At 41.1% G+C, this 528,667-nt stretch overlaps 3 protein-coding genes across 5 annotated transcripts; 2 read left to right on the top strand and 1 right to left on the bottom strand.

Moving 5' to 3' along the window:
- Nucleotides 1-51,777: 51,777 nt before the first annotated feature.
- On the bottom strand, nucleotides 51,778-137,524 carry LOC126355136 (caspase-2). The gene is made up of 9 exons (XM_050005318.1): nucleotides 137,395-137,524; nucleotides 125,379-125,532; nucleotides 113,296-113,507; nucleotides 99,155-99,335; nucleotides 73,166-73,339; nucleotides 64,277-64,509; nucleotides 63,967-64,097; nucleotides 63,764-63,873; nucleotides 51,778-52,526 (listed from the first exon to the last, which is right to left on the bottom strand). Exons 2-9 carry the CDS (start codon nucleotides 125,508-125,510, stop codon nucleotides 52,377-52,379), a joined length of 1,323 nt encoding a protein of 440 aa, XP_049861275.1. The 5' UTR covers nucleotides 125,511-125,532; nucleotides 137,395-137,524; the 3' UTR covers nucleotides 51,778-52,376.
- A 227-nt stretch (nucleotides 137,525-137,751) lies between these two features.
- On the top strand, nucleotides 137,752-226,942 carry LOC126354833 (ATP-dependent RNA helicase DDX42). Of its 2 annotated transcripts, none has more exons than XM_050004781.1 (12): nucleotides 137,752-138,266; nucleotides 138,364-138,585; nucleotides 139,570-139,821; nucleotides 165,321-165,564; nucleotides 180,042-180,698; nucleotides 184,057-184,197; nucleotides 196,234-196,384; nucleotides 208,476-208,568; nucleotides 215,689-215,822; nucleotides 220,082-220,195; nucleotides 225,073-225,180; nucleotides 226,286-226,942. In XM_050004781.1, exons 2-12 carry the CDS (start codon nucleotides 138,380-138,382, stop codon nucleotides 226,451-226,453), a joined length of 2,268 nt encoding a protein of 755 aa, XP_049860738.1. In that variant the 5' UTR covers nucleotides 137,752-138,266; nucleotides 138,364-138,379; the 3' UTR covers nucleotides 226,454-226,942. The 2 variants fall into 2 exon arrangements, with proteins under 2 accessions (XP_049860738.1, XP_049860739.1); XM_050004782.1 differs by having other exon boundaries at nucleotides 137,777-138,102.
- A 1,461-nt stretch (nucleotides 226,943-228,403) lies between these two features.
- On the top strand, nucleotides 228,404-370,385 carry LOC126354832 (neprilysin-4-like). Of its 2 annotated transcripts, none has more exons than XM_050004779.1 (19): nucleotides 228,404-228,602; nucleotides 249,076-249,176; nucleotides 249,270-249,341; nucleotides 256,820-256,981; nucleotides 257,135-257,218; nucleotides 259,661-259,866; nucleotides 277,606-277,803; nucleotides 282,490-282,603; nucleotides 290,053-290,194; nucleotides 293,555-293,672; nucleotides 301,722-301,818; nucleotides 319,576-319,752; nucleotides 333,068-333,168; nucleotides 333,291-333,349; nucleotides 333,681-333,732; nucleotides 352,071-352,138; nucleotides 352,565-352,713; nucleotides 366,811-366,975; nucleotides 369,797-370,279. In XM_050004779.1, exons 1-19 carry the CDS (start codon nucleotides 228,580-228,582, stop codon nucleotides 369,971-369,973), a joined length of 2,265 nt encoding a protein of 754 aa, XP_049860736.1. In that variant the 5' UTR covers nucleotides 228,404-228,579; the 3' UTR covers nucleotides 369,974-370,279. The 2 variants fall into 2 exon arrangements, with proteins under 2 accessions (XP_049860736.1, XP_049860737.1); XM_050004780.1 differs by lacking the exon at nucleotides 228,404-228,602 and adding an exon at nucleotides 248,847-248,979 and having other exon boundaries at nucleotides 369,797-370,385.
- The last annotated feature ends 158,282 nt before the right edge of the window (nucleotides 370,386-528,667 follow it).

Raw genomic sequence — 528,667 nt, 5'->3', positions numbered from 1 at the left:
AGTAGTCATTAGAAATCATGAGAGAGCAGAATGTGGCACTCCGCTGAACTGACAAGCTTCGAACGTGGTCAGTTGATTGGGTGTCAGTTGTGTCATACGTCTGTCTGCGAGATTTCCACACTCCTAAACATTCCTAGGTCCACTATTTATGATGTGACAGTGAAGTGGAAACGTGAAGGGACACATACAGCACAAAAGCATGCTAGTTGACCTTGTCTGTTGACTGACAGACTGCAGACAGTTGAAGAGGGTTGTATTTTGTAATAGGCAGACATCTATCCAGATCATCACACAGGAGTTTCAAAATGCATCAGGATCAACTGCAAGTACTATGACAATTAAGCAGGAGGGGAGAAAACTTGGATTTCATGGTCAAGCAGCTGCTCATAAGCCACTCACCACGCTGGTAAATGCCAAACGACACCTCACTTGTTGTAAGGGGTGTAAACATTGGATGACTGAACAGTGGAAAACCTTTGTGTGGAGTGATGAATCACTGTACCTAATGTGGTGATCCGATGACAGGGTATGGGTGTGGCGTATGCCCGGTGATCATCATCTGCCAGCGTGTGTAGTGCCAACAGTAAAATTCGGAGGCGGTGGTGTTATGGTGTGGTTGTGTTTTTCATGGAAGAGGCTTGCACCCCTTGTTGTTTTGCATGGCACTATCACAGCACAGGCCTTCATTGATGTGTTAAGCACCTTCTTGCTTCCCACTGGTGAAGAGCAATTTGGGAATGGCGATTGCTTCTTTCAACACAATCGAGCACCTGCTCATAATGCACGGCCTGTAGCAGAGTGGTTACATGACAATAATATTACTGCAGTGGACTGCCTGCACATAGTCCTGACCTGAATCCTATAGAACACCTTTGGGATGTTTTGGAACACAACTTCTTGCCAGGCCTCATCGACTGACATCAATACCTCTCCTCAGTGCAGCACTCGGTGAAGAATGGGCTGACATTCCCCAAGAAACCTACCAGCAAGTGATTGAATGTATGCCTGCGAGAGTGGAAACTGTCCTCAAGGCTAAGGGTGGAGCAACACCATACTGAATTCCAGCATTACCAGTGAGGGTGCCACAAACTGGTAAGTCATTTTCAGCCAAGTTTCCTGATACTTTTGATCGCATAGTGTAAAAGGGTAGGTTGTGAGTAATAGGCTGAAGGTACGGGTCTACAAGAGCAGAGATTTTCTTACTGGGGCACAGTAACCAGCCACAATGGGGCATTATCGGTGGTTGGGTTTATGGACTGTAGGAAGTATATGAAAGACAGGAGTGCGGGGAGTGGTAGGGGTGAGGAGACAGCTGGACCCCAGGGAGAGGTTCTGGGATAGGCCAAAGGATTAGAGGAGAGATTAGAGATCTGCTGGATTTCTGGAATGGGGTCACTGTGGCAGCCTTTGTCAGCAGGTAGGATTATAAGATCAGGACCAGTTTTTAGGCAATTGATTGTTATTCTTTCTGTGGGTGTAAGGTTAGGTTGCATGTTGAGGGATTTGGAGAATGATATTGAGGCAAGGTTCGAGGTTAAGAAAATTGGGTAAGTTAGCAGGGGTTGTTTTGAGGGTAATGGGAGTAGATCATGGTTGGATGGACAAGTGAACAGAGTTGGGCAGAGTTCAGCATTGGTCTTTGGTTGAGTCTGATTGGTAGGGTTGGTGGTGAAAATGTGTTTCCACAGTAGGACAAGGAGAAGGAGAGAATGTCTTTAACAAGTCCCGCACAATTAAATTTGGGAGTGGGGCATAAGGTGAGGCCTTTGGAAAGGACTGATACTTCTGAGACTTTTGGAGGAAAGTTTCATGACTGTGTTTTGGGTCCATATAGATTTTGTATGGTGGTAGGAGGGAGTTTTAGAGGGAGGTTAAATGTAGTAGGTATGTGAGGGAGGGTTTGTCAGCTATGAGGGGACATGGGGGAAGTTTGGAGGTTGTTGTAGAGGTGGTGGGTAGCGGTAGTTGAAGGCAGGAGTAGAAAGTGAACAGGGTGGACAGTTTTTTGAAATGGCATTGTGCATGTTGGTTTGTGGAGAGCAAGAGCATCAATGTGTGATACAGAATCCACAAATTTGCAGCTGCATAGCAGGAAATTTTACGGATGGAGAGGAGGTATTGCAAGGATGTTTGTTCCTGATTGATATGGTTTTGCAGGGCTGTGTTGGTGAGGGTTAAGGATTGGCAGAATCTGAATAGATGGAAGTGACTGTTGAAGGAGGGGTGGCAGCCAGAGATGGATAATTTGATGGTAATACCATTTGAGGGGATTCCACTACCCAAATAACAATGTAGAAACAGTACATGGGACAGGGTTCTGCTTAGGGATAGGGAAACTTTTCTGTTTTGATGCTGATGAAGGGACCAAGGATCCGTGGTGGAGGATAAAAACACACATAAATATGTAAAGAACGTAGAAATACATCCGAAAAGTTGGGCAAAAATACACCCACACATGGAAAAAATCACAAAAAGGATAAAACAGTTGAAGCATGGGCAAAGATGATGAAATCAGAGGGAGTAGGCCTATAGTGAAAGACGAAAACCAACTGAAATAGGTGTGAAGACAAAATGAGATCAAAGATAAAATAAATAAAAAGGTAATAGTGGATTGCAGGACTGTGGATGGAAGAAGGGGTATGGTGAATGTGACTAGATTAGGTGAAGTTAGTAGGTATCTACCAGAATAGAGAGGAAAAGGAGTGGGGCATGGGGAGGTTCTGGTAGGATGAGATACATGTTCGTGTTGCACAGTAAGGTATGGCAAATAATACACAGAGGTGCGAGACTGACATGGAAAGGGTGAACAATTGAAGGTCTAGGATTAATGATATCATCGGTGGGAGTAATGTGAGAAGTGGGATGCTGCACCAGCAACCAGCGCAGTATTATAGCCGTCTGTTGAGCGCAGCCAAGGCAGTTCATACAATGTGGCTTGTAAGTAGAAAATCCAGTGCAGTTCCTAAGGCAACAAGTGAAACACAGGAAAACCAAGTCTGTGTGTAGTTACACTAACTAAATAAACCCATGACAAAAGTTCACACTTTCTTAATGAAAATATGACAACATGTCGACCGTTTGCTTGACTAGTTTTTATATTAATCTTTGGATATCTTTCTTTAATCCCACCCGTAAACAACAGATGTGCATTTGATCAGTCAGTTGTAAGCAGACAGTATTAGTGGACTTACATTCATAGTGTGTCAGTGTTGCCATGTCACAAATTGCAGAGGAGCAGCATCTCTAAATAAAGTGTTCAAGACATGCTTCAGAATGTTCTGAAGTACAGAAAAATATGCACAAGGTTTGCCTCGCACACCTTGGCTGCAGAATGAAAACAATTACACGTGGACACCTGCCACAACTTGAATTGAAATGCAAAACATGTACAATTCTCTTCTGGAAAAAATTATCATGGGTGCTGAGACTTGGTGCTGTCAATACAAACCTCCCACAAAGTGATAAAGTGCAGAAGTTTGCATGAAGGTTCAATGCTTTGACGACACAACTGATGTCAAAGCCATTGTGACATGCAAGTTGAATAATGTCTGCAAGAAGGACTTTTCTGACAGTTTTGCATGCCTATATGAACATTCTGTGCATTGTACTCAAGTGGAGGGAGATGTGTAAAAGATCCAAAGCATTAAAACCACTATCTGAACTTTTTACTAATTTTTTATTAATTTTTGTATTGACAGTGTATAATTTCAATTTGTGTTTGAAACTGATTTTATTATCTGTTAAATTCTTTGCAAAGTTAATCAGTAACTGTCCTTTAAAAAATAAATCAACATTATGTTTGCTATCAGCTATATGTTTGTTACAGTTTCCATGATTGCAACTTTGAGCATAGGTCATTTTCAACAAAGCAGTTTCAACATTAATAAAATGGATGAAAAGGATGTGAGCCTTTTGACTTACGTTAGCATTTGTTACATACACCACCTTTCCATCCATTTTATTAATGTTGATAACTGCTGTATTTTCAGAACCTCTAAATGACACAAGATTGAAAATGGAATCATGGAAATTGTGCAATATATGGTTGGTGGTGAATATGAAGTCATTTAAAAACTACAGTCACACTGTAAACCTAAAACATACAATTTTGTTTCATAAGAAGTCCCTATTCCAATCACATACATACATAGCTTGTTATTCTGTAACCATGTACATTGTTTTGTACGCCATATTGTGTCCAGGGCTTTGCCAAAGAATGAATTGACCAAGTTCTTGAGGTGCAATTAAGCCTGTTGACCAGTGTGAGAGGGAGATATTGATCTGCCTGAAGTCCCAGAGATAAACTCAACAGGATAGGAAAATTTATAAGAAAATTTCCTTCTTGAAAGCATATATGAGAGGTCCTCAATAAGAAAGCAACACATTTTTTTTTCCTCAGCCAATTTTGGTTGAAAAAATGCTGAATTTCAGGCAGGTGGCAGCACTATATGTATCCTTCAAAATGGCACCTCTAATGGAGATACATTCCAAGGGGAGAGCTGTCATTGAGTTTCTTTTGGCAGAAAATCAGAGCTTTGCATATATTCATAGGCGCTTGGCTGAATGTCTGCGGATACCTGGCAGTGAAAAAAAGCATGATGAGTTGTTGGGTGAGGCATCTGTCATTGTCGCAGTAAGATCACCCATACATGTTTGATCTCCTGAATGCCGGCTGTTTGCAAACCACTGTGGCTTTTGCAGTGTTGGAACGTCCGGACACACTCTTTCGAGATGATCAGGCAAACAGCTCACCACCTAATAGAACACCATAAAGAGCAATGAAGGACCATCTGTGCAGAATCGCTTGTGCGTCACGAGGCTGATCTTGACAATTTTTTGTTGAACGTCAGGGCGATGAAACATGAGTTCTTGTAAGGAAGGTTGCTACTCACCATATAGCAGAGATGCTGAGTCGCAGATAGGCGCAACCAAAAGACTTCCACAATTAAAGCTTTCAGCCATTAAGGCCTTCATTAACAAAACACACTGCGAGCAGCAGCACCAGTGCATAATGGGATTTTCCATTGTTTGATTCTTGTAAGTAATGTTAGGAATTAAACAATCAGTTGCAATCCTATGGATTTTTTTATTTTTATTTTTTTTATTCTTGCATATCTAGATTTCAACTATAAATAGACATCTTCAATGTATTTGAGTGAGTTACAATCCTACAAATCCTGGATTATAGATCACTCAAATCCACTGAAGATGGCTATTTATAGCTGAAGTGTAGATATGTGAGAATAATAAAAAAAAACCAATGACATCTGATTTTTGAATTCCTATCCTTCCTTATAATAGTATACAGTCATTATGCACAATGATTTGCATGGAATCAAGACTGGTGAAACATAACTTCACACCAGAAACAAAATGGCAATCCATGGAGCCATACCTTCAGCTGGTAAAGTCATGGCAACAGTTTAGTGGGACTCTGAAGACAGATATTCTGTTTGATGTCATCCCTCATGGTGCAACAATCAACTGAAGCACACTGTGCTGCCCTCAGGAAATTGAAGAATCAGCTTCAGCCTGTTTGGTCACCACAAAATGCAAACAAACTTTTCCATTTCCATGACAATGCAGGGCCACCCATAAGTCTGTGCACCCAAGAGGAGCTCAAATCTTCATTGGACTGTTGTTCCTCATCCACTCTACAATCCATATCTCACACCTTCCAACTTTTGTCTGTTTGGCCCAATGAAGGATGCCCTCTATGAAAAGCAGTATGTGGGTGATGGAGAGATTACTGATGCACCAAGATGGTGGCTCTGACATCAACCACTAGACTGGTATCGAGTAATCATACAGGCTCTTCCAGTAAGGTGCCGTAAGGCCATCACATTGAACACAGAATTCGTTGAAAAATGGATTTTTTATAGCCAAAAGTATAGGGAATAATATTATGTACTGGAATCCTGAATAAAACCAATGTGCTTTCAGAAAAAAAGTATTGCATTACTTATTGAACGCCCCTCATAAATTACTAAGATGTTATTTGAGATAGAATACACACTGTCCTATACTGAGTTGCCTTGAATGTGAAAAGCAGAGTCTAAAAGTAATAGTCTATCACTGTTTCATGGACTTGGAGTAAAATCGTAAGTATACCTACTAAACAGAAAGAGCAACAGAAATGGCAAAGCCCCGTGGGGATGCTGTGATCAAAACAGTCTCTGCCTGCCAAAATTCTATCTAAAGACTAAATTACAGGCCCTATCATTAATGTTGATATGCAGCAGGATTTTGGAACATATATAGTGTTTCAAAATTATGAATTACCTCAAAGAAAATGGGCTATTGACACACAGTCATCATGAATTTAGAAAACATCATTCTTGTGAAACACAATTGGCTCGACAAGGGATTTCAAATTGATTCCATATTTTTGTATTCTGGAAGGATTTTGACAATGTACCACACAAGTCCCCCCATGTACTATGGACCTTGCCATTGGTGGGGAGGCTTGCGTGGCTCAGCGATACAGATGGCCGTACCGTAGGTGCAACGACAACGGAGGGGTATCTGTTGAGAGGCCAGATAAACATGTGGTTCCTGAAGAGGGGGAGCAGCCTTTTCAGTAGTTGCAGGGGCAACAGTCTGGATGATTGACTGATCTGACCTTGCAACATTAACCAAAACGGCCTTGCTGTGCTGGTACTGCGAACGGCTGAAAGCAAAGGGAAACTAGAGCCGTAATTTTTCCTGCGGACATGCAACTTTACTGTATGATTAAATGATGATGGCGTCCTCTTGCGTAAAATATTCCGGAGGTAAAATAGTCCCCCATTCGGATCTCCGGGCGGGGACTACTCAAGAGGATGTCGTTATCAGGAGAAAGAAAACTGGCGTTCTACGGATCGGAGCGTGGAATGTCAGATCCCTTAATTGGGCAGGTAGGTTAGAAAATTTGAAAAGGGAAATGGATAGGTTAAAGTTAGATATAGTGGGAATTAGTGAAGTTCGGTGGCAGGAGGAACAAGACTTCTGGTCAGGTGAATACAGGGTTATAAACACAAAATCAAATAGGGGTAATGCAGGAGTAGGTTTAATAATGAATAAAAAAAATAGGAGTGCAGGTAAGCTACTACAAACAGCATAATGAACGCATTATTGTGGCCAAGGTAGACACAAAGCCCATGCCTACTACAGTAGTACAAGTTTATATGCCAACTATCTCTGCAGATGATGAAGAAATTGATTAAATGTATGATGAGATAAAAGAAATTATTCAGATAGTGAAGGGAGACGAAAATTTAATAGTCATGGGTGACTGGAATTCATCAGTAGGAAAAGGGAGAGAACGAAACATAGTAGGTGAATATGGATTGGGGCTAAGAAATGAAAGAGGAAGCCATCTGGTAGAATTTTGCACAGAGCATAACTTAATCATATCTAACACTTGGTTCAATAATCATAAAAGAAGGTTGTATACATGGAAGAATCTTGGAGATACTAAAAGGTATCAGATAGATTATATAATGGTAAGACAGAGATTTAGGAATCAGGTTTTAAATTGTACGACATTTCCAGGGGCAGATGTGGACTCTGACCACAATCTATTGGTTATGACCTGTAGGTTAAAACTGAAGAAACTGCAAAAAAGGTGGGAATTTAAGGACATGGGATCTGGATAAGCTGAAAGAACCAGAGGTTGTACAGAGTTTCAAGGAGAGCATAAGGGAACAATTGACAGGAATGGGGGAAAGAAACACAGTAGAAGAAGAATGGGTAGCTCTGAGGGATGAAGTAGTGAAGGCAGCAGAGGATAAAGTAGGTAAAAAGAGGAGGGCTGCTAGAAATCCTTGGGTAACAGAGGAAATATTGAATTTAATTGATGAAAGGAGAAAATATAAAAATTCAGTAAATGAAGCAGGCAAAAAGGAATACAAACATCTCAAAAATGAGATCGACAGGAAGTGCAAAATGGCTAAGCAGGGATTTCTAGAGGACAAATGTAAGGATGTAGAAGATTATCTCACTAGGGGTAAGATAGATACTGCCTACAGGAAAATTAAAGAGACCTTTGGAGAGAAGAGAACCACGTGTATGAATATCAAGAGCTCAGATGGCAACCCAGTTATAAGCTAAGAAGGGAAGGCAGAAAGTTGGAAGGAGTATATAGAAGGTTTATACAAGGGCGATGTACTTGAGGACAATATTATGGAAATGGAAGAGGATGTAGATGAAGACAAAAGGGGAGATAAGATACTGCATGAAGAGTTTGACAGAGCACTGAAAGACCTGAGTCGAAACAAGGCCCCCGCAGTAGACAACATTCCATTAGAACTACTGAAGGCCTTGGGAGAGCCAGTCAAGACAAAACTCTACCAGCTGGTGAGCAAGATGTATGAGACAGGCGAAATACCCTCAGACTTCAAGAAGAATATAATAATTCCAATCCCAAAGAAAGCAGTTGCTGACAGGTGTGAAAATTACCCAACTATCAGTTTAATAAGTCACAGTTGCAAAATACTAACGCGAATTCTTTACAGACGAATGGAAGAACTGGTAGATGCGGACCTCAGGGAGGATCAGTTTGGATTCCGTAGAAATGTTGGAACATGTGAGGCAATACTGACCTTACGTCTTATCTTAGAAGAAAGATTAAGAAAAGGCAAACCTACGTTTCTAGCATTTCTAGACTTAGAGAAAGCTTTTGACAATGTTGACTGGAATACGGTCTTTCAAATTCTGAAGGTGGCAGGGGTAAAATACAGAGAGCAAAACGCTATTTACAATTTGTACAGAAAGCAGATGGCAGTTATAAGAGTCGAGGGGCATGAAAGAGAAGCAGTGGTTGGGAAAGGAGTGAGACAGGGTTGTAGCCTCTCCCCGATGTTATTCAATCTGTATATTGAGCAAGCAGTAAAGGAAACAAAAGAAAAAATTGGAGTAGGTATTAAAATTCATGGAGAAGAAGTAAAAACTTTGAGGTTCACCGATGACATTGTAATTCTGTCAGAGATGGCAAAATACTTGGAACAGCAGTTGAACGGAATGGACAGTGTCTTGAAAGGAGGATATAAGATGAACATCAACAAAATCCAAACGAGGATAATGGAATGTAGTCAAATTAAATCGGGTGATGCTGTGGGAATTAGATTAGGAAATGAGACACTTAAAGTAGTAAAGGAGTTTTGCTATTTAGGAAGTAAAATAACTGATGATGGTCAAAGTAGAGAGGATATAAAATGTAGACTGGCAATGGCAAGGAAAGCGTTTCTGAAGAAAAGAAATTTGTTAACATTGAATATAGATTTATGTATCAGGAAGTCGTTTCTGAAAGTATTTGTTTGGAGTGTAGCCATGTATGGAAGTGAAACATGGACAATAACTAGTTTGGACAAGAAGAGAATAGAAGCTTTCAAAATGTGGTGCTACAGAAGAATGCTGCAGATAAGGTGGACAGAAGAATGCTGAAGATAAGGTGGATAGATCACGTAACTAATGAGGAGGTATTGAATAGGATTGGGGAGAAGAGAAGTTTGTGGCACCAACTTGACTAGATGAACGGATCGGTTGGTAGGACATGTTTTGAGGCATCAAGGGATCACAAATTTAGCATTGGAGGGCAGCGTCAAGGGTAAAAATCGTAGAGGGAGATCAAGAGATGAATACACTTAGCAGATTCGGAAGGATGTAGGTTGCAGTAGGTACTGGGAGATGAAAAAGCTTGCACAGGATAGAGTAGCATGCAGAGCTGCATCAAACCAGTCTCAGGACTGAAGACGACAACAACAACAACAACAACAACCACACAAGTGGCTTGTAGTGAAACTGCTTGCCTATGGAATATTGTCTCAGTTATGTGACTGGATTCGTGATTTCTGTCACAGAGATTACAGTTCGTAGTAATTGATGGAAAGTCATAGAGTGAAACAGAAGTGATTTTTGGCGTCCCCCAAGGTAGTGTGATAGGCCCTTTGCTTTTCCTTGTGTATATGAACGATTTGGAAGACAATCTGAGCAGCTGTCAGGTTAGTTGCAGATGACACTGTCATTTATTGGCAAGTAAAGTCATCAGAAGATCAAAACAAATTGCAAAATGATTTAGAAAAGATATATGTATGGTGGAAAAATTGACAATTGACCCTAAATAATGAAAAGTTTGAGGTCATCCACATGAGTGCTAAAAGGAATCCATTAAACTTTGCTTACTCGATATATCAGTCAAATCTAAAAGCCACAAATTCAAATAATTACCTAGGAAATACAATTATGAACAACTTAAATTGGAAGGAACACACAGAAAATGTTGTGGTGAAGGCCAACCAAAGACTGCGTTTTATTGGCAGGACACTTAGGAGTTGTAACAGATGTACTAAGGAGACTACCTACACTATGCTTGTCTGTCCTCTTTTAGAGTACTGCTGCACAGTGTGGGATCCTTACCAGATAGGATTGACAGAGTACATTGAAAAAGTTCAACAAAGGGCAGCACGTTTTGTATTATGGCGAAATAGGGGAGAGAGTGTCAGGGACATGATACAGGATTTGGGATGGACGTCATTGAGGCAAAGGCATTTTTCGCTGTGGAGGAATCTTCTCATGAAATTCCAATCAACAGCTTTCTCCTCCAAGTGTGAAAATATTTTGTTGACACCGACCTACATAGAAAGAAATGATCACCATGATGAAATAAGAGAAATCAGAGCTCGTACGGAAAGATATAGGTGTTCGTTCTTTCCGTGCCGGAATAATAGAGAGTTATGAAGGTGGTTCAATGAACCCTCTGCTTCTAGGCGCTACAGTCTGGAACTGCGCGACCACTACAGTCGCAGGTTCGAATCCTGCCTCGGGCATGGATGTGTGTGATGTCCTTAGGTTACGTAGGTTTAAGTAGTTCTAAGTTGTAGGGGACTGATGACCTCAGAAGTTAAGTCCCATAGTGCTCAGAGCCATTTGAACCATTTTGAACCCTCTGCCAGGCACTTAAATGTGATTTGCAGAGTATCCATGTAGATGTAGATGAGTACCCCTCTCTCCAATTTTGTTGCCATACCTTTCCTTGTGAAGGGAGAAAGATTCCTTTTTTTGTTGGTCAATGTCATTTTGGTGTATCTCTACCTAGTGCTTCCATTATTTGCTTAAAATAGTACAAATGAACATACAAGAAATCATAGAAATGTTATTGTGCCATGCTAAAAAGTACTCTCCAATATTCTTTAAGTCCACTGCTGTATTCGGTGAGTAGAAATATAAATTCTATGGGTTTCCCATCCCTAGAGCAAGGTTCTCTCACATTATTACCACAACATATTAACATTTGTTTTGTGCATTGTCTATAGTGATACTAAATGCTGGTCTTACTGGAAATTCAATCTTCTGAACTGAAATAGCAGTTGGGTAGATATGAATGGAATCCATAGAATAAATGCTGTTTTTTCCTGTATCTTTTCCTAGTATTACTTTTGCTTGAATTATATTGTTTGGTATCTGTTCATGATCATTTCTTGTTTTGAATTTTTAAATGAATACCATCACCTACTTAATTTCTTACTGCTTAAGTGGCTCTTTCAAAGAACAAACATGAAGCAACTTCAAACAATGTTTTGAAACTCTTTTTATCTATTAATTCATTTGGGCCATTGACAATGTTACGTAAACTATTTGTAAGTGCAATTTAACAGTTACACAATCAACTGCGTGAGTGACTTCACTAATTTGTAAGAGATTTGAAACAAAATATTTTGCTTTTTGGAAATTTGGACTATCCGTGTTTCTTTTTAATTGTACTTCCCTCACTTGAGACCAGAGGAATGATTTCTTCAAACATGCATTTGCTGGAGTTGATTTTGGAATAACGAAGTGTGTCGAAGTGTCCAGAATGTGTAAGTAATACACCTCCCGTTAGTTCCAGACTACCTTAGAAATTTACAAAGTGCTTGAATCTTCTGAAAGATTCTACAACATTCTAGAAAGAACATTCTGGCCAGTCTCAGCCACATTGGCATTTAATTCCAAGCTGCTTCACCATCACCTTATAAGAAGTTCACTGATGTGGTGCCCTCTTTTGACACACATTCTTAACCCCTCACAGATCCAAACCAAACCTTCCTTACGGATGGGTGATGGAGGGCTCCCATTCCATATAACCCCCATGGGACTGCAGGATTGTGTGGATGAGCTATAGCGGTTTGCACAGATAAACAATGCTTACATTTATAAGGTTGTCATGAGTAAAGGCTTCTTTAGATACCCATACCTTCATAACTGACCTCTGCAGTTCGAAAACCAATCCTTCTTCAGGGCTGAGGAATGAAGGACACTTTTATTATGTACTAGCCATCCCATCTGGCTTCGCACAGATAGTGTTAACCATCTATGGCCAGATGACTTTTGTTGCTTAGAGTACTTTGTTTGTGGGTCACTGTGTAGTGTTATGAATAAATTTCAGAGGACAAAATTAAGTAACTGAACATCATTATTTTCATATAACTTTACATGATGTAAGCAGCCCATGGTAGGATAGTTGTCTGGAGGTACATATGTTTGCATGCCATCTCATAGCAGTGAAGAGAGCACATCGTGATTTAAGTTATATGTTTACAACCAATTTTGTGTGTGTGTGTCTGTGAGTGATTCAATATTTATTGAAGACTGGCTAATGTGGCACAAATAAAAGAAAAAATAAGAAGAAACACCCATGATGTACATGTTTAACTCATATTACATTACTTTTCTTGTGAAGAATAATAGACACTGAGATGCATTTTTGAGACTCATTGCCATGATTCTTTGTCTCAAAGCCTTTATAGTAGACTTCTTCCCTCTGCCATGAAATGAATAGTATACATATCTAGGCTCAATTTGAGGAGATCATCTGCTGTGCTGCTAAAAGAATTTACTGTTTGTAAATGAAGCAAAATTGCTGAAGCAGTTTATCAGAAAACATTTTACTTGTATCTTAAAAAATAAAATGCCACATATTTTGGATTCACATGATTTTTCACTAGGCAATTGTTCTCAAAGGAGTGGAGGAAAACTATTGATTAAAACATTTGATTCTTTCTAGTTCTAAGTGAGGTGGTTATCTTTACATCACAGGTCATATTTAGTACAATACTTCTGCCCACTGTTTGAAGAATTTGCAGTGAATTAAGAGTGTGATTGTGATTGTGGATTTGAGGAAACAGACATTAGTGCCTGAAATTGTCATGGTATTTTGAAATGCATATCTTCTCATCTTTGAGAGGTGAATTCTAGGGTGAGAGGTGAAGTGAAAAGATGTGACCCAGCCAGGATTTGATGCCATAAGCAATTATCAGCGACACATTCTACCACTAGATCACAACACCAAATGCGAATTAGCATATGTTTCCTGTGTTCTCAAGATACTGCTGCTCTCTTGAGCTATGGCAGCTATTCACTAGGTGGCAATGGCATAGTTTTCACAACTTAAATACACTCTCTCTCCCTCTCTCCCTCCCTCCCTCCCTCCCTCCCCCTCTCCCCCCTGTTCCTCTCTTCTCCCTCTCTCTGAAGAGCCGAAGAAATGGGTACACCTGCCTAATATCGTGTAGGGACCTGCGAGCATGCAGAACTGGCACAACACAATGTGGCATGGACTCGACTACTGACTAAAGTAGTGCTGGATGGAATTGACACCACAAATCCTGTAGGGCTGTCCATAAATCTGTAAGAGTTTGAGGGGCTGGAGATCTCTTCTGAACAGAATGTTGTAAGGCATCCCAGATATGCTAAATAATGTTAATGTCTGGGGAGTTTGGTGGCCAGTGGAAGTGTTTAAACTCACAAGAGTGTTCCTGGAGCCCCTCAGTAGCAATTCTAGACATTTGGGGTGTCGCATTGTCCTGCTGGAATTGCCCAAGTCTGTCTGAGTGCACAATGGACATGAATGGATGCAGGTGATCAGACAGGATGCCTACGTGCATGTCACCTGCCAGACTCATATCTAGAGATATCAGGTATCCCATATCACTACAACTGCACATGCCCCATGCCATTACACAGCCTCCAACAGCTTCACCAATCCCCTGGTGACATGCTGGGTGCATGGATTCATGAGGTTGTCTTCATACTCCTACACGTCCATCTGCTCGATAAAATTTGAAGCGAGACTCATCTGACCTCACAACATGTTTCCAGTTATCAACAGTCTAGTGTTGGTGTGTTGATGGGTCCAGGCAAGGCATAAAGCTTTGTATTGTGCAGTCATCAAGGGTACACAAGTGGGCCTACAGCTCCAAAAGCCCATATCAATGATGTTTCGTTGAAGGGTTTGCACACTGACACTTGCTGATGACCCAGCACTAAAAGCTGCAGCAATTTGCGGAAGTGTTGCGGTTCTGTCCCATTAAATAATTCTCTTGAGTCATTGTTGGTCCCGTTCTTGTAGGATATTTTTCCAGCCACAGCGATGTTGGAGATTTGATGTTTTACCGGATTCCTGATGTTCACGGTACTCCAAGTCATCATAGTTGAACACATCAAATGTACCAAATATTTTCAACAAATTGTCACGTATGATATTGGCTTTTACCCTCTTCATCTGTTCTCTAGCCCTTCCTAAAATGTTACTATAACCTGAGCCAGTAAAGCCACACTTTACTGATCCACAGATGAAATCAAATACAGTGTTTCAAGAAGTATCAGCTGTTTTTTCAACACTAAGTCTTCTACAGGAGAAAAGATAGAAACCTGAGATGAATTTTAATTTATTGAAGCTAAAAGCTTACATAAGTGTCAGTCATGTCAACAGTTTTAACAGTTAGCTCACCCATTCACTCATTACCTAGCGTCTGTCAAATCAAGGTGGTGGTAACACCTCTGCATCTACACACTGAGTGGTTATAATTAAACTGATGGTGTTCTGACTGCTGCAGTGTGGGCCGTATACATCGTAGGTATATTCATTAATCAGTGTGCTCGAGGAGTATGCTGATAAAAATAATAGTTCTTTTCTGACCTGAAGTGAAAATATGGGCAGTAAGCAGACATAATGAGAAATGTTTCCTGTTTTGATGTCAGTATGCTGTTTGTCACTTGGTGACACATGTTGATTTCTTTTGTGAAGTGACTGATGGTGCAAAGATTTAAGAAGGTTGAACTTCTCCATATTGTAGGCAATGGCTATTGAGAAGAAAGACTGTGCACTGCTGGTGAAATTGTTTTATCTCAATGGGAGCAATAACAGTGCTACATTGCAGAAATATTGGAACAGAAACAGCCATGGATAGGCTTCATGGCCTAAGAGATATGATCAAGAAATTTGAAGAAACAGGTGAATTAGGTGGTATAGCATGGAGAGGGAGGTGGCCCATTCCCGTGGCAGTTGTTGGTGAAATTGCTGTATCTGTAACCGAACACTCAGTACATACCTCAAATTCTGCAGCCAGTGCTCGAGCTGTGTCATGGGAATTGCGTCTCTCTTGGCCAACAGTCCAAATATTTTGCAGCACATTTTGTAGTGGTATACAGAATGTGCACCAAATGAAGTTCCAAGATAGGCAACAACATCGTGACTTTGCTCTTCATTTGTTAGCAGGCATACATGGAAATAGATGACATATGGGAATATTGTTTGGATGGGTGAGGCACATTTTATTCTGCACAGAGCCAGGAATGCACAAAACTGTCCCATATGGGATTCTACTCCTCCAAGTGTCTTGCAGGAACATCCACTGCACTCAGCTTATGTGACTGGTGTGGTGTGGTTTCACAAGCTCCTTCATTCTCGACCCATTTTTCTTTGATGGCCTGTTAAGTGTACAGTGGCACCTGCACGTTATAAGGATCTCCTTGTGCAACATGTGATTCCAGCTTTGCAAGGACACAACTGTGTCTACATCACTGTTTTTATACAAGATAGGGCAACACCACATGTCACTTGCCAGGTGAAAAATTTGCTTTGAGAAACTGAATCATCTCTAGGCAATTTCAAGATGTATAGGTTTCCAAATCCCTCAATCTAAATCATGCAACTCCTTGCTGTGGGGAAATCTGAAAGATCATGTCTATCAGGGATGTATTCACACTCTTCCTGATCTGAAGGATGCAATACGATGACATATCACACTGATTACACCAGATATGCTGTGAGCAACTGTTGACAATGCCATGTTACCACATTGAACACATGTTGTTACTTGTGCCTGTATCCTAATAAACTTGCCAGAATCACTGTTATCATGCATTGGATCGTTCCTCCCCTTCCTGCCTGGGCAGAGTAAATGTGGGCTGGGAAAAACCATTTCTTGCCCCTGACATGTATGCTGCCCCACAAAGCAGGTTGAAATCGCAAGCTGATACGGCTCCCACACAACAAGCTTGTCTTGCAAGGTAGCCTATATGCAGGGCCTGGGAAAGACACATTTTTGCCCATATCTTTGCTCCTATTGGAGCTATGAGATTATAAACCCCACAGTGCTGATACAAGGCCTGCTGTTTCGGTGTCAAATTTGGTTGAAATTGATTAGGGGTGTTGGGAGGAGACACACACACATACCCTATGCTTATACTGGGTGTCCCAGAAAAACTCCGACAAACTTTAATCACAGGTTCCTTACATCAAAACAAGAAAAACATGTCTAGTAAACGTAGGCTCTGAAATGCGCATCTGGAGTGCTATGAGCACTTGTTCATCTTTGACATTATGAAACAGAGCTCTTCTATTCCATGTTTTGGAAGGAGGGAGTATGGACCAAACCAAGAAAAAAAGTCCACTAAACGTGTGGTCTGACATACATACCATAAGAGCTATGAATACCTGTTCAGTGACTGATGACCTCAGCAGTTTGATCCCACAAGACCTTACCATTCCTTATCTGTTCAGCTTTGATAGGGTGAAAGACATCCATTCTACAGAACAAGTGCTCATAGCTCTAAAGGTATACATTTAAAGAGTCCATGTTGACTTTTTTCCTTGTTATGGTGGGAGGAACCTTCCCTAAGCTTGTCAGTTTTTGACACCCTATATATATAACATGTAGTAGTGATGAGTGTGTAATATATATATTTTTATCTGTTTCTTATTTAATTGGCATTTGGAATGACATCTTGGGGCAAGGATGGAAACTATGAGCTAGTCAGCTAGAGAAGAGGTGGTATCTGGTGGGAATAACATTAAAGTAACAGCTGCCACAAATCTGAAGAGCAACAATGCTTTACCAGAATCTATACTTACTGTAAATTAAAATACCCTGCTACATTTTTGTGTCTGTACATGAAGGCTAATCTCAAGAACAACTGTAGTAATTTTGATATGGTTTTCAATACTAGATGGACAGATTCACTACATATTATTAACAACCCATCTGGTCATAGAAATTTAGTGCAACTCATGCAAAGTCAGGGCAGAATGCTAGTTTAAGAAATACAATAAAGTGGATATATGAGTGAGCAGTAAAACATCATAGTTAATCTTTAAAGCTTAGCAGCATTCAACTCATGTTAAATCAATGTTCACATAACGTAGCAATGTGTTTTGTGAGTAAAGGCTCTCAGCATGTCAGTGTTCAAATAACCTCACAAAAAGTGTGTGTAGCAGTCATCATGATATACAATACATTGAAGAAAATGTCATCATTTTACTTTATAATCTCCCATTTCTGTCATCTTTGTCACTCTCCATCACTATCCCAAGACACACATAAATTCCCATCTTCCTAAACATAATTGTTTACTTGATACCACAGCACCTGATAAGCAATAACTGTAAGCTGCTGCACTTGCAGAAATGCGAGAAGCTACTGAGTTATAACAATAGCTTCTTATCTGTCTTTGTAGCCAAATGGTCAGCATGGCTGAATGTCATGTGAGGGTCTGGGTTCGATTCCCAGCCGGGTCAGAGATTTTCTATTTATTTATTTATTTATTGTATTTTTTTGCATGGAGACACCAACTGGTGTCTTTTGAAAATGTCATAGCATTTTCTTACAAGTTTGGTACAGTCATATATACATATGTGATTACATGTGCATGATACAAATGTACCATTGTACCTAATAAGGCACAATATTGGGTGTTACATCATACCTATTACAAATATTCAGACTTTACACAACTATATATACAATAATTTATTTTAGTTTAATATTAATATTCACTTAAAGAATATAAACACTTATCAATCAAGAAATATTTCAGTTTCACTTTGAATAAGTTCCATTTGTGGCACCTTATAGAGCTCGCTGATCTGTTGTACCATATTTGACCACTAATGCATGAACTATGGTCTGTTGTTTTTAATTTTGTTCTTTGTATGTAGTAGCAGTCTTTATTTCTTGTGTTATAGGCATGCATATCAGAGCACTTTATTGCTTTGTTTTGATGTGTCACAAAAAATATAATTAATTTGTAAAGATACAGTGAGTAGACTGTGAGGTTTTATTTATTATGAACAAAGGTTTCCCTGCATGAACCTCTATACCCTAATCCGTGGCTAATTCTGATTGCTCTTTTCTGTAGGGTTAATATTCTGTTCATATGTATGTCGGCAGCACAACCCCATATCTCTATCCCATAATTAATCTGTACAAAAATGGTTCCATGATAAATTGTTTTTAATGTCTGATGTGGGACTACTTTTGATAACTGGCTGATTAGATGTAATGAACTGCTGATTTTATTGCATAAAAATTTGATATGGTTTACCCATCTTAGATTTTCATGTAGGTGAATACCTAGAAATCTGCAGCCTTCTGTGTCCACTACTTCAATTCCACCTATGTTACTGATAGAGGTTTGGTGTGAGTTTGTAAGTTTAAATGGAAATAACTGAGATTTACTGATATTAACTTTCAAACCTTGATCTTGGAAATAAGTAGTTATTTGACATAGTCCCTTAGTTGCTACCAACTTTAACTCATCATTTTGTTTACCAAGAAATAACAGTGAGGTATTGTCTACATAGGTTACCAATTGGGAGTTGAAAGGTTGCTCTATATCATTTATGTACACTAGGAAAAGGAAAGGGCCCAAAATTGAGCCCTGGGGTACACCTTGTGTGACTGTCTCATATTTGGACTGGAAATTAATGATCTGATTACTGATTTTGTAAGTCAGCTTTGTACACTGCTCGTGGTTAAATAAATATGTAGCAGCAGTTGCATGGATGCAACATTTACATTGTATGACTCAAGTTTACTTAAAAGTAACTCATGGTTTACCGAGTCAAAGGTTTTAGTAAGGTCTAGCAATATGCCAGCTGTTTGCATTCCTTGATCAAGGGCACCATACATTTTGTGAAGAAATTCCGTAATTGCTGTGATAGTACTATGATCTTTTCGAAATCCATGTTGTGTCTCTGTTAGGAACTTATTTTTCAAGAAATAGTCACTAAATTGTGTCAGCAGCACAACTTCAAATACTTTGCTGAAGACAGGTATTAATGATATGGGCCTGAAATTTGAAACCTCTTCCTTGGATCCTTTTTTATGCACTGGTTTAACTGTGCTCCATTTCAATACATTTGAAAATGTATGTTCACTGATACTGCAGTTTGCCAGGTGGGTGATTATTTTAACTAATTCCTTATTACATTTTTTAATCACGATACTACTCAAACCATCCCATCCAGATGAGAACTTATTCTTTAGGTTATTTATTATCTTGCCCATTTCTTTTTCACTTACTTCTCTGCTTGAGGTTTGGGTAGTCCTATAGATGTGTGGTAGGCCTCCTCACACAGTAGGGTAAAAGTAGAAGTGCAGTGTCTAGTGATTAAAGCTTTAAGGTTTCTCAGCAAAGGTCATGAATTATTATCTATATAAATAAAAATGTAAATGTTTGTTTGTTCAAAATTGTGTATCTTTGAAACTTCTGGTTTGTTTCCTTTCAAATTTTGACTCAACATTGCATTCTGATATGGGCATGTTTTTAGGTGTGCGTCTATATAAATTACATACATATTCAACTGTGTCAAAATTTCAAAGTGTTCGTTCAAAAACTTTCAAAGATTTGCGATTAGGAATGTTTACAGTTTATACATAACTACAGCTGTAGATGTTCATTTCTTCAAAAACTCAAATCTCCAAAAGATCTTCACAGATTGCTTTGAAATCTTGACATAACATTGCATTTCAATTGTCGCATGTTTTTATATATCCACTATGTATGTAATAAAGCAGAAAAGTTATAAAAATGTAAATGTTCATATGTTCAAAATTGTTAATCTCTGAAAGTTCTTTACTGACTGTTTCAAATTTTGACACAACATTGAATTCTAGTACAGGCAAGCTTTTAGATACCTAATTCTTTAATTCGTGGTGTGTAATACATGTATATGTAACTTTTTGAGATTTTTGTAACAATGTTTCCCTACTATTTAATTTATATAAATTTCAAAGCAACTGGTCAAAAACTTTTGGAACTTTCCAATTAGCAATATCTGCATTTTCCATATAAGTACAAACATAGGTGTTCATTTCTTCAAAATCTCTAATCTCTGAAATCTCTTCAGGTATGACTTTGAAATTTTGACACAACATTGCATTCAAATACTCCAGTGTTTTCATATACCTACTGGAATGCCATTTGATATATATGTAGTAAAAGGGAAAACTTTTTAAAAATGTGAGTGTTGTTTTTTTCAAAAATGTTAATCTCTACAAATCCTTGAATGATTGCTTTGAAATTTTGACATAATGTTGAATTCTGATATGGGAATGTTTTCAGATACCAAATTCTTTACTATATGTAGGTTGAAGGTCAGTGATAGCAGGGGGGGGGGGGGGGGGGAGAGGTGGATGGACAGATGGGCGGGAGGAAATATACAGAGAGAGGGGGCAGGAGGAGATGGAGAGAGAGGGGAGGGTCGAAGATGAACAGAGATGGGGCGGAGGAGGAGATGGACAGGGAGAGGGGGAGGAGGGGGAGATGGACAGAGGCAGGGGAGAGCAGGAGATTACACTGTATACCCAATTCTCACCCACTCATTATGAAAAGGAAAGTTGCTACCCACCATATAGTGGAGATGCTGGATCGCAGATAGGCACAACACACACACACACACACACATATCTGACCCTTTTCCCTCCCCCTCCGTGCTTGTCTTTTGCGAAGGCACATGGCTACATCTACACTCTTCTAGTGTTTGCAACACTCTTCTAGTGTTTGCATTAGTTGTGGAAGTATGAATGTTTCTTCCTAATTACATCAAAAGTAAGATCAATAAATATTAGTTTTTGTGTGATTGTTGTGAAACATACCTGCAAATTTGACCAAATAGGTTTCCACTTTGAGGTTTCTGTCATTTTGCCTTACCTCAAAGAGAGGATGAGGTTACAAAGATTAAGAAGAAAGTGAATTTATCTCAGTACTGCTACGCAAAAATAATGTTGTTTCTTGAGAGTTAACAATATATACAGATTTTCCACACTGGAGATGCACTGTGCCCAGTCCTTGAATAAATGTGGCCTGATGAAGCCTATTAGTAATTTGCAGTAAAGTGATTAGGTACTGATCTCTCTTTATGATGAATGGCTATATTAACTAGTGTGCTGCTGACAGCTTTCTCTTGCAGTTAAATGTCAGAATTATGAAGGAGAAGCTGATACTTTGATGCAATGGCATAACTAAATTTTTGGGTCCACCCTACAAATAAATTTTGCGAGCCTTGTTTAAAACTGGCGCTAAATCTTCTAAGAAAAAACATGAAAATGTTAGACATTCCCACACCATAATTCAGGTTAAAAGTGAAATTAATTTACATGTGGTGTGCTCATTGGATGAACAAACAACACCTTCAGTTTTGTGAAGTGAGGCTACATCCTAAAGTAAAAACTTCTTTACAGTTCTTCTATGCTTAGCACCTAAAAGCTTTCCAGCAATGTCATCCAAGTTAAGAGGACAACACGTTTCATTTTCAGTGCTTACAATTACAGTGCTAAACACTTACTGTGGACTTTGACATTGAGTTCCTAAGAAACGTTTTGATTAATTTCTGTTTACAAAATTGGCAGAGTCAAGTACAGCTTAAGAGTTGTCCATACATCAGGGAGACTACTTGCAAGAAAAGTATTTTCAGCAATGAAAAAATTTTCAAGATCTGTAATTGACAACGTTTCCTTTTTTTCTAACTGTTTTGGTGTAATCAGTTTGAGGCTAATAAGGTCACATGAAATATTTGTGGTAAAAACCTGATATGTATTTTCTAACCAGCTTTCCTGCTCTTTTCTGAAAATCTTCATTTTCTGACTTAAATAGGTGAACAGGATGCAAGAAAGAGAAATACTCATTAAAATTCTGTAGGCTGAAATGTGTTTTATTCATCTCATAATGTACAGAATTTCAGAACATTTATCTGATGTACAGGTGACATGTCAAGGTTACAATTCGCTTATTTGAAATTTTGTCACACTTACAATAATACTTTGTGAAGAATTTATTATTATTTGTCAAACTTACAATATTTACATCCACTACAACTATCATAAATTTTTATTCCATTTTAGTGATCCAGCTCAAAATATTACTTCGTCCTTCGTGAAATCTTCCACAGAATAGTAGCATCTTTCAACTAGAAAATCATGTAACTTGCTTTTTAAAATATTTTTCTTCATGTTCATTATGTCACACCCTTTTCCTATGTTGTGAATTTTCATGGCTACGTTCTGAGGAGTCTGAGTGCACAATTTTGAGCAATGTTAGGTAAGCATAAAGTTTTCATTGTCTTGTGTTGTATGAGCATTCCAAATTTATTATTATTTTTTTAAATAGATCAGCTCTGCTGGGTAGGAAAAGAACCACCTCAAAGATATATAAAGAGGAAGCGGTAAATATTTTTTGGTCTTTAAATAATGGTCGACATGATGCCCTCAGCTGAGTAGTACACATGTTATAAGCTGGTAAAATGTTATATTAATTCAGTAATTAATCCATCAGCAGAAGAATTGGAACTTGAAAAAATTTTAGTGAATCCATAATTCCATCTCCAGAAAGCTCATCAAAATTTTTCTTCAGTTTATGAGAACATTTTGAGGTCAATTTAGATCAATACTCCAAACTTTTGCTAGTACTTTTGCTTCTGCTACAACATCAAAATTGTTTCTTAAGGTGACTAGATTATTTCTTGCAGTTTGAAGAAGATGAGAGGTATTCTCTATATCAGCATAAGGGTACTGCAGTAGTTTGGAAAATAGATTGTTTTCCAAAATCTTACTTTGAAATATGAGAGGGAGGACAAAATCAAAAGTTTCCGTTTTTATATATATAAAATTAGAAGCTTGTTACATCTTTGCTTTCTTTTTATTCTTGAAAATGATACTGGGCAGACACTGAAAAATTTCTTTGAATTCCAGTTTGATTGATAACAATGAATCAAATCTGGAAGGCCCTCTAGCTGGGTGCAGTTTCTTTGGAGTTGTGGTAATGCACCTCTCAGTTTGCAACAGTTTCATTTACTTGTTACCATAGAACCACAGAAGCACTAAAGCAAAAATAAATGCTTTGTATTTTCTCAAAACTGTTGCTGTTCCAGTGTATTCGTGGAAAAATCATTTAGTAACAAATTAAAACTGTGTGTTCAACAATGCGTGGCAAAATTTCCAAAGACTGTAGATTGGGAAGTGCTCTATCTTTGGAGGTAGTAAGCTTTGGATATTGTTCTGGACTGTGTTTTCTCTCAATGTACTTTTATTTTCTGATTACTTTGCATGAATAAAGAATGTCTTATCATAACCATTGATTATTTCTATCCAGAGACTCATCAACATTGTTAAAAAAAAACCACAAATGTATAAACTTCAGCATTTGGAAACTGCACTTTAATTTGTGACAGTAAGCCTGAATATCTGACACTCATGGGAGGAACAGGGTAACATGTCACGAGTATTGTGAAGCCGAGTGCTTGCCTAGCCAGGTAACTGAGGACATAGGGAATTTGTGCAAAAGTTTTGGCAAAAAGGATCAGGTTATTATAGTTGGTGGAGCAGGGAACAGCCTAGCTAACAACATTAACTACAGCATTAGGGGTGACCTGGATGAAATAGGAGTAGTAACTACACACACAAATATTAGTTTCATGGAGGAGCTGCAGCACCATGACCAGCCATGCATAAACACTGCTGTGAGCCATGTGAACTCTGAGTTGAGTCGGTTGCTGCTGACTGAAATGAAATCTCATACAGGGTGTTTCAAAAATGACCGGTATATTTGAAACGGCAATAAAAACTAAACGAGCAGCGATAGAAATACACCGTTTGTTGCAATATGTTTGGGACAACAGTACATTTTCAGGTGGACAAACTTTCGAAATTACAGTAGTTACAATTTTCAACAACAGATGGCGCTGCAAGTGATGTGAAAGATATTGAAGACAACACAGTCTGTGGGTGCGCCATTCTGTACGTCGTCTTTCTGCTGTAAGCGTGTGCTGTTCACAACGTGCAAGTGTGCTGTGCACAACATGGTTTATTCCTTAGAACAGAGGATTTTTCTGGTGTTGAATTCCACTGCCTAGAACACAGTGTTGTTGCAACAAGACAAAGTTTTCAACGGAGGTTTAATGTAACCAAAGGACCGAAAAGCAATACAATAAAAGATCTGTTTGAAAATTTTCAACGGACTGGGAACGTGACGGATGAACGTGCTGGAAAGGTAGGGCGACCACGTATGGCAACCACAGAGGGCAACGCGCATCTAGTGCAGCAGGTGATCCAACAGCGGCCTTGGGTTTCCGTTCACCGTGTTGCAGCTGCGGTCCAAATGACGCCAACGTCCACGTATCGTCTCATGCGCCAGAGTTTACACCTCTATCCATACAAAATTCAAACGCGGCAACCCCTCAACGCCGCTACCATTGCTGCACGAGAGACATTCGCTAATGATATAGTGCACAGGATTGATGACGGCGATATGCATGTGGGCAGCATTTGGTTTACTGACGAAGCTTATTTTTACCTGGATGGCTTCATCAATAAACAGAACTGGCGCATATGGGGAACCGAAAAGCCCCATGTTGCAGTCCCATCATCCCTGCATCCTCAAAAAGTACTAGTCTGGGCCGCCATTTCTTCCAAAGGAATCATTGGCCCATTTTTCAGATCCGAAACGATTACTGCATCACGCTATCTGGACATGCTTTGTGAATTTGTGGTGGTACTACTGCCTTAGACAACACTGCGAACACCTCATGGTTTATGCAAGATGGTGCCCAGCCACATCGCACGGCCGACGTCTTTAATTTCCTGAATGAATATTTCGATGATCGTGTGATTGCTTTGGGCTATCCGAAACATACAGGAGGCGGCGTGGATTGGCCTCCCTATTCGCCAGACATGAACCCCTGTGACTTCTTTCTGTGGGGACACTTGAAAGATCAGGTGTACTGCCAGAATCCAGAAACAATTGAACAGCTGAAGCAGTACATCTCATCTGCATGTGAAGCCTTTCCGCCAGACACGTTGTCAAAGGTTTCGAGTAATTTCATTCTGAGTTTACGCAATATTATTGCTACGCATGGTGGATATGTGGAAAATATCGTACTATAGAGTTTCCCAGACCGCAGCGCCATCTGTTGTTGACAATTGTAACTACTGTGTTATCGAAAGTTTGTCTGCCTGAAAATGTACTGTTGTCCCAAGAATATTGCAACATACGGTGTATTTCTATCGCTGCTCATTTAGTTTGTATTGCTGTTTCAAATATGCCGGTCATTTTTGATACACCCTGTATGAGTGGAGTGCCAGTTGCTACAACTGGGAAATAGGAATGTGCTAGACATGGCCTACACCTGAAAAAGAGAGGGAAATTCAGGTTGACTGAACCTCTTGTTGCAGACAATATACAGGAAAGGGGGGGGGGGGCGAGGGGGGGGGGTCACTCCCACACATACCAAGATTCCTGCGGTTACTGGTGTGTCAGAGGGGCGCCTTTGTTTTAGTTAGAATCAGGATTCAGGCACCTTGTTTTGAAAGAAGTGTAAATGACAGAAGAGCCTTACAAAATGCTTAATAATGCACAGAAAAGTATGGTCAGCTTATTTCATCAAAATATTAGAGGATTGAGTAGTAAGGTAGAAGAGCTTCTTGTCTGTTTGGAATATTTACAGAGCTCCGAAAAGATAGACATCCTCTTGCCTGTATGAGCACCACATTACAACACAGCTAAATGAGTTTCATATAAAAAAGTACACTATTGCAGCTTACTCAGTCAAAAATAACATGGGACAAGGAGGAGTTTTTACATACATTAAGACAGAATGTAAGTTCAAAAACACTAAGGAGAGATTTTGTAATGATCAGCACACAGAAGAGTGTACTTGTTTATTAACATTGAAAAATATTTTGGTTTTTATTGTAACTGTGTATAGATTCTCACTGGCAAATTTTGAACTATTTTCGAGGAATCTGGATTCCTTACTATGTAGTGCCTCAAGAATTTCGATGCAAGTTCTAGAGACCTTGGCTTTCCACCGTCTCGAACACCCGACATTCTACGTACAAGAGTGAGAGATGGGAGAGTGTCTACCTCGTTCCAGTTTCTGTGTGCGCACGGAGGGCGTGTATCAAGAGAATGCTGCAATGTGGACAGTTGATCAATGCAGTCACATGGTTGCTGCACTCGCCACAGAAGCTACATGCCCAGCACAAGGAGCAAGCTGCAAGAACTGTGCTACCTGTTAGACAGCAGTGAGCAGTTAATAGTCTGTGATGACTGCAGTGTAGATTTTAGAACGGATTCTGATGGGAAAAACGATCTGGAAACCTTATTTGGATCATACAACTTGATCTCAGTAATTAACGTTCCAACTTGGCTGGATAAAGACAGTAGGACCCTAACTGATAATGTTTACTTTGATGAAGCTTAAAGCAAGAAAATAACTGTTTACCCAGACAAATGCTCTCTCTGATTACAATATGCAGTTAGTTAGGATAAATAAGATAATGCCTTACAGTATGGATAATCCTAAGAGGAAATCAGAATAATTAATGACTCCAGGACTAATGTTTTTAAGAATAGTTTACAGGAGATGACATGGGATGTAACTTATAATGAACCAAATGCTAACATAAAATTTAGTCTGTCCCATGATAAATTCATACCATTACTTGAAAGTAACTTTCCGCATAATATTATCAGGAAGGACGCTAAACTGCCATGTAAAAAATGATGGATCACTAGAGGGGATTGAGGTATCTTGTGAAAGGAAAGGGAAATGCATGTTTTCGCAAGAACAAGTAGGGATCCTGCACACTACAAAAACTACACAAAATTACTAAGAAAGGTTATTAAAAAATCAAGGAACCTGCACATAATGTCAGAAATCAGTACTTTTCCAACACCAGACTGAAGGCTATATGGAATGTAGTGAAATGAGAGAGAACAGCCAGCCAGCCACAGAATGAGGCAACAGTGTTACTGAACTGAATCGAAGGGCTATAGACGATTAGTTACAGGTAGCAAAGGCATTTAATAATCATTTCTTAAATATAGTAGTAAGCATAGGGACAAACAGTTCAAGAGCAAAATCACAGCAGTCATGTGAATATGTCACCAACTTCTCCTTCTGAAATTGAGGAAATTAGCCATTCTCTCAAAAATAAAAGCTCATCTGGTTTTGATGGTGTTTCCAATAGAGTACTAAAAATTTGTTCCCATGTAATAAGCCCAGTCTTGTCTGAAACATGTAATGCATCACTAACTCAAGGCATTTTCTAGAGATACTGAAATATGCCTTAGTTAAAACCCTCTTTAAGGAAGGTGATAAGAGAGATGTGAATAACTACTGGCCTGTTTCACTGCTGACATCATTTTCCAAAATTTTTGAGAAGGTGATGTGCTCTAGTACAGTATCTCACATTAGCAATAATACTACCCTTAGCAAATCACAATTTCGTTTCAGAAGGGTTTCTATACTGAGAATGCCATTTACACATTTACTCAGCAGATTGTACAAGTGTTAAATAATAAAATTGCGCCAGTTGGTATTTTCTGTGACCACTCTAAGGAATTTGATTGCGTGAATCATAGTATTCTCCTAGGTAGATTGACATTTTATGGGATTGATTGTGTATTCAACCAATGGATAATGTCATATCTAACCAAAAGGAAAAGTGACATTCATTACACCACATTAAGGTTGTCTTTAGCACAGAAAGGAGTGCACAATGCTGCAACAAAAATGTTTATCACTTATCCAATGATAAAAAACATCTGACAGACAGCAAAATAAAATTTGATAAAAAACTGAAAAAGTTTCTCCTTGATAACTCCTCCTATTCCACAGAAGAATATCTATTACTTAATGTGTATAAGGTGGTGTGTAGGAGTTACTAACTCACATCTGTATATCTATTTTTTTTCTTTTTGGGAAAGAACCTTAGAGTTGTTCAGAATATAACTGTATGTGCAAACTAATTTGAGATTCGAATGTAAAATGACTTGTTCCACATCATTATGATCAACTGTGCAAAATGATCAATGGAACATGTAACTAACTGCACCTGTCCTGTTGTATGTTCATATTCTCTAAATATGTTATTATTCTTTTTCAAAACCAACAGCATCATACACTCTTATCTTGTGAAATCGTAAAAATGATTCCTTTATTTCATAGTTCTTCCAACCTGGTTTGCTTAAACCCAGTGAAAATATCTTACAACACCAAGTTGGTCCTTTCTGATAAACTGGAGGTTGAGTGTACATTATGTGAAAATAATGGCTGTTGTTTAATTGCACCAATGATCTGCTCTAAGACATAATAATTTAGTAGTTGTATCATTACATTTTGAAGCCTCAAACATTTAGTTTTTAATCTGAAACATGTGTCTTCAGAAGGGGATTGTATGTAGAGAGGAAGCCTTTGATATTTAAGTAACTGGAACTCTGTTTCCCTATTTCAGATTCATAATGGCTGCAGAAAGCAATTTGAGAGAGTTAATGTCCATGTCACATCCAGCAGTCTAAAAATTATATCTTTCACTTGATAATGCTCTCCATCAAAAAGTGTATTAATGGTTTTACCATGTTTCCACATGCTGTAAGTGATATGTGTATTCAAATGTATTGCATACATTATTTTCTTGCTTGGACCCTGCAAATCATTAAATTTGTCCATCATGCCATGTATTTTCTCCAGATGTGAACAACCAGCACGCTGCACAATATACTGCATTTAAAGCATGGACATAGCATAGTAAAAACTGTTCAATTTTCTGACCTGTTCTAGTGTAATTATTCTAAAAATTGCAGCTAAATTATCTTTTGGTCTTAGTATCTCTATGGAAAGGACTCTGGACATGGCCTGCTGTTTTTTCTGGGTCTTCATTCAGTTTACCTTGGAACAATCCTCACATCATTTTCAATGCGATGAATTTTTTGAATGATTTCTTGAAGCCTTCAGCTGCCAGTTTCTTCATTTCCTGTACAATTCCAGCCTTAGCAACAACTGTCCAAAAGTAATGTGCTCCTAAATTAGCGTGAACACCTCGAACTAATTTATGAGCATAACATGATATCATAGGAGTAACGACGTATGTGCCATAATCTGTTACCAGGAAATAAAGAAAATGGCAACTGAAGGCTTCAAGAAATCATTCAAAAAATCCTCTATCAGTTCTAAAAGGTGCATTTTGCTGATTATCCTGAAGTTGAGGAGTGCAATCTGTTGGTGGTGAATTGACATCTATTGCTGGTGGTCTGTTTTCAAATTGTGCAGCACAGAATTGACATTCCCTTTCACAGCTCGTACCTTTCCCTCTATGAACTTGTAGTACGTATCTACGAGGGTAATCCAAAAAGTAAGGTCTCCTATTTCTTTATAAGTACATAGACCTGTTTATTTCTACAATGTTTTACATCAGTTTACAGTTTGAACATTTAACTATTTTTTGTCATAATCACCATTTTTGTTGATGCATTTTTGAAATTGCTGTGGCAGTTTTTGTATGTCCATGTCATACCTGCTCGCCACCATGCTGTTCAGAAAGTTATGAACCTCTTCTTTCACCTCGTCATCGGAGCTGAATCCCTTTCCGGCCAAATGTGCTTTTAACCTAGGGAACTGGGTGCCAAGTCAGGACTATAGGGTGGGTGGGTGATTATGTTCCACTGAAACTGTTGCAGGAGAGCAACGGCTCGCCAAACGTTGTCATGGAGAATGTATACACCCTTGCTCAACAGTCTTCTTCTCCGGTTCTGAATTGCCCGTTTGAGTTTTTCCAGAGTCTCACTGTACCTGTCAGCGTAAATTGTGGTCCCAGCAATTCAGCTCCAATGACAAGGTGAAAGAAGAGGTTCATAACTTTCTGAACAGTATGGTGGTGAGCTGGTATTACATGGGCATACAAAAACTGCCACAGTGCCTACAAAAATGCATCAACAGAACTGGTGATTATGTTGGAAAATAGGTAAATTTTCAAGCTGTAAACTGATGTAAACCACTGTAGTAATACATGTCTATGTACTTATAAAAAAATAGGAGACATTACTTTTGGGATTACCGCCATATTTTCAGCAAGTAACTATTCATTGGAAGATTGTATTTGTCTTGAAACTTCCTGGCATATTAAAACTGTGTGCTGGAGCGGAACTCGAACTTGGGACCTTTAACTTTCGTGGGAAAGTGCTCTACCAACTGAGCTACCCAGGCATGACTCATGCCCCATCCTCACAGCTGTACTTCCACCAGTACCTTGTCTCCTACTTTCCATACTTCACAGAAGCTCTCCTGTGAACCTTGCAGACATAGCACTCCTGGAAGAAAGGATATTGCGGGGACATGGCTTAGCCACAGCCTGGGGGATGTTTTCAGAATGAGAATTTCACTCTGCAGTGGGGTGTGCGCTGATATGTATTTATCTTCATTATCTTTTTAACTTCTTCGACTCAGCATGCTTTTGATTTTTTCTTTTGGCCTATTTCTAGACATGTGGTTTTATCTTAATGTAAACATTTACGGGCTGTCATTACAAGTAAAATCAGCAATATGTTTTACATTACTGCACACACAGCTTAGGTGGAGAGGAAATAAACTGCATTACACATATAACTGATGTACACAATAATATAATGTGTGAGTTACTTTCTATCAGCAGTTTACTTTCAATTTAATACTATGTCCATCCAAAAAAAAAAATTAAAACAAAATAATATAATTGGATACATAAAAAATATACTCACCAAGCAGCAGCAGAATACACACATAAAAGACAGTTATAACTGAAGCTTTCAGAGTCAGTGACTCCTTTAGGCAGAAGGGTTGAAGCGGAAGGAAGAGGGTGAAGAAAAAGGACTGCAGAGGTCTAGGAAAAGGGGTAGATTTTGGAAAGTCACCCAGAACAGTGGGGCAGGGAGATATACTGCAAATGATGGGAAGAAAACCAAGGGGCACCAAAAGCTTCAATTACAACTCTCTTTTATGTGTGTGTTCTGCCACTGTTTGGTGAGTAGATTTTTTATCTATCCAATCAAAAAAAAAAATTAAGCGATTGTTAGTAGGAGAGCCTATTGTTCCAACACTAGTTGAAAGGAAAACACACTGGAGGAAGTAGTGTATTCCTGAGTGCTAGCAAGTGTACTGGCCAATGCTTGTGTAGAAAAGCAGTACTGGTTCATTCCGTGCACCACGTGTATTGAGGCTATGGCATTTTTGCTAACATTGAACAAGAAAAAAGTACAAAATGCTCATTGGCACACTTCTGTTTACTTCCCCTTAAAGAGTTTATATGGCTGAACAGAACATAAAAAAACATTTTAAAATAAATCATTAAATTCAGTTTGGGCTCCAAAATACAGGACTGCCTTAGTACAGTCATCCCCCCAACCATGACTGTGGGGCTGTTATTTACACCATTGCATTCATTGTATTTTGTCAATGGAACACAGAATATCTCAACATACTGTTTTCTCCAAAAGTTCTGTTAACAGTAACAATGGCAAAATCTAAGGTGTGAATCCATGCAAATAGAGTTTTATGGTTCAAATAATCTGAGGCCTTGGCAAGGTCGCAGTATAAAGAGGACTTTTTTATGTTTACAGCAGGAGACTCAACCAATCTTTGAAGAAGAAACTGTTAACATAGGGTTGACAACTACATGAATTTAAAAGCAAGATTAAATCTTTAGGTAGGAATTTTTAACAGTTATTCCTCCAAGATAAAATGAAAGACAAGAACTGGAAAAAGTAAGTATAAATTGTATGTTGCTAAAACATACAGAGAGCCACTCCAAATATTTGATGCAGAGAGAGATTAGGTGTAGGAATTGAGGTTAAATACACTCATTAATGCAAATAGAATAAATGCAGATGCAGAGACTCTATATCCATAAATGTACTCTGATTTCATTACTCGTTGTCTCACATAAATGCTCAACCAGAGGCACAAAAGGGGTTTTTGAAAGCTGTGGTTTTTACTGACAATATGATCATTTTGGACAAGGACCCAAAGTCAAGTACATCATATACAGCAAAGAAGATAATGGGACAAGTTTATAACTGGTTCAAAGCAAACAGCTTAACTCTTAGTCACATGACAATTGATATTAACACATCACTGGAGAGCCCTGGAGGGAATACAGATAATGGAAGGAGTAAAGGTGACCACAATCAATAAATTGAGGCACTGCGCAGTCAATGAGCATGCAAACAAGACTGAAATCTTAGCTAAGCTTTTGGACAGCATTCTTCTTCAGAGTCATCTTGCCCCTGCACTCCATTATGACTGCTAGTGTCATAATGGAGTTTCTGATAGTTAGCTTTAAGGAGGATATTGTCCAAAGCTCAGCAATGATTTCAATATTCTAGAATGAATTTTCACTCTGCAGTGGAGTGGATGTTTACTTGGAACTTCCTAACAGATTAAAACAGTGTGCCAGATGAGGGCGCAACCCTGGAACCTTGGCTTTTTACAGGCTAGTGCTCTAGCACATTATTAGCTGTGAGGGTGGGTGTGAGTTGTGCTTGGATAGCTCAGTTGGTGGAGCACATGCTTATGAAGAGTAAAGGTCACAGGTTTGAGTCCTAGACTGGTACACAGTTTTAACCTGCAAGGAAGTTTTGACATCTGTCTTGTTTATGAGTCTTTTGACTGCTCAGTGCCTCAAATATACAGTTAGTTGCTACCTTTACACCTTCCATTAATAGTAAAAACCAATATCTCAATTTTAACCCACAAGAGAGAGTCACATTTTAGGGAGGAGAAAATACAGTCAGTCTGGCACAACACACACAAAATCATATAGGCATTGGGGCAGATTGTTGTGCATTGCTCAAAAGAAGAGTTAGTCTGTATTATTATTATTATTTAATGGATGAACAGGATGTGCAGTTAATGTGTTTAAAAACGGGTAATGCACATTGAGTTAAACAACTTGCAACATAATAGCAGAAGTATGGTATTGTACAGCCTTTTTTTTCTTTCTCTTTTTTCAGAAGTATAATTCAGTGTTCCTTTGGACATGCATGCTATGCTCATAGATACATGGTTGACAACATAAGGATGTTTGGGTCTGGCTGTGAAGTGTGCTCAGATAGTCTAATTGTAAAGCAACTGCTCAACCCAGACAAGAGTCCCAGTCCAGCATGTATTTTCCCTGCTGTCATTTTATTATACAGCTGATGGTTGTTAATATTCATAGCTGTGAATACATTTCATGTAACAGCAGAAGGTGCTGGCAACTCTGGACATGAGCACTACTGGAAGGTTTTTGAGAGGAGTCTGGGGCTTGATTTGCTATTGACCATAAAGTTTATCCTTCAAATGTATTGGTGGATAGCCAAAGAGGGAAGATTGAGTTTTGCTGTTAGGACAAAACAGTTAGACTGGATATGGTGCTGAACTGAAAGACACGTTCAGACTAAGAATCGATGTGAAATTGGCCAAGCAAAGTACAGTAGATGCATTTCTTTGTGCAATAGCTGAGTTCCAATTTTTTCTAATAGCGGATGGACGTTTTTATTTCAAAGTAAGAAAGATAATATTTTGTTACTTCCAGCAATACAAATGAAGTTACTTAAGTTACAGGGACACTGAAATACCAAAATACGAAGTAGCTGAAGAAGACTTGGATTTGAGTAAACAGTTCTAAGAATTTTCCCATGTGTCACTACTAACCAGTAATATACATAAATACTTTTATTCCATATATACTCGAATAATCCGCACCCTCAAATAATCTGCGCACCCCAATTATGAGGAAGAGTAAAAAAAACTAGTGGGAGAATCATTGTCATCTTCACCATCTTCCCATAGAGCATCGTCTGCTGTTCCACCCAGTGAATTTGTGATTCCACATTTTTGAAGGATTTTTCCACCAGTGGTTGCGGAATGGAGTCCCATGCACTTTTCACCCGTTCACAAATCTGGGACAAACCCGGCCATTTGATTTTTCCACTAGGTGTGAACTTATGGTTTTCATCAGCCATCCATTGCGTGTATCGCTGTTTAAGTGCAGCTTTGAATGGCCGATTCATACACACATCTAGTGGTTGTAGGATGGATGTTAGGCCTCCGGGGATAATGACCAAGTTAGTTTTCCCTTTTTGTAATTTGTCTCGCACTTCCTTAGTTGTATGTCCGCGGAAGCTGTCCAGGACTAACATGTTGCGTATATTCAGTAACGCACCAGGACGACATTGCCAAACATGTGTCACCCAGTCAATTATAAGTTCATTGTCCATCCACCCTTTCGGATTCACTCTCACTAATACCGGTATGTTTTACTGATATTTTCGAAATAGTTTTTGTTTTAAATATCACGTAAGGTGGTAGCTTCCGTCCATCGCCTGTTACACACAACATCGCTGTACACCTTGTTTCTCACTGCCGCCAATTCGTATGATAAAGCTGGATTCTCCTTTCCTGTTTACTGTGTTGTTGTGCGGCATCTCAAAATAGACTTTAGATTAGATTAGTACTTGTTCCATAGATCGTGAATACGACACTTTGTAATAATGTGGAACATGTCAGGTTAATAAAAGGTATCTATACAAGATATTACATTAGACAAAGTATTACATAACACTCAATTTTTTTTTTTTTTTTGATGGTTGCGATATTACCCACTTACTATATCCAAAAATTTATCTAATGAGTAGAAGGAATTGCCATTAAGAAGTTCTTTTAATTTCCTTTTAAATGCTATGGCTATCTGTCAGACTTTTGACTGGCGCTTGATCCGCATTACCAATTTATAATATATAGGACTGTTTATGGCGCAGATTTATCACATAACGATGAAAATTCCCTATTTTTTCCTCGTAATCGCCTAAAAGCCGCTGAGCACTAGTAGTTTTCCTCCAGAATCCGAAACCATTTTGGTTGAAAAATCTTGATAGCCAGCCCCGACTAGCTTTGAAACTGGTAATGCCTAGTTGTTTGGCTAAAGACAATGCTTTAAGTTGGCACATTTCACTTGTCACCGCACATCCGTATTGTTGCTTCTCATCTACATAATCGCAGAGCCTTTTCTCGAGGTCCGGATGCTTCGCTTTTTGGCCGCGAAATGCCCGGCTATTGCTATTAGTTTCTTGAAGCTGCGTTTTATTTTTTTGCCAGTCGCGAATACAACTGTCTCTCACATCGTACTTTCTACCTGCTCCACGGTTTCCAATATTCTCAGCTTCTTCAATAATTTTCACATTTTCTTTAGGAGTGTAAAAGCGATAACGAGAACTTGGAGCCATAATTAACAATTTTGAAGACGTTAATACTTCACTCCTAACGTGCTACTGATGCGTCACAGACTGAGGCTGCAACAATGCAATAGTATAATGGGATGTACTGTTGGAGGCAGAGCAGTACCAATAATGTTTCGAATAATCCACGCACCCCAGTTTTTCGTCCTAAATTCGGGAAAAAACATGCACAGATTAGTCGAGTATATATGGTATACTGTGTATGTACATCCTAATGTTATACTAATCCCATTTGAGAGAAAGCAACAGAAGAGTTAGTAAATAATGTTTTCCAAAGAATTATTAAATGGTTCTCTGAAAATGAATTGTTCCTAAATTTTGAAAAAAAAAAAAAAAAAAAAAAACACTACATTCAGTTCTGTACAACAAACAGAGCCATACCAACAACTGACTCAGCACAAAAGCAGGAATCTGTAAGTAGGATAGAATATTCCAAATTTTTGGGTGTACATATCATTGAAAACTTAAACTGGAAGAAGCATATTACTGAGCTTCTCAAGCAATTAAGTTCAGCTATTTTTTCTCTTTGTATAACTGCTAATCTTGGAAACACATGTATCAACCTCCTGGCATATTTCCACTCAATAATGTATGGAATAATTTTCTGTGGTAACTCATCACTTAGAAAGAAAGTAGAATAATATGTGGTGTTCACCTACAGGTGCCATTTAGGCACCTCTTCAAGATGCTAGGCATTTTAACTGCACCATCACAGTATGTATTTTCACTACTGAAATTCATCATAAATAATCAATCAAATTTCAGAATAGTGATTTACATACCTACAACACTACAGGGAAAAATGGCCTATATTGCCCATTGTTAAATCTGCCAGTAGTAGTTCAGAATGAAGCAATAAAATTTTTTGATCATTTGCCCAATAACATGAAATTGAATCTAATTTAAAATCATTTCTCCTGGACAACTCTTTGTATTCCACTGAAAAATTTCTACACAAAACTGGTGTCAATTAAAAAAAAAAAAAACTTTTTTTAAGTGTAGTTGCACAAATAGGACTAAATGATAATTTGTACGTTAATGTTAACACAAATCAAGTGTACATATTCTATACATTTACTCATTCCACATCGTTTTGAGAAAAGAATCGTTCAAATGGTCTTACGAACATGTAACTAACTAACTAAAGTTAACTGGTGTCTGTCTAAATAATTACAAACAAAAATGGAATGAGCAAAATGATAAGGTAATTAATAATTTTTTTTTTATATTTGGGTTTTAGATGTTGAAAAGTATCTGTAACTATGTTGCCTTGCCAATGAAAATACGGACGTATTTTGTTTATTTTCATTCTATATTACCTCATGGGATGAATTTCTGCTGAACATTTTATGCACCTTGGGATGTTATTGCACTCACAAGCCAGGACTATTAGTCACTATTGCCACTCAGATGTAACATAGATGGTTTCATTGCTATTTTTGTTTATTGCTGAGGAGGCCCTACTGGTCAGTTCCATTTAATCTTGCTGCAGCAGTCTTCACAGAGCTTTGTCTCCTTGAGTATGGAGGATGGGTGCTCAAACTTTCTGGCAGATTAAAACTGTGTGCCAGACCAAGACTCGAACTTGGTACCTTTGCCTTTCGTGGTCAATTGCTCTATTGACTGAGCCATGTAAGCAAGTCCTCACAGATTCACTTCTGCCAGTAGCACATCTCCTATCTTCCAAACTTCATAGAAGTTCACCTGCGAAACTTGCAAGCCGTGGCTAAGCCGCATCTCTGCAGTACTTTCTTCCAGGAGTGCTAGTTGGATCTCTATAGCCTCTTTTAGAATACAGTCCCAGAATGTGTTGGACTGTTGCAACAACTTGGTGCTGTTGTAATTCGTGACATGTCCACAGAAAATGCAATGTTCTGCCACAGCAGACTGAGTCAGCTGTTTGCTGTCTGTGCTCAGTGCATCTCTTCCTGCACCATCTGGATAGTTGGGCCTACTTACATATTCCCTTTACTGGCATGGAATGCAATAGACTCCTGATCTCTGGAGTCCTAGGTCATCCTTGACTGATACCAGCCAGCCCATCGTCCTGACTGGTAGGTGGAACATGCACTTGACATTACTTTTCTGGAGCATTCTTCTGATTTTTGCTGATGTGTTTCCAACATATGGAATGACCACGATTACTACAGGATCCTCTTCAACCTCAGTAGGCTGTGATGTCAGTTTTCATGATCTGAAGGCATTTTGTATATACCGGTTGCTGTAACCCTTCAAACACACCGTGCAGGTGCTGAAATTTGGCAATTAGACTGTCTTGGTCCAAGATTTTTCATTCTCTGTGCACTCATTGTGAAGGGGCATGATGGCTGGAGAGAGGCAAGTACAATTCTGTATGCATAAGGTTTACAGTAATGCTGAGTGCTAGTGTGTCATCTGGTCTTTGCTGGACAGGCACATCCAGGAATGGAAGATAATTGTCTTCATCATGAATCTGATGTTTTGGTGCAGCAAATTCCAGTGTTGCTGGAAGTCTTGAAGGCCATATTACGAACATATCATTTACGTATTGAAATAAGCATGAGGACTTGTAAACTGACAACTCCAGATCTCCTTCTTCAGATGCCCCTTGAACATACTAGCTACGACTGGTGATAGGCAGCCCATCATCACTCCATATGGATTACAGGTGAGATATACTGAGAATAAATGCCACACAGACAAAAAACAGCTGACAAAATTCACTGTGCGTCTCCCCCAGATCTGCCGTAATTTAAAATAGCACCAAGTTGTTGCAACAGTCCAAACCCTTCTGGGACTGTATTCTAAAAGAGACTGTAGAAATCTGATTATATGGTGAGCTAATGAATAAAGACAGTGGCTTTCCATTGAGCAATGCCTGGGACTCAGCCTCAAGCATGACCAAAATACAGTGAAAATCTAAGCGGTAATCCACCTCCGTCATAGCATGTGAAGAGGATGAAAACATATTGTCACAGTACCAATAGAGACTGGCATCAAATGTTGGCAGAAGTGCAACTGAGGACGTTGGAATGGGCTCCAGTGACACACTTCCTTCACCATCACAACAGGTCCACACCCAGAGATTGCTAGGTAGAGGCTGGCTATACTGTATCAGTACTAAATCAACAGACAAACCTCTGTTCTGCTAAGCTCTAAAACAATGCACAATTAAAGTAACAAGAAAAAAATAGAGAAACATAATGAAGACAGGGACAGTATTCTAACAATTTCTCCTTTCCCCTCCTTACTTACCACACCAATCCTGCATTCTGGAGACAAATGTGCGCAACCTAGTGAGAGATTTCCATGGAATTTTGTTTACACATACAGTTATACAGATATGAGAATTCCAATTCAAAAACGATACTGTTTGAAAATATAGTTTAATAGTATGTCCAAAACAATTAACTCACCAAGCCGCAGCAGGAAAAAACATGTGAAGATGAGCAAGCTTGCGAAGCCAGTGGTGTAATAATTCAAGGGGAATGAATGGGGATGAAGGAAAATGACTGGTGAGGTTTAGGAAATAGGAAGCATTACAAAAAAATCACCTAGAACCCTGGATAAGGGGAAATTTACAGGCTGCAATGGGAAGGAATGACTGCACTGGATGATATATGAAAACCTGATGAGGGGGACAGGAAAAATGCACAAGTTGTAAAATAAAAAAAGTAAAAGGGAATGAAGAAATTGAATAATTATTGAAATGGAATGCTGAGACCACTGAAATTAACATAAATTTAAGCCGGGCAGGTGGTGACAACCAAGCACATTTTAAAACCAATTCCCACCTGCGGAGTTCTGAGGAGGGAGAATCCAAATGGCATGTGCGGTGAAGCAGCTACTGAGATCACGATTGTCATGTTGTAGTGTGTGCACTGTAACAAGATTTTGTATGTTGTCAGTATACATCCTTGTCTATGCCCATTTATTCCAACTAATAACATGATGGTAGTCATATCAACGTATGACAATGGAGATGTGTGAATTGTGTAAAGGCTGCATCCAACGAAAATGATCAGTGATCAGGAACTTCTAAAGATGGGAAGGAGTCTGAATGCTTAAATATCATGCTTTCTGGATTATGCCACTAAGATGAATATCCAAGAAATATTTAGAATCTTCCTATGCTGGGAAAGTCTAAAATCACTGATCATATTAGAGCACATATAATGGATGTTCAGTCTAGATTGCATATTTATTTAAAACCTTATATCATTTTATGAGCTCTGCCTGCTGCCATCGCTGCCAGGATCAAGATGTATTCAACAATGTAAAGTGTCATGTCACCTGTAGTACCTCTCTGTACAAGCAATACATGCCATTGTGTTCATTTTGATTATGATGATGGCATAGCTGAAATGTGTGAAGTTGTTTAAGGTGGACTGAAGAAATTTGTGATCAAGACTGAGCAGCAACTATAAATAAGATAAAAGCGTCACTTCCTCCACCACACAAACATAAGTGACATGCAACCGTCCTGACAATGGTGTGTGATCATTGACAGTATCCTAATGGCTGGTTATACTGTCTCAGTACTAAATCATCAGACAAACCTCTGTTCTGCTAAGCTCTAAGAACAATGCACAATTAAAGCAACAAGAAAAAAATAGAGAAATATAATGAAGACAGGGACAGTATTCTAACAATTTCTCCTTTCCCCTCCCTACCTGCCACACCAATTCTGCATTCTGGTGACAAATGTGCACAACCTAGTGAGAGATTTCCCTGCAATTTTGTTTACACATACAATTATACAGAAATGAGAATTCCAATTCTAAAACAATACTGTTTGAAAATATAATTTAATAGTATGGACAAGAAAATTAACTCACCAAGCCGCAGCAGGAAAAAATGTGGAGATGAGCAAGCTTGCGAAGCCAGTGGTGTAAATAATTCAATGGGGATGAAGGGGGATGAAGGAAAATGACTGGTGAGGTTTAGGAAATAGAACCCTAGATAAGGGGAAATTTACAGGCTGCGATGAGAAGGAATGATTGTTGGTGTCTGCACTGGATGATATATGAAAACCTGAAAACTCAAAGGGGGAAGATAGGATAGTAAACACAATAGATTACTGAAAGAACCAATAAGAGCAGAAAGTTCAGTGCATTCAATAGTTGACAGACGAGGGGAACAGGAAAAATTCACAAGTTGTAAAATAATAAAGTAAAAGGGAATGAAGAAATGGAATAGTTATTGAAACAGGATGCTGGGACCATTGAAATTAACATAAATTTAAGCCGGGCAGGTGGTGACAACCAAGCACATTTTAAAACCAGTTCCCACCAGCGAAAGTTCTGAGAAACTGTTGTGAGGAGGGAGAATCCAGATGGCAAGTGCGGTGAAGCAGCTACTGAGATCATGATTGTCACGTTGTAGTGTGTGCACTGTAACAAGATTTTGTGTGTTGTCAGTATACACCCTTGCCTATGCCCATTTATTCCAACTAATAACATGATGGTAGTCATATCAACGTATAACAATGGTGAATCTTGATATAAGAGCTGATAAACAACATACGTCTTTTTACAGGTGGCTCTCCCTTAGACAGTATATGTTGTGCTAGTTACAAGGCTTGTGTAGGTGATGGTAGGGGGTGAACAAAGGGCAAGTCTTACAACGGGGTCGGTCACATGTGTAGGGACCATACTGTGACAAAATGGGTGCAGAAGGAGCATAGGTTCTGACCAGAATATTGCAAAGATGGTGCAGGGGGGAATAATGAAAAGCTATTCTAGGTTGCATGGACAAAATATAACACAGAATGGGCCTCATTTCAGGGCATGGTTTTAAGAAATCATAGTCCTGTCAAAGTAGATGATTAATATTTATTAATCATCTACTTTGACAGGACTATGATTTGCTGGTGTGCTGTGTGCAGATGCAGGAGCTGGCTATAGTCTGCAAAAAACTGAAGATGGTGTTGACCACAATCAGCTAGCTGTCTGTGGTCATTATCTCAGGGTGTAACTGCGGCAAACAACCTGGTACATCACACAGGACGCCTCAGGTGTTACTCGTATCGTCCATGGGCTCTGCTAGCAGGGCACCTCACAGTATACCCAATGCGAGAGATCCACCCAACTGTATGGTGAGGGGCAGGTTGTAATGCATTTGGGTCACTTGAGGCAGATAGTCAGTGTGGGGACTGGCTGTATGGCCTTGCCCATTCACCACAGGGAATGGACAAGTGACTGCTCCTACAGCAGGGTACAAGCAGGCACAGGGGAGGAGGGGTTTACTACTTATCGGGAGCTCCAATTTTACAAGCATTATGAATCCCCTTAGTGAAGAAGCATCCAGATCTGAAAAGCATTCCAATGTGCAGCACTCAGTACGTCTGCCATGGGGCCTCACCTGAGATGTGGAGGAGGGCCTGCCAGTGGCTGTCAAGGGTGCAGGGTGCAGTCATCTGTGGCTCACATCAGCACCAATGGCTGGCGGAAGTGATGACAGCTGCTAGCCTCAGTTGTGGTGTGCAAGCAAAACTCACCATATGCAGTGTTTTATCCAGAACTGATGAAGTGGAGGGTCTCAATTTGAGGCTCTGTCGATAGTGTGATGGTTTTGGTAGCAGATTTATGGACCTATGTTTAGGAGTGGAAAATTGTAGGATTCCCCTTGATAGGTCAGGCACCACACAAAGGAAGCTGCTATTTGGGTAGCAGAATACTTGTGGAGTACATAAGTGGAATTTTTAGGCTAGGTGACACTCTGAGGTCCTCAAATGAATGCTTGCCAGTCAGTATGAAGAGAGTAAAATTGGATCAAATATAAAGTAAAGGCACTTCGGCTGTCAAAATTTTATGGTAAATTGCTGAACATCTGTAACAAAATTCCTGAATTACTGACCTCCAGGAAAGTTGTTGCATTTCCTGACCTGAGAGCTCCAAATGGCTCTGAGCACTATGGGACTCAACATCTGAGGTCATCAGTCCCCTAGACCTTAGAACTACTTAAACCTAACTAACCTAAGACATCACACACATCCATGCCCGAGGCAGGATTCGAACCTGTGACCGTAGCTTTCGTGCGGTTCCATACTGAAGCGCCTAGAACAGCTTAGGCATGGAACACATAGCAGAAATACAGGTTGGCACCATATTTTGAAATTGAGCCTAACTGCAAATTTATCTGATTAAAAGTAACCGGCCTAAATGAACTCAAGTTAATCATTGTATGTTTTTGGCAGATACCAGATTCCACACTAACAACTGTAGAATCATTCAAAGAAAGTCTACATTCAATAACTTGGAAATATTCCAGTCACGCAACATTAGTTGGGTCAACTTTATTACAGTTAGTATGGACTGGGACTTCTATGGATTCATTGCATGCAGAATGGTCAGTCAGTCTTGCAAAATAGTTCTGAACACATTTTCTGAAAACTACCATGAGCATCTTGTTCGATAACTAATATGAAATGGAAATGTTTTAGACCTTGTAACTACAGACAGACTAAACCTTATTGGCAGTGTCTGTATAGAGACAGGGATTAGTGATCATGATGTCATCATATGATTGAGGGTTACTGAAAGTCAACAAATTCCATCAAGAAGGCTAGGGGAGTATTTTTGCAGGAAAGAGCAGATGAGCAGTTGTTAGTGTCTTACTTAGATATTGAATGGACATTGTTTAGTTCCAATAGAGGAACTACAGGCAAAGTTTAAGTGGGAAGTAAATCACTCTCTGGAGAAGTATGTACCAAGTAAAAGGATTGAGGACAGAAAAGACCTATCACAGTTATATAAGAAAATTTGGAAAATTCTGAGAAAGCAGAGATTGTCACACTCTCAGGTCAAAAGAGAATGTGGAAATGCCAACAGGCAAAAGTTAGTAGAAATTTGTGCATCAATAAAAAGATCAATGGATGAGGCATACAACAACCACCACCACAACCATTCCTTAATGAAGGTTCTTGCTGAGAGTCTGAGAAAATTCTGTTCCTACATAAAATCACTAGGCAAGCTGAAGGCTCCTATCCACTCATCGACCAGTCTGGTGTGTCAATAGAAGACAGCAAAACGAAAACTAAAGTGTTAATGTTGCATTTAAAAAATCATTCTCACACCAGGATTGTACAAATGTATCATCATTTGACTATCACATACTCCTGTACGGAGGTCATAGTAATATGCATCCTTGTTGCCCTGGCAAAGAGAAACAACAGAGAGAACTGAAAACAAATAAGTTGTCAGGTCCAAACAGAGTCCCAGTTCGGTTTTACGGAGAGCATTCTACAGCATTAGCCTCTTAGCTTACATTTTTCATGAATCCCTCACCCAATGTGAAGTCTGAAGCAACTGGAAAAAAGTGCAGGTGGCTTCAGTGTATAAGAAGGGTAAATGAATTCACCTGCAAAATTACAGACCCACATCCTTAACATCGGTATGCTGCAGAATTCTGGAACATTTTCTGAGTTTGAATATAATAAGTTTCCATGACACAGAAAAACTTATGTCCACAAATCAGCACAGATTTAGAAAAACATCACCCATGTGAAATTCAATTTGCCTTTTCCTTGCATGATATCCTGTGTGAAACCTGGATGAAGGGCAACAGGCAGGTTCCATATTCCTAGATTTCTGGGAAGCATTTGACATAGTGCACCACTGCAGACTGTTAATGAAGGTCTGAGCATACAGATTATGTTCCCCAATATGCGAGTGGCTCGAAGACTTAAGTAAATGAACACAATATGCCATTTTCAACGGCGAGTGTTCATCAGAGACAAGGGTATTCTCAGGAGTGTCCAGGGAATTATTATAGACCCATCTTGTTTTCTATACACGTAAATGACCTGACAGATAGGGTGAGCAGCAATCTGTAACTGATGATGATGATGTAGTATATGGGGAAGTATCATTATTGAGAGACTGTGGATGGAAACAGGATGATTTAGATACAATTTCCATTTGGTGTGCTGAATGGCAGCTTTCTCTAAATTTAGAAAAAACTTAAGTGAGGACAGAAGGATAAACTAGCCTGTAGTGTTCTAATACAGTATTAGTGGTGTGCTGCTTGACACAATCATGTCAACTAATATAGCTACACATTATGCTGCAAATGGTCAACTTTGGTTTGAGTGGCTTTTGAGTGTTCAGAATCCACACTAGGTCAAATTAGAGTAAGATGTTGTGGCAATTCAGAGGTGTGCTGCTATTTTTCTTACTGGTAAGTTTGATCAACAGACGATTATTATGGAGATGCTTTGTGAACTCAAATGGGAATCCCTGAAGGGAAGACAGTGTTCTTTCCGTGAAACACTTGTAACTTTAGAGAACAGGCATTTGTTTGTAATCACAGAACGATTCTACTGCCACCAACATGCCTTTCATGTAACGACTGCGAAGGCAAGATAATGCAAATTAGGACTTGTATGGAGGCATGTAGACAGCTGTTTTTCCCTTGCTCCATCTGTGAGTGGAATAGGAAAGGAAATTACTAGTACATAGCACTGCCCATGATACACCAAACAGTAGCTTGCATGTTGATGTAGATATGCAGCTGTTTGCAGTTCTCTGATAATCCTTGGATACCTTTAAGGCTGAAAAGATGTAATAATAATTCTACCAGGTGTCAATGCCACTCTTAACTTACTCCTCTTGACTTGTCAGGTAGTGGTGAAAGTATTGGCAGATGTGTTTCCTAATAATAGAAGATAGCACACAGAAATGGCACAGAGAGAGGAGAAATTTTGTATAAGTTGATGCACTATGTAAACATTCATTTATTTAAGATGACTATCCCTCCATGAAGCTAAAGTTCTTGCACTTTCCTGATTTGGTGTTTTAGCTATGGTATGGCATCAGAAGCTGTCACTGTCATCTGTGCACAGTCAATTAGCAGTACAAAGGTAACTGATTGGGTTGCCTCCACCACCATGGTCCTAAGATAGAGAGACTACTTCCAGCTTGATCAGTGTATTCTCAGTCTGAGTTGCTGCTATGTGGATATAGATGAAAGTTCATCCACTTACATATGCTAGGCCCGTGATCCTGCACACATACCTGTCGAGCTACTATGGAAAGCACAGCACGATCTGTACAGAACATAAATGAAAAAGTAGTTTCTCACTCATTATCAGTGGAAGGGCTCCAGTCAGCCTTGTCCAGTTTGCCGCGGCCCCCTCCCCCTCCCCCAACCTTCTTCACAGGTGGAGGATGCCTGTGGCAGTGACAGCAGAACAAAGCGAGGTGTAGAGGCACAGCCTGTGGCACATTCCCACAGTGCAACCTCAGCTGCACTGTTCCTTCCAAGTGCATGGACCGTGACTTGTATAGCTTCTTGGGCATTTTGTTGTGCCGTTGTGTTGACATTCATTGCTACACTGTATTTTCCTACAATGAATAACATTATGATTACCTGATGTCTCAGAATGCATCCAACCAACTGCTCCCTTCTTTTAGTCAAGTTTTTCCAGAAATTTCTTTTCTTCTTAATTCTATTCAGTATCTCTTCATCAGTTACATGATCTACCCATCTAATCTTCACATTCTTCTGTAGCATCACTAACAAAAATCTTCTGTTTGCTTTCATGTCTGAACTGCTTATCATCCAAGTACCACTTCCATAAATGGCTACACTCCAGATAACTACCTTCAGAAGAGACCCCCTAGTACTTAAATTCATATTAGATGTTAACAAATTCCTCTTTTTCAGAAATGCTCTCCTTTCTATAACCAGTCCACATTTTATATTCTCTCTCTCTAGTTATGCTATCATCAGTTATTTTATTGATCAAATAGCAAAACTCATCTACCACTTTCAGTGTCTCATTTCCTACTCCTAATTTTCTCAGTATCATCTGATTTAATTCGACTATATTCCATTACTCTTGGTTTGTTTGTGTTGATTTTATCTCATGCTTTCCTTTCAAGACAATGCCCTTCCCAATAAATGGTTTTTCAAGTCTTTTTGTGCCTCTGACAAAATTACGAGGTATTAGGCAAATCTAGATGTTTGTCTTTCTTCTCTCTGAATTTTCATTATTTTTCCATTTTTTTTGTCTTCTTTACTGCTTGCTCAATGTACAAATTTAATAACAAAGAGTTCTTTTAATAGGGCAACCACAACTGTAAATGTCTATTTTCACAAACTGAATGACACTGAGGATACAAAGTAAATAAAATAAAAATATATACTCCTAGTGGAAGCAATTTTTACAGCACATACCAAGATTATCAAGTGGCTATAAAAATAAATAGTAGAAATACTTTTGCACTCAGGGTGGCTTTGTCCTCCTTATAGCTTGTTCTAGCAGACAATCTATACAGTATCTTTCTCTCCAGCTTGTATCCTCCCACTTATGGGCTCTAACAAAGCTCCCAATACACCAAACTTGTCTTTAAGTTTTCATCTTGCCCTTTGTTTACTTGGCCAGCTCTGTCTTATGGGACAGTGAAAGTTGGCAAATTAATACATACATCAAAATTCTTCACTCTGCCCACTAATCAGGTTCTCTGTTAAAGAACTACATGTAAAATTTATAATAGGTCTAATATTTTAATAATCTATTTTGAAGTTACAAATACTGAAAACATGGATGTTTGTAATGAGACAAATACAAGTAGATTTGGCACAATACGAATGAGACCCCACACCCCCAAGTATTAAGATTAAGTTTCCAGTTAGCTTCACATACGAAATAAAGTTGTGAGATCATAATGTGAAAGCACCAAAAGAGTGCCTCTGAGATATTTTGCTGCTGGAGTTATATCATATCTTACTCAGCAAATTGTTGTTGTTGTTGTTGTTGTTGTTGTGGTCTTCAGTCCAGAGACTGGTTTGATGCAGCTCTCCATGCTACTCTATCCTGTGCAAGCTTCATCATCTCCCAGTACCTACTGGAACCTACATACTTCTGAATCTGTTTGGTGTATTCATCTCTTGGTCTCCCTCTACGATTTTTACCCTCCACACTGCACTCCAATACCAAATTGGTGATCCCTTGATGCCTCAGAATATGCCCTACCAACCGATCCCTTCTTCTAGCCAAGTTGTGCCACAAATTTCACTTCTCTCCAATTCTATTGAATACCTCCTCTTTAGTTATGTGATCTACCCATCTAATCTTCTGCATTCTTTTGTAGCACCACATTTCGAAAGCTTCTATTCTCTTCTTGTCTAAACTATTTATCGTTCACATTTCACTTCCATACACGGCTACACTCCATACCAATACTTTCAGAAACGACGTCCTGACACTTAAATCTATACTTGATGTTAACAAAGTTTTCTTCTTCAGAAATGTTTTCCTTGCTGTTGCCATTCGACATTTTATATCATCTCTACTTCGACAATCATCAGTTATTTTGCTCCCCAAATAGCAAAACTCATTTACTACCTTAAGCGTCTCATTTCCTAATCTAATTCCCCCAACATCAACCGATTTAATTTGTTTACATTCCATTTTCCTCGTTTTGCTTTTGTTGATGTTCATCTTATGTCCGCCTTTCAATACACTGTCCATTCCATTCAACTGCTCTTCCAGGTCCTTTGCTGTCTCTGACAGAATTACAATGCAATTACTCAGTAAATTAAACACTCATCATTATATAGTCTCTCTCTCTCTAATGTGAGTACACTCTTTGTGGCACTATTAGAAATTGAGAATATTTGTGGGTATTTTGGAATGAATGAAAAATCAGACTTGAAACTCCCTGGCAGATTACAAATGTGTGTCAGGCCAAGACTCGAACTCAGGACCTTTGCCTTTTCCTGACAAGTTCTCTACAGACTGAGCTACCCAAGCAGGACTCACGACCCATCATCACAGCTTTACTTTCACCATTACTTCATCTCCTAGCTTCCAGTCTTCACAGAAGTTCTCCTGCAGTGCTTGCAGGACTAGCTCTTCTGGAAAATAGGATAATGTGGAGACATGGTTTAGCACAGCCTGGGAAATGTTTTCAGAATGAAATTTTCATTCTACAGGTTATTATGGAGACATGGCTTAGCCACAGCCTGGGGGATGTTTCCAGAATGAAATTTTCAATGTGCCATGTCTCTGCAATACCTTTTTCTTTTAAGACTGCTAGGTATGCAAGTTTTGCAGAACTTCTATGAAGACTGCAAGGTAAGAAATTAGATGGAAGTAAAGCTGTGAGGATGAGTCAAGAGTCATACTTGGGTAGTTTAGTTGGTAGAGCATTTGCCAATGAACGGCAAAGGTCCCCGAGTTCGAGTCTTAGTGTGACACACAGTTTTAATCTGCCAGGAAGTTTCATATTAATGCAGTCTCTGCTGCAGAGTGAAAATTTCATTCTGGAATTATTAACTTGTCAGCATAAGTTATGAAGGTATGCCTGACTTCATGTAAAATGCATGGGGACTTTTTGATGATACTAATTTGTGAGTGTCCTGCTGCTCCTCTACTTATAATAAAATTTCAATAATTATTGCTAAACCACATGACAGATTATATTTGGTATATCATCAGTTTAAGAATATAAGTAAAAAAAGTGAAGCAGACATCAACATGAAGGGAAGTTTTACTAGGCCTAGTCCTATTGCAGGCGGTATACTGTTCTTTCTCAGCCCTTTGACCTGACTTATCCAGGCACTTGAGGGTGCTGCAGTTTAATGGGGACTCCAAATTGTGGCACAGCTCAGTATCATTGGATAACCATATTTTGATGAATTCCTTAACTACACAATCCCAGAAATGGGAAGATGGAGCAGTAATTTTCATCTATTTAAATGAAATATTATGTCCTTCATTAAAAAAGTGTCCAGTGATAATAGATTTTTCAGGCTGTAGAAATGAAATGGAATGAAATGAGCGTATGGCGTCGTTGGCTGGGAGGCCTTGTTCGGGGGAGTTCGGCCACCAGATGCAAGTCTTATTTGAGTTGATGCCACACTGGGTGACTTGCGCACTGGTGATGAAGATGAAATGATGATGAGGAGATCACAACACCCAGTCTATGAGTGAAGAAAATCTCCAACCCGGCTGGGAATCGAACCTGGGCCCACTGCACAGGAGGCAAGTACATTACCACCCAGCTTAGCAGATGGACGAGGCTGGAGAAAATGAGTGTGACAATTTTCTACACATCAATCATGATCTGCATGAATAGTCTGCCCAATATAAGCCTTTGTGCAATGACAGGAAATTTTATATACCCCAGGTTCCTCGGTCCAAAATCATCTTTAACAGATCCAAGAAGGGCTCTAGTTTTGGCCAAAGGCAAAGGACACTTTTAGTTTCATAGTTTCTGAGGATTCTTGAAATTTTCAAAGAAATACTCCCTGCAAAGGATAAAACAGCAGCCAAATTACAGTGCCCATTATTAGTTCACATAGTGGTCCAAATTGGAAAGCACAAACAATTTGATGATCAGTATATCAATTTTTCCTGAAAACAACATGAAGATAATACTGTTCCAATGTCAAATTATCAGAATTTGAAGAAGCGGAAGTTCTCTTGACCAGTGCACATAAAACTCCCATGCACTGATGCGTTGAATGACAGCTAATAGCACGGAGTTGGCGGTCCATATGTGTGGGTTTAAGGTATATTCTGTGTCCCAAAGTCCAGTTTTCTTTTTTGTGTAGTAAAACACTGAGAAACGGTAATTTGCCATCTTTTCAATTTCCTTCAAAGTTTTGATGCATGGATGAAAGCAGTTAAAATGATCTAAAAACTGACGAATAAATTCCATTCCATGTAGCCAACTGATAAAAATATCCTACAAGTATCTCAAAAAATGTGGGTTTAAGTCAAGAAGTCCTGAGTGTGGTATCTTCAAAATCTTCCATGAAAAGACTGGTGGTAATAGGGGAAACATAACACCACAGGCACATTGTCAGTTTGTTAAAAAAATGTATCATTAAACAAAAAGTATGTCAGTGTCAATATCTGGTGACTCAGATGCTTGTTTTAAGTGTGTGAAAGCATACAGTACATGCAAATGTGACAAAGCATGAGGTACAATTTGCATGACAAAAGTAAAGTTGAAACATGTAAGGTTGCTGGAGAAACAAAAGTGTGGTCAAAGCGTAAGAAACACTGTCAAAAGCACACGGTATGGCTGCCACATGCATCAACTGTGGCAGTGCTCATAAGGCCAATACACGTGAAAAGACGACATCATGCGACATGGAACAAAAGGGGAAAGTAGGCCATACCACCATGGAGAAAAACCAGGCATGCGAGCCAAACTGCATGCGGCTTCCGATGACACAATGGCTGCCGTCAATGCTGCCAGGGAGGTGGCAACGGCGGCTCTGAGGTTGCAGGTCGAGTACATCTGTTGACAGTTGCAGCCACTGAAAGGAGACCTGGCGAGCACAGAGAGAAGACAGCGTTGAAGAAGATTGCCAAGTCGCTTCGTAATAAACCTATTTTCACCTCTATAATCCCTATGCCTCCACCTCTCCTAATGATCCTGAGCCTCCCCTCCCCCACAAGCCACTTGATTTCACAAGGTAAAAAGTAATCACACATGATATCGTCTTAAAGAAGGAACTTGGGCACATCATGCCCAAACTGTATTCACCCCCAAGGACTTGATATGTGTCATCAAAACTTTGGTCCATTGTTAAAGGAGGATTATCATTTGGGGAGAAGAAAGCCCACCCCAGAAGAACCGTATGTCCTACAACAGACAAACGAGAAGAAGTAGTCTTCTAATAACTGCTAGCAGTCCATATTTTATTTGTTTCATTTAACCATCAGCACAGTCTGTCAAAGAGAGGTCACCATCGACATCAACCAGTCAGGAACAGGAGAACTGACAACTATCTGCCCAGACTCCTTACATCTTGGATCAAAGGCAAGGTTCATCAGTCAGCGTCAGAGGTTACATCGGTTCCAGTGTGTATTTGCACCTGGAACCTCAACTGAAGATGGCAGCCAGTTGCATCATCAAAATATTGTGTTGTCAAGACAATGAAATCTGGTTGCATACTTGCGAAGAATATCAAAATTTATTATGCTGGTAAAATCTGCATAATCACAATGACCTCCTTTGTGCACTAAGCTCCTTGTTATACACAATTCAAATCATGGAAAAAGGTCAAACACAACAACAATTTTATGACTATGCTCTGATACACTCATTTCAGGAAACACTTCAAAGTTGGGCACAACTGCGACACCTAACTCTGCCTGTAACAACACATCTGTCCCTGCAATGCAGGGAATGGGTGAAGAAAGAGGTGCTTCCATTGATGTATCACTAAAAATTACTTTTAATATGAATTTAATTAAACAAAGTACATAAAAATACTACACAATGTTCTAATAACACATTCTTGTATTCATTGAAAACAAAATATACGTAAGAAATTGCACAAAAACATAATATTATTTTGTCACAGTAATGGAAAAAAAATTATATAAGCACAGCATACATAAAATCTTTTGATGATCAGAACAGGTTTGTTTCTATCTAGCACTCAACACTGCCTGTGTGTTGTGATTGATGGATGTCCTCATACCGTTATTCAAATCACTGTCTCTATCACTGGCGAGTGAAAACAGTGGAACAATAATCCATTCTACACTCCTTCCTCTTTTTCCTCATTCTTGGATGTTACTTTGACATCCAACAAATAAAATAAAATAAAATAATACAATGAAATGCATGAATAATGGAACGTGAATTTTTCCTTTGTGCTTAGATATTTGCCTCTGTATTTCATTTTCTTAAGGAAGAACCTCATGCTAATATAAAACCAGTAACCTAGTGCCAATTCCAAGTAGCAATTTTGTGTCAGATTTTCTCCTTATATGGAAAGCACACTAACCCAGCACTCAACAATGAACAGCACTGAATCAGAGGTTAATTCTGTAGATCAATTCCACCATGGCTGTTGTCATCATCATATAAACCGGGGTTGAAGTACAGTTTCTTGCAGAACCCTCTGTTCTCGTAGGAAGTTGTTTGTACTGAACTTTGGTCAGACATTAAAGCTGATATTCTCTGATCAACCTGCGGGAAGAGAAAGCATTATAAGATTTTCTAAAACAGCTAAGTAAAATTTCCATGGTCTAGATTTAAGAGAGTATATTGAGGAAAACTTCACGATTATTACAGACTTACATAATTGTTATGGACCCAGCCAGAGCTGCCGGAGTTGGCAGTCATGTATGTGAGGTATGGTTCTTTGCGTGTATAAATGTGTGTGCATTCTGTATTCTGAAGGAGGCTTTGGATAAAAGAGGTGTAATAGTCTTTTCATTGTGCTGGTCTGCAACTCAATGTAATATCTTTACGGTGAGTAGCAATCTATCCTTTTCCTTTTATAGTTTATGTAATTTGCTTATCTGTATCACCCACATCCAGTTTTGAACAACCTTATTTGGTGGGGTCCTGTTCCAAGTGCAAGGGCTGCTACTGCCAGTTTAATTGTGCCGCTTAAGTGATAATTGCCCAGTTGTTTGTTGAGCCGTGTATTAACATTTTTTAGTGATTTAAATGTCGACATGACTGCTCATGCAGGGGCATCTGTATATGCTTTTGTTGTGGCTGGCAGAGAACAAAAGTATTTTAGAATACTTTCCAAGCATTCATAAGCCTGGATAAAATCCACTAAGTTTTCAAGTTGCATCAGTAGAGTAAAAATCCTTTAGCTTTCAACTACTGTCTTCCATAGTTAACAATTGCAGTCTGCAGTAAAGATAAAAACTAGTTGTCAAAATGAAGATACTTTGACATCCAGCTGACAGTGCTACCAAAATGACTTTCTTTAAACGATCATAATTCAGTCAACTGCCGTAGCATAAAGATCAGTAGCCCATACAAAAGTGTAAGAGAACTGGATGGACATGTGAAATGGAAATCTTTGATGGAAAGGCAACACTGCTCTCAAAAAAACCCAGATGTGTACATTCAGGAAACCTACACACGCGTGTGTGCGCACACATACACAAACGCATACACACGTGCGCGTGCGCAAACACACACACACACACACACAACACACACACACACACACACACACACACACACACACACACACACCTGTGCCCCTACATAGTGCCAATGCTGCATTTTCTCTCATGAACTAAGCTGAAGTGGAGGTCATGTCATCTTTTTGTGCAGTGGGTAGAGGAAGTGGGATGTGGGAGGCATGAGAAAGGTCGGGAGCAGATGGCTAGCAGCTTGCTTGGACTTGACAGCCAGTTTGACAGCTAGAGATACAGGGGGAGGAGGGAGGAGAGGGGAGAGGGGTAGCAGATGCGTGGTCTAGGCATGTGATGTAGCCATGTCATATACCAATTCTGTTGCAAACACTGCACAGCTTTTTATGTCGGAGTGACTACCAACTAGTTGTCCCCCAGGATGAATGATGACCACCAAACTGTTGCCAAGACTGAAGTTGACCAGCTGTGGTGCAACATGCAGCTGAACATAACATGCTCAATTTCAATGGCTGGTTCACAACCTGGGCCATCTGGATCATTCCCTCCACCATTAGCTCCTCTGAACTATGCAGCAACACATCTGAAGTGTTCCTCATTCAGAATTCAGAATACTCCCACAAGATCACAACTTTGTTTATTTGAACAAGTAAGCTTCAAACACAAACAGTCTGCTGTTTCTGATGCAGTACAACAAAAACATTCTTCAGAAATTCTTCTGAATAATGGGAAAGAAAAGTTCATCACAAACAATTGTTCTCCAACAAAATTAAAACAGATTCTTGAGAGCATAGATTATGTTCTCTTGAGCAATGAAAAGTCTTTCTTCAAAACAAAGTATGTATTCAAAGTTCTATCTCACAAGCAGCATGGCATATCCACAGTGTAGAACACTAAGGCTTGGAGCACAGGTTGTGGGAGCACTACCATCCAGCTAGTGAAGACGACGTCCAATCTGAGGTGAAGTCCAAACAGCAATTGTACATCAGCCTCTGGCTGGCAGAGGCAGAACTGGCTCTAGACAGCTCTGCATGGCCAGAAATACTAGTGTGGCAGAAGGTTACAATTTGCCTAATGTCTATTGAACTTGTGACTGGCTGGTTACCGGGAGACCATCTGGCTGGTTGCCAGGAGGCCCTCTGGGGGCTGAGCTAGATACTGCAGAAACCAGTCTGAATGCAGGGGTCGAGCTGATGATATACCACTAAGAACAGATGTATTGCAGGTGTGCGGTGTCGAAGGCAAAGCCAAGAGACTCGCCAACATCCTTCACTCTCATTATTGCACTGGCCTCGATCTCTGGTAACACATTGTCCCTGCACCTTCTACCTATGAGTTTCCCCTTCCTGCATCCTGTCACTCCCTCCAGATTCATGTCTCCACATCATCCCCATGTGCTGCTGCCCACCAGCTCCAACAGCAATGCATCACATGGTTAGTCGGTGAAACTGTCAGCCCTTCCTCCTGCATTCCTAGTTGGCAAACTGGCTGTCTCCCGCTGAGTCGTTAGCCACCCACCCCTCAACCCCTCTCCCTGCCTTCTACCTCTATCTCGCTCTACCCACACAACCCCCACCACAACCTAGTACACCTGCAAAAATAAAAGCTAGCAAGTTTCCTTTCTTTTTGTGTGTGGCTATCAGTGACTGAACACTTCTGCTTTTCATTGAGTGGTCTCCTTTAATCCAAAGGTACACAATTTAAAACGACTGCATGAAAATTCTCCAGTTCTATCACAAATATGAATCCTTATGCATTAACCACTTTGAAAAAAATTACTTCGTAAGGAAAACTTCAATGAAAACTGCTATTCAGGTGTCCAAGAAGAAACCCACTGGCTGGTTAGTTTTATGGTCTTGCGGAGAAAAGGAGGTCTTTGTATTTAAAGATTCTCTGAAAGGTACTAATTCTACAACACACCTTAAAATGGCAAATAGGACCAGATTTCTTTTTTGGTTGCATAGATACTCAGAAGAAATATGTGACTATAGGACATTGAATCCGCAGAAATCCTCCACAGAAGCTCCAATCATTGTCCCAAGCAAAAGAGAGGACTAATCAAGTAACTGTCAGACTGGGCTAAAAAAAAACCTTGAACCACAGTATTAGGGAACTGGAAAGTAATGTCACTTCTGTGCATATCAATGTTTGTTTGTCATTTATCAGCCATCGTGTGCTTCGAAGTTGTGCCAAAGACTTTTAAGGTTAGAGAGACTAGTTAAATTGTAAATAATTAATTTTTGTTTTAAATTTATGGTGAAATTTCCAGCCAAATACCAGAAGAGGTTTGTATCCGGCATCAAATGTGTTTTGAGTTTCACAAGGGTAGTAACACAACAGTTGCTGCCAAAAACATTTGTGATGTTTATCCAAATGCATTAGACATTCGTAGATGCCAAAGGTGGTTATCTAAGTTCAAATTCGGTGATATGGTCTTTCTGACGCATATCAGTTAGCAAGACCTAAAAATTTAGATAGGAACATGTTAACAGTAAAAACAGAAGTAAACTGGTGTCAGACAATAAAGTAATGTCAAACACTCTTAACCAACCTTGGCCAACCATCCAAGAACATTTGCAGCAGATTTGCAACAAAGAAGCATTTTTTGATTGCTTGATCACTGGAGGTGACAAATGGGTCATCTATGTTAATTTAAAATGCAAAAAGCAGTGTGGTACTCTCTTAATTACTCACCGGTAAGTATTGTGCGCTACTTGCAAGCCATCTTGTTGAGCTGCGAGCTTATCTAACCTGCCTGTTACTTTCTGTTGTTCTGAAAGTAGCTGCGAAAATTAATTAGAAAATTTGGTGTCTATCTGGTTGTTGAGTTTCGTGTCAATGCATCCAAAGTTTTTGTCTATTTTATTATTTATTTAATATTCATTTGGATAAAAATGGATGGTTATTCATTTGTGTGAGCATTGTCTGCATGCACTGTGGTAGTAAGCTCACGCTCTCTTGGTATAATTTAGTACCATATTGTTTATTAAAAAATCGAGCCCTACAGCCATTTCACTTTACAAGTGATTCTGCAAAATTGAGATACCATCTTGTGGCTGGATCACTACATCATCCGCTAACCTGACAGGACATTCCTTTACTGGATGTTCTGTCATAATTTCCTGTGCTCAATTCAGCTCCACATTTAGGTGTGAGATATTGCTCTCTCCCATCACAAGATTTTCTGAGCTTGATTGCACATTTTCATCTACATTGGTGTTCACATCTCTATCAACTTCTGTCATTTAGGTTTATGATTCTTATTTTATTAATTGGACAAGGAAATGAAATAAATTCCAGTTAATACATTCACTCACAATTATTATTACTAATCTACTTTTGTTTGGAATAACTAAAAAAGTTCTACCTACCACAATGCTACAAGCAAAGTCTTCTTATTGGCAGTAATAAAGCTGGTATTATTGAACAATCTGCCAATGAACATCCGGTTACTACTCAAAAACTAATTGCATCCAACAGAAAAAGTGATTTTAAAACCTGGAAGGTAAGTTGTTTGATTTGACAAAGTGTAGTAATGATTTATATCACACATTTCTCATGGTCTTCATATGTTCTATTATTCATGGTTGTATTAGATTAGTTTGGTGTCCCATTAATTTATGTATTCAACACATGGAAAAGAAAATATTGTATTGCTAAGTCACAATATTTACTGGTAATATTTTTGATTACTATTCTTTAAGTCGGGTAGCTGTCATGGTCACCAATTGCAGTGTGGTTCATGGGATAATTTAGAGTTGAAAGTTATTCTTTGATTTATTGATACTTTTTCTGGAAAGAATTGTGTGGACTGTAATTGTTACTGAGTCCACAAATGGTACCACACCACAAAACACAGCTGCGAACATATCTAATTTGCATGATGTAATTAGAGTAGGCACACAGAAAATTCTATATTTTTTCAATACATACAGTCTAATTCAGCAAACCACCTAATTTTGAGACTTTGTTTTTGTAATCATAGTATTTCGCGCGCATTCACTATGTTTACTATATGCACAGACTAAGTACACACTCGGCGCAACAGCTGATCGTTAAGGGATTTCCAATTTACAGTCCTCGCACCAAGTGTCAACCTTGATTGTATGTAAAATAGATATGACATATATTATAAAAGATGAAAACTGCATTTCAGAAACTGTTTCTCTTCATTTAAATATTAGAAGTAGGCAGCTTCATGCTTGGTCTAATATTTTCACTCCTCCTTCATTGTGCAAGAAATGACTCCAATGACTCCATTCATATTAGCACAAAATTTTAAAAACAGAACATAGCTTGACACCCCAAACATGTTTGAAAAACCGTTGTACATTTACGTGGTAGCATAAATCGACTGCGGAAGTGGAAAACTTGCAGCTATAACCAGATTTCTGGAATTGAACTTTGAGTGTTAACATAACCAACCAGAAACGATACTGGGAAATCAACTTACGATATTCAGTTTTGCGAGCTCCAAATGAACATCTCAAAGTAAGTATACGGTATTGAAGTTAAAAAATGAAGACGTCTCTAAAACGTACTCTGAGAAGGTTGCTGAGAATCTTGCATTATACACCCCTAGTTTAAGTGATAACCTGGATCAGAAATGGAACACTTGCAGGGATGCAGTCATTAAAGCAGCAGAAGAAGTGCCAGGGAAAGAAGGAAAACAACAAAGGAATTCCTAGTTTGATGAAGAATGTAAGAGGATAAGCCAGGTGAAAAATCTGGCATACAGGATAATGCTTGAGAAACCATATACTTGTTTAGCAGTAAGAAATTATCAAGATAAAAGGAAAGATGGGAAGAAACTGCATGGGAGAAAGAAAAGGGAATGGGAAAGAAAGCAGATTGAAGAACTGGAGACAATTGGAAAAACAAATGATGTTAGAAAATTTTATCAGAAAATTAATAGTGAAAGAAGAGTATTTAAGACACGCATCAACCTGTGTAAAAGTAAAAGTAAAAACGGGATACCACTAACTGATGACCAAGAGGTACGGGAGTGTTGGGTAGATTTCAGTGAACTGTTGGATGCTTCAGAGTCCCCTACTGAAGATATCCCAGTCCCTTCAGAAGATGATGCCATAGTACCTCCCCCTTCACAAAGAGAAGTGAACAAAGCAATTGCCCGACTGAAGAACAATAAAGCACCAGGGACTGACAGTATAACATATGAGTCATTGAAAGCTGGGGGAGTTGAGCTAAATCGTACGATCTACAAGATTTTTTGCTTCATCTCAGAAAACGAAGCATTACCAGAAGAATGGAATGTAGGGATAGGGTGTCTGGTGCATAAGAAAGGAGATCTATTTGAATGCAACAACTACAAAGGCATAACACTTTTAAACATTATATATAAAGAACTATCAAATATCCTGTTTAGTAGACTTTCACCTATAGCAGACGATATTATTAGAAGCTATCAATGCAGGTTCAGACCAGGAAAGTCAACTGTAAACCAGGTATTTACTCTCCGACAAATAATAAAAATTCCAATGAATTCAATGTTGGTGTGCACCATCTTTTCATTGACTTTAAATCTGCATATGACACAATAAACTGGGCCAAACTTTATAAGGCAATGCAGTAATTTCGAGTGCCTGGAAAATTGGTGTGTTTAATAGAGGTCACCCTAAAGTATCCCCAGTGTGCTGTGAGTGTGCAGTCAAGCTATCACCTCAGTTTCTCACTCGAACCAGACTAAGGCATAGAGATGGGCTTTCCTGCCCACTTTTCAACCTGGTGCTTGAAAAAGTGGTACACGAATCGGGTATCCAGACAAGAGGAGTTATCTACTATAAGTCTGTACAATTGCTGAGATATGCAGATGACTTGGAATTAATGAGCAGAACACTTACAGATCTACAAAGTGCATTTTCGGCTCTAAAACTGAGTGCAGAGAAGATGGACCTGAGAATTAATGAAGGAAAGACAAAGTATATGTGTAATGGCACTAGCCAACCCTTGCAGCGCACAATAACCCTTGATGGAATGACATTTGAGTGAAGGGAATGTTTCACCTATCAGGGCTCAAAGATAGAAGCAAATGGCACCACCTTCACTGAAATCATGGCTCACGTAAGTGTTCTAACCAATGCTACTTTGGAATGTTGAGACATTTTAAATCCAAGTTTGTATCAAGAGGGACTTAGTGCTGGCTTTACAAAACACTGATATGTCCATTACTTACTTGTGGCTTATAAACATGGACAATTACGAAACAGGGTAAAAACAAACTGAGATCACATGAAAGAAGTATATTGAGGAGGATTTTTGGACCTGTATATGAAAATTGGATCTTGAGAAGGTGAAGAAATGACGAACTTTATGACTGCTACAAGGCGGATGATGCGGTAAAGTTCATAAAGCTGTGCAGACTAAGATGGGCTGGACATGTAATGCAACTCAATGAGACAGATCCCGCAAGGAAAACCTGCTGCAGTGAACCTGGAGGAAGAAGAGCAAGAGGAGCAGCAGCAGCATACTACAATGAGGACTTCTGTTTCTTCTCAGTTGAGCTATATACCACACATTAGCAGTAGTTTAACTGCAGTATTTAAACATCGATAATTTAAAGGGAATAATAGTCACACAATTAACACACTTTGAAACATTAAGTATTATAAAATTTGGCATTCATAAAACTCAATAAAATTAAGTTTAAAAAATGCAAAAAATGTAAAAAATGCAGAATTCCTTGAGATTTTATTAAATTCCCTGAGATTGCCCTGATTTTTGCAGGTAAAAGGTAATTCCTGAGAATTCCAGCTTTTGCAGAAGAATCTCCACCCTGATGGTGGATGTACGAGTGCAGGTTCTAGACGTATGGTTGACGGCATATGGAAGTTGGGGTCGGGCTGTGAGTCATGCTAAGTTAGCCTAACGGTTCGGCGGCTGCTCGCGATAAGTGGGAAATCTGAGTTAGAGTCCCGTGTGATGAAGCAAGCTGGGATATTTTTACTTCCCCTCCTGTTTTGCCATATGCCTCCTTGAAATTAATTTTTTTCATGTTCAACAATTTACCATTAACATACATTAATATAATCTGCATTTTCATAAAAGAGAAAGACTGGCCCTCAGTTTTAAAGAATATAACACCAGATCTATTTCTGTGCTTAGTTTTATGTATGTAATTGATTTTCTAATTTATTTCAAGTGTTACTAGTTGGTATCTTTTATTATAGGGTGAAATCAGTAACTTAAACTCTATTGTTGACTAATAAACAAATATAAATTCTATAATAATTATGAATGAATGAAAGATGAACTAATAGTATTCTTAAAGTATTTATTTGGCTCTAATCAAAAACATACTAGCAAAGCCAGACCATAATTAATTCCAAGATAATTAACAGTTTTGTCAAAAGTATTGTTTACATAACTATATTTGTTAATTTCATCATTCACATAAATAATTCTGCTTAACCCTCGTAGTAGAAGAAACTGTTACAAAGAACCAGTGAGTTAAGTTTTAATTGTAATTTCTGTAAATTTAACTTCAAACAATTTGTAGTTTAAGTATCTATTATTGTGATGATATATAAGGTCCGACAGTCAGACCACGGCTGAGTTTCAGACAAGGAACCAATGTTGATTAGAATGACAACAATGCATAACTTAACAGTGAAATAAGTGTAACACAACTAGGCCCTGTGTTAAAGCAATGGCAGTGTCTGCTCCAGTCATAGCTGATAATTCTGAAAGAGCTGTGAATTATGTGGTTATGTTTTTACTGCTCATTGCTGTCCAACAGGAAACTCTTGTAGCAATATGTGGATGTTCACCTGCTAACTATTAATGAGGCTTATGAGAAGTTAGAACAATAGTGCACTGGTCATATGTAATTGTGTATTGTTGGGGGGGTGTGACGTTGTGAAAAGTGAAAGTAAAAGACTGTGAAGCACAACTGTGCATCTGTTGGCTACATCATTTACAGTAGACAGTACTGCACGTCCACCCCCTATTTTTCCATCCAGTACATCGACACCGAGGACATCAAACGAAGAATAAAAGTAGGTGACCTGCTACACCCAGTCCAGCACGTCATTCCATTATACAGCTGATGGTTATCCACATTCGAAACTGTGAACACATTTCATTGCAAAAAGTTGTTCATAATGAGGGTGATTACGTCACTGATTAAAAATAAAACCTTGTTAATAATTTATCTGTTTAAATTCACTGTAAAAAATGCTCCTTTCCATCCACCTAATATCTGCTGAAGAAACAGCTACTTTAACAAAGAGATAGTGGGTTTCCCATCTGAGGACCTGGTTTTTTAACAGGATGGAATATAACGTAGACTTAGAGAAAGTTTTTGACAATGTTGACTGCAATACTCTTCGAAACTTAGAAGATAGCAGGAGCAAACTAGAGGATAAAAAAGGCTATTTACAACTTTTATGGAAACTAGACAGCAGTTATAAGAGTTGAGGAAGCAGTGTTTAGGAAGGGAGACAGGGTAAGAGCCTATATTTGATGTTATTCAATTCGTACATTGAGTAAGCAGTAAGTAAAACCAAAGAAATTTGGAGTGGGAATTAAAGTTTAGAGAGAAGAAATAAAAACTTTGAGGTTTGCTGATGACATTGTAGTTCTGTCAGATACAGCAAAGGACTTGGAAGAGCAGTTGAACAGAATGGACAGTGTCTTGAAAGAAGGATATAAGATGAACATCAACAAAAGCATAGCAAGGATAATGGAATGTAGTCATTAGTAAATTAGTAGATAGGTTTTATTTTATGGGCAGCACAATAACTGATGATGGCCAAAGTAGAGAGGATATAAAATGTAGACTGGCAATGGCAATAAAAGTGTTTCTGAAGAAGAGAAATTTGTTAACATCGAATAGAGGCTTAAGTGTTAGGAAGTCTTTTCTGAAGGCATTTGTCTGAAGTGTAGCCATGTATGGAAGGGGAACATGGATGATAAACAGTTTAGACAAGAAGAGAAAACAAGCATTTGAGATGTGGTGCTGCAAAAGAATGCTGAATATTGGATGGATAAATCCTGTAACTAATGAGGAGGTACTGAATAGAATTGCAGAGACAAGAAATTTGTGGCACAACTTGATAAAAGAAGGGATCAGCTGATAGGACACATTCTGAGATATCAAGGGATCACCAGTTTTGTTTTGGAGGGAAGTGTTGAGGGTAGAAACTGTACAGGGAGACCAGGAGATGAATACAGTAAGCAGATGCATATAGATGTAGGTTGCAGTAGTTATTGGGACATGAAGAGGCTTGCACAGCTTAGAGTAGCATGGAGAGCTGCATCAAACCAATGTGTGGACCAAAGAGAACAACAACAACAACAACAACAACAACAACAACAAAGAGATAAGCAGATCCCTGAATCCTACATGATTGGGAGCTACTGACAAAAGCAACTGCAGATTTACAATATTTAAGAAAAGACTGACTGTTGCTCACCATAAAGATCACAAACTTAGTATAAGAGAGGCATGATGAAAAGACTGCTGCTTACAAGCTTTTTGCCAAAGCCTTCTTCAGGAAAGAAAAACATGCATGACTGCCATCTTCGCCCATTCCAGTCATAATTCTGGCTGGAGTGGTCGGACATGGCAGTCGTGTGTGTGACATTTGCTTGCTTGTGATGTGTGTGTGTGTGTGTGTGTGTGTGTGTGTGTGTGTGGGCTTGTGCATGCACGGTTTGCACACCAACAATAAATTCTCGAGCCTTCGATGGCTGTGACACTATCACCATCATCAGGAGTTATGACCAATGGTTGTTTAATTGATAAATGTTCATTGATAGCGATGAAACAACAATTATGATACGTATTACTGACTGGTTAGACAACTTTTATATGTGCTATTGATATATCTATATGTCAAACATCTGTATGGTATCAGATGTCTGTTCCATATTTTTTGACATTTTGTCATTATAATACAGATGTTACAAGCTGAATCTTGTAATCAAATGGTGTCATACTGTTTTTGCTGGCCAGAAGATAGTTGTATGGAACACATTAGTTTAATAATAATTATAATAATATGATGACTAAATTTTTACATATCAGCATAATGTGTTTCCAAATGACATTCTTTAATGCATGTAGCCACACAAGTGGAATGCTTGAAACATAATACAGGTAGACAATTCCTTGTGCTGCAAAAAAACTGAATATGACATTCGTTAAATTTCTGAAAGCTATGAAGCACTGTTTACACAGTTTATATGAGTGTTTTCAAGACTTATATCTCACATCAGATTTAGCATTCCGTACTGAAACACATTTAGGAAATTCAGCAAATTCACTGGTGTTCATGTACTTACGATCTTCAGCATATCTTCGATGTCTGTATTCCAGGCATGCTCCATGAACACCTGACATATCGTCTGTATATACCATGTTCCAAGATACTTATCTCGATGGGATACGTAACCTGTAAATTGAATTTCAGAAATTTTGATAATGATCAGCAATATTTACCACACAGAGGATATACATACAAAAATGTTATATAATTAGTACACACCAGGGATAGTACAGAAAGCAATGAGCATATCGGAGACTTTCCGTATTGTATTCTGCACTCTTCCATCTGTGTATGTGCGGATTTCCTTAGGTAGAGGTGGAGATGGCACTCCTATATCAGTGCAATTTCCTCTGCAAAAAATAATTTGCACTATAGTCTGCCAATTAATGAAGATTAATACATGAACTATTATATTAAAAAACAATGATGAGATTAAATTAGAGTCACAAAACAAATTATTAACTCTTTTGGGGAAAAAGGCTGAATGTTCTGTCATACAAGGGGTAAAAATATAAGCGACAAAACTTACCGACAAGTCTGGAAAAAGAATATTTTTGGTTTTCCTTGCAAGTTAGGGCAGCTAGCATTGTCAAATTTGCTAATCACCCATTCGACATCTCGCAGGCCCCCATCATAGCAGATGATACTGGTAGAGTTTGCGAGAGGACCAGCACGACCGTGACTCATTACTGCAACAACACAGGAATCCACCGATTTATGGCCTTCCAGCTTCGTAAATTCTTCTATTTTTCTTTCCATTTCCTAAAAATGAAAAGAAGGAATTTTGTGACTTATCAAGAGATGAGGGATTAGTTAACAGGCAAATTATACAGGTTTCAATTAGAACACTATACACTGATGAACTTTGAATTAAAGATAGCTTTTCTGTTAGAGAGATGGTGTGCCTGTGGTACTGGTGAGTATAATGGGTTAAAATGGTACACAGTAGTCATAATAAAAATAATGTAATAATATGTTGAATTACAGACCCATATCATTGACATAGATCAGTTGTAGGATTTTGGTGCATACACTGTGCTCAAATATTATGGAATACTCAAAGAAAACAATCTGTTGACACAGTCAGCACACATTCAGAAAACATCGTTATTGTAAAACACAACTGGCCCTTTATTCACATGAAGTAATGAATGCTACCAACAGTGGATTTCAAGTTGATTCTATATTTCTAATTTCCAGAAGGTTTTTGACACTGTACCTCACAAACAGCTTCCAATCAATTTGCTTATCTATGGAGCATCATAACAGCTGTATGACTGATTTTCTGTCAGAATGGTCACAGTTAACAGTAACTGGTGAAAGCCATCGAGTGGAAAAGAAGTGATATCAGGCTTTCCCCAAAGAAGTGCTATATCTCTCTGCTGTTACTGATCTATACAAATGACTTGGGAGACAATTTTGAGTCTGCAGGTGACACCATCATTTACTGTCTATTAAGGTCATTAGAAGATTAACACAAACCACAAAGTGACAGTATCATGAAAATGATAAAATAGCTATGTACTACATAGAGGAGGTGCTGAGCTGCAAACAGGCACAATGGGAAGACAGCTAACCATTTAAGCTTTCAGACAAAATAGTCATCGTTCGCAAGGGAACACACGCACATGCACACAAACACAAATAATATGCAGAAGAATGGAAAAAACTTTGCAGTAGCTGATCTCAGGGAAGATTAGTTTGGATTCCAGAAAAATAAACAAACAAGCAAAGAAATTCTGACATTATGGCATATAAAACAGGTTGAAAACAGTAAAACAACATTTACTAGTGGAAAAATGCCCCTGTTGGAACGTAAAAAGGTAAATATATTTCTCTTTAACAAAGAGACAGAAAAATGAGGAACAAGCTGCTTCGACGCTCATTCCGCCTTCCTCACCTAAAGTTTTGGCACGCGACCATATTCACACTCTTTTAACACAGAACATTCTGAGTCATTTTATTCAGTAGTTTTTTTGTAGTTAGGCTTTCACACTCTGCATCTCCCTCTCACTGCCACTGTCTGTATATGTCTCTCTCCCACCGTTTCCTTTTTCTTCCAATGATTTATAGTGTGTCCCACTGCCACTGTCTCTCTATATATAAGCATTAAAGTTTGCTATCTGGAAGGGTGTGGCCTCCCAAGTCTATTTATCATCTTCACTCATCCATATTTTTCATTACGACTATCGCCTATCTCTTTTGCTCCCACTGCTTCTATATAAATTTCTCTCTCTCTGTTTCTTCCACTGCCACTGATTGACTGTCAATATCACCTCTCTCTGTAGGTTCCATCACTGTCTCTCCCCCCCCCCCCCCCCTCATTCTCTCTCTCTCTCTCTCTGATACACTCTTTCAATACAAAAAAAGCATGTGAAAAGAATGTGTATGTTCGGGATTGAGGTGCCTGGTACTCCACTTTTCAGCCAGAGTCCTTTAATAAAGAGGAACATATTTGCCTTTCTTGTGCTCTGACAGGAGCATTTTCCACTGGTTCTCATCTTTTCCCTGTTATAATAGGGTGTGCTGCTTGTAAGAAATGAAGTCTATTGGTCAGTAAAGTTTTGAAACTTTATTTATATACTTTGACACATTTACATACTTCAACTCATATAAAAAACAAATAAGTACACAGAACGTAAGGGTAACACAAAAATGTTTACTTTACATTTATTCTGGATACTTTGCTCATCGATCACAGTTCATCGAAAATGCCCGACTTATGATTTGTATCTTACAAGAGTAAGATGTTATTATAAATATTTTACTGAATCTCCAGTTTTACATAACTTTCAGCAATCTCTTTAAGTTCTTTTCAGACATGATAAGACCATTTTTAACCCAATTTTCATCACTACAGTACCATTTTGGTGTATTTACATAAATTTGAGTGCCCATCACGGAGACAGTATGACAAAGTCTTATTGTTGAAAAAATGCTGACTAAAAATATAGTTTGTTGACTGGAATACACTCTTTCAAATTCTGAAGCAAGCAGGGGTAAAATGCGGGGTGCAAATGATTATACACAGCTTGTAAAGAAGTCAGTAATGAGAACCAAAGGGTATGAAAGGGAAGCAGTAACTGAGAAGCGAGTGAGTCAGAATGTAGCCTATCCCCAGTGTTATTCAATCTGTACATTGAACAAGTAGTAAGGAAGTCAAAGAGGAATTTGGAGAAGAAACTAAAATTCAGGGAGTAGAAATAAAAACTTTTAAGGTTTTCTGATGGCATTGTGTTTCTGTCAGAGGCAGTAAAGTACTTGGAAGAGCAGTTGAACAAAAGTGGTGAACTGAATGGGGAATATAAGATGATCATAAGCAAATTGCACAAGATAGACTAGTGTGCAGAGTTGCATCTGATGATGGGTTGAACCTGGAATGTGTCAATAAATCACTTGTGGACAGGAAAGTGAATATACTTGTTGACTTTGCTGGCAGTCTGTTGACATCTTCAGGTGTCGAGTATTCTGGTGGATATCTGGCAGAATACCTGACACCTTATGTCAAGCAAAGTGAAGACATATTTAGCGACATATTCAGCACTGGATAAAGATTTGAGTTGCATGAAACCAGTCTTAGGACTGAAGACCGCAACAGCAACAGTACAGTAGCAGCAGCAGCAGCAGCAGCAGCATGATGACTAATCACATATCATTGTGAGATAGTGCCTGGATGAATAAATGAAATCAGATTAAAGATTGTGTATGAGTTTCAGTTCTGTTCAGCACATTATTCAAACTGTTCTTTTCTGAACAGTGAATATTTTTTCAATACTGGCATGTCACTGCAGAATAATATGCCATAGTACATTATTGAATGGAAGTAGCACAAGTATGCTAGAAGTATGGTAGAAGTAGGTAATGGAAGATGAGAATGACAGAAAATAAGCAGCAGCAGCAACAACAACAGTATTATTATTATTATTATTATTATTATTTCTTTCCTTTCTCCGACATTATGGAAAGTAACACGGACCTTGATCAAGCATAACTTCCTTTTAATTTTACGGTATATGTTATATTGCATTTAGGAACTTTCGGGTAATTGAGCATGTATCAATAATTACAGATTTCTGTAGTTGTATATATACATTTGGATATAGCTGTATTGCGATGATGTACTGGTGGATATTGTGTGGTATGACTCCTGTAGTTGATAGTATAATTGGTACAATGTCAACTTTATCCTGATGCCACATGTCCTTGACTTCCTCAGCCAGTTGGATGTATTTTTCAATTTTTTCTCCTGTTTTCTTCTGTATATTTGTTGTATTGGGTATGGATATTTTGATTAGTTGTGTTAATTTCTTCTTTTTATTGGTGAGTATGATGTCAGGTTTGCTATGTGGTGTTGTTTTATCTGTTATAATGGTTCTGTTCCAGTATAATTTGTATTCATCATTCTCCAGTATATTTTGTGGTGCATACTTGTATGTGGGAACATGTTGCTTTATTAGTTTATGTTGTATGGCAAGTTGATGATGTATTATTTTTGCTACATTGTCAAGTCTTCTGGTGTATTCTGTATTTGCTAGTATTGTACATCCGCTTGTGATGTGATTTCCTGTTTCTATTTGTTGTTTGCAAAGTCTGCATTTATCTGTTGTGGTATTGGGATCTTTAATAACATGCTTGCTGTAAAATCTGGTGTTTATTGTTTGATCCTGTATTGCAATCATGAATCCTTCCGTCTCACTGTATATATTGCCTTTTCTTAGCCATGTGTTGGATGCGTCTTGATCAATGTGTGGCTGTGTTAGATTATACAGGTGCATGCCATGTAGTGTTTTCTTTTTCCAATTTACTTTCTTCGTATCTGTTGATGTTATGTGATCTAAAGGGTTGTAGAAGTGGTTATGAAATTGTAATGGTGTAGCTGATGTATTTATATGAGTGACTGCTTTGTGTATTTTGCCAGTTTCTGCTCGTTCTATAAATAATTTTCTTAAATTGTCTACCTGTCCATAATGTAGGTTTTTTGTTGATAAATCCCCTTCCTCCTTCCTTTCTGCTTAATGTGAATCTTTCTGTTGTTGAATGTATGTGATGTATTCTATATTTGTGTCATTATGATTGTGTAAGTGTATTGAGTGCTTCTAGGTCTGTGTTACTCCATTTCACTACTCCAAATGAGTAGGTCAGTATTGGTATAGCATAAGTATTTATAACTTTTGTCTTGTTTCTTGCTGTCAATTCTGTTTTCAATATTTTTGTTAGTCTTTGTCTATATTTTTCTTTTAGTTCTTCTTTAATATTTGTATTATCTATTCCTATTTTTTGTCTGTATCCTAGATATTTATAGGCATCTGTTTTTTCCATCGCTTCTATGCAGTCGCTGTGGTTATCCAATATGTAATCTGCTTGTTTAGTGTTTTTTCCCTTGACTATGCTATTTTTCTTACATTTGTCTGTTCCAAAAGCCATATTTATATCATTGCTGAATACTTCTGTTATCTTTAGTAATCGGTTGAGTTGTTGATTTGTTACTGCCAGTAGTTTTAGATCATCCATGTATAGCAAATGTGTGATTTTGTGTTGGTATGTTCCAACAATATTATATCCACAATTTGTATTATTTAGCATGCTGGATAGTGGGTTCAGAGCAAGGCAGAACCAGAAAGGACTTAATGAGTCTCCTTGGTATATTCCACGCTTAATCTGTATTGGCTGTGATGTGATATTATTTGAATTTGTTTGGATATTAAGTGTGGTTTTCCAATTTTTCATTACTATGTTTAGGAACTGTATCAATTTAGGATCTACTTTTTATGTTTCCAATATTTGTAGTAACCATGAGTGGGCTACACTATCAAAAGTTTTTTGGTAATCAATGTATGCGTAGTGTAGCGAGCTTTGTTTAGTTTTAGCTTGATATGTCACCTCTGCATCTATTATCAGTTACTCTTTACATCCTCTTGCTCCTTTGCAGCAGCCTTTTTGTTTTCATTTATAATTTTGTTCTGTGTTGTAATTTCTGTGTAACGACTGAAGTTAATATTTTGTATATTGTTAGTAGGCATGTTATGAGGTGATATTTAGCTGGGTTTGGTGTGTCTGCTTGATCTTTAGGTTTCAGATAAGTTATTCCTTGTGTAAGTGCATCAGGGACTGTGTATGGGTCTGCAATGTAACTGTTAAATAATTTAGTTAGATGTGAATGTGTTGAGGTGAACTTCTTTAGCCAGAAATATGCTATTTTATCTTTTCCAGAGGCTTTCCAATTACACGTAGAATTAATTGCTCGGGTGACTTCATGTTGCAAAATTATCACTTCAGGCATCTACATCTACATCTACATGACTACTCTGCAATTCACATTTAAGTGCTTGGCAGACGGTTCATCAAACCACAATCATACTATCTCTCTACCATTCCACTCCTGAACAGCACGCGTGAAAAATGAACACCTAAACCTTTCTGTTCGAGCTCTGATTTCTCCTGCATTTGTGGTATCATCTTGTATGTGTCTGTTTCTGCTTGTATCCACCGTGCATGTCTGTTATGTTGTACTGGGTTTGACCATATGTTGCTCCAGAAGTGTTCCACGTCTGTTATGTTTGGTGGATTGCATATTTTAATGTGTGTGTTATCTATTCTCTGGTAAAATTTCTTTTGGTTTGTGTTGAATGTTTGGTTTTGTTTCCTTCTATTTTCACTTTTTTTGTATCTTCTAAGTCGTTTGGCCAATGCTTGTAATTTCTGCTTCATTTCATCTAATTGCTCTATCGCTTCTTTACATAACCTTTTTCATTCTTTGTCTGATATTTCATTTCTTATAAATTGTGTTAGCTGTCTGATGTCTTTTCTCAGTGATTCTATTCTGATCTGTAGCCTGTGTTGCCATGCTGGTTTTGTGGGTTTCTTCTGTGTGTTGGTTGGTTCTGATCTCTGCCTAGTGAGTATATTTAGTGTAGTGAGTGCTCCTATATAAACCAGTAGTTGTAAGTCTTACATAGTTGTCTTTTCATTTATTTTTTTGTGTATGATTGTGTTGATAATTGTTATTGTTGCTTCGACTTGTGGATTATTTGGTGGTCTATGCAAGAATGGTCTAATGTCTGTATTTGTATTCTATATATGTCAGCTGAAATTTTTCTTTTATATCTAACATGTATGCCACCTAGTGTTCTATTTGTGCTTGTTTTGGTGACTGTCTTAAGATTTCGTTTTCCTCTGATTGATTAATTGATGCGTGTTGTTCTTTGTTTGTTTGCTCTGGGATGTCTGAGTCCATTACTGTATTATCTTCTTCTGCTTCTGATTGCACATTATTTTGTTCCATTATTTGTTGCACTTGTTGTTTGATGTTTTCTAGTTCTGACTCGGGTATTCTGTTATTTTTTGTTATTACACGGATCTAATCAGCTAGTCGTTGTTCTGTTAAAAATTTTAATTCTGGGTATCTGGTAATAAATGGTGTGTATACTTGCGATCGGTATCCAGTTGTGTTGGTTCCTAAGTTTGTTGCTTGGTAATAACAGAACACTAAGTGTCGGTTAACTTCATCTGACCATCTCATCCTCTGTCTTTGTTTTCCTTCTAGAGTTGTTGCAGGAAGCATACCCTGCAAAACACGTCTATTTGGATTTAAATAATTTTCCTTGTGGCTACAGTGTCGTTACCATTGTGGACAGGCATAAGGTTCAAGCGTCGTCCCCAACCACGACAGCGCTTGTTCGAGGCTTCATTAGTTCTGTCCTGAACCAACTAATCACACTAAAAGGGGGGTTAGCCCTATTAGTGGTTTGTTTTTTTCGTCACCTTTTATGACTGGCAGAACATAGCACAGGCCTATCATTATTATTATAGCACTGAAAGACCTGAGTCGAAACAAGGCCCCCGGAGTAGACAACATTCCATTAGAACTACTGATGGCCTTGGGAGAGCCAGTCATGACAAAACTCTAGCAGCTGGTGAGCAAGATGTATGAGACAGGCAAAATACCCTAAGACTTCAAGAAGAATATAATAATTCCAATCCCAAAGAAAGCAGGTGCTGACAGATGTGAAAATTACCGAACTATCAGTTTAATAAGTAACAGCTGCAAAATACTAATGCGAATTCTTTACAGACGAATGGAAAAACTGGTAGATGCAGACCTCGGGGAGGATCAGTTTGGATTCCGTAGAAATGTTGGAACACGTGAGGCAATACTGACCTTACGACTTATCTTAGAAGAAAGATTAAGAAAAGGCAAACCTACGTTTCTAGCATTTGTAGACTTAGAGAAAGCTTTTGATAATGTTGACTGGAATACTCTCTTTCAAATTCTGAAGGTGGCAGGGGTAAAATACAGGGAGCGAAAGGCTATTTACAATTTGTACAGAAACCAGATGGCAGTTATTAGAGTCGAGGGGCATGAAAGGGAAGCAGTGGTTGGGAAAGGAGTGAGACAGGGTTGTAGCCTCTCCCCGATGTTATTCAATCTGTATATTGAGCAAGCAGTAAAGGAAACAAAAGAAAAATTTGGAGTAGGTATTACAATTCATGGAGAAGAAGTAAAAACTTTGAGGTTCGCCGATGACATTGTAATTCTGTCAGAGACGGCAAAGGACTTGGAAGAGCAGTTGAACGGAATGGACAGTGTCTTGAAAGGAGGATATAAGATGAACATCAACGAAAGCAAAACGAGGATAATGGAATGCAGTCAAATTAAATCGGGTGATGCTGTGGGAATTAGATTAGGAAATGAGACACTTAAAGTAGTAAAGGAGTTTTGCTATTTAGGAAGTAAAATAACTGATGATGGTCGAAGTAGAGAGGATATAAAATGTAGACTGGCAATGGCAAGGAAAGCGTTTCTGAAGAAGAGAAATTTGTTAACATCGAATATAGATTTATGTATCAGGAAGTCGTTTCTGAAAGTATTTGTTTGGAGTGTAGCCATGTATAGAAGTGAAACATGGACAATAACTAGTTTGGACAAGAAGAGAATAGAAGCTTTCGAAATGTGGTGCTACAGAAGAATACTGAAGATAAGGTGGATAGATCACGTAACTAATGAGGAGGTATTGAATAGGATTGGGGAGAAGAGAAGTTTGTGACACAACTTGACTAGAAGAAGAGATCAGTTGGTAGGACATGTTTTGAGGCATTAAGAGATCACAAATTTAGCATTGGAGGGCAGCGTGGAGGGTAAAAATCGTAGAGGGAGACCAAGAGATGAATACACTAAGCAGATTCAGAAGGATGTAGGTTGCAGTAGGTACTGGGAGATGAAGCAGCTTGCACAGGATAGAGTAGCATGGAGAGCTGCATCAAACCAGTCTCAGGACTGAAGACAACAACAACAATTATTATTATTATTTGTAGTAGTAGTAGTAGTAGTAGTAGACAGAGGAGGAGGAGGTGGAGGAGCCACAGTAGCAGTAATAGTAATACGATGATGTTGACAGAGTCTTTCAACAATAGAACTAACCTTGTAACACAGGTCATTGTAGATTGTTACATCATACCCTAAACCTTCCAGAAGGTCTTTCAAGTTCCTCTCATCAATTTCAGCTCCACGTCTTTCTGGTTCAATATTTTCTAGGAACTGTATATTATTTATAATGAGAGCATAACCCTTCGGACGCGAGAGCATTGTATAAACCTGTAATTAAGAATAATACAACATAAAATTACATGTGAAAAGCAGGCAGATTGAAAACTACAGTAAATACTGTAGTGCATGAATTGTGTAAACAACAAAATAATTAGAGTAAACTATTCAAATTAAAAACAATCTTGGTTGTAACTCAATCTTTATTAATGATATGTTTCATTTTCAGGGGGCATGTTCAGATTATAACAACTTCTTTTTTTTTTAATTTTGCTTTTACAACATTGTAAAAATGATAAAATGGCTTTGTGCTAGATTGAAGCATGTGTCAAATTAGATGAACCCACAGACACCCAATTTGATGAGTGCTTCAGTCTAGCACAGAGTCGTTTTATGGTTTTTAAAATGTTTTCAAAGAAACATTATAAGATAAGTTGAAGGCAAAACACACCATTAATAAAAGATTAAGTTACAAACAAGACTGTCTTCAAATGTTCTGTATATGGTTGCTGAACCAGACAGCCTGAAAGAAAGGAAGAAATTTTAAAAATATAGTAGTTCAGCAGACAGAACAGCAAAACTGTAATGACATTTCTACATTACACAACATTTTGGATTGATGGAAGCTGGTTTTCACGTTTGTGTATTACACAGTTCAATGGAATACTTTTATCACCAAGTGCCATGTATTCTGTTACATTTTGTTATATAAAAAGTAATGGCACATTGCAAGATGCATTTAAAAAGAAACATTGAATCATGCAAATTTTGTATTCGTATTATCACCATCATCCCTAAACATAAGTCACAATTAAAAGATACTACTGCAAACCAACCCAAAGGAAGATAAATCTGAGTTCTGGAGAAATGCAGGAACATGAGAGGCAATGCTGACCTTGACGCTATGACTAATCTTAGAAGACAGAGTGAAGAAAGTCGAATATACATTTATATTATTTGTAGTTTAGAAAGATCTTTCAACATTGTTGACAGGAATACAGTCTCTGCAAGCTAAAGGTTCTCTGCTCCTAGTGCAGAAACAAAACAGAAGTTGTGTGAGTCAAAGGACATGGAATGGAGGCAGTAACAGAGCGGGAGTGAGCAAGGGCTGTAGCCTATCTGCCATGACATTCAGTCCATGTAATGAACAAACAATTATGGAAGCTAAAGAAAAACCTGAAAAGGAATTATAGTTCAGGAGGGAAAATTAAAATGTTAAGGTTTACTGATGACAAGGACTAGGAAGGTCAGTTGAAGAGAATGGTTAGTCTCTTAAAAATACAGAGGTTGTGCAAAAATATGGAAAGACAACAAATGCAACACATTACCATGCCTAATTGGCATAGGAAAGCTGTTGGCAATCAAAACAGTTTCCTTTCATCTGACACGTAGAGGTCCCCACATTCAGATCGAGTTTCTGAAACCATCGATATGGTGATGTAGATTATAATCCCAGGTATCACACCCTACAGTCATTCACACTGGTAAGCTCTTGTTTGTGAGTAATGAAAAAAAAAATTATGTGACACTCAATAACTTAAAAAGAAAAGAATTTTGTACACTGACTGGTGTAATAGGTAGGGTACAGTGTTCATGAGCTGAAGTTGTGAATTCAAATCTTGTCAGGTGCTTTAAATTTTTAAATTTTTTTACCAAAATGACTTTGAACACTGTTTTTATTTAATGAACTGGTTTAAATGTAATTTTTGATGTCTATTTCTTTGTCACACAATTTTAATAATCATTTGAAATTTTTCATTTGTACTCATTCTTTTATATCATTCTTTCTCCACTTGGAATGTTCGTGAATCTGAATTTATTTATACTTGTTTATCATAATATTAAAATATCTGAAAATGTTGAGCTGTCAGTTAAAAAACAAAAGAGGAAAATATATATTTATACTGACTGAGCAATGGCATCAAAAATGTATTTTTGTTGGGAGATGTGCATTTCTTTGGATGGTAATTGTTGTATAAACATTTAATATATAGCCTAATTTCCTGCTCCACAGTGGACAAATGAACACAGACGAAGATTTGAATGAAATAAGGGACTATAAGTAAAACAAAATTCAATCAAAACGAAGAACAGAAATAATTAATGCAATAACATAGATGAAAAATAAGGCAAAAAACAAAACAACTTGAATTGAAATTAATATGTAAAATAAATTAAAATCACATGAACAAAGATTTGTAGCAGAAAAATAATGATAGGAAGTAAAACAGAGAGCAAATCAAGAAGCTGATACGAAGATTAAAATGGTGTGGCAAAGGAATAGTAATAAAAAATTACATTTAAACCAATTACTTGAATAAAAATAATGATCAAAGTAATTTCAATTGAATCTGAAAAATAAAAGAAATTTAAAGTACCTGACGATGTTCAATCCCATGAACTTCTGCAAATGAAAGCCTCACCCTATCGATTATACCACACAAACAGTCAATGTGACACAGCTTTTTCAATGCTACTGAGCATCACGCAAAATTCCATTTTTTTTGGTCAATAACTCACAAAGGAGGACCCACCAGAGTAAATGGTTAAAAGATGTTATAACTGGGATCATGATCTACATTGCCGTATAGACGGTCTCAAAAAGTTGATCCCATCACTGGGCCCCCCTCCTTATGAGGTGCTATTTCATATGTTATGTGATGTTGGTACACTCATGGATAAATTTCCAGTCACCATTAATAATTATGAGCTCACATATTTGAACTGCAAAGTCCGAATAACAATATAAGAGATTAACAATGTAGGAAAAGACAGTTACTATGTGCCATAAAGAAGACACATCAATTTGCATGCAGACACAATTAAAAGACAATCACATATAGCTTTTGGCCACAGCCTTTGTCAGTAGAATGCACAGAGTCTCTCTCTCTCTCTCTCTCTCTCTCTCTCTCTCTCTCTCTCTCTCTCTCTCTCTCTCTCACACACACACACACACACACACACACACACACACACACACACACACACAAATGTAGCATCCTCAATATGATTACAATGGTAGATTATAATTTTGATAAGCTATCAATTACCTCTAAGTGTTCTCTGTGAGATGCAATTATATGTTATTTGAATTTGGTATTCATTGTTTGTATTTCAGAAATAGGAGCTCAATTTTAATATGCTGGCCGTCTATTCTAGTAGTTAGTTCATCCACCTGGGTTTTTATAATAACATTAGTAGTGTCTAACCAAACACTTGGTACATTTTTGAAATCTGCAAATCTGCATTTGCTTTCTTTATATCAGTACTCAATTGTGCATTAAACGTTTTAAACCGCCCTGGTACATCCATATCTCTCGTAACCGTTGTCATACAATAACAGCAAAATACATTCATAATTAAACCTGACCTATTACTTTAACAGTGTTGAATACAGCACTGTAAAACACATACAAACTTCACTTATCAAATCACTCGCAGTTTAACCCGCACTACTACAGTCAATGACGACATTTCAATGGTGACTGAATACTGAATACAGTTTGTCAGGCTGAGATACCACTGGAAAGCTGCAGGACTGATGCTGTGTGGCTGGAAGCTGGGGTACAGCTGAAGCCAATACTGTCAGTTGACAAGCTGCAGATGTGATCTGCAACGGTTGCTGTTAAGTCACCACTGGACTGACACAACTAAAGCCTTCTGGTGTCACAGACAACAATCTTCTGACTCATGGACTACCACAATTCTGTCGTAATTGCAACTGAAGGGTTTAATTACTGCTCACTGACTACTCTAATCATCTCAAAATTCTGATGTGGTAGTGATATCAACTGCTTTTGCACTTCATCATAATTTTAGATGTTGACTTTTGTTGATATGGCAGAAATGCTATGGTTCTGTACTCAGTCTCACTTCATGTGAGACAGGACATGATACACTCATGGACAAATTTCCAGTTGCCAGTAATTAATAATTCTGACCTTATTTGTTTGAGCTGCAAAATCAGAATAACTGTGCATGTCGTCATGAAAGTAATCTTCGCCACATCTTCCTGCAACTTCCTCTGAGCTGAAAGTTGAAAAGGACTATTATAAATCTCAACTTTCCAATAAATGACATAGAGGCCTTCTTCATTAATATGAATACACTGAACTATTTGATACAATAGTTGAACTCCTCATACAATACTTTATGACAACAGAGCTGTATCATTACATGTGCTAAACAAAATTTTGTCCAGTAGTAATTGACATTCATTCTCTCTCGAATGACAGCTAACGAATGACATCGAAGACTCTCCAGAAGTCAGTGACATCATTGTGATTGTCACTGATATCTTTCTCCTGTGGAGCACGCTGTACCTCTGACGCAGGAGTCAACAACATGGAATAAACTGTCCAAACTGTAGGTACCACAAAGCGAAGTAACATTTCTATCACCCACTCAGCTTGCAGATGGGCTGTGTCCATTTAACTGCAGATTACAAGCTCAGGGGAAAAAAATCCATACAGCATTCTGTACTAACTTGTTACTTAAATATAACTTTTATGGTGACAATCATCATTCGTGAGCTTGATAAATGGTGTACAACGCAACACTTCACCAAAGTGGTATGTTACATACCACATATCAGAATGGATAAATACAGGTCCTGTATGGTTTCCACGAGGATCTTATAGCACTCTTCCAGCAAAGTAATGGCAAATTCAGATAATGATGATTGAGGTGGATAGCTATCTCACACACTTCTCTCAATAGTAGATCACAAAGGCTCAACAATATTGAGATCTGATGACAGTGGTGGTCAGGAGAGATGCAACAATTCATCCTCATGCTCACAAAACCGGTACTGGATGATGTGAGTTGTGTGGACATCATCCTGTTGTCTTGGAACACAGCATCATCACTGGGGACAAACACTGTACCATGGGATGAACCTCATCAACAACAGTGGTAATGTAATTCTCGGCAGTAATGTGACACTGCACAGTAACCAAGTGGGCCCAAGGAGCACCACAAAACGGCTGCTCAAATCATCAATAAACCTTCACCAGTTTAGCCTTCGGACATAAACTTGGCCAGAAATTAGAAACAGTGTGAAACAAGACCAATCCAAGCAAATGACATTCTTCCACTGCTCCACACTGCTCTTATGGCTTCAGCATCACCTTCCCTGTTACGGGCATTCACATTACTTGCGAGTTATTTTGGATTCCAGTCTGCCCTTCAATTCCCTGCAGCTCCTTTCGTGTTGTTTTGGTGCTGATGGGGTTCATGTGTGTGGCAGTCAGATATGCAGTGACTTTTGCAACTGTAGTCCTTTTATTTTTCAACACAATACTCTTCAATAACCGACTGTAACGATTGGTCAACACACACACTTTCATCCACATTATGACTTAGTGGGTGACGTTTTACTGCTTTCCCTGTACGCGGTGCCTCTTGAAACACTAGACACTTTGGCTACCTCAGTTATGGATGCACCCATCGTACAAGCAACAAGTTTTCCCACATTTGAATTCATGTAGCTTAATCTACAGAGGACATTGTTCTGCCCATGACTCACACTTGTAACATTTTGAGGACATTCCCACAGATGCTGTTCATTGTCAAATATAACAGCACAACCTGCAATCTTGGCCAGCATGTGCACTTATGTACAAGCATGCATTTCTCATGGTGTTTCCATATTTTTGTTCAAGCCCTACAGGTTGTAAGACAAAGATCAAGATAAATAAACCCAGTCAGATAATGCTAGGAGAATTAGATTATAAAATGACACACTATTATTAGTAGACAAGTTGTGCTATTTGGGCAGGAAAGTAACAGATGATGTCAGAAGTAAAGAGGATATAACACACAGGCTGGTGACAGCAAGACAAGCTTTTTGAAAAAGGGAAATACATTTAACATGCAATATAAATTTAATTGTCAAGCACCCCCTCCCCCTCCCCCTAAATAGTCAAAATACTGCGCAATATTTCCTGATACACAATAATGATCAATGTGTAGGAGTGATATCGAGAGATTCTGCAACAATATTGAGAACATCAAAAACATCTGAAATATATTGCATTGTTGGGAAATACTGTACCGTCTGCAGGTCTTATTGACAATATCCTTGACAGTCTCTTGCATGCTCCAGACTGTGAATATCAGTGTCTTCACTGTTTGTTGCTGTCATGGTTTTGTAAATGAGTTCCAAGCAAGACCAAGCAGCACTTTGACTAGAGTGCATCAAAATGTACGAATCATTGCTGGTATTGTGGTATGTAAGGGAAGATGAGTACAAAAACACACAGTTGGAGACTGAATGATAAGAATTGTTGTTCAGAAAATATGAGGAAAGGCCACAAATGCTGAAGTTTTAAAAAATTAATAAGTGCCAAATTATTAATAAAATTATAGACAGACCTTTATGTGTGTGTATACATTACCTCGCTGAATATAATCATTTAGGGCATGCATTATTGCATGACAGATTTCCTTAACTATTTCTCAGATACTGTAAACTGAAACTGCCTCCCGTAAACTGTCCACCCCCTTAATCGAGTGGTGAGCACATCTGACTGCTGTGTCGGAGGCTCAGATATGATTCCCGGTTGTGTCAGAGATTTTCTCCACTCAGGGACTGGTTGTTGTGTTGTTGCCATCATCATCGACGCACAAGTTGCCCAATGTGGTGTCAACTTAAAGGATTTACAACTTGGTGGTCGAACTTCCCTAGATGGGGACTCCCAGCCACCAATATCATACGATCACTTCATTTTTCCCAGTTTGAAGTCTTTGAAAGACCTTTCAGTGGGAAGATGTCATAGCATAATAGATAGATAAACACTGAACTGGTAGAATTATATCTCTCATCATAGCATTTTGTTTTTTAATCATGGGGAGGATGCCTTTGTGCCTTGAGAATGGCAGGGTGTGCTCCTGTCGCAATATCGGTGGTGTTCGACAATGTCACCCGGCAGCAAACCCGTAAGTTATTTGAACATTCAATTCGCCGGGAAAAGTTAAGGTCTCACATTGCAGAAATGTATCTTGGGTGCGTTGGGGAGCCAGACTCTAAAATTGCCACTTTTGATCTAGATGAGTTCTGAGATGCATCATTCCACAAGAACTACATTTTTAGATGACACAAAACAAATATTACATCCCAGGGGACTCATGGTTATCCACTCAATATTTGTAACAGGTACATTACTTTGTTACTTAAAAAAACAAAAATATGATTACACAGCAATAGCTGAAGCCACAGCATTGTCTCATTGCGATCAGCCACGTACTGCTACATTTGGCTAAATGACAAATTTAGTAGAGTCATGGGAAATCATTTCGAGAAGTATGTAAGAATTTTGTACTTAATAATACACGATAATCCAGATTCCAAGGGAGGGTGGGAGGGAGGGTTGCAAGTGCCATTGTATGGGGATGCCTACGTATGTTGACAATCTTTTCTAGTAATTTATTAAATGTTGGAACATCAATACATAAGAAGTTACGATAAATCTGTTTTTTCATTCAACCTCAATTCTCCCAGTTTTTGTGAATGGTATTTGATGCTCCTGGACTCATCTTTTCATCCACTTTTTTGTTTCCAACAGAGTAGAGCAATCATCACAGCATCGGCACCTTTATTGTCAACATTATGAACCACAATATCATTGAGCTGTGTGTGACAAAGCAAGTTTGGGTCTCTTTACTTCCTCTCATTTTGCCATCTGCCTCCTTAAATTCATTTTATTTTCATTTTTGCCTAATTACCTTTAATGTACATGAGTATAATCTGCATTTCCATAAAAGATATAGGTTGGCCATCATTATTAAGAAATATAGCACCACATCTAATTTTGTGCTTAGTTTTGTGTATGTAATCAATTTCCTAATTTATTTTGACTATTCCTCGCTAATATATTTTGTTATGGGGTGAAATAAGTAATTGTTTTGTGACTTAGATTCTATTGTTGACTTATAAACAAATATAAATTCTGTAGTAATTATAAACATTTGGAAGAAGAACTACTAGGTTCTTAAAGTATTTATTTGGCTCTATTCGAAAACATATTAGCAAAGCCAGCCCTTATTTAATTCCAAAATAATTACCAGGTTTGTCAAAAATTTTGTTTGTATAACTAACTGTTAATTTCATTATTTAAACAAATAATCTGGCTTAGCCTTTGTGGTAGAAGAAACTATTAAAAAGAAATAATTTTTGTGTGTTCCATTAATTGAATTAGTTATGCTTTAATTATAATTTCTGTAAATTAAACATCGAACAATGTATAGTTTCGGTATCTATTGTTGAGAGGATATATAAAGGGCTGATTTTTGGTCCCAAGACAATCAGTCCACAGCTGATATTCAGACGGGAAGTCTGTACCAGTTAGTCTAACAATAATGCATTAACTTAACAGTGGGATTAGTGCAACACAAATAATCTGTGTGTTAAAATAATGACAGTGTCTGCTTAATAGTGTCACATGTACCATATAATTCTGGAAGAATTTTGTAGTTAGGTTTTTACTGTTCATAGATGTTCAATGGTAAACTACTGTAACAGTATGCTGATATTTGCCTGCAAGCTATTAATGACACTTATAAAAATTTATCAATAGTGACCTCGCCATATATCTGTGTAATATTGGGGAGTTGCTAACAGTGAGAGTAAAGAACTATGAAACGCAATTGTGTAACTATCGGCTACATCATTTACAGTAGTCAGTGTTGATCTTCCACCCCCCATTTTTTCAGCCAGTATAACAATGCAGTACGTCGACACTGAGGATTATCAATGACAAAATAAAGCAGGCAAACATTATAGGTGTAGGTAGAACATCAATAATATTGCACAATATTACTGATGTCTAGGGATCACTTTAGAAAGTCTTTTCAGGAAGCATTAATGGGGAGTGCAGTCTTACACAGAAGTGAAATGTGGATGATGAGCCGAAGAGACAACAACAGAATAAAAGCTTTTGAAAAGGGGCGCTACAGAAGAATGCTGAAGATTAGACAGGTAGATTAAGTAACTAATGAGGAGATACTGAATAGAACTGGGGAGACAAGAAAAGTTATGACAAAAGCTGACTAATCCAAATTTGTTTGTTAGTACAAATCCTGAGGCACAAGGAATAGTTAATTTGGTAACGGAAAAAAGCGTGTGCGTGTGTGGGGGGGGTGGGGATGCTACCATAACAGAGATTGTGGCGGTTCATCTTCTTGTTTTCTTTGTTTGTTGTCCTCGGTGTCAACCAACTGCATTACTACGCTGGCTGTAAAATGGGTTGTGGAAGTACAACAGTAGCCAACAGGTGGACATTTGGATTTCACAGTACTTTACTTTCACTGTTTACAACCCCCTAATAATACAGTTTTATGGCCAGTGCACCATTGTTTAACTTTTGATAAACGTCATTAATAGGTTGCAGGTGAGCATCCACATACTGCTACAATAGTTTACTGTTGAACATATACTAGCAATAATAGCCTAATCACATAGTTCACATTTCTTGAAGAATAAAAAGGTATGTATGGATCAGACATTGTCATTCTTTTAACAAACGGCCTAATTGTATTACACTTATTTCACAGTTCAGTTGATGCATTGTTGTTGATCTAACCAACACAGGTTTCTTGTATGAAACTTGGCTGTGGACCAACTGTCTCTGGACCAAAAATTGGGCCCTTATATATTCTCACAATAATAGATACTGAAACTACACATTGTTTGAATTACACTCCTGGAAATTGAAATAAGAACACCGTGAATTCATTGTCCCAGGAAGGGGAACTTTATTGACACATTCCTGGGGTCAGATACATCACATGATCACACTGACAGAACCACAGGCACATAGACACAGGCAACAGAGCATGCACAATGTCGGCACTAGTACAGTGTATATACACCTTTCGCAGCAATGCAGGCTGCTATTCTCCCATGGAGACAATCGTAGAGATGCTGGATGTAGTCCTGTGGAACGGCTTGCCATGCCATTTCCACCTGGTGCCTCAGTTGGACCAGCGTTTGTGCTGGACGTGCAGACCGCGTGAGACGACGCTTCATCCAGTCCCAAACATGCTCAATGGGGGACAGATCCGGAGATCTTGCTGGCCAGGGTAGTTGACTTACACCTTCTAGAGCATGTTGGGTGGCACGGGATACATGCGGACGTGCATTGTCCTGTTGGAACAGCAAGTTCCCTTGCCGGTCTAGGAATGGTAGAACGAAGGGTTCGATGATGGTTTGGATGTACCGTGCACTATTCAATGTCCCCTCGATGATCACCAGAGGTGTACGGCCAGTGTAGGAGATCGCTCCCCACACCATGATGCCGGGTGTTGGCCCTGTGTGCCTCGGTTGTATGCAGTCGTGATTGTGGCGCTCACCTGCACGGCGCCAAACACGCGTACGACCATCATTGGCACCAAGGCAGAAGCGACTCTCATCGCTGAAGATGACACGTCTCCATTCGTCCCTCCATTCACGCCTGTCGCGACACCACTGGAGGCGGGCTGCACGATGTTGGGGCGTGAGCGGAAGACGTCCTAACGGTGTGCGGGACCGTAGCCCAGCTTCATGGAGACGGTTGCGAATGGTCCTCGCCGATAACCCAGGAGCAACAGTGTCCCTAATTTGCTGGGAAGTGGCGGTGCGGTCCCCTACGGCACTGTGTAGGATCCTACGGTCTTGGCGTGCATCCGTGCGTCGCTGAGAGCCGGTCCCAGGTCGACGGGCACGTGCACCTTCCGCCGACCACTGGCGACAACATCGATCTACTGTGGAGACCTCCGCCCCACGTGTTGAGCAATTCGGCGGTACGTCCACCCGGCCTCCCGCATGCCCACTATACGCCCTCGCTCAAAGTCCGTCAACTGCACATACGGTTACGTCCACGCTGTCGCGGCATGCTACCAGTGTTAAAGACTGCGATGGAGCTCCGTATGCCACGGCAAACTGGCTGACACTGACGGCGGCGGTGCACAAATGCTGCGCAGCTAGCGCCATTCGACGGCCAACACCGCGGTTCCTGGTGTGTCCGCTGTGCCGTGTGTGTGATCATTGCTTGTACAGCCCTCTCGCAGTGCCCGGAGCAAGTATGGTGGGTCTGACACACCGGTGTCAATGTGTTCTTTTTTCCATTTCCAGGAGTGTATAATTTACAGAAATTATGATTAAAACTTAACTCATTAAATTAACTGAATACATCGAAAAAATTGGTTCTTTTTAAGCTTTTCTTCTACTGCAAGAGTTAGACTGAATTATTTGTTTAAATCATTATGTTAAAATATATAGTTATGCAAACAATACTTTTTACAAAACTATTAATTACTATCGAATTAATTATGGGCTGGTTTTGCTAACATTTTTTTCGTATAGAGCCAAATAGATCTTTTAAGAATACAATTAGTTGCTCCTCTAAATGTTTACAATTAGTACAGAATTTATATTTGTTTATACATCAACAATAGAATTTAAGTTATGAAACAATCACTGATTTCACATTATAATGAAACTATTAACTAGGAACAGTCAAAATAAATTAGAAATTCAATTACATACATAAAACTAAGCACAAAATTAGATCTTGTGTTATATTCTTTAAAACTGAGGGCCAACCTTTCTCTTTCATGAAAATGCAGATTACACTCACATATGTTAAAAGTGAAAAAACGAAATTAAGGAGGCAGATTGCAAAACAAGAGGATGTGACGTAGCGATCTGGGATATTTTTACGTCCCGTCTTGTTTTGCCATCTGCCTCCTTAAAATTCACTGTTTCATTTTTTAATTAATTACTATTAACATATATGAGTATAATCTGCATTTTAATAAAAGAGAAAAGTTGGCCCTCAGTTTTAAAGAATACAACACCAAATCTAATTTTGTGCTTAGTTTTCTGTATCTAATTCATTTTCTAATTTATTTTGATCATTCCTAGTTAGTATCTTTCATTATAGTGTGAAATCAGTCATTGTTTCGTAACTTAAATTCTATTGCTGACATATAAACAAATATAAATTCTGTAATAGTTGTAAACATTTTGAAAAGAAAATGCTAGAATTCTTAAAGTATCTATTTGACACTAATTGGACACATGTTACCAAAACCAGCTCTTAATTAATTCCAAAGTAATTAACCGTTTTGTCAAAAGTATTGTTTGCATACTTACATTTGTTAATTTCATGATTTAAACAAATAATTTGGCATAACTCTTGCAGTAGAAGAAACTGTTAAAAACAACCAATGTTTTGATGTATTCAGTTAATTTAATGAGTTAACTTATAATTGTAATTTCTGTAAATTTAACTTTGATCAACGTGTAAGTTCAGTGCCAATTATTGTAAAGTTATATAAGGACCTGGTTTTTGGCCCCAAGACAGTCAGTTCACAGCCGAGTTTCAGACTATAAACCTGTGTTGGTTAGAACAACAACAATGCTCCTACTTAACTGTGAAATAAGTGTTACACAATTACGCCGTGTGTTAAAACAATGACAGTGTCTGCTCTGTACGTACCTTTCTATTCTTCAAGAACTGCGAACTTTGTGTTTAGGTTTTTACTGCATGTAGATGATCAACAGGAAAGTATTGTTGCAGTATGTGGATGTTCACCTGCAACCTGTTAATGAGGCTTACCAAAAGTTGAACAACAATGCACTGGCCATATATAACTGTGTATTATTGGGGGGGTTGTGAACAGTGAAAGTAAACTACTGTGAAATGAAACTATGCACCTGTTGGCTACATTATTTAAAGTAATCAGTGTTGTACTTCCACACTCCAATTTTCAGCCAGTCTCACAATGCAGTACGTCAACACTGAGGACAACAAACAAAGAAATAAAAAGTAGGGAATGGCATCACAAGGGGAAGTAAAAATATCCCAGCTTGCTTCATCGCAAGGTCAAAAGCAGCCATGCCATAACCTTAGAACACTGATAAATAAAAGAAGTTAAAAGTGACTTCATGTTAAGCCCATTTGATGGAAGAAAAGAAAGCTAGGAACAAGGACCTCCCCTTGGAAAAAAATCCACAAAATACACTATAGAGACGGTGAATTTTCTGAACCAGAGATTAATGTCATTTTCCATTTGGATAAAATGGATAAAAAGTAAAACACAGTCAACTGCCTGTGTGTTTCACTAAAATGAGCAAGAACTCAGACGGCAAACGTACACTGGAACATAGCAGTTAAAAGGGCATTCGTTCAGGAAATGGCAAACTGTCAAAGGTTGATGACAATGAGCAGAAAGTGGGGAAGGAACACCACATAACAAATGGTGATGGCTGAAAATCATGACAAAGGGGCCACGAGGAGGTCGGCCAAGCCACTGGGATATGTTTAATGCTCCGGAGCTTGTTCCAGCGAAGAGAAGACCAATGATGACACCAAAGTGACACCACCTGCTAACAGATGGCAAAATGCAGATCATCCAAAGGGATAGAAGAGCCTAGCATGTCAAGGTAGGAGGACAGTGTACAGCACACAGTTTCTGGATGGCACTGAGAGAGTTGGAGCAGATGACACAGTTAAAAAAGTCTGTGTTGCTGGATGCACTAGCTGGCCTGACAGAGGGCGAAGAGCTATGCTGTAAAAATATAGCAGTGTTCTGGAAGTCAGTACTAAAAATGGTCGGTGCCAATGACAAAGGCACACCCGTCACCATGATTAGTCTCAGATCCATCAGTACACATGAGGGCACTGTCGCTACATTGTGTGCGAAGGTCGAGAAGCTTCAGTGATAGATCGAATCTGGGATAGTGTCCTTAGGAAGTGAATGAAGTCCAAGATAAACACAGGCCACCACACAAAGCCAAGGCAGTGACTATCGGGAATATGGCAGGTAACATGAAATTAAGCTTCCAGAGCATTAGCCGAAAGCAAACTCCGGGAGGTAACAGAAAAGATGGGCATGCCTCATTCTGGTGGTCACAGGAGTAATTGCAAAAGAGGACATAGGATAGGTGATCAAGCACAGCAGACAAATGGCATGCATATTCACTGTGGAGGGCATCACGCTGGTATGACAGTGGTAGTTCAGCAGCTTCTTCACAGAGACTCTCGACTGGGTTAGTGGAGAAGGTACCAGTGGCCAAACATATTCCATGACGAGCGACTGAGTTAAGATAGCATAAGATGAACAGATGTGCAGAGGAATAAACGAAACACCCATAGTCCAATTTTGAACAAACTAGGGATTGGTACAAATGGATGAGGGTGATCAAATCCGCTCCCCAGGAAGTACTGCTTAGGACATTGAGGAACTGAGTACAGCGTGTGGCCAGGTAAGATATGTGGGAGGACCAAGAAAGTTTCCTATCAAGCATGAGCACCACGAATTTCATAGTTTCAGTGAACAGAAGAGTGATAGGATCAAGGTGTAAAGATGATTAAAGTAACCCATTGTGCCACCAGAAATTCATAAACAGTTTTGTCAATGGAAAAGTGAAAGCCATTGTCAATTCTCCACGAGACACGACAATCAATACATCACTGAAGATAATGTTCAAGAAGACAAGTCCAAGAAAGACTGCAATATATTGTGAAGTCAAAAGAACCAGAGATTACTGATGGGAGACAGTCCATAATAGGATTAATGGTGATAACAGAGAGGGCGACACTCAGGATGGAGCCTTGAGGCAGCCCATTCTCCTGGATAAGGGTGTCTGACAAGACCAAACCAATACATACATTGAAAACTCAGTTTTTTAAAAATTCCTGAAGGAAATGGGGCAGTGAACTTGGAAGCCCCAGATGTAGAGAGTACGGAAGATACTAGTCCTCTATCAGATGATGTAGGCTTTTTCCAAATAAAAAAACATGGCCACACACTGGTATTTCCACAGAAAACTGTTCATGACATGAGTTGACAATGTGACGAGATGGTCAACTACACATCAGCCCATTCGAAATCCTCATTGTGTAGTCATTAGTAGATTGTGAGACTGAAGCCACCATAGGAGCTGGCTATGAATCATATGTTCCTTCAAGTTGCATACACAGCTTGTGAGAGAAATGGGGCAGTAGCTAGAAGAAAGGGATTTATCCTTACTGGGCATAGGTATGGGTATGACAGTGGCTTCGTGCCAGTAACTAGGAAATGTGACATCTGTCTAAATGTGATTGTACGTACAAAGGAGGAAGTTGTTGCCTGCATGAGAAAGGTGCTGCATAATCTGAATGTGAACACCGTCCAGCCCTGGGGTGGTGGTTTAGGTCTCTCCTAGTAAAAGCGGCTAAGTAACATTCATGATTCTGAGAGGAAAAAGGTGTCACATGAGCCTTCTCCAGTCATTTCCAAGGAAGGAAGGCTGGGTAACAGTAGGTGGAGCTCGAAATCTCCACAAAATGGCAACCTTGGGTGCTGGAGATAACAGTGGTGTCCAAAATGACATCATTGTCATGGTCAGGCTGGAAATTGGGGAGTGGACCTTGGTCCCAGAGATCTGATGGAGGTTGCCCTACAAGACGGAAGAGGAATTAGAACTGTTAAAGGAACTGTTAAATGAAATCTGGTTAGATTTTTTGCTATCTCCAAGAATGTGACGATAATGAACACACACTGTAGGATGCCAGTTAAAAACACTGAGAGCAAATCTCCATGCAGGAATTGAATCGTGACACACCTCAGTCCAGCAGGAGACTATGACAATGCTAGGTAAAGATGAAGTGTGGGTTATGGAATGTTCTGCAGTGGTAAGGATAATGTTCATAAGGCACTATATCCAGCCATCACGAATGGGGAAAAGTTGTTTGTTGAAGGTCGCCAGGGAGGAGTAAAGACTTCAGTCAGCCTTAGAAAGCTTCCAGTTGGGTTTAGGATAGCACACGGGAAATGGTCGCTCAAGAGTGTGTCAGAAAGGATGGACCACTCGAGACAACAAGCAAGCTGGGCAGTGCAGAAAGAGAGGTCCAAATGTGAATAGGTGTGTGTGGAGTCTGAAAGGAATGTGGGTGCTCCAGTGGTAAGACACATGGAGTTGAGTTGATTGAGAAGGTCAGCCAAGTGGGAACCCATCGGACAAGATTATGAAGAGCGTCGAAGAGGATTGCCAAGCAGCTAAAAGGGGTGAGGCAGCTGACTAATAATCTGGAGTAAGTCCACCATGGTTACAGCAAATGATGGAGGGATATAAACGTTACAAAGAGAAAAGGTGAAATGAGGAGGAAAATACGACTGCAACAGCTTGCAGTCAGATGTTCAGTGATATGTTTGTCTGTGCTGTGAACATCATCTTGAATGAGCAGCATGACTCCCCCATTGCCATTGAATGCCATCCTCAGCGGAGGTGGTAGGGGGGGAGGTGAGGTAGGGGGAAGGGTGATGGGAGGGGGGAGGCAGGGAAAGGTCAAAGCGGATCAGAAGGAAACGGAGAGGTCAAAGCAGTTGCGAGGATGCAATTTTATTTCTTAGAGGCAGAAAACAACAGGACATTGCAATGTCAAAAGCAGCTGTAATTCCTCCATGTTGAATCTAACGCCACAAATGTTCCATTGGAGAAAAATAATAATGAAGAATGGGGAGGAGGGAACAAACAATGGGTAGTCATCTCAGCAGCTGCTGAATGCCAGCCTTCGAAGACTTACTTCTACAGGGTGCAAAGGCTGCAGGATCCCGTTCCACGAAATCTACAGACGCGTCAGCATTCTCCCTGGATCAGCCTGTGGATTTCAGGGCAGAAGAATGGTAGGCGCTGTGCATCATCAAAATGGAGGTCGGCCAGTGAGGTTATCATGATGTGACAATGTTGAAGAGAATCTCTTTATCTGGGGAGGAGAAGACCATTTGTCTTTGTCAGATTTCTTAGGACGCTTAAGGTTGGTAGATGAAGACTTACACATTTGTAGGCAGGACGGACATAAAAAGTCTTCACGGGAATATTCCTTTTGTCCTTTCTGGCCAGCAGCCTGTGTAACAGTTGATTTCTACACCGAGGGTGATGATTTGGTGGCTTGTTGTGTGGCTGTAGGAGAAGAAGACAGGGGTGATACCTTGATACTGTGTGATTTCACAACTGCAGTACTGTACTGGAGATTACAAGTCGACGTGGCATTGCAAGAACAGTACTATAATGCTGGATGGTAAAATATAGGGCTTTTGACTAGCCAGCAAATTGTGAGTGACAAGATAGGGTACTTGTTCCTTCTCCAGATCTGCTGGACAGCCCGCTCCTCGAGATACATGGGAAAATTCACAGGATGAGGTGGCATGGTCACCATTACAGGTGATACATCGGGGAGAAGATGATGGGTAATCTCCCTCGTGAGCAAGCAGCTGATGTGTTGTTGTGGTCTCCAGTCCTGAGACTGGTTTGATGCAGCTCTCCATGCTACCCTATCTTGTGCAGGCTTCATCATCTCCCAATACCTACTGCAACCTATATCCTTCTGAATCTGCTTAGTGTAGTCATCTCTTGGTCTCCCTCTACGATTTTTACCCTCCATGCTGCCCTCCAATACTAAATTGGTGATCCCTTGATGCCTCAGAACAAGTCCTACCAACCGATCCCTTCTTCTGGTCAAGTTGTGCCACAAACTTCTCTTCTCCCCAATCCTATTCAATACTTCCTCATTAATTATGTGATCTACCCATCTAATCTTCAGCATTCTTCCGTAACACCACATTTCGAAAGCTTCTATTCTCTTCTTGTCCAAACTATTTATCGTCCGTATTTCACTTCCATACATGGCTACACTCCACACAAATACTTTCAGAAATGACTTCCTGGCACTTAAATGTATACTCGATGTTAAAAAATTTCTCTTCTTCAGAAACGCTTTCCTTGCCATTGCCAGTCTACATTTTATATCCTCTCTACTTCGACCATCATCAGTTATTTTGCTTCCCAAATAGCAAAACTCCTTTACTACTTCAAGTGTCTCATTTCCTAATCTAATTCCCTCAGCATCACCCGACTTATTGCGACTACATTCCATTATCCTCGTTTTGCTTTCGTTGATGTTCATCTTATATCCTCCTTTCAAGACACTATCCATTCCGTTCAACTGCTCTTCCAAGTCCTTTGCTGTCTCTGACAGAATTACGATGTCATTGGCGAACCTCAACATTTTTATTTCTTCTCCATGAATTTTAATACCTACTCCAAATTTTTCTTTTGTTTCCTTCACTGCTTGCTCAATATACAGATTGAATAACATCGGGGAGAGACTACACCCTGTCTCACTCCCTTCCTGACCACTGCTTCCCTTTCATGTCCCTCGACTCTTGTAACTGCCATCTGGTTTCTGTATAAATTGTAAATAGCCCTTCGCTCCCTGTATTTTACCCCTGCTACCTTCAGAATTTGAAAGAGAGTATTCCAGTCAACATTGTCAAAAGCTTTGTCTAAGTCTACAAATGCTAGAAACATAGGTTTGTCCTTCCTTATTCTAGCTTCTAAGGTAAGTCGTAGGGACAGTATTGCCTCACGTGTTCCAACATTTCTACGGAATCCAAACTGATCTTCCCCAAGGTCGGCTTCTCCTAGTTTTTCCATTCGTCTGTAAAGAATTTGCGTTAGTATTTTGCAGCTGTGACTTATTAAACTGATAGTTCGGTAATTTTCACATCTGTCAACACCTGCTTTCTTTAGGATTGGAATTATTATATTCTTCTTGAAGTCTTAGGGTATTTCGCCTGTCTCATACATCTCGCTCACCAGAAGGTAGAGTTTTGTCAGGACTGGCTCTCCCAAGGCCATCAGTAGTTCCAATGGAATGTTGTCTACTCCGGGGGCCTTGTTTTGACTCAGGTCTTTCAGTGCTCTGTCAAACTCTCCATGCAATATCGTATCTCCCATTTCATCTTCATCTACATCCTCTTCCATTTCCATAATATTGTCCTCAAGAACATCACCCTTGTACAGACCTTCTATATACTCCTTCCACCTTTCTGCTTTCCCTTCTTTGCTTAGAACTGGGTTTCCATCTGAGCTCTTGATGTTCATACAAGTGGTTCTCTTATCTCCAAAGGTCTCTTTAATTTTCCTGTAGGCAGTATCTACCTTACCCCTAGTGAGATAAACCTCTGCATCCTTAGATTTCTCCTCTAGCCATGCCTGCTTAGCCATTTTGCACTTCCTGACGATCTCATTTTTGAGACGTCTGTATTCCTTTTTTCCTGCTTCATTTACTGCATTTTTATATTTTCTCCTTTCATCAATTAAATTCAATATTTCTTCTGTTACCCAAGGATTTCTAATAGCCCTTGTCTTTTTACCTACTTTATCCTCTGCTGCCTCCACTACTTCATTCCTCAAAGCTACCCATTCTTCTTCCACCGTATTTCTTTCCCCCATTCCTGTCAATTGCTCCCTTATGCTCTCCCTGAAACTCTGCACAACCTCTGGTTCTTTTAGGTTATCCAGGTCCCATCTCCTTAAATTCCCACCGTTTTGTAGTTTCTTTAGTTTTAATCTACAGGTCATAACCAATAGATTGTAGTCAGAGTCCACATCTGCCCCTGGAAATGTCTTACAATTTAAAACCTGGTTCCTAAATCTCTGTCTTACCATTATATAATCTATCTGATACCTTATAGTATCTCCACAGTTCTACCATGTATACAACCTCCTTTCATGATTCTGAAACCAAGTGTTAGCTATGATTAAGTTGTGCTCTGTGCAAAATTCTACCAGGCGGCTTCCTCTTTCATTTCTTTGCCCCAGTCCATTTCCACCTACTACGTTTCCTTCTCTCCCTTTTCCTATTACCGAATTCCAGTCACCCATGACTATTAAATTTTCGTCTCCCTTCACTATCTGAATAATTTCTTTTATTTCATCATACACTTCTTCAATTCCTTCGTCATTTGCAGAGCTAGTTGGCATATAAACTTGTACTACTGTAGTAGGTGTGGTCTTCGTATCTATCTTGGCCACAATAATGCGTTCACTATGCTGTTTGTAGTAGCTTACCCGCATTCCTATTTTCCTATTCATTATTAAACCTACTCCTGCATTACCCCTATTTGATTTTGTGTTTATAACCCTGTAGTCACCTGACCAGAAGTCTTGTTCCTCCTGCCACCGAACTTCACTAATTCCCACTATTAGTAACTTCAACCTATCCATTTCCCTTTTTAAATTTTCTACCCTACCTGCCCGATTAAGGGATCTGACATTCCACGCTCCGATTCGCAGAACGCCAGTTTTCTTTCTCCTGATAACGACATCCTCTTGAGTAGTCTCCGCCCGGAGATCCGAATAGGGGCTATTTTACCTCCGGAATATTTTACCCAAGAGGACTCCATCATCATTTAACCATACAGTAAAGCTGCATGCCCTCGGGAAAAATTATGGCCGTAGTTTCCCCTTGCTTTCAGCCGTTCGCAGTACCAGCACAGCAAGGCCGTTTTGGTTATTGTTACAAGGACAGATCAGTCAATCATCCAGACTGTTGCCCCTGCAACTACTGAAAAGGCGGCTGCCCCTCTTCAGGAACCACATGTTTGTCTGGTCTCTCAACAGATACCCCTCCAATTCATATGGCCATGTTTTGACAGGATATGCGAGTGTGGTTATAATGTTGACACTGGTATCAATGCATCGGGTTTGGATTGTACAGTCGGACCATGGATGACTTAAGAGTCTGCCTTAAACTTCGATATAAGCACTACTCAATCAAATGTAAGAAAAAGAATGCATGTAGGTACTAAGTTTGCATCAACCTCTTACCCGATGGATTGCAGTGACACCCTGATCAGAGAGATAAGTGGATTTCTCCTTTGGTCAGACCATCAAGCAGCCGAATTTGTAACACCATGCGAAGAACTCCGCATATGATGGGCCTCGACATGAACAGGGTAGCAGTGAGAGCATGATTTCACAGGGCCTGCAATAGCATTAATAAATGGACTAAACGTAGCAAAGGACTGACCTCCTTCAGTTTGTGATACCATGAGAAACCGAGGTGCAGATTGGATAGTGTTTGAATCTTTAGCCTCATTCTGTGTATGTTTAGTAGATGTAGACTGAGATGGTGATTGGCTCATTGCAAAAAAGTCCCCCAGGATTGCCAACATCTCTGACGGCATGCTCCTTCCAACTTGGGACTCACCTGCCTTAGGTGATTGTGATATCGCATCTCCTAAACTCTTGACAGAGAGATCAATTGGCAATTGGAAATGCAACAGCTCAGACAATCAGCCCTCCTTGAGCAGTGCGAATCCTATCTGTCAACTTGGGTCTGGGAATTAGGTGTTACCCAGACACCTGCATGGACCGACCTTCAGGAGCACACAGGGAGGAAAAAAAAAGAAAGAGAAACTTCAAAACACCAAAGCAGAGGAAGGTGAGGAGATAGAGAATGAAGAAAGAAATAAAACACAGATGAGGGACTGTTTTGATGCTGGACTATCAAAACTTTGGAATGCATTCCCAAAACTATCCAAGACATGTTTTCTAAGGCAGGGAAAAAAGAATGGCAGGAGGATAGACATGCAGCATGGAAAGGAAAGACGTGCTACAAAGGCTGGGGCCCCGTGGCAGACAAGCATAAACACATCAAAGGGTCGTGAGCCCACTGGGGGGAAGCTATCTGTTGACGCCCCTCGACAGGTTGTGCTGGCAGGAGTGCTTCCAGTAGAAAGTGTAACTAGCATGCTGAACTTTCAAACATCTCCACAAAATTCACCCATATTTCAAAATTTTCACAGGGGACTGCCAATAAAAGTATAGTAGTTAAATTCAGGTGTTACTCTGGAACACAGATTTTGTCACTCTGCAGTGGAGTGTGAGCCGTTTTCAAACTTCTAACTTCTTGCCAAATTAAAACTGGTGTTACACCAGGACTTGAATGCGGAACTTGCCTGTCAAAAATATTTTTACATCAACCATCTTTGTAGACTTGGAACTCAGTGCTGTGGTTAACATCCGAGTCATTATATCGAATTGAAAACAAAAAGCAGGTTACACATCACAGTGCTCGTAGCCTAATTCTTCTTGCCCTGGTTATATATTTTAATTCAGGGAGGCACTGAATATGGGGGTAAGCAAGTGCCCACTGCATGTAGCATCCTTTTCACAGACAGCTACACACTTACTTTCTCGTCAGAAACCTCAATATGCTGGTACACGAAGATGATCATGGAAGTTTCACAATGCTGCAGCTCAAATGTCTTGATCATCCTGTTCATTAATGTGAACGTTATTTTCCTTCATTATTGTTGGGATGATGAGAGCTCACTGTACGTGTAACGAATCAGTTATAACTTAGGCCTCGTTCAGCTGAAATCACCTGGTGATCTGGAGAACTCACACAGAGACCTCTGCAGTTAACACTGATGTCTTCTTAGAAAGTGAACATGACCACTCTGATTGGTGATCAGAACAACAGAAGGCACCATGCACATGTTGTTTAACTGTTATTTTCGGCCCATTAGTGAATACCGACATTCATTGTATCTGGCCACAGCATTAGCAAAGTTGTCTTCAATCCATACCTAATGTTTGACTTTTCATTTCCAAGAAGGAGTTGGATTTTACTAAAACTGATTAGCTGAGAAAGACAAATTCTTAAGTGCTACTTATTCTACTGAAATTGGTGCTAAGGAAGGATTTCTACTATGTATAGATTACTATTTTTGTCCCAAGGGAGAAAGAATAATTTGTCCAAAGCAGTTCCTGCAGCTCATTTAATTTACGATCAATGGGAGACCCTTGTACAATTTTCAGGTCACGTACTTTGCTCCAATACTAAATTTGTGAACCCTTGATGTCTCACAATGTGTCCTATCAACTGATCAGTCCTTTTCGTCAAGTTACGTCACAAATTTCTTAGGTCACAAATTTCTTTTCTCCTCAATTTCTACTCAGTTCCTCCTTATTGGTTTCATGATATAGGCATCGAATCTTCAGCATTCTTCTATAGCACCACATTTCAAAAGTTTATATTCTCTTTTTGTCTGAACTGCTTATCATACACATTTCACTCCCATACATAACTACACTTCAGACAACTACCTTAACAAAAAGACTTCCTAACACTTAAATCTATATTTGATGTTAACAAATTTCTCACCTTCACAAATGCTTTTCTTACCATTGCCGGTCTGTATTTTATATCCTCTCTACTCTGTCCATCAACAGTTATTTTGCTGCCCAAATAGCAAAATTCATCTACAACTTTTAGTGTCTGATTTCCTAATCTAATTCCCTGGGCATCACTTGCTTTAATCTGACTACATTCCATCATCCTTGTTTTGCTTTTGTCGATTCTCCTGTCAAGACGATGTCCATTCCATTCAACTAAACTTCCAAGTCCTTTGCTGGCTGTGAAAGAATTACAATGTCATCATCAAACCTCAAAGTTTTTCTTTCCTCTTTTGTCGATTCTCCTGTCAAGACGATGTCCATTCCATTCAACTAAACTTCCAAGTCCTTTGCTGGCTGTGAAAGAATTACAATGTCATCATCAAACCTCAAAGTTTTTCTTTCCTCTTCCTGAGCTATGATTTCTTTCCCAAATTTTTCTTTGGTTTCCTTTACTGCTTGCTTAATGTAAAAGTTGAATAACACCGGGAACAGGTGACAACTATATCTCATTCTCTTCTCAACCGTACCTTCTCTTTCACACCCCTCAACTCTTATAACTGCTGTCCCATTTCTGTACAAGTCGTAAATGGCAGATTGTTCCCCATATTTTGTCATTGCTACCTTCAGAATTTCAAAGTGTATATTTCAGCCAGTATGGTCAAAAGCTTTCTCTAAGTATACCTATGAATGAAGGTTTGCTTGTCCTTACCCTATCTTCTAAGAGTGGTTGTAGGGTCAGTGTTGCCACATGCTTTGCTACATAATGTTATCTGCCAGGAATTGGTAATGAATACGAAGTGGTATCTACACTGACACTGAACAAACGTTGGAAGCTTAGCCTAGCACAGCTGTACTGTAAATTAAAGAGGAAATTGTGGCAGCCAGTAGACTGACGACAACAAAATGCATTTCTACGCTGTTGGCCATCCATATGCAACACCCTGAAGGAAGCATCGAAATCAGGTGAAATTTGTAGCTGCATCTGTGGTGACGAGAAATGCACGTGATTAGCATTTCAGTGCAGGAACCTATCAAGGGTGCCAGTAGCGACACACGCAAGTGCTATATAAAGGGGGAACAGACCACAATGTGGCTGTACTGGAATTGTTCTTTCATGTGGTTGTTTTGCGTAAGGAGCTTCAGTATGCCTCATAGAAGATAGTGAGCATCTTTTGAGGATGTTTTGGAGTTCGACCAAGGAAGAATAGTTCCCTATAGGGATTGCGGATTATCCTTCAGATAAATTACATCAGATGAAATCAAGCAACTGTGACGTGGGCATGTAATTTCTGGATTAAGGACTGATTGCACCAACCTTGTTGCACCACTACATGTGGCGACAGGCCTAATGTGTGCATGACAGTGATGGATTGCTCTGCTATATCATGAACAATATTGCAACAAATTCGATCTGTTGCCAACAAGCACTGTATGTGTATACCACTCGATGTCTTTTGCACCAGAATGGGCCGTCACAATGCGTCCATTGCTGCATTTACCACCAAGTCAATACCACAGATGTTTGCAGTGGCAATGATGCGATGAACAACAGGTGTGGGCAACTGCATGGGACGACACTGTTTCTACTGACAAATCCTGATTCTGCCAACACCTTCAGCATGGTCAGGTTTGAGTCTGGAGACACCGTGAGGCTGTTGAACTGTTGCCTTATGCATCATCATACTGGTCCTCCACCTGGTATTACTATTTGGGATGGTATTGGATTTCACTCTCACACCCCCGTAGTAGGCATTGTCTGTAAAATAACCAGCCAGTATTATATCTCTGAAATGCTGGGGCCTGTTGTCCTCTCATACCTTCAGAGCTTGCCAACGGCCACACGGCAACAGGATAATGCATGACCACACATGGAATGCAATGTTCAAGACTTCATCGTCCATTGGATTGCACTGCTGTCTTAGCCGCCCTGTTCTCCTGATCTCCTGCCTACTGAAAACGTCTAGTCGATTACTACAGAACGATTGGCCCTGATTACACCACCCACTGCTACACCAGATCAACTTTGGCAACATGTGGAAGCAGCATGGCCTGCTACACATCAACAACACATCCAGAACCTTTTTGATTCAATGCTAAGGCATGTAGCAACATTAAATACTAAGCAATGGCGGCAGCACAATCATCTTCCTCACTTCACATGAGGCTGTATTTTCAATCATAAGCTTTGTACATGTTATCTCCCAAATCAATTTGGGTGTGGTATCTCAGATCTTTCCTAGTGCTGCATTTTGGATGGCCGTCAGTTTAGTTTCTCGATGTTTGGAGACTGCTCTTGTTCCACAATTGTATATTCAGTTAATGAAAAGCCACTCCAGTTGGCCGTGTGTACTTCATTGAAGTCCAGGAGCAGTCTTGGCCTTCACTTCCAGGCCATTTTAAAGTGGATCTGAAACCACCACTGTTAAAAAACTAAGTTTGTACACGTACGCTACATGTGCAGAAAATATATGTATCTTGCATTATGTTCTTGTGAAGCAATGTTAAATGATTGATAAAGTAAAAGCTGAGTGGATTGGTGAAGCACACAACTAGTAAAAGCCGAGTGGATTGGTGAAGGACACAACTGGAATTTCAAACACGTTATGTCTGAATTCCCATTCTTTCCCATTAAATTTGAATTCTGGTATAATTCAGTGGACTGAATTACTCTCTGGTATCATCTTAAATTCTTAATGTTTGTCCTGTTCAACTCCAGAGGCTCAAATTGGCCATTTCTTTGTCATATTATTCCAATTATTAAATTAAAAGAAAATTGCTGTTGCAAATTATCACATTTTATACATAATATTTGAGTAGTTCCAAGTTTGGTGTAAATGCTATTGATGATTGAACAGAAGAAAGTCACTTACCGGTATGTGATTATGATTGGTTCGGTTTATTACTGTTGTAGCTTGCTTTACATTTACTTTTAGTGGTGTTGTGCTCATGTTTAGGAAAGACTGTGGATGCTCCAGTGCTAACTCTCTTATTTTATTTTTGATTTCTTTCTCTGTTTCCACCAAATAATTTGGAATAATATGTGGAATGGTTCTGAAACATAATTGAGAATTTTCAAAGATTACCACCAGGATATTAAAATGCAGAAACATAACTACTTTCGCGTTCTCTACCAGAAAAGGGACTCACTTTTGAACAAGATGTGCAGAAAATGTTACTTTAGCTTGAGCTATGTGACAATTAAGGGAGCATGTCAGAGAACAGTAATGTCTGTGAATACCAAACTGCTTGCACACCTTGCCTTAATGTGTCATTGATTACTCGAGTCATTGCTTCACTTTCTGTGTAGCACATGACTTGTATCCAAATGCATTGTAGACTATAATATTAAACCTGAATATTATAATACAAACTCTATCACATCTCTCTGCCTTACACGGTATCCTGAAAGAATGTAATTCAGATAATAATGCACATTTCACTTGTACTGTGGAGGTTTGCCACCCAGGCATCCCATGAAGTGTACAAGTGGTGGATAAGATGAACATGTGTAGCATATTCAGAGAGAATTGACTACTTAGAGGAAGAAGAAGGGGGGTAAATTAGATGCCTATGACAGTATGCTTAAACTCTTAATGAACACTCTTTCTCACAAAAAGATATGAATTATTTCTATATCGGTAGATACAATTATGTAGCTTCACTGTTGTATTCAGTGTAAGTTAAACTTCATAGTCTTAATTCACTTTCCCTAGAAAGTGATCATCTCATTTCATCATTTTCCAAACCCACTCAAAGTACTGCAATCTTAGAGTGACCTCTGCTTATTGTATAAATATCTCTTACAATGAACACTTCAAAGCCAAATTCTTCATTCACCTAACTTAAGTATTCCAATTTCCCAATGGAATGTTCCACGCCAAAGCTCAATGAAGAGGACTGGTTTGAAGGATCTCAGATCTAATTTTGTTTGCATTTCATGTACACCTATGAGCTCCACACTTATTACAAATGCACGAAATTGCTGGTCACTTTGGTAGCACTGAACCACATGTATCCACCCTTACTGACCTTTAACAATGTTATCAACACTTTCCAGTATCACTATAAAGTTGTATTGCAGTTGAATTTTGCTTACTTTCAGTTCACAAATTGTGTTACAGAAATATTCTTACAACAGAGAGCCTTCAGGCATGTAGAATGAGTCAAGTTATACATTATCAGGAAGAAGCCCCTATTGCTACTTCTGTAAAGTATAGCAACAACAAATTATGGTGCTGATCTGTTCACAGATTTGCATAACGTAAGAAATAAAACTCAGTAGGCCTAGAAAGACAAATGAAGACAAAGACATCAGGACACAGTACTAGTTTGGATAGGACAAAGACAGGAGAAAGAAATTGGCTGTATCTTTTTGAACACAAACCAAAAACATAATTCAGGATGTTGAAGCTAAAATTTGAACCCTTCTCCTCCTGAATGTGAATGCAATATCTTAACCAACGTGCATCTCTGCTCAGTGGAACACAGCATGATGGTAACTGAAGAAATAATGACCTACTGCGCACTCTCTCTGCAAAGATTGATATCGGGCTTCTTTAAGAGGTGGAATGGTTTCCTTGACAACTTGTATCAGTCTCTGTGAATGCCTGCCGAAACAAGTTGTTACTGTTCATCCTGTGGTAGCTTGAAAAGAACTGTGTGGTACAAAGTTCTAGAAAGGGTGAGATGAGAGGTGTTGGTTAACTTTTGTACACTTGGAAGTTCAAATTGGAATAAATTTACAGGCAAATAAAGGAAGTTTATGCTGACAAATTAGTGAATGAAAGAGATTTGAGAACAACATATGAAATATTCAACAATGAATTTACATTTGTGGCACAAATCGACTTGAATGTTATGTTACATATTATGTGATGAATCAAGTGAGGAAATAAATTTTACAAAACAGGTACCTAACCCTAGATGAGTTGCTCATTTCTTTCTGAAATATTTCTTATTTTTTGTTTGAATTAATTAAGTTCAAACATCTGGGCTAAAGCAAAATTCATGACCATGGGTACTCAGTAACTGACTGAGTGACAAAGAAACCAAGAAAATGTCTAAAATAGTGTGAGATGATACAGAATGTTGCAGGGAGTCGATTACATGCTCTCAGCTGGCAGGCACAGATGTCAAAGTGTTACAATGTGCTTGGTGCACAGTATGGCAATCCTCCCTTGTGTAATCAGATGTGGTCTATTGGATCCTTGACAACAAATATGCTCGAGCACGTATTCCCATGATCTCAAACTTAGGACCACTGTCACATCTCAATGCTCCACAAATCTGGATATATTGCACAATTCAATTAGCTGGCCAAATAGACCCAAAATGAGACTCCTTCAAATTCTGTTAGGTGCCAATAAAGCTGTCTCACATGAGTATGAGGCCACAGCTGAATCACAGAAACTGTTCCTTCACACTCACTTTTCATCTGTTATGTTTTACGCCATCCCCCTCCACCCAATTTTGTAATTTACTTTCCACCGAAACTGCTCTCCCACCCTTCACTCCCTTTGTGAAAGCCACCTTTTCATTTCTCATTGTCCTATTGCCACCTGAAACGTGGCATTGTAGAATTTAGGAATTTAATTTCAGAATTAAATTACCAGGTACATGCTAAAATCAAATGCCAGACTTAATTTTCCAAATTCTTTTATTCTGTGAGTATTTTATGTTTTGCTGATTCCAATGGAACTGTTAACTTTTATGTAAAAAAAGAGCTTGATATTTAAAATTTCATAGTATCCCAAGCTGTAAAAATTGCTGATCCAAAAATCTAAGACCAGTTTAATTAATATTTGAAAATTCTCATGAGCTGCTGAGATGTATTAGGAAATGTGTGTCAACTATACTATGTTATTAACTAACATTGTGTTAACATAATCAAACAATGGAAACTCTAGGCTGGAATACCAACAATATATGTAGAAGATCCCCCTCAAGAACCATGGACCTTGCCGTTGGTGGGGAGGCTTGCGTGGCTCAGCGATACAGATGGCCGTACCGTAGGTGCGACAACGGAGGGGTATCTGTTGAGAGGCCAGACAAACATGTGGTTCCTGAAGAGGGGCAGCAGCTTTTTAGTAGTTGCAGGGGCAACAGTCTGGATGATTGACTGATCTGGCCTTGCAACATTAACCAAAACGGCCTTGCTGTCCTGGTACTGCGAACGGCTGAAAGCAAGGGGAAACTACAGCCGTAATTTTTCCCGAGGACATGCAGCTTTACTGTATGATTAAATGATGATGGCATCCTCTTGGGTAAAATATTCCGGAGGTAAAATAGTCCCCCCTTCGGATCTCCGGGCGGGGACTACTCAGGAGGATGTCGTTATGAGGAGAAAGAAAACTGGCGTTCTACGGATCGGAGCGTGGAATGTCAGACCCCTTAATCAGGCAGGTAGGTTAGAAAATTTAAAAAGGGAAATGGATAGGTTGAAGTTAGATATAGTGGGAATTAGTGAAGTTCGGTGGCAGGAGGAACAAGACATCTGGTCAGGTGACTACAGGGTTATAAACACAAAATCAAATAGGGGTAATGCAGGAGTAGGTTTAATAATGAATAGGAAAATAGGAATGCGGGTAAGCTACTACAAACAGCATAGTGAACACATTATTGTGGACAAGATAGATACGAAGCCCACGCCTACTACAGTAGTACAAGTTTATATGCCAACTAGCTCTGCAGATGACAAAGAAATTGAAGAAATGTATGATGAAATAAGAGAAATTATTCAGATAGTGAAGGGAGACGAAAATTTAATAGTCATGGGTGACTGGAATTCGAGTGTAGGAAAAGGGAGAGAAGGAAACATAGTAGGTGAATATGGACTGGGGCTAAGAAATGAAAGAGGAAGCCGCCTAGTAGAATTTTGCACAGAGCACAACTTAATCATAGCTAACACTTGGTTTAAGAATCATGAAAGAAGGTTGTATGCATGGAAGAACCCTGGAGATATTAAAAGGTCATCAGATAGATTATATAATGGTAAGACAGAGATTTAGGAACCAGGTTTTAAGTTGTAAGACATTTCCAGGGGCAGATGTGGAGTCTGACCACAATCTATTGGTTATGACCTGTAGATTAAAACTGAAGAAACTGCAAAAAGGTGGGAATTTAAGGAGATGGGACCTGGATAAACTGAAAGAACCAGAGGTTGTACAGAGATTCAGGGAGAGCATAAGGGAACAATTGACAGGAATAGGGGAAAGAAATACAGTAGAAGAAGAGTGGGTAGCTCTGAGGGATGAAGTAGTGAAGGCAGCAGAGGATAAAGTAGGTAAAAAGACGAGGGCTGCTAGAAATCCTTGGGTAACAGAAGAAATATTGAATTTAATTGATGAAAGGAGAAAATATATAAATGCAGTAAATGAAGCAGGCAAAAAGGAATACAGACGTCTCAAAAATGAGATCGACAGGAAGTGCAAAATGGCTAAGCAGGCATGGCTAGAGGACAAATGTAAGGATGTAGAAGCTTATCTCACTAGGGGTAAGATAGATACTGCCTACAGGAATATTAAAGAGACCTTTGGAGAGAAGAGAACCACATGTATGAATATCAAGAGCTCAGATGGCAACCCAGTTCTAAGCAAAGAAGGGAAAGCAGAAAGGTGGAAGGAGTATATAGAGGGTCTATACAAGGGCGATGTACATATGGAAATGGAAGAGGATGTAGATGAAGACGAAATGGGAGATACGATACTGCGTGAAGAGTTTGACAGAGCACTGAAAGACCTGAGTCAAAACTAGGCCCTCGGAGTAGACAACATTCCATTGGAACTACTGATGGCCTTGGGAGAGCCAGTCATGACAAAACTCTACCAGCTGGTGAGCAAGATGTATGAGACAGGCGAAATACCCTAAGACTTCAAGAAGAATATAATAATTCCAATCCCAAAGAAAGCAGGTGCTGACAGATGTGAAAATTACCGAACTATCAGTTTAATAAGTCACAGCTGCAAGATACTAACGCAAATTCTTTACAGACGAATGGAAAAACTAGTAGATGCGGACCTCGGGAAGGATCAGTTTGGATTCCGTAGAAATGTTGGAACATGTGAGGCAATACTGACCTTACGACTTATCTTAGAAGAAAGATTAAGAAAAGGCAAACATACGTTTCTAGCATTTATAGACTTAATGAAAGCTTTTGACAATGTTGACTGGAATACTCTCTTTCAAATTCTAAATGTGGCAGGGGTAAAATACAGGGACCGTAAGGCTACTTACAATTTGTAAAGAAACCGGATGGCAGTCATAAGAGTCAGGGGCATGAAAGGGAAGCAGTGGTTGGGAAAGGAGTGAGACAGGGTTGTAGCCTCTCCCCGATGTTATTCAATCTGTATATTGAGCAAGCAGTAAAGGAAACAAAAGAAAAATTTGGAGTAGGTATTACAATTCATGGAGAAGAAGTAAAAACTTTGAGGTTCGCCGATGACATTGTAATTCTGTCAGAGACGGCAAAGGACTTGGAAGAGCAGTTGAACGGAATGGACAGTGTCTTGAAAGGAGGATATAAGATGAACATCAACGAAAGCAAAACGAGGATAATGGAATGCAGTCAAATTAAATCGGGTGATGCTGTGGGAATTAGATTAGGAAATGAGACACTTAAAGTAGTAAAGGAGTTTTGCTATTTAGGAAGTAAAATAACTGATGATGGTCGAAGTAGAGAGGATATAAAATGTAGACTGGCAATGGCAAGGAAAGCGTTTCTGAAGAAGAGAAATTTGTTAACATCGAATATAGATTTATGTATCAGGAAGTCATTTCTGAAAGTATTTGTTTGGAGTGTAGCCATGTATAGAAGTGAAACATGGACGATTACTAGTTTGGACAAGAAGAGAATAGAAGCTTTCGAAATGTGGTGCTACAGAAGAATACTGAAGATAAGGTGGATAGATCACGTAACTAATGAGGAGGTATTGAATAGGATTGGGGAGAAGAGAAGTTTGTGACACAACTTGACTAGAAGAAGAGATCAGTTGGTAGGACATGTTTTGAGGCATCAAGGGATCGCAAATTTAGCATTGGAGGGCAGCGTGGAAGGTAAAAATCGTAGAGGGAGACCAAGAGATGAATACACTAAGCAGATTCAGAAGGATGTAGGTTGCAGTAGGTACTGGGAGATGAAGCAGCTTGCACAGGATAGAGTAGCATGGAGAGCTGCATCAAACAAGTCTCAGGACTGAAGACAACAACAACAAACAACATGTAGAAGATTGGCTGCTACTTACGATAAAGATGACAAGTTAAGTTGCAGACAGGCACAATGAAAAGACACTAACACAGTAACTTTCGGCTGAAGCCTTCAGCACAAAAGGAAATACACACTCATTCATTTAAACAAGCATGCACACCTCATGCACACATCACTGTCACCTCAGAGTAACAATGTGGAGGGAGTAGGGAACGGATAGCAGGGTAATTGTAGAGGGACAGTAGAGTGCTGTCCGTTAAAGCACAGCACCAAGAAGCTGGCGAGCAGGGGAGATGAGGAAGCAGAAGGGGAATGGGGAACAACAAAGGAGAGGAGTGGGGAAGGGGACAGATGGGTGGGACTATTGGCAGAGGGTGGTACACAAAGTGGGTGGGAGATGAAAATAGGAGGGAGGTGACAGGACAGAGGTGGTGGAAACTGTTGGGTGGAGGATGTGGGCACAGTAGGTCACTGCAGGTTGAGGCTTGGATAATTTCGGGAGCAGTTGAGAAAGGCTGGTGGTGGAAGGGAGGATCCAGATGCCTTGGGTAGTGAAGCAGCCATTGAAATGAAGCATGTTATTACTCAGCTGCATGTTGTGCCACAGGGTGGTCTACTTTTCCTCTTGGCCACAGTCTGGCGTTGGCCACACATCCTGGTGAACAGCTGGATGATAGTCATACCAACATAAAATGCTGTGGAATGATTGCAGCAGAGCTGTTATATGTGACATGGCTGCTTTCACAGTTGGTTCAGTCTATGATGGGGTAGGATAACCCTGTGACATGACTGGAATAGGATGTGCTGGGTGGTCAGACTGGGCAAGTGTTACACCTGGGTATTCCACAGTGATATGATTCTTGTGGCAAGGGGTTGGGTTTGAGAGTGGCACAGGGATGCACTGGATGTTATGGAGGTTGGATGAGCGACAGAATGCCACTTTAGGAGGGTGGGAAGGACTTTGGGTAGGATGTCCCTCATTTCAGGGCATGATGAAAGGTTATCAAAGCTCTGGTGAAGGATGTGGTTCAGCTGTTCCAGTCTGAAATGGTACTGGGTGACGAAGGGTGCAAACCTTTGTAGCTGATTCTTGTGGGTGGTGGAAGGATTGGTTGTATGAGGTGAAATGGCACAGGAGATTTATTTGTGATCTAGGTCTTGGAGATAGTGTCTGTCTGTGAAGGCATTGGTGACACCTTCAGCGTACTGGGCATGGGAGTTCTTGTCACTGCAGATATGCCGTCCCCAGATGGCCAGGCTGTATGGGAAGGACTTTTTGGTGTGGAAGGGATGACAGCTGTCGAAATGCAGGTACTGTTGGTGGCTTATGAGTTTAATGTGGACAGAAGTCTGGCATCAAAGAGGAAGAGGTCAATGTCCAGGAACATGGCACATCAGGTTGAGAAGGACAAGGTGAAATGCATTGGACACAAGGTGTTGAGGTTGTGAAGGAATGAAGATAGGGTGTCTTAGCTGTCTCCAATACATGAACATATTATCAATGAACATGAACCAGACTAAGTGTTTTGTGTTTTGGGAAGCTAGAAAGTACCCTCTAGACGCCCCAGGAACAGGTTGGCATTGGAGGGTGCCAAGGAGGTGCACATGGCTGTGCCACAAATTTGTTTGTATATCTTCCTCTCAAAGGAGAAGTAGTTGTGAGTTAGGATAAAGTTAGTAAGGTGTATGAGGAATGAGGCAATGAGATTGGAGTCTGAAGGACATTGGGAAAGATAGTGCTCAATAACAGTAAGACCACAAGTGTGGGGGATGTTGGTGCGTAGGGTGGTGTTGTCAACAGTGACAAGCACAGGATCCAGCAAGTAGAGGGGTTGGGATGGCAGAGATTTAGTGAAGGAAGTGGTTGGTATCTCTGATGTAGGAGGCTAGATTACAGGCAATAGGTTGGAGGTGTTGGTCAAAGAGGGCTGAAAGTCTTTCTTTAGGTCCAACTACAACGGCACATCCAGGATTGCTAGGTTTGTGGATTTTGGGGAGCATGTGGAAGGTGGGTCTGTGGGGTGTCATAGCACTGAGGAGCGAAATCGATTCAGGGGAGAGGTCCTGTTAAGGGCCTAAGGCTTTAAGCGGGGATTGGGGGTTATGTTGGAATTCTCCACCCAACAGTTTCCAACCTCTCTATCGCCTCCTCCCAATTGTTGGGTCCCATCCTCTTGTGTGCCGCCCTCTGTCAACAAACCGGCCCATCTTTCTCTTTCCACATCCCTATCCTTTGCTGAACACCGTTCCTCCCCCCTCCCCACCCCCTGCTCCACAGCCACCTGGCGTTGCACCTGTTGGCAGTCTAGCCCTTAGACAGTGCTCTTCTCTCTATGCTATTCCTTCCCCTTCCCTGCCCCCTCCAGACTGTTGCTTCCATTCTACACAGTCATGTGTGCACGAGTCATGCTTGCTTGCTTGCTTGCGTGTGTGTGTGTGTGTGTGTGTGTGTGTGTGTGTGTGTGTGTGTGTGTGTGTGTGTGCGTGCATGCGTGTGTTTCTGATGAAGGTTTGGCAAAAAACTGGTGTGTAAGTGTCTTTTCGTAGTACCTGTCTGCAACTTAAAGTGTCTTCTTTAAGGTAAGTAGCAATCTATCTTTTCTTAATGTTCTTATTAAACTGTTTGAAATATGCCTATTTAAATATTATGTGAAGTACTGATATGAATGTGTTCCAAATTAGAGTAAATGTACAGGGTGTCCCTGGAGGAATGGTCAGCATTCACGGATATGACAGGATCTACCATTAGAAGCAAAAAAGTCTAATAAACATGGGCTCTAAAATACGCATTATGAACATGTGAAACAAATTTATTCTACTATAAGTTCTTTGCTTACCATAATTTTCGAGGTGGTAGTACGCACAAAAGAAGAAGAAAAATGTTCAGTAAACATGAGCTGTAAAATGCTTACCTCATGAGCTACTGTGGAAAAATATCTCCTGAACAAGTGTTCACAGCTCTTATGGTATGCATTTTAGAGCCCACTTTTACTAGACCTTGTTTTGTTACGAATTACCATACTTGTTATACACCTGAATACTGACCACTCCTTCTGCAATGCTCTGTATAATGAATAAGAAATAGCTTACCTCTCACAAAAAGTATAACCACAAAATAAGGCAGGAATGATGCATAAAGAGGAAGTTGTTAAAACGTAAGTTGAGGTTGATTGTTGAGTCAAGGTAGGAAAAATACAGTATATAACATGAATGTGACAGCCTGTTTCATTAACAGTGCTTGCAGCTCAGTGACATGCAATGTGTTAAAGACATTATAACATTCCTGGCCTGAACTCTGTTTAAAATACGCGTGGCAGCAAGTTAATATTTTTGTACGAGCTGCAAGTGCTTCGTGGTATTAAAAAGAAAATCCACTTCACATAAAATTACAGTGAGGCAGAATGGCTGGCCAGTTCTTAACTTCAGGCCATGAAATTCCAGTACTGCTGATAGACAGACTGAAATGTGAAAAAACTAATCCTACATTTTTGAACTGTTAGTTCCTTTCTCAGGGAGGAAAGAGGTATAGACTTACAGAGGTTAGAAGGGAGTAGCAGGTCACCTGAAGTGCCAGAACAAGAGTCACCCCACAACTAGGTGACAAGTGTGAGATGGCAAGTTGCAGGGAGGCCTTCTCCTCCTTTCTAACCTACCCGAATCTGTCACTATGTTCGGCTCAGACAATCATTCAATGATGTGCTTATTATTGAATAAATCACAATAAAAGACCACAACTTTATTATTTATCACAATCTGTGTGGTGAACAGTTCAGATAATTAATCATTATAAAAGAAAGGTAAGAAGAATAGGATTTAACATCCTGTCAGTGGCGAGATCACTATAAGGGGAACAAGGTTCAGATTCTGGAGGAAAACTGGGCATTTAAGTTTTGAAGGAACTATCCTGGCAGTTGGCTTAGTGCAATTAAGGTAAACCACAGTGAATCTAAATTTGAAAGGCTGGATAAGGGTTTGAGAATGCTGTTCTTCCATATGCAAACGGGAGACTGATGTCTTACCACTGCCTCCTTTTCTCCTCCCCCCCCCCCCCCCCCCCCCCCTTCATCCTACAAGTGGAGCATCTATATTTAAACAGAAAAAGATAAGTACTTCAAAAGCTAGTACTGTCTTTATGCAGTTGTATTTTTCTATGCATGATGAATTTATCATTTTTATCAGAATGATTGCCTTCCCTCACTTTACTTATGGTTTCCATCCTGGTGTTGAAATTACTATGAAGCCACATTTACATACAAATGCATGTGTGTAAACACAAGTGAACAAGCATTAACAGGTCTATTCACCTATTTCCCCTACCATTCACTCACCCTGCTGAAGAAACAATTACTTACACATGAGGGAATGGAGAGAATATGAGAAAATGAGCATTAAAACATCATAACCTTACGAATACTGCACTTTTTCCTCTCTAAAATCATTGATGTATAGCTCAGATGCCAAGCTCTGATATCCACACAGGATTGCATTTTATACGGGAGTCACACTGCTTATGATGAAAAAAGTAAAGCAGAGCAGACTTTACACTATGTCAATATGTGATTTTTACTGTGTGGTCACTGTTATTGAAGGAGAAATTGCAAAACAGGACACTGGTAACCAAAAAGCGATGTCAGCTGAAGAAAGGCTAGCACTTGTGTTCTAGTTCTAGACAATTGGTGACTGTTTCACTAACATTAAATATTTGTTTCAGATTTCACCTATTTCTGAGCTTGTACCCTCTTTAATTTATTCTCATGTGAAGGAAACAAGTAACGAAATTTTTTTCCTCGCTTCCCCAGTTAAAAAAAGTTTAGCAATTTCTTGTCAGGCTGCTGCTTCTCTTCTTCATTTTCCTCTTCTTCTATGTACTTCATACTGTGGATCTCTTGGTTCTCACAAACACCTATCACATCTGTGCTCTACTAGCAACATTTCATTCTCTTCTGACCCCTCCATAGGACATACAACTCAGGTCCAATAAGAAAAGTAGTTTGCAGACAAAAACAACAGACTTTGAAAGAAAATGTCCTCCACATTGTTCACACCAAGGTGAGTGCTGAAACAGGAATATGAGAGAACTTCCTTTCACAATTCAATGAAAGACAACCAGAGGAACATGAGTGAGCATCAGCAAATGCGAACTGGACAGGACGGTATGCTGTTTGCTCATGCTCACCATCCATTTACATCTGAAAGAATGAAGGAAGAAAATGTTGTTGCTCTACAACCTTCCCTCAGGTCCCTACAACATGACTCTAATCTGTCTTATGCAGAACTTCACGCTCTACATTCCCTAAAAGTTGATGACTCCATCATTATCCTTCCAGCAGACAAAGGATCTACCTCTATGGTACTTGACCGAAAGGAGTATGTGAGTGAAGGTCAACATAAGCTGTCTGACACCTCTACATACAGCATCCCTGTGACTCAAACTAACTTGCAGTCCCTCCTAAAAACGTCAGGCCCCCTCACAAGGACTTATACTTCAATCCATATAACTTCTTACACCACCCAAACCATGCACCCCCACCTTTTACCTTCTTCTTTGATCCACAAATCCAATCATCCTGGCCATACTATAGTTGCAGGCTTCAAAGCAGGTATATCTGTTTTAGTTGATCAACACCCGAAACATGTAGTACAAAGACTTTCCTCCTATATCAAGGATACCAATCAGTTCTTAGTTTGTCTGAAATCCATGCCTGTCCTACTCCCAACACACACCTTGTTTGTCACCACTGATGCCATCTCCCTCTATACTAACATCCCCTGTGTACATGGTCTGTCTGCTGCTGAAAATTTCCTTCAGTCAACACCCACCTGATTCCAGACCTATGACATCCTTCTTGCTCATCTTAATCACCTTACCAACAATTACTTCACCTTTGAGAGGCAGACATACATACAGATCAGGGGTACAGCCATGGGAACCAGGATGACTCCTTCTTACGCCACCCTTTTCATGGGTCACTTGGAGGGGGCTTTCCTGTGATCCATAAGCCTTGAGCCCCATGTTTGGTTTACATACATTGATGACATCTTTGCTGTATTCGCTCGTGGTGAGGCTGACCTCTTAAAATTCCTGGAATCTCTAAATACCTTCTTCCAATTAAATTTCACATGGTCCTTTTCCAAAGCCCATGCCACTTTCCTTGATGTTGATATCATCCTCACCGAAGTCTGGCTACACACTTCCGTCCATATCAAACCTGCTAACGAACAACAGTACTTACATTTTGACAGTTGCCATCCTTCCCATGTGAAACGTTCCCTTCCCATACAGCCTGGACACTCGAGGCAAACATATTTGTTTGGATGCAGACTCTTTAGAGCAATATACCACCACTGTCACTTCAGCCTTCAGTGGATGTAATTATCTCAACAGCCTAGTTCAAAAGCAGATTTCTTGGGCTATCACATCCAATTCTGGTACTGCTGATCCCTCGAAAAAACAACTTTGGAGCACATCACTTGTCACCCATTATTATCCTGGTCTTGTATGTATTAATCAGCTACGTCAACAAAGCCATGATTTCCTAAAATCATGCCCTGAAATGAGATCCATTCTGTCTGAGATTCTGCCTACCATACCTAGAGTAGCTTTTCATCACCGTCCCAATCTCTGCAATATCCTTGCCACACACTATGCTCCTTGTGCACTCATCTCCCTACCCTATGGCTCCTACCCCTGTGACCATCCCTACTGCAAGACTTGAGCGATGCATCCTCCTACCACCACCTATTCCATCCCTGTAACTGGCAAAACGTATACTATCGAAGGGAGAGCCATCTGTGAAACGACATGTGATATACCAGCTGTCATGTAAACAGTGTTCACCCCATACAATATCCTGTCAGAGACCATGCTGTAAAACACGACTATCATGAACTCGGTGCCTGTTTCACCAGACTCTTGCTCCAGACACCAGTTTCTCAGAACTCTGCAGGTGGGAACTACACTACAACATGTCCTCAGTTCTCATCACCCACCTGATCTTAATTTACATTAGTTCCTTCTGTTTCAGCATTTCTTCACAGTAACTATTCCTTTCTTCACTCCATTTTAATTTTCTACATGTCTATTTTTTGCCATCCCCCCTCCCACCACCTCTGCTACATACAATGCATGTAGCTTTTCCCTTTTATTAACTTGTGCACAATATTTTAGTAATAATCTCTGTCTTGCATATTACCCTGTCTTCCACCCTTAAGCTTTCAGGTTTTCAAATCTAGTCCAGTGTTGTCCGCAACAATCAGCTTTTCCTTCTCATCCTGTCCGGTAAGTCTCCCATGACCCTGGGTTCTCGGTGACTTTTCTAAACAGTATCCCTTTCCCTAAACCTCTCCAGTCATTTCCTTCACCCCTCTCCCTTCCCCTTCAATTCTTCTGCCAGAAGAAAGAGCCACTGGCTCTGAAAGCTCATAAACATTAAACCCTTTTGTGTATGCATTCCCCTGCCACCACTTTGTGAGCAGATTTATTATCTATACATTTACATTATATTATCAATAACTGATTATTTTCATTATTATTTTTGTTATGAAAAAACATTTGTTCACTTATGTTTATTCCAGTGTAAACCAAGGTTAATATTTGAATCATTTACTTTGTTTGCCAATACTTTGTAATGATTCAAACCAGTTTATTTTGATAATTATTTTGTGACTTAAGTCTACCATAGTAAAATGGATTTAATCCATTACTGACTTTCAAAATGCCACTGTAGCACAACACTATAAAGAACAATTTTATCTACAATGAAGTTTAGACATGGTGCTGAATGTGAATTTTTTCATATGGTAACTCACCCATGCTTAGGTGGAATAACTTGTTCCACAGGATTTTTACTATTTTGAGCAAGTAAGTGTTGCCAGTCATCTATGTCTGGTTTGAGCACTCTGGCAAGGTCTTGATGGCCTGTTTCTACTAGCACATTGCATAATTTATTAAATGCTGTTGGTCCTCTTCGTGTTACATCTAGATACATGTCTCTCTTCAGAACACTGGGTTCTTTGTTCAACTGGAAAAAAGAGAAAATATCACTGTGCTGATTGTTATTTCAAGAACATATAGCACCCAGTCTGAAATAAATCTGAAAGATGTGGTGCATAATCAGGAGGAGTCACATCAGGTGACAATAATGTCCACAGTCATAGAAGATTAAACAGCAACTCTGTAGTTTATTTAAGAACAGGGCTGGTAAACTGGTTAATTCCATCTTACCAGGCATTACCACTTTACCAGCTAATATCAAAGATAAAATAATAATGGATACCTTCACAGATATGCTATTTCTTGATGACTTTCTGACTAATAAAATCCAGTGCATTGTACTGGACAGGAGGTGTTCACCAGAAACAATTCTGATACGAACAAACAGGATTATAATAGGTTGATAACGCTCACAGAAAAGTGTAATGAGGCACTCAGAGGACATACATGGGAATCTTTGGAAGGAAGGTGGTGGTGATCTTGTGATAGCTTGTTGTGTAAATTTTGGTTAATGCTATTAGAGGAAAACCATGCAAAAATACTGCTGACACTACTGAATTTCTCATGAAGAGATTATGAGCAGACAGACATAAAGACAGCAAATTTCCTTAATTCAATATGTAAATGGAAATAGACATAAAAGTCATTAGTATTCGTATGGAGTACCCTCTGCCACAAACTGTACAGTGGCTTGTGAAGTAAATACGTATGTTTCAAATTACTTCATCACACTTTAGTTTTATGATTGGCTTATTTGCTACTGAATTATCTCATATGCTTGGATGGCGCCCCCAATGGCTCCTCCTTCCACAATGGTCTGTCCTTGGTCAATCACTCTTCTTTGTGCCACCCACATGTCCATAATATGATAATTACAGAAATCTTCTTATTCTGGAATTCAATTTGTTATTCTGGATATGTTTGGATAAGGTGACAAAAAAATATGCAAAATATGACCATATGGTCTCTATTGTCAATCTATAACAAAATCAAGTCAACCACTTGCAATTTGGTAAAATGGCTGAAAAAGGTGATGGGGCTGATTACATTATACTGCTAGGAACACTCTTCACTTCAGAAGTGGTTATGTGCTAAACTATCTAATGTTATATTCTTATTGTGCAAATTGATTTCTTCAATACACTACACAAACCGTGAAAGAGTTACCAGATATCTTAAAGTAGCTGAAAATCTTTTTTTTTGCCTTAATTTTATGAAAAAGTGCACAGAATGTTTAGGAATGATACTATTTCTTAGAACTGCCTGTCTTTCTGGTTGATGACAATGGGAGAGGACAAAATACGCTGTCGGTCCCTTGCCAATGGTGATGAGCTGTAAAGGCAAATTAGGTTTCTTCCACATTCAGGTAAACAATAAAAATCAAATTTGGGCATGAGGCAATATTGTTCAAATCATGCTGTGTGTCTGTAACACAATTTCCATGTATTCCTCCCCTATCTTCTCAATCTCATTTTGTATATTCTTCTTGGATTTCATACTATTCCCACTGTTTTCACATTTTATCTCCAACATTTTTCTGTAACAATGTTTGTAACTCACCATAAAAATTATTTACAAACAAAATTTGTTATATATGGAATCACAGAATAAGATAAAAAATCTATTTACATAGAGAAATTGCATCCTTGTCTACAATTAAATCATTATTCTTTAAAATAATAGGACTTTTGCTGTCCGTTTCTATCTCTTGTATGACTGATCAACTGACCTACCTCCTCCGGGTACATAATTTAGCATTTCTCATAGGGGACTAAAATGTTCCATAATTTAACATGTTGAAATGAATTTTGTATACATTATTTTAGAAGGAATATGTTATTGACATTATCTTAAGCTCTTTGGCTAAGGTGTAATTGCATTTAAGGCCTCAAACAATATATCTACCAGTTTCACTCAAAAATTTGTTCTTAGTGGCTCTTCAGCATTTTTTCTGTGATTTTTATAATAACGTTTTTAGCCTATGACAAAAATCAATAGCATAGTAGTAGTAGTTGTTGTTGTTGTCTTCAGTCCTGAGACTGGTTTGATGCAGCTCTCCATGCTACTCTATCCTGTGCAAGCTTCTTCATCTCCCAGTACCAACTGCAACCTACATCCTTCTGAATCTGCTTAGTGTATTTATCTCTTGGTCTCCCTCTACGATTTTTACCCTCCACGCTGCCCTCCAATGCTAAATTTGTGATCCCTTGATGCCTCAAAACATGTCCTACTAACCGATCCCTTCTTCTAGTCAAGTTGTGCCACAAATTTCTCTTCTCCCCAATCCTATTCAATAACTCCTCATTAGTTACATGATCTATCCACCTTATCTTCAGCATTCTTCTGTAGCACCACATTTCGAAAGCTTCTATTCTCTTCTTGTCCAAACTAGTAATCGTCCATGTTTCACTTCCATACATGGCTACACTCCAAACAAATACTTTCAGAAACGACTTCCTGATACATAAATCTATATTTGATGTTAACAAATTACTCTTCTTCAGAAACGCTTTCCTTGCCATTGCCAGTCTACATTTTATATCCTCTCTACTTCGACCATCATCAGTTATTTTACTTCCTAAATAGCAAAACTCCTTTACTACTTTAAGTGTCTCATTTCCTAATCTAATTCCCTCAGCATCACCCGATTTAATTTGACTACATTCCATTATCCTCGTTTTGGTTTTGTTGATGTTCATCTTATATCCTCCTTTCAAGACACTGTCCATTCCATTCAACTGCTCTTCCAAGTCCTTTGCCGTCTCTGACAGAATTACAATGTCATCGGCGATCCTCAAAGTTTTTACTTCTTCTCCATGAATTTTAATACCTATTCCAAATTTTTCTTTTGTTTCCTTTACTGCTTGCTCAATATACAGATTGAATAACATCGGGTAGAGGCTACAACCCTGTCTCACTCCTTTCCCAACCACTGCTTCCCTTTCATGCTCCTCGACTCTAATAACTGTCATCTGGTTTCTGTACCAATTGTAAATAGCCTTTCGCTCTCTGTACTTTACCCCTGCCACTTTCAGAATTTGAAAGACCGTATTCCAGTCAACATTGTCAAAAGCTTTCTCTAAGTCTACAAATGCTAGAAACGTATGTTTGCCTTTTCTTAATCTTTCTTCTAAGATAAGTTGTAAGGTCAGTATTGCCTCATGTGGTCCAACATTTCTATGGAATCCAAACTGATCTTCCCCGAGGTCCGCATCTACCAGTTTTTCCATTCGTCTGTAAAGAATTCGTGTTAGTATTTTGCAACTGTGACTTATTAAACTGATAGTTCGGTAACTTTCACATTTGTCAGCACCTGCTTTCTTTGGGATTGGAATTATTATATTCTTCTTGAAGTCTTTCACATGTCTCATACATCTTGCTCACCAGCTGGTAGAGTTTTGTCATGACTGGCTCTCCCAAGGCCGTCAGTAGTTCCAATGGAATGTTGTCTACTCCGGGCGCCTTGTTTTGACTCAGGTCTTTCAGTGCTCTGTCAAACTCTTCACGCAGTATCTTATCTCCCATTTCGTCTTCATCTACATCCTCTTCCATTTCCATAATATTGTCCTCAAGTACATCGCCCTTGTATAAACCTTCTATATACTCCTTCCACCTTTCTGCCTTCCCTTCTTTGCTTAGAACTGGGCTGCCACCTGAGCTCTTGATATTCATACACATGGTTCTCTTCTCTCCAAAGGTCTCTTTAATTTTCCTGTAGGCAGTATCTATCTTACCCCTAGTGAGATAAGCTTCTACATCCTTACATTTGTCTTCTAGCCATCCCTGCTTAGCCATTTTGCACTTCCTGTCGATCTCATTTTTGAGACGTTTGTATTCCTTTTTGCCTGCTTCATTTACTGCATTTTTATATTTTCTCCTTTCATCAATTAAATTCAATATTTCTTCTGTTACCCAAGGATTTCTAGCAGCCCTCGTCTTTTTACCTACTTGATCCTCTGCTGCCTTCACTACTTCATCCCTCAGTTTCAGAACATAATTTCACAATCTTGTGAATCAGTCTTTAATCTTGTCTGCCAGCAAGCCAAGAAAGAAAACTGGAAACCCATGTAGACTAACATATGGGAACACTTTCCCAAGAAGTGCAATATAGTCACTATGCACTGGTAATCATAGCAGCCACCATTTGAAGCACACACAGCAACCATATAAGCTGCAAGTGACTTAGAGTCAGTTGTTCATAGGCAGGGTCACTACACAAACTTCGAAAAATAAATAAATAAAAATCTCAGAATTGAGGAGGAAGACGATGTCTTAAGAAGCTCCTGACAACTTAATGGGGAGGTAGTTTAACTGTGGTTCTTGAATGTAATAATTTATATATAATATTCATGTAATTAAAACAGTTTGATATGTTAAGTATTATATAATTCATGATTTATAATGCTCGTTGTTGTTGTTGTGGTCTCCAGACCAGAGACTGGCTTGATGCAGCTCTCCATGCTACTCTATCCTGCGCAAGCTTCTTCATCTCCCCGTACCTACTGCAACCTACATCCTTCTGAATCTGTTTAGTGTTCTCATCTCTTGGTCTCTCTCTACGATTTTTACCCTAATTTACTAAATTGGTGATCCCTAGAATATGCCCTACCAACCGATCCCTTCTTCTAGTCAAGTTGTGCTACAAATTTCTCTTCTCTCCAATTTTATTCAATACCTCCTCATTAGTTATGTGATCTACACATCTAATCTTCTGCACTCTTTCGTAGCCCCACATTTTAAAAGCTTCTATTCTCTTCTTGTCTAAACTATTTATTGTCCATGTTTGACTTCCATACATGGCTACACTCCATACAAATACTTTCAGAAACTACTTCCTGACACTTAAATCTATACTCGATGTTAACAAATTTCTCTTCTTCAGAAACACTTTCCTTGCCATTGCCAGTCTACAGTTTACATCCTCCCTTCTTTGACCATCATCAGTTATTTTGCTCCCCAAATACTACTTTAAGCGTCTCATTTCCTAATCTAATCCAATTCCCGCAGCATCACCCGACTTAATTCGACTACATTCCATTATCCTCGCTTTACTTTTGTTGATGTTCATCTTATATCTCCCTTTCAAGACACTGTACATTTCGTCCAGCTGCTCTTCCAGGTTCATTGCTGTCTCTGACAGAATTACAATGTCATTAGCGAACCTCAAAGTTTTTATTTCTTCTCCGTGGATTTTAATACCTACTTCAAATTTTTCTTTTGTTTCCTTCACTGCTTGCTCAATATACAGATTGAATAACATTGGGGATAGGCTACAACCCTGCCTCACTCCCTTCCCTACCACTGTTTCTTCATGCCCCTCGACTCTTATTACTGCCATCTGGTTTCTGTACCAATTGTAAATAGCCTTTCGCTCCCTGTATTTTATCCTGCCACCTTCAGAATTTGATGGTTAAATTACAATGCTAGGTTAAAAACACAGAATTCCCTGAGATTTTATGAAATTCCCTGAGATTCCCCTGATTTTTCCCAATAAAATGTAATTTCCTGAGAACTCCAGATTTTCCAGAGAATCGCCTCTCTGATATGTCTCCACAGGTATCTGGAGTCATGATTCCTACAGTATTGCAATTGAAGGACGTGCACTACAGTATCACAAATTGGACATGGCAGTCAGGTCTTCACCTGAATTAATATAATCAAAACACATATAATTCTATAAAGTTTAGTGGGCTGAACTATAGGGTTATTACACTCATTCTCTCCTAATCTCAATAATGACATCCACTCACATAGTGGCACAATCACATAAAATTGTGAAATACTGTAGGTTTCAACTAGTGTTCTAACACTTCTTTCCTTCTCATCCCATTTGGTAAGCCTCCCTTGGACTGGTGCTCTGGATGACTTTTCTGAACTCTCCCCATTTCCTAAACCTCATCAGTCTTTTTTCTTCATCCCTCTTCCATCCCCTTCAACCTTTCTGCCAGAAGAAGGAGCCACTGGCACGGAAGGCTTGCACATTTCTTTAACCTTTATATGTGTTTTCTCCTGCCACAATTTGGTGAGAACATTTTTTTTTATCTATTCAGTTACATTGCATTTTCAAGAATTGATTATTTTTGTTGGAATAATTTATTTTTTGTTTGTTTGTAGCAGCATATATGCAGTCCTGGTATACAATGAAAATCCCACACCACAATATCATAGCAGATCACTAAAGGAACTGAAACAAAATGTTGTATCCCACTGACAAAGTGGAATGCCATGTAGCAATTTGATTTTGGCTGCAGCAGAAATGTTGCATGTGCCAGGCTAATCCATGCAGATAAGGAAGTCACCTGGACTGACCTGTTACAGCACCATTCTTTTTGAAATGGCAATTAAAACTTTATGACTATCACTCAAAGGGAGTACTTTTCTCTGAGCGCTCACAGAGAGTGGACGTAAAGTGGAGAATGGTCACTGTATCGTGCATATGATGTTTTAACTTCGATAAATAAAAAATAATTGATTGTGAAAAATTCATTTGAAAAAAGTTATTTTTTGCAATAGTAATGATTAGTGGGGAGGGATAGCAGAGTAGGGTTGGGGGGATAGACTGTGTTGCCTGTGGGAGCATGCAGGGCAGTGGTGGGACAGCATGGGGCTAGCAGGTGCAGTGTTGCGAGGCTGCACTTGAGCGGTAGTCCATGCATGCTCCCACAGAGAGCACAGTGTCTTCCCTCAAGACCACCCTGCTATCCCTCCCCTTCCCATCCCATGTCACCTCCCTCCCACCAACCACCCCAGCAGACTGCTGCTCAACGCGGACGCAGTCAGACTCCGTGCCTAGAGACTGTGACCATGCACGGGGGCGCGTGCATGCGGGCGTTCGTCCGTCTGTCCGTCCATCCATGTGTGTGTGTGTGTGTGTGTGTGTGTGTGTGTGTGTGTGTGTGTGTGTTTTAGAGAGAGAGAGAGAGAGAGAGGGAGGGAGAGAGGGAGAGAGAGAGAGAGAGAGAGAGAGAGAGAGAGAGAGAGACCTGAGTTGTGCTTGTGTGAAAGTGTGTTTTCTGTTTGGGAAGGAGGACTTTGTCTGAAAGCATCATATTTTAATATTTTAACAGTCTCTTCCACTGTGCCTGCCTGTGTCTTAACATCCTCCTCTATGAGGTGATAGGTGATATTTCATATTGTTACTCCATGCAGGACTTTCCATTGTTTAATGATCAGTTGATTACATTTCATAGGGTGAGATGGAATAAAAAAGGACAATCATTCTGGATTACCATAAAAATACAGTAACGTTTGCCATTATTCAGTAATTAACCGTACCTCATTTTACCCAGTCAATTTCTTTTACATGGTACACTACATATCTGTTATATTTTTTGATTATAGATTAATTTTGGTTACTGAGTCATTATCTACAAAACTGGGAAGTCACAATCTGCAGGCAAATTAGCCTCTGTCCTTTTGCCTGAATATAAAACACAGTTGACTAAAAAGTGGTCCATTATGATCGGTATCTCACGAGCAAAAAGAAAGGAAGGAGGAAGATTGAGTTTAATATCCCTTTGCCATCGAGGTCACCAGAGATGGAGCCCAAGCTTGGACTGTGTCCAGGACAGAGAAGGAAATCATCTGCACCCCTGCAATGGAATCTTCATGGCATTTGCCTGGAACAACTTAGCAAAATCATGGAAAACCTGTATCTGGATAGCTGGACTCGAGTTTAAACTGCCATCCTCCTAATTGCAAGTCCAGTGTGCTAACCACTGTACCACCTCACTCGGTAGAGGGTCTTCTCAGGGGAGCAACAAGCCATACATTATAAGACTGTGTCCTGTACAAAAATTAATGAAAAGAACTTCAACTTGTATGTGTGGGCACGACAAGGTATGCCACTCGGCTGAGTGGATGATTTTACTAGCCGCAGTCACCTCCAGCCATTTTTCTTCCCTCTATGTATGACTCTACATCCCAAAGATAAGGTGTTATCAGGTAGAGGGACAACACTATGTGCCTCCTCGGTTGTAAAGTCTGGTAATTCATTTCCCAGAAAGACCATGTTCCCTGGTTCCTCAGGCTGTGTTAGTGGAGGAGGAGTCCTCGGTATTCTGGGCCTATTTACCCACTGGGTATATGCATCATAGAGACTGATGGGCACTCTAGGAGACAGAGCAGATGACAAATTATGTCGATCGAATGTCTCCAGTATCCTCAGGATTGTGTGTAGTTCTACATCATACACAATGAATTCTCCAAGTAAACTGCATGTTCTGGGAGTACCACAGAGCAGCCAACAGAGTCATCCTCTTCAGAGCCTGTGAATACTGCTATCTAACTGCAGCATGAAGTAAGAAATATGACTCAGTGTATAAAACTGTCTGTTACCAATAGGCAGGAATCTAGTTTCAATTATATAGGGTAAATTTGAATCTCTTATGTTGATGTTCATTATTTAACCTGGTGTAGATATGACCCATTTGAACTGTTATGGTAGGCACCCATATGGCAGCTGCACTTTATTTGGAATGGTGAGATGTTCAGGTAGTAGTTCAACAGATAGTGCTATACACGCTTTCACTGATCAAATTTTAAATGCTCTGGATAGTAGAACATCACCAATTGGGATTTTCTGTGATCTCTCTAAGGCTTTTGATTGTGTGGATCATGAAATCCTCTTAGATAAGCTGAAGTACTATGGAATGAATGGTTCAGTACACAGATGGTTCACTTCATATTTAACTGGTAGAATGCAGAAGGTTGAAACAGTAAACCCACATAGTACACAAAGGGCATCAGATTATTCAGACTGGGGATGTATTAAAAAAAAAAAAAAAAAAAAAAAAAAAAAAAAAAAAAAAAAAAAAAAAAAAAAAATAAAAAAAAAAAAAAAAATTATTAAATAATATTAATAATAATAATAATAATAATAATAATAATAATAATAATAATAATGGGGTACCACAGGGTTCTGTCTTGGGGCCTTTATTGTTTTTAATATATGTTAATGACTTGCCTAATTATATTCATGAAGATGCAAACTTGGTTCTCTTTGCAGATGACACAAGTATTGTAATCAAGCCTAAAAAGCAAGAATCAGCTGAGGAAAATGCAAATAATGTTTTTCAAAGAGTTATTAGGTGGTTTTCCGCAAATGGACTTTCATTGAACTTTGAAAAAACACTGTACATACAGTTCAGTACAGGGAAAGGCATAACACCGGAAATAAATATAGTGTGTGGGGGAAAATCTTTAGCTACAGCAGATTGTTCAAAATTTCTGGGTGTCTGTATTGATCAGAATTTAAACTGAAAGACACACATTGACAATCTACTGAAACGATTGAGCAAAGCTACCTATGCTATTAGTGTCATTGCAAATTTTGGAGACAAGCACATCAGTAAGTTAGCTTACCATGCATATTTTCATTCGTTGCTTTCTTACGGAATCATCTTTTGGGGCAATTCATCACTAAGAAAGTAGGTATTTATTGCACAAAAACGTGTTATCAGAATAATGTCTGGGGCTCATCCAAGATCATCTTGTAGACAATTATTTAAAGAATTAGGGATATTGACAGTAGCTTCACAATATATATACAGCCTAATGAAATTTGTTGTTAGTAACCCAGATCACTTCAGAATTAATAGCACAGTCCACAGCTACAATACTAGGAACAGGGTGACCTTCACTACCGTTCATTGAATTTGACATTGGCTCAAAAAGGGGTGAATTATACTGCCACAAAGATTTTTGGTCAATTGCCAAACAATATCAAAAGTCTGACAGACAACCAATCGGCATTCAAAAGTAAGTTAAGGGAATTCCTGAATGACAACTCCTTCTACTCCATAGATGATTTTTTAGACATAGGCCAAAGAAATACAGTAAGCATTAACAATTGTACCGTATATAAGACTAACAATAATTATTTGGGATAAATGAATCTTGTGTACTTTGACACGTTCCACATCATTACGAAAGAATCGTGTTCATGATCCATGGAACAAGTAATATAACTAACTAACTAACTAACTCGGTCTCTGCATGCTGCTGTATTTCAGATTCCCTTGTGTCAACAATGGCACTTGAAACCAAAATTTTCTGTGATAGTCATTCCGAATGGTGCCATAATCTGACTTGTGATATACACTGAGGTGACAAAAGTCATGGCATACTTCCTAATATTGTGTCGGACCTCCTTTCACCAGCGTAGAGCAGCAACTTGGGAGGAGTAGATTCGTTTAAAATCCTGTCGACTACAAGGCCATTAGAGATGGAACAGAAGCTCAGCTTATAGAAATGGCCAGACACAGGTTTCAACTGTCATCCTCCCTAATGCTACTCCAGTATGCTAACCACTGTACTACGCTGCTCACTGCACCAACTCGATGCGGCATCAGCTCAACAAGTCATTGCAATTCTCCTGCATAAATATTGAGCCATGATGCCTATATAGCTTTCCATAACACGAAAGTATTGCCAGCGCAGGATGTTGTGAATGGACTGACTTCGCAATTATGTCCCATACATGTTCAGTGTGAATCACATAGGGTGATCTGAGTGGCCAAATCATTCACTCAAACTTCCAGCATGTTCTTCCAACCATTGTCGAACAATTATGGCCCAGTGACATGACATCACTGTTTGGGAACATGAAGTTCATGAATGGCTGCAAATGGCCTCCAAGTAGCTGACCATAGCCATTTCCAATCAATGGTCGTTTAAGTTGGACCGGACAATCCAGTCCATTCCATGCAAATCCACACCATTAAAGAGTCACTACCTGCTAGCACAGAACCTAACTGACAACCTGGGTCCATGGCTTCGTGCAGTGTGCGTCACACTCATAACCTGCCATCAGCTCTTACCAACTACAATCGGGACTCATCTGACCAGACCATGGTTTCCCAGCTGTCTAGGGTCCACCTGATACGGTCACAAGCCCACGAAAGGCACTGCAGGCGATGTTGTGCTGTTAGCAACGTGTTATATCAGAATAACACAATAACATCCAAAATACTTAAATGGATTTATTCACAATGATACTGGTTCACAATAGCACTTCGCAATCCATAGCAATTACACAAGTCCAGGTCACTTCAATTCACATCTGATATAGTTGAGACAGTATCCTAAGTTCCATGGGTTCCTGGAATGTGAGATCACTAGTCACAAGTACGAGTGAAGGCAGGCATATGATTGGCTGTACGGTGCTGCTGCAATGGCCTATATATCATTCCAGTAGTCTGGGAATATGGTATGTGGTGGCACTAGGGGGCCGAGTGGAGACTTGCTTCCATCTCATGACACTGGCCCTCTAGTGCTCATTTCGTAAAGGACTATGTGGCTGGTCGGCAAATCTACACGCCCAATCCATGCGTGTTATCTTTGTAGCTGCGTTGGCTGGCTGCACTTTGCATGTGTTGATGACCGCCGCTGTCGGCGGGTGGCTGACTGACGGTGGATACCACACAAAGGCACTCACATTGGTCATCTACTGCAGTAGCCCCTTGACACCAAATTTCATCCCACTGTCCTATCGGGTACATTCATTGTATGACCCACATTGATTTCTGCAGTTATTTTACTCAGTGTTGCTTGTCTGTCAGTACTGACAACTCTATGCAAACACTGCTGCTCTCGGTCATTAAGTGAAGGTCACCAGCCATGGTGTAATGCACGGTGGAACATAATGTCTAAAATGTGGTATTTGCAGCATATTCCAGACACCGTGGATATTGAAATACTGAATTCCTTAACAAAATTTTTTTTAGTGCTTCAATCTAACCAGTAAAGTCACAGAGCTGCAGTTCAAACTTTCCTGTTAAGCTGAGTTAAAAAGCAGTGCACTAATGGCAAATTTAGATACTATTATCACATTTTTCGTAGGAATAATACGAATACTGTGTATTTAAAAGCTGAATAAATACAATAAGATAAAATATACCCGATATCTTTCTGCCATCCTTGGACTAAACACTCCATTTTCAACTAATTTTGAAAGAACATTATTTAGTTCTGTACTTTCCACTAGCTGCACAAGGTTCTTGATAATTGTCTGTCTGTCTCTTTCCTCCATATGGAATTAAACACCAATAAACCTGCAACAAAAACAGATATTAAAAATGTGTTATGGTCCTTACAAGTAGGAACAATACCTACCAGTATGTTTTAATGATCAGCAACTTAATTCCCCCCCCCCCCCCCCCCCCCTTTTACATGTGAAATTTGCCAGTGTGATGCATTTCTTCCATTAGTAATTAGCACATAAAACAAAACGTAGATGTTAATAGTAAGCAGTTCAAACATTCTGCAAATAATGACACAACTTCCAGAAATGTTGGATGCTCTTTTCTCCTCCCAGACAACACCAATCACCTAGGCTCTTTTGTCATGCTTGGCTCTTTCGCCATTTGACGAACATCTGCCATGCTTATACTGTTGCAACGAAACTCACTCTTCCATTTCTGTCATTCAACTGCAAATCTCTAACTGGCATTGATGTGGTTACTAAAGAAGATAATTCTGTGCAGAATACCCACAAGGAATAGTACTCTTTTAGATGATTCTCCAAACAGAAGAGATGAATGAAGCTGTGTGACCCTTGCTGTACATGTTGTATATTAACGACTGGGCAGGTAATCTAAATAATAACCTCCAATGTTTTGCAGATGATGCAGTTATCTATAATGAGGTACTGTCAGGAAAAATGTGCACAAATATTCAGTAAGATCTTCATAGATTTTGAAATGGTGCAAAGATGGTAATCTGCTTGAAATGTTCAGAAATGTAAAATTGAACAGTGGGAAATCCAGGATGGAATAATGACAATATTATGAAAAGGATAGATTACTACACATCATGTAGTGGAGATGGTGAGTCAGAGACAGGCACAACAAGATGACTGCTAAACATGTAAACTTTGAGCAAAATGCCTTCTTCCAAAGTAGAAAAAACACACCTTCACACAAGCACAACTAACACATGCATGCACAACTCTCTCTCTCTCTCTCTCTCTCTCTCTCTCTCACACACACACACACACACACACACACACACACACACATATATATATATATATATATTTGCACACACAAGACCACTGTAGTCCTTTTGTTATGCCTGTCGGTGGCACATCGTCTCCACAGTGTAGTGAGTTGCAGTCTATCATTTTCATATTGAAGTGTAAAACATTGCAATTAAAAAAACATATTATCCCATAACTACAAATCAATGAAATACAACTGGAATCAGTCAATTCACATAATACCAACATGTATCAGTTTGTAGAAACTTGAAATGGAATGGTCACACACACTCAGTCATAGGTAAATTAGATGATAGACTTTGATCTGTTGGCAGGATACTGGAAAAATACACTGAGCATCTACATCTACTCTCTGTGAATCACTTGAAGTGCATGGCAGAGAGTATGTCCCACTGTACCAGTTATTAGGGCTTATCCTTGTTCCATTCATGTATGGAGTGTGGGAAAAATGATTGTTTTATACCCCAGTGCATGCTATAATTAATGTAATCTTATTCTCAAAATACCTATGGAAATTATATGTAGTGGGTTGTAGTATATTCCTAGGGTCATCAATTATAGCTGGTTTTTGAAAATTCGTCAGCAGACTTTCTCAAGATAGTTTTCATCTATCTTCAGCAGTCTGTCAGTTCAGTACCTTCAACATCTCAGTGACACTCGCCTGTGGGACAAACAAACCTGTGACTATTCATGCTGCCCTTTTCTGTATGTGTTCAGTATCCACTGATTTCCTATTTTGTATGGGTCCTGTACACTGGAACAATATTCTAGCATGGGTCACATGAGTGATTTCTAAGTAATCTCCTTTGTAAACTGGTTGCATTTCCCCAGTATTCTAGCAATAAACTGAAGTCTGTTACTTGCTTTATCCATTATTGGGCCTATCTGATTATTCCACTTCAAGTTCCTACTAAGTGTTACACCAAGTATTTTTATGAGGATTCCAACTGTGACTCACTAATGTTATATTCACAGGACACTATGTTTTTTTTGTTTATTTTTTTGTAAAGTGCACAGTTCTACATTCTGGAACATTTTAAGCAAGCTGCCAGTCTGTGTGCCAGACTGAGACTCGAACTCGGGACATTTGCCTTTCATGGGCTTATCTGAAGCTGCCAATCACTGCACCACTTTGAGATCTTATCAAGGTACGACTGAATACAGAGTGTACTTTACTGTAGAAAGTCTGACGTTATTATGAACATTGTCTACAAGATCATTAAGATACAACACTAGCAGCAAGGGCCCAACACACTTCCCTGGGGTACACCTGAAGTTACTTCTACATCTGTCGGTGACTTTCCATCCAAGATAACATGCTGTGTACTCCCTACCAAGAAATCTTCAATCCAGTGACATATTTCATCTGATATACCATATGATCATACTTTTGATAGTAAGCATAAGTGTGGTACTGAGTCAAATGCTATTTGGAAATTGAGAGATACTGCATCTACCTGACTGCCTCAAACCAGTGTTGTTCTGCTTGACGTAGTGTACCTCATTATGTTTGAACTCAGAATAATGTTTTAAGATTCTACAGCAAATGGATGTCACAGATACTGGACAGTAGTTTTGTGGATCAGGTCTGCTACCCTTTTTGTAGACAAGTGTGGCCTTTGCTTTCTTCCAACTATTGGGCAATTTCTGTTTGAGGGATCTACAATAGATTAAAGTTAACAGGAGGCTAACTCAGTCACAAATTGTGTATATAATCTGATAGGGATGTCACTGGGTCCCGTGGCTTTATTCAGTTTCAATGATTTCAGCTGTTTCTCAACACTACTGACACTAATAGCTATTTCACTTATATTTTCAATGGTATTAGAATTAAGTTGGGGCAATACACTTGGATTTTTCTTTGTAAAGGAACATTTGAAAATGGAGTTAAGCACTTTTGCTTTTGCTTTGCTATTTTCAGTTTCTGTTCCAGTCTTGTCCATGAGTGACTGAACACTAACTTTGGTGTCACTAACAAGCTTTCACATATGATCAGAATTTCTGTGGGTTTTGTGGAAGATCATTTGACAATATTCTGCCACGGTAATCACTAGAGGCTTCACACATTGCTCTTTTGACTGCCAAACACGTTTCATGCAGCGTCTGTATGTATTTAATAGTGCTGCCGTATTCAAATTATACATGAGCTTTATGCTTATTTGTTTGCATAACATAACATTACTTTTGAATTAACAAGTAAGGATATCAGAACAACAAAGATTTCATATTCTCAATTAACTGGTGTCACCAATTTACAACCAGATTACATTTGATTAGATTAAATTCAGTTTTCGTTCCACAGACCCAAAAATGAGATGATTTCATGGGTGTGCTTTCTGGCGTTACATAAAAATCATATAACATTTGAATATAATACTCACTTCCCTGATAATTTTTCAGGAGATTGTCAAGATATGTGAACACATTACGGTAAACTGGAACTGCTAATATTTACAGAATTAATACACTGTCAGAATGATACTTTCAATAAATTTATCATACGCAAAATACCTAATTTTGACTGTTGTGACCAAGTGCTGCCAAAACTGAAATCTAACAGACACTTTTACTTAAGTTGGTCTAACAGTCCCTGTTAACATATTCATTTTCAGAGTAAAGGAGTTGCCTACCAAAGAGACTTTCAAGCACTGTTTAAACTGTGCTTTACCTGAAATCAAGTTTTTAATGGTGGCTGGCAATTTATTGAAAAAATGTGTTCCTAAGTATTGAACCCCTTTCCGGACCAAGGTAACAGATTTTATGTCTTTACATAGATCATTCGTATTCGTAGTATTGATACTATGTATTGAGCAATTTGTTGGGAATAGAGACATATTATTTGCAAGCAATTTCATTGAGGAATAAATATACTGAGAAGCAGTGGTTAGAATACTCAGTTCCTTGAACAGGTTGCTACATTATTGCGCACTTTTGCACACTAAAAACTTTTGTTTGATTTGATGAGTTATCCAAAAATATGATCTCATAACACATAACAGAATGAAAGTAAGCAATATATGCAAGTTTTTTTGTATTTATATCTCCTACATCTGAAAATGTAAGTATTTAGAAACATATTTCATGAGGGGAAAGACAGATACTGCCTACAGGAAAATTAGGGAGGCTTTTGGGGAAAATAGAAGCAGATGTATGTGCATCAAGAGCTCAGATCGTAGACCAGTTCTAAGAAACGAAGGGAAAGCTGAAAGATGGAAGGAGTATATAGAGGGTCTATACCTGAGAAATGAACTTGAAAGCAATATTGTAGAAAGAGAAGTGGACACAGATAAAGGCGAGACAGGAGATACTTTACTGCGAGAAGAATTTAACAAAGCTCTGAATGATCTAAGTCGAAACAAGTCCCCAGGCATAGACAATATTCCGTCAGAACTACTGATAGCCTTGGAAGAGCCAGCCATGACAAAACTCTTCCATCTGGTGTGCAAAATGTTCGAGACAGGCGAAACACTCTCAGACTTCAAGAAGAATGTAGTAATTCGAATTAAAAAGAAAGCAGTTGCTGACAGGCGTGGACATTACCGAACAATCAGTTTAATAAGTCATGTTTACAGAATACCAACACAAATTCTTTCCATAAGATCAGAAAAACTGGTAGTAGCATGCCTCAAGGATGAGCAATTTGGATTCCAAATGAGTGTGGAAAGACACAACACAATACTGACCCTATGACTTATCTTAGAAGATAGGTTAAGGAAAGGCAAACCTATGTTTATAGCATTGTGGACTTAGAGAAAGCTTTTGACAATGCTGACTGACTTACTCTTTTTGAAATTCTGATGGCAGCAGGGGTAAAATACAGGGACTGAAGCACTATTTACAACTCATGCAGAAACCAGGCAGCAGCTGCATGATTAGATGTGTTGATTATGTTACTAGTGAGAGTGTACTGAATTGAATTGGGGAGACAATGAACTTGTGGCACTGCTTGAACAAAAGATGGGACACACACTGAGACATCAAGGTATCACCAATTTAGTATTGGAGGGAAGTGTGGGTAGTAAAAATCATAGAGAGAGACCAAGAAATGAGTGCTGTAAGTAAATTCAGAAAGATGTAGGTTGTAGCAGTTATTCGAAGATGAAGAGACTCGCACAAGATAACAGTTGCATGGAGAGCTGCATCAAACCAGTCTTTGGAGTGAAGTCCGCCCCCATTAGCCGAGTGGTTAGTGCGGTGGAATGCAACGCCAAGAGGCCTGGGTTCGATTCCCCGTTGGGGCAGAAGATTTTCTCTGCTCAGGGACTGGGTGTTGTGTTGTCCTCATCTTCACTTTATCCCCATCTCTGACGCGCAAGTAGCCCAATGTGGCATCGAATGCAATAAGTACTTGCCCTCAGAAACTGAACTTCCCCGAGTGGGGGACTCTGGCCCACAATGCCGTACGCTCATTTCAATCATATGACATCATACACACAGCAAATACAGATTTGTTTAGGGGCTTCAGCAATTGTTGTATGCCCTTCCCAACTGAATTTATCATCAAGTTATAATTCCAGAAATTTAACATTGTCAAACTCTTCCATCTGCCTGTCTTCATATGTTATATGCATGCTGGAAGGAAATCTCTTACACAATCTATACTGCATATAGTGGGTCTTTTCAAAGTTTAATGACCGTGAATTAGCATTAAAACAGTTATTAATGTCATTGAAAATATGATTAGTGGCCATTTCTAAATCTGTATTCAACTTGCTATTTATTGCAAAGTTTACATTATCTGCAAAAAAAGCACTTAGCATTAGGTAATGTAACAGATGAGAGGTCTTTAATGTACACAAGATAAAGCAACGGACTGAAAATGGAACATTGAGGACCCCCCCCCCCCCCCCAAAAATTAATTCACAATCAGATGACAAAAGATTCCTCAGTCCACTAGTCCACTGGTAATTCACAATGACACCATTTGGCTTCTGTTAGTTACATTCAACTAGAACCATTTTGTATCACTGCCAGTAACAACATACTATTCTAATTTGTTTACAAGAATGCTGTGATTCACACAGTGAAAGGCCTTTGATATGTTGCAAAAAATGCCTGTAGTCTTCAATTTGTTGTCTAATTAATTAAATATATGTAAATAAAATAGAAAGAAACTTCCACATGGGAAAAATATATTAAAAACAAAGATTCCAAGACTTACCAAGCGGGAAAGCGCCGGCAGACAGGCACAATGAACAAAACACACAAACACACACAGAATTACTAGCTTTCGCAACCGATGGTTGCTTCTTCAGGAAAGAGGGAAGGAGAGGGAAAGACGAAAGGATGTGGGTTTTAAGGGAGAGGGTAAGGAGTCATTCCAATCCCGGGAGGGGAAAGACTTCCCTTAGGGGGAAAAAAAGGACAGGTGTACACTCGCACACACATGGCGGATGGATATGTGTGTGTGTGTGTGCGAGTGTACACCTGTCCTTTTTTCCCCCTAAGGGAAGTCTTTCCCCTCCCGGGATTGGAATGACTCCTTACCCTCTCCCTTAAAACCCACATCCTTTCGTCTTTCCCTCTCCTTCCCTCTTTCCTGAAGAAGCAACCATCGGTTGCGAAAGCTAGTAATTCTGTGTGTGTTTTGTTCATTGTGCCTGTCTGCCGGCGCTTTCCCGCTTGGTAAGTCTTGAAATCTTTGTTTTTAATATAATTAAATATATGTATGTGTAAACACTTTCTCTATATCTGAACCCTTACTGTTGACTTAAACAGTATATTATTTGCAGTCAGATGCTTAAGAAGACACTTGAAAACAATATTTTTGAAAGAGCTGGCAAGAATGAAACTGGTCGACAGTTTGATGGTATCTGTTTATCTACCTTCTTGTAAAGAGACTAACTTCAGCACATTTTCGCCAGTCTGGAAATGTTCTGCTGACAAGAAATTGATTACACAAATAACTTAAGATACAACGCAACTCACATGAATACTCTTTGATTTACTTCACTGATGTGTCATCATAAACACCAGAATACTTTGCTTTTAAGATTTCATGATTGATGGTACTTCTTTGGGAGAAGTGAGTCATTTCCACTTTGGCGACGTTATTTGTAGAGAGAGGTCTTATATTCCATTTCACTAGTTTACTGAACCTGATAACCCCAAGCTGTCAGTAACAAAAACAAAGTACTGGTTAAGAGGTTTACAATTCTACATCTACTCCTTACCAATTTCTCATTTATTTTTAGAGCTATCTGTTCCTCTTCCTTTCTGGCCCCACCTGTCTTTGTCTTCACTATATTGCATAGAGTTTTTATTTCATTGCTTGTAATTGGCTTTTTCTCGTAATCAAGCTGCTTAGATTTCTGGATTACATGCTTCAATATTTTGCAGTATTCTTTGTAATGCATTACAGTGCCAACACCAGAGCAGCTTCTAGATAGTAGATAGTGTTTCCTTTTTGTCCCACGTGACACCTTTGTTCCTTGTTTAATCCACAGTTTATTTTTAGACTTCTGTTTGATTTTAGTTACCTTTACGGGAAAACAGTGTTCAGGTGAGGAAGTAAATTTATTAATGAATGGTTTATATTTTCCGTTTGAGTCACATGTATTGTAAGTATCTATACAGTTCATGTTTCGGAAAAATCTCCTACATTTATTACTGTCCTGTACTCAGATGTAATAGTTTTTGTGCTCTAACAAGTTTCAACATATAACATAAGATGCTGCATGACATGATCAGATAGCCCATTTACTATTAGTCTTGTGATATGACTTTTCCCTAGATTTGTCTACAAAGATATCAGTAGCATTTCAGATTTTTTACAAAGAGGTTAAAGTTTCCTGTAGATGCTCTTTATAACTTACTTTTATAATGGACTTCTTACAAAATACTACTACTGTTGCTCAAGCTTCTAAGTGGTGCTATGAGCAAAATTTATAAATATCAATATTCTTGAAATTAAAACAGTTTCTGACACATGCGGCAACTCCTCCTTTCTCCATACTTCTCTACAGAAGTAAGAGGCGAACTGACATATACTCCTTGGATTACGATACTGGACAGTATCATGAATATGCACAAGAGGTTGCTGCTTACAAAGCACTCGGATGACTTATCCTGCAACATCGCGCAAGTGGGTGTGACCCATACCTAACGAGACTATAGGGGATACTGAACATATAACAACAAGGACAGGATGTATGGCTACAGGTTTGTTTGGCTCATAGATTAGCACCATGGAGATATTGGAAAATCAGTTTCGGAGAGGGGTGTGTGGAAGGGGGGGGGGGGGGGGGGGGCAAGCAACAGCATCAAACGAGTAATCTGTAAATATACTACAATTTCCTATGTACTGCTTTCATAGGGGCCATAAAGAGAAGATTAATATAATTAAAGCATGCACATAAGCATTCAAGCAATCATTCTTTCCACCCTCGACAAGCAATTGGAATGGGATGAGGCACTAAGTGGCACAAATGGGAAGTGCCATCTGCTTCACAGTGACATGAAGAATACAGGTGCAGAGGGTAACTGAACCTATGGATACTGGAAGTCACCTTCATCGCATAAAGTAATGATGTTGTGGCAAGACAATGTCATCTCATACACAAGCAGGAAGGAGACAGAACACTGCTAACATTTTGTTTTGCATCTATAAATTTTTTGTGAATGTGGTGACCCTAAGATTTGTAGTGTAGCATGAGGTACACATAGTCTGATAGGTGACAATCTGGTTGTAACATGACGAGACCAAATTAATGTGAATACAAAATCTTTGTTTTGGTGACATCACTTGTCAATTCAAATGTAATGTTATGCAAACAAGTAAACATAAAGCTCATGTCTAAATAAAATAAGGCAGAACTAATAAATACTAAGGCAAAACTCACAATTTAAGAAGTAGTGATTTTATGGAGCTCATTTTGGAACAAGCAAATACCAGAGTGCATGAGCATACTGAGGTGGTACTGGCAAAGCATATGTAAGGGTACTGATACATAAGTTAATATTTCAAGAGTTTCGTGAAACACATGTTCCCTTAACAGTTAGTATAACTAAATAATCAGTGTAAATAAAATAGAAAGAAACTTCCACATGGGAAAAATATATTAAAAACAAAGAGTCCAAGACTTACCAAGAGGGAAAGTGCCGGTAGACAGGCACAATAAAATAACACACACACACAAAATTTCGAACTTTCGCAACCGGCGGCTGCTTCTTCAGGAAGGAGGGAAGGAAAAGGAAAGATTAAAGGATGTGGGTTTTAAGGGAGAGGGTAAGGAGTCATTCCAATCCCGGGAGCGGAAAGACTTACCTTAGGAGGAAACAAGGATATGTATATGTCTGCTTTTTTTTGTGTATATGTATCAATCCTTTTTTCCTCCTAAGGTAAGTCTTTCCACTCCCGGGATTGGAATGACTCCTTACCCTCTCCCTTAAAACCCACATCCTTCCATCTTTCCTTTTCCTTCCCTCTTTTGTGACGAAGCAGCCGCTGGTTGCGAAAGCTCGAAATTTTGTGTGTGTGTTATTTTATTGCACTTGTCTACCGGCGCTTTCCCACTAGGTAAGTCTTGGAATCTTTGTTTTTAATATAAATAATCAGTGTGCTTCTCTTTTGCTGACGAAGGCTGTGGCTGAAAGTTATGTGTCTTTTAACTGTGCCTGTTTGTAACTTAAAATGTCTTCTTTACAGTAAGCAGTGATCTATCTTTTCCTACAGTGTTGATATGCCTACCTGGAGCTTCTATTGTTTAATCGTTCAAAACTGGCATTCAGCTATGTTTAAGCAGAGCTATTATTGTTAGTTAAGTTATTAAGATGATAATATGTTTGTTGGGGTTGGATTATTACGTTTGAGCTGCTCCTGGGGCATTGTGTGGTGGCAAAAGATGTCCCTTTTATGCGTTTCAGCCATCACAAGTAGTCTTTCAGAGTCTGCAGCACTTTGCGTTACACCATGGAGCTCCTTCCTGGTGAAGTTCCATGGTTTTTGTTAACATAGATCTAAGAATGCAGTATGAAGAAAAAAAAGTCTGATGGCAGAAATTTGTCAGACACTATGTTCTTCTGAAATAGATAAGCTGTCATCTGAGCTTGAGTTGTAGTCTGGCCAATAAACCAGATTTTGTTTAGAATACATAGCCTATTCTTCATAGTAAAAGTAGTCTTATAGGAAGAAAATCTGGAAGTGGAGGTTCTGTTTGGGATAAGGTAAAAGAAATCATACTTCCAAGATGGTGGAAAACCTCACACATGATTATTTATTTGATTATTTATCTGACTTTTGGCCATTCAGCACAACAGCACACGACTTGGAAGATGCATTACTGAAATAATACATACATACACAACATATACAAACTGGGATAGGATTAGGTAGGTGAGTGAGAGTTTCATTTTCAATGGAACACATTGCACGATAAATCATGATGTGGAAAGAGTCATTTTACAATCACATCAAAAATCAATTTGTAAATATGGCTATATGCTGTACATTTATGTTTCTTAAGTTAGTTTATCTTTTGAATATACAGATGTAAGTTAGTAATTCCTATCCACCACCTTTTACATGTAACAATAACAGAAATTTTTCTATGGAATAGAAGGAATTGTCAAGGAGAATTGGACCACTGACCAAGTAGTTTACGATACACACAGCCTACCCAATATATACCTTAGTATTGCTTCTTTGCCTGACACACTGAATCAACATAAAGAGAGCCAAGTGATTTGAAATGGGTTTGCAGGCAAGTTACGAAAATGTACAATGAAATCAAATGGCAGAATTAAAAGATGGTGATTGATATTACTGGCAGAGTTACTTTTACAATTCCAACATATCATTTTTGTTGCAAAGAATTCTAAGAATACTGAAGTTACTGCTTCCAGTCTCTATGTAAACTAATGTAAATACATCAGAAGATAAAGACGAATATTTGATATGAGTCCAAAAAAGATGGCTCCAGGCACTATGAGACTTAACATTTGAGATCATCAGTCCCCTAGACTTAGAACTACTTAAACCTACCTAACCTAAGGACATCAGATACATCCATGCCTGAGGCAGCATTCGAACCTGTGACCTTAGCAGCAGTATGGTTCCAGACTGAAGCACCTAGAACCACTCAGCCACAGAAGCCAGCTGATACAAGTCATCAGCTTTCACTAGTGATGTGGAAAACATGTCAAACACCATAAACAACATGGTGACTGTAACACGAAAATATCAGTGGCGATATTCTGAAAGGACCAAGGCTACAGATTAGTCTGTCACCAAAACCACTTTTTTTTACTTTCACATTCATTGGCTTCGCAAGCTAACGATGAATATATGCACTTAAAAGTGGCATCACAGCAACCATTGATATTACATTTGTGATCATGTCAACGCCTCATATCGAATACTCCTCTTGACAGTTATCTGCTATACAATGGTTAATCAGTTGGAGTGGACAAAGACGAGTACAGTCACTTGGCTTTCAACTGTGAATGGAGAATTGGCCTGGACCCAAACATCATCTGCTACACACCATTTTGTAGCCTTATGTGTGCAAATGTTTTAGGTGACATTAGTGTACATAAAAATGGTAGACTTCCCGCTGTACATTAACGGCACACATTTTTTTATCAATCGACATCATAAAATTTAGTAATATCTCTTCTCTACAAAGTCCAGTAGGAAATACCTGATGTTGAAACTCATCACCCTATCAAATTGAGAGAATAAAAATACCTACGATATACTGGAGTTAACAGTAGTCAGTTGCCCTATAACAAATAAAATTACCGCGGAATACTTCTTGCAACAAGGCCATTTATTACATTTTCGAAGAAGACCGGAAGGACTTACAATGCGAGAATGAAATTTTAGCTACAAAAATGAAAACCGTGAAAGACGACAACTTAGTTATTAACAGAAAATTGCAGTCTATAATCTGCAGAAAATGGTCATGAGACGTACCAAAATAAATTAAAAAGTAAAAAAAAAAGAAAAACAGCTGTTCTTAGTTGTTAACACATAACAGTTAGTTCCTTTAGCGCGGTTCGTTGACATCAGACGTGCTGCAACAAGTTCACGTCAATGAGTAAAAGTAAGAAAGATATCTCATAAACCGAACTGTCAATTGCAACTGATAGAAAGACCAACATCCTATTAAATTTTTGTCCTATAACTTAGCTTGTATGAAATATAATTGGATTGTAGTTTATGTAGCTGAATATTATATTAAATAACTGGCGTATAATTTTGTGGGGAAAACAATTGCTTTGTAGCTTATGTGGAGGAATAGACCAAAGCTATTTTAGTCAACTTTTATTCATTTATCACACTCTCTAGAGTCTCTACATAAGCTGATCTCCCAAAGTTAAACACTAATGATCAAGCATAGTAAGCAAAAGTCTACAGAAATAGTGTTTGTAATTTGTGCTTTTGTAGATACTTTTGAAAAAAGTGAACCTGTTAATTTTGAAGTTATGTTATGAAAACCATTCAACATTCGTTGTTTTGATCATGTGAATTTATTTTGAACTGATTTGTCAAATTGAGGTTCTCGCCGTTGAGTCAGAGCAGAAAGATCCTTGTGGTGATCGTCAAGAGTATCTTTGGGCATGTTACTTCTTTGAACCTGTGTGTAGAATTGTGTACACAGAATGAAAGTTGTTATTTAATGTGAGTAAGTGTGTTGTGTTATTGTTTATTATGTGCTGTGTAGACGGATAACTCATTGTGATTTCAATGAGCACTGCTTATTTAAGCGTCATAAAGCAAGTGTTCCAGTGATGATAACTTGGTGTTTTTTCTTGTTTGGATAATTTCTTATAATATATTGCTGGGTAATTGTGCAATTTTAAATCTGCTGTAACAAGTAATGAAGTAAATCAAACGCGTAACCTACCTTTTACGTTTAACGGATACGTTTTATTTTTGTAGCCTACAGTCTGTTAGTATGAGCTTCAACAAAGGTGGTGATGGAAGGCCGAGAGGGTTTGGATTTTCGGGCTTCCAGCTGAAGCGGGATAAGAGCAATCAGTTACCACCCCCACCGTCTAGCGCCATAAGTAAACATGGGTATTCTACAATGTCAGCAATCAGCCAAAACGCTCTTGCAGCAAGTTATGGTTTACCAAGAAAAAGATCAAAAACTGAAGAAGAGTGAGTATTCTGATTCCATAACAGTAACGCAATCATCGGAACGTGATAAACAGGAATGGATGGAGTAAATTCAACAACGAATACGTAAATTTACATGTTTCCAAACACTATAATGCAGTGGATATTTTGCAGAGTTTAATTTGGCGACAATTGCTTCACATGTTACTGTTGTCATTAGACATTATACCACACTCATATGTAGACTGGTGTAGAAATAACAGAATAAGACAAACATTTCAAAATGCTGGTGTTGTTGTTGTTGTAAATAAGCAATAAAAAAGTGTCTAAAAAGTTAAACTGCAGCCACTAACACACTATCTAGTTGACTGACCATTGCTTAACATTTGTTAGGTCTGTATATGGTTATTGGGTATGTTTTCCCTCATTATCATTTGAAATACTTTAGTTATATTGTGATTTTAATTTTGGAGTGTCAGTAAACTGTCTAGAGAACAACACAAGCCTTCAGTAAAATCTTTACTGTGTAATGCCATAGGCCTATGTTACATAGACAGCATCTACATGTTTTTGTTTATTTGTTTACAATGGCTGTTGTTTGTGTGTTTTCTTCGCAATATGTTTAATTTCTGTGAGTACTGGCTGAGATTGTGTTGAATATGTATGATTAGATAGGTCTAGTGGAGGTGGAGAGTATTTTGAAGGTCATTATACAGTTTGATCAATATCATCACTGTAGTCCTAAGATAGGTTGGATGATTTCAGTTTAGTTGTATCTGTACACTCTCTTGTAAAGTATGTAAATGAAGGAAGTATACACACTACTTATTGTATATTTTTCTTATATGCTGACTGATTCTATCTTCTCTCCACTTGCAAAATTAATTACAACATTGTGTGCTAAGTTTAATTATTGATTTTTTTTATTAAACCTTAACTCCCATTGTCTTTAGATTATATGTTTGAATTCTCTTTTTTTGGTAATAGAGGCAGTGACTTTCTTCATTTGTTTATTATTGATTGAAGGTATTTTGATGAAGATGATGAACATACTACACCAACATCAACACTGGAGTACATTCCTGCCCCGGGCAGCCCATCATATCAAGAACCAAAGAATGACAGCTCGGATTCAGATGAAGATCCATTGGATGCATACATGGCAGGCATTGAACAACAAGTACACAGGGAAACAACAAAAATTATGGAGAAAGATGATAAGAAGAAAGGTATTAGAGATGATATTGAGGAAGAAGATGTAGAGGAGTCTTATTACAGGTAAGAACAACCCACTTTTCATTAAAATTTGGAATTTTAGGTAACTGTTATCTCCTCTGATATGGATATTAGGATGAAATATGCTTGTCAGTCATTAGTTGCTGCTACGGATAAGGGTATGAGTGCTACAATTAATTTCTCCAGATATCTGGCCTAATGGTGGAATGAGTGTAGTGTAGCAGTGGGGTTATGTGTGAAATTTTCTTTGTGGTGCGGATATCGAAATTTATGTAGAAGTAGTTTTTTTTTCCCGGTGGTGATTGAAGTTCATGTTTAGTAGGTTAGTTTATAGTGATGGGGATTGTGGAGCGTGTTGTAGTTATTTTGTCTGTTTAGTTTTTAATAGTAGTTGGTTCTGTGGCTTTGTTTTAGTTATATATGTAGCTGAAATTTCTGGTATCAATGCTAGTAGTTGTGTGGGTTAATGGTATCATGGAAATTTCCGATCCCTGTTTTTTTTTTTTTTAATTTTTTGTTATTGTTGGTATGTTGAATGCTGAGGTTTTCGTTTGGTCGATTTTTGCATTAGTATTTGTTTTGGCATGTCTTCATTTTGGGTTTGTCACATATTTAGTTTCTTCCCTTCAGAAACCCCCATAATTTCCACACTTGTCCCATTAATTTCATGTTATTTCTCCAATGAAATAAATATTTTTCATGTTATTTGTGTGTGTTGGTGTATGCAATGAAGACATGGTCCCCATATTGTATTAGCTTTAAGTAGGAATTTTGGTAAATGCGACAATGTCCGATTCCACTCGTCTGCTTTGATGCATGACGTTGTCAGTATGGCGGAAACGACCATTCTTGACGTCTCCAGTATGGAGTCTATGGCGTCACTACATGAACAGGACAACAATCATGAAAATACATGTAAATACGATAGAAACATCTCCCTCCAAAAATATAATCCAACTAACGGGACAAGTGCGGGAAATTGTTTTGTTTTTTCTTTTTTTTTCTTTTTTTTTCTTTTTCTTTGTGGGAACAAACTAAATATAAACATAAAACCACACACCGCGATCCCAAACCATACAAAATGACGACATAAAAAACAGCGAAAATCAACACAAAATTCCCACATTCCGAAACACCCACAAAATCCACAGGAATCGGACACTCACACTCACCCACGTAGCTCAGCCACAATTGTTGATACCACAAAATAAAAACTATCAACTGCAAAAATTAGAATCAGACCGCCACTATTGATACCACAAAACCAACACCTGAAACAACAAAGATTGGAATCGGACACTTCCCTTGACTTATAAAAGTCAACTACAACAGACGATACCAAAACACATACAACTACAATGACACATGTTGGAATCGGACACTTCCCTCAACCTACATAGGTCAACTACAACTGATGATACCAAACAATACAGCTATGACAATAAACATAGGAATGGAACATTTTGCTTGACCCATGTAGGTCAACAAAATGCATCTGCGATGACAAAAACTGGAATTGGATACTTCCATAAATCTGTATACATCACAGAGTCCCACCTCTAACTGACAAACCGGGGACTCCTAAGATACAACTCGGCAAACGAATGGTAATGAGATGGGGAGCTATTAATATCAATGGGGGATACTCTGGGAAGAAGGTAGAGCTGGCAGAGGCTGCGAGTAAGATGGGGTTGGACGTTTTAGCTGTTAGTGACATTCAGGTAAGGGGTGAGAAAGAAGAGGAAGTGGGAGAATACAAGGTCTACCTGTCAGGAGTCAAAGCAGGAATAGCACAATGGGGTGTAGGGCTTTACATCAGGAAATAAATGGAACCCAGTGTAGTTGCAATAAGGTATGTAAACGAACGACTGCTGTGGATAGATTTGACAGTGTCTAGCAAGAAAATTAGGATTTTGTCAGTATATTCACATTGTGAAGGGACAGATCTAGATAAGATGGATAGTTTTTATGACACACTCAGTGATGTACTTGTTAGAGTAAAGGACAAGGTCAGCTCATGGGTGATTTTAATACCAGGACTGGAAATAGAGCAGAAGGGTATGAAAAGGTTATGGGTTAATTTGAAGAGGATATGGAGGCCAACAGGAAAGGGAAACAACTCTTTGCATTTCTGTGCCAGAATGGGCTTAGTGATCACAAACTCCTTTTTTAAACATAAGAACATTCACCAGTATACTTGGGAAGGCAGGGGAACCAGATCTGTCATTGACTATATGATAACAGATCAGGAATTCAGGAAAGCTGTGAGGGACACTGATCACTATTTAATCTGCAGTGAAATTGGTATTGTGACGTCGAAAGTGCAGGAGCTCAGGTCCATATGTAGGAGCATAAGAGTGGAGAAACTTCAGGATAAGGAAATCAGGCACAAGTACATAACAGTGATCTCAAAAAGCTACCAGTTAGTTGAATGTAGTCAATTACAGTCATTGGAAAATGAATGGACAAGGTACAGCGACACAGTACTAGAAATGACTAAAGAATGTCTTGCAACAGTAGTGTGTAAAAGTAGGATGAAGCAAACAGCTTGGTGGAATGACACAGTCAAGGCAGCCTGTAAAAGGAAAAAGAAGTCGTATCAAAAATGTCTTCATACTAGAACTCAGGTAGACACAGAAAGTTATGTTGAAGAAAGAAACAAAGCTAAACAAATAATTGCAGCATCCAAGAAGAAATCTTGGGAAGACTTTGGAAACAGGTTGGAGACTTTGGGTCAAGCTGCTGGAAAACCATTCTGGAGTGTAATTAGCAGTCTTTGAAAGGGAGGTAAGAATTTGACAAGTATTTTGGATAGGTCAGGAAAACTGCTAGTGAATCCTGTTGATGCATTGGGCAGATGGAGGGAATATTTTGAAGAGTTGCTCAATGTAGGTGAAAATACAATCAGTAATGTTTCGGGTTTCGATGTACAATGGGATGGGAATGATGATAGAAATAGGATCACAGTTGAGGAAGTGGAGAAAACGGTCAATAGATTGCAGTGCAATAAAGCGGCGAGGGTGGATGAAAGTAAGTCAGAACTCATCAAATACAGTGGAATGTCAGGTCTTAAATGGCTACACAGGATAATTGAAATGGTGTCGGAGTCGGGACAGGCTCCATCAGACTGGACAAAAGCAGTAATCACACCAATCTTTAAACATGGAAACAGGAAAGAGTGTAACAACTACAGAGGTATCTCTTTAATCAGCATTGTGGGTAAAATCTTCTCGGGTATTGTTGAAAGGAAAGTGCGAGTATTAGTTGAGGACCAATTGGATGAAAATCAGTGTGGGTTTAGGCCTCTTAGAGATTGTCAGGGCCAGATCTTTAGCTGGCGGCAAATAATGGAGAAGTGTTATGAGTGGAACAGGGAATTGTATCTATGCTTTATAGATCTAGAAAAGGCATATGACCAGGTTCCTTGGAGGAAGCTATTGTCGGTTCTATGAGATTATTTAATAGGAGGCAAACTTTTGCAAGCAATTAAAGGTCTTTACATAGATAGTCAGGCAGCAGTTAGAGTTGATGGTAAATTGAGTTCATGGTTCAGAATAGTTTCAGGGGTAAGACAAGGCTGCAACCTGTCTCCACTGTTGTTCATATTATTTATGGATCATATGTTGAAAACAGTAGACTGGCTGGGTGAGATTAAGATATGTGAACACAAAATAAGCAGTCTCGCATATGCGGATGACTTAGTTGTGATGGCAGATTAGACTGAAAGTTTGCAAAGTAATATTTCAGAGCTAGATCAGAAATGTAAGGAGTATGGTATGAAGATTAGCATCTCCAAAATGAAAGTAATGTCAGTGGGAAAGAGAGAAAAACGGACTGAGTGCCAAATAGGAGGAATAAAGTTAGAACAGGTGGACAGTTTCAAGTACTTAGGATGCATATTCTCACAGTATGGCAACATAGTGAAAGAACTGGAAGCGAGGTGTAGCAAAGCTAATCCAGTGAGCGCTCAGCTACGATCTACTCTCTTGTGCATGAAGGAAGTCAGTACCAAGACTAAGTTGTCTGTGCACCGTTCAATCTTTCGACCAACTTTGTTGTATGGGAGCGAAAGTTGGGTGGATTCAGGTTACCTTATCAGGAAGGTTGAGGTTACGGATATGAAAGTAGCTAGGATGATTGCAAGTACTAGTAGATGGGCAGGAGGGTGTCCACAATGAGGAAATCAAAGAAAAACTGGGAATGAACTCAATAGATGTAGCAGTCAGGGCGAACAGGTTTAGATGGCGGGGTCAGCATGGGAGAAGCAAGGTTACCCAAGGGACTCGTGGGTTCAGCAGTAGAAGTGGTGGTGGTTTTTGGGGAAGGAGACCAGACAGTGAGGTCATCGGTCTCATCGGATTAGGGAAGGATAGGGAAGGAAGTTGGCTGTGCCCTTTCAGAGGAAACATCCCGGCATTTGCCTGGAATGATTTAGGGAAATCACGGAAAACCTAAATCAGGATGGCTGGACGCGGGATTGAACCGTCGTCCTCCCGAATGTGAGTCCAGTGTCTAACCACTGCGCCACCTCGCTCGGTCCAGCAGTAGGGGGTAGGAGGAGTTGGGGTAGACCAAGGAGAAGGTACCTGGATTCAGTTGAGAATGATTTTGAAGGAATAGGCTTAACATCAGAAGAGGCACCAATGTTAGCACTGAATAGGGGATCATGGAGGAATTTATAAGGGGGGAGATTGCTCCAGACTGAACGCTGAAAGGCATAATGAGTCTTAAATGGTGATGATGATGATCAACCACTGCTGACAATACCAAAGAAACAAACACCTACACCTGTGATAAATAAAAGCAAACCCAGAACACATGAAAAACCCCACAAAACATCACAACTCGTGAACAGTAGACCCAAAAGAAAGACTACTTACCATCAAAATTTGGTACACTAGGTTAGCTTACACACACACACACACACACACACACACACACACACACACACACAAACACAAACACAAACACACTCCCTAACCACCCTCAACCTATCAACCCCAACCCCCAGGAACACAAATCTGCCAACAAAGGAAAACCACACAGTAAACAAAACTCGATCACACATTACAACACAAAAACAACTGCAACAAAACAGAGCCTCTGCAACATAATCATAAAACAACCCCCCCCCTCCCCCCCCAAACGCACCTAAATCCACAAACATACCACCCCACCCCCTTGCAATGTACAAAACCCCCTCAGCTAACCACCCTTGGCCTGTACATCTTATTAACTTCCCTAAAAAAAATGCGCAAAATGCAATACTCCCCAGGGACGCTCTTCTGCTAGCAGTATTCATCTAAATGAAATTGCAGGTTAGAAAAGCGCCTCTTCCCCCTCCCTATGACTGATCTAACTGCCCACCAAAACCCCTCTATTGAATTGGTTCATGCCCCAGTTTCATAACTTTTTAACTCTAAACTATGATTTACAACTAAATGATAATAGTCCCTCTTCCCCCACTCCCTATACAACAGAAAAACATCTGACACTACAGTACTCCCTTCCTCTATATACTCTTCAATTAACCCCATCAATAACCTCTTCAGATGTCCCTCCAAAACCCTGAAAACACAATCCACCCCCCCCCCCCCTCCCCCTGCAAAATGATGACCCCCCACACCCATAAACCAACCTCCTCCTTGTGGGTCCAGAGGTCAGAATAGGCCTGAGGTATTCCTGCCTGTGGTAAGAGTCAACTAAAAGGAGTCTCACATGTTTCAGCCTTTGTGATGGTCCCCTGTAGGGTTTGACCACAATTTTTCAAAATTTTCCCGAAGAGCAAGCCAATTGGGGAAGAGCGCCTTGGTGCATTGTGTCCATCGTGCATTGAGATCTTCAGGCCACTTCCTCATCGTCGCATTGCAATTCCACTCATTCTCCATCTCTTGGGCGAGGACACCTTCCTGGGTGCGTCTTCCACCATGCACTATGCAGTGTCACTTTCTGTGCCGACGATGACCATGGACTTCTTTGCACCTCATATCCAGCACGGTAACCAGTCTGTCGTGATGGGGCCGCCATGTACCCTGTTGGTTGTAGCCCCCTGACAACACAGGGATCATCACTCTGCTGATGCCGGCACCATTAACTCCCCACGTATGCCAAGGAGTAGATGCCCCTCACCCTGGGGCATTGGGACTCCCAGCAATGGCCATCCTGCCAGGTAGCATTTGCTGCGGCTGGGTGGCACTTGTGGGGACGGCCTCTGGTCTGAGTGGGTGGAATCAGGGCGGATGACTTGCCATGAAGCGTAGTATGTCATCTCTTGCTGGTGGTCCTTTGCCAGCAGTCTCTAAGCGGGCAAAATCTAACTTCAATACTAAGAAATATGACCCCAAATTGTTCCCCACCCTGTCCACACCATGGGAGGAATGCCAGGCTAAGAATGGCAATGAAACTTATTCGCCCTGGTACCTTGTATGTACGAGAGTTGATGGGGAATCTTTCATGTCCATGTAGTCTCAGTTTATTGTTGAGCATTTGGAGGACAAAGTTCAGGGAGGTGGAGGGCTTGACCAAAATGTGCTCTGGGTCAGTTTTGATAAAAACAGCATCCTTTGCCCAGTCACAGACATTTCTTGCTTGTGGCAAATTGGGGGATGTTTCTGTTACCATCACGCCTGATAACATCTTGAATATGATCCAGAATATTATATTCCACAGGGACCTTCTTTTGTGGTCTGACAACAAGCTGCGCGTCAATTTAGAGCGGTGAGGTGTTCATTTCGTCCAGCGCGTCTATCGGAGTCCAAGGGATAACCAGGTTGCCTTCATCTTGGCCTTTGAGGGTGACACATTGCACAAGAAGGTCAAGGAGATGGTCTATTGCTGTGACGTAAAGCCATATATCTCTCCCCCAATGTGGTGCTTTAAGTGCTGGAAGTTCGGTCATGTCTTCCTGCTGTACTTCCAGCCCCACATGTTGAGATTGTAGATGTCCATCGCATCCCAATACTTCATGTGCGCCCCCTGTGGGTTCGGGGGTAAGAATAGGCCCACGGTATTCCTGCCTGTCGTAAGAGGCGACTAAAAGGAGTCTCAAACGTTTTGGCCTTGTGAGATGGTCCCCTAACGGGTTTGACCTCCATCCTTCTAAATTTTCCGAAGAGCGAGCCGATTGGGGAAGGGCGCCTTACAAGGAGCGATGTGTCCATCAAGCATTACCATCTCTAGCCAGGTTTGTCGTCATCGCTTAGCAGTCCTGCTCACCTACCATCTCTTGGGCGTGGATTTGTTCTTGGGTGCGGTTTCTTGCAGTCTGCTATGCTGTGCCGCTTTATGCGCCAATGACGATATTGGACTACATCACCTGAAATCCAGCACGGTAGCCAGTCCGTTGTGGTGGGGCCGCCATGTACCCTGTTGGTTGTAGCCCCCTGACTACACAGGGATCGCTCTGCTGATGCCAGCGCCGTTAACTCCCCACGTATGCCAAGGAGTAGATGCCTATCTCCTTGGGGCATTGGGACTCCCGGCAATGGCCATCCTGCCAGGTGGTCGTTGCTGAGGCTGGGTGGCGCCCGTGGGGAGGGCCCTTGGTCGGAGTAGGTGGCATCAGGGCGGATGACCCGCAATGAAGCGTGGTACATCATCTCTTGCTGGTGGCCAGCCGCCAGCAGTCTCTAAGCGTTCCAGGGCTCAATACAACGCAACTACATATGACCCCAAATCGTTCCCCTCCCTGGCTACACCATGGGAGGAACGAAAGACTAAGGATGCCAGCGAACCATACTCGCCCCGCTACCTGGTGTGTACGAGAGCTGATGGTGAATCCTTTACATCCATGAAGCCTCAGTTCTTCGTCGAGCACTTAGAGGACAAGTTCGGGGAGGTGGAGGGCTTGTCCAAAATGCGCTCGGGCTCGGTTTTGATCAAATCGGCGTCCTCCGCCCAGTCCCGCCGGTTACTCGATTGTAACAAGCTGGGGGATGTTCCGGTTACAATCACGCCCCATAAGAGTCTTAATATGGTCCAGGGCATAATATTCCATCGGGACCTTCTATTGCAGTCCGATGACGAGCTTCGCGCCAATTTAGAGCGGCGAGGTGTTCACTTCGTCCGGCGCGTACATCGTGGTCCAAGGGATAAGCAGGTTGCCACCGGTGCCTTCATCTTGGCCTTCGAGGGTGATAGTTTACCTGAGAAGGTCAAGGTGATGGTCTATCGTTGTGACGTCAAGCCATATATCCCTCCCCCGATGCGGTGCTTTAAGTGCTAGAAGTTCGGGCATATGTCTTCCCGCTGTACTTCCGGCCTCACATGTCGAGATTGTGGACGCCCATCACATCCCGATACTCCATGTGCTCCGCCTCCCATCTGTGTAAACTGCGGAGAGCACCACTCACCTTGCTCGCCGGACTGCAGGATCTACCAGAAAGAGCGCAAAATCATGGAGTATAAGACCCTGGACCGCCTGACATACACTGAGGCCAGGCAGAAGTTCGAACGCCTCCATCCTGTTCGAATGCCTGCCTCTTACGCCGCGGCTACTACTGTTATGGCCCCATTAGCTCTCCCTCAGACTGCCACTTCTCAGAGCCGGAATGCTACGCCTGCCCCCTTGATGGTGGTGGGCACTTCACTCCCTGCTGCTCCTGCACTACCTGCCTCAGGAGCAGCAACCCCCCAACCATCGGGGACATCAGTCCCCACTTCTAAGCTGGGGAAGCCTCAAACTTCCCCTGCTCGAATAGCACGGAAAGGGTCCCTTGGGTCCCTTCCTTCCCAGGTTTCCGCCTCTGGGAAGGGTGACGTCAGCCAATGGAAGAAAAGCAGACCAGCGGCTGATCGCAGGGCTTCCCGCTCCTCCTCCGTCCCGGAGACTGACTCGCTGGAGCCCTCCCAGCCAACGGAACCCAAGGACCAGAGAGACAAGACGAAGAAGAAGACCTCTAAGGCCAAGGACCACGCGGTGGCATCCACCCCACTGCTCCCTACAGGCTCTGCGTCCGGGGATAAGGTGGAGATCCGGGCGTCCGCTGAGGACCTGGATCTCGCCGGACCCTCAGACGCCATGGAAGCAGATTGTACTGGTCCTCCATCGGTGGCAGCAGGTGACCCAGTGGCGTGATCTGCCTCCTCGGCCCCTTCACGCCTTTTTCGGACATGGACAAAGCAATACTCCAGTGGAACTGCAGCGCTTTTTTCCACCACCTTGCTGAGCTTCGCCAACTCATCAGCAGTCACCCTTTCCTCTGCATTGCCCTACAGGAAACTTGGTTTCCGGCAATGCGGACGCCTGCCCTACGTGGGTATCGGGGTTATTACAAGAACCGGGCAGCTTATGAGAGGGTATCTGGTGGAGTCTACGTCTACATCCTTAACTCTGTCTACAGCGAATGTGTACCTCTTCACACACCTTTAGAGGCTGTCGCTGTAAGGATGTGGACGCCTCAGCCTATTACTGTCTGCAGTTTGTATCTTCTGCCAGATGGTGATGTCTCGCGTCATGTGTTGGCTGCATTGATAGCACAACTGCCTCCTCCTTTTGTGTTACTGGGTGACTTTAACGCCCATAACCCCCTGTGGGGTAGCGCCGCGATTACTGGCCGGGGTAGAGATGTCGAGACTCTTCTCTCGCAGCTTGACCTCTGCCTCTTAAACACGGGAGAGCCGACACATTTCAGCGTCGTCCATGGCACATTTTCGGCCATCGACCTTTCTATCTGCAGCCCCGGACTTTCACCATCCATCCACTGGAGTGTCCATGACGACTTACGTGGTAGTGACCATTTCCCCATCTTTCTGTCACTACCACAGCGTCACTCTTCTGAACGCCCCTCCAGATGGGCTCTGAATAAGGCTGATTGGGGCTTGTTCTCCTCTCTCGCCACTATCGCACCTCCTTCCCCTGACACCATTGATGCGGTGGTTCAGTCGGTCACCACCGGCATCGTTTCTGCGGCGGCATCTGCGATTCCCTGTTCATCCGGGTCCCCTCGGCGGAGGACTGTGCCTTGGTGGGCGCCCGAGATCGCAGAGGTGATTAGAGATCGCCGGCGGGCTCTTCAACGCCATAAGCGGCACCCGTCCTTGGAGAACCTCATCGTTTTTAAACAGCTCCGTGCCCGTGCCCGACGCCTTATTCGCCAACGGAAGCAGGAGTGCTGGGAACGGTATGTTTCCACCATTGGCGTCCGTACCTCTGCATCGCAGGTTTGGGCTAAGATTAGGCGACTCCATGGCTATCGGCCGCCTGTCTCTGTCCCTGGGCTTTCGCTGAATGGAGTGGTGTGTACTGACTCCGACACGATTGCGGACCGGTTAGCAGCGCATTTTGCTCAGTGTTCCGCATCTACGAATTACCCACTGGCCTTCCGCTCCCGGAAAGAGCGGTTGGAAAGTTGGAGGCTTTCCTTTCACACGCGCCACGCGGAGTCGTACAATGCTCCTTTCAGCGACTGGGAATTCCAGAGTGCCCTATCTGCTTGCCCTGATACGGCTCCTGGGCCAGACCGCATCCACAGCCAGATGTTGAAACACCTCTCTGTGAATTGCAAGCGACGCCTCCTAGATGTTTTCAACCGCATCTGGGTTGAGGGTGTGTTCCCGTCTCAATGGCGAGAAAGCATCGTCCTCCCCGTGTTGAAACCTGGCAAGAACCCGCTGGAGGTGGACAGCTACCGCCCCATAAGCCTCACCAACGTTCTTTGCAAGTTGCTAGAACGTATGGTGAGCCGGAGGTTGAGTTGGCTCCTCGAGTCTCGAGGCCTTCTGGCTCCGTCTCAGGGTGGGTTCCGCAAAGGCCGCTCTGCCGTCGATAATCTGGTCTCCCTAGAGTCTGCCGTCCGTACAGCCTTTGCATGCCGCCAACATCTGGTTGCCGTCTTCTTCGACATGCGGAAGGCGTACGATACGACTTGGCGATATCACATCCTGGCCACACTTCATGGGTGGGGTCTTAGGGGCCCGCTCCCGATTTTTGTTCAGAATTTTCTGTCGTCTCGTTCCTTCCGCGTGCAAGTTGCTGCGTCCCATAGTTCCTCCCGGGTCCAGGAGAACGGGGTCCCACAGGGGTCTGTCCTCAGTGTCTCCCTGTTTTTAATTGCGATCAATGGGCTCGCTGAGGCGGTGGGATCGTCCGTCGCAGCTTCGTTGTATGCAGACGATTTCTGCCTCTACTACAGCTCCGCTAGCATTGCAGTTGCTGAGCGCCAGCTGCAGGGCGCTATCCGCAAGGCACAGTCGTGGGCTGTAGCGCACGGCTTCCAGTTTTCGGCCGCTAAGACCTGCGTTGTGCATTTCTGCCGGCGTCGCACGGTTCACCCTGAGCCACGCCTTTACCTTGACGGTGAACCTCTTGCTGTGGTAGAGACGCATCGGTTCTTGGGACTGGTATTTGATGCCCGGTTGACTTGGCTGCCTCATATTAGGCAGCTTAAACAAACATGCTGGCGGCATTTAAACGCTCTCCGTTGCCTTAGCCACACCGGATGGGGTGCCGATCGGTCCACCCTTCTCCGGCTGTATCAAGCGCTGATCCAGTCCCGCCTTGATTATGGGTGTGTGGCTTATGGTTCGGCGTCGCCATCAGCGTTGCAATTGCTGGATCCCATCCATCACTGCGGGATCCGACTCGCCACAGGAGCATTTCGGACAAGCCCTGTTGACAGCTTACTTGTGGAGGCTGGTGTTCCTCCATTGCGGATCCGGCGCGACCGACTTCTGGCCGCTTATGCTGCCCACGTTTGTAGCTTGCCAGGGCATCCCAACTACCGTCTCCTGTTCCCGCACTCGATCGTCCATCTTCCAGACAGGCGGCCCCGGTCGGGGTGTACGATCGCGGTTCGCATCCGGGCTCTACTGTGTGGGATTGAGTTTTTTCCTCTCCCGCCTGTTTTCCGGGCCAATCTCCGTCTGCCCCCTTGGTGTGTGCGCCGACCATGCATTCGTCTGGATTTGGCACAGGGTCGGAAAGCCTCGGTCCCTCCTCTGGCCCTCCGCCGCCGCTTTGTTTCTCTCCTTGCCGAGTTTCCCAGATCTGCCGTGGCCTATACCGACGGTTCGATGGTCGCTGGTCGCACTGGTTACGCTCTTACTCTAGAGGATCATTGTGAGCAACGGTCGCTGGCACCCGGGAACAGTGTATACACTGCCGAGTTGGTTGCCATCTATTGCGCCCTAGAGTATATCCGCTCCCGCTCAGGTGAGTCCTTTGTCATCTGTAGTGACTCCCTGAGTGGTTTACGAGCTCTTGACCAGTGCTTTCCTCGTTCCCGTCTGGTGATGGCCATCCACGAGTCGCTCCATGCTCTTGCCCGTTGCGGCCGCTCCGTGGTCTTTGTTTGGACCCCAGGTCATGTCGGCATCCCGGGCAATGAGCGGGTTGACACGCTGGCTAAACAGGCAGTGAGTTCACCGGCTCTGGAACTCGGCCTTATGGAGTGTGATCTCCTGTCGCTTTTGCGCCAGAAAGTGCTTGGTGCCTGGGGTGACGAGTGGCGCACCCTGCCCACGCCCAACAAACTTCGGGCAGTGAAGGAGACGACCCGTGTGTGGCGCTCCTCCATGCGGGCCTCTCGGAAGGACTCTGTCGTCCTCTGCCGGCTGCGCGTTGGCCACACGTGGCTGACGCACGGCTATTTGTTGCGCCGGGAGGACCCACCGCTATGTCGCTGCGGGGCAGCTCTGACGGTGGTCCACATTTTGGTGGACTGCCCGCTTTTAACAGGACTCAGGCAGACGTTTGCGCTGCCTGATACCCTCCCTGCCCTTTTATGTGATGACGATGCTATGGCGGACCTCGTGTTGAGTTTTATTCGGGCAGGGGGTTTTTATCGTATGATTTGAGTGTTTGTCCTTTTATTTCCTGTATTGACTTGGGCCTTTGGCCTGTGGTTTTAAACTGTGGGTTTTAATGTCATTTGGTGGTTGGCTTTTCCTTATTTTCATGGTTGGCCAACCACCTTCACACTCGGTGCGATTTTAGTTCCGTTTGTCTGGTCTTTGTCTGCCTTTCTTGTATTGTGTCGTCCCTTCTCTCAGTTCTCCGTTTTTAACGACTGACAGTTTTTATTTCGTGTGATTTTATCGTGGAACAAGGGACCGATGACCTTAGCAGTCTGGTCCCTTCAATCCCACACCCAACCAACCAACTTCATGTGCCCGCCTCCCATCTGTGCCAACTGTGGAGCGCATCATTCACCATGCTCGACAGACTGCAGGATTTTACAGGAAGAAAGAAAAATCGTGGAATATAAGACCTTGGACCGACTGACCTACACTGAAGCTAAGAGGAAATTCGAGCACCTACATCCTGTGGCTATGACCACCTCACACGCCGCCGCTATGAGAACAGTTGTCGCCCCATCAGCCCCTCGAATTCCCGTCATCTTTGAGAACCGGGAGACTACACCTGCCCCCTTGATGGTGGGGGGGAGGTGGAGGGGGGGCACTTGCCTCCCTGTTACTCCCGCACCACCTACTTTGGGAGCAACATCCCCCTCCCCCCTCTGCCATCGGGGATTTCAGTCCCCACTTCTGAGCCAGAGAAGCGTAAGTCTTCTTTGGCTCCTCTTGCTAGGAAGGGGGTCCCTTGGGTCACTCGCTTCTCAGGTTTTGGCTAGTGGGAAAGTCGACACCCACCAGTGGCTGAAGAGCCCAAAAGCAGCTGGTCATAGGGCTTCACCCTCATCCTCAGTCCCGGAGACTGATTCAGTGAAGTCCTCCCAGCCAGGGAAACTCAAGAAACAGTGTGAGAAATCGAAAAAGATGACACCCAAGAGCAAGGAACTTGCGGTGGCTCCCACACCACCGCTACCTACAAGCTCTGTGTGTGAGGATGGGGTGCAGATTCTGGCATCCGATGAGGACCTGGATCTTGCTGGATCCTTAGACATAATGGATATAGGCTGCTCAGGCAAAAAGTTGGTGGCAGCAGGTAACCCTGAGGCGTAAACTGCCTCAGTGAATATTCCAGACCTTCCCAGCCTCACGATGATGTCATCCTCCAGTGGAATTGCAGCGGTTTTTTCCACCGCCTGGCTGAGCTACCTCAACTGCTACACCTGCTTTCTGCATTGCCCTCAAGGTAACTTGGTTCCCAGCAATGCGGACCCCCTGCCTTCCACGGCTATAAGGAATCTTGCAGGAACCGTAGTGACATTATTGAGTGTTAGGCGAAGTTTGCGTTTTATGTCCTAAACTGTCTTTAGTGAAACTGTGCCCCTTCAAACCTGTCTCGAAGCTGTGGTTGTCAGAATACAGATGACGCAGGAAATAATTGTCTGCAATGTATATCTTCCTCGAGATGATGCAGTACCCCTGAATGTATTAGCTGCCCTGATTGATCAACTACCTAAACCTTTCCTACTTTTGGGAGATTTTAATGCCCATAACCCCTTGTGGGGTGACACCGAGGCACATATGTCTCTGTTCGACCTCTGCCTCTTAAATACTGAGGCTGCCACACATTTCAGTGCGGCTCGAGGTATTACTCGGCGTTTGATTTAACAGTTTGCAGCTGAGGACTTCTCCCATCTATCCTCTGGAGAGCACATGATGACCTGTGTGGTAGTGACCACTTCCCCATCTTCTGGTCACTGCCCCAGTGTCAGGCCCACGCATGCCTTCCCAGATGGGCTTTAAACAAGGCGGACTGGGAAACTTTCACTTCTGATGTCATCATTGACTCTCCCCCACATGGTAAAATCGATGTGATGGTTGAACGGGTGACTACCACAGTCGTTTCTGTGGCAGAAAACGCGATCCCTCGCTCTTTAGGGTGCCCCTGGCAAAAGACAGTCCCTTGGTGGTCGAGTGAAGTCACCAAGGCAATTACAGACCGCCTGCAAACTCCACAGCGACATTAGCGGCACCCTTCCCTAGAATATCTGATAGCCTTTAAGGGGCTCCATGTCCATCTATGCCAGCTTATAAAATGATGGAAACAGGAATGTTGGGAGAGGTATGTGTTGACCATTGGGTGCCATATGCCACCTTCCCAAATCTGGATGAAGATCAGACGTCTTTTGGGTGCCGACCCCAACAGGTGTCCCTCACATTACCATCAATGGTGTGCTATATACCGATGCAAACACAATTGCCGAGCACTTTGCTGAGTACTATGCTTGATCCTCTGTGTTGGAGAACTACCTCCCAGCCTCAAACGGTGGATGCAAATGAAACTCCTCTTGTTCACTACACACCTCAGTGAACCCTATAATGCCCCATTTATGGAGTGGGAGCTCCTCAGAGCACTTGCAAATTGACCCGGCACATCTCCTGGGCTGGATTGGATCCACAGTCAGATGATTATACTTCTCTCGTCTGACTACAAGTGCCATCTCCTCGTCATCTTCAACCGGATCAGGTGCGTGCCGTCTTTCCATCCCAATGGGAGGAGAGCACCGTTGTTCCGGTGACCAAACCCAGTAAAAACCCACTTGATGTGAATAGCTATCGGCTTATCAGCCTCACCAATATTCTTCATAAGCTGCTGGAACGTATGGTGTGTCGGCAGTTGGTTTGGGTCCTGGAGTCACGTGGCCTACTGGCTACATGTCAGGGCAGCTTCTGCCAGGGGCACCGTAACACTGATAATCTTGTGTCCCTCGAGTCTGCCATCCCAACAGCCTTTCCCAGATACCAACACCTTGTTGCCGCCTTTTTAGATCTATGCAAAGCGTATGACACCACCTGGCAACATCATATTCTTGCCAGATTATACAGGTGGGGTCTCAGAGGCCCATTTCCGATTTTTATCCAGAATTTCCTGTTGCTCTGTACTTTCCGTGTCCAAGTTGGTGCCCCCTGTAGCCCCCCTCCCCCCAACAATATCCAGGAGAATGGGGTCCCACATTGCTCTGTATTTCTGTATTGAGTGTATCACTATTTTTAGTGGCCATTAACTGTCTAGCAGCAGCTGTAGGGCCGTCCGTTCACCCTCTCTGTATGCAGACGACTTCTGCATTTCGTACTGCTACACCAGTACAGGTGTTGCTAAGCGGCACCTACATTGAGCCATCCACAAGGCACAGTCATGGTCTCTCGCCCACAGCTTCCAGTTTTCGGCCCCTAAGTTGTGTGTCATGCACTTCTATCGGTATCGTATTGTTCATCCGGAACCAAAACTTTACCTTCATGGCGATCAACTCACTGTAGTGGAGACATATAGATTCTTAGGACTGGGTTTCAATGCTCGATTGACTTGGCTACCTCACCTTTGTCAGCTTAAGTGGAAGTTCTGGCAGCACCTCAATGCCCTCCGTTGTGTGAGCAGAACCAACTGGGGTGCAGTTCGCTCTATGCTGCTGCAGCTCTACAAAGCCCTTGTTCAATCCCGCCTTGACTACAGGAGTCTGCTTTATGTTTAGGCAGCATCCTCAGCGTTGCGTGTACTCAACCCAGTGCACCACTGTGGCGTTCGCCTGGCGACGGGAACTTTCAGAAGTCCAGTGACAAGTGACCTGGTGCAGGCCGGAGTGCCTCCATTGCAGATCCGACATGCACAACTGCTTGCCAGTTATGTTGCACACATTTGTAGTCCTCCTGAGCATCTGAATTACCGTCTCCTTTTTTCAGCCTTGGCAGTTCATCTCCCTCATCAGCAACCCAGGTCAGGGCTAATGATTGAGGTTCATGTGCGATCCCTTCTGTCTGAACTGGAGTCGTTCCCTTTACCACCTCACATTCAGGTCTATCCGCATACACCTCCCTGGTGTACACCTAGGCCGCAGATTCATCTGGACGTTTTGCATGATGCTAAGGACTCGGTTACTCCTGCCGCTCTCTGCTGTCACTTCCTCTCGATTCTTGATGTGTTCCGGGGCCCTGAAGTGGTTTACGCGTATGGCTGATGGCCATGTTGGCTTCTCCTACGTCCACAGAGGCCATTTTGAACAGGCTGCAGTGTATTCATTGCAGATCTAGTGGCCATCTCTCATGCACTTCAGTACATCTGTTCATGCCCCGGGGAATCATTTCTTCTGTGTACTGACTCTTTCAGCAGCCTACAAGCTATCGACCAGTGCTACATTTGCCATCCTTTGTAGTGTCCATCCAGGAGTCCATCTATGCCCTGGACTGGTCCCATCATTCAGTGGTGTTTGTATGGACCCCAGGACACGTCAAAATCCCAGGCAACGAACTAGCCGACGGACTGGCCAAACAGGCTATGCGGAAACCGCTTCTGGAGATGGGCATCTCGGAAACTGACCTGCGTTCTGACTTACGCCTTAGGGTTCTTCGTCCTTGGGAGACGGAATGACATAACACTACACACAACAAACTGTGTGTCATTGAGGAGACTACAAATGTGTGGAGGTCTTCCATGCAGGCCTCTAGCAGGGAATCAGTTGTCCTCTGCCGGCTCTGCTTTGGCCATGCTTGGGCGACCTACGGTTACCTCCTGTGCCGTGAAAATCTGGCTGAGTTTCAGTGAAGCGCATGGTTGACAGTGGCCCATATTCTGGTGCACTGTCTTGCTTTGACTGCCCAGCGGCGAAATCTTGGGTTCCCGGGCTTGTTGCCACTATTTTTATCTGATGCCTCATCAGCTAATTTAATTTTACTTTTTATTCGTGAGGGTGGGTTTTATCATTTGATCTAAGTTTTAGTGCATGTTCTATGTCCCTGTGTGTCCTCCATCCTAGTGCTTCTAGGGTGGAGGTTTTTATGTGTTGCAGGGTGGCTGGTTTCTCCTTTTTATTCTCATGGTCAGCCACCCATGGTAATCTGCTTTGTTGTTTTAATGTCTTCATCCCATTTCTTGCGTTTCTATGGTTTTCTTGTGCCCTTTGTCCATGTATGTGTATGTTGCCCTTCATCGTTCTTGTGATTTTTCCTTTCATTCCGTTTTGAGTTGTCTGTCTCGTTTGTTTTATTCTCACCCTTTGGCATTGTTTTAATCAGAAAAATGGACTGAATACCTCATAGTTTGCTCCCTTTTCCCCTCTTTTAATCCAACTGATCAACCAACCATAAACCAACCGAAGACTTAACCCTCCCATACATTCTCTTCCCAAACTGCAATTGATCTATCTAGACCACCATCCCCAGCCCACCCAACTTACCCCTGTGCTTCACATATTCTGAACACACTTCCCTACAAAATGACAACAATCTAAAACCATCGTTTCACTCACTCCAGTCTCATAGGCACAAAAACTGGTAGAGGATCTATAACAAAAATAATAAGCCATCAAAACAATCTTTTTCATGGCCAACCTAGACTTCTCTAATCAGGTACCGCGTCTGATGAAGTGCCAGAGGTTATCCCTCGGGACCACCACATATAACCGTCCCTGGTCTGAGACACTGGTACTCTCACCAACCTCATGTTCTCCCTACACACATCGCACTGGACAGAAATACAATGAGGGACATCATGTCATCCCCCATCTTGGCACACAATGTCGAACTGCTATATTTTACAAGTCATATCCATACCTAGCAAAATAAATAAATAAATAAATAAATAAATAAAAATTAAACACCGTACTGCATGACAAACAGCAAACCAATAACACCAATTGACACCACAATCACATAAATAAAAAGAAGTTTAATTGACACTGCCAACCGCAAAAAGATAACATCTACAAACACAACCAACTTGTGAACTAAACTCCACGTCGTACTGATGTGAAGCATCACAGCACCCTTACGTCAAGGGTCAAAGCAGACAGGTGAGATTGAACGCCTCTGTTGACTCTTAGTGGAAGAGAATGTGTGGTACTGCAGTCTTCAGTATTCCTGAATGAAGGTGTAAGAGTTAGCTCATTCCTGATCATGCACAGTAAGTATATTACATTAGCAGCTGGCCTAATAATTCAGAACCTACATGTTATGAAAATAAGTGCTTTATGGAACATTGGTTATAGAAAGAAATTTAATGCTGTACCCACAGTTAGGTTAAAAAGCAAAAATACGTTTAATTTGCCTCACAAATTGTGCGAAGTGCATGACAGTGTATTCTGATTCAAAATAAATTTGGTTAGTAGTTTGACAGGTAAGTCTTGGACTAAAAGTCCAACGATCTGGGGTTCAGTCCAATTCCACCTGGGGTGACCCACGACATCATCAATATGGGGAAAACATCTTGTTCCAGCGAATACAACAGTGACAATGATGTCACTATATGCACATGCCAACAAAAGTGAGCAAAAATAAAAATGACAATAATATCTCACTCCAAAAATAAAATGAAATTAACAGGACAACTGCAGGAAATTGGGAGTTTAGGGCAGGGAAAAGCTAAGTATAAAACAGTAAAAAAAATACTGCACCATCGTAAAACAAATAATATCCACAAAAAAAATTAAATTACAGCACTCTGCTACACCAACAAAACCACAGGAATTGGACGTTGTTCTGGACCTACATAGCTTGGCCACAGCTATCGATACCAAAAAACAAGCACCTACAACTCTGAAAAGTGGGACCAAAACCCCAACACTCAAAAACCCAAATACCCCATGTTTACTATGTGAATTAAAACACAGCCGACCTACCAAAAATAAAAAGCCATATAAAATTAGACAACTTGCTGAAAACACATACACAGTCCATGTTACTGCATCAACTACCTAAACTCAAAACAACATTAGCATGATGAGAATCCAAACCCAAATTAACCCAATACCACATGTTAAACTCATCACCAGAATGCACCATCAAATACAACAACATGACACCTGCAAACAAAGTGCACCATAGTGATGTCACACACAACACCACCATTATGTCACGGGTCAAAGAAGACGGATGGAATCGGGCACTTCTGTTGACCCGTCCAAGGATTTTTGCCTTACAGTTATCACTATATTCTCCTCTGGCAACAATTTGTTAATATGAAACCAGAAGTAAATAGCAGTGACATATTAAACTCATAATGGAATATATATTCCAAAAGAATTGGGTGGGCACTGATGTCGGCAACACATTTATTGCCTTACAAAACTCTTAATGTGTCATGTGATTTGTTGTGAGTTGGAATGCAAGTTAATATGGGTAAATATATGTGCCAGGGTGTGCCTAAAAGAGGAATCAGGTGTTACTATCCTCCACACACATAAAGTATCAAAGGGGTGGATTGTTTCATAGAGCCAGAAGGGTAATGCACGTAAATTCACAACTGTGTCACAGTAATAGGGGTAGATGTCAGTTTGCCATCTGTAGATTGGAATATACACCTGTTCAGAATGGTAGGCAAGGACGAATAACTTGTTGATGTTGTGCTAAACTTATTTTCCAAAATAAGTATCATACATCATTTGCTTGGCTTGCACGTTCTCCTGACGAACCCACTTGGGTAATACCTGTGGGATCACATGAATTACTTGCTTTACGAGACCCCTGTGGCATCCAAGGAAGACACTTGGGCAGGGGTTGCAGCTGCAGCAGGTGCTAGAGGACCAGGTTCTGGTGATCGTATGTACCAGAACATGATGTAGAGGTAGTGTATCTGTACAAATATCTGCTTATGTCTGTGTATGTGCGGATGGATATGTGTGTGTGTGTGTGTGTGTGTGTGTGTGCGCGCGCGCGCGCGCACACCTGTCCTTTTTTCCCCCTAAGGTAATTCTTTCCGCTCCCGGGGTTGGAATAACTCCTTACCCTCTCCCTTAAAACCCACATCCTTTCGTCTTTCCCTCTCCTTCCCTCTTTCCTGAAGAAGCAACCGTCGGTTGCGAAAGCTAGAAATTCTGGGTGTGTGTTTGTGTGTTTTATTTATTGTAGACAGGCACAATAAAATAACACACAAACACGCACACAAAATTTCTAGCTTTCGCAGACATATATATGTCTGTATATGTATAGATTGTGTGTGTGTGTGTGTGTGTGTGTGTGTGTGTGTGTGTGTGTGTGTGTGTGTGTGTGTGTGCGCGCGCCTTTTTTCCCCCCTAAGGTAAGTCTTTCCGCTCCCGGGATTGGAATGACTCCTTACCCTCTCCCTTAAAATCCTCATCCTTTCGTCTTTCCCTCTCCTTTCCTCTTTCCTGAAGAAGCAATCGTTGGTTGCGAAAGTTAGAAATTTTGTGTGTGTGTTTGTGTGTCATTTTATTGTGCCTGTCTACCGGCGCGGGCAAGTTCCTAAAACATTCCACATGGGAAAAATATATCTAAAAACAAAGATGATGTGACTTACCAAACAAAAGCCCTGGCAGGTCGATAGATACACAAACATACACACAAAATTAGAGCTTTCGCAACCGGTGGTTGCTTCGTCAGGAAAGAGGGAAGGAGAAGGAAAGATGAAAGGATGTGAATTTTAAGGGAGAGGGTAAGGAGTCATTCCAATCCCGGGAGCAGAAAGACTTAACTTAGGGGGAAAAAAGGATAGGTATATACTCGCGCATACACACGTACATATCCATCCATATATATACAGACACAAGCAGACATTTGTAAAGGCAAAGAGTTTGGGCAGAGATGTCAGTCGAGGCGGATGTGCAGAGGCAAAGATGATGTTGAATGACAGGTGAGGTATGTGTGGCGGCAACTTGAAATTACCGGAGATTGAGGCCTGGTGGATAACGAGAAGAGAGGATATATTGAAGGGCAAGTTCCTATCTGCAGAATTCGCATAGGTTGGTGTTAGTGAGAAGTATCCAGATAACCCGGATTGTGTAACACTGTGCCAAGATGTGCTGGCCGTGCACCAAGGCATGTTTAGCCACAGGGTGATCCTCATTACCAACAAACCCTGTCCCACATGTGAAAGCACCCATGTGATTTACCAACTGACCTGCCTACACTGTGACGCTTTCTATGTGGGAATGACCAGCAACAAACTCTCCATTCGCATGAATGGACACAGGCAGGCAGTGTTTGTTGGTAATGAGGATCACCCTGTGGCTAAACATGCCTTGGTGCACGGCCAGCACATCTTGGCACAGTGTTACACCGTCCAGGTTATCTGGATACTTCCCACCAACACCAACCTATCCGAACTCTGGAGATGGGAACTTGCCCTTCAGTATATCCTCTCTTCTCGATATCCACCAGGCCTCAACCTCCGCTAATTTCAAGTTGCCGCCGCACATATCTCACCTGTCTTTCAACAAAACAACTTCTTTGCCTCTGTACTTCCGCCTCGACTACATCTCTGCCCGAACTCTTTGCCTTTACAAATGTGTGTGTGTGTGTGTGTGTGTGTGTGTGTGTGTGTGTGTGTGTGTACACCTGTCATTTTTTCCCCCTAAGGTAAGTCTTTCCGCTCCCGGGATTGGAATGACTCCTTACCCTCTCCCTTAAAACCCACATCCTTTCGTCTTTCCCTCTCCTTCCCTCTTTCCTGAAGAAGCAACCGTTGGTTGCGAAAGCTAGATATTTTGTGTGATTGTTTGTGTGTTTTATTTATTGTGCCTGTCTACCTGCACTTTCCCGCTTGGTAAGTCTTGGAATCTTTGTTTTTAATATATTTTTCCCATGTGGAAGTTTCTTTTTCTATCATCTTACTTTCTCTTTTTGTTTGTACAAGTAGTTCCACTTTGTATTCATCTTCCCTTTTTCCGTAATCTACCATACATTTTATCCTGCCTAATTATACTCAATAATACGCAATTTACTTCCAAACCGTAACCTAAAAACTTTCAATGCTTTCAACATTTCTGCTGCTATAAAATCCACTGTTCCAAGTTTACAAACATTTCGTGTAAACTCGTGAATACTATTTCACAGCTTCAGTTCCTTTCACCCATTAAACAACCTTCTCACCTATTTCCAACAACTTTCGTTTTATTTCCATTCCCGTTTTTCCCACATAACCGATCATTTTTTAGCAGCTTCCCACAGGTTTGAACGTTATTATTTCTTCTCCAAACAATTGTTAGCCTCATTTTCATAATCTGCCAGTACATAACCAGTCCTTTGAATACATTTACATGCAGTTTTTTCGAAATTTTCCTGAATTTCCCCACCCTTTAACGTGTTTTGGAGACAACACAACTACCTAACCTTTGCTCCCATTGTTGTTTGCCAACTTAAGTTCAGCACATGTTCTCCTTATACCAGTTCCAAACTGCACAATCCAAAGCCCTCACCCGCCTAATCCTTCACTTATACATCAACTCTGCCAATGAACACACCCGTCAACTCCTATCCCAAATCAAAGTCCTCAATCTTTCCTCTCCCACATCCACACTGGCTGCTCATAGCATCCTCCTACAGGCCAACCGCAAATTAGAACAGCATGCCACCCTTCACCTCAAAAAACTATCCAATCTCCTGGTTTCCCACCTTCGGAAAGGCAACTCACTCACCCTCCACAACCTTTCCAACAAACCTCAACCTCCTCTCATTGCACACAGACCCAGTCTCTCCCATCTACTCAATCTCCCACTTCCAGCTGCACTCCCCCTAACACCTCAAAATTCTAGTCAACACAATCTGGAACCACAACACCCCAATTCAGTAGTTAACCTTTCCTACAAACCTCTCTCCCAATCCGAAACCTCTGTCCTATCCAAAGGCCTCACCTTCAGCCCCACTCCTAGATTCAACCAAACTTCCCTTGTCAAAGATTTACTGTCCTACAGTCACAGTCTCTGCTGGAAATATCACTTTGCCACGAAGAAAATAATCCTGATCCCACTCCTAATGATCCAACTCCCCAAGACACTATCCAAATTGAACCCTGCCTGGAATAGTTCCGTCCTCCATCACAGCGGGACCCATCTCCTCTTCCTCAAAATCACCCTCTCCAAACCGTCCAGGAATTTCTCACTTCCAGCCTTGCCTCTCAGTCTTTCTTAAAAAACCTTAATCCTACTCCCAACATCACCACAGCCGAAGCCCAGGCTATCTGTGATCTGAAAGCTGACCGGTCCATCATCATTCTTCCGGCTGACAAGGGTTCCACAACCGTGGTACTTGATCGTTGGGAGTATGTGGCTGAGGGACTGCGTCAGCTTTCAGACAACTCTACATACTAAGTTTGCCAAGGTAATCCCATTCCTGATGTCCAGGCGGAGCTTCAAGGAATCCTCAGAACCTTAGGCCCCCTATAAAATCTTTCACCTGACTCCATCAAACTCCTGACCCCACCGACACCTCGCACTCCTACCTTCTAACTACTTCCTAAAATTCACAAACCCAAACATCCTGGCCGCCTCATTGTAGCTGGTTACCAAGCCCCCACAGAACGTCTCTCTGCCTACGTAGACCAACACCTTCAACCCATTACATGCAGTCTCCCATCCTTCATCAAAGACACCAACCACTTTCTCGAACGCCTGGAATCCTTACCCAGTCTGTTACCCCCGGAAACCATCCTTGTAACCATTGATGCCACTTCCCTATACACAAATATCCCGCACGTCCAGGCCCTCGCTGCAATGGAGCACTTCCTTTCACGTTGATCATCTGCCACCCTACCTAAAACCTCTTTCCTCATCACCTTAGCCAGCTTCATCCTGACCCACAACTTCTTCACTTTTGAAGGCCAGACATACCAACCATTATCCCCAAACCACCTTCTCTACCCTCTGGCTCCTACCCTTGTAAGCGCCCCCGGTGTAAAACCTGTCCTATGCACCCTCCCACCACCACCTACTCCAGTCCTGTAACCCGGAAGGTGTACACGATCAAAGACAGAGCCACGTGTGAAAGCACCCATGTGATTTACCAACTGACCTGCCTACACTGTGACGCTTTCTATGTGGGAATGACCAGCAACAAACTGTCCGTTCGCATGAATGGACACAGGCAGACAGTGTTTGTTGGTAATGAGGATCACCCTGTGGCTAAACATGCCTTGGTGCACGGCCAGCACATCTTGGCACAGTGTTACATCGTCCGGGTTATCTGGATACTTCCCACCAACACCAACCTATCCGAACTCTGGAGATGGGAACTTGCCCTTCAGTATATCCTCTTTTCTCGATATCCGCCAGGCCTCAACTTCCGCTAATTTCAAGTTGCCGCCGCACATACCTCACCTGTCTTTCAACAACTTCTTTGCCTCTGTACTTCCGCCTCGACTGACATCTCTGCCCGAACTCTTTGCCTTTACAAATGTCTGCATGTGTCTTGTGTATGTGCGGATGGATGTGTGTGTGTGTGTGTGTGTGTGTGTGTGTGTGTGTGTGTACACCTGTCCTTTTTTTCCCCCCTAAGGTAAGTCTTTCCACTCCCGGGATTGGAATGACTCCTTACCCTCTCCCTTAAAACCCACATCCTTTCATCTTTCCCTCTCCTTCCCTCTTTCCTGAAGAAGCAACCGTTGGTTGCGAAAGCTAGATATTTTGTGTGATTGTTTGTGTGTTTTATTTATTGTGCCTGTCTACCGGCACTTTCCCGCTTGGTAAGTCTTGGAATCTTTGTTTTTAATAAGTTTTTCCCATGTGGAAGTTTCTTTCTATTTTATTTATATATGTATATATATATATATATATATATAATGTGTGTGTGTGTACGCGCACAAGCACATGTCTGTCTATTGTTGACAAAGGCCTTAGCGGTCGAAAGCTATAATTGTGAGAGTCTTTCTGTTGTGCCTACCTGTGACACAGCGTCTCCGCTATACAATGAGTTGCAACTTTCATTCTCGTAATATAATTTTAAGGTGTTACTATTATTTGTGTCTGTTGCAGATACATGGAAGAGAATCCTTTAGCTGGTGTGCAAAATGAAGAGTCTGACCTAGAAATAGAGTATGATGAAGATGGAAATCCAATTGCACCAAAGAAAAACAAAGAAATTGACCCCTTACCTCCAATAGACCATTCAACAATCAAGTACGATGACTTCGAGAAAAATTTCTATAACGTACATGAAGAAATAGAAAGGCTCACAACAGACCAAGTGGAGGATCTGAGACAAAAACTTGGAATCAAGGTAGTGTTTGTGTCACAGGCATTTAGTACTTTATATTGTTGAATAACAACTGTCCAAACATATTTGCTAAGGCTTTCAAGCCAGGCCTGGACAATATATGAACTACTTATTGGACTCAAATGCCAAGGCCTGACATGTATGCATCTCATCACTGATGTTTCACCCAGAACTGTAATGGGTGCATCATCAGAAGTCTTTGTCTTCTCTGTCGCTCATGCCTTCCTTTTGTATCCCACTCACAGAGACCGATTATTCATTAGTTTCTTGAAGTTCCTCTCCAGACCTCTAATTCTACCTTGATTAACTTGCTTTATAATGTATGTAAAGTTGTAATTCATGTGTTTTTTTATGTTTCAGTACTCCTGGTTGTTTTCAAGTCTGTGATTTATACCACATGATTCTTAATATACCACTATCAACATTGGCTTCTATGTTTTCTTAACAGTGTGTTGGCAAGTGTCTCATTCCAAATATGTGTTCTGTAGGTGCATGCTGCATCGGTTGAGGAGAGCTTCAACTCCCTACAGAATTTATTTTCTCAGGGCATTCTGACATTATTGCAACACTGTCCAATGAGAGGGTACTCATGCTCAGGTAGCTTTTGCTGTAGATATACTGATAACAAAGCTGTGGGATGCATAAGTTTTACTGTTGCAAACTACTTTGGACAAAAATTTGGAACAGCAGCCCTACAGTTGGCAACATTGAAGCTGTAAATATAGTGAAAGTATGTCAGAGGTACATTCACTACATGAAACATGGCAAAGAAAGTTTAGAACTATTTTTTTAACATGTGACAGTATTATGAAAAGGATAAATTGCTATTCGTCATATGGGAAGGTGTTTAGTTGCAGACAGGCACATAAAAACACCTTCTAAAGTTGGCAACATACACAGATTCAAGCAAGCATAGTTCACATATAACCACTGTGGTCTGCGAGCAACTGTACATGACGGGAGAGGCAATCTGGATGGTGAGGGTAAGGAGGAGGCTGGGGTGGAGAAGAGGAAGGATAGCAGGGTTGGGTTAGGGGATGGTAAAGTACTGCGTGAGGGAGCATACAGAGACATGGTGGGGACAGGATAGGACAGCTTGGTGCATTTGGGAGTGGGGATGAGGGAGGGAGTACAGGAGAAGTAAAAAGACTGTGGATGTGCAGGTGGAATAGAAGGCTCTGTAGTGTTGGAGTGGGAGTGGGGCAGGCGATGGGAGGGTGAAGAACAGGGACTGAGAAAGATAGAGGCCAGGGAGGTTACAGGAACATAGACTATATTGCAAGGATAGTTCCCGCCAGCACAGTTCAGAAAACCTGGTGCCGGTAGGAAGGATCCATAGATGGTATTGGTTGTGAAGAGTTCGTTGAAGTGAGGAACTTTGTGTTGAGCAGCATGCTTAGCTAGTGGGTCATCCAGCTGCCACTCTTTGTTGGTGACCATTCGGGCAGACAGACAGCTTGCTGGTTGTTGTGCCCATGTAGACACAGCACAGTGGTTGCAGCTTAGCTTGTAGATCATATGACTGCTTTCACAAATAGCCTCGCCTTAGGTGATGGCAAAGATTATGCTTGTGACCGGACTGTAGCAGGTGGTGGTGGTGGTGTCGGCGGTGGTGGTGGAGGCGGCGGCGGCGGCGGCGGTGGTGGCGAGGGTGGGGATGGGGTGTAGAGTTATGGGAAAGGTCTTGTATCTAGGTCTGTTGCAGGGATGTGGACCGTGAGGCAAGCAGTTGGCAGCAGAGGTGGAGTAGGGATCGATGGGGATATTGTGGAGTTTCTATGGGTGGCGGAATACCACTGTGGAAGATGTGGGAAGTATAGTCGATAGACCATTCCTCATTTCAGGCCACAACAAGAGGTAGTCAAAACCCTGGCAGAAAATGTGATTCTCCAGTCCTGGGTAGCACTGAGTGTTGAAGGGAATGCTGCTTTGTGTCAGGACAATGGGACTGTGAGACATTGTGGCTGACTGGGCAGGTAAGGCACAGGACATCTGTTTTTGTACGAGGTTGGTAGGACAATTCAGTCTTTGAAGGCCTCAACGAGGCACTTTGTGTAGTTGGAGGGGGACTGTTCATCACTATAGATGTGACAGCCACAGGTGGTTAGATTGTATGGAAATTGATTTCTTTGCATGGGATGGGTGGCAGCTGTCAATTTCGGGGTATTTCTGGTGGTTGGTTGCTTTGATATGGTTGGAGGTACTGATGTACCCATCTTTCAGGTAGAAGTCAAAATCAAGGAAGTAAGTTGGCTTGATGGGCTGGATAAGACTAGGTGAAGCAATTGGAGGGAAAAGTTTTGAGATTATGGTAGAATGTGGATAGGGTGTCCTCACCCTCAATCTAGACCATGAAGATGTCATCAGTGTATCCAAACATGGTGAGAGGTTTGGGATTCTGGTTGGTTAGGAAGAATTCCTCTAGACTGCCCATGAATAGATTGGCATTGGACGGTGCCATGAGGGTGCCCATTGCTGTACCATAGATTTATTCCTAAATAATGCCTTCAAAGGAGAAATAATTGTGTGTGACGATATAATTGGTCATGGCGACTAGAACCTAGGCTGTTGGTTTGGAATCTTCTGGCATTGGGAAAGATATGTTCAATAATGGTAAGGCCTTAGGCATTAGGGATGTTATGTGAAGGGAGGTGGTGCCAATAGTGATGAACAGGACACTGTGTGGTAAAGGAACAGGGACTATGGAGAGTCAGTGGAGAAAATGATTGGTGTTTTTTATGTAGGGGTGTTGTTGTTTTTGTTGTTGTTGTTGTTGTGGTGGTGGTGGTGGTGGTGGTGGTGGTCTTCTATCCAAATACTGATTTGATGCAGCTCTCAATGCTACTCTATCCTGTGCAGACCTCTTCATCTCAGAGTAACTACTGCAACCTATATCCCTCTGAATCCGCTTACTGTATTCATCCCTTAGTCTCCCTCTATGATTTTTACCCCTCACACGCTTCTATCCAGTACTAAATTGGCGATCCCTTGATTCCTCAGAAAGTGTCCTACCAACCATTCCATTCTTTTAGTCAGGTTGTACCACAAATTTCTATTCTCCCCAATTCTATTCAGTATCTCGTCATTAGTTATGTGATTTACGCATCTAACCTTCCACATTCTTCTGTAGCACCACATTTCAAAAGCTTCCATTTGCTTCTTTTCTAAACCATTTATTGTCCATGTTTCACCTCGATACATGGCTATGCTACACACAAATACTTTAAGGAAGGACTTCTTGACACTTAAATCTATACTCCATGTTAATGATTTTCTCTTCATCAGAAACACTTTTCTTGCCATAGCCGGTCTATAGTTTGTATCCTCCCTACTTTGTCCATCATCCATTATTTTGCTTCCCAAATAGCAAAACTCCTTTACTACTTTAAGTGTCTCATTTCCTAATCTAATTTCCTCAGCATCACCTGATTTAATTTGACTACATTCCATTATCCTTATTTCGCTTTTGTTGATGTTCATCTTATATCCTCCTTTCAAGACACTGTCCATTGCGTTCAACTGCTCTTCGGTGTCCTTTGTTGTCTGACAGAATTACAATGTAATCGAAAAACCTCAAAGTTTTCGTTCCTCCTCCATGGAGTTTAATTCCTACCCCAATTTTTTCTTCCCCCCCCCCCCCCCCCCCTTTACTGCTTGCTCATTATACAGATTGAATAACATCGGGGATAGGCTACAATCCTGTCTCACTCCCTTCCCAACCACTTCTTCTCTTTCATGCCCCTCAACTCTTATAACTGCCGCCTGGTTTCGGTACAAATTGTAAATAGCCTTTTTCTCCCTGTGTCTTATCCCTGCCACCTTTCGAATTTGATACAGTGTTACAATCGACATTGTCAAAAGCTTTCTCTAAGTCTACAAATGCTACAGGTATAGTTTTGCCTTTCCTTAATGTATCTTCTAAGGTAAGTTGTAGGGTAAGTATTGTCTTGCATGTTCCTTTATTTCTCCAGAATCAAAACTAATTTTCCCAGATGTTGGCTTCTACCAGTTTATCTAATCTTCTGTAAAATATTCATGTTAGTATTTTGCATCCATGACTTATTAAGCTGATAATTCAGTAATTTTCACACCTGTCAGGACCTGGTGAAGATAGCATCAGCAACGAAGCATACGAGTGTGGGATTTGTGTCTGTGTTGAGACGCCATGATCAGCCTCATTTGAACTCTTCTGTAGGGAGGGTGAACTAGTCCTATAGTGGTTTGATTCCTGTGGATGCTATTGATAGGAGGGACTACACTAGACATGGCCTTCACCTCAATAGGAAAGGGAAGGGAAAACTGTCTAGCTTGATTGCAGAAAACTTAAGGGGGGATACTGTCACAAGTGGTAAAATACCAGTGGTCACAGGTGTCAGAGGGGTGCCTTTTTTAGGATAGGGAAGGGGGATAGAAAACGAGTTTTAAGAGAGATTGGCAGACAGACTCAGTTTGAGTAAATAGATGAACAGGGGTCAGATTTTAGCATACAGCCTCCATTTAAACAATGTTTAACAGAAAGTAATCAGAAACTGCCAGTTCATCTTCACCAAAGCAGTTATAATCGCATTAGTATGCAGTATCAGTTATCTTTATTACACCAGAACATTCCGGGACTCAGAAATAAAGTTGATGAACTACTCATTTGTATCGATGAAATGAATTCATCTAACGAAATTGACATAATCTGTCTCTCTGAACATCAAGTGACCACTGGTATAGATATGTTAGACATTTCAGGATTTAAGCTAGCTTCCTACTTCTGCAGAGTAGATATGGAGGGAGGAGGAGTTGCCACATTTATTAAAAACTGCCATAAATTCAAGAACATTGACATTAATAAATTCTGTTTAGAGCAGCATCTAGCAGCATGTGCAACAGAAGTAGAGTTCCATAACAGATCCTATATATTAGTAACTATTTACCGACCACCTGCAGGAAATTATAATCTATTCATAAATCATCTAGAAACTCTTTTGGGCTATTTAACAGTAAGAAACAAAGAAATTTTGATTGCTGGTGACTTTAATACAGATTTTCTAATTCAATCTTCCAGTAAACATTTACTGCAGTTAGTAATGTTGTCTTTCAATCTAAGTCACACTGTAAACTTTCCAACTAGGATCACTAAATCCTCAAGGACAGCCATTGATAACATTTTTATAGACAAATCAAAGGAACAAAATCATATCATAAAACCTTTAATAAATGGACTATCAGATCATGACATGCAGCTCCTTGTAAATTCTAAGCAGATTATCAAGACTGCTAAATCTGAGTACAGGAGAGTATTCAATCAACCAAAAATTGAGTGTTTTAGAAAACTGCTCAAAGATATGAACTGGTAAGATGTTTATAGTGCTCATGACATGAATGAAAAATATAACACATTCATGAACAATGTCAGTACCATGTTTGAAAACTGTTTTCCTCTAAAAGTTACTCAAATTAAACAGAAGTCTATAATAAAACCATGGATCACACAAGGAATAAAGATTTCCTCTAAGACAAAAAGGAAAATGTATCTATTGACCAAGAATAGCTCCAATGCTGATGATTTAGCTAAATACAAGGAATACTGTAAAATATTAAAAAAAGTAATTCAGACATCTAAACAAATACACTACAAGAAGGAGATAGCAATGTCAGGGAACAAAATAAAAACTATGTGGGATATAGTGAAAGAGGAGACTGGTAGAACCAGAAAGGAACAGGAGCAAATAGCACTAAGGGCAGATGACACATTAGTAACCGATGGGCATAATGTGGCAAATCTATTTAACAAGTACTTTATAGCCATTATTGATAGAATGGTATTGTCAGGATCAGTAAATAACGCCCTTCAATATCTGAAACTAGCCTTTACAAATAGCTTCAGGTACATGAATATGCCACTCACATCACCAAAAGAAATAACTTCCATAATAAAATCTTTAAAAACGAATCATTCTAGTGGTTACGATGAAATATCAACAAAGTTAATTAAGGCATGTTCTTGTGAGTTTAGTACAATTCTAAGTTACTTGTGTAGCCAGTCAATTATAACTAGGACATTTCCTGACTGGCTGAAATATGCAGATATTAAGCCTCTATTCAAGAAAGGGGATAAAGAGATGCCATCAAACTACAGACCGATTTCACTTTTGCCAGCATTCTCAAAAATTTTAGAAAAAGTAATCTACAGGCGCTTCTCAACCATCTGACCACAAATAACATATTATCAAGAACACAGTTTGGATTTCTGAAGGGTTCTGGTATCGAAAAGGCTATTTACACCTACAGTGAAAATGTACTTAATTCATTAAATAATAAGTTACAAGCAGCAGGTATTTTCTGTGATTTGTCAAAGGCATTCGATTGTGTAAACCACAACATCCTTTTAAATAAATTACAATTCTATGGTTTCACGGGAAGTGCTGCAAAATGGTTCAAGTCATACCTTGCTAACAGGAAACAAAGGGTGTCAGTGCAAGGGACTAGTGAATTAAGTCATCAGTCATCATCAGAATGGGAAGAAATTACATGTGGTGTCCCACAAGGATCCATCTTAGGGCCATTGCTTTTTCTTGTGTACATTAATGATCTGTCATCAGTTACACTGCCAGAAGCAGAGTTCGTTTCGTTTGCAGATGACACAAGTATTGCAATAAATAGTATGTTGAGTGTAGTTCTAGAAAGATCTGCTAATGATATTTTCATGGATATTAATAAATGGTTTAAAGCCAACTCACTGACATTAAACTTCCAAAAGACTCACTATATGCAATTCAGAACCTGTAAGAGGTTTCCACCCAGCATATGCATAAAGTACGAAGAAGAGCAGATAGAAGAGGTTGACAGTCTTAAATTCCTGGGATTACAACTTGATAATAAATTCAGTTAGGAGGAGCACACCACAGAACTGCAGAAACTCCTTAATTTTGTATTCGAGTATTTGCAATTCGAGTGTTAGCAGACATAGGCGACATAAAAGTGAAAAAGCTTGCATACTTTGCCTACTTTCATTCCATTATGTCATATGGTATAATATTTTGGGTAACTCTTCAAGTCAAACAAAAGTTTTCAGAGTCCAAAAGCGTGTAATACGTATTATTTGTGGAGTAAACTCACGGACGTCTTGTAGAAACCTCTTCAAAGAACTGGGTATACTAACTACTGCCTCTCAGTATATTTACTCCTTAATGAAATCTGTCCTAAATAATGTATCTTTTTTTCCAACAAACAGCTCAGTTCATACATACAATACCAGGAACAAAAATGATCTGCACAAGGACTTAAAAGCACTTATTTTAGTTCAAAAAGGGGTCCGCTACTCAGGAACACTCATCTTCAATAATTTGCTAGCAAACATAAAAAAATTAGTTACAAATAGAGATCAGTTTAAAAGGAGCCTGAAAGACTTACTAGTGGCCAACTCCTTCTACTCCATTGATGAATTTTTTAATAGAAACAAATGATGTGTTGTATGTATTTATACTATTAGTATTGTTATTTCAGCTTAAAAAAATAATAAAATAAAATAAAAAAAGGTGACATGTTCCACATCCACGAGGATCTCCTCAACACGGATCTATGGAACGAAAAACTAATCTAATCTAATCTGCTTTCTTTGGAACAGGGATTATTATATTATTCTCGAAGTCTGAGGGTATTTTGCCTGTCTCATACATCTTGTGCACCGGATGTAAGAGTTTTGCCATGGTTGGCACTCCCAAGGCTGTCAGTAGCTCTAATGGAATGTTGTCTATTCCCGGGGTCTTTTTACAACTTAAGTCTTTCAGTGCTTTGTCAGATTCTTCACGCAGCATCATATCTCCCTTCTCATCTTCCTCTATGTCCTCGTCCATTTCCACAATATTGCCCTCAAGTACATCCTCCTTGTGTAGACCCTCTATATACTCCTTCCACCTTTCTCTTTCCCTTCTTTGCTTAGGACTGGTTTTCCATCTGAGCTCTTGATATTCATACAAGTGGTTCTCTTTCCTTCAAAGGTATCTTTAATTTTTCTGTAGACAGTATGTATGTTATCCCTAGTAATACATGCTTCTACATCCTTAAATTTCTGCTCTAGCCATTTGCACTTAGTCATTTTGCACTTCCTGTCAATCTCAATTTTTAGATGTTCTATACCCTTTCGTCTGCTTCATTTATTGTGCCTTTATATTTTCTCCTTTCAGTGATTAAATTCAGTATCTCTTGTATTACCCAAGGGTTTCTACTTGCCCTCACCTTTTTACCTACTTTGTCCTCTGCTGTCTTCACTATTTCATCTCTCAAAGTTAGTCATTCATCTTCTACTGTATTTCTTTCCTCTGTTCTTGTCAATCATTCCCTAATGCTCCCTCTGAAACCCTCTACAACCTCTGGTTCTCTCAGTCCTATCTCCATAATTCTTCCCTTTTTGCAGTTTCTTCAATTTTAATTTGCAGTTCATAATCAATAGATTGCAGTCAGAGTCCATATCTGCCGCTGCAAATGTCTTGTTTTTAAATCTTGGTTCCTAAATCCCTGTCTGACCATTATGTAATCAATCTGAAACTTTCCGGTGTCTCCAGGTCTCTTCCACGTATACAGTTTTCTCTCATGATTCTTAAACCAAGTGTTAGCTATGATTAAGTTACGCTCTGTGCAGAATTCCACTAGGTGGCTTCCTCTTTCATTCCTATCCCCCAGTCCATATTCACTACTTCTTTTCCTTCTCTTCCTTTTCCTACGATCCAATTCCAATCTCCTATGACTTTTAAATTTTCAGCGCTCTTAACTATCCAAATAATTTCTTTTATTGCATTATACATTTCCTCATCATCTCCAGAGCTAGTCAGTATATAGACTTGTGCTACGTGGTGTGTGTGGGCTTCGTGTCTATCTTGGTAACAATAATGCGTTCACTGTGCTGTTCGTAGTAACGTATCCACACGCCTATTTTTTTTTACTCATTATGAAACCTACTCTTGCATTACCCCTATTTGATTTGGTTTTTATAACCCTTTATTCATCTGACCAGAAGTCCTATTCCTCTTGTTACCGAACTTCACTGTTTCACACTATATCTGATTGTAACATATCCATTTCCCTTTTTAAATTTTCTAACCTACCTGTGCGATTCGGGGATCTGACACTCCACACTCTGATGCGTGAATACCCGTTGTGTTTCTCCTGATAACGTCCTCCTGAGTATTCCCCCACCTGGAGATCTGACTAAGGGACTATTTTACCTCCAGAATATTTTACAGAAGAGGATGCCATCATCATTTAACCATAGAGTAGAGCTGCATGCCCTGGGGCAAAATTATGGCTGTAGTTTTCCCTTGCTTTTGGCAATTCACAGTACCAGCAACAAGCACAGCAGGGCCATTTTGGTTGATGTTACAAGGCCAGATCAGTCAATCATCCAGACTGTTGCCCATGCAACTACTGAAAAGGCTGCTGCCCCTCTTCAGGAACCACATGTTTGTCTGGTCTCTCACCAGATACCCGTTTGTTGTGGTTGCATCTAGGGTACAGCTATCTGTGTTGCTGAGGCATGCAAGCCTTTCCACCGATGACAAGGTCATGGCTCATAGGGGTAGGTTGCGGGTAATAGAGTGAAGGTGTTGGTCTACAAAAGCAGAGACTCTCTCAATGGGCATAGTAACTGGCCACAATGGGGTGTCCAGGTGGTTGGGTTTATGAACTTTAGGAAGTATGTAGTAGGAGTGTTGGGAGTGGTAGGTGTAAGGAGAGATATAAACTGAGGGGAGAGGTTCTGGGATGGGAATAAAAATTTGAGGAGCAATTTGAAATTCTATTGGATTTCTGTAAAGGGGTTCTGTGGCAAGGTTTCTAGGTGGAAGAATCTCACAGCTGGCAGAGTTCTTCTGCCAGGTAATTCCTGCAGTTTTAGACCACAGTGGTGGAGTCTTTGCTGGCAGGTAGAATTATAAAGTTGGGATCAGTTTTTAGGTGGTGTGTTGCTGTTTTTTCTCGGTGGGTATAAGGTTATCTTCCATGTTGAAGGGTTTGAGGAATGATGGTAAGCAAAGTTTTGAGGTTAAGAAATTGTGGAATGTTAACAGGGGTGGTGGTGTGGGTACAGTGAGGGTGGATGGAGGAGTGAACTGAGCCAGGCAGGTTTCAAAGTTGGTTTTGAGTTGAGTCTGGTCAGTAGAGTTAGTGATGGAAAAAATGTTTCCACTGTAGGAACCAGCAGAAGGACAGAAAGTCTTTGACAAATCCAGATGATTGAGCTTGGAAGTGGGGTGAAAGGAAAGGTCTTTGAAGAGGACAGATACGTCTATGGGACTAAGGCTTTTGGAGGAAATGTTCATGACTATGTTTGAGGTCTTTAGGTTCTGGATTCTGTATTGCATGGGAGGGAGTTTCTGAGAATGTGGTAAATGTAATAGGTCTGTGTGGCAGGGTTTGTCAGCTATGAGGGGATGTGATTGAAGTTTGGAGGCTGTTGTACAAGTGATGGATACTGGTAGTCCAAAATGAGAGTAAGTGGTGAATAGGATGTAGGGTCTTTTGAGGTGGCATTGTGCAATTGTGCATGTTGCTCTTCTTTCAGGTAGGCAAGAGTTTCATTGTGAGAGTGAGATACAGGAATTTGTGACTGCAGAGCAGGAGAACTTTACAAATGGAGACGAGATAATTGCAAGGTGGTTCGGGCCTAATTTAAAAGGGTTTGCAGGACTAGGCTGATGAGGGCTAAGGACCAGCAGAAACTGGACAGATGGAGGTCATTGTGGAAGAATGGGCTGCAGCCGGAGATGTGTAATTTGATGTTAAGGCCATTTCGGGGATTTCATGAACCAGCCAACATGGGACTGGGTTTTGGCTAGGGATAAGGAAGCTTTTCTGTATTGGTGCAGATGGGAGCAGTAAATATCCTTGATGGAGGTTAAAAATAGATATATTACATAAAAATACTTGCAAGGGGGGGGGGGGGGGCAGTGACGCAAAATACAGGTGAGGTGTGGGGAAACAATGTGAAACTTGAGGGAGTAGGGTCAATAGTGAAAGGCGAAAATGAACTGAAATTGATGTGAAAAGACGATGAGGTCAAAGAGAAAAGTGACTAAAAATATTATAATGTGGGATGCAGCTGAATATGCAAGTGAAAATGATTAAGAGCAACATTTAGCCCATCAAAAAGAAAGTAGCTATCAGCTTACATTCATCTATATGTCAGTTAGGAGAAGTGCCAAATACTGCAGATTACAGTTTTTAGATAACCAATTATTTACGTAAGAATTAAAATTATCACCCACGGCAGGAAATTGGTAGAATTAAAAATGACCGGACGTACATCCGTAATGTTCTGTAAATTGATGGATATGTCTTCAATAAAATATATCGCATCTTCTGTATCACTGGAAGAAAAATATTGATAAAGAGCCACTAAGAGCAATGGCTTTTCATGTCATAAAAATAACTACTCTGCTTTGCAGACGATAAATGAAAATGTTCAGAATTCCCCGCAGTTGTCATCTGCTGCATAAGGTAACTACAAAGAGAATTATCAACACACAGTTCTGTGAATAGTTCAGTGACAGGAAAGCTAAGGTAGACTGAGGTGTACTGAAAGTAGATGAAACACACACTGTTGAAAATATCCACATTGTCTAATTTAAAGGAATTTCTATTCTCTACACTATCATGTCTGCATTGCAAAGCAATGAGATTTACAATCACAGAGAGGCTGAGGATGTGGGAGGAAAGCCCCCAACTCCCTCCTCCCAATGTTCCATGGTTTACAGAAGCACCCCTCACTGCAGCTGAGGCTACTAATTACCTGTTCTGACCACAGTAGGCTGTGACTAGGCCATTTATCTGCAACATATATTCTTTCTTCCTGGATTAGACTAGTCTAAAACTTTATGTACGAGAAGTCCTTTCAGTTTTGAAAAGTTGTTGAATGGTACTGATAGATTTGAAGCTGTGAAGATGGGCCATTAGGCGTGCACAAACAGCTTACGCCACAAGAGCATTCGCAGCTAATGACTAGATTGCAATTTCCTTTACTAGTCTCACATACAGTTTTAATCTGTCAGGATGTTCCACACCTTTTGCACAGTTACCATTATGTAAAAATGAGGCAAATTTGGGCATTTACTTATGGTTTTCACCAATATTTCTTCCGTGTTGTGCACCACCTACAAATACACTCCTGGAAATTGAAATAAGAACACCGTGAATTCATTGTCCCAGGAAGGGGAAACTTTATTGACACATTCCTGAGCTCAGATACATCACATGATCACACTGACAGAACCACAGGCACATAGACGCAGGCAACAGAGCATGCACAATGTCGGCACTAGTACAGTGTATATCCACCTTTCGCAGCATTGCAGGCTGCTATTCTCCCATGGAGACGATCGTAGAGATGTAGTCCTGTGGAATGGCTTGCCATGCCATTTCCACCTGGAGCCTCAGTTGGACCAGCGTTCGTGCTGGACGTGCAGACCGCGTGAGACGACGCTTCATCCAGTCCCAAACATGCTCAATGGGGGACAGATCCGGAGATCTTGCTGGCCAGGGTAGTTGACTTACACCTTCTAGAGCATGTTGGGTGGCACGGGATACATGCGGACGTGCATTGTCCTGTTGGAACAGCAAGTTCCCTTGCCGGTCTAGGAATGGTAGAACGATGGGTTTGATGACGGTTTGGATGTACCGTGCACTATTCAATGTCCCCTCGATGATCACCAGAGGTGTACGGCCAGTGTAGGAGATCGCTCCCCACACCATGATGCCGGGTGTTGGCCCTGTGTGCCTCGGTTGTATGCAGTCCTGATTGTGGCGCTCACCTGCATGGCGCCAAACACGCATACGACCATCATTGGCACCAAGGCAGAAGCGACTCTCATCGCTGAAGACGACACGTCTCCATTCGTCCCTCCATTCACGCCTGTCGCGACACCACTGGAGGCGGGCTGCACGATGTTGGGGTGTGAGCGGAAGACGGTCTAACAGTGTGCGGGACCATAGCCCAGCTTCATGGAGACGGTTGCGAATAGTCCTCGCCGATACCCCAGGAGCAACAGTGTCCCTAATTTGCTGGGAAGTGGCGGTGCGGTCCACTACGGCACTGCGTAGGATCCTACGGTCTTGGCGTGCATCCGTGCGTCGCTGCGGTCCGGTCCCAGGTCGACGGGCACGTGCACCTTCCGCCGACCACTGGCGACAACATCGATGTACTGTGGAGACCTCATGCCCCACGTGTTGAGCAATTCGGCGGTACGTCCACCCGGCCTCCCGCAAGCCCACTATACGCCCTCTCTCAAAGTCCGTCAACTGCACATACGGTTCACGTCCACGCTGCCGCGGCATGCTACCAGTGTTAAAGACTGCGATGGAGCTCCGTATGCCACGGCAAACTGGCTGACACTGACGGCGGCGGTGCACAAATGCTGCGCAGCTAGCGCCATTCGACGGCCAACACCGCGGTTCCTGGTGTGTCCGCTGTGCCGTGCGTGTGATCATTGCTTGTACGGCCCTCTTGCAGTGTCTGGAGCAAGTATGATGGGTCTGACACACCGGTGTCAATGTGTTCTTTTTTCCATTTCCAGGAGTGTAGAATATGCAAAAGAGGGTGGGGATTGATTAGAGTTCACTATGTACTCTCTGTTACAATCCATTTGAGGACATGCACACACATAAAAAAATTCAAAGATGACTTTTGTTTTTGTTCATATACAGTCTTACACTTGCTGTGCTGGGTGGCATAGCATGCACTTGTTTATGTTACCTGTGAGGTGATTTTATGTGGAGCTGCATATCTAGCTACAAACAAATAAATTTATAAAGTCAGTCTGTATCATGGCACTTCCCTACACTGATTTTCACTGTCTTGTCCTTTTTTTGTTGAGGTTTTCTGTTGCTAGAAGTTTGACCATGCTTGAAAGATGATTCTTTATTCATGTGAATGAGACTTCCCAAAACATACAATGGCTTTGTGTTATCCTTACAATTTGTCATTTTTTGATCTGTTTTTTACTACATGCTTGCACTTAATGTTTTTGGTTCCACAGCTTGTAACACATGGGTGCAAACTTTGACTCTTACAACTTTCAGGTTGCAACCCATATTTGTAGTACTCTACTTCCAGTTTTGCATAAATGTGCATGTATTCCCAATAATCACTTACCACTGGGCAGGAGTTTATTAGCTGTACAGATAAATATTCTCTTTTTGTAGCACAGCTGTGAAAACTCCAGTTAAACATGTTCCCATAAATGTCCAGAATATGAAATTGATATTATTTTAGCATTATGCAAAACTTTTAACATTGCTGGGATTCAGAATCACAATTAAATCAAAATGTTATCGAGTTTCTGATGTGCTAATCTAGATTTATTTTCACACAGCTGTTTAAAGCATTATTTTAAACAATGTGTCACACTCAATAATTGTTCTTTGTTGCTGTATCCATATTTATTATAAATAGTTTCTTTTCCAATCCCTGCATGTTTCACAATGTATTTTTTTGTTTTAAGGTAACGGGTCCAGATCCACCTCATCCAGTGACTAGCTTCGCACACTTCGGATTTGATGAAGCTCTGATGAAATCAGTTCGAAAGTCTGAATATACTCAGCCGACACCCATTCAGGCCCAGGCAGTTCCTGCTGCATTGGCAGGGAGGGACATAATAGGGATTGCCAAAACAGGGTCTGGAAAAACTGCTGCCTTTGTCTGGCCCATGCTGGTACATGTTGCCGACCAGCGTGAACTGTCACCGGGTGAAGGCCCCGTGGGACTTATTTTGGCACCCACAAGAGAACTTTCACAACAAATATATGCCGAAGCCAAACGTTTTGGGAAGGTGTATGGCTTGCGTGTCGTTTGCTGTTATGGTGGAGGTTCTAAGTGGGAACAGTCAAAAGCCCTAGAGGAAGGAGCTGAAATTGTGGTTGCAACACCAGGTCGTATGATTGACATGGTCAAGATGAAAGCCACAAATCTCCAAAGAGTCACGTTTCTTGTGCTCGACGAGGCTGATCGCATGTTTGATATGGGATTTGAGCCACAGGTGCGGTCAATCTGTAACCATGTGCGACCCGATAGACAGACACTGCTTTTCAGTGCTACTTTCAAGAAGAAAGTTGAGAGATTGGCAAGGGATGTTCTCACTGATCCAATACGGATTGTTCAGGTGCGTATATATAGTTCATAATATACTTTCTAATAGTGTGAGCTATGTTTGCAGGTCTTTGTACAAGGGCGAGTCACTAAATAACCTGTGCTGTCACTTTTTAGAAACACACTGGCATAAAATTTAAAATGGTATGCAGTGTTCTGACATTTCAGACTTATCTGTTGTCTTATCCCCTTATAATTATTCTCTGTTGGTGAACAGTTTTTACTGCCAGATGTAAAATTCTGAAGTAGTCTGTATGCATTTAAGCTACCTTTGAAATTAATGTAACTACCAAAACATTTAGTAGAGTTGAGCTGCTACATCCTACAATACAAAACACCATTTTTGTAGAGGAATGTTTACTTAAAAGTTATCTTAGCTAATATATTCTAATTTGTTAAAACACACACACACACACACACACACACACACACACACACACACACACACTTGAATAAATGTTTGACTGTAATAGCAGAGAACACAAGCCATGTTGTGTATGTTCACATATTATTTATCATTACAAGAGCAAACATGTATCAGAAGCATGGCATTGCTGAATGGAATTCTCTTATTTTGATAAACAAAAGTGGTTCTGGAAAGGTTTCAGTATTTTTCTTTGCCTAGTTTGATTCAAAACTGATTAAGGCCTCATTTTAATGTTTGTGTTTTTGATAATCTTATTTCACCTTAAATCTTCTGAGAAATCAGTTAGGCTTAAGTTAATGTATTTCAGTGCAGTAATCCTGTCTGTAATGGCACTTCAAATACCAGTGTTTTCAATTAATTGCATACTTAAATGGGTGAAGTTATGCTAATTATGACACATCTGATTTCAAATCTTGAAACTAGTTATCCATTACCCTCCTTAAACATTCTTTTCGAACAAAAAGCAATAAAAGTATTTTAAGATAATAAAGGCTTAGATTTTTTGAGTCCAATCTGCTCAACCTGTGCCTGTAAGTGCAAGTGTTGGTTTCACATCGTAACTTCGAAGCATGGGCTCCTCCATTCTGCTTGCTCTTAAAATTAATTTTCGGGTTAGACTTGAAACAAACCAAATACTTGTAGAAAATGCGGGGTAATATATACCCATTAACATCACTCATAATTATTTACCTTTGTTCATGTAATCTGCCACCAGTAAACTATTATTTATTGGCATACAAGGACTATTCTAACTTTCTCAGCTCAACACAGAAATGTCGTAAATGTGCTAAAAGTACTTTTAGCTTTGTGGGGTGGTTCTCTTGAGATAGTGCATTATGAAGCTTCAGGGATTTACTCATAGGCTCTTGTTTAAGTTACATGACCTCACTGATATTGCAAAGATATTCATGAGAGGTATCTACCAGATTATACACAATGCTTTTTGGTTTGACAAAGCTATCAGCTTGATCGATGCTACATCTGTTAACCATTCACCAAAAGAAACACATGCACTTAGACACTGCTTAGTAGTTTTTGGACTTGTCTAATCAGAATGCCCGTGAGCTTTCCTACTGTTCCATAATAGTAGATGGCCTCCTCATCACAAACCAGAGAAAAAGGAGCAGTGAAAACACTGATTGACAATAGACAAAAGTGCATTAAAGAAGGTGAACGAGATTCATTTTGCAGTAAAAGTGATGCCTATTTTCATGATTCGGTGTTGACAAACTACCTCTTCAAGGGCAGAGCACCATCAAGAAGTGTTGCACTTTACTACTGAACAAACTCAAGCTGAAAAAATATCCTAATTTCTATATCCTGTAAAGAAGGAAATTCTCTTCCATCTTAGTAAAATGGCCTCTGACCGTTGATGCAAAACTACATTACCTTCACTTCACTCTTCCACATATTTTTTATTAACTTGGTGTATTTGCTTCTGTTGTGGCACACAACACAAATGAACACCAGTTTTTATAATCTGTTTAATAGTAGACTACAACACATGATGGACACAATTTACAATAACATGAAACTCTCTGGTGGTGATACAAGGTCATTAGTGTAACAACATCCAAATCGTGAGTGCTGCACTATAAGTAATGGTTGACAGCAGGGCACAGACTGAAACTGAGAGGCTCACGTTGTCCTAGATATAGGCAAGTGTAGGCATTACTGATGCTGGTGGCACCAGTTTTAGTCTGTGCATGCAGACTAGTTATAGACTCACACTGGAGCCTGATGAAGGAGCCTCCAGTGTCTGTCTATCCCCGCATCTGCAGTGGGTGAGCCTTAGTTCAGTGCATTTAGTAATATCTGTGGTGTGCTGGCACAGCCATTTGCGCATGCGGTCGGCTCAGCGTATGAATCTTGAGCGCGGCTGCCAGCAAAAGGTACTGGTAACAGTGAGTTTATCACACCCCTCCCCTGCTGGGGTGGCGGGGGTGAGGGTGACAATCTTTCTACACCTGGCCCCACACCATGCAGAGAGAGAGGTGTGTGACTACCATCTCTTCTATAGCCTCCCGCCCTCCCCCTCTGGTGACTCGCACCTCCAGGAGCCCTTGGTCTGCGGGCACTCAGATGTAAGGCTGAAACTGGCCGTGTCGTCATTGATTGCGGTGGGTGGAAACATTGGTGAGGCAGTGGACACTGGAAGTGACACAATGACGACATCTGGGCTCAGTGTGGTGGGCACTCCACAGCAAATGAAGAAGTATGTTCAAGACATATGACATTTTGTGTTCATACTGGGCAACACTGTTTGGCGATAAGAGCCCTCTGAAGCTCTTACATGGACTTCAACCTTGTTCTCTCCTGCATTTACTGCTGCCCATATCCAGACCCACAGTTCCTCCCTCCTCTCCGAAGTTCTGGCCTGGCAGGCATATGTGTGGGCCCGAGGGTCTTCATTCAGATAAGTTAGACACAGCTTCAAAATGACCCGTTATCTATGTGACGATCATGAGTTTGGTGAACTCTGTTACCCATGTGTCTTGCAGACTTACATTGACTTCACAGCCCTTCAATTTTGTTCTTTGGCCTTCAGACACAACTTTTGTCAGGTAAATCATTGAAGTTCCTGGGAGGACTGTCCCCTTAAATCATCAAAAAATATACATTACTTCAAATTGAAAGGAACAATAATTACAAATCCTCATGGAATGTGAGCTATGAAGGGCATGAAATTTGAGAATCCTGTGTACAATCTAGTATTTTCCTGTCGGCCAATCATAATTTCAGCAGTTTTTTTTGTCGATATTTCTGTTGTCCATTTCATAACAATGTTATATGAAGCTTTTGTGTGCAATAATAATAGCTAAGTTTAATCAGAAATGAAACATGGAGGAAGTAGCAATATGTAATTTTTTGGGGGTTAATGAAAAAATCTTCAAATGAACTGTATTGGCAATGATTGCATTTTATTTTCTTTTGTCGCATGCAGGGAGATGTCGGTGAAGCAAACGCAGATGTTACCCAGGTAGTGAAAGTATTGCCCCCTGGAGCTGCGAAGTGGAACTGGCTTTTGAGGTCACTTGTTGAATTTCTGTCATCAGGAAGTGTCCTTATATTTGTCACAAAGAAGGTAAGAGCGTGTTCTTATCATCATCCTATGTTTGTCATAATACAGGGTATCCATAAAAGACTGTCACAGTTGTAAATTTTAACAGCATAGTTGAGTGTTGGTTCAGGGTCACAACTAAAGAGTAACTCAGTTTTAGCTAAGCACATGTGTGAGTACTGCTTTGTTGTTGTTTTCCCACTTGTGGCATCATACACACAAAGTGATGATTCCTAAGTGTAAAGCATTTTGTGTTCTGCAGATTTCTGAGAGTAATCTGTAATGTCAGTTCATCATGCATTTTGTTTAAAGTTTTTGTGATCCTCTATGGGCCAAAGACATCTGCCAATGGTATAATCAGTTTGAAATGACTGGATGTGTGTATAAACAGAAAAGCACATTATTTTGATTGAAGATGATGTTGACAGTGTCAGAGGACCTCGCCTTCGTAGTCCTATGAAGTCTGTTGGTAGAGCAGTTCTTGAACTTCAGATGCCAAAGATTACTGTATGGACAGTTTTAAGGAAACATTTACATTTGTGTCCGTACCGGTTACAGTTTGTGTGTGCTTTAAAGCCAGTTGACTATGGTGCATGTTATAAATTTCTAGGTGAAGTGTCACAGTGGGAAGATGACACACTTGATCATGTGGCGTTCAGTGACGAGGCAACTTTTCATCTAAATGGGAAGGCTCTCCCCATTTGCATCTCTTTGTATAAGAGTGGTTGAACGACAAAGTTGCTGACCTTTGGATTGATTGTAAACTTCAGTACAACAGAACTCATTTCTGCTAGCCTTCACATTCATCTGACCTCACTTCATACAATTTTTTACTTTGCGGCTTCCTAAAAGATTATGTCTACATTCTGCCACTACCTAGGAATTTCCCAAAGTTGAGACACAGAATTGCAGAGGCTATTGCTTTCATTATTCTGGGCTTCTTAACCAGTGTGTGGGAAGGACTGGATTTTAGGCTGGGTGTGTGTTGTTTAACTTAAGGTGCACATATTGAACATTTGTAAGAAAAATGACATTAATTTGCCTTCAATTTAACATTAATTTTCATCAATAGTGAAATTAAGCTGATATAATATGCCATTGAATCTAGGACATTCTTTTATGGACACCCCTTATTTTACATTTGTGAAAGTGTGAAAATACTTTGTGCAGTCTACCGACAATAATCTACAATACATTATACCTGGGAACAAACTGAAGAAGAATGAGGATGTGTATCTCTGAAACCAGTGTGCATGGCTAGAAAGGGGAGCTTATAAAATTTTGTTTAAAGCAGAACCTATAAAGTTTTGTTTGTAGGTAACTCTAGTGTAACACATGTGCATTGGTATGATTATGAGGTATGTAGCTGTTCACTTCATTCTAGTTGAGGTAAGCAGAGTGAAAATACTTTTTACCCAAGAGAGGTTGCAGTGCATATCGCTGCTGGCTGCAGTGAAATCAGTCGTGTGCATTCAGCATTGTTTTCAGACTACTCGTGGTAGAGCACTCCTTCATTGTTTAACACGTAGTGTTCCGTAAGTCCTGCCATAAAGGGGAGCTTTCGGTGACATTGAAAAAGTCAAATTACTGATTAACTGCCAGAAGTGGTTGCTACAGGCTATTTCAGTAAAATGCAGTTACAACTAATGCTAATACACTCACACTATTTATTTCTAGATTATTTTATTATTGTATTATATTAAGAACAATCTGGGAAGGATAGATTGCTACTCACCACATAGAGGAGGCGTGGAGTCACAGACAGGCACAATGAAAATGCCTGCTATGCATTTAAGCATATGTAGCAGCCGTTTTCATTGTGCCTGTCTGTAACTCAATGCCTCCACTATATGGTCAATGGCAGTCTACTTTATTGTTGTTATTCTGTCATTATATTAGGCTAGAATAACAATAATATGAAAAGGATAGGTTTCTACTCACCACATCGAGGAGGCATTGAGTTGCAGGTAGAACAATGCAAAGACTTCTAAAATTTTAGCTTTTGGATGAAAGAGTCCCTCAGAAGTAGGAAAACACACGCACTCATACAAGCATGACTCACAGATGCTTAACTGCTATCTGTGAATGCTCAGGCCTGGGCTGCAGGAGATGTGTGGAATAGCCACATGGTTTGAGGCACATTGTCATCCTCATTGGAGGTGTGAGTTCTCCTTTGGGCATGGATGTGTGTGTTGTCCATAGCGCAAGTTAGTTTAAGTTAGATTAAGTAGTGTGTAGGCTTAGGGACCGATGACCTTAGCAGTTTGGTTCCATAAAACCTTACCACAAATTTCCAATTTTCCGGACTGCAGGCTGCACCTGAATCTGTCATGAGCAGCAATCCAGGGTAGTTGTTGGGAATAACGGTGTGGGCTGCCTGCCAAGTTAATTTAGGAAAACCTTGCTGTTTGAAAATTTCTTGTTGCTGTGAAATCAAACTGTCATGAAGCTACACGTTTGACATTATTATGACATCTAATATTGCTGAAGCAATGTGAAAAGACAGTATTCCACTTTTTGTCACTGCTTGCTATCAAAAGTAACCTACATTGTTACCAGCAATTTTGACAAACAAGAGGGCTTAAATCATTATTGAGAAATATTCGCATCTTAATCACCGAGAAAGACACCAATACTACACATAGTTTTTAATGAGCCCAAAGAAGTCAACAGAATGATAACATAACCAAGGCTGTTGTTTATGAAGTTTTATAGCTGTTACTCTCCCTGATGATCACCCATGTTGTGGAAGCATTTTGCTGAGCTTTGGTTGCAATGTTCTGAGACTATTTTCCATATGATAGTCTCTTTGCACAAGGACACTTTTCAGGCTGTCGTTGTGGTCTTCAGTTTGAACACTGATTTGATGCAGTTTTTTATGCTGCCCTATCCTGTGCAAGTCTCTTCATATTCAAATAACTACTGCATCCTACATCCATTTGAATGTGCTTGCTGTATTTACCTTTTTCTCTCCCTCTACGGTTCTCACTGCCCCACTCCCCCTACGATGAGCCCTTGAGGCCTCAGAATGTATCTGAGTCAAATTTTCATATGACAGTCTCTTCACAGAAGGCCACATTCCTTGATGTTGTGGTCGTCAGTCTGGACACAGATTTGTTGCACTTCTTTATGAACACTAATTTGTTGCAGCTCTTAATGCTCCTTTATCATGTGCAAACCTCTTTTTCTATGAATAACTACTGTGCTGTACTTTCTGTGTTCTTCCTTTTGTTCAAAAAAGAGCTCCATGTTTTGTATTATCACGAAATAGGGGAAAGAGTGTAACTGACATGATACAGGATTTGGAGTGGACATCATTAAAACAAATATGTTTTTCATTGCAGTGGAATCTTTCCATGAAATTTCAATCAACAAATTTCTCCTCTGAATGCAAAAATGTTTTCTCATGCTGACCTACATAAGGGGAGAAATGATCATCATAATAAAATATGGGAAATCAGAGCTCGCACAGAAAGATACAGGTGTTCATTTTTTCTGCACGCTTTTTGAGATTGTAATAATAGAGAATTATTGTGAATGTGGTTTGATGAACCCTTTGCCAGGCATTTATGTGTTATTTGCAGAGTATCAATGTAGATGTCTCCTACAATTTTCACCCCCCCCCCCCCTCCCACACTGATGACTCCTTGATGTCTCTGAATGTGTCTTACCAACCGATCCCTTCTTTTAGTCAAGCTGTGCCACAATTTCTTTTCTTCATAGTTCTGTTCAGTTCATCCTTATTAGTTACATGATGTACCCACTGATATTCAGCATTCTTCTGTAGCTCTATATTTCAAAACCTTGTATTCTCTTCTTGTCTGAATGATTTCTTGCCTACATTTCACTTCCATATAAGGCTACTCTCCAGCAACTGCTGCGCAAAGTGGCCACTTGTTTTTAGGTGTCATGTGACGGATTGCGCAGCAGGAGTGCCATAGGTTTAAGTCCTGGGTGTGTATGTATAGTTTAAGTAGTGTGCAAGTCTAGGGACCGATGGCCTAAGCAATTTGGTCCCTTAGGAATTCACACACACATCCATCAAACACCTTCAGAAAAACTTTCTGACACTTAAATCTACTTTTGATGTTAACAAATTTCCTTACTTCAGAACTGATTTTCATACCATTGTCAGTCTACATTTTATATCATTTCTACTTTGGCTATCATCAGTTATTTTGCTGCCTATTCATTTCTTATTCTAATTCCCTTAGCAGCACCTGATTTAATTCAACTACATTCCATTACCCTTGTTTTGCTTTTGTTAATTTTCATCTTATATCCTCCTTTTAAGACAATGTGGATTCCATTCAAATGCTTTTCCAAGTTCTTTACTGTTTCTGGCAGAATTACATCATCATCGGCAAACCTCATAGTTTTTATTTCTTCTCTCTGGACTTTGATTCCTATTCAAAATTTTTCGTAACTGCTTGTGCACTATACAGATTGAATAACACCAGGGATAGACTACAACTCTCTCTCATTCCCTTCTCAACGACAGCTTCCCTTTCAAACCCTCAATTCTTATAACTGCCATCCAATTTCCATGCAAGTTGTAAATTATCCTTCACTTCCTGTATTTTCACCCCTGCTACCTTCAGAATTTCAGAGTTTGTTCCAGTCAACATTGTCCAAAGATTTTGTTAAGACTGCAAATAGTATAAATGTAAGTTTGTCTTTCTTAACCTTTTAACTGCTGTGGACTCATCATGTCCTGCCAGTCCGCAGGTGCTGAGAACATGGTTAACCATGGCCCTTGTGTTTTTCTGAAGTACTGTTGACATGTTTATGCATCCCATCGCACTGATCTCTCACTGGTGTGGACGAGTTCCTTCCATATCTTGGTAAATAAAAAACGTTTTTGCATATTAATCATACATCGTACATGTGTCTTCTCAGGCTATCATTTGGAAAACTTCATTTTGATATCTTGAACCATTTACGAAATCTGACAATTGTTACAACTGCATGATTCCTGATGCACAGGTACAGAAGTGGGTATGTCTCACCCATCTATCCACCGGATATAAAGACCAATAAGTCAGGAACTAAAAGAGGTGTCGTTCTGCTCTCAATTTTAAATCAAATTTTGATATCTTATGTACATTTCATGCATGGTGATGTATGCGAGGTTTATGCAATGCATTTTTACCTCTACAAAATTTTTGTGCAATATTTTGCTTTATTTTATGCAGCACAGTAACTGTGATGTATAAAGAAAAGAAATTCAGTCCTTTATTGGCCAGTGACATCTGTCCGTAACGTGTGCAAAAATCAAATTTTTCCACAGAATAGTTTTCTTAAAATTGGATGATAAGTATTTCATAGCATACAGCACAGAATGTGAAAGTCAGCTGGATATAAAAATTAATAACTCAAGACCAAAGTGAGATATTGTTTTTTTCTCAATTTTAAATAAAATTTCGATGTCTTATTTACATGTCTTAAGCAGCTAAGTATGGGATAAAATGAACCATATGCAAAGTTTATGTAATGCATTTTTACCTCTACAACTCCTTAAAATTTCATGCAATGTTTTAGTTAGTTTGATACAGCACAGTAACTATGACAAGTAATGAAAATAAATTCAATCCTTTATCAAGTGAAGATATCAGACGTTAAGATGTCCAAAAATCAAATTTTTTCACTGGGTAGTTTTCTTAAGATTGAATTGTAAGCATTTCCTAATGGCCAGAATGCTGTCTCTGAGCACAGGTAACAGCATTTGGCGAGCAGTACAGCGACAACAAAGCCACTCCTAGCATGGAATGCAGAGAGCATGTCTGTAGGAGCAAAAATGTTGACGTGCCTTTGAAGAGAAGTCATAGTGCCAGTATTTTTCACAAGTTCCTACATTTCTGCTGAATCCAAACTAGTCCTCCCCAAGGTCAGCTATTACCAGCTTTTCCATTCTTCTGTAAATAATTTATGCTATTATTTTGCAACCGTGATTGATTTAACTGATAGTCTGGTAATATACATACCTATCAGCACCTGCTTTCTTTGGAATTGTAATTATTACATTCTTCTTCAAGTATGAGGGTATTTTGTTTGTCTCATACATGTTGCACATCAGGTGAAGTAGTTTTGTTACAGCTTGCTCACCCAAAGATATCAGAAGTTCTGGCGAAGTATCGCCTACTCCAGGGAACTTTTTTCGATTTAGGTCTTTCAGTGCTCTGTCAAATTTTTCTCACAGTATCATATCTCCCATCTCATCTTCATCTCATTCTATAATATTGTCTTTAAGTTCGTTTCCCTTGTACAGCCCCTCTAGACACTCCTCCTACTTTTGAGTTTTCTCTTCATTGTTTAGCACTGGTTTTCCACCTGAGCTCTTGATATTCATTCAGCTACTTCTCTTTTCTACAAAGACCTCTTTAATTTTCTTGTAGATGGTATCTGTCTTTCCCTTAGTTATAATAGGGCCTTACACTTGTCCTCTAGCCATTCCTGCTTAGCCATTTTGCACTTTCAGTCAATCTAATTTTTGAGGTGGCTGTATTCCCTTTTGCCTGCTTCATTTGCTGCAAATTTATATTTTCTGCTTTCATCAATTAAATTCAATGTCTCCTTTGATCTCCAATGGTTTCTATAAGGCCTTGTCTTTTTACTGATTTGATCCTCTGCTGTCTTCACTATATCATCTCTCAAAGTTTTGTGTTGGTCTTGTACTGTATTTCTTTCTCTGTGTCAGTCAGTTGTTGCCTGAAACCTTATCTGAAACTCTCAACCACCTCTGTTCCTTTCGCTTTAACCATGTTGCATCTCCTTGATTTCATGGCTTTTTGCAACTTTTTCAGTTTAGTCTACAGCCATAATCAACAAATTATGGCCGGAGTCCACATCTACCCCTGGAAATTTAAATTCTAGTTTCAAAATCTCTTTTCTACCATTATGTAACCAATGTGAAACATTCTGGTGTCTCTGGGTCTCTCCCATGTGTACAACATTGTTTTATGATTTTTAATCTGAGGGTTAACAATGATTAAATTATACTGATATTCATACTTGGGCTCCGGATGGAACATAACGTCATACACAATATTTTGGTGGTCCACCTGGATGCCATCTTTGTGTGCGTAAGCTGTTGCACTAACTCGCTGGAACTGAAATCAATGTACTGAGGGAGCTTCTTTATACACTGCCTGTAGATTCCACCCCATGTGCGCCAACATGATTGCCTTCTAGCACAAACTACGACAGTGAACTGGTGGTGAAAACACACAGAAATGATAAATTGATATCAATCCTTGTTGACACCTATTGTTGATCAATACAAAGATCATTGTCTTTTAATGTCAAACAAAACAGAGTTCCAACTCTTACTTAAAGGATACCCCTTTATCTCTCTTCATGCATCCAGTTGTCACCCATTGCACCAATGCAAAGGGGTTCTATGTACATTGGTAAAAAGAGCTTATGCCTTCTTAGATGCAAATAATTTGACACAGGAAATGGATCGTCTAAATGCAGCATTGACGCAGAATGGCTTCACCTACAATCATATCCGTCATGCTGTTCAGATTGATCTTCGAGGGAACCAACAGAAGATACAAGGAAATCGGTGGCATTCCTACCTTTTGTGGGAAGCATATCTTCAAAAATAGGAAGAATTTCATATTAAAAATGTATTCTGTCCACCAGCTAAGACTAGAGTGCTGCTGGGCTCAGTGAAGGATGATATGGGTCTGAGGAACCTGATGTCCACAAAATTTCCTGCCATTATGGGAAAGCCTATATTGGACAAATGGTTCATACGGTCCATGATCGGTGTGTAAAGTGCCATCACCACACTTTTTATTTCAGCCAGAAAAATCTACAGTTGCAAAACATTGTGTTACTGAAGGACATAAAATGTTGTACGATGAGACACAAGTGGTTGCCCCTGTGCCGTGTTTTCGGGGCTGTGTAGATAAAGAAGCTATTGAAATCCAGCTATCTGAGAACAGTATAAACAGAGGTAAGGGCTATCCCTTAAGTGATAGTTGAAACCCTGTTTTGTTTGACATTAAGAAACAATGGTCTTTGCTTTGGTCTTCGAAAGGTGTCAACAATGTCTCGATTTATCATCTCCATGAGTTTTCAGTACCGGTGCACTGTCGTGCTTTATGCTACAGGGCAGTTATGTTCGCACATGCACAATGGACACAGGCGGTGTATAAAAGAGCCATCACTGCGGTTTGATTTCAGTTCCAATGAGTTAGTGCGACGGCTTACTCACTTGAAGATGGCGGCCAGGCGGACGGCCGAAGTATTCTGTCTAGATGATGTTATGTTCCGGCTGGAGACCCGATATGAATATCATCAGTTACTGTGCCAGGAAAGTTTATAGAGCAATTAAATTATTGTGTGCAAAATTCTAGTAGGCGGCCTCTTTAATTCCTTTCACCCTTGTTGATATCCTCTTATTATTTTTATTTCTCTTCCTTTACCAACCCTTGATTTCCAGTCTGTCATCACAATTAAATTTTCCTCTGGCATAACTATCAGGATAATTTCTTTTATCTCATCATACATTGATTTAATCTCTTTATCGTCTGTGGAGTGAGTTGGCATATAAACTTATACTGCTGCAGTGTGTGTTGGTTTCAGGTCTTTCTTGGCTACAATAATGTGTTCACTATGCTGTTCATAGCAATTTACCCAAATTCCTCTTTTCTTAGTCATCGTGCTATCTGCTCCTGGATTGTCACATTTCGATTTTGTATTTATAGCCCTGAACACATCTGACCAGAGGTACTTCCCTAATGACACGAAATTTCACTAACGCCCACTATATCTGTCTTCAACCTATCCATTTTCTTTTTTATATTTTCTAACTTCTTTGATTAATTAAGGGACCTAACATCTCACACTCCGACACACAGATTGCCAGTTTTGTTCTTTCTGATGATGGCATCCTCCTGAATATTCCCTTGTTCAGAGATCTGAATGGGGGTCGATTTTACCTCTGGAATATGTTACACAAGAGTATGCCATCATCATTGAACTTCACAGTACAGCTGTATTCTTTCAAGAAAAATTGTGGTTGTAGTTTCCCTTTGCTTTCAGCTGTTCAAAGGATCAGGAGAGCAAGTCAGTGTTGGCTGGCACTACAAGGCCAGTTTGGTCAATCGTACAGACTTGCTCCTGCAGCTGCTAAAAAGGTTGATGAACCACAAACTTATCTGACCTCTCAACAGAAACCACCATGTTGTGATTGCACCTACAGTACAGGTATATGTACCATTGAGCCACCAAAGCCACATCACCACGGCAAGATCATTGGTTCACAGGGGAGGCCAAATTTTGTATCAGTGATAAAGTGGGAAAACACACTTGCTAAGCTTGGTGAGATGACGACGTACATACCATGACAGTTTGAAGGTGGCCACCTGTGAATATCTGTTGTCACATTGTTATGAATGGCATGTTTGACCATTCTTCTTTACTTATTACTTATTTGACAGTCTGAAATAGACTAGGTAATATTGTGTTTGTACGTTTCCATCAGGGAATCAGTTTTTAATTGGGCAGTCACCCTCCATACTAGATCATCATTATGCGCTCTTATTTTGGAGTGTGCCATATGCCAGAAGATTTGAGAACTTAGATGAAGTATGTGGTGAAAGTGGTGCCCATATACAGGCCTGCTAAATTATATAAGCCCCTCTCCATCTGTTTACAGCCCAATATAATGAAGACAATGGCTTCAAGATTAAGATTTTCTGAAAGTCAGCTTTCCGCCAACAAGGCCTTCATTGAAAATGGAAATCACACACACGACCACACAGTCTCTGGCAGCTGAAGCCAGAGTGTGAGCAACAGCACATGATGGGAGAGGCAACTAGGTGGTGGGGTAGGGACAATTCTGGGACAGGGAGGGGAAGGACAGCAGGTTAGGGATAGAGGATGGTAAAGTGCCGCATATGGGAGCATGCAGGGATGAGGTGGAGAGAGGGTAGAGAAGCTAGGTGCAGTAGCGAGGTTAGACGGAGGGTGGTGGGGAAGGGGGTTTAGTGGAAAAGGAGAAAAGTAAAAAGAATGAGTGTGCACTGGTGGGATAGAGGGCTGGGATGGGAACAGGGAAGGGACTAGATGGGTGAGGATGTACTTTTTTGCATTTTTATCCACCGCGATGGATCCTTGCTCCTTCCATCTGGGTCCATACAGGAAAGTTTCCTTATCTCTAGCCAGAACCCAGTCCCACATACTTGTCCTGCATTGTTGCTTGGCTCATGGACATCTCCGTGATCTGAATTGAGTGTGATGGACACCCTATCCATATTCCTCCAGAACCTCAACACCTTCTCCCCCATTCACTTCACCTGGTCCTACCCAACCCTTCAAGCCATCTTCCACGATATTAACTTACAACTCCAAGATGGCCACACCAGTACCTCTATCCATACCAATCCTACCAATCACCAGCAATACCTCCACTTTGACAGCTGCCACCCGTTCCATAGAAGAAGTCCCTTCCTTACAGTCTAGCCACTCTTGCCTGTTGTGTTTGTAGTGGCGAGCAGTTCCTCTGGAAATGTACTGAGGTTCTCACCGAGGCCTTCACAAACAGTAATTACCCTCCCAACCTTGTACAAAAACAAGTCTCCTGTGTCTTATCTTTCCAGTCACCCACCACCTCTCAAATCACATCATCCAGCCACAGAGGAGCATTTCCTTTATGAGTCAGTGCCGCACAGAACTGGAGCAACTGAATTACATTCTCCGCCAGGGTTTTCAGTAGCTATCATTGTGCCCTTAAATGAGAAATATCCTACCCTCTATCCTTCTCATCCCTACTTGACCCCTACACCCAACCCCTTGCATGTACCCCTGCTCCCAACCCTTTGCATCTAGGTCTATTGCAGAGATATGAGCCATGAGGCAAGACCTGTGTCATACATACCACCTACACAAGTCTGGTCACAAACATCACTTATCCCATCAAAGGCAGAGCTACATGTGAAACCAATCACATTATCGGCAAGCTAAGCTGCAACTGCTGTGCTGCAGTCTATGTGGGCATGACAATCAACAAGCTGTCTGTTCACTTGAATGCTCTGGGTTGCAGTGCCTGTGCTATATGGAGCTGTGCCACCAGCACCAGCTTTTCTGAATCATGCAGGTTGGAACTCTCCCAGTAATATATCCTACACTCCTGGAATCCTCCTGGCCTCAGCCATCATTGCTCATTGTCCTTACACATCTACTCCCATCCTTGCTCGCATTCTAGCACTACGCTGCCTTCTATTCCATCAATGCAGCCTTAGGGCCCCCCCCCCCCCACTCCGCCACTCCCGCCCCCCGTCCTGCTGCCTCCCGACCCCATGCTCCATCTAACCTCTCGACTGCAATTAGCTGCTCCAACCTATTTCCACCTCGTACCTGTATGCTCCCTCAAGCATCACTTTACCGTCCTCCACCCCTACCCTGCTGTCCCTCCCCAACCCAGCCCCCTCCTTACCCTACTGCCTGGTCGCCCCTCTCATTATGTGTTGCTGCTTGCAGTCTGGCTTCAGCTTTCAGAGAATGTACTCTTGGGCATGAGTTGCAATTGTGTGAGTGTGAGTGTGTGTGTGTGTGTGTGTGTGTGTGTGTGTGTGTGTGTGTGTGTGTCCTTTTCATAATATTGTCACAATCCATCTTGGATTTTACATTGTTTTACATCGGTTCTTTCTCAGAGGCATTATATGTTTATCAAGAGTTTCTTTAAATGAAATTTATAACCTTAAATTTCAAAAATTAGCTATAACCATTAAATAATATGTTATACACCTGCTCCTGGGAGACATATTCTTTATCAAACAAAAATTGCTGTCATATTTAGCCTGAATAAAACAGAGACAGATTGACAGTTGGTAGAGGGTAGGGTAGGCACTAGTGTCCCATCTATTAATTACGCATGTTTTATCTCTATTTGTTTGATATTTAATTTTAGTCTTTTATTTCCTTTGCAGATATTTAAATTGTAATGTCAGTTTTGATTGTAATTGATAGTTGTGTTTGTGTCTTTAGATTTTAGCCCTCTATAAAGTTATTGTGTGGCAACATAAAGTAACCCCATTAATATTACAGGCAAATGCTGAAGAATTATCTAATAATTTAAAACTGAAGGAGTACGATGTTTTGTTGCTGCATGGTGACATGGATCAAGCAGAGAGGAATAAAGTTATAACTCAGTTTAAGAAAAAGGAAGTCAACGTTTTGGTGGCAACTGATGTTGCAGGTACTGTAGATTGAATACATTTAACAGTGTAATTTGAATAAAGTGTCTTACAGGCTCTAGCTCGGTGACATGCAATGTATATCAAGGGACATATAAACAGCTGCATAAATTGTTGCTTATTCTTCTCATTTAGCTTTAGCATTATTGTTCTCACTGACAAAATTATCTTAATAACTGGTCTAAAGCTGTTGACCAGCTTCATACAAGTACAAGTTGTACGGCTACAAAAAATTACAGCTAAAAGGATAATTCACTCGAGAAAACGATAATTTTACAGGGAGACGTAATGAGCACTCACTTTCCAGGTGTATTGCATGTGAATACAGATAAAAGTAAATTTTTTCTACACTGTAGTATCTTCGACCTGCTCTCTCTGACACCTCTCCATTCATCTTTCTTGACCCTCATAGCTACAACAGGTGAGTCTGTTGCATGCTGAGGTTTAGGTGACTTTCCTGTTCTTTCTGAGCTTTCACAACCTATCCCCATTTCCTACCCAAACAAGTAAATAACATTTCTGAGAGATAGGATTTTGTTATATGTCTATTAGATCTCCTGAATGTGAGCACTTCAGGACTATTAAGGTGTGCAGTGCTCTCGACTGCAGTTTACTACATGCCCATGGTTTCTTGTTGTTCTTGATGTTCCTGACTTGCAGAGGATTCTTTAAACCACGTTTGGACTATTTCTCTGCTGTTCCACTCCCCACCAGTGTACGGGAAAATGAACAATTTAGTCTTTCTGTATCAGCTCTCATTTATCTTATTTCATTGTGATTATTATTTTTGCTTGTGAAGGTTAGTAATGATAAAATACTTTCACATTCAGAGGAGAAAGTTGGTGATTGAAACTTCGTGAAAAGATCTGACTGATGTGCAAAAAATCTTTTGTTTAATGATTACCACACCAACTTGCTTATTGTATCTGTGACTCTTTCTCCCCTATTTTGCAATAATACAAAATGGGTTGCTTTTATGTGGATTTTTTAAATTTTCTCCCTCAGTCATATTGGTAAGGATCTCACACCGCACAGCAGTGCTCTACAATTGGATGGGCAAATGTAGGGCAGACAGTCTCTTTAGTAGACCTGTTGCATTTCCTAAGAGTTCTGTCAATAAAACACAGTATCTGATTTGTATTCTCCATAACTTTATTGGTGTTACTTAAGTTGTTCATAATTGTAATCCTAGGTATTTAGTTGAATCGACAGCCTTTAAATTCAATAGATTTCTCTTTTTACTCATGTGTATGACCCCACACTTCTCCTTATTGAGAGATAATTGCCACTTTTCACACGATACAGGTGTGTTGTCTAAGTGATTTTGCAAATAGTTTTGATCTTCTGATAATGGCTTTACTGTTACAACCTCATTTCCTCCGACCCCCCCCCCCCCCCCCCCCACACACACACACACACAAGCAAACACACCTCACACACACATGACCGCCATCACCAGCAGCTCATACTGAAATGTAACTGTCACGTAGAATGGAAGCAGCAATCTGGAAAGGGCAGGAAAGGGAAAAGAATAGCAGGATATGGGTGCGGTGAGAGATGAGTGCTGTCTGGTGAAGCACGCAAGGGCTAGACTGCCAACAGGTACAGTGTTGTGAGGCTGTGCCTGCAGGGAGGGGGTGGAGGGGAGCAGGGGTACAGGAGAGGCACAGGAAAGGGGAAAGATGGGCATGTGCATTGGCAGAGGGCTGCACACAAAGAGGTTGAGGGAGCAAGAATAGGGAGTATATGATAGGACAATGGGGGCAGAAACTGTTGAGTGCAGGGTGTGGGGATGGTAGGTTACTTTAGGCCGAGGCCAGGAGAATTTCGGGAGTGGAAATTTGTTGTAAGGATAATTCCTGTGTGCACACATCAGAAAAGCTAGTGGTGAAAGGGAGGATCAAGATGGCCTGGGTTGTGAAGAGGCCGTTGAAATCAAGCATGTGCAATTCAGCTGCACGTTATGCAACAGGGTGGTATACTTTGCTCTCAGCCACAATTTGGCTGTGGCCATTCATTGTCTCAGTTTGGCTGTGGCCACTCATCCTCATGGGCAGTTGGTTGGCAGTTATACCAGCATAAAAAGCAGTTCAGTGATTGCAGCGGAGCTGCTGTATGACATGGCTGCTCTCAAGGTAGCCCAGTTTCTGATGGGGAATGATAAGCCTATAACAGGAGTAGAATAGGCAGTGCTGGGTGGATGGATTGGCAGGTCTTGCACCCGAGTCTTCCACAGGAATATGATCCGTCTTGTGAGGGATTGGCATTGGCAGTTGCATAGGGATGTATTAGGATGTCATGGAGATAGAGTGAGTGAGAGAAAATCCACTATAGGAGGGATGGGAAGGATCTTGGGTAGAATGTCCCTCATTTCAGGCCATGATGTTAGGTAATCAAAGCTCTGACGAAGGATGTGGTTCAGTTGTTCCAGTCCACAATAGTATTGGGTGACAAAGGGTATACTCCTCTGTAGCTTTTTCTTGGAACGGTGGGATGTTAGGGTGTATGTGGGGGAAATGGTAAGGCAGATCTAATTGGGGATGAGGTCTGAAGGACAGTGCGTGTCTGCGAAGGCCTTGGTGAGATCCTCAGCTTACTGGACAAGGGTGTTCTTGTCACTGCAGATATGCCATTCCCTTGTGGCTAGACTGTATGGGAGGAATTTTTTATGTGGAAGGGATGACAGCTGTCAAAATACAGGTACTGTCTGTTGTTGGTGGGTTTAATGTGGACAAAGGTGCGGATAGAGCTATCCGATAGGTGGAGGTCAAGGTCCAGGAAGGTGGCATGCCGGGATGAGGAGGACTGGGTGAAATTGATGGGAGAGATGTTGAGGTTGTGAAGGAATGAGATTAGGGTGTAAAAAACAGGAATCTTGTAGCCTGTTGAAATGGGTAATCTTTTATATGGGGTGGTAAGTTAGTGGTTATAGGCAGGTGGTGTTGGTCGTCTAAGGTAGAGGTGGTGTGGTAACAATGGGGTGTTCTGGATGGTTGGGTGTATGAACATTAGGAAGCATGTAGATGGTAGAAGAGCAGAGAGTTACGAGGGTGAGAACAAAGATAGACTCATAGGAGAGGTTCTGGAATGGATAAAGAGATTTGAGGAGAAGCTGGCATTCCTGCTAGATTTCTGGAATGAGATCCATGTGGCAGGGCATAGATGGACATATCTGACAACTGGTGGAGTCTGTCTGCAAGGTAATTCATGTGGCTCGTGACCACAGTGCCTTTGTTGGCAGGTACAGTATAAGGACGAGATCAGTTTTTAGGTGGCAGGTTACAATTCTTTCTGCAGATGTGAGGCTGGTTTCATGTTGAGGAATTTGGGGGATGATGATAAGGCAAGGTTTGGGGTAGGATGATGATGAGGCAAGGTTTTGCGTAGGAAATTCTGGAAACTTAACATGGGATGATTTGGGGCAGTAGCGTGGATCACAGTTTGATGGAGGAGTAACCTGAGTAAGGTGGGGTTCAGCACTGGTGTAGCACTACACACACCTTGTATCTGCCAGCATGCCTGCATAGTCCTTTCCCCTTGTCTACTTTCCTTCCCTTCCTTCCTTCCTCTCCTCTCTCTCTCTCTCTCTCTCTCTCTCTCTCTCTCTCTCTCTCTCTCACCTGGCTTTCAAACTGCACTTAGCAGCCCACTATTCTGCCCCCACTTTGTCCCTGTATGTTCCCACAGGCGGCAGTAATATCCTCCCCTCCCCTACTCACACACCCCTACCCCATGTGGTGTGACATGTCGAATCTGCAGAATAACGTGTTCTACTTCTAACAACTAAAGCCAACCAAAAGATGTTTGTGGTAACATGAAACATTGTTCAGGTAGTCGTTAAGTGTGGAACATCCCACTGTGTGTGCTCTGGTTTGCCATATGAGGTTTGTTCAAAAACTTCCGGAACTTTGCCCGTAAAATTTTACTACACTTACCTTTTACTTATTGTGCATTGTCTCCTTTGAAATGGTGTCCTCCACAATTGATACACCACTCCCAGCACTTTCCACTTCTGGAAGCAGTCTAGGTACACCTCTTGCTGGATCGCGTGAAGTTCCGTCTGCAAATTTTATTTTATCTTGTCCATCATTGCAAATCTTCATTCTTTCAATGGGGTTTTCAACTTTGGAAATGGGCCAGGTCTTGAGAGTACAGAGGATGAGGCAGCACAGTGATTTCAGTTTTTGTGCAATAATCATGCACCAAGAAAGATGTATGTGCATGTGCATTATCATGATTCGAGAACAATGAAATATTTCACCACATTTCAGGCCATTTTCTTCTCACATTTTCTCACAGGCGTCACAACACATCCCAATAGTACCATTGATTAACAGTTTGTCCCAGTTGCACAAATTCATGATGAACTAATCCTTCAAAGTCAGAAAAAACTATCGGCATGGCTTTGACATTTGAACTGACCTTACGAGCTTTTTTTGATTTTGGAGAACCTTTCCTGTCTCATTGTGAAGACTGAACCTTGGTCTGAACGTCATAACCATAGATCCATGTCTCATGATCAGTCATGATTCTCTTAAGAAACATCTCCTTCACATGTGCGCAATCCGAAAGTTCTTCACAGGCTGCAAGGCGAAGGTTTTTCTGGTCTTGACTCGTGACCCATGGAATGAGCTTGACTGCAATACAATGCATTCCAGGATCCTGTGACATAATTTCATGACGTGATCCAACTGAAATGTTACAGTCTTCTATAATCTCTCTGACATTCAGTCTTCAGTTAGCACACACAATTTTGTTGACATTCCTGTTCAGCCACTTTTAAACCCTGTGAACCATTTGTAACACTGAGTACTGCTTAAGCACTAATCACTGTAGGCTTCCAGCATTATTTGGTGTGTCTCTGTAAAGGTTTTCTTGAGTTTCATGCAAAATTTAATGCAGATGCGTTGCTCCTCTAACTCTGACATCTCAAAATTCACAGATTGTGTGACAACGTTGTACTCCATACAGCACTGAACAATAAGTAACAGACAGTTACACATGACAGGCATGTGGAGGGATGCAAACCGCATTTCACTCCAGCACACCATTGGCGCGAAATTATGAATATTCCAGAATTTTTTGAACAAACCTCTTGTTGTTGTTGTGGTCTTCAATTTTGAGACTGGTTTGATGCAGCTCTCCATACTACTCTATCCTGTGCAAGCTTCTTCATCTCCCAGTACCTACTGCAGCCTACATCCTTCTGAATCTGCTTAGTGTATTCATCTCTTGGTCTCCCTCTACGATTTTTACCCTCCACACTGCCCTCCAGTACTAAATTGGTGATCCCTTGATGCCTCAGAACATGTCCCACCAACCGATACCTTCTTCTTGTCAAGTTGTGCCGCAAACTCGTCTTCTCCCCAATTCTATTCAGTACCTCCTCATTAGTTATGTGATCTACCCATCTAGTCTTCAGCATTCTTCTGTAGCAAGCTTCTGTTCACTTCTTGTCCGAACTATTTATCGTCCATGTTTCACATGGTTACACTCCATACAAATACTTTCAGAAACGACTTCCTGACACTTAAATCTATACTCAGTGTTAAAATTTCTCTTCTCCAGAAACGCTTTCCTTGCCATTACCAGTCTACATTTTATATCCTCTCTACTTCGACCATCATCAGTTATTTTGCTCCCCAAATTGCAAAACTGCTTTACTACTTTAAGTGTCTCATTTCCTAGTCCAATTCCCTCAGCATCACCCGACTTAATTCCACTACATTCCATTATCCTCGTTTTGCTTTTGTTGATGTTAAATCTTATACCCTCCTTTCAAGACACTGTCCATTCCGTTCAACTGCTCTTCCAAGTCCTTTGCTGTCTCTGACAGAATTAAAATAATTTTATTTCTTCTCCATGGATTTTAATACCTACTCCAAATTTTTCTTTTGTTTCCTTTACTGCTTGCTCAATATACAGATTGAATAGCATTGGGGAGAGCCTACAACCCTTTCTCACTCCCTTCCCAACCACTGCTTCCCTTGCAGGTCCCTTGACTCTTATAACTGCCATCTGCTTTCTGTACAAATTGTAAGTAGCCTTTCGCTCCCTGTATTTTACCCCTGCCACCTAGAATTTGAAAGAGAGTATTCCAGTTAACAGACCTTTTATGTGGTGTAAAAGACTTCAGCTCAGAAAGTCGACAAGGTGTGATGGCGAGTGAGCACTCCACCTGCTTATGCTGTGGCATCACAGCTTGGCAGTGTCTTGGAAGTCATGGAGTAAAGGACGCAGGCGATGAAGTCAGCACCAGAACATTTAAGGAGATATGAGAATTGTTGTTTTGTACAGTAATACATATTGTGATCTATTTTGGGTTATGGGTTAAGAGAGATCTGTCCACACACAGTTCTAAATGAGCTGTACACTGAAAAGATTGCATTTGTAATATCAGAAGGGTTTTCACATAGGAGACTGAGTCATTTTTGTAGCTTGGATAGATGGAAGCTCTCTTTCAGCATCCACTCGTGCAAAAGGTGAAGAAGCCAGTTGTCAAGAGGACATGTTTCGGTCAAGTATCTCCGCAAAGCAAGTCCACTTTAGTGAATAATATCAAGAATGACAACCACAGGATATTTATAAGGTAAAAGTTGGGATACATATAAGCAGGCTGACAGACTGTGTGTGGAGTGGAACACTTTATAATAAAACCCCCATTTGTTTCACTCCACCCATACACCTCTTCTGTACCCCCATTCCCCATCTGTACCTCCACTATCCACCCCAAAAAAGATTAAAGCTCACCCCAGATGCATCACCAGTCAGCCTTTAGTACTTATGAAAGATCGTGGCCCTCAACACTTCCTCTGAGTGATGTCTAGCAATGTTCCTTTTTATGTTGCTGGTACTACATAAAGTTGATACATAAATCTGATAGATGTGAAGTCTCTCACCAGTCAGTCTTGCATTGAAACAGATGACAAACAGAAAGACAAAATATTAAATTATTGTACATCAGTGCATGTTCACACTATTGACTTGTGCATAAGGCATAGCGTTTTGCCATCAGTTTAATAAACACAACAGATACAAATAACTTAGATTTTAATCATCAAAAATATATTTTCCTTTACTGTTCACAACAGTCTGCCAACACTGGGGTAATTTTTCAATACCGCAGCTGTAGAAATCACCTGGTTTTGAGACGAACTTGTCAAGTCACATTTGGAGTGCATTTTCATCTGGAAAGGAAATTCCTTGAAAGTTATTCAGTATGGAGCAGGAAAGGTGAAATTCTGAGGGTACAAGTTAGGCAAAGAACAACTTCCCGTTCTAACTTCGGTAAAGTGTGTGTGTGTGTGTGTGTGTGTGTGTGTGTGTGTGTGTGTGTTGTGTCCCCCCACCCCCCACTCCTCTCCCCACTCTAGCATAATACGAATTGGTGTTATCGTGGAGTAGCATCACTTCAGGCAGTCTTCCTGATCGTTGTTCTCGGATAGCATCTGCAAGATGTCTCAGTTGTGGACAGTAAATGTTGGCCATGGTGGTTACACATCAGGGAACCAGTTAGTAGTACACAACACTGTTGCTATTCCACCAGATGCATAAAATTATCTTTTGTGGATGTGTGCAGGTCTTAATACGGGGAGTTACTGCTTTGTATGTGCTCACAATTCCTTTCTTTTCCTTATTTTAGCATAAAGATATTATTTATTGTCACCAGTAATTATACAGGATAGGAATGGTCAGTGTTGTTCATGAGGCAAATGACGACAAGCAAGCAGAGATGCATGCTCTGATTTTTGTGACTTTGTTTTAGAGCATTCGGTATCTGTATACCCAGTTTTGAACCTTCCTCACTGCATGCAAATGTCGCACGATAGTGAAATGATCACAGTTCATCTCATTTGTCATTTCTTGTGTACACTGATGCGGATCAATGCATAACAGTCTTCATCAAACCTCAGAGGTCTTCCTGAATGTGGAGAGTCACTAATGCCAAAACAATTCTCTTCAAAATGAGAAAACCATTTTCCTGCTTTTTTCTATCCAGTGGCGTTATCCTCAGATATGGTGCATTTGTTTTGGCTGCGTCCATTGCTGTCACCCCTCTATTGGACTGAAGAATATGTTGGGAATGTTCCAATTTCTCCACTGGGCACTCTATTTTCTAGCATCCACCTCCACTTGCTGTCTCCAAATGACAATATATAAACTCAAAGAGCAACAGTGAGCTACAAATAAAAAATGACACTTGATAAATAAACCCATAGCAACCAGAATACCAACATGCAAAACAAAAGCACCAGGAACTTAAGCACCCACCTGATGTGATATCATTGTTACAGTTGATACAAATATGTTGTTGTATCCTGCCTACTCATCAGAAAAACGGGTTGCCTAGGAAACCTGCGTTCTCGAATTACTAGACAACAATTCAAGCAAATCGTGTTAATGAAGTTTATTACAAAAGGAAATGATTACAATATTTAACTTTGCGTTAAACAGAAGTGTCACAAGCAATAGGCGACAGACAAAATAAGAAATCTCATCATTATAGACAATGATATATAGTAGAAACGAAATGATTAGTCTTGTTGCTATTCTTGAACTCGCTGCTGTAGAACTGACAGTCTTCAACTGGGCTGCGGCCAATGGGGGCCAGCGCTTATGTTTTCTTCGTGTATCTACATCTACATCTACATCCATACTCCGCAAGCCACCTGACGGTGTGTGGCGGAGGGTACCCTAAGTACCTCTATTTCCCTTCTATTCCAGTCTCTTATTGTTCGTGGAAAGGAGGATTGTCGGTATGCTTCTGTGTGGGCTCTAATCACTCTGATTTTATCCTCATGGTCTCTTCGCGAGATATACGTAGGAGGGAGCAATATACTGCTTGACTCTTCAGTGAAGGTATATTCTTGAAACTTTAACAAAAGCCCATACCGAGCTACTGAGCGTCTCCTGCAGAGTCTTCCACTGGAGTTTATCTATCATCTCCGTAACGCTTTCGCGATTACTAAATGATCCTGTAACGAAGCGCACTGCTCTCCGTTGGATCTTTTCTATCTCTTCTATCAACCCTATCTGGTATGGATGCCACACTGTTGAGCAGTATTCAAGCATTGGGCGAACAAGCGTACTGTAACCTACTTCCTTTGTTTTCGGATTGCATTTCCTTAGGATTCTTTCAATGAATCTCAGTCTGGCATCTGCTTTACCGACGATCAACTTTATATGATATTCCATTTTGAATCACTCCTAATGCGTACTCCCAGATAATTTATGGAATTAACTGCTTCCAGTTGCTGACCTGCTATTTTGTAGCTAAATGATAAGGGATCTATCTTTCTATGTATTCACAGCACATTACACTTGTGTAGAGTGCGCTGCCATCGCAGTGTCATCCTAGAGAAGGGTTGGTCCTCATGCAATTAGCTGACATCCTCTTCACAGCCCTCTCTGCTCTAATGTTCCTGACCGGTGTGCCAGTGCTTGACTTCACACCGGAACACATGTGATACTTAAGTAAGTTCCCTTGGCTTTGAAATTACTCAGAACTACCACAGAGGCATAATTCAACAGAATGTCTGTTATACTTTTATGTTGGATATGACAGAATTATACCCCTTTGTAGCTCTCACTGACATCATCTCTTGTGGTGAACAGTATCATCCAGGTGGTTAGCACACTGGACTCACATTCGGGAGGACGACGGTTCAATCCCGTCTCCGGCCATCCTGATTTAGGTTTTCCATGATTTCCCTAAATCGTTTCAGGCAAATGCCGGGATGGTTCCTTTGAAAGGGCACGGCCGATTTCCTTCCCAATCCTTCCCTAACCCGAGCTTGCACTCCGTCTCTAATGACCTCGTTGTCGACGGGACGTTAAACTCTAACCACCACCACCAGTATCATCCAGCTGCAGTGAAGTGCAGGTCATTGTCTTTTATAAGAAGAGTAAAAATGAGAATTACGGTCATTGTCCTTAAAATGCATTTCTTTGCAGATTCCTAGACCATGTTCTGAGCTTGAGCACAACATTAGTTTTCAAGTGGAGTGGGGACTTTTCCCAAAGAATTGGCACAAGTTCAGGCAACCCCACTTCTGTGTGCAGTATCCTAAAAATGGTGGACTGAATTAAACTGCTAGATTCAATCTTCGTCGAGTATCATCTTAAAGATTTGATTCATATGAGGAATTTTTTGCTAATAGTGCTCAGTATGTTATTTTGGATGGGAAATTCTTGAGGAATACTAACATTGGATGTGGCCTGGGAAAGTGTAATGGAACAAATGACATTCCTAATATATATAACCAATTTCCAGATAGCATCAGTAGTGCATACTTCTCTGAATGGCAGCTTTTCTCAGCTTTTTCTGGATAATTACAACAGAGAGTACACAAACAAGAGAAAGAAATCAGTAGTGTCGTATTAAAGTGTTAGGTGCAAACTAGAACCTTTCATACCATTTAAGTACCTAGGGTTAACTCTACAAAGTGATATAAAATAAAATGGGCTTGTGAAATAAAGAATAGGGAGAACAAATTCAAGACTCAAATTGGTTGGGAGGATTTTGGGAAAGGAATCTTGTACAGGAGTCTAGTGTGACCTATTCTAGAATACTGTTCCAGTGTGTGGGGTATATGTCAAGTGAACCAAGCAGAAGATATTGACGGAATTCAGAGACATGCTGAAGTTCAGAAAAGGACACTATAGCCCGTACAGAGTAAAATAAGGGTGATCAGGAAACAGAAAAACAGCATCAGAGTATTGTAAATATCTAAAAGTAATGCCTAACATTTTTCGTCTTTAAAAATTTATCATAATTTGTTATTGTATTACTATCAGCCAAAAACTTTTTATGTGAAACTTCATAACACCTTTCTAATTTTATCTTCATTTTGTCTATACCATCACCATCTTTTATTGTTTATAAACTTAAACTGAAAGAATGAAATTACAATGAAATCACTATGCTTAGTTGCATACAGGCGTTGATATACGTCAACGGGGACAGTAAAATATGTGTGCCCAACCGAGACTCAAACCCAGGATCTCCTGCTTAAACTGAAAGCATAAAGATAACAATGAATCATGTTTCCAGAAAGAAATTTTCACTCTGCAACAGAGTGTACACAGATATGAAACTTCTTGGTAGATTAAAACTGTGCCAGGCTGGTACATGAACTCGCGAGCAGGTGCTCTACCGACCTGCCCTCACAGCTTTACTTCCACCAGTACCTCATCTCCTACCTTCCAGACTTCATAGAAGTTTTCCTGCGAACCTAGCAAGAATAGTACTCCTGGAAGAATGCAGAGACATCGCTTAGCCACAGTCTAGGTAATGTTTCCAGAATTAAATTTTCCTCGGCATTGGAGTGTACACTGATACAAAATTTCCAGGCAGATTAAAACTGTGTGCTGTAATGAGACTCACACTTGGGACCTTTGCCTTTAGCAGGCAAATGAAATACCAACTGAGCTACCCAAGCATGAGCATGACCCATCCTCACAGCTTTACCTCCACCAGCACTTCATCCCCTACCTTCCAAACTTCACAGAAGCTCTTCTGCGAAACTTGCAAGACTAGCACTCCTCGCACACTCTGCTGCAGAATGAAAATTGCATTGTGGAAACATCCCCCAGGTTATGGCTAAGCCATGTCTCTGCAGTATCCTTTCTTTTAGATGTGCTAATCTTGTAATATTTGCAGGAGGACCTCTGTGAAATTTTGAAGGTAGCAGGTGACTTACCAGTGGAAGTAAAGCTGTGAGGATGGGTTGTGACTTGTGCTTGGGTAACTCAGTCCATAGAGTACTTGCCTTGCCTTGCCCCAGTCCAGCACACAGATTTAATCTGCCATGAAGTTACGAATCTTGTTGTTCTATGGAGTAATTTTGCCGCATGTATGAAGTAGTATTACTTTATGTTATAGCTCGTATGTATTAATTTTCTGGAATTCCTTCACACAATGAGGTATTGTCTAAAGAAACCAATCGTGTCGGATTCCGTCACCACATTGGAAAGCACAATAAAAAGTGTTTCCACTTTATGAGCACTCATTGTTTAGATACTTTTTACTTCTTGCTAATTGTTAAAATTGTGTTGGTTTTCTGTTGTTACTATGTTACTCGTTTTTTCCAGCTCGTGGTTTGGACATTCCACACATACGGACTGTTGTTAATTATGATGTTGCCCGTGACATTGATACTCACACACATCGTATTGGAAGAACAGGTAACCCAACTCTATAATCTGCTGTCCAGATATACAAAGTGTGTTCAAAAGTAACAGGAATTTTGTAATTTTGCTTGTTGTATCTGTCCAATTTGTGAGATTGTTTTGTTGATAGCTATATCAGATACCTAGTCTGTTGTCTGCTGTTAAAAAGGTATTCTTTGTTGTTAGTACAAGTATTTATTTATTTTTTATAAAAATTGATCACAACCTTGTATTAAATTTTGCTACAAGAAAGGAATAGAATGCTGCAAAGTTTTATGAATGTTAGTGAAACTGTTATAAGTAAAACCAGGGTTGACCAGTGGTTTAAGCATTTTGAAGAAAGCCATGTAAGTGTTGAAAAACAAAAACATCCCAGTTGACCCATTACATCACCAGTGAATGAAATTGTCGAAAAAATGAAAGAAATAATTATGAATGATCACCGAATAACAATCGGAGAAGTTGGCTTATCAGTTGGTTCATAGAATGAACTTTTTTCAGGTGTTTTGGGTATGAAATGTGTGAGAGAAAAATTTATTTCAAAATTTTCGAATTTTGTACAAAACAGCAACAGGTTCATGTTGCTCAGGAGTTGCTAATTGAAGTCAACAGCTGTGCAGCACTACTGAAATGTATCATAACAGGTAATGAAAGATGGGTTTACAGGTGCATCAAAACTAAGGCTCAGTCGCATCAGTAGAAGCATTCTGAATCATTAAGACTGAAAAAGCTTAATAAGTGCAGTCAAATGTGAAGACAATGCTGAATGTGTTCTCCAGTTTTAATGGCATAGTGCACAGTGAGTTCTTAGTACAAGACCGAATGATCAGTAAGAAGTAGTACTCACAAATTCAATGCTGTTTATGAAGCAATACAAAAACAAACACCTGGGTTTGCAGCAAAATAATTAATGGTATTTGCACACACACACATTTCGTTACATATTCATGAATGGCCCAAAACAATACTGTAATGATGCCCCAGCCTCCATATTCACCAAACATGGCCCAATGTGACTTTTTTCTCTTCCCAAAAACAAAAAAGAACCTCAGAGGATTATAATTTTACAAGGATAGACAAGATGAAAAATGCATCGCTAAGAGAGCCAGAAGTTATTTCAAGGACTGAGTTCCAGAAGTGTTTCAGGGAGAGGCAAGTGTGCTGGCATAAGTGAATAACACTAAATGGGGACTGTTTTGAAGGGAATTACATTGATATAGATGAACAAATAAAATTCTTTCAAAAAATTAAAAATTCTCATTAAATTTTGAAGACAGTTTGTATCTCACATACAAAATTTTTTAATATCTTTGCATGCCGAAATCTCTTATGTTGAGTAAAGTTTGGATCACTTGCACTAACTGCATTATACCTATCTCCTTGGTTCTTTCATCCTCAGAATCACTTGTCACTTTTCATAGATTTTCAGATATAGAGGGCGTAAATGTATTGCACATTATGCAAAAGATTTTATTCTCTTTGTTGGAAAGATTTAATCTGAATAACAAGCCAACAAATATTTCAGTATGTTTATTCTCTCTTTTTTTTAAAATAAAATCATTGTTTTAACCTTAAAATAGAAATTGCTTGTGGCAGAGTTCGAAGAATGAAAACCTGTTTTTATCTTACTGGCATTTTGGGACAAATACTTTCCGTAGAGGTAATTTGTTGTCAATGAGCTGAACTTGATGACTATTGTATTGCAAATTGAAGTAGTGTAATTGCCCAATAGGTACTCTAATATGAGCGGTGTAAGGTTATTATGGACCAATTTTCCCATACTTCCCCCCCCACACACACACACCTCTCCCTCCCCTCCTTTCCACAGTCAGGAAACATTGACAGGATCAACAGGTGACATTTTTTAAGCTTCATTTCAGGTGGTTTTGTTTTTGCTTCAACTCTGGGAAATACAGGGCAGGTTACATTTGTTACAGGTTACTCTTTGGTATCCCATCATGGTGGAAATATGTTGCTCTTCTGCTTCTATTTCTGTTCGCTATATTGATTCATTATTAACTGAACATGTACACAGTACAAGACTACATCTAAAACCTTCATACTAGGTTACACTTGCCCTATTGTGACAACAGTAGAGAACTGACCAGGTCATCAATAGCAAGTGGAATACAATCCAAAATGCTGTCCAACAGCAAAGTCTGCACTTAAACAAAACACAGGTGAGTGATAACAGTAGATGGCAGACAGCAAAACACTGAGCAACACTGACAGAAATGACAGCACTGTTTTCAGTTTGCTGGTGTTGGCCAGATAGCGGTTGACTTTTTGATAATTGGAAACAATGGGTAGTGTGGTGTGGCAGGTGGTGTTGCACTTAAGAATGAAGTATTGATACTTACACTGCTTCTGATCTCACTAGGTTCAACAATTACGATATTACGAAAAGGAAAGATTTCTACTCACCATGTAACGGAGATTTTGAGTTGCAGATAGACACAACAAAAAGACTACTAAACATGTAAGCTGCCAGAAAGGCTTCTTCGGAAATGGACAACACGCACGCAGACATTGATGCAAATGTAACTCCCTCACACATGACCATTGTCTCCAGTTGCTGAGGCGAGACTGCTATCATGCACAGTTGCTTGCAGATTGGTCTCTGTAGACAGAGGCAGTGGTTTTGTGTATGTGAGCTACATTTGCATGACTGTGTGTGCGTATGTTGTCTTTCCCATTAGAAGGCCTTCTGGCCGAAAGTTTGTATGTTTAGTAGTGTTTTTGTTGTGCCTGTCTGCAGCTCAGCATCTCTGCTACGTGGTGAGTAACAATGTACCCTTTTCATAATAATATCATTATTCTATCTTGGATTTTCCATTTTTAGATTTAACAATTTGAAGACTTCCCTCGTCACTTGATAATTGGCTGTGAGCTGACAAAATTCTGGGTTGCTTTCAACTGGCATTGCAAAATATATAATATGAGACGGGTGTTGTTTCTTACTACAGTTACAGGGAAATGTGAGTGTATTACAGAAATATGATATGCTTGTAATATATACAACTCAAGTTGGTTACCTGATAAACACAAAAATGGACAACTGATAATTGCAGAGGAAAAATATTCTGTGCACTCTTATTCTTCATTGGTACAATTATTGTTTTGTTTGCACTCACAAAAAGCAGTAAGTGAATGTTTAAAACGAGGGACCTGAAAGTGACGATATTTTTCTGTGGTTCAAGTAAAAGTACTTTTGGTGTAGCAATTATAGAAGCACTGTAGGGCACACAGACCAATGTTGCAGTTTGTGCACCACTGCCTACTCTCCTTCATGAAGCCCTTACCTCTCTTTTTCTCTCCTGTCTGAACAAATGTAACAATAGTGAATTATTATTATTATTTTTTTTTTTTTTTTTTTTTTTTTTTTTTTTTTTTTTTTTTTTTTTTTTTTTTTGCAGCGAGGGGAGCTTTCTATTTTCTATGGAAAATGACATTCAAATGGCTTGTCAGTCTGCTCGGCTACAATAGTTTGGCGCAGAAAAGTAGCTCCTCGCTTTCCAAGCAAATTTATTTTCTTTTGTTCTCTAATTGCATTACCAATGTACCAATTCCTTTTTATTTAACTATCTTGGAAATGCAGTTATCAAATGAATGAGTAAAATAACTAAGTTTCTCTCTGGTGTGTGTGATGTGAGACTACAATCACTACTTCTGGGAACATTGGCAATTGTGAACTTCTTGTGAAGGGATGTTAATGTTATGAAAATCATACATTGCTTCTCACCATATAGTAGAGATGTTGAGCCACAAATAGGCACAACAAAAAAGACTGATAACAAGTGAGCTTTCAGCCAAAAGATCTTCTTCTGTATTAGACAACATACATACACACATTCATACAAATGCAACCCACACACATGACTAATGTCTGTGCCTGTGCCTATAGCATATTTCAACTTTTCTGGAAACATACCCAGTGATAGTGATGTATTGCATATACTACAGAATACTTTTTCTTTATGTGAATTTTTTTTAATGATTTTCTTCAGATTATTATGAATGCTGTGAGAACTAAGACCATAGACACATGCATGATTGCCTCTTGATCTGCCCGGATGGTGACCAGTTTCACTGCACAGTGTTGGTTGTCTTTGGGTATGAAAACCAATATTTTAGCAATTTAGACATAAGACTACCCATATCCTATTACATACAGACTTCTCACGTGACTTATATCTTGAGCATTGCACAGCAGTCATGTGTAAAATGTGATCATAATGATTTAAGTTGAGAGAGAGCTTCCACGTTGCTAGGACTTACCCAGATACCTTAATCTGGGAAAGACACAGTGTCACCTGAAGCTGCTGTTGTGCAAGATTTCACAACAAGGTTTATCCCTTCTCTTGGCCAGTGATGTTTGGTCTTTATTCAAAGTTACTCATTAACTATTGTCAATATGCCACTCGTGGAGACACCTTCATCTCTTCCTTCTCTCACTCTGAAAACCTGCAGCAACTGATATTTACTGTAATATCTTGAAATTGTTTATTTGGCTATTGTTGGGATTTGTTGCCCCATACACAAGGCATATAGATTTTTTTCCACATCTATGAATTCTTTCGAGGTAAAGTAATGAAAACAGTGTATGATTAGCATCTCAAGCATGCTCGGAATTATGTGAAGAGCCAAGACTGGCAGATTTTGTGTATATTTTAGGATGACATGTTAAAAGAGAAAAAATATCACATTATTCATGTCCAGTTTAATAATGCAGTATTATGAACTGAGGCCTCTGTGTAAAAACATATGCTGCAGTTGTTACTTTTTATTGGGTGTGATGAACACAAAGATTAATTTTACTGTTACTCCCTTTGGCAGAACTGTCATTAGGCTCTGAGGTAGCAGTCAAGATAAGCTGACTTAAAATTCTTGCATAATTGTATCTGCATAATTTTCTCAAAGTTCTTCTAAATTACACCAAACATTGGTTTTCTCCTCTGCTATTTGTGAATAAGTTAAAGTTGTTGTTTTATTTGTGAATTGTATTGGTATATTTGAGTCTGCAGCTGAGTTAAAGTTTATGAAGCAGTATAAAAAGGTAAACACTGTGTTGTTTGTTAGTGTGAGATGTCTGCAAGCAAAAATAAAGTAAAAACTCATAGCTCATGTTATTAACTCACATTAATGTCAGACAAAGTCTGGTCAAGAAGTATTCTATAAGACACATTTTTAAAAAAATAACATTTTTACCATCTTTATTAGTAGATTGCAAAGCCATACAAAAAATTCTTAATAAAACTAATCTGACCTGTAATATCCCTAAAAATGGTCGTCTGAACTTTCTTCTTCTTCTTCTTCTTCTTCTTCTTCCTCTTCCTCTTCATTGTTGTCCTCCTCAAATATAAATGGTCTTCACTGCCACTGAGAGCATTATTTATGCCACACTTCTTGAAAGATTTAACTATAATGGCTTCTCTCACTCTAGACCATGACTATTTTATTCATTGACACACTTGCTTGATTTTATGTAAGAAAATGAAACACCTACAGCTTTCCTTATGATATCATTTATAGAATGGCTACCAATTTTGGTACTCCAGGCTGATGTTGAAGGGGTTAAAATCATCCATATACACGATGCATCAGTGGCCAACGTAACTGGTTTATGCCGACTACCTGTAACTGTGATGTTATTTCACCAACTAGCAACTATTAACACTGTAGACGGCTGTAAGTGTTTCATTTTCTTACATAAGTCAATGACCGAAATGCCCCAGACCTCTGATAACAAGGATGTACACACACACACACACACACACACACACACACACACACACACACACACACACAAAATTTGACTGTAGGTCATTTTAAAGCTCCCTTGATGTTGGGTTTCATCCATCATCCATTTGTTCCTTTCCTCTCTCATATAAACTTTAAGTGGTTTATTTATTGAGGCGTCAAGAGGTTGCAGTTGTGAAGTAATTCCTCCTGAGATAACAGCGAGCTCTGTTTTTCCCTGTCTCAATTGCTCTTTCACAGATTTTTTCAAATGACTGTTAAACTGATCTAGCACAATAAGAGAATTATTCTTCAATAAAACACCTTTCCTTCTCTCCCATACTCTGTTACTCTATAATTGAATACCACTCTTGTCCATCCAACCCATACCATGTACATGAACAACAACACTTGGTGCTATTTCAAAAGGTTTCGGGACTGTTTTGCACTTGAAAATAATCATTGGATTAAGTTTAGTACCATCAGGACAACATGAAAGAACAACTGTTGTAAGACAATTAAACACCTACAGCTGTTGTTATGATGTCATTTATTGTACGGCTACCAGTTTTGGCGTTTCAATGCACAGTGCACTGAAACTGGTAGTTGTACAATAAATGACATTATACGGATGGCAGTAGGTGTTTAATTTTCTTTCAATAGTGAACGGCCGTTGTCCCCCAGATATCCAGTCACAAGGAGATACATACAAAAACTTGAAAGGATAACAGTGTATTGCATTTTTTCATTAGTTTCAATTTACAGCCCGCATCATATCGATATCTTCTTTTCCATTACAAAAATAGCTACTGACAAAAATATTGAACTGTTATTGATAACACAAATCACTTTCAATGTGGGTTCACTGTCACTGTAGACTGCAAGGACGCATTGTAGGCTAGACAGGGTTCTGTATTTGTGATGGCAGGGTGGGGGGAGACAGTGTTAGCAAGCATATCAATCCCTACAACTCAGGTCCGTCGCATTGCTGTGCTGCTGGTACCAGTTGAATTCGATGTTACTAGCTAGAGTGAGATTTCCTGTAGCATCAGATATAAGGCCATTTTTAAGACTGACGGGAATTTTAAATCAAGCACTGGACATTTTACATTAATTTTGAGTATAAGACGTACCTGAATTTTGGTGGCACTTTTTCAAAGAAAAAAAAGTGCATCTTATAGTCTGTAAAATATGATAATGTGTAGTTCATTGACCATGGAACCATTCGTCATGTAAAGTCAGTAATTTAGGATTTTTGTAATGAGGTGAGAGCAACATAAGTCACAAGTAAACTATTAACCTTCCTTGAAATACATACTTTCTCATATGTTTAGCTGTACTTTTTACAGTCCATTTATGCTTTGTGCTTAATGCAAAGAATAATTGTGGCCTACAGGTCGTGCTGGAGAGAAAGGTACAGCGTACACACTTGTGACAGAAAAGGACAAGGAGTTTGCAGGTCATCTGGTACGCAATCTCGAAGGTGCCAATCAAGACGTCCCTCAGTCGCTCCTAGATCTTGCTTTGCAGGTATGTTAGTTTTATCTTTGATTGTGGTGGTTCTGAAATCACTATTTGAAAAGCTACAGGTTTAATTAATTATTCACATTTAACAGTGGTTATTCTAATCACTGTCGTTCTACACAAGGCTGTTCTGGTCACAACTGGGCAGTAGTGTACAAACTGTACGCTTGTGGGCAGCAGTGAATCTTCTGCACATGGCCAAAGGTGGGCAAATGGATCGCATATAAATAGTCAACACTGTGCAAACAACAAAACTGGGTAGCGATGGGACAGTGACCAAGTGAATGCATTGTAGCAGTATGCTTTTAACACAAAACACAGTCCATGTGAAAAATACTAATATTTTATTACATTTTTGAAACAAGATATTTCTTTCTGATTACAAGTGACAACCAGTTTGTAACCTAGCACTGTAATTTAATTTTATTGTGCTTTATAAACCACAAATTAAATTTTTAAATACTTAATATTTCAAACTTTGTTGATTATATGGTTTTTATTCCACATGAATTATCAATGTTCAAAAACCATGGTTAAACTACTGCATATCAGCTGGTATGTCTCAGCGACGAGGAAAGGAAAGTTCTTAACTGTGATATGAGATGACCACCTCAACCTACCCACTAATTTCTCAGTAGCTTCCTTTGACATCATCATCCTGGAATTTTCTGGGAATACTTCTTTTATCTTTTTTTCATGTTTATACAGCCACACTGTCTCATTGCGCCCACTCGGTGTAGCACAGTTGGATTAATGAGTCAGCATTTGTTGACCACTCTTGCTAAATGTGGTCATATGAGACTTTTCTGTTTGAACAATACATTCAGATTAATTATTCATGCTGTGTTCTTATGTTACACAGCACAGTTCAGTGCAGAAAGATAGAGTTGATCACTGTTGCTGGTCAGCCACGCTTGGTAATATATTCAATCTAGATATTTCTACTTTCTTTCCTTGATTTCAAAATTTCAGTGTGAGGCGGTTAAGGTTGTATTGTGCTGTACGGCATGTTGCTAAAACTGAGTGTAGTTAAACAAGTTTGAAACAATAAATAACTTTGGCAGTAAATCATGCTGTCTGTGATCCACCAGTAACTGTTATCACATCAACTGGACCTTTCAGTGTCTATTTATAATAATTAGTAGCAAAGAAGACATTAATGAGATATTTGGAGTGAAAAGGAATAATGCAGCAATTATTAACATGATGGACCAGCCAATCACATCATACTATGCTATTTATCCTACCACTAAAAGGGGACCTATAGTTTAACTTGGAATCTGATCTACATGTCTTACCAACTTTTCCTGTTGCTACAAGACTTCTGGTCAGGTGATTACAGGGTTATAAACACACAATCAAATAGGGGTAATGCAGGAGTAGGTTTAATAATGAATAGGAAAATAGGAATGCGGGTAAGCTACTACAAACAGCATAGTGAACGCATTATTGTGGCCAAGATAGATACGAAGCCCACACCTACTACAGTAGTACAAGTTTATATGCCAACTAGCTCTGCAGATGACGAAGAAATTGAAGAAATGTACGATGAAATAAAAGAAATTATTCAGATAGTGAAGGGAGACGAAAATTTAATAGTAATGGGTGACTGGAATTCGAGTGTAGGAAAAGGGAGAGAAGGAAACATAGTAGGTGGATATGGATTGGGGCTAAGAAATGAAAGAGGAAGCCGCCTAGTAGAATTTTGTACAGAGCACAACTTAGTCATAGGTAACACTTGGTTTAAGAATCATGAGAGAAGGTTGTATACGTGGAAGAACCCTGGAGATACTAAAAGGTATCAGATAGATTATATAATGGTAAGACAGAGATTTAGGAACCAGGTTTTAAGTTGTAAGACATTTCCAGGGGCAGATGTGGACTCTGACCACAATCTATTGGTTATGACCTGTAGATTAAAACTGAAGAAACTGCAAAAATGTGGGAAATTAAGGAGATGGGACCTGGATAAACTGAAAGAACCAGAGGTTGTACAGAGTTTCAGGGAGACCATAAGGGAACAATTGACAGGAATAGGGGAAAGAAATACAGTAGAAGAAGAATGGGTAGCTCTGAGGGATGAAGTAGTGAAGGCAGCAGAGGATAAAGTAGGTAAAAAGACGAGGGCTGCTAGAAATCCTTGGGTAACAGAAGAAATATTGAATTTAATTGACGAAAGGAGAAAATATAAAAATGCAGTAAATGAAGCAGGCAAAAAGGAATACAAACGTCTCAAAAATGAGATCGACAGGAAGTGCAAAATGGCTAAACAGGGATGGCTAGAGGACAAATGTAAGGATGTAGAGGCTTATCTCACTAGGGGTAAGATAGATACTGCCTACAGGAAAATTAAAGAGACCTTTGGAGAGAAGAGAACCACGTGTATGAATATCAAGAGCTCAGATGGCAACCCAGTTCTAAGCAAAGAAGGGAAGGCAGAAAGGTGGAAGGAGTATATAGAAGGTTTATACAAGGGTGATGTACTTGAGGACAATATTATGGAAATGGAAGAGGATGTAGATGAAGACGAAATGGGTGATACGATACTGCGTGAAGAGTTTGACAGAGCACTGAAAGACCTGAGTCGAAACAAGGCCCCCGGAGTAGACAACATTCCATTAGAACTACTGACGGCCTTGGGAGAGCCAGTCATGACAAAACTCTACGAGCTGGTGAGCAAGATGTATGAGACAGGCGAAATACCCTCAGACTTCACGAAGAATATAATAATTCCAATCCCAAAGAAAGCAGGTGCTGACAGATGTGAAAATTACCGAACAATAAGTTTAATAAGTCACAGCTGCAAAATACTAACGCGAATTCTTTACAGACGAATGGAAAAACTGGTAGATGCGGACCTCGGGGAGGATCAGTTTGGATTCCGTCGAAATGTTGGAACACGTGAGGCAATACTGACCTTACGACTTATCTTAGAAGAAAGATTAAGAAAAGGGAAACCTACGTTTCTAGCATTTGTAGACTTAGAGAAAGCTTTTGACAATGTTGACTGGAATACTCTTTTTCAAATTCTAAAGGTGGCAGGGGTAAAATACAGGGAGCGAAAGGCTATTTACAATTTGTACAGAAACCAGATGGCAGTCATAAGAGTCGAGGGGCATGAAAGGGAAGCAGTGGTTGGGAAAGGAGTGAGACAGGGTTGTAGCCTCTCCCCGATGTTATTCAATCTGTATATTGAGCAAGCAGTAAAGGAAACAAAAGAAAAATTTGGAGTAGGTATTAAAATTCATGGAGACGAAGTAAAAACTTTGAGGTTCGCCGATGACATTGTAATTCTGTCAGAGACGGCAAAGGACTTGGAAGAGCAGTTGAACGGAATGGACAGTGTCTTGAAAGGAGGATATAAGATGAACATCAACAAAAGCAAAAAGAGGATAATGGAATGTAGTCCAATTAAATCGGGTGATGCTGAGGGAATTAGATTAGGAAATGAGACACTTAAAGTAGTAAAGGAGTTTTGCTATTTAGGAAGTAAAATAACTGATGATGGTCGAAGTAGAGAGGATATAAAATGTAGACTGGCAATGGCAAGGAAAACGTTTCTGAAGAAGAGAAATTTGTTAACATCGAATATAGATTTAAGTGTCAGGAAGTCATTTCTGAAAATATTTGTTTGGAGTGTAGCCATGTATGGAAGTGAAACATGGACGATAACTAGTTTGGACAAGAAGAGAATAGAAGCTTTCGAAATGTGGTGCTACAGAAGAATACTGAAGATAAGGTGGATAGATCACGTAACTAATGAGGAGGTATTGAATAGGATTGGGGAGAAGAGAAGTTTGTGGCACAACTTGACTAGAAGAAGGGATCGGTTGGTAGGACATGTTTTGAGGCATCAAGGGATCACAAATTTAGCATTGGAGGGCAGTGTGGAGGGTAAAAATCATAGAGGGAGACCGAGAGGTGAGTACACTAAGCAGATTCAGAAGGATGTAGGTTGCAGTAGGTACTGGGAGATGAAGAAGCTTGCACAGGATAGAGTAGCATGGAGAGCTGCATCAAACCAGTCTCAGGACTGAAGACCACAACAACAACAACAACAACTACTATTATTAGTATTATTAAAAATGACTATGCTTCATGATGTGTTAATATCCTTTACTTTTGGCAGTAACTGTCTGAGCCTACAATTAAATATCATTCCAAATTTATGTGTGTTTATGTTTCTTAGATATTTTAACTCATTGTTACTTATTTTTAAGGCAAAATTGTTTTTATTTTCCTCACATTATACTGTCATGTTTCAGAGTGCCTGGTTTCGCAAGTCACGCTTCAAAAGTGGTAAGGGTAAGCCAGCAAATGTTGGTGGGCGAGGGCTTGGCTACCGAGAAAAACCAGGAATTGGTTCACATGAAACACAGGTATTGTGGCAGTTCTTCAATGTTAATGTTTACACATCTCTGCATTTCCTTTAACCCTCTAGTGGCTTGAATTGACTCTTCTACTGCTAAGATTGTAAGGGATGGGTGACAACTCGTAAATAAAAAAGTACACTCAGGCTTAGTATAAAGAAATGCATAACTTGGTTTCAAAAATTGCAAAGCATATCCTCACCCTCACATTGTAAGGCCCTCATATTAATTCTTGTTCTCATTCCTGCCGAAATTTGTAAACCATAGTAGTGGAAAATACAGCATGGAATGTAGCAACACTATGAAAAGGACAGTTACTACTCACCATATAGTGAAAATGCTGAGTCGCCGATCACACATGACCACAGTCTCTGGCTGCTGAAGCCAGACTCCGAGCAGCAGTGGAAGATGGGAGGGGCAACTGGTTAATGGGATTAAGGAGGAAGCTGAAGTGGGGAGAAGGAGGGACAGCAAGGTAGAGGGAGGGACAGCAAGGTAGGGGTGGTGGACGATAAAGCGCTGCTTGTGGGAGCGAATAGGGACGAGGTGGATAGAGGGTAGAGCAGCTAAGTGCAGTCAGGAGGTTAGATGCAGGATAGGAGGGGTGAGGTTAGATGCAGGATAGGAGGGGTGGGGGAGTGGGAAAGGAAAGAAGTAGAAAGACTGGATGCGTTGGCGAAATAGTGGGTTGTGCAGTGCTGGGATGGGAATAGGGAAGGGGCTAGATGGTTAAGGACAATGATTAATGGAGGTTGAAACCAGAAGGTAAAAGGAATGTTAGTTACATTGCAGGGAGAGTTCCCCTCTGCGCAATTCAGAAAAACTGGTGTTGGTGGGAAGGATACAGATTTTACGGTCTCTGCAGCAGTCATTGAAATGAAGAACATTGTGTGGGGTAACATGCTTAGCAGTGGGGTGATGTAGCTGTTTCTTGGCCACAGTTTGTCAGTGGCCATTTGTGTGCTCAGACAGCTTGGTTGTTGTCATGTGCAAGTAGAAAGCAGCAATGCAGCACACTGGTTGCAGCTTAACGCTTAACTCGCAGATCACATGATTGGTTTCTCAGGGCGCACGAATACCCCCCCCTCCCTCCCTCCGCCTTTTGATGAGATAGGTGATATTTGTGACTGGACTGGAGTAGGTGGTGGTGGGAGGATACGTGGGACAGGTCTGGCAGCTAGGTCTATTACAGGGATATGAGCCATGAGGCAAAGAGTTGGGATCAGGGGTGATTGTGTAAGAATGGAGGAGGACATTGGGCACAGCGAGAGGTAGTCGAAACTCTGGCAGAGAATGTGATTCAGTTGCCCCATTCCTGGGTGGTACTGAGTCTCGAGGGGTCATAGGGGGATCTGTAATCGGACGGTGGGACTTTGAGAGGTGGTTGGTGACTGGAAAGATAAGGCATGAGGTATCTGTTTCTGTACAAGATTGGGTGGGTAATTACAGTCTGTGAAGCCCTCAGTGAAACTGTCGCAACTGTAGTGATGAGCAGTCCCTCTTGAGATGTACCAAGGGTATCACTGAGGCCTTCACAGACCGTAATTATCCTCCCAACCTTGTACAGAAACAGATGTCCCGTGCCTTATCTTCCCAGTCACCCACCACCTCCCCGAGTCTCACTGTCTGGCCACAGAGGAGCATTCCCTTCCTGACTCTGTACCAACTAGGACTGCAGCAACTGAATTCTCCGCCGAGGTTCCGACTACCTCTCGTTGTGCCCTGAAATTAGAAATGTGCTACCCACTAACACTCCCATCCTTTCTAGAGTGGTATTCTGTTGCCCACCAAACCTGCTCCGCCCATCCCTACACAACCCCTGCTCCCAACCCCATGCCGTAGATGCAAGACCTGTCCCATAAATCCTCCCACCACCACCTTCTCCAGTACAGTCACAAATGTCACCTACCCCATCAGAGGTAGGGCTACCCACGAAAGAAGTCATTTGATCTACAAATTAAGCTGCAACTTCTGTGCTGCATTCTACATGCGGATAACAACCAATAAGCTGTCAGTCCACATGAATGGCCACTGACAAATTGTGGCCAAGTAAAAGTTGGACCACCCTGTTGCTGTGCATGCTGCCAAACACAATGTTCATTTCAATGACTGTTTCACAAATTGTGCCATCTGGATACCTCCCACAAACACCAGCTTTTTTAGTCATTGTCCTTACACACCTACCCGCTTCCCTGTTCCCATTCCAGCACTACACAGCCCTCTATTTCACCAACGCACCCAGTCTGTTTACTTTTCTCATTTCCCACTACCTCCCCTCCCTCTTCCCCACCTTCAGTCTGCACTTAGCTGCCCTACCCTCTCTCCACCTTGTCCCTGCTCACTCTCCCAAGCAGCACTTCACTGTCCCCCACCCCTACCCTGCTGTCCCTCTCCTTCCCTGTCCTAGTCCCCTCCTTACCCTCTCCACGTGGTTGCCTAAAGCTCACTTTCCGACAGTCTTTTTGTTGTGCCTACCTGCGACACAGTATCTGTGCTATATGGTGAGTAACAACTATACTTTTTATAATATTTTTATAAACCGAAGTAGTAGTAGAAAAGTCATTCAACTACATTTAATCTCAAATTGTACACACAACATCTAAATAACAGAGGGAGTAGAGCTAACCACTCAGTGTACAGTTGAGGCATTGCATAGTCAGCAGCCATATGCATTGTATCCTTGTGGAAGACCCAGTGTACAATACCTATCCTGTGCATCCACTCACAACATTTTACTCTAGTCCAGTGACAGGTATATCCTCCCATGTTATTAGAGGCAGGACCAGCTCTGGATAAAGTCATGTCACACTTCAACTATGCTGTAACTTCTGCACTGTCTTTCACGTGGGCATAACAGCCAACAAATGTGGCCAAGAGCACAGTTTATCATACAGTGGCAGAAACTGAAGCTGGCAAATAGCTGCATTAAAAACGTGTGCCATGTGGATACCCCCCACACCCAATGACACGATTCTGTGAAATTCTGTAGATGGGAATTGTTCTTAAGACACATCGTTTGATCCTGCAACCGCTGGGCCCTGTCTTCACTAACTCCTGTTCCATATCGCTGTCACCCTTGCCCTCATAACCCCTTCCCCACCCCTCCCCTCTCCCCAAACACATACTTTCCTCTCAGTGGTTTCTTCCTTCCTCTTCCTATTGCCCCTTTCTGACTAGGAACTAGGTCCTCTACACTGTAGGCCACATACAACTCCCCACACCTACACCATGGTGAGCTCACCAGTGCCTCATTCCACTTTCTCCTCTCAACCATTTCCTGAACACACCTGAGTATACTACAGTAGAACCTCACTAATCAGACCTCGGATGATCCGACTCTCCACCTACTCCGACTGTCCCATTTCTGGTGTTTGTGTACATACAGGGCCCACTGTTACAGTCAGATCTGGACTTGTCCACGGCTCTTTGTCTGTGATATGGATTTGTAGGCTGTTGACTGTTGCTAGGTGCAATAGTTCGATCAGTTTTAGAATGAAATTACTTGTTTCTAACACAATCAGTAAGTGTTATTGCACACATATCTGTTTTATAAACTATTGACAATGTTGCTCTTACATATTAAAGTGTGTAAAACTAAATTACAGCACCAACTGAATGTAAACATGTGATGCTATCTATGCAACCTGACATTGGCCCATTGATGTGAGTGAGTGGATCAGTACAGCTGACATTGACTGCACAACAGAAACAAAATTAACTGACGACCAACTCATTGATACTGTAACTCGAACAACCGACGAGAATGAGGAAGATGACGCTGACGACAATGAATCCACAGTCAAGTATCTCATACAGGTGCTAAAAATGCATTTGATATAGCTCTTCAATACATCGAACAAAGCTCTACATATACCCCAATAGGCATTTTGTGGCTGAGAAAATGCAGTAACATCATGGCAAAATCAAGGTTGTCACCTGCTAACAAAAAGAATGTTGCAGACTTTTTTTATCCTGCGTAAGATTAGAACATTTATTAACATGTGATTTCTCATGCTTCTAACAGTTAAGTGCAATTCAGCTGTGTAACAATGCAGTACTGTTTGATGGTATGTTCAGATGCTAAATTTTTAACAGTATCTTACCATATAATAATTGACATATTTTATACTACAGGCAATATTGTACATCACAATTCCGTGCAATATTTTTAGTGTGTGGGCATTATTGTTTTGTGGAAGTCCAATTAATGCAGTTTCTACTTAAGATTTTATTTTCCATACCTAGCCTTTGATTCATTTGAGGAAGTAGGATGGCAGTACTGCACCAGCCAATGACCATATGCCCTTTAAACACTGCCTGGATTGGCCATGGGCTGCAGCAGTTCTGCCACTGTTTTCTGTAAATGAAGCAGTGGCTGGATTTTACAGATATGGCCTTGTGTTCAAACTTCAGAAATTGGACTTACACCGGTTAACTCCCTCAGATATGGAGTTTAATGTTGAAGAACTCCAATATGTCACAACAAATAGTTTATTACTAATACAAGCAGTCTCAATTGTTTATAGTGAGGCAGTGCATAACACATGCAACATTATGTATATTTTAATGGCTGTGAGGGCAACTTCCTTCCCATCCATTCCACCTTCCTTCCTGGTCATCAGCCTTAGCCCATTATAGCCTTCACCACCCTCTCGCCCTCCCTTCCCCTCTCTCTCCACTGTGTGTGTGTGTGTGTGTGGACATGGAATTTGTATCTTGTGTAACTCAAAATGAAGGGTAAATAATTGAATAATAACTTCATATATAATTCTAACATAACGTAAAAAATGTACCTAAATTGTATGGGAAGTATTGTTTTATCTAATATAATGATTTTTATTCTTGTAAACTATAATTTTCTTTTTTCTTTTTATCATTCCTTTCAGAGCCCTAATACTGGACTTGGTGATTTGATTCCAAAACCAAAGTCTGGACCTGGTACAGACAGATTGTCTGCAATGAAGGCAGCATTCAGAAGCCAGTATCAAAGCCAGGTGAGTTTTGTTTTTGAGACATGAGTCGCATTTATACTGCTCAAATCATCATGAGCCACTGAAGAAAGGCACAAAGTAGTTGTGACAGCTTGTAGATATAATTTTGTGCATCATTTGGTTAATCCAGAAATTGGATGGGTAGGTATTCATTTTATTAATGGGTTGCATTCACATTCTCTTTGTGACCAAATTCCATCAAACACCCATTGCTGCTTGTTCCAAAGACACTAGTTGTGTAACTAAGTGTCTAGGACCATCTCTTCTTACAGTTACACCAAATTCTGATATAGTGAAGACACAATTGCTAAATTTATGGGGAATTTGGTGTAGTGTACCTATATGTTCTAAAGTTTTCTGTTTAGTTGTCACTGGAATTTCATCCTTTCACTAATTTTCATAGTTTATGAGAAATGTTTTCATAAATAGTAAACTCACTGTACAACAACATTTATCTTGTACTTGCATTTATTTATTTAATAGTGAACACATCAGTGGATGACTGTCCAAAATCTAAAACACTGAAGCACTTACATACAAAAACATTAATTTCCTGGTATATAGTTCTAGGGGAGCATTCTTCCCAGAGACATCACAGAGTCTTTTACAAGCCTTAACAAGTTACAGTTCATTAGTTGGCAAACACTATTCATAGTAAAAAATGCTATTTATTGATTACATACAGAGTATTACTTGTTGCTGCTAATGATAGTGTGTAACAACTTCAACTTTTGATAGTATCATGATCCTGTTATGTAAGTCTAAGTTGCAGCATATTTATTCAAGTACTTTAAAAATTGTTTAAATAGACCACTTTAAACAGTGTAGGCTAACGTAATTTTAGTTAAAGTGAAGCAACACTGTCTTGAGCTTCAAAGCTTCTTTGAAAACTTGGTCTTCTTTTTCTAAATTTCAAAAGTAGAAAATTTTTGCTGTGTATTTTTCAGATAATTTTGTCTATTTTGGTTAGGATTATCCACCGCCACCTGTAACCTGACACTGAGAAACTGCAAATTTCTATTGAGTGTTTTTATAATGATTTACAAGTGCCAAAGTTAAAGATGTGTAAAGCACTAAAGAAATTCATTGTGTTACTGTGTATTTTTAGTTCCTGGCATCTTCGGATCACACCTGGGAGCAGACAATTGAGCAGAAACCTTCATTTTTGAGTCCACAAATGGAGGCGCAAATTGAGAACTGCCCTCCTCCTCCACCACCACAGCAATCCACAGGCAGCAGCCGGAGAGTGAAGAAAAGCCGCTGGGACAACTCGTAGTCAAAGGGGATACCTCAGGGTGCTTCATAGTTATCATCTTTTTTTATATACTCTTTTCAGTACTGATTGTTAGTGTTATTGAGGACTAAAAACAATTTCATTTGAGAACATACCTGTGGTACGGTGCAACGTATCGCACACATCTTGTTCAAAGGCACCATTGTACAGAACTTCACTGTGTGTCCCGTGAATGACTCGCTTTAGTATTTTTGTAAATGTTTGTGTGTAACTGTAATTATACGATAGAAATAATTATTTTTAGTACATTGTGTGTTTGACTCAAATACATAGGTATACCATTGAAAAAGAATAATTAGAAATGATATTGACATTATAGTGTTTTATTTGCATTTGGAACTGCGACTGTGAAGTTGCAGGACTCTGTCTTTTTTTTTCCATAAGATTAAAAGTTGAAATGTATGAAATGGAGCAGTTCAGTACTTTTTCTTCTTTTATCAGTGAAGAACAAATAAACGCCACTTCTGCTTATGTCTGAGGTTTATATTATTGAGGAAGAGTTCCCTGACAACATTATGTCCTTCAGAATTCTTAATATCATTAATATTTTTCTTCGTATATGTAGGGAGAAGTTCATATGATTTTTTTATGTCATATTTCAGCAATGGGGCACATGGAGAATTTAATGATATTCTGTGCTGTTTTTACAGAATTTTTCCTATATTATAAATGTGAGATTAACATTAACCAATGCAAAATACAGGCTGGAATAATGACTTTTACTCCCAACCTCAGTGGCCAGAGATAGGGTTCATGAGTCATGAGTGTGTGAGTTGTGAATGTGTGTTTGTTTTCTACTTTAGAGGAATGCTGTCGTTTTGTTGTGCCTGCCTGTAACTCAGTGTGAGATTAGTACCATGTGTTCTGGTTGCTACATTTTCGTATTCCAACTAAAATGAAACTTGTGTTAACCACAACTATTTCAGAATGTGGAAAGCTACTTTCAAGTATAAGGAAGCATAATACTTTTGACTTGATTTGTGAAATTACATTTTTTGTTACAGCCATTATACTTTTAAGTGTAAAATCACAGGTAGGTTTGTAATGCTTGGGGTTTAGTATGGACGGTGCTGACATGTGGTGATAAATAATATATCGTGCTGGAAAAAAAAGAAAAAAAAAGGGTCTTCCGTGACTCAAATCTGCTGCTATCTGAGTACAAGTGATAGTAAATTACTATCAGTAGTTGGCTTTGCAGTCCAGATAGAGCATTTCCTGTACATCGTTAGCCTAAACTGACAGGCAAGATAAGAGGCTGTTATGAAATAGTTAACAGGCAGTCCCTTGTGCAAAATAGCTTAATGAAAAATACCAAATGTTCGTAATTAATCCATGTTTAATAGCTCCTTACTGCATACTTTTCTTTATTTGCCATAACTCTGTAATTAATTTAATTTTGTGTACTGTCAACAGACAGAAAAAATTAAAAAACATTACGACACAAAATTTTTGTTTCAGAGTCAGTGTTTAACATCACTTAAAGGTACACATGTTTATTATGAACGTTACTTGCTGAAGAAAAGGGAGCCGTAGTTTTCATATCAGCAGCACAAAACTGCTGCAGTCTTGAAATGGAAGAAGCTTCTATTCATAACAATGCATACAGCCATTTATTACCTTTCTGTTTTGGAAACAGTTCGTAAAATTACTTGTAGGATGCAAAACCTTACAATCTTGTTTCAGAAACGAACATAGTTTGCACAAGAATATTGACACTTGACCAACTGGTTTCCTAGCTACCGATTATCAATAGCTCTGTGTAGATACTATAGAATATTGTTGTCAGTTAATTCCATAAAATATATTTGTGTGGAGATTGGTGATATTTTGTGGTGCAGTGACTGAATGTTTTGGAAATTTGCTTTTGCTGTTTGTGTCTGATAGATATCATATTTGTAAATTCCACTCTAGCACCTTCTTTCAAACAGGGCAGTGTTTCATTTTCGGCTGTGGTTGTAACCTGAAAGCCTTGGGACCTCATCTAAATGGCACACGTTGCTGATGTGGAATTATCAGCTCGGGCTGCTGTATCCCTCCCACATCCCCCCACATTGTGATATAAAAGCTGTGACAGCAAGAGATAGTGCTTTAAACCAAGTCCCACTACAATGGACATCACTGAGGCTCTCTGGTGAGTGGTTGCCCATACTAAGTGTAATTCAGTAACTGCTGGAGTAAATCTGAATTGTCGTTGTTACGAATGAGTTACAGCTCATAATTCTGGAATGAGGAAGTGTTCACTCTAGCTTAGTGTTAACATGCATTGATTTGAAACTAAATTTACAGAACCACGAGTGTTATACTAATGTGTATGACATTCATCCTTTAGAGCTTTCAGTGTGAAATATGAATTTAGTACTACTGTTTTGGCACATTAAGGAAACCTGCTATTATATCAGTGAAGCTTTTTCACTTCACTATTGTCTTGTAAATTATTATTGTTGTTGTCAAGTTTCTGTCACCACTTCATATGTGATCACTATAGGTCCTTAGCTATTTTCTCATTTCTTGCCTATTTATCTGTATTATCAATAGGGAAGTAACTTGAGAAAACTATAAAATTATAAGATAAAATGGGTAGCTTGTACTTATCTTTAGGAGCTGTCATTCTTAACCAACAGACACATATGAAAATGAAAGTAAAAGTACTGTTACATAGTTTATTGATAGTACTAAGAACTTCACCTGCTGAAGGTAAGTACTGGCAAGCCTTTCTGTCCAAATATTTTATGGTATTACCATTCAGTTACAGTGAGAATGACTTTTTTTGCACATACAGCTACTTATTTTTAAAAGACATTTTTATCAGCCAGGGAAAGGAATACTTTTTGACATGGTGGTATGGAAACAATATAAGTACAGACTAAAGTGTTTATTTAAAGGAAGTGGAAGCTTCGTCCTTTTCAGTAGAAGGGGCTAGCTGTTTGTTTATCTTGTTTATTAATAAAATTATTGAGTCAAAATAAGGATTGTTGGACGATTTATACTGTGGGCCCAGTAATTATCAAACTTCTGGATTCATCACCCGGTAAGGTAAAATAATTTTTTAACAGCCTTAAGTGGAATGGTTTCATTTAAAAATTCCATGAAAGCCATGGACCCAATCATCATTAAACTTACTGGTTCATATGTATATTAATCCATAGTACTCAATCACATAAATTGTCATTCACATACAATAACAACACATTTTCAGAGTGCAAGTTCTTATCTTCTTGTTTACTCCAAATTTTACACCATTAAAAACTTTCTCCTGTTGTCACAGAACAAAATCTAAAACATAGCCAGCAGTTTGTCTTTCTCTTATTGTATAAAATTACTGTCCACTGTTCACATTGCAGGCACAAAGTCCACATCTTATACACCGAACACACCTACATCCACCCACTACATGCCAAGACTGAGTTGCCGTCTGTTGAGCCCCAGTGTACTGTTATTCATTGTGGCCAAGCCCACACATCTGTTTACAGTATCTTAACTTAACAGAAATTTCGTTGTCTGATCTTGAACTCACTGTCCAGAGTTATCTGTCACCGATAATCCAAGAGCATGAAGTGTCTATAGACTAAAGTGTACTTGTAAATCAATTCAGGAGTCTGTTACCTTTGTTCATTTGGAACAATCCGTAACTTCCTCAATTCCTTTGAAAGTGCTTTGTTTTGTACACTTGTGCTTGTCCACAGTCAAGTTGTCATAATTAATGACCAAAGTATCACTTTATCCTCATTATATCTCTTTAAGAGTTTCCCAGTCTGTCCAATATTTGGTGTCCCATGACATGCATTGTATCTTATACCTCAGATGTGTTAAATTTTTCTTATTAATTGGCTATGTTGTAGATTTTATGTTGTGATGGCAAGAGAAAGATTTTAGTGATGTAATTTAGTGCACGAAATGTGAAGATGAGAGCCTGCCCATTGAAAGCATGTTTTCCTTGGAAACTAAGTGGTAGAATTTTGCAGCTAATGTCCATACAAATTTTTAACAACAGTCACAAAATGGGTAAGTCTCAAGGTTCAATCGTTTGTCAGTTTCAGGATTTTTTATGTTGTTTATCAGTTATTTCATTTCTAGTGGTGATTTGTTAAAGCGGGGGGTGGGGGGACGACGACGACAACAACAACAACAACAACAACAACACCAATAACAACCTGCACTGTGGCTCGGAATCCATGTTAACTGTAAGTTCCTGTGCAGATGGCTTGGAAATTCAGTTAATGTGTCAGACAAAGGTAAAGATGTACCACCTCCAATAGAACTGAGCCTAGTAAAGCACTGTGGTGTTCATACCAGTCTTTGAGTTGTGGACAGCTTTACTTCTTTTTTCACTTTGAGTCAGCAACATTAAAATCTATTTTGATAGTCCAGGCACTGTCTTATGTATGTGTATTGTTGTAATATAAATAGAATTGCAAATTTACTCTGAGAATGTGCTAAATTGATAACAAAAATAGAGCACAAAATAGGCTTATTTGTTGTCAGATGCAGTTTTTCTATTCTAATATGACAGAAAATCAGCCTGTTTTGTGTAAATAAGGATCGTGTATAACTCCCTGTGACAAGTATGCTTTAAATAATTATTCTAGGTATCTATTAAAAACTCTTATGTATTGCTCACACAGTGATCGTGAGGATAAGATTAGAATAAGTACTGCTTGCACAGAGGAATTCAAACAATCATTTTTCTTGCGCTCCATGTATGAATGGAAAAGGAAGAAACCCTAATAACTGGCAGAATAGGATGTACCCTCTGCCATGCACCTCACAGTGGTTTGCAGAGTATAGACGTAGCTGTAAACATCACATCATTGACCTCGCCCCTCTCCTCCCTGCCCCCAAACTCTCGTATCTCTTTCTTACCTGCCAGACGCATGCAACACAAATTGAAAACATAATCTTCTGAAACACTTTCATGAAAGGGAATTTCTCTAACTAAGGAATAATGGTACATGGAAATGACTGCAGCAATCTTAAGACACTGAAGAGCCTCTGCAACATTTGAGGTTATCTAATTTACACAATATTCAAATTTGTCACTTGTTGTGATTGCTTTGATGCAGCTTTCTGTGCTAATCTATCATGTGAAAGTCTCTTCATCTATGCATAACTACCACAACCTACATTCACCTGAACCTATTTACTTCTCACACTTCCTTTCGTTAGTAATTTAACTTCACCTTGATGCATCAAGCTGTGTTCTATCAACATGTCTCCTCTGTAGGCACTGTATGTCATAAATTCTCTTTCTCCCTGATTAAATTCAGTATTTCTTCATTAGATACCAGATTTTCTCCAGAATCCTATACAAGAGGATCAAAGACCAACTAGAGGAAGAATTAGGTGAATACCAAGGAGGCGTCAGACCTTCGAGAAGCTGTGCAGAACAGATCATCACTTTAAAATTATCCATAGCATATTACAAGAAATGAAATAAACTTCTTATAACAACCTTCGTGGCCTTTAAAAAAGCATATGATTGTATCCACAGACCTTCAATGTTAAAAATCTTAAGAAATTTTGGGCTCCATACAAAATTAATCAAACTGATAGAACTCACCTTAACCAACAATGTACCAGAAATCAAGTTCAGGGGGGAACTATCTGAGCCATTCATCATAAAAACAGGTTTAAGACAAGGAAATTGCTAGACACCCCTACTGTTCAACTGTGCTTTAGAATACATAATGAGGGAACGGTGCAAGTTTAACTCAAAGAACATCCAAATTGGAAGACCCAAAGACAACATAGTTTAAATTGTCTGGGATTTGCTGATGACCTTACTCTCTCATCCAACAGTATTCAGGAAACAAAACAACAAGTTATCTCACTACAGGAAACAGCACAGAAAATTGGTCTTGAAAAAACAATCATCATGTTAACTGACCCACCACTCATAAACAAAATTTCCATAGGAAACCAAGAAATCAAAATTGTAGATAAATTTAAATACAGTACTGGCCATTAAAATTGCTACACCATGAAGGTGGCGTGCTACAGACGCGAAATTTAACCGACAGGAAGAAGATGCTGTGATATGCAAATGTTTAGCGTTTCAGAGCATTCACACAAGGTTGGCACCGGTAGCAACACCTACAACATGCTGACATGAGGAAAGTTTCCAACCGATTTTCCATACACAAACAGCAGTTGACCGGCGTTGCCTGGTGAAACGTTGCTGTGATACCTTGTGTAAGGAGGAGAAATGCGTACCATCACGTTTCCGACTTTGATAAAGGTCAGATTGTAGCCTATTGTGATTGCGGTTTATCGTATCGGGACATTCCTGCTTGCATTGGTCGAGATCTAATGACTGTTAGCAGAATATAGAATCGGTGGGTTCAGGAGGGTAATACGGAATGCCGTGCTGGATCCCAACGGCCTCATATCACTAGCATTCGAGATGACAGGCATCTTATCCGCATGGCTGTAATGTATCGTGCAGCCACGTCTCAATCCATGAGTCAACAGATGAGGACATTTGCAAAACAACAACCATTTGCATGAACAGTTTGATGACGTTTGCAGCAGCATGGACTATTAGCTTGGAGACCATGGCTGCGGTTACCCTTGACGGTGCATCACAGGCAGGAGCGCCTGTGATGGTGTACTCGATGACTAACTTGGGTGTACGAATGGCAAAACATCATTTTTTTGGATGAATCCAGGTTTACAGCATCATTATGGTCGCATCTGTGTTTGGTGACATCGCAGTGAATGCACATTGGAAGCGTGTATTCATCATTGCTATACTGGCACATCACCCGGCGTGATGGTATGGGGTGCCATTGGTTACACGTCTCGGGCACCTCTTATTTGCAGTGACGTCACTTTGAACAGTGGACATTACATTTCAGATGTATTATGACCCGTGGCTCTACCCTTCATTCGATCCCTGCGAAAACCTACATTTCAGCAAGATAATGCATGACCGCATGTTGCAGGTCCTGTACAGGCCTTTCTGGATACAGAAAATATTCAACTGCTGCCCTGCCCAGCACATTCTCCAGATCTATCACGAATTGAAAACATCTGGTCAATGGTGGCCGAGCAACTGGCTCGTCACAATACGCCAGTCACTACTCTTGATGCACTGTGGTATTGTGTTGAAGCTGCATGGGCAGCTGTACCTGTACACACCATCCAAGCTCTGTTGGACTCAATGCCCAGGCATATCAAGGCCGTTATTACGGCCAGAGGTGGTTGTTCTGGGTACTGATTCCTCATGATCTATTCACCCAAATTGCTTGAAAATGTAATGATATGTCAGTTCTAGTATAATATATTTGTCCAATGAATACCTGTTTATCATCTGCATTTCTTCTTGGTGTAGCAATTTTAATGGCCAGTAGTGTATCTGGGAGAAATCATAACATATAACCTCAATGAAAACCCAACCTGGCATAACAGAATAAACAAATTGACTAGAGCACAATATATCACCAAGAACACCTACAACAAAAAGAGCCTGCCAATAGCAACAAAATTAAAACTCTACAATATAGCCACTCAACCAGAAATAACATTCGCAAGTGAAACCATCTTCAAAACAACTAACACAGCACAAATAGACAAAATACTCAGAATAGACAGAAGAATCATCCGAACGTGCATCAACAAATAGTACCAGAAAGATGGAAACTGGACAGTAGCTACAAATGAAAAAGTCTATGAAGAAATAGAACCGGTACAATCAGGAAGAAATGCATTTCATTTTTTGGACATCTAATCAGATCATCAGAGATTAAGATCATCAGGAGAATAATAGAAAATTTGTGGAATAGTAAGTGCAACATTAAGTGGGTTACAGAGATGAAGAAAGATATGGATGAGCTACAGATTACATTGGAAGACCTTAGAAACAAAAATGACAGAAACAGGAAACTCGCAGACAAACAAACCACACTGCAAAAGAGAATCAACAAACAGACAATAGGAAGGGTTATTTCTGTAGAAGAAAGAAGTATGTGATCCGAGAGAATGAAGTAGAACGTAATAAATAAATAAGATACCAGATCTATCCACATAATAGAAACTCCAGGGAAGAATATCAATAATGCAGGAAAACATAAATAGCTAATTAGCCATTCTGACCTCAGCTACCGGTTGTGCTTGTGAGGTGGTTTTGCTTGTGTATATGAATAGTGTGTGTTTCTCTTTTGCTGATGATGGTTGTGGGCAAAAGCTTGTGCAAGTGTCTTTTAATTGTGCTTGTCTGCAACTTAACGTGTTTTCTTTACAGTAAGTAGCAGTCTTATCTTTTTCTATATAGTTGATATTTCTATTCACATATTTAGGATTCTTCTGTATATCACATTTCAAAAGCTTGTATTCCCTTTTTGTCTGCTCTGTATATCATCAAATCCAATGAGTTTGCCGCACTGGTAACACCAGTTCCCATCAATCTCCGAAGTTAAGCATTGTCGGGCTGGGCTAGCACGTGGATGGGTGACCATCCGGTCTGCTGAACACTGTTGGCAAGCGGGGTGCACTCAGCCATTGTGAGGCAAACTAAGGAGCTACTTGATTGAAAAGTAGCAGCTCTGGTCTCGCAAACTGACATACAGCTGGGAGAATGGTGTGCTGACCACATGCCCCTTCATATCTGCATCCGGTGATGCCTGTGGGCTGAGGTTGACATGGCAGCCGGTTGGTACTGCTGGGGTCTTCATGACCTGTTCAGGTGGAGTTTAGTCTTTTTTTAGAATATCATCCAAATTTCACTTCTGTACAAGTCTACACTCCAGACAAATATTAAAAAAAAAAAAAGACTTAAATTTATATTCAATTTTAGTAAATGTCTCTTTTTCAGAAACACCTTCGTTGCTGTTGGCAGTCTGCATTTTATATCCTCTCTACCTCAGCCATCATACATTATGTTTCTGCCCAAATCATCTGCCACATTTAACGTCTTGTTTCACAATATAATTTCCACGGCATCTCCTGATTAAACTCAACTTCACTCCATTGCCCCTGTTTTACATTTATTGATGTTCATTTTATGAACTGTTTCCATGACACTGCCCACTGCATTTAACTAATCTTCTAAATTCTTTTTTGTCTCTTGACAGAATTATAATGTTATTGGCAAACCATAAACTTTTATTTCTTCTCTGTGAACTTTAATACCTTTTCAAAATGCTCTGGATAAATACTAAAGTTTCTTCAGCTTAAGTTCTGTAGGCATAGCCTCTTGTATCAGACTTTAGAGCCTTGATTAATATACTTGTGTCACCTGCAAACATGATCAATTTTGTAGAATAGTTCTTTAAAGGATTCAAATAAATCTTTTGGGACTCCATATATTGTGTTATTCCAATCTGTGTTTGGTTTTACTTGCATGATAATGTTTGTCAATGTGGCTGCTTCTGTTAAGAAGGTAAGTCTTTATCTGTGCAATATGGCGCTATTGATACAGTAAGATTTTGGTTTCCCCAGTTTAATTTTATGCTCTTTCCAATCAAAAGCTTTGGCCTACAGCTTAAAATAACAACAGAATACTTGTTCTTGCCAGTATTTCCTTTATGAGGTGATATGTGGTTTCCAGTGTAGTGAATCCTTTCCACAAACTAACTGACAGGCAGTTAATTTCTGCTTGGAAAAATGTCATTATTATCTTGTAGATTTCACTCTGATATAGAAGATCCTTGCTAATTTTTACTTCTTCTGATGAGTGTGATTACTTCGTATTACCAAATTAGGTCACCAATTTCGCCTTGATTCATTGAACATTTACAAAGATAGGTCAGGAATAGTCCTATCAAGTCAGCCCAAACTGTTAATATGTTTAAATAAATAAAAAATGGCCAAACACTGAAGTCTCATTTATTTAAAAGAAATTCAGTTATTAACAGTTAATAGTAATTTATACACACAACCTATAGAAAACTGGTGCGGGGTGCACAGAAACACTTAACAGAAAACAGTTACAGGGTTGCCACAAGTTCTGGAAATTGGGGAAATCACGGAATTTCAAACATGTCAGGGAGATATCTGGGAAACGTGAAAAAAAAGACCACTGCAAAAATCTAGTTTTTGTTTCAGTAGATGAAATGGTTTGTTTACTTAGATGTAATGCATCATCGCTGGCTGGGTGCAGATGAGTAGGTGAACCACTTCCCTACTCCCTCATTCTTTTTGCTTCTTCCCTTTCTGCCACTCACCTCAGCTTTCAGTCAGTGCTGCCACCACTTCTTGCTGCTAGCCTAGCAGCTGCCGACAAGAGGCAGGGTGGCTTGAGGATAGGTTTATTTGGATCTGATTCTCAGAGACTGTTCAAGCAGTGGCCAGAGGCAGTGGTCATGTGTGCATGTGTTGTGTCTGAATGATTGTGTGAATGTGTGTGTGCTCTCATGTTCTGACAAAGGCTATGGCAAAAAACTTAGTATTGACAGTGTGATTGTCTTTTCTATGTGTCTGTTTGAAGCGCAGTGATCATCTGTATAGTGAGTTGGTACCTATCCACATTAGTTTTGATTTTCAGAGTATTCACGACAAGTTATATGTTGCATGGATTGATCACTGCAGTCTCGTTTCGTCAACATTGCGTCTGTGACATGTAAATAGCTGGTGACACCAGTGGACTTCCATGAAGAGCCAAAACCACAGGCCCTTTCTGTGGGTATCTCTAACAGATCAGGCCTGCCAATCTGAAGCCCAACATTTCCCACTAATGTGCAGGCCCTGCTCGTCAGATCTAGTCTCACTGATCTGTCAGCGGGCCATGTCTGTTTCTGTGTTGTGTAATGTGGCAGATTCTCATGGTTTATCCATGGACTCAGGGCTGCTATGCTTCTTGGCAGGTCAGAGGCCGCAGACAATGGATTTCAGGAATTGCAACTGTCTCAGCACAAGAACATTGTTCAGTGTGGCATTTTATAGACATTTTATTTGTTCAAGTACATTTTGGCACTTTGAAAGTAGTTTATGTATTGGAAAGTACGGTTGATAGGAGGAAGAAAATAGTGGCCATCACAGACAGTTTGTACACTATATACTCACATATTTTGTGAAAGAAAAACCACACAATACTTGTAATATAATAGACATAACACAGTGGGCAATAACTGACAATATCAAACATAGTAGAACCAACATTTTACTGGCAGTCACCTATAGTGTTGGTTTACCCAACTCTTCCCTGCCTTATACACTTCTTTCAAGAGGCTTGTTTTTTCTGACAATATTTCTGAAATCAGTGAAGATATTTAAAATCTGTCTTGCGATTCCAATGACATACTTATTTTTGTCACCAAATGTGGTTCATTTTATTGAAATAAAATAACATCTGCGATCTTAATGAAATATGTATAACATCTGACTTGCTTTCTCCACCTAAAAACAGCTCATTGCAAAAGATGCTGATGTTATTACTTAAGAATTTTGCTCACATGTTTAGAAATACAGAAGACCTTGCATTTACTTACCCTCGAGATCTCAAAATTTGTCACCCAGGGGGCCAACAGCTCTTTGGTGGGTATGAGTGTGGCACACGTGGGGGGGGGGGGGGGGGGGGCTATTGCAGCCTTCTGGGCTGCTTTCCCCTCCCCTTTCTTCTCCTTCCCTGTCTTCCCTGTCCTCCTTCCTTTTCCTTCTTCTTTTTCTTCTTTTTGTCGGCCTGGGTATCCTCATGACTTTGCTTCATCTTGCAGTTTTGGTTGGTTGCTTTTCCTCCTCCTTTTTGGCCTTTCCTTTTTGGTCCCGGCAGCCTTTTGACCTCCATCACTAAATTTGAAATCTGTAGTGTAAACCGGGTGGGGAAGAACTTCCTCTCTAGAATCTTTTGTGTCAATTCCTCTCGCCCTCCTCCTCCTCCTCCTCCTCCTCCTCCTCTTCCTCCTCTTCCTCTCCCTTTTCCCCCTTTCCGTCTCTCCATGCCAAAGCCTCTTCACCTCCTTGTGAGGTCACCAGCTCGGAAGCCAGTCTGTGAGATGGGGCTGTTATGTACCCATCTGGCTGAGCCCCCTGATACCTCAGGAATCACACTGCTGGTACCTGTGCTGTGATTGACTTGTGCAAGCCTTGGAGTGGTTGTCCATCTTTCCGGAGCATTGGAACTCCCGCCAACGACTGTCCTGCCCACAAGGCGAGCCTCTGTTTGGAGTGGGTGGTTCCAGGCCAGACATTTGGCACATGTAACACATAAAACTCTCTGGCCGCTTTACTGGAGCTCTTCCTTAATGTAGTTCTGTCTCAGTTCCTGTTTCTGCCTTTCTAGCCTTACCCTCTTTGGATACACCCTTGGAGGAGAGCCAGATGTGCCGGTTTGGTGCAAGACCCTTTCCACGGTTCCTAGTCTGTGCCAGAACCGACAGGAAGACTTTTCTTTGTGGAACATACTGAGGGCAAGTTTGTTGAAGTTGAGTCATTAAGAAAGATGAGGAATTGATAGCAGTTAGAGTGCAGATGACTGTGGCTATCACCATTTAATAGGCTATCTCCCTCTAGGTAGGCTGCTTCCTTATATTGAACTGTCTACCTTAATACAGCAACTCCTGATCCCGTGTCTCCTCCTTGGGGACTTCAGTGTGCACCATCCCTGTGGGGGGAGTGCCACTTTGCTGGGTAGGGCCTTCTACTTGACCAGCTTACTATAGACTTTGATTTGTGTCTCCTCAGTGACAGTTCCCCTATGCACTTCAGTGCCGCTCATGGAATCTTTGCTGCTCTTGAGCTCACAACCTCTTCCACTGCTCTCATGGCTTTTCTACAATAGTCATTCCATGATGATCTTTGTGACAGTGACTACTTTCCGGTGATTCTGTCATTCTCCTGCCTCTGCCAGGCAGACAGGCCCTCATGTTGGGCATTCAGCAGGGCCAATTGGTCTTTATACATGTATGCTGTGCACTTTGACACTTCTCTCTTGAACTGCATTGATGCGATCGTACAGGGTATTTCTGCCACTATTCTTTGTGCTGCTGGCACTGCTGTCCCCTTATCCACAGATCCCTCTCGTCGAACCAGTACCTTGTTGGACCAAGGACTTAGCAGTCACTATACAGTACCGCCAATGGACACTGCAACTATTTAAATAACATCCTTTACAGACCAACCTCCTTGCTTTTAAGTGTCTCCATGCTAAGGCTTGTTACCTTATTAAGCAGAGTAAAAAGACATGCTGGGAGCACTATTTTTCCTCCCTGGCGATGTATGGCTCTTCATCACAGGTTTGGTCCAAGCTCTGTAGCCTTCTGGGCCACCAGTGACAGTCAACTGTTAAGGGACTTATCCTCCAAGGTGTTCTGTTTACTGATCCATTGATCCTTGCAGAGCACCTCATGAAACACTTCGTAACAGCATTGGTATTCTCTTCGTATCCTGCCACCTTTCTCTAGCAGAAACATAAAGCTGAACAGGTATTTTTCTGTTCCCTTCCTCGCCAAGCTGAACCCTATAGTGATCCGTTCACTGAATGGGAATTCTTGCAGGCTCTTACCTCTTCACATGAGACAGCCCCAGGCCCAGATTCCATCCACAACCAGATCATCCAACACTTGGACATTACACAGAGGCAATATCTACTTGGGGTCCTCAACCACATTTGGCTCGCAGATGCCTTCCCCTCACAGTAGTGAGACAGTATAGTTACCTCCATCCTTAAGCGTGGGAGGATCCCAATGTCTATTGACACCTACTGCCCAATTAGCATGATGAATGTACTTTGTAAACTGCTTGAGATGATGATTAGCTTCCAATTATGTTAGGCACTAGAATCTCAAGGACTTTTGTCCCTGTATCAGTGTGACTTCCGGGAAGGATGAGCTCCAACTGACCACTTACTCAGATTTGAAACTGCAATCTGACTGACTATTACTAACTGTTGACGCCTTGTCACAGTCTTCTTTGACCTACATAAGGCATACAACATGGCTTGGTGCCATCGCATTTAGTTACCCTCCATGACTGAGGCTTTCGCGGCCCCCTTCTGAGTTTTATTCACAATTTTTTATCCCACCGGCTTTTCTGGATTTCAGTTGGCACTTCACTCAGCACCCCTCGGATTCAGGAGAATGGTATCTCACAGGGTTCTCTATTAAGTGTCACGCTCTTCCTCATAGCGACCAATGGGCTTGTAACCTCTGTTACCCCGGCGTTGCTGTTGACAATTTTTGCATCTGATGCAGCTCCCACTCGGTAGCGTTTGCTGAGTGCCGGCTCAAGGTGCCATCCGACAGACCTCTGAGTGGGCTATCTTCCGTGGCTTCCAGTTTTGTCCCTGCAAAAGTGGGTTATGCATTTTTACCATCAATTCACGCTATACCCTGATCCAAAACTTGGTTTAGGTGAGCAGCTCCTAGATGTTACAGCACAGCATTTCTTGGGTCTTTTTTTCTTATGAAAGGCTGATGTGGCCCATATTCACCACCTGAAGACTACATGCATGCAGAAGCTTAATGCTCTCTGCCTTCTGGCCCACACATCTTGGAGTGCAGACCCTGCTACTCTTCTCCGTCTGTACAGTGCTATGGTCTTGTCCAGACTATATTATGGAAGTCAAGTTTATGGCTCAGTGGCTCCTTCCAGTCAGAAAATACTTGATCCTCCTCACCATTGTGGGGTGCGTCTGACTATTGGTGGTGCCTTTTTCACTAGTTCCATTGACAGTAATCTCACAGAAACGGGGATCCCCCCCAACTTACAAATATGACATCTGGTGCGCTGTTGCTCTCAGTAATAAACTCCGCACAATCAAGGAGACTGCTGCGCTTTGGTGTTCTTCCTTCCACTCCTCTTGGAAGGGGTCCACTGTTGCGCTTTGGTGCTCTTCCTTCCGCTCGTCTTGGAAGGAGTCCATTGCTTTATGCCGTCTATGCATTGGTCATACCAGGCTCACCAATTGCGTCCTGTGGAATGAACCACCACCACAGTATGGTTGTGGAGCCAGACTGACAATATCCCACATAATGGTAGAATGTCCCCTTTGTGCTAAATGTAGTCTTCCTTAATGTTAATATTAGCAGACAGTTCATGGGGTTGAACTGGTCCTCAGTTTCCTCTATGAAAGTGGTTATTTCCATATACAGTGTTTTGCACTACTCCTGGAGCAGAGGCAGGGTGGTTGTGGTTGGGGCCTCCATTCATGTTATCTCAGTCTGGGGCCCCGTGACCACTCCCCTGTGGAAAGATCACTCTTTTTTCCCGTTTTTAGATTTGGCCTAACCTTTTATGCCTTTTACTATGTGTGTTTTAACTTCCTTGTTTTATAGTTTGACTCCCCTGACTGGATCCATCCACTTTTAGCTGGCCCTATTTCTTCTGTGAGTAACTCTGGAATTGCGGGACTTACGATCTCACCATTTGGCCCCATAAAGCCTCTCAATTAATCAATCAATCTCAAAATTTGACAGGGGAAATGCTAAAGTGTATCTGGAAATTGGGAAAATATCAGGGGATTTCACCTGGGGAAACTTGTGGCAACCCTGAGTGAACACTTGCTTTCAAGCTCTTGCTCTATTTCTAGTAAGAGTGGGCACAATCACATATGCAGCCACACAGACATCCAAATGCACACACTCGTCATAGCTACGAGACCAACTATGAGTGTTTGAAAGTGTGTACTCTTACTAGGAAAAGGGCAAGAGCCTGAAAGCTAGTGTTTACTGTTTTCCATTATGTGTTTCTGCATGCACACACCAGTCCTCTATAGGTAAGTCATTGTCTTTCCCTCATTTTATGTATTTTTCTATCCAGAAATTTACATTTTTGTTACATATCAAACACACAAATTGTGGTTGAATCAAATGACCTCTCTGCATCGTAGCAGAAAACAGATTGGATTCTGAAAACATTTTGCATATCAGGTGAAGCCAATATTACAGTCTTTAAACATGGTATCTAAAGACCCATGGATACAGATAACCATTTGGAGCTAGTATTTCTAGAGTTCCTTAAATCTTTTGATTTGGCATTACACTGATATTTACTGAGGACCTTATTTTCATTTAGAAAATCAAACTTGGTTGTGACTGTGATTGGATGGATTAAAAAAAAAAAAAATTACTCATCTAGTGGCGGCAGGAGAACACACATATAAAGGTACTGAAATCCTCAAGCTTTCAGAGCCAGTGGCTTCTTTTTCTGGCAAAAGGGTTGAAGGGAAAGGAAGAGGGGTGAAGGAGGCTAACTGGTGACATTTAGGAAACTGGGAGAGTCCGAAAAAGTTTCCCACAAGCCCTGGTCAGAGTAGACACCCCAGATGGTATGCTTCTCATTCCATCTGGTATGTTTCCTCTGGCCTGGGGTTCTGGGCAATTTCTCCAAACTCTCTTCATTTCCTACACCTCACTTGTCCTTTTCCTTCACCCCCTTCTTTCCGCTTCAAACCTTCTGTCAGAAGAAAGAGCACCTGGCTCTTAAGGCTTGCAGATTTCAGTAACTTTATATTTGTGTTCTCTTGCCACTGCTTGATGACCAGATTTTTTTAATCTATCCAATTACATTATATTTTCAAAAATTGATTATTGTTGTTGATGTGTTTGTCACTGGATTGAATATTTCTTGAGAGACAGAATGCATTATTTAATTCTGGATGGTTTAACATTTCCTTCTGATCAAATTTATCCATAAATAATGATGAGAACTTTGTTAAAAAATCTGGTGCAACTCTGCTATCTTTTACTAATGTCACAGCACCACATGCTAATGATGGAAAAAGAGATATTAAATCGCGAAAGTGCAATCATTATCTGTTTTTAAACTTACCTCCACAGCAAGATACAATAGCCAGGGCATTACAGCCTTGGACTTCAACTGTTAATTTATTCAATAATGTGGAAGGTATAATTGTACATTCTTCTCATCCAGTCAGCCAACGTTACACGACTGCCTAAACAGACAAACTCGAATGTTCTCCACCCAGTATAATGCACATGAATCTCTCTCAGATTTAGATATTTTTTTTTTTAGTCTTGCCAGTTTTTCATAAATTTCTCCATAATTATTATCTTCCATTGTTGGAGAAGATTGCATTGGCTGGGGGAATGGATTATATAAAAGTAAGTATAAAAAATGCATCAATTGCTAATATACTGAGTGGGATGGCGCAGTGGTTAGCACATTGGACTCACAGTCAGGAGGATGACGACTCAAACCTGTGTCCGGCCATTCTGATTTAGGTTTACATGATTTCCCTAAATCACTTATGGCAAATGTTAGGATAGTTCCTTTGAAAGGGCATGGTTGCTTTCCTGCCCTATCCATCTTTAATCCTAGCTTGTGCTCTATCTCTAATGACCTCATTCTTGACGGGGCATTAAACACTTATCTTCTGCTCCTCCAACAATCTACTATAGTAAATTCCTAATAGTGATGATCTGAAAGTTGTGCTCTATACTGTCAGTTTTAAAATTTTATCAGTTATTTCACATACAGTTATTTTTTTGTTTGTTTTCATTTTATTAGTTATTCTGACACTGAAATGCTGTTGCTCAGTGGATGAAAGCAGGCAGGATGAAGTAATAATTACAACTGGATACATCTTATTGCATTACTGAGCAGGGATTGCAATAGGCAGAGGGAGAACAGGGACTAATGAAGATCGAGACCAGAGGGTTACAGGAATGAAGGATATGTGCAATTCAGAAAAATTAGTGTTGGTGGGGATAAGCCAGATGACATAGGCTTGTTGAAGTCAAGTACAGCATGTTTGACTCAGTAACTGGGTGGTCCAGCTGTCTTGTGGGCATAATTTAGAGGTGGTCATTCATGTGACCAGACAGTTTGTTAGTGGTCACGCCCATCTAGAATGTAGTACAGTGCTGCAGGTAAATTTGTAGATCACATTGCTGCTTTCACAGGCAGCCCTGCCTTTGATGGAGTAGGAGATAACTGTGACAGGACTTGAGTAGGTGGTAGCAGGAGGATGTATGGGATAAGTCTCGCATCTAGGTCATTTCAGGGATATGGGTCACAGGGCAAGAGATTGGGAACAGGGATAGAATAGGAATGGACAAGGGTATTTCACAGGTTGGGGAGATGGTGGAATACAACTGTGGAAAGTGTGGGGAGGATATTTCTCATTTCAGGGCATGGCAAGAGGTAGCTGCTACCCTGGTAGAGAATATGATTCAATTGCTCTAGCAGCTATTTTTTAGTGCGCCTATCTGCCACTCACTGCCTTCTTTACATTGTAGGTAGAAATGTATGCTTTTTGTACTGAAATTATGAAGTAGAATATTTCACATGATAATTAACTATTACATTAATTTAACACACAATGTGATTCTAAACAACTAATTAACTGTATTAAAAACAAAGATTCCAAGACTTACCAAGCGGGAAAGCGCCGGCAGACAGGCACATGAACAAAACACACAAACACACACACAGAATTGCTAGCTTTCGCAACCGATGGTTGCTTTTTCAGGAAGGAGAGGGAAAGACGAAAGGATGTGGGTTTTAAGGGAGAGGGTAAGGAGTCATTCCAATCCCGGGAGCGGAAAGACTTCCCTTAGGGGAAAAAAAGGACAGATGTACACTCGCGCGCGCACACACACACACACACACACACACACACACACACACACACATCCATCCGCACATACACAGACACAGGGCTGTGTCTGTGTATGTGCGGATGGATATGTGTGTGTGTGTGTGTGTGTGTGTGTGTGTACATCTGTCCTTTTTTCCCCCTAAGGGAAGTCTTTCCGCTCCCGGGATTGGAATGACTCCTTACCCTCTCCCTTAAAACCCACATCCTTTCGTCTTTCCCTCTCCTTCCTGAAGAAGCAACCATCGGTTGCGAAAGCTAGAAATTCTGTGTGTGTGTTTGTGTGTTTTGTTCATGTGCCTGTCTGCCGGCACTTTCCCGCTTGGTAAGTCTTGGAATCTTTGTTTTTAATATATTTTTCCCATGTGGAAGTTTCTTTCTATTTTATTTACAACTAATTAACTGTGTCAACTGATGACAACTCTGTGCCATTTTCTTATTCATGATACTTTGCTTCATAAATGCATGTTTATGTATGCATGTGTATATTTAAGGTTATGGGAAGAGGAATAATTTCTCACAACATAAAGAATAGGGAAAATAATTTGTTGTATATTTAATTCCCTTTAGAAGGTTTTGCAGAAATATATTTTAATCTGCTTAACAAAATGTGGACTTGGATGTCACCAGGATTGTTGCCAACCATGACCCTGGAAACTGTCTGTTTGCTTCTAACATCAATTTTTTTCATCACTATCTTTCCATCCATACCTCAACTCATGTGTGTTTTATTCCACAATACTTTTCAGCTCCAAGTTTACAAGGGATGCCTTACTTCATTGAATTTTTCTTCACGCAGTAATAAAAAAAGGAATGAAAATTGGGGTATAATGCCCTATCGAGAATGAGATCAATAGAGATGGAGCACAAGCTCAGACTTTGACAGTGATGGAGAAGGAAATCACCTATGCCCTTTCACAGGAACCATCCTGGTATTTGCCTGTAGCAATTTAGGGAAATCACAGGAAACCTACATCTGGATGGCCTGATGCAGATTTGAAATGTCATCCCCCCCCCAATATGAATCCAGTGTGCTGACCATGCTGCCACTTCACTCAGTCACACAGTGAGGAATATGTCCACTTAGTATGTTGTAATCACTCTAAAAACTCCAGAGTTACATCTACATGTACATCTATACTCTGCAAACTACCATGACGTGCATGGCCGAGGGTATGCCCCATTGTACCTGTTATTAGGGTTTCTTCCTGTTCCATTCACTTATGGAGAGCGAGAAGGATGATTGTTTGAATACCTCTGTGCATACAGTAATTATTTTAATCTTATTCTCATGATCCTTATGTGAGTGGTACACAAGCAAATGTAGTATATTCCTACAGCCACCATTTAAAGCCAGTTCTTAAAACTTTTTTAACAGACTTTCTGTGAATATTTACGACTATCTTCAAGAATCTTTCATTTCAGTTACTTCATTATCTCTGTGACACTATCCCACAGATTAAACAAATTTGTGACTATTCACGCTGCCCTTCTCTGTGTATGTTCAATATCCCCTGTTAGTCCTATTTGCTGTGGGTCCCATACACTTGAGCAGTATTCTAGGATAGGTTGCATGAGTTATTTGTAAACAATCTCCTTTTTAGATTGATTGCACTTCCCCAGTATTCTACCAATAAAGTGAAATCTACCACCTGCTTTAGCCACAACAGAACCTGTGTGATCATTCCATTTCATATCCCCACAGAGTGTTACAGCCAGGTATTTGTATGAGTTGACCAATTCCAACAGTGACTCGCTGATATTATAGTCATAGGATACTATGTTTTTTCATTTTGTGAAGTGGACCATTTTACATTTCTAAACATTTAAAGACTGTTGCCAACCTTTGCACCACTTTGAAATCTTATCTAGATCTGGCTGAATATTTATGCAGCATCTTTCACATAGTAATTCATTATAGATAACTGCATCATCTAAAAAAAGGCTGATGTTACTGTTAATATTGTCTGCAAAGGCATTAATATACATTATGAATGGCACACTTTCCTGGATGCACCCAAAGTTACATCTACGTCTGATGATGACTCTCCGTCCAAGATAACATGCTGCATCCTCCCTGCCAAAAATTCTTCGGTACAGTCACAAATTTCATATGATACCCAATATGATTGTAGTTTTGACAATAAGTATAGAGGTGGTTCTGAGTCAAATGGATTTTGGAAATCAAAAAATACTGCTTCTACCTGATTGCCTTGATCCAAAGCTTTCAGTATGTCATGTGAGAAAACTACTAATTGGGTTTCACAAGGTGGATGTTTTCTGAATCCATGATGGCTGGCATTGAGGAGGTCATTCTGTTCAAGATACCTCATTATGTCTGAGCTTGGAATATGTTCTAAGATCCTACAACAAATTACTATTGCATATATTGGACGGTAGTTTTGTGGATCACTTCTACTTCCCGTATTGGGACCTGTGCTTTTTTCCAAGAACTGGGCACAGTTTTTTGTTCAATGGATCTGTGATTCATTATAACTTTCCTTTTCATAATATTGTTACATTCCATCCTGGATTTTCCATTGTATAATAGATTATAGTTAGAGGAGGGGTTAGCTCAGTCACAAATTCAGTATAGGATTATGACTGTAAATATGCAATCATTTATTTTTATATTCTTATATTAGTAACCATGAAAATAATTTAACAGCCCTCTTTATCATTTGACATAAATATATTTTTTGTGCAATTATTATATTATTTTCTAGGACATTGGATTTAAGAAAATACCAAATATGCTGGAAACCTCATCTTTTGGTACAGTCTGTGTCTTTGAGAAGGAAGAATCAACTACTACTTCCATGTTCCCAAATATTAAGTTGAACAATATTGTGTTTTCCTGGACTTACTCCCTTTAACCTTTCATACTGGTTAACCATTGAGAAATGGGGACACCAGTAGTTTAACTTGTTTTCTGAACTATGATAAAACTTGGCCTTTCTCCGATGTTTCAATGTTGAAAATAAATTCAATTTCCAGAAAAAAATCCGAAAATAACCAATGGGTTAAATTAAAAATATTCACATTTCTAGTCCCGTGCTTACATATTGAGCAGCTGAACTATCACTGTAATTGTGTGTATTAAGAAACTGCACAATGAAGGGCAGATGTGAGTATGGTAGGTCGATTTTCTTCAGTAGTTTGAGGTGAGGAGAGAAAAGAATAAACTTTCCTTGTTTTTATTTTTTGTTGTGAATATCAGTACTGTACCAAACTAATTGCTTTGCAACTATAATAGTCTAAATTCTGCATTTTATTTGCCAAACGATGCTATTCTGATGGAGTCTGGTACACTTCTTTTTCCAAAATGGTTAAATATGTGTTAACAAAGAAAGACTATATTCTTCTTGGTGATTTGATTTTTTCTTTAGCAACTAAAGTGCTATCTAGAGTATGGCATGTTATCAGTCTGACTTTAAAGTGTAACTTCACCCCTAATCAGTTAATTTAATTCTTAAATATGGATTCCATTTCTTAATTTAAGCATATTATTTATAGCATCACAGTTTTTGTAATAATACAGAGTATTAAATATAAGTTTTAACTTCCACAGTTAATTTTTGAAGAGCAAGAAAAGTTTAAAAAAACCTGAATAACTGGAATTTGTGGGTATGTAATACATGTTGACATTAAATGCACATAAAACAGCAACACTGGATTTTCTCCTAGTGTTAACTTTTTCGTACAAAGTTGTATTAGCAAAATTATTATTGTTGTTATTATTATTACTGGTGTCTTTCCAGCGAATATATGATATATACATTAATTTGTAGATATCTGTGAACACATGTGACCACTGGTTGCATCAATAAATCAGAGACAAATAATTCTTGCTATAATAAATCATCTTTGAGTGAATTTAATAATAGAAGTTCTTTGATCCTTTAAATAAACATTCTGATAACAAAATAGTAAATACAAGATGCTATTCAGTATGTCATTGTGTTAGAAATGTACCAGTGTGACATTGTGCCTTATGGGGCTAAATGTGTACATCACTGTGAGTGGTCTTTGTTTGTGTAGTGCATACTTAAGTGAAACAAAGTGTTTAAAAATGAGTGACTTCAACTACTGATTTTTAAATTTTATATTCCAGTAAGAAAAGTATCCTGCAAATAACGGTATTCATTACATGTATACCCTTGCCATCACTCGCTATCTCTGCTGATCTGCAGTACTTTTTGTTACATCCAAAAGGTAATTATATGTTGTTTTAATTAGAAATGAGTTAAGTGTGCTTTATATATCATACATGCAACACCTAACATTACAAAATACTTTGTTTTTTAGTGTCAGCAACAGAACTAAATGGACCGACAAAAGGAAATAAGGTCTGTTTAACAGAAGAATGTAAACAAGCAGGTAAGTATCGCTGACACATATTGACCTCTCCAACATACACATAATTTATTTGAAATAGTGTTAACTATTTTGATGCAAACCAGCATTAAAATCTGCAATCACATATCTTTGTGCAGATCAAGGGAAATAGTGCAAAAGATATACAACTGTCCTCTTTATGTTTTGTTTTAAACAGAAAAAATGTACAGGTTACAGCTGCACATGTTATTTATTTATTTATTTATTTATTTATCCATCTTTAGACAATAAGGATCGTATGGATGTTGTCAACATAAGTATATACAGTAGGTACACAAATTTATAATTATCGCAATTGGAATTCATGAATATTGTTACATAAAGATACATTGTTAAAGCAGTTAATAACACAGTTGATAATTTCCACATATAACTATATATTTACATCATTCCAAGTAATCCTTGACAATATGAAAACACTTTTCCAAGAGATATTTTTTTAGTGAATTCCTGAAGTTATCTACTTTGCTTATGTCTTTGATCCCTTGTGGAAGATTGTTGTACAATTTAATTCCATTATATAACATGCTATTTTGAGTTTTTGACTTGTTTTTCCTATAGGGGTGTAAGTGTTGTCTGTGTCTGACTTCATGTGCATGTATGGAACTGTTTATCGGGAACTGGTCAGTGTGTTTTTTATGTGTGTCTGAAAAATATATTCACACAGAACTGTCAATATACCCAAAGATTTGAATAACTCCATGCAGTGGGATCTATTGCTACTTTTCTTTATGATTCGTGCGGTACTTTTTTGCAACTTAAATATTGTTTGTCTGTTCTGCTCTGTTGATCCCCAGAAGGATATGCCATAACTGACTATAGAGTGCACATCTGCAAAATATGCAGTTCTAGTACACGAGCTACTACACACTGAATTTATTGTCCTAAGTGCATAGCATGCTGAAACTATTCGCTTTCCAAGTACTGGAGTGTGCCTGGTCCAATTCAGTTGAGGATCGACATGCATGCCTAATATTTTTGTTGATGGTTACATTCTATGTGCTCATCATTAACTTTTAGCTTGGTACTCTTTGGTTTTCTGTTTAAGTAGAAATTAATACTGTTGATTCTTTTTTTTTCCATTCATGTTTGCTCGTTATGGAAAATCATTGATGTATATTAAAAAGAGGACTGGGCCCAGCACACTTCCCTGGGGACTCCTATATTGTTGTATTCTGGGTTTGAAAGATATGAAAAGGTATGATTGGAGTCAGTTTGAGTGATCTCCACCTGTTGGACCCTGTTATGCAGGTATGAATGAAACCCCATGTTAGTGCATTTAGTTTTTTTAACAAAATTGTGTGGTCTACTGTGTGAAATGCTTTGGTCAAATCAAGGAAGATCACTGTTATGTGGTCTTCTTTGTCTAGTGCTTTGAGGGTAACATTTGAGAAATGAGCTTCAGATGAATTTATGCTTTTGCCAGCCCGGAAAGAGCGAGGTGGCACAGTGGCTAGCACACTGGACTCGCATTCGGGAGGACGACGGCTCAATCCCGCGTCCGGCCATCCTGATTTAGGTTTTCCGTGATTTCCCTAAATCGTTCCAGGTAAATGTCGGGATGGTTCCTTTGAAAGGGCACGGCCAACTTCCTTCCCTAATCCGATGAGACCGATGACCTCGCTGTCTGGTCTTCCCCAAACAACCCAACCCCCTAATCCAGCCGGGAAACCAAATTGCTCTTGACTCAGAAGATTGAACTTCGTTAAGTACCCCACGAGCCTGTTTTTTATTCTGGTCTCTATGACTTCTGAAAAGGATAACAGTAATGAGATTCATCTGTAATTTTCTATGATTTCTGGGTCACCTTTCTTATGTATAGGTAGGATTTTTGCATGCTTTAGTATGTCTGGGAAGCAGCCTGTGGAGAAGAATTCATTGATTATGTGCACTAAAGGGTCTTTGATGTCGTCTATATAGTCCATCAGTAAGCACACAGGTACTTCATCTACGCATGCTTAATTTTTACATTTTAGGTTACTCACAACATTGTGTACTACTTCTGCTGTGGTTGGTCATAGCATCATTGTGTGTGGCAATTTGTTCAACATTTGTAAATGCTTTGTTTTGCTGAACTTCTGTTGTAGTTTTGTTGCTATGTTGCTGAAATACTGATTGGCAAAGTTTGCTAATTTTTTGGGGTCATTTATTTTGTTATCATTGTGTTGAAACTGCATGTTTATTGGCTTTAATTTTTTCCTTTTAGTTTCTTGTTTGGTGATTTTCCATGCTGCTTTGATGGTAGTATTAGCTTTTTCTATAAATTTGTCATTTTGGTACCTTTTAGCCACTAACAATACTTTTCTATAGATCTTTCTCTTTGCATAATAATAGTTATGAAATACTGAATTATTGCGGTATTTTTTTATTGAGCTAAGGTGCTTGAGGGTTTCAGAAGATTTCCTTATCCCATTTGCTGCCCAACTGTTATTGTTGCATGATTTAATGATTCTTAGAACACACTTCTTCGAATCTGAATTTAAATATTGACATAAACTTTGAAAACTTCCCATTTATAGTAGTTTCTCTGTACACTTCCTCCCATGTTTCACTGTTAATTATTGAGACAAACAGAGCTCTTTTTGACTTAGGGAAACCCCACTGTAGTTGTGTATTTTAGTGTTATTATCTAATTCAGGGCTTCCCAACCTTTTCAGCTGGCAGACCCCTTCTTCAGTCAAAAATCCATGGCGGACACCTAGTCAGTGAAGATCACAGTAACTTTAAATTTCAAGTGAAATCCATGAGAACTGAAAGCTTCTTAATGCAAGTGCCATGTTCCCAATGCCCCTCCCCGAAGTATCAATAGTCTTTGGTTTAGAGATGAATGAAAACAACTTGAAATTAACGATCCAATTTGAATTCCCACTGTATCCAGACACATACTAGTGGTTTTACTCCCTTTGTTCAACACACTATAACCTGATTAAAATTATTTGGTAATTGACAATTCACATGTTGGAGCTGCCTTCCTCCAAGAGCAATCAATGTCACATCCAAACTGTTCACTGTTGACAAGCTGCTGCTTGTGGTCTGTTCACTTCCACTGTTTGGCTACTGTTGTGTAAGGAGCATGCATAGTTTGTAACAGTCGTGTGTGTGTGTGTGTGTGTGTGTGTGTGTGTGTGTGTGTGTGTGTGTGGTTTTTCGTGAAATCCGAAGAAAAATGTTCAAATGTATGTTAAGTATATGGGACTTAGATGCTGAGGTCATCAGTTCCTAGTCCTACAAACTATTAACATAAGTTTAAGTTCCACTAAGGATAAAAAAACCACACACACACACACACACACACACACACACACACACACACAAGGGAGGACTCGAAAATCCGGCGGGAGCGGAGGCGCAATACATGACAACATGGCGCCTTAGACTGCGCGGCCATTCTGCGAAGCTGTGAAGAAAAGAGGCAGACCCATGATTCGGGATACAAACACATCACTAAAGAAAAGAGGCCAAGGAATTGCCTTTGAAGGACTATTGTGACATCTTTTGTGCAATGTGTGAGAATACATTCACCCAGTTTACATGCGTTTCCAAAACCAGATTTTGTAAGCCGCTGTCCCAGTTCCGCTTTTGGTTGGTCAGGTAAACACTTCAAAATCGATTATGGAAATCTGCTTTTATAAAGCCGTTTTCCAGTTTCACAACAGATTTTCATGCCCAAGTAAACAGCTTGGAAAGTCTAGTTATTTTTAAGTATTTGCATATCTACTGAACAGCAGCTGTCAGTCGATAGCCAGCACCTAGCAGGCGGCGTTGCAACAGTGTACTATCAATTGGTAGCTGGCAAGTGGCAGGCAGCGTGGCAACAGTTTAGCCGCAGCTGACAACTTCAACTACTACTTGGACACTATATCGAGGCAGTCAGCCTTGACGGTAAACAAATTAGGAAAACATACAAACAGACTCTCTTATTTCTATGTAAAAAGACAAAGCATTTCACAGAACATGAGACTTTTTTTCCTCAACGGAAACAATTCTGGCAGAGGAGGTTTACCTTTTACAAAGTGGCACATGAAAAGTCCTAATTTGTTTACGCTCGCAGCCAGCTGCCACAATATAGTGTCAGAGTAATAGCAAGTAATTGTAATTCAAGTATAGGCAGGCCATATTTTAAACTGAGAGGACGGAATATATTATAAAGAAAAGAAATTAGCTTTAGAGATCATTTTAATTTTTGTAACAAAAATATCAATGTCAATAGCATTCAATTAATAATAATTTTGTAAATGATAGAAGACAGAAACAAAATTCCTACAGAATTATAGTTCAGGTACGTTCACTGAGCATCTATGAAGAAAAATGCTTTCTTCTTTACTATAGATGAGTCTGTAAGAATAAGAATTGAATCCTAATGTGATGGTTGAGGGTGCTTCTGATGACACAGTTTTTGAAAATTTGGGTTCAAATCTTGACAACTGGAGACGGATGTCTGGTTCTGCATCTAGACAGCTTTGGTATTTAGTTTTGTGGGCAGCATAGATCGAGAATCCAGATTCACACATGTATGTTGTGGCAAACAGAAGTAGTACACGTTTTGCCTTTTCAACAAGGGGGTAGTATTTCTTGTGTGAGTAACCGTCAATGTCAAAACTTGATTTCAAGGTAGGGTCTGTGGCAATTTCTATCAAGAACTTATATTCATTTGATGATAGAATGTTCGGCTTTCTGGATACAGTGAATGGGTTGACCACCCATTCGTATTTCTGCAGCTTCTCATCTTCAGATGTTGGGAAATAATGCTCCAACAATGACATCAAGCTTCGGAGATGTTCCAGAATTTAATGAAACAAATTCTTCTCAAGCGCCAATGTTTTGTTTTTCAAAAACTCCTTGAGAAGAGGAAAACACTCGACCTCCCCCTCCTTGACACTCTCTGCCCGAAAACTGATTTCCCTCGTGAATTCTCGAACTTTGTCAATAGCAACAACCTTTCTTTCACTTTGCCCTTGGAGTGAAATATTCATTTTGTTCATTTTGGAGAAAATATCTGACAAATAGGCAAGTATGCACTGCCAATTTTCGTCATTAATAAGGTCTGCTAATTTGGTGTTATGCTCCAAAAGCAAAGCTAAGACTTCCAATCTTAATCCCTACAACCGAGAGAGTGCATTCCCACGTGAGAGCCACCTCACTTCTGCGTGGAAAAGCAGGGAACGATGAAGGCTTCCCATATCTTCACACAGTATTGTGAAAAGTCTTGACTTCAACAGCCTTGATTTTATGTAGTTAATGATTTGAATGGATTCGTCTAAAACTTCCTTGAACGAAGCTAAAGCATATCTGTGGAGAGTACTGCTGCAATTCTTGGCATTTTCTTTTACTTTTGTTATTGCTCCAACTGTATGACCCGTCATAGCTTTTACACCATCTGTGCACACATCTATGCAATTAGACCAGAAACTTCGTTACTCCTTAAAAAATCATCCAATAGATGGAATATTTCAGCACCTGTTGTGTTGGCAGGTAGTGGTCTGCATAACCAGAGGTCCTCCTCAAAACATCCAGAATATTCATAACGGACAAAAGCCAATAAAATCGCTAAACCTCCAACATCAGTGGATTCATCTATCTGCAGAGAAAATGAAATGTGTTGGATGTGAGAAACAAGAGTGTCTTTCACATCATTTGACATGTCAACAATGCATCTCTTGACAGTATTGTTTGATAATGGCACCAAAGATACAAGCTTTACTGCCTTGCGCCAGCCGGTGTAGCCGTGCGGTTCTAGGTGCTCCAGTCTGGAACCGCATGACTGCTACGGTCGCAGGTTCGAATCCTGCCTCAGGCATGGATGCGTGTGATGTCCTTAGGTTAGTTGGTTTAATTAGTACTTGGTGAAAGATGACCGCAGAAGTTAAGACGTATAGTGCTCAGAGCGATTTAAGCCATTTACTGCCTTTTTGTCTAGCATGCAAGAAACAATATCATTAACACAGGGCTTTATGAGATTTTCTACAAAGGTATGAGCTTTGCCTGTTTTTGCCACTCAATAACTAACCATGAATGAAGCCTTTAATGAATTTTAATTGATTGTTTTTGCATGCATTTTCACACAACGCTGAGAAGCAGCTAATTCAGCACTAAGAAAAAATCGATGTCTTTAGCCTGGAAATCTGGGTGAGTACCTTCAAAATGACGGTGCAATTTAACTGCAACCATTGCACTGTTTGGAAGGACTCGCGCACAAATTACACACTGAGCTTTACCCTCCTTTGTCTCCATAAAGCCCATTTCTAAATAGCTTTTGTTGTACTTACGCTTCTTGGTTATTTCACGTCCACAGGATATTGCAACCAATGGAGTACTTGCAGTGTTTTCACATAATAAATCCGGCTGTGGAGCTTCTTGCAATTGTTCTTCCTTTGGTTGTCCTCTCTCCTCATTCATTTCAACTGGAAACTTCCCTTGTTGTGAAGGCGATGGAGAAACTGCACCCTTCTTCAATGATCATGACTTCAGTCACCGATCCATGCTAGAAGTAATAAACTGGTCAAAAATCAACTTATGAAATAGGTAGTGCACTGACAAAGCAAGTTTAACATTTATTGTTGCCTGGGGCTGCATACGTGCCAGCGAGTGCTGTGATTGGTCGACAAAGATCGCTCCGCACATGCGTAAAAGGTTTCAGCACATCTAGTGCTGTGAGCTGGCACACAAACAACCCCCGTATTATTGCGTAACAGTTGATCAGAGAAGCTGCATTCTCCGACCTGAAGTAAAAGTACACGTTTTTCACACAGGGGGGGGGACCATGGTGATGAATTTGATTTTCACATTTTTATTCAATAATTTTACTCATTATTTTACACGATTTGGTGAAAGGTGGCCGCGGACCCCCTAGAAAGAGCCGGTGGACCCCTAAGAGGTCTGTGGACCACATGTTGGGAAGCCCTGATGTAATTCTATGCCTAATTTTAATAACTGACTGGAATGGTCTGAGATGCCAAGGTCATCTATGACAATGCCACACTCATCTTTCTCTATGACAATGTCACACCTATGTTTCTCTATGTCCATTAGCATATGGTCAATACTTGATGCTGAATGTCTGGTTATCCTAGTGGCAGTGTTAATTAATGGTGTTATACCATAGGTGTACATAATGTTTAGAAAACTATTGCACTACATATCTGGGTTCATCATGTTAATGTTCAGATCTCCACAAATGATGATTTTGCCTTTGGAGACCATATGTAATGCTTGGGTTAACTTTGTAGTGACTGTGTCCATGTCACCACTGGGAGAATGATAAATACATAGTACAGTTAGTCTTTGGAGTACATCTAGGTTTTTTATCTCTATTTCTACATGTTTATCCTCACTTGATGCCATAACGTCATTTCTAATTTTATACATAATTCCCTCCTTCATGTATATGCATGATCCACCACATTGACCTCTATATCATATTGGCATAGCGTTTAGTTAAAATTACTATGTTTTACTTACAGCATCTGTGTTATTGGATACAATTGATATTAATGTCAACCCTTGTGAAGATTTCTACAAATTTGCTTGTGGTGGCTGGGTCAAAAAGCATCCTGTACCTCCAACTGAGTCCCACATGAATCAGTTTGATGTAGTGACAGAGAAGTTGGATCTACAACTCAAAGGTATGGTAAAAAACTCATTTGCTGTCATGAAGGAAAAAAAAAACAAACAAACAAACAACTTGAATATGTTTAATGATCTGATTCATATTTTTGTGTCCTGTTTCTAATAATTACGTTAATCAGTGTACTAACTTCCTACCTTTTTTTTAATAGGAATTTTAGAGTCTCCTGAGAACCAAAATGATCCACCTCCAGTGAATTCTGCCAAAAAGTTTTATAAATCTTGCATGGATTTGGGTAATATTCTTATGTTTAATACATGGAGTACCTCTATGTAATTTCTATGATGAGTATATAGAAATACTTGAAGTTAACTGTAGAAATACAAGGCAACAGAATGGCTGTCTAATACATGTATTAAGGAAGTGGTCTTCCAATAGCATTATCCCCACTCCCCAAGTCTTTACGCATACAACTGTTCTCATCATAAAACCTGTCCCACACAGCACTTATCATCATTTAGGCATACTCTAGCACCACCAGTGGTAGATCCTAAAATCACAGTAAGACATTTTGTTTACCATATAACCTGTCCATTACGTGGAATTTTATACAGGAATGAGCACCATTAAAGTGGCTGAGTGCATAAGTGGACACAGAAGAACTGTCTGCCTTGTGGCACCCAACACCCAGTTGCTGAACAAGCCCTGCAACATGACTCAATAGACCTCAGCGCCTGCTACTCTGTATGAGCCGTTTGGATCCTCCCAACCAATAATAGTTTCCCTGCTGATCTTCAGCACATCCTTGCATCCCTCCACACTCTTAGCCGTAACCTCTGCAACAAACAGCCCCACCCTCCCCACTCCCTCCTCCCCCAGACCCACCCACCCACCCACACACACACACACACACACACACACACACACACACACACACACACACCCACACACACCCACCCACCCACCCACCCACCCACCCACCCACCCATCGCGCACACACACACACACCCATCGCGCGCACACACACACACACACACACACACACACACACACACACACACACACACACACATGCGCACGCTTTCTAACTATTTGTTTATTATTGTACTCAATTATTCCTCTATTAGTTGTTACCTCTCACTTTCTCCTGGTTCTTGAGTGTACCAATCATCCAGCTTCTCATTAATTCACTTTACTTTGCTCTCTGTGTTTCTAACATCTCTTAATTGGGACAAACACAATGTCTCTCCTCATCTTCACATCAGATGAGTCTCCTCAACCTGTAATCTGAGTGACTTGACTCTCTGTTCTGACACATCGTTCATTCACAGCTGCAGAAAAGAATGGATGACTTAGGTATTTTTTTTTAAGCAGTTCTGTGGGCAAGTACTTGAAATTTTTCCTCCTGAAGGTAAGTAATCACCAGCCATTCTGTCTTCTTATAATTTTACATTTTGAATATTTCTTTTGATACAAAATCTGAAGTTATAAATATGATGAAAGTCCTAGTGAAATATAAATAATTGAAGGAGTTAAGATAACAACTCACCAAATAGTTGAAGTTTGCTCTAGAGCTATGTAAGTTAATGCAGATAACTGGGAACTACAATCCTGTGGTGTACAAATATAGTAGTGGTGTGCTGCTTGTCACAGTCAGATCATGTAAGGACAGCAGTAGGGAAGATGAGTCATTGACTTCATTTTACTGGGAGAACTTTCGGTAATTATGGCTCACTTATAAAGGAGACTGCAAATAGGACACTAATGTGACACATTCTTCAGTACTGCTCAGGTGTTTGGGATCGTGAACAGGGGGGGGGGGGGGGGGACATCAAAGCAATTGAGAGGCATCCTGCTATTTTTCTTCTATGTTCCATCAATACATGATGCTACCAATGTACATTTCGTGCATAGATCATGAAGACAAGTTAAGCAAAATTAGGGCATGTGCAGAGACACATAGACAGTCGTTTGTCCATTGTTATATTTGCGATTGAGTCAGGAATGGAAGTGACTAGTAGTGGTACAAGACATCCTTCGCCATGCAATATACAGTGGCTTGCGGAGTATGTATGTAGATGTATATGTGTTGAGTTGGCCAAAGCATTACTGAAAACTATAATGGAAATTCATGGATAAAATAAGAGAAAGGCAACCAGTTACCTATGGAGGATTTGTGCATGGCACACACAAACATGTAATAGAAAACAGTTAACACTGGCTTTTGAGCTCTTGTTCTTTTTCTAGAAAGGGTACACACATTCACACATACAAACATATACGCCTGCTGCTACACGAGTGCATATGTTTGAGTGTCTGAGGTTGTGTGTGTGATTGTGTGTACTCTTATCTGAAAAAGAGCAGAAGCTAGAAAGCTAGTGTCAACTGTTTTATGAATTTCTGCGCACCGCACATTGATCCTATCTAGATGAGTGGTCGCCTTTCCCTTATTTCATGTCACTGAAATCTTTGCCACCTTTTGGGTGAATCCTGGTTCCTGGTTTGAGCTGTAGAGTATACGTACACACACATACATACCATAGCTCATGCAGCCCCTGCTCAATGCTCCCGCCCCCCCTCACACACACCCTGAATTTGTCTGTCCTTCCTTTCTCTACTATTTGGTGTGTTTTTAGCCTTATATGTTAAAAAGTGCTTTAAAATGGGAGATAATGAGTCAAGAATTAATATTACTGTTAATTGATTTTTAAAATTATGAACTGAAGATATTTCACAGGCACTGTGGAAGCTGATGGTCTCGAACTGCTAAGCAAGATGTTAGAGGAACTAGGAGGGTGGCCCATGGCACATGATGACTGGGATGAACTCACATTTGACTGGCAGAAAGCGGTGGCATTTTTGACAAAGAAGCTTGCTGTTTCCCCTCTCATCCTGGTCTATGTTTACTTGGACCGTAAAAATTCTAGCCGGAGTGTCATAACTGTAAGTTTTAAACTTTTGTGAGGTGACTGTTTCTTTAGAAGTTAATAATTACATAAAATTATTTCAGCATTTGCATCAGTAAATCGTTATACAGACATAAAATCTTTCAGCTTCATATTTTCTTTAATACAACGAAAGTGATGTGATGCGTGTATATCATTAAGTTTTCACAGTATTTAAAAAATACAAAAAAAATGACTCAACAAGTGCTTGAAAGTTTGCTACACAATACTGACATAAGTCACATCAATAACTATGTGTGATGCATTTAACTGAGAATTCTGAATGTGCAAAAATTCCAGAACAGGTTTATCTTTCTTGCAAAGTAACCTGTTCATATGTCACAAACTCTCATTTTAAGATCATAACAGCAGACTTTCTGGACATAAAACAAGTTGTATCAGAAAATCCTTAGAATTGATCTCAGAAATGTTCAATGTTTGTTTACTCATTTCTTTAGTCACATTCTCATGTCCTTGTATTTATTGTAAAACATTTTAAACTCTATCCATCATTGTATAAAATTCCTGATGGAAACTGAAAAAGACGGCCAGTTATCTTTCCTGGACATGTTAGTTAAAAGAAGACCAGAGGGACCTGTTGGTCAAGGGCACATAGAAAACCCATGCCCACTGACCTTTACCTCCATGCCTGAAGCCATCAAAATCCATCAAAAAGTAATTCCAGATTAAACATTGTGGTCTGTAGAGCTTGAATGCTGCCAGGCCAAATGAGCCTTGTTGAAGAATTACAACAGCTATGAACAGTGTTCCGAAGGAATGGGTACTCAGGCCACCAAACTGAGATGGTGTTGCACTCAAAATCAACAATGCTTGAGAAAGAGTTTGAGCCTGAGACAGGGAAAGAGATGCCAAGAATTGTTTATCTTCCTTATTCTGGCCAAATCTCTGGGAAGTTTAATAGACTCCTAAGGAAATATGACATCCATTGTATTTTGCTGCTGTCAGCAAAGATAAATAGCCTTCTTTGTTATGTTAAAGACAATCTTGATCACTGAAAGGGGTGCATGTAGTGCATGCCAAGCAAATGTAGCATGTCTTATGTGGGAAAGACTATTCAGACAGCCAAGGAGAACTCCAAGAAACATCAGTAGCATGATGATTAAGACAACCAGACAAATCAGCTGTCATCCAGCACTACCTTAAGTATAATTATGAAACTGAATCCAGTGAGACCGTTATTTTAGAGCAAATGACAAGTTAGTTGAGCTGTATAGTTATGGAGTCTATAGAAATAAAAATGTCAGAAAACCCAAGAAACAAGGATGGAGCTTTCAACTTCAATGAAGGTTTGTGTCCAGCATTCAGTTTATGAAACCTTGCAAGCCATATCATCCACTAGAACTGGGAAACACTGAGAGAGAGTGCATGTTGATGCATGTCCATGAACGTATGGGAAAACAAATGAGCATCAAATGGTAGAGGGGGCACCAGGAATTGATCAAGGCTATAAACAGTTAATACTATGGCTGGAATCCAGGCCATGAATATGCAATACAATAAAAATCACATCACATGAAGGAGAGGACTTGGTCAATTGTCAACATATTGTGCATTAAATGGAAGCAACAACTTGGTTTCAACATCTGAAAGCACACTAATAAGAGAAACACATTATATTAATTGACTGTTCCTTTGGTTCTTGGTAGAATATTTTATACATTATGAATGATAAACACACAATACTGGTATAATATTCTACAAAATGTATTATTTTACAAACTAGGTCTTGCATATTACGCCATCATCAGATACAAAGTGTACACCCATTTGTGGGTGTAGTCAGGACTAGAAAATTGGTCTGAGCTTGTAATTAATATATGGTATTCATGTTAAAAAAAGAAACCCTATCAGTTTAATTGCACATAGGGATTACATAATCAAAATTGTCAGGGGAATGAAAGAAGATAGGTCCAGTAGCACCAGACCCATTGGAAAATTCAAATAATAAAAATTTCTCACACTTGTGGCCTGGGGGCATCTCGTACATGATGTGTCCTTACCCTGAAGGAATTCATTCACAGGTGATTTTGGCAACCTTTATAGAGCTAGCTATGGGTAGCTCATGAATTAGTCATTCAATATTAATGTTTCACTCCCATGGAATGTGAACTTACCACTCAATTTCAATGAACTTGTATTTCAAACATTTCACAGCTTCGACACTTCATGACATCCACAACTACATGACTTGGCTTTGATTCACTCACTTGCGCTCTTTCCCTCCCCCTCTATATCAGCGTTGCATCACTCATTCCCCCTTCACTTCACAATCAGCATCCTATCTATCAGCTGTGGTCTTATACCATTAAAGATATAAACAAACACTCTGAGAATCAGATGCTTACATGAATAAAAATAAACGGACTTAGTATCATTTCTGAAGTGAATGTTTAGACACTTCAACTTAAAAATATCATTTGTTCTTCTCTTTTCTGTCAGACAATTTCTTCTGTGTCTTGTAAGGTGTCTTGCTTTTGAGAATACTCTTTCACATGATGTGGAGGTCGCAACAATATACATCGCATTTTTGCATGTTCAGACAGTGAGTGGTATACTGACAGCCATTCAGACCACCATGAATGTGGGTTGCCTTGCCTCTGTAGCAGGGATTCTCACAAATATTTATCCACTGCCACTACTGCAGCTGCTCTTGAGTGTGGATTACTCTGCAGCCTGGGAAACATCTTATTAAATTCAACCCAGAGACCAGAAGTAGCTTCAGTGACTGGAACTGGTATTTTTGAAGTAGCAGTGGATACATTCATCTCATATTTTTCACAATGCCTGACCAGGTTTAATTCTACTTTCTCACTAGAATTTTTATCAGAAATAATTTGATACAGGGAGACAATAATGTCACTTCTGCAAAAATTGAATCTTCTTCTAGACCAGGGATCCCCAAACTATTTTGGACAAGTGACCCCTTTTCCAAAATGAACTGTTACCTCAGACCCCCATGGCCAAATTACCTACTTTTAAGATCAACCCCCTTATTCATAATGGTCTGCTAACTTAAAACAGCTGCTACAGAGTGTTATTTTTCATTCTGACTTAGGTCAATAGAAGAAGACAGAGTGAGAATTAGCGATGCTTTAAGTTAACAGACTGTTATGAATAAGGGGGCCTATCTTTAGTTTTTTCGTATTGATACAAAATACCTAGGTGCTAAGGTACCAATTGGAAAACTTTGCACTTGGTTAATTGAGTAAAGTTGACTTCATTTTCTCATCAAAATTTAACAAAATAAAAAGACATACAATACAGTAAATGTCAAGTTTAATTTTTAATGATTATTAAAAATTAAGTACTTAAAAAATCTTAGGTAGGTAGGAAATTATATTTAAAAAAGTATTAATTCACAAAGAGAAAATAAAACATTCAGTGTGATGGATGAACGTGGTGACTATCTACCTACATCCTGTTCAATATGCTATTTCCTACAAAAATATTAATTATTCTTAGTACACGTAACACAACATAAACAATACTGTACCTATCTATCTTGAAAGTTTTAAATAAGGACTTGTGTTAGTTTAATAGGGGTCGATTTTTAGACCTAGTTGACCCCCAAAATCAGTTTTTGTTTATGTCGACCTCTAGGAAACCGATATCGACCCCAAGGGATCAATATCGACCACTTTGGTAATCCCTGCTCTATACTGTTCTTAGTTATTCAGTTAATTTCTCATCCATCTGCTGCACATCACCATAAATTTAGTGATATTGACAAATCTGTAATACCACATTTTCAGTGACCAACTAAGAAGTATAACTTTTGATGCAGTGACCACCCTTACACTCTCACTTCCTCAGTACAGTCTTTGAAAACTTTCAATTCTTCACAGGCTTATGTTATACTTACAGTGTCATCTGCAATAAAATTTGGAATATCCGGATAATTGAAAATTATAAGTGACATCATGGAATTCTTGACATCAGCTATTCTTTGCAGCATATAAAAAGTTGAATTCCACAACTGACAATTCCCAAATTTCATTATATTCTTGTCTGAAAAAGGTATATTTTGAGAAATTTTGGACAGTTGCAAAGATTTTTGCAAATTATGAGTGTTTTGTATAACATATTTCATAATAAATCGGTATTTGTGATATATAGTTATTGTGAATAAGTAACGAATTGTGTCACATTAGTTGTCTCTTTTAACAGGAGTGTGTATTGCCCACAATTGTCATAGGATAATGCTACTGTCAATGTGAAAAACCTGAAAAACACTTCAGAGAAGTAGTAAAACTTGTAGATAGTTTTTCGTTGCTGCAACAGATACCTTGTTTTTTGTTATAAATTACATAAATTTCAAAAGACTACTTGTAATATTTGTAGCATATCAAACTCACAAATTAAAAGAGAATGAGCAAATATAGCATAATGTGATTTATTTGCTATTCTGTAAAATACTGCACCAGCCGTAAGTTCTGTTAAATATTGAACCAAGCATAATGCAGCCCCACTGTGTTTACTGCTCTTCGGGAGAGGATGAGTTGTTATAATTAGAAGTACATGGAAATAACCACGACTAATGTCAAGAAATTGGAACCTGGTGTGAATGGGTGTTTTGGGAGGGCTGCCAAGAGTTGTGTACCAGAGGTACCACAGATACCTCAAGTACTATTGTTTCCTGTGGATACTGTCTCCCCTGTAAGAAATACAAGCCACATCATCACCCATCCACTTGACTGTGACTGGTGTGGCAATGGTGCATCTAGGCATCCTGTACAAGGTAGACACAGACCACAGAGGACTTAGGATGTTGTACAGATCCCTCTAACAAACAAGTTCTTGGTGCTGCCTTTCACTGAAACTGAAATGAGACAGTGGGACTCGCTTCACCTGTTCTAGGGAAATGTCCTTTTTCCCACGTCAGGAGGATGAAAACACAAAAGGGTAGGGGGTCTATTCATTATTGGTAGTTCAAACATATGGTGAATAATAGTACCCATTAGGGAAATGGCAATAAGGAGTGGGAAGGAACACCAGATTCACTCAGGCCTGGAGAACCCATTCCGCATGTTGAAGAGGCTATGCTAGCAGACATTGAGGGAACAGGGTGCAATGAACTACAGATTGCACCGCATATTGGAACAAATGATGCCTGTGGTCTGGGCACCAATGTCATACTTGGATCATTCCAGTGACTGTCAGAGGGGGTTGAGAATTACAGTGTTGCTCACAGAATTTCACTGAAGTTCACAGTCTGCAGTATTGTCCTTACAACAGATCATGGCCCCCTTGTTCTGAGTCAAGTGGAAGGCTTGAACCAGAGACTCTGAGAATTCTGTAACAAGCTAGGCTATGACTTCCTACACTTGTTCCATTGGATTGAGAGTTGTAGGATCACCCTATATAGGTCAGGTGTGCACTAAACATCAGACACACCAACCCAAGTAGCTGACTGTGTGTGAAGTGTACACAAGAGTTGTTTTAGATTAGGTGACTTTCCATCCAATCCAGATAATGATAGCCATGAGAAACCCAGAAGCACCAGTGCAAGACCCAAAGAAATGTCTCCGGCAGATGAAAGTATCAAAATCCTAGTGGTTAACTGCCAAAGCACTGGGAATAAAGTGCCAGTTTTTGAAGCACTCCTAAAAAGCACTGAAGCTCACATAACATTGGGCACAGAAAGCTGTTTAAAACCTGAAGCTGACAGTAGTGAGACCTTTGGAGAAAATTTAAATGTATACCAAGAGGATAGGGACATGAGAAAAGAAGGTGGTGTATTTCTCACAATAGACAAGAAACTGAAATCCAACAAGTTAGAAATTGAAGCTGCATGTGAAAATGTTTGGGCAAGACTCAGAATCAAGTGTGGGTAAAAAATTAGAATAGGCCCCTTGTGTCAACCACCAGGTTTTCCTCTCGATGTAACTGAAAACTTTATAGAAAACCTCAGTTCACATGTATGTAAGGAGACATTAATCAGCCAATAATAAACTGGGATAATTATAGTTTTATTTATGGTGGGCATGACAAGACATCATGTGAAATGTTACTAAATGCATTCTCCAAAAACTACCTACAATAGATAGTTCAGAACCCAATTCATGATGTAAATAAATTAGATCTAAGGCAACACAGAGACCTGACCTCTTTGAGGAAGTCCATATCGAAACTGATACCAGTGACCATCAGGCAGTTACAGCAACAATGAATAGCAAAACACAAGCAGAGAAATTTATATGTTTGACAAACTAGACAGAGAAACAATAGTGTCATACCTCAATGAGAAACTTGAATCTTTTTGCTCAGGACAGGAACATGTAGAGCAACTATGGCTCAAGTTTATACAAATACTTGATCATGCATTGGATAGACGTATACCCAGAGGACAGTTCATAATGAGAAAGATCCTCCATGGTATACTGTCACTGTAAAGAAACTTCTGATGGAACAGGGACTACTTTGTAGAGGTATAAAATAAAGTGTACAGCTATAGACAGAGAGATTTGGCAGCAAAGAGAACAATGCACGAAGCCTTCAATGACTACCATCAATTATATTTCACAAAACCCAAAGAAATTCTTTTCATAGGTAAAGGCTGTTAGTGGCACCAAAATTAGTGTCCATCACTGAGAGAAAATGAAATTGAGAGTAGCAAAGCAAAAGTAGAAATGCTAAACTCTGTTTTCAAATGTTCCTTTACAAAGGAAAACCCAGATAATGCCAAAAGTAATGAGTGCCAAAAACAAGTGACAGAGTTCCTTTTCTGTGGTGTTGTAGCACTGTTCAGTTTGATTCAGCTGATATGATAAGTAACCAATTGGTTTTTTCTGCACCATCTTGTATTTGTCTCAAAAAGTCAGCCTGTAGTGACATTGATAGCGTCACACAACAAAATAAAAGATCCCACAAAATCTGGATAAACCAAAACAGGTGAACTATTAAACACTTTCTCTCTGTTTTAAAATGGGCCTCTTGAAGTCTGCTGTCCAGACAAAAGAGTTCACTTCTTCACTAATTTTGTGAGATGCTTTGTGGTGTCTAAACAGTTTTTCACAAAACATCGATAGTAATTCATTAACCCAAGAAATGATTACAATCATTTAATGCTCCTTAAAACAATACTAAACTCTACCTGAACAGGCTATGAAGGCCCAATGGTACTGACTGGCTGCCATGTCATCCTCAGCCAATAGGCATTAGTGGATGTGGATATGGAGGGACATGTGGTCAGCACAGCACTGTCCCAGCCATATGCCACTTTATAAGACCGAAGCCGCTACTTCTCAATCAAGTAGCTCCTCATTTTTCCTCACAAGGGCTGAATGCACCCCATTTATCAGCAAAGCTTGGCAGACTGGATGGTCATCCATCCAAGCACTAATCCAATCTGAACTTCGGTGATCTGACGGGAACCTGAGTTACCACTGCAGCAAGGCCATTGGCATTTATGTTCCTTGGTGCTAGAAAATCAGTCACCGTGTCCATGATCCCAAGGTGTGGTCTTAAATCATCTACTGAAATTACACGGCCTAGATAGAGCACTTGTGATGGTGCGTACCTGCACTTTCCTAATTTCAGATTCATATTAATGTCACGAACATGAGGTAGCACAATTCTCAGTTGCTCTGCATTCTCTCTCAACCCACTTGAAAAGACAGTTACATCGTGTGTGCATACTAGATTAGATATTAGATTAGATTCAGTCTTCACACGTGGTTGGCTTTAACCCATTTAAAAATAAATCTGGAAAACTTGAATTGTGGCATGAGTGTTTTGGAGGCGACTAGGCATCCTTAGGTATTCATAATGTCCAGAGTGTACAACAAAAGTTGTCTTCATCTGGTCTTTCATTGCTATATGAATTTGATGGTAGCCAGATTCATATCTAAGACGGTGAAGAATTTGCCAAGGAATCCAAAGTCTCATTGATCCTTGGAAGAGTGTAGGTATCAGGTTTCATGACTTTACTGCCACTCACATCTACACATATCCAATAATCCTCTTCTCCATTACTGGTATTTTTGGTGATTATCACTATAGGTGATGCCCAAGGACAGAAGAAGGTTTAATTACTCATGCATCTGGTAATTCTGAAATATTTTCCTATACTATAGGCTGCAAGTGATAGGGTATGTGATATGGTTCTTGGCCTATAGGCCTAGCATCAACTGAAGGAATTTCATCGTACATTATGGAGGTTGCCAGAAGTTGTTTGTCTTCTTCAAAAAAAAGTTTAGCTAGAGTGGGGTATACATCCCGATCTGTCATACAAAGGTATTCAAGTTTCTTTTCAGTTTCTGGTTTTATAGGTGACATAACTGAGGTAGAATTTACATAAACTGTATTTTCATGTTTTTTTGTTTTTTTGGAAAACTGTTACCTTATCAGCACTTCACATGTTTGTTCTTATCATATGAAACTTAATTTCTTTTATTAATGGATCCACTTGGAAGATATTTCATCTTAAAAAAAAGCCTTTCTCCCCCTCTATCCAAACGACTTTTCCTGTACTACTCACTATTTTCTCAGCTTTCTTTAAATTCATTATTATGGTACATGGTATAGCGTGTTGTGAGAATGTGACCAGTCTTTTTGGACCCTCTTGTGTCCATATAGTGGGAACATTGCCAAAATGGTGGCCGTCTTCCACAATTTGGACTTCCTGTGTTCGGAAGTTAACTATGCATGAAAATGGCACAGGTATCTGTTGCCTATACAGCCACTTAAATGATCCCACCCTCTGTAACTGTTTAACTGGATTTACTTTGCAGAGGGGAAACAAGGGGCAGGGGCAGAATTGCTCCCATTCATGTCGCCCCTCCCTGATTAGCCAAGCAATGGTGTAAAGACAGATAATTTGCTATCTTGTGTCTGATCCCTCTACAGTAGGCACATCGTCGTCGTCGTCATCATCATCATCATCATAGGCATTTACTCGTTGATGAGTATGAAATGTCTTTTGGTAGCATTATCTGTGGAGCCTTTGGTAGCTAAATAGTTCTATTCTGAAGCTACAGATTCTCCTGCAGTAATGGCGTACCCAGTTGGTGTATCGATTGGTGTAACTGGTTTGTTCCTCTCAAGAGCTCTTGTTCTCTTCTGTGATCTCTCTTCCTATTCTCCTGCAATTGTAGCTGCTTTTCAAAATTAAGTGTTCCTTGGTGAACAATTTGTCACGATTTGGATCTATCTAGAGCTGCAGGTTCCCAATCATTTATGTTTATTTGACATTTAGTGTATTTGACTTGAGGATGCATTTATATCATTTTGTTGTTTGTCCTCCCTTATTGTGTTGGCCATTTTTTAATTGGGAGAACATGATTTGCTTAGGGAGAGAAGAGTCTATCATGTGGATGATATGGCTAGCCCAGAGAAGTTGGTGTATGACAATATTTGTTTCGATGCTAGTTGGTTTCTTGCAAAATGCTGTTGTTTGTTAACTAATCTCTCCACTTTACTTTCAGTATGCTCCTTAGGCAGTGCTGGTTGTATTTTTCTAAGGACTTTAAGTGATGCCTGTAGGTGGTCCAGGTTTAACACCCATAAAGAAGTGTAGGCATGATAGTGACATTGTGGACTGTAAGCTTAGTTTTAGCACCCAAATCATGATTGTCTAATGCTATTTTCAAAAACCAACCATATGCAGTTCTTGCACACTTTAGTTGGTGTTGAATTTCTGCGTCTTAGAGATGTACCATCAACTGTGATAAATGGAGCTGCTGCAGTGGAATTTGGGGCTGGCTGATAGAGGACTTCCATTTTGTCTGTGTTGGATGACCACTATTGTGGTTATTTTGCTTTTAGCTCAGAGTCTGCTAAGGTTGAATAGCTTACCATCCGTCCTATAAGCTATTTCAACACCCAATGGTAGGTTTTCCTTAACAAGGTGAAGTATGGTTCCCACAAATATCGAGAATAGGTGCAATAACACATCCCTGCTTGACTCCTGTGATAATCTCGAATGTTTCTCCTGGTCCATTGCCGGTGAGGACAGCAGATTCATGTTGCCATGTAGATGCCAAAGTATTTGAATATATTTTCCAGGACATCCATTTGATGCCAGAATTTTTGAGAGTGAATCTCGATTAACAGAGTCAAAGGCTTTAACAAGGTCTATGAATAATTTGTATAGGGGTTGGTTCTGTTCTTTGGTTTTTCTTACATTTGCTTTTCACTGAAAATCATATTCACCATGCCTCGATTAGGCCTAAAGCCACACTGGGTTTCAGGTAGGGTTTCTTCTGCCAGGGAAGTAGTCAGTTGGAGAGAATCCTAGCAAGGATCTTTCCAGTTTCTGAGAGTAGTGATATTCCTTGGTAGTTTCCACAATGGGTCTTATCATCTTTTCTGAATATAATAATAATAGCAATGTCATGTAGGTCTGCAGGTACTGCCTCAGTGTTCCATATCTTGGTAATAAGGATGTGAAATTTTTTGGTTAATTTGGTGGTGCCATTTTTAAATAGTTCAGCTGGGATTACATCCAGTCCAGGGACTTTGTCATTCCTCAGTTGGTGGATAGCTTCTTCAACCTCTTGAAGGGAAGGGGCATCACTCGTATGGTCTCAAATGGGGTTTTGTGGTATTTTTGAAAAAAGTTCTCTTGCACGTCTGAATCTCTGTTCAGAAGTTCTTCAAACTGCTCCTTCCACTGAGAGCCGATAGATGCTGAGTCTTTAAAAAGCTGTGTACTGTCTTCAGATTGAAGAGGGTTTAGGCCACTTTTGGAGGGGTCATAGTTTGCTTTTGTGGCAGTGAAGAGGGCTCTGGAGTTGTTGGCTGATGCTAAATTTTCCATTTTGGTTGATTTTATAGTCCACCATGGGTTTCTGGGAGCTCTGGTTTTCCTTTTAACATGAGCTTTGGCATGGAGATAAACTTTTTTGTTTTGGACTGCTTTTAGATCATTTAGCCAGGTGCTGTAGGCTTTTCTTTTTTATGTAACATGCTTTGAATTTAATCATTATTTTCGTCAAATCAGTTTCGATGTTTTCTTTCGATGAATACTACAGTTGATTCTTGGCACGCCAAAAGCATGATGGTTTTCAGTACTGATCAGTCAGTGTTCTTCAACATTGTCAGGATACTCGGCAGGCAACTTTTGCCTCACAATGTTCTGGAAATTATTTTGGAACTCTTTATCTTTTAGTCATTCAATATTTAGCAGATGTTTTGCTTATTTCTTTTGCTTCCACCATTTTGGTGGCACTTGTGGAGCCATTACTGAAAGGGTTGTTCAGTGATCTGTCTAGCAGTCATCATTCTGAACTACAGTTCTTTTGATACATCACGTCGATCTCTAGACCGCACAATTACTATGTGCCAGTGTTTTGATCTGTGGTTTTGATCTGTGGTTTTAAACTTACTCGCTGCACAGGATTAGCCCTTCTTATGTATTGGACAAATCAGAGCTGTTTTCCATTCTCCTGGTAGTTATTCTTTGGTCCATATTGCCTGTATCAGTCGGTGTATTTTTTCTGCAAGTTTCTCTCCTCCTGCTAGGATCATTTCAGCATGTATTCCATCTTCACCTGGACTCTTATTCTGTTTAAGGTGTCTGATTCTGGTTTTTATCTCATCCAGGGTAGGTGGGGGATAGTCTGCATCGGCTGTAATTGGGTACTGGAAATCAAACTGCAGTTCAGGTTCATCACAATTTAGCCGCTGTCGAAAGTACTCTTTCCATCTCTCAGCTATGTCCCTATCGTTCGTCAGGATCTTATCACAGGAATCTTTGACAAATTTCTGCTTGGCCTGGTGACCTTTGCAGAGGTACTTCACCCTCAGAAACATTTCCCTCGTCTTTTGTACTCTGAAGTCTGTTTCTGCTTCAGTGATGACATTCCTTATGTATTTCCTCTTTGCTCTTCTCAGAATTGCTTGTGTAGTCTTTTGTACATCCTCAAATTGTGCTTTGCCCTGTGCCAGATTTGTCCCCTTCAGCCATTTGTTCCTGGCTTCCTTTCTCCTTTCCAGGGCATCTGCACATTCCCTTCCAAACCAGATCTTCTTGCCCACTGGGTTTCCTATGAGTGTTTCCTTTGCTGTACCCCTAACTGAGCTGTGGATGTTTCCCCACATTAGTTCGAGGTCCTGATTCGCATCCACTTCACTGAGTGCTTCAAAGTGGTTACTAAGTTGCATCTGGTATCTGGTCTTCGTTGCCTCATCTTTCAGTTTCTCCACATGGTACCTTTCCACCCTTTTTAACTTAGGCCCCGTTCTTCCTTTACACTGTATGTTTAAATGGCCTCTGACCAGGAAATGATCACTCCCACCTTCGGCACCCCGTGCTGTCTTAATGTCTAACACCCATCTCTTGGCTCTGAGATCAACAGCAACATGGTCTATTTGATTTACAGTTCTCCCATCTGGTGTTACCCAGGTTTCTTTATGTATGTTTTTCCGCTGGAAGTTTGTGCTGGAGATGAACAACCCTAATGATGTTGCGAAGCTGATGAACCTAACTCCATTGTCATTGCTTAGGTTGTGTAGACTGTGCCTACCTGTTGTGTCTTGGAATATTTGTTCTTTCCCAACCTATCTCTATCTATGATTCTATTTTCTTTAGAATTTTCTTTACAGTGACTTTATATAATTGAAGATGCCTTTCACCGTGTACTATTGTAGTAGGTACATATCAATCCAGTGCATGGTCAGCTATTCTTTTAAGCTTCAACAACAGTTTTTCTGCATGTTCCCGCCTAGATGCAAATGTTTTTAGTTCCTCTTTGAAATATGACAACACTATCTCTTTATCTGGCTTACTAAACATGTAAATCTTACTACCTATTTTAGTCACCGTTGTAATCCTTGTTGGTGCAACTGCCTCATGGCCACTAATACCAGTTTCAACATGGACATCCTCCAAGAGGTCAGGTCTATTTGTTACCATTAGGTCTAATACATTTTCATCAAAAGTACGCAATATTTCACAGAATCTCTTTTCACACTGACCATTTGCAAAACTGTAATTTTCCCAAATGATTGTTCAATAGTTTAAGTCTCCTTCAGTGACAACATGATTGGTGAAAACTGTACTAACATAATGAGGTTTTCCATACAGTTTTCAGTTACATCTAGGAATGAGTCTGAAGGTCGACACAAAGGTCCAGTTATTCATTCATGCTCAATTTTGATACTGAGTCTTGCCCAAAACCATCTTGGAAGCAGCTTTAGTTTCCATCTCAATGGATTTGAGTTATTTATCTGCTGTGTCATATATGCCACCTTCACTTTTCACTTGCCTATCTTTTCGATATGCACTTAGATTTATCCTAAAAATCTTTGCTATCAATTTCAGGTTTTATCCAGCTTTCAGTACTTAGTACTATATGAACTCTCTGCTTTAGTTAGATTTAGTGTCAACAGCTGCTTCATACCTCTGGGATTGCTTTCATACTTGTAACACCAAAGATAAAGGCATTTTCACTGTGGCAGGACTTTCTTGTGAAATTTCGATTACCAGTTTTCTCCTCAGTGGGTGAACATATTTTGTTAGTACCAGTTTACGTAGGGAGATATGATCATCATAATCCAAACACAAACAAACATTGTCTAAACAGGCCTTCAAGGCCCAATGGTACCAATCAGCTGCCATATCATCCTCAGTCTTTAGGCATCACCGGAAGCGGATATGGAGGGCCACGTGGTTGACACACCACTCTCCCTGTCGTTGTCAGTTTTTGTGATGAGTGCCATGACTTCTCAGTCAAATAGCTCCTCAGTTGGCCTCACAAGGGCTGTGTACACCCTGCTTGTCAATAATGCTTGTCAGGCCCGGATGGTCACCCATCCAAGTGGTAACCAAGTACTTAACTTCGGTGATCTGTCAGGAAGCAGTGTTACCACTGTGGCAATGCTGTTGACATGATAATCATAATATAAAAGAGAAATCAGAACTCGCACAGAAATATTATTATTATTGTTTTTTTTCTCTCTGTGTGTGTGCTGTTTGAGAGTGGATCGGTAGAGAAGTAGCTTAATTGGAGAGTAATCATGTAGATGTAGAGACAACATGATAATTAATACCCATTTGCTATGTAGTAAAGTTTTTGTATTTACTAAGTTTTTCCATTGTGCTCGCAATGATTCTTATTCATGAATAAAATAATTATATTAATGATTTCAACATGGGCCTCAGTTATTGCTGTGTAGTATTTTTGTAACCCTTACAATGAGCCAGAAGTCAAATTTCAAAAATTAATTAGAGAAAGCCGATTGATTCAGAATTTTTCATAAACTACTTGCATGTATACTTCACAACTCCTCCTGTACAGGATAAGAATGTTTGAACACACACACACACACACACACACACACACACACACACACACACACACACACACACACACACACACACAATGGCCAAAAACTGTGTAGGGAGTGATAAAAAGGCCTAGGGGGAAGTCCGGCAGTATCGGCCACTATTAGTTCTAGTGTTTCTACAGTAGATTGTGCGTATTTAACAATTGCAGCTGATACACGGCTCATCCATGAGCATACAAACATAACAGCAATTTCATGTGGAAACGTGTTCACCAGCATTATGAATAAGGCCAAGTGCACAAACATTGATTTTTATCGTACGTAAAAATATTGTACAATTAAATTCTTTTAGAGGAACAAAGGAGAGCATACGAACTTCTTTGTTCCACTAAAAGAATTTAATCATACAATATATTTCCGTACAATAAAAATTGATGCGTGTGCACTAGGCCTGAATGTCATTTGGCGAATGACGCGTGCTACCTAGTTAAACTTCTTGGTCTAGTTACGTTGGTTCAAGGAGGGATATGAGAGTCGTTGCTTTTGGTACATTTTCTTCAATTACCTATCTTTCGAATAGCGAAAGACTATCACTGTTAGACACCTCGCGGGGATAACTGATCAAGTGATAATTGATCAGTTATTGACAGAGGTTGAAAATTATTAAATTACTAAAATCGCCAGTAAAAAATAGGAGTCGCTGATAGAAGGATGAAAATTTATGGTTGTGTATATTTTGTAATGCCACATCATAAAAAAATAAAAATAAAAAGTTCTGTCCAAAAAAAATAAGAAATTTTTTTTTGGGGTGGACCACTTTTATCACTTAGGGGTATGAAAAATAGATCACCTAACTCTGCCACCACAAATACCTCTGTAACAACAATAGATATTCAAAAACGGTTTTCACCAGCTTGAATGTATGGCAGGGGCTTAGGAAACCAAATACTATCTGAAATTTTAAAACGCAAACAAATACTATTTTCAACACAAACTTGTGTATTTTTAGATGGACACCCCTATTATTTTGTATGCAATCAATAGCATGAAAAATCAGAAAAATAATGGCGTTGGTTGCATCCCAATTTGTCAGTTACATCTCAAGAAGCTGTGACGCGAAGTTGACACTTGAAATAAATGAAGTGCAGAGCTAGCGCACATCCTGAGACTCGAGCGTGCACCTCACGCTGCCTGTGTCAGGGGCTCACACAATGGGAAGGTATGCACAATCCACAGAAATAAACAAGTAACATGTCCAATGCAAATTTACATTTCTCAAATTGTAAATGTATGTTTATTCTAGTGAAATGACAACTAGAGCTACAATTACAGATAATGCACTTGAATTCACTTTGATAAACATATTTACTAGTACCCTGTCATCTACACAAACTGTATCGTTGTGCATTACATCTGGCATAGAAAATACACCCACATCTTGACCAATGAAATTGTGTCATGTCAACACATATTCAAAGTGCCTTCCGTTTGCATCAATACATGTTTGGAGATGGGTAATGAGAAAGTGTTGCACAGATTGTAGAGTTTTTATAGATATTGCCACACACACTGCAGTAATACGATGTTGCATATCCTCTACCGTCGTTGGGGGTTCTTGATACACTCTGTATCTCAGTGCGCCCCAGAGAAAGTCTAATGGCGTCAAATCGGGGGACCATGCTGGCCATCGCTCAGTGCCTTCTCACCCCATCCACCTATTTGGAAATGTCACATCTAGAATGTCTCTGGCAACATTTTCATTGTGCGCAGGACATCCATCATGTTGGAACCACATTGACAGACAAGTTTCCAACCCTAGATCCTCCATGAGGAGCGCTAGTGTGTGTTGAAGAAATGATGCATATTGCTGGCCATTCAATGTTCCATGGTAAAAATAAGGACCTACAATATAGTTAGCAATGATATCGCACCAAACATTGAAACTCCACTGTCACTGATGAGCAGCTTTGCGAATCCAGTGGGGATTTTGCACGGACCAGTAGTGCATGTTCCACAGATTCACATTACCATGGTTTGTAAATGAAGCCTCGTCCGTAAACAACATATTGTTTAGGAATACTGGATTACCTTGCAACTGCTGAAGTGCAAAATGACAGAATACAATGTGGGATTCAAAGTCATTCCCATACAGTTCTTGGTGCAGTGAGATATGGAACGGATGAAACCATTGCCAATGCAAGATTCTGCACACACTACTGTGGCTTATTCCTACACCATGTGCAATTTCTCGTACACTCAACTGCGGATTGTGCACTACAGCAGCCAGAACAGCAATTTTGTTTCCATTGCCAGTCGCTGGCGTTGTACGTGACATTTTGTGGGAGCCTACCTTCCTGCTTTCGTGAATGTCTTGCAGATGTTGCCAATGGTTCGATGTGATAGACACTGCTGATCTGGGTAGAGTTCAGCATGAAATGTCACAGCTGCAGTTCCATTTCTGTGACATTCACCATAAATTAAAATACTATCTAGTTTTTCATCATTACTTAAGTCGGCATATTGAATAGATGATGGCAAATTTAATGAGCCACAAGAAAACAGGTTTTAATGTGGCAATGTATGTGAATTACATTACAATATGAGAGCAGCTCAGCAGTCAAGATTAGGAGACACTTGTACACTGAAGGTACAGCATGCCATGGTGATATTGGTATGTTTACTGCAGGATACAGGTGCCAGTGCAGGCAAGCCCTGCTCTGAGCACAGGACTACACGCGATTACTTCAGAAACTGTGACACCATTGCTATTCTTTACAAGCCACATATTTCAGAACTTATGAGGTTTAGAAATGTGAAACCAAGTCCGTTACCACTAATTGTACCTCTAGCTTTCATTTCGCAACAATAAACATTATGCGCAGGGCACACATCATTCTGATATCACATTATTTGACACATTATAAGGGGTGGGCCGGTTCAAGTGAGGTACAGCTCTAGAAGTGGCTAAACTATCCCCCTTTAAGAGTGCCATCAATGAAATATGGGCCAATGATGTGTTGTCATACAGTACCACACCATACATTAACACTCCACTGACGTAGTACATCAATCACATCATGATTACCGGCAGCATGAGGTGCACACTTGAGTCTCAGGACATGTGCCAGCTGTGCGCTTTATTTATTTCAAGCATCTGCTTCACGTCACAATTTCTTGAGATGCAATTGACGTGTTGTGATGCAACCAACACCATTATTTTTGTGATTTTTTTCGTGCTTTTGATTTCATATGAAATAATAGGAGTGTTCATTTCTGTGTGTGTGTGTGTGTGTGTGTGTGTGTGTGTGTGTGTGTGTGTGTGTGCTGAATTCAGTTCCACTCCAGGGAACTTATCTACTCAAACAGATAATCACTATATATATTGTTATTGATTGAATGTTGATTTGGTCTTTTAAAAATTTTGGTTTCTCTTCAAATAAAATTACTAAAAGAGATTCATATTTTATGTTGATACTGTGTGTTTCAGATAGATCAGCCATCTCTTGGAATGCACCGTTCAATGTTAATAGCCCCAGATATGTACGGACAGCAACTCGAAGCTTATCGCCGCTGGATTATGGCTTCTGCAATAGAACTGGCCACGTACAATAATGCTTCAATTTTTCGTTCAAGTATAAGTGTTGATTCATACAATGTTGTTGAGTTTGAGATTCAACTAGCACGTGTAAGTTAGTCTTTGTTTACCAAGAAATAATTTCACATTGGATTAGATTTCTGTACATGGTAGTCCATTATATCACTGCCAATTATTGGAAATGTGTTGCATTTTTATCACATTGGCTTCTGATATATATTCAGTTAGATTCGTGTAACTTGACAATATCAATGACACAATTAAACATCCTTGAAGTGCAGTGGTTAAATTTCCATAATTTTTTTGACAATGCCTTTGTCAAGAGGTACTGACTGTCAAGTGAATGGTGGTTTTATCGTGACACTGCTGTGCTACCATTTCGCACATGCCCACTCTGTAGTCCTTTTTCTGGAAGATTTTTGGTTGATAGCTCAGTTCTTGTGGCAAATGCTTGGCATCTGAGACAGTTTTCACTTGATGCACTCAGTTCCTCAGACTGCAGATGAAAATAATTGAGAGACATTCTGAATTCTGCACAGAGAAAACTATGTGATCAACAGTGATTCTCTCAGCTTGGTTCTACAATCTAACAAAGACAAAAGAGCTGTCATTTGGAATGCTCTAACTACGATGCAAGGAGACATATTTCTTTTGAGGAGCAAACCTAACAAAAATTGCCATCTTCAAGAGTAATGAAGGAGATGAAAGGGTCACTGGAAGAAGGTATTACAAGAATTTACTACTTAAGATGCCCTGACGACCTACACATTATGGGCTGCCCGAAAGTACCAGAAGGGGACAGGTCATTGTGAATGCCATTGCATTCCTGAGTTATACACCATCAAAATATTGGTCCATTCTTCATTATTTGCATATGACTCATCCTGTATACAGGTGTTTTTGTCAACCATATTAAATGTCTGCATCTTGGTGAATGTAATCTCAAGGTCAGCCTTCTGTGAATCTATTTACACATATCCCCTTCAAAACCTCTACAGAACTGCTCTTCCAGTTCTTTATGAGTAATCTGATCAGACAGATGATAATTCAGTGGGAGATTCATTTGCTCCATCTACAGATGAACTGTTTCGGGCAGTTTTGAAAACAATGGATTGGGCACACCTCTCACAAAATGTAATTTTGTTTATTGTTATGTTGGCTGTGCATTAATTTACCTGGCCCCATATACATGAAAAACTTGGAAAGTTTGTGCAGTCAGTCAGTTAGTTACTTGTTTATTCATCTGCAGATCATTTTACAAATGTATTAGACATATTAGGTTAAAATAACAATAAAAATAAATAAAAGTTTGCAAAATACTGATTTACAGTTACTTACAGATCTTGTTCATTCCAGAATGATTTCACAATATTGTTAGACTACTTAGTTACATCTTATCACAGTAATTACATATATGTATGACCCATCCAGGTATCTGTGTATGTTAATGCAACCGCTTCTAGTATGAGGAGATGTACTGGTCCTGAATCAAATCTGTTTAGTGGATTAATGATGAGGGGTCAGTGTGCTGGCCAGCCTGGATATGGTATTTAGCCAATTTCCCACATCCCACTTGGTGAATACTGAGCTGGTTCACATGTTCTGCCTTAGATATGTGCTACACAAAAATTTAGAACAGTTTCTCTCCAGTGCAGACAGAATTTACTCTATGTGCTGACAGATTGGGAACACTGCTTCTGTCCTGGGGGGGGGGGTTGTATAGGAGACTGATGACCTTCATTGTCTGGTCTCCTTAAACACTTAACCAGCACAGCAAGTATACATAGTCTTAGTTGGCATCAGGACCTTGATTACGTCCATGTCTCTTCATTCTATTCTTTGTGTGTTCTCATTTATTTATCTGAAATCCTGAAATAGTATTCCTTGATAATGAAGGAAATACAGACATTGTATAAATACAGATATTGTAAACCATGACTGAAGGAGATGTTGAATTCATGAATATAAAAGGAACTTAGCAATTTCAATCACAGATTTCTTGCCTACAATTTTCTAGTAACATTCAATACACTCTGAAAGTATACTGTGAAATGAGGCAAATGTTTTATTTATTAATTTTTACAAACCCTAATATTTTTTACCACCCTCTGCTTTGTAACATGTAAGTAATCCTTGACTGTATGATATATGTTATTTAAGATGCATGTTTTAACTGCCGTTTTTTACATGTTAGTTTTACATATATCCACCATTTGCTTTGACAGTTAATTACACAATGTAATTCCAAAGTAGCAAATATTTTTCATGTTTTAATTTTTATTGGTACATGTAAGATATGTCTATCTCTTGTTCCGTGATCATGAAAAAGCCAGGAATATACAGAATACCACGTGGGTGCCGAGAGCTTTATGTTGGACAGACTGTGTGCATATTGAACACTGCCATATAGAACAGATGATGTGTTTCCACCAATATTATCCTGAGAAATCAGCAGTAGCACAGCACGTTTTAGAAAAATTGGCACTGAATTGCATTAATGAAACATCTACTATTAAAAAGAAATGTGATTTCTGGGATAGTATCATAAATGAGGTGACAGAGATCAAAATTTCTGAAAATAATATCAGTAAGGACAGTGGTCTGCAGTTAAGCACAGCTTGGGACGTGGGCACGGGAAAGTTGAAGTGACTGCAGTGGTTGTTTGACCAAAATATTCCCTTGCATGGTGTTACTGGGTGTCAGTGACACCACAGGTGGTTGTGTCACAGCAATAACACAATTATCACCACTTTACAATGGCCAAAGAGTAATCAGTGAAAGCTCTTGGATTTTAAACCACTTGACACAGCTGGATTCACAAAAGAATTTTATCAGTTTATATTTCTGCAAAATCATGCATTCATAAATTCCTAATGTTTTTATTCATGTCAATAATGGATTAATAAGTATACTTATATGGTAAAATTAGATTCCTTAATTCTCCAAAGATGAGTGATGTTATTCAACCATCGAAGAATTTCTTGTCATGTAATTTATGCTTCCTCCTTGGTGCTGTTTTGTCCATTCTAGGTTTAATTTCAGACCTTCCCCAAGTGGGGACAGTGAATCTTTGCAATAATGTCAGTGGAGAGAAAAACAAAAGTGTTTCTATGCAAAAAAAATATTACTGTATAAACTTGTCTTATGTTATTACTGACCAATGACTGTGAAGTAATTGATTACAGGTACACATAAATACATAAAATTGTTACTTTCATCATAAAAAGTTCAATGCACTAATAAGTAGGCTGGCAAAGCTCACTAATGCAGAGTATTTACTGTAGAACACACAAAACACTGTGGCTCAACAATGTCATTCCCTGCAGCCCCACCTGCAGCTCCTGCAAATGCAACTGCATTGTTGTGGAGGAAGTTCAGTTAATGTACCATGAAGCAAATTGTTATTCCTAATTGGGATTCAGCTGTTCCCAATGCCAGTGGGACTGGCATGGCTCAAAAGAACTAAGTTTTACAAGGACCTACCCTCTCCTTTCTGGTAGCGAATGAGTGTTGGGGAAGGGGAAATTACAAGAACAAATGTTGAGGGTTGAGCTGCCAGCAGATCAATGGCAGGGCAGGCTCTATACAGCCTGCTGTAGGCTGATGGCTTCAAGACTTTTCTTTCCCTTCTACCCTTTTAAGTAACTTTTTGGCATATATCTCCTTCTGAGTCTTGGAAAGGGGTGTCTCCAGTTAGAGGGCATCCCTACCATGTGTGGAATACTGGGGATTAATCGTCCTCCTTGATCTTATCTGCTTAATTTAAAGTAACTGTAGATAAGGGGAGTTTCAAATGGTATGGGTCTATTGTGTTTCCCTCAGCAGCTGTTGTCTTTGGTCAATAAATACTTCCCCATATGTAAAATTTGTCTTTGTTTGACTGATACACTGATCTGATAAAAGTCAGGTGATACTGATATGCGCATATATACATGGCAGTAGTATCGAACAATGGAAACTCCAGCTTGGAATACCGACAATGTAGAAAAAGACAGTTTGCTACTTACCATTAAAATGATATGTTAATTTGCAGGTAGGCCCAAATAAAAGACACTTACACATAAGCTTTTGGCCACAGCCTTCATCAGAAAAAAGAGAAACACACACAATTCATTCACACAAGCAAATACACCCCACGTACACATGACTGGCCTGGGCTGCTGGTCATGTGTGTCTAAGGTGTGCTTGATTATGTGAATGAATTGTGTGTGTTTCTCTTTCTCTTCCTGACAAGCACTGTGGCTGAAAGCTTATGTATAAATGTCTTTTGTGCCTATCTGCAACGTAATGTGTCATCTTTATGGTGAGTAGTAATCTATCTTTTCCTACATTGTTGTTGGTGGTACTATAATGTACACAAGATATAACAGGGCAGTGCATTGGTGGAACTGTCATTTGTACTCAGATGATTCATGTGAAATGGTTTCCAACATGATTATGGCCACACAACAAGAACTAATAGACTTTGAATGGAAAAAAGGGGGGGGGGGGGGGGGGGGAGAGAGAGAGAGAGAGAGAGAGAGAGAGAGAGAGAGAGAGAGAGAGAGAGAGGGAGGGAAGAGAGAAGGATAGTTAAAGCTAGATGCATGGGACATTCCATTTCAGAAATCATTGGGGATTTCAAAATTCTGAGATCCACAATGTCAAGAGTGTACTGAGAATACCAAATTTTAGGCGTTACCTGTCACCTAATGATTTCTGAAATTGAATGTCCCATGCATTTGGCAAACTTTTTCGTTGTGTTTGGTAAGATAAAATTTATTTTTTTCTTTCTAGTTGATGTCACCTAATGAAATGCGTCGTAATGCCTATAGGATGTATAATGCAATGACGCTAAGGGAGTTACAAAAATGGACTGACAACAGTGAAGCAATAAATACTCATTCACGGGTTGGTATTTTTTTTATTTTGTTTACCTAGGAATATATAAGTTATTCCATCACAAACGGATGCAGTGAAATTCACATTTATATCTTGTTTCAGTTAACCAAACATCACATTAGCACAGAAAAGAATTGAAAGAACATATTGCTGAAGGTAAAAACCACTATCTCACCATAAACCATACAATTTATAGCACCAAGCTAACCTTTACTTGAACATTTACTGTGTACAACTGGTCAGTTTTGATCTGCAGCCATTTTCAAATGCAGATGTACATCAATGATGTGCCACCAATCTACATCTACATCTGAAAATGGCTGCGGACTCAAACTGGCTCATAACCCACAATAAAAACCTTGAAGTAAAAGTTCCACTTGTTCCAGTAAATTAAACAGTTGGGAGAAAATGGTTTTGACCTTCAGGAGTCCCGTAGAAGGTGTGGAAATGAAGAAAGTAATTGCGAAATAGTCATGTATTTTATGACTGTAGAAACACCATTGTTTCTCTGGTCCATTGAGGTAAGCAGGAGAACTTCTGAGAAGTTTGGATAGTCAGAAAGAGGTATGGGCAGAACTGAAGTGATGAGGGTGGATTGTGAGTCATACTTGGGTACTTCAGTCAGTAAGAGCAATGCTCACAAAAGACAAAGTTCATGATGTGGGTCCTGTTCCGACAGAATGTGCGCTATTATAACTCTCAAATTTATCATAGTGTTCCACTATGAGTTTTGCAGAAAATATACTATTTTCTGATCAACTTTGCATAATGTCACAAAAAGCAGAGTTGTAGGCTAATCACAGATCTAGCTAGATAAAGGAATCTGTGTCACAAAATTTGGCCAGTTACCTATCAACTTCAAAATTTGGAACTAATGGAGTAGACTTGCAGACGAAAACTAAACATCAGCTTTCTAACTTCTCCAACTCTGTTGTAGTTTCTTCACCAAGAGAAATGATGAAACAGCAACAGGCCAGATTAAAGAGAATAGCATCAGGTACAGGAGGCTGAGAAATATGACTCTAAATGTAAGATCAAGACTCTGTCCATAAAAGGCCTTAAACAGCCGAACAATACCAACTGACTACTGTGTCATCCTGAGCCAATAGGTGTCACTGGATGCACATTTGAAGGGGTATGTGGTCAGCACACTGCTCTCCCAGCCATTTTCAGCTTTCATGACCAGAGCAGCTACTTGCTTGCCAATAGTGTTCAGGAGATCAGAACTGTCACCCATCCAAGGGCTAGCCAAATCTGACAGCACTTAACTTTGGTGGTAAGATTAAGAGGAACATACATTTTTAAAGAGGAGTTAGATATAAAAGTATGTTTTTTAAGATGCTGAATGTCAAATTGGAAGGGACTAACAGTGAAGTGCAGGCAACTGATATATTAAAGATGAAAAGTAAAAATTGAAATATACCTCAGAGGGCAGATGGAAACAAAAGTTAAATAAAGCAGACACAGGAAAGGACAGATAAAACATAGAGGAAATGGATTAAATACATATAAATCTTGAATAACAATAACAGTGTATTTATAAAAGGGGGAGGGGCAGGAAATGCTTGTTAAATGCAGAGAGAAGCTCCAGCGTGCAAGCAAAAAATGGGGAACAGTAGAAAAAAATGAAAGATACCTAAGAAGAGCAATAGGAGAAGAAATCATTAAGTTAAGAATAAGTAGACTGTAAGATGGAAGGGCTGAAACATTGCTTTAGGTTGCAGGACATGTTTAGCAAAAGAAATGCTGACTGTTGTCATTAAAGATATTTGCCAATGAAAGTTCATTCTTTACGCATAACTGGAGAAAGTTTAACAATGTAGGAAGAGATAGATGGCTAGTTACAATGAAGGTGACACACAAGGTTGCAACCAGGCACAGTTAAAAAGACACTTACATGAAACTTTTGGCCACAGCCTTCATCAGAAAAAGAGAAACACACACCATTTATTAACAAAAGCAAGAACGCCTCACGCACACATAATTGCCAACTCTGGCAGTTGGGCTAGAAAGTTTGTTCTTTGAATGATCAATGACTGTGCACTGTGGCAGATCACCCTTGCACTGGTTCTTCTATGATGGGTATGTTCACTGGCAGGTTTACAACAAGGCCATTCACATTATTAGAATGAATGAGGCAGGGAAGTGTATCAACAACTGTTGTGATTACTGATGATCAGAAGTTGGCGGAATAAACTTACTTTAAGACCAACATCACAGATTTAAATGAAGCCAAATGCTGAATGAAGCCACAGTGAGCTTAAAGGAAATAGTATGACAAGTCCACAATAAATTCAAATGTAAAATTCTACCTACTGATATAACAAAACATCCTAATAGGTTTTAGTCTTGTATAATGTGCACAAACTACTCCAGTTTGTTTATTCAGTCACTCAATAATCTCTTTAGGATAAAAATATAGGATGACACAGAGAGAGCTGTCTTTAAAAATTGTTTCACTGAGGAAGTTTGGGTCATCATAAAAATGCTAAAAACAACAGATATTAAGATAAGCGATTGTAGAATAGCAAATTAATGACAACTGGTCAACAAAAGAGAGAGAGACATAGACTTAATGGAATACCTGCACTTTTTGATACATCAAAATCAGCATCTGTACTTTGCAAGCCACCTTACGGTGTGTGGTGGAGAGTTCTTATGGTGTTCTTATCACTTCTTTGCTTTCCAGTTCTATTCCTGGCTAGAAGAACTGTTGGTAAGCCTCTATATGAATTCTAATTCCTCTGATTTTCTTGAAGTTTGCATTTCATGAAATTGATGTGGGAGGAAGTATCATGTTTCCTGTCTCTTATTGGACTATATGACCTCAGAATTTTAATAGTAATCTTCTCTGTGAGGTAGCCTCTCTTCTAGTACCTGGTATTTGATGAGCATCTCTGTAACACTCCCATGTTCACTAAATGAGGATCAGTACTCAAGAATCAGTCAAATGTGTGTGTTTTTAGCAACTTCTTTGATGGATGAGTTACATTTCCTAAGCAGGCTTCCAATAAATTTCAGTCTTGCATCTTCAGTACTTTTGTACGTAGGGGGTCAACTTCCCGTACTGATATGGCTTCTGATCCTCTGCAGATATTGCTGCATTTTGCATCAAGAGATATTCCCGCATTTTGCTACAATATTCTGGTATTGCAGCTTGATATATACAAAAGCATCATCTGTAAACAACCTCATTTAGCTTTTGATGACATCTATTAGATCACTGACATATAATGCAAACAGATTGTCCAAAATAAATTGCATCCTTTCTACTGGTAGTTTATCATAACTTCCTGGAGCAGCAAAACATTACAAAGAATTGGAAAAAGTTACAGGCCATTATCGATTCCAAGAAGTGTGGTTGGACAGATGCTTATGACTTCAGGCTTATATCAATTATGACAAACTGCCTTAGACTTATGTAACGCAAATATGTATTATGACCATTCTGGAGCAAAAAAAATTTCTGTAGGAATCAACATTGATCCTGCAAACAATGAACTTGAGAAACTCAGTTCCCTCTGAGATCCAGAAAACATAAGATAGCAGAGGTCAACTTATGTCGTGTTCTTTGAATCCCAGAAGGCATTCAGTACAGTTGTGCAATTATGTGGTCTTATTTTTTTCCAGCGTGTTTCTAATTTGTAGAATTCTTGGATCTCTGTTTGGGTCTCATTGTAATTACTCCATGATATTTTGACAAACAGACTCGTTGTCATCTTCAGGTGATCCCTGATGACTAACATTAGGGACTTCTGAAGTCTGCAATGAGACTTTGCTGAAATACCATAGAGAAATTAGGATGAGACATAGATGGATACCTGAGAATTCTACAAGATAGTTGTGCAGTGTTGTCAGTTGAACTAAATATGAGCTCACAATCTATTGTGCTAACATTGCTACGGGATTCAGGAGTTAATATCAGATATGATTGAACACTAATGATTTACTTTCAAATATAAAGATGAGTTGATGATTCCATTTTATGCACGGTATTTTGACAACTGACCCAATTATCTTCTTCAAGTGCTGCTGGCAGTGTTAATATGTGTACTCGCTGTCTGGACTCCATCAAAGATAATCTAGGCCTCTGAAATCCAGGTGTATATTGTATTTCAAGTGACAATAATGTCTTGTGGGGCACATTATTATAACAGTCATGGAGGGCAAAAGGAACTTCAGGAACGCACTGGACTAAACCAACCATGCTAATTAGCTGCCGCTGACCACTGCCTCAAGTATAGTAATGAAACGAAGTACAGTGAGACCAGAACCATGGTGCACATGTCAAGTTTCTAGGACAATATAATTAAGTAGTTGATTGAAATAAAAATTTAAGAAACCTATGAGAGGACGAATGAAATATAAACCAGATTCATTTTTGTCTTATTTTATTTTTTAATTTAACCTTTGGAAAAATTCATCCACACAAACTTATTTTTTCTATTCAGTCTCCTGAATGGGAAACTTATTTTTCTTAGCAGACAGGCAGTTTCTTGATATCATTTTCATATAATGAACATGTCTGTGACACCAGCCAGATGCACACGAACCGTTCGACAGCACCATCTTCATCAAATCTGTGGCCTCTGATGGCCTCCTTTAAGAGATCCAGACAAATGAAAATCACAGGGCTATAAGTCTGGACTGTAGAAAGGCTGTTACAATTCTTCCTTTTTTTAGGTCAGGCAACTTTGTGGGGTCAAGCATTGTCATAAAGCACAATCACAGACTGGAAATGTGTGCCTTTTCTGATATGTGGAAGTTTTGTTTGGTCCAAAAGTTGGCAGTAGTGTGCAGTATTCAGAGTATGACATTTGTGAAGAGATTCAATGAGAAGAACTCTGACAAAATCAAAACAGGCTATTGCAAGAACCTTCCCTGCAGAGAGATGGTTTTTGGCATTAAAAGGTGCAGATTCGTCCTTTTGTGCCATTCTGTGCTCCCTTTTTTTCAGTTCTGCGATGTAATGGTGCACCTATGTTTCATTGCAGGTAATAATCCAGGGCAAGAATTGTTCTGCTTCAGTTTGGTAGTGTGTTAGTAGCCATTTGCACTCCCTAAGACAATGAAATTTCTGCTCTGTAGTGAGAAGACAAGGCACCTACTTGCGGATGCTTTCCGAAATCCAAGGTTTTCAATAAAGATCACATGAAGAGTACCATAGCTTATGCCAACCTTAGTAACAATTTTGTCAGTCACCTTCAATAGGCAGACTAACAAGCAAATATTCTCCTCAGTCATGCTGGTCTTCGAGTGACAACAGTGAGCTTTCTCAACTGTTTCTTGTCCTCATAAAAACTGTTTGAGTGATTTCTAGGATGTTGTCCCTGAACTGTGCTGCAAGTATTTTCAAAATTTCAGATGATTTCACACACTCTTTTGTGGGAGATTCCATTACAATGTGTTCTACAACAGATAGTGGTATATCTTGCTCTGACATTGTGATTCTGACTAAAAAAAAAAAAAAATATGGTACGACATCACTCTACCTATGGAGAACAATCACTGGAAAAAAGCAACAATTAGCTTAGATCGTGCTGCTCTCCATTTACAAATAGGCATGTAAAACAATAATTCCAGTTTATATTTGATTCACCATTGTACTAAACCAGAACAGGAGTTTCAGGTTCGGGAAGGCTTGGGATATGGCACTCAATTTATTAAGTTCTCATCTGCCCATCTCGTCTATTGGAGGAGAAAAACACCAAGAGAATTTGTGTTTCAATGGGTAACAGTGAGGATTCTGAGAAATAAATCAAGTTCAAAGGGTGTGGTGCGTGCTAGGAGTCAAACTCAGCTATAAACAGCATGCAGCACTAACAACAGTTTATAGTCTGGCTGGAGTGTAGGAAGTGAATATGCGTAGTAACACTGCCCACAGCACCTAAAGAAAACAACAGGGTTGGTCTTCAAAATATTGTGTGGCAAATTGGAATTGACAGCTTTGCTGTACGCTGATAGGTGCATCAATAACGAACTATGCCGAGAACACTTGAGAATGGCTCATTGCTGTCAGGGAAAAACTTTCAGATGTGAAAGTAGCTTTAGGTATACCTGAGGGAGTGTTATAAGTCTGTTGTGCTTTACAATATGTATAAACACTCCATTATTGTTTGATTATACAATTTGTAGTGATGCACTGGAAACAGTCACAACGATTAACTGTCTCAGAGTATGTGTCCAGGGCAACCTACAGTGGAACAGCTATGTAAGCTATGTAAAGCTAGCTCTAGGGTAGGCAGATGCCAGGCTGCGATTCATTGGAAGACTCCGAAGAGAATGTAATTCATCCTTAAAGCAAGCAACTTAACAAAACCTTTGTTTGGTTGTTTTTGAGTATTGTTCACAAGTCTGGGACCCTTATCATTTGGAACTAGTGAAAGAGATTGAGAAGACTTAAAAAAGCACTGTTTTACTGTTAAAATTCCAAGAAATTACGTTTCTAAAGACACAAGCAATATTTCTTTCCAACATGTACTTGTATATATCAAATGATCATATGTCAAAATTGGATAAATTCAAGCTGATACAGAGGCTCACTGTTAGCCATTCTTCCTGCATGCCACTCATAAATGAAATATTAAAGGAAGAGGAATGATGTTTGAAGTACCCTTTGCAGCACATGATAATGAGACTTGTGGAGTACAGATGTAAATGTGCCTGTTGGTATGGGAATGATTCTACATCTGGCTATTTTCAGTCACTTTTCAGCATATGACTTATATGATTGGCAAAATGCCTGAGTCACAGATCTCAGTGAAAGACTGTACTATGTATGTATTTCTCTTGTTTTCTTCTGCCTTCCTTTTACTCATTTCACTTCCATAGTTTCATTTTGCTCATTTAAAATTATGCACTGTCTGTCTTCTGCTTTCTATCAGTGTCTGCATTTATTTCTGTTGATTTACTTAATTATTTCATATACCTGTACTTTTCTTTCTCCAGTCTCCATCACCCAAACATTCAGATCTTTATTCTTTCTTTTGTCAGGTTTCAGTGGCTTTTACATTTGAGATTTTTTTTCAAGCCCTGTATTTCATATTTATACTAAACATAGGTGCAACTTAGTGTTAATAATCAGTAATTATGGAATTTTTGATTCCTTTCTGCACCATATCTAATTCACAGTTTGGAGTGTCCTGATCTATTCCAGAATAAATGCACATTATTGCTTTCTTTTTTTCTGTTTTCACTGTTCTTGAGATTTAATGTGTGTTTTCCTTATATGTATTCTTTCAATCCTGCTCTTGTTATTTGAATTTCAGCATATGGTTGACAAGGCATAATGTACACATTCATCTCTTAACTTCCATATTTTGAATGGATGGGATCCAATTTATATGAAAATGTCTGTATTTCTTGTACACTGTAAATATAAAAGTTAATTGTCACTGTGTATTGGAAAGGATTTCAGATTTGGTTCATGCTTTTAGTCAAGATTCCTCATGGTTCCAGATCCAGTGGTTGCAGCTCATGGAAGATTTATTTGATGACATTGATGTGAAGATAGGTTATGATGAGACAGTTGTGGTTAAGGAGATGGACTATTTATTTAAGCTAGTGGAACTTCTTGATAACACACCTGTAAGGGTGATTGGTGAGTAAATGTTGTCACAACACTCATGATCTATGAGTGGCAGTCAAATGAAAATCGAACACCTACCACAATGGAACCATGGACTGGTTCTATTCAACACACGCTGAAACATTTATTCCACTGTGAGATAAGATGATCAATTCCTGTTTCGTAGAATGCAGTTAGCTGCTGATGGATCCACAACCTCTCCCACTCTTGCATCACCTTGTCTGACTGGAACTGACATCCATGCATATCTTTCTTCAGTGGTAACAGTATTAAAATGTAACAACAATGGGGACACCTGTCATTTGAACTGTGTGTTATGACATGCCATGAAGTCAAAACTCCCAGGAATGCTGTTACATGGATTCATCCTGCTGCATGATAATGCCCACCTGAATGCTGCCATTTGGATGAAGCTATGCTTCAGCAATTTGGTTGAGGAACACTGCAACATCCTCCATACAGCTGAGATCTTTCACCATGTGATTTGCACATCTTTGTTGACTTGAAGAAAGACAAGCATGGATGTCTGTTTCAGTCACATGAGGAGGTGGGTGCAGTTTTGGATCCATAAGGGGCCAACTCTATTCTAAGAAACAGGAATTATCATCTCATTTCCCGAAGGGATAAATGTATTAATGTGTGTGGTGATTATTTTTTAATGGAACCAGTTCATTCCATTGTGACAGGTGTTCAGTTTCCATTTGACTGCCCCTTATACTGTATATTAACTGTAAGACATATATGTTATTATTATTATTGTTGTTATTATTACTAATCAGTCAAAATTACTATGTAGTATGACTTTGCCGGCATATCCCATAATATTATTCTCATTAACTTTTACCAAATAAATGGGAAAATATTCATGTAACGTCTTAGGTCACTTTTCATTCAAAGCTGAGTCTCTGTCTTAACTCAGGATCACTGCTTTTACATCCACTTGCTAAAAAGAGGGGGGACAGTTGTGAAGGGTGTTTCCATAAAATTTCCAATATCACAAGGGAGGCCACACTTTTTAATGGTGTTAATACGATATTAGAAATTTCTGTGTAATACAAATAATGGAAGGAGTATTTAAAGATAACCATTCACCTCATAGTTGAGGCACTGAACAGCTGAAAGATGCATTAACAGGATTAGAAATGATAGTTTAGGCTATTTTGGTGAAACAGCTGGTTTATACACGTTTTTGGGCTTGTACAAAATCGTCATTGTGAATTTACACAATATTTCAAGTGATTCCTGAATTGTCATTGTCAGCTGTTTAATGCAGATTTTGTTGCTAATGTGTAACTGTTGAACAAAGATGTGAAAAACACCAATTTTACTCCCACTCAAGCAGTTAACTAAACACTCCACCTGTGAACAGGGATGAAATATGAAGATACCAGCATTGTAGCAGAGGCAACAAATTTTTGACACAGTGTAATAGACATGGAAATATAAATTAATGGGGTGAATAATTTTATCAATATGGATGGAGGCATTGGTTGATGTTAAGAGTGGGATCTGGTATTCAGTTTCCTTAAATAGTGTCATAAAACATCTCAGTAATTTCTCTCTCTCTGGTCATAGATGAATACCTATTAAGACATTTTTAGTAAAAGGTGTTGCTGATAGAATTCTTGTTACTTATAAGTTTTCACTTATTTGTATATGTTTTTCATTGGTTTTGAATTTCCATAGACTATTCTGTTAGTTACCAGTACTGGGAAACAATCACAAGGGTAATGTGCAGTGTGTACCATTCAGTTTGGCAACAAAATCTTAGCTCAGCACCTGATGAGGACAATGAAGGAAGTTTTTGAAATATTGTGTAAAGAGAAATGTGAGCTGCAAACTTAAAAGCTTGTAAATCAGGATTGAAAATGTTGCTGAGTTTTGAATAATATCTTCCTTCAGAAATAGTTATTGTATCATGTGGTGTGGGGGAGAGGAGAAAAGAGTTAGGGAAAGGGGGGGGGGGGGAATCCAGGCATGGACAACTGAAGAAAGGGGAAATTGATAGGAACGTGGCTCCAGTGAGCTCACCTTGGCACATGCATGGTCAAGATCAAGCATTACATTATCTAGTGCAGCTCACAGACTCTTAATGATTTTATGTCATTCACTGACAAATATCCTGTTTCATATTTCTGCACATTGCTCCTCCATTTTGTGGGTCACCTCAAATCTTGTCATCCTGTTGGTAAGTATCAGAAAGCTTTCAGTGATGGAATCCCTGATGGAGTTCTCATTAGAGGCCATTTATTTTTGTTGACACTCTTTCACATTTTCTGATAGACTGTTTGTAAATCCAAGTGATTTCCATGTGTTGACACTTTGAGTTCTGTCTTTTAAATGCACACCTAGCACATATTACAGAAACATCAGCTCTACTTCTTCCGGTTTTCTTTTGAATTTTTGCTCAGAATTTATATTTTACTGACTTATAGGATTACAGGATGCCAAATTGGTTATTCTTAATCTTAATTCTTTCTTTGTAGTTTGTCCCAAATATATTTTTGAGTATATATTTACCATATTAATAACAACATGATTTACATACACATGCACGCACGCACACGCACACGCATGCACGCACGCACACACACATCATTTTTGTGCGCTGTGGGACCCTCGTCTATGTGACGAGCAGTTGTATTTTTGTAAGTTTTTCTCTAAATCTGTGCAGTTTGAGTAAGCTGATATTTCACATTTCAAATATTATTTATTATGTAAAAATTTTAATTGTATTTGCCTATTTTTGACATGACTTATATTTTTTTCATTGGAATTGTACATTTACAACACTCTGTTTACATTTGATGCCTTTTCTAGCATACCGGTTTTTATCAGCTAACAGTAGTTGATCATAAGAAAACTGATTACTTAGAAAATTCTAGCGTGGCATTGGTGGAAGAATCAGTCAGTTGTTTTGATTTCATTGTTTTTATTTTCTGTTGTAGTTGTGCTCACACTCAAATTTATTGATAATACTTTTGGATGAAATGTTCATTTTAAACCATTACCTGGGGTTTAATCATGTGAATAGTTATAAGTAATTTAATGAAACATTTAATATTTATACAACTCATATATTTAGCTTACGTGCTGGTTTGCAATTAGCAATCTGACAACAGTCTTTTCTGGTCTATTAATAACTCTAGGCTTATTCATATGAAGAAGACTCAGATAATAGTTTGAGAATAAACATTGTATTCAAAACTAGTCTCCAATAATAACTTTCACTTTTGAGAAGCAAACACCTGTCATCTGTTTAATGTATGTCAGGGTATCTCACTTTGTCATAACTGAGCAGTAAGATTATGTGATAGCGTGTCATTTACAATAGGTAACATAGATACATAACATCCATTCATTCTTTTGCAGCTAATTACCTGAACTGGCGACTGGTGAAGACAGTCAGCAGGGACACAACACAGAAAATGCGTGAGCTTGCTTTTCTGTTCGAAAAAGTTCTCAGTGGAACAAAAGAAGATCAGCCAAGGTAAAAGCAATTTTTTTTTTTATTTCATAATATTAAAGTACATTCCAGTGTCAGTTTTTTTATTCTGGCAATATAATGTAAGCACCTCTCAGATTAAGTGACGTTAGACTTCTAAACATTTGACCTTTATTTTCTTATACAGTTTCCTAGAAAAAGGAACTGTATTCTATCATGAGGTGTGGATAAATAATGAGCTGCAAATAAGTAAGTTCATAAGTATTCTGTTGAAGGTTTTGAACTAAAACTTGGCTTCGAGAGAGAGGACTGATTTTGATGATGGACACAAGTGTGAGCAGTTTCGCTATGGAATCTTGATACTGTGAGGCACAAAATCATGATTCTTTTGCTGATTTGTAGTTCTTAATGTTTCCAGCTCTTTATTCATCACAAAAATTAATGACATCTTAAAGTTTTCTATCGTAGAAGACTGTGTAACAACAGGAGTAAAGGTCAAAGCCAAAGTAATCACATACTCAGGGAAATGAGCATAGGGGATCAGACACAGGACGCCTACATCACCATTCTAGGCAAGGTCCTAGCAGAGATGCCTTCGCCTTCCTCCGACAAGTTATGAAGTGTCAGAAGTGTATCTGTGTCACGTGGATGAGAGTGATGAATGCATTGTTGAGCAGGTGTTGTTGTGGGTGATGGGAAGGGAAGGAAGAGGATAAAATCTCCACTGGTCTCCCAGGATTTTACCTGCACACCTTCTGTTTTTATCTGCTATTTCAAGCTAAGTGTATTTTTGTTCTTAGTGTTTATGTAACTTAACACAACTGTCTACATAATTGGTATTATTAAAGTAGGTTGTTGTTGTTTTTGTGGCCTTCAGTCCCAAGACTGGTTTGATGCAGCTCTCCATGCTACTCTATCCTGTGCAAGCTTCTTCATCTTTCAGTACCTACTGCAACCTACATCCTTCTGAACCTGCTTTGTGTATTCATCTCTTGGTCTCCCTCTACGATTTTTACCCTCCACACTGCCCTCCAGTACTAAATTGGTGATCCCTCGATGTCTCAGAATATGTCCTACCAACCGATCCCTTCTTCTAGTCAAGTTGTGCCACAAACTTTTCTTCTCCCCAGTGCTATTCAATACCTCCTCATTAGTTATGTGCTCTACCCATCTAATCTTCAGCATTCTTCTGTAGCAATTAAAGTAGGTATAATGTGAAAATTAAAGTCAACCAGAATTTACATTACAGAATCCACATATTATGATAAATTATAGAAGTCGTAGTAACCTTTTACTTTTTTCCAATTATTTGGGGATTTAAAATTTCCTGCCTGATGTCTTGCATTTGAATACAAAACTTCATTCTGAAGCTTAGGCATGTCTGCATGGGAATTATTTTTACTTCTAATATAGTGGTTGTGAATTTCACAGTTGATTATCTACATCTACATCTACATCTACATCCATACTCCGCAAGCCACCTGACGGTGTGTGGCGGAGGGTACCCTGAGTACCTCTATCGGTTCTCCCTTCTATTCCAGTCTCGTATTGTACGTGGAAATAAGGATTGTCGGTATGCTTCTGTGTGGGCTCTAATCTCTCTGATTTTATCCTCATGGTCTCTTCGCGAGATATACGTAGGAGGGAGCAATATACTGCTTGACTCTTCGGTGAAGGTATGTTCTCGAAACTTTAACAAAAGCCTGTACCGAGCTACTGAGCGTCTCTCCTGCAGAGTCTTCCACTGGAGTTTATCTATCATCTCCGTAACGCTTTCGCGATTACTAAATGATCCTGTAACAAAGCGCACTGCTCTCCGTTGGATCTTCTCTATCTCTTCTATCAACCCTATCTGGTGCGGATCCCACACTGCTGAGCAGTATTCAAGCAGTGGGCGAACAAGCGTACTGTAACCTACTTCCTTTGTTGTCGGATTGCATTTCCTTAGGATTCTTCCAATGAATCTCAGTCTGGCATCTGCTTTACCGACGATCAACTTTATATGATCATTCCATTTTATTATTATAAATTATTATAAATTCAGTCTTATAATTAACCACCCTAAATATCATTATAGATTACATGTATTGGCACATAAGAGTAAGAATCCCAGTATCACCGAAGAGGCTTTTGCAATCTCATCCACAGAGCAACACACTGAGAGATATTTTTAAGCAAAATGGGAAAAGAACTGAGTTCTTTAGTTAACTTATCCAGATGTGGGTGCAACCTTAGTTATTCATCTTGAGAAAACTTGTGCTATTTAAGTGAAAGCAAAGGGCAGGACAACATCAGTTATGAAAAGTTTCCCTTTCATCGCAGTTCATTCAGGTTTGTCCACATGATGGGGAAATAGTGGTATTTGTGACAAGGAAGCATTTACTTATCAGCAAGTGATGTAGAAACATCTAAAACAGGGCAGAACGCACAGAAATTAAAAATTATATCAAAGGAAAAGTTTAGTACTTTCAATATTGCAGCCCAGTCAGCAATCATGATAATCTAAAATATAAGAAACTATCAGCCCGGATTCAATCAAGGCTGATAATTTCTTATATAAAAGGAGAATTTGACTGAGAAGACTAATAAATTATGAGGCTGGGTAGCTGGCCAGCATTTACCTTCAAGAAGCAAAATGTTTAGCATTTTTGATTGACACATATAAAAGCAATGGCATTATTCAAACTTTTGGAGCTAGTAGTTCCTTCCTTGGCGAGGAGAGGGGGTTGTGATAGGAAAGGTTAAAAAGGAAAGCCAGTCACTCAGACCTCCGGGTGAGAGGGACCTACCTGTAGTTTTGAGCTTGCAGCTGGTCATTGTTCACTACACTCTATAATATTTTGACTGGGCACCTGCCAGTCATCTTCAGGTAAGCCATTGAAGACTGAAAAACACTTCCCTGATCTTGCAATTGAAAGTGTTTTAAGCACACTGATAATTTGTGATGGGTGATGACAACTCAAAGATTGTAAATACAAATTGGTATGAGTGGATTTATGATAAATTGAATGCTAGAAAGCTATCATTCTTCCATCCAACTAAAACAGCCAGGACAGGCAGATAACCATCTTTCTCTGTTTCTGTAATAATTTGGATGTTCTTATGTATGGAGCTGAGGTGATGTAAAAACTCCTTTAATTTGTCTTCTCCATGAGAAGTAGCATCCACATTCTTCCAAAATACAGTTGATTTAAGGGCCACTGATCCTAGGACTCTCTCCTCAAAGTTCTCCACAAAAAGTTGGGTCTGTATGAGATGGCTCTGTTGAAATACTGTGGTGTGGAGTAAATGGCAAATGTCTGCAAACCAAAAACTTCTTTGAGTACTCAGTTTGCTGGGAAAATTTTTTAAATCACAGTAAGTACACCAATAATGTACTGTGTATGAATTTTCCATATCCTCTTTGATATTTGATAATAACCATATGAATTCTTACCCTTCAATAATTTAATTTCTGCTCCAATTACCTATCCATTAGCAAGAGCAGATATTGCCAGCAGGGGAAGCAACTGTTGAAACTAAGTTTTCAGAAGCAGCCACAGGTCGCACTTAATATTTTTTGTTTACAAGTTTCACTCTTCAAATGAACAAGAGCATCATCAGAATATATACAGTAAAACACACAAATTGAGGGAATACAGAGAACTTACATGAATGTTACAAGAAGTACACATTCTGTTTTATGTATAGAGACTTATGTTTAAAGTTGGCCGACAGCACTAAATATTGCATTTAATGTTGGATGACAGCAGTAAAGATTAGTCTGGCTGTGCTATAGTACCTAAACTTACTTTTAAAGTACAGTAGGAAATGATGACATTGGCAGCACCAAAGATTAAATTGACTGAACAACAGAAGCCTAATTGTGACATTCGTGGTACAGAGTATCCAAAGATAATTTACTATTAGAGGAAACACAATTTACATTTTAATCATCTCCTTTATGGGTGTGTGTATAGACATCTCATATTTGTAAATATCTGCTTATCTCTCAAAATACATCTGTAAAAATTACAATATCTTTCAAAATACATTATAAAATATACATACTTAAAAAGGTATTTTTTCAAATATCCAATCAAAATTACCATTTTCAAAATATTTATGTTATGATAATATGGCAGGTATTATATTTTGGTTGCTTATCTACAGCATTTCATCAAAATATAATACCTGCCACATTATTTTAATAGACATATTTTTAAAAAATGATTATTTTCATTGCATATTTCCATAGCCTTTTTAAATATATATTTTTTATAATGTATTTTGAAAGATATTGTAATTTTTACAGATGTATTTTGAATGATAAGCAGATATTTACAGATATATTGATTCATCCTATAAATTTTCCAGATAGTGGGATACAGAAAACACACACACATTAGCTTTATTCGCAAAGGTTCTTGCAGTAGCTGCACTGTCTTGTTTCAAGTTATTTTGTATCTTAAATGATATAGAAATTTTTACTGAATAGAAGCAATGAACCAATAAGAATGCCCTAGGGTTTTACAATAGAGAAAGAATGATGCTATGTCTTTTACTTTATGCAGAAGACTTTTGTGAATTTGTATAGTGCGGCTTACTGTGGGGGTTTTATAGGCTGATGTCCTTATTGACTGGACATGAAACTTTTCCTTTTGTCTTGTATCATGTTCATGGATATTAAAATTTTCATTTACATGTTTTAAATTCTTTCTAATACATTTACAGATTCCTAGTATATACATACAGGGAAGAGGAAGAATTGATTACTTTTGAAAGAGGGGTTTGCAAGAATCTGTTTGTTGAGCATGTTGCATTGCTCTTAACGGATCTTTTTTTGAGTTAAGAAGATGACTGAACTCGGTAGTGTATTACCCCAGAATATAATTCTGTGCAGTAGGATACTGTGGAATTGGGCAAAGTAGGCAGTTTGGACAGTGCTATAACTTGCTTTGGCAGAGAGGAAATGCAGACTGTAGCATATTTTATTTTGTGTTCCATTAATTTTTTTTATATGTGTGCCATTTGAAGTTATTTTGAAGCCATAGGCCTAAAAAATTTGTTTCTGGATAAGATGAAATTTTGTTGGAGTTTATTGTCACACTGATGCAGCATGCATCACCTTTTAAACAGAAATTTTGAATGTTTGTTTTTGTGTGTTTGTCATAAGTTTATTCCCCTCAAACCATCTATTTAGCTCTTCTGTAGTCTTATTAACAGTTGTCTGTTGCTGACACGGGGTATTTCCTGTATTTAGGATGTTTGTGTCATCTGCAAAAAAGTGTTTGTTTGTGACTAGGTCTAGATCATTTATATACAGGAGAAAGGGGATTGGCCCAAGAATGGATTCCTGATGGACTCCTTTATTTAGAACTTCTGCATCTGAGAACCATGTCCTGGTGTTTTCCTTTAGTTCTTGTTTTATTAGTATATTTTGTTTTCTGTTCATCAAGTACAAAGTGAACCATTTTAGTGCAGTGCCTCTAATGCCATAAACTTGGAACTTCTCCAACAGTATGTTGTGGTCCAGTATGTCAAAGGCTTTACTTAAGTCTAAAAAAAGGCCAGTGGCTCTTTGTTTTTCGTCCATTGCTTGCACGACATTTTCTATAAAATCATAGACTGCACTGGTTGTTGATTTATTTTTCCTGAATCCATGCTGAGAAACAATGAGAATTTTGTTTTTCCTCTTGGAATTTCATTAATCTATTATACTTTACTTTTTCTACGATTTTACTAAAGCTGGTCTATAGTTTTCTACATTTGTTTTCTCTTCTTTCTTATGGATAGGGACCACTTTAGCAATTTTTAAACTGCATGGAAATGTGCCTGTCAGAGAAGATGAATTTACTATATCTGCAAGAGGAAGTGAAATGGTTTAATGCATTGCTTTGTGATGTAATCAGGAATACCATTAAGACCTGATGACATTTTCCTGTGAGCTGATGCAGCACTGATGATTTCATCTGGGGTTGTTCCATCAATGTAGATTGAAGAGGAACATGAGTGCACTTTTTTTTCCTTGTATCTGTTTTGTCTCTGACAATCATGGTTAAGAGCGATATTTTCCATTTTATGGGACACTTTATTTGCTTCCTTCTTTATGACTTTCCATGCTGCTTGGCTTTTATTTGTTGTTCCTGTATTTGAGTAATTCTCTTTCCCTTGCATTTGATATTTTGACCCTGTTATCCATAGCTTTGCTTTTTTAGTTATGCCTCTTATTTCTTGTGTGTTGAGGGGAATGCAATTTCAAAGTAATCAATGAAGATGCTAGAGAATTTCTCAAACTTTTTGCTGGTGTCATTTTTATTTGCAACACTTCTTCCCACCTTTCTACTGATAACACGGAGTTGAATGTTTCTATATTGTGTGTATTAAACGGTCTTGCTGTTATAGTTCCCTTATTATTCTGGTTGGGCAGTAAATGACTTTGAATGGTGACAACGTGAGCTTTGTGATCATTAAGGCTTGTACTTATACATTTGCAGTACAATTTATATTCACAAATATCTGTTACAAGGCAGTAGCAATAGTTTTTGTGATTCTTGTTGGGATTGTTAGAGTCTGTTTTAAGTTGAAAGTATCTGTGAGGTTGAGCATGAGTTCTTTTCTTTTGATGGTTCCAAGAAAATCAATGTTCAATTCCCCACAAAGCAGTATTGATTTTTTGTTTAGTACATATTCAAGCTTATTTAGAAATGAGTCAAAATTTCCATCTGGGGTGCAATAAATACATACTACAAGTGTATTTGCCTCACTGACTTCAAAGAGTGCCAGCTCAAAGTCTCTTTCTGCACTGAGATGTTGAAACTTATTGACTGATTTATATTTTAGCCCATGCTTGATGAAAATTGTGGTACCCTCAATTTTATTGCTGTTTCTACAGAAATAATTTGCTAGTGTGTATCCTGGTATAGAACAAAAGTCAATTTGATCATTATTTAGCCAGTGTTCTGTAATGCACAGAACATTAATAATGTTAAGTTCTATATTTAGCATGATCTCTATGTCTAAAACATTGTTTGTTATTTTGATGGCAAACAGGAAGATGTTTGTTGCTGTAATTTATTTGATTACCAGTACTGGGATTTAGATTAACATTTGAGACTCCTAAGGGCATTTTTATTATATCACTGACCTCCTCCTTGCATGGTAATGATGTGTCCATTAAAAATCATCTATGTGGGAGCCTGGAGTCTTCTTCTGCATTGATGGTCTGCTTCTTTTCTTTCAATGTGCTGTGCACCACTTCTGCATAACAGGGATATGATTGCTGTTTTGGCGAACAGAGAAGATGTGATGATTTATCTGTTTTCTTTGATGCTGTATGTCTTATCTCCAATTTCTTGACAAAACATATGTTTATTTTTTCCAAAACAGGCTGCTTCCCTAGCCCATTTAAGTGTAGTCATGTCTCCATGTCTAGTGTGGAACCTATGTCCTATACCACTCAGATCAATGGCTTCTATGTTTTCATATTGTGTGCATATTTTTAAGGGTAACACATTTGCAGCACTTATCTCTCTGTTTACACAGGACCATGGTGGTAGGTCATATCGGTATGGAATAATCATTAACAGGACATTTACATGAGTAAAGTGTCCTAAAAACTTCTTTAATTCATCAGCAGCTTTACTATACCATGGACATTATAAGTACTGTTGTAAAGTCAGTTTAATCTTTGGCACTGTCAATGTCATCATTTACTGCTGTACTTTAAGCATAAGTTTAAGTTCTATAGTACAGCCAATGAAATCTTTACTGCTTTAAGCCAACTTTAAATGTCAGTCACCATAGTGGAAATAGAATACACTTTACATAATGTCAATGCAAATTCTCTGTATTCTCTCAATTTGTATATTTTACAGTGTATATTCTGATGATGCTCTTGTTCTTTTAAAGAGTGAATCCAGCAAATAAAAAACACTAAGTGCATCTTGGGGCAGTATTCAAAAACTTAGCCTAACTATTAGTCTTTGCTATCCTCCATCTCCTTACAAAATTGCCCTATAAAAATCTATGTAATTGATGATTGCAATACCATATCTATCTCACCTTTTTTCTTCAGTTACTTATTACATTATAACAATACATATACTTTCGCAGGTGGCGTGACTGCGTATTTACAACTAGCAGCTCACTGAATTTCGCTGTTGGATATGAATATGTAAAACAATTTTTTGACGATGAAGCAAAGAAAAGTGTAAGTATGTGATTTTAATTTTCTTCCTAGTAAAATGTTTGCTCATTACATGTTTGTTTGGTGATTATTTTTTAATTTAGTTTATATGTCTTCTGTACTTTGTTAGATAGCTGTAATCACAATGTCACAGAAAAGTTATGGTCAGTCCTTACCTTCTTTAAGACAATTCTGAGTACTGGTTTAGGAATGAAGGTAAACATTCACTATGTAGTTGGGGCACTGAGCAGTCAACAGACACATAAACAAGACTTAAAACATTGCTGAGATTTTTGACAACACACACACACACACACACACACACACACACACACACACACACACACACACACAGGGCTACAATTGCCTCAATACTGAGCCTGAATATGAGTCAGCCAGGGGATGGTATGGGAATGTGGCACTGGTGAGCTCACCCCAGCACAGCACAAGCACGGAGAGTTGTGTCTGCTACACAAGGATGTGGAGGAATGGTGTGAGAGTGTGTTCCTAATGCTTCCCATATCATCCAAAGTGATGTTCACTGCCTACCAAATCTACAAAATATCCTTATGCCACCCCTTGCCATGTCCCACTGAAAGACACAGGTCAGGACCTGGCCAATCCACCTGCCCACAACATCCTGTTCCTGTCCTGTCACAGGGCACACTGTGCACTGTATGAGGAAGGGCCACCTCTGAAAGTGGTTGTATAATATCTGGTTCTGCTGTAACATTTGCACAGACTAACTGCCCAACCAAATGAATGCCTGCTGCCAGACTGTGCTGTGCCAGGGAGAAAAGCAGATTATTCACTGGAAGAAAATGCTGCAGAGCGCAAGATATCTGACTTCTGTGGTGCCTACTTGACAACTGGGCCTTATCAGCCCAGCTTCTTTGAATTACTTGGATGAGACTTGTCCTTATGACACATCTCTTAATCCTGCAACTGTCCTAGCTCTTTCCTCTCTGGTGTCACATTCCTGTCATGTTGCCTCACTGCCCCTCCTTTCCAGCCATCAGAAACCACAGAAACCATTCTACCTCCCCCCCCCCCCCCAAATCTTCAGTCACCCTCCCACCTCCTTTCTCCCTTCACCCACTTCAATTGACACAATCCTTCACCCCAGTTGTGATGGTTTGCCTTCTTTATTTCTTCATTGATTGTCTATGGTGTCAATGTACTGCATTGCTACGCTAGCTGAAAAATGGTGTTTGTAATTCCGACACTGACTACTGTAAATAATATAGCCGACAGGTGCACATTTGCGTTTCACAGTACATTAATTTCACTGTTTACAACCCCCTAATAATACACAGTTATATGGCCAGTACACTATTGTTTAACTTTCGATAAGCCTCATTAATAGTTTGCAGGCAAACTTATACATATTGCTACAATAGTTCACTATTGAACATGTATGAGCAGTAATAACCTAACCACAAAGTTCACAGTTTTTGAAGGATAGAAAGGTACATATGGAGCAGACACTGTCATTATTTTGACACATGGCCTAATTGTTAACAACTATTTCACAGTTGAGTTGAAGAATTGTTGTTGTTTTAACCAACACAGGTTTCTCATCTGAAACTCGGGCGTGGACTGACTGTCTCATGACCAAAAATCAGGTCTTTATATATCCTCACAATAATAGGTACTGAAACTCCACACTGTTCAAAGTTAAAGTTACAGAAGTTACAATTAAAACTTAACTGATTAAACTAACTGAATACATCGAAAAATTCATTCCTTTTAACAGTTTCTTCTACTATAAGGCTTAGGCCGAATTATTATTTGTTTAAATCACAAAATTAACAAATGTAAGTATGCAAACAATACTTCTGACAAAACAGAAAAGTACTTGGGAATTAATTAAGGGCTGGCTTTGCTAACATGTTATCAAAACAGAGCTAAATAGATTCTTTAAGAATACTATTATTTGTCCCTTCAGATGTTTATAATTACTACTGAATTTACATTTGTTTATACGTCAACAATAAAATTTAAGTTACAAAACAATAACTGATTTCACTGTATAATGAAAGTTTTAATTAGGAGTAGTCAAAATAAATTAGGAAATCAATTAAATACATAAAAATAAGCACAAAATTAGATCTTGTGTTATATTCTTTAAAACTGCAGGCCAACCCTTTCTTTTTTGAAAATGCAGATTATACTCACCTATGTTAATGGTAATTAGTCAGACATGAAAAAATGAATTTTAAGATGACAAAACAAGAGGGGAAGTAAGAGTATCCCACCTTGCTTCGTCACATCATCCCCTCATTGGATTGACCAGATAGTTATTGCAAAAAGCTAACTGGGCAATTCAATGACCACAAGTGACACCACAAATTGGGTTTAAAATCTACACACAAAAAATATTACATAAGAAATCTTATCAAAACTACAGTACATATGTTTTTTTTTTTCAAATTTATGCTTATATGAACTGGTCATATGAAATCCCCATACAACATATTTACATACAGTGTATTGCAAAATTGCACAAAATGTCTACGAGTTACACTTTTACAAAAATTAGCTATCTTCATCATAAGTGGTGTCCTTTTTTTTTTGTAAGCAAAGATACATATTAAAGATACATATCATATGATACAAGTTGTGACTTACTTCAAATAATAAATCCTCATGGGTTACAATAGATAGAAAATTTCACTTGCTCAGTGTTTAGTATTTTCCAGAAGTACTTTCACACTTTTAATGAGCTTTTACACATTTTCTCACCAAGTTGTCCACACTTTCAACAGCCCAAGTGGCAGTTAGTAAGGAAATGCACTGCCATCAGTTCCCTTGGAGGTGGTTCTCCTATGAGACAAAATACCGTACCTTAGTACACTCTCTTTTACATCTAACGAAGTCTAAGAAAAAAATGTTTCACGCCAAAAAACAATATTATATACTACATAGTTCTCATAACATTACAATGATTAGTATTAAAATTGATTGACTGTAGTATGAAAGGTGGTGACTATAAAAAAAATTAAAATCAATTACACATTACACTACAAAACATTCCTCTAAGTCATAAATGTCTGAAGCTGGTTAAACTTATAAGATTTGGGTCTCTCTTCCATTTTCAAAATAGCAAATCTCAAGATGTGCAGTAGCATAGATTTACTAATCATTATGTTATAAAAAAAGAATAGAGTCACCACCACATAACTTAACTACTATTTAAATCAAAATTAAGGGGATGGACATTATACCAAATTATCACCCCACTTCTCTACTCAACTCTCTGCACTACTCTCATTCAAAAAGAAAATTAAACCCTCACAAAACCACAAAAGATTACCCAGTAGTTGACTTGTCAGAATATTCACAGTACCACAGTTATCAGTTAATCAGCAAACTTATTGTTCTTCGTTCCAGTATTTTCACTTTAAGTTCGTAATTCCTCAGAACACAACAGAAGTTTTCAGATAATGTATAGATCCAATGATGCAGCATTACATTACTGGTACCTCACTAAAATATTGCTCTTTCTGTTAAGCTCTGGTTCCCCGCTGCAGTGTCATGAATTTCACAATGTCCACAGTACCTACGGTTGCCTAGATCAAATTTTATGCTCTCAGTATAGTCACATCACATTTGTTTGTACACAGTTATCTTTTGCATTAATCATGTCTGTCAGCTCCATTATTTTACTTACATTTCTTACCTTCTTAACTAGTGGAGTGTATTCTCAAAAAATATCCCTACTGCAGAGTCAGGCTCCCTAACCATTAAGACCCTAACATTATTCATTATTTAATTATTTCATTATTGCTTCATTATCTAATAAATGAACTCCTGCTGTCCTTACCCAATGCAAAATTGACTCTGCTGAGAAACACTCTACAGTAACAGATCCTTATGCTAAGGCAAACTTAACTCTCATTACCAATCAGACAAAAATTATCACTTAGAAAAACTATTACTTCACTGTAATCCATCAAATTGCTTGAGATTCTGACCTGAAGGGTGATATACATACAAATCTAGCTTACTGTTTCCACACACATTACTCCAAGCAACTATGTTTTAAGTTGGAATTCCTTAATGCTAGAAAAGCCTGTACCATGACAGATAGATAGTTATCTCCACATACTGATTGCAGTGAACATAAAAACTTCTATTATACCACAGTTACTATTAATACCTTAGTATTTAAGATGGTTTTTACTGCATATTGCCTCTGTTTCTGCACCAAATTATACTAACTTTACATATGAGCTGATTACTTCAGGTGTTAATTATGGGTTTTTGATAATCTGCACCTTCCCTCCACATTTGCTGATACCTTCCATTTTCTGTTTACCTTACCTCTTTGTTTGACAGGACTTCTTTGATCGTGGTACCAATTTACTTTCTTCATCCTCTTATGACTCCATCACTTATAGCTAACACAACATAAGAGAAACCTTTCCTACAATATTTCTGTTCTAAAGTATGCTGCTGCACCAAATCACATGACAGTCAAAGAAAGAATGTTTATGATTCACTTATAAACTACGGATAAGATAGAGGAAGATTTTGACTGCCTCAGGAAACACGTAAAATGAGACAGACAGCTGGGGTAAGCAGTATCATCGTGTAATGAACCATGGACCTTGCCATTGGTGGGGAGGATTGCATGCCTCAATGATACAGATAGCCGTACCGTAGGTGCAACCACAACGGAGGGGTATCTGTTGAGAGGCCAGACAAACGTGTGGTTCATGAAGAGGGGCAGTAGCCTTTTCAGTAATTGCAGGGGCAACAGTCTGGATGATTGACTGATCTGGCCCTGTAACACTAACCAAAACGGCCTTGCTGTTGTGGTACTGCAAATGGCTGAAAGCAAGGGGAAACTACAGCCATAATTTTTCCCGAGGGCATGCAGCTTTACTGTATGATTAATGATGATGGCGTCCTCTTGGGTAAAATATTCCGGAGGTAAAATAGTCCCCCCTTCGGATCTCCGGGCAGGGACTACTCAGGAGGACGTCGTTATCAAGAGAAAGAAAACTGGCATTCTACGGATCGGGGCGTGGAATGTCAGATCCCTTAAATAGGCAGGTAGGTTAGAAAATTGAAAAAGGAAATGGATAGGTTAAAGTTAGATATAGTGGGAATTAGTGAAGTTCGGTGGCAGGAGGAACAAGACTTTTGGTCAGGTGAATACAGGGTTATAAATACAAAATCAAATAGGGGTAATGCAGGAGTAGGTTTAATAATGAATAAAAAATAGGAGTGCGGGTAAGCTACTACAAACAGCATAGTGAACGCATTATCGTGGCCAAGATAGACACGAAGCCCAAGCCTATTACAGTAGTACAAGTTTATATGCCAACTAGCTCTGCAGATTATGAAGAAATTGATGAAATGTATGATGAGATAAAAGAAATTATTCAGGTAGTGAAGGGAGACGAAAATTTAATAGTCACGGGTGACTGGAATTTGACAGTAAGAAAAGGAAGAGAAGGAAACGTAGTAGGTGAATATGGATTTGGGGGTAAGAAATTCAAGAGGAAGCCACCTGGTAGAATTTTGCACAGAGCACAACTTAATCATAGCTAACACTTGGTTCAAGAGTCATAAAAGAAGGTTGTATACATGGAAGAATCCTGGAGATACTAAAAGGTATCAAATAGATTATATAATGGTAAGACAGAAATTTAGGAATCAGGTTTTAAATTGTAGGACAATTCAAGGGGCAGATGTGGACTCTGACCACAATATACTGGTTATGAACTGTAGATTAAAACTGAAGAAAGTGCAAAAAGGTTGGAATTTAAGGAGATGGGACCTGGATAAACTGAAAGAACCAGAGGTTGTACAGTGTTTCAGGGAGAGCATAAGGGAACGATTGACAGGAATGGGGGAAAGAAATACAGTAGAAGAAGAATGGGTAGCTTTGAGGAATGAAATAGTGAAGGCAGCAGAGGATCAAGTAGGTAAAAAGACGAGGGCTAGTAGAAATCCTTGGGTAACAGAAGAAATATTGAATTTAATTGATGAAAGGAGAAAATACAAAAATGCAGTAAGTGAAGCAGGCAAAAAGGAATACAAACATCACAAAAATGAGATCGACAGGGAGAACAAAATGGCTAAGCAGGCATGACTAGAGGACAAATGTAAGGATGTAGAGGCTTATCTCACGAGGGGTAAGATAGATACAGCCTACAGAAAAATTAAAGACACCTTTGGAGAAAAGAGAGCCACTTGTATGAATATCAAGATCTCAGATGGAAACCCACTTCTAAGCAAAGAAGGGAAAGCAGAAAGGCGGAAGGAGTATATAGAGGTTCTATACAGGGGCGATGTTCTTGAGGACAATATTATGGAAATGGAAGAGGAGGTAGATGAAGATGAAATGGGAGATATGATACTGCATGAAGAGTTTGACAGAGCACTGAAAGACCTAAGTCGAAACAAGGCCCCGGGAGTAGACAACATTCCGTTAGAACTACTGACAGCCTTGGGAGAGCGAGGCCTAACAAAACTCTACCATCTGGTGAGCAAGATGTATGAGACAGGCAAAATTCCTTCAGATTTCAAGAAGAATATAGTAATTTCAACCCCAAAGAAAGCAGGTGTTGACAGATGTGGAAATTACTGAACTATCAGTTTAATAAGTCACAGCTGCAATATGCTAATGCGAATTCTTTACAGACGAATGGAAGAATTGGTAGAAGCTGACCTTGGGGAAGATCTGTTTGGATTCCATAGAAATGTTGGAACACGTGAGGCATTACTGACCCTACGACTTATCTTAGAAGAAAGATTAAGGAAAGGCAAACCTAGGTTTGCAGCATTTGTAGACTTAGAGAAAGATTTTGACAATGGTGATTGGAATACTCTCTTTCAAATTCTGAAGGTGGCAGGGGTAAAATACAGGGAGTGAAAGGCTATTTACAATTTGTACAGAAACCAGATGGCATTTGTAAGAGTCGAGGGGCATGAAAGGGAAAAAGTGGTTGGGAAGGGCGTGAGACGGGGTTGTAGCCTCTCCCCGATGTTATTAAATCTGTATATTGAGCAAGCAGTAAAGGAAACAAAAGAAAAGTTCAGAGTAGGTATTAAAATCCATGAAGAAGAAATAAAAACTTTGAGGTTTGCCGATGACATTGTAATTCTGTCAGAGAAAGCAAACGACTTGGAAGAGCAGTTGAATGGAATGGACAGTATACTGAAAGGAGGATATAAGATGAACATCAACAAAAGCAAAACGAGGATAATGGAATGCAGTCGAATTAAATCGGGTTATGCTGAGGGATTTAGATTAGGAAATGAGACACTTAAAGTAGTAAAGGAGTTTTGCTATTTGGGGAGCAAAATAACTGATGATGGTTGAAGTAGAGAGGATATAAAATGTAGACTGGCAATGGCAAGGAAAGCGTTTCTGAAGAAGAGAAATTTGTTAACATCGAGTATAGATTTAAGTGTCAGGAAGTCGTTTCTGAAAGTATTTGAGTGGAGTGTAGCCATGTATGGAAGTGAAACATGGACAATAAATAGTTTAAACAAGAAGAGAATAGAAGCTTTCGAAATGTGGTGCTACAGAAGAATGCTGAAGATTAGATGGGTAGATCACATAACTAATGAGGAGGTATTGAATAGAACAGGGGAGAAGAGGAGTTTGTGGCACAACTTTACTAGAAGAAGGGATCGTTTGGTAGGACATGTTCTGAGGCATCAAGGGATCACCAATTTGGTACTGGAGGGTAGCGTGGAGGGTAGTAATCATAGAGGGAGACCAAGAGGTGAATACACTAAGCAGATTCAGAAGGATGTAGGTTGCAGTAGGTACTGGGAGATGAAGAAGCTTGCACAGGATGGAGTAGCATGGAGAGCTGCATCAAAACAATCTCAGGACTGAAGACCACACCAACAAGAACAAAAATGAATCCAACACAGATGGTTGAACTCCTTACTTGCTATTTGCACAAGAAATTAGTCTTAAATATTGCACCGATGCTGAGATTTTGAATCACCCACAAACTGCAATCCTGCGAATTCCACAGTTAGTAGGACCTCTTGTTTCACACTCTTTGATAGATTACCAGCAGCACCAATAATTTTTATTCCAGAAATGTGCATCATCACTATATCCTCTGTGTTCTTAATAGATTCAAAAGATGCCTGTGAAAGGACCCTCAAATCACTACCACTGTCCAGTAAACAGTTAACATGTATACCTTGTACGATTTTTGTTATTACAGGGTGCCACACTTTCTTCTTTCTTACCACATTGCCATTATTATCACTACTGGATCTGTCATTGCTATCATTGTTACAACTACTGTCAGAATCAGACCCACTATAACTTTCTCTCTGTTTTAGATTTTGTACCACTTCCATGTTTATCTGCATTTCAGTCAATTTTGAATCTACACTTTCATTTACGGTTTCCAGTTTTTCCTCTACCATTACTGCACACTTGGTTTCTACCATTGTTTCAAAATCATTTTTAATTTGATCGATTTGGTTCTCAAGTTTAACTCTACTTTCAGCACAAAATTTCTTGGAAGCCTCCACCCTCCTACTATAGTCATCACAAAGTTTCTCTCTCTTTTCTGTTCATTTACTACTTATCACTGCTAATTTCTCATTAGTGTTATGTACTACTTTCTTTATACTATTTCCCAACATACTAATGTCCTTTTTCATTCTATTTTCCAACCTACTAATGTCCTTTTTCATACTATTTTCCGACCTACTAATGTCTTCTTTCGTACTCATATTACTCAAACTACACAAACTACTCAGAATTTACCTTAACACCACTTCCAAATTTTCGTCTGCTATTAACTTTTACCCTTGCTGACTTTTGCTACTAGGTTCCTCCAACTTAACCTTAAATATTTCATCCACTTCAGCCCTGTTTTTGTCCATTTTACCCACATCACCATACGGTGTATATGACACTTTCATCATTCCATCTACTATAGGAGTTTCATCCCTATCATCCCAAATTACATTCATGTTTGGTTTATAGTCACTATTGTCTGCTGAACCATTCCCACTTAAGTCTTTCTGTTCATTTAACAACTTAACCTCCACAGCTTTGTTCTCAGTCACACTATCTCGTTTGTTAAGGTCTCTCATTATGTATCACATAAAACAACTTTTGCTATGAAATTACCTTATTCTCATTCACTCTTCTTCTGCTGCTCTGTAGGTGTCAACTCAACCTGTATGGTACAGCTGCGGCAATTTGTAACTCTCTCGCCAAGGCATCTTGTTTATCTATGGTCAGTTGGGGCCATCTGCATGCTAATTGGCTACTCCTGTACTCAGTGTCTACTTTCATAGAACCCACTCGATGATTGGTTGCTGTTATACTGTGGCCATGAAACCCATGGGCTGATTAGCTGTTACAGCACTGCACTGTAAACCGCAGTTGAGTTCACTGTTCAAAGTTCACGAGTCCTATTTTTTGTGGCTACATACAATATTTGTCACCTGGGGCACCACATGTGATGGTTCGCCTACTTTATTTCTTTGTTTCTTGTCCTCAGTGCTGACGTACTGTGTTGCTACTCTGGCTGAAAATTGGGGTGTGGAAGTACAACATTGAGTACTTTAAATGATGTAGCCGACAGGTGCATATTTCCATATAACAGTTTTTTACTTTCACTGTTCACAACCCCCCAATATTACACAGTTATATGTAGCCAGTGCTCTATTGTTTAACTTTCGATAAATCTCATTAATAGGTTTCAGGCGAACATACACATACTGCTACAGTAGTTGACTGTTGAACATCTACAAGCAACAAAAGCTTAACTACATGGCTCACAGATCTTGTAGAATAATAAAGTACATATGGAACAGAAAATGTCATTGTTTAACACATGGCCTAATTGTGTTACACTTATTTTACAGTTGCGTTGTAGTTGATCTAACCAATACAGGTTTCTCATCTGAAACTCGACCATGGACTGACTGTTTTGGGACCAAAAATTTGGCCTTAAGGCATACTCACAATAATAGATACTGAAACTACACATGGTTTGAAATTTAATTCATAGAAATTACAATTGAAACTTAACTCATTAAATTAATTGAATACACTAAAAAATTCATTCCATTTCATAGTTTCTTCTACTACAAGGTTTAGGCTGAATTATTTGTTTAAATCATGAAATTAACGAATATAAGTATGCAAACAATACTTCTGACAAAACCGAAAAGTACTTGGGAATTAATTAAGGGCTGGCTTTGCTAACATGTTTTCGAATAGAGCTAAATAAATCCTTTAAAAATACTATTAGTTGTTCCTCCAAATGTTTATAATTAGTATAGAATTTATATTTGTTTATACATCAACAATAGAATTTAAGTTGCTAAACAGTCACTGATTTCACCGTATAATGAAAGTAATAACTAGGAATTGTCAAAATAAATTAGGACATCAATTACATACATAAAACTAAGCACAAATAAAATAGAAAGAAACTTCCACATGGGAAAAATATATTAAAAACAAAGATTCCAAGACTTACCAAGAGGGAAAGCGCCGGTAGACAGGCACAATAAATAAAACACACAAACACACACACAGAATTTCTAGCTTTCGCAACCGACGGTTGCTTCTTCAGGAAAGAGGGAAGGAGAGGGAAAGACGAAAGGATGTGGATTTTAAGGGAGAGGGTAAGGAGTCATTCCAATCCCGGGAGCGGAAAGACTTACCTTAGGGGGAAAAAAGGACAGGTGTACACTCGCGCACACACACACACATATCCATCCGCACATACACAGACACAAGCAGACATTTGTAAAGGCAAAGAGTTCGGGCAGAGATGTCAGTCGAGGCGGAAGTACAGAGGCAAAGAAGTTGTTGAAAGACAGGTGAGGTATGAGCGGCGGCAACTTGAAATTAGCAGAGGTTGAGGCCTGGCGGATATCGAGAAGAGAGGATATACTGAAGGGCAAGTTCCCATCTCCGGAGTTCGGATAGGTTGGTGTTGGTGGGAAGTATCCAGATAACCCGGACGGTGTAACACTGTGCCAAGATGTGCTGGCCGTGCACCAAGGCATGTTTAGCAACAGGGTGATCCTCATTACCAACAAACACTGTCTGCCTGTGTCCATTCATGTGAATGGACAGTTTGTTACTGGTCATTCCCACATAGAAAGCTTCACAGTGTAGGCAGGTCAGTTGGTAAATCACGTGGGTGCTTTCACACGTGGCTCTGCCTTTGATCGTGTACACCTTCCGTAATCTTTGACAAGGGCAGTTTGGTTGAACCTGGGAGTGGGGCTGAAGGTGAGGCCTTTGGATAGGACAGAGGTCATGAAGGGACAAAGTGAGAAGCAGAGATGCACTAGAAGAGTACAAGAAAATGAAAAGCAAGCAGTCTAATAAATTAAAGCTTTCCTTTCTATCTCTCCCCTACTTCTCTCCCTCCCCTCACCTTTCTTTCTGCTCTTCAATTTCAATGTCCTTTCATTTTTCCTGCCGTTAAACTGTTCTCTGGCATTCTTTCTGAGAAACTTCTCAAATCAACCATCAACCTTGAGGCAGTATGCATCACTGTAACACTTTATACTAGGAATCAAACCAAATAACTCAGTCAGTTTTGGTGATTAAGATTAAAGTTCACACCAGCCAACCACCAGTCCAACCATTGTCAGAAACTAGAAACTGCGTCATGACATTGCACCCAACCTGCACCAAGATCACTGACTGCTTGACGATAAACCCCTTTACAGACCAGACTTGGCACCAGCTGACTACTTCCTAACCCCAAAAGTGAAATCCTCTCTCAAAGAATGCCAATATGTGTCGTCAAAGAAGCTTGCACACATACCTCTAAGGACCCTCCAGAATCTGCCTACCAGGGAGCCTTTGAGTCATGGAAAAGTTGCTGAAAGAAGTGTGTCAATGCTCAAGGTTTGTACCTTGAAGCACAGTAGGAATATCTTGAATAAATCTATTATTCTGAAACTTTTCCTGATAATTTTTATATGAACCCGTTACAACACAGAAAGCAATATTAAAGCTGATATGCTGTTCTGCCTGCCTTACCGGTTTTGTTCTTAATGCTCATGCTTTCAGTCATTAAACTTCCCTAGTTACCGTCCCAATAACACTAACCACTCAACAGAAGAAAGGGCAGCCATCTACAACCTAAAGACTGACGTTACCTGCAGACAAAGGCTTCATCACTGTCATGATAAATCGCAGTGACAACCTGACAGAAAGCATCTGCCAACTGTTTGTCTCCCCCACTTACAAACTGTGTCACAGTGATCTCATCCCAGAAGTCCAAAGTAACCTTCAATTCCCACTGAAATCCTTAAGCCCATCTAAGAAGCTGTCTCCCAAACCCATCTCCTTCCTCAGCCAACTGACTTCTTGCACACCCATCTTATAAATGCTTCCCAAAACCCTAAAATCCTGGATGCCCCATTTCAGTTGATTACTGTACTCCCAGGGAAAGAATTTCCACTCTTGTCGAACAACACCTGCAACCAACTGTGTAGTCTCTTATATTTAAGACAGAAACCACTTCCTTCATTAACCCTTCCCCATCCCCGTACCATTACCACTATCCCCACACTGTTACCTGTCACTGTAGATGCCACCTCCCTATACACCAGCATCCCCTGTGCTTATCACTGGAAAGCAAATTAATATTGGTAGCCCAGGTTTTTACTGATTTGCAGCACCAACAATGCATAAACACCACAGAACGTCTCTGCCTTTGACTCACAGTGTGTACGTTGCACCAGCCACTTAGCCTACTCTGCCACAGCGGACAGGGGCTTTCAGCGGACAACAACATGACCAGCAACCACGCTCCACATATTGACGTTCCTGCATGAGGTTGGCTCAGCTGATCCCACATGCAGTTTGGTGATACAGTGCTCAACTGCTGGGTGCTGTGTGATCACTCGAAAGCAAAGCATGATCTGCAGTAGGCACATTGGATCACCTCACCTTGCTACATATGGATGAAATGTCTTAAACACCTTTGACCACATACACAGATAATATTTTCTCATTGACGTGGATTCGGACATGAGTGTCTCATGCCTTGAACTTTTTCCATTGATGAGCGTCACACCTGCCATCCATTTCTGGATGGTGAATGACTCCTCTATTACCATCTGCAGATCTTGGTGTATCAAATAAGTGCCCAAGAAAGAAGGCATTGTTAGGCTATGTGGAGACTACAGGGCCCTTGAATGCCAACACAATCATTGTTAGCTATCTGATCCCAAACATTCAAGGCTTCACCCACTTCCTCGCAGGTGCTTCAGTTCCCAGCATCTTAAAATTGCAAAAAGGCATACCTGCAGATATTGACGAATGAGGAGGAAATTGAAAAGACAGACATCATAATGCCACTTTGTTTCAGTCAAGTGGTCTGCCTGTGATTGTGAATTATTGGCAGCATATGAGGCAGTCAGACAGTTTAAAACTGACATGGAGGGCACACTACTCACCATTTATACAGACTACCGATCTTTGGCTGATTTGATATGCAACCCTCAACATTTACATCATATAGACTATATATCACAATTCACTACTGATCACAGACAGCTCCACTGAGCAGACAATGTCATCACAGACCATCTGTCAAGAATAAATGCCATCATCAAACATGTTGACTACAACAAATTAGCAGAGGCACAGTTGCAAGACTGACAAATTAGGGCCTCTTTCACAATTCTACAACCAATTTACATGCAGAACATTGTCCCATCCCTGGATGCACCAAGCAAGTATTTTGTGGTGTGATGTTTTGCTTAGTCGAATTCGACCTCTTGTGACCACATCAGTGAGGAAGATCATATTTGACCAATCTACTATCTGTCACACCTCAGCATACACCTGTCAACAGGACACATCACAGACTAATTTGTATGGCCTAATGTCAACAAGGATTGCTGAGTATGAACATGTATGTGCATGGCTTACTAGTGCAGAGAAGTGGATCATCACACACAGCCACCACTCAGTCGTTTTGAGATTCCAAAAGGTCAGTTTGAACATGTTCATCTCGACCTGATAGGGCATCTTCCTAAGTCCAGAGGCTATTGCTACATATGCTCACTGTCATTGACCACATGACCAACCAGGGGAAGCCATTCTGCTCAAGACATTACTACATATACAACAATATGAGAATCTGTCGACACATGGATATCATGTTTTGGCTCCTGATCTCTATAACCACTGATCAAGGATGACAGTTTGAATCAGTCCTATTTAACAAACTATGGAACCTCTGAAGTGTATGAGGTAACTGCACAATGACCTACCATTCACAAGGCACTGTCCTCATAGAATGATGGCAATGTACACTTAAAGCTGCCCTTATGAGTCAAGGTGGTCACTCAACGGAAGAATTATTGGGTGTTATTAGATGTATGCATAATTCATGAAGATGATCTCTGTGCCTCCCTCACAGAAGTCCTCTATAGTAAGTTGCTCACTCTGCCTGTAGACTTTGTGCTCTAAGTACCAGTAACAGAGACCTCAAACCCCCCACTTTTGTCACATGAGTCAAGCAACACATCCTATGGATCAGGACATCACCTCCACAGATGCACAGTTCTCTGAAAATATTCACCCATAAGGAACTAGCAGACTGTGACTATGTCATGCTCTGGGATGACACCATCTGCTTTGCTCTGCAGTTACCTTAGACTGGCCCTCATAGAGTCATCAGATGAGGCACTGACACTTTCAACATATTGATTCATGGTAAGACTACCACTATGGTAGTCAACTGCTAAAAACTAGTTTGGATCTTACAAGAAGTCACCTTTACCGATGGTGTACAGAATTCTCCAATTGACATGGCTCCTCCAGTCCCTTCTCAGCCCTACAACACATCACCCATCTCGAACACTGACAACACCTTTGTGTTCCAGGTAGATGTGCAGCCACTTTCTGCTGGACAACATTCACGTCACATTAGCCAATGATTTCCTCACAGTTGAGGGGCGGCATGAGGAATGTCAATGTGAAAACGGATTTATCACTTGAGATTTCTCCTATAGTTACAAAATTTTGAACAATGTGGACATAGCTGCAGTCACGTCACAGCTCTCAAACTGATGGATTCCCCTTCATCATGATCTGCAGGAGATCATGACGACCTGCAACCAATCCTGCAGATCCTGGTGCCACCTATCCCACTGGTTTGCCACGCACACACTCTAGCCCCGTAATGTGAACAGTCACCATCACTCATTCTCATTATGGCCGCCTTCCACCTCATATCAACATATACCATCAAAATGGTACAGAGTGGGATGGACATCATCACACCCTTCCCCCATGTTCAACAAGAAACATCCCAACTGCACCCTTCAGTGGTGCAGGTGGTCATGCGCACAGGACTGAAGATAGTTACAACAGTGGCACTCCCCAGCTATCTCTTCCTCTAATGCCCGCAGACCCAAAGGGGGGGGGGGGCATGGTAGGGGGCTGAGTAGGTTGTGAGAGGGGGCAGTGGCTATGTGGGGACTCTGCCAATGATGGCAGCTGCCATAGAGAGGAAACTCTCTGACTAGCAACAGTGTCCTGGTGTGGTATAGCTGAGGAACTATGATTCATACACTTTTTCTTTCTGAGTATTCTCCAGGTTTTAAAAGCCTACAACAATGCATATGGTGACAAATTAAATTGCTTGTGTGTTCAGTAGAAAGTTTGCTGTTATTAACCTAAAACATATATATGTACTAAAATTGGGTTTTCTCATTATTGCACATTAAAAAGTATTACATAAAGTTTAAAACATAAACACCAAATCATCTACAATCAACTATTTAATTGGTGTAATATTATACTGTTGTTGTTGTCTTCAGTCCTGAGACTGGTTTGATGCAGCTCTCCATGCTACTCTATCCTGTGCAATCTGCTTCATCTCCCAGTACCTACTGCAACCTACATCCTTCTGAATCTGCTTAGTGTATTCATCTCTTGGTCTCCCTCTACGATTTTTACTCTCCACGCTGCCCTCCAATGCTAAATTTGTGATCCCTTGATGCCTCAAAACATGTCCTACCAACCGATCCCTTCTTCTAGTCAAGTTGTGCCACAAACGTCTCTTCTCCCCAATCCTATTCAATACCTCCTCATTAGTTACGTGATCTACCCATCTAATCTTCAGCATTCTTCTGTAGCACCACATTTCGAAAGCTTCTATTCTCTTCTTGTCCAAACTAGTTATCGTCCATGTTTCACTTCCATACATGGCTACACTCCAAACAAATACTTTCATAAACGACTTCCTGATACATAAATCTATATTTGATGTTAACAAATTTCTCTTCTTGAGAAACGCTTTCCTTGCCATTGCCAGTCTACATTTTATATCCTCTCTACTTCGACCATCATCAGTTATTTTACTTCCTAAATAGCAAAACTCCTTTACTACTTTAAGTGTCTCATTTCCTAATCTAATTCCCTCAGCATCACCCGATTTAATTTGACTACATTCCATTATCCTCGTTTTGCTTTTGTTGATGTTCATCTTACATCCTCCTTTCAAGACACTGTCCATTCCATTCAACTGCTCTTATACTGTATCAGAAGATTATCAGAAATAGCTTTATTTCAATTGAGAGTAGATTTGTTACACGTCTCAATGCCATTTAAAACTCTGTGGCCAAATATCAGCATAAATGAGAAATAAAACTGCAATAAACTAAATGACAGGAATATATTCAACATTGAGTTCATTTTAGTGAAAAGATTGCTCTTTATCTTTGTAGTCAAAAAGAAGCTATTATTTTATTGAAGAATTTGTGGATGAGATTTTTGCAGGTTGAACATGTGAAAATTATAGTGAGTATTACAGTGATGTAAAAAAAAATAATCTAAAAGTTCTTTGTTGCTCTTGCAGGTAAGGGTTTATTGCAAATCTTTACATGTCTTCTATACTGCAATATAAATGATTCAAAACTAGCAACTGCATAACTTCTTTCAACACAAATACCTGCCTGCCCCCCCCTCCCTTCCTCCCCCGGGAGCGTGCGCGCACACACACACGCGCACACACACACGCGCACACACACACGCGCGCACACACACACGCGCACACACACACACACACACACACACACACACACACACACACACACACACACACACACAATTTTCACTCATCTGATACATCACTCATCAGCTGATACATGAAATGACAGCTTTTCCTGTAGACTATAGCCAGCCGATGTGGCTGAGCGGTTCTAGGCACTTCAGTCCAGAACTGCACAGCTGCTACGGTTGCAGCTTTTAATCCTGCCTCGGGCTTGGATGTGTGGTATGTCCTTAGGTTAGTTAGGTTTAAGTAATTCTAAGTCTAGGGGACTGATGACCTCAGATGTTAAGTCCTATAGTGCTTAGAGCCATTTGTAGACTATAACTTATCACTAAAGGTATCTTTGTAAATTTATATATGTTTCAATAACCTCTGACGAAAATCCAATAAGTATTTTCTACAAAACTAATACTCTCAGATAAAAATTGCATTTGTTGTTACTAAATATCACTGGTTGAGCAGTAGGAGTGTCACTCAAAGCACATATTGAGTATTATGTGAAGTTGAAACACCTTTACTGAATTGCAAATGATTGGATTTGTGTTATTGTACATGTTACATTTTTAATTTTACTCTGATTGAAAGCGTGCCTCAGAAGGAGGCACCTTTACTTAATTGCAAATGATTGGTTTTGGATTTGTGTTATTATTCATGATACATTTTTAATTTTACTCTGACTGAGAACCTGCCCCAGAAGGAAAAATAACTGTAATTTTTGCACAACCAGGCTTTGGAGATGGTTACAAATATTCGTGAGGCATTTAAGCTGCAAGTGCGTGAAGTAGACTGGATGGATAAACAGACACGGAAGGTAGCAAGTGAGAAAGCAGATGCCATGACAGAGCTTATTGGTTACCCGGACTGGTTTTCAAACAAGACAGCACTGGAACATTTCTACACAGAAGTTAGTAAGAATATTCAGTAACAAGCATTTGAATATACAACATTAAATAATATTAATAAAATTCCTTTATACTTCAAAAAACAAAAGAAATCCAATAATAAAGTATAAAGCACCTATTGAAAAGATCACTTTGTTTAATAATTTTTTTGTGCAGTTAAGTTTGCTTTTTTTCTTAATGTTACTCTGAAAGAAATTTAAAATAAGATTAAGTCTTAATTACTGCAGCTAAAAAAGGAAACAAATAGGGCAAGGCTGTGAGATGCCCAAAGGGGAAAAAAATGTTGTTAAAATCTGAAATTTTTGATATACTGAAGATTGTCTGGAGGATGAGATAGGTAAAAAAAAAGTACAGATGAAGAATCTGAGGGAAAGTCACTCAGAGTTCTATATGGACAGAGGGTGAAGAACAAGAAACCATTTTAAACTATAGAATTTAATCTTAGTTTTTTAAATGTGCACATTTGTCAGTCATGTTCCAGTTGTTCTAAGATGTTCCTCTACAGTAACACACAGTGTGGAATAATTGTAAACAGAATGAAACACTGGAAAATCTAGGATGGTTATAACAACACTACAGAAAGGATAGATCGCTAATTACCACACGATGGAGGTGTTAAGTCACTGAAAGGCACAATGAAAAGGAGTATCAGATATATTCAGCTATCGGACTAAGTCCTTCATCAGACATAGAAAAAACACATACAGTCAAGCCTTAGTGCCCAGAGATAACAGTGACGATGAGTGGTGCTTGTGTGAATATTTGTGTTTCTTATTTGTCTGATGAAGGACTTAGTCTGATAGCTGCATATATCTAGCATTCTTTTTCATTGTGTCTGTGACTAAACACCCCCTGTACTTGGTGAATAGCAACCTATCCTTCTGTTATTATTGTGAACAGAATGGTTGTTACAATGAGACCATACTCAAGTAAAAACAGACATACTTCTGCTTCCCGTGTAATGGAAGTGAGACAAACTGATGAAAAGTGACACAAATGCTGAGTTTTCAATCCACAAGGCAAAAATAAATAAATAAATTTCTGTTAAATGTCCTTTAAATGACGATATCATTAAAGATGCAGCACTAGCTCAGATATCTAGAAATATGGTAAAGGAAGTTGCTCTTCTCCCTTTTAAAATGAACCATCTCAGAATTTGCCTTAAGTGATTTAAGGAAAGCACATAAAATCTAAATGTGGATGGCTGGATGAGGGTTTGAATCCTAGACCTCATGAGTGCTAGTCCACTGTCTTATCACTGTTCTACCTCACTTGGAAATTGAGGAATTAACCCAATTGTAGGTGAGTTAATAACAGGATGGTGTGAAAGAGATATTAAGAAAAAATACCAGGAACAGCTGAGATGTGAAAGCCTGAGAGGTAGAATAAGGTCAACGAGCTAGAGATAAGATAAACACAAACTAAAAAGTAGTGAGTTGGTGCATAAATTTGTAGTGTTTTTCCATAAGTTTAATAAGTTCAACAGATACACATAACAGACACTTTAGTCATCAATAATATAGTGTCCTTCACCATTTGCAGCACAGTCTGCCTATGCTGGGGTAACTTTTCAGTTCCATGCTTGTAGAAATCATGTGGTTTGAGGCAAAGAACATGTCAAGCCATGTTTGGAGCTCATTTTCATTCATAAAGAAAGTTCCTTGAAGCTTTTTCAATATATAGGAGAAAAGTTTAGAACGTGGGGGTGCAACATCAGGTGAATAAGGCGGGTTGCAGAATGACTTCCCAATCCAACTCCTGTATAGCATTTTTTGTCACTCTAGCAGAATGGGGGCAGATATTATCATGGAGTAGCATTACCAATATATTTTTTCTCTCATGTGTTTTGTCTGTAAAAATATAGAGATATTTCAACCAAACAGTAATTATCATGAGCACAACACACAGAGGGAGAATGATATACACGGCGAGCATAGAAATTGGAACTTGGCCCTAAAGGGTGTCCACTACACTGGAAAAAAACTATTCAGTGCTCTTCCTCCTGAAATAAAGACAGAGATTCTTAACAAGAGTAAGTTGAAGTAAGCACTAAAAATGTTTCTGCTAGAAAAAGCTTTTTACAGTCTAGATGAATTTTTAAATAAATAAATTGTAAAATTTTAATATTATATAATACAAGTTGACATAAAACCACTAAAATGTTATTTAACTTGAGCTCTGTCTGTGTGTGCTCTTTATCTGTTTTTCTGTAGTGCTTTAATGATTCTAAGAAAATGTGTATCCTCTTTTGTCTGTATTGCTGCTCAAAGAATTTACTGTATAAATTTTTATATAATTCTGTATCCAAATGTCTGTATATGCTATAAGATTATCATATTGTATTTGTAAAAAACTGACTCGTCCCACTTCCTTGTGAACCCAACACAGTTGGACCTGTGGATCATGAAATAAAATCAAATCAATCTAATCACTTCACACTGTTTTCCTGGTTGTTGTTCTTCTTGGATTGCATCTGCAAGACATTTCAGTTGTTGACAATAAATGTCAGCAGCGATGGCTACACATCGGGGAAGCAATCACACCATCACTGTTCCACCAGTTGCATGACGTTATCTTTTGTGAATGCACAAAGTCATTGTACGGGGAGTTGCTGCTTTGCTTTGGCTCAACTGTTCCTTCCTTTCCCTTATAATAGCATAAAGATGCCATTTATTGTCACCAGTAATGATGCAGGAATGCAGGATAGGAATGACCGGTGTTGTTCACAAACCATCTGATGACAAGCTTGCAGAGATGCAAATGTGGTCATCTGCTTATTTTTTGTGATTTTGGCTTAGAGAATGTGGTGCCCATATATCTGATTTTTAACCATCCCTATCCCATTGTATGCAAACGTTGTACAATGATGGAATTATCACAGTTCATCAGATCCACCAGTTCTTGAGTACACTGAAATGGATCATTTTCAGTTAATGCATTCAGGTGATCTTCATCAAACCCTATAGGTCTTCCTGAATGTGGAGAGTCGCTAATGTCAAAACAATCCTCCTTAAACAAGAACATCATTTTCTTGCTGTGCCCTGCCCAATGGCATTATCCTCACATAGGGAGAAAATGTCCCTGGGTGGCTCCATTGCTGTTGATGCTTTATTGAACTTAAACAGAAGAATATGTTGGAATTGTTCTGATTTCTCCATTGTCCCCATACACAGATTGACTCACTATCCCCAAATGCCAAAATGACAGTATGTAAATTCAAATAGCAACATGATCTAAAAATAAAAAATTACAATCAATAAATAAATCCAAAGCAACTTGAATATCAACACGCACAACAGAAATGCTATGAACTTATGCACCAACCTAATAAAAACATATCATGAATGTAGGAAATTATAGATTGCTACTTACCGTAAAGAAGACATTTTAAGTTGCAGACAGGCATAATTAAAAGGCACTTACACAAAACATTTGATCACAGCCTTCATCAGCTAAACAGAAACACACATCCTTCATACACACAAACAAGCACATCTTATGCATGCATGACTGCCGACTCCAGCAGCTTGAGCCAAAATGCAACTATCATATGAGATGGAAGCAACAATATAGAGAGGGTGGGGAAGGGGAAGAGACAGTAGTGTATGGGTGGGGGAGAGAGGAATGCTGTCTGGTAGAGTGTGCAGGGACTAGAAAGCCAACAGGCACAGTGTCAGGAGGTTGTGGGGTAGGGAGGTGGGGGAAAAAGTAGCAAAAAAGGAGAGAAACGGGGGAAGATGGGCGGGTGCATTGACACAGGATGGCAAACAAAGAGGGTGGGAGACGAGAATGCGGAGAAGATGATAGGGCAGAGGGTGTGAAAACTGTTGGGTGGAGGGTGTGGAGACAGTATGTTACGTTAAATTGAAGCCAGGACTATTATGGGAATGGAGAATGTGTTGTAAGGATAACTCCCATCTGCACAGTTCAGAAAAGCTGATGGGAGAGAGGAGCGAATCAGCCATTGAAATCAAGCATGTTGTGTTCAGCAGCATGTTGTGCCACAGGGTGGACTACTTTGCTCTCGGCCACAGTTTGAGGGTGGCCGTTCATCTTAGTGGACAGCTGATTTGTGGTCATACCAATATTAAGAAACTGTGCTATGATTGCAGCAGAACTTGTAAATGGCATGTCTCTTTCACAGGTGGCCCAGACCCTATTAGGATGTATCTCAGATCACAGCATGGGCCGGGCCACCTGTGAAAGCAGCCATGTCATTTACCAGCTCTGTTGAAATCATTGCACAGCTTTCTGTATTGGCATGAGTACCAAACAGCTATCTACCAGGATGAATGGCTATCACCAAACTGTGGCCAAGAGCAAAGTGGACCATCCTGAGGTACAACATGTAGCTAAACATAACATGCTTGATTTCAATAGCTGCTTCACTACCCGAGCCATCTAAATCCTCTCCTCCACCATCAACTTTTCTAAACTGCACAGATGGGAGTCATTCTTACAACACATTCTCCATTTCCATAATTACCCCAGCATCAACCTACGGTAACATACTGCCCCTACACCCTCCATCCAACAGTCCCCTCCTCCTACGTCCTATCACCTGCTCTCCATTCTTGCCTCCCACCCTCTTTGTTTGCCGCCCTCTACCAATGCACTTGCCCATCTTTCCCTGCTCCTCTTCTTTTTTATGCTCCTCTATTCCCCACCTTCCCTGTGACACTGTGCCTGTCGGTATCCTAGTCTCTGCACACTCTGCTAAACAGCATTCCTTTCTTCCTCTCTTCCACCACCCATACACTACTACCTCTTCCCCTTCTTTGCCCCCTGCAGATCGTTGCTTCCATCCCATGTGATAGTTGCATTTTGGCCAAAGCTGCTGGAGTTGGCAGTCATGCATGCATGAAATGTGCTTTCTTGTGTGTGTGAATGGTGTGTGTTTCTCTTTTGCTAATGAAAGCTGTGGCCAAAAGCTTCGTGTAAGTGTCTTTTAATTGCGCCTCTCTGTAACTTCTTTATGATAAGTAGCAACCTGTCACACAACTGCAGTCTCAGGCAACTGAAACCACACTGCGAGCAGCGGCAGTGGTGACTGGGTAGGGGCAGGGGTAAGAAGCACGCACATAGGGGGAGGGATGTAGGGTAGGGTTGGCAGACAGTGAAATGGTGCAAGTTAGATAGAGGGCAGGGGAGAGACAGGGAGCAGGTAGGGAGGGGTGGGAGGAAGGAGCTGGACGGGGGCCAGCCACTGTGGCCGAGCAGTTCTAGGCACTTCAGTCCAGAACCGCACTGCTGTTATGGTCACAGGTTTGAATCCTGCCTTGGGCATGGATTTGTGTGATGTCCTTAAGTTAGTTAGGTTTAAGTAGTTCTACGTCTAGGGGACTGATGACGTCAGGTGTTAAGTCCCATAGTGCTTAGAGCCATTTGAACCATTTGAGCTGGATGGGTGAGGACAGTGACTAATAAAGGTTGAGGTTAGGAGGGTTACGGGAACGTACGATGTATTACAGGGGAGGTTCCCACTTGAGAAATTCAGAAAAGCTGGTGTTGGTGGGAAGTATCCATACGGCACAGGCTGTGTAGCAGTCACTGTAATGAAGGATGTCATGTTTGGCAGCATGCTCAGCAACAGGGTGGTCCACTTGTTTCTTGACCACAGTTTGTTGGTGGCCATTCATGCAGACAGACAGTTTGTTGGTTGTCATGCCCACATAGAATGTAGCACAGTGGTTCCAGCTGAGCTTGTAGATCACATGACTGGTTTCGCAGGTAGCCCTGCCTTGGGTGGGATAGGTGATGTTTGTGACTGGACTGGAGTAAGTGGTGGTGGGATGATATAAGAGACAAGTCTTGGATCTAGGTCTGTTACAGGGGTATGAGCCACGAGGTACATGGTTGGGAGAAGGGGTTGTGTAGGGATGGACAAGTATATTGTGTAGGTTTCGTGGACAGCAGAATACCACTTCGGGAGGCGTGGGAAGAATAGTGGGCAGGGCATTTCTCATTTCAGGGCATGGTGAGAGGTAGTCCAAACCCTGGTGAGAATGTAATTCAGTTGCTCCAGTCCTGGATGGTACTGGTTTATGAGGGGAATGCTCCTCTGTGGCCATACGGTGGGACTTGGGGAGGTGGTGGAAGATATGTGAGTTCCATTTGTGCGCGCGCACGCGCGCGTGTGTGTGTGTGTGTAAGTGTGTGTCTGTGTGTGTGTGTGTGTGTGTGTGTGTGTGTGTGTGTGTAGCTTTATTTTTGGCAGTCTTTTTGTTGTGCCTATCTGTGCTCAGCATCTCTGCTATATGGTGAGTAGCAACTTTCCTTTTCATAATATTGTTACATTCCATCCTGGATTTTCCATTGTTTGAACAAAAAATATATAATGTTAACAACAGAAAATGATGTGTATAAAAAAGAAAACCTAATACAAATGTTAAAGAGTTTGAATGTGAATTTAGGAAGAAAGGATCAGGTCAGAAACTAATAGCAATAATTTTATTGGAGATGGGTAGTGTTAACTATGCTTATGTTTTAGAAAACTTTCTGTCCTGCAAACATTTGAGGCACTGCTTTGGTTGCATTAACACAAAGGGCATGAATGGTGAAATGCAACATGTTTTCTATGACAAAATATTGAATATTACTAGAACCCACCTCACCAAGGTGGGATGGGTTCCATATCTGTATTGTACTGATAACCATACTGTGAGTACAACCACCTTGTTGGGGCATATGTAGTTTATGGCCTAATGATGAAGGAATCCTCCTCCTCCTCCTCCTCCTCATCATCATCATTTAAGACTGATTATGCCTTTCAGCGTTCAGTCTGGAGCATAGCCCCCTTATAAAATTCCTCCATGATCCCCTATTCAGTACTAACATTGGTGCCTCTTCTGATGTTAAACCTATTACTTCAAAATCTTTCTTAACCGAATCCTGGTACCTTCTCCTTGGTCTGCCCCGACTCCTCTTACCCTCTACTGCTGAACCCATGAGTCTCTTGGGTAACCTTGCTTCTCCCGTGCGTGTAAAATGACCCCACCATCTAAGCCTGTTCATCCTGACTGCTACATCTATAGAGTTCACTCCCAGTTTTTCTTTGATTTCCTCATTGTGGACACCCTCCTGCCATTGTTTCCATCTATTAGTATGTGCAATCATCCTAGCTACTTTCATATCCGTAACCTTAACCTTGTTGATAAGGTAACCTGAATCCACCCAGCTTTCGCTCCCATACAACAAAGTTGGTCGAAAGATTGAACGGTGCACAGATAACTTAGTCTTGGTACTGACTTCCTTCATGCAGAAGAGAGTAGATCGTAGCTGAGCGCTCACTGCATTAGCTTTGCTACACCTCGCTTCCAGTTCTTTCACTATGTTGCCATCCTCTAAGAATATGCATCCTAAGTTCTTCAAACTGTCCACCTGTTCTGACTTTGTTCCTCCTATTTGGTACTCAATCCGTTTATATTTCCTTCCCACTGACATTACTTTAGTTTTGGAGATGCTAATCTTCATACCATAGTCCTTACATTTCTGATCTAGCTCTTAAATATTACTTTGCAAACTTTCAATCGAATCTGCCATCACAACTAAGTCATCTGCATATGCAAGACTGCTTATTTTGTGTTCACATATCTTGATATCACCCAGCAACATATGATCCATAGATAATATGAACAACAGTGGAGACAGGTTGCAGCCTTGTCTTACCCCTGAAACTACTCTGAACCATGAACTCAATTTACCATCAACTCTAACTGCTGCCTGACTATCTATCTAAAGACCTTTAATTACTTTGCAAAAGTTTGCCTCCTATTCCATAATCTTGTAGAACAGACAATAACTTCCTCCTAGGAACCCGGTCATATGCCTTTTCTAGATCTATAAAGCATAGATACAGTTCCCTGTTCCACTCATAACACTTCTCCATTATTTGCCGTAAGCTGAAGATCTGGTCCTGACAACCTCTAAGAGGCATAAACCCACACTGATTTTCATGCAATTGGTACTCAACTAATACTCGCACTTTCCTTTCAACAATATCTGAGAAGATTTTACCCACAACACTGATTAAAGAGATACCTCTGTAGTTGTTACAATATTTTCTGTTTCCATGTTTAAGGATTGGTGTGATTACTGCTTTTGTCCAGTCTGATGGAACCTGTCCCGACTCCCAGGCCATTTCAATTATCCTGTGTAGTCATTTAGCACCAGACATTCCACTGTATTTGATGAATTCCGACTTAATTTCATCCACCCCAGCTGCTTTATTGCACTGCAGTCTATTGACCATTTTCTCCACTTCCTCAAATGTGATCCTATTTCCATCATCATTGCTATCCCATTCTAACTCGAAATCTGAAACATTGCTGATCTTATTTCCACCTACATTGAGCAACTCTTCAAAATATTCCCTCCATCTGCCCAAGGCATCCACAGGATTCACCAGCAGTTTTCCTGACCTGTCCAAAATACTTGTCATTTCCTTCTTTCCTCCCTTTCAGAGATTGCTAATTACACTCCAGAACAGTTTTCCAGCATCTTGACCCATAGTCTCCAACCTGTTTCCAAAGTCTTCCCAAGATTTCTTTTTGGATGCTGCAATTATCTGTTTGGCTTTGTTTCTTTCTTCAAAATAACCTTCTCTGTCTACCTGAGTTCTAGTATGTAGCCATTTTTGATACGCCTTCTTTTTCCTTTTACAGGCTGCCTTGACTGTGTCATTCCACCAAGCTGTTTGCTTCATCCTACTTTTACACACTACTGTTCCAAGACATTCTTTAGCCACTTCTAGTACTGTGTCCCTGTATCTTGTCCATTCCTTTTCCAATGACTGTAATTGACTACATTCAACTAACTGGTACCTTTCTGAGATCGCTGTTATGTACTTGTGCCTGATTTCCTTATCCTGAAGTTTCTCCACTCTTATCCTCCTACATATGGACCTGACCTCCTGCACTTTCGGCCTCACAATCCCAATTTCACTGCAGATTAAATAATGATCAGTGTCATCAAAGAATTCCCTGAATACACATGTGTCACTCACAGCCTTTCTGAATTCCTGATCTGTTATTATATAGTCATGACAGATCTGGTTCCCCTGCCTTCCCAAGTATACCGGTGAATGTTCTTATGTTTAAAAAAAGGAGTTTGTGATTACTAAGCCCATACTGGCACAGAAATCCAAGAGTTGTTTCCCGTTCCTCCATATCCTCTCCAAATTTACCCATAACCTTTTCATACCCTTCTGTTCGATTTCCAATCCTGGCGTTAAAATCACCCATGAGCAGAACACTGTCCTTGTCCTTTACTCTAACAACTACATCACTGAGTGCCTCATAAAAACTATCCATCTTATCTTGATCTGTCCCTTCACAATGTGAATATACTGACACAATCCTAATTTTCTTGCTAGACACTGTCAAATCTATCCACATCAGTCGTTCGTTTACATACCTTACTGCAACTATGGTGGGTTCCATTTCTTTCCTGATGTAAATCCCTACACCCCATTGTGCTGTTCCTGCTTTGACTCCTGACAGGTAGATCTTGTATGCTCCCACTTCCTCTTCTTTCTCACCCCTTACCCGAATGTCACTAACAGCTAAAACGTCCAGCCCCATCTTACTTGCAGCCTCTGCCAGCTCTACCTTCTTCCCAGAGTAGCCCCCATTGATATTAAGCTCCCCATCTCATTACCATTTGTTTGCCAAGTCGTATCTTACGAGTCCCTGGTTTGTCAGTTAGAGGTGGGACTCCGTCACCTCCAAACGTCCGAGGCATTTTGCTCTGATTGTTGCCGGCATAATATTTAAAGTATCGGGGAAGCAGGTTGCTAGCCTTACTTGCCTCTAGTCCCATTGAGTTTTACCCCTAACGGTTGAGGGACTAACCGGTGGATTTGGTAGTCTTTGGGGTATGAGCACAAAGGTGACCACGACTCAGAATATGTCCGAGATGCCCAGCCTTATTCCAAAGTAACCGGTATCCCGACTGTCGGGACCACTTACTTGGCCACTCATACGTTGCTCATAGTTCATGAACTAGGACATGACTACAGGAACCCACACCATGAACCACGAAGGAATCCTCTTGAGTAAAATATTCTGGAGGTAAAATAGTCCCCAGTTTGAATCTTCAAGCAAGGACTAGCCAGGAGGATGTTGCCATCTGGAGAAACAAAACTAGTATTTTATGGGTCAGAATCTGTAATGTTAGATTCCTCAATTGGAAAGGTAGGTTAGAGAATTTCAAACAAATATCAATAGACTGAAGTTAGAATTCTTGGGAATTAGTGAAGTGTTGTGGCAGGATGCACAAGACTTCTAGACTAGTAATAGTTTGTGTTTTGCTACTTGGGAAGTAAAATAACTAACAGTGACTGAAGAAGAGAGAATAAAAAATGTGGACTGACAATAGCAAGAAAATCATTTCTGAAGAAGATAGATTTGTTAACATTGAATAGAGACTTAAGCATTAAGAAATCTTTTCTGAAGGTATTTGAATGGAGTGTAGCATTGCATGGCAACGAAATGTGGATGTTAAGCAGTTCGCACAAGAAGCGGGTTGAGGTTTCTGAACTGTGGTGCTACAGAAGAATATTGAAAATTAGATGGGCAGATTGAAAACTAATGAGGAGGTGCTGAATAGGAAATTTATGACACCGATTGACTAAAAGAAGAGAGAGATTGATTTGATACATTGAGACACATCGAGGGACTGCCAGTTTGGTAATGAGAGGAAGTGTTTGGGAGATAAGAATTGCAGAGGGAGGTCAAGTCTTGACTACAGTAAGTAGATTCAAATGGACGTAGATTGCTGTAGCCATGCAAAGATGAAGAGGCTTGCTAATGATTTATTTATTTATGATGATACAAGCATGGAGAGATGTAGCAAATGAGTCTTTGTACTGAAGACAACACTAAAACAACCTCTCAGCTCATGTCAATTCATGCTTACTGACAATTTCTTTCCTGTCATATGAACATAGAATACTTGATATCAGTTATACATACACTACTGGCCATTAAAATTGCTACACCAAGAAGAAATGCAGATGATAAACGGGTATTCATTGGACAAATATATTATACTAGAACTGACATGTGATTACATTTTCACCCTATTTGAGTGCGTAGATCCTAAGAAATCAGTACCCAGTAGGGCCGTAATAACGGCCTTTAAGCACCGGGGCATTGAGTCAAACAGAGATTGGATGGTGTGTACAGGTACAGCTGCCCAGCTTCAACACGATACCCTAATTCAAGAGTAGTGACTGGCGTATTGTGTCGAGCCAGTTGCTCGGCCACCATTGACCAGACGTTTTCAATTGGTGAGAGATCTGGAGAATGTGCTGACCAGTGCAGCAGTCGAACATTTTCTGTATCCAGAAAAGCCCGTACAGGACCTACAACATGCGGTCGTGCATTATCCTGCTGAAATGTAGGGTTTTGCAGGAATCTAATGAAGGATAGAGACACGGGTCATAACACATTTGAAATGTAACATCCACTGTTGAAAGTGCCGTCAATGCTAACAAGAGGTTACGAAGACATGTAACCAATGGCACCCCATACCATCACGCTGGGTGATACGCCAGCATGGCGATGACGAATACGTGCTTCCAATGTGCATTCACCGTGATGTCGCCAAACACGGATGCAACCATCAAGATGCTGTAAACAGAACCTGGATTCATCCGAAAAAATGACGCTTTGCCATTCGTGCACCCAGGTTTGTCGTTGAGTACACCATCGCAGGCACTCCTGTCTGTGATGCAGTGTCAAGGGTAATCGCAACCATGGTCTCCGAGCTGATAGTCCATGCTGCTGCAAACATCGTCGAACTGTTCGTGCAGGTGGTTGTTGTCTTGCAAACGTCCCCATCTGTTGACTCGCGGATCAAGATGTGTGGCTGCATGATCCATTACAGCCATGCTGATAAGATGCCTGTCATCTCGACTGCTAGTGATACGAGGCCATTGCGATCCAGCACGGTGTTCCGTATTACCCTCCTGAACCCACCGATTCTATATTCTGCTAAAGTCATTGGATCTCGACCAATGCAAGCAGCAATGTCGCGATACGATAAACTGCAATCACGATAGGCTACGATCCAACCTTTATCAAAGTCGGAAACCTGATGGTACACATGTCTCCTCCTTACACGAGGTATCACAACAACATTTCACCAGACTTCACTAGTCAACTGCTGTTTGTGTATGAGAAATCGGTTGGAAACTTTCCTCATGTGAGCAAATTGTAGGTGTCACCACCTGCACCAACCTTGTGTGAATGCTCTGAAAAGCTAATAATTTGCATATCACTGTATCTTTTTTCTGTTAGTTAAATTTCACGCCTGTAGCGTGTCGTCTTTGTGGTGTAGCAATTTTAATGGCCAGTAGTGTACATACATACATACATTAATCCTTGTTCCATAGATCACGAATATGACATTTTGCATTGATGTGGAATGTGTCACCCTTTAAGCCACTGGAGAGTTTTCCAGAATATGAGACCATTTTTAGATGTACCTGAAAACATGCATAGTAGGCCCTAATTAATGGTTGTTCTTTTATGGAGTTTTTTTGGATTCTCAAAATATGCTCTGTAGTCAGTTTTCTTTCGACATAACAACATGTTTGCTTTATTTTAAATAATTTTTTTGCATCTTGGAGCTTTTTTGTTTCTTTATCTACACTTGATTAATTATTATCAGTGATGTCAGTATAATGTGAGATTTTACTTCCACAGTTAGTGAGTTTTCAAAAATTATTTTGTATCATTTACGGAGATGACTTACAGCAGAGTTTACTATATGTTGGAGATCTCACTTTTTCCTGACATTTCACATTTATATCAGAATTTTACAGACCGCTGGGAAGTGTTGGCAGAGGGTTCATTCAGATTTCTTCCACTCTATTCACAACTGATGCGTGGGAGAAGAGTTACTGCTTTACATATTCATGTGATCTCTTATTTGTGTAATTTTCTGTGTGCAATCCCTTTGGAGTGCAGTACACATGTAGCTGAAGAATATTCATAGTTCTGTCAGGCCACACCATTTTTGCAGTTTTCTAAATAGGTTGTCACAGGGTATACGATATTTTGAAAGTTCTTGCTTTGACCAAATCACAATTTCTTGTTTTTCTTCACCCATGCATGATTTGATGATGTTTGAAGATCATCAAGATATGTTCATTTGTTTTACCATAATGGACATTTTTGTTGTTGATGATGTTATATGTCTTTTGCACACAGGTGAGGGTGCGGGTAAGTTAACTTTGTTATTTTGTATGAACTTAAATATTAAAATCAAGTAATACACGTGTATTTAAATGGATGATGTGTTTGGTTTCAGGTTGAAATTGGGCCACACCACCTTCTGAATGTTGTTAGGTGTAAGACAATCATGGTGCGGCGTATTATGTCGAAATTGAGGAAACCAACAGATCGGACAGAGTATGTAAACTTAAACTGCATATTAATTTGTTGGATTTACATGCATGAAGATATTACCTGGATATCATGTGTATTATCATGAAACAAACTTTTCTGATAAATGTCATATTTTTGTATAACAGGTGGCACACAAGCCCTGATGTTGTAAATGCTTATTACAACCCGCAAACAAATTCTATCAGTAAGTAATTGTAAAATCTCTTTTGATAATAGCAGTTTCAAATGTAACACTTATTCCATGAGCCACATGCTTTTTGTGTTTATGAATGTAAATTTTGTTCTTTGCATTGCAATGAAGTGACATTTGAATATCAAATAGCTTTATTATAACAACAAAAACAATCAATTATTGACAAAATCATTTAATTGGATAGATAAATTATTATCTATTCAATAAAATAGCTTTATTAGAAACTCTAAAGTAAATAGTGTTGTTTTTGTAAAATTTTTATGTTGCAGCTGCTCTATTTACAACAAATAATTGATGTGAGATTTCAATTTTTTTCTTCTAGTTTTTCCTGCAGGAATACTACAGCAACCATTTTTCAGCAAAGGCAGAATTGAGTAAGTAAATAGTTAATGAAATGTATTCCTTATGAGAGCTTTGAATGTAATATTTCAGTTTTTGCAGAATTTTACAAATAGAATCAAGGCACTTCATAATGGCCGATAATAAAAAGGTAACTGGAACATTGCAGTGTAATAGCTCATAGTACTTGCAATGTGTTATGTACACATAATGTCCTGAAAGTCCTTGAGAGTCTTTAAAGTTTTCTGTAATTGCTACAATATCATTGCAGTTTAGCACACATTAGTCTCATCTTCTATTACACGCCTGTCTTCTTTTAAGGCCTCTTTGGAATGCTGTGGCACATCTTTGTTTGGAGTGGTCTTAAAAGATCTTCTGAATTTTAGGAATCTGGCATTTTAAATTCTTTGAGGGAATTCTTTTGAAATTTCTTCATTCATTCGTTCATTCACATGTCATGCTCCTTAATCCCTCCTAAAAGGAGAGCCTCCAGTGATGTAAAATGTCACTGCAGGCTACTTCTGTATATTATACTAACAACTAACATGACTAGTGGTGATCTACTGCTTCAGGAAATTTCTTCTACTTTAAAAAGAGTTATCATTACCTAAAATTTGGTAAATTATTATTCTTACTGCAAAAGAATATCTCTGGGTGTCCGGCCCACAAGGCTCCATATCAAGTCCATTCAATTTCCGTTTTATAAGAATGATTTAACATTAAATATCAGTTCCCTATCAGTTCCGCTTGCAGACAATAATTCTGTGTTAGATGAAGACAGGATGCAGAAGAATTGCTGAATCATTGTCTCCTCAGTAGCTAGGAATTATTGCTCCTCAGATACTTAGCAACTTCATTTCAGCAAACTGATTGAATCTAAGCATACTGAAGACTCGCATGTTAGTTTCACGTTCCATAGATTATTTGTACAATAAATCATATTGATGGAGATTTTACATCACATTTATGTAGCTGTAATGGCAAACATTATTCTGGAAACAATGTCACTCAGAAATATATGAGTACAGATAATAATTACAAACAACAACAACTGTGCACTGTAAATTTTTTGCATGTGTCATATCATAAACAAAGTAATGTGATTAAAGAATCAGTTGAGAGGCCTCAAGTGTGCAAGAAAGAATGTGAAGTCTTAATTTTGCAAATAATCATGGACATCAGATAGAGGAAAAGGTGGCAGATACAAAAACTAACTCAAGTGTGCACGCCTTTGTCAAACCAGGAGCAGGCATTGCAGAAGTGACAAAAACAGTGCTGAAATTGTGTGGAAACCTTGAATAAAAAGACTGTGTCATAATTTGTGCAGGTGCAAATGATATTGACAGAGATAAAGGTAGTGAACTCATCGCTGTTCTTGAAAGTGTGCCACCCAAATTAGGCAACACAAATGTCGCTGTTGTAAATCAACCACACAGATGTGACCTACCTCCTTGTTCATGTGTAAATAAATTAATAGGAAGAGTAAATAACGAGATAGATGAAGCATGCAAAAAATTTCTGTGTGTGAATTTAATAAATGTAAGCATGTTAGGCAGGTCCATGCATACCAGCCATCATAGTGGAAAACAATTTTTGGTTGAGGAAACCTGTCATTTAGCAAATTCGAGTCACAACAGGCATAGTATAAAGCAGTCCAAAGTACCTTGGACAAATGGGTCATAAAGCACGGTGTGATGGCTTATAAAAAGGGCGAAAGACATTTTTTTAGGGAATTAGACTGTATTACAAAAAAATGTGATGCAGAATGAAATTGCAAATACACACTGAAGATTGTACACCAGAATGTGCAGTCATTAACAAACAAAGCTGATGAAATAAATATACTTCTCAATAGCAAATGGAAAGATGTTTTAGTTTCATGTTTTGTGAGCATTGGTTACAAAATGATTATTTTAAATCCTTAAAATTATTGCATTTTAACTTTGCGAACTGCTTTTGTAGAATGGAATCAAAAGGTGTGGCAACTTGTGCATATGTAAAACATAATGTAGATTTAAATAAAATAGAAAGAAACTTCCACACGGGAAAAATATATTAAAAACAAAGATTCCAAGACTTACCAAGCGGGAAAGCGCCGGCAGACAGGCACATGAACAAAACACACAAACACACACACAGAATTACGAGCTTTCGCAACTGGCAGTTGCTTCGTCAGGAAAGAGGGAAGGAGAGGGAAAAATGAAAGGATGTGGGTTTTAAGGGAGAGGGTAAGGAGTCATTCCAATCCCGGGAGCGGAAAGACTTCCCTTAGGGGAAAAAAAAGGACAGGTGTACACTCGCACACACACACACACACACACACACACACACACACACACACACACACACACACACACACACACATATCCATCCGCACATACACAGACACAAGCAGATGATGTCTGCTTGTGTCTGTGTATGTGCGGATGGATATGTGTGTGTGTGTGTGTGTGTGTGTGTGTGTGTGTGTGTGTGTGTGTGTGTGTGTGTGTGTGCGAGTGTACACCTGTCCTTTTTTTTCCCCTAAGGGAAGTCTTTCCGCTCCCGGGATTGGAATGACTCCTTACCCTCTCCCTTAAAACCCACATCCTTTCATTTTTCCCTCTCCTTCCCTCTTTCCTGATGAAGCAACTGCCAGTTGCGAAAGCTCGTAATTCTGTGTGTGTGTTTGTGTGTTTTGTTCATGTGCCTGTCTGCCGGCGCTTTCCCGCTTGGTAAGTCTTGGAATCTTTGTTTTTAATACATAATGTTGATTGTAAGAGTATAGCCTCTATTTGCAAACTTTGAAATCTCAGCTGTTGAGTTTATGTCTGAAGAAACTATTATGTGTGTAAAGATCTCCTGTTAGCAACATAAGAGTTTTTTTCCCCAAAAAACTGGATCTTGCTTTAGGCAAACTCAAGACAACTGGGAAAACAGTGGTCCTGTGCAGAGATTTTGATATTGACTTTCTGAGCCATAGCCTTCACAGGGAAAAGTTCTTAAATATTATAAAAGCCTATAATCTTTGTCTGACTGTTAGCTCTCCAACACAAGTAACAAAAACTAGTGTCACTTTCCTTGATCAGGTATGTATGAACATGGACAAGTGTACATCCAAAAACTTTGATACCGGCTATAGTGACCACCTTTTGCAGTGACTAACCATACCTGTAAATCACATTTCATCCAGTGTACAAAATATTATCCATAAAAGGATCTATAGTCAGAAAAATATTTGATTACTTCCAGTACCTAATTAGTGAACAACTTTGGAGACAAGTATATGATGCCTCTATTACCAATGAAAGATGGAAAAATTTTTGAACATTTTCAAGTATAACTTAGACATAGCTTTTCCATGAAGGAAAGTGATTTCCAGAAGCACAGATAGATTCAAAAACTGGATTATATCTGGCATTAGAGTATCTTGTAAAAGGAAGTAAAAGGAAGTGGGAATTTATTCTGCAATCAAAAACTAACAGCATTACAGAATTTCTTAGTTATTTCAAAAACTACAAGCTAGTTTTTAAACATGTTATAAAAGAGACAAAAATTAAGGAAAATGACAAATATATTATGATCTCGTCCAATAAAACTAAGTCCATGTGGAAAGCTCTGCAGGATCTTACAGGGAAGAAAACTCACAAAAATATTGTGATATCACATGATGGCAAGAATTTCACTGACCCTAGGGTCGCAGTTGAAAACAGCTTCAATTCGTTTTATGCAAATGTTGCTGGAAAATTAGTGAAGGAAAAATTTGGAAATCCACCTAATACGACATGGAAAGAACTTTCATCTGCTGAAATAAATAATATATCTATGTTCCTCTGTCCAATTCGCCCAACAGAGCTCCTAAATACCATTAACTCACTGATGAGTAATTATTCAACTGGTATTGATGATATTCCAGATTATATTATGAAAATAACAGCAAGAAAAATACTCTCTCCTGTATTAGACATATGCAATTCTTCCTTATCATGTGAAGTCTTCCCACAGCAACTGAAAATGGCAAAAGTAATACCCCTATACAAAAAAGGTGATTACCAATGTATGGGTAACTATAGGCCTGTGTCTCTACTGTCAAGGTTTTTGAAAATTACAGAAAAAAGTGTTCCTTTCACTATTAACTACATTCTTCAACAAGAATAATGTTATTTATGAATGTCAACATGGCTTCAGACCACAGCGATCAAATGAAACAGCCACTTTCAACCTGATAAACTATGTCTTAAATGCAATGGACAACCACAGAAATATCTCAGGTTTATTCCTGGATCTAACAAAAGCGTTTCGTGTGATTAATCATTCTGTGCTCCGAGGAAGCTTGAATGGTATGGTGTAAGAGGTGTACTAAATCAGTGCATTAAATCATATTTGGAATATCGTTCTCAGGTAACTGAAATTAAGTTCATGGAAGGAAATAAACTTCAGATACATCTTTCAGAACCATGTGGACTAAGTCATGGTGTTCAACAGGGATCTATTTTAGGTCCCCTTCTGTTTTTGGTATACATTAATGATTTCCCATCACAAGTTAGGGATTCTGAACCTGTACTGTTTGCAGATGACACTAGTCTATTGATTGAAAGAAATAAAGAAGAAAATCTCACTGCATCTGCAAAAGATGTTACAAAAAATGTGTTGAATGGTTTACCAGAAACAGGTTAATAGTTAATCCCCAAAAAACAGTACTCCTGAATTTCAAAATAAAAATGCAGCACAACCCTAATAGGTATGGGTAACCAAATCATTAGTGCTGTCAATGAAACTAAATTTCTTGGGATTCATATCCGGGAAAAGCTTAAATGGAGCACTCTTATCACACCCCTAAATTAAAAACTAGAAAAAATGAGCCATGTAGTAAGAATCTTTGTAACAGTACTAGTGCAGAAACGGTTAGGACTGTATACGTTGCTTGTGTACATTCAATACTGAAGTATGGTATCATTTTATGGGGAAATGTACACCTGGCCATAACAGTTTCCAGGAAAAAAAGGAAATTATAAGAATAATGAAACAAGTGAGCAGCAGAAAACCATGTAAACCTTTCTTTAAAGATCTAAAGATCTTATCCCTTCCCTGCATTTATATACTGGAAGTAGTCATGCATTTGAAAAAAGTTTACTGAGAAAAGAAAACCTTTTTTCCTGAAAACAAGTGTCTGCAATTACACTACCAGGTTAGACAGTGACATACATGTTAATCATTGTAAGACCACAATATGCCAAAAAAGTGTAGGTCATGCAGGAACAAAACTATACAACAGATTACCAAGACATATAAAATCTCCTCCAGCTTTAAAAAGTCTGTGACAGCTTACCTTCTGAAAAGCAGCTACTTTTTGATATCATGGTATCTCATGCAAGAAAAAATGTAATTTGTGTCTTTAATTGTAGAAATAAGTTAAAAATATGCAATATTTAAAAACAATTATAATTATTAACTGCATAGATCCAAGTTGTCATCAAAATTTAAATAATGTATGTTTGATGTTTGAAAAACCAATAGATAAAAAGGTTTTCTGTCCAATATCCTGTGTACAATATATGTACTAAAAGACATTTATATAGACAAATAAATATGGCCACATACTGACCATTTATGCGTGTGTGTGTGTGTGTGTGTGTGTGTGTGTGTTTGGGTGGGTGGGTGGGTAGTCAAAATGTGAGCAAATTAAAATTATTCAGAACAACCAAGATACAGAAGAAACTGACCCATTTGAATTCCCAAGATTAAATTTGAATAAAAATTTGCTCTGCCAGGCACACATTGAGTACGTAGATAACAGATTGAGCAGCTTTGAATTTGCAGTGCAAATGTTTTTAACTATATCTGACATGGGCACTCACAAAGTGTCATGTATAATACACTTTGAAGCCATTATTAGGTTGGTATTGCATTTTGTGGAAACTCTGTTGCCCACTGTTTAGAAACTGACAAATATTAGCTCTCCTATCCTTCTGTATTTATAAAATTACTATCATTTTGTATATCAAACAGGAATTAATGAGTCATATCATTTTGTTCACAGACACAACAAAAAACAAAGGAAAGTTTGTGTGTCCCACCCATTGCCTCAAACAGCGTGCCCAGGCTCCTCAATAAATAAATACAGTTGCAATTAGCTCCACTGGAAAGAGAGCTATATGAGGCACTGACACCATTCAAATACTCTTTTTCAGTGGACAACTTTAAATACCTTGACATAATGACAGTGCCTAGCCTTCAAATATATAACTCTGACATACACCAGAGAAAATCTAGAAAAATTCAACATGAGATGTGATGCATATGTACACAATACCAGAAACAGTCACTTGTTGGATTTGTCTTCCTCCAGACAGGCTGTGTTGTTTTATATGTGGTGTATTTTCTTTCAGACAACTCTGAAAGAACAGACATCATTTTAATTGTACAGTCACTATAGATCAAGACACAAAGGACTTAAAGCTGCCAGTGGGCACTGATTTATACCAATGGGGCAACTTGAAAATTTGTGCTGGACTGGGATTTGAACCCGGATCTCCTGCTTACTAGGCAGGTGTGCTGACCACTAAGCCATCCGGACACAGTAGTCACCACAGCTGCATGGACTACAGTAGCACGCCTCCTATAAGATCCAAATTCTCAGCTTATACCACACACACTTCCCCTGCTCATTACCCTCATTACCCGTGGCATCTTGCTGATTCCTGTAAGATTTTAAGCTGTTTTGTACATGTCTAAAAGAACATACAACCACATATATAATTATGGAGATGCTGGCTGATGATCCCTTCAGTGCAGATGCCCATCATGCTTTAACTCTTCATTGGACTCGCATTCGGGAGGACGACGGTTCAATCCCGCGTCTGGCCATGCTGATTTAGGTTTTTCATGATTTCCCTAAATCGCTCCAGGCAAATGCCGGGGTGGTTCCTTTGAAAGGGTATGGCTGACTTCCTTCCCCATCCTTCCCTAATCCAATGAGACCGATGACCTCGCTGTCTGGTCTCCTTCCCCAAAAAAACAACAACTTTAACTCTTGCAGGGATCGGCAAGATACTGCAAGTAGTGAGGCTGGTGAACAGGGGCACTACATCAGATATGTGTGGTACAAGCTGAGAATTTGGGTCTAATGGGAGTTGTGCTATGGTAATCCGCACAGTTGTGATGGCCACTGTGTCCAGATGGTGTAGCGGTCTGTGCATCTGCATAATAAGCAGGAGACACAGATTTGGATCCTGCTCTGGTATAAATTTTCAACTTGCCCTGTTGATATAAATCAGTGCCGACTGGCAGCAAATGTCTTTTAATTCCTTTGTATCTTGTGTATTATTTAATTTATTTTCACTTGGTTCACTCATTAAACTTGAGCATCCTAAAATATTCACTGCCCTGGTGCCACTACATTATGCTTTGAAATCATCAGCACAAAGTGTTGCCACAGGGAGAATGAATATCTAAGGATGCTCACATCTGATGAGTGAAACTGGTCAAAATAATTCAAATAATGTGCAACCTGTACCTGCGCTGTATACATAGCATTCTCCTGTATTATGGCATTTATGGAGCACAGTGTGTGAATACATGAACACTCAGAGGTACCTGCTATTTACAATTATTGATTCATCTGCCAAGTCATTGGGGTGTCCCACTTCAATCTTTCTGGAAGAAAATCCTGATAAATACACATTCTATAGCAGAAATGTGTAGCATAAATCTAGTTGACGGCAAAGAGGTTCACAAAGTAACCACATTAGCTTCGTCTTAGAAATTAACTTTGTATTTCTTAAATTGGCCGCTTTTTACTGGATATTATAATTTTACTTTAGACTGACACTTCTTCCCATTACCCTGTGATATTTGAAAAGACATAAGAAAAACAAAATGCTCCATTTTAATTTTGTATGATGAGCCTACATCAAAAATAAGTTCATAAACTTTTATAGAACTGTACTTGTTCAAAAGTGCACGCGCGCAGCATTACTTTTATCCAATGTGTGCCACAACGATATTTCATGACAGTCTCTTCACATAACATAATGTTGCTAAAGGCCTATAGTTTTTAACCATGTGTGGTTTTGTATGCACACTAAGTGTTTCAAAGATATACAATCTTACAATCATTTTGCTGCAAACAGAGAACAATCTTTTTGTGGAAGTTCTTAATAAGGTTGTTGTCAAATGCTGTAGTGTGCAGACAAAAGCTTATACAGTCAAAAACTAGTAGCCATTATCAAAGCCACATTATTTGCAAAGTCTGTTTGTGCAACCATCTAATAAAGAAAATTCTGATGGTCTCCACTTTTAAAAAAGTATAGTTCCATGAAAGTTCTTTTTTGTGTAGAATCACGATAAGCAATTAAAATGTGGTTCATCTACATCTGCATCTACATGGCTACTCTGCAATTCACACTTAAGTGCCTGGCAGAGGGTTCATCGAACCATTTTCATACTAGTTCTCTACCATTCCACTCTCAAATGTCGTGATGGAAAAAGGAACACCTAAATCTTTCCAATCGACCTCTGATTCCTTTTTTTTATTATGATGATAATTTCTCTCTACATAGGTGGGTGTCAACAAAATATTTTCGCATTCGGAAGAGAAAGTTGGTGATTGAAATTTCGTAAATAGATCTTGCCGAGAAGCAAACCACTTTTGTTTCAGTGACTGCCACCCCAACTCGCATATCATATCAGTGACACTCTCACCCCTATTGCATGATAACACAAAACCAGCTGCCCTTCTTTGCACTTTCTCGATGTCCTCTGTCAATTCTGCCTAATAAGAATCCGATAACGCGCAGCAATATTCCAGCAGAGGACGGACAAGTGTAATGTAGGCTGTCTCTTTAGTGGGTTTGTCGCCTTTTCTAAGTGTTCTACCAACAAAGTGCAGTCTTTGTTTTGCCTTCCCCACAGTTTTACCTATGAGGTCTTTCCAATTTTAATTGCTGGTAATTGTAATTCCTAGGTATTTAGTCGAATTGACAGCCCTTAGATTTGTGCGATTTATTGTATACCTAAAATTTATCAGACTTCTTTTAGTACCCATGTGGATAACCTCGCACTTTTCTTTGTTTAGTGCTAATTGCCACTTTTCACACCATACAGAAATTCTCTCTAGATCACTTTGTAATTAGAATTGATCGTCTGATGATTTTATTAGACAGTAAATTACAGCGTAATTTACAAACAATCTACGAGGGCTGCTCAGATTATCAACTAGATTATTTATGTAAATCAGGAACAGCAGAGGGCCTATGATACTACCTTGCGAAACACCAGATATCACTTCTGTTCTACTCGATGATTTACTGTCTATTGCTGCGAACTGTGACCTCTCTGAGAGGAAATCCAAATCCAGTCACACAACTGAGACAATACTCCATATGCCCACAATTTGATGTATCTGTAGGTCATTTTCTTCAAGGTGATTCATAATGTTTGAGTACAGTATATGCTCCAAAATCCTACTGCAGATTGAGGTCAGTGATATGGGTCTGTAATTCAATGGGTTACTCCTATTTCCTTTCTTGAATGTTGGTGTGACCTGTGCTACTTTACAGTCTTTAGGAACAGACCATTTGTCAAGTAAGTGGTTGTATATGATTGCTAAGAAAGGTGCTATTGTGTCTGCATACTCTGAAAGGAACCTGATTGGTATACCATCTGGACCGGAAGACTTGCCTTTCTTACGTGATTTGTTTCACAACACCTAAGATATCTACTTTTATGTCACTCATGCCAACAGCTGTTCTGGTCTCGAATTCTGGAATATTTACTTCGTCTTCTTTCATGAAGTAAGTATGGAAAACTGTATTTAGTAACACCACTTTAGTGGCACCATCATTGGTAACATTTCCATCGCTATCGTGCAGTGACGGTATTGACTGTTTTTGCCACTAGTGTACTTTATATATGACCAGAATCTCTTTGGGTTTCCTAAGATATTTTGAGACAATATTTCATTGTGGAAACTATTAAAAGCATCTCATATTGACGTCTACACTAAATTTCAAGCTTAGCCAGTCTTAGGGATTTTGCATTCTTCTGAATTTGGCATGCTTTTTTCGTTGCTTCTGCAACAGTGTTCTGACGTGTTTTGTGTACCATGGTGGATCAGTCCCATCTCTTAGTAACGTATGTAGTATGAAACTATCTATTGCTGTCGATACTGTATCATTGAATTTGAGCCATATATGGTCTACACTTACATAATTAGCTTCGAAGGAATGGAGACTCTCTCTTAGAAAGGCATCAAGTGAATTTTTATCTGCTGTTTTAAATAGATATACTTTGTGTTTATTTTTAGTGGTTTTGGTTGATATGGTTTTAAGCTTCACTACAATGACCTTGTGTTCACTAATCCCTGTACCCATGATGCTCTCTATTAGATCTGGATTATTTGTGGCTAAGAGGTCAAGAGTGTTTTCGCAACCATTTACAATTTGTGTGGGACCATAAACTAATTGTTCAAAGTAATTCTCAGAGAAGGCATTTGGTACAATTTTGGAAGATGTTTTCTGTCTACCACCGGCTTTGAACATGTATTTTCGCCAACAAATTGAGGGTAGATTGACGTCTCCACCAATTATGTGCTCCCTGCCGCCGTTGGATAAGCAGCTGCAGCAGCAAGTCGTATAACCCTAGCTTACTTATTTGTTACATAGTTTAATTAATTTCTTTGCGTGTTTTTGGGTACTTGCATTGTTTAATTCGTATATTTCGGGCGTATTATAGTATTTGAGGGTTGTAGCATCGCGCCTTAGTACCTGAATAGTGCAAATTCGCGTAGTCGTCTGTCTTCTGTTTTTGTTGTGAACGGCCAGAGTCGGTTGGCCAGTCAGTGTGCTCCCTGCCGCCGTTGGATAAGCAGCTGCAGCAGCAAGTCGTATAACCCTAGCTTACTTATTTGTTACATAGTTTAATTAATTTCTTTGCGTGTTTTTGGGTACTTGCATTGTTTAATTCGTATATTTCGGGCGTATTATAGTATTTGACAGTTGTAGCATCGCGCTTTAGTGTTTACTTCGTAGATTCTTATTCAAATTGTGTGTGAGTTTCGTATAGGAGGTGCAATTTCGAGTTTTAGTTACTGTAATCGTAAATTCAGCAGATTGTAGCGCAGTCGTTAGGCATTTGTACAGGTTAGTTGATACATTCTTTGCGTGTTCCGCTTGCGTTATCTAGGCACCGACTCGTGTTTCAGTAACTGTTGTTAAACATCGATTAGAATGGACAGGGACTGCGATTGCTGTGTTCGGATGAGGGCTGACTTGGCATCCCTTCGCTCACAGCTGCAATCGGCGCTGACTTCGGTCGCGCAGCTTGAGGCTGTTGCCAATGGGCACCACTGTGGGGAGCCGGACTCGGGTATCACGGGGATGTCAACCTCATCCCGTCTGTCCCCAGATCGGTCTGCCGCTGTGGTTGCCCCGGTTGCTGCCCGCAGTGGGGCTGAGCCCTCGCCTGTGGTTGATTGGGAGGTCGTTCCAAGGCGTGGCAGGCAGCGAAAGGCGTCCCCGGAAGCTGACCAGAAAGCCTCCCCGGTGCGTCTGACAAACCGGTTTCAGGCACTGTCTCTGGCTGAGCCAGATGCAGCTGCCTGCCCTGTTTCAGAGGATCATTCTCAGCCTTCAAGGTCCGGGCAATCGCAGAGGTTGGGCTTACTGGTAGTTGGGAGCTCCAATGTTAGGCGCGTAATGGGGCCCCTTAGGGATATGGCGGCTAAGGAGGGGAAGAAATCCAGTGTGCACTCCGTGTGCATTCCGGGAGGAGTCATTCCTGATGTCGAAAGGGTCCTTCCGGATGCCATGAAGAGCACAGGGTGCAGCCAGCTGCAGGTGGTGGCACATGTCGGCACTAATGACGTGTGTCGCTTTGGATCTGAGGAAATTATCTCTGGATTCCAGCGGCTATCTGATTTGGTGAAGGCTGCCGGTCTTGCTTACGAGATGAAGGCAGAGCTCACCATCTGCAGCATCGTTGACAGAACCGACTGCGGACCTTTGGTGCAGAGCCGGGTGGAGGGTCTGAATCAGAGGCTCAGACGGTTTTGCGACCGTATTGGCTGCAGATTCCTTGACTTGCGCCATAGGGTGGTGGGGTTTCGGGTTCCGCTGAATAGGTCAGGAGTTCACTACACTCAGCTGGCGGCTACACGGGTAGCGGAGGCTGTGTGGCGTGGACTGGGCGGTTTTTTAGGTTAGAAGGCCTCGGGAAAGTGCGGGATGGGCTGCAATGTCAAAGGGTGCTTGGCAATTACAGGACGTGCTTGGATCAAGGAACAGTCGGAATTATAGTTGTAAATTGTTGTAGTTGCGCTGGAAAAGTCCCTGAGCTTCAAGCGCTAATAGAAAGCACAGAAGCTGATATCGTTATAGGTACAGAAAGCTGGCTAAAGCCTGAAATAAGTTCTGCAGAAATTTTTACAAAGTCTCAGACGGTGTTCAGGAAAGATAGATTAGGCAGAATTGGTGGTGGAGTGTTGGTGTCTGTCAGTAGTGGTTTATCTTGTAGTGAAGTCGAAGTAGATACTCTGTGCGAATTGGTGTGGGTGGAGGTTATACTTAACAGCCGAATTAAGTTAATAATTGGCTCCTTCTACCGACCCCCAGACTCCGATGATACAGTTGCGGAACAGTTCAGAGAAAGTTTGAGTCTCGTAACAAATAAATACCCCACTCATACGGTTATAGTTGGTGGGGACTTCAACCTACCCTCGGTATGTTGGCAAAAATACTTGTTCAAAACCGGTGGTAGGCACAAAACGTCTTCCGAGATTGTCCTAAATGCATTCTCCGAAAATTATTTAGAGCAGTTAGTCCACGAACCCACGCGAATTGTAAATGGTTGCGAAAACACACTTGACCTCTTGGCCACAAACAATCCAGAGCTGATAGAGAGCATCATGACTGATACAGGGATTAGTGATCACAAGGTCATTGTAGCTAGGCTCAATACCATTTCTTCCAAATCCATCAAAAACAAACGCAAAATAATTTTATTTAAAAAAGCGGATAAAGTACCACTAGAAGCCTTCCTAAAAGACAATTTCCATTCCTTCCGAACTGACTATGCGAATGTAGACGAGATGTGGCTCAAATTCAAAGATATAGTAGCAACAGCAATTGAGATATTCATACCTCATAAATTGGTAAGAGATGGAACGGATCCCCCGTGGTACACAAAAAAGGTCCGAACGCTGTTGCAGAGGCAACGGAAAAAGCATGCGAAGTTCAGAAGAACGCGAAATCCTGAAGATGGGCTAAAATTTACAGACGCGCGAAATTTGGCACGTACTTCGATGCGAGATGCCTTTAATAGGTTCCACAACGAAACATTGTCTCGAAATTTGGTAGAAAATCCGAAGAAATTCTGGTCGTATGTAAAGTACACAAGCGGCAAGACGCAGTCAATACCTTCGCTGCGCAGTGCCGATGGTACTGTTATCGACGACTGCGCCGCTAAAGCGGAGTTATTGAACGCAGTTTTCCGAAATTCCTTCACCAGGGAAGACGAATGGAATATTCCAGAATTTGAAACACGAACATCTGCTAGCATGAGTTTCTTAGAAGTAGATACCTTAGGGGTTGCGAAGCAACTCAAATCGCTTGATACGGGCAAGTCTTCAGGTCCAGATTGTATACCGATTAGGTTCCTTTCAGATTACGCTGATACTATAGCTCCCTACTTAGCACTCATATACAACCGCTCGCTCACCGATAGATCTGTACCTACAGATTGGAAAATTGCGCAGGTCGCACCAGTGTTCAAGAAGGGTAGTAGGAGTAATCCATTTAACTACAGACCTATATCATTGACGTCGGTTTGCAGTAGGGTTTTGGAGCATATACTGTATTCAAACATTATGAATCACCTCGAAGGGAACGATCTATTGACACGTAATCAGCATGGCTTCAGAAAACATCGCTCTTGTGCAACGCAGCTAGCTCTTTATTCGCACGAAGTAATGGCCGCTATCGACAGGGGATCTCAAGTTGATTCCGTATTTCTAGATTTCCGGAAAGCTTTTGACACCGTTCCTCACAAGCGACTTCTAATCAAGCTGCGGAGCTATGGGGTATCGTCTCAGTTGTGCGACTGGATTCGTGATTTCCTGTCAGGAAGGTCGCAGTTCGTAGTAATAGACGGCAAATCATCGAGTAAAACTGAAGTGATATCAGGTGTTCCCCAGGGAAGCGTCCTGGGACCTCTACTGTTCCTGATCTATATAAATGACCTGGGTGACAATCTGAGCAGTTCTCTTAGGTTGTTCGCAGATGATGCTGTAATTTACCGTCTAGTAAGGTCATCCGAAGACCAGTATCAGCTGCAAAGCGATTTAGAAAAGATTGCTGTATGGTGTGTCAGGTGGCAGTTGACGCTAAATAACGAAAAGTGTGAGATGATCCACATGAGTTCCAAAAGAAATCCGTTGGAATTCGATTACTCGATAAATAGTACAATTCTCAAGGCTGTCAATTCAACTAAGTACCTGGGTGTTAAAATTACAAACAACTTCAGTTGGAAGGACCACATAGATAATATTGTCGGGAAGGCGAGCCAAAGGTTGCGTTTCATTGGCAGGACACTTAGAAGATGCAACAAGTCCACTAAAGAGACAGCTTACACTACACTCGTTCGTCCTCTGTTAGAATATTGCTGCGCGGTGTGGGATCCTTACAAGGTGGGATTGACGGAGTACATCGAGAGGGTGCAAAGAAGGGCAGCTCGTTTTGTATTATCGCGTTATAGGGGAGAGAGTGTGGCAGATATGATACACGAGTTGGGATGGAAGTCATTACAGCATAGACGTTTTTCGTCGCGGCGAGACCTTTTTACGAAATTTCAGTCACCAACTTTCTCTTCCGAATGCGAAAATATTTTGTTGAGCCCAACCTACATAGGTAGGAATGATCATCAAAATAAAATAAGAGAAATCAGAGCTCGAACAGAAAGGTTTAGGTGTTCGTTTTTCCCGCTCGCTGTTCGGGAGTGGAATAGTAGAGAGATAGTATGATTGTGGTTCGATGAACCCTCTGCCAAGCACTTAAATGTGAATTGCAGAGTAGTCATGTAGATGTAGATGTAGATGTAGATGTATGAGTGGAGTTCTTATTTGTAATGAGATCCAAGTTTTCTTTGAAGCGTTCAGCTATTATACCATCTGAGTTGGGGCGTCGGTAGAAGGAGCCAATTATTATTTTGGTAAGGCTGTTGAGTATAACCTCTACCCATAGTAATTTGCAGGATAAACTACTACCAACAGACACAAACACACCTCCACCTACTTTATTTAATCTATCCTTTCTGAACATGGTTTGCGCCTCTGTAAAAATTTCGGCAGAATTTATCTCCGGCTTTAGCCAGCTTTCTGCTCCTATAATGATTTCAGCTTCAGTGGTTTCTATCAGTGCTTGAAGCTCTAGTACTTTTCCAACATAGCTATGACAATTTACAACTACAATACCGACTGTTGCTTGGTTGATTCTCATCGTTTCTTTGCCATGCACCCTTTGAGACTGGAGACCTTTTTGATCTATCCCAAGACTGTCTAACCTAAAAAACACCTAGTCCACACCACACATCCTCTGCTACCCCTGTAGCCACCTCCTGTGTGTAGTGAACACCTGACCTATTTAGCGGAACCCGGAACCCCACCACCTTATGGGGCAAGTCGAGGAATCTGCAGCCTACATGGTCGCAGAACCATCTGAGCCTCTGATTCAGACCCTCCACTCAGCTCTGTACCAAAGGTCCGCAATCGGTCCTGTCGATGATGCTGTAGATGGTGAGCTCTGCCTTCATCTTCCTAGCAAGACTAGCAGTCTTCACCAGCTCAGATAGCCGCTGGAAATCAGAGAGAATCTCTTCCAATCCTTAGCGACGCACATCATTAGTGCCAACATGCCACCACCTCCAGTTGGCTGCACCCTGTATCCTCCATGGCATCTGGAAGGACCATTTCCACATCTTGGATGACTCCCTCCGGTATGTATACAGAGTGAACATTGGCTTTCTTCCCATCCCTAGCTTCCATATCCCTAAGGGGCTTCATCACCCGCCTAACATTGGGGCTCCCAATGACAAGCAATGCCACAGCCTGGAGCCTGTCGACCACGGCCAACACAGCTTCCAGCTGTTTACAGATGGTGGCCAATTCCCCCTGAATCTGTACACAACAGGCTCAGCCCCTATCCATCCCTAACAATTTTTTTTTTTTTTAATCTCATAAGCTGTTCAAAACAAACAACTGACTGACAACTGTGCGAATTTACACTATATGGGTACTAAAACGCGATTGCAACTCTCAAATACTATAATACGCCTGAAATTTGTGAATTAAACTATGCAAGTTCCCAAAAACAGGCAAAGAAATTAAGAATTAAACTATGAAACAAGTGAGCTAAGAGTATGACTTACTGCTGGCTGCTGCGTATTCAGTGGTGGCAGGGAGCTAAAAATTTAGTTGCCCCCATTCCCATCCATTGCAGCACTATCTAGTTGCCAGCTGGAGTGGCCGAGTGGTTCTAGGCACTACAGTCTGGAACCATGCGACCGCTACGATCACAGGTTCGAATTAAGGCTTGGGCATGGATGTGTGTGATGTCCTTAGGTTAGTTACGTTTAAGTAGTTCTAAGTTCTAGGGGACTGATGACCTCAGAAGTTAAGTCCCATAGTGCTCAGAGCCTTTTGAACCATCTAGTATGAAACCCGTACAGTTATCTTGTGACCCCTTCCATCTGCAATATGTTTAATATTAAATACCTTTTTGTGGGATATACAGCCTGTCTGAGAAGTCAGCATACTCCTAGGTCAAAATAGTGTGTATTTGAATACTTGTATATAAAAACTATGTATCCAGTGGATCTGTATGTGCATCATTACGCCATACACAGAGTTCTATGCATCTCCACATCCTCCTTGACAACTTGTTGAACAACCCATAAACTATGCTTTGAAAGAATTTCTCAACACTTCTTCTTAGGAATTCTTCATTAATTGCACTTTATTAGTTAATGTTGTACTGATGTTGAACTACGTGGGAGTTAATTTTTCCACATAATGAGCTGTCTAGCTCTGTAAAGTTTGGGCTTCATGGTGCCCATTTCAAGGGGGTTGGAGATGTGAAACACAGTATTTAGAAATTTTGCCAATAACACATGGCAGGTGTCAACTCACTGCTCTGTGTCACAATCAGATAATTTATTGACAAACATTGATCTAAATCCCTTTATACAATACTGACAACAATACTTTTCATTGGATTCAAAGCAAGGATACGGGCAAAGCAATTATTTATTTTCCCAATGATACACAGTCAGGATGTTATGCGGTATTTTCAGAGAACCTGTATCTTTCTCAAGGATTTTTTCATTTTTCCCCCAAAGATTAAAATGAGACCCTCTACTTCACCTTGTGAATGGTTTGTGCATTTAAAGCCCATATGGCTCACTACCATGAACAGAAACTGGCAGAAGGCACTGACTGTAAGCCGTCCTTCTAAGACACAATGGAAGTTCAGTTTTCAAAATATGATTTTGTTTACTGGAAAATCTCCCAGAGCCACCTTTAATCTGTTACTTGCTGTTACCTGCAGCTGCACTAGCATATCAGTAGTTTTGTTATGACGAGGGATTGTGAGTAAGTAAGCAGTTGTATGTGCAATAGTGTCAGCTGCCCTGACACGTCTGCCTGTTCCACTAAGAACAGCTGGGGATGTGCCACAAAACGGAAATTAGGTCTAAGTTGTTGCTGGGTATGTGTCCAGTTTCTACAGTCTGTTTACCAGTGGTTGGCAGCCTTCATTTACTTCCATTGTTTGTGACATAGCATTTCTTTTACAACATACTGATGATATATAGACAGGTACTTTTGAAAGAAAAAAACTTTTGTTTTTATAAAAATGCAACTCCTTCTGTAAGGGCTTCAAATGATGTTAGACACAAATATTGACTGAAGGTGCCATTTGAGGAATGCAGTTTTACCTCTTTCAAATATTTATACTTTTGTACAGATGAATGAAAAATTTAAAACACCATGCCAACACTCAGATGTTCATGAACCCACCCACAAAACATCACCACTTTCTAAAACTTATTGTTTCATTCATCCAAAGTTAGGAGACATTCCATTTCATTAAACATGCAACTCAGCTCCTGTTGTCTTTCAGTGACAACTGATAGGTCATCAGTGAAGTGTGTCATTCTAATTTTATATCCATGATAAATGACCCACACATTGAGGTTGTTCTTTAATTCCCTCATTGCCTTCTAAATATAGAACTGAAGCTTAACAATTCATATCACTTTTTATAACAAATGAAGCTAATCAATTTAAATCACTTACATGTAATTGCATGAAAAATGTAAATCAATAAATAATTCTTTTTTACAGAGCTCTGAACTATGGTAGCATTGGTGTTGTCATAGGACATGAGATCACACATGGTTTTGATGATGTTGGTAAGTTAAATAGTACATTAAAAGGATGTCCTTAATGTTTATATTGGTTTAACCTCTAGTCACTGATATTAACATTTTTATTTCATAATTGCATAATGAGTATTTTATTTAATATTCCACATGTATTTATGATTGTGTAAAGGTCTTGACTGTTTGTTTGAGATAACTGTGACAGATGCAAAGTTAAAAGTTAATTGTATCTTGGCACCCAAAAAGACCTGTGGAGAAAAAATTTCTTCTGCATAAGAAGTACGTGGGAGATTCTTGATCTTGCAGTAATATTACCAATAACTTGTTCATAATCTCTAATTGAACTTATGCATGTTAATGATACTCTCCAATAAGAACAGGCCAGATTTGACATTTCTGCTTAAACAAATTATTAGACATAATTATTAAATTTCTTCAAGTGATCTAATTCTACAGGTCGTCAGAGTGATAAATATGGAAATCTTGCACAATGGTGGACAGAGGCTACAATACAGACATATATAAAAAAGTCACAGTGCTTCATGGATCAATATGATGCCTACCGTGTGCCTGAGCTGGATGACTTGCTCCATACCATTGTTCGGGTATGTGGGAGGAAATCATTTTCATTAATTGCATTATATGTTAAAGCTATTATCTACAGTTTTGCAGTAGTGTGAAGCTTTATAATCTTGAAACTCTTTTTCTTTACAAAGAGTCTGATACATTGAGTGCTTCCAGGTGTTCTACCAAGTTGTGTTTCCATTTGATGCACACTATTTCAGTAACCAACACAGCCATCTTCTTTGCTGTTGTGTGTACTGATTGCCTGGACTTCAGCCAGACTATGAACTACTGTTGGTCTCATTCTGTTATGTGTAGCCAGATTCAATTCCTGATACGTACTACATTCTTTGATGCTCTTTTGTTTTTTGGAGCTCAGACAGACATTCTGTGAAACACAAATTCTGTCAGTATTTTCTAGATGTATTGGACAGAATGGCTGGTGAGATCTTAAAAAATTCCTGAAGTCAACTACACCCTTTGATGCTCTTTTGTTTTTCAGAGCTTGCACAGATATTCTGTTAAACTCTGAGTCTCTTAGCATTTTCTGTATACAGTGGATGTAATGACCAGTGAGATCTTAAAAAGGTAAGTGCCAGACCCCAAGCATTATTTAAATTGAAACCTCATCCCTATTTATTAAGTTTTCCGAATATTATAGACTCCTTAATTATGCTGCTCCAGAAACTCATCGTATTTCACCTCATGATGATATTTGAGGAAATGATCAGCAACAATTTATTTGCTTGGTTGTTTTAGTCGGATGTGTCATTGATGTCCCATGCATCTCTGCTTGAGTATTTTGATGGTCTGCTTCATGTAAGACATACAACATTCACATGGAGTGTGATACACATTCAGCTTTCGGAGATGTAGATAATTTTTGACATTACAAAAATGATTTTTACTGTAGTGGGAGAGAGTGAAACACAATGTGTGCCTTCTTCCATAAGAGACTACTGGATATTGGCCCAGCACAAGGTAGATAAGTAATTTTTGGCTTCTCTTCCTCAATCTCAATCTCAACCACTTTCTCAGTTTATTAAGATATTGCCAGCAATCACAACCACCAAATGGGTAATAGCTGGTGTTAAGAAGTGATCCTGGCTATACACAGGGACATGAGACCAGATAGCTGAGTCACTCATCAAAATATGGTGGATAAAATGGAAATGAAAACTTGTCAGAACATCTAGAAGCACACCATTTATCCATCATGCTTAGTAAACCTGAGAGTTCACATAACTTCATTCATACACAAGTTGGATAAGGTCCACCAGAAGAGAAGTCAACTTCTCAGTACAGTGAGTTTTCTAACTAGGTGTTGAGATGAACACATTGTACTTATGTTTGGTAAAACCAAGCATCATACTAAAACACTGGGTGTAGATAGGATTATGTGCTATACAAGCCTGACTCTAGTATGAGAGATAATTTGTAACACTTCGTTAATACAAGACATCACTTCGTCAGAGCTCCTCAGTCTCCATTCTACATATAGTCTACATTCTCGGTAATATCATATGAACTGACTTTTTAATGTCATATTAGGAAGGAGTAGCATAGTACCAGTACTTGAATTATATCCAGCCTCTTTCTGGGCTAGTAGGACTGTATATTTCTTATATAGCTGAATACAGGTAAATTTGGGTAGAGACTGCACCTGCATGTGCAAGTGCAGGGTGAACTGCAATCTGTCTCCCTGGAACATGCATAAAGGGGCAGAGCAGTGGTTTGATTGTCACTAGGAGCTCCAATGTTAAGTGGGTATGGAGCGCCTTAGGGAAACATAGGTCCGGTCAGTAAGAAGGCCAATATCCACACAGTTCGTTTGATGGAAGATCTCGTCTGAGATATGAAAGAGGCTCTGTTGGTGACTACTGAGTGCTCTGGGTGCAGCCAATTGCAAATCATGGCTCATGTTGGTATGAACAACACCTGGAACTTGGGTGCTCAGTTCCTAAGGATGGCTGGCTACAATGGTGAAGGCAGCTAGTCTTGTACACTGCGTGGAAGCTTAGCTATTGTTTTGTAGTTTCACTGCCAGAAGTGAATATGGCCCTCTAGTTTGTAGCTGGGTGGAAGGCTCAGATGATTCTGTGATGATCCTGAGTGCAGATTTCTCAACTTTGAGTACTTGCAGTTGAACAGTGCCCCTAACTAACCAGGGCAGGTGCACTACAATCAGGTAGAGGCTTCTAGTGCATGTGGCATATGCATTTGAAGTTTTAATAATCTTCATTAATTAATAAATACAGCTGTTGGCATAGCAGATCAGAGGAAGAAAATGTTAATGCAAACACCAGGTTGGAATATCAACAATGTAAGGAAAAGATAGATTGCTTCCTGCAGTGAAGATGACACATTAAGTTGCAGACAGGCACAACTAAAAGACACTTACACATTGGCTTGTGGCCACAGCCTTCATCAGAAAAGGAATCACATGCACATGCCCCCCCCCCCCCCTCCTCCCACACACACATATTCATTTAAACAAGCAAGCACACCTCAGGCACACATGACTGTCATTTCCAGCAACTTTGACCAGGCCCAAGCTGCCAGAGGTGGCACTCAAGTGTATGTGAGGAAGGCTGTGGCTGGGAGCTAATGTGCAAGTGTCTTTCAGCAGTGCCAGCTTGCAACTTAATTGTGTCATCTTTACATTAAGTAGCAATCTATCTTTTCCTTACATTGTTGGAAATGATAATGTTGTATTAGTTAACTGCTGGGTAATCTATGGAAAGATTCCAGAACTAGTAATAATGACCACGTAGTAATAGAAACAAAAAGCTGGCTGAAAGAAGAAGCGAATAACACAAAAAATTAATATCTAATGGGACTGTGCATCACAATTATGGGGTGGACACTGGTGGTGAAAGTGTGTTTATAACCATAAATCTCTTATCTAAACATATTACATAAATGTGTGTGTGTATGTGTGTTCCATCTATCCTCCTAAACCACTGGACCAATTTCAACCACACTTGGTACACATATACCTCACTGTCAGGCAACAATCGATGTTGGGATAAGGACCACCTGCTTGTCAAAGGGTGGGGATGGAGCTGGAAAAGATGCATAGCCCATGACGTGTGAATTTCCAGATTTTACTCACCCAGTATTTGAGAATGAGAGCACTTAGTGACTTTCTACAAACTTTACCCATAATTTCAAACCTTTGAAAATTTTTTCACGCTATCAGCTTCTACAAAATGATGAAAAAACAAGTTTATCACCCATTATTCTTCTGCTGTTCATGCAGTAAAAGTACCACATGAGGCATAACATTATAATTCATTACTTTATTACTACTAATTTTATTTGTGACATGTTTTGTAGATAGTATGCTTATACACCACTGAATGTAACTGCAAAATCATATCATTTTACAATACATAGTTCACGATATGTGATATGACAAATGATGAGACACATGAAAAACTGCCACATCATGCATGACATGTAAATTTATTATTTCTGTGCTACAAACTCTATTTACAATAAATTTTGCAGACAACATCCACAAATATTTCTGAATGTATCCACAATAATATATCATTGTATGACACATAGTTAAGGAGATATGGCATCATAAACAGTGATATGTATGAAAAACTGCTGCATCATGCAGACAGTATCCACATATGCTGCTGAATGTACGCCAAAATTATATCACTGATGACCCATAGTTCAGGAGATGTAATGTCATAAACATTAAGCACAAGACGAGATGACACATGGACATACAGCTATAAATAAATACCTGGGCAAAAGTGGGTTTCTCCGCTAGTATATATATGAAGTATATATACATAAAGCAGAGTGTAAGTGGGTATGTATGTTATCTCCTTCCAAATTCCTGGATTTATTTCAATCAAATTTTGGCACAGAAACAGCAGGCCTTGCAAATATCAGCACTGTAGGATTTATAATGTCCTAGTTCCAATAGGAGCACAGATATGGGTCCCAGGCATATAGGCTGCCATGCAGAATGGGCATGTGTGGGAACAGTCTACATGTCAGGGGCAAGAAATGGTTTTTCAGGCTCCGATATGCATATTGTGTTGTAGTAGTACCAGCCTGCTTTATCAACATGCTTTGTATGGCAGACTGTATGTTAGGGACAAATAAATGCTTTTCAAGCCACTGATGTGTAGACTGCCATACATGGCAGGTGTGTTGTGGGAATAATACTGGCCTTCTTTATGGACCTGTAATGCAGGGGCTACACATGCCAATGAACATGACTGGGGACGCGTTGAGAGGGTCGGAGGAGGGATGGACAGAGTGATGGGGAAAAAGAAATGGACAGAGAGGGGGAAGGTGGGGGAGATGTGTCAGGGCAGGTCAAAGGTGTAGAGAGGTAGAGGGCAGGTGGGAAAGGAGGAGGGGACGTGGAAATGGAAAGGTAGACGGGGAGAAGATATGGTCAGAGGGAGGGGAGATGAAAATGGATAAACAGAGGGGGAGGAGGAGACGAAGAGACAGAGAGATTGGGGAGGAAGAAACTGACAGAAAGAGATGGGAGGATGAAGTGTAGAGACAGAGGGAGGAAGAGGTGGACACAGAGATGTGGAGATGGAAGTATGTTCAATCTATGTGGGAAATGCTCTGCAGGCGATGATGTGGGGTAAAAGTTAGTAACACAATAATATCTATTGAGATTATGAGATTAGTATGAATGGTGAATGGGAAGGAATTCTGATGATGAAATTAGTGCTAAAAGTGGGTCAAACTCTAATAACATGCTTTTATAGACCCCCTGCCTCAGAAACAGTAGTGGCAGAACATTTTAAGGGAAAAACTGGAGAAGGTTGTGGGTATGTTGGTACATTAGGGCAAAATTTCAACTCACTGGCTAAAAACATGGAGAGTCACGTGCCTCAGAAACAGGAGTGGCAGAACATTTCAGGGAAAAATTGGAGAAGGTTGTGGGTATATTGTTACATTAGGGCAGTACTGCAACTCACTAGCTAACGACACAGAGATTCATTTAATTTGGGCAGTTACTGTATTTACTCGACTCTAAGCCGCACTTTTTTCCGACTTTTGTAATCCAAAAAACCACGTGCGGCTTAGAATCGAGTGCAAAGTAAGCGGAAGTTCTGAAAAATGTTGGTAGGTGCCGGCGCAACTAGCTTCTGTCGTCTAATATATGTAGCACTACACAGTCATGCTTTGCGGGCACAAAGATACATAATGGCGCCAAAACCTATGCATCAGTAAATAAATTAAAATTCGTGTTTCCTGCTATCTCATTTAAATCCTGTTTACCTAATAAACTATGAAACTAGAGTGAAACAACAGCAAACATGGAAGTATATACATATAATGTCATGTTTATATTCATATTATTCTTATGCTGAATTGTCATACAGTCAGAAATGAAGCACGAATTTAAGATGACTCTAATTTCTGTGCAGAATGTAATGTACTAAAGAGGCGTCTGCAAAGATTTTCAAACGGAGAAAATTTTTTGCTAAACTCTCATTTGGAATAAATTCTATCATATACAGTCTATTATTTGGTTCTTGTTGATTATCATCAGAGAAAGCAGCAGTGTAAGTAACAACAAATAGCAGTCTCTTGCCATAGTTTCGCTAATGAGACAATTTTTAAAAAAAGCTGCGGTTGAGTGCACAATAGCAAACCGTGCCGCGAGCAGTGACAGGTCGTAAACACTCATTATCAGAATGCGACAAACAATGCATGACACACTACAATAATGCATTTTCAGCTTAGAGTGATGTAAACACTTATAACAAAGAGAACGGCACTTATCAGATCAAAGCAAAATAAGTAATTGATTGAAACGAGATGAAGCACTTGAAAAAGGAAGGGTACCCGTATAAATACGGACGGAGCGCCTGACACATGGTGATGGCTACTTGGTAAAGCTTAACTGTTAAGCTTACGACTCGAACCAAACTACTGTAGCTGTACCTTCATCCATTCGACCTCAATTGCATCTCATGTTACAATGGACCAACTGTGTTTCTATTTGGAGGGGCAGTCTAAAACTTTTCTCTCCCCTTGAATTTTGAATCTCAAATTTCAGGTGCGGCTTAGATTCAGGAAAAATTTTTTTCCTTGATTTCAAGTCTCATTTTTCAGGTGCGGCTTAGATTTGAGTAAATACGGCAGTAGCGACAGGAACTCGTGTGCATTGTTCTCAATGCCTCATTTGAAAATTATTATGAGCAGTTAATCAGAAATCAAACTTAAGAAGTAATTTCCTAGATCTCCTAGTTACCAACAGCCAAAATTTTTTGATTCCGTTGATACAGAACAGGGACTCAATGATCATAAGTCTGTTATAACGTCACTGTTGTAATGAACAGATCTTAGATTACCTGAGCAGCCTACATCAATCTTTCATTTCTGACACAGAATATGGAGAGTATAAATGAAAAATTTCAAGAGTATTTTACTATAATACCTTAACCAGAAATGTCCTGAACAAAGTTGTGAGGGGCCAGTAAGACCCACTGTAGCTCAATGTCTTTGTTAGAAAAGTACTCTACAGAAAAAGAGAATTTCACTGCATACTTAGATTTAGTCAAAGCCTTGCTGACAAACAAAAATTGATTAAACCAAAAGGAGTGTAAGGAGATCCACATGTGAAGTAATCAATGAATTTGAAAGTAAGGTTATGTTTATTGATTTTATGTTACATTACGTTAGTAAATGCATCAAAGTCATGTATCCACTCAGAGGCCATAATGACACCAACATTTGGGTGACAAAAAGAAGGCTGAGATACTCAGTCCCATTTACTGAAACTGTTTCACTGAGGGAGATCATACAACAGTTCCATCAGCAGATGTGCAAAATCATAGGCCTATATTACTGACATGAATCTGTTGTAGAGTTTTGGAACTCATTTGATGCTTACATCTTATGATCTTTCTGGAAACAGTACATGTCATCCATAGGAATAAATATGGGTTCCACAAACAACTAACTCGTGTAACATTCTGTTCATCCATGACACCCAGATGGCAGTAGATGCTTGCACCCCATTTGACACTATGTTCCTTGTCTTCTAGAAAGCATTTGTTACTGTTCCATACTGTTGCCTATGAAAAAAAAATACAAACAAACAGAATATCAGTCCAGCTTTGTATTTGCATTGAAGAGGTCTTAGCAAAGAGAATGTTTCATTTCATTAATAGAGAGAAAACTGCAGATATAAAAGTAGCTTTGGAAAACTATTACTGTTCACAATTTATGTAAATAATCTAGCCTGTAACACCAGAAACTCTACAAGATTGCTCACAGATGATTCTGTTGAGCATAGGGAAATCAAAATGCTAGAAAATTGTATTGACATTTAAGAAGACCTGCAGAGGATTTACACTTGGTACAGGGACTGGCTGTAATATTTATGTTAGGGATTGAGAACCCATGAGGTCAAGTTGCATGTGAAATCTTACTGACTTGGATGGATTACTAGTTTCAGCTAACAATGTAGGTATCTTCATATACCTACAATATAAAACAGTTTTTTCCTCATGTTAGCAACATGTAACACCTTAAAGAACTGCACAAAATATTACTGCATTATTCCAGAGTATATACTTGAATATAGTACGGAATACATACCATAAAACATTCTTGATTAGTGCTGGTGCCATTACTTTCATTCGGTTAATACTAGGCAGAATTCCAATATTCTACCTTGACTCCTGTGAAAGAAAGATGAGCAGTATACTGCTGCATCCATTTTCAATAAGCTACCACAAGAATTCAAAAATCTTAGCAGTTATTCACGTGCTTTCAAATTGAAACTGAAGAGTTTCCTCATGGGTCGCTCCTATTCTTTCAAGGAGTTCCTTGAAAAATTAAGCAATTCCTGTGTTGTACTGTTACACAAACTTATGGCTTGTCTTTTTTAGTGTTCATAAGCATTTTATTTTATCTGTTATTACTTTTATGTTGTAATTTCATGTACTGAGACATTCCATGACCTTGGAGACTTGCTCCTCAATTTTGGTCCTACGGAGTTAGATGTGTAAAATAAAAAAATAAAAAAAATGCTTTTCATCATTTGTGCCTAGTGTAATTGAACAATGGTCACGAAACTTAAAATATACATTCATGAATGTAATAGAGGGAAACATTCCATGTGGGAAAAATATATCTAAAAACAAAGATGATGTGACTTACCAAACAAAACACAAACATACACACAAAATTCAAGCTTTTGCAACCAACTGTTGCTTCTTCAGGGAAGAGGGAAGGAGAGGGAAAGACGAAAGGATGTGGGTTTTAAGGGAGAGGGTAAGGAGTCATTCCAATCCCGGGAGCGGAAAGACTTACCTTAGGGGGAAAAAAGGACAGGTATACACTCGCACACACACACACACACACACATATCCATCTGCACATACACAGACACAAGCAGACATTTGTAAAGGCAAAGAGTTTGGGCAGAGATGTCAGTCGAGGCGGAAGTACTGAGGCAAAAATGTTGTTGAAAGACAGGTGAGGTATGAGTGGCGGCAACTTGAAATTAGCAGAGGTTGAGACCTGGCAGATAACGAGAGGAGAGGATATATTGAAGGGCAAGTTCCCATCTCCGGAGTTCTGACAAGTTGGTGTTAGTGGGAAGTATCCAGATAACCCAGACGGTGTAACACTGTGCCAAGATGTGCTGGCCGTGCACCAAGGCATGTTTAGCCACAGGGAGATCCTCATTACCAACAAACACTGTCTGCCTGTGTCTATTCATGCGAATGGACAGTTTGTTGCTGGTCATTCCCACATAGAAAGCTTCACAGTGTAGGCAGGTCAGTTGGTAAATCACGTGGGTGCTTTCACACGTGGCTCTGCCTTTGATTGTGTACACCTTCTGGGTTACAGGACTGGAGCAGGTGGTGGTGGGAGGGTGCATGGGACAGGTTTTACACCGGGGGCGGTTACAAGGGTAGGAGCCAGAGGGTAGGGAAGGTGGTTTGGGGATTTCATAGGGATGAACTAAGAGGTTACAAAGGTTAGGTGGATGGCGGGAAGACACTCTTGGTGGAGTGGGGAGGATTTCATGAAGGATGGATCTCATTTCAGGGCAAAATTTGAGGAAGTTGTATCCCTGCTGGAGAGCCACATTCAGAGCCTGATCCAGTCCCGGAAAGTATCCTGTCACAAGTGGAGCACTTTTGTGGTTCTTCTGTGGGAGGTTCTGGATTTGAGGGGATGAGGAAGTGGCTCTGGTTATTTGCTTCTGTACCAGGTCGGGAGGGTAGTTGCGGGATGCGAAAGCTGTTTTCAGGTTGTTGGTGTAATGGTTCAGGGATTCCAGACTCGAGCAGATTTGTTTGCAACGAAGGCCTAGGCTGTAGGGAAGAGACCGTTTGATGTGGAATGGGTGGCAGCTGTCATAATGGAGGTACTGTTGCTTGTTGGTGGGTTTGATGTGGACGGACGTGTGAAGCTGGCCATTGGACAGATGGAGGTCAACGTCAAGGAAGGAGTAGGACCAGGTGAATCTGATGGAACCAAAGGAGTTGAGGTTGGAGAGGAAATTCTGGAGTTGTTCTTCACTGTGAGTCCAGATCATGATGATGTCATCAATAAATCTGTACCAAACTTTGGGTCTGCAGGCCTGAGTAACCAAGAAGGCTTCCTTTAAGCGACCCATGAATAGGTTGGCGTACGAGGGGGCCATCCTGGCACCCATGGCTGTTCCCTTTAATTGTTGGTATGTCTGGCCTGCAAAAGTGAAGAAGTTGTGGGTCAGGATGAAGCTGGCTAAGGTAATGAGGAAAGAGGTTTTAGGTAGGGTGGCAGGTGATGGGCATGAAAGGAAGTGCTCCATTGCAGTGAGGCCCTGGACGTGCGGAAATTTGTGTATAAGGAAGTGGCATCAATGGTTACAAGAATGGTTTCCAGGGGTAACAGATTGGGTAAGGATTCCAGGCGTTCGAGAAAGTGGTTGGTGTCTTTGATGAAGGATGGGAGACTGCATGAATGGGTTGAAGGTGTTGATCTCTGCCCAAATTCTTTGCCTTTACAAATGCCTGCTTGTGTCTGTGTATGTGCGGATGGATATATATGTGTGTGTGTGTGTGTGTGTGTGTGTGTGTGTGTGTGTGTGTGTGTGTGTGTGTGTGTGTACCTGTCCTTTTGTCCCCCTAAAATATACATTTATATAGAAAGGAGGCAGTAAAAATAAAAAAAAACAATATTTGTGTAAGGAACTGCCCACTAAAATAACTAAATGTAAAAGCTATTGTCTCACTAAAGGCATTACACCATTAAAAACTGGTAACTGGCACTATAAAACAAAGGAAAATCCATGATGGAATGACAATATAACAAAAAGGATAGATTGCTACTCACCATATAGTGGAGATGTTGAATCATTGACAGGCACAACAAAAACACCGCTACATACTTAAGCTTTCAGCCAAAAGGCTTTGTTGTACAGTAGATACCACCCCTCCCTCCCTCTGATGCACACACACACACACACACACACACACACACACACACACACACACACACACACACACACACACACACACACACACACACAGACTCCTTACCCTCTCCCTTAAAACCCACATCCTTTCGTCTTTCCCTCTCCTTCCCCCTTTCCTGATGAAGAAACCGTGGGTTGTGAAAGCTTGAAATTTATGCGTCTGTTTGTGTTTGATAGTATTCACAAGTGTGGTCAGTACTGTGGTGAAATGGGAACCAACAGCCACTAGGTTTTGACGCATTGCTTGAGGCTATGTAAAGCTTGAGGATATGTATATGCTAAATTGTGCATTTCTTCAACATTGTAATGAGCCTCAGCTCCCATACTATTCACATGTACTATGTTACGGCAATGTGTATATGATGATATTTGTTTTGATCTCTGTACTTTCAAATTTATACATAATTACTTGGGCTTGTGACTGATCTTGCAGCCAATGTGCAGCACAAGGAAAATTTCAGAATACAAGTGTCCTTGGGTTGAGTCTGCAGTTCTATTGACGCACTGTCACAGAAGTGACCTGCTAGCTAACCTCTCTAGTGGACAGTATAGAACACCTTCAGCTCTGAACCCTTAGTACTACAGATATAAATTTACGTATGATGACTTCACACTTTCCACACTCATATTCTTTTCTGTCATATGTGGATTTGTTGTAGGTGCTGTGGATACAGGCAGTGCTCAGTGAGGAAATCATGCCTTGACTAGAAGAGACAAGACTAATGTTTAATCTTTCTCTCATGTTGTGAATACTTCTTAGACTAGACAGCTATCATCAGATACATTCAAGTTCCTCTTCCACGCTTTGAATATCCAGCACTCCAGCCAGATTTTGTCTCAAATTCTATTGCTACTAATTCTTTCAACTCTTTCCAGTCACGTCTTTCTAGCTTAGTGGCTGGCAAAGTATCTGAGAAATTTATCCAGTGAGTATATCCATATGATGACTAGCAGCAAGTCATCTGCTACGACATTAAAATCCCCAATCAGCCTTAGGAGCACACACCTCTGTGCATATCACAAGGTTCCTACCTATGCCTCGCACAGCAAAGATGATGTGGTCACAGACTGGTCATGAAGTTCACAGTGGTAGTTAATATGGTATTTTGGTAGCCCCTGATCACTGGCAGTGGGAGTCTGTATGTGTAGGTGTCTATTCAGGCCACTTTGTGCATTACTTACTGGCTTTTGTTTCTGCCAGGCTGACATAATGGAAATTTAATGTAATCAAAATGAACTAAATATCAACAGCTCAATTGTCAGTTATATGTGTATCTCTTTACCTTCTGGCTGAGTTTCAACTTTTCCCTTTAACATCATACACACCATTTTCATGACAGCAGTACAGAAGTTGTTTTTACTATACAACCACTAAACATGATCAAATACCTCCTTTGCTTCATTCTTTAGTGCAGCCTTGGAGTTTTTTGACACCCCCATGAACAGTTCATCTGATTATGATACAACTGCGTAACTTTTCTTGTCCCCATTTGGCAGACCAATGAGTGGCTCAGTGTAGACATCCGAGATTATAGGCTGATGGATTGATTCTTGTGGGCATATATTTACTAGCTTATGGTTTGCTGCTATACATCCAGACACCTGACCCTTACAGTGGTTATAAGGGCTGTGATAAAGTTCATTCGGTATCTGGAGATTCCAAAATTGTGCAAACATTATACACTACCATGGACTGTCAAAGATGCTGTGATGTCTGTTATGATAGCATGTAAATATTTACTTGATGAGGTGATAACTATCCTTTGCATCTGATTTTTCACACCATCAATTGAACATCCCTTCCTGAAATCTAGCTGGCACTGACTGAGGTCACCTCCACTGTAAAAATCTCATGTATGCAGTTATTACTGCATTCTTTAGTCAGATAGTTGATGATGACAGCTTACCTACAATTTGACAAATGGATATGTTTATCCCTATCTGGAAAGGTTAAGGAGATGTGGGTAAGTGCTTCAGCTGTTGCTCAGTCCATTTGCTCTCCCAAATTGTGAAACCTCTTGAGCAGAGTTATAACAAAGATCTACAAAATATTGTCTAGATTTCTTCAAACCTGTGTGGTCTTGTCAAGGGCCTCAACATCAGATGCAGTTTATGCAGCCTACCTGCCAGTATAGAAACACTGTGAGAAAAAAGTAGCCATTACACCTGCAATATCTGACCGCCAAGAAAGATTTTGACAGGGCCCTCATGTGCTCACCTGGAAAGCGCTTTATGGTGGAAGGTTTGGGAGAGGGGACCAAACAGTGAGGTCCCATCAGAGAAGGGAAGGATGGGGAAGCAAATCAGCCATGTCCCTTCGAAAGAACCATCCTGGCATTTGCCTGGAGTGATTTAGGGAAATCATGGAAAACCTCAATCAGGATGGTTGGACATGCGTTTGAACCATTGTTCTCCCGAATGCGAATCCAGTGTGCTAACCACTGCACCACCTTGCTCAGTAGCACTTTATGACTGCAATATCTGTTACTATGACATTTCTAGTGCTGCTCACCACTCAGATGGGATATAATCTCCTTATAATAATAATAATAATAATAATAATAATAATTAATAATAAAGAAGAGAAAAAGGAAAAAAAGGATGGTGTGCAGGCTGGATTATCATTCCACCTATCCACTGTGTTTATGGATGTAGTGACAGCACAGCTGCAGGTATTCCCCCTCATTGTATGATTGTATATTCACTGTGTTCCTTGTTAACTGAACCCTTCAAGACCTCAGAAGTCATACTCAGAACTGGAAGAATCATTCAAACAATAACAAACTGAGGTAAAAAAAAGAGAGCTATCTGGAATCTGCTCTGTGTTTAACTGGTGATTTTGGTGACAAAAGCAGCAAAAAGTAGGCTTACTTTGCACACTTCTATTCTTTCATAACGTATGGAATAAGTTTCTGGGTCAGTTCCACACACAGCTGCTAACTATTTACAGCACAGAAATGTGCCATTAGGATATATGTTGTCCATCCTCAAACTTGGTGCAAACAAATGTTTGAAAAATATAAAATACTAACAACAACTTTACAATAAATTTACTGTCTTATGAATCAGGCACTGTTTGAAAATAATAGCAGTGTTCATAAATGTAGCACTATGAACAAAAATAACCTCAACTATCCAGAACTTGACCTTGCTCTTGCATAGAAAGGAGTGAAGAATGTAACGATAGAAATATATGCCCAACTCTCTTGTGAATTAAAGATGATCTTAAGTTCTAATTCCTGTTCTATTTGTGCCGTGTGTGTGTGTGTGTGTGTGTGTGTGTGTGTGTGTGTGTGTGTGTGTGTGTGCATGCCCACACACTCGCGCTATATGGCTCTTATCATATCCTTTTCACAATGTGTGTATTTATTTGTATACACATCAGATTGTGACACTGACTGTGATTAAATTCTAAGGATCGATTATAACTAAGTGAAACAAATAAATCACACAAATAAAGTATGAAGATGTGTTATCATAGCTGTTAATTTTTTTAATAAGTTTCTGTATTCTAATTAGTGCTTAATGATACATAACATAGAAAACCTATAATCAAAGAGCTGTAAATGTCTACAGACAAGGAACAAAAGAAAATAAATGTTAATATTTTTTTCACCTAAAGGAAAGTTCATCACTTATCCCTGTTTCTTCACAGATGAATGGTGTGACCACATTAGGTGAAAATATAGCTGACAATGGAGGCCTCCGTCAAGCATATCATGCGTATCGCAGTTATGTGGAAAGGAACGGACCTGAGCCACGGCTACCTGGCCTCGAGCAATTCACTCCAGACCAAATGTTCTTTCTTGGATTTGCAACAGTAAGTAGAAACTGAAAAAAAAAAGAAAAAAAAGCATTATAATACGTTTTGTGCTCATATAAAATTGTAACATGTCATTGTACACTGAAATGAGAAACGATCTGCCACCCATCGCCCACAGTGGTATTCTGCCATGCACCAAACCTACACAATATCCTCGTCTATCTCTACACAACCTATGCTCCCAAACTCTTGTCTCACAGCTCATATCACTGTAACCGACCTCGATGCAAGACCTCTCCCATACATCCTTCTCCTCCTCCTCCTCCTCCACCACCACCACCACCACCACCACCACCACCACCACCATCATCACAATCTGTGCCATATGATTCCTTCCCAACAACACCAGCTTTTCTGAATTGCACATGTGAGAACTCTCGCTGCAGTATATTCTATGTTCCCATAACCCTCCTGTCCTTAATTTTTATTACTCATTTCCTGTTCCCATTCCAGCACTACACAGCCTTCTATTCCACCAATGATCCTAGTCTTTTTATTTCTCCCCTTTTCCACCTTCCCCCCTCTCCCCTGCCCTCCGCCTAACCTCCTGACCGCACATAGCTGTCCAACCCTCACCCCCCCCCCCCCCTCACCCCTGCATGCTCCTCAGCAGCACTTTATCGTGCCACACCCCTACACTGCTATCCCTACCCCTCCCTGTCTCAGCCTCCTCCTTACCCCCCACCCAGCCGCCTGTCCCATCATGTGCTGTGTTGGCTGAATTATTTTGCGACAGTCTTTTTCTTGTACCTATCTGTGACACATCATCTCCACTATATGGTGAGCAGCAACTACCCTTTTCATAATATTGTTACATTCCATCCTGGATTTTTCACTGTTTAATATGAAATAGGAGTAATTAAAATGATTGAAACATGAAAAGTACCAGCAAATTTCATAAAACAGTGTATGAGGGAGGATTGAAAAGTAACTCACACTAATTTTTTTATCGCCTGTTATAGCAGCTGGAATGTTGAACTTTCACAACCATACAGTTTGAACTTTACACTGCAGAGGGTATTTTGTTTTCATATGCAGATCTAGTGAGAGAAGTCTGAACTACAAAGCAAACATGATGTGGTTGTTGCTCTCATTAACTCGTGAAGAGTGGTGAAGTGTAGTTCAAGATATGTGGGCCAAAGGGAATAAACTGTGCGAAATTCATAGAGATGTGTGGCATGTATGGGGATGATTGTATGGACTGCAGGTGGTGCGCATTCTTCCAAGAGGGCCATGTGAACCTGATTCACCATGCTCCAGGCAGTGGGTAACAGCTGCAATCATGCAGAGTGTTTGAGCCATTGAGGCAGCAACTTTGAATGATTGGTGTGTGCAGTTGCGAACCTTATAACAGTTTTTCAACATTTCCTATGGTGTGGTGTACAGTCTCATTCATGGTGCATTGAAATTTATTGAAGTTAGTGTTCACTGGATGCCTAAGAACCTGACAGACAATGACAAGGGCCAACCAACAATGGCAGGCTTGTATCACTTTATGCATTCAGCCACAGAAGGGCGACACTTTATGAAAGGATTCATCACTGGTGATGAGGCACAGGCATTCCACTACACACGCAAAACCAAGCAGGCCTCTATGGAGTGGGAATACACTGATTTCACAATATGAAAAAAATTCAAAGTGACCAAATCTGCTACGAAATTGTTTGTGACAGTGTTCTGAGATATGCCTGGTGTGTTACTGGTGGACCTTGCTGAACACAAGAGCACTGTGAATGTTACAGCCCCCACACAAACTTTGGTTCAGGTGAGTCACACACTTTGTGACAAACTCCACAACATTAATGCCAATGATGTCAAACTTCTTAATCACAATGCTTGCCCCATGTTCCTGTTCTTGTTCATGAGAAAATTGTACAATTTGGGTGAGAGTTGCTCCCACCTCCACCATATGGTCTAGACATTGCACCACTGGATTTTCATCTATTTGGTCCCATGAAGAAATTCCTGCCCAGCCAACACTTTGCAACAGATGAGGAAATGAAATCAGCAGTCCACAGATGGCTAGACTCCAACCAAATGGACTTCTACAAACAGGGCATGTTGAAACTGGTACCATGTTGGGAGAAATGTGTGGAGAATGTTGGTGACTGGGAAAGGAGGTGAATTCATTTGTGATTTTTTTGTTTTGTTACCTATTAAACTGTTTGGTAGTAAAATTATTGTGTGTTACTTTCCAATCTTCTCTTGTAAAAGACTTTTTCACACATACCTATACTTGAAATACTTGTATTGTCTCACTGGAGATTTGATACAGGCATAAGTAAAAAAGATATTTAATTACAGCTCTCAGAACCAGAGGTTCCTTCACTGGCAAAATAGAATAAAAAGTTAGTAGTAATTGGACTGTTGAGGGTTGGACCAGTTTTCCACTTACAATGCTGTCTAGCTGCAGAATGCCACATGTGTGAGCCCCCTTCATTTAAATTAGAAGGTGTATCAGAAATACTGTTTATTTTTATTAACTGGTTCTTTATCTGACATCATCTGGTTACATATTCATCCCACTCTTATACTAGATAGCAACAGGAATGAATGTGTGTATCGTATTAAAACATACTTATTTTATTTACATGTTTAAAAAGTATAAATACTGTGCACAAATTGTAAATACCATATATTTGAGACTTATATGAGACTTTCCAGTTCATTTTACCGATTTTTATATGTCCTACATTGGAAAGGAGAGAATTACAAAAGGCAAAGAAATGTTGCAGTTTCATTAGTTTCATACTGTAAATGTGAATGTTGTAAGTAATTGAGATAGAACTCTATCATATTGTATGCATTTTCTTTCTAGGTATGGTGTGAATCTACAACTAGCGAGTCTCTCCTTCAAGAAGTGTTGTCTGACCCACACAGCCCACACAAGTATCGAGTCAGAGGTACCTTAGCTAATTCTGAAGATTTTTCTAGAGTCTGGAAATGCCCACAAGGCTCACCGATGAATCCCAAAGATAAATGCCTTTTATGGTAGCTTTATAGCACACATGTCATGGGCTTACGATTTGTTGCATATTGTCATGAATCACTAGCACTAGTTTGCTTGTAGGTTGTACAGTCTGTCAAAATCTGTAAATGAAAATCTACAGAAGTGACAAAACATGATTATTGACTGTACAGACACAATCAATTAATAACCCATATCAGTATTGGCACAGTTCCACGCACACTTGTACAAATTCACAGAGACATCGACATTAGTCTGTTGAAATGATCAACAGCATTATTTTATTGTGTGTATATATAAACGGTTTTTAATAAAGTTACTTTTTTATATAAATATAATTTTCCCAATTTCTGTCATCCTATAAACAATAAGCACCTATTCCATGTTATTTTTTCCCTTGTCTGTTGTTTTATAACAATACATCTCCTGTAAATGTCAATATTTGTTTGATCTTTCTTCTCTCCACAAAGAGGGTATATATATGTTCCAAATACTTCCATCTGATGTGTTACTTTACATGTATGTCATTGGCAGCACTGTTTAAACAACTGATTAAATGTGTGCACCTCTTCTAGCCTTTTGACATAAGTGCTAACCTCCATTTTTGAGTTCAAAGTCATCAAATGTTTGATGATTGACAGTTTTGTGTAAGTTACAATTACATTTGCCCTGACACGATTTCATAAAAAGTCATGGTGCCATCGACCAAGATTATTATGAGATGTTTAATTGTAGCAAAAGGGGAATTCACTCATAAAACCATAAAATTACAGACGGACAGCTGGATGACCTTCTGAATGTGAAATTCCAACAGTTTCGGTAGATACAAATAAAATTGTAAGTTAGTACTAGTTCCTGGAACTGTTAATTCCTTAATCATGGAGGAAAGAGGGATGAAATTGGGTAGATAAGGAAGGAATGGAGGTCACACAAACCCCAGGTGCAGATGCAATCCCAATTCAGTTTTACAACTACTACTCTACAGCCTTGGCCCCTTACCTAACTTGCAAGTATCATGAAGCTCTCACCAACTGAAAAGTCCAAAATGACTGAAAAAAGTGTATGTAAGAGGAGCACAAGAATGGACTGGCAAACTTACAGACCAATAGCTCTAATATCAGTCTGCTGCAGAATCCTTGAACATACCCTCAGTTCAAATACAATAAATTTTCTGAGACCAAGAATTTACATCAACAAATCAGCTTGGTTTTAGAAAGCATCGCTCTTGTGAAACTCAGGTTGGTCTTTTCTCATATGATACACTGTGAACTATGAGTGGAGGGCAAGATGCGGATTCCATATTTCTATATTTCCAGTAAGCATTTAACACAGTGCCCCATTGCAGGCTGTTAATGAGGTACAAGCATATGGGATAGGTTCCCAGATATGTGAGTGGCTCAAAGACTTCTTAAGTTATAGAACCCAAAATGTTCTCCTTGAAGGCAAGGATTCATCAGAGACAAGGGCATTGTCAGGAATACCCCAAGGACATGTGATAGTACCGCTATTATTCTCTATATTCATAAATGATTTGGCAGACAGGGTAAGCAGCAGTTTGTGGTTGCTCGGTGATGATGCGGTGGTGTACAGTAAGGTGTCGAAGTTGAGTGACTGTAGGCAGATAGAAGATGACTTGGACAAAATTACTAGTTTGTGTGATGAATGGTAGCTAGCTCTAAATGTAGAAAAATATAAGTTAATGCAAATGAGTAGGAAAAACAAGCCTATAATGTTTGGATACAGTGTAAGTAGTATCTTGCTTGACACAGTCACATACTTTCCTTTACACATAATGTTAACTGAAAATATCACTTTACAATCTCAAAACCTTTCCAACAGCAAACCAGACACTGAACCCCACCTTGAACAGTTCTGACCACGATCCCAACTTGATCCACCATCACTATCTCAGAATCATCCCTTACAAGTCTTCCAAGAATTCCTCACATCCAGCATTGTTTCACAACCTTTCCTCAGGTCCCTACAAAATGACCCTAACCTGTCCTCTGCAGGACTCCAGGCTCTACATTCCCTAAAAGCTGATGACTCTAGCATTATCCTCCCAGCAGACAAAGGATGTACACTGCGGTACTTGATCGACATGAGTATGTTAGTGAAGGTCTACTCCAGTTGTGTGACACCTCTACATACGGCATCTGCCATCGAGATCCCATCCCTGTGATTCAAACTGTCCTGCAGCCTCTCCTAAAAACCTCAGGCCCCTCACAAGGATTTACACCTCAATCCAGAGAACTTCTTACCCCACCCAAACCACTCGCCCCCACCTTTTATCTTCTCCCTAAGATCCACAAACCCAATCATCCTGGCCGTCCTATAGATGCTGGCTTCAAAGCACCCATCGAACGAATACGCCTTTGTTGATCAACACCTGAAACACATGGTACAAAGACTTTCCTCTTATATTAAAGATACCAACCATTTCTTAGATTGTCTGAAATCCAAGCCCGTCCCACTCCAACCTCGCACCTTGTTTGTCACCATTCATGAAATCTCCCTCTATACCAACATCCCCCACATATATGGTCTGTGTGCTGCTGAACATTTTCTCAGTCAAAGTCCAACTGATTCCAAGCCTACGACATTATTCTTGCTCACCTTAATCAAATTTATATTTACCAACAATTACTTCAACTTTGAGGAGCAGACATAGTAACAGATCAGGGGTACAGCCATCAGAACCAGGATGACTCCTTCCTATGCCAACATTTTCATGGGTCACTTGGAGGAGGGATTCCTGGAATCCATAAGCCTTGAGCCTCTGTTTGGGTTTAGATACATTGATGACATCTTTGCCACATGGACTCCTGGTGAGTCTGGATTCTCTAAACACCTTCCCCTGATTAAATTTCACATGGGCCTATTCCGAATTCCATGCCACTTTCCTTGGCGTTGATCTCATCCTCAGTGAAGGCCAGTTACACACTTCTGTCCACATCAAACCTACTAACAAACAACAGTACTGACATTCTGACAGCTGCCATCCTTTCCATATCAAACATTCCCTCCCATACAGCCTTGGCATTTGACGCAAACATATTTGTTTTGATGCAGACTCTTTACAGCCATGCACCACCACTCTCACTTCAGCCTTCACTGGATGTAACTATCCCAATAACCTAGTTCAAAAGCAGATTTCTCGGGCCATCACTTCCAATCCTGGTACTGTGATCTCTCCAAAAAACAACTTCAGAGCACACCACTTGTCACCCAGTGTTATCCTGGTCTTGAATGTATTAATCAGGTACTTTGACAAGGCCATAACTTCCTAAAATCATGCTCTGAAATGAGACCCATTCTCCATGAGATTTTGCCCACCACACCTAGAATAGCTTTTTGTTGCCCTCCCAATCTTCCCCATATCCTTGTCAGACCCTATGCTTCTTCCGCACCCATGTCCCTATTCTATAGTTGCTACCCCTGTGACCATCCCTGCTACAAGTCTTGCTCTATGCACCCTCACACCACCACCTATTCCAACCCTGTAATTGACAAAACATATATTATCAAAGGGAGAGCCTCCCGGGTTCGATTCCCGGCGGGGTCAGGGATTTTTTCTGCCTTGTGATGGCTGGGTGTTGTGTGATGTCCTTAGGTTAGTTAGTTTTAAGTAGTTCTAAGTTCTAGGGGACTGATGACCATAGATGTTAAGTCTCATAGTGCTCAGAGCCATTTTTTGAAAGGGAGAGCCACTTGTAAAATGACACGTCACATACCACCTGTTATGTAAAGACTGCTCGGCCTTTTACATCAGAATGACTACCACCCAGTTATCAGTCATGGTGAATTGGCATAGGCATAGGATGTATACAGGCAACACACAGTATTCTGTTGGAGAGCATGCTGTACAGCATGACGGTCATGACCTCGATGCCGTTTCAGCAGATGCACCACCTGGATTATTCCCCCAGACACCAGTTTCTCAGAAGTCCGCAGGTGGGAACTAGCACTACAACATGTCCTTTGTTTTCGCCACCCATCTGGCCTAAATTTACGTTAATTCCTTCTGTCTCAGCATTTATTGACAGTATCTACTCCTTTCTTCACTCCATTTTAGTTTTCTACATCTTTCATTTTCTGACTTGGCTATTTTTTGACATCCCCTGTCCCACCTCTGTTACATACAATGCACTTAGGGTTTTACTCTTATTAACTTGTGCACAATGTTTTAGTAGTAGTCTCTGTCTTGCATACTACCCAGTCTTCCACCTTAAGCTCTCAGGATTTCAAATCTCATTTGGTGCAGTCCCCCACAACCAGTCTTTCCTTCTCATCCCAACCAGTGAGTCTCCCCTTACCTGGGTTCTGGGTGACTTTTCTAAACCTCTCAAGTCTTTTTCTTCAGCCCTATTCCTTCCTCTTCAACTCTTCTGCCAGAAGAAGGAGCCACTGGCTCTGAAGGCTCATAAATGTTAAATCCTTTTGGGTGTGTTTTGCCCTGCCAGCACTTGGTGAGTAGAATTTTTACATATCCATTTACATCAAGAGGTGTGATAAAAATTCCAATAAGTATATACAACACACTGACAGCTATTTTTATCATGATGCCTAATGAACTACAATATAACTTTCATATATGATAATGCCTAACAGACCTGCACCATGATTGTGATACCACTGAAATGTACTTGTCTTTGTCAACCATGTGACACTTACTTATTTCGACAGGTAAATATTTTCATCACATGACTTGCCCTTGGTGACTGAGAACATTATCAGCCATGTGATATCATAGGAGAGCAGAGAATTAAAAGATAGGCTGAATGTTATCAAAATTCATGTGTTGGTCTGTAACCAGTTGTCTGTGCTTGTGTTTCAAGATATGCTTTTATATGCTTGGTATACGTCCCAAATTGATATCTGATACATATAGTTTTAGCAATGTGAATCATATATGTTTTCCAAGAGTAATGTATCAGAAATGTGGTGAGATGTCATTCATGTGCTGGCCTGGGTGTGAGAAATATTTATGTTTTTCCTGTTTCTATGATAAGTTTCACCCCATTGATTGCAAGAACACTCACAAGTAGAAGATCAGTTAGGATTATCCAGTGACATACTGTAGGTGTATTTTTATACTATGTATCACGTTGGATGCTACTGTCAATACATTGTACGTAGTTCTTTGAATATTAATCACACTTTGTGATGTTTAATTTCACAAAAAGGCAAAGAAAAGTGTTCTGATTATCAGAATATTATCAGATAAAAAAATTGAATGAAAAAATGGCATGAACAAGAATTGAACTTGAACCAGCAGTCTGGTAGTCTACTGTGTTGACCTCTCTTCTGCAGACATTACTCTCCTCAATGCACAGGGTAATGGGTACCTTAGCTACAACATGAAAACACAAAAATGTGAATAACTCAAACATTATTAACTTTGGACCATATTATATTAACTAAACTTTGCTTTTAGACAATATTTCAGTGTGTAGCATTGAAAATGCCATTTTTCACCAACTTTGATCTCAATTTTTCATGAACTTTGGAGTGTCACGCAAAAAGACGAAACATGTGTCATTATTTTTAATATAAAGCATTCTTGAAAACTTGGTCAAAATCAGTGAACTATATGTCAGAGCCTCCCCTTGTTAGTTTTAAAGTCTCTTGTGTTTATCCTCAATTTTTCAATAAGAGACAGTATCTTTCAGTGAAGCAAAAACATAAAGCCTCTTTTCAAGAAAGGACACAAACCAGACATGCCAAACTATAGACCAATTCTGACGCTGTCTTGATTTTCCAAACTACTTGAAAAACATCTTTTGTAAAATACTTGTGAATTTCACAGAAAGTATATGAGGATATTGAATGGGTTATTCAATTCAGTATGTAAGGGAGATGAAAATCTAATAGTCATGGGGGATTAGAATGTGGTTGTAGGGGAAGAAGTCAAAGAAAGGGTTATGGGAGCATATGGTCTTGGTACCAGGAATGAGACAGGAGAAAGACTAATTGAGTTCTGTAATAAATTTCAGCTTGTAATAGTGAATACCCTATTCAAGAATGACAAGAGGAGAAGGGATATTGGAAAAAGGCCAGGAGAGAGACTCTGGTTAACAGAAATTCCAAAATCAGATATTGGATTGTGAGGTGTACCTAGGAGGAGCTACAGAATCAATTCACAATTTAGTTGTGATAAAGAGCAGGCCGAAGTTTAAGAGATTAGAAAAATCAATGGGCAAAGAAGTGGGATATGGAAGCACTAAGGAATGAGGAGATATGCTTGAAGTTCTCTGAAGCTATTAGATACTGCGGTAAGCAGTAGGCAGTTAAGTTGAAGAGGAATGGACATTTCTAAAAAGGGCAATCACAAAAGCTGGAGAGAAAACTTAGGTACAAGGAAGGTAATTGTGAAGAAACCATGGCTAACATAAGCAATACCACAGATGATTGATAAAAGAAGGAGGTACAAAAATGTTCACAGAAATTCAGAAACACAAGGCACTTAGGAAAAGAAACAGGAAGTACAGGGAAGCTAAGTCAAAATGGCCGCAGAAAAAATGCGAAGAAATCGAAACTGAAATGACTGTTGGAAGGTCTGACTAAGCATATAGGAAAGTAAAAAGAACCAAAGGTGAAATTAAAAGCAAAGGGCGGCAACATTAAGAGTGTAATGGGAATTCCACTGTTAAATGCAGAGAGGTGGAAGGAGTACACTGAAGGCCTGGATGAGGGGGAAGATTGTTGACATGATGGGAAAAGAAACAGGAGTAGAATGTATGTGTCTGGCAATATACCATCTGCCTAAAAAAGAAAGAAAGAAAGAAAAAAAAGAAAGAAAGAAAAGTCTTCCACACAATTCTGCAGAGTCAACAAGTGTGAGAATTATCACACAATCAGCTTAACAGCTCATGCATCCAAGTTGATGACCAGAAAAATATACAGAAGAATGGAAAAGAAAATTGAGGATGTGTTTAGATGGTAATCAGTTTGACTTTAGGAAATGATTTGTCAACCTGGAAAAAGCATTCAACAATGTGAAATGGTGCAAGATGTTTGAAATTCTTTGAAAAATAGAGGGGTAAGCTACAGGGACAAAGAGGTAATATACAATGTGAGCAAGAACCAACAGGAGACAAAGAATGAAGTGCTCAGATTAAAAAGTGTGTAAGACAAGGATATAGTCTTTTGCCCCTACTGTTCAGTCTATACACTGAAGAAGCAATGATGGAAATAAAAGAAAGGTTCAAGAGTGGAACTAAAATTCGAGTTGAAAGGATATCAATGAAAGATTCACTGATGATATTGCTATCCTCGGTGGAAGCGAAGAAGTAGTACAGGATCTCCTGAATGGAATGAACAGTGATTACAGATATGGCATGAGAGTAAATTGAAGAAAGACGAAAGTAATGAGAAGTAGCAGAAATGACAACAGTGAGAAACTTAACATCTGGATTGGTGATCATGAGGTAGATGAAGTTAATGAATTCTGCTACCTAGGCAGCTAAATAATGCATAACAGAACAAGTATGACATCAAAAGCAGACTAGCACTGCCAAAAAGGGCATTCCTTACTAATATAAGCCTACTAGAATCAAATATAGGCCTTAATTTGAGGAAGAAATTTCTGAGAATCTATTTTTATAGCACGGTATTGTATGGTAGTGAAACATGGACTGTCGGAAAGCCAGAAAAGAAGAGAATCAAAGTATTTGAGATGTGATGCTACAAAAGAATGTTGAAAATAGGTGGACTGTTAAAGTAAGGAATGATGTTCTTGGAGAAACAGCAAGGAAAGGAATATATGGAAAACACTAGCAAGAAGAAGAGACAAGGTGGTAGGACATTTGTTAGACATCAAGGAACATCTTCCTTGGTATTGGAGGGATCTGTAAAAGCTAAAAACTGTAGAGGAAAAGATTGATTCAAATACACCAGGCAAATAATTGAGGACATAGGTTGCAGCTGTTACTCTGAGATGATGAGATTGGCATAGGAGAGGAATTCATGGCAGGATGCAACAAACGACTCAGAACACTGATGACTAAAAAAGTATGTAACAGAGAAAAGTGGAATGAATCCACTTGTTGTTGTACCAGTCCTTACAGTAATATACATTTTTCCTATTTATTCGGTCATATTTATAGAGAACACATGTAGGACAATTGTACAAAATACTTAACATCATATCCAATTACTAACAAAGAGATAGAGGGGCTGGCCAGTACTTACCTCAGCTCAGTACAGCCGATAGAAACACAAAAAACAACCGAAAATTTAAGTTCCTAGTTTTCGGAATAAATGTTCCTTCATCACGGAGGAGAGAGGGGAAAGAAAGGGAAGAAGGGAAAGTGGATTTAGTTACTCACAACCCAGGTTATCAAGCAACAGGGAAAGGAAAACAGGGAGGGTAGCAAGGATGGAGGCATGGTTGTCAGAGGGAAGCCAAAGATATTCTACTGTAGGTACTGTGCCAGCTTCAAACCAAAGAGGATTCATACAGAAGTAAAGAGGTGTATAGTATAAAGATGTAGGATGAAAAGATGCATGAATGGCTAAAGAGGAAAGGGAAAGAGGAGAAGACTGAAAAGTAAATGGGAGTGAGGTTGTTTAACGTAGGTTCAGTCCAGGGGGACGGCGGGATGAAAGGATGTGCTGGAGTGCAAGTTGCCATCTCCGCAGTTCAGAGGGACTGGTGTTAGGTGGATGAAGCCAAATAGCACATACGGTGTAGCAGGTTCCTAGGCCCCTAGAATTATGCTGGAGGGCATGCTTCGCTACTGGGTATTGGACATCTCCTAGGTGGACAGTTCGTCTGTGTCCGTTCATGCGCTCAGCCAATTTAGTTGTTGTCATACCAATGTAAAAGGCTGTGCAGTGCAGGCATGTCAGCTAATAAATGACATGTGTAGTTTTACACGTGGCCCTGTAACATCCTTGTTAAACCCTACAATATTCCCAGACTACCTTCTCTACCCAGCGGTTCCTACCACTGTAACCGACCCCTCTGCAAAACCTGCCCCATGCATCCCCCCACAACCACCTACTCCAGCCCCGCTACTGGTAAAACACACACAATTCAAGGCAGGGCCACATGTGAAACTACACATGTCATTTATCAGCTGACATGCCTGCACTGCACAGCCTTTTACATTGGTATGACAACAACTAAACTGGCTGAGCGCATGAACGGACACAGACGAACTGTCCGCCTAGGAGATGTCCAATACCCAGTAGCGGAGCATGCCCTCCAGCATAATTCTAGGGACCTAGGAACCTGCTACACCGTATGTGCCATTTGGCTTCTCCCACCCAACACCAGTCCCTCTGAACTGCGGAGATGGGAACTTGCACTCCAGTACAGCCTTTCATCCTGCCATCCCCCTGGACTGAACCTACATTAAACAACCTCACTCCCATTTACTTTTCAGTCTTCTCCTCTTTCCCTTTCCTCTTTAGCCATTCATGCATCTTTTCATCCTATGTCTTTATACTATACACCTCTTTACTTCTGAATGCATCCTCTTTGGTTTGAAGCTGGCACAGTACCTACAGTAGAATATCTTTGGCTTCCCTCTGACAACCATGCCTCCATCCTTGCTACCCTCCCTGTTTTCCTTTCCCTGTTGCTTGATAACCTGGGTTGTGAGTAACTAAATCCACTTTCCCTTCTTCCCTTTCTTTCCCCTCTCTCCTCCGTGATGAAGGAACATTTATTCCGAAAACTAGGAACTTAAATTTTCGGTGGTTTTTTGTGTTTCTATCGGCTGTACTGAGCTGAGGTAAGTACTGGCCAGCCCCTCTATCTCTTTGTTAGTAATTGTTTCACATCTTTATATGAGATTTTTCCATTAATTAGTTAGATCACCTACATGGTCCACATTCTTCATTGTTTTGTCCCTTTTGTTAGCTATCACTTACATCTGTCATCTAAACACTTTCTCTTCTTCAGTGTGCTAGTTTAATTTGCCTCCTATTGTCTTGTTCCGTTTATAGTCCACTTATCTTTTTCTATTTATTGATTTATTTATTTAACATTCCATAGTTTTAACGTTCGTTATTCGCTGTTTTCCAGCCAATAATCACTGCCAACAATCTCTTCCACACCTATCAGTATCATCCAATTCCGTCGATTTCGTGTTGCTGGTGATATTTTTGTGCCATTGGCTATCTTTTTCTGCCACAGGAAACATTTTTTGGAACATTTCTGCGCCATCCGCGAACTTTTTTGCGGCGAACTTTTTTGCGGCACGCGCGAATTTTTTTGCGCACACGCGATCTTTTTTGCGGCACGCGCGATTTTTTTTCGCTACTCGCTATCTCTGTTTTTGAGCAGCGTGTGTTCTTTTTCCCCTGATCTGGACGTACTTGCTTGGTCTGGTCAACTTTTTCCGTATTTTTCTTATTTGGTGGTATTTCTTTGGTATTTAACATTACCAACACAATTTCTTTCTTTCTCGTCCTACCTTCCGTGTTTTATTCCTTCCTATGATTACTATTTTAACTTTAGTTATTTAATTTCCCTACCCACCAGTTACTCACTATGTACCCTAATCCTATACCACATTATTTACATTCATTCCGGAAACATGCATTTACCGTAGCCAAACTGCAATCCCACATACTTTTCCTCCGTTCCTGCTTAACCTTTGGAATTACCCCTAAAGGACTTACCTTAAAAGTTCCCATCTCTGGGTGCAATTCCTCCTTCCACCAATCTCTCCTGGACTTCCAGAACCTTCAATCCTTAGCCCTTACCCAACTTGTCCTGAATCTCTACACTACTTCATGTAACCACCACTCCCAACAGCTCCTATCTCTCTTCAAAGTCCTCCACCTCTCAAACCCTTGCTTGGAGAACACACTCAGGAACATCATCCTAGAAGCCAGTCGCAAACTTGAGTCCCATGCCACACACCACCTGAAAAAACTATCCGCATTGCTAGTGCAACACCTAAGAAGTAGGGTCCCTCTTCCTATCCCTCACAAACACCAACCACAACAGAACCGTCAACAAACCCCCCTCATAGCCAACAAACCTAGCCTAGCCACCCTACTCAATCTCCCCATCCCAGCACATACCCCACACAGACCAAATCTCAACCATAACCACAGTCAAATGCCACGTATCACCAACCCCAATTCAGTTCTAAACCTCTCATCCAGATCCCTCTCTCCTCCAGAGACATCTGTTCTATCAAAAGGCTTAACCTTTAGCCCCACACCTAAATTCCACCACACTGCCCTGGTTAAAGATCTCCTCTCATTCACCAGGAACCTCAACTGGAAATATCACTTCATTACCCAAACACAGCCCCCAAATACTAGACCCAGTGTTGAACCTTGTCTAGAACAGTTCCGACCGCCTTCTCAAAGGGATCCTCCTCCCCTCCCCCAAAACCATCCCTTGCAGACATTTCAGGAATTCCTCACATCCAGTGTTGCCTCCCAATCCTTCTTGAAGAACATCCCGACAACCCCCAACATCACCCCAGCTGAATCCCGTGCCATTAAGCAGCTGAAAACAGACCGCTCTAATGTAATCCTTCTGGCGGATAAAGGCTCCACAACTGTGGTACTTGAACGTGTGGAGTATGTGGCAGAAGGACTGGGTCAACTCTCCGACACCTCAACCTACAAAGCTGTTACCCAGGATCCCATTCCCTCCAGCCAGACTGAGCTGCAGAAAATCCTAAAAATCCAAGTTCCCTCACAAGGCCTCACAATGGCTTCCATAGACTTACTCACTCCACCTGAGCCACATACCCCTACCTTCTACCTATTACCCAAAATCCACAAAGAGAACCATCCTGGCCGTCCCATTGTAGCAGGCTTCAAAGCCCCAACAGAACATATCTCAGCTCTGGTAGACCAACACCTCCAACCTATCACCCGCAGACTCCCATCCTACATCAAGGACACAAAACACTTCCTAGAACGCCTCAAATCCATTCCCACTCCTCTCCCACCTGAAACCTTTCTTGTCACCATAGATGCTACATCCCTTTACACAAACATCCCACACACCCATGGTCTCTCTGCCCTTGAGCACTACCTCTCCCAACGCCCACCCAAAGATCTTCCATAAACCTTGTTCCTTATCACACTTACCAACTTGATCCTCACCCATAATTACTTCACTTTTGAAGGCCAGGGCTACAAACAAATCAGGGGAACTGCCATGGGAACCAGGATGGCTCCGTCCTATGCCAACCTCTTCATGGGCCGCATGGAGGAGGCTTTCCTGAAGACCCAACAGCTGCTTCCCCTGGCCTGGTATAGGTTTATAGATGACATCTTTGTGGTGTGGACTCATAGTGAAGAAACAATCCTTAATTTCATCCATAACTTATAACTAAACCTGAGGGGGGTGTGATGGGGAGGTTCCCTTGTTAGTTGTACATTTTCGAGCTTCAGGCTGTGGTTTTCTCTTCTTAGACCATCAATAACGAAATGTAAACTTGAAATGTGTTCACTAAATTTCGAGAATTCACTTTTATACTTTACACACGCTTCTTTTTTGACTGCATTACTATAATTCATTTGAGCGTTAAAGTAGGGTACACCTGTACCTGCCGCCATCTTGCTCTGATTAGCAACTATCTAAACGTCAGATTAAAAAAGAATATTCTTCAAACATTTTAAATTTTGATATAGCGAAAGGTAAATTATATTTAGTTTTCATAGACATTTTACAGAACCATCAACAAGTCAGTGAGACAACTAGCACTGCTTATTTCCAAGAACCTTTTTTAACAGGATGATGAAACAATTGTCAGTCAATGCGAGCTCTCCCCACAGATGGCTGATCCTCAGAAGAGAAAGCTGACTGTCTACTTTGAGGGAAGACATTTCTTAATAAACATGCTTCCTCTGAACCACATCTTTCCTTAGTGACACTTGTTTCAAAAATACTCTGCATCCCCGTTTAAAATTAAAAAAAATTAAACTGTGTGTACTAGTCTGTAATTCACTTGATTGCTGGACTTTTTACTCCTGGACTAAGAGAAATTGGAAAAACTTCATACTACCATTGTTTTGTTTCTGATCACTGCCACTCACAATAATAATAATAATAATAATAATAATAATAATGTATTGAGGACCTGGCGCAGTATCAAGACTCCTGAGAATGCATGCGCGGTGTCACAGTGGTTTGCATAAAGTTCACAAAAAGAGACCAGATCTTGCCACATTCACTATAATTTAATAGACTCTGTGAAGTGGATACTTCATGCTCAGAACATGAGACCACAAGGGGTGAGTGCTGAATAATGTTGCCCTGAAGTATGGTATCCCACTCACCTACTAGTTCTCCATAGACATTGGAGGAGTGTGCAATGCTGTTCACTTTATAAATGTACAAAACCACCTCACAATTGGTGTCTTCCTAGATCATGTGCCCATCTGGTAACACTATGCCAACCTGTTAAGTTCTGATAATGAAATAGCTTGAATGTAAACTTAACACCAAGGGGAGTTGGGGACTTTCCTGTAGCATGCTTTAGAGAAAAACCTCACATGCTGCAGCAAAGAGGCACATAGCAGAAATGACTCTTGACCTTGATGCAGAAAGCTTATGACAGTTTTTTGCTGGGCAGCGTGTCGTCTGCTACAGCACGAGATTGTCTGCCAGGGCAGATGAGTGACATGCACAAATGCATAGCAGTGTGTTGCCACCAGGGCTTTTCAATGAGCTATACCATCAAAGCAAAAAACATCTCTCTATAAATTTCATCTCCATGTGCTATTGATAGTTCTTAAATTATGAAAATTTCTTTCCACAAACTACTTCCAGGTAAATTAACCACAATATTGATGCCAGTGACTGAGAAACTATATTGCGGATTATTAATTTTAATGGATATGATGTTAACTAATTAATGGAAAATCTCATATAAAAAGATGTGCCAACTTCAAACCAAAGAGGATGCATTCAGAAGTAAAGAGGTGTATAGTATAAAGATGTAGGATGAAAAGATGCATGAATGGCTAAAGAGGAAAGGGAAAGAGGAGAAGACTGAAAAGTAAATGGGAGTGAGGTTGTTTAATGTAGGTTCAGTCCAGGGGGACGGCGGGATGAAAGGATGTGCTGGAGTGCAAGTTCCCATCTCCGCAGTTCAGAGGGACTGGTGTTGGGTGGGAGAAGGCAAATGGCACATACGGTGTAGCAGGTTCCTAGGTCCCTAGAATTATGCTGGAGGGCATGCTCCGCTACTGGGTATTGGACATTTCCTAGGCGGACAGTTCGTCTGTGTCCGTTCATGCGCTCAGCCAGTTTAGTTGTTGTCATACCAATGTAAAAGGCTGTGCAGTGCAGGCATGTCAGCTGATAAATGACATGTGTAGTTTCACACGTGGCCCTGCCTTGAATTGTGTATGTTTTACCAGTAGCGGGACTGGAGTAGGTGGTTGTGGGGGGATGCATGGGGCAGGTTTTGCAGCGGGGTCGGTTACAGGGGTAGGAACCGCTGGGTAGAGAAGGTAGTCTGGGAATATTGTAAGGTTTAACAAGGATGTTACGGAGGTTAGGGGGACGACGAAAGGCAACTCTGAGTGGTGTGGGGAGAATTTTGTCAAGGGATGATCTCATTTCAGGGGTTGACTTGAGAAAGTCATATCCCTGGCGGAGTAATTTATTGATGTATTCGAGGCCAGGATAATATTGGGTGACAAGGGGGATGCTTCTGTGTGGTCTGAGGGTAGGAATATTGCTGTTGGACGGGGAGGAATATATTGCTTGGGAGATCTGTTTGTGGACAAGGTCTGCAGGATAGTTGCGGGAGAGGAAAGCACTGGTCAGGTTATTGGTGTAATTGTTGAGCGATTCGTCACTGGAGCAGATACGTTTGCCACGAATACCTAGGCTGTAGAGAAGGGAGCGTTTGATGTGGAATGGATGATCTGTCCGTTCGTTCATTGACGTCTCTATTCACTGTGATAAGATTAGTGTCTGTGTTTTGCGACCGCACCGCAAAACCGTGCGATTAGTAGACGAAAGGAAGTGCCTGTCCAATGGGAACCGAAAAACCGAAAACATTCGATCGCGAGGCCATAGGTCAACCGATTCCTCCACAGGAAAACGCGTCTGATATATTCTATACGACACTGGTGACGGCATGTGCGTCACATGACAGGAATATGTTGTCGACGCACCTAACTTGTACACTAGGCGAATGGGTAAAAAGATTCTTCTACATTGCCCGATTTAGGTTTTCTTGCGGATATGATAATCACTCCCAAAAAAGTGATGGAAACGTAAGAGTTTGTCACATAAGCTGCAACAAATGAATGCAACAGTTTAACAGTCGTAAAGTTTTCCCTGTGCTCTGTCAGGACATATGTTTTTAACGTTTTCAAATTTTTCCGTGTGTAGACCGTCAAATCCTGCATATGTCCAAGCAAATCTGAACATGTCCTGGAATTTTGGAGAGCGAAGTTGATTATGCGTGAGTGCCTGAACTTTGATATTTGTCTGAAAATAAAAAAAAAAATTAAACTTTTCACTCAAGGGAAGACTTGAACCATGCTAACCACGGGACCACGGTGCTCCGGAGCTCACACACCCCCTTGATGTTGCATATCATGCACATGGACTACTCAGTTTGTATATTTTGCTTATTTTTTTCGTAGTTCCACACAACTTCTTCCTGTTTTCTCGATTGATCTGTGTTCAGTTTTTCAAGGCCTATCCACAGTGCCAACTGATAACTAAATCTGAGGGGGGTGCGATGGGGAGGTTCCCTTGTAAGAACGAAGGTAAGCGAGCTTTTACTCCAACAAGATAAAATGGATAAATCGACGGAATGGAGGAAAGCCAACAACAAACGCAGATCACCGGACGCTAATACTTCACAAACAGTAAGTGACACAAACTTGGTGGATGTGAATAAATTTGCTCCTAGTAACAGTGTATCAGTGACTGGCACAGAATCAAAACTAAAATTGTGTGTTAAAGTCCCTAAAAGTGAAAGTTATCACAAGGAAGTTTCATTTGATAAGCCAAAGCCTATTTCTTCACCAAATGAACGTTCGAGTTCTGACAACTACAGACTTTCTGCACCAAATAAATCTATCAAACGTGTACACATTTTTGCGGACAGTCATAGTAGAGGCTTAGCAGATATCGTAAAAAGTAATCTTAGCAACTCCTGAAGTGTGTGGAATAGTGAAACCTGGTGCAAAAATTGAGGAAGTATTATCGGGCTGCGGTCCTGAGAACGTTAAAAACGACTATGTGATAATAATCGGTGGTGCAAACAATGTAGCCTGTAATGAAGGCCACGATGTGATACAAACGCTGGAAAAGAATATCTCAATGCTAAATCGCTCCAAGTTATTTGTTGTAAACATCTCGAAAAGACATGACTTGGAACCACAGTCAAGTGTCAACAAAGCTATCTCGCGAACAAACTATAAATTCACAAAGACTCGCAATCTTCCACCAAAATATTAGAGGCCTGTTTAATAAGCTAAACGAACTCTCAGTCAATGTGCAAGACAATCGAAGCATAGATCACGCCCATGTACTATGCTTCACTGAGCATCACGCCTGCTCAGGGATGGAAAGGCTGGTAATACCTGACTACAACCTGACGTCTTCATACTGCAGAAACCAAAGAAAAGGTGGTGGTGTTGCAATTTTTGTTAAGAATAGTATCAATTGCAAAGAAATGTGTGTCCAAAAGTTTTGTTTAGAGCCAGTGGTCAATTTTCCTACCAGAGTAACTTCATATTCAAGCACACTAATTGACAACATTTTTGTAGACCAAGAGAAATTGGGCAGTATTAGCGTTAGTAAAATAATAAATGGTCTTTCTGACCATGGTGGTCAAAGACTCACCATCAAAATTATAAATGTTTGTCAGAATAAAACTGAGCCAACGTGGAAGGTATTGAGGCCCATAAATGTACTAACAATCAAAACATTCAAATCATGCCTCCATAATGTAAACTGGAGTCACATATATTCCGAAACAGATGTTGTGATATGGGCTGTGCACCAGCACAGGTAGAAGCAATATGCACACACATATGGTCAAACCGTTTTTTAAAGGTTATGCCCTCTTTACAAACAACAGATACACAGTCCCCTTGTACATCCTTTCTCATGTTTTTGTCTGAATGAAGCACTGACTGAGCACCTCGAAGTCGGTTTGCTCTGCATGTCCCAGTGCCCCAAATGCCATTCTTTTAGCTCCTGGAGTAGTGGGACACTTGCAAATAAGATGTCGAAAAATACTTTGTTGTTCTTGTACTTGATATCACCACACAGTCATAGAACCACATCAGCACAAGCTCCAAACTCACCAACTGGCTGCCTCCCACCAGATCCATCTTGGTATATTTCAAAACAGTAGCCTACATATAACCAGAAGAACCAGCTCTCGCCCAGACTCTCAGTCCCTATTTCTTCAGATTGTTAACAAGATACTGTTTGATATTGCTCCAACCCTTGAAAAGTATGATCTGCTCGTCAATACACTGATGCTCCTCAGCTTCTGTGGCAGCAAGGAAGTTTTTTTTGCAGATACTCCAGAAATGGACGGATTTTGTACAGATGATCTGTGTTGATTTGATCGACTGCAGTATTACCCACAAAATGAAGAAAATGCAGTATGTTATCATACTCATTGACTGGTAAAGAGTTGGCTACTAAATCCACCCTTAGACCTTCATGTGATGACCAGTGTGATTGGGTACAAGGGTACTTGATCACTATGCTCATACCTAAAAATGTTTTCAGTACAGGAATTGTCAGTCCAAGATTCAGTTTGCCATTCTGAAGAGCACACAGATTAGTTTGAAACACAATGTGTTCCAACATTTCGTTAGAAACTATTTCTGTGAAGAAATCAATAGGACTGTCTCCAGTTACATTTATTTTTTCCACACCTGCAAATTTTGGTACTGGTAGAGAATTACTGTTGATCTGCTGCCACCTTTTGACAGCTGTGTTCTTTTCACTGGCTGGGAACTTGTAGCATCACATGGAGTTTCACTCTCACTGTCGTCAGAATTAGAACCATCGTCATCAGAGCTGGAACTCGTTTCCACAATTAAGTCTCTCGATGACTGCGGTTCCCCGAATTCATCATCAGTTTCTCTGCCAGTGGGCAATCTGAATCAGATGGTAAATCTTCGAAATCTTCCTGAAATTCGGAATTTCTGGACTAATTATAGGATTTCTTGTGCCGTAGATTATAAGATCTATGCTAAACTAAGGAACTACACTAAAATCTGTAAAATAAGAAACAAACTAAATGTTTCAGGGTGCTGAGTTACTATGTCACGTTGTAAGACAGCTCATGGCCAATGCCATTACTCCATGATGACCACTGCAGTGGACACATACTTTTGCTTCATAGTAGTCGTAAAAATATGTTTAGGCGATCTTTGATTATTTAGAAATGGAGCAGATTCACTACAAATTTTCTTACCCTGCATCTGGAACGCCCATAGAAGTCTATCGCTGAAATACTACACTCTGGTCCACAGCCACGCTTCCTAGACGCCATCTTGATCACTTGTGATGTTTGGACGCAAGCAGACGCTCTAATAGTTTCGCTACTGCCCTGCTGATGGCAGCACCAGGTGGAGAGTGTACACTGGAGTGGACTGCATGCATTGATGACTTAAAAACAAAGTCACAGTGTAGATAAAAGTGGCCAATATAAGCCATCCACTACAGTCGACACCATGCACCACAGGGTTAACCTTGTTTTACTAGTTTTGATGTTCATCTTATAACCTTTTTCGAAGACAGACACTAGATCGCGTGTTATATACCAGGCCCTCTGCTGTCACTCGTGGAATTTATTTGTTCTTCCTTAACTTTAATTCGTTTTACAAATTTCTCTTTAATTTCCTATGCAGCTACTACTCAGCCTACACATGGAATAAAAGCCTAGAAACCTGTCGCACTCTCTTCTCAACCACTGCTTTCCTTTCTCATCCTTCGACTTTTATAACTGCAGTCTGGTTTCTGTACAAGTCATAAATAGTCTTATGCTCCCTGTATTTCATCCTTACTACCTTCAGAATTTCAAGGAGTCTATTCCAGTTAAATCTGTCAAAGGCTTTCTCTGAATCTACAAAAGCTATGAACGCAGGTTTGTTTTTCTTCATCCTGTGATCTAGGGTAGGTCGTGAAGATGGTATTCCCAAGCGTGTTCCAACATTTCTCTGCGACCCAATCTGATCTTCCCCGAGGCTGGCTTCTACCAGATGTATCATTCTTACTAAATAATTTATCAGCATTTTGGAACTATGACCTACTAGACTGATAGTTTGGTAATATTCACATCTGCCAGCACCTCTCTTCTTTGAAATTACTACTTTCTTCTCGAAGTCTCAACTTATTTCGCCTGTCGGGTATAATGTAGACACAATGTGGAATAGTTCTCTTGTCGTTGGTTTTCGCAAGAAGACTCGCAATAATTCTTAGAAAATCTCATCTACTTCAGGTGTCTTGTTTCGACATAGGTCTTTCAGTTGTTTGTGAAATTCTTCTTGGAGCATCAGATCTCTCACCTACTTCATCTTCACTTTCTGTAATATTGTCTTCCAGTTTCTCTCCTTTGTATGGCTCTTCTGTATATTTCTTCCACGTTTCACTTTTCCATTTTTGTGAAGTACTGACTTGCTACCCAAGCTCTAATCATTCATACAGGTGCTTCTATTCTAGCCATTCATAGTTTTCGATTTTATATTTTGTGCGATTCTTATTCTTTAGACATTCGTATGCCCATTTGACTGCCATCTAAACTGTTGATATTAATGCAGCTGCTTCCCTTTGGTCCAAAGGTGTTTTTAATTTTCTATAGGTGGCATCTATCTTTCTGCTAGACATGCATGTTTAAACAGCTTACATATGTCCTGTAGCTATTCCTGCCTAGCTATTTTGCATTTTCAGTCAGTCTCATTTTTTAGATGTCTGTTTTACGTTTCGCCTGCTTCATTTGTTGCAGTTTTATATTCTAAATTTGGCCAATTAAATTCAATATCTTGCGTATTAACCTCACATTTCTACTGAACCTTGTCTGATATGCTGCCTTCACTATTTCAGTTCTCAAAGCTACCCATTCGTCTTCCCTCCCCCTGCAACAGCCAAAGGTTGCCTCATGCTCCGTCTGAAATGCTCAGCAATCTCTGGTTCTTTCAGCTTATCCAAGTTCCAGCTCCTTAATTTTGAACCATTTTGCAATGTCTCAAATTTTAACTTACATTTCGTAACCAGAAAACTGTGGTTAGAGGCCACACATGCCCATTACATGTCTTACATTTTAAAATCTGGTTTCGAAATCCTGCCTTTCCATTTGAAATCTTTCTGAAAACACGCGGTGACCCTAGATATCTTCTACTGATGGTAAACGAAGTGCTAGCCATGATTAACTTATCCTAAGCCCAAAATTCTACCAAGCGACTTCCTCTTTAATTCTTTTTCCTCAGTTCATGTTCCAGTGACTTCCCTTCTCTACTTTTCTGTCTATTCCAGGATGGAATGTAACAATATTATGAAAAGGAAAGTTGTGACTCACTGTGCAATGGAGATGCTGAGTCTCTGATAGGCACAACAAGCAACTCACACACATATGACTATAGTCTCAGGCAAGTGGCTGAGTGTTAGATTAGATTATTCATTCAACGTGGCTTCAGTTGCCAGAGACTACAGTCATATAATCACCTTGAGGTTGAAGCTCTTTTGTCTGCCTTTGCTTTAACAATGCACATATTTTGGGTGGGGCCCAGCTTTAGCAAAACACAAATTTTGTTTTTTGTCCCAGACATGTTTCACTGCAGTTGCAGCATCATCAGTGGGTTTTCTATTTTATGGCTGTTAAACATAAATAATGTTCTTTACTGTTTATATACATGTGAACATTAGTTTTTAAATCGTAATTACAGGTTTTTGAAGATCACATAAAATTATGTAGTCATACCTTCTTACCACATGATGTGGTTTCCATACTATATTACGTTTTTATAGTGTCTGTTTTTCCTTACAGTTTGTCATCTGCAACCATATACAACATAATGTAGACAAAATATTTACGCAGAAATTGTGATGTCTAAACTGTTGTGGCTATGCCTGAAATAAATTAATTTTATGTGAAAGCTTGTGTGTGCGTGTGTATTTACATTATGTTTCACTTAGTTCTCTTTTCGTCATCTTCTCACTGTCAAGTTCTGTGTATTGAGTTGTCACTATCACTGTTTACCAAGTGTAAAAACAAGATGGCAGACGGCAGAACAGTTGAAGCAGCCCACAGAATAGGCAACATATTCAGAAAACTAGGGCTAAAAGTAGCCTACAGGACAGACAACTCAACACAGAGAACACTAAGGACAACCAACACAAGCACATACAAACACAACAAATCTGGTATTTACCAACTAACATGTCAGGACTGCAAATCAGAAATACTATATAGACCTGAAAAACAGAAATATTTTGAAAATATCATTCAAAACTCAAATAATATTTCCAGAACATCACGATCACTACTAAACAGAGAAATGAGAAAATCTGGGAAACATACAATGAAAATCACTTGCTGATAAATGGCACAATAGAAATTGATCAGAATAAGGCATTAGATCTATTTAACGATTACTTTGCTTCTGTTTACTCCAGCATAAACAATCAGCTTAAAAATCACAAATACAAGTTCAGAGGAACAGCAGTGTCAGGAAGTATATTGTTGACACCAACAAGTGAAGAAGAAATAATTAAAATAGTGAGTTGCTTGAAGAATTCTCATGCAGCAGGATACGATGGTCTTAGTCTAGACACTCTTAAGAAATTTATTCATAACATTGCAACACCTGTATCAGCGATTATCGACTTTCACATGGAAGATGGCCTATTTCCAGATGAGTTGAAAATTTGCTCGAGTTGTGCCTACTTTTAAAAAAGGAAACAGAAATCTAGTAGAAAACTTTCGATCCATATCTGTTCTTCAAATAATAGCCAAAATCTTTGAGAAAGTAATACACATACGGATCTGGAACTTCCTGGTAAGCAAAAAAGTGATTTCTAAGAGGCAGTATGGGTTTGTCAAGGGTTCATCCACCATTACAGCAGCATTCAAATTAATCAAAAATGTCACTCAAGCAATAGATAATAAAGAATGTATTTGTAGCATCTTTCTAGACTTACAAAAAGCATTTGACTGTGTTGAAATGACCATATCGCTGGATAAGCTGTGGAACTATGACATTTGAGGCACAGCCCATAATCTGATTAGATCCTACTTGACAAATAGGAAGCAGTTTGTGTCTTTTAGTACTACAGAGGGAACATACAAATCAGACACCACTGACATTAATTTTGGTATTCCACAGGGGTCAATATTAGGACCACTTCTTTTATTACATTAATGATATTCAATCTATAACAAACCCTGCTACAGCTGTCTTATATACAGATGATACCCCTGATAACGTAGTGTCGCTACTCAGTCTTTGAGCAAATTGTTTTATTATATGGCCAAATTCGTTGTTATTTATGGCCAAATTCAGTATTATTTTTGCCCCAAATTCGATGTTATTTTTTTCCAGATCCGTTATTTTTCTATGCTAGATTCGAAGTTACCATTCTTTTCGCTATATTCAGTGTTACCTCTTTCTTTTGACAAATTCAATGTTACTTTTTTTTGTCAAATACAGTGTAATTTTTTTGACAGATTCGGTCTATTGTTTTGTCGATCCGTATTTTATCAGTATAGGTATTTTTTGCCGATTTCGGTATTTTTTGTCAATTTCGAATTTTTTATGTCAGTGGCACTGTTTATTGAAGATTTGGTAGTATTTTTTGTGAATTCGATTTTTTGTCAATTTAATACATTTCTCTTTTGGTTTTATTTTTTTTGCCATTTTTTTCATTTTTACCAAATCATGGGCTTTTTTTAACAAATCTGGATTTTTTGTCAAATTTGAAGTTATTTTTTTTCCAAATGCGGAGCTTTTAGCCAAATCTGGTGTCATTGTTTGACAAATCAGGTTTTATTTTTTGCTAATTATTTTTTGCTAAATTTGCGGTTGTTTTTTGTAAAATTTATGTTATCTTTGCCAATTTTTTGTCATATTCACTAATATTTTTTAAAATTTCTTTACCTTTTTTGCCAAATTCGGTGATATTTTAGTGATAGTCAGTGTTATTTTTTGCAAGATTCAGTGTAAATTTTGTGGGGAGTTCTGTGTTATCGCTTTTGCAAAATTCCTGGTTACCTTTTTTGCTAGATACCTCGTTACCTTCTTTGCCAAATTCCGTTTTGCCCATTTTGTAAAATTCATTTTTATGTCAAATTCGTTGTTTTGCCAGTTTCGGTATTTTTCTCTAGTTAGTGTTACAGGGCCAGATCAGTCAATCATCCAAACTGTTGCCCCTGCAACTACTGAAAAGGCTGCTGTCTGGCTTCAGGAACCACAGGTTTGTCTGGCCTCTCAACAGATACCCCTCCGTTGCGGTTGCACCTACGGTACGGCTATCTGTGTCGTTGAGCCACACAAGCCTCCCCACCAACGGCAAGGTCCATGGTCATGGGGGGGGGGGGGGGGGGGGGGGGAAGCTAAATCTAATACCTGTAGTAAAGCCCCGTCATTGCGGAAGTAGTTTGGCGGGACTGGAGAAGGTGGACTTGCCGCGCAAGTCGCTTGATTCTATTGTGGCGAGTGGCGATTCAGTTCGACTTCTGTGATACTGAGTGGTCAGTGGCAGCCTCGGTCAGCTATTGTGCTTAATGGAGCTTGCGGGCGTGTAAATTAGCCTCGGATGGTATGAAAAGTGGCCTATCGACCATGGCATCATTACTAGCCTTGTTTGGTTAAATTTACGACATCAAGAAGAGTTATATCGGGTCGTGGCTAACATCAACCATGATTGCTTTACCGCTTATGTTATGGCCACTGTAACTTCGCACAACCGCCACCACCTTCAGCAGAACTGTTATCTAAATATGTTCATCCAATGGACCAGGTATTATGTGTTGAATAAAAACCTTTTGGGAAACTTCTAACTTACGTGTGCAGACCCGTGATTACCCCAGTCACAGGGTCCTTTCCAAGTGAATTAAATCCGAGTGTTCTGTTTTATTAAACTGGTAATTTTGGCAGTAAATCATTTTGCAGTTTTATTAACTTCGTTGAATATGAAGTTAGATTAGTTTCCTGTGCAGAAGTAAATGATTTACTCCACATAATTTTTTTTTATCTTAAAGTTTCCCAAAGTGTGTCCATAAAGAAAGATTTTCATTAAATAAGAAGCTACCATTAAAATAATCAATAACAAATATATATAGAGCTTATAGCTCTCTGTAAGTAAAAGTTAAAAATAGACAGTAGTATCATTTCACTTTGAACAGGTTTGTAAACTTGTAATTATTTGTTTCTTTGTATATGTTGTTTTAAAGTAGTTTTTCAAGTTGTGTAGTCATTTACAAAGACAGTTTGACTCCCAGTCCAATGAGGGACTAGCTGCTAGGTCCCCTTGTTAACTGTTGAACTCATTTTGCATTATTCATTATACTCAAAGTTGTTACTAGAGGTATTTCCATTTTCTTAATTTTGTGCGTTACTGTTTACAACTGACTATGGTTTAAGACCCCATAAGCTACTTAACTTGTGTGATAAATGAAAGTAAATGCTCCTTCTGAGCGAGTGTAGCAATCAGTACAATCATATTCTGCACCAGTACGTTTCTTATAAATAATAACTGTACTGCCCATTTGTGTAGATTAACATCATGTGCAAATTTATGAAGTCCATTGTAATCAGTGCTGTTTCAAATCATGATCTTTATTGTGACAGTTAATTAAACTAATAGTAGTTCATGCTATTGTCAGTCAGGCGTTGTTAGTAGTTTCATATGCCCTTCTGCATTTGTTCATTATACTGCTTAGTAGTTTTTGCCAATAGTAAGTGTTATTGTGAGGCAATGTGTACTGCTGCAGTTATTAGCCATTCTATGTTCTGCAAAAAGGTTAGCTGTTGCGTTATTTCCTACGGTAAGTTTCTGTATGATATTGAGAATAACCGCAGTAGAACAAATTAGTTAGGCTATTAAGTGAGGTTAGTTTCCTTAGGTGAAGTATATTTCCACTTTGCCATAAAACTTGATACCGCATTGCCTAATTAGGCTGGCGATCGCATAGACAGTATATGATTACAGTTTACTTTCGTACTAATAAAACGTCTGTTCAAAACCCGTTTGCTCTGCTGTTGTTACTGTTTCACTTAGTTAGTGGTTACGAAATTACAGTGCGATTCCTTGCTATTAGGTGCAATCAGGGTCAGGCTAAACCCCTTCACAAAAGGTTAACATTATCGGCGATTGCTAGTTTGGCAAGGGCCGGTAGTGTTAGGCTAAGACGCACTGCAAGTATTGTTTATAAATAATTGATCTTACTCGTTTTTGTCTCACGAAGAGCCGCTTATGACAACAGTTTGTTCGAATCCTGCCTCGGGAATGGATGTGTGTGAAGTCCTTAGGTTAGTTAGGTTTAAGTAGTTCTAAGTTCTAGGGGACTGATGACCACAGAAGTTAAGTTCCATAGTGCTCAGAGCAATTTTTTTGAACAACGGTTTGTACAGCCTTTCCTGCCTATCTCGCGGTCGGCCGCGAGAAGAAGAGCGTAGTGCCGCATAATGCAAATATCTGGAGTGAAAGAAGCAAATGTGAAGCACTTTTTTTGAACAAGGGGCAGTTCGTATCGACAGCTAAATTCTTGCATATGCAGTTTTTACAAAGGTGACTAGCAGATGAAAATGAACCAGGACAATATTTGATGTCACATTACAAACGACTCCCATCAACCAGGACTTTAAGATGTTGTTGTGGTTGTGGTCTTCAGTCCTGAGACTGGTTTGATGCAGCTCTCCATGCTACCCTATCCTGTGCAAGTTTCTTCATCTCCCAGTACCCACTGCAACCTACATCCTTCTGAATCTGCTTAGTGTATTCATCTCTTGGTCTCCCTCTACGATTTTTACCCTCCACGCTGCCCTCCAACGCTAAATTTGTGATCCCTTGATGCCTCAGAACATGTCCTAACAACCGGTCCCTTCTTCTCGTCAAGTTGTGCCACAAGCTCCTCTTCTCCCCAATCCTATTCAGTACCTCCTGATTAGTTATGTGATCTACCCATATAATCTACAGCATTCTTCTGTAGCACCACATTTCGAAAGCTCCTATTCTCTTCCTGTCCAAACTATTTATCGTCCATGTTTCAATTCCATACATGGCTACACTCCATACAAGTACTTTCAGAAATGACTTCTATACTCGATGTTATCAAATTTCTCTTCTTCAGAAACGCTTTCCTAACCATTGCCAGTCTACATTTTATATCCTCTCTACTTCGACCATCATCAGTTATTTTGCTCCCCAAATAGCACAACTCCTTTACTACTTTAAGTGTCTCATTTCCTAATCTAATTCGACTTTAAGATATTGAAATGAAATATTTCTTGCACGTACATAATTTTATAACAGTTCCTGTAGCACAATTATTTTGATAATTTTTGAATAACGTATGTTTTAGTAACAATGAAAGAGTTCTTTGTTTGTTACCCATTGTCATCACAGTAAAGCGAAGTGTCATTTGAACGAAGGTGTAACGACAAGGCCCGGCACAAATATCAAGAACGTAACCGCAGAGAAGGCTGAGAGATAACGTCAGCCAATAGGTCGCCGTGGGCCTCGACGGTACGCTGACTTGGACCGTACCACGAGACGAGCGGCCTCTAGCCGAAGAGAATATGAGCGCTGCTCGTGCTTAGCCTCGGCCATATCAACTTGTGTGATTTATTTGCGTGGACATTGTATATAGCGAAGGACATTGATTATTTGCATATCGCCAATTGCTTGCGAGAACTTGTTGTAAATACAAAGCATTGTCAATTCAATCACTGTATTGATTGATATGATTTGGTTGTGTGTTGTTTACCTATCCGAGAAAACAACTTCCTAAGCACGTTTTCGGTATACAAGACACACTTGACGAAAGAAAGATTAGTGCTTTCAGGCATGTGACAGTAATTAATAGTTTTATTGAGACACAATTGCAGTGGAGTAAGAAATGGTCCTGGCCGTTGCTCTGCTTATTGTGCAGAAATGACTGAAATCTAAGAATACTGTTCTCCTGACAAACCTCAAATGACACGGAGCAGCCGGAAATTATATTGTCCGACAATTACCTTAAAATACATCCCACAATAGAATCAGAACGACATCAACAGTCTTTCAATAGCCCTTCTGAAAGACAGAGGTATAGTTATGTCCAGGCCAAGAGTTCAACAAAAGTAAGTAATTAATTTCTACAATTGATTAGAAACCGTTTCGAACGAGCTGTTAAAAATTATTCTTTCCTATTTTTTCCAGATTTTGATAGATCGCTCACAAGATTTTTGACACTGAACAGTCCTATTTTAATTTTTGGTTTTTATGTGTCTTGAGGTCCTTGAAGACAGATATAAAGCTGAGGACATAGTCATCCACTCATACTTACCACTGTCATCGTTGTATATGAATGTGCTGTAGCATTAATAGATTTCACAACAGACTCTCCCCTTTCTCACATCTCAATTTACTCGCAGTTCTTTCACGAAAGCTGACTGATGGGCGTTACTCACAGCAGATACGGGAATAACGGCAAAAAATGGTTCAAATGGCTCTTAGCACTATGGGACTTAACTTCTGAGGTCATCAGTCCCCTAGACTTAGAACTACATAACCTAACTAAACTAAGGACATCACACACATCAATGCCCGAGACAGGATTCGAACCTACGACCGTAGCAGTCGCGCGGCTCCAGACTGTAGCGCCTAGAACCGCTGGGCCACCCCGGCCGGCGAATAACAGCAAGATTCGTCTTTGCATCAACTTAGTTGAAGTAAACTTGGTAGTTTGCGACTTTCTATACTGCATGATTCCCTGAATCTGTTTAACCAGGTCGAAGAAGACTTGAAATCAGCAATGTTCATCTCAGGTGCGATTCGGAGGGCCCAGTCTCGTACATCTCCACCGGTAAAGGTGCATTGCCTCTCACGAGAAGCCCTACATGGTTCATATCTCAAGAAGACTCCTAAAGAACTGTCGTTCATGTTATTTATTCAGTGGTTTATGTTGGTTATTAATGAGAGATAAAAGGACTTTGTGACTTTGTGACTATCTTTCAGATAGTTTTTCTTTCACAGTTTTGCGAGTTTCATTTTGGCACGTATTTATTATTTTGCATAAGTCATTCTTGCATTTATAGAGGGTGAGTCACCTAACATTACCGCGGGATATATTTCGTAAACCACATCAAATACTGACGAATCGATTCCACAGATCGAACGTGAGGAGAGGGGCTAGTGTAATTGGTTAATACAAACCATAAAAAAATGCACGGAAGTATGTTTTTTAACACAAACCTACGTTTTTTTGAAATGGAACCCCGTTAGTTTTGTTAGCACATCTGAACATATAAACAAATACGTAATCAGTGCCGTTTGCTGCACTGTAAAATGTTAATTACATCCGGAGATACTGTAACCTAAAGTTGACGCTTGAGTACCACTCCTCCGCTGTTCGATCGTGTGTATCGGAGAGTACCGAATTACGTAGAGATCCAAAGGGAACGGTGATGGACCTTAGGTACAGAAGAGACTGGAACAGCACATTACGTCCACATGCTAACACCTTTTTATTGGTCTTTTTCACTGACGCACATGTACATTACCATGAGGGGTGAGGTACACGGTCGACGGGCGTTTCATAGGACGTGGAGGACGCATAAATTGGCCAGCCCGTTCTCCTGATCTTACACCTCTGGACTTTTTTCTGTGGGTTAAGTTAAAGGAGAATGTGTACCGTGATGTGCCTACAACCCCAGAGGATATGAAACAACGTATTGTGGTAGTCTGCGGCGACATTACACCAGATGTACTGCGGCGTGTACGACATTCATTACGCCAGAGCCGGCCGCGGTGGTCTCGCGGTTCTAGGCGCGCAGTCCGGAACCGTGCGACTGCTACGGTCGCAGGTTCGAATCCTGCCTCGGGCAAGGATGTGTGTGATGTCCTTAGGTTAGTTAGGTTTAAGTAGTTCTAAGTTCTAGGGGACTAATGACCACAGCAGTTGAGTCCCGTAGTGCTCAGAGCCATTTGAACCATTACGCCAGAGATTGCAATTGTGTGCAGCAAATGATGGCCACCACATTGAACATCTCTTGGCCTGACATGTCGGGACACACTTCGTAATTGAAAACGGAAACCACGTGTGTACGTGTGCCTCACCCCTCATGGTAATGTACATGTGCGTCAATGAAAAAAACCAATGAAAAAGTGTTAGCATGTGGACGAAATGTGCTGTTCCAGTCTCCTCTGTACCTAAGTTCCATCACCGTTCCCTTTGGATCCCTACGTAATTCGGTGCTCTCAGATACACACGATCCAACAGCGGAGGAGTGGTACTCAAGCGTCAACTTTAGGTTACAATATCTCCGGATGTAATTAACATTTTACAATGCAACAAACGGCACTGGTTACGTATTTGTTTATATGTCCAGATGTGCTAACAAAACCAACGGGTTTCCATTTTAAAAAAAACGTAGGTTTGTGTTAAAAAACATACTTCGGTGCATTTTTTTATGGTTTGTATTAACCAATTACACTAGCCCCTCTGCTCACGTTCGGTCTGTGGAATCGATTCGTCAGTATTTGATGTGGTTTACGAAATACACTCCTGGAAATTGAAATAAGAACACCGTGAATTCATTGTCCCAGGAAGGGGAAACTTTATTGACACATTCCTTGGGTCAGATACATCACATGATCACACTGACAGAACCACAGGCACATAGACACAGGCAACAGAGCAGGCACAATGTCGGCACTAGTACAGTGTATATCCACCTTTCGCAGCAATGCAGGCTGCTATTCTCCCATGGAGACGATCGTAGAGATGCTGGATGTAGTCCTGTGGAACGGCTTGCCATGCCATTTCCACCTGGCGCCTCAGTTGGACCAGCGTTCGTGCTGGACATGCAGACCGCGTAAGACGACGCTTCATCCAGTCCCAAACATGCTCAATGGGGGACAGATCCGGAGATCTTGCTGGCCAGGGTAGTTGACTTACACCTTCTAGAGCACGTTGGGTGGCACGGGATACATGCGGACGTGCATTGTCCTGTTGGAACAGCAAGTTCCCTTGCCGGTCTAGGAATGGTAGAACGATGGGTTCGATGACGGTTTGGATGTACCGTGCACTATTCAGTGTCCCCTCGACGATCACCAGAGGTGTAAGGCCAGTGTAGGAGATCGCTCCCCACACCATGATACCGGGTGTTGGCCCTGTGTGCCTCAGTAGTATGTAGTCCTGATTGTGGCGCTCACCTGCACGGCGCCAAACACGCATACGACCATCATTGGCACCAAGGCAGAAGCGACTCTCATCGCTGAAGACGACACGTCTCCATTCGTCCCTCCATTCACGCCTGTCGCGACACCACTGGAGGCGGGCTGCACGATGTTGGGGCGTGAGCGGAAGACGGCCTAACGGTGTGCGGGACCGTAGCCCAGCTTCATGGAGACGGTTGCGAATGGTCCTCGCCGATACCCCAGGAGCAGCAGTGTCCCTAATTTGCTGGGAAGTGGCGGTGCGGTCCCCTACGGCACTGCGTAGGATCCTACGGTCTTGGCGTGCATCCGTGCGTCGCTGCGGTCCGGTCCCAGGTCGACGGGCACGTGCACCTTCAGCCGACCACTGGCGACAACATCGATGTACTGTGGAGACCTCACGCCCCACGTGTTGAGCAATTCGGCGGTACGTCCACCCGGCCTCCCGCATGCCCACTATAAGCCCTCGCTCTAAGTCCGTGAACTGCACGTAGGGTTCACGTCCACGCTGTCGCGGCATGCTACCAGTGTTAAAGACTGCGATGGAGCTCCGTATGCCACGGCAAACTGGCTGACACTGACGGCGGCGGTGCACAAATGCTGCGCAGCTAGCGCCATTCGACGGCCAACACCGCGGTTCCTGGTGTGTCCACTGTGCCGTGCGTGTGATCATTGCTTGTACAGCCCTCTCGCAGTGTCCGGAGCAAGTATGGTGGGTCTGACACACCGGTGTCAATGTGTTCTTTTTTCCATTTCCAGGAGTGTATATCCAGCGGTAACGTTAGGTGACTCACCCTGTATAGGTCACGGTCAGATTTTACGAAGTAAAACCGAGCTTGTACACTGCTTGATTTTACCGTTAAATGCAAAATGTCGTGTGACTCGGGCCCGGGTAGACCGTTCGCCGGCTGCAAGTCTTTCGATGTGACGCCACTTCGGCGATTTGCACGCCGATGGGGCTGAAATGATGATCATTAGGACAACACAACACCCAGCCCCTGAGCGGAGAAATACCTCCGACCGAGCCAGGAATCGAACCCGGGCCCTTAAGATTGACAATCTGTCGCGCTGACCACTGAGCTACCGGGGGCGGACATTTTAACGTTAAACACAATGAATATTAAATCAGTTTTATCTCCATTGTCAACAATTATTACGCTGCCGCAAAAGCAACTGCTAATTAAATGGTTCTGATCACTATGGGACTTAACATCTATGGTCATCAGTCCCCTAGAACTTAGAACTACTTAAACCTAACTAACCTAAGGACAGCACACAACACCCAGTCATCACGAGGCTGAGAAAATCCCTGACCCGCCGGGAATCGAACCCGGGAACCTGGGCGTGGGAAGCGAGAACGCTACCGCACGACCACGAGCTGCGGACACTGGTAATTATTAGGGATATTAAATGAGTTGCAAATTTGAATGAAGAGTAACTGCGGACCATTGTTTCAGAGAAACTATCCACGAAAACTGAAATTCGCTTTAAAAATAACGATCGCGCAGTGTCGTGTTATCCGTTTACCGATGCGCCCTCCACAAAGGATATCAGTAGCGCCTGCCATGTTGCGTACGCACAATCTGCTGCAGCTTCGGAGCGGTGTGTAATTCTCCAGCCACCTGGCGAGTTAAGTACTTGGCCACCAGCAGTTTTTTAAAAATACTTGAAGCTAAAATTTTGACAGGGCTTTTCTTTCGTTGCATCCTTCCTGTATTAAATATTTCAGGGCGTGTTCATCATATCAGATTAGACTGTTCCCTTATCAGTTTGAGGTTCAAATGGTTCAAATGGCTCTGAGCACTATGCGACTTAACATCTGTGGTCGTCAGTCGCCTAGAACTTAGAACTAATTAAACCTAACTAACCTAAGGACGTCACACACATCCATGCCCGAGGCAGGATTCGAACCTGCGACCGTAGCAGTCGCGCAGCGTTCTTGCATATAAAGCCGCGGAGCGGACGGCTAAGGGAACGCCTGATCAAATCTGCTATCCCGACTAACCGCTGGGCTAGTAATGCACCACTTTAAGTTATCGAATATATCATTGCTTCCTTCGCTGATGGCCGATTAAGCTTTCAATTTAATTGTGCAATCGGCACACAAGTAAGTAATCACAATAAAAGTCTGACGTGGCTGAGTCAAATATTTTGGGCGAGAGAATTAATTTAATTACCCTACACGCAGTAGACGAGCTCTGAACTTTGGAGATACGCTATAGCTATAGTTTTACAGTTATTCTGTTCAAACTTCTCACATTTTTATGATTATAGCGGATCTCCCTTCTACTTAAATTTAAACATCCTAGCTTTATTTATTCGCCTACTTAATCTTTCTTGCTTCCTTAATTTCTAAGACAAAAACCAGAAAATCGTTAATTTCAACTAAAATTTTAATTTGTGAGATCCAGAATACAGTTTCTGTTAAATTGTTATGCAAAAGGAATCTAAATATAAATGTTTAAGTTTCTAGCTCTTTTCTGTTGCGCCAATGATTTTCACAGAAAAGTCCAAATTTCGAAAATTGTTAAAGTTATTGAACTGATATTCAACACATATTGATTTAGTATTACTCCTGATATGCTAGAAATGCTTCAGGTTATTTACTTCATTTTAAAGTATTGCACAATATTTATGATTTCAGAGCTAGTTACAGCGAACTGGCTGGCACACAATGGAAAGACTGATGTGAATTTTATAAGGCGTGAGTAGGCTGCTTCCCTACATACCTCTCACCCTCTCCATCCATCTCCTTCTCTTCCCTCCCTGTGTCCACGTGCTCTTCCCCCCCCCCCCTCCCCCCCCCCCCCCCCGTGTCCATTTGCTCTTTCCGTCTCTGTCCATATCCCTCTCCTTCCCCTCTGTTTATCTATCTGCTTCTCCTCCTTTCTCTGTTCATCTCCTCCCCTTTCCTTTCTCTGTCCATCCCCTCCTATCCCCTCTGTTCATCTCAGTAGTAGGGCAAGGAGAGAACAAGACGACCTCCAAATGACCTTTGATATCATATTTCGCTGGCAGCAGCAGCCTACACCCATCCAATCCCCCTCTCAACTTCTGCAAATTTCGCATGAACCACCCCACCTCCCACCTCCTCACTCCCCGTCTGTTTCATCTAATTATTCAAGAGCAGCTTCATATATTTGTAAAAATGAAGTACTAACAAAATGTCAGTTTGGTTTTTAGTAATGCTTTTCAACAGAAAATGCTATATATGCTTTCACTGATCAAATATTAAATGCAATGAATAACCAAACAGTACTCATTGGGATATTTTGTGATCTCTCAAAGGCTTTTGATTGTGTGAATCATGAAATTCTTCTAGATAATCTAAAGTATTGTGGTATGAGTGGGACTGTGCACAAATAGTTTATTTCATACTTAACTGGGAGAATACAGAAGATTGAAATTAACAGTACAGATAGTCTACAAAAACTAGCAGAGTCCTCTAACTGGGGAGGTATCAAGAATGGTGTCCCACAGGGTTCAGTCTTGGGTCCCTTATTGTTCTCAATATATATTAACGACTTACCTCTCTATATTCATGAAGATGCAGAGTTAGTTATTTTTGCTGATGATACAAGTATAGTAATCACACCCAAGAAACAAGAATCACTTGAGGAAATTGCAAACAATGTCTTCCAGAAAATTATTAAGTGGTTCTCGGCAAATGGACTCTCACTAAATTTTGAGAAAACACAGTTTATACAATTCTGTACAGTATATGGCATAACACCATTGATATATATAGATTATGAATGGAATTCTGTTACTAACATAGAATACTCAAAATTTCTGTGTGTGTGCATTAATGAGAAATTGAATTGGAAGAAACACATCGATGATCTGCTGAAACGGATAGGTTCAGCTACTTATGCTATTAGGGTTATTGCAAATTTTGCTGATAAACATATCAGTAAATTAGCCTACTATGCCTATTTTCATTCACTGCTTTCATTTGACATCATATTTTGGGACAATTCGTCATTAAGAGAGGAAGTACTCATTGCACAAAAGCGTGTAATGAGAATAATAGCTGGAGTCCACCCAAGATCACCTTGCAGAGATTTATTTAAGGAACTCGGGATATTCACAGTTCCTTCGCAATACATATATTCACTTATGAAATTTGTCATTAATAACCCAACCCAATTAAAAAATAACAGCGAAGTGCATAGCTACAACACTAGAAGAAAAGATGATATTCACTGTTCTGGATTAAATCTCACTATGGCACAGAAAGGGGTGAATTATTGGTCATTTGCCAAATCGTATTAAAAGTCTGACAAATAGCCAACCAACATTTAAAAGCAAATTAAAATAATTTCTGAATGACAACTCCTTCTACTCAATAGATGAATTCTTAGAGATGAAGTAGTATCTGTAAAAAAAAAAAAAAAAAAAAGAAAAGAAATTGTTTAATTATTTTGCGTAAAGAAAACTTATGTTAAAGTGACACGTTCCACATCAATACGAAATGTCGTATTCATGATCTATGGAACAAGGATTAATGTAATTATGTATGTATGTACGTAGGAGGGAGGTTATTAGCGAAAAGATATTTCATGAAGGTGTGAAATTACATGTAAAGTCTGTTGCAAGTCACTATGTGCTCACATGTTCAAATACTGGATGAATAAAATTCGGGTAATCTCGAGGTCGTGCGCTACACATCTTTTTCAGCCCAGTACCCATCCCTTTGATAAATAAGTGGTTCTTAACCCCACAGCGGTTCTCTCCAGACAGTTACAAGTTTGGTTGAAATCGGCCAAGTGGTTTAGGAAGATATATTCATACGAGTGCGTCCATTTTTTATAAAATGTATGGATTGCGCGACGCATCCTAGAATATTTCTCACGTTTGTCGGACCCACACGGAATAGGACTAACAGGAAATATTGAAGGTATTCAAAAAAACGACAGTCCGAATGGTCTCAGGTTCGTTTGGCTAATGGCGTAGCGTCACGGAAATTCCGCTTGAAAAGAGACGGCCAAAGTTCCGCGAGGAATTTCACGAATCAGGGTCAAATGAAGAATTTGGAGGTACACTTCAGCCCCCTCCGTTTCGCTCCAGTAGAGACTGTGGAGACAAGAATAGGTTAGCTGCAGCACGCACGCAGGTACCAGCGCTGTGAATGCGCTCTACAAGTTACTGGAACGGGGAAAAACCCCAACACTTGGTACAGTGCCAAAAACCCTCCGACACGCATATCACAGTGGTTTTCAATAAACACGTAAAACAGACTACCTTCGAGAGCGCCATCAAATCAGTCTTCGGGCAGAGTGTCACAACAACAATAAACCCTTAACAGTGACTTGCCTCAAGCATTAGTCCTGGCTCCCATTCTGTTTAATTCGCGTGTTCGTGACGTGCCAGCTACTAGCTCCAGAAGAATTTATAGTGGATAGACAGACAAGATAGTTTATTGAAGCAAAATTAACTGCTACCAACTCAATAGGGGTCCGACAGAGAGACGGATTGTCCCCCTTACTTTACAATCTTGCACTACAAAAAGTAATTAAAAGAAAGAAGTAAAAGGAGCACCTAGTGGCAGGTTACGCGAAACTAAAATACGTTTATGTTGTTTGGCTTATGTAGACAATCTAGTCACCCTTTCGAACATTAGAGAAGATGCGACTAACTCCCTGGAAAAACTGAGTGAAGTAGCAGCTAAACGTGCACCGAAACTTTCTTCTGAAGAAACCCAATACATGGAATGCTCCTCGATACCTAGACAGGCATGCAGTTTGGAAAATTATCTCAAGCGCCCAAATGTAAACACCTAGGAGAAATCACCGAACGCTCTGGACTGAAACGTGAAGAAAACAGAGAAACATTATACTGTAGAAAGCTTACAGAATTACATGGAATACGTACAATAAAATTGAATATATCGTAATGCAAAATTAAAACATTAAATACTGTAATTCAATCATGAAGCGTTATACGCGCCACAGACTATAGTCAGATAGTCAGATAGGCAAGTCATTAACTAGAGATGGAAGAGTAACGAGATACAACAAAATTTGAAGAATATACTGGGTATTTTCAGGAATTACAAACAAAATTCTCCGGGACAGAGCTGCATTTGAAACTTTGACTGACAAGCATCAGTTTAAAGATGGACGAAATGCTAGATCTAAGACAGTGGTCGTCAAACCTTCCTGCTCGAGAGCCAATAACGACGTGGGGGGCATCTCGGGCAGCACATACACCTATCGTATTTTTGATAAAGTAATCTGTTACGAGCCAACAGCAGAGTAGCTATAATAAGGGAGCGCTAAAATGGCCGTCGGCCTCCAAGAACTGATCGTTAGAAGTCGGTACTATTCGGAACTTTTCGTGCCGACTGTTTCAGATTGTTGCCACCCCGGAGTTGTGACACAGTAATTGCGTGACGAAGTGTTGTTGTCTGTGTGGAATTAATAACAGTATTGTACTTATATTTAGATTCATTATATAATACACGATCACAAATATTTACTAAATATTTTGAATGCCGTTTTTCATCTACTCACTGCGTTGCATTACAACAGCAGTCATTTCATATTCTTTGCCGCAAATACAGAATGACAATTACTGAACAATATGAAAAAAAACGTAAATTAGTTGCAAACTGCGGCGTGTACTCACTTTATTCAACGTGTCACTACACATATTCGGATTTAAGTTAAAACATATTAGATATGCCTGCCATCATTGGCGATGACGTGGCGCAGACGAATAACGAAATCCTGCATGACCCGCTGAAGTGTCGGAATATCGATGCTGTCGATGACCTCCTGAACGGCTGTTTTCAGCTCAGTAATGGTTTTGGGGTTATTGCTATATACCTTGTCTTTAATGTACATTTCTGGAAATGGAAAAAAGAACACATTGACACCGGCGTGTCAGACCCACCATACTTGCTCCGGACACTGTGAGAGGGCTGTACAAGCAATGATCACACGCACGGCACAGCGGACACACCAGGAACCGCGGTGTTGGCCGTCGAATGGCGCTAGCTGCGCAGCATTTGTGCACCGCCGCCGTCAGTGTCAGCCAGTTTGCCGTGGCATACGGAGCTCCATCGCAGTCTTTAACACTGGTAGCATGCCGCGACAGCGTGGACGTGAACCGTATGTGCAGTTCACGGACTTTGAGCGAGGGCGTATAGTGGGCATGCGGGAGGCCGGGTGGACGTACCGCCGAATTGCTCAACACGTGGGGCGTGAGGTCTCCACAGTACATCGATGTTGTCGCCAGTGGTCGGCGGAAGGTGCACGTGCCCGTCGACCTGGGACCGGACCGCAGCGACGCACGGATGCACGCCAAGACCGTAGGATCCTACGCAGTGCCGTAGGGGACCGCACCGCCACTTCCCAGCAAATTAGGGACACTGCTGCTCCTGGGGTATCGGCGAGGACCATTCGCAACCGTCTCCATGAAGCTGGGCTACGGTCCCGCACACCGTTAGGCCGTCTTCCGCTCACGCCCCAACATCGTGCAGCCCGCCTCCAGTGGTGTCGCGACAGGCGTGAATGGAGGGACGAATGGAGACGTGTCGTCTTCAGCGATGAGAGTCGCTTCTGCCTTGGTGCCAATGATGGTCGTATGCGTGTTTGGCGCCGTGCAGGTGAGCGCCACAATCAGGACTGCATACGACCGAGGCACACAGGGCCAACACCCGGCATCATGGTGTGGGGAGCGATCTCCTACACTGGCCGTACACCTCTGGTGATCGTCGAGGGGACACTGAATAGTGCACGGTACATCCAAACCGTCATCGAACCCATCGTTCTACCATTCCTAGACCGGCAAGGGAACTTGCTGTTCCAACAGGACAATGCACGTCCGCATGTATCCCGTGCCACCCAACGTGCTCTAGAAGGTGTAAGTCAACTACCCTGGCCAGCAAGATCTCCGGATCTGTCCCCCATTGAGCATGTTTGGGACTGGATGAAGCGTCGTCTTACGCGGTCTGCATGTCCAGCACGAACGCTGGTCCAACTGAGGCGCCAGGTGGAAATGGCATGGCAAGCCGTTCCACAGGACTACATCCAGCATCTCTACGATCGTCTCCATGGGAGAATAGCAGCCTGCATTGCTGCGAAAGGTGGATGTACACTGTACTAGTGCCGACATTGTGCATGCTCTGTTGCCTGTGTCTATGTGCCTGTGGTTCTGTCAGTGTGATCATGTGATGTATCTGACCCCAGAAATGTGTCAATAAGGATTCCCCTTCCTGCGACTATGTATTCACGGTGTTCTTATTTCAATTTCCAGGAGTGTATCTCCATAAGAAGGAGTCGCATGTGTTCAGATCCGGAGAATATGGTGGACAATCGAGGCCCATGCCAGTGGCCTGTGGGTACCCCAGAGGTAGAATGCGGTCCCCAAAGTACTCTTCCAGGACATTAGACACTCGTCTGTTTCGATAGGGTCGAGCTCCGTCTTGCATGAACCATATCTTGTCGAAATCAGGGTCACTTTGGATATTGCGGATGAAATAATCTTCCAAAACCTTCACGTACCGTTCTGTAGTCACCGTGCCATCAAGGAATGTCCCACCGATTATTCCGTGACTGGCCTTTGCACGCCAGACAGTCACCCGTTGATGGTGGAGCGACTTCTCGAACACGAAGTGCTGATTCTCGGTCGTCCAAATGCACCAGTTTTGCTTATTGACGAACTCATCCGAATGGAAGTGGGCTTCAACAACAAGGCCCGCGCGCATGCACATACTAATTTCCCATCGTGCCCCGCGGCCCCGCCTGCAGTTGGAACGTCCTAACACGAACCGTTCAGAAGTTATGACGCTTTTATTTCATATAGTTCAATAATTGTCACACTTTAAATACCATATTTGAACACGTCTGTCTCCGTAAGGTGCTTTCATGAATCCGTGTTACTCTAGTGTTAAAATTTTTACCCCAGCAGCAGCTAATGGGTAAGAGTGGCGAACTCCCGTGACAATAAAATATTCTTCCTCACACATCCTCTAACTTCGCAGTGAGCACACCACTTACCCCACCATCCCTGGGATAAGTGTCCAGCTTCGGGTAACTCATGGCTGAATCCATCAATGTTAACTAAAGCACATGTTAAAGCGTTTTTGTTTGTTACTGAACAGGAAGACCACATTCTTCAGAAGCTCTTTACGTTAGCTGACCTCTTTGGTTTCGCTTGTTAGTTGCTATATGTTGTTATAAGGTACGACTGAGAACTGGGGTCTGCACGAATACTTGATTCGGGTCGCATGCGGCCTGCTGGCTGCAGTCTGGACGGCAGAACGTAAGAGAAACCACGGTGAGAAGATGAGGTTTTGGGAGAATAAAGAAGTAAACTCGCTAGCGAAATAAGTTCAATTGCGTACCACAACTGTCCATAAAGATGTAAAAAAGTTAATACTGGGAGTCGTTATATTTCCTGGCCCTGCCACACAGTAGCCATGCCTCGGACTAAGGTAGTGCGAGTGAAGTAAACTATGAAGACTGCCTGGCAGTGTGTGACCCGCCATACGCCGGCGCCGAGCGGCCAGCGGCCACCGGCGGCCGGCGGCCGGTCTCGGATCGATGTGTGCCCCCGTAATGAGCTGCGCCCTGCGGCCGCCATTGTGCGCCGGCCGGCGCCTAACCGGTTTAATCGAAGCCCGCCTCGGCCGGCCCCGCGGCTAATCAGCGCCATTGTGCGCGCCTGTGCGGCCTCCGCACGCCGGCCGCGCCGCACGGCCGCCGTTTGGGTTGCCTGCTCGCTAGGCGCACGTGCACCCCGGGGGGGCTAACGCGGGCCGCCGTATTATGCAGTTACGTGCTGCAACCTCCTTCCTACATCATTTTTAAACGTTTTAACGGCTTTTAATGTCGGCTTTTAAAAGCTTTGGGAAGTTATACTTCCAATGCTTCTATAAAATGGGAACTTTCTGCAGGGCTTTTAGCATCAGGCACGCTCGATAACACTCTGGCTTACGCACACCTTGTTGATGGAAATGGTTACGAGATAAGTGACTTGCAGAACTCATCTGTTCACATTTAATTGCACGTGTTTATCCCACGTTGTACTCCTTCTGATGCAAATCTGTTTTCTCTAATATTCGAGGCGTGTTCGGAAAGTAGGTCCGATTAGGTGCGGAATGGATACCTCTGTGAATATCCTATGGAACTTTGCATAGACGTGTTGGGCAGTGTCTTTAGTGTGCCTTTCGATCGCTTCACGTCGCTCTCTTCAGTTCAGAACGCAAAGCGATCACATAGAAATGCCTAAAAGAACAGTGTCTTCCTCCAAGTACACTATGTGATCAAAAGTATCCGGACACCTCCAAAAACATACGTTTTTCATATTAAGTGCATTGTGCTGCCACCTACTGCCAGGTATTTCATATCATCGAACTTAGTAGTCATTAGACAACGTGAGAGAGCACAATGGGGCTCTACGTGGAACTCACGGACTTCTAACCTGGTCAGGTGATTGGGTGTCACTTGTGCCATACATCTGTACGCGAGATTTCTACACTCCTAAACATCCCTAGGTCCACTGTTTCGGATGCCGTAGTGAATTAGAAACGTGAAGGGACAGGTACAGCACAAAAGAGTACAGTCCGACCTCGTCTGTTGACTGACAGAGACCGCCGACAGTTGAAGAGGGTAGTAATGTGTAATAGGCAGGCAGCTATCCAGACCATGACACAGGAATTCCAAACTGCATTAGGATCCACTGCAAGTACTATGACATTGAGGGGAGAGGTGAGAAAACTTAGATTTCATGGTCGAGCGGCTGCTCATAAGCCACACGTTATGGCGATAAATGCCAAAGGACGCCTCGCTTGGCTGTTATCAAGCCTAAGAGTGAGCCAACACAATACTGAATTGCAGCATTAGCGAAGGAGGGTGCTACGAACTTGTAAGACATTTTCAGCCAGGTGTCCGGATGCTTTTGATCACATAATGTATGTGGATCTAGTAAGGATTTCACCTGAAGCTATGCAGCGCACGTAACGAAAATGTCATGCGTTTCTTTCTTCAAGACAATTTTCAGCCACATTCTGCAGGGACAATGAAGACGCTCCTGCAGCCTTTAATTGTCTCCCTACGTTGTTCATCTCTGTTCACTTGAACCGCTGGCTGCGAAAACAACATTTTGGTACAAACAACGAAAGGCAGACCAGCGTAGAGAATTGGCGGAAAGCACAGGTGGCTGCTTTCTGTGCTGAGGGTACTGGAAAGTTTGTACATCGCCACAACAGATGTCTAAGTCGGAGCGGAGACTATATAGAGAGGTAGTTACAAGGTGTGGTTAACTGTTGCAAATAAAATATTTTTGATTTTCACTGTGGTTTCCATTTTTCGACCGATCGGACGTTACTTTCCGAACAGCCCTCGTAAGTGAGAGGTTGGGATTGGGTTGTTTGGGGCAGGAGACCAGACAGCGAACTCATCGGTCTCATCGGATAAGGGAAGGATGGGGAAGGAATTGGGCCGTGCCCTTTCAAAAGAAACATCCCGGCATTTGCCTTGAGCGATTTTGGGAAATCACGGAAAACCTAAATCAGGATGGCCGGACGCGGGATTGAACCGTCGTCCTCCCGAATGCTAAGTTAGAGGCCAGGGAAGAAGTTGATTAGCCTGTTCTAAATAAGTAGCCATCTAGCCTCGTAAAACAGACGTTATAGTTGAGCCTCTGTCTCATTCAGTTCAATTTGTTGGGTAAAGTATTATAACACTGTGTAACTTTCAGCACTTTTCTGGATTTTACTGAAATCTAATACACATTTTCTAAATGGAGAGACCATTGACATTAATGTGACAAGCGCCAGTGTGGGATGTCAACCACTCACAGACGGCAGGTGGCAGCAATAGCAGTGGATGGCATGCAGAGCGAGTCGGGGGACGCGGAAAACAGTGCAGTCGCTGTCGTAATGCGGAAACAGACCGATTTATCTGGCGTCCGAAAGAGCATGATCATTGGCTTTTGGGCCAAGGGTGGAAGAATTTCCGAAATGGCTAAGGTCGTAAACTGTTAGCGTGCCGCCGTGGTTAAAGTACTACGTGCATAGCAAAATAGCACTGTCCAAAACTAGCGCCGAGGTTGTAACACTTCTGGCGTTGCTTGCTACCTGTTTCCTAATAACAGAACTTCTAGTCCTGTCGTAGGAAAGCCAAGTATAACGCAACCGCGGAATGTTAAATGTGCCAAATATGACCTCAACATGCAGTAAGCGTTACCCTCTGGGAGGAATTTTGAAAAGTCTCACCGTGCTTTAACCTAACATGAATTTCTCAAGGGTGGCAATTAGTAGAAAGGAGAAAGATTATAAATTTGTAAGAAATGACAGAAAGAAATTTCATGTAAATGAATCAAAAACGGTCGTCATCCTAATTAGGCATAATAATGTGCAATGAGCACCTACAACAACCAGACGAACTACACGGTAGGTAGCAGTAATTATCAACAGTGTAGGTTAGCAAGCACAGAAACGTGAAAGAGACTTTCTCACTGTTAACTGCAATCACCACCTCAACTTTTAACTAATTCATCACAAAAAATGTTCCCAAAGACAAGACGAGACTAAGTGGCATCTGACAAGAGTTCAAGTTTGACTAACAAACATATACACATCACAAAGGCAATAATATAACACTAAAGTAACACATTTCATGTTCATTCCACAGTGGTAATGTTTCAGATTCGCGGCCAAAAACCAGATTCAAATTAACTTTCTGCTGCTGGCAAAATTTTAAAGTGGGGGGGCCCTTAAACTGTTCCTTCGTTTATCATCAAGCATGCACACCTCACAGAAACACTTTTCATTACAACAACACTGATTTCCAATCCTACTTGATATTAATTATCTTACAATGCTTTGTAATCATATGCCCTGACAATATGCTTAATTAACTTGAAAATGATTTCCAGTTAGAGCTAAATTTCACATAGGATCCAAATTAAATGCCTTATAACACCACTTGTGAAGCAAGTGATTTTAAGTAACCACATTTATGTTCGTTAGTACTAAAACTTTGGTACTTTCAAAGTAAAAGCAGTTCATACTAAGCTGAAGCTTTTCGTAAGTTTAATATTATGTGCTTTAAAACTGAAACTTAGACACACTGAAATAGAAACAAATTAGCATTTCTCCATAAAGAGGATATTCGGTCTTCAGCACTTTTAGGACAGGACCCGGCTTGATACCATGAAGAGGACGATTTCAACGGTCAAACACAAATTTTGCACAACTTGAATTATTATTGCAAAAACACACACAAGCACACTGGTTCATGCTCGTATACATCTCTGTTCTCCAAAGTCGTTGAAACAGTTGCGCAATAGTGGTGGCAAGCACGTGGCAGCTATCTGGTCTCCTCAGGCAATTTAAAGCTCTATTTCATTTCTTCTTGGAGACGAGTTAATCATTTTTAGAGCAATTCCAAATGCGAGAGCACCATTTTACAGCCGGAGCAACATCCGACGCCGTTCCATCATAGGTTTGGTATCAGATCGCCTCACTTGGCACCTGCGGTGTTGACCATGCGACTGGTCGCCACTGACTGCCTGACGTGCTTTCTCTCTCTCGTCGCCCAGACACAGTCCTGCTACTCGTTTCTTTTGTGGGAGTTCGAGGATCTAGAATCGCATAATTTTCATCATTTTGTCGTAACCCGTAATACGTCTCCTGTATTTATATTTTTACAATTGTCAGCACATATAACAGTACAAGTATTAGATTAATTTAATTGTTAAAATTATAATGGACATTATTTTAAAATTGACCAGTACAATATACAGGATGGGTCATTAACTATTGCCACCAAGAATAACTCCGAGAGTATGATAGGAGCTGAAAAGTTTGCGAGACAAAAGTTGTATGCGACAACGGAGACAGAATATGACGTTGATTTTTTTATTTCTAGGTGGGGTCGCGACAGATATATGAAGGAAAACATTGTTTTTTTTTTTTAATGGTATACTACAGTTTGGTACTTATATTCTGATAGCGGCTATCGAGATGAAGCCAATGATGTGTAACCGTACGCTCTTTGAAGGTCATCGAAGGTTACAAAGGTGGCATGAACGTCCATTTACAGAAGGTGTTCGAAGTGATGACCATTGCAATCAATGCGGTGCTGCAATCTTCTTATCATGGATTTAGTGGTATTCCTAATCACATTGGCATTTACCGAAGCACATGCTCTGGCAATTCTCTCTCGCATATCTTCAGGTGTAGTTGGAACGTCTTTATCAACAATGTCTTTTACGAATCCCCAGAAGAAAAAATCCAGAGGCGTCAACTCTGGCGGACGAGTCGGCCACGACACATCTCCTCCGCGTCCAATCCTACGATTTGGGAATTGCCTCTGCAACTCATTTCTAGCCATCAGCGAAAAATGTGCCAGGCACCCATCATGTTGATACCACATTCTGTTCCTTGTTCCTATAGGTATTTATTCCAATAACAGACCTAATGTTTCTTGCAGGAATGTGGTGTACCTCCTATCATTAAGATTTCCTTCGATAAATCAGGGGCCTATAATTCTGTCCTCCAGAATTCCACATCATAAATTCACGGACCACGGTTGTTGGTGAGCAACTTGCCCCAGCCAAGATGGATTTTCAGTTTCAAATTGTGTGGAGCGGATGGACGTGTACGGCTATGGAAACAACCTCATGAATCCATGGACCCTGCAAGTCAGCAGGTGACTGTTCAAGCTGGTGGAGGAGCTGTAATAGTGTGGGGCGTGTGGAGCTGGAGTGATATGCGACCCCTGATACGTCTACAAACAACTCTGACAGGTGACATGTACGTAAGCATCCTATCCGATCCCCTGCATCCATTCACGTCCATTGTGGATACCGACGAACTTGGGCAATTTCAGCAGGACAATACGATACCCCACACGTCCACAATGGCTACAGAGTGGCTCCAGGAACACCCTTCTGAGTTTAAACACTTCCGCAGGCCACTGAACTGCCCAGAAATGAACATTATTGAGCATATCTGGAATGCCTTGCAACGTGCTGTACATAAGAGATCTTCACCCTCTCTTACGGATTTATGGGCAGGCCTGTAGGATTCATGGTGTCAGTTCCTTCCAGCACCACTTCAGACATCAGTCGAGTCCATGCCACGTCGTGATGCGTCACTTCTGCGTGCTCGCCGGGGCCCTACACGGTATTAGGCACGTGCACCAGTTTGTTTGGCTCTTCAGTGTACAAACGGACAGTTCATACTGACACTCAGTATATATGTCCTGCAAAATACCATTCACTCAAAAGTGCTTCGGACTGTAGGCTATCGCTATTATTTTCTGTGGGTTTGACAAACTGCCCTTCTGATTTATCACAGGACCAAAAAACTTTGTTTCAGTAAAACCAAAATGGACTTCCACGTAAATTTATTCAATAAGTAGAACCTTTCACCACTACGGCTGAAATTTTTCGCTCTGGGTTCTCCCTTTCTAATAATATTTCATCACTCCAACCTTTTCTTTCCCGATATCTCGCTTTTGTAACCACACTGGTCCTTTGAGGTACCTGCTAACCTCTTTGATCATTAACTTCCTGTGTAGATGTATGACTGTTGCAGGTATTATTATTATTGTTATTCCTAGGTGGTCCCCATTTCTTTCCTTGATGTTCACCGCTTTTGCTGTTATTATCATAGCTGTGCAGGCCACAATTCTGCGTAAACTTTTGTTTTTGATACTGACCTTCTCCCTTGTCATTTATATTTTCATTGTTCTGAACGTCTGTCCAGTGGGTGACCTTTGTTTCAGTCCTCTCCCTAGATATATTGAAGTAGTCTAATTTGTCCAGAGGCTCTAATAATGGTCGAACATGTGACCAAATTTGTCCCACATGATGCTACACAACTCGATCTAGTAACCTAGCTGTTAATACTTCTATTAAGTGAAGTTTCGTGATCAGTTTATCGAAATAAAGTTCTTCGTTAACACGCTATTCCACAAAGTTGTGCTAAGCACAGAAACTGTTGTTTTTTAATTGTCGACTAAGCAAGTGTAATCTTAATTTCGTCCGAGCATTCTGGGATCTATACTTGGCCCTGAAAACTCAGAAAATTTCTTTAGTTTTGAACTATTAAGCGTTTCCCACTGAGCGGCATCTCCGTCCAATTCAGTAATCATAAATCTAAAGGTCTTCTGGTTACTCAGGTTGTAGTCAAGCTCTGTGAAATTATTTCAGAATATTACAGGGTATATTCCACCGTTTGGTTTAAAAGGAGAAAAACTGTTTACACTGTTCCTCATCCCAAACTTTAATTCCTCCAATCAGTGACTGTTGTTTTTTCTGTGGACTGTATTACCTTCTTTACTGCGAAAAGAGTCCTCTGACCGCTGGATCCCAGTAGATGTCCTTCCCCTACTATTCTGATTACTCACATCGTCTCTACTGATGGAGTTCAAGCTAGAAAGCATGCACTAGTTAAATCCAGATCGTTAATTGTGAGTTTCACCTTGTACACAAAAATTAACTTACTATACAGATATACAAGTCTGTTTAACTTTCTCAGCTACCCACTCTTCTGTTTGTCCAGCTTTGTATCAACAGACAGCCCTAAACCTTTAATTTGTTGTTGCAGTTGACTTTTATCCTTTCCTATCCTTGAAAATATTCCACCTATTTCACTCTGATACATAAGGTCACTCGAATGAAAACGAGTCAGGTTGGAAAAACTAATTAACTGTTTATTATTTGAAAGTAATCGCCAAAGCTGTTGATAGACGTATCTCACTGTGAGACAAGACAGTCAATGTCATCATGGAAAAATGTTTGCGGTTGCCCACGGAACCATGATTCTATCCAGGTGTGGACCTCGTGGCCTAGGGATATCGTCGCCCGTGAATGACTTTCATCGGCGCTCCAAAAACACAGAAGTCGCATCAGGAGAGATTGGGACTGTATGATGTACGAGTATGAAGACTTTCCAGCGGAACTCCTGCAGCGTAGTGGAAAGAAACAAAATGCACTCCCACACGTTGCGAAGGATAGTTCGACTACGCTGCAAAAGTTTCGTTAAATAGCCCTTACACATCGTCCACACAGTCCGCATCTCTCCTCATGCGATTTCCATATTTTGGAGCGCTGAAGAAAGACACTCATGACCGTCGATTTGCTTCGGAAGAAGAGGGATACAACCATGGTTCTATAGGTAAAGGAAAACATTTTTCTATAAAGGCACTGACCGTCTTCTCTCACAGTGGGATAAATGCATGGCGATTACTTTTGAAACAATTAACGGCCTATTTACTTTTCTCCATCTATCTATTTCCATTTGGCTCACCCTTATATGTTAATATTTTCATCTACTTTACTACATTTTTCCTCTATTTGTTCTGTAAATCCTTCAGCAATAACGCTATGGTAACATACTGGGATTATTTTAATTCAGCAACATGTCCAGGAAGTGAACCCAGTTCGTTTACTTTTCCTTCCAAAGCTGCTACCTTACTTTTGACCGGCTCGTGATTTTTAATAACATCTTTATAAATGTCTCTCCTGTCTCTCTGGGATTCCATCAAGACTATTATTTCATTTTAATTGTTCTCGACTCGTAGTTGGCTGGACCAACAACTGTTTTATCATTTCTTGCTGATAATTCCAACATTAGGACAGTAATTTCAAACAATTGATTACACCCTTAGTCCTTAAACTCACCTTATGACTACTAAATAATAAAATGCTACACACAGATCACTCAACTGAAATCTATTACTGGTAATTATTAATTAAAATGCTATTAAAACACGCTATTTTTTCTCGGTCTTTGAGATGTCTGGACATCGCTACCTCGTCGTCTCATCGCTTCGAACTGACAGCCGATGATGGTATACTAGTAGAGGCAAATTAGAAAAAAAAATTGCTCCAACCCGGGCAATTTAAAAAGGAAGCTGAAAATTGACAGAAACGCTAAGGATGATGGCCGGATCAAAATCCCAAAAGTGCTCCAAAAAAAATCCGCCGTCTTGGAATTTTCGAGTTTGAACCATACCAACTGACCAAGAGTCCGACTGGCTTCGTTTTGCCATCTAGTATAATGAAAAATAAATATAAAAATATAGAAGCTAAAATAATCGTCTCTACTGTGTTTATATCGAAAAACCGCATCATAAAGAGTTAATATTCCGTATACTTTGTCAGATATTTGTTTTGTAATTAAAAGCAATAATGGACACTCGACATACCTTGCCGTGTCCATGTCTACCGGTGTGGCAGCCGATGACAGTGTTTTCTGCGACGACGGCATTTATCTCAAAAAAAAAAAAGTATCCTTAGGACAAACACACACACCGATGCCTGAGGGAGGACTCGAACCTCCGCCGGTACCAGCCGCACAGTCCATGACTGCAGCCCCCTTTTTTTAAATTCTTTTTTTGTTTGAGCTGACTGCTTCTAGCTCTTTCACAGAAGGGATAAAATCGTTACGATCATTGAGACTGGAACCACGAACCATAACTAATGTTTTTTTTTTACAGGTCAGCATGTTACCACAGAGCTAGTGTTTTTTAAAACAAAAGGCTGAAATTAGAAAAACCTATAGGAAGAAATGGGGCGTCAATTCTAACGTGCCCACACATTCTTCCTGCCGCCACTTCCACATTGTGGAACATCTAAATCCATAGAAGTGTCCACAAAATAATAATAATAATAATAATAATAATAATAATAATAATAATAATAATAATAATAAAGGGGGTCATGGCAACTCATCCAACGCCTTGGCGATGAAAAACAAGAGACAGCATATTAGAAAAAAATTCGCGGTAACGGGGCATCCGGAGACACGTCCAATGTGCGGTGGCCATATAGTGGGAAAGGGCATACGGATCTGCGTCATATCCACTCACCATTACGTAGTGGACATAATGGCCAACAAGCCACATGACGGTATTGTTCTTCGATCGAGGAAAGAAGGTTGAATCGGGCCGCATGAGAATCTCCCCCGAGATAGCCGCCTCCGACGTCCTGAGGAGAAAAGCCAGTTGTTGGCGAAGCCATCATCAATGGTAATGACCGCAGGAAATCAACCGATGAGATAATGTACCAGTTTCATGGCAACGGTTTCAGCGATCCGTTACGCGGAGGCCAATACGAAAAAGTCGCACGTTGGTAGGTACAATATCATGAAGAACTTGGTACCACGAGGACGCCCCTTCCATGGGGTAAATCGGGAGGCTGATGTTAGACCAAACAATCTTCCAGTTCGTTTCTGGCGACAGGGCTTCCACAGAGGGAAGACTATAAGGAACTGGCCAGCGGCTTAACAGCATTTTTAAGGAGAGATTCGCTTGGGAAATGATATTTATTCCTAAATAACTGACCTCAAGAAAAAATTCCCTAATGTGCCGTTATTTATAACTAATCCTACCAATATCTACTGGAGGTGTTAAACTCGCCGGTAGGATACAGTCATAAAGGCGAGCTGTAAGTGACTAGGTGGCGCGTTGAAACGTTAACACGGTGCGACGGATGAATAAGGCAGAAGCCTTAACCCTAATGTCAGGGAGGCCTAAACCACACTGCAAACGGGTGCCTGATAAACCTGCCAGTTAAACTTTGCCGCTTGCGGGACACCGTCGCAGGAAGTGGAAAGATTTGTGCAATAAAATAAGTCTTACTTAACACATAAGTTTCCATGGCCCGAACTTTATGAAGAAGTGAGAGGGAGCGACGCTCGTGTTCAATGATTGCACCCTGAATCTTATCCGTGACAGACTTCCAGTTTATCGTAGCATCTTTAGCGGACATCTGTCAATTATAACACCCAACGATCGATATCGGGTGACCTTCGAAGCCCATGGAATTTCAACAGCGTCAAATCCTCGCAAATTGAGTAAACGACATTTCTGGTCATTAACTCGCGGTCGCGTAAGACGACAAAAGGCATTCAAAATATCATTCAGCAGTGGTATATCATCATGGGTACGGAGAAGAACCGTAACGTCATTAGCATATGCACGAACGGTAAACCTTTCTCCCAGGAGCGACCAGCCACTAAAACGAGCAGCTATAGTTCGCAGTAATGGATCCGGAAACAGCGCGCAGAGCGACATTGATAATGGACTCCCTTGAAGGACGCCCTGACACACCGCGATGAGGGAAGTAAGACGGCCATTTACGTCAATGGGTGCCCGAATACCAGTGATTAGCTCTCTAAACAGCTGTAGTGCTGTTAAAACCAACATTCGTCAATACTCGCGTAAGGAATCCATGATTGACACGGTCGAACGCTTGGTGAAAATCAATGAAAAGCAAAGCGCTTGGCACGGGAATGGTGGAAGCAATCGAAATTAAGTCTCGACATTAAGCAACGGGACTCAGGAGAGTACGGCCCGGAAGATAACTTTGATGACTCGCGATGATAGTAGTCAACAATACCGATAGTCGGCTATTGACCGCTCGCACCACTGTTTTATAATCATAGTTGAGGAGGGTTATTGGGCGGACATGATCCACACGCAAAAGTCCCGGATTTTTGGGAATCAGGACTATTTTAGCAACCTTAAAGCTGGGCGGGAGAAGGCCTTCCTGGAACACTTCATTCGCCATGGAAGTTATCGTATCTCCTATTAGTGGCCAAAATCGAATATAAAATTCTTTGGGAAGGCCATCGGGGCCAGGTGATTTGTGGGAGGGAGAACGAGTATATCACCGCGACGGAATACAGAGAAAAACTCTTCCCTGAGAGCTGGTGTAACAACATGATCGAGGAGGGAGGTGAAATCAACAGACGGTGGACCGTCTGAATGTACTTCAGCATAAAGCTCGGAATAGTACTGGTAAAGTTCACGCATGGTATCAAATTGGGAGGACCACTCACGCCCATCTAGAGAACGAATGGTAGAAACACACGTCCTTTGAGATCGCATGTGAAGCCGGAGAAGATAATAGAGGTCACCTCATCCTGTACGGTTGAACGAGGCTGGGAACGCAGTCGGACACCATGCATTTGTCAACGTTTGAGTTGGAGAAGTTTTGCCTTCACACGGTGCACGTCGACGACCTTCAATGGGACATCACGAGCATTATCGTACAGATCGCGAAGGACTGCATAATAAAATTCCCTAGTGCGCTTCATTTCAGCGCTAAAATGCTTGAGTGTATTTCGAATCCGGGGTTTAACAAAGGTAACTCACCATTCGAGAAGTGAGGAATAACGCGTCTGGGTTGTCCAACTCCATACGTCTGCGTTGATGCCTTCCAGAGAGGGGTCCGCTGCGGGATGTGGTTAAACGTCATTGAAACATCACAGTGATCAGTGAAACTGGCAGGAATTACATCAATCGATAGAAGCTGACTACATATGGGGGCAGATGAAGAAAAGCGGTCCAATCGGCTACTTGAAGTAGTTGTAAAAACCGTAAACCGCACCAATGTAGGATATCTGCAAACCCAAGTATCCTGGAGATGCAAGGACGTCACCTTATCATTAAGTTTACGACAAAATCTATAATTGGGGGTCTGATCAACACGGTGCAAGACGCAGTTAAAATCGCCCCCTAACGAAACCTTGCGCGGGTTCCGTCGGAGTAAATAAACAATTTCTTTCTTGTAGAACGGCGCGCGATCGGATGAACGACCGGATCCAGACGGAGCGTAAAGAAAAATTAAGGTGAGGTCATAAAAACTACAGCCTATACCGCGACCATCATCGCGCGTTTCGAAGTCCGTCAGCGGGATTACATCTTGATAAAGCAAAGCCATACCGGTAGAATTTTGAGTCGCGACATTGAAAAACACAGAATATCCAGGAAGACAAAACACATCAAATAATACCTCTTGCAAACACACGATATCAGCTTGGGAATCGTAAATAAACTGGCGTAACGCAGCAAGCCGTAATTGGAAACGTATCCTATTAACATTGAGGGTTAGAAATGTATGTGCCTGCATCCATTAACACATGTAAGGCCAAGAAAACAACATTAAGGAAAAAGCAGTACCACGTCCGTCTCTCCCCAACGTCCGGAGGCGGGGAAGAGAAGGTACAATGCTAGTCCTCCCCACCTGACACCGAGGAACCCTCGCTTTTCCTTTCAGGACGCGCCGCGGCACGGGCAGGTTGAAAACGCTGTTTCACACCACTCCGTGAAAACATACACTCTTGATGTGGCGGGGTTGGGGGCACGTCAAGCTCCGATTTGATTGAGGAGCCATCGCCACTGTTCTCATCGGAAATCGGGGAGCACAACTCAGAACGACCAACAGCAACATCAGGTACAGAAGAGACAGGTAATGCAGTGTCGGTGTCGGGTGGCATCTCCTGAGCATCAGGAAGAGAACCCGTAGAATCCTGTTGCTCGACCGCCTCAGCGTGGAGGAGGGGCGGTATTTCACTGGAACACTGTAAAGACTGGCCAGCAGGCGACGTCTCTGCGGGAACGAAGGAACCCACGGGAACCGTCACGTCGACGGGTGAAGTGGGGGACGCAGATTGAACGCACATTTCAACATCCACAGAAGCAGCTACATCCTCTCTGGTAATACCGGAGTCACAATTAACATCAGTAGACAACGCATTACCGCCAGAAGGTGCACCCTCTGTCAACGCCGTGTCAGAAGAACGAGACTGGAGTGGGGCGTCCTCGAAATCTGTACCGTCTTCAGTCCGCCGGCGTTTGAGGTGCGTTTCAAGAGCTGTCGTCCCCTCGTGGACGGTGGCCGCACTGGTACGCGTCGGTAACGGTGGAAATTCGCGAGGAGTAGGTTGTAATGTTGCCCCTACATCGCTCAAAGCTGGAGACTGACTGACAGCTGACTTCGAAGTTACTATGTCTGCTAACGTTAAAGGAAGACGTTTTTGATAAGACGACGTCAGATGAGTAGTACAGCGTGGATACTGAGATGTGAGATGACCGCTTTCGTTACAGAGGAAACAAGTTTCTTCTTGCCCTGTATACGTAACATGGATGCGGTAACCACCAACAGTTAAGTGGGAAGGAATATTCTTTTTGACGCACATGTCCACAGTCCGGATACCATTATAACACTGGAAGCGATGTTGTGCTGACCAGTGTTCCCATCGACTATGCTGTATGATTCCAAACGGAAGCAACGATGTTTTAAGAAATCGTCCACTCGAGGAGGAAGGTTATAAATTCTAACCGAAGTATACTAGAGTAGCGCACTTTCAAGGAGGACTTAACTAACAGAACCATCGCGATGTGTAAACAACACTTTAGAACCAACCCGGGAGAGGCAAAGGTCCCGAGTTCGAGTCTCGGTCGGGCACACAGTTTTAATCTGCCAGGAAGCTTCATATCAGCGCACACTCCGCTGCAGAGTGAAAATCTCATTCAGTGATAACTACTGTTAAGGATGGGCACAACAGTGTCAATACTCATTTACGCACACGATTTACAGAAACTACCTTTATTTTTAAGAAAAGTAAATTTTGGGATAAGTTAGTTACAAAAGAAGAAGAAATTACAATTGAAACAGTTTGAAATCGTTTTGAGACTTTATACAGGGGGAGAGCGCTTGGCGTTGCAGCTTAACTGTTTGTAGATGATGTCCTGTGGCTTCAGTGGCAGTTTGTTGGTGCTGTCGGCATAATTAATGCCGCGTCATTAGTCATACCTCTTTCTCAGAATTATTTAGTTCTTCGCTGCATTCCCTATGTCACAGACCGGTACGACGTAATTCTTTACGTATAACTCCACGTTCGCGTGTGTGCGATTACGACGTTCCACTCACACACATTTCTCTTTGTAACGTTCGGTCTACAGTTTTAAATCAGTATAGTATTCAATTCAGCCCGCTGATTGCAATATTACAGTCCATACAATTTTAGCAATCACGATCGCGAACTTACAGTCCTGGCGAAAACAGTGCCACACGTCACAATCCGTTTGCAGGTCTCCACGGCGCCAGTTAATGTTTTAGTGCGCGCGGCAGCTCATTAAGCTGTTCACGAGATAATAAATTCAAAGTAATTAGTAGGTGCCGTCCTGTTAGATGCAAACAGTTCGGTTCTCACAACGACAATCAGTCCGTTCGCACAAGCATTGTCACTGCCGTACTCCACAATACTCATCACAGTCTAACATTTCGTCCCATAATGCGGACGTTGAAGTTTAGTGCAGGAAGTGACTGAAAAATAAGAGCCGACCACAATTTTCGTGTGATTCTGTTTAGCACCATTACACACCGTAACGTACACGTTCGCCACGTCGCTGCGTACCTTCTGTCTGTCTTCACTATCCGACTGCACTATTGATATCGCTCTCGCATCGCAATTCATACAACAGTGCTGCAAATTACATTTGGCTTTACACAGCGCATTGCACACAAGCATCACAAAGGAAAACTTTTGCATAGTCAGTAAAACAGGCTCTTGTAGCAGTACCTATAAAAACAAAATATATTAACATTTCATGTAATAGAACAAAATGAAAAAAACAATGTTCTAGTCCATCAGAGACATACGTACTGAGCAAATGAAGCAGAAAAAAATCAAGTAGGAAAGAAAAAAATATGTATCATAATCAGCAGTATCTTCACTGTGCGTGTTAACAGCATTTGATGAAATTCGAAGGAAGTGCTGATGAATACATCCTTTTGTAGTTTCTTACAGTGTAAGTGTTTCTTGACATTAAACCTAAAACGCGAAGTTATTATTTAACTATCTCTATGTCTCAATTCCATGTTTCCAAAATCATTCAGTTTATTAAGTACACCTTGCTTTCTAGGCTCTGGTAGAAGAGAGTGCTCAGAACTTTTACCGTAGCTAGATAGTGGACCATACCTAAATGCCACGTCGTTTGGTATGCAACTGGTGCGTGGTTTAAAAACATGCAGCCAAGTGTGACTAGTTCTCTGTTTCAAATTAAACTTTTGTGCACAACTCCGTTTTTCTAACCAGGCTCTTTTAGCTGCGTGAACTGGAGTGCTCCATCAGCCTGAAGTGACAGTTCGGTATAACAACACGAACTTCGGAAATAGGACACCAATCGGTTTCGCGTTCAAAACAAATAAATTCCACGTTATGAATGTTGTAATTTCTCAGAAACTAGTAACCAGATTCTAAACACTGAAACTACGTTGAAGTTGTCTCTTTTATAACAACCATAATAACAACAAACGTCCTACAGAGCCACATGAAAAAGAAAAATTGACACCTACACTATGTGATCAAAAGTATCCGGACACCCCCAAAAACATACGTTTTTCATATTAGGTGCATTGTGCTGCCATCTACGGCCAGGTACTCCATATCAGCGACCTCAGTAGTCGTTAGACATCGCGAGAGAGCAGACTGGGGCGCTCCGCGGAACTCACGGACTTCGAACGTGGTCAGGTTATTGGGTGTCACTTGTGTCATACGTCTGTAGTCGAGATTTCCACACTCCAAAACATCCCTAGGTCCACAGTTTCCGATGTGATAGTGAAGTGAAAACGTCAAGGGAGACTTACAGCACAAAAGAGTACAGACCGATCTCGTCTGTTGACTGACAGAGATCACCGACAGTTGAAGAGGGGCGTAATGTGTAATAGGCAGATATCTATCCAGACCATCACACAGGAATTCCAGACTGCATCAAGATCCACTGCAAGTTCTATGACAGTTAGGCGAGAGGTGAGAAAACTTGGATTTCATAGTCGAGCGGCTGCTAATAAGCCATACATCACGCCTCGCTTGGTGTAAGGAACGTAAACATTGGACGATTGAACAGTGGAAAAATGTTGTGTGGGGTGATGAACCACGGTACACAATGTGGCGATTTGATGGCAGGGCGTGGGTATGGCGAATGCCTGGTGAAAGTATCTGCCAGCGTCTGTAGTGCCAACAGTAAAATTCGGAGGCGGTGGTGTTATGGTGTAGTCTTGTTTTTCATGGAGAGGACTTGCACCCCTTGTCTTGCGTGGCACTGTCACATCACAGGCCTACATTGATGTTTTCTTCTTGCTTCCTACTGTTAAAGAGCAATTCGGGGATGGCGATTGCATCTTTCAAGACGATCGAGCACCTGTTCATAATGCACGGCCTGTGACGGAGTGGTTACACGACAATAACATCCCTATAATGGACTGGTCTGCACAGATTCCTGACCTGAATCCTATATAACACCTCTGGGATTTTTTGGAACGACGATTCGTGCCAGGCCTCACTGACCGACATCGATACCTCTCCTCAATGCAGCACTCCGTGAAGTATGGGCTGCCATTTCCCAAGAAACCTTCTAGCACCTGATTGAACGTATGCGTGCGAGAGTGGAAGCTGTCACCAAGGCTAAGGGTGGGCCAACACCGTATTGAATTCCTGTATTACCGAAGGAGGGCGCCACGAACTTATAAGTCATTTTCAGCCAGATGTCCAGATACTTTCTGGTCACATAGTGTATATCTCCGTAATGAGGAGATACTATACGTGGTTTACTGGTGACTTTCTCACAACTCCGATCGGTCTAAGGCGCTGCAGTCATGGACTGTGCGGCTGATCCCGGCAGAGGTTTGAGTCCTCCCTCGAGCAATGGGTGTGTGTGTTTGTCCTTAGGATAATTTAGGTTAAGTAGTGTGTAAGCTTAGGGACTGATGACGTTAGCAGTTAAGTCCCATAAGATTTCACACACATTTGAACATTTCTCACAATTAATCTGGGTGAAAACAGAATGATAATATGCTAAATGGCGAAGGGAATATCTGAGGTAAAGAGCTTAGCTTGTTCACCGTCCATACGACGTAGGGAATTCACCATATATATATATATATATATATATATATATATATATATATATATATATATATATATATAACTTTGGCGTTCACACTCTTTATTCAACATGTAAACGTCACTACAGGCATACGGATTTAGGTTATGATATGTTCGATATACCTGCCATGATTGGCGATGATGTGGCGCAGACTAATAGCGAAATATTGCATGACTCGCTGAAGTGTCGCAACATCGATGCTGTCGATGACATCCTGAATGGTTGTTTTCAGCTAACCAACGGTTTTGGGGTTATTGCTGTGGACCTAGTCTTTAATATACCCACACAAAAAGAAGACGCACGTGTTCAGATCCGGAGAATATGGCGGCCAATCTAGGCCCATGCCAGTGGTCTCTGGGTACCCCAGAGCCAGAATGCGATCCTCAAAGTGCCCCTCCAGGACATCAAACAATTTCCTGCTTCGATAGGGTCATCTTCCAAAATATTCATGTACCTTTTGGTAGTCACCGTGACACCAAAGAATTTCGCTCCGAATATTCCGTGACTTGACTTTCCACACAGCACAGTCGTCCGTTGAGGGTGAAGACACTTCTCGATCGCGAAATGCGGATTCTCAGTCCCCCAAACGCTGCTTATTGATGAATCCATCCAAATCAAAGTGGACTTCGTCGCTAAACGAAACCATACTAATTGCCATAACGTTCCGCGGCCAACCGTTCAGTGTGAAGGTCCTAACGCAAATCGTTCAGAAGTTCTGATGGTTATATTTCATGTAGATCAATAATTGTCCCCCTGTACTTGCAGCGTCAGATGGTCGATGAGGCGGCGATTTTGACTTAACGTTTGAGGGCGCTGTCGCGTTCCTTGAGAATACCGCAAATCTTACATTGTGCAAACGCAGCACTGCGTCTCTCTACGTTTCGCTGAGCCCACGCTGATGATGAAAAACATTATGACCGCTGAATGAGATTGTCACTTTGCAGCGGAGTGTGCGCTGATATGAGACTTCCTGGCAGACTAAAACTGTGTGCCAGTCGGAGACTCAATTGGTAGAGCACTTGCCCGCGAAAGGCAAAGGTCCCGAGTTTGAGTCTCGGTCCGGCACACAGTTTTAACCTGCCAAGAAGTTTCATATCAGCGCACACTCCGCTGCAGAGTGAAAATCTCATTCAGGCTGTGGCTAAATCTTGTCTCCGCAATATCCTTTCTTCCAGGAGTGCTAGTTCTGCAGGTTCGCAGAAGAGCTTCTGTGAAGTTTGGAAGGTAGGAGACGAGGTACTGGCAGAATTGAAGCTGTGAGAACGGGTCATGAGTCGTGCTTGGGTAGTTCAGTTCGTAGAGCACTTGCCCGCGAGAGGCAAAGGTCCAGAGTTCGAGTCTCGGTCCGGCACACAGTTTTAATCTGCCAGGAAGTTTCATTATGACCGCTGCCCAGCTCGAGATGAATGTTGCCTGGTGGCGTAGTGGGCACTTGACGCAGTAAGGAGGGTACTTAACCGGAGCAGAGACGAATGGAGAAGGCCGAAAATGGGAAAATCCACTGACACAAGCGACTTTGGCATAGGACAGGTTATCATGGCCCGGCATTGAGCACGAGCATTGGACAAACGGCGAAGTTAATCGGCTCTTCGCATGGTACTGTCGTAGCCATCTATGGAAAGTGGTTGAAAGACGGCGACGAGGTGTTGGACGTCGACACCTCATAACTGGACGTTGAGGTCGGTGACTTGTCCACACTGTGAGGCAGGGTAGGCGGTGATATGCGGCAGCTCTGATGGCAGAGTACAGAAGTACAGAGCTGGTGCAGGCAGAAGTGTCTGAGAATACACCGCTCAGCGCACACGGTTCAACACTGGTCTCCGCAGCAGAACATCCCTACGTGTTCCCATGTTGCTACGACATCGTCAGCTACGATTGCAGTGGGCACAGGATCATTGACATTGGATGGTGGGTCAGTGGACACGTGTCGCCTTCTCGGATGAATCACGTTTCTTATTGCATATGGTCGATGGTACGCCATCAGACAGGAAAAAGGCTCGCAGAAACACACACCGCGAACGCAGACGCAGACCGGAGGGAAAGCTCTGTTCCGTAGCGAACACTCACTTGTGCATCTAAGGAACCTGTAATTGTAATTGAAGGTACTACGACAGCTATGTGAACATTACTGCAGGTACTGTGCTTTCATTCTTGCCTGATACGTTCGCTGACGGCGCTGGCATCTTCCATGAGGATAACCGTCCGTGTCACACGCTCAGTAACGTGCTGGAGTGGTCTGAGTGGCACTTTGATGTCGTGATTACCAAATTCGCCTGATCTGAACCTGATGGAGCACATCTGGGACTACCAGGAGCCAGCTTCGCCCGTACAAACCAGTGGCCCATAATTTACTACGTGTATTATTGCTATGGTACACATCTGGTGCTACAAAGCTCCGGAAACCAACCGAGGGCTGGTCGATAAATGCCACTCGCAGGCGCTGCTGTACTGCGTTCCAAAGATGGATCAACACGCTGTTAAGTAGGAGATGGCCATAATGTTTTTTCTCGTCGGTGTATATACAGCCTAAGACACAGCTATGAAGGTGAATCGTCATTAGCTGAGCACTAAGGTGGCTCTCATTTTTCTAACTCTGTGTTTTCTTTGTGCTAATTTGCTAGTTTGTCTCAGCTACAAAGTAAATGAAGAGAGTAACGGGATGAACAGTAGCAGAGCCTCAGAGCCGAGAACAGCACAACAGGAAACACACACTGGTCACGGTCGAGCATCGCCCTGCTCTATCAGCACCTCTCAGCAGCACAAGACTAAAAAGCAGAAAATAATTATTTACATAAGCATAAATTTTTGAAATACTACATATTTAACTCAGACTAACAATATGATAGTTTTCCTAGCTCCAAACAGATTTCTAAGACCATACATACAGTCCTAAAATTTATGTCTGTGTGTTTTTAATAGCTATGAAAATGTTTGTAAGATTTAAAATGGCAAGCGTGGGGTGCATGCAATACATAATTGGTGCATGAATAGTTCATCCCCTTAGTATTATATTAGTTGCTAATTGGTGCACGAACAGTTCACTTCTTTATTAGTTTCTTTTGCATGTGCCCTACGTTTTTCGTTTTAAATTTTATAATTGATAGCTGCTAAAATGACAATCAGAAACTTTCAGGATTGTCTGTATTGGGTTAGGAGTATGTATGAGGATAGGAGATATTATGTTACTCTCTTTAATCCGGTTTAAAAACGTGGTAACTTAAAAATTCATTTTTAGTAAAATAATTGTTTTCGCTTACGAGCATCCAAACATCTTCCAGAATTTTCTTGTAGTTGTACTCATGACCTCAACGGCAGCGAAGGCGGAGAAGATGGGCTTCGGTACGGCGGAGCTGGCGGAAGAGGCACATTTTCTCTCACATAAAGAGTACAAGTAGCGACTGAACCCCAGAGGGGCGGCTACAGACAGCGTCTGACTCATGGTGAGCGGCTGACTTTAGGCTGGGCATCCTACTGCCTATGTGGAAAGTAACGGGGAACTACCACATTACATTACCAAGCAGTACATGGTATGTCTCTCTATGTGAAAGATTCCGGAGTTAAAACATCGCCTCATTCGGATCTTCGGGAGAGGAGCACATTGAGAGTAGACATATTTGAAAGTAAGAAAGGGACAGTCAAGAGAGGGAAGATACGGATTGGAACGTGGAATGTAAGGACACTTCTGCAAGCAGGAAAGCTAGAGAATGCAAAACAGGAGATGAAAAGGAACAGATCAGATGCCCTCGGTTTGTGTGAAATGAGATGGGGAGAGAATGGAGAGATAGAAAGAGGAGATTATAAACTTTTTTACTCATGGGAAATCAAAAGTGGTGAAAACGGAGTAGGAATATTGATAGGGCAAAAGCTGAAAAATAAGGTAATGAAGGTACAATATATTGATGGAAGACTGATGATGATACGACTGAAGGGTAGTTCAAAAGATTTGGTATTAATAAAGGTATATATGCCAACCAGTCAGCACAGAGATGAGGAAGTGGAAGAATATTATGAGAAAATACAAGAACTCATCGAGAAAGAAAATAGAAATGCCTGCATTATCATCATGGGGGACTGGAATGCAATGGTGGGTGAAGGAAGAGATGAAGATACAGTAGGAAAATTTGGATTAGGAATAAGAAATCAGAGAGGTGAACGACTAATTTGTTTCTGTAAAGAAAATTCATTAGCAGTGGGTAATACATTATTTGAACACCACAAAAGGAGACGTTACACGTGGATATCAAATTTGAATAGGGAAAGATATAAGTTGGACTACATCCTGATACAAAAAAGCTTTAGGAACTGTTTGAAGAATGCTAAAGCTTATCCAGGAGCGGATATAAATTCAGACCACAACCTAGTGATGGGAGAAATACAAGTGAGGTTGAAGAAAGTCTTGAGAGATAAAGCAAAGGAAAGACTAAACATAGAAAGACTCAAAGAGGTAGAAAGGCATCAGATTTGGAGAACAGATTTATGGAAAAATGGCAAAGAGCTACTGTTGATGAAAGTGTTAATGACAAGTGGATAAAAATGAGGGAAGGACTCATGGACTCTGCCAAAGAAGTACTAGGAATTAGAGTATCCCAAAGCACCAGGAAGGAATGGATAACAGAAAACATGTTGAAAAAGATGGAAGACCGCAGAAAGTGGAAAAGAGTAGAAACTGAAGAAGGTAAAACGAGGTACAGGAAACTGAATAATGAATTAAGAAGAGAAACTGAAGAAGCAAGAGAAAAAGGGATGAAACAGAAATGAGAAAATATAGAGAACATGGAGAGAGGGAAAGTATGAAATGATGTATAGACTGGCTAGTGAGATAGTTTTTGAATGTAAAAGAAAGAGGAATAACATGGAAATAGAAAGGGCGGATGGTACTCTAGCAGAAGAACCACAGGAGGTTTTGAACAGATGGTAAGAATATATTGAATGTCTGTATAAGGGGGATGAAATGCAAAGCGAAATTAAGGTTGAAGAGGAGCAATATGTGGCGGAAGATGGAAAGGGATTTAACATCTTGGAAGCAGAAGTAGAAAAGGCGCTAAAGGAGATGAAGAATAGGAAGGCATGTGGAATAGATGATTTGCCAGCAGAACTGCTGAAGAGTCTGGGAAACAAGGCAAGAAAAGAAAGGAAGACAAAGGGGAATGGCCTGAGGACTTCGCTGCAACAGTTATGATACCAACAGAGAAAAAGAGAAATACTAAAAACTGTAAAGATCACCGGACCATTAGTCTAATTTCTCATGCAGCTAAAGTCTTGCTGAGAGTGTTGAATAGAAGGTTATATGGCAAGCTGGATAGAGGGATTGCAGAGAAGCAGTTCGGATTTGGAAGAGGAAAAGGAACAAGAGATGCTATTGGCCTGCTAAGAACTATAGGGGAAAGATGTATGGAAAAGGGTAGAGAAATCTTTGCTGTTTTTATAGATTTAGAAAAGGCTTTTGACAGAGTTCAGTGGAAGAAGCTGATTGATATCTTGAAGAGGAAAGGAGTAGATTGGAAAGAGAGACGACTGATACAGAATCTATATTTACACTATAAAGTGAGGATAAGGATTGGAAATGAAATGTCAGAAGGAAGCAGCATTGGACGAGGTGTTAGACGAGGTTGTTGCCTTTCCCCACTGTTGTATACCTTGAAGAGATTATTGCGAAAACTTTAGATGGGAAAAGAGGAATATGTATTGTTGGAAAGAGAATAGAATGTATACGGTTTTCTGATGACAAGGTATTAGTGGCAGAAAGTGAGCAGACAGTGAATAACATGCTCAAAGATCTGAATGAAGCTTGTGTGGAATATGGGATGCAAATAAACACGGCAAAACCAAAGAGTATGGTCATCAGTACAAGACGCAGACTGTCCAATATTAAAATAGGACAATCTACCACTAGCCAAGTAAGTGCATTTAAATATCTCGGAGCCACAATAACTGAGGACTTGAGATGTCACCAGGAGGTGAAAACTCGAATTTCCATAGCGAAGGAGGCATTCAACAGAAAGATGAGGCTCTTATGTGGCAAATTAGATAAAGGACCAAGTAAAGGCTTGGCAAATGTTTTGTCTGGAGGGTGGCGCTATATGGGGCAGAAACATGGACACTGAGACGAGAGAATGAAAAAAGGTTAGAAGCATTTGAGATGTGGATGTGGAGGAGACTGGAGAGAATAAGCTGGATGGAAAGAGTGAGTAATGAAAGAGTATTGGAAAGGGTTGGTGAGAGAAGATGTCTGCTGAAGGTTCTAAGAGAAAGGAAAAAGAACTGGTTGGGACATTCATTGAGAAGGATGCTTCGGAAGGATTGGTTTGTGGGAGAAGACTGAGAGGAAGAAGGAGATACAAGGTGATAGACGACATAAAGGGAAGAGGAAATTATGCAGACCTGAAGAGGATGGCAGAAGACTGGACAGCCTGGAGAACTACCATGTGAAAACCTGTCTTTAGGCAGAACTCTGATGATGATGATGATGACTCATTGTTGATACAAAGCTTCCAATTTTGTAACAGTTTCTCAATTGCTCTGCCGAAATTCGTCCTTTCCTTAATTGACCATCGCTTCCCCACACGTCTAATGTAGTACTGCTTGACAGATGGGAGTTTATTTCGAGTTTTTTCATGTAATATTCTAGCAAATATATGTATTATGTTCCCGACGGATTTGTGTCCAGGTCCGGTGAACCGGACAGTCTGTGGATGGTTTTTAGGCGGTTTTCCATCTGCCACAGCGAATACGGGCTGGTTCTCCTTATTCCGCCTCAGCTACATTATGTCGGCGATTGCTGCACAAAACAAGTCCTCCACGTACGCATACACCATCATTACTCTACCACGCAAACATAGGGGTTACACTCGTCTGGTGTAAGACGTTCCCTGGGGGGTCCACCGGGGGCCGAACCGCACAATAACCCTGGGTTCGGTGTGGGGCAGCGGAGGGGTGAAGTGGACTGCGGTAGTCGTCTTGGGGTTGTGGACCACTGCGGCTGCGGCAGGGACGGAGCCTCTCAGTCGTTTCTAGGTCCCCGGTTAACATACAATACAATACAAGCTATTCACAGTTCAGTAATTGGTACGCAGATCGTGAAATGTGTACTCATGTTATACAACAAAATTGTGGACTTTCACTGATCTTCACGGTATACATGTAGACTAGAATATTGAATTAAAATAGTAAGGCTATCGCCATCCCGAGATTGCTTTGAATGCCACAGTGTTTCACTTGACGTGGTCTTCCTGGAAGTGTTATGTCATTTTACAGGTCACCGTTGCTGCATCTTGATAGATGCCGGAATAATTACAACCTCCGTGAGGTGAGACAACGCGCGGTTAAGGATCTCTACGCTCAACAGTGACTTTTGTGATTGCTTCCTGCTGAGTTCGCAGTGGTTAGTGTGGATTCCTCAGATGTGGTAGGTCGCGAACAACCGGTCACAGGAAGCATTCGAAAGAAAACCAAGTGGTGTACTGAATTTTACGGTGATCTGTAGGAATAATATTGAACAATAATTTACAAGTAGGGAATGTCGTCCACGACTGAAGCACTCATGAAAGTTAAAGTTTTAGTCGAATGTTGTGGCACGATTTTGTTTTTATAACTCAATAATAACTTTCGACAATAGATATATTTAATAAACTTTTAGTGACATCTGATGCCTTTGTACTTAATGAACTCCAAACAAGTGATTTCGAATAACACCAATGATGAAACAATCCATTATCGACAAATTAGAGGGGTGTCAACATAGAGGAACCTCAAACATTGGTTTCCTGCGACGTTTGAACTGATTTCTCCAAGCAGCTACATTTACGGTGGCCCCCGAAATGCTGACGGATTGCTATTTTCCATAATCGCAAATCACTGTCAGATTTGAAAGTGGTGCCAAGTGACGAAAAGAAGCGTTTTCAACCAGGCGCGGATAGAGGATTCGCATCTATGGAGGAGGAGGTCTAACTTGTAATCACCCCTACTTTTAACGCGTCACAGATGCCTCCGATTATTATTATAATAACAACAAAATATAGAATACGTGAAAATTTATTTACGTCAGTGCTTAGTAGACGCTCAATTAAAAAAAATGCTTTACGTCAGTGCTTAGTAGACGCTCAATTTAAAAAAATGCAGTTTAGCGAAATACACCATTTGAGAAGCACTCGTTCAAAAATTTGAGAAGCAAATGTGTCATGGAATTGATTTAAGAACTATCATAGCAACAAACTCTCACGAGTTTGACATCACAAATTCCACAGTATAAAATCGAAGCGCTAATTAATCGCTATCAGTATTTCACTTAGCTCTCCGATAGTGAATACCATGGCTGGTAAATAGGGGGAATGTGGTTTCTTTCAGTCATTTTCCGTCTGCGTTCAGGAAGTCAGACTTTCTGTTGTTGCTGTCGCAGTTGGGGGTGGGAACGTGTTTTGCTTCCCTCTTTGCCGTACTCGAATCGAATGTGGCCCTTTGCCTGGCTGTAATATTCTTCTCATGCCGTCAGGACGCAAGCCTGCCCAACAAGCGAAACGTATCGCACTTTGTTAAACATAGCTTGTAATACTCTAGAACTCCTTACCATTTTCCAGGTCTTAGTTTTCGTGGAATTTTGTCCCCCGAATGCTAGCCCAGAAATTTAGAAATAGAAATATGTAAAAATATGGACTAGCTGAGAAATCCTGCGTTGTCTAGTTATTTACTTATTCCAATCATCTGTTAGTCCATCTCCTTCTCCCCGTATCTCATCCATCTTCTCTTGTCCCCCCTCCTACTCTGTCTCTTCCTTCCCCTCTGTCCACCATCTCCTCCTCCTCCCCCATCTACCATCTCTCTCTTTATCCATGTCTCTTCTATCCCCTCTCTATCCGTTTCCCTTTCCCTATCCATCATCTCCACCAGTCCCTCTCTCTGTCCACCTCCTCCCCTCCCATACTCTGTCCATCTCCTCCTCTCCCCTCTCTCTGTCCGTTTTCCTCTCCCCCTCTCTCTGTCAATCTGCTCCTTCCCTCTCCGATTGTCTACTCCTTCCCCCTCTCTGTCTCCTTCTATCACTCTAATTCCATCTCCTGCTCCCCCTGTCTTTGTCATCTCTTCCTCCTCCTCTCGACGTTCATCTCTTCCTCCCCCATTTCTTTCGTGTGTTCTCCTCCCCCTCTTCCTTTCTATGTCGATGTCCTCATCTCCTCTCTCTCTGTCCATTCCCTTCCCCACTCCCAACATCTGGCCACCCCCTCTTCCTCCTATCTGTGCCTATCTCCACCTTCCCCCTCGCTGTCTATTCATCTCCTCATCCTACCTTCTCTCACTACGTTATTACACTCACCCCAATAGGAGGCTGGTGGTTCTTATCCCTACACTATTTTTATCCACATTGTAACTAATATGTGTACCAAATTTTACTGAAACTATTCCATGGGTCTACGATGAGCTTTTTACCCATGGCTTTGCTCACATATGCACATGACAAATACATTTCACACATGCTTAAAGTAGTACACGCGAGTTTGTACGCACATTTGACCTGTATGTCTAGCGAATTCGCCATGCAGTTTCATTTTCACACAGCTTGGTGTTTATGACGTCGTATCTCCCGATCTATATGCTGTACAGCGATATAATTTTGCAGGCAGATCCAGGCGTATATGTGCCTACCGTCTCCGAAATGTGTTGTGAACAGAGTTAACAGTAAAGAACTAATAAATTAGAACATCATTCTGTTGTTGTTGTTGTGGTCTTCAGTCCTGAGCTGGTTTGATGCAGCTCTCCATGCTACTCTATCCTGTGCAAGCTTCTTCATCTCCCAATACCTACTGCAACCTACATCCTTCTGAATCTGCTTAGTGTATTCATCTCTTGGTCTCCCTCTACGATTTTTACCCTCCACGCTGCCCTCCAATACTAAATTGGTGATCCCTTGATGCCTCAGAACATGTCCTACCAACCGATCCCTTCTTCTAGTCAAGTTGTGCCACAAATTACTCTTTTCTCCAATTCTATTCAGAACCTCCTTGATAGTTATGTGACCTACCCATCTATCTTCAGCATTCTTCTGTAGCACCACAATTCGAAAGCCTCTATTGTCTTCTTGTCCAAACTATTTATCGTCCATGTTTCACTTCCATACATGGCTACACTCCATACAAATACTTTCAGAAACGGCGTCCTGACACTTATATCTATACTCGATGTTAACAAATTTCCCTTCTTCAGAAACGCTTTCCTTGCCATTGCCAGTCTACATTTTATATCCTCTCTACTTCGACCATCATCAGTTATTTTGCTTCCCAAATAGCAAAACTCCTTAACTACTCTAAGTGTCTCATTTCCTAATCTAATGGCCTCAGCATCACCTGACTTAATTTTACTACATTCCATAATCCTCGTTTTGCTTTTGTTGATGTTCATCTTCTACCCTCCTTTCAAGACACTGTCCATTCCTGTCAACTGCTCTTCCAAGTCCTTTGCTGTCTCTGACAGAATTACAATGTCATCGGCGAACCTCAAAGTTTTTATTTCTCCTCCATGGATTTTAATACCTACTCCGAATTTTTCTTTTGTTTCCTTCACTGCTTGCTGAATATACCACTGCTTCCCTTTCGTGTCCCTCGACTCTTACAGCTGCCATCTGGTTTCTGTACAATTTGTAAATTGCCTTTCACTCAATGTATTTTACCCCTGCCACCTTTAGAATTTGAAAGAGAGTATTCTAGTCAAGGTTATTCCAGTATTCCAGTCACGAGTATTTCAGTCAACAAGCAAGGGGAAACTACAGCCGTAATTTGTCCCGAGGGCATGCAGCTTTACAGCAGCTGAACATCATGCATGATACAGCAATCTCTCACACCTCTCAGTATTTATCACGTCATATCGTACAGTGATACATTTTTCTTGATACATTCAGCGACATATGTGAGTGGTGTCTGCGAAATGTTTTGCTAATAGTTAGTAGCAAAGAAGTAGAAAACTAAAACGCCATGCCTCATGTGTTACTTTTCCAAGCATCTATGTGTTTATCACGTTATATCTCCTGCACAATGTGTCGTACGGTGATATATTTCTATGTACATTCAGCAGCAAATGTGTATGCTGTCTGCAAAAAGTGTTGTGAATAGAGTTAATGGCAACGCAGTAGTAAATTTGAACTCTTTCCATGACCCGGTAGTTTTTCATGCATTCAATGTTTATGACGTCTTGTCTTCTCCCGAACTAAGTGTCGGACAATGATGTAATTTTTCTAGTACATTCAGTGGTATGTGTGAATGCTGTCTATAAAATGTGTCAAGACTATAGTTTGTAGTAAAGAAGTAATAAATGAAAACTTCATGTTTCATGTGGCATGCGCAGAGAAAATGTAGTAAGCGACAAACTTTTTTCATCTTTTGGTGGAGATCGTCAGTGAGAAAAATTTTCGTAAAGGTTTTAAATTGCAGTTAAGGTTTGTTGGAAGTCTCTAAGTGCTCACATTCTCAAATACTGAATAACTAAAGTATGGGTATCGTCGCTGCACTGCTTTATCGCCCTTTCCCCCACCCGTTTAGTAGGTGGGTAGTTGTTACGCCCACAGTGATTCCTTCAGACAGTGAATAATATGTGTACAAAGTTTGGCTGAAATCGGTCCATTGGTTTAGGAGAAGATGCAGAACATGCATACATATATACATACACACTCATAAATATTTTTGGATTTGTGTGGATTCCACCGAGAAAATTTTTTTTGTGGATGAAGAGGTCATAACCGTAGGACCACCGCCCACTTCCTCGGATCCGCGCTCGGTATTAACTGAGATATTCTCTAATGTGATGTTTGATTTTCATACTGAAATATTGTCCTTTTTGTTTGTTTAGTTGGAGTTAAGAAATTTCTGAAAATTTTTCGCAAAAGGATATGTTCAGATATTCTGCGTCCTAATTGAGGGCCGCGTGTGAAAGTTATGCAATAGGTCACGCACTTCACTGGTTACAGAGGTGAAGGGGGATAGCCTCACGACTAGGATTTTTTGAATCTCTCCACACGGAGGCGAAAACCGTAGCAGGCAGTAGCGAATAGGCGCGGACTGAAGTTTACGATAAGGAGTGTTGCGCACACGCGCGAGGGCAGGTATTATCTCTGCAGCAGCAGCAGCAACACGAGGCAGGCAGGTAGGCAGGCAGACACAGCGGGGAAGTCCCGCGCCAAAGATGAGCGAGCAGCGAGCGGCGCACCTCTGGCCGCGGGGCGCCGCGCCAGCCAGTTTGCCGTCTCTGCCGTGCAGCGAGTTTTTTTAATATGCAGGGAGCGGGTGCGCAGCGGCGGCGCAGCGCCTGTCAAAACTCGCCGCGGGCCGCACATTGTTAGTGCCGCCCGCGGCCGCGCGCAGCGCTAGTAATCACATGACGGTGCTGCCGCTGCCGCGAACAAAAGACGGGCGCGCCCGCTGCGCTACCTCCTCTCCCCCCGTTCGTCACTCGCTTTTTTCCCGCTCTTCCTCGCCCATCGCGCGGTTGCCTCCCCCCACTCACTCCCCCTTCTCTCTTTCTATCCCACTGCGTTCCATCTCGGTTGTCTCGTGCCCGCTGGTAATGCACTCAGCATTAGCGCGAGCGGGGCTCACATTCTTTCATCAATTTCGTCCCAATGAGTTTCGGCGCGCTCATAATGCCGCCGGCCGCCATTGTCCGCGCGCGCACACGACACTTGGCCAGCGCAGTGCCGGATCGCCGGCTCTCTTCATCAGCGGACAAAACCCGCCGCCCAGCCTTACAATCGGGACAGGCAAACAGGTGCAGTGACCCGATACGGAAAACCGATAATGGACCCGCGGCCACAAAGCGCCACAAACAAGTAACGGCGATCGCATTACACTCGGTGATTACAAGTTATTGGACGACATCACAGGGACCACATTTTCATCAACGCTGAATGTTAGTACACGAAATTAAAAAAAAAAAGGAAAACCACTGAAATGAAGTGATTGGATCGATGGAAATGACATCAATGAAAACGCACTGATATGAAATTTTATTGGTGCTAACCAATAAAAAATTGTGAACTTCCATTTTAATGACCCCCACGCGACAGCTGGAAATACAGCCAGACTGGGACCCGGACCAGCATTCCCCATTTTTCGCACGTATACGCCTTCGCCTGTAGGCTACCTGAGCGCGCCTCCAGATTACACTGGAATTTCCACTGTCGCTGATGCTCTCATCTGTGATTTCCGAAAACTACAGTCAGAGGAACAGTGTGGGGCTAAGGTGCACGCGATATAAAGACAATGGCGTGTGATTCTCTAAAGCTTCATAAAAGCAAAAAGTCTCCAATCCAGGTGTCCACGGCAAACAATGTCAGTACCGCAGCTTTCTGGAAATGTCAGTACTACACAGTTTCTGAGAGAAACTGTTATACAGATATAATGTGGACGCAAAAATAGAGGAAAATTGACTGCAGAGAGATGATATCACCATACTCAAAAATAAATCGTTTCGACGCCAATTAGAACAAAGTGTGAGAAGTTATTAAATATGACTGTTGGATAATCAGTGGTACGCAAGACGGATACTGGCGAGGTACACTCTACTATTGATATCGGGTGAGCGGCTATCTGTCAGTGCAGTGTCCATGGGACTTCATGTGTCGAGTTACTCAGACGCGATGTACACTGAAGCGCCAAAGAAACTGGTACAGGTATGGTTATTCAAATACAGAGATATGTAAACAGGCAGAATACGGAGCTGCTGTCGGCAACGCCTACATAAGACAACAAGTGTCTGGCGAAATTCTTAGATCGGTTACTGCTGCTACAATGGCAGGTTATCAAGAGTTAAGTCAGTTTGACAAGTGATGGGACACAGAATCTACGAGGTACCGATGAAGAGCGGATTTTCCCGTATGACCATTCACGAGTGTACCGTGAATATCAGGAATCCGGTAAAACATCAAATGAGTGTACCGTGAATATCAGGAATCCGGTAAAACATCAAATGACTGGCATCGCTGAGGCCGGAAAAAGATCCTGCAAGAACGGACCAACGACGACTGAAGAGAATCTTTCAATGTACAGAGATGCAATCCTTACGCAGATTGCTGCAGATTTCAGTACTGGGTTGTCAACAAGTGTCAGCGTGTGGACTATTCAACGAAACATCATCGATATGGGCTTCTGGAGCTGAAGAACCACTCGTGTACCCTTGATGACTGCGTGACACAAATCTTTACGCCTCGCCTGGGCCCATCGACACCGACATTGGACTGTTTATAACTAGAAACACGTTACCTGGTCGCACGAATATCGTTTCAAATTGTATCGAGCAGATGGACATGTATGGTATGGAGATAACCTCATGAATCCATGGACCCTTCATGTCAGCAGAGGATTGTTCAAACTGGTGGAGGCTCTGTAATGGTGTGGGGCGTGTGCAGTTGAGTGATATGGGACCCCCGATACATCTAGAAACGGCTCTGACAGGTGACACATACGTAAGCATCATGTCTGATCAGCTGCATCCATTCAAGTCCATTGCGAATTGCGGCTGACTTGGGCGATTCCAGCAGGACAATGCGACACCCCACACGTCCAGAATTGCTTCAGAGTGGCTCCAGGAACGCCCTTCTGAGTTTAAACACTTCCACTGCCCACCAAACTCTCCATACATGAACATTATTGAGCATATCTGGGATGCCTTGGAAAGTGCTCTTACGGATATATGGACAGGATTCAAGATGTCAGTTCCATCCAGCACTACTTCAGACATTAGTGGAGTCCATGCCACTTCATGTTAGGGCAGTTCTGCGTGCTCGAGCGGGCCATACACGATATAATTCAAGTACTGTATATAGAGGACTCTATACAGCGCCTGTCAAAATTTACAAAAGTATCTGGACGCCTATTAATGGATATTAATGTGGAGTGTGTCGAGACTTCGTCATTATGACGTCGTGAACTCTGCTCAGGACACTTTCAATGGGGTGACTAAATGTCTGTAAGGGAATGGCAGTCCTTTCTTCCTCAACAGCTGAAACCAGAGGAGGTAGTGATGTTGGACGATGGGTTCTGGAGTGACATCGACGTTCTGACTCATCTCAAAAGTGTTCCTTTGTGTTCAAGTCGGGACTCGTGGCAGGCCAGTCCATTTCAGGAATACTGTTGTCCACAGACCATTCCCTCACAGATGATGGTTTGTGAAGGAGCATTTTCATGCCGATACAGTCATCGTCTCTGAACTGTTCCTCTACTGTATGCAGTACACAGTTTGTATAACGTGTTCATATCCTTCCGCATTTAGCGTTTTGTTAAGCTCAATAAGGCGACCACACCCTAATCATTAAAAACACTCCCATTATGTAAAATGAAAATGAGCGTTTGACATCATTGTGTAACACGTCCTCATCTGTACTTCACTGTTCGCACTACACATGATGTCCGCCCTGATAGCTGAGTGGTCAGCTTGAGAGTTTGCTGTCCTGCGGGCCCGGGTTCGATTTCCAGCTGGGTCGGGGATTTTTTCCGCTCAGGGGCTGGGTGTTGTGTAGTCTTCATCATCATTTCATCCGCATCAGGCGTGCAGGTCGGCCAGTGTGGCACCAAGGCTGCCGGACCTGTCCCGTAAGGCGCCTCCCGGCCAATGATGTCAAACGCTCATTTTCATTTTCACTACACATGATGGCGGTAATGTTATCCAGGCAGCCTGCAAACCTGAAGCTTTCTAACGGATTGTCACAGGGTGCAGCGCGAGACATCACTCGTTTCCAGCCTTTCAGTGTCCAGTCGCAACGCTCTTTACGCTACTTCAAGCCTCGCTCAGCAATGAATACTGAAATGAGTGCCTCATGAGGAGCTGCTCGACCATCATACACCATTCTCCTACGAACAGTCACTGTTCTAGCTGGACCGCTGGTAGCATCTTGCAAGGCACGAGTGATTCTTTCCGCTCATTTCACGAGATTTTTTACAACCACCCTCTCTAATGTTCACTGGTAGCCGTCTGTGAGTACATGAAGTCTGTCTGGCCTCGGTTTAGCACTGGCTATTCGTTGGCATTTACACTTCACAGTCACATCACCAACAGTAACCATGAGTGGCTTTACACTGAAGAGCCAAACAAATTGGTGCATCTGCCTAATATCGTGTAGGGCCCCTACGAGCAAGCAGAAGTGCGGCAACACGACATGGCGTGGACTCGACTAATGTCTAAAATAGTGCAGGGGGGAAATGACATCACGAACCCTGCAGGGCTGTCCATAAATCCATAAGAATACGAGGGGGTAGAGATCTCTTCTGAACAGCATATTGAAAGGAATTCCAGATAAGCTCAATAGTGTTTATGTTTGGCGAGTTTGGTGCTTACCGGAAGTGTTTAAACTCATAAGAGTGCTCTTGAAGCCACTCTGTAGCAATTCTGGACGTGTGGGGTGTCGCATTGTCCTGCTGGAATTGCCGAAGTCCGTCGGAATGCGCAATGGACCTGAATGGATGCAGCTGATCAGACACGATGCTTACGTACGTGTCACCTGTCAGAGCCGTTTGTAGATGTATCAGGGGTCCCATATCACTCCAACTGCACACGCTCACACAATTACAGAGTCTCCACCAACTTGAACAATCCCCTGCTGACATGCTGGGTCCATGGATTCATGAGGCTGTCTCCATACCCCTACACGTTCATCCGCTCGATTCAATTTGAAACGAAATTCGCCCAACCAGGCAACATGTTTCCAGTCATCAACAGTCCAATGTCGGTGTCGACGGGCCCAGGTGAGGCGTAAAACTTTGTGTCGTGGAGTCATCAAGGATACTGCCGTGCGGGATTAGCCGAGCGGTCTTAGGCGCTGCAGTCATGGACTGTGCAGCTGGTCCCGGCGGAGGTTCGAGTCCTTCCTCGGGCATGGGTGTGTGTGTGTTTGTCCCTTGGATAATTTAGGTTAAGTAGTGTGTAAATTAGGGTTTCATGACCTTAGCAGTTAAGTCCCATAAGATTTCACACACATTTGAACATTTTCATCAAGGGTACACGGTTGAGTCTTTGGATCCGAAAGCCGATACCGATGATGTTTCGTTACATTGTTCGCACCCTGACACTTGTTGTTGGCCCAGCAGTGAAATTGAGAGCAATTTACGGAAGGACTGCATTTCTTTCACATTGAACGAGTCCCTTTAGTCGTCGTTGGTCCCGTTCTTGCAGGATTTGTTTCCGGTCTCAGTGATGTCGGAGATTTTATGTTTTACCGAATTCCTGATATTCACGGTACATTTGTTATATGGTCGTATGGGAAAATCCCCACTTAATCGTGCGCCGACTATAACAGCACGTTCAAATTCACTTAAATCTTGACAACCTGCCATTGTAGCAGCAGCAACCGATCTAACGACTGCATCAGACACTTGTTGTCTTAGACAGGCGTTGCCGACCGCAGCACCATATTCTGCCTGTTTACATATCTCTGTATTTGAAAGCGCATGCCTATACCAGTTTCTTCGGCGCTTCAGTGTATGTCAGATGAATTGTCTCTCTTCAGTTGTTACTCAGATGACATCGAAAGACAGGTCCACTGAGTTGTCCTGAGCAACCCACTTTGCTGTTACTGCTACTCTGCTGACAACACAATACTCTCCTCCCCCTCTTGTACCGGCGGGTCCACCTTTCGCGACATCTGGTGGTCAATTGCTAAAGACACAGGGGTTTCAGCATACTTTCAGTGAGACATTGTATTCCTCATTGTTACTGTGATATTCCAAGCACTGAAATGAAATACACTCCTGGAAATGGAAAAAGAACACATTGACACCGGTGTGTCAGACCCACCATACTTGCTCCGGACACTGCGAGAGGGCTGTACAAGCAATGATCACACGCACGGCACAGGAACCGCGGTGTTGGCCGTCGAATGGCGCTAGCTGCGCAGAATTTGTGCACCGCCGCCGTCAGTGTCAGCCAGTTTGCCGTGGCATACGGAGCTCCATCATAGTCTTTAACACTGGTAGCATGCCGCGACAGCGTGGACGTGAACCGTATGTGCAGTTGACGGACTTTGAGCGAGGGTGTATAGTGGGCATGCGGGAGGCCGGGTGGACGTACCGACGAATTGCTCAACACGTGGGGCGTGAGGTCTCCACAGTACATCGATGTAGTCGCTAGTGGTCGGCGGAAGGTGCACGTGCCCGTCGACCTGGGACCGGACCACAGCGACGCACGGATGCACGCCAAGACCGTAGGATCCTACGCACTGCCGTAGGGGACCGCACAGCCACTTCCCAGCAAATTAGGGACACTGTTGCTCCTGGGGTATCGGCGAGGACCATTCGTAACCGTCTCCATGAAGCTGGGCTACGGTCCCGCACACCGTTAGGCCGTCTTCCGCTGACGCCCCAACATCGTGCAGCCCGCCTCCAGTGGTGTCGCGACAGGCGTGAATGGAGGGACGAATGGAGACGTGTCGTCTTCAGCGATGAGAGTCGCTTCTGCCTTGGTGCCAATGATGGTCGTATGCGTGTTTGGCGCCGTGCAGGTGAGCGCCACAATCAGGACTGCATACGACCGAGGCACACAGAGCCAACTCCCGGCATCATGGTGTGGGGAGCGATCTCCTACACTGGCCGTACACCTCTGGTGATCGTCGAGGGGACACTGAATAGTGCACGGTACATCCAAACCGTCATCGAACCCATCGTTCTACCATTCCTAGACCGGCAAGGGAACTTGCTGTTCCAACAGAACAATGCACGTGCGCATGTATCCCGTGTCACCCAACGTGCTCTAGAAGGTGTAAGTCAACTACCCTGGCCAACAATATCTCCGGATCTGTCCCCCATTGAGCATGTTTGGGACTGGATGAAGCGTCGTCTCACGCGGTCTACACGTCCAGCACGTACGCAGGTCCAACTGAGGCGCCAGGTGGAAATGGCATGGCAAGCCGTTCCACAGGACTACATGCAGCATCTCTACGATCGTCTCCATGGGAGAATAGCAGCCTGCATTGCTGCGAAAGGTGGATATACACTGTACTAGTGCCGACATTGTGCATGCTCTGTTGCCTGTGTCTATGTGCCTGTGGTTCTGTCAGTGTGATCATGTGATGTATCTGACCCCAGGAATGTGTCAATAAAATTTCCCCTTCCTGGGGCAATGAATTCACGGTGTTCTTATTTCAATTTCCAGGAGTGTAGTATCTTTCAGCTGCACAGAGTGTATAATGGAGCGTAAATTGTATGAGGGCAGTATGGAATACCTATATTGTGTACACGATGTTGAATAACACTCCCCTACCTAAATGGGAAGCGGGAAAAGCCAGTAACATTAAACAAATTACATCTGGGATTCCTTCACCGGGTATGTGGGAATAGCGACACTAGGGGAATGACTTTGGTGGATGTATGTGGCGTATCCTACCACAAGCCATACGTACCAAATGAATCAGATCCCTTGCAATGAATTTAATGTGCCATTGTGGATGAAAGCTTTTGGCGATGCAATGGAACGAAATACCATTGATGTAACACTAAAAAACCCTCAACTCATATTCAAAACTAACGTCCGCCTTAGCACGCCATGAGTGCCCAACGGCAACGACGGGCCGCCTTGTCTCCCTCAGTCCACAAGCGTCACTGGATGTGGATACGGAGGGGCATGTGGTCAGCACGCCGCTCTCCCGGCCTTATGTCAGTTTACGAGACCGGAGCCGCTACCTTTCAATGAAGTAGCTCCTCAGTTTGCCTCACAAGGGCTGCAACTCCTATATAGTAACTGCTTGGTGACTAACCGAAATCCGTGTCAGATCCAGCCTCGAACGCAGATATACTGCTTTTTATGATCGCCTCCTAAGCCGAATGTTCAATGCGAGTTTCGTTTGTCTCGACACATTCATTACAAAGCCGTTTCAGCAATTCCGACTGTTTCTCATAAGCGCATGACCTTATCACCATCTGAAAAAAGTGAGCTTTGGACGTTTCAGGGAAGTATACACAGATCATTTGCTTATGCCTAACCGGCGGTTTCCACTTTGACATTTGATATTATGTGTGGGTGCTGTAGGTTAGTGTATTTTCAGGAATGTTGGGTGTTACTCCCGCTATTGTGCAACACACACTTTATTACACAGGAAGTGTGGATACACTTGAAGGAGTTGCTACTTCACAATTTCAGTCAGCTCCGGATCGTCGTAAATTGTAGAATAGACCTAGAGAGTAGACCAGGTAATCCAGAATCTAGCAAATCTGTCAGTAATCCGTAAAACTGCCATCCATAACTTAGTTGAGTTAAATGTTAAGTGTCCTGCAACTAGGACCTCCCGTCGGGTAGGCCGTTCGCCGGGTGCAAATGTTTCGATTTGACGCCACTTGGGCGACTTGCGCGTCGATGTGGCTGATATGATGATGATTAGGACAACACAACACCCAGTCCCTGAGAGGAGAAAATCTTCGACCCAGTCGGGAATCGAACCCGGGCCCTTAGGATTGACATTTTGTCGCGCTGACCACATTTTCTTTTCTTTACTTCTCTTTCCTCATTTTTGTTGTTGTTGATTGTTGTGTTCGGTCGTTGCGGACGTCACATAACATCCGTTCAGTTTTGTTTTTTGATCCTTGCACTGGTTTTTTTTTATTTTTATTTTTTTTTATTATTACTGAGGCCAACCAGCTCTCTGACCGAACACGCTGAGCTACCGTGCCGGCACCACTCAGCTACCGGGGGCGGACACTTAGTTGAGTTGGAATCCCGTGAACAACCAGGTCACGAAAGTACCGTGCAAGCGAGGTAGAGAGTGTAGCACAGGCCGGTTTGAAGTGTCTCGCAGCGGCCCATTTGCCAGGTTTGATGTGTTTGACGTCAGTGGCGAGGTCCATCTGACGACCCGCTGTCGCCCCTTACGGCCGCCGGGAGAGTGGCTGATAGCATAAATCGTTACTGGACACGCTATCGGGAAAGATACGGAATTTAACCTCACTTTAATTGGTGAATAGTGGCAGAAGTGTTCGGGCAGTATCGTGGTCGTCGTACTGGTAACGGAGAAGGCGCGGGAGGGCAAGCCAAGTAAAGGATCGCTGTCGATCTCTGCGTGCCTTGTTGCTGTGCTCTCTGCTTGTGGCAGGGGCGTTGTGGTGATGCTGGAGTTGGTGTTCCAGCCTACAAGTCTGTGATGGAGGTTTAAAAGGGTCCTATTCCATGGGGGACCGGCTCCAATGGCTCTGAACCTGGGGATGTGGACCTACCAGGGATCTGAAGTTGTAGTGAGCTGTCTTAGGTGCAGTAATGGTTGTCTCGAGGTGGAAGCCGTTAAGTGCGAGCGCCATTGGAGTGAAGTGCGAACACTTGTGGTCCTCGGGCGCCTCTGATGACGCCTGGTATCCACCCTGGGAGCCTCCCGAAGTTGCGAGTCCAAATCTGCGTGCCCATCGAGTAGTGGTCCAGAGAGGTGGGCGGGCGTGGGTGGTTGTAGGCTGCAGTAGGTCCCAGAGGATACGGTGTCGGCAGCGGTGCAGCGCTTCCGCTAGACTGTACCCCTGCGCTGGTGTGGTCCTGTAGGAGGGAAGCAGGTGGGGTAGGACCGCGGTCTCGTGTGCAGTTGACACCATACTCCGCATCTGCACCTTAAAGGCACAAAAGCTTCGTCGTTGGAGGCTGAGTGGGACGGCGCCGTAGTCAGGTCCGTTACGCTTTCGGAGTGCAGAAATTCGGCAACATGCTGGCTGAAAATTGAGAGCCATTGACCGAAACGATTGCTACTGGGGCCCCTTCAGTACTGGATCCCCTATCTCTTCAATAGTTACTCATGTTTCTTCTTCTGGCACGTCATCTGACAAGTATTCCACCTCATAGAGGCCTTCAATATACTCTTTCCAGCTATCTGCTCTCTCTCCTCTGCATTTAACAGTGAAATTCCCATTGCACTCTGACTGTTGCCAACCTTTCTTTTAATTTCACCAAAAGTTATTTTGACTTTTCTATATGCCGTGTCAATCTTTCCGACAATCATTTCATTTTCCAGTTCTCCACATTTTTCAGCTAGCCATTTCGCCGTAGCTTTCCTGCGGTTCCTTTTTATTTCATTCCTAAGTGAGTTTTATTTCTGTATTCCTGAATTTCCTTGTTTCAGTTACTTGTTTCATCGATCAACTGATGTATTTCTTCTGTTACCCATGGTTTATTCATATTACTCTCTTTGTACCTATGTTTTTCTTTCCAACTTTTGTGGTTCAAAATGGTTCAAATGGCTCTGAGCAATATGGGACTTAACATCTGAGGTCATCAATCCTCTAGAATTTAGAACTACTTACACCTAACTAAGGACATCACACACATCCATGCCCGACGCAGGATTCGAACCTGCGACCGTAGCGGTGGTGCGGTTCCAGACTGTAGCGCTTAGAACCGCTCGGCCACATCGGCCGGCCAACTTCTGCGATCGAACACTTTAAAGACGCCCATTCCTCTTCAGCTGAACTGCTTACTGAGCTATTCCTTACCGCGGTATCTATAGCCTCAGAGAACGTCAAGTGCGTCTCTTCATTCCTTAGAATGTATCCAGTTGCGGTAATGGAATGCAAATTCCAGTCCTCGGTCGTTGATGAGATACTGCTGGTAGCCCTTGGTCATCAGGACAGTCAGCTGCTAAACAGCTGCTGTCTGTTCGTCCGTAAACATGGCCTGTCAGTTGTTCAACAGTTGCATGTCTACGGCCCGTGCTTCACCACAGTTGCCTCGGCGCCGGTTTTGGACAGCGCATTTTGCCATGCACGGTATACTTTAACCACAACAGCATGTGAACAGCATACTAACTTAGTCATTTCAGAAAGGCGTCTACATTTGGCTGTAAGGGAGGAAGGGTTCAGCGCTGTCTGTACCCTGTCCACGCTGCAGCGGTCGCTATTAGATACAGGCTCCCAGGTAGATGCCATTTTCCTTGACTTCCGGAAGGCGTTAGATACAGTTCCGCACCGTCACCTGATAAACAAAGTAAGAGCCTACGGAATATTAGACCAGCTGTGTGGCTGGATTGAAGAGTTTTTAGCAAACAGAACACAGCATGTTGTTCTCCATGGTGAGACGTCTACAGACGTTAAAGTAACCTTTGGCGTGCCACAGGGGAGTGTTATGGGACCATTGCTTTTCACAATATATATAAATGACATAGTAGATAGTGTCGGAAGTACCATGCCACATTTCGCGGATGATGCTATAGTATACAGAGAAGTTGCAGCATTAGAAAGTTGCAGCAAAATGCAGGAAGATCTGCAGCGGATAGGCACTTGGTGCAGGGAGTGGCAACTGACCCTTAACATAGACAAATGTAACGTATTGCGAATACATAGAAAGAAGGATCCTTTATTGTAGGATTATATGATAGCGGAACAAATTAACTGTTGGTAAGGCAGGTGCCAGGTTGAAATTCATTGGGAGAGTCCTTAGAAAATGAAGTCCATCAACAAAGGAGGTGGCTTACAAAACACTCTCTCGACCTATACTTGAGTATTGTTCATCAGTGTGGGATCTGCACCAGGTAGGGTTGAGAGAGGAGGTAGAGAAGATCCAAAGAAGAGCGGCGCGTTTCGTCACAGGGTTATTTGGTAAGCGTGATAGCGTTACGGAGATGTTTAGCAAACTCAAGTGGCAGACTCTGCAAGAGAGGCGCTCTGCATCGCGGTGTAGCTTGCTGTCCAGGTTTCGAGAGGGTGCGTTTCTGGGTGAGATATCGAATATATTCCTTCCCCCTACTTATACCTCCCGAGGAGATCACGAACGTAAAATTAGAGGGATTCGAGCGCGCACGGAGGCTTTCCGGCAGTCGTTCTTCCCGCGAACCATATGCGACAGGAACACGAAAGGGAGGCAATGACAGTGGCACGTTATGTGCCCTCCGCCACACACTGTTGGGTGGCTTGCGGAGTATAAATGTAGATATAAATGTAGATGTAAGGGTGCTGACTGCACGTGTGTTTAGCAAAACAATCTGGGATTCCTGGATACCGCTTCCTGCTGTTGGTAGGACGAGGGTAGGCGATAGAGGCACTACGGGACAAGTGTGAGGGGAGTACGTGCCACTGCAGACCATGTGTTTGGTCTTTGTCCGTAAATGAAAGTTGCAGTTTGAACCCCGAATAGGTTGAGAAAGATGAACGTAATGAACTGAAATCACATTACTGTGGCGTGACTGGGAACGTCGTTTCGAGGAATCTACCTCACTTTCATGAAAAGTTTTCTCTGCTCATTCGATATTTTTAGCAGTTTCAAAGAAGACACTCTCTTTTGCATGAAATAATGCTGTGCTGCACCTGACATTTCAAAAGTTTTTGCTAATGTTGACACCTCTTTGAGAGTAGGAATTGTTAATATCAGTGTCTGAGGACAAACTTCCCTATTGGGTGCAACACAATAATTACATCACGCACTGCACTACGCTCTTCAACATAGTACTATTTTCAGTTTTGATTTTCACACAAAAATCGACACTTACGGTTCAGCCGTTTGAGACCAGCTGCCCACGCAGCGGATGATTGATTGATGCGACGTCTAGCGACAACGAAAAATTGTGAGGTTAGCTGCTACAACATGAGTTTGCTCGTCATAATGCTTAAGGGGACACGCCCCTGAATGCACTGCATTTTTAGCATTATCTTCAGCCTCATAGTGCAACTGATCTATAAATGAGAGATAGCTCAAAATTCTTACACACAATTAGGGTCATTAGTCAAAGCATTTCCCAAAAATGCATTGAGATATGTATTATATTTTGGTACTGACAACAATATTTATATGGTATAAAAAACGGAACACTATTTCACTGCGGTACCATTTTCTTTGTAACCACTGATGCACAGCTTGGAAAAAGTGTCAGTGTACAGAAGACATTCACATAAGTGTTTTATGGCTCCAGTTTCCTTCCCTGATGCAGATCTGTGAAAAATACAAGTTACAACAAAAATATTTAAAAATGTAGGTCAAAAATCACCGACATCATCATCATGCTATAAATTTTTCAGAAAATAGTAGGCAAGGGAGGTAGAGGAGGTCATTCTAAATACCTGTGTCCATTTTTGTGAGTTTAACTTCAGTCATTTAAGAGAAAAGTGTACCTAAATGATGAAAAATTCAAGTTTTCGGTAAATTGCAAAAGAAGATTCGCAGATTTATTGCTCGTTTAGAACATTCCAGCTGCATACTCCGGTTGTCCTGTTTCCTTATCCTCCATACTCTTTCTCTTCATTCTTTTCTTTATCCTTGACTCCTTGGTAGCAGCTGTCTTGCTCCGGTTACGCGCCGCTTATCAATAGCAGTTACAGCTGAAGCCATATTCCTTCCCGTCTGGATGTCCAATTTCTTCATAACATTGATCCTTGAAATTACACCATCATTAAATGTTATTATTGCACCCATTACGCCAGTCTGTTGACGCTCTGTGAAATCATGTTGCCCATTTCCCCTTATGGCTAGTCTATAATATTGAGTCAAAGAATCAATTTCACTTTTTGTAAGACGACCTGGAGCACCTATTAGTTTTCTGTCCGACAGTTTTTTTTTCCACTGAATTCTTTACATAATTTGCTGAGCCCAGCTCCCATTCCTTTTTGTACATGCCCAACACATTCAAGCTTTTCTATCAGAGTTTTCCCATACGGTCTTTTATTAACAACAGTAGCGTTTCCTTTACAGTCTCCATTCCCAAGGTAGCCACGTACCTCAAACCATGACTGACCTCTGATCTTCTAAAAATGTGTAGAACTCCATTCGTTTCCATGTTTCCACTTGCGCCATCAAATTTACTTGAACAACCCTAGCAGTGCTTTGTTAGACATTCATAACCCCATTCAGAGAAGTATGACCTCTCTTTTGCCAAGACCCATCAAACGCTGCTGCAATGTCTGTATTCGCAGACAAGGCTACACTTCTTCTGCTGCTCTTTTAATTTAGTGTTCGCATAAAGCATTATGTATTGATTTACTGTATCAGTAAAATCTCAGTGAAGGTGGAGGCAAATCCATCATTGCATAAATGTCTGGGCAGCTCTCCTTCCCCTTCCAATACATCGCATTGCACAAGCAAGATGAATATTTTACACTGTAATGTCGACTATCAGTTACTGGGGATGTCATAGTATCACAGTGCATCTTACACGAGTTACAGGCAATCACTAACCGGCTTGAAAGACCATTCCTTGCTGAAATATCCTCAGAAACGTCAATACTATCTTCACAATTGCAGTACGTACATCTCAGTACATCTCACAGCACTTTTCAAAAGTTTTGACAGCATATTTAGGTTCACAATAACATTTCCATCATTATTGCTGCTCACAGTACTACTAGGCTTGTTCTTATTACATTCATAAAGCGAAAGTTTACGTCTAGAAGCGCTGCCTATAGACACTGTTTGCACAGGAGACTTTTGAAGCAACTGATGTTTATTATTCGGCTGTGTTTGGAACTGGTTGCCAGGAAACTTTTGAAACGTCCCCTTAGAAAAAATTATACACGACTGTGCTTATACTGACACACAATATTTATAGCGCAATGCAATCTGACTTTTAAAAATCCCTACGAAAGAATGGCCCTGACTAACATTAACGTATACGTTTCACAAATCACTTACCTCACAAAAATCTTCGTTACTCGAACTACTGCAATACAACGAGCGCCACTACTGCCAGCTAAATAAAAGATTCAAACTACGGAAGGCACTAACTACTGATAGGCATAGTTAGCAAATGAAAGATTTTAATAGAGAACAAAGAATGTATTTACCTTAATAGTCATTTTATATATATATATATATATATATATATATATATATATATATATATATATCAGTTCATGACATCCATTCTTACAAATTTCAAAACTCCGCCATCTCTCTCCCCACATCCACCACTGCTGGCGGCTCACCTCCAACTGCGCAACGCTACGCGCTGTTAACATCCAGCTGCCGCTGCCCAACACTACAATGGCAGACAACAATGCAAACCAGCCACAGACTGCGCTCGGCACAGCCAGTGATTTTTCATACAGAGCTCTACGTGGCGTTACCAATAAGAAAACCGAAACAGCCTACTTACACTTTCATTTGGAGCTAAATTTTTTTACTCTCGGCATTTGTAGGACAGAAATAAAGCAACACACAATAACTACAAAACCACATGAGCATGCAATTCCGAAATCATACATTCTCAGATCTTTGTTTACGTCCGAACCATAGCCTTCTAGATATGCCTGTACTTTGGTTCCAAGAGTCACTGCCTTCTAGAATACACCTGTGTGAACGATCCGTAACTAACGACGGAAAAAACGGAAGAAAAAATAATGCATCACGTATTCTGACGCACTTCAAACTCACAGATGGGCACGGCCTCTGTGTAACATTACGTTCAACCTCAATTTTAGAACGAACGGAAAATGATAATGCCCATAACTGTACATTTTCAAATATGCGTTAGATGAGTATGTGCCAAGCAAGATCGTAAGAGATGGGAAAGAGCCACTGTGGTACAACAACCGAGTTAGAAAACTGCTGCGGAAGCAAAGGGAACTTCACAGCAAACATAAACATAGCCAAAAGCCTTGCAGACAAACAAAAATTACGCGAAGCGAAATGCAGTGTGAGGAGGGCTATGCGAGAGGCTTTCAATGAATTCGAAAGTAAAGTTCTATGTACTGACTTGGCAGAAAATCCTAAGAAATTTTGGTCCTATGTCAAAGCGGTAGGTGGATCAAAACAAAATGTCCAGACACTCTGTGACCAAAATGGTACTGAAACAGAGGATGACAGACTAAAGGCCGAAATACTAAACGTCTTCTTCCAAAGCTGTTTCACAGAGGAAGACTGCACTGTGCTTCCTTCTCTAGATTGTCGCACAGTTGACAAAATGGTAGATATCGAAGTAGACGACAGAGGGATAGAGAAACAATTAAAATCGCTCAAAAGAGGAAAGGCCGCTGGTCCTGATGGGATACCAGTTCGATTTTACACAGAGTACGCGAAGGAACTTGCCCCCCCTTCTTGCAGCGGTGTACCGTAGGTCTCTAGAAGAGCGAAGCGTTCCAAAGGATTGGAAAAGGGCACAGGTCATCCCCGTTTTCAAGAAGGGACGTCGAACAGATGTGCAGAACTATAGACCTATATCTCTAACGTCGATCAGTTGTAGAATTTTGGAACACGTATTATGTTCGAGTATAATGTCTTTTCTGGAGACTAGAAATCTACTTTGTAGGAATCAGCACGGGTTTCGAAAAAGACGGTCGTGTGAAACCCAGCTCGCGCTATTCGTCCACGAGACTCAGAGGGCCTTAGACACGGGTTCACAGGTAGATGCCGCGTTTCTTGACTTCCGCAAGGCGTTTGACACAGTTCCCCACAGTCGTTTAATGAACAAAGTAAGAGCATACGGACTATCAGATCAATTGTGTGATTGGATTGAGGAGTTCCTAGATAACAGAATGCAGCATGTCATTCTCAATGGAGAGAAGTCTTCCGAAGTAAGAGTGATTTCAGGTGTGCCGCAGGGGAGTGTCATAGGACCGTTGCTATTCACAATATACATAAATGATCTGGTGGATGACATCGGAAGTTCACTGAGGCTTTTTGCAGATGATGCTGTGGTGTATCGAGAGGTTGCAACAATGGAAAATTGTACTGAAATGCAGGAGGATCTGCAGCGAATTGACGCATGGTGCACGGAATGGCAATTGAATCTCAATGTAGACAAGTGTAATGTGATGCGAATACATAGAAAGATAGGTCCCTTATCATTTAGCTACAAAATAGCAGGTCAGCAACTGGAAGCAGTTAATTCCATAAATTATCTGGCAGTACGCATTAGGAGTGATTTAGAATGGAATGATCATATAAAGTTGATCGTCGGTAAAGCAGATGCCAGACTGAGATTCATTGGAAGAATCCTAAGGAAATGCAATCCGACAACAAAGGAAGTAGGTTACAGTACGCTTGTTCGCCCAATGCTTGAATACTGCTCAGCAGTGTGGGATCCGCACCAGGTAGGGTTGATAGAAGAGATAGAGAAGATTCAACGGAGAGCAGCGCGCTTCGTTACAGGATCATTTAGTAATTGCGAAAGCGTTACGGAGATGGTAGGTAAACTCCAGTGGAAGACTTTGCACGAGAGACGCTCAGTAGCTCGGTACGGGCTTTTGTTAAAGTTTCGAGAACATACCTTCACCGAAGAGTCAAGCAGTATATTGCTCCATCCTACGTATATCTCGCGAAGAGACCATGAGGATAAAATCAGAGAGATTAGAGCCCACACAGAAGCATACCGACAATCCTTCTTTCCACGTACAATACGAGACTGGAATAGAAGGGAGAACCGATAGAGGTACTCAGGGTACCCTCCGCCACACACCGTCAGGTGGCTTGCGGAGTATGGATGTAGATGTAGATGTAGATGTAGCATGAAATACTCTTTTCTATAGACTAAGAAATTTTTTTTAAAAATTTTTGGTCATTTTCACTAGTATGTCCCCTTAAGAGCAGCTATGGATTTCAGACAAATGATCACTTGTGTCTGTAGAGAGGACGTAATTTTTGTAGAAGACACAGTACATTGATGATTACAGGTAGCAGTAAAGTGCTCTGTTTGGGGACGTCCGTTCGCTATTTTCCTGGAAGTGAAATTGCTGATTTATTATGGATGAAATGGTGCGAGCAGTGGTGGTGGATACTGTTCTAGGTTGATACACTGTTGTAGTATTAGCTGTTGCTGCTGTTGTTGTTCTATTTGAAATTGCAGCTGTTGGTGACACAATTTCGTGAATTCCGAATCCATGGTAGCTGAACTTGGTATGTTGTGTTCACATATGCGCCAAGTTCGAGTCCTCGTCATCAATTTTACAACCGCTACTGCGCAACACACCCTTTATTACACGGAAAATAGACACTGCAATAACTTGTTGTGGCCTTCACCCTAAAGACTGTTTTGATGCAGCTCTCCATGCTACTCTATCCTGTGCAGCCTCTTCATCTCCGAGTAACTATTGCAACTTACACCCTTCTGAATCTGCTTAGTGTATTCATCTCTTGGTCTCCCTCTACGATTTTTACCCTCCACTCATCCCTCCAATACTAAACTGGCGATCCCTTGATGACTCAGAACGTGACCTACAAACCGATCCCTTCTTCTAGTCAAGTTGTGCCACAAATTCCTATTCTGCCCAATTCTATTCAGTACCTTCTCATTTGTTACGTGATCGACCCATCTAATCTTCAGCATTTTCATGTAGTACCACATTTCGAAAGCTTCTATTCCCTTCTTGTCTAAAATAGTTAGCGTCCATGTTTCGCTTTCATACATGGCTACACTACATACAAATTCTTTCAGAAAGGACTCCCTGACACTTAAATCTGTATTCGATGTTGACAAATTTCTCTTCTTCAGAAACGTTTTCATTGCCATAGCCAGTATACATTTTATATCCTCTCTACTTTGACCATCATCAGTTATTTTGCTCCCCAAATAGCAAAACTCATTTACTACTTTAAGTGTCTGATTTCCTAACCCCATTCCCTCGACACCATCTGATGTAATTCGATTTCCGTTCAACTGCTGTTCCAAGTCCTTTGATGTCTCTGACAGGTTTACAATGACATCGGCAAACCTCAAAGTTTTTATTTCTTCTCCCTGGAATTAAATTCCTACTCAAATTTTGCTTCTGTTTCCTTTACTGCTGTCTCTATAAACAAACTGAATGAAATTGGGGATAGGCTACGACCATGTCACACTCCCTTCTCAATAACTGCTTCCCTTTAATGCCCCACGACTTTTATAACTGCCATCTGGTTCTTGTACAAATTGTAAATAGCCTTTCGCTCCCTATATTTTACCCCTGCCATATTTAGAATTTGAAAGAGAGTATTCCAGTCAACAGCAGTCTACAAAAGCTATAAACATATGTTTGTCTTTCCTGAATCTATCTTCTACGAGAATTCGTAGGGTTAGTATTGCCTCGCGTGTTCCTACATTTCTCCGTAATCCAAAATGATCATCCCCAATGTTGGCTTCTACCAGTTTTTCAACTCTTCTGTAAAGGATTCGTATTAGTATTTTGCAGTCGTGACTTATTAAACTGATAATTCTGTAATTTTCACATCTGCCAGCGTCTGCATTCTTTGGAATTGGTATTATTATATTCGTTTTGAAGTCTGAGGCTATTTCTCTGTTTCATACACCTTGCTCACCAGATGGAAGAGTTTCGTCATGGCTGGCTCTCCCAAGACAATGAGTAGCTCTAATAGAATGCTGTCTATTCCTGGGGCCTTGTTTCGACGTAAATCTTTCAGTGATTTGTCAGATTCTTCAGGCAGTATCATGTCTACCGTTTCATCTTCATCTACGTCCTCTTCCATTTCCATAATATTGTATTGCCCTCAAGTATATCTCTCTTTTAGAGACCCTCTATATCCTCCTTCCACCTTTCTGTTTTCCTTTCTTTGGGTAGGACTGGTTTTCGATATGAACTCTTGATATTCATACAGGTGGTTGTCTTATCTCCAATGGTCTTTTTAATTTTCCCGTAAGCAGTATCTATCTGACCCCTAGTGATATATGCAATCACTTGATAGTGCGCAATTCCAGTCCGCTCAGGGTCGCCATAAATCGTGCAGCGCACCAAGATAATAATTCAAATAGTTCAGCGTCAAGCAAACCCGTTAATAATTCAAACGTAGTTGAAATGGAATTCGGTACAGAGCCTCGTCACCAAAGTGCAGTGTGAGCAGGGTGAAGAGTTTAGTGCAGCACGATTCGGAATATCTTCCAGTGGCCCGGCGTCCGGGTTTTTATATTCGCCCTGAAGTCATGTGACAGTCGGCCGTTCCCTCTTGGCAGTCATAATCATTGCTTTCGACATCATAATATTTCAGCTGCGAAACATCCAGTCAACTTCTGTCCCAGCGAAGACTTCCAGTACAGCCCTTGGTTCCAACTTATAGCCGCCCGCTGTGATCGAGCGGTTCTAGGCTCTTCAGTCTGGAACCGCGCTGCTGCTACGCTCGCAGGTTCGAAACCTGCCTCGGGCATGGATGTGTGTGATGTCCTTACGTTAGTTAGGTTTAAGTAGTTCTAAGTTCTAGGGGACTGATGACCGCAAATGTTAAGTCCCATAGTACTTAGAGCCACTTTTTTCCACCTTACAAACCAGTGCGCTGTGTCAACTTGCCTGCGGCCTTAAACGTTAATATGCGAAGAAAAGCCTCTCGGAAGATAGTCCATTCTTTGTGCCGAAACTCTGGTCATATGCCTGGTCATTATCTATGGGGGCACTGTACTAATGTCGTTGAGAACACTGGCTTCCGTGCACTACCTAGACTGAAGACGTCGTTATAGTTAAATAATTTCTTCACCACACGCATTTCGATACCTTATTTGATGACTGAATCCAAGAAGGATGATTTGGATGTCACCATTTCAATGCTGCCGTAATCCACACAGTGATCTATTCATTACAATGTTCAGATGCAGCTGATTTTTCATTCAATGACAGAGATATACCATTTACGATGCATGTAGTTCTTTCACAATTCACAATTCGTATCCTCCCTCCGACATACAGTAAACCAGATTCTAACAGCAAGTGACGTCGTGGTAGCCGCTGCAATTTCAAAGCAAAGATTAAAATTTCACAGTAGCGGATGCTTCCCACATCTGGCGAGAGAATACGCCGAAAGACCTATTCTAAGTGAGGAGGACGTAATCAAAAGCTTGTGTCAGTATTTCCCACGGATTGTAAGAAAATTGGGGCTAGTTGTGGTCGTTAAACTCCACTACTTTTTCCCCTGTGCTCTAAGATCCTATTAAATTAGAGATCTGCCTGGTGGCCTCCTAACCGTGACATACTCATCAGCTTTCAGTTCCCACTGACAAGCATAATTAACCATGGACTTCTCTTAAGTAAAAATTAACAGTATAAAAGATACTATTAGAAAATAAAGTTTACAACACTATTCCAAAAAGAGCAATATTTAAACGCAAATAAACGGATGTATTGAAACGTTCAATTACAAACTCATATGAACTCTCTGTCCGGCACACAGTTTTAATCTACCAGGAAGTTTCATTTCAGCGTACACTCCACTGTAGAGTGAAATTGCATTCTATATTGGGACTAGTAGGCAATAACTAAAGAGCAACATCTAGTTGATCTACTAGTCCAACATGAACACACACACAAAAAAAAATCCATCAGTTATTGCTCATTTAATTGGAGAGACCAAACGATGAGGCAAGCGAGGTAGACAGGGCAAATCCGCGAGAGGCGCCGTATGCGATGTACACTGCGCACCTTTCTTACAAGGGAATGGTCAGACTTGTCATGCCGAAACATGTATTGCTTTTTTTAGCACAGCTATTTAACTGTGCAAAAGGTCCGTATGCAGAATTGTAGCTGCTGACATGAACTGGAAGTCACCTAAAAAAAACTTGGCTGTGTTTCTTGCTTGGCGCTTGCAGTGACGGCTGGCCACCCCTGGAAATGGCGAGTCGCGAGCTTTGTGCGCATGGCCGGGAAGTGCGGCCGTCTTATCGCGGCGTTCATTAAAGAGGAATATCGCTGCACGGTTTTGGTGGAAAGGGGAAACGAATATTCGTTTCTGTGGCATGCACGTCCTTTTAATTTGTGGTACGTATTTCGAAACATACCGTCCTGAAACTGATTAGAGATGTGAAAGATGTTCTGTACATGTTCATCTATACTCCGCAAGCCACTTTGCGGTGAACATTCAATCTCCCTTGGCCAACCCTGTAAATGTTTTGCTGCTTGCCATGGAGATATACCACAGACGCCAAATGAAGCAATTAACAGAAAACACGCGTGAAGACTGTGTGTTGTGCGACATGGTTGTTAAACTTCTAGACGAGTATGTAAATGGCGCAGACATGTGGCTAGCAACAACTGAAACACTCGATATTGCAGACTGTGAATGTACAGACGGCGAAGACACCGACGACAGTTGCACTCATGAAGACTCTGAGTGATAGTGCCACGTACCATCATCAATTATCTTCGAAAGTAACACCAGCAACTACAATTACCTTAGCAGACAAAGAAAAAGCGGTGACGTATTGGTTGAACGATATTGGTAAGAAACGCCTACGTGTCAGTACTGTTCAAAATAAGTATCACTTTGTCCGTTCTGAACGTGAATTGTATAGATGGAAAAAGGAAGTCGCTGGACGACGTAAGAGTCGACTTGAAATTGCGACGGAGATAAATGCGCAACTTTTTGAGCTATTTACCGATGCCAGACAACAGTCATTTAGTGTCAGCGATACAACTTTGCGTGATTGGGCGTTAGAGATTGCCAAAGCGATAGGCGCTAAAGAATTTACAGCTTCTCAAAGTTTGATTAGTCGCTTGGAAAGATCACATAAAATTGTGGCAAGAAAAATAACAAAATTTGTATCGAGAAACAGGTCGGAAAATGAAGTGACACAAATCGAAATGATAGCTTTGCTTACGAATGCAAAAAATAAGATCGCTAGTTTTAGTGAATCGTGCGTGTACAATGCAGGCCAGTCAGGTTTTCAAAAAGAAATGCGTGCGAAAAGAACACTGCCACTCAAAGGTGAAAAACATATTGAGGCGATTGCGCAGTCCACGACTGCACTCACCCATTCATAGAGTATAATGCCCACAATTAGTCTGGATGGTTCATTGCTGCCTAAACTATACGTGTGTCTTCAAGAACCAACTGGACGTTTTGGACCACGTGTCAAAAGAACAATGTTCTACGCAAACAATCTTGTGGTAGACGCATCGAAGTCTGGAAAAATGGGAAATGAAAACGTTACACCTTTCATGCGACATGCTTTTCTTCCGTTCTGCGGGAACAAATCTCTTCTCCTTCTAGATTCGTGGACAGGTCATAAAAGGTCTGATTCATTAAAAGCTGTATTTCCAGACCACCCTGACAAAGAAGTAGAGATACTTCAGATTCCACCCGGCACGACGGAAATAATTCAACCTTTAGACAGAGAATTTTTCCGTCAGTGGAAGGCATTTTACAGAAAACTAACAGAGAAAATTATTGTGTGCAGATCACTGCAATTTCCTGTCTATCACCGTGACAATATTCTCAAGCTGCAATCAGTAGTACATTATCAATTTTCCTCCCCACGGTTTCAGGATTTGATTATATATGCGTGGCACTCCTCAAAATACACTGATACTGGGCCTGATTCATTCCTATCACCAGCCCAGTTTTGTCTACGGACATCTAACAACATCTGTGATTCGCAGGACTGTCATATGTCATCTTTGCTTGTATGTTCTTGGTGCACAAAAAAACCTATATTTTGAACATTGTATCAATATTTCGCATTTAGCGGTAATTACAAGAAATACAATTTGTACGTGTTCTAATCCGTATATTTATAAGCGCGGAAACCATGCGACAATAATGTCTTACTTCATAAAACTGTTTACAGACTTCCAGGTCATGCCAGCACCTAAAATTCTGCATACAGACTTCTTCCAATGTTAACTCACAGTGGTAAAAAAAAGCAACACAGGTTTCGACATGGCAATTCTGACCATTCCCTTGCTAGCTTCGGTAAATACAGAGTGTGCGCTCAGCTCCTCAGTGGACGACACGCCATACTAAAAGTGTTCACGTTTCGGTCGAGTAAGTTTTACATAAGCACTTGGGGAATAATTAAGGTAAATCGATAAATATCCCTTAAAAAACTTCTCAGTGTCACGATTATTTCTTAACTTAAGCTCCACAGTCAAATATTTCCAAATGTTTGAATAATTGTATTAACAGAAAGTTCCATTGGGCGAGTTTTGACTCTAGTACGGCCGCCTTGGCTATAAAGATAATGCATTTATAAGGTGTAGAGTCTTTTCCCTTACAGTCCAGGATACATGCCGCAAGAAAATGCGGTACATGTGTCGTACTTTTTTTTTAGTGATACTTGCCGCACAAATCAATTAACAGTTTCAAATAAGTGAAAACATATCTGTTTTTGTTTATTTTCGTTCAAATGATTTAGCATGCACTTCTTAGGGTGTTCACACAGTCTCATAAAGATCAACTCACAATTTTATTCAGTATTCCTGAATATATATAGAAGCCAATGATTTTAAAATTTACTTATTATACTGACAAAAGAAGTCTACCCAATTTTTGAACTATATTTTTAATTTTTAGAGTAAAACCCCTAATCAAATTAGTAATTATATGTGGTTATTTTAGACTTAGTAAAATACCTTTCTTTACAAACGAAAACCAGGGGCTGAACCTAGTGGAGTATGGGACCCAGGAAGACTGTAGAAGGCTACTGCTGGAATACACGATGACAACACAAAAGTATCAAAGTGCCTCTAGATGTGTGTAAGGAGTACGGAGAATTGTACTTAAAAACTACAAAAAAATGTGATCACTCACGTTGCGCAACTTGTAAATTTTGGTTACACGAAGATCGCACAATTTTTTATATGTTTTATGTCGATTGTGGCCGAGAAAGTAGAAAGAAAACCAAATGAACTAAGTTTGCAAATCTTACTTCTGTTTTGATTCAATATCTCACTAGGAATTATTGAGTCTGGTAACTAAAGATAAATGGATTATCTGCTTAATTTTAATGTTTTCAATCATCAGTAAGTAAACTAGTTATCTCAACCAGTGAACTAATTAGTGTGAAGTGTTAACAATAGCTTTTGATAATATGTTATTTCTATATCTAATCAGTTCACTGGTTTGCTGCAATGTAAACATGTTCGCATCGTCAAATATTATCTTTAAATGCTACATTGGAAAAATCAAAAAAGGTGTATGTCATAGACAACTGATGTGCTGAGTTTTACAAACAAAATTCTTACTAAAGGAGCGCCATGGGACTTCGCATACGCGATTTTGCAAATGTCCGTCACCTCTTGCTGATTTACCCTATCGTGAATAACGACTCAACGGTAGTAGCACATTCGGCCTTACCTGAGCGGTGGTACGCAGGTACAGGAACCATCGGAATAACAGTTGTAAATTGGGAAGATACCAGAACTCCAAGCGCTAATAGACACTGAAAGCTGGCTAAATCTGGAGATAAGCTCAGCCGAAATTTTTGCAAAGACCCTAACTGAGCCCCAAAAGAATAGGCTAAACATGGTTGGCGGTGGCTCGTTTGTTGGTGTTAGAAGTAGTTTACCTTGTCGCGAATTCGAAGTAGATAGCTCCTGTGAGATAGTATGGGCAGAGGTCATTCTTGGCAACCGGTATAAAATAATAATTGAATTCTTTTACCGACCTCTCAATTCAGATCATACAGTTACTGAAAAGATCAAAGAAAACTTGAGTTTGATTTAAACACATACACGACTCATACGATAATAGTTGGTGGTGACAATAATTTATCCTCGATATGTTGGCGAAAATACATGTTTAATTCCGGAGGTACGCATAAAACATCATCCGAAATTGTGCTAAACGCATTCTCTGAAAATTATTTCGAGCAGTTAGTTCACGAGCCTACGCGAATAGTAAGCGGTTGTGATAACACACTTGACATCTTAGCAACAACTAATTCTGAGTTAATAAAGAGCATGAAACGGATACAGGGATTAGTGAACACAGGGTTGTCGTAGCGAGGCTGAATATTGTAACCTCCAAATCCTCCCCCCCCCCCCCTAAAAAAACATATTCAAAGAAGCAGATAAAAATTCACTTGATACCTTCCTGAGAGACAATCTCCACTGATTCAAACTTAATGATATAAGTGTAGACCCGATGTAGTTTGAATTCAGAGAAATAGTATCGGCAGCAATTGAGAGATTTATACCAAATAAATTATCAAGTGACGGAGCTGATACTCCTTGGCACACAAAAGGAGTCATAACACTGTTGTAGAAACAACGAAACAAACTTGCCAAATTTAAACAGACGCAAAACCCCCAAGATTGGAGACCTTTTACAGGAGCTCGAAATTTAGAGCGGACTTCAATGCGAGACGCTTATTACAATTTCCACAACGAAACGTTGTCTCTAAACCTGGCAGAAAACCCAAAGAGATTCTGGTCGTATGTGAAGTATGTTAGCAGCAAAGAACAATTAATGTCTTCTCTGTACGATAGCAATGGAGATACTATCGAAGACCAGCCCAAGCAGAGTTACTAACTACAGTCTTCCGAAATGTCTTCACAAAAGAAGAAGAAGTAAATATTACAGAATTAGAATCAAGAACAGCTGCCAACATGAATAACCTGGAAGTAAATTTCCGCGGAGTAGTGAAGAAACTTAAATCACTTAATAAAAGCAAGTCCTCTTTACCAGACTGTATACCAATTTGGTTCCTTTCGGAGTATGCTGATGTATTATCTCCATACTTAACAATAATATACAATCGTTCACTCGACGAAAGATCCGTACACATAGACTGGAAAGTTGCACAGGTCGCACCAACATTGAAGAAAGGTAGTAGGAATAATCCACTAAATTACAAGCCCATATTGTTACGTCGATATGCAGCAGGATTTTAGAACATATATTGTGTTCGAACATTATGAATTACCTCGAAGAAGACGGTCTATTCACACTAGCTCTTTATTCACATGAAGTGTTGAGTGCTATGGACAAGGGATTTCAGATCGATTCCGTATTTCTGGATTTCCGGAAGGCTTTTGACACTGTTCCACACAAGCGGCTTGTATTGAAATTGCGTGCTTACGGAATATCCTCTCAGTTATGTGACTAGATTTGTGATTTCCTGTCAGAGAGGTAACAGTCCGTAGTAGCTGACGGAAAATCATCGAGTAAAACTGAAGTGATTTCTGGCGTTCCCCAAGGTAGTGTTATAGTCCATTTGCTGTTCCTTATCTATATAAATGATTTGGGAGACAAACTGAGCAGCAGCCTTGGATTGTTTGCAGATGACGCTGTCGTTTATCGACTAATAAAGTCGACAGAAGATCAAAACAATTTGCTAAACGATTGAGAAAAATATATCGGAATGGTGCGAAAATTGACAGTTGATCCTAAATAACGGGAAGTTTGAGGTCACCCAAATGAGTTATAAAAGGAATTCGTTAAACTTCGGTTACGCGATAAATCGGTCAAATCTAAAGGCCTTAAATTCAACTAAATACCTAGGGATTACAACTATGAACATGTTAAATTGGAAGAAACACATAGAAAATATTTTGGGGAAGGGTAACCAAAGACTGCGTTATATTGCCAGGACACTTAGAAAATGTAACATATCTACTAAGGAGTCTGCCTACGCTACGCCTGTCCGACCTCTTTTAGAATACTGCTGCGCGGTGTGGGATCCTTACCAGATAGAACTGACGGAGTCCATCGAAAAAGTTCAAAGAAGGGCAGCACGTTTTGTATTATCGCGAAATATGGGAGAGAGCGTCACAGAAATGATACAGGATTTGGGATGGACATCATTAAAAGAAAGGCGTTTTGCGTTGCGACGGAATCTTCTCACGAAATTCCAATCACCAACTTTCTCCTCCGAGTGCGAAAATATTTTGTTGACACCGACCTACAAAGGGAGAAACGATCACCACGATAAAATAGGGAAATCAGAGCTCGTACGGAAAGATATAGGTGTTTGTTCTTCCCTGGCACTATACGAGATTGGAATAATAGAGGTGAAGGTGGTTCGATGAACCCTCTGCCAGGCACTTAAATGTGATTTACAGAGTATCCATGTATATGTAGATGTAGAGGTTCATGGCTCTATGGCGATCTTACTATCACGCTATCGTCTTTATATTTAATGGCATCACGAATAGTGTGCAACTAGATGACTGTAGTGTTTGCTAGCTTAAGCTTCCGAGGCTTCAGCGCTTTGGAGAAGTGTTGCGAACGTGGCGCCGGAACTCCATGTCGGTGTGGCCGCCGTGGGGGTTGGCCACAGATCGATTACGGAAGCGTGCGCTGTTCTCTCAAAGACCAGCTAATCCTCGACTTCTTTTAGTGGTTTCTACTTAAAACTTGTGTACCCGAGAAAAACAGTTTACTGACCGAAGCAGCGCTACGTTTTATGATCAACCTAACTGGGTCTCTGCGGCAAGTTCAGAAGAGATCACCCTGACACACAGTCTCAGCAGCTCCAGACAGGGGACATGCTTTGTTGGTGCTGCCCTTTTTGACGATTTTCTCTGAGACAAACTGCCGCTGCTCGTCAGTGTAGAAGTTGACACAAAATCAGCTAAGTAAAAAAATTCGTGCAATTCTCACGTTTGTTTGCCTGTAAAAGTCGACTTCGGAATTTTACTTTCTATGAGACAGCGTGTGCCAGATTTGAAATTCTATTTGCACATTTTACTGTTCACCTCGCTTTTACATAATCTTTCATTGATTGTATCAATACTCATTTGCATCGTGACATATTGTGAAATTTGAACACTTGCGAGTACCGCGATAAACTCGTAGTGTTATCATCAATTGCAAACTTCAAGTTTGTTTTTGCTCTTTTAAAATTTTTGTGCATAATAGGCCTATCCTCGTTGAAAACAAACGTCCTCTTTTTAATTGCGTAATTACATAATAAAAAGGTTAGTTTTGAGAATCTTCATACACTTACAAAACCATATTTTTGAAAACTTTTGTCAGCTCCTGGTTCGAGTGTTGTCGATAACCTATTTTCTAGCAAATCAGCGTTCGTGATCCATAGTAACCCTCCGAAAAATAGATCACCCCGACTTAAAGTGTATATCAGCGCAAATAAACATATAGTTTTGAGAATTTTCGGAAGTAGCTATTATCCTGTGAGTAATTTAATTCGTAGTAAATCCGTTTGCGATTTTGTTACGGTAGCAGATATTGTGACTAACGTAGTGCCTTGCATATAGTTTTCCCTTCGAGAGAGATATATTTAATCTACATTTATCCTAAATTTACTCTTTTTTGAGTTTCATAACGACTATAATTAACTTCAAAAAAGGTTTAGGAAACTAGTAATTTTTACCACACGTTTTGCTGTTGCCTTAACAGAAATTTCGTTTCGTGTATTTGCTTCAGTTCTTATAGGGAATCAGTAATCTTATAGCTCAACAGGTTAATGATAGCCGGCCGCTATGGCCGAGCGGTTCTAGTCGCTTCAGTCTGGAACCGCGCTGCTGCCGCGGTCGCAGATTCGAATCCTGCCTCGGGCATGGATGTGTGTGATGTCCTTAGGTTAGTTAGGTTTAAGTAGTTCTAAGGCTAGGGGACTGATGACGTCAGATGTTAAGTCCCATAGTGCTCAGAGCCATTTGAACCATTTTTGTGCACCCCACACACAGTCAGCTACTGGGTAGCAACCTCCGATGTGTAGTGCACACCTGACCCATTTAGGGCGACAGTACAGTCGTCAATCCTATGGCGAAAGTCCAGGAAGTTGCAGCTTAGCTTGTCACAAAACATTCGAAATATCTGGGTAAATCTTTCCACTCGAGTCAGAACCAGGGGCCCTCGATCAGTTCTGGAGACAACGCTGCAAATTGTGAGCTTCGTTGAAACATCGCGCTGAAGGCTAATCCTCTAAACCTTCTCTGCCAACCTTTGGAATGATCCATGTATGACCTCGGAGTCCTGACGACAGGCATCGTTTGTTCCAACGTGCCCCACAATCTGCAAATCGTTGCAACCTGTTCCCTCGATGGCTGTCAGAATAGCTTCTTCAACATGTTGAATGAGGCCCCCTGGCATAGACACTGAGTGGGTCTGGTGTCATTTCCTGCCCTTGTTGCCATTTCTATATGGAGTGGCATTATTATCAGTACGTTTGAACTGCTGACGAGTAATAGATCCCAGCCCTTTCTTGTTTGCGTCTTGACACCGGACAAAGCAGTTTCCTCACAACAGGCGAAGTGAGTCCACTAACATCAGTTCAGCCAACACTCGAACTTGTTGGTTAGGGGGATCGGTATGACACCGAGCCGAGTCTTCCCTGCTCCCCGTCTGCTACGTCACGACGCTTTGATCTACCACTGACACGTCAATCGCAGTCAAGTGGACGAACAATGACAGATCCCATGCTTCCTTCGGAGGAGACAGGATCCACAGCAGAGGGCAGTACTTGAGGTACCTTTGGTACCACTAACATAAGTTCAGCCAACACTCGAACTTGTTGGTTAGGGGATCGGTATGACACCGAGCCGAGTCTTCCCTGCTCCCCGTCTGCTACGTCACGACGCTTTGATCTACCACTGACACGTCAATCGCAGTCAAGTGGACGAACAATGACAGATCCCATGCTTCCTTCGGAGGAGACAGGATCCACAGCAGAGGGCAGTACTTGAGGTACCTTTGGTAGCGGTACCTCAGGTAGCTGCGTTACCCTCGGAAGGTCTTCCAACAGACTGGTTCTGAGTCGAGTGGAAAGATTTACCCAGATATTTAGAATGTTTTGTGACAAGCTAAGCTGCAACTTCCTGGACTTTCGCCATAGGGTTGAGAACTGTACTGTCGCCCTAAATGGGTCAGGTGTGCACTACACATCGGAGGCTGCTACCCAGTAGCTGACTGTGTGTGGGGTGCACAAAAATGGTTAAAATGGCTCTGAGTACTATGGGACTTAACTTCTGAGGTCATCAGTCCCCTAGCCTTAGAACTACTTAAACCTAACTAACCTAAGGACATCACACACATCCATGCCCAAGGCAGGATCCGAACCTGCGACCGCGGCAGCAGCGCGGTTCCAGACTGTGGCGCCTAGAACCGCTCGGCCACTCAGCCGGCGTGGGGTGCAGACGAGGGTTGTTTAGATTGGGCGGCTCCTCATACAGTCCACATAACGACAGCTGTAGGAGACCTGCAAGTATAAGAGTAAGATCCAAGAGAATGCCCCACACAAGCGAGAGTATTAAAATCCTAGTAGTTAACAGTCGAACCATTCGCAACACAGTAACATTCCAGAATGAGATTTTCACTCTGCAGCGGAGTGTGCGCTGATATGAAACTTCCTGGCAGATTAAAAGTGTGCGCCCGACCGAGACTCGAACTCGGGACCTTTGCCTTTTGCGGGCAAGTGCTCTACCAACTGAGCTACCGAAGGACGACTCACGCCCGGTACTCACAGCTTTACTTCTGCCAGTACCTCGTCTCCTACCTTCCAAACTTTACAGAAGCTCTTCTGCGAACCATGCAGAACTAGCACTCCTGAAACAAAGGAAATTGCGGAGACATGGCTTAGCCACAGCCTTGGGGATGTTTCCAGAATGAGATTTTCACTCTGCAGCGGAGTGTGCGCTGATATGAAACTTCCTGGCAGATTAAAACTGTGTGTCCAACCGAGACTCGAACTCGGGACCTTTGCCTTTCGCGAGCAAGTGCTCTACCAACTGAGCTACCGAAGCACGACTCACGCCCGGTACTCACAGCTTTACTTCTGCCAGTACCTCGTCTCCTACCTTCCAAACTTTACAGAAGCTCTTCTGCGAACCTTGCAGAACTAGCACTCCTGAAAGAAAGGATATTGCGGAGACATGGCTTAGCCACAGCCTTGGGGATGTTTCCAGAATGAGATTTTCACTCTGCAGCGGAGTGTGCGGTGATATGAAACTTCCTGGCAGATTAAAACTGTGTGCCCGACCGAGACTCGAACTCGGGACCTTTGCCTTTCGCGGGCAAGTGCTCTACCAACTGAGCTACCGAAGCACGACTCACGCCCGGTACTCACAGCTTTACTTCTGCCAGTACCTCGTCTCCTACCTTCCAAACTTTACAGAAGCTCTTCTGCGAACCATGCAGAACTAGCACTCCTGAAAGAAAGGATATTGCGGAGACATGGCTTAGCCACAGCCTTGGGGATGTTTCCAGAATGAGATTTTCACTCTGCAGCGGAGTGTGCGGTGATATGAAACTTCCTGGAAGATTGAAACTGTGTGCCCGACCGAGACTCGAACTCGGGACCTTTGCCTTTCGCGGGCAAGTGCTCTACCAACTGAGCTACCGAAGCACGACTCACGTCCGGTACTCACAGCTTTACTTCTGCTAGTACCTCGTCTCCTACCTTCCAAACTTTACAGAAGCTCTTCTGCGAACCATGCAGAACTAGCACTCCTGAAAGAAAGGATATTGCGGAGACATGGCTTAGCCACAGCCTTGGGGATGTTTCCAGTAACATTGTTTGAATCGCTTCTGAAAACTAGTGATGCTCACATAATACTTACAAGGGGAGGCCACGACGTTGACGGATTTACTGCAAATTTCGTACACTCGTAGTACTCCACGAGGACAGCAAAACGTATAAGCAGTAGCGCGTACTTCTCAGGCGTTACTGAGAAAATCGGAAGACAATTTCTGTCGTCAGATATATACACTTGTGCGTCGCCATTTTTACTATGAAGCGCCGGCAGGCGAGTGGTTAGCGTTCAAGCCCCGTAGTCGCTGGGTCGCTGAATCGAGTCCCGCTACTCAGATTTTTTCTCTTTTTTTGAATTTCTAACATACTCATTTTCTTTACTATTTGTATTATAGTTGACGTAATGGGAAAATACGTGTAATCGGATGAACTTTTATTAAATTTACAATGAGATTTGGCAGTCTACAAATTTTTATTATCACAAATTATGTAATATTCATAACTACCGACCAGTAAACTAGTCGGTAGTTATGAATATTAAATTATTTGTGATAATAAAAATTTGTAGACTGGCAAATAACGTTGTAAATATAATGAAAGTTAATACGATTACACGTATTTATCCCATTACATCAACTGTAATATAAAGAGTAAAGAAAATGACTGTATTAGAAATAAAAAGACTGACGAGCGGGATTCGATCCAGAGACCCAGTGATTACGGGGCTTGTAAGCTAACCATTTTTTTTTGGGGGTGGGGGGATTCGAACTCCTATCGCTGGATTCAGAGTCCAGAGTGCTAACCGTTACATCATTTTTTTTTTTGCAATGTAAGGCTTACCACCTTTGCTGACATACATTTTGTTGTACTACGGCATAAATTGTGTCTACAATGTCCATATGTTGACAAATAGTGTCTAATTAGAAAATTAATTAATTAAGGAAATGAATAAAACTGAAAATGCCCAAATGAAAGGCAGGAAGACATTGCGGATAGTACAGATACAAAAGAAACATGCTCCTGTAGCAATGAAATGAAATGAAATTCGTGTCGGGGGCGACACCTGCTCACGACCCGACGTTCGATAGAGCAAGAGAGCCATCTATCGACTCGTTCTCCAGACGTTGGTGTAAGACTGGGTCGTCTTCTCGAAATTAACTAAGGGTCCGTAAGTGTGATCGATGTCTATCTCGGCTTCTTCGTCTATCTCCATCTCCCACCCGTCACACCCCATATGGCCGGCGGATCGGTAAATGTAAGTCGCAAGTAATTAGCGAAGTCTTGCCCATATCTCTTATGCTGTTGCAGCTTCGTGTGTCCATCCAGGAGAAAATGCCAAAAATCCATTTTGTCCTTTTCCGATTCGTTATACACGTAGCCCTCCACCATTCCCCGTACCCATGTCACTGCATTGTTTTTTTGGACCGAAAAATAAGATTCTTGGGGAAAAAAGTGTGTCTAAAGAAATTGTGTGAGGGGCGGAGCGTAACAGGAACGCTAATATCTGTTGTGCCAAGTGCCACACTGGAGCCGTCTCACTACATGCTAAACGATGTTCATCAGTGTCCACTGTTGCGCAGCCTAAACATAGTGGAGTGTCTGCCAAATGAATCGCGTGCCGCCGTTGATTCGTTGCGAAGTTCCTATTTACCACCACATACCATGTTGAGCGTACCGACGTTGGGAGGGTAAACGTTCCGTATAACGCGCCATATCTGTCACCAGTTCTTGTCTGGGTACTTCTTTTCCAGGGTATTCCTGGCGCATCGGCGCAGTAAGAGCTGGTATACATCTCGTGTCGTCGGTTGTCGTGTTGTTGGGAAGGAATCTCTGACATAGCTAAGCCCAAAAAAAAAAAAAAAAAAAAAAAAAAAAAAAAAAAAAAAAAAAAAAAAAAAAAAAAAAGACTTGAAATGTGACATTTTCGGTGAAATATGGCACACATTGACTGGCGGCAGCATGGAAGTGGGTGCTAGTACGTCGGCCAACGCACCCGAGATATTGCAAAATTGACCGCGCCACTGTCGAAAAATCGTACTGACGAATAACGCCCGTGCCTTTTCATATACGTTCACTAGACCAAGTCCACCCTCTCCAGGTGGTAGCGTAAGCGTTGTGTATTGGACCTTAACATGTGTCCCACACTCACGTAGGTTCCGAAAGTTGCTTGTATCCGTGATGCCACTGTGCGCGTTAAAGGCAGGACATGCGCTACGTGAGTGAGTCTCGGTGCTAGGTATACGTTAACATAGGTCACCCTCTGAATCATATCCAACGCTCTTAATTTCTGTAACAGCACCAGTGTCCGCGTCAGCTTCAATATGCGTCGGTAGTTATCCGCTGCTGTCCGCTGCACATCCGCGTGGAACGTAACACCTAGACATTTTATGGTCTTAACTAACATGAGCGGGCCTTCCTCCCCCGGTTGTAATCCTCGACCGACATTCATGCAGCTTGATTTCTGTAGATTAAGCACGCTTCCTGCCGCCCTCCCGTATCGCTGTATCCATGCCAACGCCGTACGTACTTCTTCGCCTGTCCGTGCCACGAGCATCACATCGTCAGCATAAGCGTGGCAATGAAAGGTCAGTTGTGGCAACGGCACTCCCTCCAACCGTCTTTGTAGACCATATAGACAGGGTTCCAAAGCCATTGCATACAAAAATATCGAAAGGAGGCACCCTTGACGAACTGACCTCGAAATAACAATGTAGTCAGTGCCCCGTCCATTCACCGAAACCTTTGATCGCACGCCGAGTAACAGTCGCATGATCACTAGAATGAAGGCCTGTGGGATTCCCAATCTACCCATCACCGCATGCAAAAAGATGTGATCCACTCTGTCGAACGCATGATCGAAGTCAATAGCGACGAGTGCTGCACGCATTCGGCATGCCGCTGCTAATGCGATGATATATCGGTAGTCACCGAGCGCCGTGTGTACGTTACTCTTACCGCCGAGACAAGTTTGACCCATGAGGAGTCTATCAGAAATTGAAGACCGTAGGCGAGTCCCAAGGATGCGCGCGAAAATCTTATAGTCGCAGTTCAAGAGAGTGAGTGGTCTATAATCTCCTGGCCTCCTGCCACCACGTGGTTTTGGTATTGGGATGATGATACCCTCCGTGAATTCGGCAGGTATCTCAGTCTGTGGTAACAGGAGTTCGTTGTACATCTGAATCCAGGTCCGTCCCGTGTGGTATGCAAAGGCGTGGTAAAATTCAATTGGGAAGCTGTCCTGTCCTGGGGACTTGTTCGGAGCCCCCCTGGCAATTGCATCTGTCAGCTTATCCTCTGTTATCGCTGTGAGCAAAGTCTCTGCATCCAGTGGTGGTCCTCTATCTGGCATTTCCGAGATGACATCATGTAGTGTCTCGTGGTTCACTTGCACAGGTCCATATAAATGGCGGAAATAGTCAGTAAACACATGAGCAATATCACGCTGGTTCACAACTTGCTGGCCAGTTTCAGAGAATAGTTCCCTGATCAATGTCCTGTGTCGTCGTTGGCGTTCACGTACTACGTGGTACATAGAGGGGGTTTCGGCAGTAACTGTGTCCGCCAATCTCGCCCGGACCATTATACCTTCCATTCTTTGTCTCGTCAGCTGTAATAACTTGGCTTTTATCCTACGCATGGCCGTCTGCCTTTCCGGCGATGGTTGTTGGGTCGTCAGCTCCCTCAGGGCTGTAAAATAAAATCAGCTGTCGTGCGGTTCCACTGCGATTTGTCCTGCCGTATCGTATCAACGTTCTCCGTAACGTTGGTTTTGCGCATTTGATCCACCACTGGAGAACCGAGGTGAACGCTCGTCGGCGGCGAACGCAAGTCTCCCAGGCCGCCTCTATCGACCGGCGACATGCAGTGTCACATAAAAGTGCACAATTCCTTTTCCAGGGACCCTTACTCCGCCATATCTTCTGACGCGTTAGTGAAATCGTACAGACGTACGCCATATGATCCGTAAAAGCCGCCGGCCAGATTTCGGCATCCAGTATCGCCGTCCGTAGAGCTCGTGTCACATACACTCTATCAAGTCTACTCGCCGTGTGTCCCGTTACAAACGTGTAACCCGATCTGTCGCCATGCTGCAGTTCCCAGGTATCCAGAAGCGCCATTTCGGTAATCAACGCACGCAGTTCCATGCATGGTACGTAATGGGGTACTTGGTCCTTTTTGTCGACGACACAATTAAAGTCGCCGCCCACTATATAGTGATCATAGTGCCCAGCGAACAAGGGTGCTATCTCTTCGGTGAAAAAGGTCGCCCTTTCTCTTCGTTTTGTGGAGCCGGATGGCGCGTATAAATTGATGAAACGAACGCCGTTGACAGTGATCGCTATGCCACGTGCCGAAGGCAGAGACATGACGTCCTCCAGTCCTATTCCTTCCCTGGTGAGAACCGCCATACCGCATCCATTCTGGCGGCGATGTGAAACGCACTTCTTGTAGGAGTAGAATATCCACGTCCGCTGCGCGTAACATATCTTTCAGCATTTGAATTTTAAGCGGTGTCCGAATGCCATTAATGTTTATCGTGGCAATGCGGTACGCCTGGCTTGTGTTCATCAGTTGTAGTGCGGTGTCATTAAGCGGCTATCTGCACCCGCGGCGCTCCTCAACTCACTAAGTTGTTCAACATTTCCCGACCCCTCCCGGCCTCTGGCCAGGACTATCCTCAATCGCCGCGTTCGTATTTCCATTCTGTTCCTGTTGGTCCATTTCTTGTGCCCAGTCCCCCAGCATATTTCCGGAACTGGTCGAAGGATGGGAGCCAACGTCGTCACCGCTCTGATGTTGGACAATTGTCATCTCCACTTCTGCCTTCCGGCCACCAGAAGGAGAATTCAAGTTATCGTCGCTGTGTAATTCCTGCACCGTCATCTCGGTATCTGTTGAATCCACTGGTCTCAGGTCGATACTGTCGTTGTCGTCCACTGTCCCCTCGGGACTATGGCTATCGTCAGCAGAAGTCAATCGACGCTTCTTTCTTCTCTTCGGCGAACGCTGTTTCCGTTGCCTTGCTTCCGCATCGGCTGTTTGGGTTGCGTATCCTCCGTCTTGGTCCTGGCCTATCACGCTCTCGGTGGAAGCACTGGCAGCCACCACGGATGAGCCTGGAGCGGCCGTCAGCTGCACCTCTTGTGTGGTGTCCTGTGTCTGCTGTGGTGGAACCGGTGGTCGGAGTTCCAGTCCGTTGGTGTCCATGTTCCCTATAGGGGGCAGCTGCTGGTGCCCATCGGAAATCTCCTTCACATCGCCTCTCAGGGCTTCCACAAAGGTCAACGGTAAGAGCGTCATCCCGTGGGGTTTGTACTAAACGTCGCCGGAGGCATTCCGAGCGGACGTGACCTTCTTTCCCGCACCCCGAGCAAGTGCGAGGGTGCCCATCATAGATTATAATCGCTCGACAACCTCCTATGGACAAATAAGAAGGGACGTGCTTTCGCAGTTCCATCCGTATTTGTCTCACCCCATTTAGGACGGGGTACCTGGTAAAACTCGTCCATTTTTTGGCCACATGGGATAGAACTGTACCGTATGGTCGAAAGGCGTCCATAACAAGTTCAGACGGGACCTCAAACGGAAGTTCGAAGAGCTATGGGGTATCGTCTCAGTTGTGCGACTGGATTCGTGATGTCCTGTCAGGAAGGTCGCAGTTCGTAGTAATAGACGGCAAATCATCGAATAAAACTGAAGTGATATCAGGTGTTCCCCAGAGAAGCGTCCTGGGACCTCTACTGTTCCTGATCTATATAAATGACCTGGGTGACAATCTGAGCAGTTCTCTTAGACTGTTCGCAGATGATGCTGTAATTTACCGTCTAGTAAGGTCATCCGAAGACCAGTATCAGCTGCAAAGCGATTTAGAAAAGATTGCTGTATGGTGTGTCAGGTGGCAGTTGACGCTAAATAACGAAAAGTGTGAGATGATCCACATGAGTTCCAAAAGAAATCCGTTGGAATTCTATTACTCGATAAATAGTACAATTTTCAAGGCTGTCAATTCAACTAAGTACCTGGGTGTTAAAATTACGAACAACTTCAGTTGGAAGGACCACATAGATAATATTGTCGGGAAGGCGAGCCAAAGGTTGCGTTTCATTGGCAGGACAGTTAGAAGATGCAACAAGTCCACTAAAGAGACAGCTTACACTACACGCGTTCGTCCTCTGTTAGAATATTGCTGCGCGGTGTGGGATCCTTACCAGGTGGGATTGACGGAGGACATAGAAAGGGTGCAAAAAAGGGCAGCTCGTTTTGTATTATCACGTTATAGGGGAGAGAGTGTGGCAGATATGATACACGAGTTGGGATGGAAGTCATTACAGCATAGATGTTTTTCGTCGCGGCGAGACCTTTTTACGAAATTTCAGTCACCAACTTTCTCTTCCGAATGCGAAAATATTTTGTTGAGCCCAACCTACATAGGTAGGAATGATCATCAAAATAAAATAAGAGAAATCAGAGCTCGAACAGAAAGGTTTAGGTGTTCGTTTTTCCCGCTCGCTGTTCGGGAGTGGAATAGTAGAGAGATAGTATGATTGTGGTTCGATGAACCCTCTGCCAAGCACTTAAATGTGAATTGCAGAGTAGTCATGTAGATGTAGACTCATATAGTGCGTATCCCCATTCCCGCGTGATCGACTGTAACCACACCAACATTCCCGTCGGCATGACAGAAACGATACCCGTTCGGTCATCGCTGTAGAAGTCTTTCGCAAGCAGCCTCGCAACAAGCTTGACATAGACGACGCTTGAAACGATCGATATAATGATTCCCACGATTTCCTGTGGATCGATTTGTACCTCTTCTCTTAAGAAACGTTCGATCTCGTGTGCTTTTGGTGGTGTATAGTCGTTCACAAAACTGAACTTCAAGGTCGTTTTTCTGTACGAGTGTGCCATCTCGTTCTAGACTCACAACACCGCACACGCGAAGCTGCTCCGGCGTAAACAAACATGCGCGCGCACCACAGCGCGGCCGGCAGGCATCACGGTCCGAACTGTGTCACTGCCGAAGGCAGACTGAACCATTCGGCTGCCGGCGCTGCCTGGTAAAAACGCCTACGCACAGGTGTATATATTTGACGATTTTGGACTACCGAAATTATCTTGCGATTTTCTCAGTAACGCTTGAGAAGTACGCGCTACTGCTTCCACATTTTGTTGTCCTCGTGGAGTACTACGAGGTGGTGGTGGGTAGTGTTTAACGTCCCGTCGACAACGAGGTCATTAGAGACGGAGCGCAAGCTCGGGTTAGGGAAGGATTGGGAAGGAAGTCGGCGGTGCCCTTTCAAAGGAACCATCCCGGCATTTGCCTGAAACGATTTAGGGAAATCACGGAAAACCTAAATCAGGATGGCCGGAGACGGGATTGAACCGTCGTCCTCCCGAATGCGAGTCCAGTGTGCTAACCACTGCGCCACCTCGCTCGGTGAGTTCTGCGAGTGTACGAAGTTTGCAGTAAATCCGCGTTCCAAACGTCGTGGCCTCCTCTTGTAAGTAAGCTGGATGCAACCTGAAACTGAGAGCAATGCTATTCTTCTGGGGGAAATTTAAGTGTATGTCGAAAAGATAGGCTAATGGGCAATGGAGGTGGTGTATTTGCCGTTGTAGACAAGAAACTGAAATTCGACGAGATAGAAATTGGAGCTGCAAGCGAGATTGTTTGGGCAAGACTCAGTATTATTGGTGGGCATAGAATGGTAATTGGGTGCTCCTATCACTCACCAGACACATCTCCTGATGTAATAGAAAACTGTACAGAAAAGCTTAGTTCGCTTGTGCGCAAGTGCCCCAGTCATACTGTAATTGTTGGTGGAGACTTTAATCATCCAACAATCAGTTAGGGAAATTACAATTTTTTAGTGGCGGGCGTGACAAGATATTCTGTAAAAAGTTACTAGTAGCCTTCTCTGAAAACTATCTAGAACAGCTCATTCGGAACCCCACTCATAATGGAAATATATTGGACCCAATGGCAACAAATATACCTGATCTCTTTGAGGATGTCCACATCGAAACTGGTATCAGTGGCCGTGACACGGTTGTGGCATCAGTGATTAACGAAGTACATAGGACAACAAAAACAAATACGAAGATGTATACTTTCGGTAAACTAGATAAAAGATCAGTAGTGTCATATCTCAATGAGGAATCGGACACTTCTAGTACAGGACAGGAACATGTAGAGGAACTCTGGCTCAAGTTTAGCGAATGGCTCACCACGCTTTGGACAGATATGTAGCCAGTACAACAGTTCATAATGGGAGGGACACTACATGGTATGCAGTCACTATAACGAAACTTGTAAAGAAACAGAGACTACAGCATAACAGGTGTAAAACAAAGCGTAGGGCTACAGATAGATGCTGAATGAAACGCTTTTGGGTGTCAAGAGAACGGTGCTTGAAGCTTCCAAAGGCTATTGCAGCAGAGTACTGACAAATGCTCTAGACATTTTGGTCTTATTTAAAGGCTGTTGTGACACCAAAGTTACTGCTGAGTCACTCGCGAATGAGACAGGAATTGAAATTCAGGGAGCCGGCCGAAGTGGCGGTTCGGTTCTAGGCGCTGCAGTCTGGAACCGCGAGACCGCTACGGTCGCAGGTTCGAATCCTGCCTCGGACATGGATGTGTGTGATGTCCTTAGGTTAGTTAGGTTTAACTAGTTCTAAGTTCTAGGGGACTAATGCACCCAGAAGTTGAGTCACATAGTGCTCAGAGCCATTTGAACCATTTGAAATTGAGGGTAAAGCAAAAGGTGAAAAACGTAACTCCGTACTTTAAAGTTCCTTTACAAAGAAAACCCGTGGAGAATTTCCCCGGCTTAATCCTCGTATCACTGAAAAATTGAGCGCAATATGTGTTAGTGTCCGTAGTGTTGAAAATCAGCTGAAAATCCTTAAAATTGATCAAAGCACCAGCGCCCGATGGAATCTCTATTAGGTTCTATACTGAATTTTCGGCCGTCTTAGCCCTCTTCTAATTATAATCTATCTTAGATTCCTCGTTCATAAAACCGTGTCCATTAGTTGAAAGAAAGCACAGGTCGCACCATTCCACAACCGTCCTATATCCTTGACGTCTATCTGTTGTAGAATTTAGAGCATATTCTCAGCTCAAACATGATGGGGTAACTGGAACAGAATGACCTCCTACAGGCGAACTAATATGGATTCCGAAAACATCCATGATGTGAAACCAAACTCATACATTTCTCCCATGACATACTGAAAGCTTTGGATCAAGGGCGTCAGGTAGATACAATATTTACTTACTTCCGAAAATAATTTGAATCAGTACCTCATCTACGGCTATTGTCAAAAGTACAATCATATGGGCTATCAAGAGAAACTTGTGACTAGAGGGAGAATTTTTTTGTTGGAAAGCCGCAGCATGCTATCTTGGATGGAGATGTAGAAGTAACTTTGGATCTGCCCCTGGGAAGTGTGTTGGAAACCTTGCTGTTAGTGTTGTATATTAAGGACCTTGAGGACAATGTTCATAGTAACTTCAAACTTTTTTCAGATGATGCAGTCATCTGTTGTGAGATAATGTCTGAAAGAAGCTGGCTAACTATTGTCAGAGCTTGATAGAATTTAGAAGTGATGAAACGATTGGCAACTTGCTTTAAATGTTCAGAAATGTAAAATTGAGCGTTTCACTAAAGAAAAAACATGTAGTCGCCCGTGACTATCATATCAATGAGTCACAGTTGGAATCGGTCACTTAGAACAAAAACCTAGGCGGTACACTTTGAAGCGATATGAAATGGATTGTTGGTGAAGTACTAGGAAGCTATAATTGATCTACAAAGGGAATTGCTTACAAATCACTAGTGTGACCCATACTGCAAAATTGCTCTGCTGTGTGGGACAAAAAAAAAAAAGGTTCAAATGGGTCTGAGCACTATGGGACTCAACTTCTGAGGTCATTAGTCCTCTAGAACTTAGAATTAGTTAAACCTAACTAACCTAAGGACATCACACACATCCATGCTCGAGGCAGGATTCGAACCTGCGACCGTAGCGGTCTCCCGGTTCCAGACTGCAGCGCCTAGAACCGCACGGCCACTTCGGCCGGCGCTGTGTGGAACCCATACCAAACAGGACTAACAGGAGGTATTGAACGTATGCAGATATCGGCAGCACCAATGGTCACAGGCTTGTTTGACCCACATAAGACTGTTGCAGAGAAGATAAAGAAACTGATTCGACAGAATCTTGGAGATAGACGTAAACTATCTCGAGAAAGCCTACTTACAAAGTTTCAAGAACGGGCTGTAAATGATGATTCTAGGGAAATACTACAACCCCATACGTATCACTCACATAAGGATCGTGACGTGGTACTGGAGGAAGTAAAGCTGTGAGGACGGGACCTGAGTCGTCCTTAGATAGCTCAGATGGTAGAGCACACATCAGCGCACACTCCGCTACAGAGTGAAAATCTCATTCTGGAAACATCCCCCAGGCTGTGGCTAAGCCATGTCTCCGCAATATCCTTTCTTCCAGGACTGCTAGTTCTGCAAGTTTTGCAGGAGAGCTTCTGTGAAGTTTGGAAAGTAGAAGACGAGGTACTGGCGTAAGTAAAGCTGTGAGGACGGGGCGTTAGTCGTGCTTGGGTAGCTCAGATGGTAGAACACTTGCCCGCGAAAGGCAAAGGTCCCGAGTTCGAGTCTCGGTCCGGAACACAGTTTTAATCTTCCAGGAAGTTTCAAGATTAGATTAATTATAGCGCGGTCAAAGGTGTTTAAACAAACATTCTTCCCACGCTCAATACGTAAATGGAGCGGGAAGACACCGTAGTAACTGGTGCAATGCGTCGTCCCCCTGCCATGAACTTCACAGTGGTTTGCAGAGCATAGATGTTGATAAGCTGCCAGCTTCTGGCGACGTCTTAGTGGCAACTTAAGCTTGCAGTCCTATCCCTGCGCTTGAAGGCAGACTTTTACAACGTGACGAACTGGTTTTCCTCAGAAGCGAATTCTAATCAAATTGCATGGTTATTGAGTATTATCTCAGTTGTACGACTAGATGGTTCAAAATGGTTCAAATGGCTCTGAGCACTATGGGACTTAACAGCTATGGTCATCAGTCCCCTAGAACTTAGAACTACTTAAACCTAACTAACCTAAGGACATGACACACATCCATGCCCGAGGCAGGATGCGAACCTGCGACCGTAGCTGTACAACTAGATTTGTGATTACTTGTCAGAAAGGCCTCACTTCGTAGTAACTGACAGAAAGTCTTCGAGTGGAATAGAAGTGATATATGGCGTTTCCCAAGGAAGTTTTACAGGCCGTCTGCTGTTCCTAATAAAGTATCTCATTGTGGGTGACGCACGCACCAGGTAGCGAATAACAAAAGCAATTTATTTCTGTAGAAAACTCCATAATAACGGGAGCAACAGAAAAAAGACTCAAGTAAAAGAGACGTAAAGATCATCCTGATCCACTGAAAGAATGTCACAAATATGATACAGTTATTGATGGTGCAAGTTGCGCACTCAGTCTGTCACTATCGAGAAACATTGCTGTAGCCACGGAGGCAGTAGGCTGCACTGATGATGTCCAAGGTTTCGGTAACATCCGCAGTACTCCGAGGCTTGTATTCGCGTCACTTCCGAAGTAGGGCACCGATGTCAAGGGTGGAAATCGCACTGGTCGGCGAACTGCAGGGCGCTGCCCTGGCGTCTGACGGGTCGGCAACCCGCAGCACCCTGTTGTATGGCGTGTGGCTGCATCATCAGGCACCAGCTGTGTCACACTGAATCTATACGCAGTGTCTGTATTGGTGCGTAAGAAAAGCACTGACAAAAAACATTAGCACGACCTCTGTAAGCGCCAGCAAAAGATATATTTTACTATGACGGAAGGCGGTAACAAATGAGGGAAAACTCATTCAATTTTTTTGTCAATTAATAGAGAGACTGTGTCTTTAGTTCTCGTAGCGAGAAGACGTTTTTCTTGTGAATCAATGTGTTGTCTGAATAATAATCCTATGAAAATACTAAGTCTCAAAATTGGTTTTTTGTGCCAAACCACGAAAGTTTTCTTTCCTTCGGCGCACCAACTCAATGTCAGGTCCACAAGCGGCCTGCATCGGAAGAAGAAGCCCGATTAAGAAGTTACACACACGGTCAAGAGATAAACACTGATGGCAGAGGAAGACGAATACAACCAAGGATACCAGATTCTACGTAAGTTCACGACATCACTGTCTCACAATTCTCGAGATTTATCAATTAAAAACTAAAGACTATTTATTTCCTGAAAAAAATCATAAAAAACCAAATATTCCAATAATAGTACAATCAATCTGTTTAATTTGCAAATTTCCCAGAAATGTTGCGACATACTTCGAGGGATTGTTCAGGGCGTCTTGAGGAACAAATCTAGGACAAGAACTCATGTTTAGAAATGTCATTCCAATGACGCTACAGAGCGTCGAAGTTATAGGCGTTGGCGCCTGCCACAAAACCACCCCTTCGGCAGCAAACCTGACTTTCTTCGTCGACGGACCGTAGGCGTAACGTCGTCTCGCGATGTTGTTTGTTATTCAATGTTTTCATGATCACCAGAGGAGAAGATGAACCTACCTGCTGCGTAGACAGGCCTTGTTTCCTATGAATTTGATACTCTGTTGTCTCGGTGCATGACGGTTTCGGAGATTGGTTTCCACGTGGAGTTTACTTTTCTCTTGGAACCCTCTAAAATCGCCAACGTTTTTCGGTATACAGGAGATAAATAAACTGCGGAGGGAAACCCTTGTGCGAAACCGTCACCCACTAAGGCGAAAGATCATCAAATTCATAGCAGAAAAGGCCTATCTACGCAGCTACTGCCCGCCAAAGTGACCGAGCGGTTCTAGGCGCTTCATTTCTTAATCACGCTGGTACTACGGTCGTAGGTTCGTATCCTGCCCCAGACGTGGATGTATGTGATGTCCTTAGGTTAGTTAGGTTTACTTAGTTCTACGTCTAAGGGACTGATGACCTCAGATAGTGCTTAGAACCATTTGAACCATTTTGAACGTAGCAGCTAGCTCCATCTTCTCCACTGGCTACCGTGGCAATCAGAAGCGATCACTGAGTAACAAACGACATTGGGAGACTGTCCGTCAGTGTACAAAGCCTTTAACTTCGAAGTTCTGTAGCGTCGTTGTAAGACGTTTCCGGAAACGTGTTCTCGTCCTCGATTTGTTCGTAAAGACACGCCCTACAGCCCCTCGAAGTAGGTCGCAACATTTCTGGGCCATCCTGTACAAGCGAGTTAGGAGACAATCTAAGTAGCTCTCTTACATTCTTTGCATATGATGCTGGTTACCGTCTAGGAAAATTATCAGAAGATCAAAAGCAATTACAAATGATTTAGACAAAACATCTCTATGGCGCGAAAAATTGCAGTTGCTCTAAAAAATAAAAAGTGTCAGGTCATCCACATGAGCACTAACAAGAATCCGTTAAATTTTGACCTTTCGTAGGTTATTGTATGCACATGTTAAATAATTTGTAAAAAAGTATATTTGAGCCATCAGCTGTACATTTTTATGTTTATTCTCTACCGGTTTCGATTCTTACAAGCATCTTCAAGCATAAAGCTATAAGGTACGTAAAAAACGACTATAGAATGTACACAAGCATCATAGCAAATGAAGAAATTAACGAAGGTCATTTTTAAACACAAGTACTTACACATTGTACAATGGATCAACCATACGTTTCCGTCGTACACTAAAGCGCCAAAGAAAGTGGTATAGGTAAGCGTATTCAAATACAAAGATATGTAAACAGGCAGAATACGGCGGTGCGGTCGGGAACAACAAGCGTCTGGCGCAGTTGTTAGATTTGTTACTGCTGCTACAACGGCAGGTTCTCAAGATTTAAGTGAGTTTGAGCGTAGTGTTATAGTCGGCGCATGAGCGATGGGACACTGCATCTCGGAGTTAGCGGTGAACTGGGGATTTTCCCGCACGACCATTTCAGCAGTGTACCGTGAATATCAGGAATCCGACATCGCTGGGGCCGGAAAAAGATCCTGCAAGAATGGGACGAACGGCGACTGAATAGAATCGTTCAGCTTGACAGAAGTGCAACCCTTTCGCAAATATCTGCAGATTTGAATGCTGGACCATCAACAAGTGTCAGCGTGCGAACCCTTCAACGAAACACCATCGATATGGCCTTTCGGAGCCGAAGGCCCACTCGTTTACCCTTGATGACTGCACGACACAAAGCTTTACGCCTCGCCTGGGGCCGTCAACACCGACACTGGACGATTGATGTCTGGAAACATGTTTCCTGGTTGGACGAGACTCGTCTCAAGTTGTATCGAGCGGATGGACGTGTACGGGTATGGAGTTCATGAATCTGTGTACCCTACACGTCAGCAGAGGACTGTTCAAACTGGTAGAGGCTCTGTAATGGTGTGGGGCGTGTGCAGTTGGACCCCTGATACATCTAGATTCGACTCTGACAGGTGACACGTACGTAGGCATCCTGTCTGATCACCTGCATCCATTGTGCATTCCGACCCAGCAGGGCAATGCGACACCTCAAAAATCCAGAATTGCTACAGAGTGGCTCCGGGAACACTCTTCTGAGTTTAAACACTTCCGCTGACCACCAAACTCCCCAAACATGAACATTATTGATCATATCTGGGATGGCTTGCAACGGGCTCTTCGGAAGAGATCTCCACCGCATCGCACTCTGACGGATTCATGGACGGCCCTGCAGGATCCATGGTGTCAGCTCTTCCCAGCAATACTCAGAAATTAGTCGATCCATGCCACGTAGTGTTGCGGGCCTTCTACGTGCTCGCGGGGGCCCTACACGATATTAGGAGCTGTACCAGTTTCTTTGGCGCATCAGTGTACATGAGACATACAAATGTAGAACATATGTAACCGTCATAAAAGACAGACACAGGCAAAGAAACCCCGCTGCTTTGCGGCAATGGGTGCCAACGTATGGCTGCCAACTGTTGCGACGCACGCAATGATGGCTAGTGACTGTCACCACAACAACGACAAAGGGAGTCTCGGTCTGGAACTGAGAGGTGGAAAACACGAGAAGAGATTGGAAGCATTTCATATGCAGTGCACTCGGGGAGTGTTTGCTGAAACCCGTTTTTGTCCACAGGAAATTCTTGCTACAAGCCTCTAGGTTCCCATCAGTTCACGCCTTTGACGTTATTATTATTCGACCCTGTCACGTTTCTCGAGTCCAAGTGGGGGTCTTAGGTACACGAGGCCATGCGTCAACATTCAGCTAACAGGAACTTTCGAGCAAGACTTCCTCTCATAATTTCAGTATGTCTATCTTTTTCACGAACGGCTCCAGTGGACTAGGTCTTCCATCTACATCTATATTCCTACTCTATAATTCACATTTAAGTGTTTGGTACAGAATTTACAGACCCACTTGCTCACTATCCTTTACCAGTACCACTCCCGAATAGCACACGAGAAAACTGAACAACTAAATATTTCCGTGCGAATTCTAATTTCCATTATTTCATTACGATAGTCAGAGCTCATTACGTAGATCAGAATCGACAAAATATTTCAAAATTCAGAGGACAACGTAAGCGATTTCGTGAAAAATTTTCGCCTTTGTTTTAATGATTGCCACCTCGTCTTACTTACATATCAGTGACTCTTACTTCTCTCCTTCGATGCCACAGCATACGAGGTGCTGAACTATTTCTTAGAGTAATTTTGTTATTACGACTATTAATGAGCTTATATGTTAAAGTTAAATTTTCAGAATTAGCTTATGGTTTAGTTTACAAGTCCATACAGAAAGTCTAGATGAGGCAGCAGGTTCTGTGAGTGAAGATTAGTGTATGGTCGGAGAGATTCCGCAGGTGCGCAATGCGCGCCCGAATAGTGGAGCTGGAAGATCCCGTAACGGGACATGAAATAGTGTTGACCATGTAGCAAGCTCATCTGCACCATCCAACGTTCCTGTTATGCCCGTACTGTTGCAAATGAAACCTTGATGGCAGATTAATAAAATAAGAAGTCGATAAAATTTGGTTTGAGTTTCACTAGCGATCTTTTATTTGGGACTATTTCGTCTCGACAATATTCACTTGCGTTCGATATTTTTATCATCCACATTTCACTTCCATACAAGGCTACACTCAAATACTGTCAGATAATACTTCCTAACAGTTAAACATATATTCGTCGCTAACAAATTTCACTTCTTTTAACGCTTTTCTTACCGTTGCCAGTCTATATTGTTCACTTACTTCGGCCATCATCACTTATTTTACTACTCAAATATCAAAATTCATCTGCTGCTTTTAGTATTTCGTTTCCTAATCTAATTCTTTCAGTATCGCCTGAGTTAGTTCGACTTCATTCAGATATCCTTGTTTTGATTTTGTTGATATTCATCTCATATCTACGTTTTGAGACACTGTCCATTCGATTATAACAACTATTTCAAATCCTTCGCTGTCTCTGACAGAATTAAAATGTCTACAAATCTCAAAGTTTACATGACTTCTCCGTGAACTTTAATTCCTTCTTCAAATTATTCTCTGGTTTCCTTTGCTCAATATACAAACTGAATAACATGGGGTATAACCTATAAACCTGTCTCACCCGTTTCTCAAACACTGCTCCTCTTCCATCCACCAGTGATATGAGTCTCAAATTCAAAGTGGATTACTTCTAATGCCCTTCTTTTGTGTTGGTGTGATCTGTGCAACTTTCCATTTCTTAAGTACAGATCATTCTTCGAGCGAGTGGTCGTATACGTTTGCTAAAAGTGGTGCTCCTTCATAGAGTACTCCGAAAGATACGTTGCTTATATACAGTCTGGACCGGAAAAGTTGCCTTTTTTAATTGAAAAGTTTCATCTACTTCTACGCAATATTCCTCGAGCCACCATTCGCTGCGTGGCGGAGGGTACCCTGTACCACTATTTGTCTTTTCCTTTCCTGTTCCACTCGCAAATAGAGCGAGAGAAAACCGACTGTCCGTATGCTCCCATATGAGCCCTAATTTCTCGTATCTTATCTTCGTAGTCCATACGCGTAATGTGTGTTGGCGGCAGTGGAATCGTAGGGCAGTCAGCTTCCCGAGTCTCTAAATTTTCTCAATAGTGTTTCTTGAAAAGGACGTCGCCTTTACTCCAGGGATACCCATTTGAGTTTCTTCGCTACATCGAAGATATCTACTTCCATGTTACTTATGTTAGCAGCTGTTCTTCCTTTGTGGAAAACCGTATTTAGTAATTCCGCTTTTGTGGCGCTGTTGTCGGTAACATTACCAATGCTACAACGTCGTGAAGGTATTGATTGACTCTTGCCGCTGGTATATTTTACACACTATTAGTGGCTTCTCGCATTGAAGTCCGAGCTAAATTTCGAGCTTCAGTAAAAAACCGCGTTTTGGAGATTTTGCGTCCTTTTAAAACTGGCATGCTTTTTTAGTTGCTTCTGCAACAGTGTCCTGACCTGTTTTGCGTCTTTGAAGACGGCGTCAAGAGAAATTTATCCTTTTACTAAATAGATATATTTTGCATTTATTTTTGATGGATTCCGATGTATTGAGTGTTGCTACAACAACTCTGTGGGTCCTAATCTCTGCATCCATTTTGATGCTCTCTGTTTTCTCAGTATTGTTTGTCGCTAAGAGTTTGAGTGTGTTATTGCAATTATTTACACTTCGAATGGCTTTCTGAACTAATTGCTCAAAATAAAAACAGGTCTCGATGGTGTTTTATGCTCATCAGAGACTAAACAAAAATGGCCAGCATGTCGAAATTTTCCTTGAATCTTTCAATAACCGTATCATTTGAGTTGGGATCAATGGTAGGAGCCAATTAATAATTTACTCTAGTTGTCGAGTATAACATCTATCCACACTATGGCACAGCAACATCCTACTTGAGTTTCAGTACAAGGTAAACTATTTCTGACAGGAAAAAACTCATATTTAATATGTCCACTCGGAACATCGTGAAGTCCTTGGTATAAATTTCGGCTGAACTTATCTCAGGCTTTAGTCAGTTTTCGGTAGCAACAATGATTTCTGTTTTGGTGATTTCTATGAGAGCTTGTACCTCTCGTTCTTTCCCAATAAAGCTATGACAATTTAAAATTGTAATTGTATAGCAATGTTTCTTATGTCTACCCTCGCCTTGTGTTTGGTCTACTTCCTGAGACTGCAGAACTGATTGTACTTTTGCAAGAATATGCGTCCTAAAATATCCGTCCAGTCCATTGCACGCAGCTTCCGCTACCCCTGTAACCGCCTCCTGTGTTTAATGGACCTTTCACCTATTAAGCAGTTCCTCACATCTGCCTGCAATATGGCACAGATCAATGAATCTGCAACGTTCACAGTCTGAGAACCGTCTGAGCCTCTGATTCAGACCCTCAACTCGCCTCAGGTTCAATAGGTCCTCAATCGGTCTAGTCAATGATGCTTCAGATGGTGTGCACCGCCTTAATCTATCCAGCAACATTTCACATATCGACCTGAAATGAATCCCTCCTAATCTCAAGCGCCCCGACGACGTTGGTACCGATATGAGCTACGATCTGCAGCTGCTTGCACACCTGTTCGCGGAATATCCAGACAGACCCACTCTACATCTGTGATGATCCCCCCCTTCTCTACTCCGCCGGTATGCACATAGAGTTCACAGTAGATTTATTGCTCTTCTTGGCAACGAGATCCCTAAGGGGCTCCATCGCAAGCCTAACGCTGGTGCTCCAACCACCAAGGCTCCCACCCACTGTGAATGTCAAGACTTTGCATGCCGAGATATTTCCTCTCACTGCAGCTGGAACATGATCGATATCAATTACACACAGCGCGAGAAACCTGTTTGTCAGACAGATTGGGTGGGACTTTCGATCAGTCTCCCAGAAAGTCTTTAACTGCGTGCCACATGAAGCGACCTCCCACTCGATCACAAGTCAGGGTTAAACGACAAAGCGGCTCATAATTTGACCGTCCACAGCAGCGGAACGATCTGAGAGACGGGGACGACCAAAGAAACGCGCTGAGGCTGGAATGACTGACCTGGAGGCACGGCTGTGGTTCGCTAAATGTAAGCAGGAAGACAACAAGAGTAAAATGGACAATGGAGGCGGAGCGACTGAATAGTAGGATCCAAATGAGAATCCAAAGAGCAAAAATATGAGGCGTAGCGAACCCGAGCCCAAAACCAACGGTGTGTAATGAAAATGACACGATAGCGCAGCGAATACGCAACTGAAAACGGAGACGCAGCAAAGCGAGTGTAAAGCGTCGCGGGGCGTATTACACTCCTGGAAATGGAAAAAAGAACACATTGACACCGGTGTGTCAGACCCACCATACTTGCTCCGGACACTGCGAGAGGGCTGTACAAGCAATGATCACACGCACGGCACAGCGGACACACCAGGAACCGCGGTGTTGGCCGTCGAATGGCGCTAGCTGCACAGCATTTGTGCACCGCCGCCGTCAGTGTCAGCCAGTTTGCCGTGGCATACGGAGCTCCATCGCAGTCTTTAACACTGGTAGCATGCCGCGACAGCGTGGACGTGAACCGTATGTGCAGTTGACGGACTTTGAGCGAGGGCGTATAGTGGGCATGCGGGAGGCCGGGTGGACGTACCGCCGAATTGCTCAACACGTGGGGCGTGAGGTCTCCACAGTACATCGATGTTGTCGCCAGTGGTCGGCAGAAGGTGCACGTGCCCGTCGACCTGGGACCGGACCGCAGCGACGCACGGATGCACGCCAAGACCGTAGGATCCTACGCAGTGCCGTAGGGGACCGCACCGCCACTTCCCAGCAAATTAGGGACACTGTTGCTCCTGGGGTATCGGCGAGGACCATTCGCAACCGTCTCCATGAAGCTGGGCTACGGTCCCGCACACAGTTAGGCCGTCTTCCGCTCACGCCCCAACATCGTGCAGCCCGCCTCCAGGCGACAGGCGTGAATGGAGGGACGAATGGAGACGTGTCGTCTTCAGCGATGAGAGTCGCTTCTGCCTTGGTGCCAATGATGGTCGTATGCGTGTTTGGCGCCGTGCAGGTGAGCGCCACAATCAGGACTGCATACGACCGAGGCACACAGGACAAACACCCGGCATCATGGTGTGTGGAGCGATCTCCTACACTGGCCGTACACCTCTGGTGATCGTCGAGGGGACACTGAATAGTGCACGGTACATCCAAACCGTAATCGAACCCATCGTTCTACCATTCCTAGACCGGCAAGGGAACTTGCTGTTCCAACAGGACAATGCACGTCCGCATGTATCCCGTGCCACCCAACGTGCTCTAGAAGGTGTAAGTCAACTACCCTGGCCAGCAAGATCTCCGGATCATTCCCCCATTGAGCATGTTTGGGACTGGATGAAGCGTCGTCTCACGCGGTCTGCACGTCCAGCACGAACGCTAGTCCAACTGAGGCGCCAGGTGGAAATGGCATGGCAAGCCGTTCCACAGGACTGCATCCAGCATCTCTACGATCGTCTCCATGGGAGAATAGCAGCCTGCATTGCTGCGAAAGGTGGATATACACTATACTAGTGCCGACATTGTGCATGCTCTGTTTCCTGTGTCTATGTGCCTGTGGTTCTGTCAGTGTGATCGTGTGATGTATCTGACCCCAGGAATGTGTCAATAAAGTTTCCCCTTCCTGGGACAATGAATTCACGGTGTTCTTATTTCAATTTCCAGGAGTGTATGTGGCCAGTGCGATGTGCGCGCTCTTGCGGCACTCCGAGGTCAGCGCAGCAGACGGCGGTACTGGCGCTCGTACTTTCAACAGCGCCGCGTATCGGCCGAGATCGAGTTCCACCCTTCTGGCGGGCTTCCAAGAGGGCCGTTGCCAGGATAGCAGATCGCTCCCACCTGGAACGGGCACACGAGGTCAGAAGTGTCCTGGACGGTGCTCCAGGAGCTGAATTTGTGGCACTGTCATGTCGCAATACTTAAGCGCGCCAGGTGGTGTGATGAACCAGGACCGTATGGCAGAGTGGTGTGGTGCGGCGGCGTGGGGACTGGTGCCTGAAGTTGTGGAGACTGTGTGGAGACCTCCACCTCCCAGCTCATGGCCGGCCGGAGTGGCCGAGCGGTTCTAGGCGCGTCAGTATGCAACCGTTTGAATCCTGCCTCGGGCATGGATGTGTGTGATGTCCTTAGGTTAGTTAGGTTTAACTAGTTCTAAGTTCTAGGGGACTAATGACCACAGCAGTTGAGTCCCATAGTGTTCAGAGCCATTTAAACCATCCAATCTCATGTCCACGGAAACTACCGTTGGTGTTCTGGAGCATACGTTCCCCTGTGCGGTTGTGGTGTGACTTGGAGTGGTTCTGGTTGTTGTGGTGCATATCCCTGAGATACAAAATTAGTCCCGTGATCCGAAAGCAGAGTGAAGCTTTATATGCAATAATTTATTTATTTATTTATTTAACCTGAGCAGATTAGGGCCATTAGGCCCTCTCTTACATCGGACCAGTGTTCCACACATGCAGCATTTCACCCATCAGAGTTACATCATGACCATAGTTTAAATGAGAATGTTAGCTTACTCTAGTGCCAATATGAATAAAGAGTAGTGACTAAGACCTAATTAAGTAAATGCGGCAGTATTTTTACAACAGGTGCTATACATACAGATTATGATAAAAGCAATAATAAAATGTAATGGTAAACATGACTAAGACTTAATAAATTAAATGCTGGCAGTATTTTTACAGCAGGTGCTATACATACAGATTATGATAAAAGCAATAATAAGCAATAATACTAACAGTAAAAAAAATCAAATAATAATGACAAACATGAGAAGGATTGGCAATAGTAACGAAGGTTTGTGCAGATGTACATAATATCTTGGTGTGTAAAGTAGATGTTTACTAGTTTAGCGTGTTTTGGGGAATGGGGATTTAAGGAGGGGGAAAGAGGGAAGTAATGAGGTGAAGTGCATTAATGTACAGAGGAAGGCATTACTGTTGCTTAAGTAGATACGTCATTAACTGTTTTTTGAAGCTGGACATGTTTTTAAGTTCTCTAACATAACGAGGGAGGTTATTCCAGAGTCGGGTTCCCGCTACTGTAAAGGACTTGGAGAAGGTGACTGAGCGATGCAGTGGAACGGAGAGGATTTTATTATAATGGGAACGTGTGTTTCTGTCATGTTGTTTCTACATGAGCGTTAGGGACGAGGAGAGATATGAGGGACAGTTTACATTTATAAGGCAGTAGATGAGACAGAGTGTATGGAAATCTCTGTGTTTGTCTGCACGCAGCCAGGACAATTTTGCATATGCTGGTGAAATGTGATCAAAAAGTCGAACGTCACAGATATATCGGACGCAGGCATTCATGACCAGTTCTAGACGTCGGGAATTTTCCTGAGAGAGGCCTTGTAGGATAATATCGCTGTAGTCAATGATTGGGAGTATAAGCGTTTGTACTAATTTCTTTTTCAGATCGAAAGGGAAGAGTTTTTTATATTTTTGTAGGACGTGAAGGGATGCTGATGCTTTTTTGCACACTGCAGTTACGTGCTCTGTCCAATTTAGATTTTCATCTATTATTACTCCCAAACTCTTTGCTGAGAGAGAGAAGTTAATATTTGTTGCATTTTGATAAGAGGTGGTAAGGATTCCCGATGTTTCGGGCTAATGAGCTTAGAATGACCAACGAGTACCGCTTGTGTTTTAGATGGGTTTAGTTTTAGACCTATGTCCTGTGCCCATTTTGACAGTGCATCGAGGTCAGTATTGAAATTTTCAATAGCTTTCTTGAGATTGCTTGGTTTCGCACTTAGATACAACTGAAGATCATCCGCATACATATGGTATTTGCAATAGGTCAGAACCGATGACACATCGTTGACATTCAGAGAGAAGAATATAGGGCCTAATACTGAGCCTTGGGGAACGCCTGACACTACCTGCCGCCATGTGAGTTCACTTTAAAAAATGGATGAAACAAGTCACATAACAGATAACACCTTATTATATCTGAATTTAAGGGAGCAGGCCCACCCTCAAAAGTTAATAGTCATGTATGAAATACACAGGCCAACTACCACACGTCACCACATATCTGCTTCCGGAGGTTTTTAACTCTTGAATGAAGGATGCTATTCATTTCTCTTCACTGAAGTGGTCGTTCCATTCATTCAAGTCAATTCAAAGTTAAAGAAATAATTACGTTTAACTCCGATCTCGGTACCAGTCTTGGAATGTCTACTGCCAATGGTCAAGTGAGAAGCTTATCAGAAAGTGCCAATGATGATTGAACCTGCAAGAGGAAATACAGCTCAGAGCTGCAAGGTGCATCCTGCAAATCAAACGAGTAACTGCAGTCGTCAGCTACCGACATGAATAACTCAGTAAAGTTAATCTCACCCCCTGAGTTATACAACAGAGAAGTATAGCTGCCTCATTCTCGCCAAACAGCATTCAGTAGTCGCGACTAGGTTAGCGCCGCCCGTATGTGGCAGTTAACAGCGTTCGGGACCCACCTTCACTTGTGCTTCCCGAGAGGCTGCAGCAGAGCCGTTGTTCTTAGAGGCCCAAGTCAGAGTGTCTCTCGCTACTAAACTTCTAACTTGTCTCTACTTTTGGAAGAGCTCCAAGTCATCCACTAACGACAGTAATGATTCCGAGCGCTGTCCTGCCTCTAGCCAAATTTTGCCGAGACTGCGACCATCGCCCCAAGAAAGTTTCAAGATTTCGTAGAGCGTCTGCAAGAAGGAAACTTTTAATTTTATTTTTAGACAGATACAAGAGCAGAAGCTAACCATCTTTCTAGCCGCGAGTCAGAAGATCAAAACAAATTGCAAAACGATTTAGAAAAGGTATCTGAATGGTGCGAAAATTGGCAGTTGACCATAAATAATGAAAAGTGTGAGGTCATCCACATGACTGCTAAAAGGAATTCATTAAACTGCGGTTACACGATAAATCAGTCTAATCTAAACGCCGTATATTCAACTAAATACCTAGGAACACATAGAAAATGTTGTGGGGAAGGCTTACCGAAGATCGCGTTTTATTGGCTGGACACTTCGAAAATGTAACATATCTACTAAGGAGACTGCCTACACTACGCTTGTCCATCCTCTTTTAGAATATTGCTGCGTGGTGTGGGATCCTTACCAGATAGGACTGATGGAGTACATAGCAAAAGTTCAAAGAAAGGCATCACGTTTTTATTATCGCTAAATATGGGAGAGAGTGTCACAGAAATGATATAGGATTTGGGCTGGACATCATTAAAAGAAAGGCGTTTTTCGTTGTGACGGAATCTTCTCACAAAATTCTCCTCCAAATGAGAAAATATTTTGATGACACCGACCTATATAGGGAGAAACGATCACCACGATAAAATATGGAAAATCGGAGCTCGTACGGAAAGGTAAAGGTGTTCGTTCTTCCCGTGCGCTGTACGAAATTGGAATAATAGAGAATTGTGAAGGTGGTTCAGCAAACCCTCTGCCAGGCACTTAAATGTGATTTGCAGAGTATCCATGTTGATATAGATGTAGAAAGCAGTCGTTGGGACGCCGTGTCCTGCAGTTCACACATTAGTTTTTTTTTTTTTTCCTAGGGAAAGGAGACATTTGCAGTTTATTTCTGTCCTCAAGCACAAGGTCTTTGATTGTGTTGTGTGCTCTATGTTGCAATAAAATGTTTACTGAAAGGGTATTTCATATAATTCGACGCTCCTACAAGTCATCTACCTCCATCGACCCCCAAATCCTACACTGGGCTACCATCAGTTTCAGTTCCTGTGTTACCACAACTGTGTGAGCACTAACACTGATTTCACTGTCAGCCTTTGTATATGACTAGAATTTCCGTGGGTTCTGTGAAAAATCTTTCAATAAGACTTGCTGCAGTTATCACTGAAAGCTTCAATCATTGTTCTTTCGACAGTTCAATGTGTTTCCATTAGTATTTCCCTTTCGGATTTTTTGCAGTGTAGGGTGTCTCCCGTAACGAAATGTTCTTCTAGGTACATATGTATCCTCCACTTTGTCACTTATTGTTCTTCCTCATGCGCTTGCCCATGGTTAAATATCTCAGGTTCCTCTGTGATATACGACACTACTGCCACTCCCTCTTTTTTACCGAACACGTAAAATTCCCTGCTTGTTTTAGTTGCCCTTTGTGTTTTGACAATAATTGCAGTTACAACAGTTTGATAGTCAGTAATAACATATTCGACGTGTATATCGCTGAAGAGCTCAGGTTTATTTGTTGCCATTAGGTTTCAGTGAATTCCAAACTAACTGTTCTAGGCCCTTTCAAGAGGAGGCGTTTGGTATTGTTTTGCACGATGTCTTGTCACGTCCACTACTTACAAACTGAAATCATCCTAGTCAGTTAATGAGTCTAGCCCCTGGTGCTCAGAAGCGATCCAAGGGTCGGCCTGAGGAGGTAGCTCAAACGTAAGGTGAGGTGAGACAGGCAGCCAAGAGTTGAAGTTGAATAACCGGATGGCAACCCAAACTAGGGCCAGCTTAAGCGCCGGCCTACCGACCGACTAACCAATGCCTGCTGCGCCCCAACCGAAGTCCGTTCGCAATCCCTCTCACCAAATCCAGCACGGAAACTGCATTAAAACAATTGCTCATTCAAAACCACAAAATACACATGGATTCGAGAAAACAATTCCACCAAGAACTCACAATACTAAAACCAGTCAATGTGAAACAACACGAATTATAAGTCGGTACAAAAACAGAGAAGCCAGAAGCGGTCGGGAAACCAAATGCATGTCGTCCGCTGCGACGACCGACCGAACGACCAACCAACGGTAGTCCCCACTCAAGTCAGGCACGGGAAAGATCCCAGTATAAATCGTCAACTGACAACTTATTGCCTTGAGGGCACTGCGACAGGTGGACACACATACACAGGTGAAAGTTGCCCTGTTCGAATATGACGGTCCATTCAACTAAAACTCGCTGAATCCGGTCCCTGACTTGATCGTGCACTCTCTCGACCCCATCCTTCCGTCGGTCAGTGCGTGTGTGTCGCCAGCGGTCGGGCGAGTACTGGCTGTCCGGCCCTCACTGCTGCTCCGTCCCAACTCAACTCCCTGTACACACGACGACCCGGAGATACTAGAGGCCGCTCCAGAGCTGGTACCACAGTACGCGCTATCGATAAGCACTGCTGCTGCCACTCACGGACAGACAAGGCGAGCAAACGTAGTGGCGCCAGTGAACACACTAAGAAAACGAGACGCCGCTATAGTTATTACAAGATGTCAAGCTATGAACGGCATCAACGCGAGCCGCACACAGCTCAAGTTCATTATTATAACTGGCAGTTAACATCAGTTACTAATGGTTATTTCGACGCCTTGATTTACTTCGTGTCAGATGAAGTTGGTTTCATTTGTCATATTTTGTAAACCCTCAGAATTTCAGATACTGGTCGCAGGACAACCCACGTATTCCGCAGGAAGGACCTCTCCATCCAGAGACGACAGGTGTTTGGCGTGCGTTGTCCAGCATGCCCATTATTGATCTCATATTTTTCGATTACGCCTTAAACCCTGACAGATATCTAGAGATCTTTGACCCTTTATGTATACAGTTAACAGATGCAGATAAACTGTATGCAGTTTTCCAACAAGATGGAGCAACCGCTCACACATGTAACCAAAGTATGGCCCACATCACCTATGAGCTCGCTAGAGACAGACTTACTAGTAGAGGCCACCAAGGTCCCCCGACTTAATATAGTGTGATTTTGATTTATGGAGCACCCTAAAAAACAAAGTGTATACTCACAATCCTCGAACAATAGACGGTCTTAAACGGAACGTTACTAGAGAAGTTAACAACATCAAGCCGGCAGAATTACAGAGTTTTGCTGATAACGTTACCACATGAAGTCAGCGATGCCTGGATGCCCATGGCCACCACTTCCAAAGTCTATTATAAACAGGTAACTACATGCTTTTTAACGTTGCTGTTATCTATTAACGTTACTGTTATCTATTCTTTTTTAGTTCGTTCTGTTGCGTTGTCAGAAGTGCCAACACCGTGTTACTAGAGGAGGCCGAAACGCACGCTTTTTAGCTCACGCAGGCTGGCGTGAGGAGGGAAGAACTATACTGACGTGAGGTCTGGAACATGAAAAGGAATTAGAATTCTGAAAGCGGACAGAATTAGTTTGATACTCAACTTTAATCCATTAATGATGAACGTCGCTCTTGACGGTACATGATTCACAATATTATCTGTTTAGAATTCATTCTAATTACTGAATATGGCGCCTTGCTAGGTCGTAGAAAATGACGTAGCTGAACGCTATGCTAAACTGTCGTCTCGGCAAATGAGAGCGTATGTAGACAGTGAACCATCGCTTGCAAAGTCGGCTGTACCACTGGGGCGAGTGCTAGGAAGTCTCTCTAGACCTGCCGTGTGGCGGCGCTCGGTCTGCAATCACTGATAGTGGCGACACGCGGGTCCGGCGTATACTAACGGACCGCGGCCGATTTAAAGGCTATCACTTAGCAAGTCAGGTATCTGGCGGTGACGCCACAAGTTCATTGCTACTTGAATTTAGGGCGTGAACCATACAGATTTTATGTGCGATACCCTGTACAAGAAACTAATTATAAATGGATGTGCACCCTTGAGGCATGGATGTGTCTGATGTCCTTAGGTTAGTTAGGTTTAAGTAGTTCTAAGTCTAGGGGACTTATGACCTCAGATGTTAAGTACCGTAGTGCTTAGACCCATTTGAACCATTTTTTCTGCACTCTTGAGTCTTGCCCAAACAATCTCATATTCAACATCAGTTTCTACCTCGGGGGGTTTCAGTCTCTTGTCTGTTGCGACGAATACACAATTTCCCATTATGTTATCCTTTAGATTTACCTCTTAGTTCGACTGACCCTAAAAACCTCGCTTCTGTCACTGCCGAGTTTTAGCCAGCTTTCTGTAGCTAGTATGGTGTGAGTGTCATCATTTTTAGAGCGCCTCAAACTGTAGAGCTTTTGTGGCGAATGCTTTGGTGGTTAATCACTCGGATTCTAATTATCTTATATTTGGTGGCACTTATTTGGATACCCCGAAACATGTCGAAATAGGTGGTTGGCAGCGTTTGGGATCTCCCTGTAAGTGTAACCCTCATTCATGAAAGAAGTGACTTACAGAATATGAAAAAACACTCAGTGGTGGAGAGCTTAACTAGTTATGAGGAACTCCCACGATAGGAACGTTATGCAGCCCCTTAGGGCCATGGTGTGGAGGGCTGGAAAGAAGTTCATTGTGTGGTCAATATGTCTTCCGCGGGGCCTCATCCAAGATGTGGAGGAGGCCCTGCCTGGGGCTATCTAGGGTGCAGAGTGCAGTCATGTTTAATCCTTGGCCGGCCGGTGTGGCCGTGCGGTTCTAGGCGCTTCAGTCTGGAACCGAGTGACCGCTACGGTCGCAGGTTCGAATCCTGCCTCGGGCATTGATGTGTGTGATGTCCTTAGCTTAGTTAGGTTTAAGTAGTTGTAAGTTCTAAGGGACTGATGACCACAGATGTTAAGTCCCATAGTGCTCAGAGCCATTTGAACCATTTTTAAATGCTTGACACATGTCAGCATCGACGATGCCTGTTGTTTGGGTTCTGAGGCCATCCTCAGTTTGTACGTCACAGTGCAGTTGAAGAGGTTGCCGTGCGACTGTCACCCGAAGCAGCACAAAAAGTGTGTCGTGCAACTTGTCTTTGGCGAGAACTAAGACTACGATGGCAAACATCACCAGCAAAGTGGCCATTCGGATCCTGAGAGAGTGCCTCGAGATTGTTATCTTATCTGCTGACAAACGCAAAGCTACTGATCCCACAAGGACTACACTGAGAAGATGCAGAGCCAGCTAAATGAAGACTCCAACACGAAAGGCAATGTTAACCGTTCCAAGAAGGTGCAGAGCAAGAGCAAGGGGCTTCTGATGGAATCGGAGTTACCAGAGGGTGTTATTAAGAAACTGTCACCGCCAGGACCTCATGGACTCCCTAAGATCCAAAAAAATGAGGTGTCGGTGCGCCCCACTATCAGCAACAGCAGAGCTATTACATATTAGCTGGCAAAATACCTGACAGAGATACTAGGCCCTTATTTGGGCAAATGCCCACATTACATCCGCAGTTTTGTGGATTTTGTGAAATTCCTCAGCAAATCCAGGCTGAAGGACTCAGATATGATGAGGCTTTGCCGTCGTTTCGTTATTCAGCAGTGTGCTCGCCGCGAGTCACTTTAACTCACTGGTCAGAAATGTGACGACCTTTTAAGGCATGTCCTAACCTCTATGTGTTTTCTATTTGATGGAGAATACTATGACCATACGGAGGGAGTCGTAATGGTAGCCCACTCTCACAAGTGGTTACGAATGTGTACATGAAGAACTTGAGGGAAGAGGGCCTTACGTCATCAAAATGAAATCTCATTGCATTCTGTGCGTGACACATTCGTCATATAGGCGCATGGAAAGGACAAATTCCTTTGCCACCTTGTACGTCTGAATTCCATACATCCCAACATCAAATTTACTACAGAGACCGAAGAATAAAGAAGACTACCATTCCTGGACGTCATGGTAAAATGAACAGCTGGTGGCACTCTGGGCCACCGTGGGTATCGAAGAAAATGCAACTGAGCTGTATTTGCACGCACGTAGCTGCCACTACCCTGCGCTGAGCAAATGGGGCAGTAAAACCACTAGTTCACATGCGCACCCCATTTCAGACGCAGAGACAGTGCCGCAGGAATTGGAACAGCTCTCAGAACTGTGTCCCGAAAACACGGATACTTAGAATGGCAGATTAAGCGCGCTCTTCGCCCCGCCATTACACTACAGCCTGCAAAGACGGAAAAATCGAGGAGGAAGAGGTAGCGCTACCCTTTTACCGCACACCTTTGGGCTATCGCGACAAGTCGGGTGCATAAGGAAAAAGCATCGCTTGTTGTTGTTGTGGTCTTCAGTCCTGAGACTGATTTGATGCAGCTCTCCATGCTACTCTATCCTTTGCAAGATTCTTCATCTCCCAATACGTACTGCAGCCTACATCCTTCTGAATTTGTTAAGTGTATTCATCTCTTGGTCTCCCTCTACGATTTTTACCCTCCACGCTGCCCTCTAATACTAAATTGGTGATCCCTTGATGCCTCAGAACGTGTCCTACCAACCGATCTCTTCTTCTAGTCAAGTTGTGCCACAAACTGCTCCTCTCCCCAATCCTATTCAATACCTCCTCATTAGTTATGTGATCTACCCATCAAATCTTCAGCATTCTTCTGTAGTACCACATTTCAAAACCTTATATTCTTTTCTTGTCTAAACTATTTATCGTCCACGTTTCACTTCCATACATGGCTACACTCAATATAAATACTTTCAGAAAAGACTTCCTGACACTTAAATCTATACTCGATGTCAACAAATTTCTCTTCTTCAGAAACGCTTTCCTTGCCATTGCCAGTCTACATTTTATATCCTCTCTACTTCGACCATCATCAGTTATTTTGCTCTCCAAATAGCAAAACCGCTTTACTACTTTAAGTGTCTCATTTCCTAATCTAATTCCCTCAGCATCACCCGACTTAATTCGACAACATTCCATTATCCTCGTTTTGCTTTTGTTGATGTTCATCTTATATCCTCCCTTCAAGATACTGTCCATTCCGTTCAACTGCTCTTCCAAGTCCTTTTCTGTCTCTGACAGAATCACAATGTCATCGGCGGACCTCAAAGTTTTTATTTCTTCTCCATGGACTTTAATACCTATTCTCAATTCTTCCTTTTTTTTACTGCTTGCTCATTATACAGATTGAATAACATCTGGGAGAGGCTGCAGCCTGCCTCACTCCCTTCCCAGCCACTGCTTCCCTTTCATGCCCCTCCACTCTTATAACTGCCATCTGGTTTCTATTTTCCCAGCCCAATGAAGCATGGGCATTTTTGGGGAGTGTCAAACACGACCTAGGTTTGCGGGAGACTCGGATATGTAAGATTCCGTGCCAAAGTGGCAGGACGTATACTGGAGTAACAGTGCGCATCATCGAAGTTCGATGCCGAGAACACCAGCAGCACATTCGACTAATGTACCCAAAAAAGTCGGTGGTCGCAGAGCACTGTTTGTCGAACAGGCGATCGAATACGAACGTATGATTTCAGAGCAGATTTTCAAATACTGGGACGGTCTAGTTAGAGGGCCCATTTTAATTCCCCCCAGGTATAATCTTATCAATCGCGACTGGAGCTATAATCTCGGCAAGGCTTAGGAGCTCAGTTCGTCAATGCACTTGTTGATAGCGACATGTCTGATCACCGAAATATTGTGCTCGTTACACACTATGGGCCTACAGCGCACTCGTGGGCTGTTTGACCAACAAATGAGCTGGGAGAAACTGAAGAACCATAAAGTTTAAACAATAAATCGCGCTCTGGAGGAGTAGGTGTCGAGGAATTGGATCAAGGACGGATCAGTCACCGTGGTTTAATAACAAAGTTAGGGAAATTATGAGGAAAGAGAGATTATTGCACTCTCGATTTAAAAAAGTACACGAAATGTGGAGAAGAAGTTAGCGGAAATTCGTGCGTCTGTAAAAAGATCGATCTGCGGCACCTGACAGCTCCCGCAGTTCTGCCTTATTGACAGATCTTGCAGACAACACGAGAAAATTCAGATCACAAAGAGGAACGAAAAAGGCGTCTATTCTATCAATCATAGAACCATCTAGTATGACAATAAAAGACATAAAAAGAAATTTGAAGTTTTAAAAATAGTCTTTAAAAAATCATTCGCGTAGGAGGAGCGTACCTCGCACAGACTCCCGAATGGAGAACATAGGAATAGACATTCCAGGCGGCGAGAAACAACTGACAGAGTTGAAAACTAATAATTCAACAGACCCGGATGGAACACTACTTTCGTTTTACACACAGTAGTCTTCGGTATGAGAATCTTATTTTGCTTGCATTTATCTCGAATCTCTTACCCAGCGGAAAGTACCAACAGACCGGAAAAAGGTGCAGGTGAGTGCAGTGTATTCATTGAAGCGCCAAAGAAACTGATATAGACATACGTGTTCAAATACAATGTAAAGAGGCACAATACGGCGCTGCGATCGGCAAGGCCTGTATAAGACAAGTGTCTGACGCAGTTCTTAGATCGGTTACTGCTGCTACGATGGCAGGTTATCAAGATTTAAGTGAGTTTGAACGTCATGTTATAGCGATGGGACAGAGCATCTCCGAGATACCGATGAAGTGGGGATTTTCCCGTACGACCATTTCACGAGTGTGAATATCAGGAATCCGGTAAAACATCTAATCTCCGACGTCGCTGCGGCCGGATAAACACCCTGCAAGAAAAGGACCAACGACGACTGAAGAGAATTGTTCAATGTGACAGAAGTGCTATCCTTCCGCAAATTGTTGCAGATTTCAATCCTGGGTCATTAACAAGTGTCAGCGTGCGAGCCATTCAACCCATCGATAAGGCTTTCGGAGCCGAAGGCCCACTCATGTACGCTTGATGACTCCACGACACAAAGCTTTATGCCTCGTCTGGGCCCTCAATACCGGCATTGAACTGTTGATGACTGGAAACATGATGCCTAGTCGGACGAGTCCTGTTTCAAATTGCATCGAGCGGATGGACGTGTACGTATTTGGTGGCAACCTCATGAATCCATGGACCCTGCATGACAGCAGGCGACTGTTCAAGCTGGTTGAGGCTTTGTAATGGCGTAGGGCGTGTGCAGTTGGAGTTTAATGGAACCCCTGATACGTCTAGATACGACTCTTACAGGTGGCACGTACGTAAGTTCCTGCTTGATCACCTGCATCCATTCATGTCCATTGAGCATTCCGACGGACATAGGCAAGTCTAGCTGGAAAATGCGACACCCCACACGTGCAGAATTGCTAAGAGTAGCCTCAGGAACACTCTTCCGAGGTTAAAAACTTGCGTTGGCTAGCAAACTCCCCAGACATTAACGTTATTGGGCCTATTTGGGATGCCTTGCAACGTGCTGTTCAAAAGAGGTTCAAATGGCTCTGAGCACTATGCGATTTAACTTCTGAGGTCATCAGCCGCCTAGAACTTACAACCAATTAAACCTAACTAACCTAAGGACATCACACACATCCATGCCCGAGACAGGATTCGAACCTGCGACCGTAGCGGTCGCTCGGTTCCAGACTGTAGCACTTAGAACCGCACGGCCACTCCGGCCAGCTCAGAAGAGGTCTCCAGCCATTCGTACTCTTACGGATTCATGTACATCCCTGCAGGATTCATGATGTCAGTTCACTGAAGCACTACTTCAGACACTAGTCGAGTCCATGCCACGTCGTGTTGCGCTAGTTCCGCGTGGTCGTGGGAGCCCTACACGATGTTAGGCAGGTGTACCAGTTTCTTTGGCTCTTGAGTGTAAGAAGAGTAGAAGAACAGAACCAAAAAATTTCAGACAAATGGCCTTAACATCGTTTTGCTGCAGGGTTATTGAGCTTGTTCTAAATTAGTATATAGTAAATTTCCTTAAGACAGAAAGTCTTTTGTCCACAAATCACCACGAATTAAAAAAAAATCATCACTCATGCTAAACGTATCTTGCCACTTTGTCGCACGATATCTTGAGAATCATGGATGAAGGGCAATAGGCTATTCCATATTCCTACATTTTCGGAAGACGTTTTACACGATGCTGCACTGCAGACTGTTAACGAAGGTACGAGCACGGAATAAATTCCCAGATATGTGAGTGGTTCCAAGAGTTCTTAAGTAATAGAACACATCATGTTGTCTTCAGACATAAGGCTATCGCCAGGAGTGCTCCAGGAAAGTGTTATGGGACCGATCTTGTTCTATACATGCATGCAGGGCGAGCAGCAGTCTGCAACTGTTTACCGATGACGCTGTGGTGAACTGGAAAGTGTCGTCCATGAGTGACTGTAGGAAGACACAAGATGACTTAGAGAGAATTTCTGTTTTGTGTGATGAATGGCAGCTTGCTCTAATTGTAGAAAAGTATAACTTAGCTGAGATGAGAAGAAAACAGAATCCTGTATCCTTAGAATACACTATTAGTGGTGTGCTGCCTGATACAGTCAAGTAGATTAAGTATGTAAGTGTAACGTCGGAAAGCGATACGAAATTGAACAAGCACGTAAGGTCGCTAGTAGTTGGTTGGTTGATTTGGGAGGAGGGGGCCAAACAGCGAGGTCATCGGTCCCATCGGATTATGGAAGGATGGGGAAGGAGGTCGCCCATGACCTTCAAAGGAACCATCCCGGCATTTGCGTGAAGCGATTGAGGGAGATAACGGAAAACCGTCGCTTCCCGATTGTGAGTCCAGTGTGTTAACCACGCCCTATCTCCCGCTCGGTCGGCAGTAGAGAAGGCGGAAGGTTGACCCCGGTTTATTCGAAAAATTATAGGAAAGTGCAGCCCATCTATAAAGAAGACCGCGTGTACAAGACTAACGCGACCTATTCTTGAGCACTGGTCCAGTTCTTGAGGTCCCACCAAGTCGATCGATGCGATCCAGAGGCGTGTTGTAAGATTCGTTATCGTTAGGTTCAGTCATGGCAAAAGTATCACGGAGATGCTTCGTGAATTCAAATGAGAGTCTCTGACTGAAGGACAAATTTCTATTCGCGAAACACAATTGAGAAAATTTAGAGGACCGGCTTTTGCGACTGGCTGCAGAAAAGGACAAATTAGAGAAATTACAGTTTTTACGGAGGCATGAGGAGAGTCGTTTATCCCTCGATGATTAGAGCTAAGCGATTTGTTGCAGCAGTAGCGTAACTCGTATAAAGCTTTTTATATTTGCACTTCCACAAGTGCTTTGGTTCTTACACAGAGTAGGCTAAACGACACAAAATTTCGCTCCACGGCATTGCCAACATCCGTTCCGTCACAGTTTCTACATCATGTCGTCTTCGTGCCGTAAAAGTTAGCACGTCACGAACTGGGGAACTGTGCCCTTTTTCCTTCACATAACCCTAAAATAACGTGAGAAGGGTTTATTTCTAATGAAAGTGGTGGTCATGATCTTGGACCGATTTGACTGACCCACCTGTCCAGCAACGTTTCATTCAAAAATAAGCAAACAAATAACTCGCACCATGGTGGTTCATCATCCTGTTGAAACAGTACCCATGACTGAAATTCCTGTAACCCAGGTGCTACGTAAAGCTCCTACATATCTAGGTAAAATGTTGCAGTAACTGTAGGTTCAGTGAAAGGAGACGGTTTAATAACTGTATACTAAGCCACAACACCGGTTCATTTTTGGTCTGTATTTTTGGTATCACAAAATGTGGGATCTTCGACCCCCAGAGTTGGATATTATACCTGTTTAGTTCCCTGGAGATGTGAAAAGCTGCCTCACCGGCAGAAAAAAAAAACATTATTAAGGTAGTCATTGTCTTATGACGGTACTGGGCACTACACATTGAAGTTTGAATAGTTTGGCTCGAGCCCCCACGTGCTATGGCACAAAAATATGTATACTTGTTACACTCATCTTCCTTGAGTGGCCCAGAGACGTAGCTGGTCTCAATGTTTGGCTACGTTTTTCGTCATAGGGTGTCAGCTCACACCTGTCGTAAACTCAATTTTTAAGCTGAACTAAAATATAAAGAAAAACAATGCAGGCAGGTAGTGCGTGAAATTTAAAACATCGAGTCACTCACGTTGATCTAAAATGTGAACAAGTAGTTTATTTTTCTTCAATATATTCACTAAACTCTTACAATGCAGTCTGAGATACCCTTACGTAAGGGCGGCCGTTAATAACTGATGCTACAACACTTCATTATAAAATTCATATGTCGCGATCACGGCACTCCACAGTCTGTTCACAATTCACAAAATATACTCTTGTCTGCTGTCCTAAACGACTATATTGGGTTCCACTTGATCGCTTTCGAACGTCGCTAAATACTTACTTGTCGCCGAACCTGGTTACCAACCCAGTACCCCCAGACAGGCGGCATGTCCGGCTCTTAGCGTCGCTCAAACTCAACTCCCATGTCATCAAAGATGGCCGCCCTATGCAGTCTCGAAACGACTGCCTATCTGAAAACAATGTTTGACAAAAAGAATTACGAATATTCTATAACTCAACAAAAAAACACGTATGATACATTGAAAAATATGGAAAATTTTCGGGAAATAACAATTTAAGGGCCAATTTTCTGTATCCGTCACCGTTGTTTCACGGATTATGTTCTTGTAACGTGACATTGCTTTTCCCGGATTTTTGGTACTTAAAATATACAAACAAATAAAAATACATACTTAAACACTCATCTACCTCTTTAAACTTTAGAATGCTGTCTCTAGTTTCGTTTCTTTAAATTTATTTATTATAAAAAACACAGTTTCTCTTAGTCGAATCCCGTATTTCCGACATCTCATTAAAAATGTTACATGTTTTGCTTAATCGGCTATGATTGCTCGATGCAGCTGTTTTTGCCGCATCCGTAGACACTTTGTTTATATTGATCAGCCAAAGCATGGCCGAGATATTAGCTTTTGAACTTCCATAAATTTACAGTTTTTAAGACAAGAATAACTTTTAAACTATTACATATTTTTGTGGCGCGTCTAGATAATTTAGCTTTACATATTTTTCTGTCGATGAGTGCTAACTTGCACCTCCGTGTCACTCTTAGTTTTGTTTTTATCAACTTTTCTCTGGCACATACATTTCTCCAAGTGCGCAAACACAGCATATGTCCCCTTGCCTAGCGTCAGCTCGGGTTTTTCCAAAGCCTCGTAACTCTAGCCGCTCGCCACGGCCACGTAGCAACCGCAAGCCGCGTGCTCTGCATCGAAAACTGCCGTTCTAATCTCATCCCACAGCTTGTACGCCCACAGTACGTTCCAGTATGTTACCAGCAAACTCAGCACGTCTGAGTCTATAGTGTGGGCGTCAAATTTTCAGAAGTTGCGTATGCAAGGAAATGCACACGTTTGTGTAAAACCTCCACCACAGTGCTCTGAGGTTTTTATTTTTATTTTTTTAACACGAACTGGTTTGGCGAACTGCGTTGAAATGCTGTACGCACGGCATAAACAGTGTTCTTTTCCAGTAGAATTTGCACTGCTTTATTCACCACTGAGTATCAGTGTGATGATGCCGACGTTAGAATTTAGACATACTCATGGTTCTTTATAGGCTGTCTGTACGATGTATCAACGTCATTCTTTTCGCAACACGAAAGTGGTGTTGTCTGCGGTGATGGACAAGGGATCACTTTAACTTTATGCTTGGCGAAAGTTTAACCTATTTTTCTATTTTTGAAACTTCTTAGCAGATTAAAACTGTGTGTCAGACCGAGACTCGAACTCGGGACCTTTGCCTTTCACGGCAAGTGCTCTACCAACTGAGCCATCCAAGCGCGACTCGGGACCCGTCTTCGTAGCTTTACTTCCACCAATATCTCGTCTCCTACCTTCCAAACTTCACAGTAGCTGTCCTGTGAAACGTGGAGAAGTTGCACTCCTGGGAGAAAGAGTATTGTGGAGACGTGGCTTAGCCACAGATGTTTCCAACCTATTTCGGTCCACAGGGTTCCCACATATGGCCGATCTGACAAAATTTTTCATGTGCCACTAATAAACTGTACACCTGATATCTAATCGTATTCGCAATTTGCGAATAAATCTCTTCTGTTTCATAAACCTGTAGATCTTCAGTTGGTGTTGCTCCTTTAGACATGCATAGAACTATATATACCTGAAAAATACAGACATTGCAAACTTTTATTTATTTTACAGTTTGTTGTGAACTGGCTTTCGCCTTTCTAGGCCATCCCCATCAGTGGGATCTATAACGATACAGTTTTGTTTGTTATAGATTATCAAACAGTTCACTTCGCGATTTTTTGTAAAAAAAAGTAATGACTTACGATTTTACGTGTTTAGAAAATATCTTAAACTTATTCTAGTAAAGTAGGGAATATTATAGAGGGTTTGATAATGTTGTTAACTATTTCATATCATAAATTATGTTTTGCACTATTATAACCAGTAGTGCATTGTAGGAAGAGTATAAATACTCGGCGTCGAGTATTGTTAGGGCAGATGACTGTTGGACCCACTAGAGGACAGATCTGTGCAAACAGGTGAGATAAGTTCTTGGTGCATGATTCACGTTTGGATTTACAATAGAGCAACTCGTGTGTTGGACATTGTCTGAAACAGCATATTAGAACAGTGCAGTGGCGGGTTATTTCGGAATGTTAAACAGTTTGATTTAACATCGCAAAAGGCAGAATGATATGTGACTTTATATTCGTACTTTGTTGAGTATTACTGCTGGACACTGCAACGGACCTCACACACACATTTCTATCAAATTGCTGCATCCGGGCTACTTAATATCGCCAGTGTAGTATCTGCTACCACCGGTTGGCTGTTGTAGTAACAACGAGGCTTGTTACACCGAAGATTGATCATGAGCTCATAAGATACCGATTTTGAAGTGAATAAATCTAAGTACTTACATTCCTTCAGTTGTAGCCTGCATCACTGTAGTGAAATCCATTATGGTATCCTGTATTTATTGAACAAGCATATTTTAGCTCACTTATGTAGTCGTCGAGGGACACCGAAGGCAAGTTATTCACAGGTATTTAAACCGTTTTTAACTATTCACTAACCGGTGGGACGTTACAAGGTGAGAAATTCATGGCATAGCGATGTGTACGTACACGGATGGTGGTAGTAATGCGCACACAAGGTATAAAACGCAGTGCATTGGCGGACCCGTCATTTGTACCCTGGTGATTCATGTGAAAAATTTCAGACATGATTAAAGCGGCACGACGGGAACTAAGAGACTTTGAACATGAAATGGTAGCTGGGCCTGGACGCATGTGACATTGCATTTCGGAAATCGCTAGGGAATTCATTATTCCGAGATCCACATTGTCAAGAGTATGCCGAGAAAACCACATTTCGGGCGTTACCTCTCACCACGGAGAACGCAGTGGCCGACAGTCTTCACTTAACGACCGAGAGCAGCGGCATATGTATGTTGCCAGTGCTAACAGACAAGCAACGCTGCTTGAATCAATCGCAGAAATCAAAATGGCACGTACGACAAACGTATCCATTAGGACAGTGCGGCAAAATTTGGCTTTAACGTGCTATGGCACCAGGCGATCATCGCGAGTGCCTTTGCTAATATCGTGACATCGCTTGCAGCGCCTCTCCTGGGCTCACGAGCATACCGGTTGGACCCAAGAGAACAGGAACACCGTGGGATACTCAGATGAGTCCCGATTTCTGATGGTAGAGTTCGAGTCTGGTGCAGATCCCACGAAGCCATGGACCAAAGCTGTCAACAAGGCACTGTGTAAGCCGGTGGTGGCTCCATAATGGTGTGGACTGCGTTCACACGGAATGGACTGGGTCCTTTGGTCCACCTGAACCGGTCCTTGACTATAAATGATTGTATTTGCAGCCATGCATGGACCTCATGTCCCCAAACAACGGTGTCATGTCACCAGGCCACAATTGCTTGCAATTAGATTGAAGAAAATTCTTGATAATTCGAGTGAATGATATCGCCACATTAATTCCGTCGAACATTTGTGGGACATAACCGAGAAGTCAGTTCGGCAACACTTTCGCTAATATGGACGGACACAGTTGCAGTATGGCTCAGTATTTCTGCAGGGGACTTAAAGCGTCTTGTTGAGCCCATGCCACCTCCTTTACTTGAGACCATCAATCTAGCGTTATGTAGACCTTTAACTGTCATACTAATGACAGAGAATCGTATCTTTTTGTGACGACATCTCAAGTCTGTTAAAACTTACAGTATGTCTGACTGTGATAACCTCACAAACGCAATCAAGTTTAGCACATATCGTTTCATCATTAATGTTCCATGAAAATTCCAAGGACATCATGAGGTGCAGACTTCACAGTTGTTCATAAACTACATCCAATTTTCGTTAGGTAAACATGATCCTCTCGATAGCAGTTTGTTAACGTGGCAAATTTACAACTAACGCAATGGTCCCTGCACCTTAATAAGAAGCTCCGAAGCCTCTGTAATCTCCGTCTCAAGTGTCGAAACCTATCCAATCAGCTAACGCTTAAAACCATGTCCTCCGTGAAGACGTACTGTTCCTCGGTCCGTGCGGCTGCTACGGTCGCAGGTTCGAATCCTGCCTCGGGCATGGATGTGTGTGATGTCCTTAGGTTAGTTAGGTTTAAGTAGTTCTAAGTTCTAGGGGACTGATGACCACAGCAGTTGAGTCCCATAGTGCTCAGAGCCATTTGAACCATTTTTGTTCCTCGGTAGCGGCTTGTAATCAAATTGCGTGCCAATGTAGCATGTCCGTCGTGCTTCTGAATTTGTGATTTGCTGTCAGAAAGATCACAGTAATTGACGGAAAGCCATGGAGTAAAACAGAAGTGACATTTGGCGTTCCACAAGGAAGTGTTATATGCCCTCTGATGTTCCTAATGTATATGAATGATCTATGAGACAATCTCAGCAGCCGTCTAAGATTGTTTGCACATTATGCTGTCATTTATTGTATAGTAGAATCATCAGAATATGAAAAACAGTTTCAAAGTGATTTGCACATGAAGTCTCTAAGATGTGAAATGTGGCAGTTTGACCTAAATAATGAAAAGTGTGATTTCATTCACATGATTGCTTACAATCGTTTACACGATAGATTACACAAATTAAAAGCTGCGAATTGAAATAAATACCTACGAATAACAATTACAGGCAAAGTATTAGGTCTACAACTTTGCTTCCGCCGTTTTTCAATAGACGGCAGTAGCGGCAAGTGGGGTTCCGGTGGTTGATGATAGGTGTAACACAATAAGCTTAGGCATATGTAAACATAATGCCATAAAAATATTAGTCGATTTGTGATTGCATCATAAGATTATTCTCGATTAAGAATGTCAACTTACGTACCCATTTCCCGCCCTTTGCGGGAAGTTTTAATTTTCTGATTTAACGTGAAGAAATCTGCGGCTGTGGCTCTTAAAATGCTGGGTAAGACCAATTGTGAGGGAACTATTAGTGGAAGAACGTGCAGAGAGTGTTTTCAACGCCTTAAGAACGGCGATTTTATGTCGAAGACCGGCATGGCGGTGGAAGACAGACTGTTTTGGTATCTACTGAAACAGACGAAGACAATCACAGGACATCAGTATCGAAAGCAATTGACGCTTTCAAGCTGAAACACAAACGGCCGCAATACAGCAATAGACACGTAAAGGTAATTTTGTAGCAGGCCAGTGCTGTACCCCATGTCGCAAAACTCTTCAAAATATGCATGGAAACGTTTAAATGAGAAATCCTATCCCTACCGCCGTATTCTCCATACCACCTGTTTCGATCAGTGGCATACAGTCTGGCTGATCAGCACTTCCAACATATGAACAAGTGCAAAATAGAATCGATTCATGGATCCCCACGAAAGAGGCCAGTTCTTCCACCACGAGGTTGGTATGCTATCCGAAAGATGGGAGAGTGTAGTGGCCAGCGAAGCGCAACACTATAAATCATAATTTGTTTGTAAGTTTTTCACAATAAAGCCCCGAGCTTCGAGAAAAAACGGTGGAAGCAAAGTTGTAGACCTAGTAAATTCGAATGATCACGTAGATAACGCTGTGGAAAAGGTAAACTAAAGACTGCACTTTTTGACAAAACTATTAGAAGATGTAACAGGTCTGCTAAAGAAACTGTCTACACTCCTCTTGTCCGTCTTCTGCTAGAGTACTGCTGCACCGTATAGGATTCTTACCAGACAGCACTTACAGAGGGCACCGAGAAAATTCATACAATGCAACTCGTTTCTTATTATTCTGAATTGGAGGAGAGACTTCACGGATATGATACTTGTTCTGGGGTGGTAGTTGTAAACTCATACGTATTTAGGAGAGCTATTCGACCGCCCAGTAATGGTACGAGGTAAGATGAATTTGTTGTGCAGCTGAAAGTTAACGGGCCCAGGTCTCAGTGCGCGCCGCGGCAGTTCTGGCTTCCGGCTAGGTGACCGACCGGTACGAGTGAGTCCGGGTACAAAGACCAGCGGCGTCGTCGGAAATGGAGAAAATCCCGGAGCTGTGAATTTGGACGGTTGTTACTCGCATGACCTTTGTGCAGAAGACGCCCCAAGAAATTGCGGTGTGTCAGAGAATCTTAAAGATGGCTAAGTTATAGCTCTTTGAGATTCAGCACTAACTCACATCTGCGTACATAGGCGAACTCACAAAAATGAGATGCATCCAATGACACAACAGTAATTTCAATATCTCTGAATAACAAAGTTAATATTTCACAGAGAATAATCATTTACACAATGAACCTTTGAATTAACAACTTTTAATCGCTTCATGCGATTTCAACAACCGATATCTCAGATGACAGCGTTCTACTATAGCTATTATTTCTTAAAACTACGTACCTGTATCCATTTTTCTTCTTCATCCGAAATTGTGCTAAACGCATTTTCTGAAAATTATTTCGAGCAGTTAGTCCACGAGCCCACGCGAATAGTGAACGGTTGTGAAAACACACTTGACCTCTTAGCAACAAATAATCCTGAGTTAACAACCAGCATCAAAACCGATATAGGGACTAGAGAACACAGAGTGGTCGTAGCGAGATTGAATATTGATATCCCCATATCCACGAAAAATAAACCAAAAATGTACCTATTCAAAAAGCAGATAAAAATTCACTTGACGCCTTCCTGAGAGACAATCTCCACTCATTCCAAATTAATAATATAAGTGTGGACCAGATGTGGCTCAAATTCAAAGAAATAGTATCGGCAGCAATTGAGAGGTTTATACCAAATAAACTAACAAACGACGGAGCTGATCCTCCTTGGTGCACGCAACGGGTTAGAACACTGTTGCAGAAACAATGAAACAAACATGCCAAATTTAAACAGACGCAAAATCCTCAAGACTGGCGATACTTTACAGAAGCTCGGACTTAGCGCGGAGTTCAATGCGAGAGCCGGCCGGAGAGTCCGAGCGGTTCTAGGCGCTACAGTCTGGAACCACGCGACCGCTACGGTCGCAGGTTCGAGTCCTGCCTCGGGCATGGATGTGTGTGATGTCCTTTGGTTAGTTAGGTTTAAGTAGTTCTAAGTTCTAGGGGACTGATGACCTCAGAAGTTAAGTCCCATAGCGCTCAGAGCCATACGAACCATTTTTCAATGCGAGACGCCTATAACAGTTTCCACAACGAAACTTTGTCTCGAAACCTGGCAGAAAATCCGGAGAGATTCTGGTCGTATGGGAAGAATGTTAGCGGCAAGAAACAATCAATGCCTTCTTTGAGCGATAACAATGGAGATACTATGGAAGACAGTGCTGGCAAAGCCTTCCGAAATGCCTTCACAAAAGAAGACGAAGTAAATATTCCAGAATTCGAATCGAGAACAGCTGCCAACATGAGCAACGTAGAAGTAAATATCCTCGGGGCAGTGAAGCAACTCAAATCACTTAATAAAAGGAAGTCTTCTGGTCCAGACTGAATACCAATTAGGTTCCTTTCGGAGTATGCTGATGCATTAGCTCCATACTTAACGATCATATACAACCGTTCCCTCGACGAAAGATCCGTACCCAAAGACTGGAAAGTTGCACAGGTCACACCAATATTCAAGAAAGGTAATAGGAGTAATCCACTAAATTACAGGCCCATATCGTTAACGTCGATATGCAGCAGAATTTTAGAACATATATTGTGTTCGAACATCATGAATTAGCTCGAAGGAAACGGTGTATTGAGACACAGTCAACGTGGGTTTAGAAAACATCGTTCCTGTGAAACACAACTGGCTCTTTATTCACATGAAGTGCTAAGTGCTATTGACAAGGGATTTCAGATCGATTGCGTATTCCTGGATTTCCGGAAGGCTTTTGACACTGTACCACACAAGCGGCTCGTAGTAAAATTGCCCATCCACATGAGTGCTAAAAGGAATCCGTTAAACTTCGGTTACACGATGAATCTAGATTAGACTGATTTTAGATTAAAAGCCGTAAAATCGACTAAATACCTAGGTATTACAATTACGAACCACATAAATTGGAAAGAACACAGAGAAATGTTGTGGGGAAGGCTAACCAAAGGCTGCGTTTTATTGGCAGGACACTTAGAAAATGTAACAGACCTACTAAGGAGACTGCCTAAACTACGCTTGTCCGTCCTCTTTTAGAATACTGCTGCGCGGTGTGGGATCCTTACCAGGTAGAACTGACGGAGTACATCGAAAAACATCAAAGAAAGGCAGCACGTTTTGTATTATCGCGATATATGAGAGGGAGTGTCACAGAAATGATATAGGATTTTGGCTGGAAATCTTTAAAAGAAAGGAGTTTTTCGTTGCGGTGGAATCATCTCACGAAATTCCAATCACCACTTTCCTCCTGCGAATGCGAAAATGTTTTGTTGACACCGACCTACATAGGGCGGAACGATCACCACGATAAAATAAGGGAAGTCAGAGCTCGTACGGAAAGATATAGGTGTTCATTCTTTCCGCACGCTATTCGAGATTGGAATAATAGAGAATTGTGAAAGTGGTTCGATGAACTCTCTGCCAGGCTCTTAAATGTGATTTGCACAGTGTCCATGTAGTTGTAGATGTAGATGACGTCTTTTATATCTGCTTCATTATGCAAATGTTTGCCAGAACACTGTATTCTCCACATTTACACAGCACATCAACACAGCACCAACACCTCAGATTTTATCGCACTTTTGTATTTATTTAAACAACAGTTTGCAGTTTTCCCAGTAACTTTATTTAAATGTTGACTGAAAGTGCTACAGAAATCTATGACAATTGAAAAGTGGTCAATCGCTTATGGTAGTTGACACCACCTCTCTTAACAGCGCCAAAAGACGCTTCTGTGAAGAAGGTACCAATAATTGTCTAAACAATATTTAAGGAAAGTATCTTGTCATTTGTTGTGAGTATACTTGCGAAATAATGCTGGTTTATTCATTTAGGAACTAAATATTACTTATATTTATGGTATACGATCTGAGTGTAACCGAATGTTTATGACATTTTTTTATTTAAATATTGTTGCAGCACATTAGTTTAGTCCAAGAAGTGGTCAGGTTGAGTGAAATCATGTTTGTAGAAGTTAAAGACACTTATTTTTATGAAGATAGTAACTGTTCTCGAAAGAACAGATACCATTGACGACCGTGCAGCTTCTCTAGAATAAATGATAATTAATTGAAACCCTGAGCTGAATAGCGCACCTGCTGGGACTTATCCCTTGCACGCTTCCCTTGAGATCCATCATTCTAGAGAAGCTGCACGGTCATCAATGGTATCTGTTCTTTCGAGAACAGTTACTGTCTTCATATATAGTTTAATGGCTACCCGGCCATTTTGACCTTCGTCTGTGCGAATGCGCACAGGTTGTCCGAACTCTAACGGGAATCGTCACATTAGTGTGCGCGAGTAATGAGTGGATGTGTAAAGTATCTATTAGGAATATTACGTACGTAGAATGTGGACAGTTGGGAATGTGGGTGTCACGGGAAGCGTGCAAGGGATAAGTCCCTGCAGGTGCGCTGTTCGTCTGTGTCCTCGGTGTCTCAGATGGACAGAGCGTCTGCCATGTAAGCAGGAGATCCCAGGTTCGAGTCACGGTCGGGGCAAACATTTTCAGCTGTCTTCATCGAGGTATGTCAACAACACCTGTCGGCAAGTGAAGGTTTCAATTAATTATCAACAATTATTTTTGGTGAGGATGGCCTTCAGCCAGTGGAAAAGCAGACAATAGCGGAACACAACAGGAGTCAAGTGGAGGCCGCTACATTTTGAGTGAACAGCTCAGAGGGGCGATTCTGGACACCTTATGTTGAGCGCTGAGAGAAAACTGACCTGCCTGTGACAACGTGCGTAATTCGGACATATAGTTGATAGATTCTGGATGGTGAGCAGGTGCTATGAGACTGTAACTTTTGAGGAAACGTTTTGGTTAGATCTTGGACAATTTTTCGCGAGTTCTGGAAGGAGGCAGACATGCCTGCGGAAACGAGTGGTATTCGATTGTGGAGGTGACTGATTCTGAGCGGTGAACGGCCGCTACCATACTTTAACTTCTGAAGTGACTTACATTTCTAGAGGTTTGAATATGCTCCAGAATAGGACTCTAATTTTTGCAGCTTGATTTACGGAACTGAGAATAGACAGAGTATGAGTAACTATTCTTCATATCGCATTAATTTGTGAATCATCATGTTGAACTCTGAACTGTTTTGAGCTGGTGAATCACGAAATGGACTTAGTTTTCGCGAGTCTTTGATCACTATTTAGTTTGGGAATTTTGGTACCATTCTCGTACTGCTCTCAATGTAACTGTATTGCATTTGACAACGGTAAGTTCTGTCTCTATTTTAACTGAATATCGTAGGACCTCTTCCCATTTACATGAGACGTGTTTTCTTGAATAAACATTGTTCTGACTGACAATTCGCAATTTTTCACAAACACAACTTTTATTGATGTAAGTTCACAGGGTTGATGACTGAATAACAAACGGAAGGTAGCAAAAACGATACCAGTAAAAGTCTCTGAATTGAGGCAAACTGAAGTTCACTTCTAATTTTCCACAAAGGTTCGTAGTAAAACACACACACACACACACACACACACACACACACACACACACACACACACAAAAGTAACAGTCCAATTCAGAGACGAAGACATAATCTTCAACAGTCGAAGTACACGAGGTCGTCATTCCAGAGTGAACTTCGGTTTTTTTTTTCTTTATTGTGACTTCATTCCCCTGACCCATATGGGCAGGGAAGGGCTGCCAGTGGCACAATCCGCCGCTCTTCAGCCGAGTGACATGGCAACTAAAACAAGAATAAAATAATACATACATAAGGCGATAAAAAAGGGGGAATATAAAACAGAGTAAGGGGAGAAAATGGAGGTAATAATACACTGACATGGAGACGTTCATGGGGGAAAGTTAAAAAAGTCACCAGAAAGTTAAAAAAACACAGTTGTTGATTCTTAAAATCTTCGGGGCTTGTTCTAGCCCCTAAACAGCTCTCTCCAGCCCATCAGGTTTTGGCGTAGTGATACTTCTTAGGCAGTTGCTCGAGCTCCCCCTGCAGGAAGTACTGCTTGGAATGTCTGTTTTCATTATCTTGTATGTAAATAGCCGGTGTTTACCATGGTGCTTTCGAGACGCCTTGGACATAGACAACCTCGTTCTCTGTGGTGTTATACGGGTTGCAGGCCCTCAGGGGCTACCTTGGCTCCAATATAACAAACATTATGCAGCATAATTGTCTGTAGTTTACGTGAATTACAGAACAGAACCATTGTTATTAATTGATCATTTAATTTTTATTTTGTATTTCTGTGTATTTTCTTAATTCGCAATTCTAGCCAGTGCATAGACTATTTAACTGCAGGATCATAGCTCCAGGTTATTATTTTAATCGAATCAGCTGCGGGGCATGAAAGCAGAAGTGCGCAGCGCGACCCTATGACTACAGCGGGCTGTTATTTTTAAACAGAGCCGTGAATAGCCCAGATACCTGAAGTACGAGCAATAAAAGGCAAAGACGCAACTGGTTTGCTCGTATGGGATGCTTTTAGGCGGAGAAAATACTCAGCAGTAGCCGTTAGGTACTGTCGCGCAGTCATTAAAACAAAGGCATTCTTCGTTGCAGCAGGATCTTTTCACGAAAGTTGAAACACCAACTTCCTTCTCTGAATGCGAAAATATTTTGTTGATGTCCACATACATAGGGAGAAATGATCACCATAATAAAATAAGAGATATCAGAGCAAGTTTTAAGTATTCGTTTCTCCCTGCGTGTTGTTCGATGGTTCGTCAGTAGGGAAAATGAAAGTAAATGTAGATCGATGAGTTCTCTGGCAGGCACTTAAGAGTAAATAGCAGAGTAGTTGTGTAGATACAGATGCAGATGCACTTCATGTACATGAGTCTAACATCAAAGCACGGACAAGTTATTTGCTAATAACAATATCTCTGAACCTCTTGTACCTGTAGTCTTTGGACAGTGGCTCGCCCATTGAGTCAAAAGGACGGACGCGAGTGATGTAGCATCAGTTATTCGCATCTCTGCTAAGATGACCAAAAGGTACATGGCTTAAGAAATCGAGTTTCTACAGCGGCGTGACAGAATTCCAATGAATCAGTCAACGTCCCAGGGAAACTTGAAGGCATGCGGGCGGGTGAGCGGAAGGTTGATGGCTCGTTCAAGATGTGGAGGGAGCTCTGACTTGAGAGACCGTTCGTTTCTGGTGCCTTGAACGTTGGGTGGCAGTTGTAATGGACGCCACTAGCCAGGTCTCTAATGGTATCTGGCGCCATGTGGACTAGCGTACTTCCCACTACTTCATAAAGGAGCTCGGTACATGAGCGAGTAGGAAGGCGTGTATACATAATTATAATGCAAGGTAGAATCAAAATTGGACTCTATAATTAAAATATACTGTCCGATAATGATTTACGAGGAATTTGTGATTGGAAATCAGGTCCAAGACGTGCGGCATATTTTGGAGTGCCATGCATCTCCACTGCAATGTACTCTACAGAAAGCACATAAATATGTCAGCAATGCACCTCAACGTTGGACTGGACAACGGTAAATAGTTTATGATTTGCACGCAAGTGCATAAGAAACATGTCCAGCTTCCGGAGACGTATGTCATTAGATGTATGTCGAGATTTGACCTAGGGCTGCAAAAGCTTCAATTTTTTATGGAATGCGTATATAAGTCATTATATCACAAACCTCTCAAAAGAATTCACTCATGCATTGACGTTCTTCAGTTACTTATTCAGAAAAATGTGAACCAAACAATACTCAACTCATAATTTTTTTTAATTCGATAGCATATGCAATCAGTCAGCAAATATTTGTATATGGGAAGGCATGTTGTACTTTAACAGAGACGAGAGATATGTATTTTGTTTTTAAAGATTTACTGGTGTTGCCGGCCGGTGTGGGCGTGCGGTTCTATGCGCTTCAGTCTGGAACCGCGTAACCGCTGCGGTCGCAGGTTCGCATCCTGCCTCGGGCATGGATGTGTGTGATGTCCTTAGGTTAGTTAGGTTTAAGTAGTTCTAAGTTCTAGGGGGCTGATGACCATAGATGGTAAGTCCCATAGTGCTCAGAGCCATTTGAACCTTTTTTTTTTTTTTTTACTGGTGTTTTTGATCATTGCCACATGCTACACATCAGGGTGTTTCCTAAGTTTTGCTGAAAATTAGTACAAATAAACATTACAGCTTTCAAGTAAATTCCTCGTCTTGTGTTGTTGGGGGAAGTCAAAGGGAAGTACTGTAATTTATTTGTAGCTATGTATTGTGGCAGTTGCTTTTTAGATATTTTATTAACGCAAATAAAACTAATTTAGTTATCAGCATCTCTTTCTTAGTACCCCACAAATTCTATGTATGACGTGCATCAAGCGGAAGGGGTGGAAAATGTACTGACGCTGAAAAAAGGTACAAGATAGAGAAATACAGTTGATTTCATTTTTTCTTTTCTCGATACGTCATTTACAAAAGTCCAAGGCTTAGTCGCGTCACTTCTTATTTCGATGATGTCTTCTGATTGGATCGATATGGAACGCCACGACTTCCTTCCATGTGTGAACCTATTCATCTCAGAGTTGCATTTGCACCCACCGGTTTAATTATGTGCTCGGTATATTCCATTCTCTCTCTTACTCTACAGTTTTTAGCCTCTACAGCTTCCTCAAATACCATGGTTATTTCCTGGTATCTTAACATGTCCCATCGTTGTGCCCCTTTCCTGTCAGTGTTCTTTATATATCCCGCTGACCACCTTGTCATTTCTTATCTCATCAGTCCACCTAACTCTCAACATCCTTTTACAGCATCACACGTTAAACGCTTCCATTCTATACTTTGCACAATCCATGATTTACTCCCATACAATGCTGCACAATAAATGGAAATTTTCATAAATTTCTTCCTCAAATTAAGGCCGATGTATGTTTCTTTCGGCCGGGAATGCCTTCTCACCTGTGCTGGTTAGCTTTATATGTCTCACGTGTGTTATTTTGCTTCCAAGATAGAATAATTCCTTCACTTCATCTACTCTGCGATTAATAGTTTTGATGTCATGACCTATGCACCACAAAAGTCAAATCTAGAAGGTGGTTTAACAGTCTCTGCAAAGAATTGCTTAATCATTCGCCGAAATCAAAACATCCGCATCAAGACGGATTTGTGCTCACTCGTATATTTCACTTGTCGATGCTGTGAATAAAGTGACTGGTATCTGCCCAAACAGACATTTACAGTAATTTTATTACGAGAAATCAGGACTTCAGCCGTCTACAGGCACTGAAGAATATCAATATTGAAAGTTGAAAATTTGTGGCAGACCTAAACTACACTCATGCTCAAAAATTATGGATAATTCCAAAATGTGGTGCCACACAATGTGGCACTACACAAAACTGGCGCTAATAGCATAGGCATATGGGGAACACACACGACACAGATATGTAAGTCCACGGTTTTGGTGATAAGCTGAGGAAACCATCCCGAAACACATGTGCTACAAAACGCCACTATTTCCTACGCCTGTACCCCGACATTAGTATGGGATACGATCACCATGCACACGTACACAGACATACTCTGGATCAGGTGGTCGAGCAGCTGCTGGGGTATAGCCTCCCATCCTTTTACCAGTGCCTGTCGGAGATCCTGAAGTGTTGTAGGGGTTTGAAGACGTGCAGCGATACGTCGACCGAGAGCATCTCACGCGTGCTCCATGGAGTTTAGGCCTGGAAAACAGGCAAGCCACTCCCTTTGTCTGATATCTTCTGTTTCAAGGTACTCGTCCACGATGGCAGCTCGGTGGGGCCGTGCATTATCATCCATCAGGAGGAAGGAGGGACACACTGCACCCCTGAAAAGACGGCCACACTGGTGCAAAATTACGTCCCAATTCACCTTACGTGTTACAGTTCCTCTGTCAAAGACATGCAGGGGTGTACGTGCACCAATCATAATCCCACCCCACATCATCAAACAACGGCCTCCATACAGGTCCCTTTCAAGGATATTAGGGGGTTGGTATCTGGTTCCTGGTTCACGCCAGATGAAAACCCGGCGAGAATCACTGTTCAGACTATACCTGGACTCGTCCGTGAACATAACCTGAAACCACTGTTCCAATGACCATGTACTGCGTTCTTGACACCAGGCTTTACTGGCTCTCCTGTGGCCAGGGGTCAGTGGAATGCACCTTGCAGGTCTCCGGGCGAATAAACCATGTCTGTTCAGTTGTCTGCAGTACTCCGTGGCACTGAGGGTAAGACATCGGTCTTCTTGTGGTGTTGCACACTGTGGACGTCCCGCATTGTAGCGCCTGGACACGTTTCCTGTCTGCTGAAATCGTTGCCATAATCTTCAGATCACACTTTGTGGCACACGGAGGGCCCGTGCTACGACCTGCTGTGGTTGACCAGCTTCCAGTCACCCTAGTATTCTACCCCTCATAACGTCATTAATATATGTTCTTTGAGCCATTTTCTACACACAGTCACCATTAGCATGTCTGAAAACGTCTGCACACTTACTCGCTGCATCGTACTCTGACATGAACCAACACACCTCTGCGTATGTGGACTGCTGCCAGCGCCACCGTGCGACGACCGAAGGTCAAATGCAACGCTTGGTCGTATCCCGGGGTGATCTAACCCGCAAACCGCCCACCATAGCGTTGTCTCACCATGTATCAGCATTATCCTTAATTAATGAGCATGAGTGTACAACCCGTCCGCTCCACTTCTCTACAAAGATTGCCCTAACCGCCTCGGGCCATCCGGACACATTGTAAATCGGCTGTTTAGGTTTTTTATTGGTAACGCCACGTAGAGCCTTGTATGAAAATCACTGACTGTACTGTGTGAAGTCTGTGAATGGTTTGCATTGTTGGAATATTAGCTATTGTAGTGTTGGGCAGTTGGACGTGAACAGCACGTAGCGTTGCGCAGTTGGAGGTGAGTCGCCAGCAGTGGTGGATGTGGGGAGAGAGATGGCGGAGTTTTGAGAGCGGACGATCTGGTCGTGTGTCCATCGGAAAGAGTAAATTTGTAATACTGGGTATCATTAACTGATACACACACACACACACACACACACACACACATATATATATATATATATATATATATATATATATATATATATATATATATAATCACTTTTGAACATTATTAAGTAAGGTAAATACATTGTTTGTTCTCTATCAAAATCTTTTTTGCTAACTATGCTTATCAGTAATTAGTCCCTTCAGTAGTTTTGAAATTTGTAAGAATTGGTGTCATGAAGTGATATATATATTATGACTACTAAGGTAAATACATTGTTTGTTCTCTATTAAAATCTTTCATTTGCTAACTATACCTATCAGTAGTTAGTGCCTTCCGTAGTTTGAATCCTTTGTTTAACTGGCAGGATTGTCGCTCGCTGTATTGCAGTAGTTCGAGTAACGAAGATTTTTGTGAAGTAAGTGATTCATGAAAGGTATAGGTTATTGTTAGTCAGGGCTATTCTTTTGTAGGGATTATTGAAAGTCAGAATGCACTGCGCTAAAAATATTGTGTGTCAGTTTAGTATTGATCAGAATAAGTAAAGAGAGAAATGTCTGAGTACGTTCAGTTCTGCTCAGCTGTTAATAATGTACGAGGTTTTCCAGCACTGTTATTTTTAAATTCTTCTAAGGGGACGTTTCAACGTATCTCGTCCAATCCCAATTCCCGACCTGTCACGCAGGCGTTCGGAAGATATGGTACATCCGCACTGAAAACTACCTGGAGTCGTCTCCGCTCATTGCTGGGTAAAAAATTACTGCACTCTTTTAGAGGATTCCATTGACTCCAGGTTTATTGTTGGAAAACTGCACATGGAGTATATGAATGACTACACGCCGAAGCACGTTTTTTCAGTACTAGATGTAGTCCAGAAAGTTAAAGCAAAGGTGCCGAGTTCGAGTCTCGGTCGGGCACACAGTTTTAATCTGCCAGGAAGTTTCACTAGATGTAGTCTCAAGAAGCGGCAATGCAGGTGCTGACTCTGGCATCCAGTCGATCTTACAGGTGGCGAAAACTGTAGTGTGATACGTTATATCACGCATTCTCGACTTGTACACTTGTTCTGTAAGAGTTGTTGGTTGACGAGTCTCGCAATTCACTTGTCACCCCATCATATACGTTCTCTATTGGAGACAAGTCCGGAGATGGTGCTGGCTGGGGAAGTTGCTGCACGGCTTGCAGAGCACATTGGGATTCACGGGTAGTGTGTGGGTAAGCGTTATCTTGCTGGAACGTCACCTTCCTGTTCCAAAAACGTTAAATGAATAGGTCTAACCACATTATGCAGGTTCCAAGTGCCGGCTGAGTCTCCTCCACAAATACCAAAGGTGAACGAGAGATGTAGCTTTTTGCACTCCAGACCATAGCGCCTGGGGAAGGATCACTGTATCTTGGGCGAAAGCAATGTACGAGACAGCCCTCGCCAGGTCTACGTCTTGCGTGCAAAACGACTTTCACTTAGCTGCAGAAAAAGTGCTTTCATCGCTGAAGACCACGGTGCGCCATTCCATCTTCCAAGCGATCCTTCGTATTGACACGCTTGGTCTGACGAGCCCTCTTATATGTGCTGGGGTGGCTGTACGATCTGTCGTTGCTGACCTTACAATATGACAATTCTGGCGGGCGTCTGTGCTGCGTGCACGTCCAGAACTTCATCTACGGGTGTGAGAATGTTCACGTGACCACTGATACCAACATCGTTTCACAGCAGATTTAGCACGTCCCATTCTTGTGGCAGTTCTCTGAAAGGACCATTCCGCCACTCGGAAGTGCAAAATTTAACCCCTTTCAAACCCACTCGGTTGGGTGTAGGTAACACGAAGCCTCCCTTTGGCATGGTTGCCCACTTGATTCACGCTTTTGACCCACACTGAACTTTCAGGCTGTGAGCATTCCTTATTAAAGGCTGGACACAGATAGCACTCTGGTAGCCATGCCACTAGGCTATCTGTTGGCGGACGACGTTGAAACCATTAACACTATAGCTACTGTCTCCAGGTGGCATATGTCGTCATCGGATCAAAACGTCGTCTCTCCAGGTGTAGTAAATTTATTTCCGATAGTGTATGTACGCACCGAAGCGCCAGAGAAACTGGTATAGGCATGCGTATTCAAATACAAAGATCGGTAAACAGGCAGAATACAGCGCTGCGGTCGGCAACTGCTATATGAGACAAAAAGTGTCTGGCGCAGTTGTTAGATCAGTTTCTGCTGCTATAGTGGCAGGCTATCAAGATTTTAGTGACTTTCTAAGCGTTGTTATAGTGGCGCACGACCGATGGGACACAGCATCTCCGAGGTAGCGATGAAATGGGAATTTTCCCGTACGACCTTTTCACGAGTGTATCGTGGATATCAGGAATCCGGCAAAACATCAAATCTCCGACATCTCTGTGACCAAGAAAAGATTCTGCAAGAGCGGAATCAACGACAACTGAAGAGGATCGTTCAACGTGACAGAAGTGCAATCCTTCCCCAAATTGCTTCAGATTTCAATGCTGGGCCATCAGCGAGTGTCAGCGTGCGGATCATTCAACGAAATATCATCGACATAGGCTTTCGGAGCCGAAGGCCACATCGTGTACTCTTGATGACTGCACGACACAATGCTTTACGCTTCGCTTGATCCAGTCAACACCGACATTTGACTGTTGATGACTGCGAATATGTTGTCTGGGCGGACGAGCCTCGTTTCAAATTGGATCGAACGGATGAGCGTGTATGGGTATGGAGATAATCTCTTGAATCCATGGACCCCGCATGTCAGTAGGGGACTGTTCAAGCTGGTGGAAGCTTTATAGTGGTGTGGGGAGTGTACAGTTGAACTCATATGTGACCTCTTGATATGCGTCTAGATACAACTCTTACAGTTGACTCGTACATAAGCATGCTGTCTGATCATCTGCATCCACTCATGTCCATTGTGCATTCCGACAGATATGGGCAGTTCCAGCAGGACAATGCGACACCACACACGTCCAGAATTGCTACAGAGTGGCTCCAAAAACACCCTTCCGAGTTCATACATCTTAGCTGACCACCAAACTCCCCAGACATCAACATTATTGAGAAAAGTTGGGATGCCTTGCAACGTGCTGCTCAGAAGTGATCTCCACCGTCTCGTACTCTTACGGATTTATGGGCAGTCCTGCAGGATTCATGGTGTGTTGCCTCCAGCACTATTTGAGATATTAGTGGAGTCCAATGATAAGTCGTGTCGCGGCACTTCTAAGCGGTCGCGGGCGATCTACACGATATTAGGCAGATGTACCAGTTTCTTTGGCTCTTCAGTGGATATACGAGCGAATGCATATGGGGCTAATGGTTGGGAGCGCTACTTAGGCATGGCAGGTTAAGAATTTGGGTTGGAGGGAGAGCGTGTCCGGAAGGCAGAAGTAGCGAAGTGGAGCATCCGGGCTTCGAGTCCCGGTCAGGCACAAACTTTCATCACTGATTTATCTGAATGCCTGTAGGCGGTTGAAGTCCTGAGTTCCGCTGTGCGTGTGGCGGGTTGCCATCCGCCTGTCGCTTAGGCGCGGCCGGTCTCGAGACGCGGCCACATCGACCCCCAGCCGGCCGCGCCGCCCCCTTTCTGCAGAAAGCAGAGGGCTTGCTGGCCGTCTGCAGCTCCGACAAAACATCATCTCATAGCCCTTTCTTCACCAACAAAAGATATCGCGTTAGTTGTTTTTCTCTGTGCCTCCATAAAATTAATAAGGGGCCGGGGCTCACAGGGAGCCGTCGGGAGGGTTCGGAGGGTGAGGGCGACGGGGAGGCGGTAGCAGCGCGCGGAGAGACGGGGTGGGGGTGAGGGGTGGCGCAGCGCGCTTCCTTGCACATTAATCAGGCAGGCTTTTGTGCCGGGGTAGGCACTTTGGAGTAATTAACAACGTAAATATATACGAGGTGCGCGCGCACCCGCCGCCGCTGCCACGCCCCCCGCGGACAATGGGGCGCCCGGGTGGGGGGTAGGGGAGGGGAGGGGAGGGGAGGGGAGGGGCAGCCACACGCACACGCGCGCGACCGCAGCACCGCTAATTCCATCACTTGTCTTGCGCGCTGCTTTGTGCCGCTAACCTGGTCGCGCGCGCTGCCCCGCTGCCGCCCGCGCCGTCCGCCGGGTCTCCCTCTGTTTCTTGCACGGCTCGTCCTGCCCCCATCTCGGGTTTTCTCCCTTTGTTTGTTTGTTTATTTGTTGAAAAGTACTGCCGCTCTTCCTGCAGAGTGGCGTATTTCGTGTCCCGGAGACCCTCCGGGGCCCTCTCCTGCTCTCCGCGAGTCGGAAAAGGCACAGAATTTTTTTTAATAGAAGCACTGTAGGGATGCAGCTACTGTAGCTAAAACCAGTGTCAAGCTCGTACACTGCACGTTTTGCAGACTTCCGTCGCTTGACAGGAGGTGTGTATTTATCGCATCGCCACCTACTGGGTTATACTATATGACTTCGGGAACAACATCGTTCACTCAATCACGAAAGTAGCGAACTAAATAAATGCAATAACTATCCCACCACCAACTTGACAGCTCATGCTTGCAGAGTTACCCCCTACACCACAAACATGACCAACATGAAGTTACATCTACTGATCACACAATAATTTGAAGAAGAAGTCAACATTTTACAAACAACATATCATTATATGATTACACAAAACATATGAGATACTGCGAGAAAGGAAGAATGAATTGATTGTTGGTGTTAATAACGATCATCCTCGTTTACCTCCTCTGCATTACTGCAGGTGACGTGTCACTGAGCACATTTGTTCTGTGCATGCAGTACACGTGAGGCGCCTAGTTGTTTCCACTGCGTTGTGTGCAACACGAGGGATCCGTTATAGTTCACTAACCTGCTGTCTTCAAGTTGATGTCCCCAGCGCAGAAAACAGCACGCAGGTCGTAGGTTCTGTATCTTGAGGCTGAAACTGACTTTTAGCGAGGTTCTGTTCTGAAATAATGTATCACTAATTTGGGATGCCATTCGCGTATTTTAATATAACCACACGAGAAGACTACATCATCTTAATACAACACTTTCTGATACAGCAAAATACATGATAAAACACAATGTTTACGAAAATGTATCTTTACACTATTTGTGGCACGTATCTGTGCCTCATGACTACCGGAGTGAATCTTTTAATACTGAATACTGGTAAACACATCCTGCCACAGACAACATGACTGTACATCTCGACTCCCTAATCCAGAGTAACGAACAGGAACTTAAATAAAATTTGGAAACACATCCTACGACAGACAACATGTCTCTTCTTCTCGACTGCCTTATCCAGAGTGACGAACAGTCCGAAACACTTCGCGCACCATACCAGAAAAGCCGTGACCCGAACGCTTCCGAAGTGCTTAGTCTGCAATTTCGTCAGTCTTTTGTTTTTGATTTAAATTGTTTTTAATTATTCTAAATTGACTGATAGCTGTTGAGAGATATTTATATTAAAAAATCAAATGGTTCAAATGGCTCTGAGCACTATGGGACTTAACTTCTGAGGTCATCAGTCGCC

Source organism: Schistocerca gregaria, chromosome 3 (genome assembly GCF_023897955.1).
Source record: "Schistocerca gregaria isolate iqSchGreg1 chromosome 3, iqSchGreg1.2, whole genome shotgun sequence".
Classification (NCBI taxonomy): Eukaryota; Metazoa; Arthropoda; class Insecta; order Orthoptera; family Acrididae; genus Schistocerca; species Schistocerca gregaria.
Note: the sequence above shows the minus strand (reverse complement) of the source record. Positions and strands in the feature narration are given on the sequence as shown.

Bases quoted from the DNA above. Each gene is read 5' to 3' on its own strand.
- LOC126355136 (XM_050005318.1), bottom strand. From the start codon at position 125,510: ATGGAGGAAAGAGACAGACAGACAATTATCAAGAACCTTGTGCAGCTA. The intron at 113,508-125,378 runs GTATATTTTATC...TCTTTTTTCCAG, and splicing joins GGATGGCAGAAAGATATCGG to TTGAACAAAGAACCCAGTGT. The intron at 73,340-99,154 runs GTAAGTGACTTT...TCTTAATTACAG, and splicing joins CCAATCATAATCACATACCG to GTTTATACAATGCTCTCGCG.
- LOC126354833 (XM_050004781.1), top strand. From the start codon at position 138,380: ATGAGCTTCAACAAAGGTGGTGATGGAAGGCCGAGAGGGTTTGGATTT. The intron at 165,565-180,041 runs GTAGTGTTTGTG...TTTTGTTTTAAG, and splicing joins GACAAAAACTTGGAATCAAG to GTAACGGGTCCAGATCCACC. The intron at 184,198-196,233 runs GTAAGAGCGTGT...TTAATATTACAG, and splicing joins TTATATTTGTCACAAAGAAG to GCAAATGCTGAAGAATTATC.
- LOC126354832 (XM_050004779.1), top strand. From the start codon at position 228,580: ATGGACATCACTGAGGCTCTCTG. The intron at 277,804-282,489 runs GTAAGTTAGTCT...TTTTCTTTCTAG, and splicing joins TTGAGATTCAACTAGCACGT to TTGATGTCACCTAATGAAAT. The intron at 293,673-301,721 runs GTAAAAGCAATT...ATACTTTCGCAG, and splicing joins ACAAAAGAAGATCAGCCAAG to GTGGCGTGACTGCGTATTTA.